The 576716-nt window shown below is 36.7% G+C and overlaps 4 protein-coding genes, 3 long non-coding RNA genes and 2 pseudogenes across 42 annotated transcripts; 5 read left to right on the top strand and 4 right to left on the bottom strand.

Moving 5' to 3' along the window:
• Window positions 1-130319: 130319 nt before the first annotated feature.
• On the top strand, window positions 130320-139705 carry BET1 (Bet1 golgi vesicular membrane trafficking protein). Its single transcript, XM_025471333.3, has 4 exons — window positions 130320-130512; window positions 134281-134405; window positions 137184-137240; window positions 138543-139705. Exons 1-4 carry the CDS (start codon window positions 130494-130496, stop codon window positions 138696-138698), a joined length of 357 nt encoding a protein of 118 aa, XP_025327118.1. The 5' UTR covers window positions 130320-130493; the 3' UTR covers window positions 138699-139705.
• Window positions 139706-143655: 3950 nt separating this feature from the next.
• On the top strand, window positions 143656-148557 carry LOC125752445 (uncharacterized). Its single transcript, XR_007401956.1, has 3 exons — window positions 143656-144245; window positions 145619-145764; window positions 146262-148557. It is a non-coding gene; the product is annotated as an uncharacterized LOC125752445 (long non-coding RNA).
• A 50403-nt stretch (window positions 148558-198960) lies between these two features.
• On the bottom strand, window positions 198961-203285 carry GNG11 (G protein subunit gamma 11). Its single transcript, XM_025471334.3, has 2 exons — window positions 203070-203285; window positions 198961-199384 (listed from the first exon to the last, which is right to left on the bottom strand). Exons 1-2 carry the CDS (start codon window positions 203163-203165, stop codon window positions 199259-199261), a joined length of 222 nt encoding a protein of 73 aa, XP_025327119.1. The 5' UTR covers window positions 203166-203285; the 3' UTR covers window positions 198961-199258.
• A 239-nt stretch (window positions 203286-203524) lies between these two features.
• LOC118350573 (uncharacterized) lies at window positions 203525-204527 on the bottom strand. The gene is made up of 2 exons (XR_004804614.2): window positions 204422-204527; window positions 203525-204328 (listed from the first exon to the last, which is right to left on the bottom strand). It is a non-coding gene; the product is annotated as an uncharacterized LOC118350573 (long non-coding RNA).
• A 5259-nt stretch (window positions 204528-209786) lies between these two features.
• On the bottom strand, window positions 209787-556618 carry GNGT1 (G protein subunit gamma transducin 1). 36 transcript variants are annotated; one of them, XM_049093550.1, is made up of 12 exons: window positions 556528-556618; window positions 553863-553927; window positions 512391-512488; window positions 390269-390367; window positions 333619-333722; window positions 314315-314427; window positions 267154-267247; window positions 265478-265535; window positions 241979-242058; window positions 230498-230542; window positions 214056-214161; window positions 209787-210046 (listed from the first exon to the last, which is right to left on the bottom strand). In XM_049093550.1, the coding sequence occupies exons 9-12, from the start codon at window positions 242023-242025 to the stop codon at window positions 209918-209920; spliced, it is 327 nt and encodes a 108-aa protein (XP_048949507.1). In that variant the 5' UTR covers window positions 242026-242058; window positions 265478-265535; window positions 267154-267247; window positions 314315-314427; window positions 333619-333722; window positions 390269-390367; window positions 512391-512488; window positions 553863-553927; window positions 556528-556618; the 3' UTR covers window positions 209787-209917. The 36 variants fall into 36 exon arrangements, with proteins under 36 accessions (XP_048949507.1, XP_048949516.1, XP_048949517.1 ...); XM_049093559.1 differs by having other exon boundaries at window positions 214056-214158; XM_049093560.1 differs by lacking the exon at window positions 230498-230542.
• On the top strand, window positions 226057-230778 carry TFPI2 (tissue factor pathway inhibitor 2). The gene is made up of 5 exons (XM_025471355.3): window positions 226057-226438; window positions 226725-226910; window positions 228004-228183; window positions 229625-229795; window positions 230156-230778. The coding sequence occupies exons 1-5, from the start codon at window positions 226351-226353 to the stop codon at window positions 230236-230238; spliced, it is 708 nt and encodes a 235-aa protein (XP_025327140.1). The 5' UTR covers window positions 226057-226350; the 3' UTR covers window positions 230239-230778.
• On the top strand, window positions 239084-240622 carry LOC112674913 (tubulin polyglutamylase complex subunit 2-like; annotated as a pseudogene).
• LOC125752463 (putative elongation factor 1-alpha-like 3) lies at window positions 304943-306391 on the bottom strand (annotated as a pseudogene).
• Window positions 423129-492146, top strand: LOC118350574 (uncharacterized). Its single transcript, XR_007401999.1, has 3 exons — window positions 423129-423177; window positions 447988-448076; window positions 491267-492146. It is a non-coding gene; the product is annotated as an uncharacterized LOC118350574 (long non-coding RNA).
• Window positions 556619-576716: the final 20098 nt, after the last annotated feature.

Below are 576716 nucleotides of genomic sequence, written 5' to 3'. Positions count from 1 at the left end.
TGAAAGCAGAGAGTAGAATGGTAATTTCCAGGAGCTGAGGGTGGGAGAAATGAGGAAATGTTGGTCAAAAGGTATGAAGGTTGTTATGTGGGATGAATAAGGTCTGAAGGTCTAATGTATAGTATGGTGACTATAGCTAATTATACTGTATTACAATGGAATACTACATAGCCATTAAAAAGGATGAGATTGTCCTATTTGCCATAACATGGAAGAAGCTAGAATGTAGTATGTTAAGTGATATCAGTCGAAATGAGAAAGACAAATAGAAAATGATTTCACTCATATGTGGAATCTTAATAACATGAATAAATAAAAAAGAGTCAGGTCTAAAAATACAGAGAATAAACTGATGGTTGCTGAAGGGACAGAGGTGCAGGAATGGGCAACATGAGTGAAGGGGAGTTGGAGATATAGGCTTCCAGTCATGGAATGAATGGGAATAAAAGGCACAGCACAGGGAATATAGTCAATGATATTGCAATACCATTGTATGATGACAGATGGTAGCTACACTTGTAGTGAGCACAGCATAACATAGAGAAGCTGAATCACTATGTTGTACATCTGTAACTAAAGTGACATAGTGTGTCAGCTATACTCAAAACTTTTTAATAATGATGATAATACTGTATTGTATGCTTGAAATTTGCTAAGAGAGTTGAACTTAAGTGTTTTCACTACATACACAAAAATCATAACTATGTGAGGTGATAGATATGTTAATTAGCTTGATGATAATTTCATAATGTGCATATATATATGTATCAAAACATCATGTTGTATCCTTTAAATAAATGATAATTTTTATTTGTCAAATATACCTCAATAAAGCTAGGGGAAAAAAAGAACAGCTGTTTTCTGTTTCATTCTTTTAAGCATTTAGCAGAATATGTGCCAAAAACTTGCTGGAATTACCAAAGACTCCACAGAAAATGAGAAAATCTTAGGGATTATGTTAGTAAATCAGTATTTCTAACATGTGAAACCATTATGACCACCTCCTAAAATGTAATACAAGAATGACGTCCAGAAAGATTAACCTGATCTAGGATAGACAAGTGAAAGTGGACAAAATACATTAATAGAAATATGTTTCATGAAAAGGCATCTATCAAGCCAGAGGGCCTGCCTGGAAAGTTTGCTTTCAGCTGAGTTTCTAACATCTTTATATTATAAACATGGATGTAAAGTATCAGTGTTTATTTTAAGGTGGATTGTAGATTCTTGTGGTTAGAGGTCCTCTTTTATTTGCTTGCAGAAATGCCAGACGTGCAAGCAAACAAGGTTTTATCTTGTGGCAGTCAAATAAAAACACTAGAGACTGAAATTCTGGTTAATTACCTGTTAGTTCTTTTCTTCAACACACACAATGCTAAGAGCTGTACATGATACATGAATTGGGTGCTCAATAAAAATGTGCGGGGTGGATCAGAAAATGAGTATGTTCAGAAATTATCCAGAAGAGTGAAGTACTTAAAATAAATAGATTGAAATGGAGGCAGTATAGGCACTATAAGCACTTTTAGACACTATAAATTAGAAATCACAGATATGAAGAGAAAAGCAGCACTGAGGCAGGGGAAGGGCAGATACTCCCTGTAAACCAAAACCATGTACTTTGCAACTAATGCTGGGAGGTATATGCTACATTTCCTATGGAGGGAAAAGTTTTAAAATAAGGCATGGCCAAATATTCCTAGTGTCAGTTTCAATGCCTGACATATACTCCATGTTTAACTGACCCCAAATCTCTTACAGTTAAAGCACAAGAATCATAAAAAAAATTTGTTCAATAAATGAATTGCTTTTTAGGAGGCTACATCACAGCCTATTCCTCCTAACTGAATTTTTAAAATTATACCATTTCCAGTAAGAAAGTGGCCTGAACTGACCCTTTAGCCACATAATGATGGAATCTTTTTTTTTTTTTTTTTAATGATGGAATCTTTTAGAAGTTCTGGCATGGTGGGCTGGCCTACACAATGTAGGATCTCTTTAATCATCATTCCCTCAGAAATTCATTCAAAGGTAGTACTTTCTCCAAGGGACCTTCCCTCATCTGATCATTAAATGATCACAGCTGATATTTACTGAAAACTCATTGCATGTCAGCCATGGTTCACTGTTCTACACATTCTGCACACAGAATTTCAGGTTTTACCCTAGATTTTGGAACCAGGATCCACAGGTTTACCAGGCTCCAAGTGATTTGCATGCATATTGAAGTTTGAGAAATATTGCATTAATTCACTTTATTCATGTGACAGCCTTGTGAGGCAGAGCACTTATTACCTTCAATTTAAAGAGGAGGAGATAGTTATATACATAAGGACACAGAGCTAGGAAGGGTCAGAGCCGAGATTCAGACCCAGCTAGGCTGACAATAGACCTAAAATCTCAACCACTATACTACTTTTCTTTTTGAGACCATCGCCAACAGAAGTGACCTTCTACATCTCTGCTAGAGCATAATAAATGGAACAATTACACCTTTGAATGTAGGAAGGTTAAATGGAACCCAAGGACTTCCACCAAGTGGAGGTCCGCTATAGCAGAAAGGACACAGGCTTTGGAACCAGGTAAATCTGAATTTTATCCCATATTACCTGCCTGACCTTGTACATATCCTTTATTCTATTACTTTCCTCATGTGTCAAATTGGGGCTACAATTTGTCATATTGCTGTAAAATTGAAGATAATGTATTCAATTTACCTTAAAGGTATCGAGAATACAGAATGTTCTCAGTAAGTGGTAATTCTAATGAAAGGGATCTACAATTTTGTCTGTTGTAAGTAGCTTAAAACATGTATTTGAACATCTTTTAGAATACCTATAACTACCTGAGCAAATATCCAAATACAACCTATACCTATTTTTCTGATCATTTTAACAAGAAGAACAACTATCTTTAAAATTTTCGACAGCTATGGTAATTATGAAGGTTTAACACAGTCATTCTGAAGGACAGGATGAGTACAATAAAGAACTAGTCATTTTGCAGGGGTAGGTCAAGAAAGAGCAGGTTGAAAATTTCTATTAAATTCCCAGGGAAAACACTGGAACTCTGGATCAGTCACAAGACAGCCTGATCCTTAGTTCTACCTTCTCTTCTAGTAACCCTTTTATAAGGATGACTAAAGGGAAAAATATTGTAGCCATATCTGGAATCATTCTGGAACATCACCAATATTACTTCCTTATCTGAATGATAACTAAGAGGAAATATATGTCACTTTATTGGAACTTTAGAGAGGCAGAAAGTGGAGCAAACCTGTCTCCCTTCCCTTTTGATCTCTTATTTCCTAAGAAAAGATGTTAAACATAGCCATTGAACTTGGAATTTTCAAACTTTGGTTACAAACTACTCCTTTATTAGCTCATCATGATTATAATTGAAATAGTGATGCAGGGCTGTACATCAGATCATAGACCAGCTTCTTCTCTGTCCCCTGTGGAGATTCATTGTCATCCGAGGTATAGGGGAAGAACAGAAAAATAAGCTCCTGGCTGCCTACGGGCAGGAAGCCTTAGCCTTAATTCAGTTATCAAAGCCCTGGCAGCATGTTAAGATAATTGGCCCAATCTAAAGCATATAATCTATTTTTCTTTATCTCCCAACTGTTTCCCACTACTATCAGGTTCTCATGCTAAGGTTTTCTGAGAAATAAAACAATTATATTAATGTTGTCAATCACTGCTGTCAGGCTGATCAATAAGAACAATGTTAACCTTACTAATTAATTGCTAGCAATCACCTAACTAACTTGGAGAAACTATTAGTTGCACAAAAATGAGTAAGGAAATGTTCCAAGTGATGTTTACGATGTGCTACTTGAAAAACAAAAGATTTCAATTCCTCTCTAAAATAGAATGCTAAGTGAAAAACAGTAGCCTCTTCTATTTGGTTTCAGATAGGAGTGTATGTTTTTATTGCAATCATCCTTCAAGGCTACTGACAGTAAATGAAGCTGGAATGTTCACTACAGATGTGCTGTTTGTCTAGAAGTTATCTGAATAATTTTAACCTGACAGAGTGGAACAAAGTCACCCCCTTCTCAGACCTCATCATGAATGCAGAGTCATTTGGGTCATCCTGATTTACAAGTTTTTTGTTCAACAACAGCTGAATAGGCTTCTTGCCTTGGGATTTTGTGAGACAAACGCATCATTTAAATATTCCTCAAAAATGTTGGTGAACTGTATTGAGATTATTAGAAATTTAATTTTGTTTTACAAGCAGGTTTATAATGCCATGGGTTTCTACTCAGGTGAGGCACTTACTTAGGAAGGCAATCTTGATTTCTTGACTGAAATTGTCAGTAAAGCTATCGATGTTGGGAGCTCATTTTTCTGGGGCTATGGGCAATCTGAAATATACACAGTATCTCTAACTGTGACTTTTTTAAAAAAGATTTTATTTATTTATTTGAGAGAGAGAGGGAGCATGAGAGAGATAGAGGGAGAGAGAGAAAACCAGCAGAAGGAGAGGCAGAGGGAGAGGAAGAAGCAGAGAGGGAGAGGCTAAGCAGGGAGCCCGATATGGGGCTTGATCCCAGGACTCTGAGATCATGACCTGAGCCTAAGACAGACATTTAACCTAATGAGCCACCCAGGTACCCCTAGCATTGTGACTCTTTTCAATCTAAAAAAAAATCATATGAGGAGGGAGTTTAAGATGCAGAATCCCAGGCTAACCCACTAGAGATCTAGCTTGGTAGGTCAGGTATTAGGAATAAGAATCTGCATTTGACTCTGGCCTATGTTCTGAGAATCATGACTATGAACTTGAATCCACAGCTCAGTCCCTTCCAGACATTGAGCTGTCTGGATCTTATCAAATCCTAAACTACTAGTTCTGAGCTCCTTTGAACACTAGGCTCCAAAAGACCAAGAGTGACACAGGAGTTGGCAGCTCCTTCAGGAGTTTTGGGGGTCATTGGGGAAATGGGAGTAGTGGTAGTAGCTATAACATTTGAACATGAAGAACTAACTTGGAGCTAAGTTGGTGACAGCCTTAACAGCAGGACTCTGACATTTGTGTATTTAACATTCTTTGTTTCGACAATTCATCAGTGATTTCATGAGTGCCTCACATATTCATCTGTAACTCTGTGAAGACAGGAAATGGAATCTATATCCTGGTAAAGCTGGTATGAGCACCAATCTCTTAGCTAGGAAGTGAGTAAACCTTCTCTCTAACCCACATCTACATCTCAACACCTTTTTGTTGCTTTCCATTCCCACAAACCAAGTGTTCTAAGGTATTAAAACAAAACAAAACAAAACAGCCTTTAGATACCTACAATAGGGCAGGAGGGGCTCATTTTTATTTTATTTTATTTTCAGTTAATAGGTCTAAAAATAAAGTCAAGTCTTTGTAAAATGATGCTGTGTAATAACCTAGATTTTTATGAAGGTCTCAGGATCTGGTCCTTGTAAATTGAAAGTATTCTTAAATGGTATTTACTATTTCTGTTTTTACAGCAAAGTAATGGAGGAGCACAAAAGTGACAAAGTGCTGCTGAGTTTTAATCCTCCTGAGAGGGAATTGAAATTAAAATGTAATGTTAAATCAGGGAAAAGATGAATTTCTCAAATGCCTTTTAAAAATGCTCAATGTGATGACAGTGATATTATTAACTGTCAGTGGTAGAAGAGCAAAGTTTGAATAATTTTATTTTCTTTTTTTCTCCACAAATTAAAACCAAAGTACCCCACTGGTTCTTTTCTCAAATTAAAAATTATGAGACTTTGAGTAGGCATCAGGGAGTAGAGAGAAGAGAGTAATTCTGGCAAGTAAATCGTATTTCTATGCCAATGATGAACGATGCCTCCTGTCTTTTTCATCTTTACACCAAAGAAAATGTTGTGGCCTGGTCGAGTTTTACCTGAGGATTCATTTAACAAATATTTTTGATTGCCTACTATGTGCAAGGCATTGAATGACTACAGAACCGAACCATTTCTTTCCTCAAGGAGTTTACAGTGGGATAGAAAAGCATGGATGTAATTTATTATAATCTAGGGTAAAAGATAGAGGTGGAATTAAAAATGCAAAAATGAAACAAAACAAAAAACCAGTAGGACATAGCCAAGAGTCAATCAGAATAAACATCCTCCCAATTGCACAGATGCCAGCAGTCAACAACAGGTCCACCTGTACAAGTGTTTGCCAGCTGAATGTTTGTGCCAAGGAAAGGTGATAAAGGCCAGAGGAGAGGAACAGACTGTGAATTCAAAAAAGAAAAATCCCTTCTGGTGAGGGGATCAGGGAGAAATATTTGGGGCTTTGAAGAATGGATGGGATTTGAATAAAAATTAAATGTAGGGAAGTGCCCGAAATAAAAGAGGCATAAATCAAGAACAGTTCAGGAAATGTTCCAGGACCGGCGGAGTGTTTCAGCTCAGTTTTCTGAATCGGGGACACTGCAGATGGGCTGTGAGGTACAGAGCTTAGCCAAGGACAGGCAGGGAGAAACCCTGGGAAGCCAGAGACCAAGCCAGCCCCTGGGTAAAAAGGGAGGAGCTGTTTGGACCAAAGGAAGGGTGCAGAGCATGCCAGTCTTCACTTGGTATTGTCCCTGTGAGCTTTTGTGTGAGAGGAGGGACACAAAACCTGGAGAGAGGATTGAACAACAGGGTTTCTGACCCTCTAGGTAGGAACAGACCAAAAAAAAAAAAAAATCACCATATTGAAAAGAGAAAAAAAGATCAGAAATGACTCTATTAAGTTTTCTACATGAGGCAGGCTGGGAACTCCGGTCAGAAATCTGACAATTATGGCAATAAAGAAATCACATTTTCTGCACACTTGAATTTGTGATGTTGAAATTCATACCTATGAATCATCTAAAGAATTTAGCTCTTATTAAAAGGTAGTGACTATTAATAGGTAGAAAACCTGTAAAATCTTCAAGATGTCTAAATTAAACTTTCTGATTGCCAGTTAAATTCTTTTCTCTTTTTCTGTTTCCACTAGAGATAGAAAACAGATCCTGCTTCATCCCCTCTGTCTTTGATTATTTTTCTTGTTCAGGGAAATTCTTCTCTTCCTCCTCCAGCTGCTTATTTGTCAAAACTTAATCCATTTCAGCTTTTCTACACTGGATGATCTTCAAACTTAACTCTAGAAGTAAAAGCTAAAAGTATGCTAAGGCAATACTGGAAAAAAAAATGAGTATGGCATTTCAAAGGACATTTGCTGTACTCACCCAAGTATAGTGATTCAATTCCCATTTACTAAAAAAGAAAAATAAATTGCAGATGCTGCAGCTAATTCTCATCTGGTTTTTAGATCTCAGAGTCAGTCCTGACCTATCTTATATTTTATTAGGTTTTCCATATGATTTTTTATATGCCTCTATGATGTATGATTTTATGCCTTCTAGTCTGAACTGGTACTTACTTGAAACACCAACCTAAATGTCTGCTTCAGTTTGAACAGGTCATTGTGCATTCCAGGTCTCTGAGTCCTTGGTAAATAGGAAAGTGTTTCTTCTGTGGCAGGAAGTCTTGCAGTTTGAGAAGCTTGTGTGAAAATGCAACTCAAATATTCCCATCATAAGGAATGATTTTATTTTTTGTTTCTTCTGACAGACCGTGAAGCAACCCAATCACCCTCCCATGATCTCTGGCTGGCAACTTCCAACTAAGAATGAGGAGAGACATTCTTCCCTTTTTTGGGACTAGAGAGTGCCTGTCGGATGGGATCTGTTGGTACCTTGACGTGAGATCACTTCTGGAGGCAAACTTCCTAAGAAGGGGAATGGGGTATGTTCTCAGTCATGGAAGCAGTAGGCACGTGGTGTTGATGGAGCAAACCACGGGACTAAGTTCTTCCACTTTTATATACCCTGAGGAACCCAGCAGTGTGCACATTTGGCCTTGGAAATGCTGAATGCCAGGAAAAGCACGTGCAGGACTAAAATTCCTTCCTTCCTTCCTGAGAACCTTAATTATCCAATTGCAGTTTTGAGCCTTCCAGAACTATCTGATGAAATCACAGGAGATGACCATGGCAATTTATCATTTAAGCAAGAAAAATCAACATTCTGTAGTGTTTGCGGTCTGTCCTACTTTGTGGCTCAGTTTACTATTTGGAGGATTAAAGGATTGGCTCCTGCAAATGAAAATATACTCTGATCCCTGCTAATCAGAAATTCTGCAGGTGATTACATGGCTGAATGTAATATTAACTGTTGTTGGAGATATTCTGTTAAAAAAAAAACAACAACAAAAAACCCTGGGGGAAAGAGAAGAGAAAGCAGGAGGTGACCAGCATTTAATAGGTTATGGTCATCGCCTTCATAGCCTTTATTTATTTCTTTAAATTCTCCTCTTAATTTCCAGCCAAAGCTTCTTCTTCATTTTGCTATCTATTATTAAAAACACCACAATGCATGCCTGGTGCTTGAGAAGTGCCCTGGATGCTCTGAGCAATGAATGAGAATGTGAATCCATCCTGAGGCCTGGTGTATGAACTAGAATAAATACCCTTTTGAAAAAGGTACTTGACTATGCTTTGCAAAAACATGGCTTTTGCTGCCTTTTCAATTTTCTTTAATTCTTTAAGGATGTAAAATATACTTCTAATTTGGCCATTTTCTTTTAATCGAATCCTCTATGTCCAGGTAGTATACATACCTCCCATATTCCTGGAGAATTTCCAAAATATGGCTGGATATGTATCTAAAATTTCCATTCTTAAAGATTGCCTAGGGGCACCTGGGTGGCTCAGGTCATGATCCCAGCGTCCTGGGATGGAGGCTTTCTGCTTAGTGGGGTCCTGCTTCTCCCTCTCCCTCTCTCTGCCGCTCTGCCTACTTGTGTGCTCTCTTTCTCGCTCTGTCAAATAAATAAATAAAATCTTGAGAAACAAAAAGATTGCCCGGAGGAACTCAAACATATATTTTAACAAACAAAGAGAATGATTTTGAGTTATTTAAGTGACCAGTTTCAACGATATTTATTTATGCAGTGCAGTTTTATAAATAACATGTATTATTTATTTTATCTTATAAAAGCAGCAAATAATTGCTTAAGAGAATTTGGAAAAGAAACAAGAAATTATTTTGTACATAGTCTCGCACTCAGAGATAAACACTGTTAACATTTAAGAATATTTTTCTCAATTTTGGTACATACTTAAAACTTGCTTTTTCACATGCCAATATATATGGACTGTTTCTCCCATGTTACTAAATATTTTTAGAGATTTTTTTTCATGACTTAATACCATTCCATCATACAAAAGTGCCTAACTCCTTTAATACTTTGTTCTTGCTCATTTAGTTTTCACTTTTTTGCTATTTTAACCATATTAGATTAATTTTATGCACATATGTATTTGTGCATATTTAATTATTTTAGAAATTCGAATTAGAAAATTCTTGAGGGCTACATTATTGATTTAAAATACTGACATTTTAAAACAAGAGAAATTGTCAAATTACCCTTCATTGTTTTCCCTGCCAATTTACAGTTTCTTCAACTGTGACTAAAAGTACATTTTCCTTTTAAACCAGACTTTGTTTCCATTGGAGGAAGGTTTTATATTAAAGAAAAGGTGTTAATAATTCTAAGGGCTATGCTAGATGACCCTGAGATAATAAAATAGAGAGCCACCCAGAGTCTATTTCCAGTTCCTGCCCCACAATATTTTTCCTGATGTGGGCTGAATAGCTGATATTGTTCCCTGCAACACCAACAAAAGGTTTGTTTTATTGTTGTTGTTTGTTGTTTTGTTTGTTTTTCAGATGCCAGGGGGAAGAATAATTCCTAATACTCCTGGAAGACTTCTCTCATTATCAGTATCTCAGAGCAAAAAAGTGTCACAGAACCCCTGAGAGCTGTGATTTCTGAAGGATAGTGGTATAGCATACGAGTGTTCAAGAACTTCTCTTCCAGAGGGTTCATTTTTATCAGGCTCCGCTTAATTGTTTCCAGGTGCTTTCAAAGGCCTCCAAAACTATGGGAAGATCAAAACAAAAGCCCCAGTGACAGATTACAAGAAGCTCTGCTTTATGCTTTCATCTATTGTTACACCCTGTCAAGCTTTCATTAAATTTCTGCCAGAAGAAGCCCCATACAATTTTCACACATCCTTCTCCTGTCCCTGCCTTGACCATGACATGTTCCTCCCTGGAACATCCTTTCTCAAACCAGAATGTCTGTTAACTTCAAAACTCTGCTTAAAACTTTTGTTTCTTAACAAATCTTCCAAATGTGCTATGCTCATTTTACTCTCTTCTTTACAGTCTTCTGTTAGAATATTTTTTATGTTTAAAAATTACAGGGGCACAAAACTGATTTGATTAAATTTTCAGTTTATTGCAAAGTTCCCATTTTTGTTATTTTTTTCTTCTTCCTTAATTCCTCATACTTGATTCTATTCCTTGCTTCCTCCTGTTACACACCCTTATTTATTTAAAAAATGTCCTTTAACAGGTATATGTGTACATTTAAAATATACAGAATCAATACAGAATCATTATATGGATGGAGGTTACATAACTGATATTATACAATGAATTTCATATTGCCTACTGCTTTTTAAAATCAACATTAAAAAATAGATAAAATCAGCATTAAGTTACTGAGATTTGTTCATGATGCTATATTTAAATCTAATTAATTTCTTCCAACTGTTGCATTGTATTCCATTAATGGCATATACCATATTTTAGCTATTCACTTCTTCTGTAAGGGTTTCCTAAATTGCTCACCTTTACTGTCTTAAACAATGTTGCAATGATTTTTGTTACACTAATTTCCTTGTAGACATGTGGGAGGAGTTGCTCTGAAATAGATATCAAGAAATAGGGCAGCTAAGTCATAAGGCATTGTGGTAAATGGAATTATTGGCTCACTTGTCCCAATTCTTTGCTCCTCCTTGTGTCCACACCCTTTTTCTTGTAACTTAACAGATCCTCCCACTTAAAGTAGAATGTACCTACTATCACCTGACTTATTTTGGCCAACAGACTATGGGCAGAAGTGAGTGTACCAGTTCTAGGTCAAGCACAGGCATAAGACTCCTTCCAAGCTTCCACTTGCTCTTTTGTGCCTCTGTCATCGCCATGATGAGAACATGTCCCATCTGGCCTAACGGTCCAAGAAGGATGAAAGAAATTTGGGGAAGATCTCAGATCAACCCACAGTGAGAGCCCAGACTAGAGAACCTTCAGCTTCAAACGCACCCCCAGCCCTGCCCTGCCTTGATAAGTTGACTCACAATGGTAGATTCATAAGAGCCCACTGGAGATCAGCAGAGCTGTTCCAGCGACACTCCATCACATAAAGAATAAATGTCTCCTGTAGGTCCCTCAGGCTTTGTAGTGGATTACAATGTAGCAATGGCTGATTGATGGAGATTAGCACATCTGGATTGCTTTTCAGAATGTCTGTGCCAGTTTATTCTTCTAACCCTGGATAAGGGGCCTTGCTTCCACATATCCTTGTCTAAAGCATTGCCCATGTTTTCAAACTGTCCAGGTTTTTCTCAATGTGATGGTCATGGAAAAGTTGGTCATGACATTTTGAATTTCTGTTAAGAGTTAGGACATTTCTTCACACACACACACACACACACACACACACACACACACACATTAACCACCTGGATTTCCCCTTCTTTCAAGTGCCTCTTTATGTCCTTTATCTCTTTATTTCTTTCAGGTTGATTGTCTTTTACTAGCAGATTTTCAGAAATCCCTCACATATTCTAAGAATGAAATCCTTGTAAGTTTTAGACATTGAAAATTCCTTCTGTTAGCCTGTCACCTCACCTGTCTACTAACTTTAACAAGGATGTCGGTGGAACATTTAATTAATATTAATGTAATCCAATTTATCAGTTCTCAACTTCCATATGCTTGTGGTTTTTTTCAAATATTTTCTGAAAGTACTGCCTCTCTAAACCAAGACCTCAAAGACTATTCTATTAAGTGTTATCTATATTTTCTTCTTTTAGTTTTTACTTTTCATACTTAAGTTTTTGGTGCTTTTAGTTTACTTTTAAATATATATATATATATATAGCTTTTCCACTCTCTCTCTCTCTCTCTATATATATATATATATATATATATATATACACACACACACACACACAATTTTTTATATACACATATATATATACACACAATTTTGCTAAAAGTCATGTTGATAAGACAATATGACTGATTTTTTAAAACCAATATATTAGATGTAAACAGATAACCCAGAACATTCGTCCTCAAAACTGTCACCTTGGGGGTACCTCTCATGTCTACAAATACTTTAAATACCTGGAGCTGCTCCTTTGGAATTTCCTTTACTGCATATAGGACTTCTTTCAGATTATACTTAACGGTGGTAAATTGGATCTGGATTTTGAAAACATCTGAAAATTACTCAAGATGAAGTGGTTGATCAAGCTCAAGAATATCATTTTCAATTAGAAAAAGAAGGCAACTGATTTGCTCACATAATTAAGGGAGTTTTCTTTGTTTTTATTTACTCTCAATAGTCTTGCAATAGAAACAGTATATCCCAGTATTGAAAAATATGTGCTTGCAAGTCAGAATGACTATTTCAAATACTAGCTTCAGTATTTGAAGGCTAGTGGCCTGGATTAATTCTATAGATCTCAATTTCTGCATTGGTTAAATAGAGATGATAAAAGAAAAAACAATAGTGAATACTAAGTTACCAAGAGAGTTATTTTCAAGATGACATGCGTTAGTAGGGCCTGGCATGGAATAAGTGTCTAACAAGCAGCTGCTGGCATCATCATAATCATCATTAGTTAAACCATCCCATGTAACTGAATAGTCTCAAGCCTATGTGAACACATTGCCCTAGTCCCACTTATTTTGTTTTTTAAGACTACTCCTGGCAGTCAGACACACCTTTTCCTTTCAACACAATGTAGCGAGCCTGGGGAAATGGCATTTTCTACATACTTTTCTTCTGTTCCACCTTGGATTTTAATTCTTTCATCATATACCCATCAATCAGAAAACAAAATTACTTTGAGACAGTATAATAACTCCACACATATTTATTCCATATACTTTTGAGGCAAATAGGTAATTACTTCTCTGTCTCTCAGACTTAAGGGTTTATCCTCAGCTCGCTGCCCCCAGCAATCCCACAAGCAGGTAAACACAATAAATATTTCTGTGACACTTAGTAACCACTGGGTTCAATTAGTATGTGTTTAAAATGTGCAACAGATGCAGAAGAATCCTCTAATTTTTTCAGCCCCTAAAGGAATAAATTATAGCTTATATCTAATATACAGCTCACCAACCCTGACATGCCACTAGGCAGCATTTTTTAACCTCCAAAAAAAAAAATGTTCCCTCAATTTGAGGATATTGTAGTCAGAAATAGACATTTTGTATTACCAAATTATAGGCAATAGTAACTACTCTACCAGTTTCTAGCTGTCAGAAATAGAACCCTTTTGTATATTTTCTCCAACTTAAATTTTGAAACTTCTCAATCACCTGCTCTTTTACTATTGGCAGAGACAATTTAGAGCTAAAAGAATTATGAATACTAAATCTGGGGAAACAACTTGATGCTCTTTTTTTTCCATGAAAAATTTCTAAGCTTTGAAATTGAAAAATTGAAGAGAGGAGAAGACATGAGAGCAGAGAGAAAACAGTTTAACAAAACTAAGATTTCCTAACATGTTTGGTTAGAATCAGCATCATAATCAGAAGCAACATTATCTAAATCGCATGTTTCAATGTTAAACCATTAAAATATGACTACTCGCCCTCTGATTCCCTTCAGTTCTGTGCTGTAGTAGTCATCTTATAGATAAAGGTGGTCAAGACAGACCTAGACTCCCATTAGATTTCTGGAGGGGTGGTGAAGGCAGTCAGAGACGTGAGAGAGGTTGGAAGGAAGCTAACAACTAAGAAAGTAAAGGCACTCTGAGCATTTTGAGGTCCCCGGGTAGGGAAGCAGGACTGAAGGGTGGGAAAGGTGCATGGATGATAAGAAGGTTGGAGCAGAAGATGAGTGCCTCTGGCTTATTACAATCATCATTCTACATAGTAAACATTTAGGATAACCATTACCAACAGAGAAGAAAACTAATATTAAAGTTACAGATACTGAGTTCATTTTTATTGCGTGCTAGAAATAAGGTAGCAGGTTCAGAACGTAATAACTTATCAACAGGATCTGGTCCCAGCAGTTTTGTGGAGTATTGGCAGTGATAAATGATTCAGGAGTAATGCCATCAAAGTAAATAGCTTCCATTTCCATCACTGACTTTATACATACTCAGGTGGCTCTGTTAAAGAGAATTAAATGCACAGCACCATATGGGAAGAATTATTGTGAGTTTTCCTAGTAACAAACAGTAAGATAATGCATTTTAACGTGCCATTTATGTTCAAACCAGTAAAGGTTGGGGTCATGAGAATTTTCTTTTAGATATTTGTCCTAATTTTAGAGTATGATGTCATATCAAAAAGTAAATTAAAAAGAGCCACTACCCAGCAATACTTCAAACTACCTCCTTCCTAATACACAAATTGGCTTTATCTCTTCCTGATGATTACATCTGTCCCAGAAATAAGCACCAACATTTATGATGCTGTTTATTTGCTGCAAATCATTCAGCTTCTTAATAAAACTCATCCATATTCAATTCAGCCTATGAGTCACACTACATTGTCAGCCAGAATATTAATATTTCAAGATATAATCCAATATAGATCAGAAGGCACTATGAGGACAATTCACCAATTTACACTGTTTCCTATTTATTCCATGCAGGTCTGTTTTACTAAGCATAAATGATGCCTTGGGATGTTTCCTTCGTGGATCAGAAGCTGCTAAAATCAATTGATCATAAGTATTCAAGTCTCATTAGCTGTATATAAAATCATGGCAATTCCTTAATATGAACCAAATTACTAGTTTCTCAAGCATATAGTCAGTATATTCAACATATAAGGTAGAACTATCTATCCTGAGACCTTTTCAGGAGTTTTTCAAGCAAGAAGGAAAAGGGGGGGGGGTGATGAAGAAGGTAGCAAGGCAAAAAGGAATAAAGGACAAGGAGAGTTGAGCTCTCCCCTCTCTTCTTTTCCCACCAGCCAGGAAAAGTGGACTTAAAGTTAACATCAAGGGTCAAAAGGAGCCTCAGGTAAGGGTACTACAATTGCTGTTACACAGTTAAATATGACAACTTATTCCTCCCTCCTTTCTGCCTGCCTGAGTAAGTATGCTAAGCCTACAAAACTTGTAGCACAAGACTCAGAGTGGCACCTGCAGCATGCTATACCAAAGACTGGTCCCCTCTGCTCACGTATACAAGCTTCTGATCTTAAGTCTAGCTGCAATGTTGGCAATTCGATTATTCTTTCCTTGTTTTCTTATAGTCACGCTTATATATGTGCACACATGTGCTGAATTCTTCTCTCCCTTTCTCCCCCCGCCCCGCCCATGCCGCTTCCTTTCTTCCTTCCCTGTTGCCTTAAATATTAACTGAATTATCTATTGCATTTCAGGCAAATCCCTGTCCTCTGAGAGCATCAAGTCTATGAGGGACAGAAACACAGGAACAATTAGTTACAGGATGACACAATAGGAAAGTGAGCTATAATGATCTGGTAGGAGGCATGTGGTTGCTGGTCTCCACATACTTTACTTAGCCTATTTACAAGGCTGCTATAAAGGCAGTCTGGGTGGCTCAGCGGTTTAGCACCGTCTTCAGCCCAGGGCCTGATCTGGGGACCCAGGATTGAGTCCCATGTCAGGCTCCCTGCCTGGAGCCTGCTTCTCCCTCTGCCTGTGTCTCTGTCTCTGTCTCTGTCTCTCTCTCTCTCTCTCCTCTGTCTCTCATGAATAAATAAAAAAAGTCTTTAAAAAAATCAAGGCTGCTATAAGGTCACAATTCAAATATCTTAGAAATAATCTTAGAAATAGCTACTAGTGAGGAGAGATTGATACCACAAATAATTAAAATAAGGGAAACGAGGGGAACTGAGTGGGAAAAATTAGAGAGGGAGAAAAACCATGAGAGACTCCTAACTCTGGGAAACAAACAAAGGGTTGCAGAAGGGGAGGTGGGTGGGGAGTGGGAGAATGGGGTAACTGGGTGACAAGCACTAAGGAGGGCACTTGATGGGATGAACACTGGGTGTTATACTATATGTTGGCAAATTGAATTTAAATTAAAAAATTTAAAAAGTTAAAAAATAAGAATAATGAAACTGTGTGCCATCACAACTCTTTCCTCTATTCACAATCTTCAATTATTACTCTAACTTTAGTTTATGGTAAAATAAATCAGGGTAAAATTACCTTGAAAAACAGGTATCTTTATCAGTAATGCACCTTTGAAAAACTAAAGATTAAATTGTGTTGGAAGTGAAATTAGGATCTATGAGGTATAGAACTCTGTATCCACATTTAAGTATTTAGTATAATAATCATGCTATTAATGAATCAGATATATGACAAATATCTCTGATTTATCAGAAAAAAAGAAATCACTACGAACTACAACTATGGAAGCTTCCAAGGCCTATGTCCAAATCTAAGCAGGAAAAAAAAATAAGAGAACAGTGTTTCAGAACAGTTTGTAATGGGAAATCTGTACAAAAGTATTTACATAACCAAGAGAAGCCTCTAGAGAAAGGAAGAATTTGCAGGTAAATTAATGCAATGGATTCACAGAAAAAAAGGCAGAATTCTGGAAGGCCCAAAGGTGCACTTTACAATGAATAATTCCATCAGAATTATGTGTGCAAATTAGATCAATTAAAGTGGAAGATGCTCAGTCACATACTGGTCTAAGAGTTAAATGTGGTGGGAATACAACTAAAACCAATTCCAACTAAAATTGTTGAGAACATCCCGGGTGGAACACAAAAACAATTCCTAAAGGAAAGACAATAAATCAAAGGATTATTTATTTTTTCTTTTTGTTTTTTTAAGGTTGACACTTAAAAAAATCATGCTTATTTTGCCTGGTTATTTGTACATTTATACTCTCTCCTTGAACAACAATAACAACAAAAGTACACAAGAAAAAGGCATAAGCCTTTTCTCGTGTTCTCAAAAAAGCCAACCAAAAGTTGGTCCAAAGTGATGATGCCAGTTTTAGGAAAATTTAGAGAATACCATTTAATCCCTTACTTTGTTCGAATCTTTATGCACTCACTGAAATCAAATATTTGTTGTTAATGAAGGAATTACAAGAGAGAAATGGGGAAACAGAACATTTTTTTCAAGAAAAAGCAAATGTGTGGAAGTGCAGTACACATTATAGACAAGGTGAAGTAATTTGTTATCACTGCATAGCTAACTGTTTATTACTGCTTGAACATCTATGGCAGCTAGGCAATTCTTCTAGTCTCAGATAGACTCACTCATGAACCTTTGGTCAGTCAGCAGAAGATTGGGTAAGCAGCTCTGCTGACCTAGGCATGGCTCTCTTTGAAAATCAAGCATTAAGTGGCTGGAAACTGGAGAGTCTCAGCTCTTCTCCAATGGTCCCTCATTAGGCTAGCCCAGGCCTGTTCTCAATGGTGGAGATCTCTTGAAAATGTAGGTTTAGAACTAGTACACTGTTGCTTCCCCTACATTCTATTGGCCAAACAAGTCAAACGTTTATCTCATATTCAAGGGATGGGGAAATTCACTCCACCTCTTAATGGGAGGACTTTCAAACTCACATCATAAAGGGTATGGATCTAGGAAGACCATTATTTGAGCCATCAATACAATCAATCTCTCTTGAAAGAGATAAGCAGCCTTCAGGGAAACAAGGCTCTATTGTAGACAAATTATGAGAGCTAGCAACATCATCACCCTTGCCCCACAAAATGGTAGAAGCTTGGAAAAAAAAGACAAGTGGCACTGAATCATGGAACAACCTGCTATTCATTACTCTCTCCTAATAAGTAAAGTGATAATCATCAGTGTCTTTGGGTGTTGTTGGCTTTATGGCATATTCCTAGCACAGTGATAAGTAATACTACATGACAATTATCAAACACTGGTTTATATACCAAGTACTAGACCGACTATCTACCTATCTAATCTTATTTAACCTTTACAATACCCTGCGATGTTCAACTTATTTGGAGGGAAGAAAAGCAGAATTGGTCCAAGAAAATATCATTAGTAAGTGATAAGGTTTAAATCTAAAGACCAAATATATGCTTTTCCTTTTTAAAAAATAAGAATGTTTAATTACATGGGTAGAATTTGCGGTGGACTTCTTTATTATTTGCTTCTCTGGAGGACAATATTAGTTTTTATACCTGCTTTAACCATTTATATCTTCTCTTCTATAAATTGTTCCTTTCTTTTGCTAATTTGTATTGCACTTATGCTTTTTTCTTATTGATTTGTAAGAATTCCTTGTATACACTTGATGAAAACCCCTACTCATTACACTGCAAATATTTTCTGCCTGAATGTCCTCATCTTTTTATTCTATTAGTGATGCATTTCATCAATGAGAAGTCCTAACATTTGATACAGCCAAACTTATCCATTTTTGGTGTCTTGTCACAAAATCTTCCCCGTTTCAAGGTTGTAAACATAATCATTTACATATTCTTCTATTATTCTCATTGTGTTGTCTTTTATATTTAGTTATTCAGTTCATCCAGAATTTAATATTACTATTGCCATGAGGAAGAATATAATTATTTTTTTAAATGATGACACAATTGCCTGGAAAGTATATATTGAATAATCTGTCTTTTCTCCATTGACATGAAATGTTGCATCTATCATGGTCTAATTTCCTAAGTATGCACGGGCCAGTCTCTGAATTATCTATTTCATTTCACCATGTATTTCTGTCGTTAGCCAATTCCACACAGTTTTAATTACTATACTTTATGTTTTAATATCATATAGGAAAAATTCATTTTTTATTTTTAAGTATTGTCTTGGCTACCATTTTGCATTTACTATAGTACATGAATTTTAAAATAAATTTTTAACTCCTGTGAAAATCTGTATTGGGATTTTATTTGGGATTAATGAATTGATAAATTAGTATGGTGAGAATTTATGGTCAGAAATATAGTTTGTGCATCTATAGATATTATTATACATCTTTCCATATACTAAAGCGTTTTTTAGGTCTTTCGGTATCATTTTATATTTTTCCATGGATTTAAAAAAAACTAACTGGTTATATTCCTAGCTATTTTATTGTTTTTTGTGCCTATGAAAAATGGCATCGTTTTTCTTGTTATACTTTATAATGGGTTATGCAAGTCTCTAGACAAGCTATCAATCTTGTACATAAATGACAGTGTCCTATAATTTGCTATAATTTGCTAACATTAGTCAGATATGATTCTAGTGTTTTAGGTGAATCATAAAATATATTTAGTAACTTTCCATCTTTTCTTATTATTTGGAACAATTTGGGTAAGTTGGAGATTCCACGTTCCTTGAAAGTTTGGTAGATATCACCTATAGGGGAAGGAATTAGGACTTAGCAGCTTTTGAGGGTCAGAGCATACATTTTTAATTTTGATTTTTTTTAATTTTAAGTAATCTCTATGGGGCTCAAACTCATGATCCAGAGATCAAGAATCACATACTCTACCAAGTGAGCCACCTGGGCACCCCTCATTTTGATTTTAACATATTCGATGGATGATGGTCTAATCAGGTATCCTACTTAGGTTGTGCCAGTTATAATTTAAACGTTCTTAGTAAATTATGCATTTCATTTCATACTTATTGGTATAATATTACACTTGGACTTTTACCTTTTAAACTTCTTTTACGTAGTTATATCCTAGACTATTACTATTCCTCTAGTAGTTATTCTTTTTTTTTCTAGCAGTTATCCTTAACTTTTAAAAACACATAATTTAATTTGTATTTTGTAATCAACATCAACATCAACACCAGTCCTCATACTGTCTTTCTGAAAAAGAAACTTAATATGCTTTTATTTCCTCCTCATCTGTCCCTCCTACATCAGATGCTGACAGTCTAGATTTTTTCCCCACTGGTAACTGAAATTTATATTTATATTGTGTGTATAATATACATCTCAGTTATTTAAATTCATACATAGAACATGGAAAAATGGTTACAGATATTAAAGACAGTCATCTCAAGAATTGGCAAGAGTACTAGTTAACTTTATTTTTATATTTTTATGTCATAAAAAAACAAAGATCAATATTCAGTTGTTCTTTACAAACTACATTGGCTCATATCTTTATCCACATGAAAGAACCAAAATTCACTGGAGGGGGCAGGGAATCCACTTATTAAATATACTGTTAAATATACTGATTAAAAACTTATACTTATTTAAAATTAAAAATAAGTTCTACTTGTTTTTACATATCATTGCTTATTGCATATACTTCTCCTAGATTCATTTTCTTTTACTGAAATATATTTTCTAGTAAGTCTTTCAGAAAGGGACTTTCAGTTTTAACTCTGAGTGTCTGTGTATGTATAATAAATTCTGTGACTTTCATCACTCTCAATTGAATAATACTTTAGCTGCATGGAGTTCTAGGTTCTAAATAATTTTCTATCAGCACTTTGAAAACAACTCACAATTGCTCAAAAGGGAAAGTACAGTAATTGATGTGTACATCTGATCTGAGATGACACAATAATTATGCCTTTTATTATGATAACTTGAATTTATAAAATGGTTACTTGGAGACATTATAATAAATACATTATTTGGATTTTATTCCTTATGATTACATGAGGTAGGTTCTATTAGTCACCCTCTTTTACAGATGAAAAAAACTAAAACTTAGAGAAGTAAGGTGGTATCAAAACTCATGGAGGAATTAAATAGTAGAGTTGGGAAATACAGAAAGGTAGTTGAACTAGTCTGACTTCAAACCTCTACTTATTTATTTTTCTTCTTCTTTCGAAAGAGAAGTTGAGCAAAGGGCCACGGGAGAGGGAGAGAGAGAGGATCTTAAGCAGGCTGCACACCCAGCACAAAGCCCGATGCAGGGCTCTATCTCATGACCCTGAGATCATGACCTGAGCTTCATGAAATCAAGAGTCTGATGCTTAACTGACTGAGCCATCCAGCTGCTCCCAAAACCACTACTCATAGCGACTAAAAGAATGACCTTAGAATTTCTATAATCACCAACATATCAAAATATCCCTGTTAAACAATCAAACAATTTGGCTATCAACTTCCTGAGAAATCATTGTAATATTTACCAATTTATGCCATTTTTAGAACCAACTATTTTCTTATGTTCTAGCCACTTAGGAGCACTACTACAGTAACTTTCATATTTGCTGTATCTGCCACTGAGCCTGGACCTGATGGTTATGGTATAGCCCTTATGTTACTCATCTGTGAATAATAAATTTTATATCATGTTAAATGATACGAAATTACCATGATAGTTCTTTGGTTTCATCCAAGAATATTTGAAATACATTCTCTTTCATGGTAACCTTTCTTCTTTCAAAGGTTAAACTTATATCCTTGAATTTGTAAGCAGAACATCAATATTATTTGTATTGGTTACGTATTGCTGTGTAACAAATTTTTCCAGTACTTAGTGGCTTCAAACAACAAGCACTTATATAAGACACTGATGAAAGAAATTCATGACACAAATAAATGGAAAGATGTACCAAGTCCATAGACTGGAAGAAATAATATTGTTAAAATATCCATACTACTCAGAACAATCTATAGATTCATGCAATCCCTATCAAAATGCCAATAGTATTTTTCACAGAGCTAGAACAAACAATTTAAAAATTTGTATGGAACCATAAAAGACCTTGAATAGCCAAAGCATCTTGAGAAAGAAGAACAAAACTGGAGGTATCACAATCTCAATTTCAAACTATGCTACCAAGCTGTAATAATCAAAACAGAATAGCACTTTCACAAAAATAGCCCAGAAATAAGCTCACACTTGCATGGTAATTTTAATTAATCTACAACAAAGGAGGCAAGAATATTTAATGGGGAGAAGAAAGTCTCTTCAATAAATAGTGCTGGGAAAACAGCACGTATGCAAAAGAATGAAACTCAACCAATTTCTTGTACCATACACAAATATAAACTCAAAATGTATTAAAGACCTAAATGGAAGACCCAAATCCATAGACAGCAATCTCTTGGTCATTGGCTTTAGAATATTTTTCTGAATCTGTCTCCTTAGGCAAGGAAAACAAAAGCAAAAATGAATAATTGGGACTATATCAACCAAATGAAAAGCAATCTACTGAATAGGAGAAAATATTTGCACATAAAATAGCCAATAAAGGGTTATTATCCAAAATATAAAAAGAACTCACAAAACTTAGAACCAAAAACCCCAAATAATCTGATTGAAAATGGGCAGATGACCTGAATAAACATTTTTCCAATGATGACATACGGATGGCCAAGACACATGAAAAAATGCTCAACATCACCAATCATTAGGGAAATCAAAACCACAATAAGATATCACTTTACACCAGTCAGAAAGTATCAAAAAAAAAATCAAAAGACAAAAAATAACTGGTGAAGATGTGGAAAAAAGGGACACCTCACACACTGTGTGTGTGAGGGAATGCAAATTAGTGCAGCCACTATATAAAATCTCTAGTATGGAGATTCCTCAAAAGCTTAAAGATAAAAATACCATATAACCTAATAATTTCACTTCTGGATATCTTCCCAAAGAAAACAAAAACACTAATTAAAAATGATATTTGTGGGGGAGGAGCAAGATGGCGGAAGAGTAGGGTCTCCAAATCACCTGTCTCCACCAAACTACCTAGAAAACCTTCAAATTATCCTGAAAATCTATGAATTCGGCCTGAGATTTAAAGAGAGACCAGCTGGAATGCAACAGTGAGGAGAGTTCGCGCTTCTATCAAGGTAGGAAGACGGGGAAAAAGAAATAAAGAAACAAAGGCCTCCAAGGGGGAGGGGCCCCGCGAGGAGCCGGGCTGAGGCCGGGGCGAGTGTCCCCAGGACAGGAGAGCCCCGTCCCGGAGGAGCAGGAGCTGCACCGACCTTCCCGGGGGAAAGGGGCTCCAGGGAGGTGGAGCAGGACCCAGGAGGGCGGGGATGCCCTCGGGCTCCCGGGGACAGTAACAGCAACTGCGCGCCCAGGAGAGTGCGCCGAGCTCCCTAAGGGCTGCAGCGCGCACGGCGGGACCCGGCGGGACCCGGAGCAGCTGGAGGGGCTCGGGCGGCGGCTCCGCGGAGGGGGCTGCGCGGCCCCGGGAGCAGCTCGGAGGGGCTCGGGCAGAGGAAGAGGCTCCGTGCGGAGGGGCCTGCGCGGTTCCAGGAGCAGCTCGGAGGGGCTCGGGCGGCAGCTCCGCGGAGGGGGCTGCGCGGCCCGGGAGCGCGAATCCAACAGCGCAGGCTCCGGAGCACAGGGCGCCGGGACACAGCCCAGGATCCGGCCTCCCCCGGGACAGGCAGAGGCCGGGAGGGCCCAGGACAGCAAGGACGCTCCTGCCCCAGCTGAGCAGATCAGCGGCCCCGCCCGGGAGCCTCCAGGCCCTGCAGACGGAGAGCTCCGGAGTTCCTGCCGGAGCTGAATCCAGGTTTCCAGAGCTGCCCCGCCACTGGGGCTGTTCCTCCTGCGGCCTCACGGGGTAAACAACCCCCACTGAGCCCTGCACCAGGCAGGGGCACAGCAGCTCCCCCAACTGCTAACACCTGAAAATCAGCACAACAGGCCCCTCCCCCAGAACACCAGCTAGACTGACAACTTCCAGGAGAAGCCAAGGGACTTAAAGTACACAGAATCAGAAGATACTCCCCGGTGGTTCTTTTTTTGTTTGTTTGTTTTTGTTTTTGTTTTTGTTTTGTTTTGCTTTTTGATTTGTTTCCTTCCCCCACCCCCTTTTTTTCTCCTTTCTTTTTCTTTCTCTTTTTCTTCTTTTTTTTTTCGTTTTTTTTTCGCTTGTCTTTTCTTTCCTTCTTTCTCTCCTCTCTTTTTCTCTTTTTCCCAATACAACTTGCTTTTGGCCACTCTGCACTGAGCAAAATGACTAGAAGGAAAACATCACCTCAAAAGAAAGAATCAGAAACAGTCCTCTCTCCCACAGAGTTACAAAATCTGGATTACAATTCAATGTCAGAAAGCCAATTCAGAAGCACTATTATACAGCTACTGGTGGCTCTAGAAAAAAGTATAAAGGACTCAAGAGACTTCATGACTGCAGAATTTAGAGCTAATCAGGCAGAAATTAAAAATCAATTGAATGAGATGCAATCCAAACTAGAAGTCCTAACGACGAGGGTTAACGAGGTGGAAGAACGAGTGAGTGACCTAGAAGACAAGTTGATAGCAAAGAGGGAAACTGAGGAAAAAAGAGACAAACAATTAAAAGACCATGAAGATAGATTAAGGGAAATAAACGACAGCCTGAGGAAGAAAAACCTACGTTTAATTGGGGTTCCCGAGGGCGCCGAAAGGGACAGAGGGCCAGAATATGTATTTGAACAAATTCTAGCTGAAAACTTTCCTAATCTGGGAAGGGAAACAGGCATTCAGATCCAGGAAATAGAGAGATCCCCCCCTAAAATCAATAAAAACCGTTCAACACCTCGACATTTAATTGTGAAGCTTGCAAATTCCAAAGATAAAGAGAAGATCCTTAAAGCAGCAAGAGACAAGAAATCCCTGACTTTTATGGGGAGGAGTATTAGGGTAACAGCAGACCTCTCCACAGAGACCTGGCAGGCCAGAAAGGGCTGGCAGGATATATTCAGGGTCCTAAATGAGAAGAACATGCAACCAAGAATCCTTTATCCAGCAAGGCTCTCATTCAAAATGGAAGGAGAGATAAAGAGCTTCCAAGACAGGCAGCAACTAAAAGAATATGTGACCTCCAAACCAGCTCTGCAAGAAATTTTAAGGGGGCCTCTTAAAATTCCCCTTTAAGAGGAAGTTCAGTGGAACAGTCCACAAAAACAAAGACTGAATAGATATCATGATGACACTAAACTCATATCTCTCAATAGTAACTCTGAATGTGAACGGGCTTAATGACCCCATCAAAAGGCGCAGGGTTTCAGACTGGATAAAAAAGCAGGACCCATCTATTTGCTGTCTACAAGAGACTCATTTTAGACAGAAGGACACCTGCAGCCTGAAAATAAAAGGTTGGAGAACCATTTACCATTCGAATGGTCCTCAAAAGAAAGCAGGGGTAGCCATCCTTATATCAGATAAACTAAAATTTACCCCAAAGACTGTAGTGAGAGATGAAGAGGGACACTATATCATACTTAAAGGATCTATTCAACAAGAGGACTTAACAATCCTCAATATATATGCTCCGAATGTGGGAGCTGCCAAATATATAAATCAATTATTAACCAAAGTGAAGAAATACTTAGATAATAATACACTTATACTTGGTGACTTCAATCTAGCTCTTTCTATACTCGATAGGTCTTCTAAGCAAAACATCTCCAAAGAAACGAGAGCTTTAAATGATACACTGGACCAGATGGATTTCACAGATATCTACAGAACTTTACATCCAAACTCAACTGAATACACATTCTTCTCAAGCGCACATGGAACTTTCTCCAGAATAGACCACATATTGGGTCACAAATCGGGTCTGAACCGATACCAAAAGATTGGGATTGTCCCCTGCATATTCTCGGACCATAATGCCTTGAAATTAGAACTAAATCACAACAAGAAGTTTGGAAGGACCTCAAACACATGGAGGTTAAGGACCATCCTGCTAAAAGATAAAAGGGTCAACCAGGAAATTAAGGAAGAATTAAAAAGATTCATGGAAACTAATGAGAATGAAGATACAACCGTTCAAAATCTTTGGGATGCAGCAAAAGCAGTCCTAAGGGGGAAATACATCGCAATACAAGCATCCATTCAAAAACTGGAAAGAACTCAAATACAAAAGCTAACCTTACACATAAAGGAGCTAGAGAAAAAACAGCAAATAGATCCTACACCCAAGAGAAGAAGGGAGTTAATAAAGATTCGAGCAGAACTCAACGAAATCGAGACCAGAAGAACTGTGGAACAGATCAACAGAACCAGGAGTTGGTTCTTTGAAAGAATTAATAAGATAGATAAACCATTAGCCAGCCTTATTAAAAAGAAGAGAGAGAAGACTCAAATTAATAAAATCATGAATGAGAAAGGAGAGATCACTACCAACACCAAGGAAATACAAACGATTTTAAAAACATATTATGAACAGCTATACGCCAATAAATTAGGCAATCTAGAAGAAATGGACGCATTCCTGGAAAGCCACAAACTACCAAAACTGGAACAGGAAGAAATAGAAAACCTGAACAGGCCAATAACCAGGGAAGAAATTGAAGCAGTCATCAAAAACCTCCCAAGACACGAGTCCAGGGCCAGATGGCTTCCCAGGAGAATTTTATCAAACGTTTAAAGAAGAAATCATACCTATTCTCCTAAAGCTGTTTGGAAAGATAGAAAGAGATGGAGTACTTCCAAATTCGTTCTATGAAGCCAGCATCACCTTAATTCCAAAGCCAGACAAAGACCCCGCCAAAAAGGAGAATTACAGACCAATATCCCTGATGAACATGGATGCAAAAATTCTCAACAAGATACTGGCCAATAGGATCCAACAGTACATTAAGAAAATTATTCACCATGACCAAGTAGGATTTATCCCTGGGACACAAGGCTGGTTCAACACCCGTAAAACAATCAATGTGATTCATCATATCAGCAAGAGAAAAACCAAGAACCATATGATCCTCTCATTGGATGCAGAGAAAGCATTTGACAAAATACAGCATCCATTCCTGATCAAAACTCTTCAGAGTGTAGGGATAGAGGGAACATTCCTCGACATCTTAAAAGCCATCTATGAAAAGCCCACAGCAAATATCATTCTCAATGGGGAAGCACTGGGAGCCTTTCCCCTAAGATCAGGAACAAGACAGGGATGTCCACTCTCACCACTGCTATTCAACATAGTACTGGAAGTCCTAGCCTCAGCAATCAGACAACAAAAAGACATTAAAGGCATCCAAATTGTCAAAGAAGAAGTCAAACCCTCCCTCTTCGCCGATGACATGATACTCTACATAGAAAACCCAAAAGTCTCCACCCCAAGATTGCTAGAACTCATACAGCAATTCGGTAGCGTGGCAGGATACAAAATCAATGCCCAGAAGTCAGTGGCATTTCTATACACTAACAATGAGACTGAAGAAAGAGAAATTAAGGAGTCAATCCCATTTACAATTGCACCCAAAAGCATAAGATACCTAGGAATAAACCTCACCAAAGATGTAAAGGATCTATACCCTCAAAACTATAGAACACTTCTGAAAGAAATTGAGGAAGACACAAAGAGATGGAAAAATATTCCATGCTCATGGATTGGCAGAATTAATATTGTGAAAATGTCAATGTTACCCAGGGCAATATACACGTTTAATGCAATCCCTATCAAAATACCATGGACTTTCTTCAGAGAGTTAGAACAAATTATTTTAAGATTTGTGTGGAATCAGAAAAGACCCCGAATAGCCAGGGGAATTTTAAAAAAGAAAACCATATCTGGGGGCATCACAATGCCAGATTTCAGGTTGTACTACAAAGCTGTGGTCATCAAGACAGTGTGGTACTGGCACAAAAACAGACACATAGATCAGTGGAACAGAATAGAGAATCCAGAAGTGGACCCTGAACTTTATGGGCAACTAATATTCGATAAAGGAGGAAAGACTATCCATTGGAAGAAAGACAGTCTCTTCAATAAATGGTGCTGGGAAAATTGGACATCCACATGCAGAAGAATGAAACTAGACCACTCTCTTGCACCATACACAAAGATAAACTCAAAATGGATGAAAGATCTAAATGTGAGACAAGATTCCATCAAAATCCTAGAGAAGAACACAGGCAACACCCTTTTTGAACTCGGCCATAGTAACTTCTTGCAAGATACATCCACGAAGGCAAAAGAAACAAAAGCAAAAATGAACTATTGGGACTTCATCAAGATAAGAAGCTTTTGCACAGCAAAGGATACAGTCAACAAAACTCAAAGACAACCTACAGAATGGGAGAAGATATTTGCAAATGACATATCAGATAAAGGGCTAGTTTCCAAGATCTATAAAGAACTTCTTAAACTCAACACCAAAGAAACAAACAATCCAATCATGAAATGGGCAAAAGACATGAACAGAAATCTCACAGAGGAAGACATAGACATGGCCAACATGCACATGAGAAAATGCTCTGCATCACTGGCCATCAGGGAAATACAAATCAAAACCACGATGAGATACCACCTCACACCAGTGAGAATGGGGAAAATTAACAAGGCAGGAAACAACAAATGTTGGAGAGGATGTGGAGAAAAGGGAACCCTCATACACTGTTGGTGGGAATGTGAACTGGTGCAGCCACTCTGGAAAACTGTGTGGAGGTTCCTCAAACAGTTAAAAATAGACCTGCCCTACGACCCAGCAATTGCACTGCTGGGGATTTACCCCAAAGATACAGATGCAATGAAACGCCGGGACACCTGCACCCCGATGTTTATAGCAGCAATGGCCACGATAGCCAAATTGTGGAAGGAGCCTCGGTGTCCAGCGAAAGATGAATGGATAAAGAAGATGTGGTTTATGTATACAATGGACTATTACTCAGCTATTAGAAATGACAAATACCCACCATTTGCTTCAACGTGGATGGAACTGGAGGGTATTATGCTGAGTGAAGTAAGTCAGACGGAGAAGGACAAACATTATATGTTCTCATTCATTTGGGGAATATAAATAATAGTGAAAGGGAATATAAGGGAAGGGGGAAGAAATGTGTGGGAAATATCAGAAAGGGAGACAGAACGTAAAGACTGCTAACTCTGGGAAACGAACTAGGGGTGGTGGAAGGGGAGGAGGGCGGGGGGTGGGAGTGAATGGGTGACGGGCACTGGGTGTTATTCTGTATGTTAGTAAATTGAACACCAATTAAAAAAAAAAATTAAAAAGAAAAAAAAAAAAAAGAAAAAAAAATGATATTTGTATCCCAAGTTTATTGAAGCATTATTTATAATAGCCAAGATATGGAGACAACCAAAGTGTCCATCAATAGATGAATAGATAACAAAGATGGAGTATATATATGCAATGCCATTACTCAGTCATAATAATGAATGAAATCTTGCAATTTGTGACATGGATGGACCTAGAGAATATTATGCTAACTGCAATAAGTCAGAAAAAACAAATACCATGTGATTTCACTTATATTTGGAATCTAAAAAGCAAATCTAACAAACAGACAAAAACATAAATAGACTCGTAAATACAGAGTCTGGTGGTTGCCAGAGGGGAGGGGAAGGGGGTGACAGGTGAAAAAAATTAAGAGATACAAACTTCCAGTTATAAAATAAGAAAATCACAGGGATGAAAAGTACAGCATAGGGAATATAGTCAATAACATTGTATTAACTTTGGTGACAGTAACTATACTTATTGTGACGAGATTTAATTACTATGTTATATACCTGAAATTAATATAATATTGTATGTCTATTATACTTCAATAAAAAGCATGTAATGAATAAAATTACTATATACAAAAAAACCAACAGCAACAAGCATTTATTATCTTACAGTTTCTGTGGGTAAAGGATTCAAGCACAGCTCAGCTGGATGCCTCTGGCTCAGGGTCTCTCATAAGGCTGCCCTCAAGGGGTCAAGCTGTACTGCTGTCATATCAAAGCTTGGCTGAGAGATGATCCACTTTCAAGCTCACCCATGTGGCTATTGGCAGTCCTCAAGCCCTCACTGCCTTTGTCAGATACATCAGTTCCTTGCCACATGGGCCTCTCCATAAGGCAGCTCACAACATGGGAGCTGTCTTCTGTTGGAGTAGTGAAGGAGGAGAGAGCACTTCAAACAGAAGCCAGATCTTTTTGTAACCTAAACTCAGAAACGACATCTCATCATTTCTGCTATACTCTATTCATTAGAAGTGAGCCCAGCTCACACTCAAGGGAAGGGATAATAGACTATGAACACTAGGAGGCAGGAATCATTAAGGACTATTTTAGAGACTAATTACTACTTTATTTCTCCACAGCGTATACTGAAGTTGAAGTATGCAAACTGACTTGTAAATATGTTGGAGTGTTTTCTATGAAGTCATTTTTGACAGCCATTCTATTTGAGAGAGGGACATAACTCTCTAGGCAAGGATATAGTTTTAAGCTCTTTAATTTTTGTGAGGAGTATTAATACTAGAAAAACTGATACCTAACATATAGATATCTATATATTAGCTTTATATATATACATCTAGACAACTAGTTTGCTTTAAAGCTTGCAGTTGTTTATTGAGTACTTACTCTATGCCAGGCACTTTACTAACCAATCCACAGAAGTCATTACAAAGCAGGCATCATTATTACCATTTTACCAGAGAGGAAACTTAGAGAGCTTAAATGAAGTACTCAGGGTCACATAGCTAGAAAACTGGGCAACTGGGGTTTAAATATAAATCAAAATCCCATCCTATATGTAGCCCTGGCACTATCCAGAAATAGTTTTGAACAGACTTTCATCTAGCTTCTGTCAAAAATGAATTTAACGCCAAATTCTATTATAATAATAGACTATGGTGGCAAGTGTATTTCTTGGTTGATAAACAGAATCAACTTGGTGGGGGGAGCTCTAAAATATACACGGGTGTATTAGTCCTAATCCAAGACTTTTTGAATCAGAATTTCTGGGAATAACATCAATACATGTATGTTTTATATTTTATATTTTGAAACATTCCACAGATAATACTGATGGTACAGGTTTGAGAAGTGCTGCTTTAAGGTTTACATTGATGATTCATTCCACTAAATTAATATTTATAAAAGTATGGTCTATAGAGCTGATGCCTGCTAAATAATAATCTTTCAACAAGAACTCCTAGAGGAGGAGGAGTCCAAGATGGCAGAGGAGTAGGAGACCTAAGTTTTGCCTGGTCCTAGGAATTTAGCTAGCTAGCTATCAAATCATTCTGAGTACCTGCGAACTCAAATGGAGATCTAAGAAAAGAATTGCCACAACTCTACAAATAGAAAAGCAACCACTTTAGGCAAGAAGGACAAGATGGAAAGACTCACCTCAAAAAAAAGAATAAGAGACAGTACTAACTGCCAGGAATCTAATCAGTATGAATATAAGTAAGATGTTGGAACTAGTGTTCAGAATAATGATTATAAAGATAACAGCTGGCCTTGTAAAAAGCATAGAAGACACCAGAGAATCCCTTTCTGCAGAAATAAAAGAACTAAAATCTAATCAAGTTAAAATAAAAAAGACTATTAGTGAGATGCAATAAAAAATAGAGGCTCTAACTGCTAGGATAAATGAGGCAGAAGATAGAATTAGTGATACAGAAGACAAAATGATGGAGAATAAAGAATCTGAGAGAGAGATAAACAACTAATGCATCACAAGGGGAGAATTTGAGAGATATGTGATATCATTAAGCAAAACAATATTAGAATATTGGGATCCCAGAATAAAAGGAAAGAGAGAGAGGGAAGAAGGTATATTGGAACAAATTATAGCAGAGAACTTCCCTAATCTGGAGAAGGAAAACAGGTATTTAAGTCCGGGAGGCACAGAGAACCCCCCTCAAAATCAATAAAAATAGGTTAATACCTCAAAATATAATAGTGAAGCTTGCAAATCTCAGGGACAAAGAAAAAAATCCTGAAAGCAGCTTAGGACAAGAGGTCCATAATCTACAAGGGTAGAAACATTAGACTGGCAGCAGACCTATCCACAGAGATCTGGCAGGCCAGAAAGAACTGGCATGATATATTCAGGGTGCTAAATGAAAAAAAAAAAATACAGCCAAGAATACTTTATCCAGCAAGCCTGTCATTCAAAATAAGAAAGAGTAAAAGCTTCCAGAACAGGGACACCTGTGTGGACACCATTGGACATTTGCCTTCAGCTCAGGGCGTGATCCTGGAGTCCTGGGATCAAGTCCCTCCTCAGGCTCCCTGTATGGAGCCTGCTTCTCCCTCTGCCTATGTCTCTGCCTCTCTTTCTCTCTCTGTGTCTTTCATGAAAAAATAAATAAAATCTTTAAAAAAATAGCTTCCAGGACAAATAGAAACTGAAAGAATCTGTGATCACGAAACTAGCCCCATAAGAAATACTAAAGGGAATCCTTTAAGCAAAAAGAGAGACCAAAGTAACCTATATCAGAAAGGAACGGAGACAATATACAGAAACGGTGACTTTATAGGTGATACAGTGACATTAAATGCCTATCTTTCAATAGTTACTCTGAATGTAAATGGGCTAAACGCCCCAATCAAAAGACACAAGATATCAGATTGGATAAAAAAAGCAAGACCCACTGAAACACTGTCTACAAGAGATTCATTTTAGACCCCAAAATGCTTCCAGATTGAAAGTGAGGGGGTAAAAAATCATTTATCATGCTAATGGACATCAAAAGAAAGCTGGTGTAGCAATCTTTATATCAGACAAATTAGATTTTAAACTGAAGACTATAATAAGAAATGAGAAAGAGATAAGGAATGATTAATCATAATTAAGGGGTCTATCTAACAAGAAGGTTTAATAATTGTAAATATTTATGCTCCTAACATGAAAGCAGTCAATTATATAAACCAAGTAATAATAAAATTAAAGAAATACATTGATGATAATACAATAATAGCAGGAGACTTTAACATCCCATTCGTGGCAATGGACAAATCATCTAAGCAGAAGATCAACAAGGGAACAAGGGCTTTGAATGACACACTGGACCATGTGGACTTCATGTATATATTCAGAGCATTCCATCCTAAAGCAATAGAATTGACATTCTTCTTGAGTGCACATGGAACATCTCCAGAACAGATTACATACTGGGTCACAAATCAGGTCTCAACCAGTACCAAAGATTGGGATTCCCTGCATATTTTCAGACCACAATGTCTTGAAACTTGAACTTAATCACAAGAGGAAATTTTGAAGGAACTCAAATACATGGAGGTTAAAGAGCATCCTACTAAAGAATGAACAGGTCAACCAGGAAATTAAAGGAAATTTAAAAAAATGGAAACAAATGAAAATGAAAATACAACTGTTCAAAACCTTTGGGATGCAGCAAAGGCAGTCCTAAGAAGGAAGTATATAGCAATACAAGTCTTTCTCAAGAAAAAAGATCATCTCAAATACACAACTTAACCTTAGAGCTGGAGAAAGAACAGCAAATAAAGCCTAAACTCAGCAGCAGAAGAGAATTAATAAAGATTAGAGCAGAAACCAATGAAATAGAAACCATAAAAGAACAGTAGAACAGATCAACAAAACTAGGAGCTGGCTCTTTGAAAGAATTAATAAGATTGATAAACCCCAGGCCAGACTAATCAAAAAAAAAAAGAGAAAGGACTCAAATAAATAAAATCATGAATGAAAGAGGAGAGATTGCAATCAACAATGAAGAAATACAATTATAAGAACCTATTATGAGCAACTATATGCCAACAAATTAAGCAATCTAAAAGAAATGGATGCATTCCTAGAGATGTATAAACTACCAAAACTGAAATAGGAAGAAATGGAAAACCTGAACCGACCCATAACCAGCAAGGAAATTAAAGAAGTAATCAAAAATCTCCCAAGAAACAAGAGTCCAGGGATGATGGCTTCCCAGGGGACTTCTACCAAACATTTAAAGAAGAATTAATACCTATTCTTCTGAAGCTATTTCAAAAAATAGAAATGGAAAGAAAACTTCCAAGCTTTTTCTATGAGGCTAGCATTACCTTGATCCCCCAAAAAAAGACTCCACCAAAAAAAGGAGAATTACGGACTAATATCCCTGATGAACATGGATGCAAAAATTCTCACCGAAGTACTAGCCAATGGGATCCAACAGTAAATTAAGAGTATTATTCATTATGACCAATTGGGATTTATTCCTGGGCTGCAAGGGTGATGCAACATCCACAAATCAATCAATGTGATACACTACATTAATAAAAGAAAGGACAAGAACCATATGATCCTCTCAACAGATGCAGAAAGATTTGACAAAGTACAGCATTCTTTCTTGATTAAAACTCTTCAGCGTCAGGATAGAGAGAACATATCTCAATATCATAAAAGCTACATATGAAAAGTCCACACCAAGTATCACCCTCAATGGGTAAGAACTGAAAGCCTTTCCTCTAAGGTCAGGAACATGACAGGGATGTCCACTCTCACCACTGTTGTTCAACATAATACTAGAAGTCCTAGCCTCAGCAATCAGACGACAAAAAGGAATAAACAGCATCCAAATTGGCAAAGAGGAAGTCAAACTCTCACTTTCCACAGATGGCATGATACTCTATGTGGAAAACCCAAAAGACTCCACCTCAAAATTGCTATAACTCATATAGGATTTCAGCAAAGTGGCAGGATATAAAATCAATGCATAGAAATCAGTTGCATCTTTATACACTAACAATGAAACACAAGAAAGAGAAATTAAGAGAGTTGACCCCATTTACAAGGCCACCAAAAGACATAAGATACCTAGGAATAAACCTAACCAAAGAGGCCAAGGACCTGTATTCAAAAAACTATAGAACACTTATGAAAGAAACTGAAGAAGACACAAAGAAATGGAAAAATATTCCATTCTCATGGATTGGAAGAAGAAATAGTGTTAAAATGTCTATGCCGCCTGGAACAATCTGCTCATTCAATGAAATCTCTATCAAAATACCGTCAACTTTGTTTTTTACAGAGCTGGAACAAATAGCCCTAACATCTGGATGGACCCAGAAAAGACCCTGAATAGACAAGTGAATGTTGAAAAAAAGAAAACCAAAGCTGGTGACATCACAATTCTGGGGTTCAAGCTCTATTACAAAGCTATAACCATCAAGATAGTGTGGTACTGGCACATAAACAGACAGAGAGATCAATGGAACAGTATAGAGAACTCAGAAATGGACTCTCAACTCTATGGTCAATTAATCTTCAACAGAGCAGGAAAGAATATCCAATGGAAAAAAGACAGTCTCTTCAACAGATGATGTTGGGAACATTGGGCAGCCACATGCAGAAGAATGAAATGGGCCATTTTCTTACACCATACACAAAACAGACCCAAATGGATGAAAGACCTAAATGAGAGACAGGAATCCATCAAAATCCTAGAGGAGAACACAGGCAGCAACCTCTTTGACCTCAGCCGCAGCAGCTTAGTAGACACGTCTGCAAAGGCAAGAGAAAAATGAACTATGGAGACTTCATTAACATAAAAGCTCTTGCACAGCAAAGGAAACAGTCGACAAAACGAAAGACAACTCACAGAATGGGAGAAGATATTTGCAAAAGTCTTATCAGATAAAGGGTTAGTATCCAAGATCTATAGAGAACTTACCAAACTCAACACCCCGAGAACAAATAATCCAGTCAAGAAATGGGCAGAAGACATGAACAGACATTTCTCCAAAGAAGACATACAAATGGCCAAGAGACATGAAAAATGCTCAATATCACTCGACATCAGGGAAACACAAATCAAAACCACAATGAGATATCACCTCACACTCATCAGAATGGCTAAAATTAACAAGTCAGGAAACAACAAATGTTGGTGAGGATTTGAAGAAAGGGGAACCCTCTTACACTACTGGTGGGAATGCAAACTGGTACAGACTTTCTGGAAAAACAGTATGGAGGTTCTTCAAAAGTTGAAAATAGAGCTACCCTTCGACCCAGCAATTGCACTACCAGGTATTTATCCAAAAGATACAAATGTACCACTTGCATCCCAATGTTTGTAGCAGCAATGTAGCCAAAGTATGGAAAGAGCCCAAATGCCCCAACAGATGAGTGGATAAAGAAGATATTCCACACAAAATGGAATATTGCTCAGTTATCAAAAAATGAAATCTTACCACTTGCAGCAATGCAGAAGAAACTAGAGGGTATTATGCTAAGCAAAATAAATCAATCAGAGAAAGACAATTATCATATGATCTCACTCATACATGGAATTTAAGAAATAAAGAAGGATCACGGGGAAGGGAGGGAAAAATAAAACAAGGCAAGATCAGAGAGGGAGACAAACCATCAGAGACTCTTAATTACAGGAAACGAACTGAGGGTTGCTGCAGGGTAGTGGGGTGAGGGAGTGGGTAACTGCGTGATGGACATTAAGGAGGGCACATCATATAATGGACACTAGGTATTAATATAAGACTGATGAATCATTAAACTCCACCTTATCTAAAGTTAATAGTACATTATATGTTAACTGAATTTAAATTTTAAAAATAATCTAAAAAAAACCGCAAGAAATCCTAGAATTATATCTTAAACAAGCTCTTTGGGTGAATCGTATGTACACTAAAGTTTGAGAACTGTCACTATATGCTTACTAATTTTTACCCTTAAAATTTCTTACTTTGGCTCTCCAGTATTTTTATAATTGACAAACTAATCTTGAGTTTTGTCTTTTTAAAAAATTTTATTTATTTATTCATGAGAGACACAGGGAGAGTGGCAGAGACATAGACAGAGGGAGAACCAGGCTTCTCACAGGGAGCCTGATGTGGGACTTGATCCCCAGACCCCAGGATCATGACCTGAGCCAAAGGCAGACAGACACTCAACTGCTGAGTCATCCAGGCAACCCAGAGTTTTTGTCTTTGTGGAAGATCCAAAGACAGTAACAAAATAAAAAACATATATAGAGAGAACACTTCAATATTCTTTGAAAAATTATCATTTTCTATCAATATTCTATTGATTGTGACTTAGGAGCCAAGCAGCTGAAAGATAACTTTAATACTTAGTTATATTAATTATACCTGGTTTCTGGTATAATTACTCTTCCCTTTTCTATGTCACAGTTTATCTTGCCACTACTGATGTTTTGGGCAGATAATTCTTTGTTGGGGAAGGAGTAGTTGTCCTGGACATTGCAGGACATTTAGCAGCATCCCTGACCTCTACCTACTATATATCAGTAATAATTTACCTGCTCAGCTCCCCTCACTCCAACTGTGACAACCAAAAAATGTCTTCAAACTTTGCCAAATGTCCTATGGAGGACAAACTGCCCACAGCAATACATGATTGTTTATCTTCTGACTTCATAGTTAAAGGTCTCACATAGGTATTTTAGTTATGAACCACTTTGACTCCTCGTGAAAGTACAGTTGTGAATTACAAACACATTTGAAACAAAGAACACTACAACTTTATGATAAATCCATTAATTTATTAATATTCAGAAATTGAGTATGTAATTATCAACAGATTTCAAAATAGTTTAACAGATTCTTCACTTCAATACAAACTTTCTGAGATCTGTAAAATGACTTGTCACCCTGAGCTTGTATTTCCTTGTCTAACAATCTAGCTAGCATTATCAATATTCTTCAAAACGGTATCATAGTTCTTTAGTGCATGATACTATCTATGGAAACTATTCCAGTAACAAATTACATGGAATTGGGCAAGTGAAGAGAAGGGAACAGAACCATAGCAGTAACATTCATCCTTCACTATATCTGTCTTTTTAGCCACTATTCAGGAAAATGTCCCAAGAAAGTTTGTCATAGCCCTGTGTTTAATGTTGGATCCAGATATGTACTGGTCCAGAAGAATAAGTATTTATTTGTAGTATTTGAAACCTAGTTAATCTTAGATTTCAAAGCTAGTTCTCATTAAAATTACTAGCATTTCTATTTACACTTTTTCCTGTCTGTTGACATTTTGTAAATAAATATTTAGACACCAAGTGGTTGTATCTACAGGCTCTCAAATAGGGGGATAAAAAATGTAAAATACATCATCTAGCTGTTTCCTAAGTTTGAATGTTTTGCTCAATGTTAACAATGCTAATTAAAACCAACGAGAAAAAAAAATAAAAAATAAAAAAAATAAAACCAACGAGAACAAATAAAAACTAACAGGAAGCTCCATTTTCCTATATATTCACATTAAAAAAAACGCATAAGAATCCTAGAAAAATTTAAGGACATCTCATGCTTATATAAATTAGAAAATATGTATTTGATTAAAATTCATCTTTTAAAAATTTCTAACAGAGATATGCTGTTACATTATATGTAGGATTCTAGCATTCATTATAGCTATACTGCTTTACATAATTAGAAGGCCACTGAAAATAAAAGTAGTTTACTTTCATTCAATTAACACTAATTGACCGTATATATTATGCAGATGTTGTGCCAGGTGCCAGGAAAGACTAAGATGAATAATCATGGTGCCTGCCCCTGGGGAGCTCACAGTTCATGGGAGAAACAGATAGTTACGTGACTAATGGTAGTACAAAGTGATAAGAGATCCATACCGTGCTGTGTGAACACAGGCCACAGACTGAGGGACCAGCAAGTAGTTCTGCAGTGTGGCTGGAGGTCACAGTGCACAGCAGCAGGATGTCATAGAGGATGGGCCGTAATGGTGGTCTGATGACTTCACTCCATAGACAAAAGTGAAGTGAAAATATTTTCTTTCTAGTTACATTCTGGAGTTTTACAAAACCCAGGTTAGTACATTTTTTGCTGCTTTCTTTTAAAACAAAACAAAACAGGTTATTGGTTGGTTTGATTTTTTTTTTAAGATTTTATTTATTTATTCATGAGAGACACAGAGAGAGAGAGAGAGAGAGATTGGCAGAGACACAGGCAAAGGGAGAAGCAGGCTCCATGCCGGGAGCCCGACGTGGGACTCGATCCCGGGACTCCAGGATCACGCCCAGGGCTGAAGGCGGCGCTAAACCGCTGAGCCACCCAGGGATCCCATGAGCCACCCAGGGATCCCGGTTTGATTGTTTTAACTCAAGTTGAGCCAGTGGTATACTTACCAATAAAAATAGCAAGTCAAAAATAATTTCTCTAGTTATTTAGGGCTTTTGGTTTCAACTGCAAACTCCTTTCTCCTGCTGCAATTTTAAAACTGTCCCTAATGTTAGACAAAAACTAAAACAAAAGCTCGAAGTGATAAATATGTAGAAGAACACTGTATCATAAACTTCATCAATTTGGATATATTCTCTTTTATTGAAAGTTGTGTCAGTCATAGACTCAGTACTCCATGTTTTAACCAGTTGAAGCCAACTCTTGTCATTCCCCCCTGCCCCATTGGAATGGTGGCTGAGGGTGTGAGTCTATCTTCAGATAAGTATATTAAATATAATGAACCCAAGACAAAAATGTTGTCACACTACCCTAATGGGGTGCTCAGGATATACGTGAACATATCAAGTCAGGGTATCAGCAGCAGCAACAACATTCCCTCCCCCGTTAGTCGCTCCTTTACTCACACGTCCTGCTTCCAGCTCAGAATGTTCTAAGTAAGTCTACTGATCTTTCTCTTTGGAAAACCCTCCTTTTAGGAAAGGATCTGATACTCACATCTTGGTACGAATTTAAACCACTACATTACTTTTCCTTGTGTTACTTACATATACCACAAATTTTAGATATTTGTTAGTAGGAAAAGGAGATCAAGCAAATGACTTATGTTAATCCTGCCCTGTTTCAGTGTCCAGTACAATGTGGAAAGTAAGAGATCCTCGGTAAATACTCAACAGCTGATTGTTGAATTGCTCATAAAATATTCAAATATTTAAAGCACAGGAAAGCAAAGCATATAATTTTATATCTTCAAATAATGTAGGAGATGGAAAAGTATATTAGATTCCTTCTACTTTAGTTTCTGAACTTTACAGATTATAGGACATGGCCAGCAAGTAAAGAACCTAGAGTGGCCTAGGGCAGCATCCCTGGAAACAGAGCTTGGATCTCCTGACCAAAATCCATTGACCCCTATGCAACATGCTATTTGCTGCTGAGTAGGCAATGTAGTCTCCACACTGTAAAAGACTGAAAGTAGATAGAGTTCATACTAGATGCACTTTGCTGTGCATTTTGATTTATATTATTGTCTCTGTTATTCTTTACCATAACACCAGTCCAGCCTGAGCCACTGAGACATTCCATAGCATTGTTATCAGGTAGTAATTTAAACTCTGACCTTTGTTTTGCAAGACAGTCATCATCCTAATTATTACGTTCCACCTGTACTTCATTACACATGCCTCTTTGGATGTAGAGTTAAGTGTATACGATGTTTCATCTTTGCCAAAAACTTTAAGCCCCATCTTTCTCATCAATTCTTGTCAAAATATGTTTTATTTACATTTGTAAACCAAATATTCCCTGGCTTTACCAGCCTATAGCTACAAAGTGAAATCATGCTTCTTTAATAACCATATATTGATGGCTTAGCACTGGCATTCTATTCCATTCTGTGCAGGGAATCCAGTCTCTTACTTGGGGATGTTTATGTGCTCTACATATCCAGGCTGTCTTCTTGGGTTTCATCAGCTTTCTAATCTTTACTTTGCCCAGTGAGTTGCTACTTGCTCCAAGCAAGTAGCTTGATAGTCTGAGAATGCAACGTCTCTCAAGCTATTATCCCTTCTCCGTGCATTCTCTATGGGGGTGATATTGCGCCCACAGGGGTGAAAATTGGTTCTTGGGGGGTGAAAACATCTTACTCATCTTGCTCTTTTAATGTATAAAGCACAGAAATGCATATAGTACATAAACAGATATATGGTCTATCTGCAGCATTAAAATTCCATGGGAAGGGAGGCAATTGGGGGGAAAAATGCCTAATGAGGCTCCTTAGGGAGTTGATAATGAAAACAAAAACAAGGTTGAGAAACTGTTCTAACCTATCATCCCAAGTATAGGAATAGCCCTTTCTGGGATTATAAGAGAACGAGGAGAACTGAGTGGAGACAAACCATGAGAGACTCCTAACTCTGGGAAACAAAGGGTTGTGGAAAGGGAGGTAGGTGGGGGGATGGGGTAACTGGGTGACAGGCACTAAGGAGGCCACATGGGTGACGGGATGAGCACTGGGTGTTACACTATATGTTGGCAAATTGAATTTAAATTAAAAATATTTTTTTAAAAAAGGACTAGCCCTTTACCTTAACTTTTCATAGCCTGAGACCAACTCATAGATGTTTATGAGAGTTACTAAAAATTTGAAAGGTTATACAAGATGAAAGTCCTGGAAAAGTGCTAAATATGGTCCCACTCAGAATACACCCTCTTTTAGGGCACCTTACAATGTGCCTCTCTGCCTACTTCCTAATCAGCTTTCTTATCCACGTTATTACTTTCTCTCCAGCAGTTCTAGACACGTCTGTGATTTAGATTTCACATTTCCCCTCTCCAATTTCATTCATTGTCCTGGAGCTGCCACTTTCCAAGGTGACCGATCATGGGAATTCCCACTCCCTCTCGGGTGCTCCATACTCATAGTGTGTGACTTTGCCTTGTGGCCTCTAGAAGGAAAATCCTGTTGGAATATCCTTGTCTGATGCAGTTTTCAAGTCTGTGACATCTAGTCTTATATTACTCTAAGATTGTCACATTAACAATTTAAGTTGAGATTAGTCAAACCCAACCTAATACCCTTTTAGATTCCCTTTTGTCTGCTATAAAATCATACTGCTAAGTCTTCCCACTCACCTCAGAGACCACGGCACTCAAACTCTAGTACACACACTCAGAAAACAGTGACAAAATTATTTAGCTTTTTTGCCAAAATACAGCAGTTAGGAAATCTTGGAGACTCTACTATTAATTTGCCTTCCTTTAAATATCTCCACAAGAGTGGTGTAGCAGAATTGTCAGTTGTTGGGTAGTATTATGGTTTTACAGTATTATACATTAAAGTGTGCACTGATGTCAAGTACAAAGTTTCTAGTAGGTTAACCAACTTGTCCCTGTTCATTTGGGACTTTATCTTAGCTCTGGAAGTCCTGAGTCCCAGGAAACCACTCAATCTTGGGCAAACTAATTTCCAGCTCAGTTCAGTGAATACCTGGAGACCATTCTAGCAAAGGTGACATAAGAGTAGTAGGTATTATCAAAATTTTTTTGTAGTGCAGTGTTGATTTTGTTTTCTTGATGCTACATTCTCCCTTACCCTATTTCTCACTATAAAAGGAAAATCTATATAGCAACATTTCCCCCCATATTTAACAAGTTAAACATTTTACCTTACAATCATTATGTGAACACATATATCTTTTAGAAACTGGACATTTAGATGGTCATTCTGTAACAAGCCTCTAATAGGAGATGCTATTATTTTTGGCAGCTGGAAGTGGTGAATCATCCTATTTGGTAATCACAGTTGCTGGTTGTCAAGAAAAAACATTTTAAATATTGCATGATACTGCTTAGCCCTCTGCCCCTCCTTGTCAATGCCACTGCTGTGTCTCCTGAGAGACCCAATATGTTAGGGCATGTCCATTGAAAATTGAAGCTGTATAATCTATTACAATGCAAAATAGAAATCAGCTTCACGCTGTGGGTAGCATTGAAACAGGCTTGTTACATTTACAAAGATTGTTCTGATAAGAGCATCCCCAGTTGACCAACATATGGGCACTGATGAGGCTATGTGTCTCTCATTTAATTTATAGTTGGAGCTTCCACCTTTGAGGTTTAACTAGCTTTTCAATGGTACATTTTGCACCTGTTCAGTGTTACTAATCCCAGAGACTATTTTCCTCTTTATCCTGTAGAATTATCCAGAGAGGCCAATTAAGAAAAAAGAAAAAAGAAAGAAAGAAAAGAGCAATTCAGGGAAATAGAAATGTGCTGTATCCCAGAGGTTACAAGATAGAGCACACGAGGGAAAATGAATTCATCTTTGAATTTGCTACTGTAATTTTAAAAATAAAGTCTTATATATACAAAGATTGTTGCAATACTAGAGAAATATTTTAATGAACTTTAAAAAGTCTCTATTAATTTGTAATATACGTAATTCCGATATTTGTGAAGTTCCTACTGTATGGATTAATGACTATACAGAACTCTCCCTTCTCTCCTCTTTCTTCCCCAAAAAGAAGAGAGTTTAATATTGTGTAACTTCCATGTCAGCTAGAGGGAAGTAGAAGATGCTCTCATTCCCATTTCACAAACGGAGAGACCATAGCACAAAGAAACTGTGACATCTCCAGCAATCTCCCAATTCGCCAGCATGCCTGAAATATGATCAAGTTGGAGCTCTTACATCCCTGTGAGCTATCTGGCAGGAAAATGGTCCCCCCCCCCTTTTTTTTCTTTATTTTGTTTTGTTCTGAAAAGCATAGTTTATTACGTTTTCAAAAGATTTATTTTCTGGTAGTTTTTTAGGATAATGCTTAAGCACAGTCAGGAAGAAAGCCAAAAAAAAAATCAGGTATTTGCAGTTCTGTGCAACTTAAATAGGGAAGAAATTGAATTTAAATGTATAAACTTTAATAAGGGTAGTATTACTGGACTTCAGAGTTTCACCTAGAGCAATTTTTCCTTCTGCTATGTCAAGACTGTGATCTTTTATATTTAGATTGTTTTGAAGTGCTCAAAAGGCAGTCACCCCATCTATGTCCTGATTCAATTATAGTAGTAAATTTCGGTGCTGTGGAATTAGATCTGATTAATTACAAAAGATTTTATGTAATTTTTCTACTTATATTAGAAAGATTTCATGGTGCCCTAATTGCTTAATATGACTGCTCACATTTCATTAAGATAAAGTTAAAGAAGCTTATTTTAATATTTAAATTATTAACAAGAGACTTGGCTACATTACAGTGAGTTCTGACCAAATACATAGGTCGAACTATGTAATTCAACTCAATTCAGTTCCATCTCACAATTTCAGAAGAACTATAGCTGTGCTCCTGCAATAATTGAATCCTGACGTAGGTTTCCCCTCTTTACAAAGAGCTTAGTCAATAAATTCATAAACTCTGCACTCAAAAGTTTGGATTAACAGAGATTTAGAGAAATTAAGCAAGTTTTAAAAACATCCAAACTTTGGGATGCCTGGGTGGCTCGGCAGTTGAGCGTCTGCCTTTGCCTCCTGAATTCCAGGATCAAGTCCCACATTGGCCCCCTTACAGGGAGCCTGCTTCTCCCTCTGCCTATGTCTCTGCCTTTCTCCTCAATCTCTCTCTCTTTCTCTCATGAATAAATAAATTAAATCTTTAAAAAAAAATCCAAACTTCCTGAAGTTTTGATATATACCTATTATTCTTAAGGAATAAAAATCATTGCATCTCCTCCCCACCCTCCAGCCCCACATCTCCACCGCTCCTTCCGGCAAATGGACAACAAGAGAGACAAAGACATAAGTTTTATAGTTAAATAAAATTTGTTTTGAGAATTTTGTATTTTCCGTAAGACTCTATGAGAATATCTTTATATATTGGGTAGCCTGGATTGGTGATTACTGGTGCATGTTTCTAGTAACTTCATTATTTGAACTCTGCCTATTCTCAGACACATTTGAGTTGGCTCTCAAAAATGCACAAAATACAAAATGATGATAAATTAGGAAACTGAGGAGATACAAAAGTGAGAAACATTGAAAAAATAACCCTGAATAAATAGCCATAAAATGGGATTCAGGGATCTCACCATTAGCTCTTCTATTTCTACACCAGTGCTTCTCAATTCTATCTATACATTCAGATACTGGGAAGCTTCTAAAAAATAAGAATGCCTGCAATTCACCTCAGACGAGTTATATCAGAATTTTGAGGGTGGGGCCCGGGCACTGCTATTTTCAGAAAATCATATAGATTATTCTAACATGCAACCAGGATTAAGAATCATTGTCTTATACCACAAACATAAAAACAAAATTAAAAAAAAAGTATCACCACTGCTTCTCACTCCCTTGGCCCTGTTCTCTCCTTTTAGATATAAGGAAAATTTCTAGACTTCCACAGCAATCCATTCTGTCTTTTACCTTATTATTTTGTTTAATGTAAATTGATTCAAGTTCTTCTTAATAAAAATGTTTCAAGATTTTGCTTTCAAGATTCTATGACCTTATGTTGGCAAACTGAACACCAATAAAAAATAAATTTATTATTTAAAAAAAAAGATTCTATGACCTTGTGGAAACAGAAACAAAAACTAAGTAGCCCAAGATGCAGAGGCATAAATGCTCAAAAGTGGTATAAATACAGAACCATGGGGGGGAGAGAAGTGATTCCTTATAGCTGAAGAGGACAGTGTGAAAATCATAAAGGACTGCGTGGAGGAGGCAGCAGGCATTTGTTCCAGTGCTTGAGAACTAAGAAATAGCAGTTACAAACAAGATGAAGGTAAATGCACATGCAGCTGAAGGATGAGTGAGCAGGGAGGCACAGAAGTGTTCCTGGGTGTTGGGAATCCACGGGTAGGAGAGCAGACCGACAAGGCATACGGATAAGAGGTGGCTAAATAATTATATTCACAAGGAGTTCTCATGCTACATTTCTTAGAAGATACTTTTTTCAAGGTTGGATGCAGCAGGAAGAAATTTCCTATCGTACTACCCTGGAGTTAAAAATCCTGATGGTATCTTGTGTATGTGGTGGGATAATTAACTGAAATAATACTTTGTCCTTCCTTCACTCCCTAAGCTTTTCCTGTCTCCCTTTTTTGAAGCAAGTTACTGAGCTTTGTGGTTCCTTGTAGTCCTTGCAGTCAGAATCGGAGTAGGATAAAAGATGGAGAAATCTCAAAGTAGTCTATATTTGAAAAGCCTTCATCAGTTGATATTTTGCTAGAACTCTAGAAGACGAAAGGAGAGGGAGCTTGTAGCAGGGCAAAGGGCTCTGAGATGGAGCTATGTGTTACTCTAAGTGAGTGGGCATCCCAGGAAGGGAAACTTGACACAGGGTTTCCAGCATTTGCTGAGATTCTCTTACCTACCTGAGTAGGGGTACAGTAAGTCAGGGAACATCAAGGGATTACAGCAGGCAAAAACTATGAGAAGCCAGTAGCAACCAGGATATACTGGACATCAGCACCCACCCTCGCCCCGTTGCTAGTTACTATATAAACCTTTGAGAGTCTGGTACAACCAAGGTGGGGGCGGGGGGGGGGGCGGGGAAGGCGGAGAGGCTATAATAACTGGAATAGAATTCTCTTCTGCCCTGAAGGATAAGGAAAATAGTTCCTGTACCTTCAAGTTTGTGGACATAATTTGCAAATGCTACAGATATGTGGATACTTGAGCTCAAGAGGGTGGGGGAGAGTTTGAATGAGCTAGGTTCCTACCTTTAATTATTGGAAGAGCTTCTAGAATAGAATTAACATTTATTATACACTAATCAAGAACAAGGTATTCGCTTACATTACCTCGTTTTATCTTCATAGCAATCATATAAAATAAGAACTGGTTTTATTTCCATTATACAGGTGAGATCAAAACCAGTCAACTTGGTAAAGTAACTCAACAGGAATATGGGGAACCTGGATTCAGCCTTAAGCAGACATCACAAAAATCTTCTTCCTTGACTGAATTCCTATATCCCCTCCCCAGAATCTTTATTCTGTGCTGCTATTAGTAAAAATATATATGCGAAAAACAATAAACCAAAGGCTAGGAATGCAGTCTGTGGAAGACTTATTCTCTTTTCCTCCCTGATGATTTGAAAAACTCCGATAAAAAAAGCCTGAACATGTAAAATGCCCTCGCTTTAAGAGATAACTAGAAGAGAAGAATCTCCAGTATTACTCCGTCTGCTCTTATAGTGTATCTCTGCATTTTTTCTCTTCCTCTGACTGCAAATTTTTCTTTGCCATGACTGCTTGTCATTTACATTCATTGTGCTCTGATAAAGGGTTGTCATAGCTTTAAAGTAGGCAATTCCACCAAAGTAACCTTCAAAAAAAAAAATCCAAAATCAAATGCTTATAGATCTCTGTCTCACTACTCCTTATCTAAAAATGAATATTTGATAAGGAACTTCTTTCACCATATATTCATTGGGAAGGAAAAATGGATTGCATTTCCACATGCGAGGCAGTATTTTTTGATGAACTTGAGATCTTCTGGTACTTTATGCACCTGTCACTTTGTTCAGTCATAGCAGTTTTGTTTCCTGACAACTTGCTCATTGGTATCCAGAGGCCAGTGAGAAGTTGAACTAAATAGGGTATGAAATTCCTAAATGGTAGTTGGGTTGGCATCCTCATAAACCTGCTTCATAGTGGAGATCTCAGGAGTAAAGTGCCTTATAACTTTTCTTGGTGGGGCACTGGGTGGTTTAGTGACTGAGCATCTGCCTTCAGGTCATGATCCCGGGGTCCTGGGATAGAGTCCCTCATCAGGCTCCCCACAGGGAGCCTGCTTCTCTGCCTATATCTCTGGCTTTTTCTGTCTCTCATGAATAAATAAATAAAATCTTAAAAAAAAAAAAAACTTCTCTTGGTGCCCAAAACTGTGTTCTTGTATCTTGATAAGGTGCATTTTAGAAAATCCTGTAGGAGCAGAGACTAGATAGGTACATACACCCAGCAAATGCAGATGTGTGTGTGTGTATATATATATATATATGAAAATAGGTGCTGTGAAATATGATTATAGATGTAGATATATATGTATACATGTATATATATATGGAAGAAAATAGATGCTGTGAAATATGATTGCAGAAATATTAGTAGCTTCAACTCTCTATTCTAGGCAATGAGATTTGGGGCAAGTTTTATATCCCACTATATGTAATTATTTTTCAAGATTCATATTTTTTAATTTATATTTCTAATTTATAATAACAATTTATGAACAAAATAATGACTAAGAGGCATAGAAATACCACTATAGGACACCTGAAAAGAAAGGGGAAAGTATATATTGATAGTTTGAAAATATCATTAGATACCAATTAAATAGCACAAAATGTGCCATCAACTACAGGCAATGCCTCTGAGAATCTTGCGTGAGGGAACAAATACATTGGTACTTAGGGAAGACAGTGCTGGACAATGCAGTGCCAGGGCAGAGCCAACTGAGTTCTTCAAGAAGATAGAACTAACTGAACACACAGCTTCTGGACCCCTTTAATCTGAGATCACCCTCCTCAGAGGAGTAACAGACCCTAAAGGGACTAACTGAGGTTAGCCTTCACAGCTACCTAGGCACAATAGCAGGCATGGAAGGAGGCTGGGTTTCTTGCTATTCCCTTTCTCTCTACTCACTCCTAATTCCAGATATTCTTTTAAAGTATAATGAATTAACTTTATCTGTTTCTGTTTTTCTGATTTGAGACAAGAGACTTTTGAAGGCCAGATTGGTAATCAGGGTCAGAGAAACACCGATGGGTAAATGCTGCACTCTGAGGTAACCTCAGGGATTTACTGACAAGCTGGTCTGGCTGTGCTCTTTATCCCCACGGGCCATTTCCACCTATCCTGATTAAGGTGCAGTGCAATGGCAGCTTCTGACAGATAGCTTGGTTGTTTTGTTATAAGGAGCTTCATTTTCTAGGGATGAATTATGAAGAGTTTTTTTTTTTTTCCCTTTTTCTGTTGTTTTAAGATAGGCCTGTCTCATCTGAAAATGTGTTAATTAAGCTATCATGTATTGCCTTGTTTCTAGTCCTACACATTTGATATGGGCAAATTACTCTTTAGAAGACAGCTTCCAATACTTGGAATAGCAGCTGGAGTGATTCTACCAAGAGTACAGGCTGGAGGGGCTGGGCATGAGGGGTGGGTTGGCAAGAGGAAAGGAATGGTCTGATCGAGCTCAAAGGCAGGCAGTCTTCCTGCTGTGGCCCTTGGCTGGGTCTACTTCCCTTTCTGTTTGCCTCCTAATCAGACTTGATGTTACCTACCCACTGACCTGTTTCCCTTTGACACTCCCAGGTGACTCTTCTACTAAATCTCCGCTGGTGGGATGTTGGCTTTCCCCAGCCAAAGGCTGGCCAGAAAAATACTGTTTCTATCTCAATAGGCTGGAATGAAGGCAAAAGCTACATGTTCTATGCTCAAATATTCAACTCAATTAAATGAACATTTAGTAGATATCTACTGTGTTCAACAGCTCTGGAATAGTAGAGAGAGAGAGAGAGAGAGGTAAGAATTGAAACAGTCTCTGCCCGTGGGTAGTTTGGTAGTTTTGCTTGTCCTGGGGACAAAGCAACCATTGTGAAGGGTAACAGTAAGGGCAGCAAGAGAAATGCAGCAATGTGTTATGGAAAAAAGGACAATCAGAGAATTTCCTCTTCTGAGGCCCCCACCCCTACCACACACACACACACCCAGGGTGCTTCTAACAAGGTGAGGGGTGACTTCATGTTTTCTGTTTTCTGCATCCCAGTTCTTCATGCAGGACTGGCACACAGTGTTTGTTAAGCCATTGTTTAAGAGAAGGGATATGCAAATCTGAGAGGGCTTACTAATCAGGTGAAGTGCCACTTGAGAGACAGATGAGCGCTGGAAGAAGAACATTCTAGTCCAAATTTTAAAAAAAATAGTATTTCAACAGTTCGGAGACCTATAATCCCTGCCCAGCTTCCTGTACTCATTGACTTCCACTTTATCCAGGAATTTTGAGGAGAGGTTTCTGCACAGGTAGTTGAAAACAAGACTTACCTGGTGAAAATAGTTTAGTTGATCTCTTAATTCTAATGTTGCTCACGAACTTGTGTCTGCTTATTTCCCTCCCTTACTCCCATTCTCTCCTATCTGACCTTCCCACTTCTCCTTTGGGTCCTGTATCCATTTTCTCTTGTTCTGAGCTCTCTACATCATCCTTATGCCTGCAGACTAAAGGGATAAGGTGCAGGTGTGTTACCAGGCCACCAAGCTAATCTAAGCTTTCCCACACAACAAAGTACTTTTGAGCTAGTCTTTAGAATAACTCTCCTAACTCTCCAGTATTCAGCTGTTTTCTGTGGCTGGTGTAACAGAAGCTCTGAGAGTTGATATGGACGGAGTATGGCATAAGTATGAGTCAGAAATGTTCATTTTCCACTTCTTTATTTTGCCTTCTGAGTCACGGTACCTCTGAAAAATTAAACACCTCCTCTCCCTACCACCTGAACCCTTGAAAATTTGCAATGAGTTCACATGCATCTCCAACTCTCTACTCTTCAACCCTCTCAAATGGAACTTTTCACAATGTTTTAGCTCCCCATTGGATCTGAGGATCCAGCAGGTGGCCTTGATTTTATAATAAAAGGCTTGTAGAAAATCTCTTTTTGTTTTCTTTCCATTTTCACTGTATTGTTCAGTTTTGACTGTCCTTTCTTCCTTCATATCCCTGTAAGATTTCTTTCCAGACATTTCTTCAAATGACTTGACAACATCCCTGTTATCTTCTAAGAATCTAATATTGCTCTCTGGCTGCTTTAGAAAAATGTGTCTGTTTTTCCATCTCATTAAGAAGCATCTGAAATCTCTCTGAAAACACATGAAAGGAATATATAGAGGGCCTCCCAGAATCTGAAAGTCCCATTAAAATTAAGTCCTATTAGCGTTTTTCATAACATCAAAGAGTCATCAATGCATTTAAAAATGTACTACTTTGTTTTGGTTATGGGTGGGGTAGGACTTAAACACAAATTTACCTGCTTCTGAGTTTATCATAGGAATCAAAGGAATGAAGTGGACAGAAGAAAAAAAGCTCTGATTCTTTTCATCTCGGGTTATTTCTGAAATGACAAAATGATGATCCCACAAAATTCTCGAGAGCTCTCTTCCTGTTGCTACAGTTCCACTGCTTTCAAGGGGTGACCTGACTAGGAAAGGATCCCTTTTTCCTCTTTCTGGCTACTAAGCTGAGGCAGATGTAGCCACAAGGTGTCACTATTGCTAAAATAGATCTTCACCTACAGGCTCAATTGTGATTATGTATATATTAACTTGGCTTTCATTTTGTTTTTAAGTAGGGGCTTTGGGAAAGGCATTTTTTGATTGGCAGTATTAGTTGCCTCTTTCACTTCAAGCAAACTGATCCTGAGTGAGGCTCAGATTTCTAATCTGGAAATTGGATAGAAAAGAAAACAATGCCTGTTTTTTTAGGATAGTTGCTAGTTTTAGAGAACCTTGGTAGAGCTGAGTTTCACATTCAGCATTGTATAAGCACTCAAAAAGATTATTTCCCTTAACTTAAAAAGCGAGGTATGAAGTTAAAAGGTAGGAGTGAGAGAGAAAGTGGTAACTTTAAGGCCTCTTTCTCCTTTTCTTCCATTCTTTTGATTTTAGAGCTACAAGAGTATCATCTAGTACAGAGTTCTGGTTATTGTAAATAGCTATGCCATTTAAAAATCTTTGGGAAAAAGTCAATAGTATTGCTCCTTCTGACAGAGTCACAAAAATTATTGTGTATAAATATTAAAGTCATATTAAAGTCTCTAAGGAGTCCTGTTACAAAGAAACCTAACTGGCCTACTTTGTTGAATCCAGTTTTCCAAGTTTCTGTGAGCCAAGAATATACTTCTTGTTTATTATCCAGATTGGAAAAGTTTAGCCTGGCTTAACTTTGTTGTACAGATAGAAGAAAAATCCAGAGACTAACTTTTGCTTCACCAAACACATCTTGGAAGTGACAGAGCTGGTCTAGAACTACTACTGTCTTAGAGTTGGTTTGTATCAATTCACAAGAGCCAGTGGAGCTCATCTCTTTTTAATTCTGTGTTTAGCAATGTCAGGTTGAAAGCTTGAAACACGCCACAGTGGAAATATTTACACCACAGAAATTGGCAATTACTACTAACCACTTCTTTTTTCTCCAACATCAGGTTTACCAGTGTACCACCATTAGAACCCAGGCATTCAGATTCCCACCCCAACATAAATGAAGAGTGTTTGCTCCCTGGCCAATATCTCTTCCAACCCAACCCTGATTCCTGGGACAGCTTCAGGGGCCAGAACAAGTTCAGAGACTCCATCTACCCCACAGCTGACCCAAGATGGTTTATTTTATAGCTCTATGGGATGCAGGCTATGGGGATTTGGTGACCACCAGGTGCCGTCAACTTCTCTAAAAAAGTCCCTCTTTTTAATAGGTAAAGATAACAATAATGAGGATACCAACAGTCATTGTTAGAGTACTTGCTCTGTGCTGTGGATTGCATTAGATACTCTCAGACCCAATCCTAGTCTCACAGAAAACTGAAATGCAGCCTCGTTTAACATTATGCACACAGCAACACAACCAACACCTGCCCATCAGATCGTGAATAGCATGATTTTCCCTCGAGCCACTTTAGGCTTCAACTAGTATAGGGAAAGAGGAGCAGAAATGTCCGCCTGGCATGGGCATTCCTGAACAAGAACATAAGCCAGAACCAAGGAAAATACATTCTTTTGAGGAGGCTTCTGCCTCTTGTGTCTAAAACTCACACTTCCTTGAGCCATGAGGAAATGGAGAAATGGAGCGGTTCCACACCTGGTGCAGGAGATATTACAGAAACACATTGGGAGACACAGAGAGATTACTCCCGTTGATTGTGGCTTCTGGGCAGAGAGAAAATATGGAGAGAACCAGGAGGTTAAAGTAGTTTTTACAAATAACAGCTTGAGCCTTAAACCAGAATGACAAGCTGCTTCATGCTTTTTCGAAAATGGCTTCAAATCATTCATCAATTGTTTCAGTCGCAACAACATTAGCATCAGCAAAGGCTCTGAAATTTGAAGTGAAGCTGTGGTAGGAAAGCAGGAAAAGTACAAAGCCATGTGAGCTCTGGTGTGGGCTCTATGCTGTCCCATTATTGGGCTGTGCACTGACGCCATGGAGGCCCAGTACGCAGGCTCCACTCCTGCTGGCAGTGGGTCCTGAGAACCCAGCATTGCAGTAAGAGTGCCTAAGAATCCCTGGAAGTTGACAAAAGGACCTGGTCACTCCAGCTACATAATGACTTGCTTAATCCTACCTTTTTTTTTTTTTTTTTTTTTGAGGGGGGGAATGAAGCACTAGAGCTGTGGAGTCACTTTTGCATTCAGGCTTGGATATTCAATTTGTGCTCTCTATGGTCTACTGATTGAGCTTCACACAGATTTATCATCCTGGAGGTTTTATATATTTTGTTGATAAATTTGAATTTGATACCACAAAATTTAAACCTGAAATCGTTTCCTATACCACTATTTATGCTTCAAATCAGATAAGTGCCACTTCTCTGCAAAGGATTAGAGTTCAGTCACTCATGGTCAAACTTCCAAAATCAAGCCCTCATTATTTCAGCATGGATGAATTGTCTCTCTTTTTAAGCATGTAGTGTGCTGTTTTTATATACTAGGTTGCCTGAGTCTAAGGATTCCTGTGCTGAATATCTAATATCCTGTAGTGGAAAGGCCAGTAGTATAACCTATCATGACCACAACTCCCGTACAAAAGAATCTGAGAAGAGCTGAAGGTTGATTACTTCTATAGGTAGCCATGTTCTGTACCAACACGACTCTGTGTTATTCTTCCACGCTCACCCCAGGACCTGTGTTCATGCTGGCATCTGAACAAAAACAACTAGTCCCAGACTGGTTTAAGCTTGTATGCCATGAACAGTGGAGGCAGTGGAGAGCATTGCCGTGGGAACACAGCTTGATGCAAGAAGTACCTGAGAAGGAAAAACCATCAAGTGTGGCTGCAGAGTCTTTCCAGCATGGCAGCCACAGGGGCTTTTGGCTCTGCACTAGATTGTTCTCACAGCAGATAGGCCTCCCACCTAGGATAGTTGATTCAAAGTTTAACCCACGCATGCAATAACAGTATTCTGCAAACATTCCTGAATCTGCAGCTAAAGCAGTTTAAGAATGGAAAAGCATGAAAATGTAGAGTTTGATAGGATCGGAAGTTTAAGTTTTAAAAATAAAATATTAAATAGACTAGTAAGACTATTCATTGCAACTATTAAATGGGATTGATGATCAAACTTTCACTGCCTACCATTTTATTTTAGACCCTAAAAAGCACAACACATTCAAAAGTTAATTATAAAAAGGGAGGGCAACTACATCACGGGCTTTGTGTGCTTATCTTCATCCACCACAGCAGCCGATTAGCAGTGCTTTATCAGAGGGTGTTAGAAAGCAGACACATCAACAAAGCTCACTTATTAATTCTGTGAGCAAAATTAGATCATCAGAGCTTGTTCTTAAATTTCTGGATCAAAGCTGAATATTAATAAGTAAATAGACAATTCAAAACAAAGCAATGCATACTCTACAGAAAACTCTCTTCTCCTCACTTCTCCCTCAAACAGAATCTGTCTTTGAACCTATAAAGTTTGCTCATTTGCCTACGTCACCTATACCCAAAGGATCTTCTGTATTTTCTTGGTTATGAAAAAGGGATGCTTTCCAGTGAGACAACCAATCATAGTCTGACTATTGTGTGCTTTCTCAATTTTCTCTTCACTGCACCCCTACATTATACCTTGTCTCCAACAAAACTGGTCGTCTTCTCAGCATTCAATAAATATAATTTGTTTTTCTGCCTTTGTGTGTCCACCCATGCCATTGTTTCAAACTAGAATATCCTTTCCTTTCAGTTTTCACTCTTAGTCATATACCCATCCTTTAAAACTTACCTACAAATCATTTTCTAATCTGGCCCTGAGAATAGGATATGGTCTTGTCCATCTGTGGTCATCTGAAAAAGTTGTTTTCAAATTTTATGTGACACAAATCATATGTAAAGCATATTAAAACTATAGATTCCTAGGCCTTACTCCCAGTGATTCTGATTAAGCAGATCTGGAATAGGGCTCCATAGTCTCCATTAAAACAAAATACCACCAATTAATTCTGATGCACCAAGTTTGTGGACCATTCCTGCTACAGATTGAGTATCTGTGTCTACCCCTCACCCTGCCAACAAATTCATATGTTGAAATCTAATCTCCAATGTGATGGTATTGGGAGTTGGGGTCTTTAGTGAATGATTAGGCCATGCATGCGGAAACAAAAGAGACTCCAGCCAAATACCGTTTTTGAGACAGTTCTTCTTTATTCTCACTATAAAAATATAAGCCTTGGTCCCCATATTTAGGATAGGAAAAAAATTGTTAGTCTTTTTGGCACTGTTTGCATTCATTGCTCATGGTGGAGACGTGATGCCAGCTAACTTAGCAATATATTCAGAAGTGGCTGGAAAGTCTAAATATATAATCTGAATTGTTTCATAAACAACTACTGTCTCAGTTTCTCAACCTATGAAAAAAATTAAGAGTTTCCATTAAGCAGACATCTAGCTAAACTTAGTGAACTATTGCTTTGCAAAGAAGACTAGACTTTATTTTTATTTAATGTGCTTGTATTAAAATTATTCAATTAAACCTGAGAAGAAAAATAAGGTGTTCTTCTAATGTTTATATGAAAGCCATTTTTCTAAATGAGTTCCTGTATGAATACACATAGCATTTTATCAAAAATTAATAGTCTCAACCTGAAAAGTATCATAGCACTATATATTAATTATCCAAAGCAGTGGCTTTATTTATGACCTCTTTGACATAGTCTTCACCTCAGTAGTCTCAACTCCAAAAGCCATGAAGAAAATAGAAAAGGAACTGAATGTAGGTTTTCAACTGGAACTGTGTTTAATTACTTCTGTTCTACACTATTTGTGCTGTATGGTCAGTAACATGTTAATGAGTTTCAATTAAGTTACCTTCACAGATCTAAGTTACCTTCACAAAATTCTGCCAAGAAACAGAAATTGGGTCATAGAAGGTGGGATGCTGAATAAATATTGTCTTGTTATCAGTGAATATATATGCTTAACCCCTTTAATTTTCCATTATCTGTGATTCAGAATCACGGATGTGTGTTACAGGGTTAAGGTCCATGATTACAAGTGGCTGAGAAGGACGTAAAAGAATTAATAGGCTAAACAACTGTAACTCTAATATGTTCTATGAAACCTGAAAGGTGTGCTTTGGACTGTTGCACCCTGAGCTTTGCTGCCAGCAGAATGCTGAGGTGGGAAGGTGACTGGTCTGAGAGAAAGGGCTGAAATTAGAAGAGCATTTGTCAGCATGTTCTTCACAGAACACTAATCCCTTAAAAATAAGAGAAGAAAGAAAATATTCCATAATCAAAGAATTCAGGACACACTATATACTCTATCTTCCCACCCCACCTTGGAGATTTATACAACTTAAAGGTTCTGAAATTCTTGCAATTAAAGAAAGACCAAAAGAGCATTTAAATATTTTTAACCAACATCTCCTGGTATTTTCCTGGACTAAACCCTTATTTTGAGGAATTGGTTTCCTTGTATCTGGGAACCTGAATTTTTGGATGGTTCCTTCCATCCCAAAACTGATAAGTGTAGTTCACTGTACCTTGACTATTTCTACAAGCCATGTGGTTTATACTGAACACCTGCTTTCTTTCTGGGAGTCTGGGATTTAGATATGTGCTAGGCAGAGGCGCCTTATTACCATCCCCAATAAAAGCCATGGACACTGTTATTTAATGAGTTTCTCTGGCTGGTAACATTTCAAAGGTACTGTGACAGTGGCTGCTGGGGAAATCCGGTGCACTCGTGTGATTCACTGGGCAAGAAAGCTTGTGCCTGGTTTTCCCTCTGCTGATTATGCTAGGTAGCATTTTACTTTAACAAGTCGTAACTGTAAGTGCTAATATCTGCTGCTGAGTCCTTTGAGTCCTCCTACCAAATTATTGAAACTGAGGGTGGTGTTGGGGACCCCAAATACATGTGGTGTGCAAGAAAGAGATTGGCTCTGCCTTCAGAGGACTTACCATTCTAATTATGTAGAAGATAAACCAATATTTAAAAAAATTATCACTTAGAAACTTAAAATTAAGATAAATACTTTAAAAAGGGGAGGGGGGAGTGCAGGTTTCTAGGAGAAACAAAGTAACAGCAAAGTGAATCTGGTTTGGGAAAATCTGCAAAGATTGTGCTGAAGAAGTGAGACTTAGGCTGAGTCCTAAAGGACGGGTAGGAGTTACTCATGACAAAAGAAAGGGGATGAACACTTTGGACAAAAGGGACAACTGGAGAGGCTCTGAGACTCATTGAAGATGGCACACCTAATAAGCAACAGACCAGCATCAGAAAATAGTTTCCAGGACCTATGTTAAGTGTTCTTTCTATGACACCGGTGGTGCAAGAGCACTCAATGTCAAGAGCATTTGAAAGACTTTCCATCAATCTTAGCTTCCTCGTACCCAGATCTAGTTATTCCATTGCTGCGTGTATCAGAAGAAAGTCAAGTTATGCTGAGGGTATTTATAAGTTGAGTTTGATTCCAAAGTCAAAAACTCTGGTTTCTTTTATATATACCCTATTAGCCAGCAATTGTACCCCTCATTATATACTTACCAGAAATTATTTATGTATATACACCAAAGTGAATATACAATATGTTCACATCAACCAAAAACCATAAACTACACTTATACTTTCTATAGAAGTATGGATAAATTACAGTATATTAATATAATGGAATATTGTACAAGAGAGAATTTGAAAAAAAAATTGGTATATGCAACAGGATGGGTAAATCTCAAAAACGAAATAATGAGCTAAAGAAATCAGACATAAAAGAGAACATTTATTTCAATTTATGTAAATTCTTAAACATGTAAAACTAAGTAGTGTTGTTACAAGTGAGGATTTGATTACCCTGAGGTACAGTGACTAGGAGTAGCATACAAGCTCCCCTGGGTGCTAGTTATAACTAACTCCATTTTCTGACCTTGGTAGTGGGTACCCAGTTTATGAAAGGCTTTTGCACTGTACACTTAAGGTCCGTACACTTTTCTATAGATAAGTTTTAACTCAAAAAAAAGTTTACAAAGAAATATGAGTTCTTGCCCTGCTATTATCTTGCATTAGCAGGACCTTTTAACGTGGACAAAGCAGAGTCTCATCAAGCCTCAAATTTCTCATTTCTAAGGTGAATGAGAATATCTGTCTGACTTTTCCTCAAATTTTAATTGAAATCAAATGCATTACTGAGTGATATTTTGGTCTGATTGGTAGATGTGATCTCAACCTGTGATGTCACTTAAAAAAATCATACTCATTTCAGTTGACTCTCGATTATTCACTGCCTAATTATCTAGCCTGGGAGTTTCCTAGACTTTAGCCCTTCTCTTCCAAACTGTTTACCCATAACAGAATATGTGGAAATGAAAGAAAAAACAACTAATTATTTTTAATGGGCACTGACAGTGTTGGAAATAAAGAAAGAAAGGAATATATCTTAAAAGTTTATGTGTACAGTTTTTAGATTGTCAAAATATTGCCTTTGTATATGTTAACTTGAATCGCTAAAAATTTATTTTGATTACTAAATAATTGTTACCATTTATTGGTTATATATCATGTAATAGAGTAGAAATCATATGCATATAAATGTTAATATATGTAAAATATGTTTTTATAAAATATATGTAAAATTAATTTTTTTACATATAGAATTATTACATATAGATTCTTATTGAATCCTTACATCAAGCTCATTAGGGAGTTTTATTAAAATATTTTGCAGGGCAGCCCGGGTGGCTCGGCGGTTTAGCACCGCCTTCACCCCGGGGCGTGATCCTGGAGACCCGGGCTCAAGTCCCATGTCGGGCTCTGGAGCCTGCTTCTCCCTCTGCCTGTGTCTCTACATCTGTGTGTGTGTGTGTGTGTGTGTGTGTGTGTGTGTGTGTCACTCTCATAAATAAATTTTTTTAAATCTAAAAAAATAAAAAAATAAAATATTTTGGAGATAAGAAAACAGGTACAGCAAGGTTACACTATTTGTGTAAGGTTATACAAGATGTAGCTTAATTAGGTTTGGTACCTGGGATTTTTTTGCCTCCAAGACCCTTGCTTTTTATCCACAATATTCCCTCCTGTTGGTGATGCCTTTAGAGCACAGGTTTTTTGTCCACACCTCCTAAATGGATGTGCTATGGCACTGACCACTGCAGCAGGTCTTACACCAATGCCAGTCTTTCTTTTGCACATGACAAAGTCTGCATTATAAAAGGAACATATGTAATCTGTTCATTTAGTTATTCACTACATTGCATTATTTGCCCTATACAAGATGCCTCATAGAAAACTATTTTTTGTGATGAAATCACAACTCCAAAGCATTTAACATTTCCAACATTAGAAAAATACGTATAAAAGACCTCTCATGATTTTATGTTTTTCACAGAAGTCTCAGTGTTCCAAAGACCCATTTTAGAACAGATCTCCCACCCCTGGACCCCAGATCTTTGTCCAGGAATACAAGAGATTTTTGTCTAAGACTTCCCTGAACTAAGAAATGAAACATGACTTTTGTCACTGAGAAAAGAATATAGTTGAGGTAGAGGAACAGAGGTGATGGGGTTATTAGGGCAGAGGTTGAAAGCATAGGAAGCCTTAGAAAGGACAGAAAGTGTTACAGGACAGGTTAGAGTAGGTAAACCAAGGCATCACCGTGCTTTGATTTAGATAAGAAAACAATGATGAGACCTTTTCAGTTCTGCCAAAGAGGAGGGCTTTGGTTGTTCTGAATCACGTACAAGAGACATCACCAACTTTCTGCTTCTGTATTACAGGCCCGGCCAGCATCAGTGGGGCTTTGCCCTCAACCACTGTATATAACCGAGGTTGATGCAAAAGACCTTTAACCCAAGAACTGTCTTAACACCTTAAGCCTTCACAGAGATGTTATCTTGCTGAGAGAGGCAGAAAAAGGTTGAGAGTTGGCAGAGTGGGGTGGAAATAAGGGCGGAGAAGTAGAGCCCAAGGGAAGGAAATGGGAAAAAATCACTGCATATGAGAATGCTCTCAATAAGTGGGCTGCTCACAACTTGTCTACAAACAAACTGAAGAACTCTGTGGATCTAACTTTATGTCTCTTTTCCTCTCCATTCTGCTATCACTTCCCTAGAGCCTTTTGTCTCATCTGTAAAGGAAAGGCATAGAAATGGCTAATCTCCAAGGTCCTTGGCAGCTCTGACAGCCTATGACTAATCCTTACGTGTGAATGCAGTGCTTCACAGTGTATGTAATACCACATTGCCTATGGGGAGAAAACTAGGCTGCAGTGTAGAATTAGGAATTTGACCTTTGAAATTTAAACTGTTTTGATTATATTTTTACTGTTTTCCTAAGGGAGCCGTTCATGTTGCTTTAGTACTTGGAAACTAAACATAGTTCTTGAAGCGAATTGGTGAAAATGACGATTATCCATCATTCGGCACTGAGGTCTGTCTCAAGGGCTGGTTAGAGGGCATGTGGCTATCTGAGGCAGAGGAAATGAAGCAGGAGAGGAAGTTTATTATGCCAAATGCAGTGCCCACTAGAAATCCAAGAAAGCCCAGCCTCTTGAGCTCAGTGGGATTTTGAACCACTTGGTGTTTGAAATAATTCACTCTTGCCTAAAGGTATAAAAAAAAAATCTTTCCAATTTTCCTCTTGAAATATCTCCAGCTGTCCCAGACATTTTAAAAAATAACAGTATTTAGATGTATTATATTTTAAAAAGAGTCAGTGAGATTCAGCTTACATTTGCCTCAAGGCTTTGTGACTTTACGTCTGCAGTCAATTTGAAAAACAGTTTGAGATATCTGTTAAACTTCGAACACAGTGAGATTTACCCATCTCCCTTTTTGAGACTACAAAATAATCCTGTATATTTTCATAAAGAGCCAATAAATTGGCCCATAGGAAAGAGGCAAACCATATCCATATTTCTAAATGCTTCTGGCAAGAGAGCTTGCTCTATTTTGGACACATAAATTGAGCCCAGCAATAGCTCCAAAATCCATCTTTTGTACAAACCTAAGAAAATCCTTAGTTCAGAATGGCCTAGAGAAAAACCCTGAGTACTATATGAATCATGTGAGATCTACCTAGAGCATGGCTACTTCCATATTTTGCTTAATATGCGACATTTGCATCAAGAACTCTGTGGATTACAGGTATCAACAGAGCTGTTTCACTTATTACATCAGTATGTTTATTGAGGCAACCCAGACTCTCATTCATGAAGTGTCTGAGGCTGTGGTCACTGTTCCCTTTCATCTTGTGACTGTTGCACTTAACCACATACCATAAAAATCATGCAGGCTAGTACTGAGATATGCTCCAGCGGACCACCTGGTTGTCACTGCATTCTTCCTGCCTCCATGTAGGGCTTCTTGTCCCGAGAGGAGACCCACCTATACCTTATTAGTAGGATCAATTACCTTACAGGTGACTTCTTTCCTAGCCTGCTGATCTTTTGGTATAAGGAGTCTGAAATGACCAAAAGGCACCATCTTTAAAGTTTAATAGGATTCTTTCAGCATCTCTGGAGGATACATTACTCCTACAGGAACCAGGAATTCTAAACCAAAATTCCCAAAGTTTAAGAGATAGAAAGCACAGATTTTTGAAGTGGGTCCCTGAAAACATCACTCAACTCTGCACCCAGATAGCCTATCTATTTGGAGCATGGCACCATAAAGATCATTGATTTAAGGTTGTACTGTCTTTGCAGAGTATCATCTTCAAGCTGGTGCCTCATCCTTTCTGTCAAAAGGTCTTCTATCACTCTGTATAGCTGGTAGCTTCTGTGTGTATGCAGATCCTATGGTTATATATCCACTGCTACACTCTGTGACAGTTAATTTTGCATCAATTTGGGCACAGGAGTTAGTCAAACCTTATTCTAAGTGTTTCTGTGTTTGGAAGGTGTTTGGGATGAGATTAACATTTGAATCAGTAGACGGGAGTAAAGCAAATTGCCTTTCCTAATGTGAATGGGTCTTACCCAATCAATTGAACACCTGAATAGAACAAAGGGGTGACCCTTCCCTGAGTAAGAGATAATTCTCCTGGCTGATGATCTTCAAACTGGAACATTGTTTCATCTTGCCTGAACTTGTTCAACTGGGGCATCAAGCTCTTCCTGGTATTCTACAGCAGCCTGCTGGCTTTCATATTTGAACTAGCACATTAGCTCTCCACATTTTGGACTTGCCAGGCTTCATAATTGTGTGAGCCAATCCGTTAAATAAATAAATAAAACACACACCCCTCTATTGGTTCTGAAGAACTTTCTACAAAGTGCATTCCTTGGTTCAAGGTAATATTATTCAATAACAGAGAAGAAAAATGAAGAAGTAAGAAAACCAATAGCGCTACAACCAAGGATATTCAATGTGTGACAACTTCCCTTTAAAAGTACTGGGCAATTTGATGCAGTGAATATGCTACTCAGTGGGGAGAAACTGAGAGCCTTTCCACTAAGATCAGGAACACGACAGGGATGTCCACTCACCACTGCTATTCAACATAGTACTAGAAGTCCTAGCCTCAGCAATCAGACAACAAAAAGGAATAAACGGCATCCAAATTGGCAAAGAAGAAGTCAAACTCTCACTTTCCACAGATGGCATGATACTCTATGTGGAAAACCCAAAAGACTCCACCTCAAAATTGCTAGAACTCATAGGATTTCAGCAAAGTGGCAGGATATAAAATCAATGCACAGAAATCAGTTGCATCTTTATACACTAACAATGAAACACAAGAAAGAGAAATTAAGAGAGTTGACCCCATTTACAAGGCCACCAAAAGACATAAGATACCTAGGAATAAACCTAACCAAAGAGGCCAAGGACCTGTATTCAAAAAACTATAGAACACTTATGAAAGAAACTGAAGAAGACACAAAGAAATGGAAAAAATATTCCATTCTCATGGATTGGAAGAAAAAATAGTGTTAAAATGTCTATGCCACCTGGAACAATCTGCTCATTCAATGAAATCTCTATCAAAATACCATCAACTTTGTTTTTTACACAGCTGGAACAAATAGCCCTAACATCTGGATGGACCCAGAAAAGACCCTGAATAGACAAGTGAATGTTGAAAAAAAGAAAACCAAAGCTGGTGACATCACAATTCTGGGGTTCAATCTCTACTACAAAGCTATAACCATCAAGATAGTGTGGTACTGGCACATAAACAGACAGAGAGATCAATGGATGGAACAGAATAGAGAACTCAGAAATGGACTCTCAACTCTATGGTCAATTAATCTTTAACAGAGCAGGAAAGAATATCCAATGGAAAAAAGACAGTCTCTTCAACAGATGATGTTGGGAACATTGGGCAGCCACATGCAGAAGAATGAAATGGGCCATTTTCTTACACCATACACAAAACAGACTCAAAATGGATGAAAGACCTAAATGAGAGACAGGAATCCATCAAAATCCTAGAGGAGAACATAGGCATCAACCTCTTTGACCTCAGCCGCTGCAGCTTAGTAGACACGTCTGCAAAGGCAAGAGAAACAAAGGCAAAAATGAACTATGGAGACTTCATTAACATAAAAGCTCTTGCACAGCAAAGGAAACAGTCGACAAAACGAAAGACAACTCACAGAATGGGAGAAGATATTTGCAAATGTCTTATCAGATAAAGGGTTAGTATCCAAGATCTATAGAGAACTTACCAAACTCAACACCCCGAGAACAAATAATCCAGTCAAGAAATGGGCAGAAGACATGAACAGACATTTCTCCAAAGAAGACATACAAATGGCCAAGAGACACGAAAAATGCTCAATATCACTCGACATCAGGGAAACACAAATCAAAACCACAATGAGATATCACCTCACACTCATCAGAATGGCTAAAATTAACAAGTTAGGAAACAACAAATGTTGGTGAGGATTTGAAGAAAGGGGAACCCTCTTACACTACTGGTGGGAATGCAAACTGGTACAGACTTTCTGGAAAAACAGTATGGAGGTTCTTCAAAAAGTTGAAAATAGAGCTACCCTTCGACCCAGCAATTGCACTACCAGGTATTTACCCAAAAGATTCAAATGTAGTGATCTGAAGATGCCCCTGCGCCTTGTGTTTATAACAGCAATGTCTACAATAGCCAAACTATAGAAAGAAACCAGATGTCCATCAACAGATGAGTGGTATAGAAGATGTGGTGTGTGTATATATATATATATATACCATATTACATATATATATACCATATTACATATATATATATATATATATATACCATATTACTCAACCATCAAAAAATGAACTCTTACCATTTGCAACACTGTGGATGGAACTAGAGGGTTAGGCTAAGTGAAAAAATCAGAGAAAGACAATTATATGATCTCACTCATACATGGAATTTATGAAACAAAACAGGATCATGGGGAAGGCAGGGAAAAATAAAGACAAAATCAGAGAGAGAGAGACAAACCATAAGAGAGTCTTAACTATAGGAAACAAAATGAGGGTTGCTGGAGGGAAAAGAGGTAGGGGGATAGAGTAACTGGGTGATGGGCATTAAGGAGGAAATGTGATTAAGGACTACTAGGTGTCATATACAACAGATGAATCACTGAACTCTACCTCTGAAACTAGTAATGCACTGTATATTAACTAACTGAATTTAAATAAAATTACATTTTTTAAAAAGTAGTGGGCAATTTGGGGTGCCAAATTGCTCAGTTGGTTAAGCATCTGATTCTTGATTTCTGCTCAGGTCATGATCTCAGGATTGTGAGATCGAGACTGCATTGGGTTCCACGTTGGGAGTGGAGTTTGCTTAAGATTCTCTCTCTCTTTCCCTCTCCTCCCCCCCCCCCATACAAGGGCTCTCTCTCTCTCTCTCTCTCTTAAAAAAAGAAAGTGGGCAATTCAAATGAACCTTCACAAAACAAAACTAATAAGCAGCTTCTGGCTGCAAGGGAAATTTTGTCACTGGTAGTGGATGTGAAGTATCTGTTGTCTGTGTATTTATCTATTTATTTATCTCTTATATTTCTAACATCTGTCACATTAGGAACATTTTGAGGCCAAGATTCAAAGAAAAGAGGGAAATATGTGACTGCAGGTGTTGCAGGAGGCTATGATTTGCTAGTTCATGACTTGCTGATAATAACTCTGGGTGAAATGCACTCTGTGACATATTTTAGTACTGACATGCCTTTCAGGCAGTAGGAAACTTTTGAATCCAGGGAAAATAAGTGAAATGTAGATCCAAATGAGTTTTCTCTTTCTCTGTTCACTGAATGAAAGACATCAGCAGCATAGAGAATTGTTTGAGGACATTTGAAATGATTCAAATAATGCTTGGATGGCTTGATTTGAACTTTGGCTTCTCATTTAGGCATGTTGAGAACTTTAAAGGCATTGTGCCATTCCATGGCTTAGACTGCCAAGCAACTAACCATGAGATATGAAGAGAATTTTAAAGCAAATTTTTGGGAAATTAAATGTGTAAAATAAATTTATTAATTCCATTTAGTCATTTTCTATTGATGAAGAAGCTCGCATTTGACTACTTTAAGTAGACTTCCCTTCCTTCTTCTCTCCCCCACAAAGGTTTTTCTCCCCTAAAACATCGACAAATGCCACAAAATTTAGAGTGCCATGAAATTTAAGCACACTTTGCCCTCTCTATTTAAAATAAGACAATGCATTGAAACCGATCTGAAAATGTAAAGTACTGTGTAGCTATAAAATTACCATGGTACCATTAGGATGACTAAATGATTTTTCCCTCTGCTATGGTATAGGTTACTAGAAAACAAGCATTTTTCTTCTACTCTCTTTGTAGCTCTCAAGGTTGCCAGCACAGGCTGGAGCAAATAACAGCCACTTGTTGACTTAACAATATTTTATCACTGTTTTAAGTCCACACTTATTCCTATTCCTCTCATTAAAATTTTATAAAATCAATTCCTACAATTATCACATATAGTTTAAACACACCTGAAAATGCCTATAAGAAAACTGGGTACTCTTATATCAGAAAAATGTGGCATCTGGCCTCTCTTCCTTTTTTTTTTTCTCCATGACAAAGTTGTATTTAACCTTGGGAGCTTTTTTATGGTAACTCTGAATGTGGCTCCAAAATCCTGCTTAACACAAACTCCAGGATTCCCTGCCAGTCAGGGAACTCCAGGGTTCCCTACCAATCAGTCAAGACTCAGGGTGACATCTTTACCATCTTTCTCCTAGATACTAATTCCAGGTTATAGGTCCATCTGGACTTCCGGGAAAGAAACTAGTTATAGCATCATAAAACTTGGGCTTCTAGTGTTGACACTGACATAAACAAGCTGTATGACCCTAGGAAAGTAATTTAATATATCGGAACCTCTGTTTTCTCATCTGCAATGTAAGTTATTTGAACCAGATGCTCTCAAGGTACCCACTGCCAGTTGTGAGATTTTGTGATTCAGTGAATGGAAGCCAGGCAATCACAATCTGGTCAGGCTCTCAACAGTCGTAAGACTCCAATAAAATATGCTTCTTTCTCATTCTCCTACCAGAAAAAGAACATTTATGTTTGACATATCTGTTAGACATTTCCATGAGCCTATGTTTGCTTATTTTTGATGATTCTTTAATTTTTATAGTCCTCTGAGGAGAGCAGTTGCACTGGTTATAACTGATGTAACTAAGCCTTGGCTGCATAGAGTATTTGGAAGGGCCTATGGCATAACTCCATTTTACCACAACCATTTTCTGGGTCCCACAAGAATGGCTCTTCGAGACAATAGATGTATCTATTCCTTAATGCTACTATAAGAGCCATGCTCTAGCTCTAAAGCAGAAACTTTATACCACATTTGTTTTGTGAGGCTTTGGACAATGATGTTATACATCTGAATCAGAAGATTCTCAAATAACAATCCAATCGACCAAGGATACTATGATTGGCAAAACCCCAGAAAATTAGTTGCCTTGCTTTGTCCTGCTCTAGCCTTGAGCTCTAGGATGAATTCAACTATTACCTTCTATCTGGAGCCAAAAAGCCCCTGTGCATACTGGACATAACTATGAGGTAAGGATTGGATGCAATAGGGGATAGGAATACTGTGTAAACTGTAGAGCAAAAGAATAATATTCTCTGTGCGAAAAAGGAAAACACTGGTAAACATGGGTAAAAATTGTATCATAAAGACGCATCCCGAATAGTCAAACAGAAAGAAATAAGAATATTCAGAGCTGTTTCATAACTTCTTGACTAAAATGCAATGGATATCATCGTGTTTGGCATCCATGATCAGTGCTCCCACTGCCATTCAGGAAGTCAGGCCTATGTGAAGAAGACTTAAGTTGTGCAAGCCTACCTTCTGTTTCTCTTTCTCTCCATCTTTCTCTCTCCCCTGCCCCTGTGTTATCTCTGAGGACTTGAGATAGTTTAGATGTTTTTTTATAGCTTTCCAAACTGTTTCTTTTACTGAGATATTTCCAATCTTAAAATAAAATCTATGACTCACGGTAAGGTTGACAAACACGCTCACTGTGACCACGTTCTTTTTCCCTATGTGCAGGTTTTATAAGTCATCCTTGTAACCCTGTTGTTTGTGGATAGAAAGCCAACTTAATTTGTATTTTATTGGATATTCATTTAATCATATATTAACTAGGTGTGAACTGTGTACAAATCTTATCAAGTGACTCAGATACCACACTACCACACAACATCCCTGGAATTTGTGTGGCATCTGAATTCACAAAGTGTCCGCACTAGTGTGACAGTGTTGAGTATTACTTTTGCACAAATATAACACTCTAAGAAAAATGGAGGGCAATATGAGGACAGGCAGGAAACTTATTAAATGTGTTTATTGCCATACTTCTAGTTTTCTGAGGTTGAACAAAGGATATGACTTGTTTTCTGAAGGAAGCAATTAATGTTGTATTGACCCACGGATGCATAGTGGCTTTTTGTTCCCCACAATTGCTTTGGAACACATCCGATATATGCTACCTTTTCCAGGAAAATAGGGTTTTAAGTTCCTGTCTCCTCACTTCTATATGGCATGTAAATTTTAAATTACCTGGACTTTTCAAACCACAAATTCACATAAAGTATGATTTCATGGAGGAAGAAGTTAAAGGTCCAAGAGAAGCTGTCCTCTGACTTCATTTGTTAATGAATATGGTTTGTCTTGGTGATAGAAGGTTATCATAATCAGTAGAAAACAGCAGATTTATAAATATCCGAGAAAGTTCCCCCCCCCCTTTGGTTCAAGGCAGACTGAGCCACAATCTTCTCTTGTGATAACAACAAGATGTAGATCTGAAAAATCACTAGGGTCCTGGAATAACGCCTAGGTCATGGTAAGCCCTTGATCAAAATTTATTATTGAATGGGAATGAAACATTTTCAAGTGGAAAGCAATGTATTCTTTACATTATCCTGAAATTTTCTGCATTATCCTGAAAGCCAAAGGGGACACAGCTAGGAGAGGTATTCAAATCACCATTCACAATCAGATACGACCAACAGAAAGGTCTGGAGGCTTCCTGCTGCACCAGGCTGACCTTTTCATTGCTGGAGATGAAGAAGGATTTGAGAGGTCTGGTATCAACACCTGGGCAGCATAAGTTACTCAGAGCCCTAGGCAACAGTCATCTAACAAACCATTATAGAAGAATATCAGTGTTTCAACAACCAATAAGGGCATATATACTGCATCCAATCTGCCCTGAGACCAAGCTAAGAGAGAAGCGGCCATAGCAGCAATAGCATCATTCTTTATCGCTTCGAGGGCTAAAGCAGAGGGCAGAGGTTTTTCAGGGCTGAAACCCCTCATTCCCAGCCCTGAGCATTTTGTTTTCTCTCTCCAGCCTCTTAGAGAAGAGAGCCTAGAAGGTGTCCCTGACTTGGTAGGTTTATGATTCGGTGCCGACCTTGGAGCTGCTCTGTGAGGGACGTGATGATGCCCTGTGTGTGCTCAATAACATCAGCCAACACTGATGAGAATGAGTGATCATGGCACTTGGCCTTGGAAAAGAGACGAGGATGACCTAACAGAAGTGCAGGTGTCTGAGCAGTTAGACTAATTCAGTCACAACTGCTGCCATATTTAATTTGGAAAAGGAGCCAGGAAAATTATGGGCAAACTAGAACCTGAATGTAAATGTTGATCTAGTCTACTCATTTATAAGAGGATCATCACACAGCTGAAGACCATTTCTCCACTATAACTAAGCCACGTGGATAACAACATCTAACATAGATTTTTCAGTTTACAAACAGATGGCATCCTTACAACACAGCAAGTTCAATATTATTTTACATTTAACCTATTAGGACACAGATGTTCTGATAAAGCCTTGTGATCATGTGGTCATGTGGTTACCCAAGGCTTCTAGTCATTCTAAGATGCTTTTTGCTATACACTACAGATCTCTTTTCAAAGATCACAATTAACCTTTCTTCTCCCTTGATTTTATGACTTGTCATGTTCCAAAGTAAAAAAAAAAGCAGCAGTACCTTACCACTTCTCATTCTTGAAATTCTCTTGAAAGAGTATCAAATTTAAATTACTTATAATCTGAGGGAATCTAGTTATCTTTGGGCTAGAGAAAAAAGAATATGATCATATCTTTATCCTTCAAGAAAAAATTAAGTACCATTTATATAGGAAAGGAATTTAAATAGGAAAAATAGCCACCATCACATTTGGAGGTCATGGTAGATACATCAAAAAGAACTTCTTTGTTTGTTCTCCATAATCTGAAGAGATGTTAAATAAAGTCCTTGGCTATTCTTTTCCTACATGCAATGAACTTGTAGCCACACTTGACAAGGAATTAAAAAGTTCAAATAGCACTATCTATGAGCTGAGTTGCCATGAATGAACATGAATTTACTCTATGTTCTCTCTCAGGGAGAACTGGAACTTCTCAAAAGTTCCACAAAAGTTGTGAAAGTTGTTTCACAAAAGTTGCCAGTAGGAATTTGGGGAATACAACTGTAGGGATTAATACAGTCAATACAGGCATGGTTATCTGTCCTTCCCACTAACTCCTCTCTGCAGTTGCCACTTGCAGCAAGTTCTGTTCCAAACTGGGTCAGAGGTCATCTGGGAGGATGGAACCCAGTCGCTCTGCTTTGGAAACCAGTCTCAGAAGTGGCAGCGTCTCTTGTCTCACAGTGGTTCTCACTCCAATGTTCTTGACCAACACTAAGTTTATTCCTGAATGGTCTCTTTGCTGAACCCCACGCTTCATGCATAATAATTTGTGGTGCCCTCTGGACCTACCACAAAGCTGCCTTGTATGCATAGATACCAACTGGAATCAGAACACCAGACAAGACCCACTAAAGAGTCCACCTCTAGCACAAGAGATTTTACACAGTATGAAAAGGCACATTTATATTTATTTTCCTGCCACGGGGCTTCTGGCTGTCATCACCATTCATCAATGTTTTTTTCTGTAGACAGGATGAGGGGATGCCTTTTTAGTTGGTAAAGTCTTTATATTGAAAAGTTGTCATAGAGCATGGATCCATCTGACAGTGAATCAATGGTGATTATGAAAGCACCCAGCCATCTTATCTGCCTATGTGGTTGGGAATAAGAACACTGATTCCTTGAATACAGCAGTCATGGTCAGCAGATTACCTCCAACTCTAAAAACAGAATAAATAATAAGAAAGTTTTAACATGTAAAGCACATAGTTCTCTTGATTCTTCCTCTTGATTTTTTATTCAGTTTCAAAGTGATTTTGATTTCTTCTGAGCACTGACCAAGACAGATGGCCAAACACTTAGAAAAAAAAATCATGAATAACAGGCTATGAGAAAAATCATAAGATATTTTTGAGAGATGTAGCAAAAAAAAAAATCTAGTGAAAGTCCCTGAAAGATTCAAGCAAATAATTATGTGCAAAATGAATGGAGAATACAACCAAGAAGAAATTCCATGTCATGGTCTCTGACTGGAGAATAGATAGCCAGTTATCACCTTTGGTGGGCTGAATAATGACCCCCTGCTTCCGCCAATACCCACATTCTAAAACCTGGAATCTGTGAGTGTTACCTTCTTGACAAAAAAAAAAAAAAAAAAAAAGACTTGGAAGATGTGGTTAAGCTAGGGATCTTGAAATGGGGAGATAATCCTGCATTATGAGTGGATCCTAAGGGCATTCACATGTGTCCTTGTAAGAGGGAGGCAGATATCAGAGAAGAGGAGAAGGCAATATCACCACAGAGAAAAAGACTGGAGTGACTTGATTACAAGTTAAGGAACAGCAGCAGCTATCAAAAGTTGGGAGTGGCAAGGACCATATTCTCCACAATAGCCTGTAGTGGGCCCTACCAGTATCTTGAGTTTAGACCAGCAATACTAATTTCAAATTTCTGGCCTCCAGAACTATGAGGGAATAAATTTCTACTGTTTTAAGCAACCATGTCTGTGATAATTTGTTATAGGGACCATAGGAAAGTAATACACTATCCATGAATCAGATAATAAAATATGTATTACCAATACAAGCCCAGTAGACCTTTATTTCACCCTTCAAAAAAAGCTCTAAGACACTACTCACAAGAATTTTCAGAATTGCTTTCTATCTTGAGTTTCTGCTGTTCCTATTTCTTTTTTAATGCAAAGTATTAACTTCAATTAGTAGATGTGGCTGCTGACATGGAAGGTCTCATCAGTATCAGAGCAGAGAGAGTAAGAGTTATGGAACCTGAGTCTGTAGGGAGGTTAAGTTAGATAATGACAAGAAAATGCCTGCATTGTGAGTTAAGACAAAGTACCTTCAACATGTGTACTAAGGGTTAGGAGAGTTGATCTCTAATGTTGACTTCCAATGATTACCTATGTCTTCCTGAGCAAATGCTTAGTTTTTCTAGGTCTCAGTTTCCTCACCTAAAATGAATCAATGAGATATACTTAGCAATCCCTTGAATTCTAATGCTTTATCCAGCCAAGAGCAGGAATTAAAATCTGTAATAAGCTCAGTATAATGTAGTTAGAGTTTGTGGTTCCCTATTTGAGTATCAACATATCATCAACTTCACCACATACACCTGGAATTTCATCCATAGCAGTGCAGCCCGGGGCAGGGGGAGGGGGATATTCCTCTGTCCATTTAAAAAACTTTGGATGAAATAATATAACACATTAGAGTAAATGAATTTATCAGTCTTCATTATAGCTCCTCTCATTCAGTTATGGTCTTAGACACATTACACTATAACTATTAGTTTATACATCTGTCTCTATCATTAAATAAGAGAAGTTCCTGAGAGAGGGAACTAGATCTTATTCATCACTGAATCCTTACAATCAGGCACTTAAGTGCCTGGCACAAAGTAGGTACTCAGTAAATATTTGTTAGATAGATGCAAGGCTGCCTCAGTTGGCCTTTCCCCCATATAGGACAGCAGAAGAGATGTGTGCAGTAGAACAGGAGAGAAGGTCCCAGCAAATAAAACAAACAAACATGGGGGCACCTGGGTGGCTCAGGGGTTGAGTATCTGCCTTTGGCTCAGGTCATGATCCTGGGGTCCTAGGATTAAGTCATGCATCAGGCTCCCCATAGGGAGCCTGCTTCTCCCTCTGCCTGTGTCTCTGCCCCTCTCTGTGTGTCTCTTATGAATAAATAAAATCTTTTTAAAAAAAACTCTTTAAAACAAACAAACCCTCCCCCCAAAAAAACATTATCTGTATCTCCTACTTGTGGTAGACAGTATAGTCCACAAATCATCTATCCCAGGCTTCTTCTCATAGCTTGATGCCTTTACCATGTTTTCTTTTGGGAGAAAATTAGGTGTGCTTTATCAGAGGTTTGGCTTCTTTTTTAAAACATTCTTTATCTCTCCAAAGCACCATTAAATTGTTAATTGAAATAAAAGAGACTTAATTTGTAACTAGGACTTGATGAAGTGGTAATTAGAAATAAATGCTGTATTGCATTTGAATGTTTATCTTATTATTAGTATGCTATTGATTCTTTTTAAATTACTCTGTTCAGTTGAATTTCAGTAGATGAATTTCAGGTACTTTTCCACTGAAAAATGACAGTGAAGAAAATTGCCAAGCAATGAGACATTAAGTGAAGAAATGAGTATTTGGTTGGGCTACTTTTCATGATTTTTCTTGCTATCATTTTAAAGAATTAATCCAACTTGTGAGGAAGAAAATATGGTGAGTTATACTCCACTCCATCTGCAAAAATTAGTCTAAAAATACAACATTATCAAGAGCAGGATCAAGTTTGATTTGTAACAGTTTACTCTTCAGCACCCATGGGTTAAAAAAATCCATTAGAGGGTCCTCAATTTATAGCATTCTTAGAGAAGCATTGATACTAAATTAATAATACTCCATTCAGCTAGGAGACTCTGTGTTTACTCTGAATCATTTCCATTACTGCAAACCAAGATTTAAGAAATTTTATTTCTTTTTAGGCTGACCTGGGGTCGTCAACAAGAGATATGTGATCTTCCACATCCTGCTCAGGCAAGTCATTCAAATCATAACTACAGTTTATAGCACAAGAGCTTCTTTTATCACACACTAGATGTTATCTATAAAACAAATACTCAAATAAGTGAATTACAAATAGTCAGCTTAGTTGCATAATTTAGCTGGTGTATGTGGTAAAGTTTAACTATCGGATTTCTTTTCTTCCAAACCAATTTTATTTCTCCTAGGTCTAGCCCTTGGGAAAGTCAGGTCCTTGCTAATTGGTCTGTAGGTTAAACAGACCAAGTCTAAACTACTCCTACCTTCTCAGCCACTGGACCCCCTTATTAGATGTCTATAATCACTATCCAGATCTTTCTCTATGCCTCTAGTCACAATGTCTCTCTTCCTGAATTATCATCATCACTTCTCTGCTCTTCATTCTGCAACTGCTTTCTAAATCTCATATCTGTTTTTCAGGAAATGACATCTCTCTCTGGCTCTACCAATCAGGTTCTATTTTTTTTAAGATTTTATTTATTTATTTATTTATTTATTTATTTATTTATTTATTTATTTATGAGAGACACAGAGAGAGAGAGAGGCAGAGACACAGGCAGAGGGAGAAGCAGGCTCCATGCAGGGAGCCCAATGCGTGACTCGATTAGGAGACTTCAGGATCGTGCCCTGTGCGGAAGGCAGGCTACTAAACCACTGAGCCACCCAGGGATCCCCCCAATCAGGTTCTGGAGTGTGTTTCTATCAGTCAAGATCTGTTTCATTATTAAATGATTATTTCCCAATTTCCATACCCTATCATAAGATACAATTAGTCAAAACAGATTCAAAACCCTTATCATGGAGCTGGAAGTTTTTAAATATCAACCACCTATAGCAAAATAGGAATAGGGCTGCATCCAGAAGAGCCTGCAGACGTGTGTACAGCTCCAAGTCACCATTTTTGGATGGCGTCTTAAAAAATGGAGAATTCCTGGACAAAGTTCCCCAGAGAATTCAGATCTCCTGAGGTTTAGCATAATGAGTTAGAATCACAAGATAATTTATGACATTATCATTCATTCATTCATTCATTCATTCACTCCCTCACCACCCACCCCAGACTTCAAAACAAAACAAAAAAACGATAAACAACCACTTCTAGACAAAGTCTCCCCAGATAATGCAGCAATGTTCTGTCTCCCAAGTCTCGGTTTCACCAAATAGAAAGTGTTACTGTAATGCCAACAAGGAAGAACGGAAGAATATAGTGACACAGCTTTGGGAATTCAGAATTCTCCCCAAGATTCATTTACTTTCCTACTTACCTACTATTCTGAGGTGTCATTAGCCTCCCACCTGGACTGTAAAGGAGATTAGCAGCCCCATCAATATTATCCTGACTTTAGTCTCAGGGAATAATTCCCCAGACCTCTGGACCCAAGGTCACACCAGTTTATATCACCATTTGTTGATCCTGGGATATCAGAACAAGACTAAGGGAAAAGTGCCTTATTTAGTAGAACAAGACAAAAAGGGAATAATAAAGAAGAAAAGAGTAAATTATGGTAAGGAGAGTATGCTGTTGGAAAGAAGCAGGCTGAGAGAGGCAGGCAAGATGGACCTCTGAACTTTACAGTTGAGATCCAAATTGGGTCTATAAAGGGTGGGATTCTTCTTCCTTTAAGGAAAAACCAACATCTGGGTCAACATAAACTCACTCTACAAAAGGAACAACAATTTATTTTGTAATACACACTTACCTCTAAGTAGATTTTGATTATGTTAATTGCCAAGAGTGAATGGCAAAGGAAAACAGTCCAGAACTTCCAATCCCACATCCTAGGTGCTTATTCTGAGTTGGCTACTAACAAGCTTTGTGACCACAGACAAATAATTTAACCTCTCTGTGCTTTTTCTCTGTTTTCTCTTTTGTAAAATATGGATGATAATGTTTGTCCTATCGTGATTTGTACCACCAATATATATCACTGAATACATAAGTAATAAAAATGAGATGTTCAATAATAAGTCATCCTATTTCAGCCCTCTTCCCTGTTCCTTTATATCCAGGGTGAAATTGCAGTATGTTTAGATGACTAACCTGATACCATGAAAATCTTTATAAAAAGCTGTCTCAAGGTAGCCCCTGTGGCTCAGCGGTTTAGTGCTGCCTTCAGCCCAAGGCGTGATCCTGGAGACCCGGGATGGAATCTGCTTCTCCCCCTGCCTGTGTCTCTGCCTCTCTCTCTCTCTCTCTCTCTCTCTCTCTGTCTCTATGAATGAATAAATAAAATCTTTTAAAAATAAAAATAAAAAAAATAAAAGCTGTCTCATTTAGGAAGAAGCAGCCAAAATTTAAAAAGACAAAAAACTCTCTCAGGCATCAGTCTCCTTGGGAACTTTTTTTAAAAGATTTTATTTATTTATTCATGAGAGACAGAGAGGCAGAGACATAGGCAGAAGGAGGCCCATGGGGAGCCCTATATGGGACTCAATCCCAGGAACCCGGGATCATGACCTGAGCCAAAGGAAGACACTCAATCACTGAGCCACCCAGATGCCCTCCTTGGGAACTTTTAAATAAACCCAGGACCCTGACATGGACTGATGTGGCTATGGGATTATTCAGCTGGGGATGAGGGGTGGTGTTCACACAGGAAATGAAGAGAATGACTATGATTTTAGCTGTTTGCAGAGTCAGTTCCTCCTCTAGGGTCAGTGGTGGGTAAGCAGGGAATAAAATCTTCTGAAACTGGTGCCTGATACCTTATTACTGGACTGTGGTGTCTGACTAGCAACCATTCTTATATGTTACACATCCACTTTCACTAGAAAGACTGAAAAATATTTATGTCCTTTCTCTTCAGTATGTGCCAGATTTGCCAAAGGAAATGCCTGAATGTTATCAACTTCTAAAAGGCTAAAGAAAAATAAAGACAGAAAGCTTTGGCCAATAAAAGCTTCCAAAAACCAATCCTGAGATAGCACTGCTTTCCTTTCCCCCTGAAAAATACAAACGCATGTATCTGATCCCTAGATACTCCAATTTCCGAACAACTAAACTCACTCACTCACTCACAGCCTGTTGCTACCTCGCCAAGGGGAGTGATCATTTTGCTAAATTACTGGGTTGCATATAGATGTGTACTTTAGGACTCAGCTAAAGTGGCACTTTTAGAGTAAGGACATTTCATGAAGTTGCCTGCTTTGTAGTTAGTAAGGACTGGGTCAGGATTTGAACGCAGTTTTGTCAGACTAGCAAAGCCAGTAAGTTTTTCACCTCTCCAGCCTGCGGCAAAAGCTATGATTCATATCTCTAGCACTTTATTCTAGTCTGAAAGGGTCTGAAGTGATTTAGAACTGGGAGAAAAAGTGCCTCATTTCCGATTGCATTTGTGAGCTTTCTTCTCACTCATAGATTGTGAAACCCTGACTGTTGCCATTACTGACACTTATTTGCAACATATAGGTTCACTGGTTTTCACAGGCTGGAGCTCTGTAGGCATTTGTTGAATGGTAAGTAGAAATTCATCATGGGGACTCTTAGAAAGTGAGCATGGAAAATACCAAGCAGGAAAGTGCTAACCTCTGGAAAAGTTAATCAATTTAGAGAGTGCAAATGAATGTGCTTTCTTACAAACTCCATCACGAAGTTTTTAATACCTTAAAGAAAGTTGAAAAGTTTTTTTTTTTAAGATTTATTTATTTATTCATGAAAGACACACAGAGAGAGGCAGAGACACAGGCAGAGAGAGAAGCAGGTTCCATGCTGGGAGCCCCATGCGGAACTCAACTCTGGATCTGGGATCAGGACTTGAGCCAAAGGCAAGTGCCCAACTGCTGAGCCAGCCAGGCTTCCCAGTTGTAAAGTTTTTGATACCTTCACTCAACAAATATGTAGCCCTTACTGTATGCTGATACTCTTAGTGCTTTACAACTATTAACCCGTTCGCTCCTTTTGAGAATATGTGATAGATACTATTATTTGCTGTTTTGCAGATGAGGGAGTTGAGTGTTATTTGTCCAAAGTCATCAATCTAATGGCAAATCTAGGACTCAAACTCAGGCATTCCTACTCCAGAGTCCATGCTATTGGGCCTTCTGTTTTGCTGATTCTAGGAGACAGCTGATGCAATGTAAACAAAGATGCTATAAGGTAGGTAAGTACTATGAACCAAAAGCATCTTCTCCTTTAATCTTTATTCCTATTAGCTACCAGGTAAAAATACTTTTAAAGCATTTTAGTCATTTAATATGTTGCCATTTAAGAAGAAGTGAAACAATTTTCAATTAGTGAGGATACTCAAGAAGACTCTGACTTCCCAGTGTATTTGTTGCGGCCAACACTGCCTCATTCTGTGCACTGGAGACTAGAGAGAGCCCATGATTGGGATATGGTGATTCATTAGGATTGAATGAATACATGTCACATTGTATCCTTCCATCCTGAATTCGGGGCTTGGCTCAAGTGCTAGGGTAGGACAACATCCTGCCTCCAAATCGACCCTGAGATACACACTTCAATCTCCATGGAGAGATTCCATTCTCAGTTCCCTTGAGCCTTTTCACTTTCAACCCTGCTTCATTGTGCCTTTTTCTTCTGTGGCTTTTACCAGTTTCACCTTCTGTTTCCCCCATACTACACCATGTCCCCTACTTTCTTTTTTTTTTCTAATCATTTATTTAACGTATACTCTTTAACATATTTTTGAAGCAACTGCTATGAGCAAGCACTCCATTTACAGTTTCATTTTAACCCTCATAGACTCATGGTAAACACCTAAGTCACTATAACTTAGGTCATATGAAAGCAAGTGTGTCAGCCAAATGTTTCATGAACTTCCATAGAAGGCTGCATTAGTTTGCTATGACTGCTGTAATATATTACCACCAACTCAATGGCTCAAAACAATACAAATTTATTTTCATACAATTCCAAAGGCCAGAAGGCTGAAGTCAGTTTCACTTGGTTAAAGTCAGGGGGTAAGCAGGTCAGTTTCCTTCCAGAGGCTTTAAGGGAATATGCCTTTCCTTGGTTTTTCTATCTCTTAGGGGTTACTTGAAACCCTTGGCTTGTGGCTTCTTCCTTGCATTGCTCCAATTTCTTATTCCTGTCATCACATCTCCTACACCTTCTTCTAGTCAAATCTCCCTCTGCCTCCCTCATGTAAGGACACTTGTGATTATGCTTAAGGCCCATCTGGATGATCCAGGATAACTCCTCTATCTCAATATCCTAAATGGCATCTGCAAAGTATCTTTGGCCATAGAAAGTATCATTCTCAGGTTCCAGGATGCAGACATCTTTGGAGCCATTATTAGGCCTACAAGTGCCCTAATAAACTTATGTATAATTTCTAAGAGTCAGGGATCCCTGGGTGGCGCAGCGGTTTAGCGCCTGTCTTTGGCCCAGGGCGCGATCCTGGAGACCCGGGATCGAATCCCACGTCAGGCTCCCGGTGCATGGAGCCTGCTTCTCCCTCTGCCTGTGTCTCTGCCTCTCTCTCTCTCTCTGTGACTATCATAAATAAAAAATAAAAAAAAAAATTAAAAAAAAAATTTCTAAGAGTCAGATATCCATTTTCATGCTCAGTGGTCCAACCAAAACCATAACATATCAAGTGATTTTAAATCTACATATTCAAAAGATAAGGAGGTCAATTACATGTGTCTTTTATTTTAGTAAAACAAGCAGTCTGAATGCATTTAAGCACCATCATAGTACATTTATACAAGGAGCCATTTTTTTGTACAGTACTATTCCAAAGAAAAATTTTTAAATGACAGTGTAACCACAATGCTCCACTTTCAACCAATATTTTGAAATCATCTGAGTCATCATGAAATTTCAAAATTCCCTTCTAGAAAAAAAAAAAAGTTTCTTGACCTTTTGCTTATTTCTTAGAAAGTACTGAAGTTTAAACATGCCCATAAATTCTTTCTCCTCCCAGGAAGAGGCAGGCATTTCCTTCCTTTCCTCTCTCCTTGTACCTGGATGGACTTTTGTGACTACATTAACAAACAAAATACGGAAAAGTGACCCTGCATGAGTTCCAAGCCTAGGGTCAAAGAAGCCAAGTAAATTATGCCAGTTTTTCCCGGGACTGTCACTTTCAAGCTCTGAGTCTCTATTTTTAAAGTGTAACTATCCTGTACCTGCCACATTTGAGTGCTCAGGTGGAAAGATCGCACTGAAGTACAGACATCTGAGGAGCTGCATTAGAGGCCAGATGTCAAGATGGTGCCTCAGACATTCGGGGCCAGGAGTCTGCAAACTAGGACCTACAGGCCAAATCTAGCCTACCACCTATTTTTGTAAGTCAACTTTTGTTGGAACACAGCCACCTTCTTTATTTCACGTATTGTCTATGGCTGTTTTCCTGTTATAATGGCTGAGTTGAATAGTTGTGACAGTGACCATTGGGCTTGCAAAGCCTAAAATATTTGCTCTTTGGCCTTTTACAGAAAATGTTTACTAATCCCTGTTGTAGAGTATAGACCAATATATTTGAGCATAATAAATGCTTGTTTTGTATCAGTGAGTTTTGGAATAATTTGTGATGTGGCATGAGATAACTGGTGCAGATTGAGGGTGATATCACTAAAACATCTCTTGAAGTCCTTTTGTTTTTAAATTTTACATAAGCTTATTTTTTTTTAAGATTTTATTTATTTGAGAGAGTGAGTGAGCATGAGTGGGGGGCGGGGCAGAGGGAGAGGGAGAAGCAAACCTCCTGCTGACCAGGGAGCCCAAAGTGGGGCTCAATCCCAAGACCCTGAGGTCATGACCTGAGCCAAAGGCAGATACTTAACTGACTGAGCCATCCAGGCACCCCAACACAAGCTCATTTAATACTAGATTTTTTGTTAAAATTCCCTTTAACTCACATCTCCTTCAGCTATCACCTTGTTTCTTTGCTCCCTTCACTGAAAACTCCTTTAAAGGGTGCATCTGCCATTCTGCTCAGCTCAATACAACAGGGTTTTGGTTTTTATCCTTACCACACTTCCATAATGGCTATTATCAAAATCAAAGTGAATGGGTTCAGCTTGCTCAACCTCTAGGAGTTTGGGGTTTTTTTTTTAAATCTTGGTGAACCACTGTTCCTTTTTTCCCTAAATTTCCAAGATCCCCTCCATACCTACTTAGTGTTTTACCTACATGACTTGCACGTTTTGCCAATCTGCCTCTGACTCTTCATCTTCTAGTAAGCTTCCAGTTGTTTTACTCCAGAGCTTGCTTCTGGATCCTCACTCCTTCTTTATCTACTTTCATTATCTACTTTTCCCCTGAGTGACTTCATCCAGTTCTGTGGCTGCAGACTTGATATATAATTCTACTTTTTGGTGGGATCTTTGTCTGGTTTTGGAATTAAGGTGATGCTGGCCTCATAGAACGAGTTTGGAAGTATTCCATCTCTTTCTATCTTTCAGAACAGCTTTAGTAGAATAGGTATTGTTTCTTCTTTAAACGTTTGATAAAATTCCCCTGGGAAGCCATCTGGCCCTGGACTTTTGTGTCTTGGGAGGTTTTTGATGACTGCTTCAATTTCCTCCCTGGTTATTGGCCTGTTCAGGTTTTCTATTTCTTCTTGTTCCAGTTTTAGTAGTTTGTGGTTTTCCAGAAATATGTCCATTTCTTCTAGATTGCCTAATTTATTGGCATATAGCTGCTCATAATATGTTTTTAAAACATATTTGGTGGTGATCTCTCCTTTTCATTCATGATTTTATTAATTAGAGTCTTTTCTCTTTTGTTTTTAATAAGGCTGGCTAATGGTTTATCTATCTTATTAATTCTTTCAAAGAACCAACTCCTGGTTTTGTTGATCTGTTCCACAGTTCTTCTGGGCTCTATTTCATTGAGTTCTGCTTGAATCTTTATTAACTCTCTTCTTCTGCTGGGTGTAGGTTTTATTTGCTGTTCTTTCTCCAGTTCCTTTAGGTTCAAGGTTAGCTTTTGTATTTGAGGTTTTTCCAGTTTTTTTGAGGGATGCTTGTATTGTGATGTATTTCCCTCTTAGGACCACCTTTGCTGTATCCCAAAGATTTTGAACTGTTGTATCTTCATTCTCATTAGTTTCCATGAATCTTTTTAATTCTTCTCTAATTTCCTAATTTCCTAGTTTCTTTTAGCAGGATGGTCCTTAACCTCCACACGTTTGAAATCCTTCCAAACTTCTTCTTGTGGTTTAGTTGTAGTTTCAAGGTATTATGGTCTGAAAATATTCAGGGGACAATCCCAATATTTGGTATCAGTTAAGACCTGATTTATGACCCAGTATGTGGTCTATTCTGGAGAAAGTTCCATGTGCGCTTGAGAAGAATGTGTATTCAGTTGCATTTGGATGTAAAGTTATATAAATATCTCTAAAATCCATCTGGTCCAGTGTATCATTTAAAGCTCTTGTTTCTTTGGAGATGTTGTGCTTAGAGTATCTGTCATTTACAGAAAGCTGTGTTGAAGTCTCCCAGTATTAGTGTATTATTATCTAAGTGTGTCTTAACTTTGGTTATTAATTGATTGATATACTTGGCAGCTCCCACATTAGGGGCACAAATATTCATGATTGTTAGGTCCTCCTGTTGGATAGATCCTTTAAGTATGATATAGTGTCCCTCTGCATCTCTTACTACAGTCTTTGGGATAAATTTTATTTGACATGTGGATTGCTACCCTTGCTTTCTTTTGAGGACCATTTGAATGGTAAATGGTTCTCCAACCTTTTATTTTTAGGCTGTATATGTCCTTAGGTTTAAAATGAGTCTCTTGTAAACAGCAAATAGATGGGTCTTGCTTTTTTTATCCAGTCTGAAACCTTGTGCCTTTTGATGTGATCATTAAGCCCATTCACGTTCAGAGTTACTATTGAAAGATATGAATTTAGTGTTATCATAATACCTATTCAGTCCCTGTTTTTCTGGATTGTTTCTTTGGACTTCCTTTTTCTTTTACAGAGTCCCCCTTAATATTTCTTGCAGAGCTGGTTTGGTGGTCACATATTCTTTCAGTTTCTGCCTATCTTGGAAGCTCTTTATCTCTCCTTCTATTCTGAATGACAGCCTTGCTGGATAGAGTAGTCTTGGCTGCATGTTCTTCTCATTTAGGACCCTGAATATATCCTGCCAGCCCTTTCTGGCCTGCCAGGTCTCTGTGGAGAGGTCTGCTGTTAACCTAATACTTCTCCCCATATAGGTTAGGGATCTCTTGTCTCTTACTGTTTTAAGAATCTTCTCTTTATCTTTGGAATTTGCAAGTTTCACTATTAAATGTTGGGGTGTCAGGATGATTTTTATTGATTTTAAGGGGGGGTCTCTCTATCTCCTGGATCTGAATGCCTGTTTCCCTTCCCAGGTTAGGGAAGTTCTCAGTTATGATTTGTTCAAATACACTTTCTGGTCCTCTGTCCCTTTCGGCGCCCTCTGGAACCCCAATTAAATGTAGATTTTTCCTTCTGAAAAAGGAAAATTCATTTATTTCCCTTAACCTATCCTCATGATCTTTTCATTGTTTTTCTCTTTTTTTCCTCAGCTTCCTTCCTTGCCATCAACTTGTCTTCTATGTCACTCATTCGTTCTTCTACCTCGTTAACCCTCGTCGTTAGGACTTCTAGTTTGGATTGCATCTCATTTAATTGATTTTTAATTTTGGCCTGATTAGATCTAAATTCTACAGTCATGAAGTCTCTTGAATCCTTTCTGCTTTTTTCCAGAGCCACCAGTAGCTTTATAATTGTGCTTCTGAATTGGCTTTCTGACATTGAATTGTAATCCAAATTCTGTAACTCTGTGGGAGAGGGTACTATTTCTGATTCTTTCTTTTGGGGTGAGTTCTTCTTCTAGTCATTTTGCTCAGTGCAGAGTGGCTAAAAAACAAGTTGTACTTGATAGAAGCGCGAACTCTTCTCTCTGTAGCGTTCCAGCTGTTCTCTCTTTAAATCTTAGGTCAAATTCGTAGGTTTTCAGGATGATTTGAAAGTTATCTAGGTATGTTGGTGGGGTCAGGTGACTCAGGGACCCTACTCTTCCACCATCTTGCCCTCTCCTGCAGACTTGAATATCCATGGGTTTACCTTCATTTTCACTGTGCTATCTAATAAGCATAAAACTTAACATGTCCCCAAATAGAACTATTGAATTCTGCTATAAAATCTGCCTCTCTCAAATTCTTCTCTCAACATACTAAATAGTATCACTATCTACTCAACTGCTCAGGTCAAAATTGTAGTCATCCCTGATTTCTCTCTTTCTTATATATTTCACATTTAATCCATCAATAAATCCCAAGGCACTATTTAATAATTATATTTCTGGGGCACCTGGGTGGCTCAATGGTTGAGCGTCTGTCTTTGGTTCAGGTCATGGTCCCAGGGTCCTGGGATCGAGTCCTGCATCAGGCTCTCCACAGGGAGCCTTCTTCTCCCTCTGCCTGTGTCTCTGCCTCTATCCCTGTGTCTCTCATGAGTAAATAAGTAAAATCTTTTTTAAAAATAAAAAAATATATCCTTATTCTTTTTTTTTAAGATTTTATTTATTTATTCATGAGAGACACAGAGAGAGAGAGAGAGAGAGAGAGAGAGGCAGAGACACAGGCAGAGGGAGAAGCAGGCTCCATGCAGGAAACTTGATGTGGGACTCAATCCTGGGACCCCGCATCACGTCCTGGGCTGAAGGCAGGTGCTAAACTGCTGAGCCACCCAGGGATCCCCAATATATCCCTTTTCTTATATCGTCTTCAAGTCACCATCATTTTCCACCTTCAGCTAGTATTGAATTTGTGTTATTTCCCTACATGGGCATTATTTTTATCTTTTTCACTAGGATATAAGCTCCTTGGGAGCCTAGAAGAGTGTTTGGAACACAAGATATCCTTAGTAAGTATCTTTTGATAAGCTGACTAAATTACAAAGGAATTCAGCTAAAAGAAATTTTTTTCTAAAAAAAGATAAAAATACATTAATTTAGGACAATGTCTAAAGATATTAACCCTGGAAATGTCACATGAGAAGATTCTGAGGCACTGGTTATTTTTGTTCCACTTCTTGAATTAAATGGTGGTTATTATAGTAGTTTATTCAAAATTATTAAACCTACAAACGTATCTTATAAGCCTTTTAGACATACCATCTTTGGTAAAACACTGCACTACAGGAGTAGGCAAACTAAGGCTATGGATCAAATGCAGCTGGCAGCCGGTTTTTGTACAGCCATTCAACTAAGAATAGCTTTTACATTTTTAAAAGGTTGCTAATAAGAATTAAAGGTGACAGAGACAGTATGTTGTCTACAAAGCCTATAATATTTACACTGTAGGAAATGTTTGCCATCTACTCTAGGATATAGGAGTATGAGTGGATGTTTTATTTTATTAAAAACTATTTCAAATATCCCCATATTTTAAGATGGGTATTTGATGAACCAGGTGATGAATAAGCAAGTGGCCTAAAGCTCTACAGACCTGATAAAGACAATTCATAAAAAATCCATAAATAATACAAGTGCTTCTAATTGACACAACCAGGGTCAATTAAATTTAATGCCAAAGGATATTAAGGAGAGACATAATTGTTGAATATTAAAGATGTGAAAGAAGAAACATTTATGATTCAGTGTTCATTTAATATAAAATTTATGGCATACATTTTAGAATAGAGTAATTTTCCATTTCCTAAGGGGTTTACATATTTTTAACTTTTTCTTTAGCTTGTAGACACAATTTCATATCTTAAGCTTAAATTCCTATTCCATCTTTCCAAATTGAAGACCAATTAAAATATTAAGCATTAAAAATATTAAATTGATTATATGAGATAGAAACTGTTAGGTAAAATATTAATGGAAAGGAGATTAAAATGTTTGGGGCTGTATTAAATATTTACTAGCTATAGCCTTCAATAAATTAACAGCATTGCCAAAGTTTTTATTGCTGCTGCTATTAGAAGTGAACACCAAAATAGCCATTGCATTGGGTATGAATAAATTAACCTTTCAAATGAACATTATTCCATTTAATGAGTTTTATCTTGCCATCTTGGATATTTACATTAAATATTAACTTTTAGATAATTCAATGTACATAGCAGCTTATGAGTTTGGGTAAGTTGAGGATTCAAGGTATATTTTTAAGATGCTTTTGGCTGTTTTTCTAAGCCTTTGGCATCTTTTCTTTCAGGTTAAATGAACATGTTGTATAAACTAATATAAGCAAATATATTTGTGGGCTTTTTATAAAGCTACACTTCTTTTTGCATCCATTCCTTTTATGTGTGGTAAAAGCAGTATTTGGAAGGGTGGACTAGACCCCCTCACCACCAAAATTGTATGCCACCACATATGTGGGACTGTCAGTCCAGACTCCCTGCCCTCTCCTAACAATAGGTGAGTGCTTGACCTGAGCTAGACAAACTGGATGGACCCTTATCTCTCCAGCAGAATGATTCACAGATGGAGAAGCAGTTGGTGCTCAGGAGAGATCAGCCTGCTCATCAGGATGTGTGAGCTCTTCCTTCATGTTTCCTCCTGGCCTGGTCAACTACCATCTTTAATTTTATGAGTTACTCTATAGCCTACCAATCAATTTCACCTTTGCCCCTCCCAGTACACACATCTGGTTTTGTCATAGTTGACCAGCATCATTTTCTTTTGTTGGCTATCTCCCATCTGAACGTATTAATTTAGGGTCACATGACAAGAAACTAAAGCCTGAGAAATACAATATTATGAACTGCGTGTAAAAGATAAAAGCTGATAAAAAATGGCACCAATGATTTCACCCTATTCTAATATATATATTGTATTGTATTTTTCACTGTATTCATACATATGAAAGAATATGTGTGTGCGTGTATATATATATATATATATAAATATATATTCTCTTCAGGTCTGTCTCATCTAAGCTGCAAATACTTTTAGACCATGAATATCCTGTGTTGGTAGCAAAAAATATTATCCAAATGTTTTCATGTGTATAGATGCTAACTCAGCATTCCAACACGATCTACTTGGCTGGAGAAAAGTCCTGTCCAGCCTTCTAATATTTATTTGAACTGTGTGAGTTCTCTTAGCTAATGTTTATTCAGGCAAACACCACTGAAAAAAGAAAACACTAAGCAAACAGACTTATTCTATCATAACAAGTGCAAACCATGTGATTTGATAATAGTACCTTCTCCTAACATCTAGTATATAAAATAAATTTTTTCTTTAATTTTCCACAGAGCTTTTTCTTTTTAAACTATAAAATTAGAGGGTTGTGTGGGGAGGTGTAAACGGTTTGAGAAAAGGATCATCTTTAAGAAATAATAATAGCTTCTACTTAGAATGCTTATAACTCACATCATCTAAATCAGCCTGTGCAACAAGCCAAAGAGAAGACATTATCTCTGTTACTTGATGAAAAAAACTGAGGTTCAAAGGGGAAAAAATTGACTTGCCTGAGGTCACCCTTACTTACGATGGGACAGAACTGAAATTCAAACCAAAGTATATCTGTCAGCAAAGCCCATGCTTTTACCCACTACACTATTTAATTTCTATAACAGATTTTATACTCTGTTCATCAGTCCATGAAAGAATATCTACAGGGTGCAAGAAAAAAATTGGATACAATTTTTCACACAAAATAGCTTTTTAAAACCAACTCAGATAAGAGACTTGGGTAGGTTGTATTTGAAAAAAATAAAATGATGGCTTTGTAAAAGATATATATATATATGTATATATATATACACATATATATATATCTTTAATAAAATATTTAATAAAAAATATATATATACTTTAATAAAAAAAATATATATATATTTAAAAATTCCAATCTCTGTTTTCTTACCCTGTTCAGGACCTAGAACTCTCAAATTTAATGTATAATATTTATGGCTACTAAAGAACAAGTTCAGAGTACCTTTTAACAGTAAAAAAAAAGCATTAAAACATGAAAGAAGAGCACCATAATTTTATCTAGTGCTGTCACAAACCCTGAAGTGAATAATGGACATTAAAAACAGAGAACTCTAGAAACCAACTTGCACAATTATGTATAGGAGAACACGGAGAGTGGGTGTAGGGGACAGTATTATAAAGCAAAAATGTAAGTTCATGCTAAATTCATGCTACATAAGAAAGAAATTTCCTCTAAAAACTAGGTTGAATGAAAATTCAAGCCCATTCTCTGTTGTCTTCCATAGGTCTGGTTTTCAGAGTGCGGTCCCCGAACCATCAAGATCAGCATCATGTAGGAAACTCGTTAGAATCAAAATTTTCTGGCAACATTAAACTTACTAGATTAGAAACTCTGAGAGTGAAGCCCAGCAATGTTTGTTTTAACAAGCTCTCCATGTAATTCTGATGCATGCTCACCTTTGAGAACCACTGCACTAGAGGTACAAACTGGGTTCTACATCCTGGATTTCAGGCAGAAGCACATAGGTCTCTGATGTCAGATGAGACTCAATGGAGCTTTTCATGAAGGTAGAAGATAGGGGGAATAAATAGTGCAACTTGTACTCTATCTTCAATATTTCCCTCTGATTTCAACAAGGGATCTCAAGAATTGTCTGATTAAATATGTAGAAAATGCAAATCTTACTCTATACCTGGGTGTGTGACAATATTATTATCTTGTTCATTCCACAACTCCTCAGGTAGGAAATACAATCAGAGACCATGTTAGACCATCAGAGACCATCCTCTCCCCAATGTTATGAGTGGTTAATTTCATCATGGGTGAGAGTCAAGTCTACAAAGCCTGAAGGTATCAGGAAGGTTTCAGTACACATGGATTGTGCTGAGAAATCCACCATATAAGCCAGGAAGCCCATTTAGTCTGGCATCTCTTCCACTGACAGAAATTTGGCTTCTTCCCTACACCACACTGCCTCTTGCCCTACCCTTCTGAGGGCAACCAACCAATGGAACTCACATTTGAATCAATTACCCAAAGTTCATCAATCCAGACAAAGTACCTACTATGTGTCCCTTGGAAGTAATCAAAATGATTGATTAGTCATATTTTGGATAAAACCTCTCCTTGGTAGTGGGTGCTTTTTGGTCCTACCCAGGGTAATGAGAATGGCATACTGGAGAAATTAAAAGTATTATCTCCTGGAACCAAATTTAGAAACCCAATGGATTCTTCTTTGAAGTGTGAAGAGTGAGCACTATGTATACATTCAAAAATACATCCTAATTAACTTGCCAGGGATCCCTGGGTGGCTCAGCGGTTTAGCGCCTGCCTTTGGCCCAGGGCATGATCCTGGAGTCCCGGGATTGAGTCCCACATCAGGCTCCCGGCATGGAGCCTGCTTCTCCCTCCTCCTGCCTCTCTCTCTCTCTCTCTCTGTCTATCATAAATAAATAAAAATAAATGTTTTAAAAAAAATAACTTGCCAGCCTAACGGTCCAGACCGAAGAGGTGATGAATTTTGAAATAACTACTGGAGAAGGCTTAAAAAGAAAAAAAAAAAAAAAGCAAAAGCAAATATAATAAATTCATATTAATACTAGTCTCTATTTAGTATTTGTATCAGGCTCTATGCTAAGCATTCCAAGTATTATCAGTTGATGCTCTCCAAAACTCAGTGAAGTTATTTTATATTCCCCAGTTACAGTTCTAACTTATGGTTCTCCATAAGAAAGAGGTCGCATTATCTCCTTTACAGTGTTACTATGAGGACCCCATGAGTTAGGACATGTCAAATGCTCATGATTAGACCCAGTACATAATAGACATGCAATAAATGTTATTATTTCCTTCCTTATACAAATGAGAAAACTATGGCTTAGCTATACTGAGAAGTTGCCCAACACGGCATAGTAAGGGTGAGAGCAGGATTTGAGCCTGATTCTGGGAGCCACGTCTCAAGCCCCAGTACACTCCAGCTTCACTTTACTTTCTTTCAAAAGCTAGAGAACAAGCCCTCTAGATTCTCCTTTCTCTCCTCCAAATGTGCACGTGGTCCTCTTAGACTTGATTACCTTTGCCTTCTTAAAAATTTAGAAAGACCATTTATCAGAGAAAGTGTGAAGTTTATTATCAAGAGTGTTAACAGGAATCAAGATAAACTTTTCTGTGAAAGCCACTGACACTTTCATTAAGCATTGACCTGCCCACTGAAATGTTCTTTGATGGATGTCTCCAGTGTGGCTCCTACAGAAGCCACCCAACTGCCTACTACAGTAATGTAATCAGGTAACCTTTGTCTGTGACAAGCCCCAGGCTGGTGAATGTTAAAACACAAACAAAAGGAAATGACTTTTTGATTGACATGGCTGTTTTGTGGATTGGCCCCACTGATAAATCAGTCAAAACAAATCAGTTTATGCACCAACACATACTTAGAAAGATTGTATTTGGAAATTTCATGGCAGATGTGATCTCTTCTGCTTTTGCTTTTAAAGTCCTTGGTGTCATCTATCTTACGATAAGGGAAAATGTTAAGAAAGAGAGTTGACTATATAGTTCTCAATTTTTAATTACAGAAGATCACACTGGGAGTCTGCTAAAAAAAAGCAGCTTCCTGGACCTCAAGAACAGAAATTCTGATTCAAAAGATTTAGAATCAAGCCAAAGATTTTATATATATATATATATATATATATATATATATATATATATATACAATTAAAAAATTTTTGAAATAGTGCCAGAAGTGTTCCTGGGCCTTTGAAAAATCAAGAGATGAAAAAAACATGGTTGACATAGTTTCATGTCAATAAAAATGAGTATTTAGAATATGCATTTCACACAGACTTTTTTGAAATGAATGACTATGATACACAATCTTAGGTAGAACGTATCTCCTGGGGGGTAAGCACTAGATTTTTCATTCTATATTCCCAACGCCTGGCATCCAGTGCCAGGTGTTGCTAAATGAATGAAGCAATCTTAGGGTTTTGCCTCATTTTCATGCCCTTGGTAAGTTTTGCATTCAGTAATAATCGTTAATAAAGAGATTCCATATTTGTATGCATAGTATAAATGGAGGTATCATAGAACATACTAATATTTAAATAGTCCCCAAATTACAAACTCCCAGCTTGCAAATACCCTTATATGAACTGCCAGGTTGGAAGACAGCCCATCAGCACTGCTTAAGGATGGCTTCCCTGTCACCACCACTTAGTTCCACCTCACTCCCACTCTGTAGCTACCCTCAGATACCAGACAGCCCTAAAACAGCAACTAATTCTCTGAGCCCAAATTCTCCTCATACATTTCCAGAGATTCTCCTGCAGTCCTTCCATTTATCCTCCAACCTTCTCCCCTGTATCCCATTAGAACTCCTGGGAGTCTCTGACTGGCTCCCTCATCATCCTCTTGTCCTACTCCTCACTGAGTTACTTAACTTAGCACTTCCGGATAGCATTCCAATTTAATATTGTTTTTATTCAGCTTCACCTTAGTGAAAAAACAGAAGCAACTGAAGATTCTTTCTAAGCCTGATTCCCTAGGCAGAAGCCACATCTGGACAAACTTTGTATTCTCAGGGCAGACTCCTTCCCAGCCTTTATGACAGCATCATGATGAAAGAAGTAGCAAAGGGATTAACTCTTGAGATGCAAACTTCAATCAAAGTCTATGATAAAACACTGTGATAGTCAAAGTCAATTGAAGTTTGATGCAAACTTCAATCAAAGTCTATGATAAAACAATTCTTCCTCCTTTTTAAACATATACCTAAATTATTTCACATAATTTTAGGGGTCAGGAGTAGAGAGGAGAGGATGCCATCTAGCTTAGTATAGGCAAGGTTCTCACTACCTATAATTTGTGGCAATACTTGAGGTAAGTACTAGTGTCTTCTTTCTAAATATGAGAAAATTAAATCTCAGAGCATTTAGACAAATTCCCAAAAATGACACTTTAGTGAAAGGCTGAGGTAAATTTGAATTCCAGCCTAACAGGACAGTATGTACTCCCCATTCTCAAACATTTCCTTCCTAGTGGCAGTGAAGAATAAACGCAGGTACCCATGGGATGCTGAAGATATGCACCAAAGAGGTTCCCTTTCTTAAGGCTTATGTTTTAAATTCATTATCACAGTATGTCTGGATGAGATTGAAGTGTAAAGGAATTTCCTCAAATTTCAACTAAAATGACACTCCAGAAAAATGAACCTTGCTTATTCCTTGGGCTTAATGCCACTAGCAGATCAGGGATGTGTGACACTCAAGGATGAACCCTCTAGGACTTCTGATGTAACCTTGATACCCTAAATTATTCCATCTCAGCAAGTCAACATAAAATCCTCTCTTTGGTACACTTGCTCAGCCAATTCAAAAGGCCAATGCATCCAGTTATCTTTGGATATACTTTGTCTACTATTACACTCAGACATTGGCTATTAAGTTACTCCTTGACTTAAAGTTCAAAGGAAGAAATTCTTCATGGAGACTGAAATTAAGAAAACAGTTGATTTTGTTAGATAATAAGAGGTATACACTACATTCATCAGTGCTAGACTTCTTAAAGTCAAAAGTGGAAAGTGGAAGCAGAAAAGAAGTAGTTTATGAAATACGTGATAAGATATTATACCACAATAGGGAAAGGAAATGTTGCTTGCAAGTTGTCAGGTCTCAATTTCTAAATGGGACGTTATTTTTAAATGAAGAGCCCTTTTTTTCGGTATTTTTTTCTCTGCAATGAACATGAAGATACAGCCATCTTTTTGAGTGTTTTCATTTCCTTTAGAAAAATATCCAGAAGTGGAATTGCTGGATCATTTGATAGCTGTATTTTTAACTTGTTGAGGAACCTCCATACTGTTTTCCCTAGGGGCTAAATAATTTACAATCCCAGCAACTGTGTGCTAGGGTTCCCTTTTCTCTACATCCTCTCCAACTCTTGTTATTTCCTGTCTTTTTGATAATAGCCATTCCAGCAGATATGAAAGGAATATTTCATTGTGGTTTTGATTTACATTTCCCTGATGATTAATGATGCTGAGCACATTTTCATGGACCTGTTGGCCATCTGTATGCCTTCTTTGAAAAAATATTCACTGAATTGTGCTCCAGAAACCAAAATTGCACTGTATGTTAAAACTAAAACTTAAATTAAAAAATAAAATAAATTTTAAAAAATTTTAATGAAAAATTCAGATTCTCCATTTAAAAATCATGTATAGATATATTTTTAATTTTTTAAATTTTATTTATTTATTCATGAGAGACATAGAGAGAGAGAGAGAGAGAGGCAGAGACACAGGCAGAGGGAGAAGCAGGCTCCATGCAGGGAGCCCAACATGGGACTCAATCCCAGGTCTCCAGGATCCCACTCTAGGCCCAAGGCAGCACTAAACCGCTGAGCCACCAGGGCTGCCCTAGATATATTTTTAATACTGAGTTATAGCAGTTGAAAGATATATATTTTTATAAAATATGTTTAAAAAGTGCTTGGCCTTTTATGTAACACTCATTGCTTGGGCTCTATCTCATGGCCTTTGTGTACCCCCCACCCCTAACCCCTAACTTAAGCATTATGACTCAGCTTTGGCTCTGGTCCTATCACTGCAGAGAGTTTATTTTCTAAGTTTTCTCCAGGCTTTATAGCTATTTAAAATGGGAGTATAAGTCCAATACCAGCTACTCACCATGGCTGAAACCATAAATTTCTTTATATGATCTTGTACCAACAGAAGTAAAAACCTGTTATTTCTAAATTACCATTTATTGCTAGACTTTTGACAGAAAAAAACTTCAGGTAACTTTATAAGCATTTCATAAGTTTTTCTAAGGACTTGTAATCTAATTAAAATCTTATTAGAGAACAATCAAAGGACTTCAGTCACCACAGTGAATGATTATTATAAAATAAAGACTATACCTTAGACCACATTAAGCCTAAGTGATCATTATTCCTAAAGTCTTCCATGTAATTGAGTTTTTAAAAATTCAGATTCCATTGTCCTATGTAAACAATGTTGAGCTTGGCAAGTTTATTTTACCAAAAGTTAACTTAGATTCATTAGACCACTTTTAGGATATGTTATAGTAATTTCTTTGAGACACTAATGTCCAATGTGCCAACTGGAAGTTAAAAACTTCTGTAAAACATTTCTAATCACTACTCTCCAACTGGATTCAATTTGTGGGAGAGAATCCTCTCACTGCCTAATTCATATACCTTCCTATTCACCCAATAATAGAGAGATTATGCCCTTCACTCTGGTGATTTACAGAGAAATCCTCCCTTCAATATCTCGCTTCCTTCCCAAAACAATCTTAGGCAATTTGAAATAAAGCACAAATACAAGATAACCATTTAGATATGAATCAAAGAATAACTACTTTTAAGAAACATCACCAATAGAATATATTTGTAAAGAAATGCAAACATCCTTTTAGCAAATGACACTGGCTTGTACTGTTGAAGCATTTAGATGAGGAAATTGCTCAGAAATATGGTAACAATTACCATTTTCATTATACTGATATTGACTTGAACTTAGATGTTTCAAGAGCCATAAGCTTCAGCTCTTATATATTCCTTAATTTTAAATCCAACCCCCCCTCCCCCAACGTTGTGTGTGTGCTTGTGATCTAAAAGAATCTATTACTTTCCAGTCTCGTTTGGGAAGCTTTTAGTGTGTGTCTATACCTATGTAAATATCACATCTGTATAGGTAGATGGAAGGTCATACTGAGCTGGGGCAGAAGATGAGAGATAGTACAATATGTTTCCCTTGTGGTGCCCCAGCCTTGGAGTAGCTGAACTGGGCTTGGAAGTACTATGCACCACATGTTACATTAGCGTGTCCAGTGCACAGCCAAAACCTATAATCCGAATTCTATGATCTCATCGATAACCAAGATAGAAAACCAATTTTCTGTTTCAACCTGAATCCTAAATTGTCATTTTAGTGTCACACTAAAACAGCTTTTGGAGTATATACAAAATATATTCGAAACAACAGTCTTTTATCTGGTTTTTATAGTATTTTTTTTTTTTTTGGCATTTCCCCACAGCATATATCTAACTAAGAAGCAACCCCAGCTAAGACCATGTGAGTAGAGTGAGTGTTGAGATGCTAGAAGAGAGGAAATTTCTGAGACATTCTCCACTAATGGAAGTGAGTTCTCTTTCTGCATTGGCCAGCAAGAGTTTCCGTTCTCAAAGGTTGTTACAGAGAGAACAATCATAATAGGACGCATGGGCTGAATGCTCTGGATAGTAAACACTAACCAAGTATGTGAACTACTAATCGGTATGTGACCTTGTTCCACTCACTCAATGAAAAAGTCCTGGTTTCTTCACATGCAAATGAGGTCTCTGAGGTCCCTTCCAGCTGTAACTTTTCACATTCAAAACTCGTATGAATATATTCAATATACATATTCTGAGGTGAATTCATTTTTCAGATAATATGTGAAGGACTAAGAATAATGGCTTGTTTTTTTAGCATAAATATCTGAAGTTATTTCATTTCATACTTGGCTAAATCAGCCCCATCTCCATATCCAATGCACATGTGTGCATGCATGTACACACACACAAATATGCACATGTACACAATAAGACATAATATCTGTATCAGTAATAATTGTGTCTAGATTATAACATACTAATATTAAGGGGTCTGAATGTATATGCAGTTTAATTAAAAATCTAACTAAGAAGAAAATCAATGTACAATAGCACAATTAGCATTCTTCAAATTAGGTACCTACCCTTTAAAGGAAAGCTAAAACTATATAGTTTTTTTTTTTTGATGATTCACAAAGAAATAACCAATTAAAAGTTGGATGTGGGTGTGTTATTTTATTAGAATTTGATGAGATACATACTTAGGATTTATGTAGTTTCCTATTTATCTGTTTAAATATAAAGTTTAAACACTTTTTAAATGCTGGAACTCAAGCTGCATCTCAATTACATAGATCAATAATAAGATTTCTGTTCATAGGCCATCAAAATATCAACTGCATCACAAAATTGTATTATATAAGGAATCTGTGACACTCATATTTGGATAGATGTGAGAAGGCTATAGATAATGCAATAGAGCAATGAAATCACTCACTTGTTACTGGTAATTATGTTTCACATGCAAAAGTATGCTGAGAAGCTTAAGGTGTCACTTTGGAAGCATGAACATAAAGAAGTTGCAAAGATTTCCACAAAAAAATCCTATCGTACATCCTATTGCAGTCACTGCCATGCTGTAGCTTACCTGAAATGATTCCATTTTGCTGCTAACTCAAACAAGAAAAAATTTAAAGTTTAAAACACTTTGGGCTGAGCAGTTAGCAAATTACAGAGCACCTCTGTTGGGAGTTTCTCTTTTAAATGAGGCTTTCAAGAGGGGGAAGAGACCCATGAGTAATGTTTTAAGCATTACTGCTGGGCCCTAGAGGGTATCCACCAGAAGTAGTAACTCCTGTTATTATCTGTAGGGAATATGGATGGACAGTAGAAAATCACACCGATATACTTTTTAGCCAAGTTGGGAGGGAGGGCATACAAATCAGAAGTTACTGTAAGTACACATTACTTAAAGTTGCAGATGAATTGTAGGATGAATTCAGTGTGGGTCCAACATACCCATTTCTTGGGTTCCTTTGGCCAGCGAGGTCCAGACCACTTTGGGGACTTGAGATCATCTCTGCATCCATCGGCAGAGACCCTACTGCCCCAGCCGGTGAAGGAAATCTTCCTCTTCATCCTCTCTGTGTCCAAATGCAGCTACTTTGGATTGTCCTGTGAATGGCAAGAGACTGCCTGAGGTTAATTAGGCAATAAAACATGACTGAGCATGCAGCAGGAATTAATTACATCTCAAACTTGTGGTAGGAAACAGAAGTAAGACCAATGGGCTCGATGTCCTGAAAGCCAGTTAATGCCATCCAGCCTTGAGGTCTGAAGTGTCTCCTCATGGCTGGTGAAAGGGCCAGAGAGATGCCCTTTGGTGGCTCTTTCTTTTTCTGTATATGCAAGCAGGAAGTATAACATGCATGCTAGGGCTTCTTGTAAGCGAATGAGTTTGCAGATGATGTCACAATGTAACAACTTTTATTAGGCTTTCCCTGAACAGTGAAGAAGGGCAGGCATCCCTAATTATGCATAACATCCAGATAAGAAAACTGAGAGTAAGTGAAATTAAGTGACTCAACCAAAACACAAGCCACAAAAAAAAGATACTAATTGAAGAGACGATGAATTTGCATGGAGCAGAGTTTCACATAGGTTGCAAGATGGTCCTTCAAGTCAGAGATTAGAGGACAATCAATGCAAAGCCAAAGAATTGAAAGTTTATTTTGAAAGTAATCGGAATTTCTGAATGCAACTTGATAAGGAAAGTGACAAGGCAGTGTTTAATGAGGATTCCTCTCTTATAGCAAAGAATAAGATTGGCAGAGAAAAACTACTAGCTAGATAATAAGCAACAACAAACTGGCAGATAATACTGTCTGAGCACTTACTACGTTTCAAAACCTCCACTATGAATCTTACTATGGACCTCCATGAAAGCTAAAAGGGAAGTAATATTATTAGTCCCATAGTATGAATAAAAATATCATTGGCATAGAAAGGCTTTGCCATATCACCTGTAACTAAGTAACAAAATCTGGATTCAAAGCCACATCTACAGTTTTCTAGTGGTGATGCTTTAATATCCACGGTGTATTCCTGGGAAGAAGAAGGGAAGCAGGCATTGAATAGTAACTACTTTAAGTCAAGGCACCATCATCATCATCATCTGCCTTGACTACTACAGGAACGTCCTGTTACTATTTGTTTTTATCTCCTATATTAGCTATGTATGACTGCATAACAAACCATCCCACCTTTCAGCTCCTTAAAGTGACAAATATTATCTCAGTTTCTGAGAGCGAGGAGTCTGGGAGTCATTAAACTGGTTTGCTCTGGCTTTGAGTTGTCAGGATGTTGGCAGGGACTATAATCATCTGAAGGCTTGAGTGGGGGTGGAGGGTGTGTTCCCAGTTTGGCTCCCTGACACAACTCTTGGCAAGAGGACCCAGTTTCTTGCCAGGTCTTAGTTCCTTACAACATGGCAGCTGGCTTCCTCCAGAGCAAATGATTAAAGAGGGGGTGGTGGAGGTCACATCGTCTTTTTCAACCTAGTCTTAGAAGTTTCATATCATCATATCTATCATGCCCTGTTTAAAAGAGGTGAGTTACTAAGCCCTTCCCACACTCAAGAAAAGTAAAATCAAACTCCATTTCCTGAAGCAAGAAATATTAAAGAAATGATAGACATACTATAAAAACCACCACACCCCATCTTTAATAGAATCTATATAACCACTCACAATATTCAATAAACAAATCTTTGTATATCTCTATTCTTACTAACTTTTCAATGTTATCTCTTTGATTTGAAGATAAAAGCCAACATCTTTGGTCCTATTGATGAAGTCCTACTTGATTGTGGGGTCACCACCCCCCATTGTCATCTTCCATTTTTCCCTGGCTTTCTGGTCTCTGGCCCCACTCTCTTGCTTTCAGTTCTTCCAACATGCCAAATTCCTTTTGGTTCAGGACCTTTGCTTATGCTGATCCTGTAGACCAGAATAATGATCTTCCTCTTGCTTTCATTTATTCATGATTTAGTTCTGGGTTTAAAGCATATTTTCTCAGGAGAGCTTTTTTAATGCATTACTGTATGTCAACTCCCCAGCTACAAGTGCTTAGTAGAGCCTGACCTTTTTATCTGGGTGGGGCTGATCGCAGTTTATAATTACTTATTTATCTAATTATTTGTTAGAGCTATAAAAGTCTATGCCTGTTTTGTTTACCATTGAATTTTACTACATGATAAAGGGTTTGGCTGGTGTGAGTGCACAGTAAATATACCTATACCCAGGAAAGTAAGATGAATTCACAGAACAGGTAGAGTTGACCTTTTAACAATAGGTGTTTAAACTGCACTGGTCCACCTACCTGCAGATTTCTTTCAATAAGCACAGTATAGTGCTGTAAACGTATTTTTTCTTATGATTTTCTTAGTAACGTTTTCTTTTCTCTACCTTTAAGAATACGGTATATAATACATATAATTTACAAAATATGTGTTAATTGAGTATTATCGGTAAGGTTTGCAGCTGAACAATAGGCTATGAGTAGTTAAGTTATACACAAATTTTCTATTGTGCAGGGATCAGTGCCCCTAACCCCTGCATTGTTCAAGGGTCAACTGTATTTCTCCTGCTTTGAGACTCAAGTTAAAAGAGGTAAGCAAATATATCTTTATCTTTAATGTTAACTAAAGACAGAAAGAAAAACACACCATAAATGTGCATAAAGTGGAATATACCAACGATCAGGACATTAGGAGGGAAAGTGCAATTAGAGGAAGGCAAGGAAGGGATATAAGTAATCAGAATTTCTGCTGAGTCTCAGATCTGGCTAAAATATCAAAGAGATAAAGTCCTAACCTTAATTGCAGTAAACTGGAATAGCCTTAGTTCTGAAATTTTAGATTATGTCTGCTCACCAAGGTAGCTTTGAGCTCTAAGAACTGTTATTCTGTTTTGCCCCATCATCCACTTGCAACTCCACCATCCACAAACTAATCTTCAAAGAGGCACATACGGCAGTCTCTGAGCTGTAACTCATGGGCAAGAGCAGCATCTAAAAAGTATCACTTTCAGTCTCATTGTCTTTGTTAATATGCCAAGGATGAGGCTCCTGAATTAGAACTGGTCTAGGTATGGGGCTATCTTCTGCAGGAGGGAAAGAGCGTTGTCAAACCCTTTGCTCTCACAGAGACTAAGGTGTCTGCATTTCAGCGAGTCCATTCACAGAGCTCTGCAAGTGAGAAACAAACACAGTTTGTTGGAAAAAAGAGTTCAGGCCCAGCAGCACAGCTCTGAGCCTAGAGAGGACAAACAAAGCTGCTGCTAAGAGGAAAAGCAAGTTCAGTGTTTCTCTCATTATGGTTTCTTTTGCTTGAGCCTCTTAAAATCTCTTCTGTTGTGTCCAGGCCTGAAAGCTTCTAGTGATCTGACTGAGCCTCTCTAATTGGGTGCTTGCAGTTCATCTTACTTCTCATTAAAAAAATAAGCTCATCAGCACTATAGCCTCAGGGGTCCAGAAGGAACATGTTTATAGAAAAGAAGTTTTCCTGTTTATTAGCATTACACACAGCCCATTACACAAAGCCTCAGAAATTTACACTGGCCTCAGCAAGCTGTGATTCCAAATGCGAACACTTGTTGTCATGAGGCATAAATCATTGCTAGTGACGCACCCACAAGGCCCCAAGAAGGCTGCCCTTTCACTCAGCTCGGGTTATTTGAATCAGGGGACCTTTAAGGGGACAGCCTTCCCCCAAAGTCAGCAGCATTCATTTCTGTTGAGGCTGCAGGAAAGACATTCCCTTCCAACTAAAAAAACCGTGAAGCACCTACTGTGTGTCCCGCAGTACCAAGGACACAGAGACACCGGTGTGCATGGGGGGCTATTCTCATAATAGCCACCATAGCTTGTGAGGTCAGTTTCTTGTCTTAGAGAGTAATTTCTGTGTATCTCAATGACTTCATGACTTGCCCCAGATCATACAAGTAAGGGGTGGAGTCAAAACTTTTAAAAATGCCAAACCAGGTCTTTCTAACCCCAGAGCCTCCCTTTCTCCCACCAAAGTGGGAGCCCCTTAACATAAATAACAGTTTTAAAAAAAGCTCCTTTGAGAGTCTCATCCCAAACTAGGCAGGTGGAGTAGTGCAGAGGGCAGAGGGCCAGTTGACCTGGGTTAGGGTTCAGTGTCTGCTGCTGTGTCATGCTGAGTTACCAGCTGGGTTAGTCTCTTCATTGGGGATTAGGTTGGCTACCCTGCTGGAGGACAACTTTGAACACAAGTTATGCATCAAGCAACCAATATGTCAAGAACTAAGAAGAAATAATGTTCCACAAGGGTAAGCACAGCAGGAAGAAAACCAAATTAATTTCAATGGCTGCCAGAGGGGGGGAAAAAAAAAAGACATTTCAGCCGTTGATACCAAATGCTGACTGTTATGAGGCTGAGCAAAGGACCAAGTGACTTCAGGTCAAACCTGACCAGGTTGATTAATAGAAACCACCAAGTAATTGCCTGCTAATAACAGCTGCTTGAAAAGTACCGGAATGTTTGTAAGAAGTCTCAATTCCACCTAGCACAGGCATTTCACAGTACCTGAAAACAAACAGAATTTGTGACTATATTAAATACATAAGTACCGTTTTTAATTACTTGACTTAAAGGTAGTTAATTTACATATGCTTTTTAGTCTTTCCTCCTTCCTCCTCACACAATAAGTACACAATAAATATTGAAGCAAAGAAAGAATCAAATGCAAGTAGGCAGAGATAGTGCAACAGGTTCCCTCTATTTTGCTTCCCTAAGGCAAACTGAAACACATTTCACTAAGACAGGAGAAAAATATTTTTACCAGCCAAGTGTAAAATGAGGCCTAATTTGGTCTGATTAACCTGACATTCACCAAAACTTTGGTAAGATAAAAAACTATTTTGTAAATATTTTCTCACTAAATTGAGTTTCAATTTTCATACTGTTTCCGTGTAAATCAAATGAAATAATTTTTGAGTTAGTCATTACCATAAATCATCTTTCTATAATTAAAATGATTGGTACAGAGTTACTTATGTCATAAGTCAAAATCAACTCTTCTTTCACATTCAATATGCTGGTTCTATGTTAGGAGATCACCTACAAATTTCTGACCTGAATCTCATTCTAAAGCAAGAAGATCCTGGAGGCAGTTAGTGCAGAACAAACTGGCAAGTTCTGATTAGCATAGGTGTTATTTTAAGGAATCTAAATCCATTTAAATTTGTTCCAAATGCGGGTTTGCCTTAGGGAAGACTCAAAACATTTTGTGATTTTAAAGCGAGTTGGCAAACCATGGCCTAAGGGCCAGATGCAGCCCCTTCACCTGTTTTTATAAATAAAGTTTTATTGGAAGACAACAATATCAATTTGTTTACAAAGTATTTATGTGTGCTTTCAAACTATAAGAACAGAATTGAATAGTTTAAGAGAGACTTATACTGCTGAACATGTTTACTATCTAGTACTTCACAAAAAAAAGTTGGTCCACTCCTGCTCTAATCTGTGCCCAGTTCTTCAGATCCTATCACATAAACCCAATCAAATCAACAATGTGTATTAAGATCCTATTATGTGTAAACTGTCATACTCAACTCTTACTGAGTAACCCCAGTCAAAAATCTTTCCCAAGAGCATCCATTAACAGGGTAAAAATTATGTGGCTGGCTACTTACATAGTCCAGAGTTCCAGGGTCACGGCCAATGCCACAATCTTTTTCAAGCAGCAATATGGACTCATGACCCCTTTCCCAAGGCTCTCTTCTCAGTGTTTTGGGTGATAAAGGACATATGAGGCCAGAGCATGCTATGACACAGCTGACATTCTGCCTGGATAAAATACAGACTAGACTTATAAGAAGCTAACACCCGCAAGATTTAAATTCTGCAATTAGCCTTGACAACCTATTCATACTTTCAAGTCCCTTAGGCTTAAAATGGAAAAAAAAAAAAAAAAAAAAAAGAAAGAAAGAAAGAAAGAAAAGAAAAAGAAAAAAAAAGCTATTACTTTTTCTGACTTGGCAGGAATTCTTTGCTTACAGTTATAGGAAGGCATTCCTACTTAACTTCTTTTAATACTGCAAATTATTTTTTTTAAGATTTTATTTATTTATTCATGAGAGACACAGAGAGAGAGAGGCAGAGACATAGGCAGAGGGAGAAGCAGGCTCCATGCAGGGAGCCCGATGTGGGACTCGATCCCAGGACCCCAGGATCACGCCCTGAGCCAAAGGCAAACATTCAACCCTAATCCACCCAGATGCCCCTAATACTGTCAATTATTAATGAAAATATTAAAAATACATAAACAACTAATTGTATGTAACATCAAGAGAATATACAAACATGTTTGCATTAATCTATCAATAAAAGTTCCTGAACTGAGAGAGGAAGATGACAGAAAACCCAGGCACACTGAGTTCAATAGAGTGATCACCTGGGCACATTTCTGTCCTAGTGCCCTGTACACATCAGTATAGTAAGCCCTAGAATGATTGCTTTTTGAATGATACCTTTATTACTCAGAAATTGCTTACACCTAAACAGGATATGACCAGCACTTCATTTGATATTTGTCACTGTGCTATGGCCATATTTCTCAATAATATTTTGATTGCACATTTATGAGAAGATAAGGCCTCTTGTTAGTTCTCTCAGAAAAAAGAAACAGACATTTAAAACTTGGCAAGTTTTCTGGCAGTAAGTATTCTACAAGGGTTCATGACATTTCCATGAAGCTGTCTATAACACATCACCTATCAACCTCTTTGACACTATCTACACCAAAACATCCCAAAGGCAGTCAGAGGTGAAGGCTCTGGAGTCTAATTAACCTGAAAGTGTCAAGTTTTCAAATTCACTCCAGCCTGAAGATTCTAGGAAATTTCATATGTTCATTAATTCAACAAATATTTATCAAGTTTAAGGCAATGTTAAGGATACAAAAATGAGCAAGAATAGGTTCTTGCCTCTAAGCACCTCAAAATATATCTGTGTCATAAAAGAGTGCTAGTTTGAGCCATAAGTGGGCTGGAAAACCTCTAGCAAAAATATTTAGAGCTTTTCTGTAGTAAATCAAATCTAGCCTATCAGAAAATTGTTTCCTAGGTAAAAAGGATTTTGCTAGAAGGAAAGAGATTATATGCTGTCTTGAAACAGTTGTAGTTTTTTTTTTTTTAACCTAACTTTCCATTATAGTCATTTTAAAATTTCACACAATGAATATCTTACTGATTTAAAGCAGTTCAGCCTATATAATGCAAAAATTTAATACTTTTTTAAAAGTAACATGAAACTATTAATAGCCTTTCATAATTCTGAAAGATCAAAGCTTCCAAAAAAAAAAAAAAAGTAATGTTGTGTCAACTGTGTTATTTAAAGGTAGAACGGGAAAAGCAAAATATGGTCCCTAAATGCAATTAGATACTGGAACAGAAAAAGTATATTAGTGAAATAACTAGGGGAATCTGAATAAAGTCTATAGTCCAATTAATTGTATTGTATCAATGTTAATTTCTTAGTTTTGATAAATGTACTAAAATTAAATAAAAATGTTAATATTAGGGGAAACTGGATGATAGAGTATATGAGAATGCTCTTTTTTTTTTTGCATCTCCTCTGTAAATCTAAAATTACTTTAAAGCAAAACTTCTAAAGAGTAATGCATATCCAAAGTTATTGTTCAAAGCTATTTAGCTCTTCTCCTATCTTAGTATAGATGTGAGAGAACTCAGACAGGAGCATTTGAAATTGGCCAGATAGGAAAATGTAAGTCCTGATAACACATTATCTAAATAAGAGCTAAATAAGTGCATGGAATATAGGCTTCCAGTGGCTCTTTGAAATGTGAAATGTACCACTTTGCTATGAGATTTAGAGGCAAAAGCATGTAACTATCCACAAAAGTAGAGCCAGGGGGACCCTTAGGTTTATTCTAGTTCTTCTCAATGCATCCCTATGGACAGAGAGTTAAGGTGCACTCCAGAGGGGATGGAGGTTTGCCATAAAACGACAACAGAAACCATCTTCACAGTCTCAGGTTTAATTTCAGAACTTCACACAATACGTTATATGTCATATTATTTACTTATATAACTGTTTTTCCAAAGTTCTTACGAAAGCAATGCTCAGAACAAAAACACTAAGTTATGCTATTTTTTTACTTAAAATAGTATTAACTGATGGGGCACCTGGGTGGCTCATCAGGTTAAGCATCTGACTCTTCCTTTCCACTCAGGTCATGATCTCAGGGTCATGAGATCGAGCTCCACGATGAGATGATCATGAGATGAGAGCTCTGCACTCAGTAGGCAGTCTGCCTGAGATTCTCTGTCTCCCTTTCCTCTTCTTTAAAAAACAAACAAACAAACAAACAAACAAACAGTATTGACTGATTATGCCATGTTGATCCAAGGATATGATTTAGTCTTTGACACAGCACTTTGAAATCTGATGAGGGGTGGCAGAGGGGAGAAAGGGTGAGCTGTCATTTGGGAATGATAGAGTTCTTGGCCTAATAGTCATCTTGAGCAAATTGCATCAACTCTGTCAACTGAATAAAGACCAACCACTACTGTTGGAGGGTGTCAGGAGAGGAGTGAACCTTGAGTATGTGGAATGCCACTCTCACTTTCCAGCCTCAGTGAGGAGAGTTTCAGCCCAGAAAGTTCCTGAGGAATTTCTTATGTTCCCTGCCTTTGTTTTGTCATCCTGTCTTTTTCCCATACAGAGATGGGAAGAAGCTTTTTCAATATACCAGTCAGGTTAGCAATTCAGGAGGCTAGCATACATTTCAAAGTGCCCTTTCTTTCAGCCTGTTACATTGGTAAGACCACTGTAATGGAGTCTGAAACACCGCATGAGTGTGTCATATGTGCCCTCCAGAGGCCCACTTCTGTTGGTTCTACAAAGCACAAGGTGAAGTGACTCAGCCCACTTCAGGCTATAAAGGTCAGAGAGCAGCTCTGATTTGAGAAATTCCACTCCAAATTTTATTTATATAATTCATTTATATAATTACAGCCAGTTTGAATTATTTCGATAATCCTACAACTTATGGTTTGGATTGGCTTATTGGTCAGACCTTACATCTATTACTCAGATACCATTTCTGTAATCATTTCAAGTTCAAGATTTGCCTGTTTGTTTTTCTCTTTATTTCCAATTGATGGCCAAGGTTGGTATGGTAAAAACTGTTCAATCTTGTGTTCTACCAGTTAATTAGAACTGCAATACAGTGTACACTGATGCAAATTATGATTAGTCTGATGAACTAAAAATTATAAGTATTAAATTGCATATTTGTTCTAAAAATTAGAACAGGGAATTAAAAACCCTGTGTTTCTGGTATGGTTAATTTTGTGACCACAGCTCCAAAAGGCCTGTTTTTGTTTTCTTTTCTTATTAGGAAAGTAAAAAGTACCACACACCAACCTACCCCTCCTCACACATACACACACATACACACAGACACAAGTTAGCCTGTCTGGGGGGAAACAGTCCTAAGAACTTTAACCAACTCTACTAGTGTCTGGATAATTCTAGGAATAACATCAAATCTGATCCTCAGATCTCAAGCTTCCAAGAAACTTTATATAGGTACATTCAGTAGGATCATGTTAATAAAAGTCATGAGAGAGGTGTTGGTTACGTGGTACAATGACATTTAAAAATTGCCATTTTTCTCCTGTTTTGTGACAAAGTAAGGGTGTTTCCTCTATTTTTCCACTGATGCTCTTTTGAATTTATTTCTAAATATCTGTTTAAAATTGGAAAATGTATTTGCCAGGTTTATAATTTACTCATTTTCATGGGTTATAAGTTTAAACCAGAATTATCTTTTCTACATGATAATATTCTAATCCCAGCACATAGTTGAAAGAAAATTGCTAGATTTACCCATCCCCAGTATTCATGGAATATTAATGCATTGGATTTTCTCCTCTGTGTTTCTCTTGAGTTCTTAGAAAAAGCAATGTGAATTTTAATCAGACCACATCATTATAGGTATACATAGGTCTAAAATTTTTTTGACATTTTATGCTATTTGGTAGAGTTTATTATTTTGCATGGTATAATATCTAAAATTATACATTTAGAAGGCATAAATTCAGGACAAAAATCTCTTACTTTGATTTTTAATAGCCAGTCCATAAAATGCAACAATATACTTTCTGGAATCAGGTGGGAAAAAATATTCTAGTGACAGAAAATTGAAGCTAAGCCATTAGACAGCGACCAGATATAGTAGTCTAGATATCTCTTCTCCTGTCTGCCACTCAAATATCCCTAATTGTATTAGTCAGGATCCTCTGGAAAATGCAGGCCATTATACACATATATGCATAGATAGAGAAAGAAAGAGATTGATTCATAATAAGGAAATGGCTCACATGACTATGGAGTCTGAGAAGTCCTAAGATCTGTAATTGGCAAGCTGGCGACCCAAGAAATCCAATGAATCAGAGCTGAAGACAGAAGTGGATGTCCTAGGTCAAGGAGTCAAACAGAATGAATGAATTCTCCTTTACTTTGCTTTTTTTCTAGGGCCTTCAACAGGTTGGATGGGGTCCACTAACATTAAAGAGGGTAGTCTTCTTCACTCAGTCTAGGGATTCAAATATTAATCTCATCCAGAAACACCCTCCCAGTCAGACCCAGAGTAACATTTAACCAAATATCTGGGTACCTCATGGCCCAGTAAAGTTAATGCCACACCAATCAATTCATGGTTGGATGTTGATCATGAGAAAACTTATAAGCTATCTTGGTATTCAGCTTCTGAAGAGTTCTAATAGGAGATAACTTATGTGTCAAACTGTAGTATCTGTTATCTCTGTTGTGTAACATACTTCTTGCCTCTCATCCTCTGATTCCTTGGAAAATACTTAATCCTATATGTTTCTGATGGAATATTAGCTATGCTTCGGTAACGGTCAATCCCAGTATTATTACCTTCCCCAGGGAGAGTGTACTCCAGCATTAAGAATACACTCTTTATATTGATGGTACTATACTGATGAGCATCTGTTACATGGATAGACTGTCCTTGTTGATCAAATATACAGCTTTGGTGAGGAGTTACTTAGAGCCCTGAACAGAATTAGGATTCTTGACCTTCCAGCTGAACTAGTCCTAGAGAACAGTGGAATGGCAATGTTACAGCCAGATGACCCTCCTGAGAGTAAGTCAGTGAAATCATAGGGAGATTAATACTGTCTGAATTACAGACATCAAAAAGCCATAAATCAATGAATACTACATTAAAACTATAAGAGAAATAATTCAGGATCATTCCATACCAAGTAGCAGCTCTAGAACACAAAATACTAATCAGATTTCTAGTAAAGCCCATCCCTATACAGGTAAAGGAACAACACAGATCTTCTACCAAGTGTGATAAAAGCCAAAATGCAAAACATCATCAGGAGCAAACAAACCCTAGGGCTCTGCTAATATCCTCTATGAACTTATCCCTCTGCCAACCTCTTAGAAATCAGCCAACCCCTGATTTCACAGATATATACTACATGAAGACTGAAGCTGTATGTTTAGTAGGCAAAACTTTGTGATAGGGTGTGGGTTTTCTTTTGGTTTTGGTTTTGCTAATTAAGAAAGAAAATAGAGGTTCTAAAAGGCATAGAATGGTATCCAGAGCCCAGGGATAGGTCATTGCCTCCTACCCTTATGTGGTTTAGGGTATGTGGGTTTTACCCACATACCTTGCATCAGAGCACGGCCTTCCATTATACCACACCTTTCTCAATGTCCTAATATAATATCACGTAATACAGTGTCCAGCAGATCAGGGATGTATTGGTCACTACTTCTCAGAGTTTATTAGAACAATACACCAGAAAAAACTTAGAAATATATATATATATATATATATATATATATATATATAGGGAAGGAAATAATCATATTCTATTCTGTCATAGTGTAAAAACTTAAAGATATTATCAAGATAGAAATTTAAACCAAAGAAAAGTAAGGAGGTTCACCTCGTGGAGTGACCAACCCCATATTATATAGACTGTGCCCTCTCTCGACCTTTTCAATTTATTCCATCCCCTAGCCTAAAAGTCCTTCTGTAACCATATTAGGTAAATCAAAGCTTTTCCATCCTTAAGCCAATCCTAGTCAGTATAATATACTGATGTAAAAAAGAGACATCATTAAAAGTCAGATTATGGCCCACAATTTTTTTTCCTGTGACTCGTATTTTCTTAGATCCTCTGGATCCACAGAATAATTAACCAAAACACTTAAGTTTCTCAGCCATATCTTTCAAACAGGACTAGCAAAATGAGCAAGAATAATCCCACCCTCTACAAGTTTGGTACAGCCCAATGCCCTGCAGGCAGATAGATACCACATCTTATCCCAGCCACTCTTCATATACAGTGAAGAGCTATGGCATTCACTCATTCCAGTGAAGTCCCTCAGCAAAACTACAGGCCCCTACTAACTCATATAATCTACCGGAGTAGGACTTCAAAGAAATGCTTCTTTAGAGATCCACCACTAGTGATTTTAGGAGAAGTTTCTTCTGAAAACAGGAAGGTTTAGACTTTGTCTTCCTTTTTGTAAATCTTCTCAGGATTTTCATGTGGAAATAATCCATACAGATTTAATGTTTTCAGCATTTATTCATGCTTGTGGATTTCCTTCCAACTCCCACACACATCTCCCACATCCTGGTTCTCTTGAAAAGTAGAATATTCTAGGTTAGCTCATCATGAAGCATAATGGAATAATTGTTTTATGGTTCCCACAAACTCTGCTTTCAAGTGGGTCCTCCAGACTTTGCCCCTCAACCACATAGTGCTTTGTGGTCTCCTGACATCCAGCCAGACTCTGAGATTCTTCTTGTCCACCTCTCACATGGTGGGATATCTGGGCCCCTCTGACCTCTACCATGTATGGCTCCTCTCTCTCTTTCTCTCTCTCTCTCTCTCTCTCTCTCTCTCTCTCTCTCTCTCCTTCTCTCTCTCTCTGTATATTCCAGTTGTTCCTCATGCTGTATGTTCTGATCATTTGCCAACTACTCACGCTCAGTTGAATTCTAATTCTCTCCAGAGTGAAAATAATGAACATGATCTCTCTTTTATCACAGAAGATAAATTATTTTTGCCTTTACATCAAAAGTCTTAAATCAATAGCTACTTCAGAAATCCAACAGGATAGAGGTAAAAAGCAAAGCAGAGCAAAGCAAAACAAAACAAAGAAACACTGTTACAAATAGCAATGCAAGGGTGAAAGAACTGACCCTCTCCTATTCAAGCAGCTCATCTTTCTCCTATTTTCCCATATATTTGAATCTAATTTGTTTACCCTCAAAAGGTGGTAGAGCTTTTCACATTCAATGAGATTTATTTCTAAGGTATTAAAGTCAATATTAGCAACATTATAAACCCTGGTTTTACAGTTTACATACATTATTTAATTTGATGTTCATTACTACTTAAGTAGACCCCAGAGAAATACTCATTTATTCAACAAAATTGGCTTAGAAAACTCTTGATATGCCAGAGGATGGACAGCAATAGGCAACAATTTGAGACGCGCCTTGGAAAATGAATTATAGGGTACAAGCAGAATAGTTAGAAAGCTGGCACAGTGTAGGTGTGAAGTGTGAAGTGATTGTGGTGTGGACTAGAGTGGTATTGGCAGTGGTGGTACAAGAGGAAAGGAGAGGCAGATTTTGAAAATATTTAGGATGTTAAATCAACATGTTGATGGGGGTGGGGGGCAGGATGGATATAATTTCCGAAGTGTAAGGTGTCGAGGAACTCCTTTAGTTTCTGGATGTATTAGTTGTATGGGTGAAAGTGCCGTTCATGAGATTCAGAAACAGTGGAGGAGCACATTTGGGAGAAGTAGAGTGTCAGTTCGGTTTTAGACAGGTTGAGCTTGAGGTATGCCCAAATTATTCAAAGAGAGATATTGGATTGGCAGTCAGATCTACAGGTCTGGAAGTCAGAGGAGTGGTCTGTGCTGGAAATGCAAACACGGAAGTTGTCAATGAATGGCTGCTAACAACATGAAAATAATTGTGGTTCTCAGGCATGAAGATGGAGAATGAAATGAGTCCCTCAGAAAATGCTTCCAGGAGGAGAGACAGTCAAAAGAGACTGAGAAGACGTGACCATAGAGCTAGAAGCATCCAGAGAGATGGCAGTAAAACATAATAAAACAGATGCTATCAACATAAAAGAAAGAATGAAAATGTGGCTGGTGATACTCAGAAGTCACATGAGAGCTTTTTATATTTATGGACATGGACTTAAAAGATGGATTTTTTTGTGACGTGAGTTTCAGAAAACTAGGAAGGACAGATGAAGAGTGGAATGACTGAAGTGACAATGTGCTGGGCAGCTTCCAAGTGCTTTCCAGGCACAGCCGTATCTAATCCTTTGTTACAGTAATTCTTACCGATGATGAAACTCAAGTTCAGAGAAGTAAGACAATAGGACCTGCCCAAGCTCATGCGGTTCTGGGAGGCAGCAGAGCAAAAGCTCAACACCTAATATCAGATATATCTGATTGACTTTGTTGTTGAGGATTTTTTTTAATCAAAGATGAAATGCTTCTTTTTTTAATATAAATTCAATTTGCCAACATATAGTCTAACACCCAGCACTCATTTCATCATGTGCCCTCCTTTGTGCCCATCTCTTAAAAAGTGAGAGCAGAATTGGCAAATCATTTTTGAAATATTCAAAACAGAGGGGAAAAGCCCCTAGTCTTTATTTTCAGGTGTTCTGTTTCATTTTATCAATATGTGAATATAGATCTTTTAATGTGAACATATTTTCAAAGGGTTATTGTAGGAGACACCTGTACTCTGTGCTGTCCTTAACTTATGTCTACTCTTCAGAGCAATCACTTTAAACACTTTCAGCTGTGTAGTTGCTCTTGGCTATGTTGTACTTATTTTTCTACTTCTAAATAATATGCTTACGCTACTGTTTCTGAGTTAATAATTTTTTTATACTAACTGTGCATTTTCTGTTAGGGTAGAAACTGCCCAATTATTCAGGCCCACTCCCCTTTCTCTTCCTAGCCAATATAATTATATCATGATCTTAGTTATAGAAAATTGTTATACATTAACATAACAGTAAATATTGCTTATTAGAGATAGATGTATCATGTTTAGATTATCTCTTAATAATCAGCCTCATTTTAACTTGCATGCTTTTTAAAAAACTGTTCTTTTTTTAAATTTCCATAAACCACACCCAATTGATTTAATTATGTCATAATTATACCTCATACCTAGGACATATAGTGCACTAATCAGTTGTGGCATTTTTCTGGTCTTAAGTATCCTATAACCATTAAAAAATATTCTATATTGTCCTAGCAATTAAAAGGCAAGATCCTTGAGTGCCTGGGTGGCTAAGTCAGTTAAGTGTCTGACTCTTGATTTCAGCTCAGATCATGATCTTAGGATCCTGGAGTTGAGCCCTGTTTCTGGCTCTGCACTCAGTGGGGAGTCTGCTCCCCAATCTATCCCCTAACCCCTGCTCCAGGCTCTCTCTTTCTCTCTAAAATAAATAAATACATCTTTAAAAAATAAAATAAAACAAGCAAGTAAAAGGCAAGCTTCTTGAGGATGGGAATGCCATTGACCTTATCTGTTCTTTCATTATGATTTGCATCCTAGTTAAAAGCAGGGTCTCAAAATCTCAGGCACATAACCATGTAAACGTATTCTTAATTTTCCACCCAAATTATCTCCCCAAAGTCACTATAAGCCAATCACTAGTTGTTTCAAAACACTCACATTTGTTTCCCAGCATTTTCATACCTAGCTATGTTTTTATTCTTCTTTTACCTACTTTCTTTCTTCTGGATTCCCCTAGAGGTGTCCTTTTCTCTTGGACTCTCATCCTACCCTCCTTCCAATAGAATCTATTAGAGGATGGAAAGCAACCTGATATTTGTCCCAGGACACCTTGAGTGTTAGAGGCCACCAACTGTGAAATTGAAGGACTTGTTCCCTGCAGAAGGTAAATGAATAGAGGACAGAAAGATCCTATCTGCCCTCTGAAATCAGCCTAACAGACCATCATGTGTCACTGTAGGTGTTGGAGTTTTGAAGCCTCAGTCTCACAAGCAGGGTTGCTTTAAGACAGTAGCTTACTTTCCACTAGGACCCTCCCTCCACAAGACTGGTGCCACAATGGTTCTTAGTTACAGAAACATCTAAGTGAAGGCTGACTTCAAAACAATCTATAAACTATACATTATTAATTTTGCATTAAAGCAAATCATTCCTTAAAATGTAATTTGTGTTCAGTAAGTTGTTTTTCGTAGTTGTTAAAGCACATTTCTAAATATTTTATAAGCAATTGGTGTCACTATGTCAGAAATATAATAACATCAGGGAATTTTACATTTATTCCTAGGAAAGTGATTATGCAGTAGGTTGTAGAGCAAAACAAACTGGTTTACAGTCACTATTCATTTATTTTTGCAAGGACTACTGCTGCTTTAGAAAAACTCAAGCACCACCAAATATGTACAGTTGTGAACTAGATACCCTTAAATATATTAATTGGGTTGTTCAACTTAATTGTTACTTGTTGTAGTATAGTACTAAGCTGGATTTTATGAAGGGCCATATTATCTTGGTCTGAAGGCAATGACAGATTCTGGTTAAGGATGGCACATGGATCACAAAGCATTAAGTGATAAGGACCCTTTAAATTTCGAGATTTCTGCTGGTCAAATTCCACCAACAGAGATTGCCTAGCCTATCCGTTGGCTAGGGCAGTTACACCCAAAGTGAGGTCTCAGCACCAACACATCAGAATAACTTAAGAATACATAAGAAATACAAATTCTTAGGCTCTACTCCAAACATGCTAAGTCAGAAATTCAGTAAAACAATCTGGCCTACAGCAGATAGTGTGCCTCAGAATCGCCTGGACACCCATTGTTGGGATCAGCTATCATCTAGCAGTTCCCAGGTGAGGCTGATGTTGCTGGTCAGCGGATTATATTTGGACAACTAATGACCTAGGAAAATAAAATACTGTGTCAACTAAAGGGGTTACTAAATGGAAGGTGACTGTCTTTGCACTTTGTCCTGTGATTTTGCTTTGGAGAATTTATGTGAGTTTCCTTTCCCTGGATGTACATGTATATAGGGAAGAGCCAATCCCCGAACACACAAGTATTTATGCCTACCCTGTGACAGGCACAAGAAAGACAAGAACCATACAGCTGGAGTTTCCGTACCAGCAGGGAAAAACAACAATAAACAATAAAGCAAATTATAGTTGTGGTTGTTTTACATGCTTTAAAATGCTAAAAGGAATAAGTACTATGTCAATAAAGTATCTAAGAGGGGAACCTGACTAGTTGGGGACATCAAGAAGTGATATTCAGCTTGCAGTCTGAAAGAAGACGTAGTAGTTATCTATTGCCGCTATAACAAATTATGTAAACGTCCTGGCTTAAATAATGCAAATGTTTTATCTTACCATGTAAGGTGGAATTTCAACATGGATCTCACTGGATAAAATCAAAGCCTCAACAGGGTTCTATGTTTTCCAAGAGGCTATAGGAGAAAATTTGTTTTCTTGTCCTTTCCAGCTTCTAGAAGCTGCTCTCATCTTTGCCTCACAATCTCCTTTTCCTTGTCAACACCAGCTACACTTTATCTCTCTGCGCCTCTCTTCAAAGTCTCATTGTCCTCTAAACTGACTGTGATTCTACCTACAACTTAATTTTGCAGTAGCATATGTATGTTCATAGGTTCTAGAGATGGGGACACTGACATTTTTGACGATATGAGTTTATCGGAGTTAAAAGAAGGGAAAGAACATTCTAAACACATGTTTCTCCATCAACAACACATGTAGAAACCCAGAGAGTGACAGGAGTATGACATTTATTAAGGTGAACAAATCCAGTGTGACCTGTAAGAAAGTGAGGGGGAATATGGTAAAAAACGAGGATAGTGATTGGGAGATAGGGTCTCCAGAGAAATAAATTTGCAAACAAATCAATTAAGGTTATAATTTTGGCAAAGGACATGAACAAAATCAAAAATAAGTCACTGGAAATATGTTAGACTCATATTAAAGCAAAATATCCCAAAACTTTTATCCAAGTAATGTGCAGAGATATTCAAACATCAGTTTTAAAATGCATATTTTGTTCTGTAATAATGATTCATGTATTTCTGGGAATGCTTAAAGTTATGTTCAAGCTTCCTAGATTTCTGCCAGAAATATCAGTAAAAGAAAGGTCTCTGTTCTTGAAAGCTACATAATAGATGGAGAGCTTCTAGAAGGAGAAGGAAAGTTTTCCATGTTATCTTTCTTACCCAGGCAAACCAATTTTTATCTATTTGATATGCTAATTCATAAAGGATAACTTATCATTATTAGCCAATGTTACTTGCAATGCAGAAATTGCAATGCAAAAAAATTATTTTCTTTCTCGTATCCAAAACGTCCTCAGAGACACTCAGGAAGATCATCAATACATAAGATAATTAGTCTATTTTGCCCATGGGAAGAACCTTAAAGGAACTCCTGCTCTGAGTTTAAATGCAATTCTCTGTGCTAGAGTAGACGCTCTTAGAGCCTGAAACTCCTGACATTACCCGCAAAGTTATCCATGTAGATCCACGATCCATGTCCATTTTTGGAGGGAAAAGGAGATCATGGCTTTAACCAAAGAGTTATCTGACTTCCGGGCATCTGGGTGGCTCAGTCAGTTCAACATCTGCCTTCAGCTCAGGTCATTGTCTCAAAGTCCTGGGATGGAACCCTGCATCAGGCTCCCTGCTCAGCGGGGAGTCTGCTTTCCCTCTTCCTCTCTCAGTGCTCTCTCTCACTCTCTCTCTCTCTCTCTCTCTGTGTGTGTCTCTCTGTCTCTCGTGAGTTAGTGCATGTGTGCACATGTGATATCTCTCTCAAATAAATAAATAAAATATAAAGAAAAGAGTTATCTGACTTCAAAAAGCATAAGATTTTTAGGGCAATAAAACTGTTCTGTGCAATACTATATGGGTGCATATACACCGTCACACATTCGCTCAACACATAGAATGTATACCACCAAGAATGAACTCTGTTGTAAAGCATGCACTTCAGGTGATAATAGCGTGTTAATATGTAGGTTCAAAAGGGTATAAACAAGAAAGCAGGAATATATGACTGATAACCATCATTCACATTTTGGTAAGTATCTTCTTTTCTGTCTCTAAACACATTTGTGAGCACATGCACACACACACAATACGAGTACATAGAAGTTATATGTATGTGTTTACTTTGAATAAATAATTATCATAAAAAGAACAATACTCAAAGTATGTCATATATGTAATTTTATGATATTAGCACAATTTATATGATGGCTATCTCACTGAAGTTCTTTTTCTTTAGGTAGTTTTTAATAATGATGAGCATTATGATGCAACTTACATACTTTTACCCTCATTTTCTTCTTGAGAAAAGTGTTGGTGTCATTTCTGCCTTTCATGAAGTATACAATCATTTAAAATTTTGCTACACATTAACAAACTGTTATACAGGTTTTATTGATTTACATTTTTATAGACAGTACATCTCTCTCATCAATCAGGACTAGACACTTTGATTTAATTTTTTTTGCTAACTTCATAAGCTGTATGCCCTACCCTGTTGTTAATACATGGTATTAACATCAGTAGTTACTTGGAACACCAGTAATTAATTTGAATATTATTGTAAACTTAATAATACATTCTTTAGAGAATTGCCTTTACCCTAGTATTTATTGAAATACTTCTCTTTTATTTATTGAATTTTAAAACTTATGACAGATTATAATAATGTATTTATATATTTTAGCAATATATAGTTTCAGTTCATAATTTTTAAACCCAGAAGTTAGCATACATTACTTCACTCACATTTCATTGACTACACCTCATGGCCAGTGGAATAGGTAAATTTAGTCTGAGCTGGGCTGTTACTTCCCATATACAACTGTGTACTATAGAAAGGATGAACAATATTTAAGACACGGGTACAGTCTATGATATAATCCTTTTGAGATATTTTGGCAAGCAGAGGTTGAGTTTTTTTAGTTTTATAAAGGGTAACTCAATCATTGTTTTTTCTTGGAAATTATTTTCTGTTTCACTGCATGTGGGCATGGAATCTGAGCAGAAATTGATAGCCTAGAACTTACAACGATCTTCTCATTGGAGAGAAATTGGAGTTCAGAGTTTCCAAGACAACCAGGACTTGAAGGACCAAGATCCCAGAAAAAAAGGGACCTGCAGAAAAGTGACTTCAATCCTCTGTATACAATCTGCCCTCAATGCATTTGCTGGCCCTAACCAGAGCAAGTGCCATGAGAGGCTCTGAGAAACCATGCAGAAAGCAGCTCCTAATAAACCTTAAAGCAGAGAACATAGTGATTAGGTGGTGCCAGGATGACAGAATTTTGAATTCACCAAAGAAGAATGGAGGAGGCCCAGGAGGAATAAGAGCCTGAAGAGGCTATGCCATAGGGCTAAGAGCAGATGAAAAATAGAATAGTTCAATTGGCTATAACTACCTACCAGAATAGAACTGAATCTCTGGAAAAAATTATATCTGGTAATTCCACTTAAAAGCTCTTAGTATCTGTTATGACTAGAGTGATAAACTAGTTATAGGAAGCCCAGAATGTTTCAATATTTCCCCCTTTTTGTCCCTTCATCTTTGGGTTTTATTTAGAACACTTGAAAGAATACTGGCTAACTGCCTTAGGGTCATGAGGTTGTTTCTAATTATTTATTTATTTATTTTCCCCAGAGAATATGATTTGCTTATATTATGATAGGTTAAGCAACCTTTGGTGAATGTTAGAAAAATATTTTTCGGGATCCCTGGGTGGCGCAGGTGGCAGGGTGCCTTTGGCCCAAGGCGCGATCCTGGAGACCCGGGATCGAATCCCACGTCAGGCTCCCGGTACATGGAGCCTGCTTCTCCCTCTGCCTGAGTCTCTGCCTCTCTCTCTCTCTCTGTGACTATCATAAATAAATAAAAACGTTAAAAAAAAAATAAAAATATTTTTCTCTCTTCTTATCTTTTGTGGGCCATGGAAATCCTATAATTCTGGAATAGGTGGTTCATGTCTGACTTGGCTTTGGTTACTAATTGGCCTTTTTACAACTGAAGAATTTATTATTGCCATTTAAAAACAAAATGTAGAAAAAGAAATTGTTTTATGTGTTTAATATGAAAATATAGTCCCATTTCTTTATTTTAATGTGACTATATAACTGGGGGCAAAAATTTGTTCCACCATCAACTATGCATGCTCCATACTTGTTCTCTTCATTAACACTGAATGTGCACATTTCTTTGTTTTTAAATCACATTTTATTTTTAAAAACTTAACTTATTTGTTACTTTGTGCAAATACCCCCCCATTTAAATTTTAAGGAAAAATCTAAAGGAGGGAAAAGCAATAGAGGCTAAATGTTTTACACTTCTAACAAATAAGAAAGGAATCAGCCTGTGTGTTGAAGGTGCTTTGGTGGAGGGGAATAATTTCTAATTGCATATTAGTAAACACACTTTATTTCTCACACAAAATGAGTTTTTAAGAAATATAATATGAGATTCCAGAAATGGAGGGTGAAGTAAAATGGGCAGAAAACCTTTCCTACCCTTATATTGCCATCCTATTATAGTTCAGCTTGTGTACGGCATATTATTAACTGCATGTGTGTGGATGAGTGTGTGTGCAGAAAATAAGGATCCAGATTAAAATTTAGGTTCATTACTGCCAGTCTCTTATATAACTTTTTTTAAAGTTTTATTTATTGAGACACCTGGGTGGCTCAGTCGGTGAAGCATCTTTCTTCAGTTTAGGTCATGATCTCAGGATCCTGGGATGGAGCCCTGTGACCAGCTCTCTGTTCCATGGGGAGTCTGCTGCTTTTCCATCTCCCTCTGTCCCACCCCCACCTCATGTGCATGCTCTCTCTCTCTCTCAAATAAACAAATATAATATTTAAAAATAGTAATAAAGATTTATTTATTTGAAAGAGAGAGAGTGGAGGGAGGGGCAGAGGAGTTTGAATCCTGAAGCAGACACCCCACTGAGTGTGGAGCCTGAGGTGGGGCTTGATCCCAGGACCCTGAGATCATGGCCTGAGCCAAATTGAGTCTGCTGCTCAACTGACTAAGCCACCCAGGTGCCCCTATAACTTTTATTTAAAAGTAATCAATATGCTAAAGTGGCACATTTTGGGATAGCCTGCCCTTGGCACCTACAGTATTCTTGAAAGAGGCTTTTATTTTATAGCTCTTTGAAACATTTCATCATTAGTTCCTGAAAGTAATGTTAGAATCACCATAAAGTAGAGAAAATAAATACATTTTTAAGCTCTGAATTTCTGTTATATTTAGGTTTTAAAAGTTTAAATACAGTTTGCTAGTTCCCCTTATTTTTTTTCATAACAGAACCAGTTCAGAATCTTGTGATGGATCAGTTCCAGAATAGTTTCATTTTACCTGTAGAAATTTCAATTTTATGGGTATCATACTTTTCAAATGTATAATAGATATGCTTGGCCTTTATACTAACTAGCTCTATTTTAATTTTTACTGAGACTCTTGTCTGTTTGCTTAAATCTTTGATGCTTCAGGCCCATGTGTATTTCATGTATATTTCAAAACAGAAATGTGTTTTTAAAAGAATTGTGTTTTAAAAGAATTGAACAAACCAGAAAATGCAACATTATATACTGAGATAGAAAATGCTGAATTTGTTTTTTGTTTTTTTTTAAGAAAAACATTTCAAATTTTATGAAGTAACATTACATATACTCTACAATTCAATTAAGAGTTAATATAGATGATAAGAACAAGACCAATAACTTAAAACAAAGAGACAAAAAAGACAATATAAATAGACCCACAGGTGATTCAGATGGTAAAGTTATACATTAAGAACCTGTGATGGGGATCCCTGGGTGGCGCAGCGGTTTGGCGCCTGCCTTTGGCCCAGGGCGCGATCCTGGAGACCCGGGATCGAATCCCACGTCGGGCTCCCGGTGCATGGAGCCTGCTTCTCCCTCTGCCTATGTCTCTGCGCCTCTCTCTCTCTCTGTGACTATCATAAATTAAAAAAAAAAAAAAAATAAGAACCTGTGATGAATATTTTCAAAAAAATAAATGAAATGTTATCAGAACCCAATGGCTTCACCAATTAATTCCTCCAAATATGTAAGGAATTAGGTTGGCATAATCTTGATTTTAAAACCTGAGAACTCGGGCAGTCCCGGTGACTCAATTTAGCACTGCCTTCAGCCCAGGGTGTGATCCTGGAGACCCAGGATCCAGTCCCACATCAGGCTCCCTGCATGGAGCCTGCTTCTTCCTCTGCCTGTGTCTCTGCCTCTCTTTCTTTCTCTCTCTCTGTGCTTCTCATGAGTAAATAAATAAAATCTTTATAAATAAATTAAATAAATAAATAAATAAAACCTGAGAAGTCATTACAAGAAAGGAAAAACTACAGGCAAATTTCTACTATAAATAAAGATACATAAGTCTTTAGCAGATTTATCAAATCAAGGGAAATAGTATATTATAAAAAAGAGTACTGTATCTTGGCCAAATTGAGTTTAGTCTGAGAATGTAGAATTGGTTTAACATTTGAAAACCAATTTAATTCACCACATTTAAAGAAGATTTTAAAACCTGATCATCTCAGTAAGTTCAGAAAAAGAATATGACCAAATTCTGCAACCATTAATGATTTTTTAGAAACCCTCTTAGCAAAGGGGATTATAAACTTTTTTAATCTGACAAACTATTTATGAGAAGCTTCTACTTACTTAATGTTATAGTGTTGAAAGCTTTCACCTTGAATTTGGAAATGAGTTCACTACTGTTCATCATTGTATTAGAAATCCTAGCCGGTATAATAAAGAAAAACATAGGAGAAAAGTTAATAGGGACAGGGATTATAATGAAGAAATAAAACAGTCTACTTTTTGTAGATAATTTGCTTGAATCCATAAGAATTTAGTTTTATTTCACTTTTATATACCAGCAACAGAAGTTAAATTCTTAAGAAAAGTACCATTTATAATAACATCAAAAATACCAATACATAGGGATAGTGTTAGCAAAAATTATGCAAGATTTCTACACAGAAGATTACAGAACATTACTGTGAGAAACTGAGGAAATATAACATAAACATAAAGATACCATTAATCTCCTAATGCAATGCAATCCTAGTCAACATACAAGAGGATTTTTTTAAGGAAAACTTGACAAATTTTTTCTAAAAATTCTGTAAAACTGCAAAGGGGGCACAGTTAAGTCATTCTTCAGGAAGAACGTGGTAGAAGACTTATTCTACTGATTATTGAGTCTTGTTGTAAAGCTGTATAAGATAGTATATTGATGATGCAAGGATACAAAATAGAAACTTTAAAAATTATTTTAAAAGAATATAAGAAAAAAACCAGTGGAATTAGAGAGTTTATAAAAAGGCTATAGATATAGAGGTACTTAATTTATGAGGGAGGATCAGGGAACAGAAAGAAAAAATAATAATATTTTCAACAATAATGAAAATGAGAAAATTGGATATTCATACAGAAAAAAATATAACTTGATTCTTATCTCATAAAATACACAAAACGAATTACAAAGTATAGATATAAATGTGAATGACAAAATACTAGTAACTTAGAGTGCTAAAGAGATTTAGGTGTCTACTGCATTATTCCTCAAAAATGTGAATAGCAAAAAGCATATGCATCCACCAGCTTCAGGGTATCTCCAGATGACTTCAGGGAAGCTAAAACATAAATATTCACCTATTCTCCAAAAAAATCATGGAAAATTCATTAAATGCCATTAAATAGTGATAAGATAATGTTAGAGTTCTGGTGTGTTTGAGGACAGTGGACCTAAAAGCAAGGCAGATAAAAAGCAAGATTTAAGGTAAATGAAACTTACAATAACATTGTTAGTTTGAGAATGGAAAACAAGGGGCAAATGGGAAAAAGGGGGGTAAATCAGAAAAATATTTCAATAAGGCCTAGCACCTGGATTGATATGGGGGGAAAAGTGGGAAAGAATCTAAATGACTGGAGGTTTGAGCCTTATCCTTTTCTTAAGGATATAAAATCAGGAAGGCAAGCTGGTTTGAGAAAGAAAAGTATTGAGTTTGAGATTACATAAGCATATGAAAACGGAAGTGCCCAAAGAAATAACTATTGGCAGTAAAGAAAGGAGCAAGGCCTAGAGTGATGGAATTAGGATATCAGTAGTGTCTGCAGATAAGTAACACATGGCTAGTCACTGTCTATCCCAATTCTCTCATATCTGTTCCTTGAGTTACAATTGTGGCATCATCTGCATATGCAGATGACTAGTCTGGTTTTGGAATGGAGGGGAGAGGACAAGTGCTGATAGTAACAGAAACTGACAACTTCTGCTAAGAGCTGCCTTTGAGTAACTCTTAAGTCACATAGAACATTGATTGAAATTTTAAACTAGCCTTGTCTTAAGGCCTTCTAGATAAAGAAATGTTTCAGTAGACTCTGGCAAGCCACTCCATTATTTCACTAGCATTAGAATCTGTCAGGTAGGCTTCTTCTTTCATCAATTAAACCTCACTGGGTAGAATATTAGTGGGGGATGATGCTACACCTAAGGACCAATCTACCTAACTTCTTCAGGTGGGCTAAGGAAGCACACTAGTCATCTGATACAGAAGAAAATTCTCTTCATGACTCTTTCCTATTCTTTCTAGAATAGGAATAAGGCAATATATAAATATTCATGGCCATGCATGATGGCCATTGGCCACCATTTCTCTAATGGGTGGCACCTGGAAGCAAAAAAAAAAAAAAAAAAAAGTTATTCTTTAATGGAATAAAGTTCTAAATGATCCAAATTTCAGAAGAGTACATAAGCATGAATATTTATGTTACACATTACCATTTAAAAACATTTTTTTCTCCTTTCAAAGCTTCCTAATTGAGCTATAAAAATTCATGCTAGCCTAGAATTAGGCACCCATGCTAAGTGCCCAGAAGTGTCATATTAACACTTTAATCAAGTCTGGGGGCTGGGACTGAGGTGGCAAATTCTCTCTCCCCTACTCCTAAGAAATCAATTTTGTAATTCCTTCTATAAGAATTCTTATTTCCACATAATTCCTTGCTAATAGTCACTGATCAAACTACCTTTTACTGGAGCCCTATTTAAAAAAATTTTGAGGGGGTGAGGGAGTACTTTATCAAAGAAATCAAATTCACGATATCTCTCATCTAGCCATAAACAGCTTTTATGGGCAGGTAAATAGTAAAGCAAAGATGACATTTATTTTATTATAGCAAAGAATGTTGTAAAGGACATGGGAAGACCACCATTCATTACTTTTAAATTACATTAGCAAAATTATTTTGAGTTATAAACCATCAGAACCCAGCAGATTTAGGAAAAGTTCTATACCTCCCCATCCCCACTGCCTAAATTTACATTGGAAAGGAGAGCCTATACCATGAGGAGAGCTATTATCAGAGTTACCCTTCTACCTAAGAAAGGTATATCTGCATTATAGGGTAACCTGTGTCTTCCAAACATTTCCTCTTACCTTCCTGCTAATGACCTTCCTCCTATTTGTATCCCTAGACCCCTAATCTTCTCCTTAGCTCAGAATGTCATATAAGCCTCTTGTTGCTTTTTTTGAAATTTCACATCTCTGTGGACTCCCCCCACGTACAAATTTAAATTTGATTTTCTCTTGTTAATCTCTCTCATGTAAATACAGCTCTTCGTTGAGCTAGAAGAATCTTGGATAGAAGAAAATTTCCTCCTCCCCAGCAGTTTAAATTTTGACTCCATCTTAATGCCAGAAATGGTCTTCTTGTAGAAAAAACAAAACAAAACAAAACAAAACAACAACAAAAAAAAACTTGTTACAGAAGAATTTAAAATTAATGAATTTGGGGCACCTGGGTGGTTCAGTCGGTTAAACCTCTGCCTTCAGCTCAGGTCATGATCACAGGGTCCTGGGATTAAGCCCCATGTCAGGCTCCCTGATCAGTGGGGAGCTTGCTTCTCCCTTTTCCTCTGCTATTCCTCCAGCTTGTGCTCCCTGGCTCGCTCTCTCTCTCTCTCTCTCTCTGACAAATAAATAAATAAATAAAATCATTTTAAAAAATTAATAAAATTAATGAATTCCTCTAATTCATTAAAATATGGGGATTGGATTTAATTTCAGAATCCCTATCAATGTGAATGAGTTCTAAACAGGAAATTCAGACTGTCTTTCTGTAGACAGTCTGTGTGGAAGCCACAACTTAAGACTTCACCTGCAGGGAGTGTCAGAGAACTCAATGTGTTTCAAACAAGATTAGGCCTTTATCTTGCCTCTGCAGAGAAGATGGTCTTCTGACCCCAATAAAGAAAATTCAATAAAATAAAGAGCAGTGAAGGTAGATGGCCAAACTCACCTGGGTTAGGAATACAAATCAATGCCCTTACTAACAAACCATAACTTTTATGGCCAGTTTATGATAGTGATAAAGGCCCCAGTGATATGAGTGAGCACATAGCCTTTACTTTTCTAAGCTATTCCATGAAATCTGTTTATTGTTCAGAACAGAGACCAAGAACTTTTATGCAAATGTTCAGGCTGCACACATGCTTTAATGTACTAATAAATAATACTTTTTCCTACCCCTACAACAACTTCTTAGAGAATCTTCTCTGCCCAAAATTTTCTTCCCAAACTTCTATCAATCATCATTAGCTAATTGAACTGATCAGGAATGGGCACCCTGCTTTTGACTGATCAGATTTTCACTTCTACAAAACTAGGGCTGGGAAACTGCCTGAGACATTATTACAGAGATTAAACAAGGGTCAAAGAGACATAGGGCTAAAACTTTCGTGTTGGGCTAGTTATGGAAATCTAATTTTCAAAATAAAGTAGATGAGAAATGTGGAGAAGAGACACCTCATAGACCCAGAGGAACAAAATTGGCTTTGTCTACCACCTCCTAGTTACTTAAAAGTAACCAGTTTTCTAACTTTTAGCACAAAAAAAAAAAAAAAAAAAAACATGCTCTTGTTTCCAGAGCATCTAGCTGGCTCAGTCAGTGTTTCCATCTAGTTTCTTTCATTCAATATTACAGTTGTGAAATTCATTTATGCTGTTGTATGTTGTGTAAGGCTTTCCATTATCATTCCGTAAAGTGCAAACGTATGTATTTGCTAGTTTATTTATCCATTTATTCTGTGGGTGAGCAACTACACTGTTTCTGGTTTGTAGGTTTTGTTCATAGTGCAACTCTGACCATCTTTTTGTTATGCATATGTTTACCTATTGTTAACATATGCCTGGGAGCAGAATTTGTGGTTCATGGGCATATATGTACATTTCAGCTTTAGTAGATACTGTCAAGCCATTATCCAAGGTGATTATACAAATTTACACAACCATCAATAGCATTTAAGAGTTCCAGTTGCTCTACATGCAAATCTCTATTAACACTTGACATTTTATGTGTGTGTATATATATATAGCTATTTTGAAGGAGGTATAGAGTGTTATCTCACTATGGTTTTTATTTGCATATTTCCAATATCAAATGATGTTGAGCAACATTTCAGATATGTATTGACCATTTGGATATCCTTTTTTGTGAAGAGCTCTTCAACATTTTTGGCCAATTTTTTTTTTTAAGATTTTATTCACTTATTCATGAGAGACACAGAGAGAGAGTCAGAGAGGCAGAGACATAGGCAGAGGGAGAAGCAGGCTCCATGCAGGGAGCCCGATGTGGGACTTGATCCCAGGTCTTCAGGATCAGGCCCTGGGCTGAAGGCAGCGCTAAACCGCTGAGCCACCTGGGCTTCCCCTTTTTGGCCATTTTTAAATTGAGTTGTCTTTTCCTTTTTAATTTGCAGGAATTCTTTATGTATTCTCCATATTAGTCCTTTGTCAGATACAGGTATTGCAAATATCATATTCCATTAGTGACTTGTCTTTACGCTTTACTAATGATGTTGTTTAATGAACAGGAGTTCTTATTTTTAATGTAGTATAATTAATCAAATTTTTCTTTTTTGGTTAATGCTTTTTTGTGTCCTGTTTTGTTGTACCTTTCTAACCCAAAGGTACGTATAGTTTTATTTAACTTTTCATTTTAGGCCTGTTATCCATATCAAACTGATTTTGGATAAGAAAGAGGTAGGGGTAATAATTCTTTTTATCATGTGAATATAAATTGAATGAGTGCCATTTATTGAAAAAAGTGTCCTTTACCCCATTGTGCTACAGTGTCACCTTTGCATCAACCAAGTGACAGTATATAAAGTACAAAGTTGAGATCTGTGATGTAGAAGTACCATAAAGCAAATTAAGAAGTCTCAAATCAGGTGCAGGAAAAAATTACTGAAAGCACAATTACATTTTAAGGGAAACGCCAGGCTTGATCTTCCTGGAATGTGAGTGTCAAACAATGTAATTCGCAGTTCATGTAAATCATTTTAATGTTATGTGCTCTGAAACCATTATATTCAGTCTATAAGAATGAAAGGAACCAAATACTGAAGATATAAACATTTGACCATCTCAGCTGACTGTGGGATTAGGGCTTATAACAGACAAGATGATAAACTTGTTTTTTTGGACTCTGGCTACAGAGTACTCCTGCGTCAATAAACTAAGGCAAACTGAAATAAGACAACTTGGGTATATCTGTGACAGTCTTGGCCCAGTTTTAGAAATCAAGAGTAGTGAGGCCATTGTGTGCAATAAAACAAATATATTGGGTGAATGTCTCCTATATAACAACTGAAAGCATTTTCTACCCCTGAACAACTTATTGGAAATGTTTTCTCTCTCACATATACATAACTAATCTGTACTATTGGGAAAAAAACAAGTCAGCAAGCAGAGTAATTAAATAACATGTCTGTCAAAGTGTCTAACAGTGCTACACAAATAAAACTGCATTGTGTACTTCATTTTTTCTTTTGTACTTTGAATGTATCAGTATGATAATTCAATATAGTTCTTGAGGAATAAATGCTATTAAAATAAAATGACTGTCAACCTGACTAAATTAGTCTTGAATATAGGTAATGCAGAGCCTTTTAAAATGTACAACACCAATATTTTCTAGGCAATGGAAATTAAACCTATCGTCTTTAATTTAAAATGATGTTTTAGAAATGGCAAAGATGTCTCTAAAATTGGAATATTAAAAGGGCAGCCTATGCAAAATGCCCATTTTGAAATTTAGCTCTACTGTAGGTTCAGATATTCCAAAAAAAAAAAAAAGTTACTGATTAACTAACATTCAAGAAGGAATCATTTCCCAGAACGAGGTCTTAGTAACACAACAGAGTTGCTGGAAGAGTGAAACATCTTGGAGTGAAACATGAGATAGAGCCTCATCTCTGGGATCACACCTCATCACTCAGGTTGTTGGGATTGTGCCCGCCTTGAGGAAATTTTTTCTACTGCCTGTACATGCCAAGTCATAAGAATTTCACTCATCTACGGCTCATTAACCACTTACTGCAGACAGAAACCAACTTGGTGGGTGGTTGGAAAGAACCATGTACCTTACAACTTCTTCTCCTCCTTTTTCTTTCCTTTTGCCCTTTTTTTTTTCCTTTTTCTTCAAGCACTACACGTATACTCCATTTTTTTGCTTTGTAGTGAATTTCACTGCATAGTTATTTCACCTTGATCAATCTTTCCCTGTGGATATATATTCTATATTTGCTCACTCTTTCCGTTTTTCTCTACCAATTATGGCCCCATTGCCTCAGAAGATTTCTCTCTGAACCAGGGTCCCACATGCAACTTTTGCAGTTGCCCAGGACCCCTTCCTAGAAGAGCATCACACTTGATTTAATGGTCTTTGGTCACTGTCTTGATATTTAACTTTATTTCTGAACTTGTGTTTTGTAACTGAAGTCTAATGGAACAGTGGAGCATGCATATGGGCAAAAGAGATATGTGTGATATACATATTTATTGTTTCTTACCACCCCATTCACATGTAACATTTGCCATGCCCCATGAACATCAAATTCCAGAGGACCCATAATGCATGGAAGTTCAGGGAGTTCACACTATGTAAGATAGTGTGTCAAGTCTGTGACTGGGTGTTGACACCCTAAAAGGCCACATGTTCTACTTGTATCAGAACTGCTGCAGAAAGAAGAAATATCCAAGGAACTCTATCATATTCTTCCTTACTCATCTTACTTCCTTGTATTAGCCAGTTGTATTGAAAACGATCACATTAAAGGAAAGGAAAAGCACACATAGAGTAGAGCAACACATAATTCATTTTCTTTTCATTCCCTCCTAACTCATCAGTAAGCTGAAGGTAAATTGTTGGTAGAGTATCAAGACACAGTGCATATCAAGACATAGAATAAAGACAGTTGGGTTAGTTTTGTGTAGTACTTCTATAAAATACATTTTCATATATGAGCTATGAAGTATGAATTTTGTGACTTGGGTGATTTCACATATGAGTTAAATGCTTTTATATTTGAATTTAAAACTGTCATTGCACAATGTAAAGATTAAGTGTAAAAATCATACTAATGATTTAAAATTTCATTTTTTTAATTAGAAGGGCATTACATAACAGAGAACACGATGACAGGTTGGTAAGTGGTAAGGATTGTGACAAAAGGAAAAAAGCTTTATTTTTTTAAGTACCTTTAACTGCACTTTTTCCCCTGCTCTTTCAATGAAGGGTATTGCACTTTAATTTGGCCCTGGGCCCCACAAATCATGCAGCTGGCTCTGCTGAAGACTTTTCAGTTGGAATTGTGTGCCTCACTTTTACTAATTATGGCTGAGAGGGTGACATCAATACTAGCAAAGTTTTGGAAAGGGATATTCAAATTTGTGACTCTTTGGAAAATCTCTGAAAACTTTCTTCACACTTTCAAGAAGTTTTGAGTAAAACTAATACCTTCTCAAACACAATAACCAAAATAGTTTTTAAAATTCTATTTCTTTTAATGATATTGCCTTATTTTATGATGAGGATTAAAATTTTTTTTCCTACTGGTTTTCACTGAAATAATGTAGTATTTCAGCTGTACTACAGGCTACATAGACTTTGAGTGGCCAGCACAGGAGTCACAATAACCATGGGCTGGGTGTTTCCCTAGGGCTGGGTTGGAAACCTTACCATTATCTGCCTCCAGGAGAAATATGTTTTAAATGCCAAATAATTAACTTACAAACTAACATTTTTCTATAGCCTGTTTGCAAATCAAGAGCCATCTCCTTTTGCTTTACAGTTTCTTATGGTTTCAATATGATGCTCGATATATCCTAAATTTGCTTAATGATTGGAAAATTTGTTTTTGTTTTTGTATTTTTTTTTTTTTTTTGGAGAGTGTGGTGTGTTATTGTACCTTGGATTAGCCCTGGTCAGGAAGAGGCAGGACATATGCACAGGAAGCAGAATACAGGGAGCAAAAGTTTCAAATTGTGTACCAAGATTCAGACATTTCCTGTTCATTTTCTTGATTCTGTAATGACTACTAGGAATATTTCTTTTTTTTTTTTAATTTATTTATGATAGTCAGAGAGAGAGAGAGAGAGGCAGAGACACAGGCAGAGGGAGAAGCAGGCTCCATGCACCGGGAGCCTGATGTGGGATTCGATCCCGGGTCTCCAGGATCGCGCCCTGGGCCAAAGGCAGGCGCCAAACCGCTGCGCCACCCAGGGATCCCTAGGAATATTTCTTTTAAGTCATTTTTTAAATCACTCCTTTCTTTAGTCATTCAGTCATTCGAACTCTCAGAGATGAGGCATTTTCTATGAAATTTTCCTACGAGAATAGAGAAAAATTTTGAAATGCTTTGTATCTCCAAGAATTTTATTCATCTTCAATCAGTAAGAAGTTAGGTGTTTTAACTTGAAAAGAGAAAGAAGACAACAAGAAATGATAAATGATAAAACAAAAAGAATTCCCTGTAGTCTTTATGTCAGTTGTGGCCACGTTGAATAATTATTCATCTGTATATTAAAATCCATATTTTCTAATTCATCTTTGGAATGCCTGATCCTTTCAACTGCTACCATCTTAATTTGAGACTAGCAACAGGAGCGAAAAACCACCTGCCTGTATTTGGATTTTTAGGTCACAAGCTCAATATAAACCCATTTTGCCTGTCTTGATTTACATTCTTGCTACATTTGATTACTTCTCCCCCCTCCTTTAGCTATATTCTCAGATCTCCCTCCCATGGAAGAGAAGTAGTTTATAAGAAGACAAGTACACATATAATTTAAATGGTCTGTTTAGGTAAACCTAACATTACATTTTTAAAATTACATTTATATTTCTACGAGAAAGCCTTCTTTCAGTAAAGAAGATTTCTCTGACATGTTCTTATAGAACACATGTACTTTTTACAAAAGAAGGGACTGTCGCAGATTGTAGATTAAAGGGGGGAAGCCTTGCCATCATTTCCCTCACTGAACCTTCCGTGTTTATTTGCAAAACTTGTCCCTGATGCAATCTTCATTCCATTCCATAGCTTTTAAGGAATGGCGGTTTATTTTCATGAAGACCATTCTTCCTCCCCCAAGCCACTCTTGGATAAAAGGTTACTTTTCATGTTAATCTTTCATCAGAAATTGTTTTCGTGTGTATTTGACAGAAGCAACCTTCAGACAGACTCACCTGCCACTATTACAGTCAACGTTCAAATCGGGGAAACTATAAGGAAACACTAAAGTATTAGAGATCACATCCTCAGAAATCTCTAGTAGCAACAAAACCGCAAACACCCAGTGGTTTTTTTTGTTTTTGTTTTTGTTTTGTTTTGTTTTGTTTTTCGAAAATCCTGTGAGATAAAATGAAATTGTAAGACTAACCCGGATTCCAGTACCACCCCACCCTTGCCAACAGGTTTTTAAACCCTTACGCTGATTGGCACATTCCCCTGTAAATAGTATTTCCAGACTCTGTGTCCGTTTTATTTGTGGGTTTTTTTTTTAATAAATTTATTTTTTATTGGTGTTCAATTTGCCAACACATAGAGTAAGACCCAGTGCTCATCCCGTCAGGTGCCCACCTCCGTTTTCAAGGTCTAAGCGGGAGAGAGTCTAAGGGCCCTCGGGTCCCTACCAGCTAAGAGCCAAGCCTGGTTATTTCTGCAAATGCACCCAACCCAGCAACGGCGAACTAATTGCGGAGCGTCCCCGGGGGCCCCATTCCTTTCAGCGACCGCCTCTCTCCGCGCGGGAGTCTTCGCCCGCCGCACCTGGCCTTCGCTCCCGGGTGACCCGGCGCAAACCTGTTACTCTCCTCCTGCCCTTCCGTGGGTCTCAGGGGACTCTGTGTGAGATCAGAAACTCCGATCGAGTTTTCCGGGACTTTCCCTGAGCTGACTCTAGAGGTCAGAGGAAGTAAGAGAAGGAATCAGGCCGGAAAGATGAGTCAACCATCCTCTCAAGGTCTGAGAAGGGCAGACCTATGGTGTTAAACTCGGGGAGGGGGGGGGGGAGGGATGGGGAGCGGCGACAAGCTGAGAGCGAGGTCCAGGGAGCTGCAGGCTCAGCAGCCAAGTCGCAGCATCCGCCGCTCCAGCAGCTGGGTTCGCGCCACGCCCCTGCCTCGCTACCTGTCGACGGGGAACTACATTTCCCAGAATGCCATTCACGCCGCCTCGCGAGGCAGTAAGAAGTTCCTGGGTGACGCCATCAGCCGGCGCGATGTTTAGACTCCAGTGATGTCGTGGCGCTTCGGGGAAAGAAGTTGGAGGTTCTCTGGGCCCTGGTACTGAAGACGCCGTCCGGGGTCCCCTGGCCCCTTCCTCCCCACCCCTCCATCAGCTTTTTTCTTCCCTACTCTGGCAGGATGAGGCGTGCAGGCCTGGGTAAGGAGAGGGCCGAGGTTCGAAGTTCGGGGGCCCCCGAACTGGCTGTACTGGGCGCGGGGACGCGGAAGGAAATCGGACCAGTCTTATGTCACTGGCATCTGGGCCCGAAAGGGGATGTGTGGAGGAGTCTTTGGAGGCGGTACCCGGTAGAAACACACCATTTGCCCCAGATCCTCGGGGTTTCCTGTAGTTTGGTTCAGTTCCAAGTTTGAATGGTAGGTTTGTAGAGCGTAGTGGAGGCGTGGGGGCGGGGTATGTACAGGTGCTGATCCAATTGCCAAGGGTTTTGGGGGTTGCCGACTGTCCGAGACCGATTACGAAACCCGCTGAGCTTCCCCCGAGCTTGGCTTCTGTGTCTCGTGCTCTACTCGTCCTGGAGCTTAGTTTTTTTGTACAGAAGCGAAATTCGAAGAATAACGTTGCATGCGAAGCGCTAATAACAGTCGTATTAATCTGGTAACAGCGGGTTACAAAGGTAAAAGTACCCGTCATTACTGTTACAGGCCGTGGTATGTAACATCGGGGTCAAAGGCCATTTTACACAGAACATTCTCTGAGTCTTGTTCCGCTGTAAAGACTTAGGTTCACCACGCACAAGGATTTTTAAGGGGTCGTTATAACTCACAGCTAATAAAACAGCATTTTGTGGGGTTTGAAGCTATTAAGAGATGATTTAAAAAAAAAAAAAAGCCTGCTCAATCAGCCACAGTGTACCTGAGAAAATATGTGGAATACTTGAAAAAAGATAATGTTGCCTTTTTCAGTGGTTACAGTAAAATGGAGAAAGGAAAAAAAAAAGGTTTTTTTTTTTAAAGTTGGTGAAAGTTGCCAGTAACTTTAGACTTTGTTCATTGATTTTAAAAAAAAAAAGTATGAAAAAGAGCTTTTGAAAAATAATAGCTTTTATGAATACTTGGATCATAGAAAGAAAGTTGGCCAGGTAAATTGTAGAGAACACAAAATAATTTTGAGCAGTTTAGTTTTATATGCCTACATGGTTTTATTTTAATCATTATTAACGATAACAAGCCTTTGTTGTGGTACTTGAGTAAGCTCTAGGTATACAGTTGTGTATGGTTCTGTTTGTGTTCCCAAAGCTTCCAGTCTAGTTGCTGAGTAGGAACATGTAAAAAGATGAATTATAGTACAAGGTGAGAGTTGTACATCCCAATACCGAGTAAGTTCTACAGCTGGTGTCTCGGATTTCAGATATAGAGCACTGCACATTTTGTAGAGACATAAGAACTTGAACTAGAGCTTGATTAACAGAGGATGAGAGAGGCGAGTTCCAGTTGGAAGCAAGACTCCCCTACCCCTTCTCATAGGCCCCAAAAGTTGTAGGACTAGAATTATGAATGGTGTATAAGGGATTATCATTACACCAGTTTGATTGAAGTAGGAGTCATGGAACCAGAACCAAATTGAGGAGATCTTGGAGTGCCCGGCCAAGGAGTTTACATCTCATCAATAGATCCTTTGGCCTCCTTTAATGTTTTTGTGCAGCAATGTGCCGTGATAAGTTGCAGAAAAGAGACTTGAGAAATTGTGGTTCTCAGCCCTAATTATATAGAATCACCTAACTGTACATTAGCTTTTAAGGCATTGATACCTGGACTGCAGCCCAGACTAATTATATTAGAATCTCTAGGATAGAGTTTGTTTTGTTTTGTCCCAAGCTTCCTTGTAGTTGAGTGGAAAGATGCTTACTTACGTGTCTATTGCTATCATTTACATTGGTGTGATTTTTTTTTTTTTTGAGTATCAGTGTGTATTGACCTGAATTTTAAACTTGAGATAAATAATGAAGCTGATAGATGCTCATGTAGCACACTTCCCATGAATCTCTAAGTGATTTGGTTCAATTATTAATAGAAACTACCCTAAAGAAGTAGCATTTGTCTAAATGGACAAAGGCCGAGGATGATCTTTGACATTCACTAGCTTTCCTATGTTTCCTACTGTATTGGAGAGTTTTATGGATAGTGTATCAGCAATTGAAGGAAAATTTGAGGAATGCAATTCTTTATTCCCTGGAACATACTTGTTTAACATTTTTTGTGTTTTTTGTAGTGGTGGAAATTGTGTAAGTGTCTGCTGCATATAAAGTACTCATTAGTTACAGGGAATATAGAAAAAGTATGAGACACTGTCTCTGCCCTCAAATTTGATTCCATTTTTGGAATGGAAGGCAGGTACATTCAAAGATGAATAACTATGAAGTCAGAGTCTATTTATTAATTCATTTATAGGTATTTATTGAGTGCCTTATTTTGTGTGTGTGTGTGTGTACACATTTGTGGGGGATATACACCCACGAGTGAAACAAATTTAGTTTCTGCCCTTATAGTATCATCTAGAGTGTGATGTTAGTGTTCTGTACAGTAAGAACTATAATAATTAAGAGGGAGTTTTGCCTTTAGGAGAAAGTGAGGTTTGCACCATGTCTTGAAAGAACTTCCTATTTATACCTCAACTATCTTACAGCTACCAGCACAGACTATTACTTCCTGTCCTTCCATCTTTTACTGTCCCTATTGCTGCATCTGCTCTTTGAGTTTATGGAGACTTAGTCTGTGCATCATCCCTTTCCCTCATTTCTCTCTTGAAAACTGCTTCTATCCCTGTCCAGTGTAAGTCCCCACATTCCCTATATCCAGCTTCTCCTTTGGCAAGCAGTCTCAGCCTCTTGGGGCTCTTTTTTTTTTTTTTTTTTTTAGCCCCAACACTGTAAACCTCTTGATCAAACTCTTGATCAATCCAACCATCCAGATTCTTACAGGCTAACTCAGGCTGATGAGCTCTTCTTCAGAAAAATCACACATCCAGGAGGATTGATACCATCACAGTATGTTGTCTCAGCCAGGATCATTTTATCCCCCTAGGACCTGCGTAGTCCTAGTCATTTTCCCCCATTATGCTCTTTACTGCTTTGTCCAAATGATACCTTTCCTTAAAGACAGCCTTATCTCTTCCTTTACTGAGAAAATTGATGGTATCAATTGTCTTTAAAAAAAAAAAAAAAAAAAGTGGTTAAACAACACCCTCAGTTATGCTTCCCTGTCTCAGTTTTCTAGCACATTTATATAGATTCACTCTTCAAGGCTCATTCCACCTGTTTGATCGCTTGATGAATACCAAGCACTTTATTAGGCAGAAGCTGTGACTGTATTCTCAGTGCAGTTTCATAGAAGATCAGCTCCAAACAGTAGGAGTTCCTGACACATAGGAGTTCCTGAAATATTTGTTGAGTGAATGCATGTCCCTCTTAACTTTCAGCTAATGTTCTCCATAAGTTATCCCAGCTCTCTTCTATTTAAAAGAAAGAGATGACAGTAAAGGACAGGCAGGAGTTCCCTCCTGCTGTATTTATCCTCTTTCTTCCTTTTCCTTCATAGCCAAGCTTCTTCAATGGATAGTTTATGCTACTACTTTTAGATTCTTTTTAAAATTTGTAGTTCTACGGAGCAGAGAATATATCCTGAATATCCTTGTATATCGGTGCCTATTTTAGCGTCCTGTGGGCAATCAATAAGCAATCAATAAAAAAGTATAAAAATGAATTGAACATTCTTTGCTTAGAAGGGGTCATTAGAAAGAATTGTTCTGATCTCTGTTTATTAATTTTTAAAATTCCTTTGAAGTGTGAATACTATAGACATACGTGGTCTGCAACGCCCTCCAGGGGTCCTTTTTGGTTCTTTCTTATTAAAGTTTCAAAAGTGGCTTGTTTTCGCTACAACTATACTGTGACTCTGATCCTTGCAGGTGAAGGAGTACCTCCTGGCAACTATGGGAACTATGGCTATGCTAACAGTGGATATAGTGCCTGTGAAGAAGAAAATGAGAGACTCACTGAAAGTCTCAGAAGCAAAGTAACTGCTATAAAATCTGTGAGTATTTAACAGATGTTCTGTACTTTGAAATTTGTGTATTTATGTACTTACATGTTATGTATTTATAAACTATTTTTATTGGCATAATACTAAGGAATTCAGTTACCTAAGTTGTGTATAATTCAGCAAGGTCAAAACGCACTCAAAATTTGAACATGATTTGAGTAGATTAGAACATGTGGCCAGTCAAAACGTGATACAACTATTTATTTTTTTAAAACTTCTGGTTTTTGTGGGTAAATCTACAGCATTGTGTGTTGTCTGTAGTAATGTCTCAGAGCAGTCCATCTCCTGCACCCAAGCAGCTCTTCTCCTGACTTTTCTTCTCTTGTATCCTAAGCTACACACCTCAGTGTTTCACATATCTACCTTTGTACCTGATGTCAGTCACTGAGTTTTGTGCTTCTTTCTTTCTGTTTCTATTTCTACTTTTCTATTTCTGATACTATCCCTTGGTTTTCTTAGGTCAGTTACTGAGAGAGCCTCTTAACCTGTCTGTTCCTCATTTTTTACACATTCTGTTCTGAGTTACATACTGTCACCACAGCCATCTTTTTGGAATGTTTTTTAAATATGCTCCCAGATGTCTCCAGTGTCTTCTCATGATGTAAGAATGAAATTCACACTCTGTAGCTTGATCAAATAGGTTTTTCAAAGATTGTCCAAAGCTTTTCAGACCTTATACCCCACACTTCTGGAATGTATGTTTTCTGCCAGACAAATTAGAGTACTTTGTGTGTTGTGTGTATGCTGTTACTTGCACCCCCTTATCTTTGATGACCGTTGCCTTAGAGGTGTCCTCTCCTTCCTTATATTGGCTGATGGCTTGCCCATAGTAAACCTTCCACTTCACTGCACTCCTTTCTTCTTGCAAGCTTTACCTGATTACTACATCAAAAGTAACTTTTTTTTCCATGTGAACATAAGACCATTTGTACCATTTCTCTAGTATGTATTGAATAGGAACCTGCTATGTAAATGATTTGTATTGTAAAAGAAATTTACCAGAATGTAGGGTTTTCTTTTATACTTATTTTTATCTTTTACACAGCACCTAAGCATAATTCTTTATTGGTGGCATTGAACTTAATATGTATCAAATAAAGGAATTACAAAAAGGTGATTTTAACAGCATATGTGATTGATTCTATATTACATTAAACATGCTGTACACTAATAGAGCATTCAGTAGAAGCTCGTGTTGCCAAAACTTAATTGGTATTTCATTAGTCTTTGGAAAATAGAATTGTATTCAGCCTGGAGACTATTACATTCTGCAACAAGTATTGTTTTCAAAGTCATATTAAATCAAAAGGAGTTGATCAATGAACTAAGTAATATTATATAATGTTAACAATTTAGAAAATCAACATTTAAAGGGAATTAATTAAATGTTGGTTGTTTACCCCCCCCTTTTTTTTAAAGGATTTTAATTGTTTATCTGAGAGAGCATGGGCAGGGGGAGGGGGAGAAGAAGGGGGAGAAGCAGACTCCTCACTGAGCAGGGAGCCCAGTGAGGGGCTGGATCCCAAGACCCTGAGATCATGGCCGGAGCTAAAGGCAGGTGCTTAACCCACTGAGCCACCAGGGCAGTGGTTTTTGTTTTTTAACTCCAACGTTGATAATTTAGGCTCCTTGTTAGAGAAAGCTTTTCCCCCCTGGAAATATCTTTTCTTGGCATGATTGACAGTTGTAGAAAGTAGGTGGTTTGTGCTATTTAGCTTTATAGTCTCTGAATTGTTATATTTGGGGAAAAAGCTCATGTTGTGATCTGTAGCATTCTAGTGTGGTTTTCTGTCCATATCACCCCATATACTTTCCATACAAGATAAGTTCAGAGGAATATTTGCAGTGGTTTGCCAAGATTTTCATTTGTTTCATGTAATTTATCCAAATATTTTGGAAGTGAAGCCTTTGATGAATTTGTCATGTAAGGTATTACATAGGTTTTGGTCTGAATAGCAGCCCTAACCATGTAAATAGTATTTCTGTTAGGTTCAGCCTCTTTCTGCATAGCTCGGGATGGAGGTAACCATAACTTGCCAATTTTTTTCCAATTTATTGTCCTATTTTAAAGAAAAATACTTTTGGAATCTAAATAAATACCCAGTTAAGGTTATATATTCAAAGTAATGTACCATTTCATTAAAAAAGTATTAAGTACTTAATATAGATTTGAATTGATATGCATACTTGAAATATATCTTTTAAAATGTAAAGAATAAAATATACAGATAAATTCTGTTGTAGAATAATATAAAGAGAGGAAGAAAAAAGCATGCAAAAGAATGGATAAGAGAACCCAGAGAGAGATATGGACCAAAATTAAAAGGTGGAATTGAATATTAAGGTTGAAATAAAAATTAAGAGCAGAGAAATAATATCCATAGTCGGATGGGGTAGAAATTATTTTTTTTAAGATTTTTTATTTATTTATTCAGGAGAGAGAGAGAGGCAGAGGACACAGGCAGAGGGAGAAGCAAGCTCCACACAGGGAGCCTCACGTGGGACTCGATCCTGGGACTCCAGGATCATGCCCTGGGCTGAAGGCCGCACTAAACCGCTGAGCCACCCGGGCTGCCCAGTAGAAATTCTTAATCCATTTTCCTTTTATGTCAGTGGAAAAAAATATCAGAAGAAGGTATATGTATTTTGTATTTTTAGAAGACTGTTTTATTTGAGAAAATGAATATGCTTAGAATGGTATTATTCTTACTTTATAACAATTAAGTACCTTCATATGAATAATCATGTATGTGCTTTTTTTTTTAACAGCTTTCCATTGAAATAGGCCATGAGGTTAAACATCAAAATAAATTATTAGCTGAAATGGTAAGTGGTTATGACTTTAAATTGAAGAAATTTGATCTAATATTCTCAATTTAGTCTGTTAATCAGGAATAATATCATTTTAACTTTTATCCATTTTGAAATTAATCTAGAGATTATAAATCCTGGATTCCTCCCTGTTTATATTTCATTGCTTTGAAATAACTATAATCGGTTTATTTACTTCCCCATTTTTCATCTTGCCTAATATATACAATTGAAAGGATGAGGTGGAAGCCATTGTATCTTTAACCTTATAATTTAGAAACACTGTTAAAGACTCAGGACAAAAGACTATTTTGAGTGTTCTCCTAGATCTCCATGGGTATAGACTACCATGTAATCAAAAAGCACTTCATATCCAACCAACTGAATGTCTTTCACTTGTGAGTCTGTTTCTTTTGCTTGATCTCCTAAGGATCACTTCTGAACAAGTCAATAAGATTTGAACATAGTAACATCCCAGAACCTTTTATCTCAAGTCTAAGGGAGCTCAGCAACATACACCTTTTCTTGTGGAGCCTCTTTCCATTCTTCAGTGTTTATTTTGGATGTCACTTCTCTGGACCTTCCCTAGTTTCTCCACTTTTAAAATTGTATTCAAAAGTAAATGTGACATTGAAAGCAAAGTTCTTATGGATGTTGTACATTAGAGTCACCGGGGAAACCTGAAAATATTTATGCCTGGTTCCCAATCTAAATACTGATATGACAACTCCATAGAACCTGAGCTGTGCAAAGGCTATCATTATACTGGGACCTTTACATCTTAGGATATTCTCTTAAGTTTCGATAGACTGTACTAATACTTCAAGGTCAGCAATCTAAATAAAAGGATCTTAAAAGTAAAGTACATTTAACTGCTAACTATATTAAATTTTAGATGAATTATTGTACTGAATTACTGAACGCAACCAACCATTTGACCTTGGAGAGCAGTGCCGCCCCAACAAAAGCTGAGAAAACAGCTGCATGATAGTAGATGAACTACATACCTTTATTGTTAATGCTTTTTAATTCACATGATTGGGAAAAGACCTAAACAGTTTGGGATTTTGAATTACTCTGGTGCTGAAAGAAATGTTTATTGGATAATGAAAGAGCTTTTTATTCATTGAGAGAATTACTCTGTTTTGCACGGAGTAATCAGACTTGATTACCCAAGTTATAAACAGACTACTGAATTGATTAAACACTAAAAATATCATTAAAAATGTATTCTAATAACTGTATATTCAATTACTTAAATGTGCATATGTGGAATATTAGAATCTTAACTATTTTGTTTTCTTTTTCTCCTCACAGGATTCACAGTTTGATTCTACAACTGGATTTCTAGGTAAAACTATGGGAAAACTGAAGATTTTATCTAGAGGGAGCCAAACAAAGCTGCTCTGCTATATGTTGCTGTTTTCATTGTTTGTCTTTTTCGTCATTTATTGGATTATTAAACTGAGGTGATGCAAGTAAGTGTGAGTTTGGAATTTGTTCCAATTTAACTGTTTGCAGTACCACTTTGGTAAAAAAAAAAAAATCAGCATCAAAACATTCCTGATTTTCAAATATTACGACTTTTTCCATTGAGGATTACTGAATTTTACTTGTTTTGTAAATCACCTTAGATAAGACAGCGCTCCTTGAATACTGTTGCTTAATGACTCGTTTTTTGCCCCTATTTTCAGGGGTATTAAGATGGCCTGAAGTCATTGTGGCCCTAATAATTCTTTTTCCTGTTGTTCGCTGTCAAATTAAATAGCCATACAAAACGCTTCTGTTAGCATAAATGTAGGTTTATGTTCCATGTGAAGAAGCTTAGTGGGAGAATAACAGAATCCCTGGAGAGCCTGGTGCTGAACTCTTCAGGTAGTGAACAAGTTTGTGATGGAATGGTATATGTATTTTCTTAATTGTCATCGACCCTGATATTGTACTCCCCTTTCCTCCTATATTTGGTTGAAACTGTAGGCTGATTTCCTTTTACCTACAGCATTCCTCTAAAATTTGATGACATGACTCCTCTTTCCCTCTGCCCAATGACCTCATCCTTCACTAAAGCTTGTTACTTTGGCACATTTCCTTAGGGCCCAAAACAAATGTATACCAGTCTAGTTGTTGTTTTATATTGACTTTATACATACCATTGACTTGGCGTATAATAGTTTTATGATTTTTAGCTACTTAGGTAGGCCATTTGGTTATCCTTTGTGACAGAATAATGTGAAGCTAAAGTTATTACTCAGCTCTGAATGGAAATAAAATTAACTGCCTCTGTTTTATTATGTGTTCAAAATAGATATTGAAAGTACTCGGGCATTGAATTTGGGGTTAAGTTGCTTTAATCTATATGTTTATAGAAAGGAAAGCAAAGATGGATAGAAAGAAATATTAAGATGTTCTTAAATACTCTGTATTGCTACCATTTGGAATTTGCCCAATAACGGGCTCTAAAAATAAAATTTTTAACGAAATATATTGTCTTTGTTGCCTCTTTTTTTTTTTTTTAACATAGAATCTAAGAAATGGTCCTGAAAACAGACCCCAAACAAAATCTGGAAAAGATAATATATTTGTATTATTTTCAAATAAATGAGATAAACCATGACTGCAGTTTCAAAAATCTCTTTAATTCCCTATTTTTTTTGTGTGTGTCTTATCTTTGATTTTGCTGAGTGTGCAATCCCTTTTGCTCATCTCTAATTAACTATAGATTCAGGTCCCATCTTTGGCTATGTTTGTCTTCATTTGGGCCTCTACTTGACAGATAAAACACCAGAACTGAGAAGGGTTGAGTGACTTCACATATAAAAAGCAGGCCAGAGGTCTTGTGATGTGATATGAGGGACTCTGGTTTGAGTTAGATGACCTGAGTTCAAATCTTGATTGCTTCCTGTGCTCAATGTTTCTGGGCCTGTTTCTTCATTAAATCACCTATTTCATAAAATTGTCAGAGGTAGATAATTTATTGAAAATATGTGGTATATAATCACTCAATAAATGTTAGTTCTCCCTGTCATTACTATACACATAAGGGACTTATTTTAAGAGCAAGACAATATGGTGGTGTCAGGCTTTGAGGTGATCCTGTGACTTCCAAGTAGAAATGCCTCTCAGAGATCAATTCAGTTTTCAAGAATTACTTAACTGTGTATTCTGTGCCAATTATGTGATGTCAGAGCTTGGGAAGTCCCAGAAATCATTGTCAAAAATGTCAAAAATTAAAATTGCAAAAGGAAGAGCAGAAGACCAAAGAAAAATGACTGAAAGATGGGAACAGAAGATAACAATGGAAGTAATGAGATCAAAGCCTTGGGAAAACCAGTGATGACAAGTGAAGAATGGATTTCAAGGTTAAGTTTTGGCTGTTAGGTGACAATCTTTGTAAAAGTATTAAAACGCTATTTATATCTTGGGTGTTATCAAGGAGATAGGGATTTCAGGAAAAGGGGTTTGGGGTGATGTAAAAGTGATTCTCATCACTGCATTGTCCAACATTTCTAATTTTGCAGTTCTTTTTTGAGAACTGCCTCAAACAGGTCCCTAACCAGCATTTCATATAATTCCCTCATCACTGCCTTGGCTGAGATTCCTGGCAGGCAGGGGACTCCTCTGGAAACCTGTCCCTACCCCATTGGAGATTCCTCCTGCAGCACCTTTTCTCATCCTATTTGGGAGAACCCTAGCAAAAAGTACTCCTAGAAACAAAATTTGGGGGAATCGTCAAGTATGGGAAAATTCTAATCTTTTATAAATCTTTATAAGCCCATTGCTAACTCTGAAAAGTACTTTATTGCTATTGGTGTCTGGGAAGTTGATTATAATAACGGAACAGGCAATGTATTCACATTATAGTTTTTATTCAAACATTAGACGTGGATATATTTGGGTAATGGGTGGTAAACTATAAATTCCATATTTTAAACAGTAAAGCAAATTCAGGAAATGATAAAAATTCCAAATATCTGAATTTTTCTGCAAAGTATCTACTCCATTTCACTAGGAGTTGGTCCTTGGAAGTCCTGACACATTTGCAAATAATAGAAAGTGTAACTTACCTACACCATCCCCTGTGGATACAGGGTGTAGGTCTACAGTGAGCAAAGGGAGAATTACACATACCACTGATAGAATTTAAATTAGCATGGAAATTAATTCATGGGTACTCCCTGAACAGAGAAAAGCTGTTAAACCTAAAACAAATAGGCATCATAAACATCAGATTCTGGAGCAGAAAACCCCCGCACCTGCACCAATAGATAGCTTCTAGTTCTATAAAATAAACTAGTTGTCCTAATTTTTCAATGCTCTTAAATTTCAAATTATATGTATTGAATTTGCTTCCTTGTAGAGAAAGTGGGAAAAGTGCTTGATAATTTGAGTTCATTCAGTCAGTAAATAACTTCATCAGGCTATACTGATGAATAACCTCTGACTAAATATTTACTGGGAAGCAGAATAGCATCGTCAGTAAGACGGAAAGCTATCACCCTGCCGGAGCATAAATGCTGGTTCCCACTCACACTGTGAGTTTGGGCTGATGACCTCTCCACCTCTATTATTATTACTCTATTTATAAAACAGCAATAAAAGTTGTGCATACAGATACTGGTAATACACAGCACTACCTTGCTACTGAAGTGCTAGTCCTTGTAAGGAAGTTAGAATGGGCTCCTGGGACTCAGTGGTAGCTGTTGCCTTTGTGGGTTCTGGGGTCAGGACACCTAGGAATCTTATCAGTCATGCTTACCCACATGTTGCCAAAAAAATTCTGGCCACTTTCTCCCCGCTGCCGAGCCGTCTCCCCGGCAGTACTGCCCTGCTAGCGCTGGAAGCAGCTATTTGTCTTCCCTCTTCTAGTGAGGGGTCACCAGTTTCTGGAATTTAGTTCATTAGATTTCTTTGCAGCCTCAGCAATCTGATGGGATTTTTTTTTAAAGAAAAAACCTATGATTTTCCAGTATATCTAGCTTATTTGAGTTCTTAGAATGGGAGCAAAAGATGTCAACTTTGGAAGCAGAAACCTAAAGACAGTTCTCTACCTGTAGAGAACCAGTTGATAAACGTTCTATTTCCTTTTACTTTTTCTACAATTATATTTTTAAATTCTATTTTGAAACTTCCGCATTACTGTTTGAGGTATGTGGCACAAATAATTTTCTTTTTAATTTACAAAGTGCCAACCAATTATTCTCACAGTAAATATTGGATAACACTTTCTTCTTTTCTTCTTCTTCTTCTTCTTTTCTTCTTCTTCTTCTTCTTCTTCTTCTTCTTTTCTTCTTCTTCTTCTTTCTTCTTTTTCTTTCTTCTTCTTTCTTCTTCTTTCTTCTTCTTCTTTTCTTCTTCTTCTTCTATATTTTTATAGTATATGATATGTTCTTTTTCTGGAGTATGTATTTTGTTCTGTCCAATTTTTTTATCCATGTACCAGTACCACACTATTTTAATTATTGGACTTTTGTAGGGTTTTAATAGCTAATAGATACCTATTCATTTTTTTCTGATGAACTTCATTATATTTCAATAATATTTTAATAAACCATAGTGGATTTTGATAAGAAACACATTAATCTTTTATAACATCCTCTGAAAAAAATCTCTAAGATGTTTCCCTAATTGGAAGGTTGGATTTTGACCCCAAGCAAATTTCTCATTTCCTTTCATTATATGTTAATGTTTAAAGGTATAGTGGTAAACCAGGTTTCTGGGGCTAGGAGTGTGATTCATAGTAATTTCTTTTTCTTTGGTGTAAATATTCTCACCACATTTGATTACATACTATGATATGAAATCACTGAACACAGTTGTGAAAATACATGCACAATTGGCTCTCATTAACTGATGCAAACTAGCGCTGGTGTACTATATTAATGATAAATACTCCTTTAAAATATGTAGAAGTTTGGGGTGCCTGGGTGGCTCAGTCAGTTGAGCATCCAACTCTTGATTTCAGTTCAGATCATGATTTCAGGATCATGAGATCCAGCCCAGCAAGGGGTTCCATCCCTGCAAGCCTGGTTAAGATTTTCTCTCTCCTGCCCACTTTGCCCCTCCATCCTTCTCTTACTCTCTCAATCTCGCTCTCAAAAACAAACAAACAAACAAACAAACAAACAAAAAAGGTAGAAGTTATTTGTTTTTTTAAATTCACTTATATTTTAATGAAGAAAAACTAGGCAATGAAGTTAAATTGACATTAACTTGAGATAATATTTTTCAATGACAATGGACACTTCGAAGATCATTTGTTTTTTGTTTTTTGTTTTTTAAGATACTATTTATCTATTTATTTGACAGAACACAAGTAGGCAGAGTGGCAGGCAGAGGGAGAGGGAGAAGCAGGCTCTCCACTGAGTAGAGAGCCCGATATGGGGCTCAATCCCACAACCGTAGGATCATGACCTGAGCTGAAGGCAGATGCTTAATTGAGCCACCCAGGTGCCCCTTAGAAGACCACTTGTGCATTTTGCATATGTTAAATTTTTTCTTAATCTGTATGAGTAAATCCATCTTCTGGTAGTTCAAATACTGTGTATGAATCATATACAAAAAGGGAAGGTGATTATTTTTATTCTCCATACTTTTCCCTGCAGTTAAATGGTCAAACAGTCTGCAAGGATCATTCTATATATTTTATAAAGCTCTTCTCTCTTAGAAATGTATTGGCTTTTGGGGGCACCTGTGTGGCGCGGTTGGTTAAATGTTCAGCTCTTAGTTTTGGCTCAGATCCTGATCTCAGAGTCCTGAGATGGAGCCCCATGTCACTCACTGCTCATTTCAGAGTCTGCCTCAGATTCTCTCTCCTTCTCCCTCTGCCCGTTCTGCTCAAGCTCTCTCTCTCACAAATAAATAAATCTTTAAAAAAAAAAAAAAGAAATGTATTGCTTCTAAAGTTTATCTTAGTTGAGTAGTTCAACTAACTTACCTCTTTGCTCTTTTTAGAAGAATTTTTCACAAGCCTCTAAAGGACTACCAAATAAACTGAAGAGATTTGCAAAGTGCCGAGACCAGGTCTTAAAAATCTTTCCTTACCCTTCAAAATGAACAGAAAGATAGAAATATGTGATACATTTTTCACAAAAACATTATCTACATACTACATGTAAGATTCTAAAACTCACAAATATAACCACATTATCCATTATACATCTAAGTATTCTACAAAGCTTTGGATGATGTTTATAAAGAAAAACAAATGTTTGATGAATGTTTTCTTTTTTTACTGATTTATTCAACTTAGCTAACTTCATCAAAGGTCCAATATTATAAATTGTATGAAAAATTCTTCCTACTTTGCTTTTTCAAGGATCCATAATCATTATGTGATTCACATGCAAGCAGGCAGCTGAATAAGACTTTACCAGTACTTATAACTTCCCATGACTACAGTGAATTTGGAAATGAGCAAAAAAAAAAAAAAAAACACCACAGCATAACTGAAAAAAAAAAAAAAAGTCCAGATAAAATAGATTTTAATAAACAGCAAAAATACTTTGTTAGGTCATCAGCTTATGTTTTAAAAGAATATGTATAATTATTCATTTCCCCTCAATTTTATTTTATTAATTAATAGTCCTAAAAACTGATAAGCTCTCTGCATTATTAATCCATTGGCTTTGAACATACATTTTTTGCTTTCAAGGAAACTGGAGCATAACTTGTAATATATCTCATGTTCTGTGAGATAACTTGCATACAGAAAAGTTATTAGAATTAAATGCTTTAGTCTGCCTATAGACAGACTTAATGTTCAGCATTTTTGAAGTCTCCTTTTAACATATCTTAGTTTTGGGGGTGCCTGGGTAGTTCAGTTGGTTAAGTATCTGACTCTTGAGCTCAACTCAGGACTTGATCTCAGGAACGTGAGCTCAAGCTCTGCATTGGGCTCCACACTGGAAGTGAAGCCTCCTAAAATTAAAATTAAAAAAAAACATAATTTAATTTCACATTTATGTACATTTATATTTACATTATTTTTAAAAATTTCAAAGACAACTTGAATTTGTTTTGTTTTTGCACACACACATACACACACCAGCTTTCCATGGAGATCAAGTATCTTATGGTGATTTTTGGTAAAATATCCATACTATCAGATGGAAATTCCTTCACTAATTAATGGACTATCTTCGAGGTTATTGCTTGAAAGACAAGAAAATTTCTGATTGCTGGATGCTAGTCTGCTCCCTTAGATTCTCTTTACTTTGTCTGCATTTACTTCTCATGACTCAATAATTTAAATTTAATTTTAATCTATCTCTAAAATAGTTTCTAGAATTCACACAGAGAGCTAAGTGGAAGCAAGGGGGATAAAGAACATTCTTTTTATTGATTACACACTGTTTCATCTTCAAAACTGCCACAAAATTATCTCCTTTTTGAAGGCTCAGCAGAAATAACACCAAGGACGTGGCATATTTACGACTCCAGCAGAAAACTAGAAAAGCATGAAAATTTTCTTTGCACTCCCAGCCAAAGTCACATAGAACAAGTGGCAATGCCAGGTTTCTTACTATGAACTTCCTCACAGGTGAGAGAAGACAAATTGCTTAATGTAAAATTGTTTAATGCAAAGTTTAATTCATCTGCTTATGTACATGTAATGTATCTGAACCTCCCGTTGGGCACGGTTAGCCAACTGTCTTCAGGGTAGTCTCTCAGAATTCTCTTTCCAAACTTCTCAAATTTTGATAATTAAAAAAAAAAAGTAAACTACAAAACCATTTCATAAAACAACAGCATTCTAATATTCAAATTAAAGGCTACTATGAGTTTAATATACTTAAGTTCTTTGTATCTTTATTCTCCCTAGAATTAATCACTAGGAAGTCCTCATGTAATAAGATTTAGTATAAGTTAAATATTTGTGAGCAAGTGGCAAGGAAATAAGAATATATATATTTGAATAAGAATATATATATAAAGAAAACTTTATCAAAAATAAGATATTTTTGTTTCATTTAGAAAAGAAATATTTTATATCTACTATATAAGAGATCTTAAATTAAACACCTGTGTTTTCCCTAGAGCTCTCGGCACAAGACTACATCCCAAGAAGCATTTGATGAATCAATTAATGTGGCCTACTAGAGAATGTATCTTTTTTTATTATCTCTCACTAAAATTCCAGTGTGGAGAACATAGAAAATTCTCAATAAAAAAATGTGGCTTGATTAATAACATACCAAGTTCACTTACTAGCTGAGCTTCCTTGAATATTGGAGGCACAATACTACAACCATTAGTGGCCAAAAACTTGTTCCTAATTTCAAATTATTCTATGGCTTTCCTTTTTATAAAGTTGAGGGAAGGGGTACCTTGGGTAGCTCAGTGGCTGAGCATTTGCCTTCAGCTCAGGTCATGATCCCGGGGTCCTGGGATTGAACCCCACATTGGGCTCCCCAAAGGGAGCCTGGTTTTCCCTCTGCCTATGTCTCTGCCTCTCTCTCTGTGTCTCTCATGAACAAATAAATAAAATCTTACCTTAAAAAAAAAGGGGGATGCCTGGCCTGAGTGGCTCACTGGTTGAGCATCTGCTTTTGGCCCAGGGCATGATCCTGGAGTCCCAAGATCAAGTCCTACATCAGGCTCCCTGAATGAGCCTGCTTCTCCCTCTGCCTATGTCTCTGCCTATCTCTCTGTGTGTCTCTTGTGAATAAAAAAATAAAATCTTTTAAAAAATAAAATAAAATCTTAAAGAAAAAATAAAGTTGAGGGAAGGTGGCTTAAAATCAGAAGCTCTGGGGATCCCTGGGTGGCTCAGCAGTTTGGCGCCTGCCTTCAGCCCAGGGCGGGATCCTGGAGACCCGGGATCGAGTCCCGCGTCAGGCTCCCTGCATGGAGCCTGCTTCTCCCTCCTCCTGTGTCTCTGCCTCTCTCTCTCTCTCTCTATGTCTATCATAAACAAATAAATAAATCTTTAAAAAAATAAAAAATAATAAAATCAGAAGCTCTGTCTACAGGGGTCAAGGACAAATGCCACCGAGTCAGGCACAAGTGGCAGCAGAGTCAGAAAAGCTGTTTCATATTCCTTCTCCTCTATCAGCATTCACCTTTCAAACTATAAGAGCTTTATCAGCATCTCTGACCCTAGCTGATCAGGGAAGCAGGCATTACATTCCCCAAAACCTAGATTTTTTTAAAGTTTTGTTTTTTTCTATTTCTAATCCTAAGTAATTAGACATGACTCCTGTCCTTCACAGACTCTGTCTGTCCTTCACAGAAGGACATGACTCCTGTCCTTCTGCATTTCACAGAAAGTCCTACAATAAGATGCATGACCCATTTAGGCAACAGTGTCAGTGGTGGCTTCTCACTTACCAGGGAGTTTCTCTGGCACACAGACCAAGGACTTGTGTAGGGCAAGGAGCGAGGAGTGGGTCACTACATCACCAGGGGAGGCAGTGAGGCTCATGCAGTAACTGGTTGTGCACATTTTGCTGCCATCATGATATAGTCATCACTTTTCTTCACCTCTGTTATCTTCATACCTACAGAAAAGAGGAATCAGAGGAAATAGAAGTTTTACTTTCTATCTTTCAGGGCGAATAGTCCATTCTCACTCATGAAAGGCAAGTAATGAATATTAGCAATTTAGAAACTCAGTTCTTTAGATCTACCATGGATATTCAGAGTTACACATTCCTAGTATGTTCACAGGATTATATAATTTTGAATTGAAAAGAAGACACTAATTCCAACACACTGTTTTATAAATGCATGGTTCTGGTCTCCATATTTTCATAGGTCAAACTGAGAGAAAACAGAGGATCAACTGAGTCAAGAGTGTATTATGAGTGGAGTAACAAAGTCAAGCAGATTTGTCTTGCTGATCTAGCTACCTTATTTCTCATTATCAAATTTCTAATCATTAACTTTAACTTAGATAATGAAATAGCCAAAGAATTGGTAAGAAAAGAAGACTGATGCTAGGGAAGAGAAAAAAGATAAAATCATTTAAATCTCCACATCAGAGGAGGACCACTGCGGGTCATTGCAAACAGCACAATAATCAACTCTAAGATATTCTAGGTCCTGAGTATGTGAAAAAAAAAAGACTGGGAACTCTCCAGATGGCTGAATAGGATTGAACAAACTATTTAGAATGCAGCACAGAGAGACAAATTAAAAACTGAAAATGAAATAAAGATATGTAAAATGAGAACTCTAACATGTCTTTAATATTCCCGAAGGGAAAAATGGAGGAAAAGGAAATGAGGCAAGTTTTGAAGAGACAATGGATGAAAAATCTCCAGAATTGAAGAAGTACATGAGTTTTCAGATTGATGTGCCACATTACCTACCTGTACAATGGAGCAGTGTTATAAAGGGAAAGGAAGGGGGGGAGAGGGGTGGGGAAGGAGGGGAGGAGAGGTGAGGGGAAGGGAGGGAAGGGGAGAGGACAGGACAAGAAACCCCACAGCTAGGCACACCATATTAAAAATGCAAAACACTAAAGATGAGGAAAAGCCATCTTTAAATATATTTCCTCCATAAGAGGAAAAATGAACATGAGAAGCAAGAAGATGCATGTAAGAGCAACACTAAAAGGAAATCAGTACTTGATTTATCTGGTCATATTTTTGCAAACGTAAACTGTTCCTTGCCTTCTTCTTCAGGTTTAGAGACCAAGAAAAAAATGGAGAAACAATGGCTTATGAAATAAAACCACTCCAGTCTTTAGAACTCCACAATGGAGCCTAAAGCGGCACCACTGTAGATGTATAGGTTAGGACTAATGGGGACGAGGGTCAGAGAGGAATTGAACTTAAATGTATGCCCCAAATTCATGTAATGATATCATGCTTGGCCTTGCATGAGGAATTGGTATGGCCTCAAATATACTAGAAATGGTCCTTATAGAGAGTAATAAAAGTTGGAGAGTCAAATCTAGGAAAACACATAGGACTATGTGTAGTTTATATGTAGTAGGTGTGTGTGTATGTGTGTGTGTGTGTGTGTGTGTGTATATATATAGTTTATATGTATTGTATGCATTGCCAGTCAAATCTGGGAAAACACATAAGATTATGGTAGTTTAAGAAGACTTATTTCACTGACTTAGAACATCAGACCCTGCACCAGTTTCACTAATGCCCAAGGAAGTGGTGAACCCTCTGACAGTAGAGTGAACAAGGCACTACTCCATCCCATGCCTGAGAGGGCTCAAAGGAGCACAGGATTAAAAGTGGCTGTAGCTATTGGCAAAATAAACAATCAGTTCTGTTAGACTCAGAGCTGTTTGTGGCCGGCCCTGGTCTATTTCCAGTGTCCAGGTGCTCAGTAAAAATTTACTGAGTGAATGAGCTAAAGTAATCTGAAACGGAAGGGAAGGGATAATGTTAATAGGCAACTCAAATCCCTCTGAAATACATCATACTCTCTCAAGTTAAATTTAGAAAATAATCTAGCCACAGATTTTCTGTGCCATCATATGTAAAAGAGGACAGTGTTATAAAAATTTTAGATAATGTTAAATTGAGTTTACTAATTTATGACATGACACTAAAGGGAACATTCTACCATTTTCAGGCAATGCAAACATATTTTTGAATGAAAATATTTAGTTTGGTTGTATATCCTTGCCATTACATAGAAAAATGACAGAGCAAGGCTTATGTGGTGGTTTTCTATTTTTTTTATGTACCCAGCCCCCAGCAACCCTACCTATTGTCCATCTGAGTGTTGCTTCCGACCTCAGAAGCCAAAGAGGCTGCAGACACTCTCCTCCTGCCCTCCTGGCAGCCTGACTGTAGACTCACAATCCAGACTTGGCCAAGTGAGTATTTCCAACCAGGGCTTCAAAAGATACAGGGTGCTGAGAAACTACTAGCTACAAAAGTCAGCAGCTAGTAGTTTAAGCTCAACAGAGATAGATGTGGAGTCCAGTGGCAGCAGCCTTGAGTGTCTTGTGTTGAACAGTCTGGCAGAGACAATAAAATCATAGCCTTGGTGTCCACTAATGGAAGTTCCAGTGGCAACCATCAAGAGTGCTCATCAGCCTCAACTGGCTGTGCTTCCTTCTCTCTGGCCAACCTTTATTTGCCTATATCAATTTTCTTGTTTTGGATCCCTAGTTTCCAGAATGATTATGTGGACAACTTTCAAACAGATTCATTTTCTCTTCAAGTTAGCCAAAACCATTTTCTTTACATAAAACTTTCACTGATACACCTTGCCATTTATGATACAAGTTCATGTGCTATAGTAATTTTATTTTATTATTATTAATTAATTAATTAATTTACTTATTTGAGAGAGAAAGAGAGCACACTCCTGAGAGAGAGAGAGAGAGAGAGAATGAGCACGGTGAAGGTCAGAGGCAGAGGGAGAAGCAGACTCTCTGCTGAGCAGGGAGCCAGACATGGGGCTTGATCCCAGGACCCTGAGATCATGACCTGAGCCGAAGGCAGACACAGTCCACTGAGCCACCCAGGTGCCACATAGTCATTTCAATATTACTCAGAGACAACACACAAACTGGGCACATGGTTGCTTACCTTACATATTTGCTACTTGAACTTGGAGTAGAAAAAGTTCTATGAATTGTGGGGTGAATTAATTAATTTGTTAAGAAGAAGTATTTCTAATTTGTCTTGGCATCACATAAACTGTTACCTGTGCAGACAGCAATGCAGACCATAACAGACACAGATGACTCTTTATATTTGGCTCAAAATCTGACTATGCCGCATCATACGCTTTGTCTTTCAGACAATGCAACCTTACTACAAAGGCATGTTTCATTTTTAACTAGGTAACTTACCTCTCAAGAGTGTGATATTGATGATGTTTTTAGTCTATACACTGATGTTACTTTCCTGTGACTCATAAGCAGCAGGTGATCGGGGACATGTTGATGCTAATTCCTCATCTGAACATCCTTCTGGGTCATACATAAACATAAAACAGACTAATTTGTATATGCTAAAATAATTTAAAGGGCCACATCACATCATCATAGTTTTAGAGGAAGAAAACTAGATGCTATTCCAAATGGTTTCTCTTTGATGGAGGAGAGGAAAAAGAAAAAGGAGTTATATACATAGATGTACATATTCTACTGCAGAAAAACTTCTAATTTTATATATACCCACACCTGCACTTAAATTGCCTTTCCCTCATTAATTCAGGTACTTTGTCATGTCAAGAGAAATTTAAACTTTAATAATGAAAAAAAGAATAAAAACATTTCCCAATCTTAAATGGCAGGAAGATGCCATAAAGGAAATGTTTATTCTCCAAAGGGCCCAAATGTATTGACCATAATTCCTCTTGAAAACACAATGGGATTCTTGTCATTTATAAGATTTTTTGTACCACACACTATTAAGTCTAATAGCTTATTTCTGAGGAGGGGGAACACGGGAAGGTGCCATTGCTCAGTTGTCTTCTACAAGGCTGGATAATGTTAAATGATGACTTCTGCTATTTCTCAAAAAAAGAAAATAGTACCTATTACTTGTGGATTCTCAGTCCATCTTTATGAATTTGTGATTCTGGGTACTAAAGAAGAAGGGGATATGTCATCTCCTTAATTAAGAAAGAGTTAACTATTCACTGGCCCTAATACTCTATCCAATGAACAGATGGGCCCTTCTCCTTTGACTCTTCCCTGATTACCATTCAATGGTTATTAAACTGCAAATTCCCAGTCATGCAGCTGCCCTTATCTACTTATTTGGAACTACTTTAAGTTATGTATAACTTAACCATCACAATTTAAATAAATAATTTACACACAGAAATAACTAGTAAAGATCTATCTAGGAGAGAAGAGGAATATAGCTTTTATCAAAATGTTCTGAATGCATAGATGAATGTTTTCAAGTTCAACAGTATCCTGTGAAGCTTATTATCTGGATAAATGGTTTCCTAAAAGCTGAGAACTATAAAATATATGGAAGATTGATACAACTTCTTAACACATATGATAAATATTAATAATTAGTAATATTTAATGAGTAGAATATCCACACTAACAATTTGCAAGTTTATTACCACAAAAACTGCATAACAGATATGACATAGAGAAAAATTAAAGCCACAAGAAATTTCTATTCCACAAGAATTAAAGTAGTTAATTTTAAATTATTATTTCTCACATATACTTGCTTCTATTATCACAAGAAATAGCAAAATAATATTTTTTTAAAAAAATTAGTGGTTGTGAAAGATTTTAGGGGCAGTATGATCCACTTAAAAGTGAAAATTTATAAGTGACAATTTTTTTTTAATTATAAAACTAAGAGATCATTCTATGAATTGAACTGCCTAAGATCATAGGATTAGGTGGGGCAAAGTTGAAACTGGGTCTGGTTACCTTTAAATCAAGCCTGTTTGTTCACATCACTACCTAGACTTCACTTCAGCCATGTTTGTGTCTCACTCACTTTTATCATGAGAATGTTACTGAAAGGAAACAAGAGTTAATTGCAAGTTGTTTGTTTTAAAGTATCTAAAGGGACATATGGCATTTTGTTCATATTTTATTGCTAAAGCCCATCTCATGGCCACCCAAACTTCAGAAGGCAGGAAAGGAAATCTTCCTGTGTGCCTAGAAGGAAAGAGAGATATTTGGTGATATATATATATATATATATATATATATATATATATATATAATATATATATATAAAATATTGGCTATATATATATATATATATATAAATAAAATAGCTATTCCCTTGAGCTTTGCAGGGAAAATATTCACTTCATTATACATTCCTTGAATAATGAATATTCATATATCTGTGAAAATGCTACCAGAAGACAGAAGGCTAATGAAATTTGATATCTGATTATACTTAACTGCTTCATGAGATATATTACTAAGCAGATTCTTAAATGGATAACATGTAAAACAGAACAAAACAAATACCCTAGAATTTAAAACCAGATTTTGAAACCCCATATTGATTGGAGGATGTAATTTCTTCAAAAATACACTTATTTATTCATTAGGTAATGCTGCTTCTCCCCTCAATTCAGCTTTGCCCAACTTAGTAACGAAGTCAGTGCAGAAAAACTATACTATAGGTATTTTTTTTCTGTACTACAGGTTTAATTGAAAAACCATCATGGTTTAAAGGAAGTAACTGAAGAAAAAATGAAATGTCCTACCTGTAAAAAAGCTCTAAACATCTGAATGGGGAATATTAAGATTGTCACTTAAAATATTAAATGTTTTCAGGGGAAAAAATACTAGGATAATAAATTGCATCTTCATTGCCTATAATGTATGTGCTATGTTAGCTCATTTAAACATTTATTATTTTTCAGAGGCACCTGGGTGGCTCAACTGGGTAAGCATCTGTCTTTGGCTCAGGTCATGATCCCAGGGTCCAGAGATTGAGGCCTGCATCGGTCTCCTTGCTCAATGGGGAATCTGCTTCTCCCTCTCCCTTTGCCCCTGCTTGTGCTTTCTCTCTCTCTCTCATGCTCTCTCATGCTCTCTCTTTCTCTCTCTTTCTCTCTCTCATAAATAAATAAATAAATAAATTAATAAATAAATAAATAAATAAATAAAATCTTTTTAAAACTTTATTTTTTTTATGTATTGTGTGGCTTATACAAAATTAATATATGAGAACAATCACCTACACAAAGACTAATGACATTATGACACTTTTAAGAATGCAATTTACCCAAGGTCTTAAAAAGCCAACCAACTTAAGTTTTGATGGGGCAGGAAAAGCTTGAGTCAAAACTACTTAGGTTTACATTTTAACTTTTCTATTTTAGCTGGGTAGCAAGCCATGTAATGTCTTTGGCCCTGTTTCCTTTTCTCAGAACTTGGGACACTTATATCCATAGCAAAGAACTGTTGAGGGGATAATTCATTCACTCACTAAACTAAATATTTAAAAAGCCCTCCAAGTGCCATGCATTTTGCTAGGCATTAGGGATACAATGAAGCACAAAGTAGGGAAGAGAGAAACTAAATCCGCAGATTCACCAAACTGGCATATTTTGATAAAGAAGTAGGGTAATTACCGTAAGAGTTATTGAGGAGGCCACTTTAGGTGGGATGATCAGAGAAGGCCTCTCTGAGAAGCTGAGATTGGGAGGATCCCAATGAACCAGGCAAAGCAAAGAGCTTGGAGGAAAGATGAGCTGAGTAGAAGAGATAGTGAGTGCAAGGGGCTAGAGGCTGACCCAGGGACATGGCACAGCTCCTACAGAACATGTAGCACTTACACCTCACCGCTCACCTCCAGCCCCAGCCTACTCACACTCTTGTAGTCATTCTGCTTTGCAGACAAACACTTCACTGGACACGCACTAACAGCTGTAATGAGTTTCAAAGGCCGCAAGCCTTTGGGGAAACTCAGTGTTAGTGTTAATATAATCATTTAAGCCTACGTGCCTGAAACATTTCCAAAGAGGAGCAAAAACGTAATCTTGAATACAGTTACTTAGGTATAGGTAATCTTGGAACAGGTCATAAATTCTAAAACATTCAAATAAAAATGAGTCTGGCACTTGCCTCTCTACAATTTAATTAATAGGTTAATTGTCTATTGTATTAACTTTCCACCAAAAGAAATATTCTAACAATATATTACTTTTAGTCAAAATAATATTCAAGTTTAGTTACTGAATCGCAGAGAGTAGCAGCCAATGTTGCTAAATTACCCAGTATGAGCTAAACAAATATCTTGCTGATAAGTTTGCAGCTTGATGCCCCTTGAGGTCTTTGTATATTTTACATGTCTTGTTAACTTCACTGAAAAATTGCTTTGAGGAAAACAGACAATCACGGACCATCCAAATAAAATCATCTTTAAAGGGTGCAATAACAAAGCTCCATCACTGAGCTCTGCGCAACATTTTGATCAAGCACTCCTGTCAAGAACCAGGTAATAGTCTCCTGATTCAACATACATAAAATTCAAATGTACAAAGACAAACATGTATTCAAGACCAGAAATATTCCAAGTACTATCCTGGTTTACAGGTTTGAGCAGATTCTAAGACATTGTCCAGGAGAAATGCTTCATCACCGTCAGGGCTGAACACTCTGTGAACAGTGGACAAATCCACATCCCATGTTATGACCCTTTGACAAAGATCAATAGGACACTAGACTGAAGTATCCAAGTGTTCCTCATTAAATCATGACGCTTTTATTAACCACAAATGATTGAGATGAGACAAAATATGAAACAAAAAGCATTGCTGTGCTAATTCCTGTTGCTTTAAATTCAATAAAAGTTAAAAATTTTCTTTTATAGTTATCCAGAAAACCATTTTCAGAGATCTTGCCTATATTTGGCTTGACTAGTAAATGAATAAAGCTACGAGCATCAAAATATTATTTTTTTAAGATTTTATTTATTTATTCATGAGAGACACAGAGAGACAGGCAGAGACACAGGCAGAGGGAGAAGCAGGCTCCATGCAGGGAGCCCGATGCGGGACTTGATCCTGGAACCCTGGGATCATGCCCTGAGCCAAAGGCAGACGGTCAACCACTGAGCCACCCAGGGGTCCCACAATCAAAATATTCTTACGTTTGAATTGTTACTCCACCACTTAACGTGAATGTTATATATATATATATATATATATATATATATATATATATATGCATATATATGTATATATACCATGAGTAGACACCTTTCGATGTATGTATCCTGCTTAGTAAAGGTCTTGAAATAATCTTATCATAACTTCTTTGCTCCACTTTTGAAAGTGAAAGCTTAACATCCTTTCTTTGCAATGTGAAAAATAATTCTGGGTGTCAGAGGGTTGGGGAAGAGTAAAGATAAAAGAATGATTTAGGTTTTCCATCATATAAGCCTCCCATTAATTCACTAATTATCTGCTCAGTTTTTTTTTTTCTGTAGCTCTCTTAAAACTATGTTTTACTTCAAATTTAAACATATTTCTTGAATAGCTTAGAAACTACAATGTAGGTTTTCTCACAGTGGATCCCTCAGTGAAAGCCTGTTTCTGCTCATTTCAGCTATTCCTTGGCATTTGTCCAGAAGCCTAAAAAGAAACAGGCTTCCTTTCAGTTCCATCTATCACAGCCACAGAATTATATAATAACATGTCAACATAATGACTTGGAGGCACTGTGAAATCCTACAGTGCCTTCCAAATCTTCCAAGAAAGATGTAGGCTTTTTTAAACAAGTATATTTTGTAGATTCATAATACTTTAAAAATTGAAAATCAATATATGGTGTTATGGTTGAGCATAATATTAAAAGATAGTATCAGGACATTCTTCAACTTATTCAAAAGAAAGTGGCATTTTCCACACTTGCTCATTCTATCTGGGACCATTTCAGCTTTCAAAAATGGGAAGAGTCTGCTTGCAGTCAGAACAAAAGGATGACTGAATGACAATTTAAGTACCTATACAAAAACAGCATTAACTGGCGTGGATTTTTTTTATCAAAAGCTGAATCCCCTTTGCTATGAAAGCTTTCAGATATTTTCTAACACATGATATAAAAAATTTTGCATTCTCTTTTTAAAATAAAAATGTGTTGATTTTTTCACAACCAAAGCCACACATAATTTCCTGACCAAAAATTATAATAACATGTCTTTTCTGAATATGCATGCTTATTGTTATAGAGATTTTAGAAAACAGAAAAGTACGAAGGAGAAAATAAAAAGCATCTATATGTTCACCTTCCAAAGATAACTGCTCTTAATATTCTGGCACATTTTGTTTGGATTTTTAAAAGCTTTTGTTTTGGGGACACCTGCGTGGCTTGGTGGTTGAGCATCTGCCTTTGGCTCAGGGCGTATTCCGAGGGTCCTGGAATCGAGTCCCACATCAGGCTCCCCACAAGGATCCTGCTTATCCCTCTGCCTGTGTCTCTGCCTCTCTTTGTGTGTCTTTCATGAATAAATAAATAATCTTAAAAAATAAAAATAATAATAAAATCTTGTGTTTTGAAAGAGTTTTAGACGTTTAGAAAAGTTGCAAAAATAGTACAGAGAGCTATCTTACATGCTTCACCCAGCTTCCCTTGCTATTAATATGGTTAATAACCATCTTCCAATTACCAAAACTAAGAAATCGACTTGTACAATACAATTAGCTAGACTAGAGAATGAATTCAAATTTTTCTAGTTTTTCTATTAATGTCCTCTGTTCCAAGATCCTTTAGGAACTCATGTTGCATTTAGCTGGCACATTTCCATAATCTCCTTTGACCTATGACATGTGAACATAGTCTTATCTCCTCAAACTCTCACCTACTAATTTTTGTAACCATCAGTGGATCTTACCTTTGATGATTTGTTGGTATTCTAATGGTAGTTTTCTGTTTCATTCATAACTTCTACATTTCTTAACTGGACAACTTTTTAAGGAACGGTTCTCTCTCTCTCTCTCTCTCTCTCTCTCTATATATATATATATACACACACACACGTATATGGAGAGATATATAGATCTATATATATAGATATATATAATATATAGATATATAATATATATAGATCTATGGATCTCTCTACATATATACACACACATATATATGGAGAGATATAGATATATAATATATAGATATATGTAATATATTATATTATATATAATAATATATAGATATATATAGATCTCTCTCTCTCTACATATATATCTCCATATATATGAAGATATATATGTAGAGAGATCTATATATACACACATAGACACACAGACACACACACACACCCCCATTGGGGTTCTTCCCACATCATGGTTGATTTAAAAAACATTTTACATACTATATAATTAATTTTTTTGTTGTTTGTTTCCAAGTAACTTTAATGCATTCAGAGCAAAGCTCATGAATATTTACAGAATACAAAATTGTCATTCTTTGAAGTGTAGAATTCTTCGAGTTTTGACAAATGCACAGTCTTGTATCCATCGCCTCTGTACTGTGAACATACATGTACCCTCAACTCTCAGCCTCCAGAAACAGTTGAGGAGCCTGTGGTGCTCCGCAAAGCAGTTTTGCTTCAAACAAATCAGCAAACGAACAAACAGCATCTCCCTGTTCACTTCTCCCACTTTTCAGTCTCCTCATCACAGGGCTCAGATGCTAGGTTTTGAGGTGTGCCCAGCAAGCCTGAAAACCCCCTTCATCTCTGTGTTCTCCCTGATGAATCCCCTGCAATAAAGTCATTAGCTCTTTACCATGTGTGGTTTTATAGGCATATGCAATCGCTCTCTCCCCACCCCAACTTCCCTCACAGGCCAGATCCCATATTCAAGACTGAAAATATATTTTTGCTCAAATACCTTACTCAGCATGGGTTTCCCTTTGAGCTAGTTCTCATCGGATGGGAATGACCTGCTCCTTTGTAGTTCACAGAGCTGCAGAGAACTGAAGCTTCCCAAAATGCCCTAGAGGCGACTGAAACTTTGAGCGTTAGTCACCAGGCAGCACTGCAGGGACCCTCAGTGGATGTTATCCGAGAAGGACCCTGGTTCAAGTCTGCTGATCAGTGTGGGAGGACTTACGACATGGCTGGCTTTCAGACAGTGGTTAAGATTGTGGAGTCTTTAAGGACTCTGGATTCTCCTGTCCCAGAGTGGGGGCAGTCTTTCATCCCACATGTGAAGGAGTTTGGACATCTGTAGCAACCATGACTGCAAGGAGCCGGGAACTTTTTTGATGTCTGTGAACTATACTTCAAATATCTCTACCACCAAATGGTTCATTGATCCTTTTTTTTTTTTTTTTTTTTATTGGTGTTCAATTTACTAACATACAGAATAACACCCAGTGCCCGTCACCCATTCACTCCCACCCCCCGCCCTCCTCCCCTTCTACCACCCCTAGTTCGTTTCCCAGAGTTAGGAGTCTTTACGTTCTGTCTCCCTTTCGGATATTTCCCACACATTTCTTCTCCCTTCCCTTATTTTCCCTTTCACTATTATTTATATTCCCCAAATGAATCCTTGAGAGTTAAATGAAAAGAGTATCAAATGCCCCTGCTCTTCTTTAGATTCCTGATACTCTTTAATTTTGGAGCCAACTTCCCAGTTTTGAAGTTGAAAAGACTGAAGAACTTGGCCAGTTTACAGCTTCAAAAAAATAAATGAAATGGAGAAGATAAGGCTGTCTTGAGGCAGTACAATAATAGAGAGTCTTCCCACTGAAATGTACAATTGCCTTTAAAAAATTGTTAAGGGCAGATGGGAGAAGAAAAAAGATAAGGACGATGCTGTCTGCCCACTTTTTTTTTTTTTCTAAGGCGAGTGTTGAAGATTTTTCAAGTAAAATAGGAATATTCAATTTTACCTCCTTGTAGGGATTCTTATTTTAGTCTAGTAGGAAATGGTTTTCTACCCACGTGAAAACGCTCTTCTCAGCCAGAGACCAAAGATTGGAGCTAGAAATGCAAGCAGGGGTGGGGCAGAAAGAGCACACATGCTGAATCAATCAGCCAGGATTTGAATCAACCTTCCCTCAATTACCAACGACTTTAAGGGAGTCATTTAATTTCACTGGCTATTTTCCTATCTGTAAAGTAACACAGACCTCACAGTTTGTTATTAAGATCAGATAAAATAATTTGTGCTTAAATGCTTGGCACATAATAGGTTTTCTAGAAATGTTCATTGAACCGGAAAATAACTGGTCGTATATGGTTCAGCATACTTTGCCTTTAAGGCAACTCCAGTGATAGAATTTATGCATATTGGTTTTGCTCCCTGGCTGCTTGGCACCATGGTAAACATTATAACTCAGGAGAAACAAAATTTGTCTCTGATGGGTGGCAGCTCATGTTCTAGAGCTGACCCATTACAGTCAATTGCATATGAATAGGAAGATACACCAATGTCTACTCCAGAATTACTGCCAAAGAATTGATATAGAGAGTGTCACTCTCTGGGTAGGAAAAAATAAAACCATAGCCTGATGCTTCAGAGAAAGCTCTATTTAAAAAAAACAAAGCCTGAGTACTGGGTGTTATACACCAATGATGAATCACTGACCTTTACCTCTGAAACTAATAATACACTATGTTAATTAATTGAATTTAAATTTTTTAAATGTGACAAAAATTAAAAATAAAATTTTAAAAAAACAAAGCCTCTTTTGGGAATTTTCTCGAAGCTATCTTTTTTTTTTTGTTTTTGAAATCACAATTGGACATTTAAAAAAAATTACAGCTGCTGAAAATAGCTCAAAATATAAAAAGGAATTTCCTTTAGTATAGCATTTTTCTGCCCCTTTAAAAGTTAGCTGACTTCATGGAAACTTACCATTTAATTAAAACTTTCTTAGTTAAATCTCATTAGCAACAAACCCATATCATTAATAAAATTTCCTATTTGTTGCCTTAACTAAAATAGGGTGACTATATCGTTTATTATCCAGGCTGAAATGCTTTGGGGAGTAAAAGTAGGCTTTATTAATAATTATGCTGGGACCATAAGGCATATTTAGAGACGGTTTTGGGAAAACCTGGACAGAGGGCTATTCTAACTTTCCAGAAAGGTCAACTAGCCTGATCACAACTGTGATACAAGAAGTGGGGCTGCTTAGAAACACACTGTGAGTCTTCTCCTTGAATTGGAAGATTTGCCTGGAATTTCCATTCTAGCATTAACTGTTATTCTAAGAAAAACTATGTAGACTCAAATTGTCCCCAGATTTCAAAGCTGGAGTAGATTTCTTATATGGATGGCCTAAACTTTGATTTACTTTTGGCTGATGCATTAGAGACAGTATGCCAATTTTGTGATTATTAGATCTGAACCTCATCATATGGCACCCTCCACCCATGTGATGGGACACATTATTTTCAATAGGTCTGAGATTACATGGCTAAAAGACAAATGTGGACTTTCAGATAACATGTGAAGAGAAACAGGGGTGCCCATGTATATATTATATTTTATGGATATTTCTGTTGAAATATTACAGTGTATATAGTTTACATTTGAGTCTATTGGGTTTATCCAGTAGGTGCAGTGGGACTTGTCTTGATACTGTGCAGTATTCTGTCAAATAATTAGCTTAATAACACAATAGCATAAATATCCTCAGTAGTTATTATATGTAACTCACAGTTATTTAAAATGTTCTGCTAAGGGCATTTCCCCTTTTCCAGATTTCAGACAAGGCCTATTTATTCCATCTCTGCCTTACCTTTTTCAAGCTATCTATGTTCACTTTGAAAATTTACTACTTCACTATATCTTCTAATTAAGAGACTACTGGAGACACTAAAAGATTTAAAGAAAAAAAGGGAATGATTGCATTTTTAAAACCCCCAATTAATAAGTTTTTTTCAAAAGCCAGATACTATATAATATTTAACATGTGTCCCCAGTACACTTGTAAATTCCTTCTTCCCTTCTTTTTTATATCACTCATTTTATAATCCAACCAATGTTTTTGAACTATTTTCTATGTGCTAAGCACTATTATCAGAGGACGTGGCAAAAGAAATAAGACATGTGCAGTATCTCAATGGGCTCACTACTTTATTTCTGCTATTTAGAATAAGGTAACAGGGTAAGGATTATGACTATATATTATATATGCTCAGGGTTCAGAATAAAATGTGCAAAATATGCAAATTCTAAGCTTCTTTTGAAGTCTAGCTATTTAAAAGGTCAAAAAAAGTGTTTTCCTCTCCAGAGCTAATAGAGATGTAGGGATATCTGCCAAGCAAAGAGGTTCAATTTGGCCATGTGTTCATTAGCTTCTCCATACACTGCCACTCTACTTAGACAAGAGGAGCTACTTAACGAATGTTCTGAGGGCGGTCAGGCTGAATGAGTGCTTTTCCCAAAGGAAAAATCTCATTTTTCACTGATATTTAATTATTTCTTTTATTTTTTTCTCTATTAAACAAAGGTCTTGATAAATGGTCTTTGCAAAACCCACCTATTTTACCTCCTTTATGAATGTTAGATTATACAATATTTCATTTCAGAGTAAAGTATCTTTAATGCAAATGCTCTTATATAACACCAATTCTGTAGAAGAGATTATGAATTTAGATATTTCATTAACAAAGAACCACTGACTGAGCATGATTACTAATTTATATTCTCCCTGTGAAGACAAAAAAGACTTGCCAAAATTCACCAAATTATTAAATATTTGGGTAAGTATGACTTACCTAAGGTTGATTTAAAATACTATATATTAAATTTCCTGCAGTTCAATGTAAAAATTCAAAGCTCAACTCAAGAGAAGCTGACTAGAACATTTAAAAACAAACTGACATTTCCAAAACTATAAAGAGGCAAGGTCAGAAAGAAACAATATGAAAAATAAATTAAATAATTTATTAATTAAATTAATTTTATTTTATTAATTAAATTAATTAAATTAATTATAAATAATTAAAATAACTCCAAAAATAAAATATAGAAAGATATATTGTATGAGATTCCAGTAACTGATATAAACCAAAGGAAATAGGAAAACATCTCCATAAAGATAGCATAGCCTTAGGAGATTGTCTCAAGTGTTATGATTTGGGTTTTTTCTGCTTTCCAGACCAAAGCAGGTCATAAATGCATCTTTATCCAAAGGGCAAAGTGGCCCGGCATCTATGCCTCCTTCCTGATCACTCATATCCATCAACATTACAACAGACAAATTTATGAGCTGACTTGTTATATTGACAGTTGGAAAGGGACTACCAAGTTACAGTAATTTACAAGGGAGGGGGCATTCTTCGGTGGCACAGGACTTTCTCCAGGGAAGACAGAGCCTTCCTAAAGCTGTTTGATGTTGGAGTCCCTTGTCACCAAATAATCACATATGTCTCCTGAGTTCTGAACAAATTGATAAGTGGGCTCAAGAGTCAGATAGTGATCAAACCATCTACTGAAATTTCATTAAACCTGGATTAGAGCATTCCCTTGGACCCAAGAACAAAAATATGCCTCTAATTCTTTCTCCTAGGCACTCCCAACTCTTCACCCAGTCAGGGACAAATAAATTGGGCAGCAGCGCAGGTTTTCTTCTCTTCAGGAAAGAGGGAGATGGGAGGCTCCAAAAGTGAGCTGAAGAGAAGAATAGAGGGACAGAAAGAGAAGTGACACACGGGCTGGGCATTTGGCACCTTAATTTTGTCTAACATGAACCACTGGTTAGATAAATCACCTTAAAAGGAGCTATTTCTATCTCATCCTTCACAGAGGCTGAAGTCACTGGTGAATGGGGGTGGGGGGAGATGTGAGAAGGAAAGATGGTCAACTTTATGGAGGTTGGGGGGAAAAATGCAGATCCTCTAAACCAAATCTGGTGAGACAAAAACCTCTTCAATTCTTCAATTACATTCATCTAGGTTGTACTTTCTCTATATATACATATATATACACTCTAACTATACACACACTGGAGCCACTTATTCTGGTACAGAATCCTATTTGGCTTCATTATTACTTAAATGTTTCATATGTGGGTTTTCCTTCCCTGATTATGAATTATAAATTCCAAAAGGAAGACAGTACAGTGCAGCAAAAGCATCTGGGCTTTAGGTTCCCAGAGAACTGGGTGCAATTTCCAGTTGTGCACTTTGCCAGGTGTGTGACCTTGGATGAGTCATTTAACTCTGCAGAGGCAAAATCTCCTCATCTATTAAATGGGCCTAACTCCTAGGATGGTTATGTGGCATACAAAAATATGCTTATAAAACATCTACTGAATGTGCATCAGACATACTGACACTCAAATTACACCAGCCGGAGCCGCCCCCCTAACCCCCCCCACCCCCTGCACAGAAGGCATTTGTTATTTCTTTTCAATTCTGTTCATTGTCAAAATTGTCGAATGATTTAATGAATCACAAGCTCCAGATTGCCCTGCCTGGGAGCCACTACTAAGCAGATACTACTTTGGTATGTATGACATAGTATATTTTTAGTGTGTGTATATTCTAGTCTGGTCCATTAGAAATAATCTGCTTTTCAAATCAGATACATTTGTAAAATTATGTCAGCACATTTGCAGTAATTTCTAAGAACAATGGAAGTCTTATTACAAGGGTACAAAGTTTCAGTTATACAAGATGAATACATTCAAGAGATCTAATGTACAGCCTGGTGTCTAGAGTTAATGGTATTGTACTGTTTGCTAATAGGGTAGATCTTGAGTGCTCTCCTGGTAGCTATGGATACAGTGGCTTCTTTGTGGTGACCATTTCACAATGTGTATGTGTATCAAAACCTAAAGCTGTACACATTCAATATAGGAATTTTTTGTTATAACTCAAAAAAACTAAAAAAACAATTAAGTTTACCAATATTTACAGATTTGATGAACCACCAAGAGAGGGATTATGAGGAACTTGAAGTGGAGGTGGTGGGAGTAGTTTGGAGAAAATAGATTATACCTAAACTGAAATGTATCGAAATTGAACGTGTTCATTTTTGGGCAGCCCTGGTGGCGCAGCGGTTTGGCGCAGCTTGAGGCTTGGGGTGTGATCCTGGAGACCCGGGATCGAGTCCCACATCGGGCTCCCTGCATGGAGCCTGCTTCTCCCTCTGTCTGTGTCTCTGCCTTTCTCTCTGTGTCTATGAATAAATAAATAAAATCTTAAAAAAAAAAAAAGAAAGTGTTCATTTTTACGTCAAGAAAATAGATAAAATAAGATGCCATTTTTATGGTCTTCTGTAAAGCAGACAACGTTCTATTAATATGTTCTGGGCAGCGTGTGTCAAATGAGTTTCTCTCAGGAGTAAATTTAGTTGTCCTTTATGGGCAAAGAAATTCTCAATGCAAATACTTATCAATAGCTTGGTTTTTCAAATACTCATGGAATACTGTGATAATTTTGTAAAGGTTTCACAAGTAGAACTCAGTATGTGATAAATTCTATGGAATGAAATATATTAAACTAAAAAAAACACAGCTCTTATCTATGAATAACAGTATTTGTGGTCCTCTAATGAGAGAAAATTCATTAGAGATTGTTAAGGGTTTGTAAACAAACAGAAATCTTGAGTTACTAATAGATCTTTTTTAAAAAAAGGTTTATTTATTTGAGAGAGAGTGCACAAACCTTGGGGGATGGGGGGGGGGTGGAAAGGAAGACTCCATACGCAGCTGAATCCTACCCAGGGCTTGATGCCACCACCCTAACATCATAACCTGAGTGGAAACCAAGAGTCAGAGCCCAACCAACTGAGCCACTCCACATCCAGACTTATGAATAGACTTCCTAATGCAAAATTCAATTCAGCTTTTATTTTAATTTTTTAAAGATTTATTTATTCATGAGAGGCACACAGAGAAAAGCAGAGACACAGGCAGGGAGAAACAGGCTCCCTGCACTGAGCCTGATGTGGGACTCCGTCCGGGGACCCCGGTGGTATAGGAATGAGTTAGGGGCAGACTCTGCTAGGTAGGGAAAGATAAGGGAAAGGCCCAGAGTCAGGCTTTCAGGAATCTATGGGCTCCCATAAACCCCAAGGACACCAAAAGGCCCCAAAGTCAGGTTCCTACCCATCCCAAGAGAACAGAGATAAGACAGTAAAAACAGAAAAAAATAAACCTGGCTCCCTAGTTCCAAAATGTTAGGGAGTATTCCCCCCTTTAATGGCCACTAGGCTCACAGAAACCCCAGAGGTAGAGAAATATTATGGAGGAGATATTAACCAGAGAGAAGGAACACCCTGTTTGTACTCAGGGTATTTACAAAGAAACCTCTTGTTTGTTACAAGTCCACCATGTTTGTTCTAAATATAGACAAGAAATTTATAAATCTGTCTATATTGACAGGAAATTTACCAAGTTCCCTGGTCAGTTCCCTATAAAACACAGGCCATAAAAGCCTTCAGTGGCAACCCTGTCAGGACCCCTCTCAGTTTTGAGAGCTTTCGGGGTATCTCTGCTTAATAAGCCTCTAGCGCATTGCTCACTCTCTGTTGTCCATGAGATTTACTCTCCCTCTCCATGAGACAAGAACCAACCTCTCCCGTATCACTGGGATCATGATCTGAGCCAAAGGCAGATGCTCAACCACTGAGCCACCCAGGCAGCCCTCAATTCAGCTTTTTAAAATAGATAATAAGATCTAACTTCAGTTTCTCCTAAATATATGTATTTCAAACATAAAAAACTTCTCTTGCCATCACCACTGCTACTACTATCATTACTAATACTTTTGCACAATAGAAGTTTTAAATATAAACGAAGCCACATGAAGTTGAAAGTCAGCAGGAAATGGAATGGAAAAAGGGACCTAAAGGGTAAACTTGCATACCTGCGACTGCCTCCTAACTAGCTCTTCTGTTCACTTTCTGCATCAGGTGCAAACGGGCAGCACACTTCTGGAGGACCTACTCTGCTTTCTGTTTCACATTCAGAGAGCATAAATGAAATTAGGTACCTGTCTACATTTACTACTTGTCTAATTTTTCAGGTAAGGTTCTCTTTACACTTAAGCAAACTAAGCATTTTTCTAGGGTGAGTCCTGACTTGATTTCTGAGATACGTTATTTGTCTTGTTTCAAAACAAATTGTACGTACCAAACTAAGCGAAATTAAAATACATTTATTGTTAATTACCTTAGAAAAATTTTGAGGGAATTAACATTAACGAACAAGATACGGAGCCAGTTTCCAGAGGGACCACCTTGGCTGGCTAAGATTCATGTTCCTCCCCCTCTATTTGGTGGGGTGCAAACCTGGTGGCCAAGTTGGTATTGAAGTTGTCGATGACCAGGACTAAAGCCAACAAGTAACCCCAAGTAAACCAATTAGATTATTTCTCCAGTGTGCTAAAATGAGGGTAGGCTCTCCTCCTCCCTCCCTTCCTGCTTCTTTCTCCCTCCCTCCTCAACTCCCCTTGCACACATACACACTTTTTCTCCAGATGGAACATGATCCATGGAACAGTTTCCACCACTTAGATGGAAAAGCAGCAAGGAACACTGGTATGCAAGAGGGAGGGGGAACAGGCAACAAAACAGCAGAATAGGAGGAAAATGTGGGAGAGACAGTCTGGAGTGCATTTTAATTCTCCGCTTCAGTCCTTATGTGTCTTTGGCATTCTTAGGACATTCCCCTTTAATGATTTTCTTTTTAGCTCAAGCTTTTTCAAGTTTCTTTCTCTCACTTGTAATTGAAACAGTCCCAACTAGTATAATCTCCCAGTCAGACCCATTGGCAGGAGATAACAGGGACTGGTTGCCAGTGTTTTGCTCTTACTCAGAGACCAGTATACATAACTGTAGCTTCCCCAGAGAGCCCCAAATTATATCTCTGTGAGTAAATGAACAACAGGGAAGGCTCTGGGATTTGCTTTCTGCTTCAGCTTCTTTAGGAGTCATTGTGGCAGTACTAGATCCTCTGGACCTGCTTTCTTCTGCAGTCAACTCAAGCTTGGCTCATTTATCAAAACTGTCTGGGTTTCAGTTCCCTGCCTGGCTAAAGGTATTTTTGCTACATTGGCTAGAAGAAGGTGGAAAGGAACTAATGGGCAGAAAATTAGGAAAAGTTGAAAAGTGTGGAGAATGAGAGATGTAAGGAAAAAAAATGATAAAAAGAAGGAATGCCAAAACCAGAGACAGTGGGCTTGGTCAGAAATAATGGAAAACAAGTGGACCTAATAAGAAAGGAGAGTGAAATAAATAAATGGAGAGAGTAATACAAAAGACTGCATCTACTGGATAGATAGTAAATTGCATTTTCATTGTTCTTTCCTTTTCTAGTCCCATTGTTTCCTGATTTTCAGTGAAAAGATGTTATTCCTTAATGGCTCTTTAATCTCAGCAGGTGTTCAAATCTTCTCTACCTTTTCTACTTCCTGTAAATATAGCCACCCTAGACTTTCTCTCTAGTCCATGGTTCTCAACTCTGGTTGAACATTATAATCACCTGGGAAATAGTTAAAATTACAGATACCTGGACTCCACATCAGACCACATAAATGAGAATCTTTGGAAGTGTAACCCAGCATTGATACTTTACAGAGCTGCCCAGCTGAACTGAAGACCATTCACATCCTACTTCTGGGATCAGAACTATGTGATAAAAACTCTGATGATGATGGTGATGATAATGATTTTGCCTCAAATTTATTCATCTATTGTCACTCATACATCCCTTATTCTCTGAGATCTTAGAGGAAAATTATCCCATGTCTTTACCAATGCCTCTATGTATACTCCTGATTCCACCACCACTCCATTTCCATTCCATTTCCACTTTGTTACACTATTTGCTTTATTATTATTTCTCTTTCTCATTTCAACTTCTATCTTTTCTGAACCTAAAAACTGCCTCAAACAGCTTCTCATTAAGGAACCCTACTACCTCAGTTCATTGTCTTCACCACCTTTCCAGATTCTTAAATAACGTTTTCATGTTTCAGTTAAGTTTCCCATTCAACTCCAGTGGCACTGGTCCAAGGCCACTGTGACTCTCTGGTGCCCAGATCCCATGCCTTCCCTCAAGTTCTCATTTGGCCCCATCTTCCTGTCCCATTTGAAGTGCTGTTTTCTCTAGTCCCTCTTGATGCTCTGTTCTATCTCTCTTGCCTTTGGTTAACATGTTCTGTCTGCCTCCCTATATCAGTCCCCCAAAGTGTCACCCATCTTTAAACCTCATTTCAAACCTCCCCCTATCCATAAAGCTTTTATGTCATTGAATTTTTACTTCATGGAATTATCCTCTACCACTGTTAACAGTAATCCCTCCCTTTATAATTAATCATTTTAGGTGTTTTTAAGTGCTACCGTAGCAAAACATATCTCCTTTTTTTTTGCAATAAAACATTTTAAAATTTTCATAAAGAAATATCAACACGTCTGGGGGGAACTACTTAGTTGTGAGGAATAAAGAGAGCATAAGGGTCAAAGTTAGTTTCTAGGTGTCTGTGTTGAGCAAATGACCTTTGACAAGGAACATGTTAAAGGAGTGAGAGACAAAAATTATTACATTTTAGAGCAAGCTGTTTGCAAAATGCCTATTGGCCTTTGGTACAAACTCGTAAGCAAGACAAAGACATACATTTTTGCTGGAGTTGGGGCCATGGAAGTAAATCTGTTTTTCTACTAGAAGCATTTAAATTGAGAAGAGGGGAAGGACAGAAGCCAATATTTTAGAATCAAACAAAGGAAAAGATTCCAGGTTTCTATTTAGATAAAAGTCATAGAACGGATAAAATCAAATACTTTGAAATCCTTGATACCTTGTTGTTATATTGCAACTTTCCTTATACTCATCTTGAACACAAAACAAAGGTAATGTACCACAAAAGGAAATTAAATCAATCTAGCAAAAACTGTGTTTTCATGAACTCACTCTTAATTTTTAATCACCCCACCACCACCCTTCGGCTGCCATCAACTCTTTGCTTGTGGCTCTGCCTGCAACACATGGAGTTCTCTATGTCTTCCAACACAACCTAGTATTTCCAAAGTATATGATCCTGTCTTTTAGAACAGTTATTGTCCCTAGAAATACCTAGGGATGACAAGTGGCTGGACCCTGAAGCACCTGCTGAAATATGGTTCCATGTTTGCTAGAGAATTTTTACAAGCTAACAACCACAGCAACTGCTACAGAAAAGCATATAAGAAAACATCATGTGGGGAATAAAATAACCCTCCTGATCAAGTATGATTGCATCTTCTTAGTTTTAAAGTCTTCTCTGATATTTCGTTATCATTCGTCATCATCATCTTGCCCAATACTTTGGAACAGCATGTGTGCCAAGTGCCTTTCCTCCTTACAGCATCTCAATTATGATCATCCTGAAAAGCAGAAACTGAGGTTTGGAACAAATTGCCTGAGGTCATGTAATTAATTATGATATGAGATGATTATCATCACATGTAAACATAACCCAAGAGCTCCACCATCATGACCACTGGAACATCCTCTTGTTTGTGCTACCACCAGAACTTGAGACTTACTAAAAACTCTCTTAACCAACCTCCACTTAACAAATGGATGGATATTCTCCATTTCCCCACTAGCACAGGCTGATACCTACTGCGTGTTGCACAACACAATAAGAATGTCCCTGCACTTCTGCTCCCACAAGTTGTGTGCTCACCAAGAGCCAGTTTGTTTGTTCTCAAAGTTGTTTATGCCATTTGTACATTTCATTTTAATTATGTGACATAAGTAAATATTACCTAAATCAGTGGTATAGAAGGGCTAAAGAAAGGAGGTTGTTGTTTAAGGAAAACAAAATTAAAAACATTTTGAGGATTTTGAAGAAGAAGATGAATTGTTTCATACCGCTATTGAATTAGGTATGGGTAAGACATTAATAAGATTTCTAAAATTTCATTCAGCATTCAAATTGCTTTTCAAGTCTCTAAACTCTTGTTTCATTTTTCTTAAACACTAGAATTGGGCACTAGGCAATGCATATGATTGTGGTTTATGAGGGGGAAAAAGTAGGCTTTCCATTCAGCAGAAACTCATTCAAAGGAAGTATCTTGGCACTACATCAACTGAACATACCTTCATAAGTTTTAAATTTAAATAAAATATTTACACAATACACATATCATTTTTTTATGACTTCCAGCTTTAATTAACTTTTTTTATTACTTGACCAACTGCTGGTCCCATCTACATCAGATAGCAGGATTTCTACCACTCTCTATCATACTTTTCACAACGTATTCTTTGCTAACATGTTTGTCTTCTTACTAGCCTGTGAACTCCTTGATTGTAGCATTAGTGATCTCCCAATTGTTATATATGATTTTGAAATATATGTTTGTACTTAATATTTTAATAAAAAATAAGTCTGATAATCTGATAACTTGTAATAGCATAAAGGTAAAACTAAGCCATTTGTAATCTTGATCCCAAGTAAACTTAGGCATCCAGTCAACACATTCTGTATCTACATGTCAAGAACTGTTACAAATATTACCTAAAACACAGTTGTCCTTCCCTTTTTAAATAATATTTTTCATATATCCTGAAATGGTAATTAACTGGTTTAATCTAACACCCCCCCCACTTCAAATTTTTCTTAGGTGTTACAGGAAGGGGATCTAGTATTTATTATATATCTACAACGTGGTAGAAAAATGGGTGAAATATTTTACATGACATTTCATTGTTATAGCAACACTACATGGTAGAAATTATTATACTCATTTTATGGATGAGAACACTAAAACTCCAAGGAGACAAGTATTGCTCAATGTTACACAGGAAATGAGGATTCAAATCTGAGTTTACAAAAAAAACCAAAAAACAAATATGAGTTTACCTAATTCCAGATTCTACAATCATTCTGAGGCACCAAGGTATTTATGTCACCAAAGAAAAATTATATAATGTGGGAAAATAGCCATAATAATTTGAAGGGAACAGAGTTTTGTACAGCCTACTTGTTACCTGTTTGTTTGTCATTTAAAGATCTCATGCTGCTTTTAAAATAGGTTTCTAAAGGCTAAAGCTTTAAAGAGGAATGCTTTACTTATTCTGAGACTAGAAGTATCTTCATCCACAAATGCTGTGATTGAATAATCCCTGTCTAAAAAAAGAGAGAGTTTAGGTAGATAGGCAGACAGGAAGAGGGAGAGAAGGAAGGAAGGATGTAACTTTCAGGCCATTAATAATGGATATACAATATACAAATGTACATACATATACACATACATATGTCAATATATACATATCAACTTATGTTGCCATTTTCCTAGACCAAATAGTTTGAGCAAGGAAATGTATATTATAGTTAGATATTAGCAGCTGTATGTCTCTGTAAATTATCCACCTGCAGCTCTTTTTAAGTATTTGCTACAAATGTTACATAAAATACATAGAAATTACTGCAAATATGTACCTGATTTCCCAGTATTATAGCCTGCCAGGAACTCCATCTACTCTTCTGTGTCCCGTTGGGTGCACTTGGTTTTGTTTTCAACAGCAGTGCTATGTCCTAATCATGCAATGCTCACAGAACATAAAATAATTTGTGTTGATGAGCAGCCCATCTTTTAACGTCTTGGCAGTTCTCTTTCCTAATGTAACCCTGTGGAACCATTGTGAAAACAACCAATAGCGGGTTCCTGGTTACCCATTTGTATGTGCGTAAGAAGGAGAGACGATTCAGGCTTGGAATAAACTGCCCTTCTCCATGTTTTTCAACAGGTATGGTGCACCAAACCTCCAGGATCATTGCTTCTTTAACAAGGAGAGGGAGAACGTCTTCCTTTCCATTGTAGAAGTTCTAATCATAGAAGTTCTCCTTTGAGAGTGGGTCTAAATATTAGGGATATCTGTTTTTGCCCTGCTCCAATATGCATATTCTATTAGCAACTGGATAACAAAAACATAGTTTAGAAGGGTAAAGTTACAAACCCTTCGGGAGGAAACTGACTTGTATAATGAAAATGCTACCAGGCACTTAACTAAAGCAGCTCTGGCAGGGACAATTATAATATAATTTATCACCAGAAAGCACACTTAGATGCAGAATACATAATCATCTTATCAGTAAGCTGAGAGCAATGGCAAAACTCATTTGAATTAAGAACCAAAAATGTAAGTCTCAAGGAAATTATAAGGTGTCAGGCAATCAGTAAAATTGAGATGAACGCTAACAGTCTTTCAAGAGGTATATTTTAATTTAAGGGGGAAGTGAAGTCTTTATGCAAAGGGTTAAAAAAGTACTATAAGTTTACGAGTTAGAATGGCTTATTAGGGGTGTATATGCACCTGAAACCAAAAATGTTTTATTTTTTTTTCTTTTAGAGAACTATATACTTAAGTATTATAACTATAAAATAATTTTTTCTTGTGTGTCAACTATGCTCAAATAAAAGAATTTTTAAAAATAAAATTATTTCCATTACTGAGAGCCTGAAAGGACATCATCCAGAACCTGAACTGCATTAAAAAACAAAAACAAAAACAAAAAAAAAACTTTGTTCTTTTGCAAGAAAATTGCCCTAGGTAGCGGAGAAAAGAACAGTCTTTTTTGTCCCATCCATTCTCTAGGGAGAACTTAATAATACATGTCCTAGCCCTTGGGGTCTTCCCACCTCTGCTTGGATGCAGCCTTGTGAACTAGGGGTCCCCATGGGCACAGCATGGACAAGTATGCTCTTTCCCTTTTTGTCTTCAACGCAGTTGAGCCAGGATATAATTTCCAAAAGGAACTACTCTAAGAAACGATGCAAAAGTAAACAAAGGAAATGCAAAAACATAAAAATAAAATAAATTCTAAAGTGACAGTGTCCAATCTAGGATATCTAAAAGTGACAAAGAAGCAGTGGTGGCAAAGGAGAAAAAAAACATGAGATGTAAGCTTAACTTGTCTTGATTTAAAGTCTTTGTTTACCTTGCCTTGTACTGGATATGTGTGTTTGGTGATGGCATGTAATCTGCGCACCCTCAATTTCTATTTCAATTTATTTGTCTTAATGTGTAAACTGTGATTAGTAATTCCCACTTTACAGGGCAGCTAAAGAATTAAAGTTCTGGATGCCAACTTTTCTGTAAACTCCTAAGCATAATCAAATAAATGTAAGGCTTTTTTTTTTTTTTTTTTTTCCCTCTTGAAGCAGTTTTGATCTGGAAAACTATGTTATACACTCTGTGGTTGGCATGGCCCTTCAGGGATGTAGAGCTTCCTTACTGTTAGTTTAAAACTCCTAAATAGACTTAATCTCTGCGACCTCTCATGATCCCGGCCATGACTCACAGTAATAAATTAAAAAAATAAAAAGTCTTACTTAGTCCAGTAGCCTCGTACCTTCTAAAGGCATTCTCCACCTTAAGATCTTCCTTCCCCCTCTCTATCCAATTTTCAATTTCTCCCCTAGGTGAGCCTTTAATGTTCACTTCATTTGAATAGTCCTGACGTCAGGCTCATATGTAACCCACTGAAGCCACTCCCTCCCTGGATTAATTTTTCTAGTTCTACACACAGCTAAAAATCTCTTCCTCTCTCCTCTCCCATTCTTCCTGTAAGGGGTGTTCTTGTTAAATAGGTGTGTTTCCCAATATTGCAATAACTTAAACATTTAAAAAGAATCCTATGCATGCATATATTCACTCCTTTGTATTGCCTTAGATCCTTCCTGTGAAAAAAGCTGTGCACCTTAGTCCTCACACAAATCACTGCCATGGACAACCCAAGGCATCATTCAGGGCACAAAGACCTGCTGAGAGAGACACCCTCACCCTCACCACTGGGATTCAGGGGGTTTGCCTATGACTGAGCCAGAGCAGGAGAACCAAGAAAAAAATTCTTTTAGTCCTGGTCTTGCTCCAGGTATAAGGCAACGATGATGGCTTACCGCAGAGTGAGAAGCAGCCATGCAGAGAGGGACCCTCAATGAAGTCCAATAAATTCAGGCCCTTTTGTATCTGAAGGTGGAGGAGAACCTGCAAGACTCTCCAGCACCCCCTCTTATATTAAGTATGCCTTTTACACACAATGACCAGCATTCAATTTAAAAAGTTAAATATACATGAAAAAAAAAAAGAAGAAGAAAATACATCATCCAGAGTGAACAGTCAATAAACGAAAACCCAAGCATGGCACAGATGTAAATGTGATCAGACCGAGACTTTAAAATAACTATTACTATAGACCTCCAGCAGCAGAACATCAATAGCTCTCTAGCTATGCCAGCAGTGCTTCTCAAAGTCTACCTGGAAGATGGTCACCAGCTGCATCTCGTGGGAGCTTATTGGAAATGTAGCTTTGGGGCCCCATACTGGACCTACAGAATCCTGGAAGGGGGCCAGCAATTTGTGTTTTAACAAGTCTGTCAGGTGATTGTTATACCTTCTAAAACTTATGAACCACTCCACTAAAGAAATTGAATTCACTACCATCTATAAACACGAGACTCAACATAGCAATACAACATAAACATTTTTAGAAAATAAAGGAAAGTAGGACAGTTTCGAACTCATTTAGGAGGCCAGCATAACACTGATACCAACCTGATGAAGACATTACAAGGAAAGAAAACTATAGACCAATATCCCTAATGAACTCATATATTAAAAATTTCAAAAAAATATTAGATAAATTAATCTAATAATATATAAAATGGAAATACATCATGACCAATGAGATTTATTCCAGGAATGCCAACTTGGATTGACAATAGAAAATCAACCATGCAATTCACACTAACAAAACAAAAGAGAAATATCATATGGTCCATTTAATAGATGCAGACAAAGCATTTGACAAACTCAACATCATTAATGTTAAGAATTTCCCATCAGAGTAGGAGCAGAAGAAAAAAAATCCTAAATCTGATCAAAGGAGTCCACAAAAACAACCGCTAACTTCCTACTAAACGTGAAACACTATGCATAAAGCTTTCAGAACAGTGCCTGGTACAAAGTATGCACTAAAAAGGTTTTTCAAAAAAAATTACACAAATTTTTAATTTCTCTCTTCAGAAATGCTACAAGTAACTAAATCTTGTGAAAATTTATGATACAATATTAACTTTAATCCTAGCAGAAAAGAGATGTTCAACAGATGTTCTTTTACATTTTCCCTTGGATCTCTACATTTTTTAAAGAGATTTATTTATATTTAGTTTTGAAATTTAATGATCTTATATATACTTCAGTACAGAAAAAGAAAGATTTTGAGTCATAAAATTAATTTTAAATACTATTTTTTTCCTGTCCAAAGAATGGATAATGCCTTTGTATTTTCGTAGACTGAAAAACTGAAGCAAAAGTACAAGTTTCTAATGGTATGTGTGTATGCATGTGTGTGTGTTTCTGAGAGAATGTGAGTATATATATCTGACCTGTCTGTACATCGGGGTCCTTTTCTGTCTTACATTATGTGTCCATCTGCATGAGATCCAGACTTTGCTTGCAAGCACCACGTATTACCAAGCATATACATCTAGGTGTGGCTCTGTGGTTCCAGTTGGACCTCTGTGTCTCAGTAATGTTTCCCAATTCAGACCTTAAAAATAAAAAAAAAAACATTTATAGAAGTACAGTATTTCTCTACCTCTCTTTAGGTTTCTGAAGGATAAGAGGTTTTCTTCCTTAAAAGCTGCTTTAAGAGATATGAACTACTCCTAACTCCTTAAGTTCTCCAAACTCCCATTCTCCTGTCAGAAAGAAAAAGCCCCACCTTTAGCCATAATAATTCATATCCTCACTACAGTCTTGTGATATGATGCCAAAATTATCATCATTCTATAAATTAGGACACTGAGTCAAAGTGAGATTCAGCGATTTAAAGTGCTGTATTCAGTAAGTGGCAGAGCTAAGTTTTGAACCCAGGTAGATTGGTTCTGGACTTCAGTTCTTACTGCATATATTGCCACTCATATTATTCATTTGCTTAATGCCGTCATTAAGCTGTAGGATTCATAAAGCCACAACTAGTTACCTTGCTCACAGGGCTTTGCACATATAAATATCTAAGAAATAGATAGATGTTGAATGAATGAACCCTATCAGGTAGCTATTCTTTTCCCTGATCTATGGATAAGGAAATACAGATTAAAGAAGCCAAAGTAGTTTACTCAGAATCAAACAAATAGACAGTACATCTAAGATTGAACCTAGACCGTAGACTGAATCTCTTTTTCATTGCTCTTAAAGCACACCATACTAACTCTTTAGATATCTGGACATCTCCAGAAAATTTATAGACAGTAAAAAAGCACTGGAGAGAATTTGACTCCTTGAGGGATTGCATATGAAATCACTTTGGGCATAAAGCCTTTATAAAAGGAGGGACTCAACATCACTTACTGGAGGTGACAATAGCCTTGAGGTACTTGATAATGATGGTGACTATGATGCTGATGATGACTCCTATGATGAAGAATTAGAAACAAAAAAAAAGGAGGCCAATGTTTTATTCCTAGGACATAATGTTGTTTACCTCACTTATGCAAACTTTGATGTGTCCTGTAAAATAGATCTGCTATTTAATGGTCAGACACTACCTGGGCAAGTAAAAAAAAAAAAATCATGTAGTTCAGTAATAAAACATCAGATATTGATTCAGTACTGTTATTAAGACAACACTGAACCATCTAGTTCACAATCTTGTTTATTTAAAAAGTTGTTTTAAGCTTTTTACTTCTAACTGCATCTTTGACACTATATAAAATGTGTTTAAACAGGAAAATGCTAAAATGAATGTAAGTTAAGTTAGACAGACTGGATGGAAAGATATCTATCCAATCAAAATAAAAAATATAAAGGAAGTAAAGCAGATTTGCTTTTATTCTCTACAGATTCAGAGGTAAAAGTGGAAAAATTCACATTTTAGCAGATAACTAATTATTAGTCTTAGTAGGAGCAGACTTCTTGTCAACAGCAACAAAGTCAGAAAGCCATTATGTTAACAGCGATGTTCAGTATAGTCCTATCCTGTTATATCCAATTGTTTTCTCAAAGAAAAAAACTAAAAAGGAATTGGAAAAGCAGCAGTTTACTACCATTCAGGGTCAGCTGCAGGCATAGCCACAGGGTCTGTCCATGTAAATAATGGTCTGTTGCTGTCCAGACAAGCTGATGAGTCATTCCCAGACTTGCCCTCTGGACAGAATCGTAATTACTGGAAAATTTCACAATTTTCTGCCGCATGATGTGAATAATAAGAAAGCACAAATGTATGTTTAATGAACAAATAAAACATTTGTTTTGTTGTTTTGAGTGACCTAATCTAATGCTTCAATCTTTTGATCAATAAAAGACTAAAATACCTTCCACTAACTCTAAAAGTAGCCAGAAAAGGAAAGGGCATCAGTAAGACATGTGACAACAACTTGTGAGTAAAAAACAAACCAAAGTGTATTGTCCTTCCTTGTATGCCTTCTTTCCTTCCTCACTTCCCTTACTCATTCATCCATTCAACAAATATGTTTGGAGCACCTATTATGAGCAATGCTGAGAGTATGGCTATGCATGCTGTGAGTCCAGCACCCTTGAGAAAGGAAGATGCTACATTGAAATTTGGTAGCATATGGTGGATCACATTAGAAGGAATGATAAGCAGTTGAAACAACTGTGGTAAATGAGATTTGATCTTGATCTAGAAGTTCTAGAAGAAGATCAAGATCTTCTAGCTGGGGTAATGAGATAAAGTGTCTGAGATCCTTCCTGATTCTTAGGATCCTTGATCTAGTTACAACTCCTTTTTAAAAAAATATAATAGCCTTCTGTTTTTATTTAACTTTCCTTTGAACCAGAATGTTTGTATTCCATTAGCCAACATTTCAATAACACTCCCATCTCACTCTAAATGTACATATGTTCCTACATGTTGATATCACTGGTTTTATAAAATACCAGTCCTGGATAAACTCTCTGATTGATTGTCTCATGTATTCCTTGTTGGCGTTCCAATAACTATTTTTCATCTTACTCTGTAGTCACATTATTCAGCTATGACTATTTTAAACCTTTTTTAAATTCTGAAACTCTCATCTCTGCTACTTTCCACTTCTTTCTTGATGTCAGCATGTGATGGTACCTACTATCTCAGAGAGAAAATAGATGCCAGCAGTTGGGCCTTTCCTCAACCTCAAAATCACCATGTTCCTTTTCTCTTCATCCATCTGCACCCTCTCTCTTTATGCAAGAGAGGAGGTGGTCCTCCTTCCTGTAAAATTCAAAATCTCCCAGCTATGATTTGTAGCCTCTCCTCTCCCACCTTCTCAGAAACTTTAGAAAATCAAATATTTTTTATCTTGCAATATTTTCTGATTTTCTCTTTAAACTTGAATATTTGCAATTGCTTTTAAGCTCTTTCAAGCCTGTCCTAAAGAAAAAATTAAAATGTTTACCTGACCCTTCATTCCCCTTCAGCAACAACAAACTTCTCAAAAACATTGTGAGTATTTTACTGGTTCTAGTTCCTTATTTCCTGATCATAGAAGCCACCTTCTATGTGGCTTACCCTTCATCTTTCCACCAAACCAGCTTTTGTCAAGGTCCCTGGCAGCCTCCATGTCACTAAGTGCAATTATCTTTTTTAAGTTTTAAATTTTCATCTTATTTGATTTCTTAGCATTTGACAATGCGGAACGCTGTCTCCTTCTTGAGACATTTTCTTCTATTGATGTGTCACATCATACTCCCCTAGCTTTTCTCCTATATTTGTCCATAGCTTCTTGGTGTCTTTGGTATGCTCTTTCTCTTCTACCTAGGAGGTAACTGATAGCCATCCTCCCTCCAGGCCAGGCCCAGGTTGCCTTCTGCTTTTATGTCTCTCCCTAAGCAACTCCATAGTTTTAATTAGCATCTTTGTCACTATTATACATAAATATTGTGTATCTCCTAAGATGTCCCTCAACTGCCTCCTTCTTATTCTTTCTTGTTCAGCACCCCACCTAGACCTCGGCATACTTCTCTTGCATGGTGAATACTGAGATTGTTTAATTTAGGCGTTAAAGTTTGAGTAGACTTTCAGGAGGTGATGTATAGAAGCAGAAAAAATTATCCCAGATACTGAAAATGGCAAAAAAAAAAAAAAAAAAAAAAGGAAAAATCATAAGAATAAAAGATCAAAGTGAATTTCAGAACTACTTGAAGTAAGCTACTTGAATGAGCATAAGCTTTACAAATAGGTTGAGCCTGGGTCATGGAGGCAGCCAGGCCCCACCCAACCAATAATAGTAATCCCATGACAGTTTTCAACAAGGGATAAATGGTATCAAAACGAGTGCTTTAAGATGACAAACCTCACTCAGGTCCTTACGCAAGGTGGCTCTATGGAAAGAAACAACAGAAGCCAGAACATGAAGTTGGAGTACAACTATTTTAGGCTTTCTGTGTTAAGGTAATAAAGACCTTAATCAAGTTGCCAATGAGAGCTAGAAGAAAGAATGAGCTAGAAAACATAGTGAAAGACAGAAACTAAATTTGATGTGCAGGATATGCAGCAGATGAAATTCAGGCTAAAAAGTCTCATGAAGGTTGAAAGTAATTGAAAAAAAAAGAGTCACTCTTCAGTGTTCAGAAGAGGATTTGAAAATGTGAAAACAGCATCTAGGAAAGAAGCCTGGGGTGTTCATATTTATTTAAAAGTCACACTCAAAGAGATGATAACTGAATTTTCGAGGTTGAGTTTTCCAAAGAGGAGGGTATAGAAAAAGGGATGAGAAGAAGGTTGAGGATGAGACTTTAGAAGGTATATAAAATGTTAAGGAAGGAAAAAAAATGTCAAGGAAGGAAATAAAAAAGGACAAGTGAAGAAGAAATTTAATTTGTGCAGGGCCAGAGAAGCCAAGGAAAGGAAGCATGTCAAGAATGTTCTGAGACGCCAAGGGGGAGAGAAAAGCACTTGGCAAGTTCTGAGTGTTTTCAATCTTTGCAAAAGGATTAAGAAGAGTTTGATAAAAACAGCCCAGTCTTTGAGGAAATGTTGCGGTTAAAGGGGGAAAAAAAGTTGTGTTAGTTTAAGGAGGGAGTAGAATTGCTGAAAAGTTGATATTTTTGCTTATTTTAGGCAAAGGAAAAGCTGTATTTATACAGTGTGGAAGGACAATTATTGGAAAGAGGAGACATAACATGGTAAGGAAATGATGAGGTAAAAAACCATTTTCAGGATAGAAGAAACTGAGGGAATTTAAGGAACAGTGGAAGATAATTTCCAGAAAAAAGGAAGGACACCTTGTCCTTCTAACCATTGCTGAAAATAGATCAGTTGTGAGGACCTGAGAATGATGTGCTTGGAAGTCTATTCAAAATGGATGAGATCAAGTTTTAAGGCACTGTTGGAGAAGAAAGATAAGGAAGAAATCGGATCACCCGCAGTCATTCATCTCCTAAAGTGGCCATGTACAAAATAGAAAAGAGGGACTGCCAAGATAGTCTTCTAACATTTTTTTTTGAAAAGTGATTAATGATAAGTTTTGCCCAAATAATTGTTGTATCTGTTATATTTAGAAAAGTCTAAACCTGAGAAAGCAAATGGGTTTAATCTGTCATGTCAACTCCAATTGATTAGTAAGCCTGCAGTGCTATTGAAAAGGACTATGAGACCTGTTCTAGCTCAGCAGGAGAGTACCCCATGATTGATCAGCCATGTCTACTTTGGGCCAAGCATAGAGGGTTGATGTATTTGCTAACCTGGAACCATACCTATAAGTTATTTAGTCCAATTTTCTGATATACAGATCAGAAGCAAGACAGCATTTAGATATTCATCACAGATTTATATAAAAGTAGAAATGTCAGGCAAAGCCATCCTACTTTAAGATTCCTTAGCCGAGAGATTTGGATTTTGGAACTCAAATTTTTTTGAAACGTACAGAATTCAAACAGAAATGGCAGACCCCTCTTATTTCTCTAAACTGTCTTCAGATTTCATATTCACTCCTTCCTTTTAAGTTAATCTGGGACTGGTGTGGAAACACATTTGAACTTTACATTAAAGAAAGTATGACCAAAATTTGCACCACTATCCAAGATTGATTATCTGTCCAAGATTAGTTATCTGATTTCTTTTTCCTAGTGGAAAGAAACACTATTCTGCATCAAAAAGCTTTCAAAATGTACTCTTTTTAGTGGGAGGGAGAGAGAGGATGGTAGGAAGGGGGGAGAGGAATAGTAACTCTGTAGCTACAGAAGTGGCAGGGTAGTGTGACAGCCATGGCAAAACATGTTCTATAGTATCAGCCCCTGTCAAAGATGCAAATGTTGGCCAGGGACATGGGAAGTAGGGTGTGGCTGGGGGGCACTCCTCTTCGTTAGCTTCAATGCCTCAATTTAAACTGGATATAGAAATTAGCTATAGCAAAGCAAATCACGGGATCCCTGGGTGGCGCAGCGGGGATCCCTGGGTGGCGCAGTGGTTTAGCGCCTGCCTTTGGCCCAGGGCGCGATCCTGGAGATCCAGGATCAAATCCCACGTCAGGCTCCCGGTGCATGGAGCCTGCTTCTCCCTCTGCCTGTGTCTCTGCCTCTCTCTCTCTCATTCTGTGCCTATCATAAATAAATAAAAATTAAAAAAAAAACCCTTTGAAAAGCAAATCAGAAGGTCCATCATTTCATTAAAATCATTTTTACTAAGAATATTGATATGTTTCTTGAGTATAATTAACTTTTTGATTAACATTGCTGAAACTACTTTCTATATTTAATAGTTGCATTCTTATTCCTATACTTGTGTTATAAAATTCCTCTGCTATTATGTAGTGCATTGTTCATGTGAAGCTGTTTTGAAAGGAAACACAGCTCTGTCTTGATAAATATCAGGAAACTACCAGATGTTTCCTACTGTCTAAGCCAAATCAGTCAACAGTAGGATCATGCTTTCACGGACATAGTGGTGAACTATACACCACCCATAGCCACCCTATAATACAGAGTCCAGTACTTTAGCACTCAGCAGAATGTACAACTTAAAAAGTTAGAAAACCAAACCAAACCAAACCAAACCAAAACAAAAAACAAAATAACAAAAAAACCCTCCGAAACCCAAAACAAAACATGAGGAACATCATTCTAATATTATTTTACCTTTCTTAGCAAAAGAGAACGCAGTAGTCGTATTCAAATTTTTAATCCAAAAAAGGAATAGACTTGCTTTCTGATATCATGTAACAGTTCCATAAATAGAATTTATATTTTTCCTCTTCTGAAAGTAGAAAGTTCGTTAAGAGATAAGACAGAGAAAAAGTTAACTTGTTGTTAAAGAATAATATATTAAGAAAGGCTAGTGGCTAAGCAAGTTTCTTATTTGAATAACCCAGAGCTAGTTGTAGTTCTTTTGCTGAGCTTGCATACTGATGTGGATGCCACCTAGACAGGGGTAAGGTGGGGAGGGAAGACAAGTTTTCAGACTGAGCAAAAAGCATCTGCAAAAATTGGGATGCAAAGAACTTAAGGCATACCTAGCTATCAGCCAGCAGTCCCCTGGATAGGTATATGCAGAACAAAGGGGGAGGGGGCGTGGTAGATTCAAAATATTTGGTGTGGAACCTTGAGGACAAGCTAAGTCATCTGTGCCTACATCCTCAAACAGGCAAAATAAGGCCATGAGAGGTTTGTGAAAGAAGTATATTATAGGATTGTTGATGAGATTGTTCATGAAGAGGGGTAAAGAGAAAAGTTTGAAGGGTAGAGGTCATGGCATGTCTTTGTATGAGAGCCTGGAAAGAATGGCTATCACAGAGTGGAAAAGCTCCAAGAGGCAGAAGCAGGCAGAGAAGCAATACGGATGAAGTTTCAAAGTCAAAGGATGATAGGGCTTTGAGGAGAAAGCAGCTTCCAATGATAGAGAAGGTCACCAGTGAATGAGAATTTAAATACACTGGATTTGCCAGTCATGTGGAGAAAGTCAGTAGTGAGAATGGAAGTGGGATTGCAAGATTTCAAAGAATGAGTAATTAGTAAGAGAAAGTCAGGCAAATGACACAGGCAATGCTCTCAGCAGTGGAAACTGAATAAAAGCATGGAGGGTATTGCTTGCACAGGAAGCAGAACAAGGGGAAGTTTCTCCTTTTGTTTTATAATTGTTAGGGTGATCATTGATTTGGGTGGAAGGAGCAGTTACATTTTTAGACAGAAAAGAGGAAGCCCACTGAGGGTGAGAATTAGAAAACTAAGGAAACCAGCATAACTTAGAGACTTAAATCCCAGGAGACCAGGGATACAAGAGCTCAAAAAGATAGGCTTAACAAAAACAACAACAACAAAAAAGGAAAATGCTTGCTTGTCCATCAGAAAAGAGAGGGGCCAAGAAGAAAAATGAACGTTTTGAGACATTCTCCTATAGGAAGTAGGAAAAGTAGGAGAGTGCACATGTGATGCTCTCAAGCTTTTCTACTGAGTAATAGGGTAGGACACCTGCTGGACTCTTGTAAGAGAAGGGAGAGACTTGGTGCCGACATGGTGGAGAACTCAAACAGCAAGTAACAGAATCCCAGTGCAGCAAAGGGCCATCCAAGATTTGTCAGGTTTTCTCCATACTAGCCAACATCCTGAAAGTAGAAGAAACTTCAGACTATGTGGTGGAGAGATGGATTTTCACTAGAAATTAACTGGCATTTGGGGGTGAAATAGAGCAGGAAAATAGGGGATACGGAGGAGACACGCAAGAGGAGGACTGGATAGCAAGGACTGCGGAGAAGGATGGCAGGAAGGTGAGACCAGAGACAGCGGACACTCAACTTCAGGTAGGCTCTTCTTTTATCTTGGAACTTCCTCTTTGCTGAAGTCGTGAATTATATTTGCTACCCCCCAAGCACAGCTGTGGGGACATGAAAAGACTAAGAGAAGAACATAGTGGCAGGAGGTGTAATTCAAGTGGGCTGGGTGGATGAGTGGGGTGGGATTCAGAACGGGAGAAAGCCAGCCTCAGGGATTCACATCCCTGGGCCTGGGCTTCCTGCAGGACTCCACACAGGAGAGCTGAGAGAGATCTGCCAGTCTTAAAGGATGGTGTGAAATTATCTGACATTGGAGTGTTACAAGAATGGTGTTAAGTGGCTGACTGCCCGAGCCAGTGTGCACAGGGGAAGGACATTCAGACTGGGGGGCAAATGGGGGAAAGTAAAGGGACTACGAAAGGAGGGTGTGGACAAGCCTCCAGATTTCTAGAAAGAAGAGGATGAGATGAAGCCCCAGAAAATTCACCAGTTTGGGATGGAAGATGAATGCATTTTAAGGTAAACTCATGCTGACAGAGGGAAAGTGGAAGAGAAGGGAGTAGAAGCCGAGTGGCCACCGCACTCGGGGATACGCGGGGACCATGCGGGTATTATGATATTTAAGTTGGTAATTTATCAGAAAGCAGGATGTGGTTGTCGTCAGATTCTATATTCCATCCCAGGTGCTGTTCTCCCTGAAAGAGGGTCAGGGTCCAGGCCTGAGATGCCTTTGACCTCTGGCTCAGATGATTGATGAAAAAAATCCTGGTTTAAATAAATCATCTAAGAGCACCAGGGGTCAGGCCCCTGACAATTTACCAGGCTTAGAATAAGAAGAGGAGGAGGGTGAAGTGCATCAGTATTCAGCCTGCGGGGCCAGCCTGGGAATTAGAGGAGGTGATGACCTCCCACCCTCCATGCTCTTTTCTACTCCCACAGCCCCCTGCCACACACCCTCCTCATCTCCCTGTTGTCCCTCCCCTGACCCCCGATTTTTAAGATCCTGTTACAGATCCCAGGAAGTGCAGGACACACTGGCTTTGGGAGAACTACAAATGATTAAAACATAAGATTCATTCGCAGTTCCTTGGTAACCTGGGAAATCTGAATTAAAACAAGAACATTATCTTTTAGATGGCTTCAAAGGGTCTGAGAAAGGAGCTCAGAATATTTTCTGTGATCGCCAAAAGGGCATCATAATAGAATATGGCACAAAGAAATATTTCACAAAGTGAACATAAGCGTGTAATGAAGGACCTCACTCACCCAGCACCGAAAACATTACCAGCATCCCAGAAGCTCCCTCCTGCTTGCCCACAGTCCTACTGTATACCTAGGAGCAACCATAATCTTGACTTCTTACACCATAGGTTACTTTTACATTAAAAAATTCACTGCCAAAAAGCAGAAAAGAGAAGAAAAGATTTGCAACTTTCTCATCATTAAGGAGCCCCAAATCAAAACAACAACACAAAAATAAAAAAGTAGAAAGTTCACTGTCATTTTGTTCACATTTTTAATACTCTCTGGGCAGAGCTCCAGATAGAAATTACTAATATCTCAAATGGGTGATATGCCAACAAAAATACTAGTACTTTATAATACATTAAAATAGCCCTGTATAATGGAATGTGAAAATCAGCATTGTAACACTTGGGTAAAGGAGATGAGAAATTCTAAATTTGAAGTGTTAAAAGGGTCATTGCCTTAGAAATTGACAGGTGAGGGAGACGGGTGGAGTCGAGGTCTCTGATGTCATCAAGGAAAAAGCAAGAACGGCAGGTAACTAATTGCATTTGAGAGGATGGCAAAATTGATCAGCCTGAACTATAAACATTAAGTGGAGGCAATAAAATGGTGGTCAGGATATGGCAGTGGAGGCCCCTGAACCCATGAAAGAAAATCAGTGGAGGAAGCAGCAGCCTCTTGGACTGATTGGGATAATAGGAAAAGCTAATGGAAGGAGATAATTAGGAGCATGGGTCAATTTGATTACTGTGGACTGGGGAGTGGGGGGACAGGGCACAGAAGAAGGTACACAGGGCTTGTGCTCCGAGTCATTGGGATGTCCTCAATATAGTGAGACAGTACCTGGTCTAAACTAAAGAGGCCCAATGCCCTTCTTCATATGGGTTATGTAGCAGTCTCCTTCTTAAGGTGACACACTTGAGATTAAAATAGACTGCCTTGCCATGGAGGGAGGGTGTTGAACACATATACACAACACATATTAAATTGAATTTCAGAAGGTTAACTGACTCCAAAAACTTATTCACATATATCCATGCATACTATAGGTTAAGACTTTTGATTTAAGAAAAATGTGTGCTTGAAGAAAGAGCTCACCAACTGAGGATATTTATTTAAACAAAGGAAAGTCAGAAGTCCTGACTTAGAGATATGACCTTGGGAAACTCCTTGACCTCAGGGTCTTAATTTTGTCATCTCTAGGATGAAAATAAGTACGAGGTCTTTAGGTATTCTGAGGCCAGTTTTAATGTTGAAGTGGGGGGAGGGGGGAGGAAGGTTTCCCACACGAAACCAGGCAATTCTTGGAAGTCAGCTCGGTGTGTCGGAATTCAACTCAATTCTGACACTATCCATCTGAGATAGCCTCAGATCTCACAGGTTAAGGGTTCACTAGATTTGTGTCCCCCACCTCCCCCAACCTCAGATGCCAGCTGCAAGACCAGATTGTTACCTATACTTTTGACGGACTGGCTATAAATCAGAAGTTCCCATGTCCCCCTCCTTGGGTTTGATTAATTTGCTATAGAGGCTCACAGAACTCCTTATTATAAAAGGATATAACTTAGGTATAGCAAGGTGGAAGAGATGCATACAGCAAGGCACGAGGAAAGGCTGCAGAGCTTCCATGTTCTTTCCTAGCATACCGCAGTCCCTAAATTTCCACTGGTGCACCAACCCAGAAGCTCTCCACTCTGTCCTTTTGATTTTTTATGAAGCCTTCGTTATTTAGGCACCACTGAATCATTGGCTTTTGGCAACTGATTCAACCTCTAGTCGCTCTCTTCTCCCCTCCCCCAGGTCGGGGAGTAGGGCTGAAAGTTCCAATCCTCTAATCACAGGGTTGGTTCTCCTGGCAACCAGCCCCCATCCTTTGGTGTTTTCCAAAAGTTACCTCATTAACATAGCAACGGACACCTTTGTTGCTCTCATCACACAGGAAATGCCGAGAGTTTTAGGAGCTCTGCCAGTAGGAGAGGAAGCTCAAATACATATTTACTTATAAAATCACAATATCCCCTGGGGTTTAATACTTATACGGTCTCCTGATGAAGTTTTGGAGTTAGGTGACCTATCATGGGGTGAGGTCCGGAGCCAATGACCAAGAAAGAATTCTTGAGACATCTTTGGTGCAAAAAGATGGTTTTATTAAAGCACAGGGACAGGAGCTTTGGGCAGGAAGAGCTGCTGCCCGGGGCCTGTGAGGGGTGGCTGATTATATACCTGGAGTTGGGAGGGGTTTAAGGATAGCATACTCTCTAAGGAATCTTGGAAGTGAGGTTTCCAGGACCTTGAGGAGCCTAGCTATTATTGGGAAAAGGTCACTTACCACCGTCTAATAAAATCTGAGTCATGAGACCCTTCAGATGTATATCAGTGGGCCGTATGCTTGGGGATGATTGCCAACATGTATTTTGGGGGGTAGAGATAAAGGAAATTTCTAAAGGAATTTTTATATATTACAGTAGACTTACTCCTGGGGGGTCAGGCTAAGATTGCCTTCTGTCCTTAGCAAAGTATGAACATCAAGACAGTTGAGTCTGTAGAGGAATATCACTCTCTTTGCTTTAAGGACTTGTCAATGTGCTTTGTCCTCACCCGGTCCTCTGTTCTCACTTCATCTCCCTCTCAGGATCAAATGAAATAATGTCTTAGTGCAAGGAAAGTATCAAAAGACCATACAAGTAGATGACACTATTAATATTATTACTTGTTGGCTTATTCATCCCAAGAATCTAGCTTTTCCTAGAATATTGAATACATGAGGAGCAGGAAAACAACTTTTTTCCTCCCACTGGTGAGTAAATGGTGTATCTCCCCATCTCTGCTCTGGTATCAGGATTGGAAAAGAAATAAAATACATTTCAAAAGGAAGGAAATAAATTTTGAAAGGGAGATTTCCTTTAGATTCTCTAAGTGGCCTAAATTATGAATTAGATGGTTAGAAGAGTCTTTTTGACTTCAGATTTCAAAGCATTATAAATTATACTAATAGTAATTTTACAATGCCCATTTTTCAATTGCTTCTCTTCAGATTTCATTTTCTGGGTATCCTTACCCTAAATGCCTGAGGGGGAAAAAGGAAAATTCGGGTTCCATTGTGTAGTAAATAGCAGAGAAACACTGTTAGAGAAAGTATTATAGCAAAAATCTATTTGAGCAAAGTCCAACCAAATACCCCAGTCAGCTGCAATTTTGGCTTAACTCAGTTTTTTTTCTTTTTTAATAAAGATAGATAGATAGATTGATTGATTGATTTATTATAGACAGAGAGAGAGAGAGGCAGAGACACGGGAGGAGGGAGAAGCAGGCTCCATGCTGGGAGCCTGAGTGGGACTCGATTCCGGGACTCCAGGATTGCACCCTGGGCCAAAGGCAGGCGCTAAACCGCTGAGCCACCCAGGGATGCCCTTAACTCAGTTTTTTAAAGAAATTCAGAGATTTAGATTAGTCAAGTAAGATTTTACTACTAATAATGAAAATAATGGAGATGGAGGATGAGAATTAGAGGAAGTAAGAGAAAGAGGAAAGTAGGGTAGAGAGGAGGTAAAGAAGGTAAAGATGCATAGAAAGAAAACCAGTGTGTCACAAAAATGTGGAAAACCAAGAAGATACACGAGATTCTAATCCAATGTCCTTTATCTTTTATCCTCATTCATTTTCACTCTCTTTTTGCTAAGGGTTAACTATGCCAGGTACTAAGGGGAAACACAGAAGATGTATAAGGTGCAGGTCTTTGTATATACATATGCAACAGATAACCTGATGGTTTCGTGTGAAATAAATTAACATCAGCTTCTCCAGAGAATGGAATGTACAACATCCAAGGAAACAATATTAAGCAATGAAAATATAAGATTCAGGTAGAAACAGAGTCTCAGACTTTGAAACTTCGTTTCACCATAGAAAGCCTGTATGACTCTGGGAATTTACCTAAGCTCTCCAAACCTCAGTTTTGTTGCTGCAAAATGGGTGTAATCCTAGTGAGATAGAGAAACTAAGGGACCTTATGAAAAAATAACTCTGCTTTTTTGCTCCTTTTCCTGCTTCTATTCTTGCCAGGACCTGCACCCCGACCTTATACATGGTTTAGAGTACCAATAATGTTCCTTGTAAAGGTCAAGGAGTTAATGATTTCTTTGGAGTCTTCCAGCACAGTTGATAATGCTTAAGGAGTGACCAGATGGAGTCATCATGTGTCTTTTCCAAGACTACATACTCTAGACGCCTTGATGAGAAAACCCCTGGCTCCAGGGCTGTAAGTGACTTATGGAGGCCACCTGAGCATTCATCCTTGTTTTGACCAGTTTCTGGATGCTCGAGAGGACAGGTACACAGACCACCATCCTATAAAACTCTAGACCCCCAAGCAAAGACAATACTCTCTCCTTTCCTCCCTGAAACTCTCAGGTACTCTTGTCTATTCTCTGTCTTCACTAAACTTCAGTAACCTCCGCTCCTACTTCCTCTAAGCTCACATTTGATTTCTATCCTACATGAAGCCAAGGACCCTCTTGGCTGATCCTAAGAAACCTTGGACCTGGCCAGCCTGCATCACTAGTACAAATCTTATACGGTCCTTGTGAGGATAAAATAGGTTAGTGTGTACAAGGCCCTTGGCACAAAGTCAGATAAACTCAACAAATGTCAACAAGCATCAGGAATATGCACAGAAATAGGAAGAAGTTTCTAAATAAGGAGACTACAAACCGAATACTCTCATTGTGGTTTTTCTGCACTAATTTGCTGCACGATCTTTATAAATGTCACTGACCCATGGATTCCACATTTTAGAAACTAGAAGAACATAGTACACAGTATTCCCTTTACTTTTGATACCAATTACAAGTTCAGGAGTACCCAAGACCACTCTTAGAGTCAATAATTTGCTAGAAGAGCTCACAGAACTCACCGAAAGCCTTATGTTCACAGTTGCAGTTCATTATAGCTAAAAGAGACAGATTAAAATCAGCCAAGGGAAGCGATGCATGGAGTAGAATCCAGGAATGTTCCAAGGATGGAGTTTCCAGTTGCCCTCTCTCAATGGAATTATGGACAACGCCTCTTTCTCTTAGAAATTATGTGTGACAATAAGCAAAGGGCATTGCCAAGCAGGGGAATTCATCAAAACCTTGGTAGCCAGTCTTTACTGGGGCTCCATAGTCAACTACCACATGCTTGGTCTCAATCTCTAGCCTCTGCAGAGATCCAGCTGATACCACAAGATTCAAAGACTCACCATAAGTCACATTGTTATACTTCTTGGCATGGTCCAAAATCCCCAGGTAAATAAAGACACTCTTACCAGGCAGGACATTCAAAGGGGTTAGAGATTAGCTCCCAGGCGCAGGTGGGGAAAAGTCAGGGCTCTCTTTGGGTAAGGTTAAATTCTTCACTATATATTATCAAAAGTTAGACTTTCACCTCTAACACTCTGGACTAACGTTTTCAAATTTTTATCAACTGAAACCTACAAAAAGAAATGAATTTTTACATGTTGACTTGAACATCTATGTTTCAAAAGATAAATACTTACCCTTTTACAATATGGTATGTATGCTGATATTTTATTTTAAGTTATTAGTAACATTCCACTAAATTGATCACTAAGTGAAATATTGATCTAGAACAGGGCCCTGTGGGCCAGATGCAGCCAGTTGCCTGTTGTATAAAAATGGTTTTATTGGAACACAGCCACACCCATTTGGTTCTCTACTTTATGGTGTGTGGCTGTCTCCATTTTGGAGTAGTTGCCACAGAGATAGTATGGCTTGCAAAGGCTAACATAGTTACTCTCTGGCTCTTTAGAGAAAAAGTTTGACAACCTCTGCTGTAATGTACCAATATGACTTATGACCTCAGGAACATATATTTATAATATTGCCTTCTAGCTCTTCTAGTATATGACAAACGCATACCCAGTTTTTGGTTGATATAAATGCATGGTAATGACACAAAGTTTAGATTACAGGTTCCCAAGTAAATTTTGTGGAGGAGAGTCTCTAGCATTGCACTGGGAAATGTCCTTCTAAGTAGGATAAAAGAAACACTTATTTCCAGGCAGTGGATGTGGCAAGACTGTATAATACTTTAAGCTCATGATTTGCATGCCCTCAAACTTGTGATCGTGTTACTCATTAATCAAAAAGTGTTTGCAAACTCCTTCCCTTCCAGATACACTGCATTTTTTTCAACTACAACAAAGTATGAGGAATTATGTGAGAAACTTCTGGCATTAAAAAAAAAAAAATCAGAAGCTTCAGAAAACACTGATCAGGATTAAAAAGGAGTTCAATTTTAGTAAGAGAAGTATTATGCCAAGAGAAAAAAAATCCAACACAGACAGATACCCAAAGAAATATCAATAGAAGTTTCTCTAAAGTCCAGATTCAAGTGGAGTGTTCAGAAGAAATACAAGAGTAAATTCGGGAGGTGAACTATAAATTGAACAGCAAACAGAATTCTCTGGACATCACTCTCATTGCAGCCATCTAAGATTGAATATTAGGAAAAAACTAGAACAAAATGTAAGCTGCTAGAAGGGTGAGGTAGATAATGGCACATTATTATCAGTTTCTGAAATATTGGAAGGATGGCTTATTATAGCCCTTACCCTTACCAGATTGGCTGGCCAGTGCTGGGAACAAATCTTGTGACTTCTGGGAAGTTGACTGTATTGAAAATGAGTCTCTGCACAAAGAGGTCATTGAGTCGTAGGGATTTTTTCTATTCTGTAACGTAAGATGAAGAGGGCATAATCAGAACCTGTAGTCTCCTGCCTTCTAGAAATTGATGCTTTTATAAATTGAGTCAGTAAAATTAATTTTTGAGTGGCTGCTCACTTTCTCCTAGATGCAATTTGGATTTGCCACAGTGGCTGTGAGGATTTGTCAAGTCTCAAGTTCATTGTGATGCTTTGCCTCTCACAACAGATATCTAATCTATCCCTTCCCAACTTTTTGACCATCCCGACATTTTGCCTTTATCATCAGAACCCTTTGACTTTTATCCTAACTAATCTTTTCCCAGGTATCCCTAGGTTATTCCTATTGGCTTTCTGCTGCTCCAGGTTAAAGCCAAGATCCTCCCTCAATGTGGTGGATGGATTGTAAACTGTCCTTAACTTTCTACCCTTCCTTGTATCTATCTATGCCTTTGCCATATGCCTTCCTTTGCACAGTTGAATGCAGTGGAAGTGATTGTGTGCTAGTTCTTTTCTAGGCCTTAGGGTACCTTTTACCTTTCCACTCTTCTTAGAACTCTGCCATGCTATGAGAACAAGCCAAGGCAAGCCTGTTAAAGGACAAAAGACATATAACCCAGTCACCAACTTTGCCCTAACTCCCCGCCAACACCCAGCTAGCCAGTTAGCCCCCAGCAGATCCACCCACTGACAGCACATGAATCAATGAAATCAACTATGATCAACAGAGCAAGGCCCAGATATACTGACTGGTAGATTCATAAGCAATAAAAATGTATTGTTTTAAGTCATTGAATTTGGTGTAATTTGTTTCCCACAATAACTGAAAAAGCATTTCAAAGACTTTTTTTTTTTTTTTTTTAACCAAAGACGGTGTACCCAATTAGTTATAGGCTCTTTCTGCTCTTGTTCTATACATTTGGCAAATACTGTCTGAGTCTGCTAAGCTGCATTCAGTAAGTGAAATTTCTTCCTCTTAGTTTCATACTTTACAAATTATTTTCCTTCACTTAAGCTATTGTATCTACTTCCATGAAATGTTCCCCCCAAAAGTAGGAAATGTCTTAGTCTTACTCTAATCATTCTATTTATTATCCCCTTTTTCTCAAACACTTAATCCACTTACATCTTTTACATAAATTGATTTAATTAATTGGACTTGATAAATGTCACTACCATTTGTCTCGACTGCCAATTCCTAGAATGTAGGAACAATATTGGCTGAACTGCCCAAGAGTGTCATGTTTATAGGCCCTTAATCCATTTGTTGAATCAAATTAAAACGAATTATTTTTAAATGTCTTCATTATTTCCTGCCCCAAATTGAACAATCCAAATGTTAATAAACATTAATTTATCCTACTTTATATCTGCCTTTATATCAATGTATGTAAATAAGAACCAGCTGAAAGTCCAATGCATGTGATCTTTCAAAGATGAATTAAAACCAAAAAAAAAAAAAAAAAACAAGTCTCAGTGTTAGTAATTAGGGAGCACCCACAATAATAATAAAAAAAAAAGTGGTGGGTGCCTGGGTGGGTCAGTTTGTTAAGCATTTGCCTTTGGTTCAGGTCATGATCCCAGGGTCTTGGGATCGAGTCCCACATCGGGTTCCCTGTTCAGTGGGGAGTCTGCTTCTTCCTTTCCTTCCTCTCCCACTCTGCTCATGCTCTCTCTCGTGTACTCTCTCTCAAATAAATAAATAAAATCTAAATAAATAAATACATAATTTTTAAAAAAAATTTTTATTTATTTATGATAGCCACACAGAGAGAGAAAGAGAGGCAGAGACACAGGCAGAGGGAGAAGCAGGCTCCATGCACCGGGAGCCCGACGTGGGGTTCGATCCCGGGTCTCTAGGATCGTGCCCTGAGCCAAAGGCAGGCGCTAAACCGCTGCGCCACCCAGGGATCCCTACATACATACGTAAATAAATAAACGGCACCACATCCATGTTGTGGTGTTCATTGCTAACAATATAAATTCAGTTATAAAGATGAAACATTTAGCAACAATGGCCTTTGAACTGCTGTTAAGTAATCAGTGAACTGTGTTAATATTTATCAGTTTTTATATTATGTTTTCGAATTATTTCATATAAGCTTAAATGCTTCTTTCCTCTTCTCTTCACTTTTCCCTCTTAGAGTGAGACACATCCAAGTTTCAATACTATTTCAAAATGCTCAATAAGGCAAGACCCACCCCCTTTCTCTTTCCCTATGCTGCATCAAACAGAGCTGTGAAAGTTTGAATGAATACACTAATTCTGCAGAATAAATATATTTTTAGATATTTATATTTAATCTGATTACTTCCAAAAGGGATTTGAAGTTATTTACTGATAAATACTGATCAATGTCAAAACATGAGGACATTTTATGGATTTAAAGAGCTCTACTCCTCACCTGGAGATCAGGCTCAATAATTTCCAAACCAACTCTGTGAAGTAGGTCATTCACATTGTGCCTCAGGCAGGCTGGAAGAAGAGGCTGAGATGACATAAGCTAAAGCCTAGGGCTAACTTTATTAAGGAAAATACACAAGTTTCTGCAGGGAATGAGTTTAACAGTTCTTAGAAAAGATTCTTTGGTATCTATACATACTCTCTAGGGCTAATTATGATTTAATACTTTTGATAAAGAAAGTCCTTATAGCGTCTGATTTATTTCTTCTAGACTCTCTACCATAATTCAAGTAGCTTATATCAAATAAATTCTGGTACTAAACTGAGAGATTATATTGTTCAGCAAATGAGCAAGTGCTATTTGCTATATAATTAGAGCTTATCACTGTTATAAAAATTTAGGTTGTGATATGATTTTTACTGAGGAAGCAAAATTCACCCCCTTTGTAAAGGTTAACATTTTTATATTAGGCTGTGATTACAGAAAACCAACCAACCAACCAACCAACCAACCAGTAGAAACAACTGAAATAAGCAACTATAAAATGTTATGCCATAAACCAGGGCTAAAAATTTCTGAGGCTACAGTAAGTAGTTGGCTATGTGTGCCAAAAACCACTTCAGAAAATTATTGAGCTAACAGTTCTTTTCACTGCGTATATATTGGCTTCTACAAGAGAGGTAGTACTACATATTGTTTATCACAGTCCCTATGTTGCCAGTTACAGTTGCTATATGATTTTGTGTAAATTACTTTCCCCATATATACAAGGTAGTTGTGAGAATTAAAAGACATCATCTATGTAAAAGGGCTTATTCCAGTGCCCAACAAATATTAAGCTCTTCATATGTATAAGCTATCACCACCACCATCATCATCATTATCATGCCATCATCAGCATCATCATTAAAAAGTAAAAAAACCCAAAAAACCCTTTACTATTTATCCTAACATATACATCATAATATACTCTGTAATTTCCACCTACATCTGAATAATTATAACTTCTATAAATTTCATGATGTTAAGGACTTTGTGTAATTCACCTCTATATCCCTTGGGCCTAAACCAGGGCCTAGTACACAGAGAGAGCTCCAAATATTTTTGGTTTTGAATAACAAATGCATACATTTTTATATATGCCAATGTGAATTATTTTTCATGACTGTTAATTTTACAAAGATCTTTTCCCTTCATTTTATTTTTTATCCCTTCTTTTATTTATTTATTTTTATTTTAGTTTAGTTTTTTATTGGAGTTCAATTTGCCAACCTATAGCATAACACCTAGTGCTCATCCTGCCAAGTGCCCCCCTCAGTGCCTGTCACCCAGTCACCCCAACACCCTGCCCATCTCCCTTTCCACTACCCCTTGTTCGTTTCCCTTCATTCTAAGTGAGGTCAATTCTGCAATTTATAATCCACCTATTTTAATCCTTCCTGCCCATTTCATGTTCAATGGAATTATGTACTCTTTAATATCAAGTTTAAAAAAAAAAGGAGGTCATCATTTAATGTGTATGTGAGCCAAAAGAAAAAGGAACGAAATGGCGTCAATGTGTTTCTGCATTCTCCTAGTACCAGTGGATGATTTTTAATGGTCTGTGGATTCATGCCCTCAGACTGAATGTAGCCCAAATGGGGAAGGTGCTAATGATGCCCTGGTCTTCCCCATTAGGACAGCCCAACAAATAGAGAAGGATATCAGGGTTTATTCTAACAGGAGAAATCCCATAGCATTTTCCTTCTGTGACCACCTCACTCCTCTCTATTAAATCAAAGATATCTTCTGATTGATCCCTACTTTCCTAGACTGTAATACTAGAAAGAGGAGCTTATTTTTCATTGCTTATCATCCTTCTAAGTCTCAGTTAGAGGGGATAAGGGAGGAATATAACTACTACTGACTTAACATTTCTGTCTTACTTCATGGGATAAGCTGAATAGATCCAAATATATTATTAATCAGATCATGTTGACTGTACAGACTTATTTATGAATTCATAGGACTCTAATACCAAAATATACTTACTCTCCAAAGCCTAAACATAGTAACAGAAAACTTGCTTCTATTTTTTATTTTTAAATTAATTTTACTTCTTAAAGTAGTTAATACATTTACAGGGTACAATAATCAAAACTTCATAAAAAGAATATTCTTTGAGAAGTCTCAATCTCTTCTTTTACCACCTGGCTGTACCCAACAGTGACCCTAAAATACCAAGTATGAGGGAACTTATGATGTAGATTCTGCCTAGAAGTAGGAAAGCCAATTTTGCCAATTCAATGAGTTCATAGAACCTGAGTCTCAATACAAAGCATGGTAACTATTCAATCAGACGCCAAATGATTAACACGACTGTATACTTGGAAGAAATTGAACACATGATTTAAAATCTGCTTGACAAAAAAAAAATAAAATAAAATCTGCTTGACAAATTCCCACTTACTAATGGTTACTTTTATAATACACCCAAATATGTAGTTACCATATTTTTCATTTTCTTCCTAATGCAAGCTAATACATTTTCAGCAGTTGAACACTTGAAACCAAGAGGATTTTATTTCACTTCTACCTATTTGCTGAATTACTATGATGAAACAGTAAGAAAAAAAAGAACAGAATTAGATTTAGTAGAAACAACTACGAGATGGGGAATTTATTAAGGCAAAACCAGAGTGGGCCAAGCTGTCATCCAGCTGAAAGCACTTAAAAAGCAAAGGCTAGGACTTCAAGGTATACGTGAACGGAGAGCTGAATGTAGCTAACAGAAACCCAGGATACAACCTTCTAATCCACAACTCTGAAGAGGTTAAGGATAAATGTGTTGACTTGGCCCTCCATGAAAAAAGCAGGTGATCTGATCTGCCTTACAAGGACCAGAATAGATGCTTGATACCTCATGCAACACAAGAGAACTCCATGGCTTGAGAGACATGAAGCTGTTCATTAGTCAAACTTTATAAGCCCCAAAGTATTAAAATCCCAGGCCACCTTAAGTGTGAAATGACTAACAGTAGCAACACATCCCAATACTAACTGTTCTATGGCGGTTGGAAAAAGTATGCCTTTACTGTTCTTAAATCTCACCTTAGAGTAGAGCATGCTTTGGGCTAAAATTATCCCTGGGCTCTCATTAATCCCAATTGACGTCAACACTCGAAAATGGCAGGAAACTGGAGGAAATAGTCCCTGATCTTGGTTGACTGTAACCTGCTCTTTCAAAAGCCTGGGGCATCCTGTTCCCTTGCAGAGAGGGAAAGGAAAGTACATTCAGAGTGAGGATGCTGATATGCTCTAGGAAGCTGCTAGAAGTCACAGGCACCTCTCTGGCTTGGTAAGGTATACTTCTGGGTCTGAGCAGGAGGAAAAACCTACTCAAGGACAAACCTGGGCTTCTTGTGTCACATTTAAAATCACAGGGCACATATGAACCTGAATTTACCTGTAAGGGTTTTGCTTGTCTTTCTTTTGGCTCAAACCTTGAACAACTGACATTCAAAAGACAAAGAGAGGGGAGAAAATGCTTCATATGAAGAAGAAAGGTCCCTTTCTTTGAGGTCGCTGCTGCAGGTGCTCTCACAAAGAACAAGGGTGGGTAATGAACCTCGGCACATTGCACCCAGGCACTAATCCTGGGGCAGCTACCATCACGCCCTGAAACGTTAAGCCATGGACTGGAGAAAATATTTGTAACACCTATCACCAACAAAGGCTGAATGGCCAAAATATACAAAGAATGCCTGCAAATAGATGAGGGGGAGAAAAAAAAGGAGCTAATTTTAGAAATGGGCAAAAGATGAACTGGTCCCTTTGGAGGACAAGGAAAGGCCGTATGGTTGGCCTGGGCTTGCTGGAAAAGGCTGGTATGAGTAGGTAAGAGCCAAGCATCTGTGTCAATGCCACAAAGCTGGAGGGTCACCATGCCCAGGACCTGCAGATCCTGTGGGAGATACCAAGGCTGACCTCCTGGTGGCTTCTCCTGGGCTCCAACCATGGCTCTTCCCCAAGTACACTACTGCAGGAGCACTTTGAACAGGGCTGTATGGCTAATGTGGTTCCGGACTCAGATACTCCAGCTCCAGTCAATGTTAGAAATTCTACTCACTCAGTTCCCTAAGAGTCAAAATTAGATCAGAAACATTCCAGAAGTCAGAACTCAGCATTGTAAACCAACTGAGATCTGAAGTAGACAGCTGGATGGGAGAACTGATCTATCAAATCCCCTAATCTTTTGATATATGTCCCAAACACATGGAAAGTTATGGGGAAAAATATAAAAGTAAATGCAAAAAAAAAAAAAAAAAAAAAAGCTTTTTAAAATTGCCAACACTCATTTTCCAGAGATAAAACTTTATTTAAGGCATCAAGCAATATACTGAAAGAGGTGAGTCATGCACAAGTAATGTCCTTATTTCCATAATTGTACATTTGATACTTTCTGCTCTCTTAAAAAGGGTGCGTAGTGAGCAAAGATGAGAAGCATACAGCTTTTAAACATAACCATACAATATAAGTGTTTAAGAAAGTCTTTAAATTTTGTTTTCCTTCTCTGAAAGGAATTTCGATTTTATTTCAGAAAACCAAAACAAACTAGTTCTTCTACTGAGGATGAAATTTCTCTCCAGAGTTATTTATGAAATAATGCAGCTGCCTTTCTCTTTAAAAGGATTCTTGTCTTCTGGAATTCCTTTCACCAGAGGATCCTCTCCAGAACGTTCTTCAATGTAGTTCTTTATTTCTTCGGAACATTTAGACACCTTGAGAAAAAAAAAAAAAAAGAATGAATTAGGTCAGGATTGTGTACACTTCGTTACCACCCTTTAGTGAAATTAATATAATGGAGTACAGCTAGCATTTAAAAAAATGAAATAGTATAAAGATATTAGCACAAAGCATGTATAATATATATATGCTATATATGAATGACAGAGTCATGTAAAATATATTTCTATGTTGAGGGTCAAAAAGCTTGAAAGTCACTGTACTGAATAGATCTTCCCCGGCAATTTCTATCCATTGTGCCTCATATGATTTCCTTCCTCTACTATAACACAATTATGATGTGTCCATAATATTTTAGGATCTAAATCAAAGTGGGGTATCTCACTTTCAATTTCCCATGCTAATGAACAGGTGCAGTAATAGATAATCCCTAAATGTTTTGGGCTGTGTCCTGCCAAAATTCTCACTTATTATAGGTGTGTACCATGTTCTGCAATTTTACAAAATGATAGAAACATTGGAGAAAGTCTGATCTGGGAGGTTGAAGTAGCCCAATCCTACCATTTATGTCTCTATTCTGAATTCCTTCCTATTGCTTTAGGGCAATGATCATAACAAAAGATTTATTTGAGGTTTATTAGGCTTATCTGAGATTCTGGTGTTTATGTAATTAGTTGAAACTCTGCAATGGAGAAAGGATTGAGAAGTTTTTTCAAAAACTCTGTCCTTCAGAGATAGGTTGCAAGAGTGAGTTTTAAAAAGAAAGGGAAAAAAAGGATTAGTGTCTTAATGAAGGCCTGCATTGCTAAGAAGAAATTAGAAGTAAAATTAACAGAAGCTCCAGCAAATTCTAATAGAGACCTCTTAACTCTAGGAAACTGTTCCCATAGAATTTATACTCTAGATTAGCAATCCTCAAATTGTTTTAATAGTGATCACTAAAATATGTTTGCATATGTATCCCAAAATGTTTATAATTATAAATAACGTGTAATTATTTACTTATAAATAAGTACAGATGCTACTGTGTTAATAACTAATGTGTAATTATAAAACATAAACTGGAAATTGTCAAAAGATGAGATTTAAATCTAATCAAAGTAGAAATTTTAATATTTTACTCCCATGCCCCAAATACTCTTCACACACAATGTGAAGACCACTGTTCTAAAATTTAAAACTAGGTGATGGTAGTTATATGACTTAAAATGTAGTGAAATAAAAATCTTTTCAAGGTTTTTCAGGTGCCATTCTCTCAGGTAACAATCTCTCTGATTTGTTGCTGACATTTATAGTGCACACATTTTATGTGAGTTGTCAGAAGTACAGATGCAAGGTAATCATAACCTGGGTCTGTCTCCCCAGGTATTTGTGGATAAGATTAGAGTTCCCCCAAATTGTATCTGTTCTTTTTTTTTTTTTTTTAAAGATTTTATTTATTTATTCAAGAGAGACACACAGAGAGAAGCAGAGACACAGGCAGGAGAAGCAGGCTCCCTGCGGGGAGCCCGATGTGGGACTTGATCCCTGGACTCGGGGATCACGACCTGAGCCTAAGGCAGACACTCAACCTTGGAGCCACCCAGGCGTCCCAGTATCTGTTCTTACAGAGCCTTCTTCATTAGTTTCCCAAAGAGATCTGTAACCTCCTAGAGAATAATTACTCCTCTGAGCATTTCCTTCCATGATCAAGAAGATATGTTTGAAAAACAATTAGCTGGAGCCAGAATTCAGCCTATGAATTCTGTGTCCTTGGCCTGAGCAAAGCACACATCTTAGCCATGAACAATTTATTGACAGAATAATGAACTAGGCGTCAGAACGCATGTGTTTTAGTACATGCCCTATCATTATCTCTGAGGTCTTGAATAAGGAGGTACTTAGTCTCCTTGGAATTCAAGTTATTCATCCTTAAAAGTGAGAGCAATGAATGATCCCTAAGAGCCATAATGATTGTATAGCACTAATACTCTATAATTCAAAGTGTGTAATAATATATGTTTGCATATTATTATTAGGATTTAGAAGTCTCTCCTTGTAATCTCCTAAGGCTATCTTTGAGGGCTTTTTTTTTCTCCCTTTGGCATACACTTGGGAGCTGGAAAACTGATCCAGCAGGGTGTGGCAGGGAGGAACAGCTAATGAATGATACCTTTAATTTCTACACTGTCCGCTGCATCCAGGCCCCTGCCCAATTTCTGATTTGAAGCTTAAAATACCTAGAAGACACTTGTCTCTTTTTTTCTCCTGTAAGTTCTGCACATTCCGGTACAGGGTATTCCAACTTTGTTCAATGCTGCACTTCAGTATATGCGACTCTGTTTAATATGTAACCTCTAAGGTACATTGCGTGAAAAAACTCCAAGCGGCCAACACTTTGCCATCCACAAAATGGGTCTCTTAAAGTTTCAAGAAACTACCCTATTCTTTGGGTCCTGTAACTTTGTTTACTCCTTTAAACATAGTATTTTTAAAGCTTTAAAAAATGGATAGAAATAACTTTGCATTCCAAAATCTAGGGAGAATAGGGATTTGGAAGTGAAAGGTTAAATTTCAGAAAAGAAATATGTAAAGAGTAAAACTCAGAAACAACCGCATCTTCCAAATATCACTCAAAATGTTCATCCTGAGTGACAAGACTCTGTCATAAATAGAATTACCATAACTGGATCAGGAAAGTAAGGGAGCGTATCTACTAAACCTGCTTAATTTCAATTGTTTTTCTTAATTTTTTCTTGTGTTAACCCATAGAGAAATGAAATTAGTTTAACTTTTTCTTGCTGTGGAGAAAGGAGTAGATCATTTCTTTTAAAAAATCTCTATACAAAAACCTCTTCCAGGACTGCCTGATTTGAGGGGAAAAAAGGAAGAAATGCATGCTCATATTACCAGTAAGACGTAAACAGTACAAAATCTCCAAGAAATTTTAGTGGAGACTTCTGAACACCAACGTATGTGTTCTCATTGAATTTGTAATCCACTTCAGTGGCCTCTAAAATTTTTAATCATGATCCCTAAAGCGAATTTTCATATGCGCCTCAGTCTCATTATTTATAAACAAATGCAGATACTACTGGATTAGTTCACTGTGCATACTTACTAAACAAAATGGAAAGTAAAAAAGGGATGAGAGTTAACAAATAAGTAAAGATAGAAATTGTAATGTTTTGTTCCCAAGCCCCAAAGAGCAGTTCATTGCACACCTCTGGAGAGGCCTGGTGAAATTCGAAATTGTGTCATTCAAATGACCTCAATTGTGATGAATTAAATAGTGATTTAAAAAACCCCACAAACAGACCATTCTCTCCCATAATGAAAAAGACCAAGGAACTAAATAGCCATCCGCCTTCTTCCTACAATTTGAGTTTTTATTTATTATTATTATTATTATTATTATTATTATTTCCAATTTGAGTTTTTAAAACCAACTAACAGCAGGCAGCATTTTTCGTGCATTTCCCCAACGGGAGGCTCGGATGTTCTGACCTTTCTCCTCGGACCCTTGCCTCTCCTTTACCGCCTGAGGTTCCCCCACATCGGCGGGCAGTTCCCAGCTCCCACCGAAGCCCTACTTCAAGGGAAGCTGGGGGGAGGGACCCCAAAACAGCAAAAAAAAAAAAAAAAAAAAAAAAAGCTGTACTGTTTTACTATAATAAACCAGGGGAAAAACTGCCCTTGGTTCATTTCAGGGAAGGAACTATTCCGGGGCAGCCCTTTTACCTGCTGCCTCTGCAACTTCACTTCTTTGCGAAGTTGCTCAACTTCCATCTTCAGCTTTTCCTTTTCTGGCAGATCTTCGATGTGAAGGGCCGGCATCCTCGCCCACCCCGGCCCGGGACCGCTCCGCAAGGGCAGAGGCTGCGAGTGCAGCAAGCCCGGGCCGCGTCCCGAAGGAACCGCGGGGCCCGCGCACCCCGCCCGCCGCCCGCCCCGCCCCGCCCCGCCCCGCGCCGCGCCCCCCGCGCCCCGCCGCCTCGGGTCCGCCCGGGCTTTCCTCCGCGCGCCCGCGGCCCCGGCCGGCCCGGGGGGGGGGGGGGGACCCCGAGCGGCCCCGGACCCCGGCCCGACCCCGCCCCTGCGCCGCCCGCGCCCGCCACGCCCCCGGGGACCCCCCGCGCTGCGGCCGGCGCTTGGGGCTGCGCTAGCCCACTTTCCCGCAGAAACAAGTTTTACTTTTTGTTCCTTTTTTTTTTTTTTTTCCCCCTCCCCGTTCCCAAGTCACATCCGGGTTTTGTTTGCGAAGCAAGAAAAGGAGGACCCTGCCCGGCAGGAAACGACCGTCCTTCACCTCTAAGAGTCGCCCCGACACGTACGGCCTGTTGTTCCCCGGTTACAGCCTTCTGGGCTGGGGGAAACGTGAACGCTGCGGGGAGGCCCGGGAGGAAAAAGAAACTGAGCCGTAAGGTCAGAAGCCACCCACCAGGTCTGCTGAGGTGCATCCACCCGGGCTGCTAAATGCCTGGGACGTACTGACGCATTTGGGGTCCCGGGGGCATCGGGACGCGAACACCGCCCAGCACTTGCTCGGCCTCTGCGTCCCCCGCAAGCGGGGCTCTTACCGTTTCTTCAGGGGAATGTTTTGAAAGGATTTGGAGGATACGCGGATGATACTGGAGGAGACAGAAGCAGGAATCTTAAGAGTTCCTACCACGAAGTGCGTCTCCACTTCCCATCAACCGGGGTTTGGGTGACAGTTGACACCAAGGGTTGTGAACTCCAGACCCCAGTACCTCCCTGGGTGTAGGCAGCGGATTCACTCAGCGTTGGTGTCTCCACCTTCACTCAGCGTTGGTGTCTCTACCTTCACTCAGTCAGTGTTGGTGTCTCCACTTTAAGTCAGTGCTGGTGTCTCTACCTTAACTCACTGTTGGTGTCTCCACTTTTACTCAGCGTTGGTGTCTCCACTATCTGCAAAGCAGGATTCATCTTGCTGCCATTTCGGAAAGGCAGGAAAAATGTCTGATGTGACACGCGTTTACCTGCAACATAAAGTTTCCCTTTGACCATTAACTAAAACCTTGTTAATGATACTTAGTAGACTAGAAGAAAAATAAAGCATGAATGTAAAAAACCTTTCCCAGCAGTCAGATATTTCTCTTTTTGGAGATCACCTCCTGCCTACGGAGTCAAATTCAAGTTACCCAGTATTTCAGGGTACCTGGCCTTAGAACCCAAAGCCACTCCCTATTTCGTAAGCACAGATTTTTATTTGTTCATCCTTTCTCTCTACATTCTACTTGATTATCCTCAATGAATATATTGGAAGGAGAAGAACAATGAGCTGCTTGATGAGTACTCTGGGTCTAGTCCCAGCTTTGCCACTGACAATCACTGGAAAAATCACTTAGTTTTTACTGGATTTTGGTTTTCTTATTTATAAAATATCGATGGGGAAGGAGAATAGCAAATTAGCTAAGGTATGTTTTGTTTCTAATTGTATTTATGTGTCCACATCTGATAAATCACTTTCACAAAGAAAATTGTTAAGGAGCATTTTTTTCTGTATTTGAAATACCACACATTCCAGGATCTCCCAAGCTCAAAGAAGTTAAGTCAGCTGCCAGAGTTTTCCCCTGTTCTTAAGTGGTGAGCCAAGACAAAAAACTCACATCTGTCTCCAAAAGCAATTCATATTTTTTGATTCCCCATTGCTTAGTTTTTAAAAGTTGGTTAAAAATAACTTAAATAAGTTAGTGAAAGTAGTTAACATGGCCCAAATTAAATAAGTGCAGCGCCCAAATTAAATAAGTTGGTTAAGTAACTTAATGTTGTCTGTTCCAGATCATAAAAATAGAATTATTTTGGCCTGGAAATTTCTTCTGTATGAAATCATCTAGTTCCATGCAGTGATAAATAGTTATAAATCCGTAGTGGTTATTTAACTTCTTCCACAGTATTATGAGACTTAAATTAGAGATGAAATATATATTAGCATACTATTTTTAGTTTTTGTTCTTATAAAATAATGCACGTCTCTAATATATTAAGTTAACTGATTAAAATGAATTAGGAAATGCTGAAATCCCATGATCACACAGCAGTCTGAAAAATGTCTTGTTTGGTTTTAAACAGTAAAATAATGAGAACACTTTTCTTTTTAGAAGAGCATGTAGCCCCTATCCCTAAGCATGGAATTTACCTCTTAGAGAGCAACCATGGTAAACAATTTCTTGTGTATTCTCACAGAAATGTGCTATCATCAAAATTTTTTGGATAAAGTTTGAAATCCATACTAGTTATATCCAAATGTCATGTTAGCTTTTTACTTCTATTTTGCATATGACCTGTAATAAAAATTGTTTTACAAAATAGTATGTGTTCAAACCATTCTGCAATGAAAATAACAGATATAATCAGAAAATAGCCTTTTTTAGCCCACTGTCTTTTGACAAATGTTTTAAAGAAATTTGCTTAAGAAAATTAACCATGTGGTTATTTCTACCTTTAAAGTATGAAAGAGCAAAGACTATGAAATATTTACCTTGATATACAAAAAAAAAAAAAAAAAGAAAAGAAAAGAAAAGAAAAAAGAAAATCAATGCAATTCTTGACCACTTTTCTGATGTATTTAGTATGTTGTTAAAAAATCCATATAAAGGAAACTGTGTAAGAAAATATTGAGGGCAGTTATATTGTAGTTGATTTAATTCTAGGTTGAAATAAAAAAGACTGGGGTTCTGGTCTTACTCTATCTTGTGATCTTTTTTGTAAGACATAGGAACTCTCTGCCTTTGTTTTGTTGTTGTAAATAAACTGGGTTATTTCTCAAATTCTGCTCTTCTAGAATTTACAAAGTTAATGGTGACTGTTCAGGCCATTAAAATGATGTTTTTTAAGGAACATATTTAACACATTTGATACACTCAATTCAATTTGTTTTAGTTCAATTTTTTATAACAATCACATGGAACATTTCACAATCTAACCCATTCCATGAAACTATGTATATAGCTTCCTTTTCTAGGTGAAGATAATGTGAAGTTACAGAATGATTTATGTCATCCAGTGCTCCAATCACCTTAACAGCTACTTATAATTTATATCAAAATGATTTATCAATTCTGCTCTACAAGACTTTAAGTTCCATTATAATTGGTCATTCCTATTACTCTGTTTTACTCTTTTCCTCATGTTAATACATTCTTTCAGAATTGAGCAAGTTTGATATTAGCCTTGTTTTGAAATCTGAGTAAAATCAAATCAATTCAAATTAAAATAATAGTGAGAGGTTTTTTTTTTTCTTGCTAAAGGTTAAACTGACCCATGTGTACAAAATACCTCAAGGTGCAAGTATCTCAACTGATAAATTATAGTAACCTATTCTCCTTACTGGTACCAGGAAATTTTGTGGACAAGCCAAATGCTAAGGCTATGTATAGTGTTCCTTGTTTCTCTGTAGTCTTACCTCATTCCTTTTAACCTAGTAATCCATGGCCCTGAAATAACTTCTGGGGGGAAAAAATCACTCACTGTTGTAGCTATATAGCCTGTGGGATAGTCATGATCTCACATCCTTCTTCCTAGACTATCTTTCTTTATATATGTCCTTTCTTATTCCAACTCCTACAAACAGTCTGTATTTTTCAGTAACAGGAATGTTATCCTACTTTTGATTTATTCCCTAGTTAAGCTAATAAGAATTCTGAATTATCTAATATAAGAAGTACTGTCCTTTCCTGCTTTTAATTGAACACTTACTAAGTCAATTCAATTGTAGAGATAATTTATTAGTTGATATGGCAGTTTCAAAGATTTTTTTTTTAATTTTTATTTATTTATGATAGTCACACAGAGAGAGAGAGAGGCAGAGACAAAGGCAGGGGGAGAAGCAGTCTCCATGCACCGGGAGCCCGACGTGGGATTCGATCCCGGGTCTCCAGGATCGTGCCCTGGGCCAAAGGCAGGCGCTAAACCGCTGCGCCACTCAGGGATCCCGGCAGTTTCAAAGATTAACAGAGCTTCTGGCTTGGGAAATTTACAATACCGAATTGAGAGTAAGACAACCACACAGATGATAATGAAAGAAGGCAAAGCAATGTTAAATGGGTTACAAGATACACAGAATACTCTTGGGATGGAGTGAGGGACAGAGGAGATAGTTTATAGCAAGCCTCAGAAAAGGAGTAGGATTTCAAAAGGCTGAAATGAGTTAGAGCAGAGGGACATTTCAGGTGGAGAGGTCAGTCTGACTAAATGGAAGAAGGTGGGGAAATAAGGTGTCAAGTCAGGGATATTTGACACTTAAGTTTGTTGACTATAGAAAGTCTCCAGGGTTTATTATAATAGAAGACATTTATTAGGTTTTTATCTATATCTGTCCTAAGTGATTTTAAATTTTTATGTAAGAATCCATTCTATTCTCTCTTTTTATATGTGAAAAACACCCTGATGTTCCCAGAGTTGAAGTAGAAAAATGGCCAAGTCAGGGTTTTGACTTAGAATCATCTGCCTCCCAAATCTATCCAGTGTTAGAGAAAAGCTAGAGATTTTGGGTAGGACAATACATGTTACTAAATGCTGGCAAAGACTATATTTTTTTTAATCAGGGGAAAAAGAAAATAAAGGGAACACTTAATAAACACTAAACTGCACATAGAAATATCTTTAAGATAGACCACAATTAAACAAATTAACAAGTAAAATGTATAGTACGCTAGATGGTGATGGGTGCTATGGAAGAAAAGAGAGTGGAACGGGGAGAGAGGAAGTGCTAAGGAATGGTTGGAGAGGAGTTTTGTCATTTGAAAGAGGGGAAAAGAGCATCTCCTGAGGAAAAAAATAAGAAGCTCCAAGTTGATCCTGGAATTTGTTAAAAGCACGTTTGATATGTGGTAGAGTGTGTCGTTAACCACTCAGCCAGAGACTCAGAGTCTACACCTGAAAAACCTGCCAACTCCTTTCTTTGAGCCGAGATTTTCTGTTTCAAATAAAGGGGTTGGACAAGGGTCAGTAGATCTTTGTTGAGCATTTACTACGGCCAGGGTGCAAAAGTACTATGCTGGGAGCCAAACTTGGGACCACCTGGAGATTCCCTTCTAGACCAAATATTAGATAATTCTTCTTTTTAAAAAGGATGACAAGCAATTAGCATTTCATTGTATTCTGATCACTGACGTATCCACATCCAGCACTGTAAATGTGAAATAGCAACAAGGAAACACTAACAACAAAAACAGTTTCTGAGTTGGGGTAATTGGTACTCATCATTTGTTACAGAAGCAGAGGCAAAATATCTTAGTCATTAGTGCAATGGTAGTGAATTTTGGCTTATGTCAACTCAATAAGACACCAGGAGGAAACTGATTAGCCGGATGATGCAGAAGATGGCTATTTTTTCTATCATCTTGCTTTTGCACTGCTGTAGGGAAAAGGATAGTACTGATGAGGATCTTCTTAGGGATGGGATGGAACAGCATGTATCTCAAAGGATTCTGGCTATTCATCCAGGTTCTTTCCTGGTAACAATACTAATTACACCTACTGGGTCTTCCTGTGTGTCATGCAATATGTATGCTAAGTGCCATAATCACCCTAGGTAATATTTAACCCCTATGAAAAAGGGGATAGAACCATTATTATTCCTATCCTACTGTGGAAGAAACTGAGATTTAGAAAGATTAAGTAATTTATTCAAAGTCAGGTAGGCAATAAAATGCCAGAGCCAGAACTCTCTGGCTTCTTATAACCTTGACTCTGGGTAAACCGACTGTGCCCTCAGACCGCAACCCTACTCTTAATCCAGTTGGTATTTCGGTAAAAAGTTACATCATCGGTAACAAATAAAAATGGTAAGAATGTAGGAAGAGGTCAAGTTAAAACCCTCACTTCTGACTGAGGTTTGGGAGAGCAAGGGAAACAGAGAGCAAAACATCCACAATGAAAATCCTCAGAGCACACATTCTGCCAAGATAGGTCTTCCATGAGTCAAAAGAATAGACTTCCTAATTCTGTGAGCAAGAGAAAGGTTGGAAAAAATATAAGGCTAACCATGACATATCCTGCTGGAATATTAGTAGTGCTGAAAGAGAAGTTAAGAAACCTAAACCATTAACTATATGCGGCAACTGGAATAATACAGACTCATTCATAAAACATAGTAGTTATTGGTTTTTGTTTGTTTGGGTTTTGGTGGGTTTTTTGCTTGTTTTTGAGAGAGTGAGAAAGAGCACTGAATGGGAAGGGGAAGAGAGAAGGGGACAGAGAAAATCTCAACAGGCTCCATACCCAGCACAGAGCCCAATGTGGGGTTCAATTTACAACTCTGAGATCTCGACTTGAGCCAAAAGCAGGGGTCGGACACTTAACTGACTGAGCCACCCAGCTGCCCCCATAGTAGTTACTCTTAAAGAAAGGGGTCAATCAATATTTATTGTCAATTATGTGTTAAACCCTGTGCTAAATACTTTAAGAAAAAAACATAGATTTGTGCATTATCACATCCCAATTTTTATTAAAAGTTTATATTCATAAATTAAAAGGTTATGTACATGCTTAATAGTATTATTATAGATGACCAAAAATTAATACTGTCATTAAAACTCAAGCTATTCCAAGGAACTTTTTCTTTCTTATGAAATCACACAGCCTCCTTTGAGCTCCTTGAAGGGATTTTTGTCCTCTGGGATGCCCTTTACTAGTGGATCTTCCCCAGATCTTTCTTCAACATAATCCCTTACTTCTTCACAACATTTGGAGACCTTAAAAGAAAGGAGAAAGAAATGACACATTTGGTTTAATACAGAATACTATAGCATCCAAGAACGTATTATAATTTCTGTGATCTTTTTAATCGTGGTTCTGGTTTCCACCAATGCATATGTACTTTCTAGGAGAGAAGAAGAAACAGCTGCTCTTCTTTCTGTCCTCCTAGACATCTTCAGGCAAAGGATAACCATCTGGTCACACTCCAGCTAAAGGCTCTCAGTAGACACAGCCTCCAGCTTCTCTAAAGGAGATCAGAACAGGGATCAGAACATAGCTGGCAACAGAAGTCAACAGTGTCACCAGAGTGAACATTGATTAAATCTTTTTCCTCATTCCAAAAATGTGACCTGCAAGGGTGGAAGGAATGAATAATTTTTGAATTCCAGACTTAGCACCACTCCTGAATTCTCAGAAGTATATACATGTAATTTTATTTTAAAGTCTTTTACAATGATTGATCATGACAGTACATTAGAAGTTGAGTTCCAATGGGTCAAGGACCTTTGGCTGATTTGTTCACATGTACCCAGGCATCTAGAAGAGAGACTGTAGTCAGCTGGTGCTCAGTAAACAAGTATTTGTGTTTACATTACATCATTATTTGTGTTTTTGAACTTGCTCCTCAATCATCTGTACCATTGTAGTAATGACTTCATGAAAAACCAGGCTTTAGTATTTTAATGGACTCAGCCAGAGCTTAAATGGCCCATGTGCCACTTAATACACGTTTTAGAAAGAATCAAGGTTCTATAACATACATAAATATAAATGTGTATATACACATAAGAGCAAATAATTCATTTCCTTTAACTTTCAACTTTTCACTTAACTTACAATTCATGACATTGACGTGAAACTAATTCACTTCTGGCAGTCCACTAGGTGATCATTCCATAAGCTATCTAACTGATTTATTGTTTTTTTTTTAAATAAAATATTTATGCGATTTTTGTATGCAAATTTCCAGGAACATTAAACATAAGATTATAACTCTGCAAATTCATTATCGACATATTAGGAAACGTCATTGCTAACTGGAGCAAGGCATTGGTTGGGTGGCTTCTTCATATGATGATACTTGTAGTTTATACACAATTCTGAAATATGCAGTAATTTAGATTCACATTTTTTCCTTCTCAAAATTCAAAATTAAGATTTAGGTTTGCTTTTATCCCACTTCTCCAAACACCAACTGCTTTGGCCCCAACCAGGTGTCAGGAATAGAGGCTTAATTGCTGTCCTAATTCTACAGTCAGTGAGGGGTGGTTTTGACAATGTCTACCTAGGATCCGAGGCTATACGGAGCAATAAATTACCTAAAATCCTATGTGAGTGTGTGTTCAAAAATTACTTCAGTGAGGCTTACTATAAGTATTTATAGTTTAATATAGGATTACATGGCATGGTGGAAAGCATGGACACTGGATTCAGGGCATCCCCGGTTTGAATGTTGGATCGGCTGTTTATCATCATTTATTAAGAGAGTTCCTCTACAGTTTAGTCACTTTGTCTATGAAAAAGGAAGAACAACACTGGTTGCATTAAGTGCCTATCATACAACAAATGCTAGATCAAATGGTAGCTATTTTTGGCTATTACTACAAAGATTATCTTTAGTCTTTGCCTATTGCATTGACATGCAGTCATTGTAAGTCTGTCAGCTTTAAAAACTGTATGCAATGAGATGTGTTATTCTGACAGTACTAGTTCCTTGATAGCAAAATAGGTTGAGGCATAGTATGAACTATGATATGTATATATATAAATATATATATATTTAAATATATATATTATAATTAAAATATATATAATAATTAAAAAGTAATAATAATAGTGGAAAGTACTTGCTACGTCCTAAGTATTGTTCTCTGAGCTTTGTATATATTATTCCATTTATTCCTCCCAATTGCTCTCTGACTTAGATGTTGTTACTATTCCCATTTTGCAGAATATATCTCAGGTGAGTGTTCCACAGGGAGAAAGCTATGAAGTAGAATCTGAACCAGGGATACGGTTCCAGTGTCTACCTGGACCATACTATAAGGACGCTATGCCATCCTGCATCAGAACTATAAGTTCAGGACCTAAAATGTGTGTGTGTGTGTGTGTGTGTGTGTGTGTAGTTTTGGCAGTCTGATATTAAGTTAGTTTGACTTCCAAATGCAAGAAGATTTTTGAGTAGCAGGGAAAAGGACCCCCAAACTGATAGGTGGTGATGTATGTGATGTTTACACAAAATAAAAATTCCCAGATAAGCTTGCCACAAATGAATAATAAACATGAATATAATCAAATTGCCTTCAAAACAACAATCCTGAGTAAATAAATAATGAAACAGCATTTGGATTTTTCAAGTCAGGAAGAAAAAATAACTTTCCTTTATTTATCCCAAAAGTTTATTTTTCCCAAATTATAAAGATAAAGATTTTAACGGTTTTGTTATGCATTCCAAGCTTCCGGTGCTGTGTATATATTTAATTTTATTTTTACATCAAAATGTTTTGCCTGTATGGAAAGAGCAACAGGGAAGTTTGAGACAATCATAAATAGAAAAGAAGCCAAAATTCCAATTATTATTGGGAGTAAGAGTCTTGAGCAAAGTATGAAGATAATACAAATTCCTTTTTTTCCGCTTTGGCTTAATAAAATGATTTTTTGAAAAAATATGAGATACTCTTATCACTCGTGGAGGAGTTTTTGTTCTACTTACTTTCCTAAAATGAAGAGATCTAAAATACGTATCTATATTTTCCAAGCTTCAGTCACTGTTTGTTTGGAGGAAGCCTATTCCTTTGCCATTTCTCTCCTTTTAATGGCAGAGAACTCTTGGTAACCATTTCCAAGATCTGTTAGATGTTTTTAGGAGGAATGAAGGAGTTCTTGTGCTTGAACTCATTTTTATTTGCAAAGAAGGAATAGAATGTACTCATTCAGACTAGCCATGACAGTGCTGGAGGAGATGAGGTCTTGGCTAAAAGTATTTAAACATCAAAGTATTGCATTAAATAAAGAGAAGCTTATCAGTTTAGAAAAGTAAAAACAAAATGCCTATATGCATTGCTTCATTTTACTGCTTAAAATACAGTCTTGGTGTCATTCTTCATTTCCTTTTTCTTTCTCTCTCTCTCTCTTTTAAGACAACTCCACAAAACCAGAAAAACATTTTTAGTTTAGTGGTCATTAAAAAAACAAAAAACCAAAAAAACAAAACAAAAAAAACAGGCTAAGGGCTGGATTTGGCCCATGGAAAATAATTTGCCAAACTTCTAGAGTCTAAGTCAAGAGATAATTATGATCATTAATTTTCTTAATACCTGATGAATTTTTTACCTGAACCACTCATTTTTAACTACATTGAGCCTCTCCAGTGAATGGCATGGGGGAGGACAAACCATTTTCCCTCTACCCTTTTAGGCTCTTGGTTGAGACACTGCTGTTAGTAAAAAAGGCAGATTAATAGGAGAAAAAACACATAGAAATTTAATAGCATGTATACCTCTTGTGTACATAGGAGAGACCCAAGAAAACAAAGTAACTCTCTGAAATGGCCTAAGACACCCCCTTAAACATCATCTCCAGCTGAAGACAAAAGATATTGGGAACTTGGGTGGGGGAAAGCCAATTATGGGAGGTTTTCAGGAAAAGTAGTCAGTAAAATTCCACTTATATCAACCATATTTAAGTCTTAGCTTTCTCTAATTATAAGAGGTTCTAAAGATTTAGAGTCATTCTTCTCTTCCTGGTATAGAGAGGGAGATACCCTTATAAATAGAGACTTGTCTTATAATTGTAAATATCTCTTACAGAAGGGCAACTTTTACTTAATTTCCAGATATTCTCTAATATTTGCTGTTTCTTAAAAATAATCAGCCTAAAATAATACTTATGTCAAGGAGGTATATGTTGGGGTGGCAAATTCTGCTCCCCTGCAACAGTTTCTGACCTGGTAGTTCTACCATATCTATAGTTTAAAATAAAATTCAAAAGAGAGCAGCAGTTTACCAGCATTCTTTCCAGGGTCACTTCTTTCTTGAGCTGGTCAACTTCCATCTTCAATTTGTCCTTTTCTGTCAAGTCTTCAATATTAATCACTGGCATCTTTTGCCTGCTGAAAAAATAGACAATTCATATACCCAAATTGCTGGGCATGCTTCAGTCAATATTAGCCAACCCTTCCCTCAGCACTTAACTTACTAAGTGAACTGTTTCTTTGCTTTAGCTTTCTATGATAACTGATTTCTTATGAATGGTCTCTGAACAATTCTAGCACTGCACACTAGCCTTGCAACTTTAAAGCTCTTTATAATCTTCACTAATATGATTAAACCAAGCATTTGACTCTAAACACCTGCTAGTAGGTTTGTGGGGAGAGGTCAGTTTAGTCAGTATATAATCTTAAACATCCAAAGCCTCTCTTCCTTGCTTTTTCTTTTTTTTTTTTTTGCATAGTGTAAAAGTTTGGGTTTCTGACCCTCATCTCCAGCACCAAACCCCTCCATCATATGATTTATGCCATTTAAGTTAGTTTGAGGTCATTTTGAGGACTGGCCATTAATCCCCTAAATCGCTAAAGTATTTAATCTGGTATTAACAGAGAACTATACAAAAACTGTCATTGTAAGTTCTCTATAAATAATAGATTTTATGAAATATGAACCAATAGAGTGGAGATATAGCAAACAACCTCACTAATCAGAAATAAACTAGCATATTTACTTAGGATGTGTCTCTAAACAATACCTGGAAGTTGTGTATAACTGTCACAATGCATTGGAAAGCAATGATGAGCAAATGTAGCAGGTTAAATGTGACACAGTGGGTCTGGTCTACTGATGTACATTGTAAAAGAAAGATTTGCACTCTCAGCAATCTCTTCTTCTTAATTAGATCAATGGGGGAAGATGGTTCAGTAGCTGGTGGTACCCACATGCAATTGTCTGGAAAATATTTCATTGTAGCCAAGTGGCATCACACATATAATCTCTCCTTTTTTGGTCTTCTGTTTTTCTCCTTTGTCTCCCCAGTCCAATTTTTATAATGACATATTTTTATGAAAGTAGACATATTTAAGTCACATGCTATTTCAGCAAACAACATTACACATTTACCTAAAAATACTCTGCTAATAACTTATCAGAAATTAATGTATTTCCTTGTATTTACATCATGTTATCATTTCCAAAACCTTTGAGGAAATATTATTTCCCTTCTCAATCTTATAATGGACTGATATTCTTGGGGAAATATACATTTTAGTATATATTGTAGTATTGGAGAGCCCATGTGCAGGTGTATCCTTCCTTTCCTTCTCACTGCCTTCAGACCATCTGTAACCATTCACAAGCATATCTACCTTTGCTGATCATTTTTAGTTGTTGACATTATCCTTTGCACAATTTTTTCTCCATCTCAGAAAACTAATTCCACTTGGCAAAGGCTCTGACACTTCAGTGTGTATAAGAATCATGTTAGGAACTTATTAAAATATAAGCACAATCTAAACGTTTTGATCTGGAATAAGGCTTAGAATTTCACTTCTCTGTTTTAGAGACTCCCTACCATGTTATTGCTAATAAAATGATCACTCATTTGCTCTTGCTAGGTGTGTGGCCCTGATGAAGTTACTTCACTTCTCAGTTTACTAGGAAATAGGAGCAATATGATTACCTACATTGTAGATTTCTTGAGAGGAATAAAGATTATGCAATGGCATGTAGCACAGAACAAGTGTTCAGTACATGTTAGCTGGGTTACTCACTTATTCTGTACCTTTAGACTTTCAAACTGTGCTGCCTTACATGTCACTTGCTGAAAAGCTTTATAAGCTTTATAAGTGCTCTTAAGGGATACCGTTTGGGCATGATTTGGCTCCCTTAATATCATGCATAACAGATACTGCAGATCCCTGTCTAGATCCCCCTTTCCAGGGTGGGGTGTTCATTTTCCCAGCAGCTACATGTATTGGCTTCCAGGGACAAACTTTCTGCATAGATTTGTTCTTAGCTGATGGGAACCACTTCAACTGGTAATGTCTGGGAGGCTATGCTTTTAGGTGGTCCCTGTGGGTGACCTGTATAGCACATGGCTGGCTGATAATGCCTAATAGTTAATAGCTCAGATCTACCTGCCTCTGGACTGAAAAACCCTGTAATTGAGAACCCTCCAGAGCTCCCCATGGGGTCAGGATAAGCTAGACATCTGAAACCACACCTTTGCTTAACTTCCACTTCATCTTGCTTTCCACCTTCCTTCAGAGATTTTGCATGAGAGCTCACCCTTGATAAATCACTTGGACAAGGATCCCCGTCTTAGGCTCTGATTCTAAGAAATCTAAGACACAGTGGGTTATAAGGACCTTTATAAGACCACGTATATCTTTCATAACTTTTAAGTCCTTACTCCTGCCTATTGTTCAATGCATAAAACAGAATCATGAAGTGTGGATGAAGTCACTTGCAAGTAATAAATATTCACCTAGGCATAGAAAAAAGTGCAAAGTATCTAACTTTATTAACAAATGATTTCTGAACTCTAAAATTTAATAATATCTTAAGTAAAGCACATTTCATTTGGTGGAAGTGAATCTTAGAAGATGTGAGAATGCTTGCCAAATTTGATGTCATAGGACTTGTATGAGAAAATTCAGAGAGTGAGGATCAAAACTCTCACTGCCCTCAAGGATTGCCAGACACACAGAGAAGGGCAGTGAATATTGTCTGCATGGAGTCTAGAGGCTCAGAGTTGCACTGAAAAGTTTAAAAGAATCCAGATATGGCATAATCTAATTATCTCTTATCCCATTTTACAGATGAGGTAATGGTGGTCCAGAGAATTGAAGTGACCAAATGATAAAACAGATGGAAACAGAACTGGGGTTACAACACAGGTGTTTGGGTTTTGGCCTGGAGTATTTCCAGCTCCAGCACACTTCTCTCTGTTACCCTTTTCAAATTAGTGTCAAAGAACAAATTGTTTTCTTTCTATGTAATTCTAAAGTATGAAAAAAACAAAGGGCATGAAGCCACTCTGCCATATTTCTCCTCGTACCTGGGCAGCTCAAAGCTTCCAAGTTGAGCCACCTTTCCATGGGAAGTTCTAAGAGGAGCTAGATCATATTACTGGCCCTATTACCAAGGATCCTGACCCCGGCTCCAGCAGAATGTTAAGAGGGGAGGATTGAAGACTCAGACCAACAAGCTAAGGTAGCAATTACAGCTAACTCAAAGGGAAACATACCGCTTTACGTAGAAAATATTTGCCCTTTTACTACTTCCATCTTACACTACTATCAGAGGAGGTAAGGTCCAAAATTGCAAAGAAAAGAGGATGGGGAGAAAGCATCTCAGAGTTGTACCCCATTCATAGAGCAGTGGTTCTCTGTGGGGGGCAATACTGCCCCCTCCAGGGCCTTTTGAATATATGTCAGGTTATTTATGGTTTTCAGGGTTTTTTAGTGTGGATAAGGGATGTAGGGAAGATAGAACTTTGTAGACTAGCTTAAATGTTTCACTAACTTTTTCCATTGGCTTTCTTGCTAATCTATTCTAGAATTAAAGTGGGCTAGTATGAAGTTCAAAAGGTACCTGCTTTCTGTTTTTACATATTATAGATAAGCATATTTTGAAGTAAGGCAACTTGACAAAATATTTAACTTATAAGGGCTATATTAGGGAAAATTATTGAAATTATTTTTAGAAGTCCTCTGTTTTATACAGAGGATCAATCGCACATTCTTTGAAATAGAAATATTGCTAGTACACTTTAAATATTTTGATTTATAAACATTTAATTTGACATTTTTCAGAAACAAATCCACTGTTTTATGCACAATAAATTTGTAATCATACAGCTATAAATTTTCTTATCTTGTACTGTTCTTTTTTATCCTGACATTATACTTGGGACTATAAAAATAGCTAACATTTTATTCATTCATTCAACAAATATTTACTGAGCGCTATTATATGCCAGACACTATGCTAGATGCTTGAGGGTAGAGCATGTTGCCCATGAGGAACATACATTCTAATGAGGGAGAAAGACAATAAACAAGATAAAATGTACCACATATTATATTGTGATAAGTGCTAGAGGAGGCATAATAAGTAATTTGTTTATTCCACAGACACTTATAAGATCCTACTTTCCAAGTCTTGCTCTTAGCCCTGGGAAATAGCAGATAAGTTCCCTGCTGTCACAGAGTTTATATAATAGTGAGAGGGTCAGACAAGTAAAACAAAATGAATAAACATAGTGATTTCAAATGACAAATGCTATAGTTTATGATAAGTAGTGACTAGGATGTGAAGCAACATCATCTACTGATTGGAGGTAGTGCCAGTGGTACTAAGACTGTCAAGAAGGAGACAGTGAAGGTCAGGAGATGAGCATTTCGTGTGCGGAGAAGGTCTAAGCAGAGGGAACAGCTCATGCAAAGGACCTGAGGTTGGAACAAATTTGTTGTACTAGAAGAATAGTAAACACAGTATAACGGGTATAGTGAGATCAAGGGAGAGTAAGGGATCATGGGATAAGGTCAGTAAGGGAGACAACAGTCAAATCACATAGAGTCATTCAGAGGAATGGTGAGGAATAAAATGAAGTGCTAATGAAGGGTTTTGATTTATTTTGAAGAAGTGAGGTGTTGTGACAGGGCCTGATGGGTTAAAAATACTCTGCTGTGTGGACTGCAAGGGAACAAAAGTAGAAACTGAGAGTTTATGTAAGAACCTAACATAATGGTCCCTTAAGAGCAGATAGATTTGAACAATATTGGTGGCCATGGGTATAAAGATATTTAGGAAGATTAGAGATGTGATTTGGAGGTAGAATTGACAGGACTACTGATGGATTGAGTGATGAAGGGATGGGAGATATCAAGAGTGATTACATAGTTCGGGGCTTGAAAGTCTAAGTAGAAGGGTCATTGACAGAAAGAAGGAGGATTGGAGTATTTGACCAAGACTTTGGTTTAAGACACATATCTGAGGGATCCCTGGGTGGCGCAGCGGTTTGGCGCCTGCCTTTGGCCCAGGGCGCGATCCTGGAGACCCGGGATCGAATCCCACGTCGGGCTCCCGGTGCATGGAGCCTGCTTCTCCCTCTGCCTGTGTCTCTGCCTCTCTCTCTCTCTCTGTGACTATCATAAAATAAATAAATTTAAAAAAAAAAAAAAAGACACATATCTGAGAGGTCTGTTAGATATCCAAGTAGAGATATTAAGTAGATGTTAAGTGTTTGGAATTCAGAGGTGAGGTCAAGATTATAAACGAATATATGTATATGTATATGTGTGTGTGTGCATACTTAAAATCACTTAAGAATAAAATATAGTTAGACAAGAGTACTCAAGGTTGAGCTTTGAGTCACCCCACCTTTAATGGACATGCAGAGAAGGAGATTGAGAAAGAATAGTCAACTAAGTAGGGGAAAACCAGAAGAATATGGTAAAGTAAAAACTAAAAGAAAAGCATTTCAAGAATAGGGAAGAATTTGAAATTGTTAAATACTGCTGAGATGGAAAAATGTGGTCCTTGAAGACCACAGAGGCAGCTGCTTTGGGTGTCATATGAATTGAGAGGTCCAGTAAGATGTGGCAACAGGATGAGGTGTCCTTGATGGGAGCACTTTCTGTTCTTCCTCTTCCCAATGTGCAAGTCGAATGGAGTGCAATGTGGAAAAAGGGGGGGGGGGAGGGGGAGATGAAGAAGTGGAAGGCAGATAGTGAAGACAACACTTCTGATAAGTTTTGCTGGAAAAGTGAGCAGTGAAATAAGGCTCTAACAGGAAAGGGATGAAGAGTCAAATATGAATTTAAAGTTTGAGACAGAAAAAATCAGAGATGGAGCACTCCAAATGGAAACTACTGAAAGAACTGATGTTGCAGAGGAGTGAGAGGAGTGAAGTTCTTGAGAAGGCATGAGGTGAAAGGACACAGAACAGTAGCTATGGAGTTAGTGTCTGATTGGACCAGAGCATGACTTCTATTGCACAGAAGGGAAGAGAATGTCAGAGATCCCACTGATCAGTAGGAACAACTCACACTTCTCTGGCTCATTCAGTATATCTAGTCCATATAGTGTACTCAACTCTCTTCTAATGCAGACCTTTTAGTGTGACTCCATTTTTTCCTTGGGTAATAGTCGAGAGAGAGAGAGAGAGAGAGAGAGAGAGAGAGAGAAAACAGTGAAATAGTGAGAGTCTTAGGAGATGTACTGCCCTTTCAAACTGCAACTACGGCCTCCCCCTCCCCCCAAATGGCAGGTTGTCTCTCCTGTGCGATTTAAGATATGAAAGTTTTTCCACGTAAAACTAGAACAAATGAACATATGGAGGGTTTATGGCAGACACTTTAGTAAATAATGTATAACTAACATGAGATTTGGGCTCGGTTATAAAAATGACAATATTTGTGTATGAAAGAGTGTCTTTACACTCGAAAGGTCAAGGTCCATTACCTTCTGCTAAATATAACCCTGAAAATAAGGACTTTAGTGATTAACTCTCTCAATCCTCTAATCTGATTATTAACATTGGCAGACGTTTCTCTTAGAGCATTATAGCAATGCATTCAATGTGTTTGTTCTCAATTACATACTTTATATTTGAATAAAAAAGAAATCTGTAATATAGCTGTCCAGGTACTGAACTAAGGTCATGAGCACATGTTATAAATAATTAGCCTGACTTAGGTCCCCACTAATGTGTAAGAAGAAGAAATCTGTACAGTGAGTAAGACCAGTGGATCAGAATTCAGACTGCCTGAGCTAGCTGTGTAGCTTTGGCCAAGTCACATATTCACCTAAAGTTTCAGTGCTCATTTGCAGAGTGGGGAGACTAAGGTATTATATCAGTGGTTACTGTGGGAGATTTAATGAGTTAATGTATGCAAAGTACAATGTAAATTCTCAATAAGCATCAAATTCATTATTACAGTTATTACTATTCCCACATGCTATGCAGGAGTTAGAGGCAATTTTCTCGGTCTTCCCCTCTTCCTGACATGCCATTCTCTGGTGGTTGGTAGCCCAGGCTAGAATTTTGGGCAGGTGGTGAGGCTGTACTGTGCCAAAAACATCTTGGATAAAATGGTCCAAAATTTGTCCCAACCTTCTGGGTGCCCTGCATAGTTAAGTATACAGCAATCTGAGTAAGAGAAAAGATGGTCTGACTCTGAAGTAGGCATGGTAATTGAGTGAACACATATGGAGGTAGAAGAGAACAGACATCACTGCAGACAGTCACTGCATTCCTGCAGAAGGCAATGCTTTACTAGAACCAAAGCAACTTTAAAAACCTACCACGGCAACTAGCTATTGAAGGAATGAGTCTCTGTGTCCCATAGGCATAGAAGATATGTTAGATATGTTTGTGCAGGTTGGTTTTTGTTTTGAATCGAGTTCTTGTTAAAATTTTATTTCCTCCTCCATGATCCCATAAAACCTAGCACATATCTTTAATATCGTACTAAAAACACCACACTGCAACTGGCTTATTTGATGTTCATTTGTCTACCCTACTACGCTGTGAGATCCCTAAATGTATTTATCTTTGTATCTCAAATCCTAGCACAAGGTTTGGCACATATTAAATATTAATTCTGCTTATTTTTAAAATATATGGATGAAAAAATGACCACGGTAAGAGACACATTAATTACCCCATTATCTCATTCCTCCTAAGGAGAACAAGAATAATAATATTAGGCATAAGGAATATCTCATCCTCTTACGTGACTCCACCTTATTATCCAATGCTCACAGATGCACTGAATATCAGACAGAGGGCGCACTAGAGCAAACATTTCCTACATGACCCAACTCGCTAGAAAAATGCCTCGGTGGTGGTGAAGGAGTTGCCTAAACTTGAACAAAATCCTTGTGATCCCTAATCTCTCAGAAGAGATTAACTGCCTTTCTTATCAAATGTTAAAGTTCTTGTTAGTGCCAGTTGGATTCACTTCAGATTTTGACAGGGCCTAAGCTAACAGGCAGCTAGAATTTTATTAAGAAGTTATCAATGTAACTCCTTGTGTGACTGTGTTATATAATATATATCCCCAAGTCACTGGGCTCAATTAATTCTCCTCATTCATTCATGAGCTAAATATGCCACTTCTCTCTAAGGTGTCTGACTTAAATTCATGATCGCTGTCCAAGCATGTGTGGCTCTTAGAAGCTAAAACATCATACTCAAGACTGGGGAATTCAAGAAGTAATGTGTTCCAAGTCAACTTTGTATCCATTTTTAAATTTTTTTTTTAATGAGGCCCAGAGGGGAGTGATGAGAAAGAATAGAAATAAGGATCTGACACCTGCACAAGTGCTTCTGAAGTCACTGGGTTTTAATTCTGGTATTTCATGTTCTACTCTCAGGTCTTTGAACAGTAGAAAGAGTCCAAGTATGGGAATGTCAGAAAGAACACAGAGCTGAATATCAGGAAGCTGGGTCCTACTCTCAGCTCTGCTGACAACTAAGGTAAGTAAACATGACTAGGTCTCCATTTATAATTCTGTAAGTTGAAAATAGTGGAATAGATAATATTTACAGTTCCTGCAACATTCAAATTATAAGAATTCCATGCCTTACTTAACAGAACTCCAAACTATTTTGAACTTCTATTTTTAGTCGCAGTCACTAAAACTATTACTTGGTATAACAATGACAAATCAATCTGGATGACTATTCTTTGCCTCCAGTCTTGTACTTCCTGTTGACTTTGGATAAAGGAATTCTTTTCCTTTGCTATGTGGTAACTTTTTGGCTTAGATACTGGTTTCAGGATATAGAACTACAGTGACATCCCTATGGAGGCTGGTTGTAGTGGTCACATGGCTTCGTCCACATGGTCCTCAGGATAAATTCTGTAATTTAAAGTAGTCCCAGAAAATTCAGATTCCCCGTATATTGGAAGATTTCCTTTTCATGGATAGAAAGATACTCAATGTTTTGCAATTAAGAGGAGTAATTTCCTTCCTGATAACCTGGCTTGACAATCTCAAAACTTCTCACTGTCCCCACTTGTTCATTTCTTTTTCCCTGTCTCTGCTCAGTGGTCACAGGGGTGTTAAAGATGTACCCTAGTTGGCATAGAATAAGGGAAGGAAATTAACATTTATGGAGTACCTCCGAACATGAATTTCACCCACCACAGAGGGGTGAAAAGCCTGATTTGGGCCCTGTCCCCATTCCCCTTCCCCTCCATGTGTGATCCCGCATCCTGAGAACTTAGGATGGAGGATTCTGCTCTGGCTGAAAGAACCCTAAGCTCATTTCCCCAGAAGAAACCATCATGAAGTTATATCTGATTGGGTGACACCTTCCTAGGCAGAGAGGTGATCTCTGAGCTCAGCCAAAGAGGAGAGCTGGTGAGAGCAATGCCCAAGGCCAGTTTATGTTGCTGTTTCCTGATTTTCATTGATACTTCATCTCAAAGTTTTGTGCCAAGGCTCTCAACGGCAATCGGAAGGTGGATAATCTGGCTGCATTCTGTTCCTGTGTGTAAGGAGCTAGAGCCCATCCCTTTGAGCACTTAAGTACTTAGTCCTATAGTCCTCATCAAACACTTATAAAGTACAGTCATTACATCCATTTTACAGATAAGGAAACTGAGGCTCAGAGAAAGAGTTTACGTGACTGTCCAAAGGAGCAAGAAATAAAATTCATTTTCTCATTGTGTCATGCAATTTCCCAAAATAACCTGCTCTAATTCGAGATTCCTACTTTTCTATGAAGCAAAAGATGATCAGAAAGTACCAACCCCCGAGAACAAAGGACAGAAGTGACAATAGTCAATGCTGAATGACAAGTCTGAATCAGTCCTTGAATTTATTTAAATCCATATGGGAGATATACTTAATAATCTTTAGAAGAATGAAAATCATATTCGGAAGAATGAAAATTTGAAGTTGAATTAACTTTTATCCTGAAAGTGATACTGGCTGTTTGATAAAACTTTCCCTACCCTATCAATGTTTGGGAAGGTCTAATCTGATTCTTCTATAGGTGTGTCTTTCCAAAACTAGCTGGCTATTTCAGTGGTTGGCGTGCTAGAGCCAGTTCACACTGGCTCTGGTGAACTGCTTGTACCTATCTATTTCCAATTCTGGTAGCTTGAAATAGGCCGTAGTGGGAGTACTGACACCATGGAAGTCAGTAAACTAAACAAATCAGCATGCTCCCTCCTTTTTCCCCCTTCCTGAGAGCTGGTTATTAAACATTTATCCTTACATCTTAGATTGTTGGTCTTAATCATAGATATCTGGTAATCTGACAGCATCAGTAACACTGAATATGTCCAAGCCAGGCTAGTTTTCTTAGAAGTATGATTCTATGTCATGACATCAGTATAACTGAAAACTGGCACAGAGGATATAGTGTGCAAAATGTTCCAGACTATTTTTTGTTGTTGTTGTTTTTTGTTCCAGACTATTAACTCACTGTAAGCATAGGGTTTCTCAGAAACTTTCAAGAGAACTCCTGTAAACTCCTTCCGGATCCTCAGGGGAAGCCAGGAATAATTATTCTCCTGAGAATATTACAGAAGAAAAAGAGGAGGAAAGGAAGACACATTCATCAAGAGAACCCATTAAACTGTTCTCCAAAAATATCTTTAATATTTCATGTGAAATCTGAGCATAGGCAATTTTTTTTTTTGTATAAATAAAAAGGTAGAACCAGGCTAAAATGTCAGAGGAGAAATGAACTTTAACAGACACACTGAAGATTAGGAAATGTGAAGGAAAGGGTTGATGTGGGATCTTGCATGGCCACTTCTCTTTGGATTTTCATGTTCCAGCTCAAAAAAACATAGCTACAATACTTACATACGGCTGATGGGAGGAAGGGTAAATAAAATGGTATAATCATTTCGGAAAGATGGCAGTTTTTAACATTTATAAATATTTTACCCAAGGGTAATAAAAGCTGTATGTATGCACAAAACAGCTTTATTCCTAACCGTCCCAAACTAGAACTATCCAGTAATAGGACATTTGTAATATATTCACATATTGGAAGAATGGATTCAGTATTTAAAAGAAATGAATTCTGCAATAATACGGTGTGTCTTAAAAAGTGGAGCAGGGACACCTGGGTGGCTCAGCAGTTGAGCCTTTGCCTTTGGCTCTGGGTGTGACCCTGGAGTCCCAGGATTGAGACCCACACCCGGCTTTCTGCATGGAGCCTGCTTCTCCCCCTCTGCCTGTGTCTCTACCTCTCTCTCTGTGTCTCTCTGAGTAAATAAGTAAAATCTTAAAAAAAAAAAAAAAAAAGTAGTGGAGCAAAAGAAGTAGAAACAATGTGTACTTTATTTTTTTTTTAAAGATTTTATTTATTTATTCATGAGACACACACACACACACACACAGAGAGAGAGAGAGAGAGAGAGAGGCAGACACTGGCAGAGGGAGAAGCAGGCTCCATGCAGGGAGCCCAATGTGGGACTGATCCCAGGTCTCCAGGATCACACCCTGGGCTGAAGGCGGCACTAAACCGCTGAGCCACCGGCTGCCCCAATATTATTCCATTTGGATGAGATTCAAGAACAGCCAAAGCTAACCTCTGGCAATCGGAAGCGGTTGCCCCCGCCTGGTATTGGAAGGATGGGCTGGGAAGGGGTATGAGAGAATGTGCTGGGGTGCTGCAAGTGTTCTAATACTTGATTGCAATGGTGCTGTACACTTAAGACACATGATGAGTCTTTTATTAAATGTAAATTAAATCTCCACCGAAATAGGCACATATGTATAACTGTAAATAAATACACGTACTTAAATTTCTAGTCTAATTAAGGGATCAATTGCAAGGACACAGGCTCCCCGCAGCGCACTGAATTCCACATTTTCTCTCTGCCCTTGGAATACTTGGACGTCGTGCTTTCCAAATGAGGACTCAGGCTTCAGGGTGATGCTGCAAGCTGGAGCCTTGTGCAATCACCCCCAGGTCACTTCCCTCCAGCTCGCTGACTTCCCATTCCTGACACAACGCCCCATCCAGTCATCCCCGCCCAGGATAGGAGAAAGTTGGGGAGGCAGGTTCAACCTGGCGGGGAATTCCTCTCCCGCGTACGCTTTCCAACCCCGGGCTGCGGCGGGTCACAGCGTGTGGGGCATGAATCAGCCTGGCGGGCTCGGCACCGGCACGCCCCGCCCCGTCCGGGGTCGGAGGACGCTCACCCTACATAAAGCAGGCACCCACCGCGTCGGCACCCAGGCTGCCCGGAGGCCGGACTCGGTGCACCCTCCTCCCGCCGGCACTTTCCAGGAACGCCCCCCGGAGGGCCGCGCAACCCGACCGCATGGACCCCGCTGGCCCCTTCGGGGTGTTGCTGCTGCCGCTGCTCCTGATGGGGACCGCGCTGGGCGACGGTGGTGCGGCCGCGCCAGGTACCGGCCGGGCCGGGGCCCCCGTCTCAGCTGCGCGGCGAGGGCGCTGCGGCCGCGGGGGGTCCCCTGCGCCCGCTGCCTGCGCCCCGCTCTCCCGGGGCCCCCGTCTCAGCTGCACAGGGCGTCCAGGAGCCGCGGGAAGGGCCCCCCGGGCCGGAGCTTGTACTCTCTCCCCGCGACCCCCTGGGCTGGGACACGCGGGGACCGAGGCCCCCGGGGAGCAGCTGCCTTCCCAGAGACAGGCGGCCGCCCTGCCGTCCCTCAGGCTCTCCCTCTGGTCCTGCAGGAGCAAGCAGCGCGGAGACCTGCCTCCTGCCGCCCGACGTGGGGCCCTGCCGGGCGCTGATCCCCAGTTACTACTACGACAGGTACACGCAGAGCTGCCTCCCCTTCACCTATGGGGGCTGCCGGGGCAACGCCAACAACTTCGAAACTTGGGAGGCCTGCGACGAGGCTTGCTGGAGGATTGAGAGTAAGTGGCGGTGGGCAAGCCCCAGGCTCTTGCGCGGCCCCTTCCGCAGAAGCAGGAGGGCTGCTCGTAAACTCCTTTCCCAGATCCCGTTTCCTACAGTGAGCTTTAGCCTGCATTCTTCCCAGACGTTAAGTAAGGCTCACTCATTATTTCCAGAAAGTAATCACCAGTTGACGGGGGCTAACGAATCTCTCGCCTAAGTGGCCTTTATCGTAATGCAGAGGGTCTGTACAGGTTCGGGGCAAGGGTTCACTGTAGGGCACAGTACTGCAGGGGGTACATAACGTGTTAGGTGCTGCCCAAGTACTTTTCTTTTTTTTTTTTTAATTTTTATTTATTTATGATAGTCAGAGAGAGAGAGAGAGAGAGAGGCAGAGACACAGGCAGAGGGAGAAGCAGGCTCCATGCACCGGGAGCCCGACGTGGGATTCGATCCCGAGTCTCCAGGATCGCGCCCTGGGCCAAAGGCAGGCGCCAAACCGCTGTGCCACCCAGGGATCCCTACTTTTCTTTATCATTAGTTCTGAGCTGATGGTTTTTGTGCCCCCTTGAGAGCACCATTTCCTCAGTGCCGATTATCCGTCGATCTGAAATACTGTCAGCGGATTTTATTGTTAAAGTGTGATTTAGCTTGACCTTCACTTTTCCTTTTGTCCCGATGCCCAAACATGTTTTGGGTTAGTAGAGGGATATAGTGGAGATTCATGATCATGGTTTTTATTTCATTTAAATCATATTTACTGTATCTGTTGAGGCCAGTAACAAGACATGAGACTCTGCCATTCAAGGAGCTAAGCCAAGGGAAAATGTGTATTCCCGTGAGTAAGCTTGATTAACTACACGTGTAGAGAAATGAGAAGACCCTGAGAGAACAGAGAGTTTCCACTGTATCTGGCTGACTCTGGTCTGGAGCCACTATTTAAAAAAAATCTAAATAACTGGATTAATGAAAAGTCTTTTGGGGATTTACTATCCCAGGACAAAATGTGATACTCTTATCTCCCCAGTTGTTTCTGGAAAATACAGTAGTTTTGAAGTAATACTAAGAAAGCTAATTTTTGACTGACATTGTTTTATGCCCTCCTTTTTCTAGAAGTTCCCAAAATTTGCAGGTTGGAAGTCAATGAGGAGAAGTGTGGAGAGAACAAAGAGGAGTATTTCTTCAATCTAACATCCATGACATGTGAAAAATTCCTATCTGGCGGCTGTCACAGCAATGAGAACAGGTTCCCGGATGAGGCTGCTTGTATGAACTTCTGTGCACCAAAGAAAAGTAAGTACTATTTTTTATGGGGCTTCTATCTCATTTCTTTAAGATTTTAGGATGAAAAAAAGTCAATAATTTTATGTGTAATTGACATGGCTTGTGTTCTGGGGATATCACATATAGGAGGATTCAATCTTAACAGTATTGCCCTGTGAGGGAGTGTTATTATTCCCATGTTACATATGAGAATACAGGCTACCAGAAGTTAATGACTTGCCAAATTCTCAGGGCTGGAAAGTCATAAAGCCACGTATGATTTAAGTTTCTGCTTCCTGTTCTAAATGGTTTCTTCAGAACTATTTCTCATCTACTCAATTTACACACAAAAATCACAGTATTCTGGGGGTGCATGGGTGCCTCAGTCGGTTAAGTATCTGACTCTTGATTTAGGCTCAGCTCATGATCTCCGGGGTCCTGGGATTGAGCTTCAAGGTGGCCTCCATGCCCAGCATGGAGATTGAGATTCTCTTTCTCCTTCTCCCTCTGCCCTCCCCCCTCTGCTTGCTCTCTCTCTTTCTCTCTCAAATGAAAAACAAAATCTAAAAAAAAAAAAAAAAAAAAAAAAAATCACAGTATTCTGAATGCCATGACCTCAGGTTTGTATGGAATCACTTGTGTACAGATGTAAGATGTGAATCTTGAAAATTTCTCTCTAAAGTTTTTGGTTAGATTTCTACATCTTTTAGTAATTATAAACTGCAGGACAAAGAGATCTCTATTCTTCTCTTTTCTGATCTGATTCCTTTCCCCACATCCCCACACCCTCAGTCCCTGAAATGATGGGTTACTTGGGCAATATTTTTGCAGAGAGACATAATACAGGCATTTTCCCTAGGCATATTAGAGACACATACATCAAGAAATAAGGAAAATCTTAACAAACAAGGAATCTTGCTTTGGCAGCAACTTGAGGAAGCTCTGTATGTACCTCTGTGGTCAACATGCAAAATCTTGAGTTAAGGAGGAGGTGGTTGTTGCTGGTGTTTCCTTAAATTTTTTTTGTATAAAAGTGAATGTCCTAGTGGCGACTTGGAATTTAGATACATGTATCCTTAACTAATGATGGAAGGAGAGCTGATAAAAACATTTAAAATAAACCTACCAACAAGTTTACTGAAGCATGTCATATACCAACCCTTGATACATTGCCGATTTCTGCCTGACCATATCTGATTTTGGGTTTAATTTCTTTACACATTCGAATGATACAAGGACATAGCTTCAGAAGAAATTGTCTCCAGTTTATAAAAATTTTAGAATCAGCAAACTATGGCATGTAAGCTTTCTTGAGAATCGAGACACACTTTTTAAACCGTTTAGTATGATATTTAGAATTCAGAATGAAGCTTCACTGGGATTAGATTTTCTTCAGTCAGTTCAGTAATCATCACAGTTTATTAATTTTGGTATTTATTGCATTTCTAATTTTATTTTCTTTTTCATAAAGGTCCATCATTTTGCTACAGTCCAAAAGATGAGGGACTGTGCTCTGCTAATGTGACTCGCTACTATTTTAATCCCAGACATAGAACCTGTGAGGCCTTCGCCTATACTGGCTGTGGAGGGAATGACAATAACTTTGTTAGCATGAAGGACTGCAAAACTGTTTGTGTAAAAGGTAGTGGATTTTCTCATATTCCATTTTTAAACTAATTTTATAAATAATTCATAAGCACAATTATATTTTATGTATCCATTTTCCTAATAGCAGATTACCATTTCTAGACTACTTGTACATAAATAGCACTTTAGTACTGAACTGTTTTATTTAATGCTTCTACTGACTAGCTACAACACACTGTAGCTGTATACTTGCATTTTAAAGGTAGAAAGTCATTGACTTGAGGGGAGAGTGAGTAAAACTGACTTTATGATCATTAAAAATTGTTGAGGTGAGTTTGTAAGCATATTGGAAATGTTGATTTAAAGGGAGTCTATAGACTCGAGATATACTTATTTTTATTTTGTTGACTTTAAGCTTTGAAGAAGGAAAGGAATAAGAAGATGACAAAGCTTTCCTTGGTGAATAGAAGGCTGAAAAATTGGAAGAAGCAATCTTAACTTTTTCCCTTATATGTCATCTTGTGAATGCTATCGCCTCTATGATTAGATCTGAAGAATAATATGGCAACATGGGTAAATAAATCATTAATGATTTATTCACCAGTTTTTATTGCTACAGGTTACTTTTTTGTGTATTTTTATACATAACTAGCTGCTATTCAAATGTGAATCTACTATTTTTAATTTACTGTTCACCTATGTTTTATGAAGTTGAATTCTTGCTGTGCATAAAGGTATACAAGCAAATATGACTCACCCAGTTCTTGGGGTTGCTTTTCCTGACTTCAGAAGGTGATAATAACTGAAAAGCATAAGACAATATAATCATGTTCTCTTAACACATGATCATAAAAAGGACCAGCAAACACATTTCATTTTGCATGTAAACGTTGGATTATATTTTAGGTCCAAGGACCTAAAACTTGCAGATTTACCAACACTTTAGAAAATATTACAAGTGCTATTATGCAGACATGACTAACTTCTGTTTGTACTGTGTCATTTGGAAGATAATAAACTATCTTTTTTGAATAAAAAGTTAGTAAATTTATTAAAACCAGAAATGCTTTCTCCTGGGGATAAGATTCTTTTTCTTTATCTACTTTTCCACCCATCTATCCCCACTAACATGTATATATTTGTTTATATATATAGATCTTACATTACTTCGTAAGATATAATAGATTGGAGACCACTAAAATTGTTAAAATTTTTGAAGTGTTCAAGGCATTTATTTATATTACACCAGAGAGCATGCATGAATTTAATAATATAAATTCCACTACTGAATTATTCTTGATAAAATGATCATTCCAGTTAAATGGTTTTCTTCTCTTTAATAAAAATATTTTTTAAAATTCCTACATTTTCATGGCAAGATTAATATGTTTAAAAGTATGCCTCCAATCTAGCAAAATTTTAAGTGCATTGACCTTTGCTTGAGCAATCCCTCTTTTCAAAATCTATCCTAAAGGTATGGTGACAAAAATACAAAATGGTATAACCCTGAGGACATTCACTGATATATCATTTGGAACAACTAGAAACAAATCCTCAATAGGAAATTGGTTGAAGATAATCATCAATAGGAGAACTGGTTGAAGGAATGGGTGAAAAACGAGCAAAATATCTATATATGGATATCATCTGATCTTCAGAATAGGTTTTTAAAAACAGGGTCTAGGGCAGCTGGGGTGGCTCAGCGGTTTAGCGCCACCTTCAGTCCAGGGCATGATCCTGGAGATCCAGGATCAAGTCCCATGTCAGGCTCCTTGCATGGAGCCTGCTTCTCCCTCTGCCTGTGTTTCTGCCTCTCTCTCTCTCTCTCTCTCTCTCAATCTGTCTTTATGAATAAGTAAATAAAATTAAAAAAAAACAGGGTCTAGAACATGAATAAACACACATCACAAAGGACATAAAGATATTAAAAATAGTTACCTATCGCAGGACAGAGGCCTAACAATACAAAGAATATGACTACTTCTGGTGACTTTCAAAGCCAATATTTTGACTATCTTTTAACGGATGTAATCTGAGGCTCAAATAAATTTTGAAGAAATCTGAAAATGCATTTAGTAGGTTTTTTTTTTAAGATTTTATTTATTTATTTGAGAGAGAGAGAAGACAGAGGGAAAGTGAGAAGGAGTAGCAGACTCCCCACTGAGTTGGGAGCCCTACGTGGGCTTGATCCCAGGAAATTGAATCATGACCTTAGCCAAAGGCAGACACTTAACCAACTGAGCCACCCTGTTGCCCCTGCATTTGGTACACTTATTAGTAATATTGATACTGTTATTTTTGAACCTATCATATATAGAGTGCTACATTATACTATATATTCTGTAAGAAAATATAAGAATTTATATCTCTTTAGAAGTCAAGATTTTCAGTGTTAAGAGAAAAAATATAAATACAAAATTAAGAAATTTAGAAAAAAAACCTTTAACTCTTAAATTGGGATATAAATATTAGCATGAACTCAAAATTTTCTCTTTCAAAAAAAAAAAAAAAAAAAAAGAATTTCCACCTGCCCATTGAAAAGTCCTTGAAGCAATGACAAACTAGTAGCAGTAAGTATGCCTTGCATTCAGATTGTGGTCTGTAAATATGATTTCTCACTAAAAGGAACCAGGGCTCTTCAGAGAAATCATTGAATCCAGGTCTGAGACAATAGATAAGATGAACCTGGGCCATCTTATACCAGATAGCAAGGAAGCTATTAAAGACTAATGAATTATGTCACAAAAATAGGAGAGTAACAGTAAGGGCTTTTCAGCGATCTAAAATGAGGCAATATGAACATCAAAACAAATAATAACAATATATATAAGAATGAATACGAAACAAGTAAATAATTACACACACATGTTGATCACTTTTGGAGGTTCCTAGGGCACTCTCTCATTCCTTTGAAAAATGATAAATTAACAGAAAGAATAAAGCATTTATCCCATTTTGCTTATCCTTAAAATTATACCAAGAAATGAAATAACGTGTGAAAGTTATTCACAGAAGAATCTCACCTAATACACACATGAAAATGTTAGAAGATACCTCTAATGAAAGTATACATCTGGGTAATGATCATCTATGGAGGCTGAAGCCATGGAATGAATGGCTGATGGAGGAATTAGGCTTATGCCTTTGAATCCATGGATAATTTTAACATTACTAAAAATGTACCAGAAGACATTATTTGCTTCTTGATATGACGCAATAAGTAGTGCATACCTCCTCCCCATGAAGGAATCTTGCAGGAAGAAAAAAAAAATTCAACCGCAAGTTAATCAAACCTCTAAATCTCACTATCATATTGCCAGATCAGGAGACGACATTGGGGATAAAGGTACAAGTTACAAGAATGCAGGGAAGGTCAGTCAGCCAAATCCATAATGTTAGCTGCTGTATAGGCAAACAGCTTAGGTTCTCCAAGAAACCAATGAAATTTTTTAAAGGAATGGGGGGAGGAGGCAGTGATTTTATAGCTTTTACAGGGGATGTAACAAAAAGCAGCATGTCATTAAGAGGTTTTGGCTGAATAAGGCCTGTATTTGTGACTACTTTTGGTAGTTTTTGAGAATGATTATTGCAGAAGGATTTTCTGTATTCTGGGATTGTCTGGTATGTGATCCAGAGCCTTTGGGAATTCTGGGGGTTCCTAGTGCTACAGGAAAGCTTGATTTGGTGGCTGCTGCCTTTAACTCCCCTGCAGCCAAAAGCCCTCAGGAGACTGCTCAGCCTACATTCAGCCTCCAGCTGCAGCTCTCTGTTCAGGTTGGGCAAGAATTAGATCCTTTAGAAAACAATTTTCTAATCCCCCAAACCTCTGCCATTTTATTTTAATGAAGATATGTATAAAGCTGTCATAGGTCATCCTACAGTCTAAGGGAAATTCCTTCTTGCCACAATCAGCCTGAAGACAAGTCACTGCTGTGGTTTCACCAGACAGACTGATTAAAAGGAATGTCTCATTCGGGGACACAAAAAGACACAAAAAAGAATGGGTTGGCTTTTAATAACATAGTCTTTTATTGAAAAAAATTATTCTGGATCACCACTCACTCATTCCTCCTCTATGCATACACACTGTCACATGTTTAACCATAGAAACTGCAATGGAAACGTTAAGATTGCCTGGATCACAGGATCTCCAAGTATACATGCTGTCCCTGCCAACAGTCTTGTAGACATTTAACTAATGATATTATTCAGTAAGGGAATGTCCTCTGGAGTGTCTGTCCTTGTATTACTATAGTGGCTGCACAAGCTTATCTTCATAGGCTTCATGTTTCCAGTAAAATATAGGTCTTTTTTTTAAAAAGATTTTATTTATTCATGGGAGACACACACAGAGAGAGAGAGAGAGAGAGAGAGAGAGAGAGGCAGAGACACAGGGAGAAGCAGGCTCAATGCAGAGAGCTTGACGTGGGACTCAATCCCGGGTCTCCAGGATCAGGCCCTGGGCTGAAGGCGGCACTAAACTGCTGAGCCACCCAGGCTGTCCCAAAATACAGGTCTTGTGATAAAAATAAGGAAAGGTAGAAAAGTACAGTTTGTAGTTTTAAGATATTCTTTGTCTAGATATTCTGTTATAAGCCTGGAATGGAGGCAAGCAAATGTGGGAATCTGAGTCATTACAAATTATTTCTCCCTTCACTCAGTATTCAATTGGTCACCAAGTATATGTATTCAAGTCTATGCTACTACTGCTTTATTCCACGAAAATTAACACATTCTCCCATGTTTCCTTCCTGCCTGTCTGCTCCCTATCCAGTCATGCACACTGATGCCAGGGTAATCTTTCTGAAAAAAAAATCTTATCAGGTTACTTCTCTTAAAACTCTTCAATGGTTTCCTATTGAATCTTCATGTTAACTGTCCAAGTTCCTAGTGTGCCATTTAAGATTTCTTCTTACAAGAGGACCATGCCATTCCTCTCCAGATATATCTTCCCCATTCCACCATCATCTGTAAGCTACAACTCAGTTGCACTAAATTATAGTCAATTTCCAAAGAATGTCATACTGCTTTGTTTTTTTGTAATGTAGTTAACAAATTTTGTGCCTGAGAACCATTCAGGGAGCCAGGGATAGGGTAGGCTCCTATGCCCCATGCCCAGGAGTTTTGACTTAGTAGATTTGAGTTGGCAAAGATATATATTACAAACAGTGGTTCCAGATGATTAGGAGGTACACTGAGTGTGTCATACTTTGAGGAATGCTGGTTTATGCTGGTGGTTTTTTTCTTTTAGTTTTTTATTTTTATATTTTTACAATTATAGATATTTTTAATATTTATAAATATTTTATATTTTTATTTTTTATTAGTTTGACTTAAAAAAAGTTATTATGCATATTGTATACTGAATAAAAAATTAAAATTATATAAAAGGGTAAAAACAAAAATAATCCAGAATTTCACCACTAAGTGATAATCAACTACCTTTCTGTTTCCTTGAAGTAGAAATAACTTAGTCAAGAGGTATGAACATGTTAATGGTCTCAATATATACTGAAAAATTACTTTATAAAGTTATATCAGCTTACCACCATCTAAGAATCTAAGAATGTATGCAAATGCCCAAGTCATTGGGTTTTAAATGAACAGAAAACAACTCATTTCTTTCTTATAATAAATTTATATCTCATCATTATTTTAATTGGCATTTCCAGGATTATAATTAAGGTTGAATCTTTAAAAATTTTATATATTTTCTTTCATTAAAGGTTAATACTTCCCTTTAAATTTAGCTTAAAATTTTTAACATAAAAATATAGTTTAAATTTTACAATTTAATTTTAATCATGAAAGGTTTCAAATGAATTAGAAAATTACAGAAACTAGCATAATCAACCTAGTTTAAAAAACATGATAGAAGTTTGCTAATTTATTTCAGGTGCTTTTTCTATTTTAATAGAGCTCAAGACTCAGAATGCACCTCTTTCTTATTTCCCGTCACTTTCATGAGAAGCAGCTGCTCCCCTGTTGGAGCATGGATGTTGGAGTGGATTCTTTCTGTGCATATTTTAGTGCTTGTATCATACATATAATAACCCACAGCAATATGAAGTATTGTTCTATGTGTTTTAAAGTTACTTAAATGGTGTCACACCATGTGTATCTATTGCCATCATGTATTTTTACTATTATGTTTTGGATATACCCTATAAATCCATATTGTTTCATGAAGATCAGCTTCATATATTTTATATTATTCTATTACATAAATATAGCACAGTGTATTCATTTCTCTGTTGTGGATATTTAGTTTTGGTTATTACAAACAATATTTATATACATAGCTCATTCTATATACATATATATACATGAAAATGAAACTGCTAAAGACATGTTCATTCAACATACTCTATTTTGTCAAATTGCTTTCCAGATATCTGTAGCCAGCAATGTATAAGAATTAAACTTCTTCAAGTTTTTGACATTATGCATTACTGAAGTCTTTACTGCCTGTTGGATTATGATGTTGCATCATTGTATGAAATGTCAGAAAGCTGGGTTAATTTAACACTTTCTCAACTCTTAAATTGATTATGTGACCTCATTGCAAGAAAGCAGAAATTATGATATTTGTGCCAAAGCCCAGTAGATCAGGAGATATGTCCTCAGTAAAACACAGTGACATTTTAACGAAGAGATAAGGAAGATTTTATGCTCTATAGAAATATTATATTGAATATAAAAAGAAATATTGGAAGAAATATTGGCTAAGAATTTCTCCAAACTAATTAAAGACCTGTGACTATGCATTCAAGAAGCCCTATATACCCCAAACAGAATACAAAACAAACAAAACACAAATAGGCACATGATAGTCAAACTTCTGAAAGCTAAAAACAATATTCACATGCCTAGAAAAACAGTGATAATATCTCCAAATGAGCATCAAAAAGACTAATGACTGACATTTCAAAATGAACTATGGAAGTCAGAAAATGAAAGATTAACATTTTATTTTTATTTCTTTTATAATAAATTTATTTTTATTGGTGTTCAATTTACCAACATACAGAATAACACCCAGTGCTCATCCCATCAAGTGCCACCCTCAGTGCCCGTCACCCATTCACCCCCACCCCCCGCCCTCCTCCCCTTCCACCACCCCTAGTTCGTTTCCCAGAGTTAGGAGTCTTTATGTTCTGTCTCCCTTTCTGATATTTCCCACACATTTCTTCTCCCTTCCTCTTTATTCCCTTTCACTATTATTTATATTCCCCAAATGAATGAGAACATACACTGTTTGTCCTTCTCCGATTGACTTACTTCACTCAGCATAATACCCTCCATTTCCATCCACGTTGAAGCAAATGGTGGGTATTTGTCGTTTCTAATGGCTGAGTAATATTCCATTGTATACATAGACCACATCTTCTTTATCCATTCATCTTTCGATGGACACCGAGGCTCCTTCCACAGTTTGGCTATTGTGGACATTGCTGCTAGAAACATCGGGGTGCAGGTGTCTCGGTGTTTCATTGCATCTGCATCTTTGGGGTAAATCCCCAGCAGTGCTATTGCTGGGTCGTAGGGCAGGTCTACTTTTAACTCTTTGAGGAACCTCCACACAGTTTTCCAGAGTGGCTGCACCAGTTCACATTCCCACCAACAGTGTAAGAGGGTTCCCTTTTCTCCGCATCCTCTCCAACATTTGTGGTTTCCTGTCTTGTTAATTTGCCCCATTCTCACTGGTGTGAGGTGGTATCTCATTGTGGTTTGGATTTGTATTTCCCTGATGGCAAGTGATGCAGAGCATTTTCTCATGTGTGTGTTGCCCATGTCTATGTCTTCCTCTGTGAGATTTCTGTTCATGTCTTTGGCCCATTTCATGATTGGATTGTTTGTTTCTTTGCTCTTGAGTTTAATAAGTTCTTGATAGATCTTGGAAACTAGCCCGTTATCTGATACGTCATTTGCAAATATCATCTCCCATTCTGTAGGTTGTCTTTTAGTTTTGTTGACTGTATCCTTTGCTGTGCAAAAGCTTCTTATCTTTTTTTTCCTTTTTTTTTTATTGGTGTTGAATTTACCAACATACAGAATAACCCCCAGTGCCCGTCACCCAATCACTCCCACCCCCCGCCCTCCTCCCCTTCTACCACCCCTAGTTCGTTTCCCAGAGTTAGCAGTCTTTACGTTATGTCTTCTTATCTTGATGAAGTCCCAATAGTTCATTTTTGCTTTTGTTTCTTTTGCCTTCGTGGATGTATCTTGCAAGAAGTTACTGTGGCTGACTTCGCCGATGACATGATACTCTACATAGAAAACCCAAAAGCCTTCACCCCAAGATTGCTAGAACTCATACAGCAATTTGATAGCGTGGCAGGATACAAAATCAATGCCCAGAAATCAGTGGCATTTCTATACACTAACAATGAGACTGAAGAAAGAGAAATTAAGGAGTCAATCCCATTTACAATTGCACCCAAAAGCATAAGATACCTAGGAATAAACCTAACCACAGAGGTAAAGGATCTATACCCTAAAAACTATAGAATACTTCTGAAAGAAATTGAGGACGACACAAAGAGATGGAAAAACATTCCATGCTCATGGATTGGCAGAATTAATATTGTGAAAATGTCAATGTTACCCAGGGCAATTTACATGTTTAATGCAATCCCTATCAAAATACCATGGACTTTCTTCAGAGAGTTAGAACAAATTATTTTAAGATTTTTGTGGAATCAGAAAAAACCCCGAATAGCCAGGGGAATTTTAAAAAAGAAAACCGTATCTGGGGGCATCACAATGCCAGATTTCAGGTTGTACTACAAAGCTGTGGTCATCAAGACAGTGTGGTACTGGCACAAAAACAGACACATAGATCAATGGAACAGAATAGAGAACCCAGAAGTGGACCCTGAACTTTATGGTAACTAATATTCGATAAAAGAGGAAAGACTATCCATTGGAAGAAAGGCAGTCTCTTCAATAAATGGTGCTGGGAAAATTGGACATCCACATGCAGAAGAATGAAACTAGACACTCTCTTTCACCATACACAAAGATAAACCCAAAATGGATGAAAGATCTAAATGTGAGACAAGATTCCATCAAAATCCTAGAGGAGAGCACAGGCACACCCTTTGAAAGATTAACATTTTAAAGCACTGAAGAAAAACAAACAGGGACACTTGGGTGGCTCAGTGATTAAGCACCTGATCCTGGTATCCTGGATTGAGTCCTCATTGGGCTCCCTATGGGGAGCCTGCTTCTCCCTCTGCTTGTGTCTCTGCCTCTCTTTCTGTGTCTTTCATGAATAAATAAACAAAATCTTAAAAAAAAAAAAGAAAAACAAACAAATCCTACAAACCAATATTCTATATCCAGCAAAAAATCCTTCAAAATTGAAGGATAAGTAAAGATGTTTACAGTTAAACATAGCTGAGAGAATTCGTTGCCAGCAGATCTGTGCTACAAGAAACATTATTGGGAGTTCTGAAGGAAATTGATCCCAGATGGAAGCACGTAACTGCAAAATGCAATGAGAGCAGTTGAAGATGTAAACATCAAAAACTGTAAATAAAGCTGGAGTGAGGAAACGAGTCATGAAGGAGATGCTGCCCCCAGGCTGCAGCAAGCTGCACCAGGAGAAGCTGACCTTGAGGATCACATGCATCCTAGAGTCTTCATCAGGTGTGACAGAAGTCACTATCACAGAAAAGTCACCTGTTGAATGTCATATAATGTCTTCATGGGAATGAAAAAATAACTGTGCTACAGAATTTTTACCCGATGACCAATGGCTTCCACACGACATGGAGTATGAAGCTGAATGAGCACAGTACTCCAACTGGGCAGCATGGCAATTAGCAGCATCTCAAAGCTGACTCAACTCAACCAGTCTTCTGTGTATTTGCTCCCTAATACACCAACTCTGGCAGACCTGGAAGTTGATACACTTGAAGCCCAGTGAAAACAACCAGAGAAGCCTCACTTTGATTCTCACAGTGTGATATTTGAACTGGATCCTTGCAATGGGAATAGGAAGGTTGGCTTTATCCATAATAGGGGAAACCCAGCATTCACAAGACACTGAGATCTGGTTCCTAAACAGAATGTTACACCAGCATTTTCTCACAGATACCTTTACCACTTACTATCACTTGCTTATCATGTACTTGGGCCTGCTATAGTATGCCTTCACCAGCTATGGGTTTAGCTCATAGGTCAAGCAATGGTTCAACATGTATAAACTTATCACCTACAACCCAAACCTGCTTTCAGAATAGACCAAATCCTTTGTGAACAAGCTGGACCCCAGCAAAGAGTTTAAGAGCAAGAACAAGATTTTACTCCCCAAAAAGAGAGGGCCTATCCAACCTGCAGGTGGCCAGAAAGGGCCCTCAGGCCCTCCCTCCACCTCTAAGTCCTCTTCTAGTCCTGGAAAGTGTCTGGAAATGAGCATCCCTATCTCCCCACAGCAATGATTTCCATACAGAGATGGCCCAAGCCTCAGGTTCTGTGTGTGGCACCACAGGCCTCCTCCTATGTGAGTGAGCCAAATCATAGGCTTTTTACTCCCATTGGCAGTAGCTAGGAGTTCAAGGGCATACTCAGGTCTCTCTTAAAGCCCTTTCTTCCCCCCCTGCTTCTGAAAGCTGTGGAGTTTTAGAACTTATTTAAGTAGCTAAATCTGTTAACTTTTCTCTCTTTCAATCTCCAACCCTCTACATCCTTTAGCAGTGATTAGAAAAGTCCCCCAAAGAAACCACTGGTTTTGGGATGCCTGGGTGGCTCAGCAGTTAAGCATGTCTGTTTTTGGCTCAGAGCATGATCCTGGAGTCCCGGGATTAAGTCCCACATCAGGCTCCCTGCATGGAGCCTGCTTCTCCTTCTGCCTATGTCTCTGTCTCTCTCTATGTCTCTCATGAATAAATAAATAAAATATTTAAAAAAAGAAAGAAAGAAAGTAAGAAACCACTGGTTTTGAGCCATGAGGCATTAGAACTGTGCTGTTCAGTTGGTAACCACTAGCTGCACGTGGCTATTTAAACTCTATTAAAAATTCAGTTCCTCAATTACATTAGCTACGTTGTGAGTATTCATGGCCTGTAGATTCTATATTAGACAGCACAAAGATAATGGAACATTTCCATCATCACAGAAAGTTATGTTGGGCAGCCCTGCATTAGAATATTCTCATACTGCTCTTTCTCAGTTTATTTCTGTTAGAGAATGGGGATACCTTAGTTTGATGGGTCATAAAATTCCATTAAAATTCTTGAAGATATAATTGTATATGCTCTTTTCATTTTTCATGAGGAATTCTCACTCTGCTTCTTTTTCAGTTTCCTATAAAGTTTGTTGTTTCCAGTAAGACCCCCCCAACAAAACTATAAATGAACATTCTGTTTAAAAGCATTAACTATTATATCTTATGCATATAAAACTTTATATTTAAAATACAATGAAATTGATGGCACCAAAGGTGTTTTGGCTAATAGAATTAAATTATTTTAGTTTCTTTTGTGCTTTGGGAAGCATTACAACTTACCATGTAGAATTCATATAGTGATTTTAAGAGTAATCAATGAAATAGTAACAAAATAGCTAAAAAGCCGATAGAGGAAATAATGGATAAAAAAATGGAAGAATGATTAATCCAAAGGAAGGCCAGAAAAGATAAATTAAGAAACAAAGATGAAACGATTAGAGAACCATGGCAAGATGATTGACTTAAACTCAATCATCTCAATAATATTAAATGTAAATTGACTAAACATTCCAGTTAAAGGGAGAATGGTCAGGTTAGATTAATAAACAGAAAAACAAAAATTCAAAATCTAACTCAATACTGTTTACAAGAGACATACTTTATATACAGTTACAAGTATCTGAAAGCAAATAAAGGTAAAAATGCATACCATGCAATCAAAAATCAAAATAAAGCTGTTGTTTATCAATAGAAGAAAAGGAAGACTTTGAGACAAGAAGTAACAAAGTATATGAAGAACATTTAACAGTGATAAAAGGTCCAATTTAATCAACAGGAGGAAATAATAATTATAAACGTTTATACATCTTAAAAAGCTTAATAAACTGAAGGAAAACAGAGAACTAAAAAGATAAACACGAATCTATGATTGTAATTTGATATTTTAAAACTTTTTAGTAAATGAACAAAAAGAAATTAGAGATAGGAAATTTAAACATCACAATGAACACTACACTCAACATAATCAGGATAAACATTTTCAAGGGCATTTGGAATATTTACCAAACGGATCGTCTGTTGATCTCTGCAGGTAATGTACACGGGTACATTCCAAAGAATTGGAATCCTATAGACTATATTCTCTGAATACAAATGTAACGAGAAATAAAAAAATAAGATTATTGGAAAATCTCTAGGTGTTTGGAAATTAAACACACACTACTGTATAACATGTGTCAAAAAAGAAATTACAATGAATTATATTTTAAATTGAATGAAACAAATATGACATATCAGAAATTCTGAGACGCAGTTAAAATGGTGACCAAATGGAAATTTTTAGCTCTAAATTAGTAAACTGAAAAAGAAGAAAGGTTGAAAAATAAATGTTCCAATCTACCATCTCAAGAAACTAGAAAATTAACTATAAATTAAACATATTTAAATACTCCTTAAAAAGTAGAAGGAAGTTAAAAAAAATAGAAGGAAGTTAATATAGATAACAGTAATTAAAATATTCAGAAAGCAGACATAATTTTAAAGAAAATAAACACAGGCAAAAAATGTTTCTCAAAAAAATTAATGAAATAATTTGTTAATACCAAGATAATAAAGGAAAGAAAGATAAAGAACATAAATTATCAATATCATAAGTAGAAAAACAGACTTAACAAATCTGAAAGATATTGAAAACAGAGTTAACAGTTATTAACAAATTAATACCAATAAATTTCATAACTTAGAAGAAATAAGCAAATACTTATAAAACCACATATGACAAGACATGAATAACTATATGATTTGAGGGGCCCAGTGCAAAATGAGAGTTTCTTTGTTCAAACATTGATAAAAAATTTAAATATGGTGACAATAAAGCATTAAATTAAATGTAAGACATTCCTAAGGGCATGTGACTTCTCAGGCTCTATACCCATGAGGTCTTGCTTCTAAAACTGACATAAAAATGGGTAGAAATTCTTATTATTCCTATATTCATTAAATAAGCTGAAGCCACGATTTTCAGCCTTCCAGAGATTTAACATGAAATAATCCTAACTTGCAAAATCACTTTTAGCAAATAATAAAAAAGGAACACTATTTTTTGTGTTTCTCATAAAGTAATAATTGGAAAGGACATTGCAAGGAATCAAAATTACAGGCCAATTTCTTCCTTATGAACAGATGCATAAAACTTGAGCAAATATTACCAAATCAAATCCGATAATATATATAATACCTCATAACTAAGTGAAGTGTATGCCAGTGGCATAAGATGGTTTTCAACATAAGAATAATCAATAATTGTAACTGTCACCTTAACAAAATAAATGACAAATATCATACAATCATCTTAGTAGATACAGAAAAGACATTTGATAAAATTGAACATCAATTCATGATAAAAAAAAAAACTAATCTCAACAAATAGGAATAGAAGAGATAATCCTTCATCTGAAAAAGATGACCACAAAAACCTATGGTTAACATCCTAATTAATAATGAAATATTGGGGATGCCTGGGTGGCTCAGTGGTTGAGCATCTGCCTCTGGCTCAGTGCTTAGTCCCGGAATCTCCGGATTGAGTCCCAAATTGGGCTGCCTCGAGGAACGTGCTTCTCCCTCTGCCTATGTCTCTGCCTCTTTCTGTGTCTCTCATGAATAAATAAATAAAATCTAAAAATAAATAAATAAATAAATATTGAACAATTTCCCTATGAGTTTGGAATAAGACAAATTGTTCCAAAGCTATCAATTCTTTTCAAATTTTACTGGAACTCCTAAACATTATAAAAATTCAAGAGAATAACAAAATCTATAAAATTCAGACAGAAAAAAGTAAAACCATTATAATTTTCTGTAACATATTTGAATATCTAGAAAATATAAATGAATCTACAAATGATTAGAATTCATAAGTGAATTTAGCAAGGTCATTGGATATAAGATCAATATAAAAAAACAAATTGTATTCTACATACCAAGAACAAGCAATTAGGAAATGAGATGCAAAGGTGCAATATATAAGTTTCCAAGAAATTGAATGCCTAGAAATAAATGTAACACAAAATGTGTAAGAACTTGACGCTGAAGACCACAGTCATTGCTGAGAGAAATTAAAGACCTAAATAAACAGTGATGAATCAACTGAATATTCATGTGAAAAAAAAAATGAATCTTAACGCCTACCTTACACAATAAACAAAAATCAACTGGAAATAGGGCATGAAGGACACCTGGGTGGCTCAGTGGTTGAGCGTCTGCCTTTGGCTCAGGACGTGGCCACGGAGTTCCAGAATCGAATCCCACATCCCGCTCCTGTATGGAGCCTGCTTCTCCTCCCTCTGCCTACGTTTCTGCCTCTCTCTCTGTCTCTCATGAATAAATAAATAAAATCTAAAAAGAAAAAAAAAAAGAAAAAAAAAAGAACTGAAATGTGAAAGGTAAACTATAAAGCTCTCAGGAAAAAGTGTATGATAATATCATCAGAACCTGGGGTAGTCAAAGGACCAGGAATAAAAAACATACTAAAAGAGATAATTGGTGAATTGTATTTCATAAAAAGATATTCTATTCATCAAGAGATTTTAAAAGTAAGAAATAAACTGAACAATGGAAAAAGTTATTTTCAGTGCATATAGCACACAAAGAACTCCTATCGAGACTATAAAAAATTCTAACAAATCAATAGGGAAAAAAGCAATAAAAAAGATAATGGGACAGAAATATGAACAGGCTTTATGTAAAAAGAACGTACAAATTGCAGATAGGCATATGAAAAGGTGATCAACAGAATTAGCCATCAGGAATACATTTGAAAGCCATAATAAAACATTACATACCCGCAAGCATGACTAAAATTAAAAGAATTTATAGGGGCAGCCTGGGTGGCTCAGCGGTTTAGCGCCACCTTCAGCCCAGGGCCTGATCCCAGAGACCCGGCATCAAGTCGCGTCAGGCTCCCTGCATGGGGCCTGCTTCTTCCCCTGCCTGTGTCTCTGCCTCTCTCTCTCTCTCTCTCTCTCTCTCTCTCTGTATGTCTCTCATGAATAAAAAAATAAAAATCTTAAAAGAAAAAGAACTTATAATATCTAGTGTTGGCAAGGATGTACAGCAACTCTGGATATCATACATTGCTGAAAGGAATGCAATTTGATAGAACCGTTTTGGATAATTCTTTGGCAGAATCTACTAATGCTGACCATACACGTACCCATATTACCCAGCAATTATACTTCTAAGTATATGTGCAACAGAAATATGATTGCACATGTCTATCAAATGATGTGTAAAAATGGTCATTTTATCTTTATTCATAATAGTAAAATTCTGGAAACATTCCAACTATCTATCAACTTGATAGTGAATGAATGAAATAACACCCAGTAATGGGAGAAAAAAATCCAACTACTGAACACAACATAGATAAATCTAGCAGACATAACACTGAGGCAAAAAACATACATATGGTCTAGTTTCATTTATATAATGGTCAAGGATAGGCAAAACTAATCTATTATGATAAAGGTCAGAAGTGTAGTTACTCTTTATTTCAATAAAGGTCAGACGAAAGTGTATTAACCTTAAGAGGAAATGAGGTAGGCTTCTGGGATGGTGATAATAATCTGTATCTCAATCTGGGTGGTTATGTAGGGACATAAATCAGTAAAAAAAACACTTTTTGTACTTTACTGTGTGTAAGTTATAACTCAGTTTCAAAAAGCATTTTGAAAAAATATTTTTAAAAACAGGTTCAAATGTGAGATTTGCAAGATGATAAGTTAGAACTTATTCCAAGATTTTTTGTTGTTGGTTTTTGTTTTGTTTCTTATTTTTGGCCTAGAATCTGGAAGGATAGCATTATCATTGACTGAGAAAGGGAAGGGTATAGGTGGAACATATATTATGGGTTAGATTGAAAGTTCAGTGTTGGATATGCTGGGTTTGAGAAACCTATTAGATCTCCAATTCAGTGTGTAATTGGTATTAGTGACCTGGAGTTTAGGAGAACCTGTTGACTGGCAACGTTTTTGGCCTTAAGAGTGGATGCCATCACCAAGGGAATAACTAGGTAGAGAATATAAGCAGGATGGATCTCTGGTGCACTATCACATCAAGGTGTTCTGAGTCCTTCTCCTCAGAGAAGGAAGAAAGGAAATACAATGCAATGCAATGGAAACTGAGAAGGAGCAACTAATGAGGAGTGTTATTCCCTAGAAACCAAATAATAAAAGTATATCAAGGAGATGAGCATGATTAACTGCAGCAGATGCCATTGATAAGTAAGGTGAGGAAAGAGAATTGAGTATTAGTTTAGCAATGAGGATACCATTGATAACCTTGGAAAAAGCAATTTAGGTGACATAGAAGGAATGCAAATTTGAATGGAGTGAATTTGAAAGAGAAGGAAAGAGGCACACTTCGAGACTTTCCTATAGACATCTCTTTCAAGGAGTTGTGATGCAAAGGAGAGTGAAGGAATGTTATGCCACCTAGAAGTGGGATCAAGCATTTTTCTTTTTTTACATGTTAGGAGAAATAACAGATATTTATACCCTGAGGGGGAATGATCTAATAAAGGGCTGATATAGGAAAGAAAGAAAATTTGAAGCTATATTATTGGGTAGGCAACAGATAAGGATTATAGGATCATTTCAATTAGATGTGGAAAAAGCTTTTGACAAAGTGTAATATCCATTCATGATAAAAACTCACAATAAAGTAGGTTAAAAGGAATGAACATACCTCAACATAATAAAGGTCATCTGTGAAAAACCCACAGCTAACATCATCCTTAATGACCTGAGAGTTTTTCCCATAAGGTCAGGAACCAGGCAGGGATGTCTATCACCACTTTCATTCCACATGGTACCAGTAGTCCTAGCCACAATAAAACAACAAAAAGAAGTAAAAGGCATCTAAATCAATAAGAAAAAAGTAAAATTTTTGCTATTTGCAAATGATATGATAGTGTACATAGAAAAGCCAAGACTCCATCAAAAACCTGCTAGAACTGATAAACGAATTCAGAAGTCACAGGATACAAAATAAATGTACAGAAATCTGTTGCATTTCTATACACTAATATTGAAGCAGCAGAAAGAGAAATTAAGAAAACAGTTCTACTTACAATTGTGCCCCAAATAATAAGATACCTAGGAATAAACCTAGCCAAAGAGGTGAAAAACCTGTATAAAGAACACCGATGAAAGAAACTGAAGATAACCCAGAGAAATGAAAAAAATCCAGAAGTAGACCCAGAATTATATAGTCAATTAAACTTTGACAAAGTAGGAAAGAATATGCAATGAGAAAAAGACAGTCTCTTCAATAAATGGTGTTGGGAAAGCTGGACAGCAAAGTGCAGAAGAATGAAACTGAACTACATTCTTATACCATACACAAAAAACAATTTGAAAAAAAATCAGTATGGGGGTGCGTGGGTAGCTCAGTGGTAAGTGTCTGCCTTTGCTTCAGGTCGTGATCCTGGGGTCCTGGGATTGAGTGAGCCCTGGATCAGGCTGCCTATAGGGAACCTGGTTCTCCCTCTGCCTATGTCTCTGCCTCTCTCTGTGTGTCTCTCATGAATAAATAAATTTTTTTTTAAATCCAATATGGATTAAAGACTTAAATGTGAGACCCAAAACCATAAATATTCTAGAATAGTACATAGGCAGGCAGTAACTTCTTTGATAGCAGCAGCAGCAACTTCTTTCAAGGTAGGTCTCCTGAGGTAAGGGGAACAAAAACAAAAATGAACTATTGGGATTTCATCAAAATAAAAAGCTTCTGCAAAGCAAAGGAAACAATCAGGAAAACTAAAAGGCAACCTAAGGAATGGAAAGAGATATGTGCAAATGACATATACAATAAAGGGTCAGTACCCCAAATATATAAGGAACTTATAAAGTTCAACACCCCAAAAACCCAAATAATCCAATTAAAAATGGGCAGAAGAACAGTTATTTTTCCAAAGGAAATCCACAGATGGCCAACAGTCGTAAGAAAAGATGTTCATCATCTCTTATCATCAGGGAAATGCAAATCAAAACTACAATGAGATATCCAACCCCCTACCCATCAGAAGGACTAAATACAACAACACAAGAAACAACAGGTGTTGGTGAGGATGTGGAGAAAAAGGAACCTTCTTGCACTGCTGGTGGGTATGCAAACTGGTGAAGTCATTCTGGAAAACAGTATGGAGGTTCCTCAAAAAAGTAAAAATAGACCCACCTTATGATCCAGCATTGCACCACTGGGTATTTACCTAAAGAATACAGGAACACTAATTCAAAGGGATATATGCACTCATATGTTTATAGCAGCATAATTTACAATTGCCAAATTACAGAAGCAGTCTAAGTGTTCATCACTAGATGAATGGATAAAGAAGATGTGATATATAAAAATATAATTTATATATTTCTTCTATATAAAGAAGAAAGGATAAAGAAGAAATGGATAAAGAAGATATAAAGAAGATATGTATTTCATACAATGAAATAATGTTAAGTCAATAAAAAAGAACATGATCTTGGGCAGCCCCAGTGGCGCAGCGGTTTAGCGCCGCCTGCAGCCCAGGGTGTGATCCTGGAGACCCCGGGATCGAGTCCCACATCGGGCTCCCTGCATGGAGCCTGCTTCTCCCTCTGCCTGTGTCTCTGTCTCTCTCTCTAGCTGTGTCTCTATGAATAAATAAATAAAATCTTTTTTAAAAAATTGCGATCTTGCCATTTGCAAGGACATGGATGGAGATAGAGGATATAATGCTAAGCGAAATAAGTCTGAGAAACATAAATACCATATGATTTCACTTATATATGGAATTTAAGAAACAAAACAGGGGAAAAGAGAGAGGGAAGAAAAATCAAGAAGCCTATTCTTAATTACAGAGAGCAAACTGATGGTTACCAGAGGGGAAGTAGGTGGGGGGATGTTTAAATTGGTGATGGGGATTAAGGAGTGCACTAGTGAAGAGCACTGGGTGATGTATGGAAATACTGAATTGCTATATTGTACATCCGAAACTAATGTACCAACTAGTTAACTGGAATTAAAATAAAAACTTAAAAGAAGTATATTGCTGATATTTTTCCCTCTCTGACAGTCTTTTGGCCTGAAACCCTAGAAGGTTTTTCTTTAATTTTAGATAATATATCATAATTGACCAAAATTCAAATTTCATAGCTGTTTTTCTTCTTGCAACATATATTTATATACACATACTACTGGCTTTGCTTATTTTCTGTATCTAGAATTGTTCTTTTTTTAAAAGATTTTATTTATTAATGAGACACACACACACAGAGAGAGAGAGAGAGAGAGAGAGAGAGAGAGAAAGGCAGAGACACAAGCAGAGGGAGAAGCAGGCTCCATGCAGGGAGCCCAACCTGGGACTCGATCCCAGGACTCCAGGATCAGGTCCTGGGCCAAAGGCGGTGATAAACTGCTCAGCCACTCAGGCTGCCCTAGAATTGTTCTTTGAATACCTCTCTCTTTCAGTCTTCCCCCGCCCCCTATTTTGTACATGTTCTCTTGGCTTTTTTCATTCTTTGTTCAAATGTTGCTTATTTTACTGCTGAAGCTATTTTCTGCTGAACAATTTCTAATTGTCTTTGTTTCTAAAATGATTTTTTCCCATTTCTTTCCTGAGTTTGGCCAATTCTGTTTTTCATCTTTCTACATTTTGTCATTTCAATTCTTAATATCTTCTTCAGGTCATTTCTTATTCTTTATTTCTCAGTCTTTGTTTAATGGTGTATTCTCCTATCTGCCATTCCTAGTTTAATATGATGGATTTTATATTTAAACACTGGGTTACAATGAGGCCTGTTTTGCATGATGATGTATCTTCTACTTTCTGTGATTATTTTACTTTCTCTGAGATTCTTGCTTTCCATAGTTTTCTTCCTTCTTCCATTCACTATCAGATCTTCAAAGGATATCTACTTTGGGCTGTCACACTGCCATCCTAAGCTTCACATTTCCAAGACTGCCACTTCTGGTTCTGCAACTTCCTGTCTCTTCTCTCTCCCAACTCCATCAATGGCTGTGGCTTTGATCCATGGGGCCTCAGATTCCTGTTGACATAAAGCCCTCTTTTTTGGGGGGTAACATTATCATGTTTCACCAACTACAGGACCCTACTATACTCTGTTCTCCTGTATTATCTTTATACTATTTCCCGGTTACCTGTAAATGAACATTTGCATATCCTTTCTCTTAGTTTTGTTCTGTATGTAAGTTTTGGGTGGTTCTATTAGATCTTCTATGGATCTGTACAGTCTTTGGAGGGTGTGTGGAAAGGTTAATATTTAAGTATCAAGAATTATCCTAGGGAAATATGAAATCCAAAATATTATGCTAAAACTGAAATAATATTTTAACTTTTCAAAACCACATAGTTTCCTTTTCTGTTTTAACCCTATTTTTTATATTCATATCTTTTAATGCAAACAGAATATAAATTATATATTGACACTACCTTCAGAACCTAAGCTCCTTAACCCATGAATGCATTTGTAACTTTAGCTTATTTATTATTATTATTATTATTTTTATTCATTAGCACTTGATGCTAATAGATTCTTCAGCAAAGATATAAATTGATATAGTCCTAGACTAGAGTTTTGCATTAGAGGCCCAGCAGTTCTCCTCTGAGATTAAAATGGAGGTTAATTTTCATTAATCTTACATGTTTTGCTTAGATGATTCTTTTGATACTTGATACTGAAGAGGTCTGCCCTTTGTTCTTAGCCTGGAAATTTTTCATCTGTATCACAGCACTATAATTTCTCATGACAAATTGATATTTTGCATTGTGTTTTAAAGTTAATCTTTTCAGATAACTAGTAAAACACATTGTTTTTTACAGGAATGAAAAATAGAGTTGTTCAGCTATAATTTTAATACATCTTCAGTCCTTTTATATTCCTTGAGTTTATTGGAGCTAGATGAATGATGGTATTTCATCAATTTAATTATTACCTGCTAAAAACAAACTTTTGTTTCAAATATAGTCTACAATTTTAAGTGAACCACCAAAGCTATTTACTACTTTTGAACAAACATTGCTATCTATAATAAAATGTGGTAAAATGTTATTTTTAAAAATCAACCTTTGTATGTAAATGTCACTTCTCATAACTACTAGTCAAGGCTAGCTTAATATTAAGTGTTATGCTTCAAGGAGACAATTATCTTAAAAAATAAGGATATTTCTAAGTTATGTCAATAATCCTAAGAGGTATTAAAGCATTTACCTACTAAAGGCCAGGTATTTGTCCTTCTTAAAAAACAGATAAATGGTTATTTCTTGACTTTCTTTCCTAAGGATTTGTATAAAGTTTTACAATAATATCACAGTGTTTTATTTCTTTTTTTAAAAAAAAAGATTTTATTCATTTGAGAGACAGAGGGAGGGAGGGAGGAAGAGAAAGAGCATGAGCAGTGGGGGAGACGCAGAGGGAGAAGAAGATTCTCCACTCAGCCAGGAATCTGACATGGAACTCAATGTGGAACTGGATCCCATGAGCCGGAGATCACTATCCGAGGTGAAAGGCAGGCGCTTAACCATCTGAGCTATCCAGGGGCCCCTGTTTTATTTCTTTTTAAAAACAATTTCTTCACTATTTGCACACGTTAGTTCTTAAATTTTAGAATGTGTTCTTCAAGTTAAAAATAATCCCATACCGTTAAGTGGATTTGCATAAAATATAAGTATATATAACATAAAGGATATAGTTAGGGTCATATTCCCATCTTCTTTATTTTATCAAATTGTATTATGATGTTTTTCTAGAACCTTCCATCAAGACAGGTGGAAGGTGCAATACTAACCTATGAAAATTCTTTCCCTTAACTTGGGATAATTTAAGATTATTGGGAGCTGAGAGGCTCTTCAGTTGCAAATGATAACTCTAGCACTTAACTTTAGAGTCAGGGATAAGTTGCTTCTCTGTACATGGGCCCTATTTATGCTTTTATGGAACAGGATACACTATCAACAAACATCTGCACTCTGCTTTGCTCCTTTGTGCTACAATGGGGTTGTTTTGCTTTGCCACTTGTCCAAATCAACTGGTCCTACAAAGGAATGTAGGCCCACACTGAATCCATATCCTGCTTAGTAGTATTGGAGTCAGGAATATATTACTCAGGCACACCCAGGCCTTACTGACTCACTCACAGTCACCTTCTTTGGAAGGTGTTCCCTGGAGGTGCCATCTGAAAGGAATCAGACATGTTTCAACTGGTATGTATATAACCCTGGCCGTTTTGCCTGTGCCAGTAATTCCTTAGAATTCTACAATTTATTACACTCTATGGAAATAAAAGGAGGAAAAAACTCTTTTGTGTAATGGTGGTAGATACAACATTCCAAGGAGCCACTATAAATCCATGCATCTCACTTCCTATTAGGGAAGATAATCCTAAATATCAGCCTGTTTCTTTCAAAAATGAGCACCCTTGACTATCTTAAAGATGAAGAAAGGGGTGAAATGTACACGGATCTCTCTGGTTGGGTGTTATATTAGAATAACAACAAAAAATTCCTTAGTACATCATGATTCATCTAAATCTTTTTTAAAATTTGTTTTTCATTTTTTAAAGTTTTGTTGTTTGTATTAATTGAACTGTTTTAAAATCATATATTCTGAAAAGCTAGGCAAGATGGCGGAAGAGTAGGGTCCCCAAGTCACCTGTCTCCACCAAATTACCTAGAAAACCTTCAAATTATCCTGAAAATCTACGAATTCGGCCTGAGAATTAAAGAGAGAATACCTGGAATGCTACAGTGAGAAGAGTTCGCGCTTCCATCAAGGTAGGAAGACGGGGAAAAAGAAATAAAGGAACAAAGGCCTCCAAGGGGGAGGGGCCCCGCGAGGAGCCGGGCTGAGGCCGGGGCGAGTGTCCCCAGGACAGGAGAGCCCCGTCCCGGAGGAGCAGGAGCTGCACCGACCTTCCCGGGGGAAAGGGGCTCGCGGGGAGGTGGAGCAGGACCCAGGAGGGCGGGGATGCCCTCGGGCTCCCGGGGACAGTAACAGCAACTGCGCACCCAGGAGAGTGCGCCGAGCTCCCTAAGGGCTGCAGCGCGCACGGCGGGACCTGGCGGGACCCGGAGCAGCTCGGGGGGGCTCGGGGGCGGCTCCGCGGAGGGGGCTGCGGGGCGGGAGCGCGAATCCAACAGCGCAGGCCCCGGAGCACAGGGCGCCGGGACGCAGCCCAGGATCCGGCCTCCCCCGGGACAGGCAGAGGCCGGGAGGGCCCAGGACAGCGAGGACGCTCCTGCCCCAGCTGAGCAGATCAGCGGCCCCGCCCCGGAGCCTCCAGGCCCTGCAGACGGAGTTCCTGCCGGAGCTGAATCCAGGTTTCCAGAGCTGCCCCGCCACTGGGGCTGTTCCTCCTGCGGCCTCACGGGGTAAACAACCCCCACTGAGCCCTGCACCAGGAGGGGGCACAGCAGCTCCCCCAACTGCTAACACCTGAGAATCAGCACAACAGGCCCCTCCCCCAGAAGACCAGCTAGACTGACTGACAAGTTCCAGGGGAAGCCAAGGGACTTAAACTACACAGAATCAGAAGATACTCCCCCGTGGTTCTTTTTTTGTTTGTTTGTTTTGTTTTGTTTCGTTTTGTTTTGCTTTTTGATTTGTTTCCTTCCCCCACCCCCCTTTTTTCTCCTTTCTTTCTTTTTCTTTCTCTTTTTCTTTTTCGTTTTTTTCCTTCCTTTTTTTTCTCTTTCTCTTTTCTTTCCTTCTTTCTCTCCTCTCTTTTTCTCCTTTTCCCAATACAACTTGCTTTTGGCCACTCTGCACTGAGCAAAATGACTAGAAGGAAAACCTCACCTCAAAAGAAAGAATCAGAAACAGTCCTCTCTCCCACAGAGTTACAAAATCTGGATTACAATTCAATGTCAGAAAGCCAATTCAGAAGCACTATTATACAGCTACTGGTGGCTCTAGAAAAAAGCATAAAGGACTCAAGAGACTTCATGACTGCAGAATTTAGAGCTAATCAGGCAGAAATTAAAAATCAATTGAATGAGATGCAATCCAAACTAGAAGTCCCAAGGACAAGGGTTAACGAGGTGGAAGAATGAGTGAGTGACATAGAAGACAAGTTGATAGCAAAGAGGGAAACAGGAAAAAAGAGACAAACAATTAAAAGACCATGAAGATAGATTAAGGGAAATAAACGACAGCCTGAGGAAGAAAAACCTACGTTTAATTGGTGTTCCCGAGGGCGCCGAAAGGGCCAGAGGGCCAGAATATATATTTGAACAAATTCTAGCTGAAAACTTTCCTAATCTGGGAAGGGAAACAGGCATTCAGATCCAGGAACTAGAGAGATCCCCCCCTAAAATCAATAAAAACCGTTCAACATCTCGACATTTAATAGTGAAGCTTGCAAATTCCAAAGATAAAGAGAAGATCCTTAAAGCAGCAAGAGACAAGAAATCCCTGACTTTTATGGGGAGGAGTATTAGGGTAACAGCAGACCTCTCCACAGAGACCTGGCAGGCCAGAAAGGGCTGGCAGGATATATTCAGGGTCCTAAATGAGAAGAACATGCAACCAAGAATACTTTATCCAGCAAGGCTCTCATTCAAAATGGAAGGAGAGATAAAGAGCTTCCAAGACAGGCAGGAACTGAAAGAATATGTGACCTCCAAACCAGCTCTGCAAGAAATTTTAAGGGGGACTCTTAAAATTCCCCTTTAAGAAGAAGTTCAGTGGAACAGTCCACAAAAACAAGGTCTGAATAGATATCATGATGACACTAAACTCATATTTCTCAATAGTAACTCTGAATGTGAACGGGCTTAATGACCTCATCAAAAGGCGCAGGGTGTCAGACTGGATAAAAAAGAAGGACCCATCTATTTGCTGTCTACAAGAGACTGATTTTAGACAGAAGGACACCTACAGCCTGAAAATAAAAGGTTGGAGAACCATTTACCATTCGAATGGTCCTCAAAAGAAAGCAGGGGTAGCCATCCTTATATCAGATAAACTAAAATTTACCCCGAAGACTGTAGTGAGAGATGAAGAGGGACACTATATCATACTTAAAGGATCTATTCAACAAGAGGACTTAACAATCCTCAATATATATGCCCCGAATGTGGGAGCTGCCAAATATATAAATCAATTAACCAAAGTGAAGAAATACTTAGATAATAATACACTTATACTTGGTGACTTCAATCTAGCTCTTTCTATACTCGATAGGTCTAAGCACAACATCTCCAAAGAAACGAGAGCTTTAAATGATACACTGGACCAGATGGATTTCACAGATATCTACAGAACTTTCCATCCAAACTCAACTGAATACACATTCTTCTCAAGTGCACATGGAACTTTCTCCAGAATAGACCACATATTGGGTCACAAATCAGGTCTGAACCGATAACAAAAGATTGGGATCGTCCCCTGCATATTCTCAGACCATAATGCCTTGAAATTAGAACTAAATCACAACAAGAAGTTTGGAAGGACCTCAAACACGTGGAGGTTAAGGACCATCCTGCTAAAAGATGAAAGGGTCAACCAGGAAATTAAGGAAGAATTAAAAAGATTCATGGAAACTAATGAGAATGAAGATACAACCGTTCAAAATCTTTGGGATGCAGCAAAAGCAGTCCTAAGGGGGAAATACATTGCAATACAAGCATCCATTCAAAAACTGGAAAGAACTCAGATACAAAAGCTAACCTTACACCTAAAGGAGCTAGAGAAAAAACAGCAAATAGATCCTACACCCAAGAGAAGAAGGAAGTTAATAAAGATTCGAGCAGAACTCAACGAAATCGAGACCAGAAGAACTGGAACAGATCAACAGAACCAGGAGTTGGTTCTTTGAAAGAATTAATAAGATAGATAAACCATTAGCCAGCCTTATTAAAAAGAAGAGAGAGAAGACTCAAATTAATAAAATCATGAATGAGAAAGGAGAGATCACTACCAACACCAAGGAAATACAAACAATTTTAAAAACATATTATGAACAGCTATACGCCAATAAATTAGGCAATCTAGAAGAAATGGACGCATTCCTGGAAAGCCACAAACTACCAAAACTGGAACAGGAAGAAATAGAAAACCTGAACAGGCCAATAACCAGGGAGGAAATTGAAGCAGTCATCAAAAACCTCCCAAGACACAAAAGTCCAGGGCCAGATGGCTTCCCAGGGGAATTTTATCAAACGTTTAAAGAAGAAACCATACCTATTCTCCTAAAGCTGTTTGGAAAGATAGAAAGAGATGGAGTACTTCCAAATTCGTTCTGTGAGGCCAGCATCACCTTAATTCCAAAACCAGACAAAGACCCCACCAAAAAGGAGAATTACAGACCAATATCCCTGATGAACATGGATGCAAAAATTCTCAACAAGATACTGGCCAATAGGATCCAACAGTACATTAAGAAAATTATTCACCATGACCAAGTAGGATTTATCCCCGGGACACAAGGCTGGTTCAACACCCGTAAAACAATCAATGTGATTCATCATATCAGCAAGGGAAAAACCAAGAACCATATGATCCTCTCATTAGATGCAGAGAAAGCATTTGACAAAATACAGCATCCATTTCTGATCAAAACTCTTCAGAGTGTAGGGATAGAGGGAACATTCCTCGACATCTTAAAAGCCATCTATGAAAAGCCCACAGCAAATATCATTCTCAATGGGGAAGCACTGGGAGCCTTTCCCCTAAGATCAGGAACAAGACAGGGATGTCCACTCTCACCACTGCTATTCAACATAGTACTGGAAGTCCTCGCCTCAGCAATCAGACAACAAAAAGACATTAAAGGCATTCAAATTGTCAAAGAAGAAGTCAAACCCTCCCTCTTCGCCGATGACATGATACTCTACATAGAAAACCCAAAAGTCTCCACCCCAAGATTGCTAGAACTCATACAGCAATTCGGTAGCGTGGCAGGATACAAAATCAATGCCCAGAAGTCAGTGGCATTTCTATACAGTAACAATGAGACTGAAGAAAGAGAAATTAAGGAGTCAATCCCATTTACAATTGCACCCAAAGGCATAAGATACCTAGGAATAAACCTAACCAAAGATGTAAAGGATCTATATCCTCAAAACTATAGAACACTTCTGAAAGAAATTGAGGAAGACCCAAAGAGATGGAAAAATATTCCATGCTCATGGATTGGCAGAATTAATATTGTGAAAATGTCAATGTTACCCAGGGCAATATACACGTTTAATGCAATCCCTATCAAAATACCATGGACTTTCTTCAGAGAGTTAGAACAAATTATTTTAAGATTTGTGTGGAATCAGAAAAGACCCCGAATAGCCAGGGGAATTTTAAAAAAGAAAACCATATCTGGGGGCATCACAATGCCAGATTTCAGGTTGTACTACAAAGCTGTGGTCATCAAGACAGTGTGGTACTGGCAGAAGAACAGACACATAGATCAGTGGAACAGAATAGAGAACCCAGAAAGTGGACCCTGAACTTTATGGTCAACTAATATTCGATAAAGGAGGAAAGACTATCCATTGGAAGAAAGGCAGTCTCTTCAATAAATGGTGCTGGGAAAATTGGACATCCACATGCAGAAGAATGAAACTAGACCACTCTCTTTCACCATATACAAAGATAAACCCAAAATGGATGAAAGATCTAAATGTGAGACAAGATTCCATCAAAATCCTAGAGAAAAACACAGGCAACACCCTTTTTGAACTCGGCCACAGTAACTTCTTGCAAGATACATCCACGAAGGCAAAAGAAACAAAAGCAAAAATGAACTATTGGGACTTCATCAAGATAAGAAGCTTTTGCTTCTTAGGATACAGTCAACAAAACTAAAAGACAACCTACAGAATGGGAGAAGATATTTGCAAATGACATATCAGATAAAGGGCTAGTTTCCAAGATCTATAAAGAACTTATCAAACTCAACACCAAAGAAGCAAACAATCCAATCATGAAATGGGCAAAAGACATGAACAGAAATCTCACAGAGGAAGACATAGACATGGCCAACATGCATATGAGAAAATGCTCCACATCACTTGCCATCAGGGAAATACAAATCCAAACCACAATGAGATACCACCTCACACCAGTGAGAATGGGGCAAATTAACAAGGCAGGAAATCACAAATGTTGGAGAGGATGCAGAGAAAAGGGAACCCTCTTACACTGTTGGTGGGAATGTGAACTGGTGCAGCCACTCTGGAAAACTGTGTGGAGGTTCCTCAAAGAGTTAAAAATAGACCTGCCCTACGACCCAGCAATTGCACTGTTGGGGATTTACCCCAAAGATACAAATGCAATGAAACGCCGGGACACCTGCACCCCGATGTTTCTAGCAGCAATGGCCACGATAGCCAAACTGTGGAAGGAGCCTCGGTGTCCAACGAAAGATGAGTGGATAAAGAAGATGTGGTTTATGTATACAATGGAATATTACTCAGCTATTTGAAATGACAAATACCCACCATTTGCTTCAACGTGGATGGAACTGGAGGGTATTATGCTGAGTGAAGTAAGTCAGCCGGAGAAGGACAAACATTATATGTTCTCATCCATTTGGGGAATATAAATAATAGTGAAAGGGAATATAAGGGAAGGGAGAAGAAATGTGTGGGAAATATCAGAAAGGGAGACAGAACGTAAAGACTGCTAACTCTGGGAAACGAACTAGGGGTGGTAGAAGGGGAGGAGGGCGGGGGGTGGGAGTGAATGGGTGACGGGCACTGGGGGTTATTCTGTATGTTAGTAAATTGAACACCAATAAAAAATAAATTAAAAAATAAAATAAAATCATATATTCTAACTGTTAATTACTGTTGAATAGAAAAGCTATGATTTTAGGATCAGTTATTTTCTGATTAATCAAATACTAAATCTTTCTTAACTGAAATAATATCATAACAGATGAGTGTTAAAGTTTTTCCACAGAGTGAATCACAATATTTGCAATAATTAATATATCTCCTATTGCCAATATCTAAACAATTTATTCTTTTTCTTGTTTTGTTGCATTGGCTGAAATTTTCAGAAACAGTTACACCTAATAGCAAGGAAAGTACTTATGCTCATTTCTGACTTTTATCAATATATTTTTTGTATTTTATAGTTAATAATGGCATTGACTGCAGGTTTGAAATTAATATTATTTATCGGATTAATGAAGTATAGTCATCTTCCTAATTTACTAGGTTTCCTTATATCAAGAATACATCATGGATCTAGTTATACAGATTTTCAGCATGTAAATATGATATTCTTCCTTTGATACTTTGATATGATAATATATATCAATTTAGACTTATCTATAAATTCTAAAATATAAGCCTTTTATGAATAATAAAACTTAAGTATAGTGTTGAATTCATTTGGTACTTTAAAAAAAAATTTGGTCTATATCTAATTTTCTAAATCTAATTTTCTCTAATGCTCTGTCAAATTTTGACATTAACGTTATGCCAGACAAAAAAGTGTATTTTAAAATGTTCTATCATTTTTCAATGCTAGGATTTTTAAAATCATAATATAAGGTTTATTTATTTGATTTTTGGAGGAATTTAATAACTCGTACCTTAAATTGTCTAAGCATAGCACTCTGTTAAAGAAAATTCTTTAACCTTTTCTATTTTATTTATGACTTTTAATTTATTCAGGCTTTCTATATCTTCTTGGGTTGATTTTAGTAATCAAAATTTTCCTTTAAAGTAACTTTATGGAGGCTTTAAAATTTTTTAATATTAAATTTTATGTCATATATTTTTAGGAGTGAATTTCATTATTTTATCTTTAATTATGACTTTGCCTACTTTGTTAGATTTTTAAATGAACAAATTTTCAACTAAAATTTATACTGCTTTTGTATCCAAATAAATTAATTTGGGGTTCATATTTATTAATTTCATCATCTTGCTTTTGTAAGTAAATATCTTTCTTAGCTGAAATGGCTTCATATGGAAGATTTGAAATGTTATAAAAAATGAACTGAAAAAGTATAAATCTGTGGTTAAATTCAAATAAACTCATGCAAAAAACCCAATACTAATCTTAGGAGGGGTCAAAATAAAATAGAATTAAATTGAAAAATTTTATATACATGGAAAAGAAGTTGATTGCAATGAAAATAGTCTAGGAAACTAAAGTTATTTACTGATACTTGATTTTGTTAGGTTAAATGAAATTACTAAAAATTAAAGATATAGTGTTTGGTTTCCAAATAATCAAAGAGGAAAAAAATGAAATTAGAAACATAATTCAAATGAGGGCAAGAAAAGAAGAAAAAAGAGTCAAAAGATACAAAAGCAGACAAATAGAAAGCATAATAAGAGCTGATAGAAACAAATTTAATGGTTATTACATTAAGTGGACTTGGAAAAAACTTTAAAGATAAACATTATCTTTCTGAAATAAATAATAAATTCTAGCTCTTTGTTGTTCAGCAGACAAATCTAAAACATAAATAAATAGAAAGATTGACTATAAAAGAACTGAAATACATGCCAGGCAGATATCAACCAAAGAAAGTATATCTTTAGGTAGTATATCTTTTTAGTATATAAGGCCAAAATTCCATCCACTATTGAAATTTTAAAAATAAATTTAGCAGGAAAATGTAACTATTCTAAACTGGTACCTAAGAACAGGTTATCTATCCTTATTTATTTATAGCAAAACTGAAAAATTTAACAGAATTATAAGGATAAATGAACAAATATACTATAGGGGAAATCTTGATATACTTCTCTCAATAATTGCTAGATCAAAACAGAAAAAATCACTAAGGATATGTAGACTGTTTAAACAACTCAAAGTTAATACAAATTGTATCCAATGGACACCAGGGACCCTCCCCGCAAACTGCAGAATACACAAGCATTTAAAGTAGGGGTCACCAAACTTTCTCTACAAAAGGCCAGATGATAAATATTTTAGACTTTGCAGGACATACAGTTTCTACCACAACTGGTCAACTCTACCATTGTAGTGTAAAAACAGCCACAGAAAACATATAAACAGAGGAATTTGGTTGTATTCCAATAATTGATTTAGAGAAACAAATGGCTGGCTGGATTTAGCCTGTGTGCCATAGTTTCCTGATCTCTGTTCTAAAGCATACATGGAACATTAATGAATATTACCACCTAACCAAAGCAAGATTCAACCAACTTTAAGGTATTGATATCATATAAGTAACATTATTTGAAAAGAATACAGTTAAGTTAGTTGTCAGCAATAAAAAGTTAAATGAAAAATCACTTTTATTTGAAAATTTAAAGAAACACTGAGTCAGAAAGAAATTGTTGTAAATTTAAAAATATTTTGAAATGAATAATGATGAAAATACCTATCAAATCTTGTAGAAAGCAACTAAGATGTATATAGGAAAAAAAGGTTAGTATTTAATGTATATATTAGAAAATATAAAAGGCTTAACTTATTTGAGCATCCAAGTTAAAGGCTTAACTTAGGGATCCCTGGATGACTCAGTGGTTTAGCACCTGCCTTTAGCCCAGGGTGTGATCTTGCAGTCCTGGGATTGAGTCCCACATGGGGCTCCCTGCATGGAGCCTGCTTCTCCCTCTGCCTCTCTCTCTACCTGTCTCTCTCTCTCTCTCTCTCTCTCATGAATAAATAAATAAAATATTTTTTTAAAAAAAGGCTTAACTTAGTTGACATCCAAGTTAAGAATTGAAGATTGATGCCAAAGTAATCAATAAAAATAAAAACAGGGACACCTGAGTGGCTCAGTGGTTGGGCGGCTGCCTTGGGCTTAGGTCCTGATCCCCGGATCTAGGATCGAGTCTTGCATCAGGCTCCTGCAAAGAGCCTGCTTCTTCCTTTCTCCCTCTGCCTATATCTCTGCCTCTCTCTCTCTCTCTCTCTCTCTCTCTCTCTCTGTCTCTCATGAGTAAATAAATAAATCTTTAAAAGAGAAAAGAAAAATAAAAACAAAGATGAAGGCATCACAATCCCAGATTTCAAGTTATACTACCAAGACATAGAAATCAAAATAGTATGGTACTAGCACGATGGGTCAGGATCAATGGAACAGGACAGAGAACACAGAAAAAAAAAAAACTTATATGATTAATTAATCTATGATAAAAGAAGCAAGAATATACAATAGAGGAAAAGACAGTCTTCAGTAAGTGGTGCTGGGAAAACTGGACAGCTACATGCAAAAGAATAAAACTGGACCTCTTTCTTATACTATACACAAAAATAAACTCAAAATGGATTAAGGACCTAAATGTAAGACTTGAAAATAAAACTCCTTAAAGAAAGCATAGGCAGTAATTTCTTGGACATTGGCCTTAAAAACATTTTTTCTGTATAGGACTCCTCAGGCAAAGAAAATAAAAGCAAAAACAAACTATTGGGAGTATACCAAAATAAAAAGCTTTTGAACAATGATGTTCATCAACAAAACAACAAGGCATCAACAAAACAAAAAGGCAATCTATTGAGTGAAAGAAGATATTTGCAAATGATATATCTGATAAGGGGCTATATGCAAAATATATAAAGAATTTATACAACTCAACATAAAAAATCAATCCAATTAAAAATAGGCAAAGGACTTGATAGACATTTTTCCAAAGAAAAAATACAGATGGCCAACAAACATGAAAAGATCTTCAACATCACTCATCATCAGAGAAATACAAATCAAAACCACAATGAGATATCACCCTATACCTGTCAGAGTGACTAAAATAAAAAAAAAAGTGTTGGGGGATCCCTGGGTGGCGCAGCGGTTTAGCGCCTGCCTTTGGCCCAGGGCGCGATCCTGGAGACCCGGGATCGAATCCCACATCGGGCTCCCGGTGCGTGGAGCCTGCTTCTCCCTCTGCCTGTGTCTCTGCCTCTCTCTCTCTCTCTGTGTGACTATCATAAATAAATAAAAATTAAAAAAAAAAAGTGTTGGTAAGAATATGAGAAAAAAAGGAACTCTCATGGACTGTTGTAGGAATATAAGCTGGTGCAACCACTGTGGAAAAAATATACAGGATCTTCAAAAAATTAAAATAAAATATTATATGATCCAGCAATTCCACTACTGCAAATTTACCCAAAGAAAACAAAAACACTAACTCACCCCTATGTTTATTGCAGCATTATTTACATTGTCCAAGATATGAAAGCGACTTAAGGGTCCATAAATAGATGAATGGATAAAGAAGATGTAGTATACATATACAATGTAATTTTAACCATAAAAAGAATGAGATCCTGCCATTTGCCACAATACATATGGACTTAAGGAGGTATTGTGCTAAGTGAAATAAGTCAGGTGAGAAAGACAAGTGCCATCAGATTTCAATTTTATGTGGAATCTAAGAAACAAGATAAATGAACAAACAAAACCAGAAACAGACCCATAAATACAGAGAACTAGTGTTTACCAGAGAGGAGATAGCTAAGGAGATGGGTAAAATAGGTGAAAGGGATTAAGAGATGCAAACTTCCAGTTAAAGAATGGATAAGTCATGGAGATGAAGATGTATTATGGGAAATATAGTCCAAAATATTGTAATGGCTTTGTATGGTGACAGATGGTGACCCCACTTATTATGGTGAACATAACTTAATACAGTTGTCAAATTACTGTGTTATGCTCCTGACACTAATATAGCATTGTAAACTATACTTCTACAAAAAATAATTTTAAAAAAGGATCAGATTGTCAAATAAGACTGACACAAGAGATCAAACTTTATTAAAAATATCAAGGATGCAAATAATCAAAAAGCATAGTTAATCTGTGGAAAAGTCTAGCACTTCTTCTTCAGTGGGCATTCTCAGATCTTTTTAAAAAACTATATCGGAAATTCTTTGGCCCAAAGCACCCATACTGAAGGAGCTTCTTAGGTCATAAATCATCTGTGCTTTATACTCAGATAGTTATAGCTTATACGGTATTTTTCAGGCCATCATATCCTATAAATCTATAGACTCCAGGTTCCTTATGCAATTCTAAATAGCCAGGCACACCCTGCTAAAAAGCCTTTCATAACAAGGCCTCTCCTTCTAAAAAACCATTTAGTCTGTTTGCTATGAAGTCTGTCACTGGTATGTTTACAAGGAGATTAAACTAGGGTGTTTGCCTTCTTTCATTTCCAGGGCATCTCCTCCTCTGGCCAGGAGAGCAAATGCATTGCAGACCTGTTGTTTTTAATAATTTATTTCTCAAACAAAACAAAACAAAACAAAAAACAAAACCAATATCAATAAAACTGATAAACTTCTGGCAAGATTAACAAAATAAAAACAAATAAAGAAGACAAAAATAATCACTACCAAAAAGACACAAGTACAGATATGAATACAGGATAAAAGGATAATAAGAGCACATTTGCTACCATTTTATGCCAATATATCAGAAATCATTTTTAAAATATCAGAAATCTTAAATTGAACGGACATGATCCTAGAGGAGAATCTTCAAACATGCAAATAATAAAAGAGAAACATGAAAAGGATTGATTGGAGCTATGAATGTTATTAACTGAGAATTTAAGACTGAAAAGAAGTGAGAATAAAGGCAACAGAATGGAATGATTTTTGTTATATGCTCAGTCAATGTAGAAACGAAACAACTAACAAAAATCAGGAGGCAAAGGAAAATGAAGGTGCAAAATGCAATCAGCAAGATTCAATGGATACAACTTACGGCTGAGAAATCAAGTAGTTGGAATAGTGACGTATCACAAATATAAACACCACTAAGATCATACTATTGAGTAAAATTTTGCAATGAAATTACCAGTGGAGGGTAGAAGTCGTAAATTAATTTTATCGTAGCACATAGTTTGGAGCAGATAGTTAAGGGCTAATGAAGACGGGAACTGAGGACATTTTTTTTTTTTTATTTTAATGATAGTCACAGAGAGAGAGAGAGAGGCAGAGACATAGGCAGAGGGAGAAGCAGGCTCCATGCACCGGGAGCCCGATGGGATTCGATCCCGGGTCTCCCGGATCACGCCCTGGGCCAAAGGCAGGCGCCAAACCGCTGCGCCACCCAGGGATCCCAACTGAGGGCATTTTGAGTGAAATTGCAAAGTACTCAGTATAAATGAAATACAGGGGGATCCCTGGGTGGCTCAGCGGTTGAGTGCCTGCCTTCCGCCCAGGGCATGATCCTGGAGACCCGGGATCAAGTCCCACATCAGGCGCCCTGCATGGAGCCTGCTTCTCCCTCTGCCTATGTCTCTGCCTCTATCTCTCTCTCTCTGTGTGTCTCTCATGAATAAATAAATAAAATCTTTAAAAAAAAAAGAAATGAAAATACAAAGAAACATCAGACAGCTGGAATAAAAAGCAAAGAAAACACCTAGTGAAGGATACATTTTAAAAATAGGAGACTTCTGGTTTCCAGTCTGATTTTCATAAAGATCTTGAAAGTAGTCATTCTGCCCTCCCAACAACAAAAACAAACAAACCAAACTCAACAACTTTTCTTAGATCCACTAGATAACTGATGTTACAGGGTAAACTGATAGGCGGAAAAATAAACAGGTGAATACAGAGCATCACAACTTACCAGGAGCAGAGGACCAGGAACAGAAGCTCAGAAGAATGCCAGGAACTGGTAGGAACACCTAAATGTGAATCGACTCATTGATGAAGACTGAGCATGAGCTAGTTTGAGAGGTTAAAAACTCCTGGGGCCCAACCTTACAAAGTTAAATGTAGTTTTACATTATGATCCAGCATTCATGCTCCTATAAGTTTACCCAATGAGATAAAAATTTATGTCAAAACAAAAACCTACACACAAATCTTTATAGCAGCTTTATTTATATTTGCTAACAATTGGAAGCTACCAAAATGTCCTTTGGTAAGTGAATGAATAAACAAACTGGTTCCATTCCATAGAATGGAATATTATTAGCAATAAGAACAAATGAGCTATCAAACCACTAAAAGATATGGAGGATCATTAAATGCATATTGCTAAGTGAAAGAAGCCATTCTGAAAAGGATACATCTTGTGATTCTAACTACATGACATTCTGGAAAAGACAAAACTATAGAGACAGTAAAAGAATCAGGATTAGGAGTTTGAGGGGTGAGAGAGAGGAATAGATAGGTAGAACACAGTGGATTTTTAGGTCAGTGAAACTATTTTGTATGATATTCTATTGGTGGACACATAACATGATATATTTGTCAAAATCTACTGAATGTACAACACAAAGAATGAACCTCACTGTAAACTTCAGACTTTAGTTAATAATAATGGACCAACCTTTGACAGATGAATGGATAAAGATGTAGTATATAGAGACAATGGAATATTACTCAGCCATCAGAAAAGGATGAATATTAGGACCCTTGAGTGGCTCAGTGGTTGAGCAGCTCCCTTCAGCTCTGGGAGTGATCCTGGAGTTCTGGGATCAAGTCCCACATTGGGCTCCCCCTAGGGAGCCTGCTTCTCCCTCTCCCTCTGCCTATGTCTCTGCCTCTTTATGTCTCTCATGAATAAATAAATAAATCTTTTTAAAAAGGAAGAAAAGGATGAATATTTACCATTTACTTTGATGTGGATGGAACTGGTGAGTATTATGCTGAGTGAAACTAGTCGATTGGAGAAAATTCTCATACAGTCTCACTCATATATAGAGTATAAGAAATAGTGAAGAGGACCATAAGGGAAACTGAGTGGGGAAAAATTAAAGAGGAAGGCAAACCATGAGAAACTGCTAACTCTGGGAAACAAACAGAAAGTTGCAGAAGGGGAGGTGGGTGAGGGGATGGGGTAACTGGGTGACAGGCACTAAGGAGGGTATGTGATGGGATGCCATTGGGTATTATTGCATTGGCAAATGAATTTAAATAAAATTTAAAAAGGAAGTAAATTTAAAAATGGACCAACATTAATTAATTGCATCAAGTATACCACACTAATGGAAAATGTAATAATAGGGGAAATTATGTGCAGGAGAAAAGGGGATACATAGGAACTCTCCATATTGTCTGCTCTATATTTCTATAAAACCAAAAATTTTTGAAAAAAATCAATTAATTAAAAAAGCAGACTAAACAATGTAACACACTATAAATGGATTCAAACATATCTGTCACATCAGTGAATATAACTTGATTTAAATCACATGGGTTAAAAATGAGGTTTAAATAAGACAAAAAAATTATAAGAGATGGAGGAGTGAGTAGTAATTAAGCTGGACATACATATGAAGCCAGCAAAATACATACACTAGCTCTTTGCTTCAGTATCCAGTCTTCTCCAGGGCTTCCTAACTGGTGTTTTCCATGGAACATCTGGAGCTTCTAGAGTTTTTGAGACTATCTTTAGATAAAAAGGCAATTTACAAATTCAAAATTAGGTATTAAAGTGCTTATTTAGGATGAGAAAAGAAATGACAATAAAATACTGGAGCCTAGGAAATTCAAATCCCTTTTTTCTAAGGTCTTCAGGAAAGTTACCATAAATGCCTATCCTGATATGCTTCCTGGTTGTACCCAGGCTTCCTTCTCCCTTCCAAACACCTCTTAACTCTCAACAACACTCCATATTCACAGTGCTCAGCAAGTGAAAACCTCTGACTCTTACTCTCCATTAGCAGCACAGTGAGTCTGCCTCTGTCCTGTGACCATTATTTTTCAATAACTACAAGTCCACAGGACACAGGGATACAGGAAAATCTCTGTCAGCCTGGAGCTTCTCCACAACCATGAAGGACTTCATTCTTGACTCTGAGACACCAATTGTGGCTTCCCTTCTGGGTGACTAACGAAACCCTTCCTTTCTGGAAACACCTTCCCTCATGGTCTAATTGATTTAAAAACTTTTGTTCCCACTCCAGTGTTTTGTCTTTTTATTCTTGGCCCTCAGTTCTGGTTTACAATCCTTAAGTTCCATAGGGTTGTATTTCTTAAAGGATGATACAGTGGAGGTGGAAGATGGTCTTTAGGTCTGTTAGTTTAAGGAGATGATAAGGAAAATGAGTCCTGAGAGGGAAGTAGCTGCAAGATATTGATCTCAGGGCTTTCCTTCTATTAAGTTTGACCTCTAAATCCGTCTCCTGATTAGGAGTATACCGAACTTGTCTTTTTGTTTACCTAGAGTTGTATGAAAACAAAACCTTACCTAGCTTTATTATATGTTAGGTTCTATAAAGAGAAAAAAAATCAATTCTGATGCTTAATTCATGTGATATCTTTAGGAGGTACAATATACTTGAACTTTTTTTCTTTTTCAAGAAGGTTACATCAATGGTGTATTTTTCTGAAAAGCTTTGAATGTCTTTGTCTTTATATGTGAGGAAGAACATAGTTGGGATATCATTCCCCTCCAGTTCATATAGACATTATTCAATTGCCTTTGTCATTTTATTTTATTACTCATTTATTTTTTTATTTCCTTTTCCCCCCAAATTTTTATTTCAATTCCAGTTAGTTAACATATAGTGCAATATTGGTTTCAGGGGTAGAATTAAGCGGTTCATTACTTATATACAAAATCCAGTGCTCATCATAAAAAGTGCCCTCCTTAATACCCATCACCCATCTAGCCCATCCTCCACTTACCTCCTTCCATCAACCTTGGTTTGTTCCTTCAGTTTGTTCTCTACATTAAGAGTCTTTTATGGTTTATTTCACTCTCCCACCCCCATCCCGCATATGTTCATATGTTTTGTTTCTTAAATTCCACATATGAGGGAAATCATATGGTATTTGTGTTTCTCTGACTGACTTATTTTGCTTAGCGTAATATACTCTAGCTCTAATCACATTATTGAAAATGGCAAGATTTCATTACTTTTGATGACTGAGTAATGTTCAATTGTATATATATGCCACATCTTCTTTATCCATTTATCAGTTCATGGACATTTAGGCTCTTGCCATAGTTTGGCTGTTGTTGATAATGCTGCTATAAACATCAGGTACATGTATCCCTTAGAATCTGTATTTTTGTATCATTTGGGTAAATAGTAGTTCAATTGCTGGATGGTAGGGAAGTTTTATTTTTAACTTTTTTGAGGAACCCCCATACTGTTTTCCAGAGTGGGTGCACTAGTCTGCATGAGGGATTCCCTTTCTCCAGCACCTGTTGTTTCTTGTGTTGTTAATTTTAGCCATTCTGACAGGTATGAGGTGATAACCACAGTTTTGATTTGGATTTCCCTGATGATCAGTGATGTTGAGCATCTTTTCATGTGTCTGTTGACCATCTGGATGTCTTCTTTGGAAAAATCTCTATTCATGTCTTCTGCCCAGTTTTTAACTGGATTATTTGTTTTTGGGGTATTGAGTTTGATAAGTTCTTTACAGATTTTGGAGACTAACCTTTCATCAGATATGTAATTTGTAAATATCGTCTCCCATTCTTTGGGTTTCCATTTAGTTTTATTGACTGTTTCCTTCACTGTGCAGAAGGTTTTATCTTGATGAAGCCCCAGTTGTTCACTTTTGCTTTTGCTTGCCTTGCCTCCAGTGATGTGTCTAGTAAGAAATTGCTCTGGCTGAGGTCAAAGAGGTTGCTGTCTGTGTTCTTCTCTGGGATTTGGATGGTTTCCTGTCTCATATTTAGATCTTTCATCATTTTGAATTCATTTTTATGTATAGTATAAGGAAGCATTCCTTATTCCTATATTCCTATACCATTCCTATTCCTATATTCCTATATCAATAAGGAATATTCCTTATTCCTATACCATTCTTCTGCACGTGGTTGTCCAGTTATCCCAACATTATTTGTTAAATAGACTTTTTTCCTATTGAATATGTTTTCCTGTTTTGTTGGAGATAGTTGTGGGTCCATTTTAGGGTTTTCTATTCTGTTCCATTAATCTATGTGTCTATTTTTTGCACCAGTACCATACTGTCTTGGTGACTACAGCTTTGTAATATAGCTTGAAGTCCAGAATTGTGAAACCTCCACTTTGCTTTTTTTTCAGTGTTGATTTGGCTATTGGGGGTCTTCTGTGATTCCATACAAATTTTAGGATTGTTTGTTCTGTCTTTGTGAAAAATGCTAGTAGTATTTTGATAAGGATTATATTAAATGTGTAGATTGCTTTGGGTAGTGTAGACATTTTAACAATGTTTGTTCTTCTAATCCATGAGCTTGGAATGTTTTTCCATTTTTGTGTGTGTCCTATTCAATATCTTTCATAAGTGTTCTGTAGTTTTTAGAATATAGATCTTTTACCTCTCTGGTTAGGTTTATTCCTAGGTTTCTTATGATTTTTGGTGCAGTTGCAAATGAAATTGAATCCTCAATTTCTTTTTCTGCCACTTCATTATTGATGTACAGAAATGCAACAGATTTCTGTACATTGGTTTAATATCTTGTGAGTTTACTGAGTTCATGTATTAGTTCTAGCAGTTTTTTGGTGGAGTCTTTCAGGTTTTCTGCATAGAGTCTTATGTTGTCTGCAAATGGTGGAAGTTTGACTTCTTCCTTGCTGTTTTGGATTACGTTTATTTCTTTCTATTGTCTGATTGCTGAGGCTAAGACTTCCAGTACTTAAATAGTAATTTAAATAGTAATGGTGAGAGTGGACATCTTTGTCTTGTTCCTGCCAATAGAGGAACAAGAGTTTTTTTCCCATTGAAGATATTAGCTGTGAGTCTTTCATTTATGGCCTTTATGATGTTGAAGTATGTTCCATCTGTACCTATTTTGTTGAGGGTTTTTATCAATAACGGATGCTGTATTTTGTCAAATGCTTTCTCTGCACCTATTAAGAGGATTATATGACTCTTTTCTCTTTTTATTAATGTGGTGTATCATGTTGGTTGATTTGCAAATACTGAACCACCCTTGCAGTCCAGGAATAAATGCCACTTGATCGTGGTGAATAATTCTTTTAATGTACTGTTGGATTTGATTTGCCAGTATCTTGTTGAGAAATCTCGCATCCACATTCATAAGGGATATTGCCCTATAATTCTTTCTAGTGGGGTCTTCCTCAGGTTTTGGAATAGAGTAATTCTGGCCTTGTAGAAAGTGTGGAAGTTTTCTTTCCATTTCTATTTTTTGGAACAATTTGAGAAGAACGGGCTTTAATTGTTCCTTAAATGTATGGTAAAATTCCCCTAGTAAGCCATTTGGTCCTGAACTTTTGCTTGTTAGGAGATTTTTGATTAATGATTCAATTTCTTTGCTAGTTATGGGTCTGTTCAATTTTTCTATTCCTGTTTCAGTTTTGGCAGTTTGCATGTTTCTAGGAATTGGTCCATTTCTTCCAGATTTCCCAGTTTGCTAGCATATAATTTTTCATAATACTCTCTTATAATTGTTTGTATTTCTGTGGTGTTGGTTGTGATCTTCCCTTTCATTTGTGATTTTATTTGTATCCTTTCTCTTTTCTTTTTGATAAGTCTGGCTACGGTTTATCAATTTTATTAATTCTTTCAAAGAACCAGCTCTTAGTTCCATTAATCTTTTCTACTGGGTCTTTTGTTGTTGTTGTTTCTGTATCATTTATTTCTGCTCTAATCTTCATTATTTCCCTTCTTCTGCTGGCTTTAGACTTTATTTGCTGTTTCTTTTCTAGCTCTATTAGGTGTAAGGTAAGATTGTGTATTTGAGACTTTTCTTATTTCTTGTTGTAGGCCTATATTGCATTTTACTACCCTCTTTTGACTGCCTTTGCTGCACCCCAAAGGTTTTAGACTGTTGTGTTTTCATTCATTTGCTTCCATGTATTTTTTAAAAATATATTTATTCATTATAGAGAGGGTGCGCATGAGCTCTCATATGTGGGAGGGGCAGAGGGAGAGAATTTTCAAGCAGACTCCCTGCTGAGCATGGATCCCCAACACAGGGCTTGATCTCATGACCCATGAGATCATGATGTGAACCAAAATCAAGAGAGTTTGATGGTTAACTGACTGAGTCATCCAGGTGTCCCTTCCATGTACTTTTTTGTTTTAATTCCTGGTTAGCCTATTCATTCTTAGTAGTATATTCTTTAACCTCCATGTATTTGTGGTCTTTCCAATTTATTATTATTATTATTATTATTATTTTTGATGGCTGACTTCAAGTTTCTGAAGATATGCTTCATATGTTCTCAGTCTTTTTATACTTCTTGAGGGCTGATTTGTGATCCAGCATGTGATCTATTCTGGAGAATGTTACATGTGTACTCAAAAAGAATGTGTATTCTGCTGCTTTAGGAAGAAATGTTCTAAATATATGTGCTAAGTCCATCTGGTCCAGTGTGTCACTGAAAGCCATTGTTTCTTTGTTAATTTTTTGCTTAGATGATTTGTCCATTGCTGTGAGTGGGGTCTTAAGGTCTCCTACTATTATTATATTATTATCAATGAGTTTCTTTATGTTTGTTATGAGTTGATTTATATATTTAATGCTCCCAAGTTGGGGGCATAAATATTTATAAATGTTATATCGTCTTGATGCATAGACCCCCTAATCATGATATTATGCACTTCTTCATCTCTTGTAACAATCTTTGGTTTAAAATCTAGTTTGTCTGATATAAGTATGGGCACTCTGGCTTTCTTTTGACATCCATTAGCATCATAGACAGTACTCCATCCCTTTACTTTTAATTTGCAGGTGTCTGTAGGTCTAAAATGAGTCTCTTATGGGTGGCATATAGATGAGTCTTGGTTTTTTTCCTCCATTGTGTTATCCTATGTCTTTTGATTGAAATATTTAGTCCATTTACATTCAGAGTGATTACTGAAATATATGAACTTAGTGCGATTGTGCTACCTGTAAAGTTGGTGTTTCTGATGATGTTCTCTGTTCCTTTCTAGTATTTGTTGATTTTGTTCATTTTTCCCCACTCAAAGAGTTCCCTTTAATATTTCTGGCAGGGCTGGTTCAGTAGTGACAAACTCCTTTAGTTTCTGTGTGTCTGGGAAACTCATTATCTCTCTTTCTATTCTGAATGACAGCCTTGGAGGATAAAGTATTCTTGGCCATATATGCCTTTGTCATTTAGTGTCCCAGAGGAGAATTTTGCCTATTTCCAGCTAGATTCTCTTATATTGTAGTAATCTCTGAGTCTTTTCCATCAATGTACTTAGGAAGGCTTTCTGTCCTAGGCATGCCTATAATTCGAAGATGGCAATTTTCTTCTTGCTTTGTCTACCACTCTCTTTCTCTTCTTTTCACCCAGGAGAAGCTTACATAGGTCTTCCTTTTCTTTATTCATTTTATTTTGTCAGTTTCAATTCCACCATCTCTTTTCTTCATCCCATTTTCACTGAAATTCTAATACTTCATTTTGTAGTTTTATTACAATCTTAACTTATCTTGTCACTTATCCTTCTTTTCTGATTAGGTTCTACTTATCACAGTTCAATCTATTTGGATTTCTTTTTCATAAAGGCTTTATTTTCTAAAATATTTTTTCTGTCATAAATTATTTTTAGCAGTTTGCTTTAGTTTGAGTATTTAAAACTATGTTCCTTTTACATGAGTTTCTAGTGTGGTTTCATAGATCCTATGCTGATTGTAAGTTTTATGCCTTTTGGTATGAGAAAAGATCACTAAAGCCCATTAAAATAGTGTGTGCAGACTTCCCTTGGTTTTATTCACTGACACTATGCTTCACGTCCAGATTCCACCTCAGAGCCACAGCTGGGGATGGTTCTAAATGCAGAAAGCAGTGATCAGAGTTTAGCAGATAATAAACGACAAAGATTTGCTAGATTGACTTAAGGTGTTCTTATGTTCCCACTTCGAGATGTTTCCTGACATTCTGAACTGGAATAAAGAAATAAAGACAAAACAGAAAACCTCATGCTGTGGCTCTTTTCCTCCTAGGCTTGCCAATGGCATATATTTGGAAAACCGTAATTCCTATGATCCAATGTTCTGTGGTCATCCCCTTTCTCATCCCTCTCCATTTCCTTCTGCATTGTTTACTGGGAGTCACAATCTCTAATCGACTACATATAAAAGGAGTGCTGTTGATGAGAGATTGTGATATCCTGATTCTAAGATGGCCCTAAGATTCCCGTGCCTTCTGATATTCTCTGTCTTGTGTAGTTCCTTCCCACATTGGGTCAGGATCAGTCTGTGATACCAATAGCATATAGCAGAGGTGATGGGATGTAACATCTAGGATTCCAAAAGCTTCCATCTTGAGCATTCTCTCATTCTTTCTCTTTTCTGGGTTACTTCTGGATAATGCCAGTTTCCACATCTTACAGACACTGAGATAGCTCATGGAAAGAATGCTTTGGTGAGGAAGAGAATTCTCCAGAACGAGTCAAGCATTGAGATCACTGATGCCCTGGCTGACACCTTGACTGTAATCTGAGACTTGCAATGAAACTTGTCCAAACCACCCAGATGAGCTGCTTTCAGATTCCTGATACTCAGAAACTATGCACATATGGGCAGCAGTTTGCTTTTAATTTAATTCCTTCAGTTTTGTAGCTAGTGCAAATGTCTTTCAGACCCTGGTAACAGGTTTTCTAGCAATTTTAGTTTCAACATCATTATGAGTTTATTTTTCTGTATCTTCATAAATATTTTTGTGACCATTTCGTAAAATATATACTAGAACTCATTAAGCCAACTCAATTTTGTTTTTTTGTTTTTTTTAAAAGATTTTATTTATTTATTCATGAGAGACACACAAAGAGAGAGACAGAGACAGAGACACAGGCAGAGGAAGAATCAGGCTCCATGCAGGGAGCCTGACGTGGGACTCAATCCTGGGTCTCCAGGAACAGGTTTTGGGCTGAAGGCGGTGCTAAACCGCTGAGCCACCCGGGCTGCCCAGCCAACTCAATTTTGAACCAGAATTTCTATAATAAAATTAATTACATATGATTTCAATTATTTTAAGTTGACTAATGTTGATTTCATGGGTCAGTTTATGATATTTTGGTAAATGTTCCCCAACTACGATTGTCAATTTTTCTATTTCTTTTTTCAACTCCATCGGTTTTTGCTTCATTTATTTTGAGACTTTTTTGTTTGGTTCCATATTTAGCATCATTACATGTTTCTGGTAGGTTGATCCTTTTATCATTATGTAATGTCCCTCTTTCTTTCTACTCATTTTTTTTCCTCTGAAATCTGTGATCAGACATTAGTCTAATTATTACTTTAAAAAATAATATTTATTTTTATTTTTTTGCGAAGTTTCTCAAAATTTTTTATTTTATTTTATTTTTTTAATAATAAATTTATTTTTTATTGGTGTTCAATTTGCCAACATACAGAATAATATTTATAGTGACAAATGAGAGCTACACTTGTGATGAGCATAGAATAACATTTAGACTTGTTGAACCACTGTGTTGTATACCTGAAACTAATGTAATATTGTGTGTCAACTATCCTTCAAAAAAATTAAAAATAAAATTAATGTTTAAGTGGTATCTTTTCCATCTTTTTACTTTCAACCTACCAATATCATTGATGTTTCCTGTAAACAGTATATAGTTGGGTCATTTTTTTAAGCCACTCTATCTTTCACTCAGTATATTTAAACCATTTACATTTAACATAATTTTAACATGCTGCAACCAATCTGCCATTTATCATTTGTTTTTTGTTTGTTCTTGTTTTTCTTTCTCTATTTCTCTTTTCTTATCTTCTTTTGGGATATGTCAATATTTTTTTAGGGTTCCATACTGATTTATTTAAGGGATTTTTAGTATATATTTTTGCATAGTTTTCATAGTGATTGCTTTGAGTATTACAATATATACAGTCTACTGGTATCATTTTACCACTTCAAGCAAAGTATGGAAAGTTCATTTCCAGTTAAGTCCTTGACTTTCTCCATTTTAAAATATAGTCTTGAGTTTAGGTAGTATTATAGTTTTTATTTCAATCATCAAATATAATTTACAAAACTGATGAGAGAAAGAATTGGCTATTATATGTACCCTGATTTCTTCTCTTTCTGCTATTCCTTCTTTCTTCCTGGTACCTAAGATTCTTTCTTTTATAATTTCCTTTCTATCTGAAGTACTTACTTTAGCCAACCTTTAAAGGTAGGTCTGCTAACAAAAACAAACTAACAGAAACAAACAAAACAAAATAAAATAAAAAAAATAAGCAAAGTCTTAGTGTTCCTTTATCTGAAACGTCTTTATATCTCTTTAATTCCTACATGATAATATCACTGGATATAGAATTTACAGCTGAAAGTGATTTTATTTCACCACTTGAAAATTTTCCCAATTTCTTCTAGTCTCCATGATTTCAGACAAGAAATCCTCTGTCATACAAATTGATATTCCTTGTGAGCAATATGTCCTTTCTCTCTGGATGCATTCAAGACATTTTCCTTATCTTTAATTTCCAGAATTTTAATTATGATAGTATGTATTTCTTTGATTTATCTTGTTTGAAATTTGCTTTTTGAATTTGTAGCTTTATGCTTTTTCCAAATTTGGGAAGTTTCCATCTATTATTTCTTCAGATACTCTTTCAGGCTCATTGTTCCTCCTCTCTTTCTTGGATTCTTATGATATGAATGTTATCTTTTGTTATAGACCTACAGTCTCTTCATCTTTCTTTTCTTTCTTTCTTTCTTTTTTTTTCTTTCTTTCTTTCTTTCTCTTTCTTTCTTTCTTTCTTTCTCTTTCTTTCTTTCTTTCTTTCTTTCTTTCTTTCTTTCTTCTTCTCTTTCTTTCTTTCTTTCTTTTTCTTTCTTCTTTCTTTCTTATCAATTTTCATTTTTCAGATAAGGTGAATTCTATTCCTCTCTCTCAAATTCACTGATTCTGTGCTCTGTCATCTCCACTGTACTACTGAGTCCATATAGTGAATTTTTTTGTGTTTGTTATTACATTTTCCAGTTCTATAATGTCTCTAAAGCCATTTAAAATTGACTGATCAATTTTCTTTGTTGGTGGTGTCAGGCTTACAAGATGTCAAAGGGATTTCCATTAAATTCCACAGAAGAATGAGCCTATGTGGGCTGCTTTCTGTTGCTAGGTTAGAGATCAGGGAATAATGAGTCTGCTTTGACTTGTTTGGTGGAAGGGACATAAGACTCCCTGTTGCTGTATCATTCCTCTAGTGCTGGTTTCCCAAATCAGTTTACCAACTCACCACTTTTCAGAGTTTTCATTTGGTTGTCTCTTATGTTAATTCCAAGGATTGTATTTGTGCTTCACCAGAGAGGGGCAGAGAGAAATGAGTCTACACCATTTTATGAGTTTCATTAATCTATTCTTGATTTCTTGACAGACTTCCCTTGATGTGGTACCTGACATTATCAGTCCCTAGTAGAGTTAAACTATACTACCTATTTAGAAAATGTGTAGTGCTGGGCTATTCTTTGTGTAGAGGTGGGCCCTGGTTAGACCAAGGCATATTATATAAGAAATAGTAAACTAGTTATATGCTATTGATTGACTATTTATTGCTCAAAAAGGAAAAACATTGCTCAGTGAAAGAAATTTCCTAAATCGGATTAGATTAGATTAGATTTATCCATAAATTTTGAATGATTTATCTGTATAAAACTGTACAAACAGCAGTAAGAAAAGTTAGTGAAGAAGATCATGAGGAAAGAGAGGAAGAGAGGGAGGGAAGAAGGGAGCAGCGGCGAGATAGAGGGAGAGAGAGAGAGGTAAAGAGAGAGAGAGAGAGAGACAGATTGGGAAAAGCTCATTTGCAGAGTTCCCTAGAAACCTGAATATCTTTTCTTTATAGTTACCATTGATGTCTTCATAAAACAAGCACCCATCATCTGTACCTAATATCTCCAGAATGTGGCTTGGATAAGGGTTTGTCCCTCACAAAGAGAAAAGTCGCATTAATATATCACAGTACCAAAATAATTCACTATACCCAGAAACTCTAATAGGACACTATTTGGATACATTAAGCTATTCTTTTATCTTGACCTTTCTCTCCATTCAGGAACAAGATGGTGTGGCATCCATAGGAATGGGAGTTTACAACAGAAAATCAGGAAAAGATTTTGTCATTTCAAAAGCCTGGGCCTTGAGATAACTCAGAACACAGAAAAAGAATGTGGTAAATTAGAGTTAGATTTCCTACTCCTAGAAGAAATGCAAGGCTTTAGACAGTCATATGTCATGGGAGCAACCTGACATCCAAGAATGGGACTGAGATTTCAGGAACAGAGCAAAATCTGGCAACACCTTATAAATAGGATGAAAGGATGATTCAAAGGGATTTGTGTGGGCTGGCAGCTGGGGACCAGATCTAAACAAGGAAGTCTCAGAAGGGTATACACAGTTGTTAATAAACATGGGAGTCAAGAGAGCTCCTTCTAATGCTCTGGAACTCCCGCATCTTACATATAACCCCAGGGAAAGTTTAGGTGAATTCTTATTTGCTGAGATTACATTTTTATGACCTGTTGGAGAAAAACTTAGAAGAAAATGTTATCGTTACCTTTGAAGTCTTCTGTGTGCTTCATTCTTCAGATGTAACTACTTTCATAATGCTGTGTTCATTTTTCTACTGTTTTTCTTTTTAATTTTACCACATATGCAGGTGTCCCTAAATAAATTTTTATTTTTCATGTTTTTGAATTTTACATAAATTTTACAGTAACTATATTGTATTTATTCTTCAGTAATGTTTTTCACTTAACATTTATATTCCTGACTTTCATCCACGGTGATGCAATTTGAATTAATTCATTTTCACTGCTGGATAGTATTCTATTATATGAATACATGGCAATTATTCATCCATTTTCTTTCCCGAAAGCACTTGGATCATTTTTAGATTTTGGCCATTACAAATGATATTACTATGAACTTTCTTAACATATCTCTTCATGGACATATTAAGAGGTTCCCATAAGCAAATCTAAGAATAGAAGTGCTTGATATCCATTAGGGTAGATCAGGTGCTGATATAAACTACTCCAAAATCTCAGTGACTGATCACTATAAACATTACTTCTCATTCACTCCAAGTTACATGTGAATATTGTTGGTTGATTCTCTTAGGCAGATTGCAAGTGGTACTGATGCCATGCTCTACATTTGGCCCTACAGTGTAGGCTGTCCTTTCCTACAGAAAGGATCATGGGGAAAACAACAGATTACCACTTTGGTTTGGAGATGCTCACATTGGTTTGGGAATGGACTCACAGATTCTGTTCATATTCTGTTGGCCAGAACCAAGCATACAGACTACACTAGATACCAGGAATCTAGTAGGAACTTCTAGTTCCTGTTCCAGGCTGGCACAACTTCATAACAATGTTATATTATAGAAAGGGAGCATAAATTTGTAGTGGTTCTGTTATTCAGTTCTGCTACAGCCGGGTTGTAAAGTGTATTTATGTTCAATTTTGCAAGAGAATTGCAATTTGTTCTCTAAGAGCTAGTAACAAATTGCATGCACATTAGCAGAATAGGAGGACCAGGTGCTCAGTATTTTTGTCCATACTTGATATTCTGCAAGTCACTTCACTAAACAGATTACCAACTTGTAAACAATTTTTAAAATGCATTCCTAGAAGGTCTTTCTTAAATAAATCATTTAACTATTTCATGATGAAAGAAATGAAGGAAATGACCTTAAGTAATCTATTAAGGGCAGGCCAGGAGTGCCCAGATTTTATTTTCCAAGCCCAGCCATCTTTTCTGAGGGTTTTAGTAATTTCAGATGTATTCAGTGAAAGCTTTTTTATTGTTTCCCTTTTTCCCCTGTAGATTTAAATGCTTATCATAGTGCCTTGTAAATTATTGGCAATCAATAACTATTCTTTGAATGAATGAATAAATGAATTTCCAGGGAACAATCACTTTTCAAAGCTTCATCATATGCTTGTATTATAGTCCTCTCTACTTCAGCTTGGAATCATTGGTTTGTTAAAAGGACTTTAACCACATTGGGAGTGTGGGGGGGGCAATTATCTGATGATATAAATGGTCAATTTTTCCTTCCTTTGTGATAAAAACTTAATAGAAGAAGTTAATAGATAGAAGTTAATTTGTGTCAGACTGTGTTGCTTCTTGCTTAATAGCCATAGTTAACTATTTTGAGCAAGAAATAACTAGTGTGGCTTCCTCTACCTGCCATGTTTCCATTCTTACATGGAGATTAATCACTACCTGGATCACAGAGGCTTGTACAGACAGCCGTTGTTCCCCATGAAACTTATAAATCAAACACTGTAAACATTTTGTCTTCCTTAGAGAAGTCAAGAGCAGGAAATGTTAACTTCATGGAATAGCAATATGCCTTTCAACCACATAGAATCAAAGAACAGAAGATCAGTCTAAGTTCTATGGGGCTTTAAGTCTATTACTTTTAGAATGAAGGTGTAAAGGAGGAAGTTAAGAAGTACAAATTAGCATGCAATAGTGGTTACTTTTTGCTTTTTCTTATTAAAGCTTTACCTAGTCTATGAATGGTAGGTGATTACAAATAGATTTTTGATTTTCTATAGAAATTGAAAACCTACATTTGTTATGGGGGTTAAAAATCAACTTTGTTCCTTCAGAATAATTTCACATTTCTTCTTATGTTAAGAAGAGAAGGAAAAAGGTAACTTTTTCTTTTTTTTTGACCTGTGAAGCATAATTAAAGAGAAAGATTTGGATTGCTCAATGCTGAGACTAATACTCCCTAGTGCAGAAATCATGTCTTGTAGAGAATGAGTTATGCACTATTTAATCGAGGTGTGGTGCCATAATCTCCTTGCATCAGTTTGCTCTGCTTACAAGGCCTAGGGTCCCTGGAGCAGTGAGCTTTACTCAGTTGCAAAATAGTGACCTGGGATGGGTACGGCTGAAGGTGAGTGGCTGATGTACCATCGCCTGGGGAAGAGGACAAAAGAGGGTACAGCAAGGAGCATTTTAAGGCAGAGTGAGCAGTTCTGTTTAAAGAAGCCCTGGGGATAAGACTCACCAGTGTCCTAGGATGGTCAATTGAGCACTTGTATGGGTAGATGTCCTCTTGCTAAGGATATTACTTAGAAACAACCAAAGCTGATAACATGTGGGTGTAAATAAACATGAATTAATTTCTCTCAGCCAGTTCCTGGTGAAGGGAATCAATTTGTGTCTTCATGTAAGGGGAAGGAAATGCTTTTAATCTTTGTTCCACTACTTGGGTGGGAGTCCACCATAGACAGTATAGGCATCATCAAATACTTCTTATGCAAGGGAAAATGAAAAGTATCCTCCCTCACTCTCTGAGGCTTCCTCCTGCTTCTTCAGAGGCAAAGAACAGATGCAGGTCCCACTTTTGGTTAGATACATCAGCAGTGTGGTGGGAGGGTGGTGAAAAAAGTTATCCAGTGGTGACAGAGAGTTTTAGGTATTTATGTAGAATAATATGTTATAACCCAAAAAAGACTAATGCAAAATAGAAAACTGGGAGCAGTGAAAAGAAGAATAGAAAACTCTTTCTGCGAGTGTGAGAAGTATATCTATCAAGAGGGACCCCTTGTGAACCTCAAGTTAGAGAAAGAGGACATGCTTTTCTCAGTTCAGACTGATCATTGGGGTGATGCTTACCTCTTGATCCAGAGCTTTCTCTGACAGGTGCACAATCCACAGGGACTTACGTGTAAAGCATGCTAAGCCTCACTGATGGGTAGCAGGAAGAGAGAATGGACCAGAAATGAGGAAGGCATGAGCCTTTACAGAATAACCTGGACACAGGTGATCTATGGATCCCTTTCCATTGCAGATCTATCACAAGTAGAAGGGCTATAGTGCCAGCATGACTGGAGACCACATGCATTGAAGGAAGACTGGGGAGACAAATTTCCCAGTCTTTCACAGTGGGACAGGTCCCTCAAGATTTACCGTTATGGGTTTGCCTATTTCTCTCTTTAATTTTGTCTATTTTTGCTTCATGCATTTTAAGACTCTCTTGTTAGATGCATCTAAATTTCCAATTGCTCTGCTTTTTTGATCAATTAATCCTTTCTCATTGTAAAAAGTATCTCCTACCTTGAATTTTTTTCTGATATCAATATAACCACTCCAGCTTTCTTATGTATACTGATTGCTTTAGTTATCTTTTCCCATTCTTTTCTTTCCATCTATCTATGTCTTTTTGTTTTAAAGGCATCTTTTATAGAATCTATATAATAAAGTTTTGCTATTTTATCTGATCTACAAATCTCCACCTTAATTCAATTATTGATATGATTGGCTTGAAGCTACCTTTTGCTTTCTTCTGTCTCCTATCTTTATTTTCTTTCTTTTCCTTCTTTCTTGCCTTATTTTGGAGTTAACTAAATACATTAGCATTTCACTTTATTCTTCTAAGCTGTTATGCTTAGATTATTTTTCTAGTGGTTGCTTTAAGGGGTACATTTGTGTATCCTTAGTTATTGAAGCTTACCCAGGATTAATTTTGTTCTACTTCATATAAAATATAAGGATCTTGTACAAATATTTTTCATGTATGCAACCCATATTCTCTATGCTACTGTTGTAGCATCCATTTATATTTTGAACTGCACAATAATTTGTTTTTTTTAAAGATTTTATTTATTTATGATACTCACACACACACACACACAGAGGCAGAGACACAGGCAGAGGGAGAAGCAGGCTCCACGCAGGGAGCCCAACGTGGAACTCGATCCCGGGTCTCCAGGATCGCGCCCCAGGCCAAAGGCAGGTGCCAAACCGCTGCGCCACCCAGGGATCCCTATGTTTTTTAAATTGGAGAAGAAAAAAATCAATTTTATATTAACCCACATATTTATAATTTCTGAATTTCTCTTCAATCATTTCTGTTAAGCTGGTTTCTCCATCTGATGACAGATCCCTGCCTCCTAGAGAACTGCTTTTTACTTAAATAATATGAATGTTTTGGTGATGAATTCCCTCAGCTTTTGGCTCTCTGAAAATATCTTTTTTCATTTCCATTTTAGAAGAGAAAAATTTGTGCTTACAGATTTCTTTTTCTTTTGGCAATTTAAAGATATGATTACCTGCCTTCTGAGCTACATTGTTCAATGAGAAGTCAGCCATCTTTTGTATTATTGTTTTCTAGTATATAATGTGCATTTTTCTCTGACTGCTTTTAAGATTTTCTCTTAATCTTTGCTCTTCAGAAGTTTGACTAAAATGTGCCTAGCTGTAGTTTTCTTTGCAGTTATCATTAAGACTTATGGAGACTTCTTACTTTAAATCTGTGGGTTTTTTTTCACCCAATTTGGCAAAATTGAGGCCATTATTTCTTCAAAAATATTTTATGCCTTCATTTTCCTTTCCTCTCTGTGACTCCAATTACATACATGCTAGACTTCCTGATATGTTCCCAAAGGTTTCTGAAGCTGTATTGATATTTTAGGCTTTTGAGATTGAGCAGCGTTTGCTAAACCAGTTACCAAATGACCAAAGTTCACTGAGAATGATGCCTGTGAGTTCCTGAAACTGGATAAGGAAGAGTCACAGCCAGTCTGATATTTGCTTCTTATTAATGAAACCCATCCTAATTCTGGGTTGGTACTCACAGGATTGTAATTCATCTAGTCAACAATCTTCTTTGTGCTGGCAATTTCACATCTGAGTCCTCAAAGATGGAGGTGCCCATTGTCCACAAGCAAGGGGCCAGTGCAGTGTCTCCAAGAAATGTATCATAAGAGGAGGCAAGATAAACAGTTTTAAATTATGTCATCTTTTTATATGAAGTGGATGGAAGATTTGAAGCCAGGATTGAAAGAGATGAAAGATCCAATAATAAGGGGGAAAGCTGGAAACAATGGCTAATATTACTACAAAGTGGAAATAGAGCAGTTTACATATATTTATGAAATACTGAATTTGTTTTCATTTGCATTTCAACTTGATTTTGCAGCTTCTTGTGCCATTCCAGTGATGACTGACCTACCTTGCAGAATATGTTAAAGGAAGAACAAAAGAACAAGCCAATTCAGCTTATACAAAGTTGTTTCCTTCTAACAATTTCCAACTCTTGGTTATGGGGTGGAATACAAATGATAGAGTGACTCACTCTTGGATCAACAAATCTTATCTTTGATATATAACTAGACTCATTTTTGCTCAAGGACAGATAGTTATTAGTTACCTACACTGATGATGGTTGCAACATATTAATGTATCGTTATATTTGTATCCCCCTGTCCCACTTGCTAGTAGAAGGAGAACAAGGAAGTATGATGAACAATTTGAGAAATGTATACTTCAGACAATTAAATCTCTGGCTTTTTCAAAGTATTTCAGCCTACTTTTTCTTAATGTATATACTCTCACATTATTTCATTTCCATGTATGGCTCATTCAGGAAAAGAGACTGATTGAGTCTTGAGCCAGTGCAGTTCCCCCCATCATATATATTTCATTTGATTTTAATAAATTTTAATCATCATATTTCCTATTCTTCAGAAACATGAGCCTGAGACCACAGTTTAGTTAAGATTTTCTTTCTTTATCTTGCTTTTCAGTTTGGAAAAGGAATTTTATTGACCTTTATTGGGAACACAGATGCTAAATTGCCAAATGTCCTAAATCTAGATAGATATGGCTTAAATCATCTCTCCTGTTGGTTTGAACTTTTGAATCTGTCTAGCTATTGATTTGTTTTTGTCAGCATGAATTTTAAACAGGACCTAATGCTGTTTTCCTAAACTTCCCATCAAGGAAGCACCTCCACCCCCCATTATTTTTCTTCCCATGAACTTGTGTTTTAAAAAATATTTTTAAATTTTTTTTTATTTATGATAGTCACACAAAAATATTTTTAATTCAAAGATCACATTTGATATACAGTAGCTTGCATTGCCTTGTAATAGCTAAATATATAATTTTTCTTCATACTTTCAAATCATGGAAAATTACCTGTAAATACACACTTATTTCTGTTGGGTAAGTCAAAAAATGCAGGGGCCTCCATAGGGATGCGGTAAGCAAAAGAGTTAAAATACAAGAGTATCAAGTTTCCTTGATAACATCTATCTTCTCAGAATTGTTTTTAGAAGTTTAAGTAAAAACATATCACTAACAAGGTCATTAATTCCTGTTGATACTTAGAAAAGAAAATTGACTCTATGACATAGTTACAAATAATATTATATTGGTGACAACTTATTGAATGTAAATTTAAAAATTTTAAGGTGTTAAGGTAGAAGTAAATCTCATGGAATAAATGCATCTAAATATTCTCAACATTGTTGTTTCCCCATATTTTCTCCTTCCTGTCATGTTAGCTGTTTCAGCTTTCATGGATCTGCCTTGGTAGGAAATGATTCTGTTTAGAGGTGATAGGATATCACTCTCTAAATAGGTAATTCTCAAGTACCTTCATTTATAAAGCTTGCACTTGTACTCTATTCCTGTTAAGTGGAATTATAAAGTTTCTATCTTTATTCCTTCACACAATGCTCATGGAGTCCCTGTGGAGTTTCAGATACCACCCACGTCCCCTGGCCTCATGGTCCCTTATCTGCAGAAAACCCCATGCTTGATATATAAGCATGGGGTTTTCTTTCCTTATTCCTCTTCTAGCCTCCATCAAAACATACCCTTCCTGGGACGCCAAATGGCTCAGGGGTTGAGTATCTGCCTTTGGACCAGGTTGTGATCCTGGAGTCCTGGGATTTAGTCCCACATGGGGTTCCCTGCATGGAGCCTGCTACTCCCTCTGCCTGTGTCTCTGCTTCTCTCTCTCTCTCTGTCATGAATAAATAAAACATAAATAAATAAATAAATAAATAAATAAAATCTTAAAAAACAAAAAACTTACCCTTTCCATAATTACCACCACATCATGCTCACTCCACAGCAGCATAGGGCTAACTCATATGACAAATACATTTGTAATTTATGTCTCTAAGTAGAATGTGAGCCTTTTAATGGTGAAAGTTTCACCTTTATCTTCAGTTTTCCTCCAGAACAAGAAATAGAGTAATTTTACCTTCTTCACTCTCGTGAAACTGCTCTTGGTAAGGCACCATTTATCTAACTGCCATACGCAATTTTTATGCTTTTATCTTGCTTGCCATTTTCTGAGCATTGATAGGCTGTCTACTTCTTCATGAAATGTTCTACTCCCTTGAATTTGGAAACACAGCTCTATTCCAGTTTCCTGCTATCTCTCTGACTTCTCTTTCTCCATCTGTTTAACTGTCCTCTTTCCTGAAAGAGTGGTGCTTCCCAGGTTCTATTCTTACCAGTTTCCTCATTTTTTCCCTCTCTCCCTGAATAGATCAATTCATTTCCCTGACTCTATGGAATTTTTCATAATAGGTCATCTTGCTTTTTTGTCTGTCAGACTCTTATATGTCTTTCAAGACCCAGTTGGGCCTCAATGCCTGTTAATGATGCTTCAAAAATCCAACTCAGGGGGGACCTGGGTGGCACAGTGGTTGAGCATCTGCCTTTGGCTCAGGTCATGATCCCAGAGTCCTGGGACTGAGTCCTGTATCAGCCTCCCTGCATGGAGCCTGCTTCTCTCTCTATGTTTCTGCCTCTCTCTGTGTCTCTCATGAGACAATAAATAAGTTCTTTTTTTTTTTTTTACAGATTTTATTTATTTATTCATGAGACACACACACACACAGAGAGAGAGAGAGAGAGAAAGAGAGGCAGAGACACAGGCAGAGGGAGAAGCAGACTCCATGCAGGGAGCCCGACGTGGGACCCAATTCCGGGTCTCCAGGATTATGCCCTGGGCCAAAGGCAGGTGCTAAACCACTGAGCCACCTAGGGATCCCGCAATAAATAAGATCTTAAAAAAAAAATCCAACTCAGGTTGTTGCTTCCTCCAGAAGTATTCACTGGTTTTTCTGTATAGAGCAAATCAATCCCTATCCTGTAAAATCACTGATTTACAGACATGCTTCCATTATTTATTTTATTATACTATCAACATATCACTTTTTTCTGTGACTCTATGAACTACTTAAAGGCAAGGTCTGTGTCTTATTTATTTTTTTATCTCCAGTGCCTAATACAGTGCACGATATATGGTGCATTTTCAGTAAGTGTATGTCAAATGAATGAGGGAGCATATGGGTACATAAGCAAATGAAAAAGTGAATAGTGCTTAACTCTATTGAGTCAAATGGTTTTAATCACTGAAGCCAGTTTACACAGCCACAGTAGCAGTAAGATATTAGTAAGTTCTAGTACCAGATACATGTAAGTAAATGTTAAGTTTGACCTTAAAATCATGTCATCATATCTGCTTCTACAGTGTATAAATACACATAAACTTAGAAAAGAAAGCCTTTCCTTTATTCCTAACAATTTTAAAATTCATATTTTCTAATAGTCTTTAAAAAGGTTCCACTGAAAAACTCATCATTTGTCTTTTGTAATATATGATCTTTACTTCTGCTTTGTTTGTATGCTGTTTAAGCATTTTCAACTATTTGAATTCATTTGGCTGCAAATCTAATCTAATCTAACTGAACCTGACTGGTTCAGTTGGTTAAGTGTCTAACCCTTGATTTTGGCTCAGGTCATGATCTCAGGGTTGTGAGATCAAGCCCTGTGTCAGGCTCTGCACTGGGTGTGGAGTCTGCTTAAGATTCTGTCTCCCTCTCCTTCTTGTCATCTCTCTCTTAAAAAAAATACCAAAGAGACTACTTTTCAGAAATAAAATATGGTGTATATTTTTCACTTGTTAATACAATCAAGCTTTCAACATTTTAGGAAGGAAAAGTACATTTACAGCTAATGGTTAGAGATTTCATGATGAATAATCATGTTTAATAGTACATTTGAGATCATTTCTTAATGAGTCCATTGGAAGTCTCTGGTGAAATTAAGAATTATTATAATAAGATTTAATAAAATTAACTGGTCTTTTAATATTGTGCCAGTCATTTCTAACAAACATATTGATATCTTCATTTAAAAATAGTAAAGCTGACAAAAATGATTAATCTTTGGAATACACTATCTTCTATATTCTTAGATCAACCCTCACCACTTATTTAACTTTGGGGAAATAACTAATTTGAAGTAATGGAGTCTTCTCTCTTGACACCTTGGATTTTGAGCATCATTGGGACAAAAAAAAAAAAAAAAGAAATCTTATCCTCAGACTCCAAAGTTACATAAAATCTTTTTGTTGAATATGTTCTCTTGGCTAAGCTAGAGAAAATAAAATAGTTTGCTTGTTATATCATTATCTCCAGAGTAAATTATGTGGATGCCAATAAACTCTCAAGTTTATTGAAAGCAAGAAGGATTAGATTGCAACATGCAAACAAAAAACTTGTCATGATTACTGCTTATTTTCAAGCACATCCTTATTCATATAATTGGTTCCTTTTCCTTAAAAGAGGTCCAGTTTTTTGCTTCATAACTTCAGTGTAAGATGAAAATATAATTTCCTAGAGTTGATTAATACACCATATGTAGGAGATAGTAGCAGCAGTTTTAAGGGGGGGAGGGAATGAAAGACTTATTGGGCAGGAAGAAATTTTTCCTGTATTTCCTTCCCTGCATCTGCCTTAAAATCAAGCCATAAAGGCAAGAAATAAAAGTCCAATTGCTATTTCTGGTGGTATTGGAAAAGCAAAGTATGGCAGCCACAGAAAAGAAGCAACAAAATTGTAGTAACTATTGTGGTTATCTTATGGTAAAGTGCAAGGAAGTCTACAGAAATATCCCAAAGGAGTGAATAATTTTTCTTCGAATATACTCAGAGCACAGGCAACTCATTACAAAATCTTACTTCGGGATTTCTATAATGTCCATAAGGATAAATCTGGTAAGTTACACATGACCCTAAGATATATCCAAAGAATTATGTATTTATATCATATCCCCAAAAGACTCTGTGCTTAATCCAGTAACTAGAATTGGCTTTGGCATGTTAATTAAAATCCTAAACTGAGTTCATTATAGATGGCTATGGTGAGTTAATTCAGAGGTTAAAGACATATATGGAGATCTAGAAATCTTCCTGCTATGTACCTTTCATGTACCAATGTCCAGGTCATCTGGAATTCTGTGACAGGATATAAGTGGGTCCTCATCTAGCCCTCACAGTCTTCCTAACCCCAAAATGCAAAATATTTTAAAGACCAAGTCAAATGCAAAATTTGAGATGAACTCAAGGAGAAGGGTAATACAAAGAAATAGAGAAAACCTAAAAGCGCTGTGTTTGTTTATTCTTAAGGGCCACTGACTCCAAATTAAATAAAAGGAATGCAAAATGCAGTAAGGAGCACATCATGTTATCCTAAGGAATTTTGATGAGGATAGGAGTCAACTTAGATCAACACCTACAAACCCTAAAAAAAATTACCAAAAAATCCCCTCCAAAACAAAACCATAGTAAAAGTTCATTGTACACAAACCAAAATAGTCCAACTAAATAACCTGCAAATCATAATTACAGTGTAAATTACACAGTAGAACCAAAGATAAGAGACATAAATTGTTACATAATATCAGAAGGGAATCCATTAGAAAAACCTCCAAATATATCACTATCCTCTACAGGAGGCTGGCAGAGCTGCTTCTCATCTAACCTCCTACAAAGCAACATAATGATCTGTAGTAATTTTGGATGAAGCAATAAGTCACAGGTGTACACATAGACGTGCAGACACACAGACACACACGTACACAAACACACACAAGGGAAATGATAGCCATATTAGGCCTCCCAAGAATGATTAAAACTTTACTGAGTCCACCAAAGCAGTCTAATATTTTTCCAGAGAAAATCCAAGATACTAAAAATTAGTTTGCTTAAAAGTTTCATTGCTGCATGTAGAAACATGGTAAATCTTCTCATATATTTACTCAGAGAAAGGAAATGAGGTGAATCTTGGGAACATGACCTTATGTTTCTGGTGGGATTTTTAATTTCAGTCTAATTAACATGAAATGAAGTCATCTTTTCAGAAGTCCCAGAACATGTATTGTGAATGGGGATGCCTGAAATGTACATAATTGCTCATGTTAAGTAAATTACTTTGTGAGAGTATTAGGTCCCTTAATCAACAGGCTGAGAGGAAATATGCAAATTAATTATGTTTCAGTCAGAGACTAGAGAAGAAATTGCCCAAAGATGAATAGTTGAAGTAGTTAGGTATCTGGTTTTATTTATTCTCAATTTACCTTTGAAGTGATAGCATACACAACACATTTAAGATGAATTAACTTGTAAATACTATAAATTAGTTTTCTGGCAAACACAACATACTTATATTTCAAAATAAATTTCTTAAGGAGATTTGACTTCTAGCAAGTTTTAAACTGTTTAATCACTTTGAAATACTTGGATGAAGTAAACTAATGGGTGAGTAAACAATAAGAAATAAGTTTTGATTTTGTTATATATGTAAATCCCTGATGAAGTCACATTTACAGAATGAATTTTTTGCTTTCGATGATTTTTATGCCAACAGTTGTCACTAGTGAGTCTTTGATCAGAATTGAGAAAGACTAAGTAATGCAATAACACCTCTTTCTAGAGTGGATTTGGGGAGATTAGGCCAAGCCCATCTGCCTGTATATAAACATAGGTAATATATCTTGTCTTTGGCAACCTGAAATCCTTCAATTGGCTTCTCACTTTTTCTGATATTACTTATATTATGATATCTTACCAAATATATAGTCACCTAAGTTCCAGAGAAAATATAACAAAACTACATAAACTAGATTTTTTAAAATATTAAAGTAAAGAAAACTCTTATACTTTGTATGAAAAATTAAGTTACAAGAACAACCAAATTGGATAATTTTGGACAAAAGTCCATCTGGGGAAGGAAGTCACCCAAATTAATATTTTAGAGTCATTACATAAGTCAGGTATTTGCCATATAACTCCTTTAATTTGAGACACTCTACAAATGATTAGAGATAAGTTAGAAGAAAGATGAATTCACCATGATAGATTCCAATAGGTGAGGTAAAACTAAAATATAATCTTAGTAAGATCCATCACAGCATTTGATGAATAAGTGACTTTTTGAGAATTGTATATTTTATTTATTTATTTGTCGAAGATTTTATTTATTTGTTTGAGAGAGAGAGTTTGCGTACAGCAGTGGGGAGGGGCAGAGGGAGAGGGTGAAGCAGACTCCCTGTTCAGCAGGGAGCCTGGCTCCTGACTCAAGGCTCAGTCCCAGCACCTTGAGATCATGACCTGAGCCGAAGGCAGACAATTAACCAACTGAGCCACCCAGGCTGAGAGATGTATATTTCAAAAATATTTTCCTGTCTGAATGTTCTGAGCCTGTTACTCGCATAATTAGATTCAATATTCTAGGACAAAAGTTGCTCACAGCCTGGGAAGATGAAGACATTAAAACTTTATAAAGACTTAACTACTATTAGAAGAATGACACTTAGGACATCATATTCAGGGCTGTAAAAGAAAAGGACAACAGGAGATTTTGAACACAGAGATAGAAAGCTCAGAAACTTTAACATGTCTAGGAAAAGGTGGATCAATAGAATCGAAATCTAGGGTCAGAATACCCATTTGATAACGGAATCTGAATATCTGTAGGGGAGGGATACAGGAGGATGGAAAAAATAGAGCATAAACTTTAAATCTTCAAACTTGAGTTTAGAGGTATCTGTTGAACGGTCATAAGGGGAATGAAAAGTTTGACAGGGGAAAATAACACGTGTTAGATTTTGTCATTAACAGCGTGAAGAGTGGGTTTCTGCAGAAGATTCTACGTGAACATAAAACCACAAGCGAGATTGGCAGATCCTGTTTCCACATAAATTCTGACAGGTGGAATTTCATAACATATCAGTCTGTGGATGACCAACTCTCCTCCTACAAAAGACAAGAAACTTGCATGGGTGAAAAAGGAAATGGAAGGTGTCCATTAAAATAGATAACACTGTCACTGGGTTTCTCCCTTCATATTGACAACTATTAACTACTTGTTTCTATACCTGAGTTAAGTTAAGAATGTCAGGACATTAGATTCTCTTTAGTCTTGAGGAAAAACATTACAGTATTTTCTTAGTCTTTTTACTTTTCTGTGGGCTTTAAAAATTGTAATATTATTACTCTATTTGTTGTCTAATTTTTCATCTTCCTGCCAATTCTTTGCCACTGAAACAATGTTCCTACAAGATTTATACAGTGATATAGCCTTGATGATATGAATAAAGGATCAGCTCATCCCAGAGGGTAAGAGGGTAATTTCCCATTGGCAAACAGCTGGGCCATTGACAAAGCCAGACACTTCCCAGGCAGAGAAACTTGATAAGAGCTGATAAGAGCTGCTGAAGAGGAAATGTATATCTAACTCTTTGAAATGCCTAGGAGATCAGCATGGATATGTTCCCATTATTCTGATAATCACAAAGTTTTGCCCAGGACACAATATTTTTCACTACAACAAATAATAATATGATAAACATTCTGTTCTTACATATTTTATAGTTGAAAGACACCATGAATGCTATCTAATCTGATGGTTTACAAATCATAATTGCTAAAACTCCTTTTCCTCAAATGAAATCCTGCATATAACTCCTTTGACATAATCCTACATGTGTGTAGAGAAAGGAAGAGATTTCTTTTATGTTCTATCTTTTGTTGAACTTTCCATGACATGTGGTACTTTTTCCTAAAAGAGGTCCCTATTTTCTATTTTATCTAGATGACCTCTTTTCACATTCCTCACACTATCCCTCTGTTTAAAATTCTGAGCATGTGGGGCACCTGGGTGATTCAGTGGGTTAAGTGTCTGACTCTTGGTTTTGGCTCAGATCATGATCTCATGAGTCATGATCTCATGTGTTGTGAGATTAAGTCACATGGGATTCCTCACTCAGCAGGAAGTCTCCTTGAAGATTCTTTCCCTCTGCTCCCCCCCCCCCCATTCATGCGCACACTCTCACTCTATCTCAAATAAATAAATCCTTAAAAAAATTTTTTTTAAATTCTGAGCTTGTGGGTGGAGATGTCTTTTCAATAGATTTCTTTTAGAAACTTTCAAACTAGGACCTAGTCTTGATGAGCAGCAACTCCCAGGAGCCTCCTTTCCCCTTGCCCACATAAGCCATTCCCAGATCTCAGCGGTTTCTATTTTATTTAATGGAATACTTTCAAAAGAATGTCTCCAAAGCTGGCATACAGATTTTTAAAAATCCCAACGCAATCTATTTTTCTTCCTATCAAATTGTGTAGAATGATGTAAATACAAAATTATATTCTTCTTGAAATAATATAATTTAGAAAAATATGAATTCTCCCAACCAGGTGATAATAGCATCCATATACTTAGAGCCACAGATTGGAATATTTATCTAACAGTTTTGAGCATTGCATATATGAGACTGTTTCTTTGCTGTTGCTGTTGTGTGTGTGTATGTTTTCCTAACATATAGTTTTACTTTCTACCATCACAATACAAAGTAGGAATTTATTATAGAAGGACACAATATATGTTAACCATACTTGAACTAAATAAAATTCTTAAAAATTTTAAAAATTTGCAAAAAGAAGAGCATAATGAGGAAAAATATGTTTTGCAAAGGTGGCCACCTAATAAGATTTTAAAATTTTGAATATTTGTTTCTATGTATTTTCAATTTGTTCTTTCATTTCCTGGTTGACATGTTCACTGTTCAGTAGCATGTTATTTAACCTTTATGTACTTGTAGTCTTTCTAGATATTTTCTTGCAGTTGACTTCTACTTTCATAGTGTTCTGGTCAGAGAAGATGCATGGTATCACTTCTATCTTGAATTTGTAGAGACCTGTTTTGTGGCCTAACGTGTGATCTATTCTGAAGAATGTTCCATGTGCACTTGAAAGGAATGTGTATTCTGTTTTAGGATGGAATGCTTTGAAAATATCTGTTAAATCCATCTGTTCCAGTGTGTTATTCAAAGCTATTGTTTCCTTCTTGATTTTCTGGTTAGATGATGTGTCCATTGATGTAAGTGAGGTGTTAAAGTCCCTATTGGGGTGCCTGGGTGGATCAGCAAGTTAGGCATCTGACTTTGGCTCAGGTCATGATCTCTGGGTCCTGGGATTGAGCCCCACATCAGGCTCTTCACTCAGTGGAGAGTCTGCTTATCCCTCTGCCTCTCCTGCCACCCTCCCCCTGTTCATACCCTCTCTCATGTACATAAATAAAATATTTAAAAAATTAAGTCCCCTATTATTACTGTATTATTATTGATTAGTTCCTTTATGTTTGTTATTAACAGTTTTATGTATTTGGGTGGTCCTATTTTGGGTGCAGAAATATTTACAATTGTTATATCTTCTTGTTGGACTGTCCCTTTTACTATTATATAGTGTCCTTCTTTGTCTGTTAGTCTTTGTAATAAGTCTACTTTGATATAAGTATTGCTGTTCCAGCTTTCTTTTGACATCCATTTGCATGATTTTTCTCCATCCCCTCACTTGCAATCTGCAGGTATCTTTAGGTCTACAATGAGTCACTTTGTAGGAAACATATAGATAGGCCTTGTGGTTTTTTTATCCATTCTGATACCCTATATATTTTGATTGGAACATTTAGTCCATTTACATTCAAAATAATTATTGATAGCTATCTATTTATTGTCATTTTATTATGTTTTGTGGTTGTTTCTGAAGATTTTCTCTGATCCTTTCTTCTCTTTCTCTCTTTCATGATTTGCTGATAATCTTTAATGACATATTTGGATTCATTTCTCTTGAGAGAAGTGGAAAGCAACATGTAAAAAAATGAAACTGGACCATTTTCTTACATCATACACAAAAATTAATTCAAATGGATTAAAGACCTAAATGTGAGACTCAAAATCATAAAAATTCTAGAAGAGAACAAAGGCAATAACTTCTCTGCTATTGGCTGAGCAACTTCTATCTAGATAGGTCGTGAGGCAAGTGAAACAAAAGCAAAAATAAACTATTGATACTATGACAAAATAAAAAAACTTCTGCATAGTGAAGGAAACAATCAACAAAATTAAAAGGCAACCTAAGTAATGGAAGAAGATATTTGCAAATGAGATATCCAATAAAGAATCGGTATCCAAAATATATAAGGAACTCATAAAACTCAACACCCAAAAAACAAACAATCCAATTTAAAAACAGGTAGAAGACATAACAGACATTTATCCAAAGAAGACACACAAGTTGGCTAACAGACACATGAAAAGATGTTCATCATCACTTATCAGGGAAATATAAATCAAACCTATAACAATATATCCCTTACACTTGTCAGAATGACTAAAATAAAAAACACAAGAAACAACAGATGTCAGCAAGAGTATGGAGAAAAAGGAACCCTCATGCACTGTTGGTGGGAATGCAAAGTGGTGCAGCCATTCTGGAATATAATATGGAGGTTCCTCAAAAAGGTAAAGTAGATCTACCTTATGACTATTTGCACCACTAGATATTTACTCGAAGAATACAAAAATACTATTTCAAAGAGATACACTCATCCCTATGTTTATAGCAGCATTATGAAATCAGCCCAGTGTCCATCACTAGATGAATACATAAAGATGTATAATGTGTGTGTGTATACATATACATATACATATACATATACATATACATATACATATATATGTGTGTGTGTGTGTGATGTGTATACACACACAAAGGAATAGTATTAATAGTATTTAGGCATAAAAAAAGAATGCAATCTTGCCATTTGCAATGACATGGATGGAGCTAGAAAGTATAATGCTAAGCAAAATGAGTCAATCAGAGAAAGACAAATATCATGTGATCTCACTCACAGGTAGAATTTAAGAAACAAAACACATGAACATAAGGGGGAAAAGAGAGGCAAACCAGGAAACTCTTAGCTATAGAGAACAAATTAAGGGTTGCTAGAGGGAATGGGGAGGATGGGTTAAACGGGTGATGGGTATTAAGGAGGGCACTTGTGATGAGCACTGGGTGTTATATATAAATGATGAATCACTAAACTCTATTCGTGAAACTAATACTAACACTGTACATTAACCAACTAGAATTTAAAAACTTGAAAAAAAATAAACAAAATAAATGAGCAGAAGTTAAAAAAGAGAGAGAGAGAAATCAAGAAACAGACTCTTAATTATAGAGAACTGGTGATTACCAGAGTGGAGGGAGCTGGGGAGATGAGTGAAATAGGTGATGGGGATTAAGGGTTGCATTTGTGGGGAGTACAGAGTGATTGCATGGAATTTTGAATCAATATACTGTATACCTACAACTAATATAACACTGTATGTTAACTAACTAGAATATAATAAAAACTTTAGAAAGAATAAATAAATAAATAAATAAATAAATAAATAAATAAATAAATAAAACTGTCTAATACTGTCTTCAAGTTAAATAATAATGAACTTCATGAAACAGATTTATTTTTTTCTTTCTCATTTTCTTTCTCTCCTTCTTTCTTTTCTTTAGCTCATAAACGAATCGTGCTTTTTGCTTTTGTTTTTTCATATAGTTCAGTGCTGCCGTTTGGTCAGCTATATATGGCTTCTGTGGAGCAAACAAAGAGAATGTTTTCTTGGCTTTTGTGTCTGGCAGGGGCAGAACAGGAAAAAATTCCAGCACAAATATTTGATTGTCTACGAGGCATTTCCACGAAACAAAAATAGGAAACAGTAAAATAAAAACTTAGCTTTCAGGAACAGCTGTCCGGCAAACTCTTTTGCATTTGCAAAGTGGTTCCTGAAATGACAATCTGGGGAGGAGTCATTCCCCTGGCTTGCATGTTTTATTAGCAGGTCAAAATAGAGTTTCTTTTTTTTTTTTTTTTTTTTAAATTTTTATTTATTTATGATAGTTACACACAGAGAGAGAGAGAGAGAGGCGCAGAGACACAGGCAGAAGGAGAAGCAGGCTCCATGCACCGGGAGCCTGACGTGGGATTCGATCCCGGGTCTCCAGGATCGCGCCCTGGGCCAAAGGCAGGCGCTAAACCGCTGCGCCACCCAGGGATCCCCAAAATAGAGTTTCTTTGCATATTTCTTTGGACTTCTCCAAATATCTAGTAGCCACACTCCAATCAATCTTCATTCTAATTGGCAAAAGTTTTAGTATCCAGGCCATAAAGATAACCATACATCTCAGTTCTTAGATCTTCTTTTCACATTTGATAAACTGGGCTGTACAATATTCAGAGCAAAATCCCTAGAACTGGAATTGTTATGAGGACTTTGTAGACTTACACTATTTTCTCAAGTAAAGCAAATTAATTTTATGTTGAATCAATGCCATACTCATACATAAAAATAAAAAAGGTAAAACCTCAATTCTAAAAATCAGCATTTCTAAAACTTATCTGAAAATTATAAAGAATTGATGAACTTCACCAGACTGAAGTATAATGCAACCTTGAAATCAGGTAAATATAGAAAGTACTGAAAAATATATTTGCTAAGCATGTGATGCAGAAGAGATATGTTTTTCTACATCCTTTCATCTCAGTGGATGAACAGCAACCTGCTTGGGTGAGGTTTTGTGCAGCTGGAATCTCAGAATGACTTGGGTGGTTGCTGAAGACAAACTAAACTTTTATTCTTATCCAAGACCTTGGTTTTTAGGGTCCATTAACTCAGTAGGAATTATGAAAAAATGCAAATCTCTGATCTTAACAGAAATTGCTTTTGTTTTGAAAACAAATGTATTTCTCCTCCAATCTCTTATTACCAGTGACCATAGTATTTTCTGGAGGTTTATTTCTTACACTTGCCTTTGAGATATTTGCTATCCTTTTATTAGTTGGAATGTCTTCCCCTTAATATAGAAAACAAGTCAAGGATGCATATTCTCATCAATTTGGTGCAACATTGAATTGAAAGTCCTAGCCATTATAAGGCCAGAAGAGGAATTAAAAGACATGTAGAATGAAAGGAAGAAGTAAAAATGTTTCTGTATTCTTTTTAAAAATGTTTCTATATAATGAAGCAAGATTATTTATAAAAGATAGCCAGAAAAACTTGGGAAAGAAATAATAAAGCCAGTGAACTTGCTTCTATAATTTAATATGTGTGTGTTGATATATGAAGAGTCAGATCAAATAGGATGGAATAGGAATTCCAATAATAGAGCCAAGTACATGCAGAAATGAAGTGTATGATATAAGTGGGCTTCCCAAATCCCTGGGGAAAAGATGGAACCTTTTTATTACAGGTAGTTATCACTTTTTGTGGTGTTACAGGAACTAAAAAAAATGATTATGCAAGCTGACATCATGTAAAGCAATCTTATTAGTTAATAGTAAATTTATAATTGTTCTATGGTCTTTCAAAATTTTTGTCAAAGCACCAGAACTTCCTTCAATGTGGATTATAAATGTATAAGAAAATTTAAAAACAATAAAAGTCATATTTATTAGTATACTCTAAAACATTAGAAACATTGAGAATGAAAGTATCTTATTTTCTTGTAAAAATTTATCAAGAGTAGATTTAACAGTGTTTAGCTTCTTCTTATTGTCCTATAACTTATGAAACAGAATTCTGTCTTTTGTAGGCCTTGGAAAATTGCCTGTTCCTTTCTAAGCTTAGATCAGCTTGCACTTTCTATGTTATGAGATATCCCTGAAATTCTAATGTGATTTTTTTTTCATTTGCTAGCATGACTTCTGCGGAGACATCTTCATTTTTTCATCACAACCATGTTCCTCATTTGTGTCATCAGGAATGTTGGGCTTCCTATATAGTCTCTCAGTCGAAGTGTCACCATTCCCAGTCAGTTTTTTCTATAATTCCATTTATGTTTGATTCAAATTTACTTGCAGCATTATCATTTTTATTCTTTACCACATCTTTACCTTTGTTGAGCAGTCCTCTTTCCCTTGTCTATTTTTGTGAAGTGCCATATCGATTTATTACTTAGAGATAAGAAGGCAACACAACTACACACTTCACTGTCTGTGGATAATCAGAATAATAGATGTACAGTGACCTGATTACCAACGCCTTTGAAAGAAGGAACATGATTTGTCACCGATCACGATGTGTATCTATTGTTTATGTAATCATTTGCAAACTGAAGAATTAGCAGCGAAGTTTGCACTGTATGTAATTACTCACAGCTAATATAATGTGATAACTGAAATTTCAACTATATTATTGAGGAACAATGTTATTTGAAATAACATTGAAATTGAAATCTAAGCATATTTGAACTATGAAAACTGAGATTGCCTATAATTGTTGGTCTAACTGGTTAGCCATTTAAGAAAAGATAAAATCACATTTGTACCTCAATATATTTGTACCTTTATATATATATATATATATATATATATATATATATATATATATATATATAAAATTATGCCATATATATGTTTTGGAACTGGCTTTTTAAAAAATTCAGCGTATTTTTCTCAAGATTCATCCAGGTTTTTGAATGCATCATTAGCTTTTCCCCTTTTTATTGCTGAGTAGTATTCCATTGTTATGGATATACCACAGTTTGTTTAACAATTCACCCATTGAAGGACATCTAGATAGTTTCTGGTATGGTCTCCAAATCTGGGCCATTATAAATAAAGCTGCTATAAGCATTTATGTACAGATTTGTGTGTGTATGAGCATGGGTCTTTATCCTCCTGGGATAAATGTACAGGAGTAAATTTTCTGGGTTTCTGAAAAATTACATACTAGCTTTTAAAAAAACTGTCAAACTATTTTGGCAGAATGACATTTGCATTCCAACTAGCAATGTATACAATCCCCTCTGATAATCTATCTTTTAACTGGTATATACAGACTTTAAAATGTCATGTAGTTATTTACAAACTAGGGTTTAAGTCTGCCATTTAAATTTTTGTCTTCTGTTTGTTCTATTTATTTCTGTCTTTTAATGATTTTCTAAAAGTTACTTCAACATTTTTCTTAGAATTCCCTTTTGATTATAGTGTTTTCTAATTTATCTCTTGTATGGTATTCTAGTGGTTGTTCTGGATATTACATTATGTATATATCATTTATCACTTTATACTGGTGTCATCATTTTATAAATTTAATTGAAGTATAGAAATCTTACCTTTTGTACCTTTACCTTAACTCATTTATAATATAATGATCTTAAATTTTTCTTTTACATACATTTAGAACCATATCATACAATGTTATAATTGTGGATCATGTCCAACATACTTTAAGAAATTCAAGAGGAGAGGAAATGCCTACTTCATTTACTTACATTGCTGATCATTTGTTTCTTCCTTTCAGATTCTATAAGCTTCTTTCATTTATTATTCTATTTCTGTTTAGATCACTTCCTTCAGCCATTAATTTAGGGCAGATTTACTTCTAACAAATTCTCTTACTTTAACTTCATCTAAGATGTCCTGATTTCCCCCTTCCCTTGTGAAGGATATTTTCACTGAATATAGGATTCTAAATTGATAGTTCTTTTCTTTTAGCATTTGAGAAATGCTGTGCCACTTTTTTCTAGCTTCCATTTTTTTTTTTTTAATTTTTTTTTTTTAATTTATTTATGATAGTCTCACAGAGAGAGAGAGAGAGAGAGGCAGAGACACAGGCAGAGGGAGAAGCAGGCCCCATGCACCGGGAGCCCGACGTGGGATTCGATCCCGGGTCTCCAGGATCGCGCCCTGGGCCAAAGGCAGGCGCCAAACCGCTGTGCCACCCAGGGATCCCTAGCTTCCATTTTCTGATGAGAAATTTACCCCCAATCAAATTGTTTTTCTCCTATAGGAAATGTTTGTTTTCTTGCTGGTTTCAACATTTTTCCTTTGTCCTTAGTTTTCAGACGTATAATTGTAATTAATGTATTCTGGCATAGACCTCTTTGAGTTTATCCCATTGCCAATATTCTCAAATCTGTAGATTTATATCTCTTGCTGAATTTGGGAAGTTTTCAGCCATTATTTCACCTTGTACCTTTAAATCTTGACCTCTTTCTTCTTTCTTTCCTACATTCTGATGATATGTTACAGTTTTTCTTATAATCCCAAAAGTCCCCAAGGCTCTGTTCACTTTTATTTTTCAATTTATTGTTTATCTGTTTTTTTTTTAAAGATTTTATTTATTTATTCATGAGAGACACAGATAGGCAGAGACATAGGCAGAAGGAGAAACCAGCTCCCTGCAGGGAACCTGATGCAAGACTTGATCCCAGGACCCTGGGATCACCACCTGAGCCAAAGGCAGACATTCAACCACTGAGCCACTTAGGAATGTCATGTCTCTCTGTTGTTAAGATTGATTTGTTTGTATTGTTTTGTCTTCCAGTTAGCTGATTCTTTCCCTTTTCCCCATTCATTCTGTTATTAAGCCCATCCATTAAATTTTTTACTTCAATAATTTTTTTTAGTTCTAAAATTTTTATTTGGGTCTCTTTTACATCACAGGGTTTTTTTGCTGATTTTTTTATTTCTTTCATTTGCTTCAAGTGTGTTTGTGGTTGCTTGTTGAAGCATCTTTGTCAGGGATGCTTTAAAATCTTTGTACATATGTCAGACAAGTCTAACATATCTGCCATGTTTGTGGATGAAGAATCAGGTTTAAAAAGATATTGATAGCTATTTTTCAGTAGTTGTAATATGGTAGGAACTAGACTAATATTTTATATGTATTGGTTTATTCCTAGAGCAGCTTTATGAAGTAGGTATTATTTACTATTACCATTGTCCAAGTGAGAAAACCCTCTCCCCTCTAACTCTCAATCTTTGACTTGGTGTTCTGGTCTATGTTGGAAATAAAGAAGTTGACTACATAAACTTCCAAGAATGGAAAACAAGCACACCACTTGTATTAAAATCCTACATTTAAAAAAGTGTTTCATTGGAAGCAATTCTAAAAATAAATATCACATTAGTGAATACTGTGGTTCCTTGCCTACTCTTCCCTCAACCTCCTCACTCTCACCCCCTACCAAAATCCCATTGTGGATTTGGATTGTAAAACATAAATGCTTTTGGTTAGGTTGACACCATTTTGGAAATCTATGGGTGAACATTGATTGGCTTAAGTTAATCAGTAGAATGTCATGTTTCTGCTAATTGGCTCAAGAAGGGATGTAGGACTTCTATTAGCCCACTTATCTTAAAGTCCAGGTCTTGTCCCTGCAAGCCGAGGAAGGCAAATTTTTTTGTCTTCTGGATTGTATTACCTGAAGCTTCAGACTGTTAGCTAATTTAAGGAATAAGAGACTGAGAATAAAAATAATACACAAGGCAACAGAAGAAGACCCAAGAAAATAATAGAAAAAGAAAACCAAAACTCTGATCAAACTCAGGTGAATCTAGCTCTACCTCTAGAATTTTCAGTAAATGAGCCTATAAATTATGTTTGTAGTTTTAAAAAATTGTTATGTGATCCCAAATGGCCCCAAGAATACAATCTTTTATCTTACCGCTTTACTGAACAGACAATACCTCTATAGACTGCTCATCAGTACCAGGAGGCATAAGTAACTGCCAAGTCTTATACTATACTAGCTTGGCTGACAGGACTTCACTAAGAAAACCTACAATGAGAAATTTATAATTTGCTATAGCTTTTCTTTTCTGCACTAATTTTATGGTTACCTGTGTCTTGTATTTTAAATGTTCTGTATTTTTACCGAGATAATAAATGCACATGGAAAAATTCAAATATGATAAGATACAATTAATAAGTTCTGTCCCAACCCTGATATACAGGCCTGTAGTGCTTTAGAGAGAAGGCAATCATTGTTATTAAAAAATATTTTATTCATATATAAGCATATATAAAACTATCTGTCTTTTGTACGTTGTATGAATGTTGACTAAGTACACATACCTTTGTTTCTTGCTTGTTTTATTTAACAATATATTTTGCAGGCATCCCATGTTAGGACTTATTGTACTTTATTTTATGGATGTTAGGTTTGTTTTCAGAATTGGTATTACAAATAGTACTTCAGTAAATAACCTTGTACATACTTTCCTGCAAATACACTTATATGTATCCAGTATAAATTCCTAGAATTGATAACCATGGTATAAGTGCACTTTGAATTCTAATAGGTATTGCCAAATTGCCCTCCAGAGATGCTGTTCTTTTCCTATAAACTCTCCTCAATTCAATTATGTTGATATTTTAAAATCTGAGAGGTAAAGAGTACTATATTTTCAATTTGCATTTATTTATTATGAGTGATATTAACTGTAGTTTTACATGCTTATAAAATATCTGTAACTGTTTTCTTGGTAACTTTCTATTTATACTCACCTTCCACTTATTGATTTATAAGATCTCTTTATACACTAAAGAATAAGCCATTGGTTGTTATATGTGTTTTTGGTTAATAATGTGGACTTTTACTTACTTTTATTCCCCTTCTTTTCAGCTCGCCTTCTTTCCTACAGCTATTAGAAAACTAATAACTATGTTTCCAAGCTACCTTATAGCTATGCTTCTGTGGTAAATTGGTACTGCTGTTAGGTGTGTTTGATGAGATTTGCATGAAAGCAGCAACAGTGAATCTGTGTTCATCTTCCTGACTGTTTTATTTTGCTGTTAAGTAAAATTTTGGAAATGTGAGTTTTGTCCACAGTATTGGCTATTACCTCATCTTCTCAATGAAAAGAGGCTATTTTGGAGGCAGAGGCACTAGGATCCCATGTTCCCAGGGCTATTTACCAATTTTGTGATGGTGAGAGGTGCTCGTGTTAGGATTAACAGGTAAACTTCATATTCCAGCATCAATATGCCAGCTGTTTCTTTAACAGATAGTTGTTGCAGCTTCCTGACTTTATCTCCCTGATTCCTGAGTTCCAGCTACAGTTGTATGCTCTTGGTAGTTCAAAGTGGCAGTTTCAGAGGTAAAACTACCTCTGGTGGAACAATGTAACAGTGTTTTGGGTGATTGCTAGAGATGCCAGCCTCTAGCTCATTCTTCCACCTTCTAATGGCATTGTAAATACATACTTCACTTTACCAAATTTCTTTCTTCTTAATACTCCTCAGTTTCAGTTTCTTGCCCTGAATCCTAATTGACACAATGCTGTAAAATCTCATTTCCAGTTTGTCACTTATCTTTTGACACTTCATAATTTTTGTGAAAGAAAAAAATTTAGATTATTGTGTAGTTAAATGTATAACTATTAAAAATAACTTCTGGTGCTTGTGTCATACTTAGGAAGGCATATTTCAAGTTTTTTCTTGAGCTGCTTTATTGTAATTTACATGCTGCTTTATTGCATGTAAAAGCTGCTTTATTGTAATTTACATGCCAAAAATCTATTTGTCTTATGTGTATAATTCAATGACTTTTAATAACTGTACAGAACTATATAACTGTCCCTACAAACTGATTTTGGAACATTTCTATTGCCCCATAAAGGAAACTCTGTAGTGCCTCTTTGCAGACATTACTCCTATAGTTTTGTCAACCACTACTCAACATTCTGTCTCCCAAAATTTTCCTTGTCTGGATTTTTCATATAAATGGAGTTATGTAGTATTTGGTATTTTGTAGTCAGTTTCTTTCACTGAGCACACTGTTTCTGGGGTTCCTCCATGTTTTAACAGGTACCTGTTTTCTAGTATTTTTGTTTCATTTTTTTAACATGTGAATCTTTGGATATCTTTGAACTATATGTTGAGGGGGGGTGCTGCTGTGGGCGGCACAAGGAGGAAGGGCAGGTGGGGAGAGAAAGAGAGAAATAACCAGCCAGATGTCCTTATATCATTTATTGAATGATCTATATTTTGGCCACTTATATAAATTGCTGCCTTTATTAATGGTAATAGGATGTTATATAAAATTCCACCTAGTCTCAGGTGAGATTTTATATCCATAACTAGTGCAGAACACATATCTCCATATTCAAATAAAGGCCATCTATGTTAGGCCATCTATGCAGTTCTTTGGAAGAGTTGTTCTCAGATCAGCTCTGTAACCCTTAGCTCATCACCCATCTAGAGATCACAAGAGTAAGGCAATGAGTGATCAAAGGCTTTGTTGAACTAGGGTTTCTTGGAACAGAATTGTCAAAGCTGTTTGTGTTTCTAGTGCCCCTCATTTTTTTTTTCCATTAAACTTTTGTTTTAATGGGTCTCAAAATTCTGTGACAGATTTTTGGTCAAGTTGTTTCCATTAAAAAGTACTGATTCTAAAAACTAATAACTTAAAACTGCCACACACACACACACACACACACACACACACACAAAACAAAACCCCAAATGGTCCACAAAACATTCTCCTTTCCTTCTGAAGGTTTTACGATGCACTGTTATCATTAACCAGTCTTTTATTATTAAATTTAAATGGCCAATTGACAAACAGTTCTGAGACCATTTTTCCACCACTGATTAAGACTGGGGTGGCAGGTATTGGAATAATATTCATTTAGACTCCTGAGCTTTCTGGGCAGACTTGGTACATTGTTCCCAGGAAGAGCCTCACTCAAAGCCTCATGATGCATTTCAACAGACTTTACTTCAGTTGTAACATTGACCGGAGCAAAGGTGGCCCCCATGCCAGGCTTAAGAACACCAGTATCCACTCGACCCACTGGGACAGTACCAATACCACCAATTTCATAGAAGTCCTGGAGAGGCTGACACAAGGTCTTATCTGTTGGACAAGTTGGTGGCAGACTGCAATCCAGAGCTCCAAGCAGTGTGGTTCCACTGGCATTCCCATCTTTACGGGTGACTTCCCATCCCTTGAGCCAAGGTATGTTAGCACTTGGCTCCAGCATGTTGTCACCATTCCAACCAGAAATTGGCACCAATGCTACTATGTGGGGGTTGTAGCAAATTTTCTTAATGTAGAAACGATTTACTCGTATCACTTAACGATTTACTCGTATCTCTTCTGGCTGTAGGGTGGCTCAGTGGAATCCATTTTGTTAACACCAACAATTAGTTGTTTTACACCCAGTGTGTAAACCAAAAGGGCATGCTCACGGGTCTGCCCATTCTTGGAGATACCTGCTTCAAATTCACCAACACCAGCAGCAACAATCAGGACAGCAGAGTCAGCCTGAGATGTGCCTGTAATCATGTTTTTTATAAAGTCTCTATGTCCTGGGGCATCAGTGATGGTCAACATAATACTTGCTGGTCTCGAATTTCCACAGGGAGATATCAATGGTGATTCCATGTTCATGTTCAGCTTTCAGTTTATCCAAGACCCAGGTGTACTTAAAGGAGCCTTTTCCCATCTCAGCAGCCTCCTTCTCAAATTTTTCGATAGTTCTTTTGTTGATCCCACCACATTTGTAGATCAGACGGCCAGTAGTGGTAGATTTGCCCGAATCTACGTGTCCAATGATGACGATGTGGATGTGAGTCTTTTCCTTTCCCATTTTGGTTTAGGTTTAGCGGTGGTTTTCACGACACCTGTGTTCTGGTGGCAAACCCATTACGAAAAGCTCTAGTGCCCTCTTTGTGCAAGAGAGACACTCATAAAGACCAGTCTTACAACTGTTTGGCTACTTGCTGAGTTAACGGAGTTTCATGGGCCTTTGTGTTGTCAGGAGAGCAGAATGAAGTGTGGTGAGATGGTTCTTGGGAGATTTTGACCTAAGTCTATGGAGACTATGAGGAATGGTAATGGTGCCTGACTTTTGCCTTAAACACCGTACATGTGAGAAGCTGGCTGCAGCTGGTGGTGACAAAAGAAAAGGTGCAAAAGCCATGATGGGTGCAGCCTGTATTACCTGAGTTCAACAGGGCAAATATGCTGAGTTTTCTCATGAACTAAGTGAATGCCATAGAAGGTAGCTGGACCAGAGTTCTTTTGAAAAACATCTATTTGTCAAGGTCAGTGGACCCAAATAGACAGAGGCTATGTGGTATATATGGTAGGATATAGGAGATGAGGGGAGGATTTTTGAGCTGGAGCCCTTATCATGCCTCTGTAAATTATTGTTGCTTCTCTGACCTCATCTCCTACTACTTCCTTTCCCCCAGTTTGTTCTAGTTTCAAATGCATCAAGCAAACATCCATCTCAGGCTCTTTGCATTTGCTGGTTGCTGTGCCTGGAAAAAGCTTCCCCAGCTATCCAAAGGGCTTATCTTTATTCTTTCTTCAGAGTATTTTTTGGGGGATGCTCTGTCGATTAAGCATTTACCATCACTTCAGGTCATGATCCCAAGGTCCTGGAATCAAGCCTTGCATCAAGCTCCTTGCTCAGTGGGGAGTCTGCTTATTACTCTGCCCCTCCAACCTGACTGCTGTCTCTATCACACTCTCTTTCTCTCTCTCAAATAAATAAATAAAATATAGATAGATAAATAAATAAATATCTTTTTTTTTGGACCATGTATTTAAAACCTTTCTATTTCAGCTCTCACTATCCTCCTCATTTCATTTATCTTGCTCCATTATACTTATCAAATTTAACTTTCTTTATATTATCTTATTTGTTTTGTTTAGTGTCTATCTCCCCAAAGTAGAGTATACATCCTAGGAAGGGAGCAATGCCTGTTTTGTTCAGTGCTATGATCCAGAACCTAAGAATGTGCTGGGCTCATGGTAGAGCCCCTAAAAATATTTATAAAATGCTGAATGAGTTAATTAATTCAGGAGTGGATAAAAAATCTGATGATTCGAATGAGTTAAAGACAGTAATTGGATACAAATAAAATTTCCTTTTACTTTCTCATTCTGATTTCAGCTTGTTTAGTAAACCAATACAGAAACCAAAGTTCCACATGTTTTTGAGGCTTTTGAGGCTATCCAAATAGCCTCTAATATGTCTCATATAAACAATTTTAACCATTATAGTTCTATAATATCAGTTGATTACTGATAGGCTGATTCTGTTTCATTATTTTTCCCGATATTTTGGCCATATATTTTATTTTAAAATATATTTGAGAGTCAATTTAACTTCTTGCCTACATAAGATGTTAGCATTTTCTATAGGTAGCCTCAAAAATGATTAATTGAGGGCAGCGTCGGTGCCTCTGTGGTCTAGAGCCACCTTTAGCCCAGGGCGTGATCCAGGAGACCCGGAATCAAGTCCCGCGTTGGGCTCCCTGCATGGAGCCTGCTTCTCCCTCTGCCTGTGTCTCTGCCTCTCTCCCTCTCTCCCTCTCTCTCTCTCTCTCTCTGTGTTTTTCATGAATAAATAAATAAAATCTTTAAAAAAATGATTAATTGGGGCAAAATAAAAAATTCATAATACTGGATTTTATTATACAGAAAGATTATTTCTTTTACACTTCTCAGTAGCCATTTAAATATTTCTTCATATAAATTTCATCAATTTTTGCTAGCTTATTTTTACATCTTTTATATATGGATATCTTTGTATTACATTGAATTTACTTAATGATGGCTATTTAGACATAGGGAAGGTATGAATTTTTTAATAGCTTTACTGAAATATTATCTACATACTGCAAAATTCACTCATTTAAGTACATAATTCAATAGTTTTTAGTATTTCTCAAAGTTGTGAAACCATACCACAACCTAATTTTAGAACATTTTTATCACCCAAAAAGAAATCCAATGCTCATAAACAGTCCTGCTCTTATCCCTTTTATTCCTAGTGTGTTAAGTGATGATACCATCAGACCGTTTTACCAAATGCTTTTTCTGCATGTATTCAGATTATTACCACGTGGTTTCTGTCCTTTATTATATTAATGTAGTATATTACATTAATTGGTTTTCATATGTAAATCGTATTTGGCATGGTGTATACTCCTTTTTATGTGTTGAATTTGTTGTTGATCATTTGTGCATCAAGATTCAAAAAATATATTGGTTCATAGTTTTATTTTCATACTGACTTTGTCTGGTTTTGGTATCAGGATAATACTGGCCTCATAGAATGAGTTTAAGTTTTCTTTTCTCTTCCATTTTTTGGAATAGTTATGAAAGTGGTATCAAATTCTTCTTTAACTGTTCAATAGAATTCACCAGTAAAGTCTTACACCCAAGCTTTTCTTTGAGTGAAGTTTTAAAATTACTTATTAAACTCCTGTTCTTTTCCTAGGTCTTTTCAGATTTTCTACTTCTTCTTCAATCAGTTTCCACAGTTTCTCTCTCTCCTCTCTCTCTCTCTCTCTCCCTTGCTCTATCTCTCATAAAGATTTTATTTTTAAGTAATCTCTACACCCACCATAGAGCTTGAACTTCCAACTCTAAGATCAAGAGCCACATCCTCTACAGACTGAGCCAGCCAGGCACTCCTCCATTGTTTGTCTTATTTGATTTTTCCATTTCATCTTTCTTTCTAGGAATTTCTATGAATTTTTCCATTTCATTTGAGTTATATAATTTGTTAGCATACAATTGTTTATTGTTGTCCCTTATAATCCTCTTAATTTTTGTAAAGTAGGTAGCAACATTCCCTATTTCATTCCTGAGTTGAACAATATGAGTCTTCTCTTTTTTTTTTTATTGGTCAGTTTAGCTAGGATTTTGTCACTTTTGTTGATCTTTTCAAAGATCTAACTTTTGGCTTAGTTGATATTTATCTATTGTTTTTGTATTTTTTATGTCTTTAATTCCACTCTGATTTTTACTATTTTCTTCCTTTTGTTTGCTTTGGATTTAGTTTGCTTTCTTTTTCCTTTAGCTTCTTAAAATGGAAGTTTAGACCACTAATTTGACAACTTTCTTATTTTTTAATATACTAAATTTTTATACCTATTGTCACAGCTAAAATTTCCCCTAAACATTGTTTAGTGATAGCAGTCACAGTGTATAAGCTTTTCTTATTCTTGTCTATAATGAAAATTATTTCACCATGATTTTTAAATTTGACTCAAAGTAATAGAGCCATGTAGACACATGTTAAATATTATTTATATTTTATATACTATGGTGTTAAGAAAATGTCTGGATCGTATCAATTGTTTTGCATGATCTTACAAGATAAATATATATTTTCTGCCTCACTATCAACCTCAATGGCCTGGGCTGAGGCTACCAGCTGCTGAGACTCTGAGAAAGTTGATAAGTAGAATTTTCATTTGGGGAGTTTGCAAACTTAGGATGGGGGATCAGATGTTGGCTAGCAAAAAGTGAAAAAGAAACAAAAAGAAAAAACTAATGTCCAAACATAGATGTAGCCAATGCCAAAATGAAAATTGAACTGGAATTGGAATCATAGGATTTCTAAAAATTATTTGCAAGACTTATTATTTCTCCACTGGGATTGTTTTTTTAGGTATTTAGGTCTTATTTCAAGTCTTAAAAAATGAATTAGCACAATTTGTGAAAGGTAAAGGTATATTAAAGCATTTATGAAGTATTGATGATAGCAGCAAAAAAAGATACAACTATTTTCTAGAAGAAATTTTATCCTTCAGATATAATAAGATAAAAATACAGAAAAGAATTATGTCCCTTCTTTATGAGTTCGGGTTGATTAGATGGATTGTGAGTCTCAAAAAGTTACATATTGCCATTTTGGCTTAATTTGTCCTTTATTTTGGATAGAAGGAATCTGTTTTGCCAATCAATAAACTGTAATATGTCATTTTAACTTAAATGAGAATTACCTCCTATTGCTAGTTCAATGTCCTGCTGTTACCCTTGTTCTCCAGCTAGGACACAGCATGGACATTTGCTCTCAGATTGACATTCATATGGAAACATTAATTGCTCATTTGGTGATAAAGATACTCTTTCTCTTCTTCTGGAGACTGCTGCATTACCTCCTATCCTGTCATTTTATAGTTTGTACAGATGTCTAGATCCTTCTACAATAGGTACCGTTACTCTGCTGATACTTGATGATTTGTATAAAACAAACTCAGATAGGAATCTTCTCAACTACAGATAATATTGAGTGTGCTTTGGTTAGTTAACACTTGCAATTAATCTAAAGCCTTCTCTTATAATTTAAGATTTGAGAATTTTGTTTATTGTTAAAATAGTGGTATCTATTATTTATTCTTGATAGGTGAAGAGCATTTCTTTTCCTAATCATTTAATCCTGTGAGTTGTGGGCCATTATTATCTACTTTTTACAGATGATGAAATTCAGGCTTACAGAAATGAATTCATTTTCCCAGGATCTTACAGCTCTTATAAGGTAAAGAGAACATTCAAAACCAGAGTTCCTGAGCCTGTTTTCTTAATCTGTAAACTCAGATTCTTCCTAACCACGCCTTCTATTATTTCTTCATTAGTTGTTTCATGCTATGGATTAGAGGTTTCACTAGGAAGACAGCAATAGGAAAAGGGAGAGGAAATTCAAATGAATTCCTCTTTGAATCATAGAAAAGAAATATCATTATAGTGATAAGAAAATGTTCCAGGTTTTGACATCTTGTGTATTTTCAAATAAATAATTTTCACTTTTGCAAACCTGTAAAACTGAATCAAAATGTCCATTCATCCTATCATTGTTGCTTCATTTTATTGGGATGTAAATAATTTCAGTTTTGCAATTGTTCCTTACTTATGTCAAAGTTGTGGTGAGAGAGACTAAGCTTTATTAACATCTTCAATGACAGGCATTTAAAAGCAAAATATTGGAGGAAAGACATGGATATATGGTCATTTGTTCTATTTCTCTTCCATGTTGCCCTATAATATACTTATTTTCCTTATTAATTTCCCTTCACATCCTATACTCATCCAATTTCTGTTTCTTTGAAATCAGTGATAGAAGTGAAAGATTTATTTTTCCTGGAAGCCAACAGAAGAAAGATAATTTATTTCATTCGACAAATATTTATTAAGCATCTGTTATATTTTAGGCACTAGGGATACAGTAGTTAAAAAAAAAGAAAGGTCTCTATTCTTCTGGAATTCACATTGTAAAGACCAGAAGGCAATAAAGTCTGAATATTCTGAAGTGGATTTCTCTAGCTTTTATTTGTGAAATTGAACGTTAGGAAAAGTGTGACCAGATTTCATCTCTTTGGTAAACAAATATTTCCAAGGGTTGAATTTACCACCGCAGATCTCTGTGAGACAAACTTTGGTTTCATGGTTTGGCTTAATAAGTTATTCATAATTTTTTTAAAAATCTGATAGAACAAATTATGAAATGAGCCATTTTTCTCCTTTAGCATAATGACTGAATGTAGCAGAATTTAACAAAAGAGTTCTTTGACTTTATAACAAGGTGATATTCCTTATATTATGGATATTACTGTCCTGTTTATGGACAGATAGTATAGTTTAGGAAGGTGATCTATCACATAATTCACGGTGACATTTACTTAAACAGGGACAATATCTGCTCTCCTCTAAAAATAAATAGTCCTGATGAATCTCTAGTAAACTAAAATTATGATTCTGATTCATATACAGGATGAGATATATACAAAAATACTTCAAGGCTTTTAAGTATCATCCAAATGTTACTTATTATTATGAAAGACCTCGTCAAAGTCACACAAAGTGGGGAGCCAGAAGAAAATCCAGGTTTGTTTTTTAGACTAGGGCTTATTCTATTGCATGACCCTTACTTATAAGTACCTGAGCCTTAAAGATGCATAAGGCACAGTGGATAAGCTTTCTTAGTTTGGTCACTTAATTTTAAAAACTTTATTTCCATTCTATAAGAGTGACTCAATTTGCCAATATATAGACCCATTTAAGATTTTAAAGTTAAAGAAAGTAAGTAGTGGCTTTTAAAATATGTCTGTCATGTGGGCCAGACTTGAAATAGTTTGGGAAATGAAATGCCAAAAATATCACATTTTCCAATAATGAATCACTATTTGTCTCTGTGCTAAAACTTGGCTTTTAAGGAAGAAATTTTTAAAACTCTAATTACAGCTTACAGAAGCAAAAAGGTCAAAAAAGTGATGTTTAGTAGCTTAATGGGATTTTTTATTGAACCAATACAGCTTTATGAGGAGGTTTTCTTCCTTTCAAAAGGCTATACAAACCAATATCACCAGTTAAAAATTGTGAATGTGTCATGCTAACACGCTATTCAAATCAATTGTCAAGCCCTTGAGTACCTAAGTTATACACAAAAAAAAGGTTAAGACAGATTTTCTAGGTAAGTAAATATATGAAATGTTGGGAATGCATGAAAATCTCTCTTGAAATTGAGAAGTGAAAATGTTACAAACCATTTCTGTTTCAATGAACCTACATTTAGTGATGCAAAATCACTACTTGGTTATAATGAAATTGAAAGCAGAACTGATTTCTTCATTTCATTGGTTGAATAAGTCAACTCTGCAAAATATTTCTTTAGTACAAGTAGGTAAGAGTCACAATTCCTTTTACAGACTTTCACTTGTTATAACTTATTCTTTTACTTGTGGGATTTGTATTCTACTCTTGTATACTTGTAACGAATGTGTTACAACTTTGTCACTGTTCTTAAGCTAAGATGGGAAGTGATATGATCATAGTACTCTAGAAAGTAATCTTAAATATTGGTTTAACCCACAAGGAAGTTATAGTTTATGTAAGATATGGTGTCAGTATTAATATTTTTAAGCGTCATTTTGGAGTCTAGAAGCCCTACTTAAAGGGCTTTCTACTGTTTCTCCCATATTATTATAAACTTTGAACATATTAGATTACCTTTTCTAATTTCCAAAAGTATCCTGTGTTAGAACAAGAAATACTAACTACTGTAAAAAGCAACTACCAAATCTCAGTGCCTTGATAAAAATTTCTTTCTCACATTGCTTTTGGCTGCAAGTTAGCTAGTTCTCCTTCAAGAATGTCTCAGGAATCTAGGATCCTTCCATTATATAACATTGCCATCTTAAAAACATGGCCTCCATGGTAACCACAGAAGGAAGAGAATAGGCAAGCACACAGGAATTTTTAGGGCAGACTTCAAAATGAATACATTAGTTCTATCTACCAGTATTAGCCAGAATCTAGTCATGTGGCATAATCGAACTTTAAGGGAGACTCAGAAATAGTCTTCCTCCGTGTTCAGTGAGAAAAAAGAAAAACGAAGGAAAAAAGGATTTTGTCACAATCCCTAAACAAAAAGTCTGCAACTCATAAACTTTTCAGATTGTCATCAGAATCCTTGAAACCCGGTTATTGGTGGTAGGAGGGGGAGATATTGGGGATAGATAAATGCACCAAGCAAGGCATATAAAGATGTTTGATAAGAGCTGTCAATCCCTGCCTGGCATCCCTCTCAAAAGTCCCCATGGATTGACTTTAGAACAATTTGATCTGGTCCACAGAGAACAAAGACCTTCCAAATTTTCTAAATATCTTGATTTCTACTTCATAAAGAGGCCAGATGTCTTTAGTGGAGACAACAGGAGGGAACAAACAAACTGCCCAAAATTTAAACTGTTAATAGAAATAAATGCTTTTTTGTTGAGATACAAATGTACACAATTCTGAATCACTCTTATTTAGCTGCATTTTAAAATAAACTACGGTATGGTCATATTGAGTCCTGCTGGGAATCTAGTGAACTGATAAACCAATACCTCAAAGAAAGGAAAAATGAAAATTAAATTAGAAGTAAAAATTAACAAGAACTGAGGGCATTTCAAAAATAAATTTTCACCTTATCAGTTCCTTTCAAAGACTCCAATGATGGGTATTGTTATGAATGGAAGAAGTGATTTTCTTTTCAAAGTTTTCCATTCAGCAAGATGACAAAAGTATCTGAAATTACAGATCTGAACTCACCGAGAATCAATGCTTTTCCTGCTGGCAACTTAGCAGCTTTTGTAATTGATGTGACAGTTTCATTTCCCCACTGCCACAGATAATCGGCATGTTACTCCATCTCTCAAGCAAATCTAAAAAAAAAAATTCAGTTTTACTTTTTAGGAGATATTAACATTCTCCAAACAAAATATGGTGGCAATGACAGACAACAGATTCAAGGCTTTGACAACCTCCTGCTTTATATAATACAAAACAAAAAGTTGTCATTCAATGTGGCTTCATCAACATACCTAATAACTGCCTTGACAAAACAACTGTTTATTTAAAATCCTTCTCTAAGGGCTTTTTACAAAGGGTTCTCCTTAGCACAGGGTCAGGTAGACATGAATGAAGGTACACATGTGCTCATACCTTGACCATCAACATTCCAGACTTATTTTTTCTTGCTTCAAAAATAGTCCTTTAACAGCAACAGAAAACCACTCACACCTTGACCTATCTTACATCATCTTATTTCACCCTTTTTTCACCACATACCTTGAACTTAAGCCTCCACTGAATTCACTGTTTCAGAAATACACAATAATCTTTCACATTTCCAGGTCTTTCTGCACTAGCTATTTTCTTAGCTTGGAATATATTTTATCAGTCAGAATTAGTCATGTTTCAGTAACAGATGACTCTTCACTTATCAGTGTCTTAAAACAATAAAAATTTATTTTTACTCATGCCATGTGAATTGCTGAGGCTTATCCCATCATTGTCATTCTGACACAAGGTCGATTGAAACTTCATCTCAAATTGCACTCCTGTGATCAGAAATGAGAAAGGACCCTGGCAAATAATACATTGGCTCTTAATTTTTTTTGCCTGACTGTGTCAATCACTCATTCTATTCACATTTTATAGGCCAAAAAAAGCACATGGCTATTTCTAAATTGAAAGGGGATTAGAAGTGCAATCCTACCCTTGAAGAAAGAAAATGAGGTAATTTTATTGAGCAGAGCTAATGACTACTCCATGAACTTTTCCAGTAGGTGAATTCTCACTTTTCAAGATCTAAACAAATGTCACCTCCTCTGAGAAGTCTTCCATCATATCTCAAGATAATTACTTGCCTTTTTATCTTTACTGTCCAAATATTTGGTACAGACTTTCTTGAAATACTTACCATATTATGATAATCTATTATCATGCCTATATTACACTGAATTATACTGCCTTACACTGAAAATTCTTAATTCACACTTTTCTGCCAAGTGCCTGTATAGTTGAAGCACATGCTGGTTGTTTGCCAATGCTCCTTGTTGAAAGTTTATTTTTCCATTCTCCTCATTAGACTATAAGCTCACTGAGGACATAGACTGTGTCTTTTTGCACAGACCTAAACCTAGTATCTTGTAACAGTACCTGGCACTAATGGTTACCAACTAGATGTTGAATGAATTTATTAAATGATTAATTATTTTTGTGATTGCACCATATTGTATGTATTATTATGATGGGTTAGGTTAATGCTGCAGTAACAAAACAGTTCCAAAATTTTTGATAAGTTCAGCAAAAGTTTATGAATTGTTCATGGTATATATTCTACATAAGTGGGCAAGGAGCTCTGTTTCATCTACTCAGTTAGGGACCTAGGCTGATCTAAGGCTCTCTTATAGGTGAATCATCTGTGACTCAAAGCGTTTTCAGTTACCCTGGCAGATGAATGAGAAACTGGAGAATCACAGATGCTTTTTTCCCCCAAAAGATTTATTTGTTTAAGAGAGAGAGAAAGTGAGAATAGGGGGATGGGGGGAGGGAAAGAGAGAGAATCTTCAGCAGACTCACAATCAAGCACGGAGCCAGATACAGGGCTTGATCCCATGACCTGAGATCGTGAGCTGAACCGAAATCAAGAGTCAGATGCTGAACCAACTGAAACACCCAGGCGCCCCCACAGATGGCTCTTTAATTATTCAGGCTAGAAATGACCTATCACACTTCCACTTACATTTTTTCATTAGCCAGAACTGATCATATGGCTCTATAAACTGCAGAGGGCTGGGAAACATAGAGGAACAAACGGGATACTTGGTGTGCATTACTGTTTCTGTCACACGGTTGAAGACAATATGGAAAATAAAATGTAAGTAAATAATATAATCACATTCCTTTACCACTTTCCAAGTGAGAAGATGCCTGAATTCAATGGTTGGTATAAAATGCCTATAGAGTTGAGAAAGAAAAGAATTACCTTGTGTGTTTGGGAAATAATTCTTTTAAATTAAAATGAATCTGCCCTTTCAACTTTCTGTTTAATGTGTGTGTGTGTATATATATATATATATATATATATATATATATATATATACATATATATATATATATAAAACAATAAGAACTACACAATAGCACTTAGAAGCTAAGAATAATATTTAGATTTATTCTAGAGACTGGAGAAAATTTACAACACTATAGAAATCAACAGGTTTTGGCAGAAAAATACTAGTCTTTGTATGCTCTGGTTCTGTTTCAGCAGAGGGGTCTAGGAGGGAATACTTGCTCAACTTCCACACATATCCCCAGCTTAAGGGTAATGAAATTTCACTAACCAGAAGTTTTTTTCATTATTTTATAAGTATTATTTCATTAGGTAGTCATAATTATGCCTTATTTTCTCTATGGTTGCAAGTCTTTTTATTATCATTATAAGTCTTTTATTTATTTTTTAATACATTTATTTTTTATTGGTGTTCAATTTACCAACATACAGAATAACACCCAGTGCTCATCCCGTCAAGTGCTTCCCTCAGTGCCCATCACCCATTTACCCCCACTCCCCGCCCTCCTCCCCTTCCACCACCACTAGTTCATTTCCCAGAGTTAGGAGTCTTTATGTTCTGTCTCCCTTTCTGATATTTCCCACACATTTCTTCTCCCTTCCCTTATATTCCCTTTCACTATTATTTATATTCCCCAAATGAATGAGAACATATAATGTTTATCTTTCTCCGATTGACTTACTTCACTCAGCATAATACCCTCCAGAAGTGGACCCTGAACTTTATGGTCAACTAATATTCGATAAAGGAGGAAAGACTATCCATTGGAAGAAAGACAGTCTCTTCAATAAATGGTGCTGGGAAAATTGGACATCCACATGCAGAAGAATGAAACTAGACCACTCTCTTTCACCATACACAAAGATAAACTCAAAATGGATGAAAGATCTAAATGTGAGACAAGATTCCATCAAAATCCTAGAGGAGAACACAGGCAATACCCTTTTTGAACTCAGCCACAGTAACTCCTTGCAAGATACATCCATGAAGGCATTATAAGTCTTAAACTCAGCTAACCCATAAGCAGACAGGTGGGAGCCTTGTTTTCTAGGATATCCTCTTTAGAGTGTATCATTTAGATGTTTTCATCTGGACAAAGTATTGGATATTGCCTTGGATGTTCTTTTCTGTATAAAATACAAGTTGGCAGCAAAGATGTAAATTTTATAACACTGTATTGGAGTTATATTAGTTGTGATGCTAACAAGTGTGCAAAAGTGGTTAGTATGTTGTATTCTTAAACCAGCTCCTTTAGCTATCAGGATCAGAGAAAGATATTCTACTGCAATGAAAAGGATGGTGGGGGCTGATTCGATGAACATATATCCTCTGTGGTTGTAGATAATTCTGGCTAGATCATTTCACACTCAAGGATAAGTAAGAACAAAGCAAAACAAATAAGAACTATAAAAAAATGTACTTCAAGATATTTTAAAGCAATCTGAATGTAGAATATTCCTACGTTTTGTTTTCTCCCCACCCTATTTTGATAGCAACCTTTCTATACTTTAAGCTGTTTTTTTAAAACTTCTTTGAGACTTTTCAAAGCTTTCATTTCGTTTTTTATAGATATAATTCTCATTCATCCCACATTCAAGACTCATGGGCTTATTTATTTAATTAAATTATATGATTACTATAGCAAGTGCTTAAGCTATCTACTGCTGTATAACAAAAGACTTAGAAGCTTACAACCACAATTTGATTTTTTTTTACAATTCTGAATCTGAACAAGGCTCAAGTGGGTGATTCTTCTTCCCTAGGTGGTATATTCTGGGACTGGCATGTCTCATGCCTCAGTTAGGATTGCTGAAATAGCTAGGGAGTGACAAGGCATCTCTCTCCCTGTGGCTTCTCCAGTGGGTTATCTTGGGTTATAGCATGGTGGTCTCAGAGTATTAGGCTTCTTGTGTGGCAGCTGGTTTTTAAGAGAAGCAGGTGCTGCCAGTTTCCCTTAAAAAGCTCAAACCTGGAACTAGCACAGCAATACATCTGCAACAGTTTATTGGTCAAAGCAAGTCACAGAGTCAGCACAGATTCAAGGGGAGAAGAAATAGACTCCACTTCTGGGAGTGAGGAGTGGCATGTTCATGTAGGGAGGGGAAAAATGATGACAGCTAACTTTGGAAACTACCATAACAAGGAAAACCGGCATAAACAGATTTAGACGCAAAAACACCTGACTCTTGGTAAACATCCAGTTTATCTAGTGTGAGCAGTTGTGTTTATACTTAGAGGAGAATAACCTACTAGCCATAAATGCAGTGTGCAATAAGATCAATCTAATCATTTTACAGAGACATTAGTTAATCCAGTGATATGGCTCGGTGAAATGTGGTTAAGAGTGATTCTATATATTAATTTGATAACTGAAGAGAAAAACTAGTAGAAAAGATGATGATAAACTGCAAATATTCCTGGGAGAAGTAATTACCTTTCACAGAGAGGAAGCTATCTTGAGAGAGAGGAAGGAGAATTGCATGAAAAGGTTTGAACCCCTTAAATTGAGTTGACAGATAACTTGGATAGGAGAAAGGGATTCATGGGCAAAAGGAAGTATGGGCACTCCCTATTTGACCATATTCGCAAATTTATACAGGTCAATTAAAAAAAAGCTTTCCAGGTCAATTAAAAAAAATGTGATGCTCCCACATAAAACAGACCCTGAGAGCCCAGAACAATTTCTCAGGTTTCTAAATGCATGATTTTATATTAATAATCAGTGTTTCATCTAATAGAATCATGTATTAAAGATAAAGAAACAAAAACACCTTCACTGTCAACATGCAACCTTGTCAGAAAAACTCTGTTTTTTAGTGTCTACAGAGTGTCGGATCATTTCTGTATGAATGAGTAGTCCATGGAGCTTTTTGATGGTGTGTGTAGCTCACCATGACTCTGAATAAAATTTGTTCTAATGTTTCTCCCTCAAAATTGACCTTTCATTTTGTCTTCCTGGCTTACCTGTAGTATGCTAACTTAATCAATTTTATCCTACGTCTGGTTTATTCTGGTCCACATTATTCAAAAGAATCCAGCATGAAAATTATAATCTGTGAAACTAGGACATGTAGTACTGTAAACATTACTAAATATATATCACTTGACTTTGATAAATATTGCAACAAGAGGACATTGAAGACAGATCTATTTTTTAATGTTCTGCTAATGAAAATCACCTGTGATAAGAAACTACTGCTTCCAAATTTTGTTCTAATTAAGGTATACTATAAAGTTACTCAAGTCCGAATAAAAATCACTTTCAATAATGTTGCATACAAATTTATATTAGAGTTGATCTCTAATGATTGTGTCAAGGACTGGTTTCAGGTTTTTAAAGGAATGAAGGCAAATCCACTAGTCATTGCAGTGACTGGGTGATTTGCTCTCCCCCTCTCCCTTAAGAGAGCCATATGTGAATCATGACTATTAGCTTTGTCTTTCTAAAATAATGTATTCAGGAAAATAATTTTAGATTTCCCTATTAATTTCTGGTTCACTTCAGTTTCACCCCCAATAATTACTTAGCCTCTATATGAACCACTTGTGCTATGTGCAGGGGAGGCCAAAGGCACATCAGATAGGATTCCTGTCTTCCAAGAATTTCCAGGTAACAGCTGCAGAGAATATATTGTTTAAAGCTATAGTATATCACAGTACCTGATTAGATTAAAACAAGCACACAATAAATACATTTTGATTGGTAGATTAGAGGTCTGATCAGGTTTTCAGGGAACACAATAGAAAGGTTCCTACACGTACCTTGGGCTTCCTGAAGGAAATACTGTTAAAAATAAAGGACCGAAAGCCAGGTGAAGCAAGGTAGGAAGTGCACACAAGACAGTGCTCTTTGAATTGTGAAATTCCTTACAGTCACTGGCAGCATTTTGGCATTATTAGTGTTTAAAGCGTTAGGTGGTAGGTGGTGAGATGGGGTGAAACCATAGAATGCTTCTATGTACTAAAAATATTTTATTTACTCTGAACAAAATAGCTGAAAGCTTGGGAATGGCATTCTTCTATTTATTGTTCATGCTCAGTGATTAAAATATTTAGGAGGGTAGAGTTGGGAATGATATCAAGGATCCTCTTAGGAGGCTAATGAATAAATTCCAGTGACAGAAGATAAAACTGTGAGCATGTCCTATACATCAGGGAATTAAAGAACTGGGAAAATCATGTTCCATTTCTACCAATACAGAAATGCATGTCTTGTTAACTAAGCACAGGGATGCACTGGGTCATGTGAGAATCCAAGTTGTTTTTGTTAACACAGGGGCTGAAACTGTTCCAGCAATAGGGACTAGCACTGAGGATCTACGATGATTTAGGAATTCATCATAGTCCTAGAGTGATTTCAACACAACTACTCTTTCTTGAGGGATTACAGGACCAAAACTTGCCCAAACTCATAACGGATTTTACAGATGTGACTTAAGTATCATTTAAGCACAAAAATTGCTTATTGATGTTTATGGGAAAGTTCTAGAATTCCGAGAAGAGAGAGGCTTATGATGCAGATGTAGGAACTAGTGTCATGTGTGGAATGTATTTATTACTCCCACCAAAGAGTTTTAATTTTATTTCCCAAAGTACTTTAACATCAAACAGGAAGAATAAAAATGGTTAAACCATTATTGGAGTACTCAGTTGGTACTAAATAGAAGCATTCAGAATCTGAAACAGGATGTAATGACATTATTATTAAAGTGAGTCTAAAAGTGTATTTTTCCCTTTGAAACCTTAATATTCACTCTGTACAGAAACAATACATATGGATCAAACATTCACAGTATAATTTACCATTACACAAATCCATCCTCCTTCAGGTAGGAAGGTACTGATACAAGAAAAATATCTGAAAAAAATACGTATACATATAATATATTTTGAATTGCTCAAGGTTCCACAGAGAAGATACAACAGGGAGAATAAAAAGCTACTCTTATTTTAGAATTTAGTTCAACAAACATTTACCGAACTAAAAGAACTAAAGCATATCCATGAATCCTATTTTGTTGAGGAAGAAGACAGGGAATTAAATTGTCATAATAAAGTATAATAAGTACCTTGAAAATCACTCCCTCCACTCCGTACCCCCCCAAACACAAAGAAACAAGTAATGTAATGTAAATGTAATGCCCCGTGTTTGTTACCATATATATACTAATGGGGGGGAGGTTCACAGATAGTGATGTCACTACGCCGCTTTAGATCTCAGAAATGTTGGGAAACCTGGATGGTTCAGCAGTTGAGCGCCTGCCTTTGGTCCAGGGCATAATCCTGGAGTCCCACACCAGGCTCCCTGCATGGAGCCTGCTTCTCCCTCTGCCTGTGTCTCTGCCTCTCTCTCTCTATGCCTCTCATGAATAAATAATAAAAACTTTAAAAAAAGATCTCAGAAATGTACCTTCTAGGAATTAGCAGGGATGCATGCAATCAACTACAAAAAAGCAAAAAAGTAATGCCTTTGTAATAGGTAAATCATATTTCTTTGAAGTTAAATGTATATTTAGAAGCTTGTCACCAAGACTTTCTGCAAGGTTTCAGGGTGAGAATCTAGGCAATTTTTACTTTAGGATTCAGATACTTCTGCCCTAATATGAACTGTGATCTGATGGACAAGTATATCAGCAGTCTAAGGAAAGAGAGGTACCAGAAGGAACAAATTTGGTCAACAACAGTGCTTTCCATCCAAGAGAGCAATGCTTTCAAGACATCTGGGAATGTTATCTGAGATAGGTATCTAGGACAACAATAGATGGAATGACAATGCCAGGCATTCGATTGTTAGATGCTTTAGGAATCAAAGTCTAGATGGAATTTTACATTGCCTTACTTTGAAAATGGTCTCCTTGAGAGGAGTAAATTGACAACAAAATATCATTCAGCTTTTTACCACTTGTGATAAGCTTTATACCTCAAAAAAATACTTGTTATTCTGTCAGAGTTTTCATGTGACCCACCCATATTTCATACAGCTCCTGAACTTGAAAGCTGATTACAGATTGAACAATCAGAGTGATAAGGACTTTAAACAAATTCCACTTAGGGTTATAGTCAATTAGAACTCATCTCCTGCACATAATTTTACATTGATTTAGTAGGAAATAAAGTACTGCTTTGGAGAGAGATCTGATTATTTCTTTTTCTTCAGATCTTCAGAAAAATTCAAAATATTTCAGGATATCAAGTATAATAAATGAATCATTTAGAATGCCTGAATCTGGACTTTTAATAAGTGTTAGTGATAGAAATGAAAATTATTCCAGACAAAGTGTTTGAACCAACAGTTTGCAAATCACTGGAATTAAGTGCTATTAGAATTAAATGTGTCTAACAGATTTTTTTCAATATTCATTGAAACAGCTTTCGACTACGAAGTCGAGTTTTGAATATCAGAAAGGTGAAAGAACCAGAAAGAACTCTGAGAGAGAAACTCATTTATCTCCAAAAGGAGATCTCCTATCTCTATCCCTAGCAGGAACAGTGCTTTGGTAAGAAATACATGAGTGTTTAGAAATAACTGGGATTGCACCTTGGCTCTTTTGCTGCCTGAATTTGAGCAAAGGTATTATCTTTTCTGAACCTAAGTTCCCTGGCCTATAAAATGCAGATAATTGTCTCTTTTTCAGAGGAGGCATTTAAATATCAAATGAGACAAATAATGAGAAAGTAGTTTTTAAAGCCTGAAACTCCATAACGTTCGTATATTCACTTAGCCAATGTTTGCATAGTCCCCTCCCTATGACATAAGCATTAAGTAGTAGGTGCTAACCATGCTTCTCCATGTGGAATAAAGTGGTGAATGTTGATTATGTAATCTATTACCTTTTAAAGTTGACTTGTTAAAAATGCCACACTATCAGAAGAAATAAAAGGCTTGCTTTTCAAGGTATGTTGTCATTTTAAAGCTTTGCTCTCATCCTTCTGTATCCCTATGGAAAGAATTATCATGCCCAGGTGTCCTCTGGGGTGATCCAGTGATACACCATCTTCCACAGCATGTCATGTAAACTCCTCTCAGTTTATACAGTCTATAATTTTCATTGGCAATTCACTCCACTATAAACAGTTGTATCCAGAAATCCCTTGATGAGAGTCTGACTCTATTTTTGATGTTTGACTGCTGAGAGCTTTTACAACCTCACTTCTCTTTCCTTTCTGCCCCACATCTTGGCATGCTGCTAGGAAAGCCTTGGTGCTACTTTCTTTGAACGGGGGGATCAAATCACAAAAGCCTCTTCCCACCATCCCTTAATAATCACAAAAAACCCCAAGCCAGTATCTTTTCTCTGCTCGCTCAAGCCATGTTTGGACCTGTTTATGAAGTCTGCTCTCCTCTCCCTAGAAAGCTTCATTACATAAATAATAAAACCTTTTCATACCTTCTTGGTGTGTGCCTAGATTGCAGACTTGACATCCAAACCAAATTTTGGTGGAGGTCTATTCTGTTTCTATGTACTATCCCTATATCTGCAGAATGTCACAGCTGACTCTGAGAGTGGAATCCCTAGACAATGATCACCATCACCGGGGGGGGGGGGGGGGGTGTCTTTCTGTTTCTTTGGCTTACTAACAGATTCTACTGTCTGATGGCAAGCATGTATTTTGAGCTGCTGCCTGCTAGCTAGCCTGCTTTTTGAGGTGTACTGCTTTGTGCTCTATTTTCTGAGTTCTACTGAACCTCTGTTATAGATTTAAGTAACCTAAGTTAGAAGTTTTAATAATTAATTGGCTTTTAGGGAAAGAAGTATGTGATTCAGGCCCTTATTAAAGCAGCCCTGGGTCATGTGTCTCAGTCTGAACCCATCTGTATGTATTAGATTAAATTATGGGTCCTGATTCTAGCAAAAACTTGACTGACGCTAACTTTAGAGAATGACTACTGCTTTGTGACCAATTGTGACCTGGTGTGTCTCAGTCGGGCGTATGCCCTCATTCATAGAGAGTTCAAGGGAAAGATTACACCCTGTGTGATAAACATGGGCACATTGGGTAGTAACTCAGTGGAGGAAGAACAGTCACCATTTGAATAGTAGTCATTATTTGAAAATGTGAATTGCTGAATTCTACAATCCTAAAGACAGGAGGCTCACTGGGACACTATAAAATGCCTTTGCTGGTGCTGTTGCACTTATGTCTCTGTCACCAAAAAAAGAGATACTTATCATTAGGGGTATAAGGAAAAACATCCATGGCATTCCTGTAGCACAGTCAAGAATTAATTCAACCATTGCCAGAGGTGAGGTCCCTAATCCTGATGATACTGATGTAAGGATCTCTGGAGTAAGAAGCCTATAATATGAGCAGGGTAGGGAAAAGCCCACTGAAGTATATCCAGTAACCACACACACACACACACACACACACACACACACACACACAGCAAGCAAGAAAGCAGGAAGAAAGGAGATAGGGAGGAAAGGAAAGAGGGAGGGAGAGAGGCAGGAAACATACTAAATCAATCAATCAATCAATCAATCAATCCACAATTTGACCCAATTGAAAATCCAAAAGTTAGTAATGTACAGAGAAAACTAGAAAAAAAAAAAAAAAGATGCTGATTAGATTTTGTGCCACTACAGTATAGGTTCTTAATTAACTCTCATATCAATGGCAAACCTTTATGGCCTTAATAAATATGAGAGCTCAAATTACAGTTACACTGGGGAATCCCACTAAATTGAAACAAAGTACACCCCCGCCCCATGATCTTAGGGGAATTACTGAACATAAAGTAGAGGACACATGCCTCATGTCAGCTATTGAAACTATTGTCTTGCCTAAATCCCCTGTATTCATAGCACCTATTGCCCAAAAATGTCCTATAATGATCATAATTGTCCTGACCTAATGAATAGTAAATTAAAAATTAAATTAAGTCTTTGCACTTACAAATTAGCTTGACAAAATAGGACTACATGGACCCTCTCTCCAGTTAAAATACTTAATAAAGCTCACATTAGAATTGGGGCCTTCAATGCCTGAACTACACTGTAAAAGTCTTATTTAGAGAAGAGGTAATTATTCCCACTTCCAATCCATTTAATTGTTTAATCTGCCCTCTTCCTACATTTGTAAAGAATGAATGGGCCCACATACTAAATAACTGCAACCTTGAGGCCTTGGTCTCACATATTTAAGTTTCTGTACCAATATTCTTGGAATTTCTGACTCCATACAAACAGCAATTGGTAAATATTTTGCTATTGTAGATTACAACAAAATTCCCTAGAATTTGTTTCAATTTTGTACGATACACATTCCCATTAGTAACTCCAAAGACTCCTCTGTCATAGAGGCTTTTGCAACCTCTTTTCATGTCTTTTGGAGTCTCTTGACCACCTATAATGATCATTCATTGCCTGGAGGCTTCTGATGCAAAAACCGTCTCCCGTGACCCAGTGCTGTATGCCATTATACTGGCAATTTTTGGCCCCACACTGGACATGTGACACTTCATAACCAGCTGTCTTCCTTGTCTTGGATCATGGAAGCAGCAACCCTCAAACCCAGCTTGACTGCTGAGGTGACCTGCTACAGGATAGAGACAAGCCCAGGCTCTCTGACATATCCTTCCCGCAGGAGGGGTTGCCTCCTCTGTCCTTAATCTCCTGCGATATGCCACAGTATAAAAGAAGATAACTTGTCTCCAAGTATCTGGCTATCTGAGCCCCTTGGGATCAATTAAATGAACAGCAAAAAGAGTTTGTGAACTTTATGGTGAAATTATTTATCACCATCACAAATGATGGAGCTCCCCAGAGAGCAGCCGCTTTCCATTCCTTAACCAGGATGTCTCATAAAGGACAGGACACAAGAATCAGCACAATTGGTCAGACTTCAGGTGATAAAAACCTGGTTGTCAGGTATCTTAGCACTGGATGCCTTGGCCAACAATCAGCCCTGTCTGCACATTTTTAGTGTCTTGAACCATCACAAACGGTCTGGATATCTGCTCTACTCAGTGGCAGCAATAACGATTCCCTATCCACTATTGTTCCCTCAGTTCTTTACCCTGAGAACTCTGGTAATTTTTTGCCTCATAGACACCTCAAACATACATCAAGGTCACACATGTTTCTATACACATTTAGTGTATAGGCTAAAATCCATAGCCTCATCAAGACTCTTCTTATCCTCTTCAGAGTTCTAGATGATACTGATAGTGACCAAGGCTCTCATTTACTTTTCAGAGTACATATATCATTGGGCTCTTGAAGAAGACATTCAAGGATCTGTTTTTCCTCTTGCCAGTCTCATGCAATAGGCTTCATGGAATGCATAATGGCCTTCTTAAATAAGTTCAAATTCATTGAAATGAACATGACACATTTTGGTCATCAAACATTAAGGGCTGGATTGTAACAAAGAGTTTGACTCTGTTTTCAGATGTTTGAATGCTGAAAGCTTTTTTTAAAAAGATTTTATTTATTAATGAGAGACACAGAGAGAGAGAGCGCATGCAGCAGAGACACAGGCCAAGGGAGAAGCGGGCTCCATGCATGGAGTCTGACGTGGCACTGGATGCCGGGTCCAGGATCAGGACTTAGGCTGAAGGTGCCACTAAACCGCTGAGCCACCGGGGCTGCCCTACTGAAAGCTTTTGAGCCTCACCATTGCTTCTTCTCCTTTGTCTCACGTCTGGACAGGCTAATAAGAAAGCCCAGATGCTCCCTTCTTTGGCCCTGATAAGAAATTCAAACCAGGCATACCCTTTTCTGTAAGGGAACCCTTCCTCTACTCCACTCTCCCTCTCCACCATGAAAACCTCAAGCAAGCCTCCTTCCTATACTCTTTCAAGACATTTTTGAACCAGCCTGAGAAATCTGCCCTGCTCTCCCCAGAAAACCTGTTGTCTTTAGTCTCAATATCCAAACCAAATTTTGAGTGAGTGTCCATTTTGTTTCTATAGGATGGTCATAATATCTTGCCTATATCAAAACTTTTGTTTACCAATGCAAATATAGAAATTCAAAACTTGACAAATTCTGCTCTCTTAATCTTGAGTCTTCCATTAAAAGTAACATGCAGAAGGAATGCTTTTGTTCTCTGCCCCCCAGATAGGACTTATGTCCCAAAAGCTATGTCCTATATATTATATGTAATATATAATATATTATATATATTATATATATATATCCCTTGTTTGATGAGACCATATTATTTCCTCTCATTTTTAAAAGACTCCTTGCTGTAATGGTACACGATTTGTCTGAGGGCACCTATGGCAGAGTGTATTTGGTTATATACAATGACATTCCCAGAATTTCCCTCAAGAACATCATTAGGTTACTATGGTCTTTACCTTTTCTGGCTTTGCCTGTGATTGCCTCTCTTGTTCAACTTCAGTTATGTATTATTTCTGCATAACCATCCCTAAACTCAGTAGCTTCAAACAACCACCTTTTATTTGCTTACAATTCTGTGGGACAGGAATTTGGACAGAGGATAGTGGGGTTGACTCAGCTCATCTTTCTAGCACATAGTACATCTGGTGTGGCTCAAGTGACAGGGGCTGGCTACCTCATTTCCACTGGGGTCATATACTTAGGGCCTCTGTTTTTGCTATTGCCTGGACACCTCATTTCTCAACCATGTGTACTCTTCATATGGTCAACTTGACCATGTGCACAGTGTGCTCAAGGTAGTTGGATTTCTTACACGGCAGCTGGCTTTTCCCAAAATGCAAAAATGTAAAGTGCAAAAGCAAAAGCCTCTGGGTTTTCCTAAGGCTTCAGCCAAGAACTGATACAAAGTCAATCCTGCTGCATTTTATTGGTTAAAGCATATTTCAGAGCAAGTCCAGATTTACAGGGGAGACTACACAAGAATGAGGGTACTGGGAGTCTGGTTAGTTGGCTGGTAACTGAAGCAATAGTCTACCAACTTCCAGGGCAATATCTATTTCCAAAGCTACTATCAACTTTACACAAATTGGTCTAATTCCTGGCAAATTGGCTATGTTTTGGCTGCAGTATTTGTGTGTAACACAGTTCCACAGTGGCAGACACTACACAGTCCTGCAGATAAAGTTGTGCTAGAAAACATGAAAAAAATGGCTACAAATCATACAGAACAGGAAAGTAGAGCTCAGATTGCCTTTCTCTCGATAAAACTATCAGATTGAAAAACTATGAGTAATTTCCTAAAATCTAACTGGCTCAAGAGCTCATTTCTATCACAGTATAATATCTTGGACTCACTATATTTTGTTTGAGTATATTGTGAGAAATAATAGCTACCTTTGAGCTCAGTGGGGTTTTCTATTTTATATCGTTTTTGTTCATCTTTTAAAAGTATTTAAGCAGTGCTTGCTTACAATGTATATTGGGGAGAAAGCAAGCAAGCAAAAGGGGGCACTCACATGTGCACAGATCATAGAGAGGAAGCCGAGTGATCAAGTGAAGATGAAATGAATTGCCAAGTGTCCATTTAGATAACAAGCAGGATAGTGTTATTTACTTCCATTCCATTACTGACATTTTCTTTCACACCACAGGTTGCCATGACCCCTCATTTTGTAGCATTTCATGATTGAAATCCTGCCACATGACATTTCACTAACCACATTTCATTGAACATCTCTTAACCCTTGACATTTGGGCACTGATGATATATTTGAACCTGCAATATCAGAAATCCTTTCCTTAGATGTAAGCAATATTTTAAAGTCAATGAGAGGGATGGAGAGGTCTTCTCCATATTTTAATAAGACATTTCTCATATGTTAAGATTTCCTACTAATATTCTTTAGATGCAAGTTAAAAAATAATGATTTTCCTTCCATTATGATTTTCTCAGCATATGTTATAATCTTCGTAATTACTATAAAGTTGTTCAGAAGAAGTATCTTTTCTTTTAAGGACCATAAGTAGTTTATTATTTTCAATTGTTCTTTGCTCAGCAGAGTCTACTTGCCAAGTAGACTTTTCTTCCCCCAGCTTTATTGAGGTATAATCAGTAATTAAAAATTACATATATTGGGACACCTGGGTGGCTTAGTGGTTGAGTGCCTGCCTTTGGCCCAGGGTGTGATCCTGGAGTCTCAGGATCGAGTCTCACATCAGTCTCCCTGCAGGGAGCCTGCTTCTCTCTCTGCCTATGTCTCTGCCTCTCTCTGTGTCTCTCATGAATAAATAAATAAAATATTTTTTAAAAATTACATATATTAAGGTATACAACTTGATGATTTTATACACATATACATTATAAAATTAAACTATTTAGGCGTACCTGGGTGATTCGGTTGGTTAAGTGTCCGACTTGATTTTGGCTCAGATCATGATCTCAAAGTTATGGGGCTGAGCTCCATGCTGGGCTCTGGGCTTAGTGTGGAGTCTGCTTCAGATTGTTTCCCCCATCCTACCCCCCATGCCCCATGTGCTCTCTCTTTCTCTTACTCTCTAAAATCAATCAATCGATAAAATCTTTAAAAGAAAATAAAACTATTTAGCATATCCATCACTTCATATAGTTGCCATTTTCTTTTTTTTCTTCTTTCTTTATGGTGAGAATTCTTAAGATCTACCCTTTTAGCAAATTTCAAGTATACAATTTAGTATTGTTAACTGTAATCACATTATTGTACATTAGATATCCAAAACCTACCAAATAGACCCCAGCACTTTTATTTATAAATTTCTTTTATAATTTATAATTTTTATTTATTTATTTATTTTTATTTTTTTATAATTTATAATTTTTAAAAAGATGTATTACCATTTAACCTAGATTTTAATGTTCTTGTTGAATTTCTATGTAAGTTTTAGAAATGCAATTAACTCTCCTGTGTTCCTCAAATAGCTGACAATACTTACTAATCAACTAACTATCAGAGACTGGCAAACTATGGCTCATAGGCAAATACCATCCATTGCCAGTTTTGTAAATAAAGTTTTGCTGAACCATAATCATGCAATTCATTTACATATCATTAATGGTTACTTTTGTGCCACAATGGCAGGATCGAGTGAAAAGACACTGTATAGCCCACAAAGCCTAAAATATTTACTTTCTGGCCCTTTATGGAAAAAGTTTGCTGATCATTAAAATACTGTGCAATTTAATAAGAAAGCATTTTGAAATATTTGACTAACTCCTGAAAGATGTAATAGTTATATATCTCAAGATGAGATCAAATGTACACAAACTTCTTGACACCTACAGAAATTTACCTGTCACCCCCATTGTGTATTTCATTTTCCGTTCTTTTCCTCTGTGCAATTTCCTTGCTTCTTCTCTTTAGTTGCTCTTCTTTTTTGGCTGTTTATTAAAGTGTGCTTCATGGACCACCTCAAAATCACCCAGTACTTATAAAAAAGCAGATCTTTGAGTCCCATGCCAGACTAACTGATGATTCTTCAACTCTCAAGAGGCCTTTAGGGTAGGCATTTCCATTCTACTATGCTTCCTATTGGTCAGTGCAAATGATAGGTTTTTGGCAACTTCCAATTCCTTCACATTTCATGTACAGTCACTATCAATTAATAGCTTTAGATATCACTGGAAAGCTTGGGGGATCAGCTGTCTTAAAAAGAAATGATGTTCCTCCCCATGCAAAGTAGCTTTCCCAGAAACAAAATGGGTATTTTGATCACTCTGACTTTTGTCCCAATTTCTCAGTTGAGTTGAATTCCAAATGGGAGTAGAGGTGAATGATAATCACACTGAATCCGAGAGATGACACCTCTAGGGAATTCGTATTGGTCTTTTCTTAGCACTTGGATTTGGGATTTAAAGCAAACCAAATGGGACAATTTCAGTTGAAAAGGATTAGCTTTTAAGTATAAGTTAATAAATGTATCAGCACAGAACTACAAGTACACCATAACTTAGGACTTGTATTACATAATACATAACTTGTATTCAGGAAGGTTTACTAAAATAGATACATATTAATAAGATAGAGGCAGAAAAGTATTTGTAATCATGCAGAGGGAGAAACAGAAAAACTATAACATAAAAATGAAAGGGTGATCTTGATTAATAAAAGAGTCTAGTGGATGGAACTGGAGGGTATTATGCTGAGTGAAATAAGTCAATCGGAGAAGGACAAACATTATATGGTCTCATTCATTTGGGGAATATAAATAATAGTGAAAGGGAATAAAGGGGAAAGGAGGAAAAATAAGTGGGAAATATCAGAAAGGGAGACAGAACATGGAAGACTCCTAACTCTGGGAAACGAACTAGGGGTGGTGGAAGGGGAGGTGGGCAGGGGTGGGGGTGACTGGGTGGCAGGCACTGAGGTGGGCACTTGATGGGATGAGCACTGGGTGTTATTCTGTATGATGGCAAATTGAACACCAATAAAAAATAAATTTATTATTTAAAAAATAAAAAATAAAAAAATAAAAGAGTCTAGTTTTTGCTCCAGTCACTTATTAAGCCCAGACATAGCCCTTGAGATTTGTATGATAACCACTGGGCCATATAATAAATTTCTGTATTGATTTTAATCAGTTAAAAAAAGCAAGGGTGGGGGAATTTGGTAAAGGTGGTCAAAAGGTACAAGCTTACAGTCATAAATAAATACTGAGGATAAAATGATGACTATAGTTAACAATGTTCTATAGTATATTTGAAAAGAGAACAAATCCTGAAAATTCTCACTGCAAAGAAAAACAATTTTAACTTTTTGAGGTGACAGATGTTAACTAAAGTTACCGTGGTAATCATTTCAAAATATATACACATGTCAAGTCATTATGCTGTATACCTTAAAATTATGCAATATTGTGTGTCAGCTATATATTAATAAAATTGGGGGGTGGGGGAAGCAAATGTTATTGATTTAAACAAGATTATTCCTATAAGAAAATAACTTACATAGTTTCTATAAGCCAGAAAACTTAACACTTGGTAGTTTAGTATTAGTTATCCATTTCTGCATAGACATATTACCCCTAAAATTCAGCAGCTTAAAATAGCAACCATTATTATGTCAGGAATACTGGCATGGCTTGAGTGGGTGCCTCTGGCTCAGGTTCTCAGAAAGCTGCAATTAAGGTGCTGGCCAGGGAAACAGTCATCAGAAGGCTTATTTCCAAACTCACTCAAGTGGCAGTTAGAAGGCTTCAGTTCTCTGGGAAAGCTCACAGCATAGCAGGTGACTTTCCTCAGGACAATCAAGCAAGAGCATGAGAGAACAGCTCAGATGCCATATTTCAAGCCGCTCTAATGGAAAAACCCATATGGCAGAGAACCAATTCTCTGGTCAATAGTCTGTGAAGCCACATGAGACCTCTTAGAAGCTACTCCCCTAGTAGAACCTTGTGATGTCCACAGTCTCAGCCAGCACACTGCTTGCAGCCTTACAGAAGACCTGGAGCTAAGAAATGCTCCAGAGAAACTACGTAATACAAATATAACTAAAAAAAAGTTTAAGTTGACATATCAAACACCAAACATTAAGCAAAAAAAAAAAAAAGACTTTAAGGCAAAAAGGATAATCAGAGATAAAGAGAGGCCTGTCATACTAAAGGTTTAATTCACAAAGAACATAAAATAACTCCAACTTTTCATGCACCTAACTTATATATCCTTGTTAATTGTAAAGCAAAATTTACCAAAAGTAAAAAGAAAGATGGAGAAATGAACAGTATAATGATCCAAATTTGCACACCTTTGTCAGTAATGAGTTGTGCAGACAAAAAATGAGTAAGAGCAAAAGTTGTTAAATAATTTTTATTAAACATTGTCATTAGCAAAACTCATCTAACCCAAATGTAAAGAATACTTCACCGAATATTCATTCTTTCCCAGCATAAAAGAGCATTTAAAAAATTCACCATATGCTGGGTCATAAGGTTAATCTAAACAGATTTCTAGAACTAAAATAATAAAAATACATGTCTCTTTCAACCTTAGCTCAATTGTAGTATAAAGAAGAAAAACAACACTGTGTACTCACCATCATGTAATTCACATTCTAGAATATTTATAGTTATTTATTTACTTATATCTATTGTTTGTTGATGGTACATTTACCTTTCTTGGAGAACAGAGATTTTTTTTAACTTTTTGGTGTTTGTTTGCTAGCTTCCCTTTTGCTTTCACAGATGCATCCCATCTCCCAGCACCTACAATAGTGTCTGAAATATATAACATATATATTTGTTTTTGTTGATGATGTTGAGTGTTAGGATCAAAAAGAGAAGTTATATATCACCCAGCATTACCACCAGACCTAAATTTAGTTTTGTTGAGTTACAAATGAACAACTAGTAACTGAGTGACTAAATCAGGATAGAAATATATTGACACTGTGTCTGCTATAGTGAGGAAGAATGTTCCAGGCAGAGTAGTTGAAAGAGGAGAGGTTGAAGAAATGGCTGCAGAATACTGATGGAAGCTAATGCAAAATTACTGAGGCAGGTGAGGGTAACCCTGAGAACAATACTGCCCAACTGAGGAGGGGACCATTGCTGGCCTATGGCTTAAATAGGTAAAGGAGTATTAGTAAAACTAATTATAACTAGTTATATAATTATAACTATATAGTAAACTAACTATATTGATTATAATAGATTATAATCTATTACACATGATGATCTCTTCGCACGTATATTGTAATTTCTTTATTGTCTCTTTAGCTATGTCTAATATACTGTTTAATTTCCATCAAGTTCTTAATTTTATATTTAAAATTTTTCAACTTTTCAGTTTTAGAATTACCATTTGGTTCTTTTCTAGAGTTTCCGATTTTATACATAAATTTTTGATTTTGTGCTTTATTTCCTTAATATATTAAGCATAGTTACTTTATTTTTTTAAAAGATTATTTATTTTTTCATGAGAGACACACACAGAGAGAGAGAGAAAGAGAGAGAGAGAGAGAGGCAGGCTCCATGCAGGGAGCCTGACGTGGGACTCAATTCACAGACTCCATCCCGGGACTCCAGGATCACACTCTGAGCTGAAGGTGGCGCTAAACTGCTGAGCCATCTGGGCTGCCCAAGTGTAGTTACTTTAGATGGTGTCTGGTAACTATAACTTATCTGGATATCTTCTGATTTTGTTTCTATTGTCTTTTATTTATCTTATGTTTAAAATTACATTCTTATATATAGGTTGGCTAGTTTTTATTGGGTGCCAGAAAATAAAAATAAACAAATCTGAAGATAATTTGAAAATTGATATAATGTTACATTCCTCCTGGATATTAGTTTTGGGCAGATATTTACCAACACTAGTTATCCTGGGATTCCCTAATTCAATTACACATGAGATGATCTGTAGTTAGGTTTTAGATCTGAAGAGAAAGGTTTTATTTTGCTTTCACTCTTATTTCCAGATGAGAGGATTCAAGGTCCCCATCCAAAACAGGAGGTTTAGTATTTCTTTTAGTGATCCCTGGATTCCATGTATTTTTTCCTAACTTAGTAAGTCCTATTGAAAATACTTTTCAGGAGTTGCTGGCAAGATGGTGGAAGAGTAGGGTCCCCAAGTCACCTTTCCCCACCAACCTACCTAGATAACTTTCAAATCATCCTGAAAACCTACAAATTCGGTCTGAGATTTAAAGAGAGAACAGCTGGAATGCTACAGTGAGAAGAGTTTGGGCTTCTATCAAGGTAGGAAAATGGAAAAAAAATAAACAAAAAAGCATCCAGTGGGGGGGTCCCCATGAGGAGCCGGGCTAAGGCCGAGGTGAGTGCCCCCAGGACAGGAAAGCCCAGGCCCGGAGAAGCAGGAGCTGCACCAATCTTCCCGGACAGAAAGGCGCCCGCAGGGAGCTCGGGCAGGACCCCAGGAGGGGTGGGGATGCCCTCAGGCTCCCGGGGACACTAACAGAGCACTTGCACCCCGGGGAGAGTGCGCCATACCCGGCGCCCAAGCTCCCTAAAGGGCTGCAGCGCGCCAGCTGGACCCGGGAGTAGCTCGGAGGCAGCTCCGGACGGAGGGAGCTGCGCTGCCGGGGATTGCAATGCCAGCGGCGCAGGCCCAGGAGCCCAGGGCGCTGGGGTACACAGCCCAGGATCCGGCGCTCCCCCCAGAACAGGAGAAGGCTGGGAGAGCACAGGGCAGCAAGGACGCACCTGCGGCTGGTCGGCCCCGAGCTGTTCAGATCAGCGCCCCGCCCCCGAGCATCCAGGCCCCTGCAGACTGGGAGCTGCGGTAGTTAACACGAGACCTGACTCCAGGGCTGGAAAGCTGGCTGCTGCCACTGTTGTTCTTCCTCCTGGGGCCTCACGGGATAAACAACCACCACTGAGCCTCACAGTGGCCTCACAGGATAAACAGGGTAAACAACTCCCACTGAGCCCTGCACCAGGCAGGGGGCTGAGCAGCTCCTCCAAGTGCACACACCTGAGAGTCAGCACAGCAGGCCCCTCTCCCAGAAGACCAGCTAGAAGGATAGGGGAAAAGCAAGTTATTGACCAAGCAGCACTGGGAAGTTCCAGGGGAAGACGAGGGATTTAGAATCAGAGGATACTCCCCCTTGTTTTTTGTTTTCTGTTTGTTCCCCCCGCCCTTTTTCTTTCTTCTTTTTTCTTTTTTTCTCTCTTTTTCTCCTTTTTCCAGTACAACTTGTTTTTGGCCACTCTGCGCTGAGTAAAATGACTAGAAGGAAAAAATCACCTCAAAAGAAAGAATCAGAAACAGTCCTCTATCCCATAGAGTTACAAAATTTGGATTACCATTCAATGTCAGATAGCCAATTCAGAAAGACAATTATAAAGCTACTGGTGGCTCTAGAAAAAAAGCATAAAGGATTCAAGAGACTTCATGACAGCAGAATTTAGATCTAATCAGGCTGAAATTAAAAATCAATTAAATGAGATGCAATCCAAACTGGAGGTCCTAACCTCAAGGGTTAATGAGGTGGAAGAACGAGTGAGTGACATAGAAGACAAGTTGATGGCAAGGAGGGAAACTGAGGAAAAAAGAGAAAAACAATTAAAAGATCATGAGGATAGGTTAAGGGAAATAAACGACAGCCTCGGAGGTAAAAATCTACGTTTAATTGGGGTTTCCGAGGACAATGAAAGGGACAGAGGCCCAGAATATGTATTTGAACAAATCATAGCTGAGAACTTCCCTAACCTGGGAAGGGAAACAGGCATTCAGATCCAGGAGATAGAGAGATCCCCCAAAAATCAATAAAAACCGTTCAACACCTCTACATTTAATAGTGAAACTTGCAAATTCCAAAGATAAAGATCCTTAAAGCAGCAAGAGACAAGAAATCTCTAACTTTTATGGGGAGAAACATTAGGAAAACAGTAGACCTCTCCACAGAGACCTGGCAAGCCAGAAAGGGCTGGCAGGATATATTCAGGGTCCTAAATGAGAAGAACATGCAGCCAAGAATACTTTATCCAGCAAAGCTCTCATTCAGAATAGAAGGAGAGTTAAAGAGCTTCCAAGATAGGCAGAAACTGAAAGAATATGTGACCTCCAAACCAGCTCTCAAGAAATACTAAGGGGGACTCTGTAATAGAAAGAGGAAGTCCAAGGAAACAATCCACAAAAACAGGGACTGAATAGGTATAATGATGACACTAAATTCATATCTTTCAATAGTAACTCTGAATGTGAATGGGCTTAATAACCCCAAAAAAGGAACAGGGATTCAGACTGGATAAAAAAGCAAGACCCATCTATTTGCTGTCTACAAGAGATTCATTTTAGACATAAGGACACATACAGCCTGAAAATAAAAGGTTGGAGAACCATTTACTATTCAAATGGTCCTCAAAAGAAAACAGGGGTAGCCATCCTTATATAAGATAAATTAAAGTTTATGCCAAAGACTGTAGTAAGAGATGAAGAGGGACAATATATCATACTTAAAGGATCTATCCAACAAGAGGACCTAACAATCATGAATATTTATGCCCTGAATATGGGAGCTGCCAAGTATATCAATCAATTAATAAACAAAGTTAAGACATATTTAGATAATAATATACTTATACTTGGTGACTTGAATGTAGTGCTTTCTACAATCGACAGGTCTTCTAAGCACAACATTTCCAAAGAAACAAGAGCTTTATATGACACACTGGACCAGATGGATTTCACAGATATTTACAGAACTTGACATCCAAATGCAACTGAATACACATTTTTCTCAAGTGCACATGGAACTTTCTCCAGAATAGACCACATACTGGGTCACAAATCAGGTCTTAACCAATACCAAAAGATTGGGATTGTCCCCTGCATATTTTCAGACCATAATACTTTGCTATTAGAACTAAATCACAAGAAGAAGTTTAGAAGGACTTCAAACACGTGGAGGTTAAGGACCATCCTGCTAAAAGATGAAAGGGTCAACCAGGAAATTAAGGAAGAATTAAAAAGATTCATGGAAACTAATGAGAATGAAGATACATCAAAAACTTTGGGATACAGCAAAGGCGGTCCTAAGAGGGAAATACATCACAATACAAGCATCCCTCAAATAAACTGGAAAAACCTCAAATACAAAAGCTAACCTTGCACTAAAGGAGCTGGAGAAAAAACCGAGAATAGATCCTACACCCAGCAGAAGAAGAGAGTTAATAAGGATTCGGCAGAACTCAATGAAATAGAGACCAGAAAAACTGTGGAACAAATTAATAAAACCAGGATTTGGTTCTTTCAAAGAATTAATAAGATAGATAAATAATTAGCCAGCCTTATTAAAAAGAAGAGAGAAAAGACTCAAATTAATAAAATCATGAATGAAAAAGGAGAGATCACCACCACCACCACCAAGGAAATACAAGCGATCTTAAAAACTTATTATGATCAGCTATACGCCAATAAATTAGGCAATGTAGAAGAAATGGACGCATTTCTGGAAAACCACAAACTACCTAAACTGGAACAGGAAGAAATAGAAAACCTGAATAGGCCAATAACCAGGGAGGAAATTGAAGCAGTCATCAAAAACCTCCCAAGACACAAGAGTCCAGGGCCAGATGGCTTCCAGGGAAATTCTATCAAACATTTCAAGAAGAAACAATACCTATTCTACTAAAGCTGTTCTGAAAGATAGAAAGGGATGGAATACTTCAAAACTCATTTTATGAGGTCAGCATCACCTTAATTCCAAAACCAGACAAAGACCCCACCAAAAAGGAGAATTATAGACCAATATCCCTGATGAACATGGATGCAAAAATTCTCAACAAGATACTAGCCAATAGGATCCAACAATACATTAAGAAGATTACTCAGCATGACCAAGTGGGATTTATCTCCGGGATGCAAGGCTGGTTCAACATTCGTAAAGCAATCAACGTGATAGATCATATCAACAAGAGAAAAAACAACAACCATAGGATCCTCTCAATAGAGGCAGAGAAAGCATTTGACAAAATACAGCATCCATTCCTGATCAAAACTCTTCAGAGTATAGGGATAGAGGGAACGTTCCTCAGCATCTTAAAAGCCATTTGTGAAAAGCCCACACAAATATCATTCTCAGTGGGGAAAAACTGAGAGCCTTTCCCCTGAAATCAGGAACACGACAGGGATGTCCTCTCTCACCATTGTTATTCAACATAGTACTAGATGACCTAACCTCAGCAATCAGGCAACAAAAAGAAATAAAAGGCATTCAAATTGGCAAAGAAGTCAAACTCTCCCTCTTCACCGATGACATGATACTCTACATAGAAAACCCAAAGACTCCACCCCAAGATTGCTAGAACTCATACAGCAATTCGGCAGTGTGGCAGGATACAAAATCGATGCCCAGAAGTCAGTGGCATTTCTATACAGTAACAATGAGAGTGAAGAAAGAGAAATTAAGGAGTCAATCCCATTTACAATTGCACCCAAAAGCATAAGATACCTAGGAATAAACCTAACCAAAGAGGTAAAGGACCTATACCCTAAAAACTACAGAACATTTCTGAAAGCAATTGAGGAAGACACAAAGAGATGAAAAAATATTCAATGCTCATGGATTGGCAGAATTAATATTGTGAAAATGTCGATGCTATCCAGGGCAATTTACACATTTAATGAAATCCCTACCAAAATACAATGGACTTTCTTCAGAGAGTTGTAATAAATCCTTTTAAGATTTGTGTGGAATCAGAAAGACCCCGAATAGCCAGGGGAATATTGAAAAAGAAAACCATAGCTGAGGGCATCACAATGCCAGATTTCAGGTTGTACTACAAAGCCGTGGTCATCAAGACAGTGTGGTACTGGCACAAAAACAGACACATAGATCAATGGAACAGAATAGAGAATCCAGAAGTGGACCCTCAACTTTATGGTCAACTAATATTCGACAAAGGAGGAAAGACTATCCACTGGAAAAAAGACAGTCACTTCAATAAATGGTGCTGGGAAAATTGGACATCCACATGCAGAAGAATGAAACTAGACCACTCTCTTACACCAGACAAAAAGATGAACTCAAAATGGATGAAAGATCTAAATGTGAGACAAGATTCCATCAAAATCCTGGAGGAGAACACAGGCAACACCCTTTTTGAACTCGGCCACAGCAACTTCTTGCAAGATACATCTATGAAGGCAAGAGAAACAAAAGCAAAAATTAATTATTGGGACTTCATCAAGATAAGAAGCTTCTGCACAGCAAAAGAAACAGTCAACAAAACTAAAAGACAACCTACAGAATGGGAGAGGATATTTGCAAATGACCTATCAGATAAAGGGCTAGTATCCAAGATCTATAAAGAACTTATTAAACTCAACAGCAAAGAACCAAACAATCTAATCATGAAATGGGCAAAAGACATGAAGAGAAATCTCACAGAGGAAGACATAGACATGGCCAACAAGCACATGAGAAAATGCTCCACATCACTTGCCATCAGGGAAATACAAATCCAAACCACAATGAGATACCACCTCACACCAGTGAGAATGGGGAAAATTAACAAGACAGGAAACAACAAATGTAACAAATGTTGGAGAGGATGTGTAGAAAGGAGAACCCTCTTACACTCTTGGTGGGAATGTGAACTGGTGCAGCCACTCTGGAAAACTTGTGGAGGTTCCTCAAAGAGTTAAAAATAGATCTGCCCTAAGACCCAGCAATTGCACTGCTGGGGATTTACCCCAAAGATACAGATGCAGTGAAACGCCGGGACACCCTGCACCCCAATGTTTCTAGCAGCAATGTCCACAATAGCCAAACTGTGGAAGGACCCTCAGTGTCCATTGACAGATGAATGGTTAACGAAGATGCAGTTTGTGTAAACAATGGAATATTACTCAGCCATCAGATACAACAAATACCCACCATTTGCTTCAATGTGGATGGACCTGGAGGGTATTATGTTAGTGAAATAAGTCAATCGGAGAAGGACAAACATTATATGGTCTCATTCATTTGGGGAATATAAAAAATAGTGAAAAGGATTTAGGGGAAAGGAGAGAAAATGAGTGGGAAATATCAGAGAGGGTGACAGAACATGAGAGACTCCTAACTCTGGGAGACGAACAAGGGGTGGTGGAAAGGGAAGTGGGTGGGGGGCTGGGTAACTGGGTGACAGGCACTGAGGGCGGCACTTGATGGGATGAGCACTGGGTGTTATGCTATATGTTGGCAAATTGAACTCCAATAAATAGAAATTTAAAAAAATAAAAATAAATGTTTTCAACAATGAAATATGTAATATAATCATGAGCAATCACAGTGTAATAAAATGTTAAGATCTAAAAACAGAAAAGAAAATACTTTTCAGCTTCTCTGCCTCCTTTGTATTTCTACTGCAAGCAGTTGATGCTTTTTTTGGGAGAAGTGTGCCTCCCGTGCTAAGTTCACCTCTCTGGATTTCCCTCTTTGCCTTGATATTTACTTCATAATTCTTTCTTGCTTTAGTAGCCTTCTAATATCTTCAAATAGTATGCTTTTTAATAATTTGACCAGTTTTTTAAATTGTTCTTAGCCCTTAGGAAGGATTGGTACAAATGACAAAATCTGCCGTTACCACAAGTAGAATCATATTTATTTGATCATCTGACATATATAATTTCAAGATTCTAGTACAAACTCATAGAAATTATTGTGAATATAATCACAACTATTACTTGATAGTAGACTCTTATCTATGCCAATAAATTGTTACTCAGAAAAGAATTTTAGTTATACAAATAAAGTAGAAGACATCTTCACACATGGAAGAAATTCTCAAACCTGTCACAACTAACGGAATTATCGTAAGGTATCTAGTGGAGATTTGGTACCGGAAGAGTAACAAGAAATCTAGACTTGACAACATGGGGTCTTCCACATATTCTTCTTTATTTACATCTGAGAAGTGTTGAGTGATACATTTGTATCATGTTCTCTCTCCACCACCCACCTTAATTTCTCATCTTATTACCTGTGCCTGACTCTTCACATGAAAGTCGCATTTGAGATTACTGTTAGACTATCAAGCCAGCACTCTTCAGCAACTAAGCATAAGACATACAACCCTTGCTGATGATGATAGTAAGGTTGAGAAACTTGTCTGGTCATCAGTTTAAATGTGGGTGTGTGTCTGTGTATCAAAGAATATGATAGCGATTAAAAGTTTTAATGTCGGGGAGGAGGGGCAAGACGACGGAAGAGTAGGGTCCCCAAATCACCTGTCCCCACCAAATTACCTAGATAACCTTCAAATCATCCTGAAAATCTGCGAATTCGGCCTGAGATTTAAAGAGAGACCAGCTGGAATGCTACGGTGAGAAGAGTTCGCGCTTCTATCAAGGTAGGAAGACGGGGAAAAAGAAATAAAGAAACAAAAGGCCTCCAAGGGGGAGGGCGAGTGTCCCCAGGACAGGAGAGCTCGTCCTGGAGAAGCAGGAGCTGCACCAACCTTCCCAGGCGGAAAGGCGCTCGCAGGGAGTTAGAGCAGGACCCCAGGAGGGCGGGGATGCCCTCGGGCTCCCTGGGACACTAACAGACACCTGCGCCCCGGGAAGAGTGCGCCGAGCTCCCTAAGGGCTGCAGCACGCATGGCGGGACCCGGAGCAGCTCGGAGGGGCTCGGGCAACGGCTCGGCAGAGGGGGCTGCGGGCCGGGAGCGCGAATCAAACAGCGCAGGCCCCGGAGCCCAGGGCGCTGGGACACAGCCCAGGATCCGGCCTCCACCGGGACAGGCAGAGGCCGGGAGGGCCCAGGACAGCAAGGACGCTCCTGCCCCGAGCTGAGCAGATCAGCGGCCCCGCCCCGGAGCCTCCAGGCCCTGCAGATGGAGAGCTCCGGAGTTAACTGCGGGAGCTGACTCCAGGGCTCCAGAGCTGGCCCCGCCACTGGGGTTGTTCCTCCTACGGCCTCACGGGGTGACCAACCCCCACTGAGCCCTGCACCAGGCAGGGGGCAGGGTAGCTTCCCCAAGTGCTAACACCTCAAAATCAGCACAACAGGCCCCTCCCGCAGAAGACCAGCGAGACGGACAAGTTCCAGGGGAAGTCAAGGGACTTAAAGTATACAGAATTAGAAGATACTCCCCCATGTTTTTTTTTTTTTTTTTTTGCTTTTTGATTTCTGTTTGCTTCCCCCACCCTTTTTTTCCCTTTCTTTCTTTTTCTTTCTCTTTTTCTCTTTCTTCTCTTATTTTCTTTTTTTCTACCTTTTTTCTTCTTTCTTTTTCTCTTTTCTTTCCTTCTTTCTCTCTCTTTTTCTCCTTTTCCCAGTACAGCTTGGTTTTGGCCACTCTGCACTGAGCAAAAAGACTAGAAGGAAAACCTCACCTCAAAAGAAAGAATCAGAAACAGTCCTCTCTCCCACAGAGTTACAAAATCTGGATTACAATTCAATGTCAGAAAGCCAATTCAGAAGCACTATTATACAGCTACTGGTGGCTCTAGAAAAAAGCATAAAGGATTCAAGAGACTTCATGACTGCAGAATTTAGAGCTAATCAGGCAGAAATTAAAAATCAATTGAATGAGATGCAATCCAAACTAGAAGTCCCAAGGACAAGGGTTAACGAGGTGGAAGAACGAGTGAGTGACATAGAAGACAAGTTGATGGCAAAGAGGGAAACTGAGGAAAAAAGAGACATACAATTAAAAGACCATGAAGATAGATTAAGGGAAATAAACGACAGCCTGAGGAAGAAAAACCTACGTTTAATTGGTGTTCCCGAGGGCGCCGAAAGGGACAGAGGGCCAGAATATGTATTTGAACAAATCATAGATGAAAACTTTCCTAATCTGGGAAGGGAAACAGGCATTCAGATCCAGGAACTAGAGAGATGCCCCAAAAATCAATAAAAACCGTTCAACACCTCGACATTTAATTGTGAAGCTTGCAAATTCCAAAGATAAAGAGAAGATCCTTAAAGCAGCAAGAGACAAGAAATCCCTGACTTTTATGGGGAGGAGTATTAGGGTAACAGCAGACCTCTCCACAGTGACCTGGCAGTCCAGAAAGGGCTGGCAGGATATATTCAGGGTCCTAAATGAGAAGAACATGCAACCAAGAATACTTTATCCAGCAAGGCTCTCATTCAAAATGGAAGGAGAGATAAAGAGCTTCCAAGACAGGCAGGAACTGAAAGAATATGTGACCTCCAAACCAGCTCTGCAAGAAATTTTAAGGGGGACTCTTAAAATTCCCCTTTAATAAGAAGTTCAGTGGAACAATCCACAAAAACAAGGACTGAATAGATATCATGATGACACTAAACTCATATCTGTCAATAGTAACTCTGAATGTGAACGGGCTTAATGACCCCATCAAAAGGCGCAGGATTTCAGACTGGATAAAAAAGCAGGACCCATCTATTTGCTGTCTACAAGAGACTGATTTTAGACAGAAGGACACCTACAGCCTGAAAATAAAAGGTTGGAGAACCATTTACCATTCAAATGGTCCTCAAAAGAAAGCAGGAGTACCCATCCTTATATCAGATAAACTAAAATTGACCCCAAAGACTGTAATAAGAGATGAAGAGGGACACGATACCATATTTAAGGGATCTATCCAACAAGAGGACCTAACAATCATGAATGTTTATGCCCATAACATTGGAGCTGCCAAGTATATCAATTAATAACCAAAGACAAACTTAGATAATAATACACTTATACTTGGTGACTTCAATCTAGTTCTTTCTACACTCAATAGGTCTTTTAGCACAACTCTCCAAAGAAATGAGAGCTTTAAATGATACACTGGACCAGTTGGATTTCACAGATATTTACAGAACTTTACATCCAAACTCAACTGAATACACATTCTTCTCAAGTGCACATGGAACTTTCTCCAGAATAGACCACATACTGGGTCACAAATCGGGTCTGAACCGATACCAAAAGATTGGGATCGTCCCCTGCATATTCTCAGACCATAATGCCTTGAAATTAGAACTAAATCACAACAAGAAGTTTGGAAGGACCTCAAACACGTGGAGGTTAAGGACCATCCTGCTAAAAGATGAAAGGGTCAACCAGGAAATTAAGGAAGAATTAAAAAGATTCATGGAAACTAATGAGAATGAAGATACAACCGTTCAAAATCTTTGGGATGCAGCAAAAGCAGTCCTAAGGGGGAAATACATCACAATACAAGCATCCATTCAAAAACTGGAAAGAACTCAAATACAAAAGCTAACCATACACATAAAGGAGCGAGAGAAAAAAAAAAAAGCAAATAGATCCTACACCCAGGAGAAGAAGAGAGTTAATTAAGATTCGAGCAGAACTCAACGAAATCGAGACCAGAAGAACTGTGGAACAGATCAACAGAACCAGGAGTTGGTTCTTTGAAAGAATTAATAAGATAGATAAACCATTAGCCAGCCTTATTAAAAAGAAGAGAGAAAAGACTCAAATTAATAAAATCATGAATGAGAAAGGAGAGATCACTACCAACACCAAGGAAATACAAACGATTTTAAAAACATATTATGAACAGCTATACGCCAATAAATTAGGCAATGCAGAAGAAATGGACGCATACCTGGAAAGCCACAAACTACCAAAACTGGAACAGGAAGAAATAGAAAACCTGAACAGGCCAATAACCAGGGAGGAAATTGAAGCAGTCATCAAAAACCTCCCAAGACACAAAAGTCCAGGGCCAGATGGCTTCCAGGGGAATTTTATCAAACGTTTAAAGAAGAAACCATACCTATTCTACTAGAGCTGTTTGGAAAGATAGAAAGAGATGGAGTACTTCCAAATTCATTCTAGGAGGCCAGCATCACCTTAATTCCAAAACCAGACAAAGACCCCACCAAAAAGGAGAATTACAGACCAATATCCCTGATGAACATGGATGCAAAAATTCTCAACAAGATACTAGCCAATAGGATCCAACAGTACATTAAGAAAATTATTCACCATGACCAAGTAGGATTTATCCCTGGGACACAAGGCTGGTTCAACACTCGTAAAACAATCAATGTGATTCATCATATCAGCAAGAGAAAAACCAAGAACCATATGATCCTCTCATTAGATGCAGAGAAAGCATTTGACAAAATACAGCATCCATTCCTGATCAAAACTCTTCAGAGTGTAGGGATAGAGGGAACATTCCTCAACATCTTAAAAGCCATCTACGAAAAGCCCACAGCAAATATCATTCTCAATGGGGAAGCACTGGGAGCCTTTCCCCTAAGATCAGGAACAAGACAGGGATGTCCACTCTCACCACTGCTGTTCAACATAGTACTGGAAGTCCTAGCCTCAGCAATCAGACAACAAAAAGACATTAAAGGCATTCCAATTGGCAAAGAAGAAGTCAAACCCTCCCTCTTCGCCAATGACATGATACTCTACATAGAAAACCCAAAAGCCTCCACCCCAAGATTGCTAGAACTCATACAGCAATTTGGTAGCGTTGCAGGATACAAAATCAATGCCCAGAAGTCAGTGGCATTTCTATACAGTAACAATGAGACTGAAGAAAGAGAAATTAAGGAGTCAATCCCATTTACAATTGCACCGAAAAGCATAAGATACCTAGGAATAAACCTAACCACAAAGGTAAAGGATGTATACCCTAAAAACTATAGAATACTTCTGAAAGAAATTGAGGAAGACACAAAGAGATGGAAAAATATTCCATGCTCATGGATTGGCAGAATTAATATTGTGAAAATGTCAATGTTACCCAGGGCAATTTACACGTTTAATGCAATCCCTATCAAAATACCATGGACTTTCTTCAGAGAGTTAGAACAAATTATTTTAAGATTTGTGTGGAATCAGAAAAGACCCCGAATAGCCAGGAGAATTTTAAAAAAGAAAACCATAGCTAGGGGCATCACAATGCCAGATTTCAGGTTGTACTACAAAGCTGTGGTCATCAAGACAGTGTGGTACTGGCACAAAAAGGACACATAGATCAATGGAACAGAATAGAGAACCCAGAGGTGGACCCTCAACTTTATGGCCAACTAATATTCGATAAAGGAGGAAAGACTATCCATTGGAAGAAAGACAGTCTCTTCAATAAATGGTGCTGGGAAAATTGGACATCCACATGCAGAAGAATGAAACTAGACCACTCTCTTTCACCATACACAAAGATAAACTCAAAATGGATGAAAGATCTAAATGTGAGACAAGATTCCATCAAAATCCTAGATGAGAACACAGGCAACACCCTTTTTGAACTTGGCAACAGCAACTTCTTGCAAGATACATCCACGAAGGCAAAAGAAACAAAAGCAAAAATGAACTATTGGGACTTCATCAAGATAAGAAGCTTTTGCACAGCAAAGGATACAGTCTACAAAACTAAAAGACAACCTACAGAATGGGAGAAGATATTTGCAAATGACGTATCAGATAAAGGGCTAGTTTCCAAGATCTATAAAGAACTTATTAAACTCAACACCAAAGAAACAAACAATCCAATCATGAAATGGGCAAAAGACATGAACAGAAATCTCACAGAGGAAGACATAGACATGGGCAACAAGCACATGAGAAAATGCTCCACATCACTTGCCATCAGGGAAATACAAATCCAAACCACAATGAGATACCACCTCACACCAGTGGGAATGGGGAAAATTAACAAGGCAGGAAACCACAAATGTTGGAGAGGATGCGGAGAAAAGGGAACCCTCTTACACTGTTGGTGGGAATGTGAACTGGTGCGGCCACTCTGGAAAACTGTGTGGAGGTTCCTCAAAGAGTTAAATAGACCTGCACTATGACCCAGCAATTGCACTGCTGGGGATTTATCCCAAAGTTTCAGATGCAATGAAACGCCGGGACACCTGCACCCCAATGTTTCTAGCAGCAATGTCCTCAATAGCCAAACTGTGGAAGGAGCCTCGGTGTCCAACGAAAGATGAATGGATAAAGAAGATGTGGTTTATGTATACAATGGAATATTACTCAGCCATTAGAAATGACAAATACCCACCATTTGCTTCAACGTGGATGGAACTGGAGGTTATTATGCTGAGTGAAATAAGTCAATCGGAGAAGGACAAACATTATATGGTCTCATTCATTTGGGGAATATAAATAATAGTGAAAGGGAATATAAGGGAAGGGAGAAGAAATGTGTGGGAATTATCAGAAAGGGAGACAGAACAGAAAGACTCCTAACTCTGGGAAACAAACTAGGGGTGGTGGAAGGGGAGGAGGGCGGGGGGTGGGGGTGAATGGGTGTCAGGCACTGAAGGGGGCACTTGACGGGATGAGCACTGGGTGTTATTCTGTATGTTGGTGAATTGAACACCAATAAAAAATAAACTTATTATAAAAAATAAAAAATAAAAGTTTTGATGTCAATACTGATTATGCATATAGGAAAAGTGGCAAAATGAACTAAAAATTTTTCTAAAAATTGATTTTTCTGCATAAAATTAATGCTAATTACTGTCATTTCTGAAAACTACTTACCATTTATTAATTATGATGTAGCAAAATAATGATTATACATGATTAAATATGCTTCAGTTTTACCTTTTTTATAAAATCAGAAAACTTTGAATATCAGCACTAAAAATTTCCTACATTCTAATGGGTGGTGACTAAGAACAGATTCAAATTATAAGTGATGGCTCAAATTTTATTTTCTTGCTTTTCTTGTATGTATGACATATCCTATGCACCCTAGAGTGGAAAGCTGTATCATAAAAGAGTTTAGGAAGTCTGGGTTTGGCTACTCTCACCTGCATAAAATGACTTTGGCCTCTTGAAAAGCCTTCCTCCCAGTTCCCCAGTGTTTATTTGATTGGCTGAGAATGTCTCATTTGTGCTTATGAATAAGTGTAATCAGTGCTTTGCTGGACTCCTTAGTTCTAGTAAGGGTCAATGCTACTCTTCTAGACACTTGCCTCTGTTCCTGGTCATTGCTGCACTGGGGTTATTTCTGGACTATGTCAGTACTCTGTTTGGCATATTATCCTTTCCAGGTATCATGGCTTCTTACATTGCCACCCGTTGGCAACATTGGCACCATGCTCTGCTGTAGTTTTATCAAACTTATCAAGGTTGGAGACTTCTGCTTGTACCCTAAATGTTTTACAGAACTGGGTTGGGGGATCCCTGGGTGGCGCAGCGGTTTGGCGCCTGCCTTTGGCCCAGGGCGCGATCCTGGAGACCCGGGATCGAATCCCACGTCGGGCTCCTGGTGCATGGAGCCTGCTTCTCCCTCTGCCTGTGTCTCTGCCTCTCTCTCTCTCTGTGACTATCATAAATAAATAAAAATTAAAAAAAATCTATAAAAAAGAACTGGGTTGGCAGTAGGATTTGTTCATGTCCTATTTATAGCTTCCATAAGACATATATATGGAATTACTAGGGAGCTTGGCTGAAAGATAAGTCTGAGTAGTAGACACTGCAACATTCATAATCATCTTCTCCCCCAGAGTAGATAACTTCTTCACTGCAGGACAACCTTTCCAAAGCAAACAGCAACACTGAGTATTGGGTTGTTGTACCATTTATTCAGATAGGCTCAAAAATGCCTGAGCCCCAGAAATGCCTGAGCCCTAAATTCAAGATGAGATTGTAGCTATATATTTTAATAATCCAACTTTATCATACGTGGCAGCATGAAGTTGTTAGTAGTGACAATCTAAAATGTTTAGGAAAGCATTGCTTCTAAGTTTATATAAAATACTCTAAGGAATAGTTGCCAGAGGCAAAGTATATATTTGTCATACTGTGCTATAATATGTGAAGTATACATAACCGCAACGTGCACTTAGGTTGCATTTTGAAAATTCATATACTAATAACAATTTGTGATAGCACACATATGATATCAGAGACCACATTTTTTTTTTGTTTACTTAATTGTTTTTAACATCCATCACAGTAAATCCAGCATATGGTGGGTTCTCAATAGACAATGGTCAAAAAGATGAAATTAGAAAGAAGTTAGCTTCTCATTTTAGAACGAACTTTCTAGCTGCAGACATACTTTCAGATGAGAATTTAAAAACCCTTATTAGAAAGCCTGGTGACTGTCTTTTAGAGTCAGACCTGTCACCAGGAGAGGACTAAGGATCTTTTCAAGGTACATCTGGTTCAATAATTGAGGCAAGTCTTTATCAGTTGACAAAACAAAATTATTTTTGGAAAGATTCTCTCTGTTCAAAGTTCTAGAATAAGTACCTTTAGGTAACATACATTTAAATCTAAGTGAAATCCACCTTGCACTTCAAAACTAACTTTATAAATGTTCTTTTTAAGGATTGATCTACTAAATAAATTGTACTTTTAAAAAACTCCAATGGCAGACTAAAATCATACCAAAATTTACTTGAGAAAATACAGGAAGCCAATGATACAAGAATTGAATGTTTCCCAGTTAAATGAAGTAAGGTGACAAAAAAATTGTATATATTTGTGGTGTATAATATGTTTTGATATATGTATACATTGTGAAATGATCATCACAATCAATCTAGTTAACATATTCATCTCCTTCACATGCTTATCTTTGTGTGTGCATGGTAAGAACACAAGATTTACTCTCAGCAAATTTCAAGTATACAATGAAGTATTATTAGCTATAGTCACCATGCTATACATTAGATCTTGAGAACCCATTCATCCTGCACAACTCAAATTTTATGTTTTGACCAGCATCTTCCCATTTCCCCACCCTCCAGTTTCTGGCAACCACCACTGTTCTCTCTGTTTTTGAGTCCAACTTTTTTTTGTTCTACATATAAATGAGATCATACAGTATTTTCCTTTCTATGTCTGACTTATTTCACTTAGCATAATGTCCTCTGGGTTCATCCATTTTGTCACAAATGGCAAAGAATTCCTTCTTTTTTAAGACTAACATTCCATTACGTATTTTTTTTCACATTTTTAATCCATTCATCTGTTGATGGATACTTAGGTTTATAACAATAGAATTTTGCAGGTTCTTACCAATACATTTTATATGCACTAGTGATTAAGTTGGTGATAAGAGGTGAGAACTCCAAAATACATGCAAATCTGTCTATTTAGATCACTGTTAGCTCCACTGAAGGGATTGATATAATGGTGGTCTGGAAAATTTCTAAGATCACAGTTTGAGCTTGCTTTTTTATTTTTTGATTTCTCCCCTCACAGGAAATTATAGAAGAATGTCAGGAATTGGCTATTAATTGGAAATTAATAGACAATAAAGCAATTCATTTGCTCTAAACATTATTTGTAGTTACCAAGGATGTACCATAGTTCCATGAATTAGATTACTGAACTTTCTCTTAGACTAGATTAATATAACATTATAGTGTATTAGAGAGGTTTGCAGTCCCTGATAATCTGCCAATTCTGTTAGTGAGATTTTCATAGTTCTTGGCATTTCTTCTCCAAAGTAATGTAAACTGATCTCATGCCTATAGAGATGTTAGGTAGATATCTTTGCTTTTCTCTGTTTAGGAATAAGTTAAAAAGTGAAATTAGAAAAAAAGTTAACTTCTCATTTTAGATGAACTTTCCAGCAGTAGATATACTTTCAGATGAGAAATTTAAAGTCCTTAAACTAGAAAGCCTGGATAATGTCTTTTAGAGTCAGACCTGTCACCAAGAGAGGACTAAGGATCTGTTCCAAGGTATATCTGGTTCAATAATGGAGGCAAGTCTTTGTTTTATCAGTTGACAGAACAACAATTATTTTTGGAAAGATTCTCTCTGTTCAAAGTTCTAGAATTGTATATATTTGTGGTGTATAATATAATATTAATTATAATATAATATAAACCTTTAGGTAACATACGTTTAACATACATCATAACTTCCCATTAAAAGGAGGTGATTTGATTCCATTTCTAATAATACATATGTTGACTCTTTGATATAAATATCTCAAAATATATATACCTGAAAAATGAAGAAATATAATGATTTTTTTCCTAAAAACTATCCATTCATGGACATTTTTCTTCTGTTCCTAAAATATCATGAGGTTGACTTTCTCTAGTCAACTGTTACAGGTCACAAAAACTGAAAATTTGAAGATGCTTTGGATTCCTTTTAAATGAAAAAAATTGACCAGACATGGATACCCTAAAGTTTAAATAGGATGAGCATTAATTAAATAGGAAGAGCATATATCCTACTTGTTCCAGTTCTGAAGGAAGTGTAGACATCTGCAGTTACCCATGGCTCTTCAGATAGATGCCCAAAACTTTCCTGCCCCATTTTGTGCCTTTGTTCTGTTTGTACTTGTCAGGCAGAAATTCTACAAAAGAAGAGCTTAGGCTGAGTATACTTGCTAACTCAGTGGTTCTCAATCCCTGGCTACATATTAGGATCAGTCACTAGGGAAAAATTTATAAAATACTAATTTTTGGATCCCATATCAAGCTAATTAAATGAGAATTCATTTAGAATGAGAGCCTGGAGAATGATAGTTTTTAATAACAACTTTAGTAACTCTCTTGTGGATCCAGGAATGAGAACCATTGCTTTAGGCGACACTAGTGGACATTCACTCATGTCAGCTCTATTTTCGTTTCTTGGCACTCCCCATTCCCTTGAATTAAATGGGTCATGTCACAAGCTTAGGCCTAAGGACTGTGAGTGATAGTAAATGGAACCTTCTGTGTTCAGTTAACAAAAAGCTCCTGCTTGACTCTCTAGATGTCTCATTTTTTGATAGTAACATTGAAAACTCCATTGAGATAGAGGAGCTGAAAAATGAAGTGACCTGGATCCCTGAGTTAATGAATAAAGGAGGACTGTCCTAGAGAATGTCCAAAGCTTTACATGAGAAGAAAGAAAACTTTGTTGTGTTAAACCATTAAGATTTCATTGTGGTGTTGTATTATTGCCAATCCTGCAGCCTAGAACTTTGTTATTCAAAATGAGTCCACAGACTCAAAGCATTTATATTACCTCGGGTTTGTTAGAAATACAGACTCTCAGGTCTCATCCTGGAGCTACTGAATCCCAAAGAGATTTGTGTTCACATAAAGGTTTGAAAAGTACTGATCTAGCATATTCTGACTAATCATTGTCCTTTTGTGAAATATTCTCGAAGAAAATGCATAGAGACAAAGACCAATTAGGAGAGAATTAGGAGAGTCTTCTGGTATACTCAGAGTTATTCAATCATCCTACCTAGGAACTAAGTGAAAAAGTTGAGATTGCACATATAACGGGTATAAACTAGTTACAAAATACAAATAAATAAGCAAAAATGATATTCAATGATGGTCAATGTAGATGGATCACACCCTTGGCTGAAGGCGGTGCTAAACCACTGAGCCACCCAGGCTGCCCTTCTTCTGCAATCTTGAGGAGTTTTTCCCACAGCAGGTATCAAAATAGCATGTTGGTATAGTACATATTAAAATGGGGTGGGAGTAATATCATTAACCAAGTTGGTCATGACTAGTTTATTTGTAAGAATTTGAGGCAGTAAGATTTGGAGTGATACTTTAAAAATCCAGAAGTGTTTCAGTGGGGAAGGTGAATATTGCCATAACCATGGAAACAGAAGGATAAAATCTCAGAATATGATATGGTTTGCGCAGGGATCACAAGAACCAGGAATGCAGGGAGGCTGTTAGTGTTTGAACAAAGTGACGTCTCTATTTCAATCAAGCCCTTTTCCTTAATTTGCCTGTTTAAAGACTTCAGAAAGCACAGTAGGCATGTCCACCGATCATAGATCTTTTGTAGTTATGGATCTCATTCCTAACAACTATTTTCCAAGCATCCGGCTCCCTGCATGGAGCCTGCTTCTCGCTCTGCCTGTGTCTCTACCTCTCTGCCTGCCTCTCTCTCTCTCTCTCTCTCTCTCTCTTTCTCTGCCTCTTTTACCTAATTGAGCATGGATGTAATAGCAACTTTAAAGTTCTTGACTGAAAATTCCTATACCTAGGTAATCTCAGATTTGCATTCTACTGATTATCTTTTCCTTTTAGCATAATTCAAAGATTATAAACTCAGATTGTATCTAAAACATTCTGAATGTTAATTGTGGAGTCCCTAAATTCTGTTATGTTGCTCCAAAGAGTGTTGGTATTTCTGTTTTAGTGGGCAAATAACTTACTTAGGCCCAAACTCCATCTCTGATTTAGGTAGGGAACATTTTCATGTCTAAATTCACTTCTGCAAGCCCTAACTGCACTGCTTTAACTTTTGACTTACAAACGTATGACTCAAGGGCAAGGCAAAATTTTAGGAAGAGTTTATTCCCAGAATGTGTATTTTCTGGCTCAGTTTCTCTCCTCTCCAGAATTTTCTTTCTCACTCTCTGATCTCTGTTGTTGCCTGAGTTCTGACTCCTGGTTCCTCATCTTATAAAGATGGAAGACATTTTATGAGTTATAGCTCCCTACTTTGCTCTTCAATTGTGCCTTATTCTCAGGTCAAAGTCATAAAATGAGAATCTCACATTTTAGATCTCATATTCTCTTAAAATAAGAAAATGGCAATTTCTCTCCAAAATTTAACTATACTCCAAAATCTATTTGCTTTTGTTCACTCTCTAGAACCCTCAAGTAGCTATTTTATATTTGTTCACAGTTTAGTATTTATTTACTAGATATTCTGTTATCAGTTTTCTGTATCAGAAATAGGATATTCAGGGGCACCTGGGATAGCACAGTCCTTTGTGCGTCCAGCTCTTGGTTTCAGCTCAGGTCATGATCTCAGGGTCGTGGGATTGAGCTTCACAATGTACTCCATGCTTAGCATGGAGTCGGCATCTGATTCTCTCTCCCTGTCCCTCTGTCCCTTCCTCTGCACTTGCTCACACGTTCTCTCTCTCTCATAAATAAATAATTTATATATATATTTTTAAAAAGGAAATATTATGTTCATACTATTTTAACTGTAGAGTGTATTTTATTATTTGGAGGGACTTTCCTCATTTTAATTCTGACTCTGGATTCATTTGTTGCTCTAGGTATTGGAAAGGTTATGTGTCTTGTAACCTCAGTTCTCTAATGAGACCAAGAAGAATCATCAACTTCCAGTTTGTTCAGCTTTACTTGTAAGGACGGGAGTGATGACTTCCAAGTTCTTACATGGGGGCCAAAACTAGAAGTCCCTATTTTTAAGATTTCTATTCAGTTTACCATCTGTAATTAATGGTGTTATTTCATATCTCCAACTGGATTGCTTAATTAATAGTGGAATGTTGTGCTGCATTATATTTTCTGCCTCAAGTGTTTGTTTATGTGTGTGTCATTTGATGAAAAGTGTTGACACTTATTTCCTGTTCTCTTCTCATGATGTCTTTGAATGGATTCTGGATTCTTTATTCTGTTCATGAGCATGTCTTATGAACTTGAACAAATAATAGCAGGTGATATTAAAGGGATGGAAGGAGTATTTGCAAGGTTTACAAAATTTCCTCCTGAAATTTACCAAATCCTAACTTCACTAGTTTCATCTTCTATTTCCATAGTAAAATGCAGTTTCTATAATAAAGGATGTATGGGGTCTTCTTTCTGTTTTTGAAAATATTTATTTTCCTTAGAACTCACTTTCTGCCATTTCCTTCTTTTCTTCTTACCATCATGCCTCCAAAGGATACCTCTCTTTTTCAGGTGCTCTTTCTTCACTGGAATCATGCCTTCTCAAGACTGCTGCAACTGGAGTGTACACTTTCCAATCTCTTAGTGATCACTGTCTTGTAGCCAAGTGTTCTAATCAAATATGGATCTGTGTTTAGCATTTTTCAAGTCAGGTTGGAAATCACTTTCTCTGGGGTTGAAGCTTAGTCTGTTTTCTGTATCCCATCACTACTGTTGCTCTGTCTTCTGCACATTTAGTACCTGACTCTCTGCTTTTATGTGATACTGAGATAACTCTGCTGGTTTCAGATGTTTATTTCCCTACCTAAAGTTAACCTCAAGATTATATGATTACCTATCTCCCAATTGTGCTGTAAGAATAGCTCTGGGTAGTTTTATTTGCTCCCTGTTTTGATTTCTATGGTTTTATTTTAAAAGATGTGTGGAAAAAATAAATAAAAGATGTGTGGAGATGTGTGAAATTTAAGTAGCTTCTCCCTCACCTTTCTACAGATGGAAAAGAAAGTTTTTTACTGGCTGCCTTTATGTTATTTTTATTTAACCTTTACAATAAGCCTATGAAATAGATATTATTATCTCATTTTGCAGATGAGAAAACTCTGAAAGGTTAGTTTCCCTGCAATCACTGCCTTGGAAACGGATAGAATCAGGGTTAAACCCATATTTAATTCTACAGTTCTTTCTTTCTTCTTTCTTTCTTTCTTTCTTTCTTTCTTTCTTTCTTTCTTTTTCTTTCTTCTTTCTCTTTTTTTCTTCTTTTTTTAACTCTACCATTCTTAATCATAGTGCCATGGCACTAAGGTAAAAGTTTTTGCCCAAGAATGTAAGGTGATAGTCAAACTGCTCAGACAAAATCCTGACTCCACCACATTGTAGCTGTGACATCAGCAAGCTTTAGAATCTAAAGAGTTTAATGAACCTCTAGTATTCTTCCATAAAATGGGGATGGTGCAGTTCTTTTCTTATAGGAATATCTTAAGATTGGATAAATTAATCCATGTAAAGTCCATAGTACATATTAAGTACTTAATATATTATTATTTATATTAATTCCTAAGGAATATTAAATTAGTCCAGGCTTTTGATGTTTTCAAGCATCCACATGGTGTGATGGTTTATAAAATCAAGCATGTAAGAAAACAGTATTAAGTACTTGACTTGAAGACTTATTGGGGTCTAATTCAAAACAAAGTCCAATTTGCCAATATTTACTTTCCACTTGAACCTGGAACCTGTAATAGCTAATCTCATGTTAGACTTCCTTCAAGAGACAATTCTTACTAATAGCTTCCAACTTTGAAGGTTGAACTACATGCCAATCTTTATCTCTGTGCACATGGGACAATTTTCTTAAAACATACTTACACAATTAGATTAGATCCCATTGCTTTTAGTAACTCCTAATGGTAATTGAATTACAAATATTGCTACTGAAAACGTAGAAGATAACAAATCTATCTCAAGTTGGTCACACTAGAGGTATAGATTTGAAACAAATATTCCTGAATGAAGCTAAATGAAACATTTTAATAAAGCTGACAATTGAAATCTTCCATGATACTGAAATAATTGTTGCTGAGAGAAGAGGACATGATTATTTTTTGAATAGTTTATATTCTAATGTCTTCTAAAATGAATTTAAGCAAGTAAAAGAAAAAATGTATCTGTATATATTACTAATGCTAAAAATAATATGAAGAATTATTGCAGACTTTCCTCCAAAAGAGATTGTCTTATTTATGAGTTGTCAGTGAAGAACCCTCTTTGAAATGATGTCTAACATTCCTTCTAATATAAAATATGACATTTCAATCCATAAGCCAGCAAATTGTGCTATTGCAATTTAGAAAAGAACAGTTGGAATTTATTTTTTAAATACTAAAGTGGAACCTACTGCTCACTCTCTCTAGGATTCTAGGCTTTAATATATAATCTTATGTTCACTACAGAACTGCTGAAAACTTGGCAAGGCAGAAAAGATTTTGATATTCTATTATATTGTAAATCTGTAGTATTTGTGAGGTTGCCTAATCTAAAAAATAATGGGTACTTCAAATAAAAGAACTATTGAAAGTACCAAGCAGTGAGGTGTTTTTCAGACTTATTCAGGAAAAATACGCCTCTTAAACTGAAGTTGGAAGCTCCACAGTGAATCAGGGAAAATGTTCTTACTTAGTTCCACAGCCAAAGTAGACAAATTAAATTATATTCTGTATCTTTTCATCCTTAACATGCATTGTTGGATTATGGTTTATATAACTGTTCAGATTTCTGGACTATAATTAGTACTATAGATTACTGCAATGCTACTTTTACTTATCTTCTGACTCCTCCTCCCATCTCTCCATGTATAGGAATATATGTATGTTGAAATAATAGTTACTTGCCAAGATATGTCACCCAAGAGTGAAGAGTAGGGAGGAGGAGAGGATCGTGGGGTCATTTTGGTTAACCTAACATTTTCTGCCAATGGTAAGAAGTAGCGAAGAGAGGAGAGATTATATAACACAGGAAGGCTGCAAAGCATACCCACCCTGTTGGCATACAGCAACACAGCTGTTATCCTCTTGGTTTAGCTCCTCTTAATTTATACATTTTCTAGTGTGTTCAAGCTATAAATGACCTTATTGACAATAGCTCAGAGTAGAGCCTGGGCATGTAATATAATCAAAAGCTCCATAGTTGTTTCTCTCATGTCACCACACTGAGAGCCACCAATGTGTAGAGAATAACTTGATGAATGCATTGATCTCTTATTATTCTAAGATTGGTGGATATTATTAAAATTGAGTTGAACAAAGCCTCAAGAGTACATGTTTAATTTCTTAATAATATGTGAAATTGGTTTAAAGTGGAGGATAGTTCTATAGAGTGAATGCTTCAAGATGCATGGTGAGCAAATCAAGCCACTGACGAAAGAGATGGGCTCTTTCAACACTTTCCAAATTTCAGTTTCATGCTGGGTGTTGTCAGCTTAAGCATAAAAACCAGAGAACAGGCCTGACTGGAATTGCTTTGTATTATCTGTAGCATAGTGTGATCTATAAGGATATTTTAATAGCATTCTTCTCTATAACAATAATTTGGCACTAAATTGTGTTTCTTACAATTAAATGGGTACTCAAATTTTTTTTTTTTTTTTTTTTTTATTTTAAAAATTTTTTTTTTAAATTTTTATTTTTTTATGATAGTCACAGAGAGAGAGAGAGGAGAGAGAGGCAGAGACACAGGCAGAGGGAGAAGCAGGCTCCATGCGCCGGGAGCCTGATGTGGGATTCGATCCCGGGTCTCCAGGATCGTGCCCTGGGCCAAAGGCAGGCGCTAAACCGCTGCGCCACCCAGGGATCCCGGGTACTCAAATTTTAAATGGAGATGTAATTTAGCATTTAATTGTTTATATATATATAAATGAAATTATATATATATGATTATACTTTTATTCTAAGATAAAAGATCTACATTTGAAACCACAATTATCAGTCCAGCAATATATTGTTAGTGGGATAAACAATATTAGAAGAACAAAGATGGGTAATGAAATATGTTCATTGTCATCAAGAAGTATGCCCTATTATTGGGAAGATTAAAGAAAAGGTAACTTACATGTTTCCAGCCTTGCAAAACTGAACCTACAAAGAGTTTAAATTTTTGTATAGATTACTGTGACCTTTTCGTGTGAAATTAGTCCCTCAATGTACCCCAATTTTTGGAGAGTTTCCAAGCCAAACATTTGTTTTGGAGCAAAGCCCTCAGAGTATGTTGTTCTCACTTGTTTGTTTTGTCATGCTACCAGTTCCCTCCCTGAGCCTGGCATCCAGTTAGTCATGGTTTCTCTAAGAAGGGTGACAATACTCCAAGTCAAGCAAATATTTGCTTGATCACTTTTTTCCTTCTTAAAATTTAAATCTCATCCAACTTGAATTCAAAGACAACGATTAAATTGGAATGTTTTATATTGTGAAGGAGATACATGACAGAACAATGATATTCATTCTCTTCCTCTCTCTGAATATATACACATATGTCTATATGCACACACACATATATATATGGATTCTACATATATAACCTCTATATACAGTTTAAATGTATGCAATATAAATAAATATATAGTTTATATATATAATTTACATTTATTACATATGTAATATTATCGTGTATATAATTTAAATTTACTACATACACATATATTTGATATATATATATGTATATATATATATATATATATATATATATATAAAAGAGAGAGAAAGAGAAAGAATTACTTTCTCTATGTATGTGTTTCCAGTGTCCTAGGGACTAAGACGGGCAGGGCAGTGAGACACATGGTTGTTGCTCTCAAGGAGTCTATAGGTCACGAAAGGACTGGAGATAAACATAAACAATCACAATAACAATAAAAAGAATGCTCTGTATAAGGAATGCAAATAAAATTATATAGAGATCAGAATCAGAAGAAATTACTTCTGGTTGAAGGATTCATAGATAAGGTGACTATATAATTTATCATCTGAACTTGTACACTTTTAAGAATGGAAGTGGGAGCAATTGACAATTACAACAGAAAAACAGCTATTAACCAGGACTGTGCATTTGAGTCACCTTGGAGGAAGGATCTTAGGAAGAGAAAGCATTTCATCTAAGAATTGAAAAAATGGCTAGGAGCTGAAGAAATAGAAATATGGTGAGGGTCAGATAGAAGAAACGGCGTAAGCAAAGGCATGGACATTAATTTTTAAATATGGATTTTTAAAGACATCATAGATGATAAATTTATATCCTGGAAGAACCAACAAACATAGACTCTGTTTCAGGGTCCTGGACTCTGTTTCAGGATCATGCCAACTGATGTAATAAAGTTTTATTTATAGAATTGCATGAAGGCTTAGGAAACTATACTGGATAATTAAATTTCCCACACCAGCACCAAGTGTGAGCAGTTCCCACCCTCAAGCTTGACATGGTAAAGGGAATTGGGAGTTTCTAAAACCTGATGAGGGCTTACTGACTGGAACTATGACTTTTAATGAGGGTACAGCCAACTTGCAGTGACACAGAATAGACAGGATGCCAGTAAATACCCTAAAGCACTCCCCTCCCACTCACTGATCTCTTGTGGTCATTTCCTCTGGCCAAATCTAAATGGAAGCCAGCAGTTAAGAGAACTGTTGAAACCACACCAGTCAGATTCTTGGGGCACAATGCAGGGTAGAAAAGAGTAGGGAGTGGATTTGGAGGTACAAAGAGAATATATGCAAAACAGAGATCATAGCTAGGAGCAAGTTCAATAAAAGAGAAGATGAGAAGATGATTATTGACACTAATAGTAGATGAAAAGAAATGTAGAACTAAAGTTTTAGAATGGTCAGAACTTAAGGGGGACCAACTGAATAATACTGACAATTAATATATTTGTTTCTGGTGTTCTCTACTTCTTATGGGTTGGGACTTATGGGTATGTATAATGTTTTTGCATCTTTGTTCTAGTGACCTTAGTGAACTTTCAACTAGTTCAAATATTTTTGTGTGGCCCCTTCATATGAATGAATGAATGCAAAACAAAAGCACCTGCTGACAAGTGAAATTTTTAAAAACTTACACTGAAATAGAAGTAAAGATCATTCTTGCTCAAAATCCATAATCACACCTGAAAGAACTGTTAGCTAATGTAACCTGAAAAGCTTCTTATAAGCCTATAAGTCATAAGGATAGAATGTCTCTTGACCAAGACATTTCTCTAATGGTATTATTTTGGGACTTCAATCCTGGTATGACTAAAACAATTTTAGTAAGTAGGCTTTGTCTTTGTATCTTGTGCCTGGGTTGTTGACTTATTTATCTTTGTTACCATTCTGCTTAGCTCTTATTCATCCTTGCTCCTATTAATTTTTCACTTACAAACTCAAATGTATTAGGTCTACCCCAGTGTTCCAGTTTGGCAGTTGGAAACATGCTAACACATTTGACCTTCTTGAGCCAAAATTTTTGTTGGCAATGTTATATATCACTTAGGTTTTGACCTATTTTTGAGCTTCCTTTCATATTAGTACAGCCTGGTTTTCATGTAACTTCTCATTAATATCCCCATTATGGCTACTCAATCATATTATCAATTATTTTCTTCTAATACTCCTATTTAATTTCTTGCACTAATCAAAGTCTGGACTTCATCAACATCTGTAAATGACACAGCTTTAGTTCTAGAATCCTGCTCCTCTCAGGTGCCAAACATTGGCATAAGTACCTGGACCAAATATATCTGCTTTCTTCACACTTCCTTAAAATTATTATGCTGGCAAAATGCACCATTGAGCACCTAAATGTTTAATCTAATACACACTTCTTAGTTCTTGTCTTATTTGTACATTTGATGCTTATATGTTTTTTTTCTTTTAAAATACCTCCTTTTATTTCTGAAAAAAACAATTTCTTAGTTTTTCCCTAAATTTCTGACTTTTCCTCCTTCTCACTCTTTTGATAACTCCTCTTTCTGCTATGCCACACTATCTCTAAGATGGTCATCAGTGGTCATTAAGTTCTAGTATTTGTATGTACCTTCCATACATAGTAGGGTTGACCTATTTAATCAACTCCACAGGTTACTGCACAAATGGCTATGTGTGACTTCTGAGACCAAGTCCTTTTTATGACATTGTAGCTTCCACTTTACTCTCTAGGATTGCTTGCTTTGGGGAAACTAGCTGCCATGTAGTGAGGCCCCTAAAAATGCCCTTTGTGGACTACCAGTTGGGACGGCAGTGAGGTATCCTGTCCGTAGTCAGTACCAACTTGTCATTCATGTGAGTCACTTAGAAAGATATCCTTCAGCTATAGTCAAGCTTGCAGATTACTGAAGCTCCATCTGACTTCTTAACTATAAATTCACATGATATCCTTACCAGAAACATCCAGCTAACCCCCTTCCATATCCCTAACACAGAGAAACAGCTTGAGGCTATTAATATTTATTTTTAAATTTAAGTTGGTAATTTTTTATACAAATAACTAATACATCCATCTATCTAGTAAGTATTGTTGTCAATCTTCTGGCTATGAAGGTGAAGGATGTATCAAATTAAATATCCCACTAAAAAGAATTACAAAAGGTAGATAAATTCAAAAGAATGGCTGTTTGGAAAAATATGTGCATGATAAAAGCAACCAGGACATGAGGGGCTAATAGTCCAAAGAGAAGGAAAGCTGAGTGAATTGCGCTCTATATTTGCAGCTATTTTCTCCTCAAGATATTTGCTATTTCACATTGCTGGCCATGGAACCTGAACAAAAAGCAGTAGCCTTGAATTTGGAGAAAACTCACTGGGCTAAAATTGGATTTCAAGTTTACAAAGATAGTCATAACTTGGAAAGCCAATGTTCTAGAGTAAAGGAAACTACAGGTAATTAAACCCAGATCTCATATACAATCACCTGTTAAAGTATTTGCTGACTTCCAGGCTGAGTGTATGAAATGTAACACTCTTATAAACAAAAATCACTATGTAGTTATTAAAAGGAGCTAAAAACTTAAGTAGTGTTTTCATTTATCTCAAAGTCTTGAGAAAACAAAAACTGAAATCAATATACATTACAAAGCAGGGACTAAAAAATTAAATTAAATTAAATTAAATTAAATAATTAAAAAAATAAAAAGCAGGGACTATTTAGATTTATTTGAGATAACAAAGAAGGTGAGTCCTTAGAATTAAGGCATACTTAAAATAGGCTAACTTTGAACAAGTCAAGTTCATCTACCTGTACTCTGCCTACCAGAAGAAAATTATCCTCCCTGGAGGAAAATAGCAGTAATGAGAAAGTCAATAATTTTTTTCAGACATGATGTCTGGGATTCAATAAAGAATTAGTAGACATACCAAGAAATAGGGTCAATAAATATCTGGGGGGAAAAGAGACCACACAAAATGTTATATCAACAGACTTGATTAAAATGTTTTTAAAAAGGAAAGAAGAGAAAGCATAGAATATTTCACTGGAAAAAATAAAAATTTAAGAATTGAAAAAAAAAAAAACTTAGTGCAGGAGTTTTAAACATATTAGACTGCAAAAAAAGAGCACTTAGTAAACTGGAAGTTAAGCCAGTTAAAGTTAAAATGAAAAAATATATACAGGAAATAATGAAAAGAGCATTCAGATACATGGGGGATGGTGAATAAGTTGAACATATATGTAATTGGCATTCCAAAGGAGAGGGATGAGAAAATTTAAACAGAAGCAACATTAATAAACTTAACAGAGAATTTTCCTAAACTAATAAAAAAAATCAAACCACAGATGCAAATGTTGGTATAAACCTAAGGAAGGACAAATTAAAAAACAATCACATTTGGGTATACATAGTAAAACTGTTGAAAAATTGAAAAAAAAAAAAAAAAAGGAGAAAGAGCACATCATAGGAGCAGCCAGAGGAAATGATACACTATTTTATTTTATTTATTTTTTTATTAGGTATGATACATCATTTTAAAAATGAGACTGATCAGCCCAATATTCAATGTGATAAAAGACAAAAGATTAAAGAAAATAACTGCCCAGCGAAACATCTTAAAAATGAAGGAAAAATAAATGATTTTATAGAAAGGAAAAACAAAAAGATTCATTGTCAGCAAATGGACACTAGAATGTCTAGGAGCAGTTCTTTATTTAGAAAACAAATGGTCTCTTAGAAGTATGGTAACGCAGTAAAGAATGAGACACATCACAAAGGTTTATGTCTTTGATAACCCAAATACTTCTGAAGAGTATTAGTCAGGTATTTTGTACAGTGTCCCTCAGCAGGGATTTGTCTGATGTTTTCTTATGCCTAGACTGAAGTTGTGGGTTTTTGGGAAGCAAGATCATAAAAGTACATCTTTTCATCATATTATATTAATGGTACATTGATAGAAGTATCCACTACTTATTAATGTTGGTGTGAAACTTGATCACCTGGCTGAGGTAGCTTTTGTTAGGTTTCTCTATTGTAAAACTACAATTTTTCTCCCCTTGTCAAACTGTAATCTTTGGAAGGAAGTAACTGAGGAATGTACTCTGAAGGGAGTTAGATTTCCAATCCCAGCAAGGCAGAGTATATACATAAATTACTTGGAATTCTTAGGATGGGAGATATGTCCTTCTCCTCCATCTTATTCAATCATTTATTTATATTAGGTTGGACTTGGTGGGTATTTATTTTATACTTTGGTTATAATTCCATGTCACCTTTTTGTTGTTCAAATCATTCCAGATTTTGCCATTAGGAGCTTTTTAATATAGCTCTATAGTTTTACCTTTTGTGGATGTCATATAATTGGAATCATATAGTATGTTGACATTTTAGGCTGCCTTTTTTCACTTAGAAATATGCATGTTGGTTTTCTCTCTTTTTATGGCTGATAATGGCTCATTTCTTTTTATTGCTGTATTATACTTCATCGGATAGGTATACCAGTTTGTTCATTCATTTATCTATTGAAGGACATCTTGGTTGCATTGAAGTCTCTGGAATAGAAGGCTCTCATTATTTAGACTTTGTCTACATACCCAGTCATTTTTCATTCTACTTCCTAAACACCATATGCTAGTTTATACTGAACTGTCTATGGTTCTTCAAATATCATGTTGTCTCATTGGCCTGTAATTTTCCAAATACATAGAACTTCCTCTGCTAGGAATGTCTATATTTGCTTTTATGCTGAATTTTTTTGTTGTTCCTTTAAAAATCAACTCAGACATGAAGTCATGCAGAAAACTTAATTGTTCCTTCCTTATTATTCCCACTACACTCTATATATGCTTGTTTGCTTGCTGTTGTTGCTTGCCTATTTTACCATCTTTGCTATGCCTTTTTTGCTTCTTTATCTCTAACATTGGAATGTGAGTTCCCTATGAGCCAAAGTTTGTCCATTCATCTCTGTATACTTACAGTACCTGACATGACACAAGGCCAAATAATGGTTCAGTTAGTGGATTAAGTTAATGAGTTAAAGTCTATAAATAAATAAATAAATAAATAAATAGGGACTGTTTGTACTGTGGCCACATGTGCACATAGAGATGACACAAAATCTACTACTGTATTTCAAGTATAGCACCAGATGCCAGGGACACAGTAGGAGACACATAGATAAATCCATGCCCTTATCAATCACTAGACACTTGGTGAATCTGTTTAACCCATTCGCTCTGCAGAATTGGTTTCTCTGCTTCTTACTCTATAATCTTAGGATGTATCTCCTCTCTTTTAAGGTCAACCTATACTGTACTGTTTTGAAGCACAATTCCAAATCTCTAGGACAATCAATCAGGAGTCTAGCTTCAATCATTTGCCAACTCTGGACCAATCACTTGTGGCAGAAGGAAAGACTATTGTACTAAAAGCAAAACTGCTGAGGGTATAACCCATGTATAAATGGTCCAATTGAAATGCCTGATTTTGGCAGACACATTAAAAAATACCTTCTATTGACATATATATCTGAAGAAGATTTCTTTATTTTTTATTTTTTTTATTTTTTTATTTTTTAAAAGATTTATTTATTTATTTATTTATCTATCAGAGAGAGAGAGAGAGAGAGGTAGAGACACAGGAGGAGGGAGAAACAGGCTCCATGCCGGGAGCCCAGTGCGGGACTCGATCCTGGGACTCCAGGATTGCGCCCTGGGCCAAAGGCAGGTGCTAAACCACTGAGCCACCCAGGGATCCCCAGAAGATTTTTTTTTATGAGTTGATACATCCCAAAGAATGTGCTTGAAGAATAATTTACAACATGTCAGACCCAAGGTTTACTTCCAGCAATCACTTGCTGCTCTGTGAGTCTGGGAAGATAATTTGAAGAATGCAAATAATTCACTCTATTGATGAGCCCTCATCTTTCACATGTTTGTCACCCCTCTGTTTTTATTACAATTACATAAAGATTTAAAACTGCTGACGTCTTCTGCTAGTGAATAAAATACTCCTTTGACCCCATATTCACTAGTTCTTAACTCTTTTCTTCTGTTCACAGCTGATCTTAGTATTTACTTCTTCACCATCATTTCTTAGCTCACTCCCATCGGTCTTCTCTTTCTAAAACTTCCCTACAACTGCTCTAACTTTGTGATATATATTAAGAAAAAATTTTTGAAAATAAAAAAAGAAAAAGTACATTTTTTGCCCTTATCTTACTTGCCTTCTAAGAAATATTTGGCTTCCTCATTAGTCCCTCCATTAAACAATTACTTCTTTCATTCTTATGATATCACATTTTTCTGAGGAGCGAAGATGAGATTTTTATTGTGAAGAAGCACAATGGGGAGAAGGGAAAGCCTCCCTGACCCTTGGCAGGGATTGGTGGAAGAAGAAGGGAGACAAATGACTTTCTTACGGACTTTATGTGATATGATAAGAGTAGAATGGTGGAAAGATACCCCCACATCAAGACCTGTGCTCCCCCAGGATCACAATGTAAACTGGATAGACATACCTTCCCCCGCTGCTCTTGAATCTTAGAGCAATCCTATATTGTTCAAGGCATTTTGCTCCACATGCCTTGCCTCTTCTGTTGGAAGGAGGGGTAAGAGTCCTACAGCCCAACTAGAGGAACAAATGATTCAGTCTATTTTCACCCTCCTTACCTTCAATATGATGTGTGATGATTAGGAGGTGCCAGTGTACTGGCTGAGAGCTCTGCTTCCAGCATGAGCATTCAGAGGAATATGGGATACCCAATAACTATAGACCCTGATACACCATATCATTGGTTTACTGTTAGATAAGAAAGCTGCATGAGTTTTCAGAATATATAAGACAAATAAAAGATACCACAAAAAAGTGGATTGACCTTGAACTTTCCTATGAGTCAAGAGAAATATATTAATAGCTACAAACTACATGCAAGAGTCTATGTAGATCATCTTAGTAAATATAGCAAGGTATTTGTAATAGAGACTACTATCTGGTTCCTATAGTCTACTGTCATCTATCATGATCCATATTCCCCCCTGTGGCCAGTCTGATGAATTGAATAGAATACAACAGGGAGTCCTTAAAAGAAAGGAAATACATCTTACATCCTTCAGCTCTCTAATGGTGCCATTAACTATGGTTTTGCTTCTGATTTGCTATCTTGACTGGCAGAGAGTCAATTTCAGAATCTTGTACTTGGTATTTCTTATCAGTCACTCTTACACTCCATTTCAGACAATTAATGTGAGAATTTAAACAGTGGCTAAGTATATCTTTCCCTAGTATGTATTTGAAGACAAGGGAACTTTACAAGTGGGCATGCACAACAATGCCTCACCTTATACCAATGCTACATGCCTCCTGTTTCCCAGTGGGGTCTTTCTAGAGGACTCTTACATGTGAGATGCCACAAAATCCAGCTGGTGCCCAAGTATACAAAACTTAGATGTGTGGGGGAGTTAAAACTCCTCTTCAACCAATGGAAAATAAGATCAAGTGGATAATTTCTTCTCACATTCTTCTCTTTTGCACTGTTTAGAGATAGAGCAGCTCCATAGAGCCTCTTTACAGATGAACTACAGGACTTTTTGTCATGAAATTATAGTCAGTTCACTCATATTCTTCCTCATATTTATTCTCCCTCTTATCCTTCCTTATTTTTTTAACTGACTCCCACTTTCTTGCTTGAATTCCCCAGTAGAATGTTGGTTAATATAAGCATTTGTTTCCATCTTGTTTTCTAAATAACTAGGTTAAAACATTTATAAAATGAAGATAATAAAAGTCCCTATCTTCTAGGATTGTTATTACGATTAAATTAGAATATTCAGGAAAAGTGCTTAGTCAAGAACTTGTTACAGAGCACATGCCTAATGAACGATAAGTACTATTGTCATTGTTGTGTTGTTATTGTTGTTAGTAGTAGTACTATAATCTACTCCTTCAAGGGAACAGTTTCAACATTTTTATGTGTGCTATAAAGCATCTAGGCACAAATTTATCCTTGGTAACTCGATGTCTTGGATCATCAAAAGTCACATCATAAAATAATGTGGCTCCCTCTATGTTTCCTGTAACTGCTATATTTTAAAGTTCAGGTTTTGAGTGGAACATGGAAAATAACATCACATTATTATTCTGGGGCATAATTGGCAGTATTCTGCAGCAGTTTGCAAAGTACTCTCTTCAGGAGAATCTTTCCAGTAATAAAAAAATGATGAAAGCTAAAATTCCTTAAAAGTTCTTGGTAGAAACAAAACTAGAGTGAATGGCTAAAAGATTTCCAAGGGACATAATATGTATACATACACATACATATTATGGATAAGTTTCTTGGCACATTACTCTAGAGAAAACCAGTCCTTCCTTATGTTTCCTAGAAAAATACTTTTTATTCAGAAGGTAGCAGGTACTGGTGAAACATGAAATACTTAATTCCCTTCTTAATCAATTGCTATATAGAAAATACTAAAGGCTGAAGAGGGTTTTTACACCTGCAATATCAGGATTAACATTTACTCGATATTGAAAATAGTTTCTATACAATGATCCTTTCTAAATATAACCCAAACGTTTTATTTATTTATTTATTTATTTACTTACTTACTTACTTTTAAAGATTTTATTTATTTATTCTTGAGAGACACAGAGAGGCACAGACACAGGCAGAGGGAGAAGCGGGCTCCATGCAGGGAGTCCGACGGGACTGGATCCCGGGTCTCCAGGATCACACCCTGAGCTAAAGACAGCGCTAAACCACTGAGCCACCCAGGCTGCCCAACCCAAACGTTTTAGATCATACTAGTGCATGACTACTAAACAAGGCAATTCTTTCTCAAGTGCATTAAAGCAGCATGAGGTCATATCGAATTGATTTCCAGAAATGAAATGATAATATATGATGTTTGATGGTTCCCGGACAAGTGTGCTTTACAAACTGTGTCGGCAACCACCCCTCTGCCTCCTGCCCAAGCTCCCAATTGTGCTAGTTGTCTGCAGCTTGTGAAGCCATTTGGGAAGGGTAGCCACAGCATAGTTTCTTGCTATGATGCCAATATTCATGCCAAGGCTGGTGGTCTCAGAATGCCAGAGCATGATTGGCTTCTGTATAGAAACTGGTGAGGAAATGATCTTCCTACCAAATACTTCTCATTCCAAAAGTCTCTCAAATTAATTCATCAACCTCTTTTCATGCCTCTTGCCCAGAATCTCACCAAGTCTCTGAAATTCTGTTCACTTTTCTTTTCATTCTACCTCTCAGGATGGGTCATCTCAATTGAACTCTTCTTTCTTCTGCCTCAATTCTGCTAAGTATCCTAGTGAATTTTTCATTTTGGTGATTAAATTTTTCTTTTTTTTTTTTATTTTTTTTATTTTTTTTGGTGATTAAATTTTTCAATTGCACAATTCATTTTGGTTCTTTTTTTAAGATTTTATTTATTTAAAAAAAAGATTTTATTTATTTATTCATGAGAGACACAGAGACATAGGCAGAGGGAGAAGCAGGCTCCCCACAGAGAACCTGATGGGGGACTCTATTCCAGAACCCCGGGGATCACACCCTGAGCCAAAGGGTGTTAGATACTGTTAGATAGAGAGCTGCATGATCACACCCTGAGCCAAAGGCAGAAGCTCAACCACTGACTGACCCATGCAGGCATCCCTTCATTTTTTTTTTTAAATCTTTTTTTTTTTAATTTTTATTTATTTATGATAGTCACAGAGAGAGAGAGGGGCAGAGACATAGGCAGAGGGAGAAGCAGGCTCCATGCACCGGGAGCCTGACGTGGGATTTGATCCCGGGTCTCCAGGATCGCGCCCTGGGCCAAAGGCAGGCGCCAAACCGCTGCGCCACCCAGGGATCCCGGCATCCCTTCATTTTGGTTCTATTTTATGTATTTTTTCCTCTTTACTAATAGGATCTATTTGGTGAGATAATGTTCTTATTCTATCATTTAGTTCTTTTTACATGCTTTCCTTTAGTTCTCTGATATTTTAAACAGCTGATTTTAAATCTTTGTCTAGTAAGTCCATTGCCTGGGCTTCATCAGAGACAGTTTCCATTGATTGCCTTTTTTTTTTTTTCTTGTGCTTGGATTTTCCTTTCTTGTTACTTTCCATGTTTCATAATTTTTTTTGTTGAAACCTGGATATTTTAAATAGTTAATATGATGGCACTGGAACTTAGATCTTCTTCCTCCAGAGGGTTTATTGTTGTTGATGTTAGTTGTTATCTAATGGCATTATTGAAATAAACCTGTGAAATCTGAATTCTTTGCCATGTATGACCACTAAACTCTCTACTTGCTTAGCTTAGTACTCACCTAATGATTGGACAGAAATTTCCTTAAGTGCCTACGATGAATGAATAGATCTCCCAGAGTTTGCTAAAGGACTCTGTGTATTTGGGCACACCTTGAACACTCAGCCAGGCTGCTGACAATTCTGCTTTAGCCTTTATTTCCTGTTTTTACAGAACCCAAGGTAAGAGTCTGAGGTGAGAATTTAGGGTCTTCTCAGTACTTTACCAAGCTTACACACAGCTCTTGGCAGGAGCACAGTGTTATGCATATGTATCACCTTCTAGAGTCCTAGGAACTGGTAGGATCTTTTCAAAGCTCTATATACATCATATTATCCTGATTTTCATTTAAAGTTCCTTGATTAGTCTGTTGTTTCCCCAACTGTTTTCCATTGCCTCAGGCATTCATGATGTCAATTAATTGCCTCTGATATGTTTTGACAAACAGCCCCAAGTAAAAGGCTTTTAGCACTAGGTCAGTTCTGAATTATTTAAAAAAAAAAATAAAATAAAATGAAAGACAGCTTTGAAAATGGGGTCTTCCTTTCAACAACCCAGACATGTCAAAAAATGACAATTATCTGTTATTGAGATTTTGGAGGAACTTCAACCCCATCCTACCCTCTCTAGTGACTCAAGTTGATCCCTTTTCAGAGTGACTGGGGGCTGTTGGTTTTTAAGGCTATTGTGGAATTAAGGAATAAAAGATGGAAACAGAGCCACCTAAAATATCACATCACTGTTCTTATGGAGATTCAGCTGTTTGTCTTGAATAAATACTCCCTGGATTGCTAGGAGCTTTTGTTCAATTCTCAGAGTTCTTAAAAAAGTTGATTCTAACAAGTTTTGCCATTGTTCTTGTTGTTTTTGTGGATGAGGGCATTTTTGAGGGTTCTTACTCCACTGGTGTTTTACTTGTAATTTTAGGCTTTTGTTTTATTTTGCTGTAGATTTTGTCAACTTCAGTATCAGAACCCTGTCCAAGTTTGATGTTAGAACTTTTCCTGAGAAAGCAGAAGTGCAATACCTGCATTCAAGTGCACAGCTGACTTCCCAAATAAGCTGTTTAAAGTACATTAGCCTCCTCTATATGGTCTGTCAGTCCATTGTGCTATAAACTTGATGGATCAACATGCTATTCTCAGATTGTGGAAGCTTACCTAAATTATTCATGACACATGAAACCATCTTTCAATAATAGCTCTTTAATTATGCTATTGATGCAGTTATAGGGCATATTCCGGTTCAGTAGTACAAAATTGGCTTCTAATGACAACAATGTGTCTACAACCATGAGAAAGTTAACAAACACTGCTATTTTCCAGAGCAAGTCACTATTTTTTTTTCTTGCCCTGAATTTACTTATTCAGGTTCCAAGAGAAAATTCGGCTAAGCTTTGAATTTTGAATTCCAATTGATAGCATTAGATCCTATATACCAGAGTCCAATATACGCAGGATACAGTAGCAGTAAGGGCATAACTCTGAAGCTGGAGTGCCTAGGGCTGAATACTGCCTCGGGTTGAATCCACCACTTTCTTGTGGTTTGTCTTTGGTCAAGTTTCTGAAAGTCAGATCATCTCTGTCTTCTCAAATCATCAGGTCTTCCAGGCTCTTTTTGGGTTCCTTCTTTTTCTATTATGCAATCATAATATCAGGGCAATCATAGGGATCACTTCATTTGTTACCTTTTCTTGGGGATAATAGTCCTGTATTGCTTGTTGTCCAATATCTGAAAACAGTCGTTTCATATATTCTGTCCAATATTCTCAGTATTTACATTAGAAGGGTAGGTTTAGAACTAGTTACTCTGTCATAGCTGGAAGTGGAAATCCTCCATTATTATTATTTTCATTTTTTTATTTAAAGATGTTTATTTATTTATTTATTTTAGAGAGAGAGCACCAGCACCAGCACCAGGACTAGCACAAGTGCAGGGAGAGGCTGTGAGGAAGGGAGAGGGACAAGCCACTTCCATCCACTGGCAATGAGCACTGATCCCAAGTGGTCTCTGACTTTTAACCCAGTGTGCCATGTCCCTCATTATTATTACTTTTAAAAATCGTCAAATTCTACCAATCTCTTCAAACATTCACCTTCGTCCTTTTGAATTTGTATTCACTATTTTTGAAGTTTTTAAAAAACATTTTTTGAAGAAAATATCCTCCATAGTACATTGCATTAATACAAGTATATGGTTTGGGGTGGCTGGGTGGCTCAGTCGGTTAAGTGTCTGCCTTTGGCTCAGGTCATGATATCAGGGTCCTGGGATTGAGCCCAGTGTCAGCTCCCAGATCATTGGGGAGTTGGCTTCTCCTTCTCCCTCTGCTCCTCCCCCCAAATAAATACATTAAATCTTTAAAATAAAATACAAGTATATATGGCTTGATTAATTTGGGTTTGTCAGTAATCATTGCTTTCGTTGAGTTGTGATCAGAGCACAATACATTATTTCTATATTTAAAATTTTATATCTTGTTATTTTCATATATATGATCAACTTAGTATATGTTCAATGTGCATTTAAAAAAGAATTATCATTCCCTATGTAGTTTATAGCCATAAGATAAGCATTTTTGAAATTGTGTCTTCGAATATAGAAGACTTATTTCTGTATCTACTTTGTCTTTAGACTGCAAAGTCTATGTTAAAAACATCTATGACTAGTGTATTGATGTCCATTGGGCTTTACAAACATAGTTTCTGCTTTATTAAGGTTATGGTGTGCTATTTGGAATATAGGTATGCCTAATTGTATATAAATCCTGTGAATAGTAAACTTTAGCATTACTATTACTTCTCATTTAGTACATTCACTCTATGTCTATATTCTGTGTGGTCAGTCCTTAATGTAACAATTCCTTCATTATTTTTGTTTTCACATGGTATACCTTTGTAGCATCGACTATTAATACTGTGAGGTAAGTGTCTTAAATAAATAGTACTTTTCTCTGTCTCCTGATTTTCTGATAATATATTTTGTTTCAGTATGGCCCTTTTTTTATTTTCATCCATCTTTTTTATCATCATCCAGTCTCCAATGGACATCTCCTTTTTTAGGGTGTCTCCTTCTCCAGAGATGGTGACTTCCCAAGACAATTGCATTTGGTCCCATTCATTTCTAAGCTCCTTCCATTTGACTCTCAGTAGCCACAAATTTTAATGTTCATACTCAGTATTTCCCAATCAGAGTGGCAACAGTTGATATAACCTATTTCCCACCAGTTCAGGTCCCAGGCACAGTCTCCCCTTCTCTCTAGAATGCCCACCTGACCCTGACTGTGGAGTGGGTTCTAGGGAGCATTCTGGTCTTGGCTATTTATTTATTTATTGGTCTTGGCTATTTATTGTTCATCTCCATGAACATTGTAGTTTTTGGTCATATAGTTATCCTAGCTACCCATTATGTATGGTAGGTAAATGAAATATATTTTATTTTCTCATTTCTTGTGTGCTTTTTTAGAGGACATGTGGATACATAAAAATTTTAGCAGCTTCCATCATCTTGCAGAAGATTAGAAAGTACCAGCTATTTTTCATCTCTCAGTCTACTTTCCACATCTTTGTATTTTTCAATATCTTCAAATCAGTAAAGATATATCTCTTTTACACAACACAGACTTGGATCTTGCTTTGAACAACAATTTAAAATGTTTTTCTTATAATTGAATTAAGCCAAAGAATGTTTACTAGTATGACAATAAGTTTGGTTCCTGTTCTGGCATTTTTCTAATGCTTTACTTACTTTTTGTTTACGTGGACTATTTTCTGTCCCTTTTTTTGTTGACGCTATTTTAGTAATTAGTTTGTATTTATAATGCAAGGGTTTAACTGTATACTTTTATCTTCATATGAAGTGGAAAACCATGCGGTATGCAACTTGTTTCTCCATTTCTTCTACCTTACAACCTTATTCAGTAACACAGTAACTTTCTCTGTACTTTTGTACCTTTTTTACCGTTGTACTTTTACGTGTATGGTTAACTTTTTATTGCTTGTCAGCTTTAAAGAAAATACTTTGACTTTCCACCTTTTCTCCCCTTATTATGCCAGTTTTGTTAGCTGTCATTTCTATTTTATCAGAATATTTAATATTTACAAACCATCCTACTATTTTTATTTCAAGTTGTTGTTGTTTTAGTCAAAGTTTTACTGTTAAGGATATTCATTATTCATTACCATCCTCTTTACTGATTTTATTTCTGTAAGTTTTTGTATTGATGAAAATTGTGCTCCAATAGATTCTTCAGGAAGGCTTATGAACACAATATTCTCTAATATTCTATATACTCAAACTTATCAATAGTTTTTATACTACACAGCTGAAGTGAGGGTGTAAAATATCTTTGGTTCACACATTTTCCCCTATGTATCTTGAATACTTTTTCCTGACATAGAATTTTCTCATAAAAAGCTATCTAATATGAAACTGTTTTCTTTTGCTTACATGAGATTCAGTGCATTTGTCTGAATGTTTAAGGAACGCTTTTTTAAATAATTACTTTTCAATAAATTTAGTAGAATATAGTTTAGTGTTGACAATATTTCTGGGTTTTGTCATTTGCCAGAATGTTATATTGATTTTCCCTATTTCTTATACTGTCTTTAGATATGGATCACCAAATTTCCCTTCTATTATTTATAATCAAAATAAATGGATTCTCCTGAATTAGAAGCAAAGGACCAGGTGAGAGTATTTAAGAGATAGGCGAGTCAATTTCCATAATAAGCCTGAGACTAAATGGTAATCAGGGTGTAATAAGCCTACATACATTTCTGGTGAAGTCTAATTAACCATGTAATTCATAGGAATAAAATAAATGGTCATTGTAGAATAACATATATAAGGCAAACAATTCCAGATTTATGGACAGAAACCCAACTTCATAGCTTCTTAATTCACAGACAAGCCAGTTGCTAGCCTTGGAATTCACTGATTGAAAGGGACCCCACAACATGAGTCTTTTTCTAAGTCTTACCCATTGGTACCTTTCCACTATGACTACACACTGGGAAAAGAGAAATCTGAAGATAATTAGATACTAGACCTGACCTAACATTATCACCAGAATTTCAAAACACTAATGTCATCTCCCAGTTAACACTGGGGCTTATGATGATCAGGTGATAGATTCATTTGATAGAAAAATACCAAATGCAGAAATTAAAACTAATTTCACATACCTTGGAGTGTTCAAATTTTTAGTATAACTACCTTTCCAGGAGCAAATTAATATATCCTTGGTTCCTAATATGTAACTATTGACTTGAAATATGCTTTTTCCTTACCCTAGTAATTAAAAGTAATCAAAATACTGCAAGGATGTCAGGAAGAGCAGCATACTTTTACTGACTTACCTCAGGGCTATATCAATTATCTTGCTCTAGTTTATAGTCCAAAAAGATATTATTTAGTTATCCTACAGAACATCACACCATTCATTATATTGATACTATGTTAGGTAGATCAGATGAACATAAAATGGGAGAAATCACAAATGCCTAAAACACAGCATGAGAAAGGATAAACAATAAATCCCATGAATATTCTGGAGCTTGCACATCAGTGAAATATCTGGGACTCCATTGGTCTGAGGTGCATCAAATATTCCCCCTAAAGTGAGAGAAAAGTTGCTGCACGTTATACTGTACAATAAAGAAGCACATTGTGCTTTAGATTTTAGAAGCAACCTAGATCATACTTGAGTTCACCATCCTACCCACTTACTAGGAAACACAAAAGATTGCCAGATTTAAGTCATCTCAAAGAAAAAGAAAGATCTTCAGCCATTCCAATTTATGACATAAGCTTTCCTACCACTTGAGCCTTATAACAAGGCAGTCCCAATTGTAATGAGTGTGTGATGCCTTAAAATATCATGTGATGCCTCTTGCCAATCCCAAAGGAGAACCATGGTGCAGAACTGTCCTTAGGATTTGGAGGAAGACTGTTTTCTTCTGATGAAGACTAGTTTTGATTTGAAAAGTCAGCTTCTAGCTTACTACTGATTCTCAGTAAAGACTAAATACTGGACCACAGAATACAAGGGATTATAGCATTTAAACTGCTTGTGATGAATGGAGTATTGTTTGATCCACTAACTCATGTGCATGGAGCATGTCATTGTTCAATGAAGGTTGAACATAGGATGGGCCCCAACGACCAGAAAGAATAAATAACACATAAATAGGGTCCTCAGCATCCCTGTTTTTACTATTTAGCTTTAACCACATATTTGGTCTTACAGGAAGTTCCCTATGGCCAGTTATCCAAAGGGGGAAAAAATGTGCTCTGTTTTATACTTAGCAGGGGAAGAAAAGTGTTTTTTCTGCATGATATTCTGGCACCAGCAAAAAAAGTTGATAATTACTACATAAGAGAGTTCCTCAGGGCTGGCTCTGAATGACAGAAATGAAAGAAATCTTTCCAGTTGGTCTGCTTGTCCACAGTCCCTGGTAGGAAAGTTGGCCTGAAATATTGATTTTGCGCTAAGACTATTTCTTCAGCAACTCCAAGTTCTGTAAGCCTTCAAATACCCAGTTATAAATCTATCTCTGTTCAAAGGGGCTCCAGAGCATGATAGTCTCTGTAAATGAACTCTGACCAAAGAATTTTAACTAATATTTTATGCCTTGACTATATAATATATTGTTTCATCTTAAAAGCATCACAGTCAAATGACATATATATATATATAAGAACAACTGTTGCTGCTTTTCACATTTAGCTGAAATTATTCAGAAAGATGTACATATACTAATGCAATCCTCATCCTGACAGAATGGTGGAGCAGTGACAATACATCCCAGGAAAATTACTATTTTTTAGTAATTTCTCAGTCCCTAAGAATGCAAAAAGAGGGCCAGAATGCATTTGCCTGGTGAGAACCACAAGAGGTTAAACACTATCTTTTGGTTAATAAGTCAACTGCCCTGAATGCTCAGGGTCATAAAATGTCTAAGCCATGGTGTGTTGGGAATTTTAAACTGCAGCTTTACATGACCTGGGTGAATGACTGAAATATTGATGTAGGTATTACTCTGAAAAAGAACATTAACTTTCCTTCTTCATTTTAAAAGTCAGTATTGAGCTCCGTCTAGCTGGCCTGATAAATAAACCACCCTTGAGGAAGTAGCAGCAACTGATACGCACCTGATTTGACCGAAGGAATAGAAAACTATAAAATAAATAATGTAAAGGTCTTGTTTTCCGGGAACCTTCAGGCCAAATATGCCTCCTTTGGAAATGTCAGTACAAAACATGTAAATAGTGACATTTAATCTATTTCTTTACAAAAAAGTAAAATTTATCTTATAAAGGTTGAAGGATTTTTTTCTCTCTAGAGTACACAGTGGCAATTTTGGAATTAATTGTTTATTAAATTTCTTTAGGGCTAGGATAAATAACAGCACTGGTGATAATATTCATTAGTATTTCGTTATGTGACTGGTTCTGTTCTAGGTATATGAGATAATTTTTAAAATCATGTCAAATTACCAAGATAAAATTTTAACCTGGTTTGTCTCCAAAACTTGCATTTCCCCCCAGTGCCACAGAAATAAATACACGTGGAAATATACTTGAAAGGGCATTTCATAAGAAAGGACTAAGTGATTTGGGTGTTGATTTAATGCAGGGAAGTGTTGTACCATTCACGCTACCTAAATGGCCTCATGATATTAGAATGATGACTAGGCGAGAAGAGTATTGTAGCTTTCTCATGTTGATCCCCAGCTTGGAGCTAAGTTGTCAGAGAGGTGAAGGCATTACGTCTTTTTTTTTTGTAATTTCAACCACCTCTTGGCCCAAGATTCCTCAAACTCAGGGTCTTCCGCCCTTCTCTGGCTGATCAGTGAAACAGAATGCATACTATTAGATGTACAAATTGCCTCCATTCTTTCCATCATGGCCGTTCCATTCATGAGCCTTTTGTGAAGACACTGGAGAGGACCTGTGTATTCAATTTCTTCAGGGCTTTCTTTAGGGTTGATTAAATTGCTTTGGTTTTCCTACCTGCCCTAGCTTTTCTTCCTTTGTTCATACTCTGTGCTCTGAAAGTCACATATCACTTTGTTTCTCAAGTTTTCAAGCACCAGAACAGCCACTTCATAGAGTTCACAACTAACTACTGGAGGCAACTGTAGGAAAAGTATATGTTTGGCTACCTCATATCAATGCCACCCAGGAACATCCACTGCAGCAGAGGCCACGAGCAATCAGATGGATAACATGACTCATCTGGTAGAGACTAGCCAGCTTCCTTTTTTCAGTCATCCCAGTGCTTACACAATGTGCAAATGAATAGAATAACTATGGTGGCAAAGCACACAACGTAACAGTACATACAGTCTGTCTCACTAAGACTACCATCTATCCTTGCTGCTGAGTGTCTAACTGAATAGCTGCAAAAACTAACCCAAAATCCTCAATACGGTGTCACGCCCTGGGAGCCCACTCATCTCCTTGATGGCAAGTTGAATACATCTGAACTCTTCTTCCCTATAGGAGGCAGTAATTTGTCCTTATTAGGATTGATGCATATTCCAATTATGAGTTTACTTTTCCTACCCACAGAGTCTTGGCCAGCTGAGCCCCAGACCCCACAGAATATCCAGTTAATTATAAAGTAATACTGCATAGCATTGCTTCATACCAAGGGATCCACTGATTTTTCCATATAATGTATCATTTCTTATGGCCTTTTACAGGGGCAGCTCAAGCACTAGCCTGGGGATGACATGCAGGGTCAAGGCATATTTATGGTGCCGCTGTAGGCAGAATGCCAAGTTCTCCCACCCAAAGGATGGAAGTAAAAGGGATTGCTCTCACTATCATTCCAAGTGATTAACTTGAGACATTCGGGGTGTGTGTGGGGATGTTTGTTTATTTTATATCCACATCAGTTTAGGCTCTGCTTTATTAGAAGTCCTTGTTCTTTGGTCAGCATGGCATCTGGGGTGAGAAAGGATTCTTTCACTAAAAGATCCAGTAACTTTTAATTATCACTTTGAAAGCACCAAAGAAAGAAGTTGCTGTACTAGCCGCTCGGCCCTGATTATCATGAGGAAATAGAGTTGCTGCTGCATAATGGAAGTACATATATCTACAACTGGAGGGATTCACTGGGGTGATTGGTTTGCTCCCATGTTCATTAATAGCTAGGAATGGGCATTTAGAGCAACCATAGCCTGAAAAAGGGCATAATAACCACAGATGTTCAGACTTTGAGTGATGAAGGTCTGGGTGTCCACCAGGCCAGCAAAAGTACTGGCTTAGGTTGAAAGGAATCTAGGAGTAGTTGAAGAGGGAGATGATGAATAGAAGTTGTGGTTTCTGTAACAATTAGCCACACTACAAATTGTCACTGACTACTACTTTATTTAGAAATAATGAAAAGACAGCATCACTTTAACATAGGGCATATATAAATCAGAATATTAGTGTGGAGTTTAACCACCTTGTTCATCTGGCTCATCTTCCTCTGCCTTAATCACTTCAGTGGACTCTAGCTGACTTCCAATTCTTTTCATTGCTAGTATCTGTACCTCTTTGTCCAAAGACATTCTCCAAAGCTACATTTGCCCTTGCATATGGTAGTCCTTTACTGCCAAGAAATTAACTCCCCCCCCCACAAAAAAAATTAACTCCCCTAGCTTCCTACACCTAGCAAGGACATTTGTCAATCAATGACAAAACACGAGATTGTAGATGAATATCCCAGTTGCCTCACTCAGAATTGGTAATGTCCCCTTGAAAACACTACTTGTGAAAATCACCTCTATTCCCCTCTTTCTAGAATCTTTGACTCACAAGTCTTAATTGTTTCTTTCAGTAGCTCTCTAATGCCTTTACTTTGGTGATTTTTCTTTTTAAATGTAACAATTTTGTAGTTGTTTGGTAGGGACATGTTTGCTGCAAGCTACTCTATTCTAATCAGCAGTGGGAAGCTTCCACAACCCACTACTGAGTTTCGAACACATAATTCCTAGCTATTTCTTAAAAGCATGTTAGTAATAGCATTTATTGAGCAATTACTATTTAACATGCGGTATATTGGTCAGTATACATGCACTACATCTAATTATTCCATCTGTAGGTGTTATCTCTATTTTACATACAAGAAAAGGAGCTAGAGAAAGGCTTAGAAAACTTTCTGAAGATCATACATTTAATTAAGATGTGATATTCCTGAATTTGATGTGGTCTGGTTCCAAGTTTTTATTGCCTTACCAGTGGTCCTCAAGTTTTCTATGTACAGCAAAATAAATAATAAATTGTACAAAGTGCATATGCCCAGGCCTAACTCAGATATTCTGATTTTTTTTTTTTTTTCTGTAGAGGGCCTCAGATTCAACAACTTTGGCAAGCAGTCCAGATAATCTAATTTTTAAAATGTATATATTCTAAGAACTAGATTTTGAGAAACACTATATCAGATTGCCTACCTGTTTTGCACTTTATATAAGTATACAAGCTTTAACAAGACTGTAATTTTCTTGAAATCAGAAGCCAAACATTACACTTTGGATATGATTCTCACAGGATGTAACACGGCAAACAGAAGGGCTTCAATATTTTATGACTAACAGAAAATATTCTAGAAGGGGGACTGTGTGCATGATTTGATATTATTGTGATCTAACAAGAATACAAAAAAATCCTCATTTTCAATAGTGCAAGAATCACAAGACATTTGTGCCTGCCACAGATGAGAATACAGTTTAAAGATTACAGATTACCATTGTAGTTATCCTACTATATATATGCAGTATATGGGCCTATATAATTTATTCTTTTAAAATTTAATCTGAAAAATATCATTTTGAGATATGGCTAATTTCAAGTCTGATCAGTATCAAGCACACTATTCATTTTTTTTTAACAATTAAAGTTATGAAAAAGAACTCTCAGAGAAAATATTGAGCTCTAATATTTAACATTTTCAGTAACTTGCAAAAATAAACTAAACCCTGAGGAATATTCTAAAGTTTTAGGTATCGGTTAAGAATCATTTTAATTCAGCATGCATTTATTTAGCATAAAATTTTCACTTATTTTATCATAAGTATATTTGATGGACAAATCATTCCTTCTAATTTGTTCAACCTTGACTCCAGTAAGTACAGAGGTCTTTGCAGTAGATGCTTCTAAAAGCCAGTTCTATTTGGGAGTATAATGACAGTTCATCTGACATAAACATATTTTGGTATTTTCATTTCTGTGACAAGAAACACTTTGACTTCAGCTCATTTGGTATAGTAAGTGCTTCGGGTGGAATTTTGTGCTAAGACGTGGCAAGGGAGCTCACTTTTCTATCAAAATATTACTTATACTCACAGAAATGATACTTCAGAAAAATCCTAGAAATAAGAATAATAGTTTAATCATACACAGATACTTTCTACTAAAGGAAGTGTCAACAGGAGAGAAATAAGAAATACAACATTAGAGACAGACTAATACTTGTGGCATGAGAATTATATTATGTTCCACGTATGCTAATAGGATGTGATATACAAATAAATGTCATCCTTCATGTGTGTAACAGCAGAAGAAAAAAGTTGAAAGCCAGTATTCTATATTGTCCTTCAGTATTAGGCAAGAAAACATAACTCACTTAATAAAAAACTTTTTAAAAAGAAAAAGAAGCATCAAAAGAAGAAAGCAAAAAAAAAAAAAATTACAAAAAAAAAAGTCATGAAAGTATTTGTCTTAAAATTCCCCCAGTAAAAGAATAAATCTTATTCTGAATGGTTAAGAAATAAAAATTTGCCCATCTGGAACTTAAAATAGAAAATGATTGAACAAAGTGACAAAAGTTTTGAAATATTAAGATGAAGTCCACTTCTGGGCAGGATGATTAGATTATAGCTTCCCAATGATCCTCCTCCACTTAGATACAGTGAGGTAAAGTTAAAATGTTTTGTTTACATAGACATTGGAGAACTATAGAAGCAGTGAGAATTGAAGAAAATATGCATATGAAGAGAGGAACATTTTTTCCAATGTTAGAGTGCTGCAAAGGTAAAGATCTGCTGGAGAGTTGGAAAAGGGGGGAGAATACAGTTAACACAATGAAATTCTTAGAAAATTAGGAATTGGAAAGAACTTCTTCAATCTGAAAAAAAGATCATCTGCAAAAGAACATCCGGCAAACATCATGCTGAATGGTGACAACTTTCCCCTGAGATAAGAACACAAAGATGTTCTTTGTCACCACTTCTATTCAAAATTAGACAAGAAGTTCTATCCAGTGCTGTAAGACATTAAGATTGTAATAAAAGAAATAAACTACCATTATTTTCAGAGGACATAAATGTGTCTGAAGAAAATCCAAAGGAATCTATAATTATTAGAAATAGTAACTGAATATAGCAAGTCTAATATAGAAAACACTAGTAAAATAATTTATTTTAAAAATTACCTTTATAATTTTAAAATAAAACATCAAACACCTACTAATAAATCCAAATGAAAAAATGTATAAAAATCATACTGAAAGTACAAAATTTAAAGAGGCCTTTAAATGGAGAGATGCATGTCAAGTTTCCTTAAATTAGGTTATAAATATAATGTAATCCCAATCAAAATTTCAATGGATATATTTTTTAAAAATCAACATCAAATTCTAAAGTTTTTATGGACTTTGGAAAATTTTATTTTATTTTTTGTATATTTTTTATTGGAGTTCGATTTGCCAACATATAGCATAACACCCAGTGCTCATCCCATCAAGTGCCCCCCTCAGAGTCCATCACTCAGTTACCCCATTCCCCACCCACCTCCCTTTCCACCACCCCTTTTTCATTTCCCAGAGTTAGGTATCTCTCATGTTCTGTCACCCTCTCTGATATTTCTCACACATTTTCTCTCCTTTCCCCTAAATCCCTTTCACTATTTTTTATATTCCCCAAATGAATGAGACCATATAATGTTTGTCCTTCTCAGATTGACTTACTTCACTCAGCATAATACCTTTCAGTTCCATCCACATTGGAGCAAATGGTGGGTATTCGTCTTTTCTAATGTCTGAGTAATATTCCATTGTATACACAGACCACAGCTTCTTTATCCATTCATCTTTCGATGGACACCGAGGCTCCTTCCACAGTTTGGCTATTGTGTACATTGCTGCTATAAACATTGGGGTGCAGGTGTCCCGGCGTTTCACTGCATCTGTATCTTTGGGGTAAATCCCCAGCAGTGAAATTGCTGGGTCACAGGGTAGCTCTATTTTTAACTCTTTGAGGAACTTCCACACAGTTTTCCAGAGTCACATTTACCAGGTCACATTCCCACCAACAGTGCAAGAGGGTTCCCCAATCTCACATCCTCTCCAACATTTGTTGTTTCCTGTCATGTTAATTTTCACCAATGTCACTGGTGTGAGGAGGTATCTCATTGTGGTTTTGATTTGTATTTCCCTGATGGCCAGTGATGCGGAGCATTTTCTCATGTGCTTGTTGGCCATGGGTAGGGCTTCTTTGGTGAAATTTCTGTTTTGTTTTTGTTTTGTTTTCCCCATTTCATGATTGGATTGTTTGTGTCTTGGGTTGAATTTAATACGTTCTTTATAAATCTTGGATACTAGCCCTTTATCTGATACGTCATTTGCAAATATCTTCTCCCATGCTGTAGGTTGTCTTTGAGTTTTGTTGACTGTTTCTTTTGCTGTGCAGAAGCTTTTTTTTTTTTTTTTTTTTTTTTTTTTTTTTTGTGCAGAAGCTTTTTATCTTAAGTCCCAGTAGTTCATTTTTGCTTTTGTTTCCCTTGCTTTCATAGATGTATCTTGCAAGAAGTTGCTGTGGCCAAGTTCAAAAAGGGTGTTGCCTGTGTTCCCCTCTAGGATTTTTATAAATCTTGTCTCACATTTAGATCTTTCATCCATTTTGAGTTCATCTTTTTGTCTGGTGTAAGAGAATGGTCTAGCTTCATTCTACTGCACGTGGCTGTCCAATGTTCCCAGCACCATTTATTGAAGAGACTATCTTTTTTCCAGTGGATAGTCTTTCCTGCTTTGTCGTATTAGTTGACCATAGAGTTGAAGGCCCATTTCTGGATTCTCTATTCTGTTCCATTGATCTACGTGTCTGTTTTGTGCCAGTACATACTGTCTTGATGATCACAGCTTTGTAATGTAACCTGAAATCCGGCATTGTAATGCCCCCCAGCTCTGGTTTTCTTTTTCAATATTCCCCTGGCTATTTGGGGTCTTTTCTGATGAGATCAGGCACGTTCAGGGTGGTATGGCTGTAGACTCAGGGTCTTTTCTGATTCCACACAAATCTTAAAAGGATTTGCTCCAACTCTCTGAAGAAAGTCCATGGTATTTTGGTAGGGATTTCATTAAATGTGTAAATTGCCCTGGGTAGCATTGACATTTTCACAATATTAATTCTTCCAATCCATGAGCATTGAATATTTTTTTCATCTCTTTGGGTCTTCCTCAATTGCTTTCAGAAATGTTCTGTAGTTTTTAGGGTAGGTCCTTTACCTCTTTGGTTAGGTTTATTCCTAGGTATCTTATGCTTTTGGTTGCAATTGTAAATGGGATTGACTCCTTAATTTCTCTTTCTTCAGTCTCATTGTTACTGTATAGAAATGCCACTGACTTCTGGGCATTGATTTGGTATCCTGCCACACTGCCGAATTACTGTATGAGTTCTAGCAATCTTGGAGTGGAGTCTTTGGGTTTTCTAGGTACAGTATCATGTCATTGGTGAAGAGGGAGAGTTTGACTTCTTCTTTGCCAATTTGAATGCCTTTTATTTCTTTTTGTTGCCTGATTGCTGAGGCTAGAACTTCTAGTACTATGTTGAATAACAACGGTGAGAGAGGACATCCCTGTCGTGTTCCTGATCTCAGGGGAAAGACTCTCAGTGTTTGCCCACTGAGAATGATATTTGTGTGGGCTTTTCACAAATGGCTTTTAAGATGCTGAGGAACGTTCCCTCTATCCCTATACTCTGAAGAGTTTTGATCAGGAATGGATGCTGTATTTTGTCAAATGCTTTCTCTGCCTCTATTGAGAGGATCCTATGGTTGTTGTTTTTTCTCTTGTTGATATGATCTATCACGTTGATTGCTTTACGAATGTTGAACCAGCCTTGCATCCCGGAGATAAATCCCACTTGGTCATGCTGAGTAATCTTCTTAATGTATTGTTGGATCCTATTGGCTAGTATCTTGTTGAGAATTTTTGCATCCATGTTCATCAGGGATATTGGTCTATAATTCTCCTTTTTGGTGGGGTTTTTGTCTGGTTTTGGAATTAAGGTGATGCTGACCTCATAAATGAGTTTTGAAGTATTCCATCCCTTTCTATCTTTCAGAACAGCTTTAGTAGAATAGGTATTGTTTCTTCTTGAAATGTTTGATAGAATTTCCCTGGAAGCCATCTGGCCCTGGACTTTTGTGTCTTGGGAGGTTTTTGATGACTGCTTCAATTTCCTCCCTGGTTATTGGCCTATTCAGGTTTTCTATTTCTTCCTGTTCCAGTTTAGGTAGTTTGTGGTTTTCCAGAAATGCGTCCATTTCTTCTACATTGCCTAATTTATTGGTGTATAGCTGCTCATGTTTTTAAATCGTTTGTATTTCCTTGGTATTGGTTGTGATCTCTCCTTTTTCATTTGTGATTTTATTAATTTGAGTCTTTTTTTTTAATAAGACTGGCTAATTATTTATCTATTTTATTAATTCTTTCAAAGAACCAACTCCTGCTTTTGTTTATCTGTTCTACAGTTCTTCTGGGCTCTATTTCATTGAGTTCTGCTCGAATCTTTATTAACTCTCTTCTTCTGCTGTGTGTAGGTTTTATTTGCTGTTCTTTCTCCAGTTCCTTTAGGTGCGAGGTTAGTTTGTTTGAGTTTTTTCCAATTTTTTGAGGGATGCTTGTATTGAGAGGTATTTCCCTCTTAGGACTGCTTTTGCTGTCTCCCAAAGATTTTGAATGGTTGTATCTTCATTTTCATTAGTTTCCATGAATCTTTTTAATTCTTCTCTAATTTCCTGGTTGACCCTTTCATCTTTTAGCAGGATGCTATTTAACCTCCACATGTTTGAGTTTCTTGCAAATTTTTCTTGTGATTGAGTTCAAGTTTCTTTTTTTTTTTTTTAATATCTGTTTTTTTTTTAATTTATTTATTCGTGATATTCAATTTTCAAAGCATTATGGTCTAAAAATATGCAGGGGACAATCCCAATCTTTTGGTATCGGTTGAGACCTAATTTGTGACCCAGTATGTGGTCTATTTGGGGAGAAAGTTCTATATGCACTTGAGAAGTATGTGTATTCAGTTGCATTTGGTTGTAAAGTTCTGTAAATATCCGTGAAATCCACCTGGTCCAGTGTGTCATATAAAGCTCTTGTTTCTTTGGAAATGTTGTGCTTAGAAAATCTGTCATTTGCAGTAAATGCCCTGTTGAAGTCTCCCAGTATAAGTGTATTATTATCTAAGTATGTCTTTGGTTATTAATTGATTGATATACTTGGCAGCTCCCATGTTATGGGCATAAATATTCATGATTGTTAGGTCCTCTTGTTGGATAGATCCCTTAAATATGATATAGTGTCCCTCTTCATCCATTACTACAGTCTTTGGGATAAACTTTAGTTTATCTGATATGAGGATGGCTACCCCTGCTTTCTTTTCAGGACCATCTGAATGGTAAATGGTTCTCCAACCTTTCATTTTCAGGCTGTAGGTGTCCTTAGATCTAAAATGAGTCTCTTGTAGACAGCAAATAGATGGGTCTTGCTTTTTTATCCAGTCTGAAACCCTGCACCTTTTGATGGGATCATTAAGCCCATTCACGTTCAGAGTTACTATCGAAAGATATGAATTCAGTGTCATCGTATTACCTATTCAGTCCCTGTTTTGTGGATTATTTCTTTGGCCTTCCTCTCTCTTTTACTGGGTCCCCCTTAATATTTCTTGCAGAGCTGGTTTGCTGATCACATGTTCTTTCAGTTTCTGCCTATCTTGGAAGCTCTTTATCTCTCCTTCTATTCTGAATGAGAGCCTTTCTGGATAAAGTATTCTTGGCTGCATGTTCTTCTCATTTAGGACCCTGAATATATCCTGCCAGCCCTTTCTGGCCTGCCAGGTCTCTGTAGAGAGGCTTGCTGTTAATCTAATATTTTCCCCTTATAAGTCAGTGATCCTTTGTCTCTTGTTGCTTTAAGGATTTCTTCTATATCTTTGGAATTTGCAAGTTTCACTATTAAATGTCGAGGTGTTGAGTAGTTTTTATTGATTTTAGGGGGGGATCTCTCTATCTCCTGGATCTGAATGCTGTTTCCCTTCCCAGGTTAGGGAAGTCCTCAGCTATGATTTGTTCAAATATGCTTTCTGGCCCTCTGTCCCTCTCGGTGCCCTCTGGAATCCCAATTATACGTAGATTTTTCCTTCTGAGGCTGTCATGTATTTCTCTTAACCTTTCCTCATGGTCTTTTAATTGTTTTTCTCTTTTTTCCTCAGCTTCCTTCCTTGCCATCAACTTATCTTCTACGTCACTCACTCTTCCTTCTACCTAATTAACCCTCATTGTTAGGACCTCCAGTTTGGATTGCATCTAATTTAATTGATTTTTAATTTTGGCTTGATTAGATCTAAATTCTGCAGCCATGAAGTCTCTTGATTCCTTTATGATTTTATTCAGAGCTACCAGTAGCTTTATAATTTTGCTTCTGAATTGGCTTTCTGACTTTCAAGTATAATCCAAATTCTGTAACTCTGGGGTACAGAGTACTGTTTCTGATTCTTTCTTTTGTGGTGAGTTCTTTTTTCTAGTCATTTTGCTCAGTGCAGAGTGGCATTATGAGCGGGCTGTGTCAAAAATATCAACCACGACCTAAGTAAATTTTACCCTAGATGATTGTGCCGAGTTCAGAGACCAGAAATTGAAAACAAAGATCAGAATGAAATAAAACAAAAGGATCACTAAAGTGAAAAACAAATTTTAAAACAAAGTAGTAAAAAATAAAAGTCCAGGAATCCTAAAGAAGAGGAAAAAGAAAAAAGAAAAGAAACAGAAAAAAGAAAAAAAGAAAAAAAAAGGAAAAGAAAAAAAGGGAGGGGGGACTGGGAGATGGTGGTGGTGACAAAGTTGCAGTGGAGGGAGAATGTAGTCTACCTGAGGGGTTCTAGAGGGTGATCCTCTTGTTTCTGAGTATATTAAGTTTTGTATGTTAGAAGATCTGAGGCCCAAATTAATGTAAACCAGAAATGCTGGTAGGGGACCCCACCATTGACCACCAAAACATAAATGAGATAAAAGAGGGGGGCAGAATGGGATTGGGGAATCTCACAGAATGAACCAGCACAGTATACCACTTGGTTCTGGGTGCATACTGGTCATGTTTTCAGAGGTATTAACTTCTGCCATTGTAGAACAAAATGAGGCAGAGAAAAGAAACACAAAACAACAACAACAACAAAAAACATATCTTGTATATCTCCCCAAATTAAGTGTAGTATGTTGAAGGGACTCTAGAAGTGGAAAATATATCTAGGACCTGTAATTGTAGAAATATGAAAGTCAAAAAGGAAGAATCTCAAAAATGAAGAGGTGGTAAAATATTGTAGTTAAGGTGGGAAAAGAGAAAAAAAAAATTGGATATTTACAGTCTGATCTCAAAACGAGTTGTACTGGAAAAAGGAAGAAAAAAGAAAGGAGGGGTACCCTCCGGTTCTATATACTGTAAATCCCTCGACTTCCCCTGGAGCTTTCCAGGGCTCCTTGGTCAAGAACTCGCTCTCCCCCTTTCCTTCCAGCTGGTCTTCTGGGGGAGGGGCTGCTGTGCTGATTCTCAGGTGTGTGCACCTGGGGGAGCTGCCCTGCCTCCTGCCGGGTGCCGGGCTCAGTGGGAGCTGTTGACTCTGTGAGGCCTCTGTCCCCTGTCCCCCGCCCAGGCGCACAATGACACAGGGAGGAACGACAACAGTGGCGGCGGCCAGGTCCCCAGCCCTGGAGTCAGCTCCCCCAGTCACCACCGCAGTCTCCCAGTCCACGCTGGCCTGGAGGCTCCGGGGGCGGGGGCGGGGGCGCTGACCTGCACAATTTGGGGGGAAGGTGGTAGGAGCGTCCTCGCTGCCCTGGGCCCTCCCCACCTCCGCCTGGCTCCGGGGCCTGCGCTGCTGGAATGGCGCTCCCGGGCCGCGGCTCCCAAGGCTCCCAACGCGGCAGGGCGCAGCCCCCGCCCCGAGCCGCCGCCTGAGCTGCTCCCGACCCGCTGGGTGGCGCTCCGGCCCTTGACCAGCTCCGCCCCCCCCCCCCGCGCCCCGGGGAGCCCGCCCTCCGTTCGTGACTCCGGGAGACCGGAGGCTCCACGGCCCTCCCGCCAGCCTGCCCGAGTTCCCTGCTGAGCGCCTTTCCCCCCGGGAAGAATCCGGTGTGGATTGTTGAAGTTCCCGCTTTTCCCGGGCTGGGCCTTCCTGACCCCGAGGCTCCCGCCCCGCCTCAGCCCGGCCCCTGGATTATTTTGTATTTTTTCCCGCCTTCCTACCTCGTAGAAGCGAAAACCCTTCTCTCCGTAGCGTTCCAGCTGTTCCCTCTTTAAATCTCAGGTCAAGTTCGTAGGTTTTCAGGATGATTTGAACGTTATCTAGGTAAGTCGGTGGGACAGGTGAGTTGAGGTACCTACTCCTCCGCCATCTTGCCCCGCCCCAATTCTAAAAATTTATACAGGAATTCAAAGGCCAAGAACAACTGAGGCAAATTTATAGAAAAGCAGGAAAAGCAGACAAGGACTATTATAATGCTCCAATATATAAGGTGGTGTTGAACTGGTGCATAGATAAATGAAAATACCAGTATGGAAAAGGACTCATAATTCTCTAATATATGATAAAATTGACCTGTCAGTGCAATGGAAAGAGAATGGTCTTTTCAAAAATCATGCTAAATCAACTGGATATCTATTTTTTTAAATTATCGATTCTTTATATTTCTCAATGAATTAACATGGATTATAGACATAAATGTAAAAAGTAAAACTATAAGACTTTTAAAAGAAAACATATGATTAAGTATTTATAACCTTGGAATAGTCCAAGATTTCTTCAATACAAAGAACACCATAAAGAGAAAATGTGGAAAATTGCACTACATTAAAATTAAAAACTGCTCTTCATCCAAAGATACCACTGAGAGAGTGTAATGGCAGGCCATAGGTTGGAGAAGAGTTTTAAAGACTAACATTGGTAAAAGGATTTATGTCCAGAATATATGAAGAACTCTTACAGGACAATTTTTAAAAAGTAGGCAAATCAGTAAAAAATTGGACAAAAGACTGAATAGGTACATTACAAAAAGTTATATGCAAATCGCTAGTACACATGACAAGGCACTTGTCATTAATTATCGAGGAAGTACAAAGTAAAACCACAATTTTATATTTATACCCTTTTATCAAAATGGTTAACCTGAAGCTGACAGTATCAACTGTTGACAAACAGGAGGAACAATTGAAGCACTCATTTCTGCTTATGGTGGTGAAATTAATACAAATTGCTTTGGAAATCAGGTTGGTAGTATCTACTACAGCTATATTTATGTAAAACCTGGAACCCAGCAAATTCACTCCAGGTACAAACACAGAGAAATGAGTCCATTTGTAAACCAAAGGATATGTACAATGATTTTCATTGTATTATTTTTAAGCAGCTAAAAACTGAAAAGAATGTAATACCCACCAACTAAAAATTAACAAAATGATATATTTGTCCAATGGAATATTAATGAAGACGAAAAAGTTACTGCTACAAACAGCAGCAAGGAGGAAATTCACAAGCATAATGTTGAATGAGAAAAGCTGGTAGAGTACTTAATGTATAACTTCACTTATAAATATCAAAAACAAAAAAAAAAAATATCAAAAACAGTATAACATAATCTAAATCTAATGAGCAAGTATTGAGTGTAGGGAATTTGAAATTAAGTCTAGGTAGACATTTTTTTCTTTTTTTCTTTGGAATACTTATATATTAGAGTAAGAGGATTTTGAAGTTAAACAGTAAGCTCAAAGGCTATCCACATAGTTACCCCTTATTCTTTAAAAAAAGAAAATAAATTACAGTTCAATTTAATTAACAAATTAATCTAAAATGTTAAAAATCAGCATAAAGGTTATCATAGAGATTGGTAATGGCTTGAATGAATTTCTGGGATACAGGGGATGTTCTGTTTCTTGATACGGACACTGGATATATGGTATGCATTCACCTGACGAGAATTCATAGAGCTATACATTTATTATAATTTGTACACTTTTTTGGTAAGTTGTACATTTCAATAAAAGTTTGCAGAGTACATGTTTCAGAAAAAAACAAATGTCATTTTGAATGTATGAGTCAGAAAATTAGGTAATATTAAGTCATTGTGAATGTAGAACATATGGCAAGGTATATTTCATAAAAATGTAATCATATGTGTATCACTGGGAAATCAATGTCACTTAAAAATAGTAACAGTGACTACTAAATGAAGTTACTGAAATTGAAGTATCGTATTAAGTTAAACTTTTTAAAAAAGCTTTATTATGTATGGAACGAGAAAGAGACATTATTATCTGATTTGGAAAATTTCCTACCTTAGAATATTGCCTAAATTTGATACAAAATGTAGACAACTATTCTTTTTGCTGATATTCTATGGAAATATTACATACAATACTTCAAAATGTCTCTCACATACAATGTTATTGCAGAGAATATGTTTGGAGGTTTTAGTTTATTCATTTATCATCTAATTCTGAAATGGCACCAGATATGTGAGAGTAGCTTTCATTTGTTTTCCTAAGGTTAATATAAAATTAATAAGTAGATTATATGTTCACCCTCCAAAAAATCACTGTGAAAGGAAACACTTTGTGTAACATATACCAAATAATCTGTGATAGAGGATGGAAAATGTTCTAATGATAAGTTTAGAAAGGCATATTGCTCCAAGAATAAAATGGGCTATTAGCAATACACTCCTTAAAAGTACTAATTTATAAATAAAATAAAATGTGTTTCTTTTAATTCTGTAAATATGAAGGCATCTTTCAATAAATGAATCATGCAATTATTATGTAATTGTAGATTATTTTTAAAATAATAAAATTAAAGAATTGGTTCTACAGATTTTAAAGTTAAAGGCGGTACAATGGTCTTTAAAACAAAAAATCCTGCTATGATTTGACCATACGTGAACTCTGGAAAGAAAACCCAATATTTTTGTTTTGTTATGTTTCTCCTTTCTAGTGCTTTTAATTTTTAAATAATACAATTAGTATTTAAGAGCTTCTGAGAGCTGTAAAACTGACCTAGGTTTAGACTTTGTTTCCTTTCTTAGATGTTGCATGATCTTCGGTAAATTACTTAGCTTGGCTGATCCTCAACCTTCCCATCTGTAAACAGCTACAAAATATTATGTTGAGCTTACACATACATAATGCTTAGCATAGTACCCGCCAATAAATGTGCATATCAGATTGTTTTACTTTGATTCTAAGAAATATTAAACATGACCTGATCCTACCAAGCTTAGTCTCAAGGAATATGCTGATTTATCTTTAAAATCATGGGCCTAAATCCTTTTTCTTGTGTACCTCTGCAGAGCTGAGAGGTTGACACTCAAAAAACAAAAACCAAACCAAAATCAAGATTGCTCAAAACTTGGCAGAACCAAAAAAGAAATACAACTATATGTATAAAACATTTCATGTAAAGATTGGTCTTTTGGCTTTCTGAATTTCAATAAAAGCAGAAAGAAAAAATTTAAAAGCCCACAATCCCAATTTTCCCCACCCCCCCCAGGGGGGCTCTAAGTATGATCCTGTCTTCCACTTTTCAGAGAGTTTGCAATAAACCCAAGGAATCTGCATTTAAAAAGCTTTTCAGGGATCCCTGGGTGGTGCAGCGGTTTAGCGACTGCCTTTGGCCCAGGGCACGATCCTGGAGACCCGGGATCGAACCCCACGTCAGGCTCCCGGTGCATGGAGCCTGCTTCTCCCTCTGCCTATGTCTCTGCCTCTCTCTCTCTCTGTGTGTGACTATCATAAATAAATAAAAATTTAAAAAAATAAAAATAAAAAGCTTTTCAAATAGTCCAGATGTGTAGCCAGGTTTAAGAATCACTGAATAAAAGCAATTAGCTTAAGTCACTATGACATGATCCATGGTGACTTACTGAAATAGATATTCCCTTCCCATTTCCCTCCCTAAAACTTTACAAGCAGATCCTGGGAAGAAATCTTGTTCTAGTCTTTGCGTCTCAAGATCAAAATAATGGTTTCACTTTAACCTTATTGCAATAATATTTTCCCAAAGAATAAGTCCACTACATGAGGAAGAGTAGTTTTATCCAACACATACCTACCACTCCTTTCATCCACCATATCCTACTTCTCTTATCTATTTCATTCCACAAGAACTTCTTTTTGTGGTGACATTATCTGCAAATAGCTGTATTTCAAATATTCAATTACAATATATATCTAAGAGAATCCCTTTGAAGTTATTCAGTATTGTAACTGAATTCCAGAAATCAAAAACAGCAGAACTTCACTAACTATAGAAGATGGTATTAAATTTGTTGAACTCTAATTTCTTTTCTTTTTTTAAAGAATAAGGGGTAACTATGTGGATAGCCTTTGAGCTCTAACACAGTTAAACAGTAATGTTTAACTTCAAAATCCTCTTACCCTAATATTTAAGTTTCTAAATAAAAAAAGAAAAATGTCTACCTAGACTTAATTTCAAATTCCTTACACTCAATACTTGCTCATCAGATAATGATTAACCAAATTTCCTGAAAGTACTTTTTATTTTATATTTAAATTGTTAAACCAATTTAAAATGATACAATATAACACAATGACTAAGTGCTGAACTTTGAAATCAAAAAGCCCAAGTTTGAGTACTATCATTTGCTCATTCTCTGAACTTGGCAAATTTACTTAATCTTTCTTTTTCAGCTCAGAATCCTTAGAAAAAACAAAGACAAAATGTATCACTGCGTTGGCCACAGGTATGTTGATAGACTGATTTCCTAGGACATCTGCAGAAAAGTCATATCTTATACTAACACTCTCTCTAAACAATCCATCCATAGGATAAAGGGAGAGATCTTATCTTAACACTTCTATTTACCGTTGGTCAAGGTTTTTCTTCATGGATTGTTGCATACATGGGGGACTCACCAGTTTCCAAGGCATTTTATGACTCAGAAGCAAAAGGCAGTCTTAGGACAGGGTGCATTAAACAAACAAACAAACAAACAAACAACTTTGAGTTTAAGGCAAGGCACTCTCATGTTGTATCCTTAAGCTGTACAATGGATGTGAAGCAACCATTCTAGTCAACTCTTGGCCTGTAGTGGTAGCAGTGACAGTAGGTGGCAACAGCAGTATATCAGTTAGCTATTGTCACAATAGTGCTACCAAACAAATCACCCCAAAGTTAATCACTTGAAACAATAAGCTATGCATAGCTACCACTACAGGTTGGGCTCAGCTGGGAATCTTTGTTTGAGAATGCCAGTTAGTTGGACACGGCTCCAGGCTACAGAGTCATGAATTGGCCCCACGCTGAAATATAAAGGCTGTCTAGCACCTGTTCTCATGGTAGATCCCCAGAACACAAAAGTACAAGACTTACCTCTGTAAACAATTCACTACTCTGTTTCTTCACATTCTGTTAACATTCCACTGGCTAAATCAAATCATATGTCTAAAACCAAATTGAAATGATGGGAAAATATGTGCCATCTATCGTGAAGTCATGGGCCAAGGTGTGGAAGAAGCATTCTTTTATAGTTGAATGATGAATTAGGATCAATAATACAATCTACTACAAAGAGACCAGTGTTTATAGTGTAGGAGCAGTGTAAGCTGTTCTTAAGGCCACTCTGATCAAGGAAATGCTCAGATCTTAGTGACATACGAAATGAATCCAGTACTCTGGATAATCCTCAATTTTTTTAATATTTTCATCTGTAAAACAGGGATAATAGTAAACCTTAGCTTATAGGGTATATATTTGGGATTTTAAATGAAATAAGTTGCATAAAACAACTCTCAGCACAAGAAATGTTACATACCTACCAAAGAAAAGGGTCATTTAACTACATTTCAGACATGCCAGAAGCCATGAGTGAGTAAACAAGAAAACCACATAAATTTAGTTTATTTTGACTTATTGTAGGAAGATAAGCAATAATTTTGTTCTTAATTGCACTGGGTTAATTTAATAGCATGATCTTTGTAAATGTAAGGTAGAATATTTGATGAATATTGAAGAATGAAATGAGGAAAGATAGAGGGAATCCCTCAGCTATTCCTCATCTCATTTAGGAAGTTGTTCTGCATTACCATTTGACTGAATTAATTTTAGTTGTAAAGCAAAGCTACTTTTGATATAAGCATCTGGTCTTTGCAATTGTAGAAAAAGGAGGAATTAAAATTGCTCAAGGAATTCTCCATAGTACCAGAGAGATATAATTTCAAATTCAGCAGTAATTAAAGAAAACAAACAATTAAAAAATGTCACATAGCCAAGTCAGTATGGCTGATTATAAAGGGAGGCATGGGAATTTGTTTTTTATGGTAAATTTCAAACAGTGACTATAAAATTCTTTATGTAAGAGATGAGATGGATACCAGGAAGTAGAAATCTGTAGGTAGAAATTCTCCTAGTGATTATACTAGTCATTATTATTAAATATTTGTATTTGGAATTAATAACATTAATCTAAATAGATATGTGTATGTATATATTTAAAAAGACTTTCTAGCACACTTGTCTGATGTTCATTTTATTTCTCTATTCTACTTTCTAATTCTTCACTCTGAATGATTGATTCCCCAATATTAACTAGGAAGTATTCCTTATATACCCCTAACTATGCCTATCCAAAGCTTTAATGCTCTGTTAACAACATTCTATTTCTATTGGAATACAACTATATATCAAGTCATGGGAATATATTAAAAAATTATGTTTATGTTTTAGTATCCACTACATGCCAGTCATTTCAAAAGAGAGAGGTTGAAACAACCTACACATATATGTTTGGGAATTTTTCTTTCTTGAAATGATGAGAACATGCCTTTAAAAATCCACCATGTTACAAATATACCTCTTTCAACATAATGGTAACTACAAAAACAGGAAAAGAAGTTGATGGAAAGTTTTTTTGAGACCCAAACACAGGCAGTTTTTAGTATGGTCTATTTAAAGAGCATTTTCTTGTAGAGACCCAGGGGAGCCTTACAAAAGTGGTTTGTTTGTATTTTTAGCTTTTATCACATGATCTTGGGCAAGCCTTGATTTTCCCATACACACCATGTGAGACTAGCAGTTATAGTTTGTATACAGATTTGCTGCTTTTTTAAAAAAAATATTTTATTTGTTTATTTGTTGATGAGAGAGAGAGAGAGAGAGAGCCAGAGACATAGGCAGAGGGAGAAGCAGGCTCCAAGCAAGGAGCCTGATGTGGGACTCAATCTGGGACTCCAGGATCATGCCTTGCCAAAGGCAGATGCTTAACCACTGAGCCACTCAGGCATCCCTACAGATTTGCTTCTTACAGAATTTCAAAGGGATCAAAAATTTGGAGAATCCTGCAAAACTGAGAGTTTGACTTAGCCTGGAAGTGTGAATCTTTGCACGTGACAATGAGTTATCAGGCTTGGAGAAGAAGGCAGTTGCAGCTTTCTGAGGACAGAAAACTTAGGGGAGCTGTGGGCTTTACCCTGCTGGGCTGGGGTGCCCTGTCGAACTCACAAGGCTGCCAGTATCAACACACTAAGGAGACTCACCCTTCAATAAAAAACTTCACTGTTATTCCTTCAATGAGCCTTAGGTCTTCAGGATATTTCTCGAGGACTTCTAGTTAATTTTCAGAGAAATGTGGTCCTTTTAGAGATAAATTAGATTTGAGGGAAAGAGGTTACAGTTTCTGGCTTTATTTCCTTTACTTTTCTCTTCATGAGTAATATTGCAGTTTTATTGTCTATTTTTCACCAAATTGTCTTAAATTGCCATTGTATATTGATATTTTGATCTCTTTTTTCTAATACAAATGGCTAGTAGAGTCCTGATTTCATAATCTGATGAGTGTGTAGCGTTGTGTTATTCTTAGTTATTGGGTCTTCCTTAGATAAAAATGTGATTTAAACTAATTGTTTGCAACATCATTCTTGTTTTGCTTTTGTCCCTTTGAAATTTTATTAAGGGAAGGATTTCTCATCAGTCACTTACATCTCAATGAGTAGGTGAGTCACCACATGCTTTCTCCTAAGTCATTTGGCATTTAAAGCCTTAACTCTATAGAAATAAAGCTATTAAGGCAAAGTTTGTCCGAGTTTGTGAGCATTTTGTTTGGAGCAGGATTTTTCTTTATTCCTTCCTTCTTTTTTAAAATTGAAGTATAGTTGATACACAATGTTACATTAGTGTCAGGTATACAACATAGCAATTTGACAACTATACAGTCATTACCTTATGCTTACCACAAGTATGGCTACAATACTATGTTCCCTATGCTGTACCTTTCATCTCCATGACTTATTCATTCCAGAACCAGAAATTTTCTTAAGTGCAACTAAAATTATATCATGTAGACAATTTCACACTTTGCCTACTATACATGGTTATTGTATATAAACATCTCTCCAAATCTAAATTCTAAACTTCGTTAGCTCAGAGGATATTTGAAGATACTTCTTTGGAGCCTTTAACAAAGCCTAAAAATAAGAATACCCTCACATACTTATAAAATAAATTCAAAATATTGCAACATAATAGTATTTGAAATTATTATCCACATGATTGAATAAGTACAACTTCAAATCCAGATCTCATTCTCTGCTACATTGTGGGGACCAGGAAACTCTGGTCACATCCCTTTTTGGTAATGTCATTTGAAATATCCAGGCATGTTTTCAGTTCTGCAATAAATCATTATGAGAACATTTTTAAATTATCTGTCTAAATTTGCATTTTGGAATCCTATGCTATATAAGATATTGTGTTAAATGTTTTCAAGCGGTTTCACGTTGCATCATGTCACTAAATTATTCACTTTTATTCTGATGGGAAGATACTGCCTATCACTGAAAAGAAAAAGTAAAGGTCTACAATTTGTCATATTTTGCAAAATAATACAAATGAAGAATAATACACAATGAGAAAATTTGCCTTGAACTAATTGTTTCTAATTTAATCAGCCATCTTTATATTGCAAAGACAGAAATCCAAGTCAAATTACATGAATTCAAATAATGGAAATGATTGAGTGATGTAAGTAAAAAGTTCAAGGTTACTTTGAACATAGTTGTATCCAGAGATTTTTATGATAGCAGTAAGGTTCTGTCCCTTCTATCTCTCTACTCTGTTTACTATGTGGTTAGCTTCTATTTCAGGCAAAAATAATCACAGGAATCCCCAGGCTTATAATGTCCTTACAAGCTGTGATCCCATAGAAGGGAGGCAATTGTGTCTACACCAACATCCTTATCAATTCCTAAGAAGAACTTTGATGGGGCCTTGCATACATATTCACTGTTGTAAGCAGTGAGTTGGGGTTTTATGATTAAATGCCTTGAGAGAATCACAAGTTGCAGAGGAGAAGTACTTCCCAAAAGAAAAGTGTTTTACACAGCCAAATAGAAAGAGAAGTCTACTGAATTACTGAATTACTGGAATTTTCAGGTTCAGATTTATTTTTGCTTATAATCAATAATTTAGGTTAATTATAAATATTATGCATATGCAAAGAAAACAGCCTTTATACTGAAACTTTCCTAAATATATTATCAGCTTCTAAGTCATAAAACATTGTAGAAAAAGTAATATAATAACAGACTTATAAGTTAGATACTCTTGGGATCCCTGGGTGGCGCAGCGGTTTGGCGCCTGCCTTTGGCCCAGGGCGCGATCCTGGAGACCCAGGATCGAATCCCACGTCGGGCTCCCGGTGCATGGAGCCTGCTTCTCCCTCTGCCTGTGTCTCTGCCTCTCTCTCTCTCTCTCTCTCTCTCTGTGACTATCATAAATAAATAAATAAATACAAATTAAAAAAAATAAATAAATTAGATACTCTTGAACTTATGAATGGCAAATTGTTCCATGTTAAAATCTGTATATGCTAATCAACATGTGTCTGGAAAATACTGAATCTATATGTTTTGATAATGATTTTATAATTTACTCTATTTCAGGATAACTTCAAAGTATGACAAAGTATTTAATATATAGCAACATCTCCATTCTCTAAGTCAGGTCTAGGCAAACATTTTCTATAAAGCATTAGATAGTAAACATTTTAGGCTTGTGTGTCATAAGGATTCTATTGTGACTTCCAACCAACTCTGCTTTTGGAGTACTAAAGAAGCTATACATAATTCCTAATGAATTTGAGTATGGTTGTGTTCCAATAAAACTTTATTTATAAAAATGTTGGTGGACTTAATATGGCCCATGTGTTGTAGTTTGCCAACTCAGTGAACTTGGCTTACAGAGAAAATCATGACCTGTACTGACAATGATTTAATCACAAACAATTCTAAGTTAAGTCAGTCTGTTTCTGCTTCATTTCAAATGTCCTGCTATTAATTGGAGGATTGTCATAATTAAGTAGAAGAAATAATATTTTATAATTTATAATTACATAATACTCTCATGAGAAATTATTCATTGGTTCCTCAGAATAACCAATGCCATGTTACTCTGAGTCTTTCCCGTCATTCAGCAAGGCATAGATTCCTTTCATTTTAGGAAGTTTACTTATAATCTCTCTGGGAACATAAACAAGAAATAACAAAAATCATAAATGTGAAAACTTTTTTTCTGACCTCTCAAGCTAAATAGGTCCTCAAACATTTGCTTATGCCAGTAGGATTCCTGGATTTTTGTTTAAATAATTACAATGCACCCATAGCTCATTGATAAAGCACATCTAATTCCCGCAGTTACTTCTACAATGCATAAATATATTTGTATAACATTACAAGTATCCTACATAAGAAAAAGTATCTAAAACAATCATTTACTTACTTAATGCTAAAAATTGACTGACAGGTACGTTTGTGTTCAATATGCAACAATAAAAGCAGAGTATTGTATACAAATCACCTTTCCTCCTTTCTCTCACAAATGCCACAATGCAGATAAATAATGAAAAATATGATCAAATACATAATACATACAAATAACATTTTGAAAAATAAACAAATGAGGAAACATTTTTTAAAGATTTTATTTATTTATTCATGAAAAACACAGAGAGAGAGAGAGAAAGAGAGAGAGAGGGAGAGAGGCAGAGACACAGGCAAAGGGAGAAGCAGGCTCCATGCAAGGAGCCTGATGTGGAACTCAATCCTGGGACTCCAGGATCCCGCCCTGGGCCGAAGGCAGGCACTAAACCACTGAGCCACCCAGGGATCCCTAGAAATATCTCATACATGTTTATTCACATCAAAAAAGTTACCTGGGTGAGATTTAGTGGCAAAAGGAAGAAAATATAAGTCTCTGTTGTTTAGTGATAGAGGAAGGGTGTGAGGGTGAGATGGTAAAGGAGTGAGTGAAGAGTTAATCCCTGAGATTTATCCATAGGCAAATTCAACAAATGTGTGGAAAGTCTTCTCTTGGTAATTAGATTCTCTAGACATGGGAAGATATAAAACATTGCCCAAAGGCATAAATGAAGCAAATGGGATTAAAAAACAAGTGAAAACTCAAAATAGAAGATTTGTTTGTGGACTCCTTGCTTATGATTATATGGCTCCTAATAATGAGACTGCATTGTTTAATGTGAAGCTTCTGTTCATATTGTGATTGTTCTCTTATGTAACAGCAATTATTTTGGATTCATCATCCAAGTTTTCCTTTAAAAACTTGGCATCAAATATTTTTGGCTCCTCTTCTTCCTCTAACCAAGAATAAGCATCAAATTGAGCAATATACTAGTTGAGAAGTTTCTGCAAAGCAATCCTAAACTGTAATACCCTCATTGTCTACCACAAAAATCTAGTTTCCTGAGAAAGATAGTAAATTTTTTTTTTGTTAATAAATCCTTTCCAGGGCAGCCTGGTTGGCTCAGTGGTTTAGCGCCACCTTCAGCCCAGGGGGTGATACTGGGGACCCCGGATGGAGTCCCACGTCGGGTTCCCTGCATGGAGCCTGCTTCTCCCTCTGCCTGTGTCTCTGCCTCTGTGTGTGTGTCTCTCTCATGAATAAATAAATAAAATCTTAAAAAAAATAAATCCTTTCCGTAACACACTGAAAGTCTTCATGACCTTGAATAATCAAAATCCGTATTTTGTTCATAGCCTGTCACCATATATTTTCGAAGCTGGACTGGTGAATTTGAGAGTCTTTTTATTTCATTGTGATAGAGCATGTGACAATAGATCTATCCTCTCAAATTTTTAATTTTACAATACATTATTATTAACTATAGGCTTTATGTTGCAAAACTCTCTAGAATTTACTCATTTTTCATAACTGAAACTTTATACCGATTGAGTAGCAACTCTCTATTTCCCTCTCCTGCCACCTGTCTCTTGCCAACCACCATTCCACTCTGCTTCTGAGTTTGACTGTTTCAAATAACCCATATATGTGGAATCATATAGTATTTCTTCTTCTCTGATTATTTCATTTAACATGATGTCCTCAAGTCTCATCCAAATTGTCATATATGGCAGGATTTCCTTCTTTTTAAAAGGCTGAATAATAATTCCATTGTTATTTTAGTTTTTAGTTTGATATAGTCTCACTTTTTTATTTTTGCTTTTGTTTCCTGTCCTTTTGGTGTCATGTTGCAAGAGACTATTGCCAAGATAAATGATGTGAAGCTTTTCCCCTATGTTTCCTCTTAGGAATTTTATAGTTTCAGGTCTTACATTCAAGTATTTAATCCATTTTGAGTAGATTTTTGTGTATAGTGTAAAATAAGGGTCTAATTCATTCTTTTGCAAAGTGATATTCCAATTTCCCCAACACCATTTGTTGAAGAGACTTTCCATTCTCCATTGTGTATTCATTGCATCTTTGTTGAAGATCAGTTGACCGTGCACGTATAGGCTTATTTCTGTATTCTCTATTTTGTTCTATTGGTCTAAAGTCTGTTTTGATGACAATACCACACATTTTAATTATTATAACTTTCTAATAAAACTTGAAATCAGGAAGTGTTATACCTGCAACTTTGTTCTAAAGATTATTTTAGCTATTTGGGAACTTTTATATTTCCATATGAATTTTAGGATTTTTTTTTATATTTCTGTAAAACATAATACTAGGATTTTGATAGAGATTGCTTCTAATCTGTAGACCACTTTGGAAAGTATCAACATTTTAACAATATTAAATCTTCCAACCCATGAACATGGAATGGGATGTCTTTACATTTATTTGTTTCTTCCTTAACTTCTTTTAAAACTATAAAAACTAAAAAATAAAAATAAAAACAAAAAATTAAAAAATAAAACTATAAAAACTATAAAATGTTTTATAGCTTTCGGTTTACAAGTCTTTCACCTTCTTGGTTAAGTTTATTCTGAAGTATTTTATTCTTTGCAATGCTATAGTAAATGATATTTTCTTAATTTCTTTTTAAGATAGTTTTTTTCCTAGTGTATAGAAATATAATTGATTTTTGTATGTTGATTTTGTATGCTGCAATTTTATTGAGTTTGTTTACTAGTTCTAAAAGTTTTAGCATTTTTAGGGATTTCTACATATAAGATCATGTTATCTGCAGGTAGAGATAACTTTACTTCTTACTTTCTTATTTGAATACCTTTTATTTATTTGCTCAGGTTAGCACTTACAGTACTATGCTAAATATTAGAGGTGAAAATGGGTATCCTTGCCTTATTCCTTAGCTTAAAGGAAAGTTTTCACTTTTTCACCATTGAGTATGATGTTGGCTGTGTGTTTGTCTCATAGAGTCTTCATAGTGCTAAGGTAATTCCCTCCCTGGCTTGTTAAAACCTTATGAAAGGATACTGAATTTTGTCTACATCTATTGAAAAGATCATGTAATTTTTTTCCTTTATTCTCTTAATGATGTGTATCACATTTACGGACTTTGTATGTTGAATTACCTGTGAACCCCAGGAATAAATTCCACTTTATCATGGCATTTAACCCTTTTAATGTACAGCTGAATTCAGTTTGCTAGGATTTTGTCTAGGATTTTTACATCTCTGTTCATAAGAACATAGGTCTATAGTTTTCTTGTAGCTTCTTTGGCTGTGGCATCAGGGCAATGCTATTCTCATAAAATGAGTTTGGAAGTATTCCATCCTCTTCACCTTTTTGGAAGAATTTGAGAAAGATTGGTGGTAGTTCTTTAAATATTTGGTAGAACTCACAGGTGAAGCCATCCAGTCCTGGGATTTTCTTTGTTGGAAAGTTTTGATTACTTATTCAATCTCCTTACTAGTTATGAGTCTGTTCAGATTTTATGTTTCTTCATGATTCAGTCTTAGTAGGTTGTATGTTCCTAGAAATACATCCCTTTTTTTAGGTTATCAATTTATTGCTGTACAATTGTTCATAGGAGATCCTTATGATGCTTTCTAGGTCTGTGGCATAATTGGTAATATCTCCTCTTTATGGTTTTTGTTATTTGACCCTCCTCTCTTTTTCCTATTTAATTTAACTAGTGGTTTGTCAATATTGTTGTTCTTTTCAAATAACCAATTCTTTGTTTCATTATTTTTTTTTTCTTTTTGTAATTCTTTGAGGTATAGAGTTGTTGATATGATGTCTTTCTTCTTTTTATCCATTTTTATGTATTATTATTAGTCCTTTTTACACTCTATCTTTTTATTCTGCTATTCCTATCACACGGTTTCCATTCTTAAAGTTACATAGTGGTTGCCAGGAAGAATAGACAAAATGAAGCATATAAGCCTCTCTGCTAAGCTGAGTCTGCCGACTACTAAGGTTTATTCATTGAGTTAGGATTTACACATGGTGAAATGTACAAATCTCACACACACAATTCAATGGGTGCTCTGTACAACATATATTCTAAGAGATAAAATATTTCCATAATGGCAGCAAATTACTTTGTGTCCTCTTTCACTCAATTCTTATCCTCTAGGCAGCCACTGTTCTGAACACTTTTGCTACAAACTTTCCTGTCAGTAATGTTTTTGCTGTTTCCCATATTTTTTTAATAGAGAGTGAGAATGAGGGGGGTGGAGGGGGTGGAAGGACAGAGAGAGGGAATCTCAAGTAGACTCCATGCTGAGCACAGACCCCAAAGAGGAGCTCAGTATCACAACCCTGATATCATAACCTGAACTGAAATCAAGAGTCTGTTGCTTAACTGACTGAGTCACCCAAACATCCCCCCATAAACTTTTCTATGCTGTGTTTTCATTTACCATTTTTGTCAAGATGATTTCTAATTTCTCTCCTGGCCCATTGGTTTTCAGATGTTGTAAATTTCCATATATTTGATGAATTTTCCAGTTTTTCTTCTGCTGTTGCCTACTAATTTCATTACACTGTGGTAAGAAAAGATACTTGGTCTGATTTCAAACTTCTTAAGTTTAAGACTGGTTTTGACATAACATGCAATGAATTTTGGAGAAAGTTCTGTTTGTGCTTGAGAGGAATGTGTGTTCTGTGCTGTTAGGGTGAATATTCTGTATGTATCTGTTAGGTCCATTGGTTTAGATTGCCATTCAAGTTCATTCTTTTCTCATTGATTTTCTGTCTGGATTGTCTATTCGTTATTGTAAGTGTGGTAGTAAAATCTCCTATTATTGTTGTATCACTTGCTCCCTTCAATTCTGCTAATGTTACTTTATATATAAAGATGCTTTAATGTTTGGTGCATACATATTTAAAATTGTTATAGCTTCTTGGTAAGTTGACTTTTTACCATTTTATAATATTATTTTTGTCCCTTGTGACTCTTTTGAATTAAGTCCAATTTTTTTCCTGATATAAATATTACCGCCCCTGCTCTCATTTGGCTATGATTTGCATGGAATATCCTTCCCATCTCTTCACTTTCAGCCTACAGTCCTTAAATCTACACTGAGCCTCTTGTAGACAACACATAGCTGGAAATTATTTTGCATATCAATTCAGACGCTATTATTTTGATCAGATAATTTATATTTAAAGTAATTACTGGCACAGAAGGACTTAGTACTGCCATTCTATTCATTGTTTTCTTTCTATCTTTAGTTCTCTTGTCTATCATTCCATTGCCTGCTGTCGTTCTCTGTGTCATTTTTTTTTTATTTTCCTATTGGTATACTTTGATTCTTCTCTCGTTTACTTTTGCGTGTTTTCTATAGGTATTTTCTTTATAGTTAGCATGGGGCTTAAATAAGATAACCTATAGTTACAATAGTTTATTTTAAGCAGATAACAACTTAACTTCAATCTCATACAAAAACTTTATACTTCCACTTCTCCCTCTCCACATATTATGTGTTGATGTCACAATTTACAAGGAAAATAGAAGGCATAGGGAAAGAAAGCTATACCACGAGAGAAGTGCTTATGAATATTACATCCCAAAGTGCAACCCCACTGAAAGAATGAAACTTAATCAGATTCTGGAGGACTTTCCCTATGTTATACCATAACACCACCCCATTAAATCTTCATTACAATAACAGTGAATTACAGTTAAATTTGCCAGAAGATATAAACTATATCTGAGGGGGGAGTACTTCAGGAACCCCACAGCCAAGAAGAGACAAAAACTAAGAGGAATTGGAAGCATTCAAAAGAAGTATCTGCTACGTGGACACACAACAAACATTGAGCAGAGCCCAAATCTTAGCCAAATTAAATAAATCTTCATAGTAAGGCTCTCTTTACCTCAATTTCTATTGCACAAAATCACAAAGCATGCTAAAAAAGCAAGGAAAAGCAGTATGAAAAGACAAACTAATCACCAGAACCAGACTCGGAGATGAAACAGATGTTGATGTTATCAGACAAGGAATCTAAAATGACTATAATTAATATATTAAGGGTTATAAAGGAAAAAGTAGGCAATATGTAAAAAACAAATAGACAATGTAAGAAATGTAAGAGGAGAGATGGAAGCTGTAAGAACGAATCATAAAGAAATGTCAGGAATCAAAAACACTGTAACAGAAATGAAGAATGTCTTTAAGGGCCTGGCAGTAGAATCAAAATGGCCCAGGAAAAAATTAGTCAGCTTGAAGATATATCCATAGAAATTATCCAAATTAAAATGTGAAGATATAGCAATAGAAATTATCCAAATTAAAATGTGAAGAGAGAAAAAAAGGAATGAAAAAAGGAGAAAAGAACATTCAAGATAATTGAGATAGTATAAAAAATTGCAGCATGTGTGTAATTGGAATATGAGGAGAAGAAAGAGAGATCAGAATAGAAGAAATATTTGAAATAATGATGGCTGAAAACTTTTCAAATTGATCACAGGAACCAAACTGCAAATCTTGGAAACTCAAAACATAACATCATAAAAAACATAAAACATAAAACATCATAAGAAAACAATAACAAAAAGCCACCTTGGTATACCATAGTCAATCTTCAAAAACACGAGAAAATCTTGAAGACAAAAAATACCTTACCTACATAAGAACAAAACTAAATTATAGTGGACAGCTCATCAGACACCATGAAAGAAGAAGAGAAGACAGTAAAATTTTTTAACTGTTAAAAGAAAAAAAAAAACACCACCAGCCTAGAATTCTATATTTGGCTAAGTATCCTTTAAAGTAAAGAAGTAATATTTCCTCATACAAACAAAACCAGAGAATTAATTGCTAGCAGACTTGACCCTCAAGAAATGTCAAGAAGCAGTTTTTTCAGGCAAAAAATAAGAAAAAATATATATGTCAAAAGTTGGATATACATAGGAAAAGAGAGAGAAAAATAAATACAGGTAAAATATAATCCTTTATTTTTTTCATTCTTAATCTAAAAGATAACTTGGTTTAAAGTAATAATAGTAACAGTATATTGGGTGATTACAGTATGTGAGTGAAAGGAAAGGAAAGGAAAAGAAAAAGAAAAGAAACAGGAAAAGAACAGAAAAGAATAGAAAATAAAAGAAAGAAAAAGAAATGTCACAAGCAATGGAAGGAAGAAACTGAGAACACACTTTTTACATGCATGTACATTTCACACAAAGCACTATTGTGTCATTTGAAGGTGGGCATATATTATTTAAAAATGTATATTACAAACTCTGGGGCAACCACTAAAAAGGAATTATAATTGATACGTTAAGGGAGCAGATCTAATGGGATTACATAAACACTCAAACCCAGAGAAAAAATATAATAACAAAGAAGAAACATGACAAATGTAACAAATAGAAAAGAGATAAATGCATGGTAAATATTAATCCACCTACATCAATAGTCATGTTTAATGTGAATAGTATAAATACACACATTAAAAGATTTCATAGTAGTTAAAAAGCAAGACCCATCCATACATTTTCCACAAAAATCGACTTTACATAAAAAGACTAATATACTACAAAAGTAAATGGATGGAGAAGGATATACCATGTTAAGACAGAAAGCTGGGAGGGGGGGGAGGAGCAAGATGGCGGAGGAGTAGGGTCTCCAAATCACCTGTCTCCACCAAACTACCTAGAAAACCTTCAAATTATCCTGAAAATCTATGAATTCGGCCTGAGATTCAAAGAGAGACCAGCTGGAATGCTACAGTGAGAAGAGTTCGCGCATCTATCAAGGTAGGAAGACGGGGAAAAAGAAATAAAGGAACAAAGGCCTCCAAGGGGGAGGGGCCCCGCGAGGAGCCGGGCTGAGGCCGGGGCGAGTGTCCCCAGGACAGGAGAGCCCCGTCCCGGAGGAGCAGGAGCTGCACCGACCTTCCCGGGCGGAAAGGGGCTCGCGGGGAGGTGGAGCAGGACCCAGGAGGGCGGGGATGCCCTCGGGCTCCCTGGGACAGTAACAGCAACTGCGCGCCCGAGGAGAGTGCGCCGAGCTCCCTAAGGGCTGCAGCGCGCACGGCGGGACCCGGCGGGACCCGGAGCAGCTGAAGGGGCTCGGGCGGCGGCTCCGCGGAGGGGGCTGCGGGGCCCTGGGAGCAGCTCGGAGGGGCTCGGGCAGAAGAAGAGGCTCCGTGCGGTGGGGGCTGCGCGGTTCCAGGAGCAGCTCGGAGGGGCTCGGGCGGCAGCTCCGCGGAGGGGGTTGCGCGGCCCGGGAGCGCGAATCCACCAGCGCAGGCTCCGGAGCACAGGGCGCCGGGACACAGCCCAGGATCCAGCCTCCCCCGGGACAGGCAGAGGCCGGGAGGGCCCAGGACAGCAAGGACGCTCCTGCCCCAGCTGAGCAGATCAGCGGCCCCGCCCCGGAGCCTCCAGGCCCTGCAGACGGAGTTCCTGCCGGAGCTGAATCCAGGTTTCCAGAGCTGCCCCGCCACTGGGGCTGTTCCTCCTGCGGCCTCACGGGGTAAACAACCCCCACCGAGCCCTGCACCAGGCAGGGGCACAGCGGCTCCCCCAACTGCTAACACCTGAAAATCAGCACAACAGGCCCCTCCCCCAGAACACCAGCTAGACGGACAACTTCCAGGAGAAGCCAAGGGACTCAAAGTACACAGAATCAGAAGATACTCCCCGGTGGTTCTTTTTTTGTTTGTTTTTTTTTTTTGTTGTTGTTGTTGTTGTTTGGTTTTGTTTTGTTTTGTTTTGCTTTTTGATTTGTTTCCTTCCCCCACCCCCTTTTTTTTCTCCTTTCTTTTTCTTTCTCTTTTTCTTCTCTCTTTTTTTTTCTTTTCGTTTTTTTCTTCCCTTTTTTTTCCTTTCTCTTTTCTTTCCTTCTTTCTCTCCTCTCTTTTTCTCTTTTTCCCAATACAACTTGCTTTTGGCCACTCTGCACTGAGCAAAATGACTAGAAGGAAAACCTCACCTCAAAAGAAAGAATCAGAAACAGTCCTCTCTCCCACAGAGTTACAAAATCTGGATTACAATTCAATGTCAGAAAGCCAATTCAGAAGCACTATTATACAGCTACTGGTGGCTCTAGAAAAAAGTATAAAGGACTCAAGAGACTTCATGACTGCAGAATTTAGAGCTAATCAGGCAGAAATTAAAAACCAATTGAATGAGATGCAATCCAAACTAGAAGTCCTAACGACGAGGGTTAACGAGGTGGAAGAACGAGTGAGTGACCTAGAAGACAAGTTGACAGCAAAGAGGGAAACTGAGGAAAAAAGAGACAAACAATTAAAAGACCATGAAGATAGATTAAGGGAAATAAACGACAGCCTGAGGAAGAAAAACCTACGTTTAATTGGGGTTCCCGAGGGCGCCGAAAGGGACAGAGGGCCAGAATATGTATTTGAACAAATTCTAGCTGAAAACTTTCCTAATCTGGGAAGGGAAACAGGCATTCAGATCCAGGAAATAGAGAGATCCCCCCCTAAAATCAATAAAAACCGTTCAACACCTCGACATTTAATTGTGAAGCTTGCAAATTCCAAAGATAAGGAGAAGATCCTTAAAGCAGCAAGAGACAAGAAATCCCTGACTTTTATGGGGAGGAGTATTAGGGTAACAGCAGACCTCTCCACAGAGACCTGGCAGGCCAGAAAGGGCTGGCAGGATATATTCAGGGTCCTAAATGAAAAGAACATGCAACCAAGAATACTTTATCCAGCAAGGCTCTCATTCAAAATGGAAGGAGAGATAAAGAGCTTCCAAGACAGGCAGCAACTAAAAGAATATGTGACCTCCAAACCAGCTCTGCAAGAAATTTTAAGGGGGCCTCTTAAAATTCCCCTTTAAGAAGAAGTTCAGTGGAACAGTCCACAAAAACAAAGACTGAATAGATATCATGATGACACTAAACTCATATCTCTCAATAGTAACTCTGAATGTGAACGGGCTTAATGACCCCATCAAAAGGCGCAGGGTTTCAGACTGGATAAAAAAGCAGGACCCATCTATTTGCTGTCTACAAGAGACTCATTTTAGACAGAAGGACACCTACAGCCTGAAAATAAAAGGTTGGAGAACCATTTACCATTCGAATGGTCCTCAAAAGAAAGCAGGGGTAGCCATCCTTATATCAGATAAACTAAAATTTACCCCAAAGACTGTAGTGAGAGATGAAGAGGGACACTATATCATACTTAAAGGATCTATTCAACAAGAGGACTTAACAATCCTCAATATATATGCTCCGAATGTGGGAGCTGCCAAATATATAAATCAATTATTAACCAAAGTGAAGAAATACTTAGATAATAATACACTTATACTTGGTGACTTCAATCTAGCTCTTTCTATACTTGATAGGTCTTCTAAGCAAAACATCTCCAAAGAAACGAGAGCTTTAAATGATACACTGGACCAGATGGATTTCACAGATATCTACAGAACTTTACATCCAAACTCAACTGAATACACATTCTTCTCAAGCGCACATGGAACTTTCTCCAGAATAGACCACATATTGGGTCACAAATCGGGTCTGAACCGATACCAAAAGATTGGGATTGTCCCCTGCATATTCTCGGACCATAATGCCTTGAAATTAGAACTAAATCACAACAAGAAGTTTGGAAGGACCTCAAACACATGGAGGTTAAGGACCATCCTGCTAAAAGATAAAAGGGTCAACCAGGAAATTAAGGAAGAATTAAAAAGATTCATGGAAACTAATGAGAATGAAGATACAACCGTTCAAAATCTTTGGGATGCAGCAAAAGCAGTCCTAAGGGGGAAATACATCGCAATACAAGCATCCATTCAAAAACTGGAAAGAACTCAAATACAAAAGCTAACCTTACACATAAAGGAGCTAGAGAAAAAACAGCAAATAGATCCTACACCCAAGAGAAGAAGGGAGCTAATAAAGATTCGAGCAGAACTCAACGAAATCGAGACCAGAAGAACTGTGGAACAGATCAACAGAACCAGGAGTTGGTTCTTTGAAAGAATTAATAAGATAGATAAACCATTAGCCAGCCTTATTAAAAAGAAGAGAGAGAAGACTCAAATTAATAAAATCATGAATGAGAAAGGAGAGATCACTACCAACACCAAGGAAATACAAACGATTTTAAAAACATATTATGAACAGCTATACGCCAATAAATTAGGCAATCTAGAAGAAATGGACGCATTCCTGGAAAGCCACAAACTACCAAAACTGGAACAGGAAGAAATAGAAAACCTGAACAGGCCAATAACCAGGGAGGAAATTGAAGCAGTCATCAAAAACCTCCCAAGACACAAGAGTCCAGGGCCAGATGGCTTCCCAGGAGAATTTTATCAAACGTTTAAAGAAGAAATCATACCTATTCTCCTAAAGCTGTTTGGAAAGATAGAAAGAGATGGAGTACTTCCAAATTCGTTCTATGAAGCCAGCATCACCTTAATTCCAAAGCCAGACAAAGACCCCGCCAAAAAGGAGAATTACAGACCAATATCCCTGATGAACATGGATGCAAAAATTCTCAACAAGATACTGGCCAATAGGATCCAACAGTACATTAAGAAAATTATTCACCATGACCAAGTAGGATTTATCCCTGGGACACAAGGCTGGTTCAACACCCGTAAAACAATCAATGTGATTCATCATATCAGCAAGAGAAAAACCAAGAACCATATGATCCTCTCATTGGATGCAGAGAAAGCATTTGACAAAATACAGCATCCATTCCTGATCAAAACTCTTCAGAGTGTAGGGATAGAGGGAACATTCCTCGACATCTTAAAAGCCATCTATGAAAAGCCCACAGCAAATATCATTCTCAATGGGGAAGCACTGGGAGCCTTTCCCCTAAGATCAGGAACAAGACAGGGATGTCCACTCTCACCACTGCTATTCAACATAGTACTGGAAGTCCTAGCCTCAGCAATCAGACAACAAAAAGACATTAAAGGCATTCAAATTGGCAAAGAAGAAGTCAAACTCTCCCTCTTCGCCGATGACATGATACTCTACATAGAAAACCCAAAAGTCTCCACCCCAAGATTGCTAGAACTCATACAGCAATTCGGAAGCGTGGCAGGATACAAAATCAATGCCCAGAAGTCAGTGGCATTTCTATACACTAACAATGAGACTGAAGAAAGAGAAATTAAGGAGTCAATCCCATTTACAATTGCACCCAAAAGCATAAGATACCTAGGAATAAACCTCACCAAAGATGTAAAGGATCTATACCCTCAAAACTATAGAACACTTCTGAAAGAAATTGAGGAAGACACAAAGAGATGGAAAAATATTCCATGCTCATGGATTGGCAGAATTAATATTGTGAAAATGTCAATGTTACCCAGGGCAATATACACGTTTAATGCAATCCCTATCAAAATACCATGGACTTTCTTCAGAGAGTTAGAACAAATTATTTTAAGATTTGTGTGGAATCAGAAAAGACCCCGAATAGCCAGGGGAATTTTAAAAAAGAAAACCATATCTGGGGGCATCACAATGCCAGATTTCAGGTTGTACTACAAAGCTGTGGTCATCAAGACAGTGTGGTACTGGCACAAAAACAGACGCATAGATCAGTGGAACAGAATAGAGAATCCAGAAGTGGACCCTGAACTTTATGGGCAACTAATATTCGATAAAGGAGGAAAGACTATCCATTGGAAGAAAGACAGTCTCTTCAATAAATGGTGCTGGGAAAATTGGACATCCACATGCAGAAGAATGAAACTAGACCACTCTCTTTCACCATACACAAAGATAAACTCAAAATGGATGAAAGATCTAAATGTGAGACAAGATTCCATCAAAATCCTAGAGAAGAACACAGGCAACACCCTTTTTGAACTCGGCCATAGTAACTTCTTGCAAGATACATCCACGAAGGCAAAAGAAACAAAAGCAAAAATGAACTATTGGGACTTCATCAAGATAAGAAGCTTTTGCACAGCAAAGGATACAGTCAACAAAACTCAAAGACAACCTACAGAATGGGAGAAGATATTTGCAAATGACATATCAGATAAAGGGCTAGTTTCCAAGATCTATAAAGAACTTATTAAACTCAACACCAAAGAAACAAACAATCCAATCATGAAATGGGCAAAAGACATGAACAGAAATCTCACAGAAGAAGACATAGACATGGCCAACATGCACATGAGAAAATGCTCTGCATCACTTGCCATCAGGGAAATACAAATCAAAACCACAATGAGATACCACCTCACACCAGTGAGAATGGGAAAAATTAACAAGGCAGGAAACAACAAATGTTGGAGAGGATGTGGAGAAAAGGGAACCCTCTTACACTGTTGGTGGGAAGGTGAACTGGTGCAGCCACTGTGGAAAACTGTGTGGAGGTTCCTCAAACAGTTAAAAATATACCTGCCCTACGACCCAGCAATTGCACTGTTGGGGATTTACCCCAAAGATACAAATGCAATGAAACGCTGGGACACCTGCACCCCGATGTTTCTAGCAGCAATGGCCACGATAGCCAAACTGTGGAAGGAGCCTCGGTGTCCAACGAAAGATGAATGGATAAAGAAGATGTGGTTTATGTATACAATGGAATATTACTCAGCTATTAGAAATGACAAATACCCACCATTTGCTTCAACGTGGATGGAACTGGAGGGTATTATGCTGAGTGAAGTAAGTCAGTCGGAGAAGGACAAACATTATATGTTCTCATTCATTTGGGGAATATAAATAATAGTGAAAGGGAAAATAAGGGAAGGGAGAAGAAGTGTGTGGGAAATATCAGAAAGGGAGACAGAACATAGAGACTGCTAACTCTGGGAAACGAACTAGGGGTGGTGGAAGGGGAGGAGGGCGGGGGGTGGGAGTGAATGGGTGACGGGCACTGGGTGTTATTCTGTATGTTAGTAAATTGAACACCAATAAAAAAAAAAAAAAAAAGAAAAAAAAAAAAAAAAAAAAAAGACAGAAAGCTGGAAGAGCCATTTTATTTATTTATTTTTTTTTAATTTTTATTTATTTATGATAGTCACAGAGAGAGAGAGAGGCAGAGACACAGGCAGAGGGAGAAGCAGGCTCCATGCACCGGGAGCCCGACGTGGGATTCGATCCCGGGTCTCCAGGATCGCGCCCTGGGCCAAAGGCAGGCGCCAAACCGCTGCGCCACCCAGGGATCCCCTGGAAGAGCCATTTTAATTTTTGACAAATCACATAATTGTCTCAATAGATGCAGAAAATGGTTCTGACAAGATTCAATACCTTTCGTGATGAAAACAAAATAAAACAAAAACTTCTCATTTAACTAGAAATAAAGGAAAGTTACCTTAACATAATGAAAGCAATCTGTGAAAAGCCCACAGCTAATATATTGGTGACAAATAAAGTTCTTCCTCTAAGATCACAGTCCAGAGGAGTCTAAGAAGACATGATGACTAAATGTAATGTGGTGCCCTGAATGTGATCCTGAAACAGTAAAGAGCACTAGGTAAAAACTAAGGGAATTTGAATAAAGTATGAACTTTGATTAATAACAATGTATCATATTGGTTCATTAATTGTGACAAATGTACCATACTAATAGTAAGATGTTAATAATAGGAAAAAATATGGTGAGTATATGCAAACTCTCTGTACCAATTTTGTAACTATTCCATAAATCTAAAACATGCTAAAATAAGAAAAGTCATTAAAATTAATTTTATTTATTTTTACTTTATAGTTTCAAGCGAATCAAGTTCATTGCCCAATAAAACGAATCCATCAACATTTTTAAGGTAGACATAACAGAAATCAGAGCCTTCCTTCATATGTAATATTTTCCATGTCTTGGATACTAACCAAAATTACTTGATATATGGATATGGATGGATATATGGATATCATATGGATATATGATATGGATATCAGGAAACATGATCTATTTCCAGAAGAAAATAAAATCAAACAGATTAACCCACGTTAGAGTTATTAGTCAAGGACTTTAAAACAGCTAGTATAATTGTTGTTTTCAAAAGCTGGTCTGGAAACCCCTTTAGAGAACCTGCAATGGCAAAATAATTTCCATAAAAACATTATCTCACAAGCGTACAGTGACGTTTTCCAGAGGTTCTATAAGATGTGATTTCATTATTCTAATATCATTGCACACAATTTTTCATTTAAAAAATATTAGTTTATTTCCAATATGGTCAATATTGGAATATAATCCATACAAGCAGTATCTCTTTGGGAGTTCTCAAAAGAAAATAAAAAAGCAATGAAAGCTCTTTCTGCCGAAAAAGCATATATGAATTAAGTAATTAAAATTAATTAATAATTAAAATTTTAAAATGAATAGCCTTTTTGAATATTGGGTCAGTCAGACCAAAAAGGAAATCAAAATGAAAATTACAAATTGTCTACAAAGTTATCTAGGAGAACAGAACCCAATTGATTTGATGTAGGAATATAATTCCCCAGAGATGCTACTGTGTAATGGTAGAGCAGACTTCCAGGAAATGTGTGATTCTAGGAGAGTTCCTTAACCTATTTTTCTTAGTGTTCTCACCTGCAAAATGATGATGATTCCAGGACCTCCCCAGAGGGTTGTAGTGATAATTAAAGAAGATGCACATGGAACATCTAGGACTCTGGCATACAATAGGTGTTCCAGAATGATTTCTATCTAATTGTTGTATTCATTCCTCCTTCCCTTCCCTTTTCTCTTATTTAATATGCATTAAAAAAAGAAGGAACAACTGATACAATATTGTTGATTCTCAAAACTATTTTCTTGATTTAAAAGATTCACCTACAAGAAAGTACACACTGTATGATTCAATTTACATTAAGTTCCAAAATGAGAAAATCAATCCATGGTCATAAAATCATGAGTTGATGCCTTAGGAATCAAGGAATGGCCACAAATAGGTACAAGGGGTGACAGAGCCTCTTGATAGGACTGTGGGTTATATGAGTGAATATATCATGAAAACTCACCAAAGTAAATACTTAGAATCTGAACATTTCACTGTATATAAAGTTATCTCAATTAAAACCTGCATATTATAATATGCCCTAATAACAAAGTGACACTTTCCAGAATTAGTAACACTTTTATAGTTCACAGATATTTTCTCATTTGTATATAAAAACATGACTGTATGTAGGTAAGGAATGTATTCATGGCCTCTGTTTTATTCTATATTTACGTCCGTTAGTATACTTTTTGACTTTCAACTTTTCTTTTAAACGTGGCTTCCTCTTTTAAGTAAAGTTTTGGTTTTATTTTTAACCATAGCAAAAACAATTTAAAAAACTAAGAGTTTGAGTTCTCATATGTAACAGAAATAATAATAAAATCTCTCATTATAAGAAAACTGACCATATAATTCTTCATCAAGCTGGGATACTTTTGAAAGTTAGAGTAAGAACTATTCTTAGCCTAGGACACAATGCTGTGGTCACTCTAACTAGGATATGATAATAACAAATGAAAATATGTACATGCAAAGCACTTTACCACCTGCCTAAGAGATGAGTTTTTATGCTAAATGGACATAAAAAAGTCAAATTTTGCTTCTAACATTTGATCTTGTATTTTTTTCTAGAACTCAACTTCTGTTAGCTTCAAAGTATTTAGAACTAGGAGTATTATGTCTGAATACGCCTTCAAGTTTGTGTACATAGATGACTTTAGCGTGGGATTCTATGCCAAACTCATGGGTACAGTGGAAAAACTGAGAAAATCAAAGCTATTTTTAGTAATAAGTGATGATATACAGGCGTAGGTATCTCATCTTTGAAATAGGTTTATATCTCAATTATAAACTTTAAAATGTTCAAGCAGATGAAGTTAAAAATGTAATCTTCGGTAATACCTTTATTAGATGCTTTTCAGTTTCAAGCTCAATTTTTTCATTTGTAACATCAATGAATCAGTAAAAAGCATACCACTTCAAAAACCATTTATTTAAAAATGGAATTTTAAAAAAGTATCATCAAATTCTATTAAAATGCAGCCTGGACCACGGTCTATAAAGACCTATTGCCCTGTGCAGCTTTCTGTGAGAATGTGAAGCGCCACCACCTCACCCTTGAGTCAATAGCCAGCCACTGGCCTCCAAGCTAAGCTAAATGGCTATTTCAAGCACAGTATCATGGATGTGGAAGTTTTAACTTGATAGAGCTAAGGAGGGATTCAGACTCAACAGATTTCAATAAAAGTTATGCAGAAAGATAACTGGCCGGAAGCACTGCTACTCATGAAATTATAGCTGGGAAGAGACAGCATTCTCTCGAGCTATTGCAGTTGTTATAGGACATTTTCAGAGAAATTGTATTACTAGTGGTTTTAAAAGAAATGGCAGTAAACGGTAGCTTCCTGTTTCTATTTAGCAACTGGTACATAGCTAAAAGGGAAGAATCGATGAAGCCTGAATCAGCTGCACTCCCCGCGATTTCTGTGTCTGCAGGTAGATTTTCCAGTAATCAGCCATTCGTCAACAATCCTTTTGCCTACTTTATAAGTATCTGGCACTGTGCTAGGCACCAGGGATATGTGGGGGGAGGGAACAGACAAATTTCCCTCTTCACATGGCATCAACACTCTATTGGAGGAAAACAGAAAAGAAATAAAATAAATGAGTAAGTGATATAATATACATGTATGTGAAAAATGAACTAGAGAAAAATAAAGCAGAGAAGGTGGTGGAGGGTGGTGGACCATTGCAAATTTTAAACTAGGAAGTATGGGAAGGCCTCACTAGGAGCTGTGAATGATGCCTGTATGGAACTGGGTACTGTGTAAATATTAATGGCAAATTGCCTCCCTATACACAGTAGGAATAAATTCATGTGATGGTCTTAAATGTATCCAGTGTAGGAAGTAAAAAGAAACTGACTCTCTAGGCTAGCATTTCTGAAAGTCTGAATCTGACCTGTATCAGAGTCACCCAAAATACACATTAAAATGAGACTCTTCACTCGTTACCCACAGCTAGTGAATCAGAATCCCCAGGCATGTTCCCTGGTAGTCTGGCATTTATCAAACTTTTTGGATGATTCTGAGGGACTCGAACATTTGAGTCTAGACTATCTAATGCCAATATATCAAGACTCTAGTAAAAATCCACCCATTCACTTATTTTATACATATTTTACAAGTGTTCTCAACTGTGTAACTAACTATAGGGTCTAAGGAGACAGAGTCTTGTTTCAGATGGTTCTGACCAAATTAGGGCAACTAGTTATAAAAATAAATTAACAAAACAATGTAAAAAAGGCTTGTGATGGTCTTATGGATTTAATTTTACTTTGGGGAAACGGAGCTTAGGAAATGGCTGATTTTTTTCCTTATACCTTATGCTTGTAAAAATAACTCATGCATGGAAAGGCCTTTAATTAAATACTCTGTACCCATATCAGCTGCTACTTTATCATCTTCATGGATCACTGTGGCCACTGATGTGTTCTGTGTAAAACTATTTTTTTAATGATTGCAGGAATTCCATGACATTACCACAAACATTCCCATTTGGTTGTTCATTCATTTGATAAACAGTTACTGAGGCCTGCCATATGAAAGTGTTCAAAGTCAAGAGGAAGAGACAGGCCCATAGATGAGCACCATACAATATAATGGAGGTGTATGAACTATGCACTTTAGAAGCACAAGGACAAAGTCACTAACTCCCTGGACTTCTGGGGATTTTTCACAAAAACCTAATAGATGACATTTGGATGAGGGCTTAAAGTATGAGTTAGACTTTGCCGGTAAAGGAAAAATGTTTTAACAGCAAACATGATAGCAGGTACAGATACACAAATGCAAAAGAGTAGAATTTCACTCATATGAATTACAGCTATGCAAAAACCATCTAGCTTCTTTATTTTCTATAAAAGCTGATAACCATCATCACTGGACAGTGAAGAAGTTCCAAAAATACTGCCAATTAATAGAATCAGTGTTCTCTAATCTAAGCAATTTTTTAAAATTTAAAACATTTAAAATTTAAATGGATAAATAATCAACAGTTCCAAGTTCAACTCTATGTCAGAACCATTTCTCTCCTCCCTAACAAGATGGTGGCTGAGCACAGGGAAAGCTGTCCAAATGAATGGCACTAGGCAAAAAGCACTTGGGTGGCCTTTATGCTGGTTTCTGCAGCAGGAGAGATTCTCATCACTGTTGCTATCAACTGAGGTAGAAGCTATCAGTTTGCTTCCTCTGTGGTAAATTCTCTTGGCTTTGTCAGGACCTAGTGGTCCTCTTTGCTAATTTTTTTTTCATGGAAGTATGGATACCCTTTAAATTTTGGCATTCCTTATTTTCTATTGCTGAACCGAGCAACCTACCCTAGAGCCCTCAGTTAACATGGTGCCAGTTAACCCCTGCTGTAGTGACCCCTTCTGCAAAGAAGCTCTAATGTCCAATAACTGTATCTCTTTGGTAACATTACTTAAATGCCAAGTGCCTCAGTCTTCTCATTAGTTAAATGGGGATAATGTTAGTACCTTCCTAAGTGTGTGGTTGCATAAATTAAAGAAGGGGCACCTGGGTGGCTCAGTGGTTGAGCGTCTGCCTTTGGCTCAGGTCGTGATCCTAGGATCCTGGGATAGAGTCCCACATCAGGCTCCTGCATGGAGCCTGCTTTTCCCTCGGCCTGTGTCTCCGCCTCTCTGTGTGTGTCTCTCATGAATAAATAAATAAAATCCAAAAAAAAAAAAAGATAGAAAATAAATATACTGTGATGAGAAGGGTGCCTGGCATATTTACAAAGTCAATGCATGTTTATTATTAGTAGTAGTCTTCATACCCCTTTGAGGCATTGTAGGAACTCTCGGGTCTTTTCTCTCTTGTACGCATGGCACTAGAAGCCAGGAGTGCTGCTTCAGGTCACCTACTGAGCTTCATCTTTCTCTACAGCTACTGCCCCTATCATGTTAGCATGCAGTCACCCTGCATGGCAGTCTCTGAATGATCTGACATTCAACTTAAAAAAAAAGAAATTCAGGCACCGCAGTGGCTCAGATGGTTAAGCATCTGCCTCCGGCTCAGGTCATGATCCCAGGACCCTGGGATGGAGCCAGCATTGGGCTCCCTGCTCAGCAGAGAGTCTGCTTTTCCCTCTGTCTCTCCCCCTACTTGTGTTCTCTCTTGTGCTCTCTCTCTCAAATAAATAAACCAAATCTTTTTTTTTTAAAAATCCTTCTTTCTTCTTGGGATTTTGCCTAAGAGAAGTGAAGGAAGAACACACTGAGATCTCACTATCTTTGTCTTTTCTTTCTGTAAAACTCTGAGCCAGAAGGCATAAACTATTTTTCCCTTTTCTATCTTCCTTTTCCCTATGTTATAACCTGAGACCTCTGTATGGTGTGGAGTAAAATTCTACATTCAAGATTTCCAGAGCTGGTTCTTGATATTGTTACCTTGGACTTTCAAAATCCCATTTTGAATATCAAAGGCTCAATGTTAATTCCTTCTCTTTATCTTCTTGACATAACAGTCCTAGCCCCATTTATGACACAATGCCTCTTGAAAAATATAAAGAAAATAACACACAATGAAATGTAAATAAGGAAAAGCATATGCACATATTTCAAAAATATTATTCTCATTTTCTCCAGCAAGTATTAAGGGGTTTAGTACATCAGAATGCAGGAAATAGTGATTAATTTGGTGTTATATGTGTACAATTGATTGATGTGTCTGTGTGTGTGAGTGCAGGGGGCAGTTAGGGGAGAAAGGAGGTGGGTAAAAAGGCTGACAGATGACGTAGAAGTCATCTGAAGCCTGTTTCAACAGAGTTGAAAAGAACATTGTGTGCTATGCCAAGTAATTTTTGTTTTTGATTTAGTTGAAATAATAGCACTGTGTAGTAAGTGAGATTTACATTCATATGTCCATTTCATGTGTTAGAAAACAAAAGCTCAGATATTAGGCTATTCTATATCATCACTGCAATTGTCAGAGCTGGGATAAAAATTCAATATACCTGATTTATAATCTATCATATTACATAGTTTTGTTTTTTAACTTCAAGCAACTTCTTTGGAGAAGTTATAAACTGGCATTTCACTTTTGAGATAAATGAGATAAATCCAATAGAGCAATTACTTAAATCAAAAACATTTCACTGCTTCTGAAATTCCTATGCCTCCAGCAAAACAGAATCCCAAGGCTGTGTTCAATAAGATCCTCTGATATATTTATTGCTTGCCTATTACTCACTGTCTTACTTGCTTTCACAGTTGGTAAAGACTCAGTAATTCTAACTATGAGGATATCAAATTGCACTCGCATACAATCTAGATGATGTTATTTTTCTAAGCCATACAATTTTCTGAAAATACAGATGTAATTTCAAAAGTGTCCACTGGATTAATTGCAAATCTTTTATGGAGATCTCCTTAAGTATATTCTTTTATACCATGGTGTCACTTAACAAAGACCTAAGAGATAAAACAAGTTACTCTAGCTGCATTTTCTGAAACTAAGTCTGTCTGAAATATCACTTAGAATCATCTTTAGATAGGTTTATTTGCTTAATAGGCATGGGATAAAATACAGTTTTGCAATTAAATGATTACTTCTGACTATATAAGCAGCCAGTACAATCAATTCATGACAGAAAGTAAATGCTTTATACAAATAATTTAGTTGCTGTTTTCATCGAAAGTTCAAATATTTCATTCACTTAAACAAATATTTATTATCTCTTGTTTTGCCACTGGAGATATATAGATAAATGAGGCAGACATTTTCTGCCCTATGAAGCTTACAATTGCAACAAACGTTAGAAGCAAAAATAGTGTCTATGAAAGTTTCTATTGAGTAAACCTTAACTAATATGAGGTGTCAGGAAATTCTCCCACAGAGAAATGATCCTTAAGCAAAGACATGAAAACTAAGTAGAATGTATCCAGATGACTAGTCAGAGAAAGATATTCCCAGGAAGAAGGAATGGTATATGCAAAGGCTTCCCCTAAAGGGGAGTTTAGAGCATTCAAGGAAGAAAAAACTTTGTATGGCAGAAGCATAGTAAGGAGGGAGGCAGGGTCAGATCATGAAGGGTTCTACAGGTAAGTTGAGTTTTTAAAATGTAAGTGGAATAGAATCATATTTGTTTTTTATTTGTAGAAAATTACTTCAGATCTGAGCCATGCAACTCAGGGAGGCACCATTCATGTTCACCATTCACCATTCATCGGACATCCTGCACCAGATACTATGCTCTGCTCCAGAGGATGGACCAGAGGTGATAAGAGTGAAAACAAGACTGTCACGGGAAGAGAATGCATTGGTTGAGACAAGAGATGACAGTGGCTCAGATTTAGGTAGAATAAAAGCAATAAAGGGAAGTGAAGCTTTTTAGAAATACTAAATAGGTAGACTTTATAATATATAGTGTGTGATTATATATGGAAGCTGATATAGAGAAAACATCAAGAATGATTCATTGATTCCTGTGGTCGGTTGTGGGTGCCATTTTGAGGTAAGAGCATAGGAAGTAGAAAAATCAAAACTTCAGTTCGGGGCATGGTAGCTTTGAAGGACTCATGTGGAGGATATGGTAGAGATTTAGAATAAAATGTTTGGTATTTTGTTCTGGAGCTCAGAAGATAAACTTGAGCTGGAGAGATACAGTTGGCAATAATAACTATATAGACGGAACTGAAGTCACCAAAGTGGTAAAAATCAATAAGTAAGATCAAGTAGAGAGAGAAGATAAGAAGGACTAGGGTGAAGCCATCAGGACTCCTACAGATTAAAGTCTAGTAAAAGAAAGTAGACAGAGTAGTACTAACAAAGCCATGACAATGGCATGGAGTCAAGGGATTCGAGTATTTTAAAGTAGAGTAAGTGTTTAGCTATTAATAAGGCTGCTGAGAGGCCAGAAGGAGTGTCCATTACATCCTGTCACTTGGAGGACATTTCCACAGGTGTGACTGGGGCAGCAGTCATATTGGACTGACATGAGGAATGAATGAGAGATGAAGATGTAGGAATGCCCCCCCCCAAAAAAAAATTGACTATGAAGTGAGCAAGAGAGAAACAAACTAGAGGAGAATATGAGGTCCAACAATTTAAAAGAAGATGAAGAGCAGCCTGCGTGGCTTAGCAGTTTGGCGCCGCCTTCAGTCCAGGGCCTGGTCCTGGAGACCCAGGATGAGTCCCACGTTGGGCTCCCTACATGGGGCCTGCTTCTCCCTCTACCTGTGTCTCTGCCTCTCTTTCTCTCTCTCTCTCTCTCTCTCTCTGTCTCTCATTTATCTCATGGATAAATAAAATAAAATCTTTAAAAAAAATAAAAGAGGATGAAAAATATCTAGTACAGAGGGAGGTTCTGAATATATATCAGCAGTATAAGATCACCAGGAGAGTGAAAAGCAGGGAAGGAAGGAGATTCTGAGCATACCAGGAAATTTGACTTAGGAAGAAAGAAAAATAATTCCTCCACTGGGTGTAATGGAAATGCATAAGGAAGGTACAACTAAGTTGGCAGATCTGGCTGTGACAAGTTGTATTAGGGTGGTTCTGGGATCACGACCAATGGCTTCTGCTTTCTCTGCAACATGCAGGCTGAGTTAAAGCACACACACACACACACACACAAACATGGTGTCACAACTTTAATGAGAGCAAAAAGTTGCTTGAATGTCTTGTGTAGAGAGTGGGAGACTGCGAGAAAAACACTTCATTTCCAGGTAATGTTACAGGCCCAGTTTAAATCGGGGATCAAAAATCAAAATAGCTAGTACCTTAAAGAAAACAGAAGTGCAGAACCCCAAAATCCTGAAGAGCCAAAAAACTGTTTACTTAGTCTCAAGTACAAGGGCTTGTTGCTTATCTGTGGTTGGAGATGTTCATGTATGTTTATGTGCATGTGTATATGGGTCTGCACATGGATATGCATGTGTGTATCTCTCTCTCTCTGTCTCTCTCTATCTCTCTCTCACACACACACACACACAAGTACACACACACAATGCATAACCCTAACTCAATTTTGACTCATGTATCCTTCAATTTCCACATTGGAAGTGATATTAACTAGCCGATTTTTTAAAATATTTTATTTATTTATTTATTTATTCATGAGAGACACAGAGAGAGAGGAAGAGACACAGGTAGAGGGACAAGCAGGTTCCCTGCAGGAAGCCTGATGCAGGACTCAATCCCAGGACCCAGGATCACACCTGAACCAAAGGCAGACGCTCAACCACTGAGTCACCCAGGTGTCCCTTAACTTGCCAATTATAAATCTTATCATATTTGAAATCATCTGTGATTGCATCCTATCAGTGTCTAGGAATTGGGATCCAGGATGAAGAGAGTTTTGGGCTTTCCACAACATCATAATTAGTTTCGGAAATATACTAAAATGATCATCGCAAGATAGAATTTTTATTCTAAGCCCATGAAATTCAAATTTCCCATTTGCAGCTGTGGGGAAAATTAATACTACAAAGTCTCTAAGAAATAAGCATTTGGTAATATGGTTGAGATAAGCCATGTGTCACCTCACAGATCAGAAAAGTAACCTTACTTTGTGAGTCAGTCAGCAATTATCCAAAAAATGATGGTAACGGAAATAATATCTTCCCTAAACCCAAATTCATGGTAATTATTCCTTCCTTCCTCTGAATTTATCCAGCACATTATTTTAAACTCCATTTAGGATGTTATTTTAGTCTTCTCTGCACTGTAATTGGTTATTTGTATGACATAGTCCTCTGCTACATTTTTCCTGGACTTGAATGACCACATGTTAAATGACTATTTACACCTGATTTCTAAAATAGTGCCCTATTTAGTAATAAAACTCACTTAATAATTCATTGAACAATTACTACTGATTGCTTCTGTAGCCAGATATTGTGCCACACACTGACTACACGACAGGAAAACAAAATGGATAGGTTTCCTGTTCTCATAGAATTCACAGTCTAGTGGGAAAAACAGGCATTAAGCAAACAGATGAACTAAATACATAACTCAAAATTTAGATGAGTTGCTGAGCATGGTATGAGAGAAAAAAAGTGAATTAATTTTATGTTAAGTGAAAACTCTGAGGAAGTCTCAAATGAACCAGAGTTTCTCGATTCCAGCATTACTGACATTTTCAGTTGGACAATTATTTGTGGAAGAGAGCTGTCCTCTACATTGTAGAATGTTTAGCAGTTTCCTGACCTCAACCTAAGTAGATGCCAGAAGCACCATCCCAGCAGTAACCACCAAAATTGTTTCAAGGTACTATCAAACCACTGCTGGTAGAGAGCCACTAATTTAAATTGACACTTCGTAAGAAGTACGAAGGAGAAAAAAGGTCAGAGGAGTATTGTTCCAGGAAGAAGAAACATCATGGGAAGTCCATGGTGCAGAAAAGAGCTCAGCATATTTAAATAAAGGAGGCCAGCATATCAGGAAAATACTAAAGGAGGGAGAGATCAGTGCAAAGTATGGCAAAAAAAAAAAAAAGGCAGAGACAGGTTAAAAGAAGGGTCTTGTATATATTGTCAAGGAACATAGAATTTATCCTAGGAGAAACGGGAAGCTACAAGAAAGTTTTCAGTGGGAAAGTGGTAAGATCAAAAGATGTAATTCATATTTTTAAAACTTTTATTTATTTAATTTTTAAATTTTATTTATTTATTTTAAGTCATTTCTACATTCAACATCAGGCTCAAACTCATAATCCTGAGGTCAAGAGTTGCTTGCTTTTCTGACTAAGACAGCCAGGTACCCTGCAATTCATATTTTAAATTACCTTTCTAGGGGCTCTGAAAAGAATAAGTAAGAAACTGGGAATGGATATGAGGAGTCTAGCCAGGGGCTATTGCCATTTTCTGGGATGGTGGCTTGGGCTAGAGTGGAGGATGCAGAGGTGGTGAGAAGTAGACACAGCAAAGCTATACTTGGAAGAAGAAACACAGAACTTAGTGAATACATGATTGTTCAATGAAAGGAGGAATGAAAGGGAAGAAAACTATTTGAGACCTCCACTGATTTGTAAATGCACATATTAGATTTGTGTTACTTGCCTCGAGAATGATAAAGTTTTTGGTTGGTGTTAGTCCTATGCCTTTATTATATTAATATTAAAAATTCAAACCTCTTCCATATGATAGTCCTGCAAATACAAATACGTATTTGTATTTGTAGGACTTCAAAGGACTTTGAATAGCTCAGTTCATGGCCTAGCTTGTACTCTTAACCTACATCTGTGTGTCTATTCAGTCATAGCCTCTAAAAGAGATTGGTTTACTTTAGGTATTGCTCTAAAAAATATAAAGGGGAGTAAAAATATTTCTAACAGACATACTGCACTATTCACACAACTTGAAGTTCTAATAATTAAAGAGTCACGATATTCAAACATGCTGTTAAGTTCTATCGTTCTTATTCTATAAATTTGCAATTGGAGCTAAGCCTCTAAATGTAATATTTCATACTTCTTATCTTTATGATATGTTGTTGTATCTGTCAGAGTTTAGTCACCAGGACAGAAACCCCTCTCTGCATCCCATGTATACATCATTATAATAAAGGGAATTGTAGATTTACATTAAATTGGAAGGATGGGAGAGTAAAGGTCAGCAAAGTCACCATTAACAAGCTAGCCTGCAACTAGCCCTCTGGAAGGGCAGAGAAAAGATATCATTATGTCCACCTAATTATTTAGAACCTCCTCTGAATTGGATGACTGGTATACATGTGCATGAAATATAAATATCTTCACATTCTGTTCATCCTGAAAAGTCCACTCATTTAGTAGATATAATTATCTATCATCTATTGATCAATTGATCTATATTTTCAAATATTGCTCTTTCCAAGTCTTATCTCAAGAAATCAATATAAGATCATAGATATGGCAATTTCCCTTTCCTATACTCCCTTTGGCCAACCATGGAGTGCTATACTGCTGCACACTTAACTTCCAGGTGGTACTACTCTACCATATAGACTCTATATATCAGGCCTGATTTATTTTCTTCTATAGGTTATAGACCCCTTCACTATGTTTTTAATCATTCTTCTTTAAAAGAATCAATAGTCTTTTCTATAAATTTAAATAATAAGAAAAGCATTATGTATATTCACAGTTACGATTTACTAAGTTCTTTGATCCTTTTTGTAGATCCATGTGTTCATCTGGTATTATTTTCCATCTGACTAAAAGAATTCCTTTGTCATAGTGTGATCTGCTGCTAAGGAATTCTTTTGCTTTGGAAATCTATTTTACTTTTGTTTTTTAAAAAGATGTGTTTGATGGATATAGAATTTTTGGTTGACTTTCTTCTTCTTCAATACTTTACAGATGCTGCTCCACCATATTCTATCTTGTATTCTTTCTGATAAAAAATCACGATATGCCTTGGGATTTCTTAAGCCTTTTCAATCTGTTGATATATGTAATTTTCATCAATTTTTTAAAAATTACCATTATTTCTTCAAAATGTTTTTCCATCCTGTTTCCACTTGATGCTCCTTCCAATACTCTAATTAAATATCTATCAGGCTGTTTAAAGTTATCCTATAGCTTACAAATATTCTGTCAACTTATTTTGATTCTTCTGAAGTTTTTCCCCCTCCACATGTTTTATTTAAGATTATTTCTGCTGTTGTATCTTCAAGTTCAGTAATCTTTCCTTTATAATATCTAATCATCCTTTAAACTCATCTAGAATATTTATCCTCTCAGACTTTGTACTTTTCATCTCTAGAAGTCTGACTTGGGTCTTTGCATGTAAACCCATGTCCATATTTAACATGTTCAATCTTTTCCTTAACTTTCTGAACACATGGAACACAGTTATAATAACTGCTTTAATATCTTTGTCTGCTATATCTGACATTTATGTCAGGTCTGGGTTGGTTTCAATTGACTGAGGTTTCTCTTCCTTACAGAATGAGTTTTCCTTTCTTTGGGCATGCCTCGTAGTTTTTGATTGGGTGTCAAATACTATGCATCTTACCTTACTGGATGCTGAATATATTATTATTTCTATTCTTGAGCTTTGTTCTGGGATGTAGTTATTTGGAAATAGTTTGGTTACTTTAGATTTTGCTTTGAAGATGAGATCAAGACTAGTCCAGATCTAATTACTCTACATGATTAAGGCAAGCTCTTTCTGAGTTCTATCCAATGAACTATGACTTACGAATTTCCGCAGTCTAACTGATGGAAAAATGCACCATTCTTGTCTGCAGTGATCCCTGGGTACTATTCTTCTAGTTATTTTTGGTAATTCTTTCCAAACCTTGGGAAGAGCCCTTGTACATATCTACCTACCAGTAATCTTCCAAATATTATCCAGATATCTGTCTCTATTCAAATTTCTACTCTTTAGTACTTTTCCAATGAACTCTAGTTCCCTTGGTCTCTGAAAATTCTGAGATTCTCTTCCTTAACCAGTGGGACTGCTGAGCCCTACTTAAATTTCCTCTTCTTGAGCCACAACTTGGTAAATATCTCAAGGTGGTATACTGGGTTAAACATAGGATTCATCCTATTCACTTCTCGTGTCTTAGGTGTGATCAGCCTTTGTAGTCTTATCTCTAAAGTTTGGAAAATTATTATTTATTTTATTATGTACAGGTTTTTACTTGTTTTAGGTGGGAAGGGAAATCTGTTCTCTGATGCTTTTCCTCTAAGATCAGGAATAAGACAAAGATGTCCACTCTTGCCACTTTTATTCAACATAGCATTGGAAGTCCTAGCCACAGGAATCACACAAGAAAAAAGAATAAGAGGCATCCATATGGTAAAGGAGCAGTTTTGACTGTCACTATTTGCATATGACATGATACTATACACAGAAAACCCTACTCCACCAAAAAACTACTGCAGGTAATAAATGAATTCAGTAAAGTTATAAAATACAAAATTAATACCCAGAAGTTGATAGCATTTCTATACAATAATAGAAGCTAGCAGAAAGAGAAATTAAGAAAACAATTCCATTTATGATTGCACCAAAATCAATAAAATACCTATTAATAAATTTAACCAAGGAGGTGAAAAACCTATACTATGAAAACTGTAAAACACTGATGAAGGAAATTGAAGCTAGCAGAAAGAGAAATTAAGAAAACAATTCCATTTATGATTGCACCAAAATCAATAAAATACCTATTAATAAATTTAACCAAGGAGGTGAAAAACCTATACTATGAAAACTGTAAAACACTGATGAAGGAATTGAAGACAGAAATGAAAAAATATTCTAGGTTCATGGATTGGATGAATGAATATTGTTATAATGTTCATACTATCCGAAGCAATATACAGATTCAGTTCAACTCCTATCAAAATACCAATAGCATTTTTCACAGAACTAGAACAAATAACACTAAAAATTGTATAAAACCACAGAAGACCTCAAATAGCCAAAGCAATCTTGAGAAGGAAAAATAAAGCTGGAAGTATCACAATCCCAAATTTTAAGATATTCTACAAAGCTGCAATAATCAAAATAGTATGGTAGTAGCACAAAAATAGACACATAGAAGAACAGAACAGGACAGAAAGTTCAGAAACAAACCATGATTATATGGTCAATTAATCTTTGACAAAACAGTAAAAAATATGCAATGGGAAAAAGAGCCTCTTCATAAACTATGTTAGGAAAACTGAACAGGTACATACAAAATAATGAAATTGGACCATTTTCTTACACCTCGATCGTGCCATTTGTGACAACATGGATGGACCAAGAGGGTATTATGGTAAATGAAATACATCAGACTGAGAAAGACAAATAGATTTCATTTTTGTGTGGAATTTAAAAAAATAAAACTAATAAACTAAAAAGCAGAATCAGACCTATAAATACAGAGAACAAACTGATGGTTGCCAAAGAGGAAGATTGTGGGAGCTTGGGAAAATTGGAGAGAGGGGAGTGGGAGATATAGGCTTCCAGTTATGGAATGAGTAAGTCACAGGAGTATAAGGCACAGAATAGGGGATTTAATCAGTAATACTGCCACAGCACAGTATGGTGATGGAAAGTAACTATATTTGTGGTAACACAGCATAACATGTAGAGACATTGAATCACTATGTTGTACACTTGAAACAAATGTAACACTGTATGTAAGCTATACTCAAAGAAAATTTTTTTAAAAATCTATTCTCTGATATTCTATCTTGGTTAAAAGCAGAAGGGCCTGGGCTCCTTTCTCACTAGTAGTGACTGTAAGATATTGTAAATATTGTTCACCATTAAGGGAATGCCATCTGCATAATTCCTCTTCATCCATTTCACTCATAAAAATGCTGAAACATTCAGGACCTGGGACAAATCTTTGTACCTCATTAGTGAGAATACTCTTTCAAAGGTTACATTAACCCATTACTCAAAGTTTTTCATGCTATAAATTAATACAATTGTCATATTAGCCTATACATTTGCACTTGCCATCTGTTTTTCATTAACAAAATTATCACTTCACTCAATTTTTAAATAATCAAGTATACGAAAAATAGATAAATACACCCTGCTGTGTGGTAGGCATTAATGTTTCACTCTGAATATTTCTCATTCATCATGTCCTTGGCTTATGGCATTCCCTCATCCAATTATGTGTGAGTGGCACTCTATGATTATTTCAGGCATATTAGTGGTGAGTAGAACTGTTACATACTATTTCTAGGTTAAACATTTAATTGCCAGTGCAAAATCCAGGAAAGTTTCCTTTATCCTCTAGATTTTGAGAAAGTGGTTGTTCCATCAGCTGAAGTCCCTAAATAAATTAAATGAATAGTCACAGCTACCAACCCATGGAAAACAAGCAACATGGGTATGAAATAAACCTTTGTTATTTTAAACCACAGATATTTGGTGTGTGTGTGTGTGTTAGTATATTTTAGACTCTTCTTACTGCTTATAACAAAAAACATTGCAATAAAAGTTAAAGTTTTATTTGAATATCAAACACAATTCCAGTTTTGTCCCACTCTGTCTCTGGAACCATTTAACAATGGTTATAACTTTATGAGTCGTCTTCTTAGCATTTGTCTACCTTTATCTCAATGCGTAAGAGGTATTTGATTAGTCTCATAAAAAATACTTAGATATATTTCCACTGATACATAGAGAGCTAGTTCATCCCTTTTAACTGCCATATAAAATCACGTCATAAAAATATGCTACATTTATTCTATCTTGATTATCACATATACCCATACCCTAAATGCCTATTGATAGACATGTAGTCTGTTTTTTATTTCATCCCACTATAATAACAAAACATCATTCAAAATATCTCCTTGTATACACATGGAAACAGTACAACTGGATTGTAGGGTGTACGTACATATATTCAGTTTTAAGGAATGCTGTTAAACTCTCCTACAATGTGACTGAACCACTTTATATTGCAACCACTTTTGTTAGGTTTACCCTATGTTTATTGTTCTGGTCTCTATTCTAGATAAGAACCTCATTTATTCCTCATACCAGAAAAAAAAAAAGCAAATAAACCCTATTTCAATGGTGACTGCCACTGTATGTACACTGGCAATACAAAGCTAAGTAGGGCAAGGTTAAGGATCCAATCACCTCACAAACAGGATCATCTTGATTATTTGCACTATGATTTATTAGATAAAACTGGGCTATATTTTCCTTAATTGAGTTCACTCATGAAAATGAGCTTTCAAATATGGTATAATTATCTATAATCTATTTTCTCCATCTTCAAACTGAGTAACAACTTATATAAAATGAGCCACTTAGTTGAAGGAGCAGTTCTGTATGCTACTTTACATGAGCTTACACTTCATTGTTGTTGTATCGGATGATGGTCTTGCCAAATGCTAGGAAGAGTTCATTTTTACTGATAGAGTTTAATTTTACTGAAAATGGAGACCGCTTAGAAATATTCTAAGTTACTACACATGAAAAGGTATAGCATTACTGGAAATATTCTCTTATATTACCACATATGAAAAAGTACAACACTATTTGAAGACAGAGTTGGATTAATTGAAAATATACAGTGTAAATGCTATGGTTTATATTTATTAATTTAATTTATTTATTTGATAGAGAGACAGCACAAGCAGGGGGAGCAGCAGAGAGAGAGAGAGAGAGAGAGAAGCAGGCTCCCCACTGAGCAGGGAGCCTGATGTAGGGCTCAGTTCCAGGCTGGGATCATGACCTGAGCTGAAGGCAGACACTTAACTGACTGAGCCATCCAGCTGTCCCTATAGTTTATATTTACAAAGTATTTTGAAAGTTTTAAAATGAAATATGAATGATAAGTCAATAGGTGAGATAAAATGGGATGGCAAGAAATACTTAAATGAAATGAGAGAAGTCAGAAAAAGAAGAAACAGGGACACCTGGGTGGCTCAGCGGTTGAGCGTCTGTCTTTGGCTCAGGGCATGATTCAGGGGTCCTGAGATTGGGTCCCACATCCGGCTCCCTGTAAAGAGTCTGCTTCTTCCTCTGCCTGTGTCTCTGCCTCTCTGTTTCTCATGAATAAATAAAATCTTAAAAAAAAAAAAGACAAATGCAACAAATAGAAAACAGCAAGATAGTAGATTCTAATCCAACAGTCAATAATCACTACAAATGTGAATGGTCTGAATGCACTTTGTTAAAAGATATTTTTAGATTAGATAAGAAAGCAAGACCTGAATCAATGTCATCTACAAGAAACTCACTTTAAATATAAAGTATATGGATTAAAGCAAAGGGACAGAGCTGCTATAGAAAACAGCTTAGCAGTTTCCTTAAAAAGTTAAACACAGAGTTACTATATGAACCAGAAATTCCTCTTATAAGTAAAAAGCATATGTTCACCCAGAAAACTTGTAGACAAATGTTCATAACGGCATAATTCATACTAGCCTAAAGATTGAAACAATTCTAATGCCCAGCAACTGATGAATGGATAAACAATATGTGATATGTCCAAACAATAAAATATTTTTCAGTCATGAAAAGCAACAGAGTACTGAAATATGTTGGAAGTAGAAAACCCTACAATCAATTATGCTAAATGAAAGAAGCCATACATAAAATGTCACATAGTACGTAAGTCTATTCATTTGTAATATCCAGAATGGGCAAAACCATAGAGGCTGAAAGTAAGTTAGGGATTGCCAGGCATTAGAGGAAATGGAAAGTTGGGATTGACTATCAATAGCTTGGAAGTTATTTTGGGGTAATGAAAATATTCTGGAATTAGATAATACTGATGGTCACACAGTACTGAATATATTGAAAACCACTCTTCAGAACACTTTGAAATGCTAGATTTTATGTTATATGAAATTTATTTCAATTAAAAAATGTTAAAGTATACAGACAGAAAAAGCTATACCATGTAAACACAAATCAAAGAAAGCTGAAGTCCCTATATTAATTTTAGACCAAGCCAATTTCAGAACAAGGAAAAATTTCAGAGATAAAAAGGAACATTACATAGTAACAGAGGCGTCAATTCTCCAAGAACACATAACAATCCTAAACATGTATGCACCTAACAATATAGCATCAAAATGCATGAGACAAACTCTGATAGAACTAACAGGAGAAAGTGGTAAATCCATTTTTATAGCTGGTGTCTTCACCACCACAAACAAGCAGGCAAAAAATCAATAAGGATAAAACACTCTTGAACACCACAATTAACCAACTTGGTATAATTGATATTCACAGAACACTCTAAACACCCACATCAAAATGCACACTTTTGTGAAGTGCATATGAAACATTCGCCAAGCTAGATCACATTCTGGTTCATAAAAATAAACCTTAAGCAATATAAAAGAATATAAATTATGCAAAAATGTTCTGATACCATAACAGAATTAAGTGAAAAATCACTAACAAAGCTAAATAAGTACCCAAATACTTGGAAAACAAACAATACATTCCTAAATAACCAATGGGTTAAAAAGGAAATTAAGAAAAGCTTTAAAATATTTTGAACTCAATTATAATGCAAATACAAATAAAAAATTGTAGGATGCAGCTAAAGCAAGTCCTGAAAAAGCTAGTAATAGCATAAAATGAATATATTTTAAAAGAAGGAAGATCTACCAATAAATCATTATCCTACGTTTCCATCTAGGAAAGCAAATGCAAGTTAATAAAAAGAAGTGCAAATTAAACAACACGAGCAAAAGAGAGGAAATAGTAAAATGAGAATAAAAATAAATTAAGTTAAAAACAGGAAAATAGAGAAAATCAATGAAACTGAAATATTATTATCTGCAAAGAACAGTAAAAGTGACTTCTAGTTAGGCTAACAAAGAAAAAAGAAAGAAAGACAAAAATTACCAATGTAAAATATAAAAGAGGGGCTATCACTGCTTATCCACAGACATTAAAATGATAATAAATATTAAGAACAATTCTATAACTATAAATTCAAAAATTTAGATAAAATGTAATTATTCTTTGAAAGATACAAACTACCAAACTTCGCTCAAGGAACAAAAAGTAACTTGGATAAGTTATCTAATTACATCTATTAAAGAAATTAAATTACTAATTAACAATTTTCTATTAAATAAATTAAATTTCTAATTAAAATTTTTCCAAAACAAATGGGAAAGAAGAAACATCAAGCCCAAATGGTTTCACTGCTGAATTTGTTCAAATACTTAAGGAAAACATAATACTAATTCTACATAATATCTTTTAGAAAATAGAAAAAAGGGGAATATTTTCCAATTTATTTTATGAGGTCATAATTACCCTAATATCAAAATGGACTAAACCATTACAACAAAATAAAACTAAAACTAATATCACTCATGAGCATAGAAGCAAAGATCTCTAACAAAATATATGAAATAAAATTCAGTCATATATAAACAGAATAATACATCATGGGGCTCATTCTAGTAATGCAATGCTAGTTTAACATTCAGGTCAACTGATGTAATTCATTATATTAATAGACTGAAAAAGAAAAACTATTATTATATCAATAACTAAAAACAAATTATATTACAAACTTTAAAACTCTTTCATTCCAAAATTTGGAATATAGCTCCTTCAGTCTAACAAAGGATATATATAGAAAACCTATCATCATACTTGATGCCAACAGACTGACTGCTTTACCCTCGCCATCAGATCCAAGGCATAAATATCCTTTCTCACCACTCATATTCAGCATTGTACTAGAAGTCTTAGCTAGTTAGGTAAGGTAAGAAAAAGGAAAAAAAGGTATACCTATCACAGAAGAAGACATAAGACTCTTTCAGCAGACATGATTGCCTATGTGGAAAACACCAAAGAATCTACAAAAAACTTCTTGGAACTAATAAATGAGTTAGGCAAGGACTCAGGAAACAAAATCAGTATACAAAAGTCAGTTGATTTCCTATGTAAGAATATTAGTAATTTTAAGCAAAAAATTTATATTGTCAAAAGTGAATTATGTATAAATCTATCCAAGAACATGCAAGTTCTTTTTTTTTAATTTTTATTTATTTATGATAGTCACACAGAGAGAGAGGCAGAGACATAGGCAGAGGGAGAAGCAGGCTCCATGCACCAGGAGCCCGATGTGGGATTCGATCCCAGATCTCCAGGATCACGCCCTGGGCCAAAGGCAGGCGCCAAACCGCTGCGCCACCCAGGGATCCCCATACAAGTTCTATATGCAGAAGAACTATGATACTGATTAAATAAATCAAAGAACATTAAAATAAATGTAGAATAAATGTACATAGATTGGAAAAGTCAATATGGTTCAGATGTCAGTTCTTCCCGATTTGATCTATATATTCAACAAAATCCCAGTAAAATCCTTAAAAGCATTTTTGCTGGCATCAACCATTTTTTAAAATTATGTGGGGAAACAAAGACACTAGAATAAAGAATTTTGAAAAGAACGATATTGAAGGACTTATTTTAACTAATCTCAAAATTTCTATAAGCAACAGTAATATGGTGTGATATTACTAAAAGTATAATATGTATATCAATGAAACAGAATAGGAAGCCCATAAGTAGACTCCAAAAATACTGCCAACTAATTTTAAACAAAAGTGCAAAGGCAATTCAATGAAGAAAGGATTGCCTTTTCAACAAATAAGGCTAAAAAAAAAATTGAAAGCACATATCCATTTGGCTAGATTATGAAAGGCAGTTATTTAGCCAAATACCAACCTAGATGTTGCTATGAAGGTAATTTTTAGATGTGATAGACTTTGAGCAAAGTAGATTACCCTTTATAATATGGATGGACTTCATCACTTCAGCTGAAGTCCCCTAAGAAAGAATTCTGCCTCTAGACTGTCTTCTGACTTAAAACTAAACATTAACTCTTCCCTGGATTTCCAGCCTGCCTGCCTTCTTTCCCTCTAGATTTTGGATTTGCTCATGTGGGCCAATTCCTTTAAATAAATCTCTTGATTGATAGATAGACACATACATATAGAAATATATGCATCCTTTTGGTACTATTTCTCCAGAGAACTTTAAGTAATATAGTTCACAATATAGCAACTGAGCCAGAAACTGAAAACATAATTCCTCACAATGGAACCCCAAGATTGCTATTTATCTGTACTGTTAGAAAAACACAAAAGTTTCTCAAATATGGGCAAGCTCTGAATTTCCTCAGTTACTCTACTTATTTTCACTGATTTCATATTCTTTCTCAGTCAGCTACCAAAACAAGTGCATTTTTTTCTGTTGTATTTTGGTGAGAGATAAGTCAATATATTCCATCCAACTCAAAAGCAGTAAGACTGGGTTGCTGGCTTAAATTTGATAAACATTATTATGCCATATCCCTAGTGTTTCTGAATAAACCAGGAGTCAGACATATGCTACTAATAAAAGAGAAATGTTTGCCAAAGGTGAAAAGAATGTATTCTCAAAGAATATCTGGAGGAAGAAACACAAATCTCTACTTCTCAAAATGTATATCAAAATCTGCATTCCTTAAATAGGTGCTAAGTTTCTAAATTCGTACTCTAGGTCTCTCTTCGAAAATATTTTATAGTGTTTTTGATTTATGCATTGTTAAGGGCTATAATATCTAACCTGCCCACTTCACACCTGGTGAAGCAGCTGCTGCAACAGTAAATGACATTAACTTCAGCTGCTGAATGGGCATTCATTTTCAGGATGTAAATAAGAACAACCTAAGGAATAGCTACCTACATACACAATGGGTCATAAAACTGAAGGAAAGTGATGGTCATCTGTTTTAACAAGATAATCTTAATCGAATTTCCAGAAAAGCCACAGCATAAGCAAACACTTAAAACCCTAGCAGAGACTGGGCGTTGTATGTGAGAGATGAATCACTAAATTCTACACCTGAAACTAGTATTACAATGTATGTTAAATAACTGGAGTTTAAAAGTTTGGAGAAAGAAAGAAAAAGAAAAAGAAAAGGGAAAAAAACCCTAACAGAGAAAGGCACCTTGCAACACTTCACATGATTGCTTTCTGAAGTCTTTAATCAAAGTCAAGTGCTAAAACTATGCAAGTACAGAGAAACATCATGACTGAACTACACCTACAGTTTCTAGATCCTCTCAGTTCTTGCCCCTCTATCTCAGCTTCTGACTTCTCCAAAGAAACTATACAAGACTTGGAGCCTGTTTGCTTTAGGAAAGATAAAATGAACCCAAATCCTAATCTATTTATAGTTTCCATAAAACCAAAGAGATAACAATTTCCCAAATTTAAATGCTACACTATAGAGATATAAAATATACCACATTGTCACTGAGGTGGTTGGACTTACTGGATAATAAGGCATGTGAGGCCAACACAGCTTTTTGGTCTTCCTATCATCTTTACTGAAGGAGTCCCAGAAGCCAGTCTGTGATCAGAGATGGGCCAGTGAAAGGAGGTACCCAAAGACTTTTCCCTCCCACACCTGGAACCCTGAGGAAGAATTAATAAAATTCACAGTAAGAAATCCAAATAACCAGGGAGCAAAAGGTGAAAGTTTGCACGCTTTTAATCGTGGTACCTGCATTCAATAACCCATCCAGGCTCATCATCCATTAGCGGGAAGTCTCAGGGCCTCCATTTCTTTATACTCTCATGTGGTAATTCCTTTGATGATTAGAATATGCACCCCAATGCCAGGCACTATTCCTCTCTCCCCAGATCCCCAGATCTCTGTGCCTCACTGCTAATTTCTTCTATTCACTAAAAATGCCCCACCTCTTCATTACTAAGCTGGGCTTGCTTCCAAGCCCCGTTTTCAGCACTCTGTTCTTTCTCTATCATTTCTATTACTGAGAGGGGAGAGGATAATCTTTAGTTCTGGAGGAAGGAGACATAAAAAAAAAAAGTCACTGAGCTGTCTGTTGGCAGCTTATTTTTTTTCTTTCTCTACTGATAAACTCCAGGTAGTTACTTTAAAAAAGAAAACATATACTTTATTTCAAGGATAAATCTTCTGCACTGTTTGCATATTTTTAAATCCCTATTATGCTCAGAGTTTTTTTTAAATTTTGTATTGTTCTTGTTTTGCCCCAGTGGGGAAGTGTATTATAAAGTTCATTTTTATTGCATCTTACTGATTAGGGGAATAATTTGTTTATTTGCTTGCTTGCTTGTTTATTGCAATTTGTGGGAAATGTGCCATTCTATCACGTGTAGATTAATTAAATATCCCTGGACGCCTGTATGTGGCAAGAAACATTACTAAACAATGTGAATACTGAAATGTCAGATCCTTTGAATATATAGCAGTAATGTATCATACTGATAATTCCATTTTCCATACCTTTACTGGACAATTCAATTCATGACAGTGGAATTTTTTAAGACAATAATTCAAATCAGAAAATAAAATAACCAAGGTGATGACTGTAAATGTTTGCTGGGTAATGATTAGTGATTCCTGGCCAGCAAACAAATGTTCTCATCAGTATAATTCTCCTTTAGTATGGAACCTCTTTCAAGTTATTAGGATCCCTGGGTAAAACACAAATTGAGAAAAAAAAAAAAAAAGAAAGAAATTGGCCCAATTTAGCAACTGCTGTATATCGTTATGGGCCTAGACAAAGTCATTAATCCAGAAATACCAATTATTTACAATTTTTCCTGAAATAATACTTAGAAGCAGGGCAACTCAGTTCTGAGACTCAGATTATGCATTTTACACATAATGATCATAATGACTGCTTACCTCAAAATTTATTTTGCAGATTAAGTAAATAAGCATACATATAGAAGAAACCAGAAATCATGGGGAAGTTATAGTATTTAAAATTATTAATATTATTTCCTTACTTTCCATTGAAATACTTATGTACTTTATATTTATACTATTTTTTGCCATTAAGTGGGGTTTATTTTTATGCCATGCAATGCATCAATCCTTTCCTTTAGAGTTTATCTTAAGCTTATAACTTATAATTATACTTGAGAAATACTTCCCTCCCAAAGCATTATATCATATTCCTATATATGTCATCCTAAATTTTTTCACTATCTCCATTTTAATATTTAAACCAGCTATAGTTTAATTTTGTTATGAGCTGTGTAGCTTTGTTATCTAAAATAATTTTCCCTGAAAATGATTAGCTAGTTGTCTTTTGTCAGGGCTAAAATGTGATTCCCACTTTACAGATGAGTAACAAAAGCTCAAGGAGGTAAAATGATAGACAGTGGTCTAAGAGCCAGCTCACACCTATTCTCAAGAACCAACTATAAGTAGCATTTCTAAAATCCATGTTCAATAAGTTGGACATGATAGAAATATTTACACCAGGAAAATCAGTAAACACTACAAACCAGAGTTTTATTCCCTCCTTCCCTCCTTCCTGTCTTTTGACAGCCAGTTTATCAACATACCATTGGAAGGATCCTCATTCACAGTGGACCATGTGCTGTGCTAGGGCATTAACAAGATGATAATATAAATGTGGTTCATCTTCCTGGAGTATCATTTGATTTAATGGTAACTTAACTATCAGAAATACAGTATATTGTAAAATAGAATATAAAGTTCATATAACTTTTCAAGATTTAGCTTGATATTACAAAATGAGAAAAATGTGTCCTTGTAGTAGACAGATTTCATTCAATAGCCCCAATTCACAATACAGAGATGAAAAAGAAGTGCTAACCCTCCTGTCCTTTAGGATATCTTGAGCAGAAAATTTGAAAACAGTAGACTAGAATATTCATAAAGACTAGTGATTGTTCCTATAACCCCTAGCTTGCACTTCTATTATTTTAAGTGATTAAGCTGGAACAAAATTGCAGATCCTCTGGCAGCCCATTGGTCTTTGAAGCACAGTAGGCTATTTCCCATTGCCTCATTATCAGCATATACTTGATTTAAATAAAGCAGAAAACATGCTGCTTGCCAACATACTCTAAATGTTTAGAGTATTAGCAATCATCTCTGCAGTAGGTCACCTTTAAGATGATTCCCCATGATCCCCAACTCTGGATGTGTAATTGACCTTATGTAATTCCCAACTCTTGAGTTTGAGCTGGACTTATTGATTCACTTCTGATGGATAAAGTATGGCAGAAGTAATGGGATATCAGTTCTGCAACTAGATTTTTTAATAGTCTGAGGCTTGTTTGGGGGCCCTCTCTCATTCTCTCCTGACTAGCTTTCTCTGAGATAAGCCATTTGCTATGTTATGAACTACAGAGAAATCCTTGTGGCAAAGAAATGACACCCTCAGATAACAACCAGAGAGAATCTAAGGTTTGCCAACAATCACATGAGTGAGTTTAGAAGTGGATCCTCCATGAATTGGGCCATGAGATGACTGCAGTCCAGCTGATACCTTGTTTGTAGCTGTGTGACAGACTTAAAACCAGAGACCCAGTTAAGCCATGTGAGAAGACTGCTGACCTGCAGAAACTAGGAGATAATGAGTGTTTGTTGTGTTAAGCCACTAAACTTTGGAGTGATTCGTTATACAGCAACAGAGAACTAAAACAGTCCCCAAAGGACTCAATTCATTGATGATAGTGTTGTAAAGCTTTACATATTAAAAGTCTGATGGACTAATGATCCATCTCCCAAATGGATTCTAACATCATCCCGTATACCACTTCTCTTTTGAGAGCTGTTTTTCATTTACTATTCTTGGTGCATAGAGATATCAATACTAACTTCTGGTTAGTGGATTCAGAATTTCATGTATTGTTTTTTTTCTTCTTCTGAATAATCCTATACCTTTTATCTTTGTGTTCCTCCTCGCATTCAAATACTTTCATTGGCAGCATGAAACTGAACTTTTGTTCAGCCTGAAGCTATGGAACAGAATTATTCTTGGCACAATAGGAAATGGCCACAGGAAGACTGTATATCTGATGGAAATCTCATTAGCACCGAACTTTAACCAAACTGCCTCAGAGTCAGGAAACCAGCTATGATGGGTCTGCAAAGAGCAGGAAATTGTTCTACCTTGGCTGAAAATGCATTGGGCTGGGTGGGGGGAAAGGGGTTAGCAGAAAGAGAAATAGCTGCTCACAGAAGGGATCGACATATACAATTGTACCAGTATGCATGATCCTACTCTTCAGAATTTCCATATTTTTAATTACTTTTTTCCTCTCCTATGTTTAAAGGACTTTGCAAGTTCTCTCAGGTATACCTGGCTCTTCCTGATTTTGATGCTGTACACTTTGTGGTTTGGAATGTGGTTTTAAAAATTAACACTAACCCAATTAAGAGTATACTTAGCCTGAGAAGCACTAAGAATTGTGTAGAATTGTTGAATCATTACATTATACATCTGAAACTAATATAACACTATAATAATACTTGAGTAAACACACACACACATACACACACACACACACAAACTAGCACCAGCAGAACTTATCCAGTGGTGATTATCTCTCTTCTTGTACTATGCCACTCTGATTTATCACTGAGACTTACTGGGGGCACTGGAGGTTTGGGGAGTGCTTCAGGATTGGATGAGTGGATGCTAAGAAGGAAGTGCTGTCAGCTATTTCTTAAAGAGAAAACTGCTGTCTAGAACTTATTAAGTCATAGCTCACAGATTAGGAATATGGTTTTGGATTTAATATTTTCTGTCCTTGCCTTGCAATGAAAAGAGCATGCCAAGCATTTCCTTCCATTTTTTAATCCCTCACCAAATAGGTTTTCTTCAGAAAGTCATCTCAACCCCCACTGACATTGATTGCAAAGACTTTGAAAATTCTGATCACTTTTGTCCCTCTGGCCTGACACTGTAGGACTGTTTGCTAAGCCCTGCCCAGCCTAGGTGGCTGCCACATTTATTGATATTCTTATTACATAAAATAGTGCTATTAACTAGTCCCCTTGCCTAATAGATTCAAATGATCCTGACTCACTGTTGGTCATTATTAATGACCCTGGTCATTACTCCAGTGTGACCAACTTTTGCAAAGTGATCTATAATTGTTACAGTTTGCCCTCTGATGTGTAAATTTGAGGCGGTGTTGAGAAGGAACATCTCTGACAATGTGCCTCCTCTTCCAGCTGAACTGTCCAGGACTAATACATCGTCTTCTTGTGAGTTGACAAAACTTTCTTGCATAGGAGGATAAATTTGCAGCTACTGCATCTTCAGAGGTGTGTTTAAGCTGGATAAATGTTTATTAATATCCATTTTTACGTAGGAAAGTTGGATTGTGGTGGAGAGAAGATCTAGGTTCTCTAACCCACTGTATCCTTCCCCACCTTCAAAGCTCTAAGTAAATATCAGCTCCCTGCAAAACTGTACCAAATTTTCCTAGTTGGAAGCAATATCAATTTCTAAGAATTCCTTAACATTTTGGTTGTACCACTCTCATCTGAAACCATAGGCAGCTTGCATTTTAGCTATTTGTGGCATCATTACTTCCCTACTAAACCACTGATTCCTTGAAATCAATGACCAATATTTTCTTTTGTATTGCCCCACAGCTTCTCGTACAAAAACTTGTTCCAGAAGGAATTCAATAAATAATTCTGAATTGGATGAATGAAAAAAATGAATGAAAAGAAGGAGGCTATACTTGACAAGGGAGGAAGGCACTGGGCAATGAGGACCAGGGGAATAAAGTAGTAGATATTCTGAATTGAATCTTTGAAGGAGGAGTCGAAAATATCATATTAAGTGCCAGATGCTGGCAGAAAACAGAACTCAGAATTACACCTAATTTCATCAATTTAAAATATCTGATCTAAAGTGGCGTATTTTGATATTTTTGCTTGTTTCATTTTTGTTACCAATAAAGCTGAGTGTGGCAGTTAATTCCTGGACTTGGCTAAGCCAGAAAGGGAAAAAGAAGCAATTAGTAACTATAAAAACTATGGGTAATGGGTATTTATTTGACAGTTTCTGAGCATTAGAATTGAGCTAAGCTCTACATCAAAACCACAAAGTAGGCATATGATATATTCCAAAGATTCCATATGCTATTATTATTAGCCTGTGAAAATAATACTGGAGATCAGTATATTCAACACTTGGATCTCTTTGGGGTTGCAATGTGGTGATGTCACTTCTGTACTGACCATCCCTCAGTTTCTAACAATGTAAGTTAGTGAATAAAGCACTGATTAGATTGGGGTATTACCTAATTGTGTCTCAGCTGTGTAACTTCTATTAAGTCCTTCTCACTTGTCTGCGTTTCATTTTCCTAGTTTCAAAATGAGGACTTAGGCTGGAAAATCCATTAATTTTTTTCCATCTAACATTCAGTGGCTCTAGGGTTTAGGAACATACGCACAAATGTGGACAAGACTTCTCATTCTATCTGGACGAGCCCCTTGGCTCTCCAGGACGCATGGGTTTATTCTGGGCTACCAGGCTTCCTGGACCACAGGAACCCCCTAGTGGCCATCTGGAGAACTCTCACTAGCCACCTCCCAGTTCCAAAACCTAGAGGGGCATTATGTTCCTTTTTTTTTTTTTTTTCTTTTTTTGATGTTTTTACTTGGAATTCAGTTGATATTGCTTTGTATAAACTTTTCTCACATATTTCCATTTTTTCCAACTCTTTTCCGATTTTCTTAGGAAAGAGCTTTCTTTCTCTTTCCCTACTCCCTATCCTTTATTTCATTTCCCTCTTTTTATTTATGAGATAAAAGAGGGTGACTGTTTCACTTTTTAAATAATGTCTTCTAAAACGTTTAATAACTTCCTTCTGATTAGACAAAGACATGCCTGTTTATTGTAGAAAATTGGGATATAATAAAATAAATTACCCACAATAATATTATCTACACCTATCACTAGAAGTATTTCAGGGTATTTCCTTTTACATTGTGTTTGTGTATATATATGTAAATAACTTTCAAAATATAATTTAGATTATACACTCTTTTTCTTTGTGACCACGTTAATACTTTGTACTTTATACATAACACTTTATACATTTTTTCTGTTTTCTAAATCAACATGTAGATTGTATCTCATATCCCAAATATCTATATCTGTATCTCATATCCCAAATATCTATATCTCATATCCCAAATCTAATCTAAATTTATCTAGGGGCACCTGGGTGGCTCAGTCAGTTAAGCATCTGCCTTGGCTCTGATTGTGATCACAGGGTTTTAGGATGAGCCCTGCATCAAGCTCACGGGGAGCCTGCTTCTCCCTTACCCTTTCCCTCTGCTTGCTACTTATCCTGTTTGTGTTCACTTCCTCTCTGTCAAATAAATAAAATTTTAAAAGAAAAAAAAGAAAGAAAGCCATCATCTTTTACCTGGATTATTTCAAAAGTTTCACATCTGATCTTCCTGCTTCAGATTTGACTATCCATAGTCTGTTTTCAACGTAATAGCCAGAGATATTCTTTGTAAGCACTATTGAGTCAATTATTTTGTTAAAACTTCCAGTTGCTTCCATTTGATCCAGAATAAAAGCCAAAGTCTTCTCTGTAATCTGGCTGTGTTCACTTTTAATTCCTCCAGTCTTCTCCTTGCATACTGGCTCACCCATCCCCCACTCCTGCACTGGCCTCTTTATTGTTCCTAAGTGCACCACAGGATTTGCTCTTGCTCTTCTGTTTGCCTGGAATATTCTTCTCCAGGAGAGCCATGCAAATTGCTTTCTTACTTCCTTAAAGTTCTGCAAATGTCACCATCTCAGTAAGATTTTCACTGGGCATCATTTTTAATTTTTTCACCCTTATTGAGATATAATTTGCAAATAAAATTGTAAGAGATTTAAGTGTAAATGTGATGATTTGATATGCATATATCTTGTTAAAGAATTCCCACCATTGAGTTAATTAACAAACCCATTGCCTTGCATATTTACCCTTTTTCAAGAGCCTCTTGTGTTACCATCTTAGTCCTTCATTCACCAGCCACTTTTTTAATTACAAGTATTCTCTCAATTCATCTTTGCTGTCCCTGGCAATACTATCTCTTCTCACTTAATTTTTTGTTAGTTAATAAAGTAACGTTATCAATATAAATATAAATCTTTAGCATAATTATTATTCTTTGTTTTCTGTCTCTTCTGATTGGGAACAGGTAGAGAGAGAGAGAGAGTGTGTGTGTGTGTGTGTGTGTGTTTTCCATTGCTCATATGTAAAAAATTTCTCACAGAGATGCCTAGATGGCTCAGGGGTTGAGCTCCTGCCTTCGGCTCAGGTGGTGATCCCGGGGTCCTGGGATCAAGTTCAGCATCGGGCTTCCCGCAGGGAGGGAGCCTGCTTCTCCCTCTGCCTGTGTCTCTGCCGCTTTCTCTTTGTCTCTCATGAATAAATAAATAAATAAAATCTTAAAAATTCTCACAAAGATTAGCTGATTTAGATCTGTATGTTATTCTTAAAAAATATTAATACTTTAGTGCATCAGGAACTTATGTTGCGGTATAATATGAAATAAAATCTTCCCTCAAACCATTTGATAATTTATCCCATCCACATTGAGTTATGATACTTATTTTGCCACATAGTAACATGTGTCTTTTTGTTAATCTCTCTGGCCAGAATTGTATAAAGCCCATGCTCTTAATGATTATAATTCTAAAAAATGTTTCAATATATCATTGGGCAAGTTAACTCATCATTAGTGATAGTGGTGAGTTAACTTTCTCCTAAATATTTCCTCAGGTATTTTCATCACTGTATTCTTACAAAGTTAATTTGGAATTATGTTGCCTACTTCCAAAATGGCACTTTGATTAGAATTCCTTTAAAACTATAAATTATTTGCGAAGAATTGACCCCTTTAGGTTTCAGTGGTTTTAACAAAGAATATGCTATGTTTTATTTCATTACATCCATTATCTGTTCCAGAAAGACTTTAAGTAGATTATATCAACTCAGAAACTATAAAAACATTAATAGGAGCATGAGGAAAATAGGACAAGAGGAAGAAAATAAAATATAAGATCTATTAGAAGTAAGTTCATGGCTCAAGATGCATTCCAAATGCTTCTGTCCTCTCACTGAAGAGGATTCACAAATCTATGTGTAAGCTCTAGAGAAAATATTGCAAAGGGGGAGCTCAATGGTTTCCCTAGTATTAAAAAAGTTTTGAAACCAGATATTAATTTCTCCCATAGAAGACATCTTTACTCTAGCTCTGACAGCAAAGGCTGTAGAGTTATAAATTAAATACCCTATATTGTAAGTAATCATATAGCATCAAAATTCACTTCACTTAAAGTTAACACTATTCAGACAGAATCAAAAGGATATGATCCACATCCAAAGCTCTTGGTGAGCTTTCTCAATACAGGGGAAGTTTTAAGATACCTAGATTATGAGGTGGCAATTAGTTTGAACTTATGTACAATATCTGATGAGTTATTGGCTGTAGCATAAACGATTCTGAGGATTCACAGAGACTTAATACAAAGGAGTTCTCAGATTAACCACTGATCACTTGTGGGAGTTCAGGACTGAGTAAGCATCAGTCTATAAGCCACTAGTTCACCTTATAGGAGGAATGAGTATAGGTATAGTTTCTAGAAAATCCTCTATAGGAGTAAGTTGATTAAAGATATAAATTTGCATATTAAAAAAACAAGGCAAACCCAAACTAGATAATTCAAAGAAATGCACACCTCGACATTTTATACTCAGAGCACTAAAAAATAAAGACAAAGAAAAAATCTTGAAAGCAGCTGAAAGGGTGGGGATGCATTATATTATATATACTGGAATGATTATCTGAATGACTATGGATTTCACAACAGATACCACAAAAGACAGAAGACAAACATTTTTTAAAGTGCTTAGTAAAAAGAACTATCAACTCAAAATTGTAGACATAGCAAAAAGAAAAAGAAAAAAATTCACCAAAAATGACAGCAAATAAAGACATCTTTCAGATAAAGAAAATTAAGGGAATTTGTCTCCATTGATCTTCTCTACAGGAAATGCTAGAGAAAGTTTTTTAGGTTGAAGGACATAATACCAGAGGGAAACTTGGAACTTCTGAAATGAAAGAGGAATGACGGAAATGGTAAATATTTTGGAAAATGTTATATATTTTCTTTAGTTATTTAAAATATGTTTCATAATTGTAACAAAAAATTATAATATCATCTGAGGAGAGAGTTTCAATGTATGTAGATACAAGACATTTGGAAACTATAATATAAGGGAGAGAAGTTAAGGGGCCTACAACATTATAAGCCCTCTATTTATTGTTTGTTGTATTGCGATAATTTTATTATGACAAGTCACTCTTCCAGCATCAAGCATCTTACAAGTTTATGACTATTCAGGTAACAGAAACCTTTGAAATATCAGTTCTTATAAATTATTGAACTACATTTGGAGGGAAACCTTTGAAATATCAGTTCTTATAAATTATTGAACTACATTTGGAGGGAAAATAAGGATAACATTTGATTAGAATTCTGCTTGTTAATTATAAAAGGAAAGTGACTATCATCAATTTAGTGTTTTTTTAAAGGTTTTTAAAATATGGTAAAAACCACATGACATTAAATTTATTATCTTAGCCATTTTTAAGTATACAGCTCAGTATGTGTTAAGTATATTCACATTATTGTGTAACAGATCTATAAAACTTTTTCATCTTTCAACACTAAAACTCTATATGCACTTAACATTTATTCTTATTCCCACCTACCTTTGGTAACTACCATTCTATTTCCTGTTTCTATGATTTTGACTGCCTTCATATGACATTTCATATGAGTAGAATCATACAGTATGGTGTTTTGTGACTGATTTCTTTTTGGAGAATATACTAGTTTTGTCCATGTAGTAGCATGTGACAGGATTTCCTTCTTTTTTAAGTCTGCATCATATTTCACTCTGTGTGTATTACATTTTTAATCCATTCATCTAGATATTTGGGTTGCTTCTACATCGTGGCTATTGTGACTAATGTTATGATGAACACAGGTGCACATATATCTCTTCAAAATCCTGCTTTTAACTCTATTGGATATATGCCCAGAAGTGAGATTGCTAGGTCATATGGCAATTCTACTTCTAATTTCTTGAGGAAGCTCCATGCTGTTTTCCATAGCAGCTGCACCATTTTAAATTCTCATCAACTTTGTGTAAGGATTCCAACTTTTCTGGATCATCCCCAACTTTTGTTATTTTCTGTTCTTTAAAAGTGGCCATCCTATTGGATGTGAGGTGGGTTTTTTTTTTTAAGACTTTATTTTTTAGAGTAGTTTTTTTTAAAAAATATTTTATTTATTCATGAGAGACACAGAGAGGCAGAGACATAGGTGGAGTAGCAGGCTCCCTGTGAAAAGCCCGATGCAAGACTCAATCCCAGGACCTTGGGATCACGACCTGAGCCAAAGGTAGATGCTCAACCACTGAGTCACCTAGATGCCCCTTTTTAGAGCAGTTTTAGGTCTATAACCAAGTTGAGGGGAATGTGCAGAGATTTCCCATATACAGAGATTTCCCATATACCCCTGGCCCAACATATACCTAAGTTCCTCCATTATCAACATCACTCACTAGAATGGTACTTTTTTTTCTTTTTTTTTTTTTCTTTTTTAACCAAAGATGAATCTACATGGACATACCATAATTACCCAAAAGTCTACAGTTTACCTTAGAGTTTACTCTTGGTGTTGTATACTCTGTGGGCTTGGACAAATATATAATGACATATATTAGTCCTTAGACTAATTTTATATATAATATATGTAATATATATATAATTTTAAATAATTAGAATATTTTCACAGCCCTAAAAATCCTGTATTAAGTGGTAAGATATTAACTCTAAGAAGACTATGAAAAGTTAGGTAAGTATATTTTAAAAATAAAGAAACCATTAAAAAATACAAAGTGATATTATCCAAATTCCAACACATAAATTAAAATGTGGTAGTTTTTAAAAATTCAAGTATACAAAAGAAGATATGAGAGGTAGAACAGAGAAACAAATATCAGTGGAGAAAAATTGAAAAGTAACAAAATGGTCAACTTATTCCAACCACATAAATCATTACATTAATACAAATGGTCTAAACATTAAAAGACAAAGATTATCAGTCTGGATTTTTAAAAAGATTCAATGATAAACTGCCTATAAAAATAAATAAAACATAGATTAAAACATATATGTCATATTTATGGAAAATCAAAGGAACTAGACGGCCAAAAATTTTAAAATAGAGTTGAAGGATTCACAGTACTTGATTTAAAATTCATTATAAAACTGCAGTAATAGAAAAAGTGTGGTTTTGGCAAAAGAATGAACATATAAATCAATAAAATACAATAAAGAGTTCAAATATAGGCCTATATACAAAAGTACAACTAATTTTGAGGAAAGAACAAAGCCAATTTGGTAGGGAAAGAACAGTCTCTTTTACAAATGGTGCTGGGACATTTTCTCCATATTCAGATGAATAAACCTTAATATATACTTATACCTTATACTAAAAAATGACTTAAAATAGGTCATTGATATAAATATAAAATACAAAACTCTAAAAGAAAATCTTTGAGATCTTGTATTAGACAATCATTTCTTAGACATGATATTAAATGTATAATCTATAAGAGAGAAGTATGATTCATTGGTTTATTAAAACTAAATGTTTGGTTTGTGAAAGAGACATTCAAGGAATGAAATAAGAAGTCACAAACTCAGAAAATACTTTCAAATTATGTATCTGACAAAATATTCATCCAGAACATATGAAAAGCTCACAGAACTCAATAATAAGAAAATTCAGTATCAGTGTGCAAAATATTTGAACAAATAACTCACCAAAAAAAATATACAGATTGCAAATAAACACATTAAAAAGGTAATCAACATTATTACTCTTTATGGAAATACAAATTAAGCCTAGAATAAGAATTCACTCCCCATCTATTAGAATGACCAACAAACACAAAGAAACAACAACAAAAACACCTACTGCTGGCAAGGATGTAGAAGAATAACTGGGTTTCTCATAAATCACTGGTAGAAATGCAAAATGGTACAGGAACTAAGGAAAATATCTTAGCAGTTCCTTATAGAGTTAAACATACAGTTACTTTGAACCCAGAAATGCCATTCATAGTATTTATCAGCATTTATGCAAATGAAATAAAAGCATGTTCATACAGAAACCTGCTGAGAAATATATATTTAGCAACTTTGCTGAAAACTACAAGCTACCCTCGTGTCCCTCACCTGGAGACTGGATAATCAAATTGTGTTAAATCTATTTAAAGGAATACTGCTTAAGATTAAAAAGGTATGAAGTACTGATACCTATAACAACATGTATATATTTTAAATATATTATGCTGGGGCTGAAAGAAGTTAGATTCATACTATATGGTTCCTTTTATTTGACATTCTGGAAAATTCAAAACTGTATGGAAGAGAACAGACCAGGGTTAAAGAAGTAGGTCTGACTGTAAAGTGGCAGTCCAAGGACATTTGTAGGGGACAGTGTTGAGACTGTTCTGTTTCTTGATTATGACAGTGCTTACATGACTCCATGTGGTTGTCAAATTTCATAGAACTATGTGACATAAAGACTGAATTTTATTGTTTATAAATGTAAAATAAATTTTAATACCCCTCAAAATGTCTTGAGTCAGAAAATTGAATACATATTAATATATAGTGCTTCTTCTTAAAAGAGAATGAAAAATTCACTACCTTTAACCCTTGTTATTATTCTAACATTTCATCTTACTAAAGAAAAATAATAGGATTCTCATCTTCCTATTATAAAGACATCAATGTACATAGCAGTGTTGCTAAAATACTCTGTCAAAGGGATGGAGGTAGAAAAGATTATGTGCTTTTTGATAAATCTTTGCTGCCATGTGTGTGGTTGTTCTGTAAGGAAGAGAATCTGCTATCTTGGTAGTTTTCTGAATAGAGTTGTCTAACAGAAAGAATCAATGAAGCTGCTGGCTGATTAATGAGCATGAAATACAGAATGCTGTTATCTTTATTAACAGTGAAAAAGTATAGACTTTAAGAATAAATAAAGCAAAACACATATATTATGTGACTTACTTTCTCTAGCCCTAACTCATTGTTTTTAGGAATCTACTTATATCTGCATGGTAATCAAAAAATAAACTTTAATAAATAATATATAGAGATTTTAGGAGGGGCTAGGAAATGAGGTTGTAGTATTATGGGGTCAGACTGAATCAAAATACTATAAACAATATCTGATACAATTAATGTTAGTCTTTGAACTTCTCAGTGTTTCTTCTCCTAAGTCATTATCTACTTTACTCCCATTTGTTTCTATTTCTTTTGTCCAGTAGAAGAAAATAAATACTTTCATTTTAGGTGTGTTACGGATTTTGTTAATTCCTCCCAAAAGCTACCAGTGTTAATGGAACAGGAAGCACCATCTAGGTCTTAACCAACTTGAAAGATATGCCTAAAATTATTTAGTCAAAAGAAAAATCATCAAAATGCACATATAAAAATAATACTCAACTGTTTCCCTACAGTTAATATTCTGTCCTCAATCCCTTTCAGCTCTTCTTCCCCTCAAGTCCAGGTTATATTGTTGAGGTCATATAAATATGAGAGATAAGAGGAATTGATAGACTAAAACTTAAAACATAGACTTTGTATATATGCACAGGTGCATAATTTCTTTACTTTGCATCAGACCACTCTCTGTAAGCCAGTTTATCTAGAAACAAACACAACATTATAATGACAAATTTTCTAATTTGAGTAATTTTCTGAGTACCTAAGTGCTGAACTCTAAATTTAGTTTGATGAAATAATAGGAGGATTTATTAAAAGTTGAACAACATGCCATTTTCTGCTTCTTTCTGATTCACTAGTGAGTGTCTCAAATATATTGACTACTGTTTATGATGAATGTTAGTGTTTAGGATCCAGAACTCAAGGAGATAAAAATACGTGTGCCACAAGGGAGAGAAACATAAAAGGTAATGACCATGGAATGGAGGCACCTGGGTGGCTCAACGGTTGAGTGTCTGCCTTTGGCTCGGAACGTGATCCTGGAGTCCTGGGATCAAGTCCTGCATCTTCTCCCTTTGTCTATGACTCTGCCTCTGTGTGTGTGTTTCTCATGAATAAATGAACAGTCTTTAAAAAAAATAAATAACCATGGAATGGGAGAAAAGATGAATCCTTTAGGTCTAGGGGGATATGGGTTATTGGATAGCCAACCTAAAATCCAGTGTGCCCTGCAATGTCACCCTACCTTGAGTAAAAAAACTCAAGTCTGCAATTGTCCTCTAACTCCTGGAATTTCTGTTCACAACCTTCTTTCCTCAATCCCCTCATCACAGGGTCACTATCTTCTCTCACCCCATAATTTTGTCCCCATCCCCTATCCAGCTCCATGTTTATGATGGTGTATGTTAATGGAAAAGATTAAATATTTGTCTACTAGAGTGGGACATTTCTTTGATGGATAACTCTGAATATGTTTCCTATAGAAACATCGTATTCTTGTTATATTGATACAAAACTATATCTGGGATATTTTTAGAGTTGGCCTCACCAAGAGATATAAATACCCTGTATAATATTTTCTCTCAAAGAAAAATGTCTTCCAACTTCTTTTTTTTTTTTATCTTCCAACTTCTGAACAACAAATTTACAATCAAACTTTTGGAACCCTACCCATTATTATAGTAGCAATTTCAGGTATATATTTGTAACTGTGTTGTTTTCTTAATTACTGTAAATTTCTGGGCACTAGGGATAAGGCTAAACTTTGTATTAGATTAGTAAGGTCGAGTGTCTACTTTGTGCCATAAACCTGGCTCTAGATAAAAGAAAATTAATCACCATCAACTGTTTATTACATACAAATTTGACTGTGGTCTATACTGGTCCCTTTCCTCTGGCAACTTAAAATCAAATATAGGCTATCATAATAATGCCATAAAAGTCCATGAAACGTGTAAACTAAATAAGAAGTATTTATCAGTCAAAATTGAACCTGAGTTAAGTGAGAGTTGATCTTCTCAGAAGAATAATCCCCAAAGCAGTCCAAAAGTTTACAATGTACCCCCTTACAACAGAGTCAAGGGCTGCACTGGGCTTTCCCGAAGGCACTTAGGTTTGCTCACCTCCCAAATAAGAGAGGACTTTGATCTAGAGCATCAGGAACATCAAGAGTCCAGTCCCAGTCATAACTCTGCTCTGACCCTCTCACTATCCTCGACAGTCATTCCCAACTTGGAATTTCATTTTCCATTTTGGAAATAAGTTGTGATAAGTTGATTTGGCTAAAAACATAGAGAAAATCTGGCCTCACACAAATATGTAATTGGAAAAGGGAGAAGTATTTTAGCAGCCTTTTAAAGATAATTTGATGCCCACCAAAACTTGTAAGTGGTAGTTTCTTGAAACTTAGTTACAATATGGAATCTAAAACTGTATCATTATATACTCTATCACATTAAACTGATTTGTCTATCTTGAATCTTACATAAGTCTCTTATCCATTCAAGATTTGGTAACAGCACACATTGGTCATTTGGAAAATACTGGATCGAGTTATGCAGACCTTCTATGCAACATTTCATCATACAATATAAAGAAATACATTTCTTAGTATTTCTAATATTTTTAGCAAAGTGTTTATGAATTGGGAAGCTATCAAGTTCATGTTGGTAGATATAAATTTTCCAAAATTCCAATTCTCACTTAGAATTTCTAATTTTATCATTGGCATTGTTTACAGTAATGTGCTATAGTTTGTGCTGTAGTTTGTAATGGTTTGTGAGACCCAATTATCTATTCTCAACTCTATGTTTAGTGACATCAGGTTAGTAGCTTGAAATTAGACAGGTTCAGAGTATCCATGGCACAGAAACTGGCTATCAGTCTACGAAATTGGGATCTTCTTTCTCCCACAAAAGGCTAGTTATTAAATATTTATCAGGACATTACTGGTTGTTTTCCTTGAGGAGACAGGTTTATATTTTATTGAAGATAAATTTCTGCCAAATATCCAAAATTTGAACAAGGTTATGTTGTCTGAAAGTTGATATCTAAAAAAAAGTTGTCAAAAAAATAAAAATAAAAATAAAAAATAAAAAAAAATAAAAAAAGTTGTCCATGAAAAAGCCGTTCATTCATCTTACAATTCATACTATTGGGCAAATGCTTTTCCTCTGGACAACCACGTACTTTTTAGTATACAATATTATACTTTGAAAAGCATTATTTTAGACTTACAGAACCCTAGAAATTTTACTACCAATATACTATCACTATCAAAGTCTAAAGAAAATAATGGCTAAAGAAGAAAATATTGACATTAGATAATAGAAGGAGAATTTAAGATGCAAGAAAGATAATAAAAAATAAAATGATAAGCATGTGTTAAATAAAAAAATTAAATAATAAGCATGAAATAATAATTATGTATATGTTGAGGGATTAAATCAACAAGAGGGAAGTAAAAATATTTAACTCAGGAGAGAAGGCAAATGAAAATAACATATTTGAAATTATTGATTTGTTTTTTTCTCTGTCTGACTTATTTTATTTTACTTTTGAGTTTCTATTTAAATTCCAATTAGTTAACATACAGTGTAATATTTATTTCAGGTGTGTAATACAATGACTCAACACACCCATTGCTCATCACAGAAGTGCACTCCTTCATCACCATTACATATTTTACTCATTCTTTCTTCCATCTCCCCCACTGGAACCATCAGTTTGTACTCTATAGTTAAGAATATGCTTGTCTTCCTCGCTCTTCTTTTTTCCCTTTGCCCATTTGTTTTATTTCTTAAAATCCATGGGTTAAATCATATGGTATTTGTCTTTCTCTGATTTATTTCACTTAGCCTAATACTCTAGCTCCATCCATGTCATTGCAAATGGCAAAATTTCATTATTTTTATGCCTGAATAATATTCCATTGTGTATATATACCACATCTTTATCCATTCATCAATCCATGGACATTTGTGCTATTCCCATAATTTGGCTGTTGTGGATAATGGTGCTATAAAAATTGGGGTGCTTGTAACTCTTTGAATTAGTATTTTTGTATTCTTTGAATAAATACCTAGTAGTTCAATTGCAGGATCATCAAGTAGTTCTATTTTTAACTTTTTGAGGAGCCTCTATAAATTTTTCTAGACTGGCTGCACCAGTCTCCATTCCCACCAATAGTGCAAGAGGGTTCCTTTTTCTCCACATCTTCACCAACACCTGTTGCTTGTTGTGTTGTTGCTTTTAGTCATTCTGTTAGGTGTGAGGGGATATCTCATTGTGCTTTTGACTTTCATTTCCCTGATGATAAGTGATGATGAACATCTTTTCACATATCTGTTGGTCATCTATGTATCCTTTGGAGAAATGCCTGTTCTTCTGCCTGTTTTTAATTGGATTATTTGTTTTTTGGGTGTTAAGCTTTATAAGTTGCTTATATATTTTGGATACTAACCCTTTATTGGATATGTCATTTGCAAATATCTTCTCTCATTCCATAAGTTGCCTTTTAGTTTTATTGACTGTTTCCATTGCTGTGCAGAAGCTTTTCATTTTGATGAAATCCCAATAGTTTATATTTGCTTTTGTTTTTCTTGCCTCAGGAAAAAAAAATCTAGAAAGAAATTGCTACAACTGATGTTAAAGAGGTTACACCCTGTGTTCTCTTCTAGGATTTTTATGGTTTCAAGTCTCATATTTAAGTCTTTAATTCACTTTGAATTTTTTGTGTTTGGTATAAGAACGTGGTTCAGTTTATGCATATGGCTGTCCAGTTTTCCCAACATTATTTGTTGAAGAGACTGTCTCTTTCCGTTTGGATAATCTTTCCTGCTTTGTCAAAGATTAATTGACCACATAGCTGAGGGTTCATTTCTGGGTTTCCTATTCTATTCTATTGATATATATATATATCTATTTTTGTGTCAGAACCATACAGTTTTGATCATTACAGCTTTGTACTATAACTTGAAGTCTGGAATTGTGAGGCCTCTGGTTTGTTTTCCTTTTTCAAGGTTACTTTGGGAAACTGTTGATTTGTTTCAGAAGACAGCAAGATATTAACTTTAGACTACAGTGTCAAATATGAATGCTAAAATTTTCTATGTAACCACTAAAATATTAGAAATAGTGTATATATTCTACATTCTACTCTAAATAAGCGAAAGACATAAATAAAAAGAGAATAAACCAGGAAAAGGGGACTGAAAAAGAGTATAGCAATGTGCTTAAGAACATTTGTAATAAAAACTAATAAAAAATCAATTAACTTATCCTGTTAAAAGGAAATATTGAGGATTTTCACCTTTGTCTATGATAGATTAGTTTGTAAAAACCAACCTTTCCATGGAGAATAATTGCTGGATATAATAAAAATGAATGAACAACTGTTTTAACACAACAGAGAGCAGTGTAGACACCTAGAGCTTGAGTAGCCCAGATTAGAGACAATGGAGACATGCTAATTCTCCTTGAAATATTTTCCAGAAAGTAGCTGTCAAGCTAGAGATCCCCTAGAAAGAAGCAGCTTGAACCTTCAACATTCTCACAAGACTGGGGAAACAAATAGAGCTTAATGCTGCAAAGACAAGAAGAATTTGAGGGACCAAGATCCTGGAGTTTAAGAAACTGCAAAAAATAAGGCTGATATTCTGCATTGCTTTTTCTCTTGATACATTTTCCAAATTCTATGCTTTACAAGAGATCTAAAAGCTGGGAAACCAATTCTTCTATGAAATTCACCATCTTGAGGGATCCCTGGGTGGCGCAGCGGTTTAGCGCCTGCCTTTGGCCCGGGGCGCGATCCTGGAGACCCGGGATTGAATCCCACGTCGGGCTCCCGGTGCATGGAGCCTGCTTCTCCCTCTGCCTGTGTCTCTGCCTCTCTCTCTCTCTCTCTCTGTGTGACTATCATAAAAAAAAAAAAAAAGCTAAAAAAAAAAAAAGAAATTCACCATCTTGACATCTATTCTCTTAAATATATTAATCACAATTATTTTAAAGTTCATGTAGAATTATGATACTTGTAAACTCTAGTTCACCTGCAAGTCTTTCTATTAACTGATTTTCTTATTTGTTTGTTTTTAATCATTTTTTGTCTCTTGGCTAGCCTCATACATTTTTATTTGAATACTGAACACCGTGTATGTAATACTGTAGATTGTTGCTGTTTCTTTTCAAGGGGATTTAATTTTCTTTTGTCAGTCAGTTAGAATAGGGCCATGTCCTACTTCTGACAGAAACATTTGCATATTGTTGAAAAATTTTAATCAACAGAAAGATATAATTAGAAACTTGTATATATCTAATGGCATATTTTTTTTTAATTTCTTATTTATTTATGACAGTCACACACAGAGAGAGAGAGAGAGAGAGAGAGAGAGGCAGAGACACAGGCAGAGGGAGAAGCAGGCTCCATGCACCGGGAGCCCGATGTGGGATTCGATCCCGGGTCTCCGGATCGCACCCTGGGCCAAAGGCAGGCGCCAAACCGCTGCGCCACCCAGGGATCCCTAATGGCATATTTTTTAAAAATATCAAACAAAAAATAAACAGAACAAGGAAAATAAATCCACCATTTAACACTGTAGTTTATAGCTCAAGAAAACTAGACCCAGTAAGGACAAAAACTAAACAATAGAACTAGTAAGTTTGAGCCATTAAAAATTATAAACATTGTGCCATATGTATAAGGAACCAGTACATGCACCTTAAAATTTTACATTTTTAACTGAACCTAGAAAATTTACTAAAATGACCATGTTTTAGGCCATAAGTCAAGTCCCAATAAATTTCAATTCAACAGATTATTTTTTTATAAAAACACAACTGATACAGAAATCAATAACAAATGTATCTTTAAAAACTATGCATATTTGGATATTTTACAACTTTCAGAGATAATTCACAGACAAAAAAATCCATAACAAAAACTGGAAATATATTCAGAGCTAAATAATGAGGAAAATAGAAAATCTCAATCTTCACACATCTAAAATATGTAATAGTTAATTTTATATATCATCTTGACTAAGCTAAAGGATATTCAGATAGCTAACAAAACATTATATCTGGACATGTCTCTGAAGGTGTTTTCCAGAAGAGATTAAAGTTTGAATTGGTTAACTGAATAAAGCAGATAGCCCTCTCTACTATGGATGGATATCATGCAATCCATTTCTGACCTGAATAGAACAAAAAGGCAGAAGAGAGGGGCACCTCGGTGGCTCAGTTGGTTAAATGTCTAACTCTTGACTTTGGCTCAGGTCATGATCTCAGGATTGTCAGATTGAGCCCCTCATTGAGTTCTGGGCTTAGTGGGGAGTGCTTGAAATTCCTCTCTTCCTCTCCCCCTCCCCACATGCTCTCTCTCTCGTCCTCTCTCTCCAAAAATAAATAAATAAATCTTTAAAAAAAGAGGCAGAGGAGAGGTAAATTTGCTCGCTCTACTTGATCTGAGTCATCCACCTTCTCCCCTTGGACATGTAGTGCTCTTAGTTCTAGAGTTTTCAGACTCAAGATCATCAGAACTTACCCCATCAGCCCTTCCCCAACACACACACACACACACACACACACACACACACCATTCTCAGGTTTCAGACTTGGTCTGAATGACACTTCTGACTGACTTTCAACCTTTATAATTGTGTGAACCAATTCTTTTTAATATCTGTTATTCTGTTTCTCTAATATATTATGAAGTTCATCCAAAGAAATATAAGGAAGAAATTTTATAGACTTATAAAATAAATAAGACCTAATAAAACCTAATGAAATAGGAAAAAACAAAAAATGAATAAGATCAAGAAAGCTAAAATTTGGTTAATGAAAATCCCAGTGAAATTTATAAATCTCAAGCAATACTGATGAAGAAAAATTTAAAAACTACAAATAAAAATATTTAAAATGAAAAAGAGAATAAACTTTTGTAGCAAAGATTTACAAAAGACAATAAAATACACTGAAAAATTCAGATCAAAATACATTCCTAGGGAAGAAAAATAACTTCACTGAAACTAAGCATAGAAAAGGATAGTCTTTAAACATTTTTAAAAACTGAATAAGTAGTTGACATATACCCACAAATAAAACATCAGATTCAGATGATTTTAAGATGAATTATACCAAAATTCAAAGGCAGTTATTTCTATTGTTATACACAGTCTTCTAGAGGTTGTAAATTAAGGTACTTTTCACAATTCATTTTAAGAGGTTAGCATTATTTTGCCATCAAAATCAGATAAGTTTATAAGAACAAAAAAAATACAGACTATTCTTAAATACAAACATAGATTTGAGATCTAAATAAAATATTAATAAATATAATCCATAAATGCATATTTGAAAAGCTGTATTTATTCTGAAAATGCAGATTTGAGCCAACCTTAGAGAATCTATATTATTCCTCATATTACATTATTTGATCATCTCAATAGATTCATGGGAAAATATCAATCCAATTAAACATTTGTTTCTGTTAAAAATTCTTACCAAACTAGGAATAGAATTTATTTCCTTAAACTAACAAAGGCTATCTTCAGAAACCCCAAAACAAATAGGATATTCAATATAAATGTGAAGGCAGTCCTTCAAAATCAGAACAAAGATAATAAGTCAACACCATATCCTACCCACATTGTATTAAAAATGCTATATGGTTCAAAAGTACAGGAGAAGTCAGGTACCTATAAGGAATAGAAGGGAAGTAAAGCTAAATTATTTGTAGTTGATATGAATTGTCTACATGAAAACCCCAAAAGAATAATATAAATGAACTATTAGAGCTAATAGTAAAGTTCGGCAGGAGACTAGACATAAGATCAATATATAAAAGTCAATTACATTCTTATGCCAATAGCAAGGTATTAGGAAATGTAATTAAAACTGAAGATATGATTTTCAATAGCAACGAAAGCTATAAGGTATCTATGGTACCTAGAAATAAACCTAACAAAAGATAAGAACACCTTTGGAAGACATTAAAGACCTTAAAAAAAGAGAGAGACAGAGAGAACCAGAGCATGGAGATGGAGCTCAAAAAGATAAGGCTGGGGATGAAGTCAAAACCAGATCTTTATGGTTTGGGGGTCTTATTTAGTGGTTGCAAATCATTCTCTGAGAGCAATGAGTATCCACTGAAGGAATTTAAGTAAGGATAATGAACTATGTTGGACTGTGATCATTCTGGCAATGGTATGAACATATTGAGAAGGGTGATGTTTGGGATAAGAAAGCAACTAAGAGGATTTATGAGCTAACCTGGTGAGATAAAGGGTGACCTAAACTAGGGAGCCCAGAAGGTCCTTCTTGGACTGGTCCTTACTGCCTTTCCAGCTTCATTCTTTATCAGCCTCATCTTGTACTCTATGCTCTGTTCTTGCACTTTAGTGAGCTCTGCATGGTTTAGTTTTTTTAAAGATTTGTCTTATTTATTCATGAAAGACAGAGAGAGAGAGAGAGAGAGAGAGAGAGAGACAGGCAGAGAGAGAAGCAGGCTCCATGCAGGGAGCCTGATGTGGGACTCGATCCCGAGATCCCAGGATCACACCCTGGGCTGAAGGCAGACGCTCAACCGCTGAGCCACCCAGGTATCCCTGGTTTCTTATTCATCTAGACTTGTTATGAAATCCGGCTTGCAGGGACTCTTTTCAGACTACCTTTCCCTGACTTTGGTCTGACTGATCTTTGGTAAGACTTATCTCTCAAAGCTAAGCTTAGCTGCTACATCCAACTGAAAAATTTTCACTGCCCCTCCAAAGCTGAAGCAGTTTGTTCACATAATATTCTTTTCATATTTCTATTGTAATATCTAAAACAAGGTATTGAGGGGCACCTCGGTGGCTTGGTCGGTTAAGTGTCTACCTTTGGCTCAAGTCATGATCTCAGGGTCCTGGGATCGAATTCCACATTAGGCTCCCTGCTCAGTGGGGAGTCTGCTTCTCCCCTTTCTCTGCCCTTCCTCTGTTTGTGCACATGCGCTCTCTTAAATAAATAAATAAATAAATAAATAAACAAACAAATAAATAAACAAATTAAATCTTTAAAAAGTAATAAAAATAAAATAAAACAATGTATTAAAATGGTCTCTTTATTCTGCTGCCTCCTGTATTGACTGTAAGCATCTCTAAGTCAGAAAGCTAAGTCTTATTCACCATTGTTTCTCTAGCATCTAACATATACCTGGGCTTCAAAAAATATTTGCTGATGTGTGAGATAGAAACTGGAGTGATCAGGGTTGAGCAGAAGGAAGGAAGGGAGGGAAGGGAGGAGGGAAGAAGGGAGACAGGCAAAAGGAAAGGAATTCTATCCATTGTTTGATATTTCAAGTCTTTTAAGATCCCAAATAGAAGATTGGTGATAATTTTTTTAGTGCCACTGCAAAACTTAATCCTGTCTGGAAAACATAGCTCAAGCGGTATATCGACATGCACAATATTAATCTTGGGTAGAAGAAGTGATAGGTATTGACCTGAGTGAAGGTACAAAGCAGAACTTGGCAAACTATAACCTATAGACTATATATGGTCTTCTATCTGCTTTGCATCTTAATAAAGTTATACTGGAACACAGTCACATTTATTCACTTATATATTGCCTATGACCACTTTCATTTTACAACATCAGATGTTGTGATGTAGACCATATGATCCACAATGTCTAAAATATTTACTTCCTGGCCTTTTAGAGAAAAACTTGGACAACTCCTGATGAAAGGAGCCAGAGTTCACATGATCAATTGAGAGTTTCACAATTACAACTATCTCCTGATAGCAGAATAACACAAAAGAACTCCTGCTCTCTTTCAAGTTCAGTCCTTGGTTTAATGGATTGGTTTATGCAACACAACAAAGCTCCTTGACGTAACAGATTATTTTATTTAAAAAAAATTAATGAGAGAAAACCATTGATGAGAGTTAATCGCTATCTTCTTGGTATAGAAAAAGAAATCTTTTCTTTCCACTGATGTAAAATAAGGTGTCAGATATAGTCATCCTACCAAGTCAACGGTTTTCTCTTGTCATTGTAGAATATTTCTCATGTTTATGAAAGATATGACTGGTAGTTCTAGAGGCTGCTTAATTTTTATTTTAGAAAAATAGCTGATCCTAGCTGAGGTTATAGAGTTCTTATTATCAAAGTGCTTCTTTTAACAAAGACTTTAAGAATATTTACCTTTTCGGGCTATGTCATATTTTTATCAACTATAGTCATTTCTCAAGGCACGTCTCATTACACAAATATTTCCTTAAGACATCTTGACTCAATCTAAATAAAAGGGCACTTCAAGAATTTACATATTTTATTGTGACTATAATTTACCATTTTCAAGAATTAATATAGAAGCCTAGGATGATTTTAAGATTGGAAAAGTCACACATAGTACTGTTTAACAAAAACTGGAAAGTGATGACTCTAGAAATATCATACTGATTAGTTTTACTTGGATGCTTCAAAAAATAATTGAGCAAACCATCAATTAATCATTCCGCAGTTACATAAAAAATAACTCCCTGGGATAAAAATTTTCATAGTTTTGTGATAAACTATTCCTTTTAGCTGTCCTTTTACAGCTACAAAATTATATCTTTCAGTATTTCAACAAAAATATTGATATGTTTGTTCTTTATTGGGAAGATTTTACTTCATTTACAAATGTGTCTTTTTACCTGCCTTAAGGTCCTCCTAAAAAGTTGTGTATAAATAGAACTTCTTGGGGAACCTGGCTCAGTTAAATATCTGTCTGCATTTAGCTCAGGTCATGATCCCAGATTCCCAGGATGGAGCCCCACATGGGGCAACCCACTCATTGGAAAGTCTGCTTCTCCCTATGACCTTCCCCCTTCTCATGCTCTCACTATCAATCTCTCTCTCAAATAAGTAATTAAAATCTTTAAAAATTTTTAAAAAATAAAAAAATAAACAGAACTTCTAGTAACATCTGTCCAGAATACATGTGCTGTTTTTTTTAAATCTTAGAAATCCAGATTAAAATCCTGGTTCATTCATTGTGTTTTAAGTGATTCCATGAGCTATTTAATCTCTCTGAATTTTAGTTCCTTGACTATAAAATGGGGATATTGATAGTACTTATCACATAGAGTATTATGAGGATTAAATGAATTAACAAATGTAAAACTGTATCACATTGTCTTGAATATGGTAAATGCTAAAAAATATGTTAATATTATTATGCTACCTGCTTTGGGAAATCTGACTATGTTTTAGCACAAGTAAAAAAATCCCCTTGGTAAAATCAGTTGTTGTATCCATAAGCTTTCTCTTACTTGAGTGAGTTTTGGATTTTGTGTTTGGTATTCAAAATTTTTGTTTATTTTGATTTCTTGTTTTTAGTAAATTTGTGTTTCCTTAGTGGATTTTCTTAAGGTGGGCTAACTTTACTCATTATTATCAGCAGACTGAGACTTGGACCATAATTCCTTGGCATTACCTTTTTTTAAAAAAGATTTATTTATTTATTTATTCATTCATGAGAGACAGAGAGAGAGAGAGAAGCAGAGACACAGGCAGAGGGAGAAGCAGGCTCAAGGCTCCATGCAGGGAGCCAGACGTGGGACCCGATCCCCAGACTCCAGGATCATGCCCTGGGCCGAAGGCAGGCGCCAAACCGCTGAGCCACCCAGGGATCGCCCGGCATTACCTTTTAATAGAAATGTGAACCTACAGCACCCATGCCCACACTTCACTTTCCCATTTGGGGAAAGACATCATTAATCAATGACAATATTTCTTTTTTTTTTACCTAAATTCTAATACAAGCTCAAAATCCCTCTCAATACATCACCCCCAGAAGATAAGAACAGTAGATCAAAGATAATATATGAGCTGAAGTGTAGTTGGCATCCCTCATTTAGGAGACAGTTAAACTCATTATCTGTGTCTTTTATCTTCCAACATCTTCCATTCCTTTCAGTTCTTCTCTTGCATGTCTGTATTTAATCTGCCTAAGTCTTAGGTCTACCAGTGATTGCCACTGCCACTGATATTAAGTTGTTGCTCATTAAATCTCTATATTACTAGGAGCTGCCTAGAAAATCATAACTGTCCTAATGGAATTTATAGTTTAGTACACTAAATAAACATTAACAATTGTCACATTTAAAATTTTAAATTACAGTTGAATTAAATGCTATGAAGGAAAAGTCTATTAATAGGAGTCCTGACTAAAACTATTGAGTCAGAAAGGGCTTCCCTAAGATAGTGATGCTTGTGCTGAGATGCAAAAGATGTATAGGACTTGAACAGAAGTAGGAGTTAGTGAGAAATAAAAATATTCTAGACAGAGAGCCTATGAGAGCAGGTTTAGGGATAGGAGGAACCCAGCATATTTAGACCTGACAGGGCCAGTGGTAGAAACATGGATTGAGGATAATAGGGGGAGATATGGCTAGACAGTCAGGCAAGACCAAACCATTTAAGGGCACTGGGGATACATTAAGTATTTGTGACTTCATCATAACAAGTTGAAAGCACTGAAGGGGCTAAACTGGGGAATGGCATGAGTAGATTTGTGTTTTTAAATATTGTTATTTGAAGGTTACTTAGAGATTATAAATATTTTAAAGATTATTACCACTAAGGCACCATTTGGTAGACTGATTAAAAGTAGGCTACAAATACATGTAGAAATTCCAATGGGAGGCTATTAGAGGAGTCTGAGTAAGAAATTATAGCAACAGATTATAGAAAGAAGTGGAGGGAGATGAAAGATATTTAAAAGAGAAAATCAACAGGACATTATTATATGTGACATGGATTGGTTATAAAAAAGGAAGATTATGGATGAATCCTAGGTTTTGGCTTTTCTGGAATCAGGTACATGTGATGTCATTCACCGAGTTAAGAAACATTGTACCAAGATTATTAGGCTTAGGTGGAAGATGAATTCAGTTTGGAGCATGTTAGTTGACTACAGTTGGTTCAAGTGGTAATAAGCATGCAGCCGGAATACTTTCATCAGAAGCTCAAAGAAAAACTTTGACAAAGAAATATAACTTTTTTAGTCATTGATGTATAGTGGTAACTCAACTCATATGTGTGCAAGTGATATAAAACAAAGAGAAAGTAGAATCTGGAATCAGAAATGGTCCTAGAATTCAAACCTGAGATTCCTGGCAATTACAAGTCAGGGGTATAGGAAGAAGCCTATAGAAGAGATGAAGTATTTAAGGAATAGAAAAATAATTCAGAAGGAAACCAGAAATATTTAGTGTCCTGGTGGTCCAGAAACGACAGTGTTTCAGAAAAGAAAGCAAAGTTAAGAAGTGAGTTAAGGTGAAGGTTTAGATTTAAACATGGAGGTCACTGGGAGATCCTAAATGGGAGCTAACTGGGTTTGGAAACTAGATTAGGGTAGCTGAAATTTGTATGATATGTGAGGAAGTGGCAATGAGGAGCATCAAGAAGAAAGGAATTGTAGGGAGGAAGAAGGCTCAGGGAGGCTTCGTTTGGTTTTTTCAGATGGGAAAGACTTGCACATATTCACATACTCATAAGAAAGAGCCTATAATATCTGAATATATATCTGAAAGTATAGTTGAAAGGAGAGGTATTAGATCGCTTACGGTTCCTGGGAGGGAAAAGGCAGGTGTGGAAGTCGGAGAGAAGTGAAGGTGCTAGTTGTCAGGAGAAGGAGAGGCACCTCCTCTAACATAAGATGAGAGAAAGAACGAAGAGAATAGGACAGATGGAGGCAGATATGACAGCAAGAATCAGGGGTTACTGAAAAGGCGGAGTGTACAAATGCGAGATTTTCCTCACATGACCAGCTTGAAGTCATTATGGCTAAATTTGTGCTCCAGAGATAACAGCATCCAACCCTCTACTCCTTTAAAAAATAAAATAATCAGGAGACTTGTTTCCTAATGTGCTCTTAGGATATCAGTAGAGCCAAAGAGTTTTAACATTTTGTAGATGCCTTAAACCCTCTACAAGGTACTCCAAATTATAGAGAAACTGAATCCTCTCCAAATTGGCAGAGAGGGGGACAGTGTTGGTGTGGCTCTGCTTACTCTGTCAGCAGGTATAGAGAGTTTTCCTCCTTAAAGCAATATAGCTTGGGCTCAAAGGCCATATAAAGGTTTACTTTGCAGACAGCTTTTATGCAACAGTATTTTCCTTTGGAGTTAAAAAGATATGTGCCTTTGAGACTTGAATAGAAATAGAGACATTATAGAGGCAACTTAAAACATTTCTTTGCATAGAGAGAAAGAAAGATGATAACACAAATTAATATTCACCTGAGCATAGCTATGGAAGAGTAACACCCCATTAATTTTAGGAAAGCTGGAAGTCACATCATTACCTCGTAGCTGCCATGCCAACATAGGACTGGCCTTAATAAGCACCACTGCACCGACTCAGATTTCACCAGCCCCTCATGTCCTTTTACCTATCTCATCTCAAAATAACTGACCACAGTATGTTTCAATTAGAAAAACCTTCAGTGATCTCATTACCAACTCATTTCCTGCTATAAAATAGCTAGAAATTTAAGGAAAATAGTAATAGGTTTTCATATAGTAATCTCAGTGCAACCTCTAGAAAGAAAGGTCTCAAATATTTTTAATGCTAAGGAGATTTCTACAATTTTCATGCAAAGGAATAGGGTGAGAGTTTCCACCTCCAAGAACCTGATGACAGAAACTTCCCCCTCTTCCTTCTGGAGTAGATCTTCCTTCAATGTCTGGTTAACACAAAAAATTGCATATTTATAAACCACTTTACTACATTATGGGCTATTCTCAGTACATAAATTAGATATTTAACTGATAAATAGTATCTCATTATTACTACATTCAGTCTGATGAAGTTTAACTCATTTAATTAGGCTCTTAATTTGTCTTTGCTCTGAATTTCAATCTCTGGTCAGCTAAAACTCGTACCAATCCACATATTCATTTGTTCTTGATGGCTCAATCTTGACTTCCTTCCCAACCTGAGATTGCTTGTTCAGTTACCCAGACCCTGACTTGGTTCTATCTACTTGATTTCCAAGTAAGTAAAGATCTTTCTGTTTAAGTTGTTTACAAATTACTTTTGCCTTCATATTGAACTGTGGGTCTGTGCAATCCCTAAGGAGCTGTATACTCTCCATTCTCTCTATTCTCTATATTGTCTCCAATTTGAAAAATGCCTACAGAGACCCAGTAGGTGTCATAAACAAGAGAAGTGGTCCAGATGAAAGGCAACAGAAGTCTAAGACAGCAGAGAGAAAATGTCTCCTGCACGTCACTCTCATTTCTTGCAGGGCAAGCATGAAAGCAACCTGCTCTGGCTATTTGGAATAGAATGCCACCTACTTACAGGAGTTGTCTTGGAATACTATCTGCATCCCACAGAACTTTACAGTCTCCAGTACAAAGCAAAAACCCCATGCTTTACTAGACCCAGCTAGCTCATTTTCAGGAAATCAAGATTAAGCACCTGGGGGCATTTTTTTTTTTTGATAATCCCATTACTTATATTACACCAGAGAAGTTCCACCTTCTTTCACTATAATTGGCCCCTTGAAAAGAAAATGCCCATATTCTATACAGATGTACAGGCATTTGGCACCTTGTATATCTAAATCTGTTAATGAGAGTGAGGAAGTGCCAAGATCATTAAAATACACACGCAATCTCCAAATTTCACTTAGCATTTGCAGATTTTTCTGCTTGCTAAATCTGCTAAAAGTCCTATAGGCAACTTTATAGATCTGAGTTTTAGGTTTTGATGTCCATATGTGTGCCTTCGAAGTGACAATGTGTGGTAGGATGACTCAAAGGCAGAAAGAGCCATAAAGATACCTGACTGACAGGTGGACATATCGCATAAAGGCAGCACCTAGTGTGCTTCCCTAGGCAAATATTCAGGACCTTAAAAAGGCAGTAGGGACATTCCTCTAACAGAAGTGTGTGGTTCTAGCTTTGCTTTTTAGATAGGAGGTGTCATGGTTCTTAAACTCAAAAAATCCAAAGATTATTTCTGGATTGTTTTCTCTGTCCTGAGATGGTAATTGAAATAGGCTCTGGACAAGGCTAATTTGACTGAAGCAAACTCCTGTCCTGAGTTTTCTTTGTGGAACTATTGAGCTCTGGACCAATTTATCAGAAGATATGTTCTTCAGCTTCATAGACATCTGTCCTATCCCTCTGCAGCCTCCCTCTGTCCTCAGGACAGAAACCTCAAGAGGGTGAGGTACTCAGCTATCTGCCAGAACCAATAACTCTTCACATAGGTCAATGTTTTTCATATTATTGTGCCTCAGAGTTGTGGTGAGAGGGTAAATGTGCATTGGTTGCTGATTTTTCCTAGACTCATTTTATCAGTTAGGGATCCAAGAGAAAACAAATGACATAATGGAATTATACTAACTTAGGATAACTTGAGAGTCTAATAAGAGACTTTTTTTTCTTTCTTTCTTTTTTTTTTTTACAAAATATGGTCAGAATATAGGGAAACCAGAAAGGATAGTGCAGGGCCCTGAGCCTAAAGGGGGAGGAGAACTCACCACCCTCAGCCCAAAGGCAGATGAGGAGAAGGAGCATTTGTTCAATTGGAAGGGCAGTTAAGAAATGAGTTACCTGTTAGAAACTGAGACTTTAGGGGGCACCTCAGTGGCTTAGTCAGTTAAGTGGCTGCCTTTGGCTCAGGTCATGATCTTGGAGTGGTGGGGGGGGGGGGCCCTGCTCAGTGGAGAATCTGCTTCTCCCCCTCCCTGCCCTTTTTGTCACTCCTGCTCTCTCTCGCTTGCTCTCTCTCTCAAATAAAAATAAAATCTTAAAAAAAAAGAAAAAGCTGAGATGTTAAATGGAGGTACCTACCAATTCCCATAGGAAAGAGCTAGGGAAATGAATACCCTGACTTCACTTTCTTCCATGCCTCTCCTCCTTCCTTCTGGTCTCTTGCTGGTGCTACCAACTGGCAAAATCCAGTGTTTGATCTGAGTCCAGAAGACAAGAGCACAGCATGTTGGAGAATGGCAAAGAATGAATATGGAGAGGCAAGGAAAGACACCCAACACACTCACTCACTAAGCAGGGGGAACAGAAGTAATCTTACTCATGAAGGGTCAGTGCGGAGTAATAAAACAAGACTGAAATTATAATGCCCAAATTACTTCAGAGCATTGGCAGTAAAATCTAAACCTAAACATGATCTTTCCAGGCTTTCACTATAGGAAAGCCTTCAGAAAACTGAGGTCTCCTTTCCTTTGAAAACTGAGGTCTCCTTTCCTTTTGCCTTTGCCAAATGATTCCTTCAACTGGGACTGAGCACTTTGGTATTTTCTGAATCAGCACACATTAGTGACAGGTGTTGGATGGTACTTGGCTATAAGAATATCCAGAGGCAGCTGATCTCCTCACATTGATGACAGAAGAGAAAATCAGGTGCACAACGTGTGACTATGGACAGTGATATATATTCTAACTTCTCTGTGTCTGACATTCTTTTTCACCTATTATGCCTTCATTCACAGGTCATAATCAGTTTCATAACTTTATTTTTACATGATTGTTGAGTTTTCTATGAGTATTCTGGTTATTTTCAGGACATTTTTCCTTTCTTTTATTCTTTCTCTTCTCTACCTCTAGTGTTAAAAAGAAATGTTTCCTAAATTTTTATCTTCAAATAAAATAATGGGGGATGGGACTGACTGCCATTGGAAATTCTCACAGCTTTCCTTTTCCATCTTATAACGGCTCTCGTGCCTAACCTCTTTGAGTTCTCAGAAAATAAAATGAGGTAATAGATGAGGACTAATTTTTTTCTAATATTTTTTTAAACATTTGTCTTACTCTTATGCTTGTATTTACAGGTTTCTGTATTTTCCCACTATTTCTTTCAGAGAATTGACTGATTCCTATTTTATTTTTATTTGTATGTGAAGAACTTCTTTTTTATCTTATCTATTTTAATTGTAATAAAAAAGACATACAAGAATAAGCACATGTATGTAGTCACACATGTATATATATATATATAGTATATATATATAGTAGTCACACATGTATATATATATATATATATATATATATATATATATATATACCTATTCACAGACAAGCAATGTGTAGCCATTTGTATTCTTTCTGAATGTTCACACATAAATGTTATTGGAAACAAAGCCAATGAATTAACATCTAGAAGCAATGGTGAGAAATATGGTCACTGCTAATTTGGGAGGAAAAAATATTATAATCTGGCAATAAGTTCTCCTTAGGAAAGTAATGTTTTCTTTGCATTATTTTATTAATTGTCTCTTCATAAAGGATCTAAGAGTGCCTTACTAAATATTGCTCTCCTTCTCACTATAGAAAGTCTAACCATTTTAGAGGATTTGAGGTTAATTTTCCACAATGCCAATTTATTTATTTTTTTCACAATGCCAATTTAAAAAGATAAATGACTTTCAAATGTATAAATTTCACTGTATATATTATCTGTACAGTACAGAAGAAAATAATATACATTGAGTTCACATTAATGATTGTAGACTACTGTATCATTATGTAGTTTACCTATACAGGATTTCACTAAAGATTGATATTTATATTTTTATTACTAATATAAACACCTGAATTTTTTTAAAGACTTTATTTATTTATTCTTGAGAGAGAGAGAAGAGAGAGTCAGAGACACAGGCAGAGGGAGAAGCAGGCTCCATCCTGGGAGCCCGACGTGGGACTCAATCCCAGGTCCCCAGGATCACACTCCGGGTTGAAGGCAGGCGCTAAACCGCTGAGCCATCTGGGCTGCTCCAAACACCTGAATTTTGACTGCAGTGGCAAAGGCCATCTTCCAAGGTCAGAAATTTATCTACAAAATAATATTTAGAGCCTCTCTAAATATTAGAGAGGAACTCTTATAGTCTGCATCATCACTGAACACATACTCTGAAGAGAGAACTATATTTAGTTCTCTACATTCAACACAAGCATAATTTTTATATAAAGTGATGTTTTGATGTTAAATTCCAATTTTCCCTCTTCAGGGATGGATAAAACCCCTTGAGCAGGATAGTTAAGAGCATAGTCACTTTTCTGAGCAAATAAGGATTCCTTTTCACATAGGTACTATTGATTCTCCTCCCTGTCTGTACTGAGTCTGTCTTAGGATACTGTCTTTTTATATCAAGTATCATTACCATCTAAAATAAATTTTTAATCTTTGCTTATACACTTCCTCAAAGCTCTTTTCTCAGTATAGAAACTTTTTTTTTATTAAAAAGGTATTGCTTCCTTCCATTACATCCAAAATGTATACTTCTCATAACCCATTACACTGAAAATGACTACCCTCTTTGTGATGCACCGATGCTGTCTTTCTCTTCTTCACTTCGAATATTTTGTGTGCTAACCTATTTGAAAATTCCATGTTCTACTTGAAATTTCAAATATTCTGTCATAACATCTAATTAAAACTTGGTATCCATCTCACCTTCATCTTTACCTAATTGGTCAAAATTGTGAATACTGAAGTGTGTCTTACATCTGACACACAAAATCTATAGTACTGCAGGGAGGTATTAGCATTTGAATTTTATATATTTGACAGTATGTCAGTATATACATTAAATTGATAAATATGTGGACTGAATGTCTCTTTTGCATTCAAGGCACAGATTTCCATTTGATCATTTTTTTTTCTGTTAGATCCAAATATCAACTGATCAGAGTTATGAAATGAGACCCAGCTACAACCCAGATGTACTAGAAACACAATCTGCCTTGAGAATATTACATTTGTGACAAGAAATAATAAAAAGATACTCCATGTTACTATAAATACAACCATAAGGAAAACAATTAACTTGAAAAAAATATGGGGAAGGATAATAGGAGGAAAAAGATTCACTTCTATTACCCCAATGGATCTGCTACAGAAGACAGCTTACTTCAGGCTAAAAGTGCTATGTTAATTTATTATAATGAACCATCAATTTGGTCTAAAATTGCTTTAATGTGACTAAGGAAATATTATGGCTCATCACTCATTATGTCTAGCACTTAACATAGTACCTCACAGTGTATTTGTCAGTCATTATTCATTACTTCTGAGGTAATCATTTACATATTATCAACTGTAAACTCCAGTCCACTTCTGATTAAACTATGACTTCTCCCAGAATTTAGATACTCAAAGATCCAGGAGTCTGAAATTGGACCAGAGATCTGTTGTGTCATAATTTACCCTTCAGAAGCTTTTAAAGTATAAAAGGGAAGCATATTTTTAATTTAAAAATTATTGGCTTCTTCATTGAATTAATAAACTATGAAGTTTTGCCACCATTCAGACCACTTAAATGAATTAGCTTATGACAAAGTGATGATATTACCAAAAACAACTTGAAGAGAAAGATAAAAAAAGATACAAAAATTATCTATGTGAAGTTGTCAGTGACCTTCCAGAACAGCAGAAATCTAAGTTCAGGATAGAAAGGAATTTCAAAAACTTTAACTGGTATCCTGAGATCTACTTTTCTACTTGATCTTAAAAGTCAGACTCCAGGGACACCTGGGTGGCTCAGCAATTGAGTGCCTGCCTTCCACTCAGGTCCTGATCCCGGGATCTGGGATCGAGTCCCACACTGGGCTCTCCATGAGGAGCCTGCTTCTCCCTCTGCCTGTGTCTCTGCCTCTCTCTCTCAGTCTGTGTCTCTCTATGAATAAGAAAATAAATCTTAAAAAAAAAAAGGTCAGACTCCAAATGATCAATTACTTGTATCGCCAAAAATAATTTTAATAATACTGGTAGGAATATAAAAGAATCTAACATCCATCATGGTAAAATTCAAATTGCCTGGCATTCAAACAAATGAAAATTATGACCCTACATGTAGCACAACTACACAAATAATTAAAAAGTAAGATAGTGGAAAAATATTAATGTTAATCAAAAGAAAACAAGGGTGGCTAACTTAATATTAGACAAAGTAAAGTACAGACTAAGGAATATCACCAGGAAAGAGGTCACTTCAGAATGATCAAGGATTTGGTTCAATAAAATATAACTCATTAAAATGCATCAAAATAAAGCAAAGACTAATAGAACTACAAGGAGAAATAGACAAATCCACAATTATAGTTATATATATCAATAACCCTTTCCTAGTAATTAATAGAATGAGGGGACTAAACTCAGTACTGTGTAAAAGACTTGAAAAATTATATCACCTGTGACTCAATTGACATAGAACACCCCTCCCACCAACTTAAAACACATTATTCTCGAGAGCACATGAAATATATTCCAAATAGGCCATGTTCTGGGGCATAAAAACATGTCACAATTTTTTTTTAAGGATTCATCTATGTTCTGTAACTACAATGAAATTAGACAATTAGTACTAGAAAGAACAATGAAAAATCCCCAAATACTTGGGTATGAAAAAATGTCTCATGGGTCAATGAGAAATCAAAATTTAAAAGTATTTCTTAACTGAATATAAACAAAACATGTCAAAATTTACGGATGTCACTAAAATAGTACTTAAGGAATATATAGACAAGTTTAAAAACAATGACCATAACTTGTACTACAGGAAATTAGAAAAAAAGATGAGCAAACAAAACACAAAGTTAGCAAAAGAGGGACGCCTGGGTAGCTCAGCAGTTGAGCATCTGCCTTCAGCTCAGGGCATGATCCTAGAGTCCCAGAATCAAGTCCCACATTGGGCTCCTTGCATGGAGTCTGCTTCTCCCTCTGCCTATATGTCTGCCTCTCTCTGTGTCTCTCATGAATAAATAAATAAAATCTTTAAAAAAAAGTTAGCAAAAGAAATTTAAAAAAGAAAAATTGAAATCAAAATAGAAAATATAAAAATTATATAAGTAATAAATGGAAGTAAAATATGGTTCTTTAAGAATATAAATGAAGTTGACAAACATCTATAAAGTCTAATTAGGAAAAATACAGAGAATACACAATTAATAAGTAGGTGATATTTACATATTCTATAGATTGTTTTAAAAAAGGAAATACTAAAAACAACTTCATGTCAATAAATTCACCAAGTTAGATGAAATGGACAAATGCCTTAAAAATACAAACTGCCAAAGCTCACTTACAAATAAATAAACAACCTAAAAAGCCATATACCTATAAAATAAATTGAATTTATAGTTTAAAAACTTCCTATATAGGAAATTCCAGGACCAGATGACTTTGATGGTGAATTCTAACAAATACTTAAAAAATAAATAATATCCATTCTACACAAACTCTTTGATAAATTCAAGGAGGAAGAATATTTCCCTACTCATTTTAAGAGGCCAGATTTACCCTGATAATCAACATCAGACAGATTACACAAGTAAGAAAACTACAAATAATAACATGGATGAATACAGATGCAAAATCTAAACAGAAAGTTAGCAAATTGATTTGTATAACATACGAAAATAACAATACATCAGACCAAGCGTCATTTATCTGTGGAATGCAGAGTTGATTTCACATTCAAAAATCAGTTAATGTGATTCAGCATATTAAGTAACTTAAAGAGAAAAACCATAGGTCATTCCAATGGAAAATATCTACCTTATAGTCATCATAAAAACCTCCAGCAGCTTGGAATAGAAGGAACTTATTCAATCTGGTAAGAGATAACTAAGAAAACCTTGCAGCTAACATACTTGATATTTTTGTCTCAAGATCAGGAATAAGACAAGGATGCCTACTAGCTATGGCTGTGCTGGGGATTATAGCAAGTGCGACAACTGGGAAATAGAAATAAAGGGAATCCAGACTGGAAAAGAAAAAGTAAGATTCACAGATGACATGATCATCTATGTTGAAAATCTGGCAAGGATGAAGAGAAAGTAAAAACTTCATTGATTGCTAGTAGGAATGTAAAATAAAAGTTTTTTTGATAAACAGTTTGAGGGGCACCTGGGTGGCTCAGTGGTTGAACATCTGTCTTTGGCTCAGGTCATGATCCCAGGGTCCTGGGTTCGAGTCCCACAGCAGGCTCCCTGCATGGAGCCTGCTTCTCCCTCTGCCTGTGTCTCTGCCTCTCTGTGTGTCTCTCATGAATAAATAAAATAAAACCTCTTTTAAAAAAGAAAGAAAAACAGTTTGAAAGTTTCTCTAAAAATTAAAAATAAAATTATTATTCAGTAATTTCATTCCTAAGTATCTACCCAAAGAAAATGTAAGCCTATGTCCAAAGACTTGCATGCAAATATCCATAGCAGCAGTATACATTACAGCCTTAAACAAGAAGCAATCCAGTGTTCGTTAACTGATGAATGGAAAAACAAAATATATATACTTATCAATAAAAAAAACTATTGATATAGACAACATGGATAGACCTCAAAAATATTACACCAAATGAAAGAAGCTCTCCATAAAATACTACACCTTATACGGCTCCATTTATATGAAATGTCCAGAGAAAGCAAATCTATAGAGAGAAAGATTATTAGTTGCCTGGGGCGAGGAGTGGGAGCCATGATTAACTACAAATAGCTATGAGGAAACTTCTTGGACTGATGGCATATTCTAAAATTGCATCATGGTGATAGGTGCACAACTCTGTAAGTTTGCTAAAAATTACTGGATTGTATCATTACAATGAGTGAATACAATGGTGTAATAACTACATTTTTTTAAGCCAAGAACCCACAAAATTGGGAGTAGGAGGTTTAGATAAATTAGGCTCGGCAGACTATTTATAATTGTTGATTTTAGATGATGGGCAATGGGGGGTCCATTCTACTATTCCTTTTACTTTCCTGTACATTTGAAATTTTTTAGACTAAAAAGTGAAAACAAAAAGACTAAATGATTAATATTTTGGTCTCTTGTGCAATTTATTTTATACAGTCTGACTGATCTGTTATTAGCATGTACTATTCCTGCCCCTAAGTGCCCACATTCATTTTTAACCAATAACTATGTTGACTTAAACTTCCTACTATTTCCTATTTTGGTCATTTATCATTCTTAATAAGTCTAGAGAGTCACTTTCAACTTAATTTCTCTCTTCAATTGTAAATGAGCCAAATGCCTGACTTTCATGCATTTCCATGTTTTGACAATCTTATTCAACATACTATGAGATTACTGGGGACTTGGGCATTAGATACTTTGTGCCAATGCCAAGGGAATGGAACCAAAGAAGCTGTTTTTTATATTGCTTCCTTGCTTTCTTCTAACTCTAATTTTAGTCATTAACTACAAATTGTCTATGAAGTTATAACATACCTTAACGTAGGTTTGTAAGTTTTTTCCATAAGGAATTATAAACAGTTGATGCTACACTAGGGGCTCCTATGAAGAAGTGGCTGGTTTTTCTCAGTTTTGCCAGCAACGTGTACTGTATCCTTGAACAAGTAGTAATCTAACTTCTCTTTATCTGAGTTGTCTCCAATATTAGGACCACATTTCTTTCACCCTATTCCTCTTGTCTTGGAGATGAAATCTTAATCGATTTTTCTGGAGATATGACATTTATGTCACCTCGTTTCTGAAGTCCTCTATGTTTTTTATTCTGCGATTAGAATTACTCATTCTTTGAGTTTTTTTTTCTTTCTGAGTTTTAATATGACTTTGATTAATATTCATTCTCAAATCTATCTTTGATTTGTATTACGGGAAGATGATTTCATGCCTGTGTCTCCAGTTAGGATATGAACTCTTTGAAATCTATGACTTTGGACAAACCACAATCTGTTAATCTTTGAATCCCAGAAGTTAGTTTATGATCTCTCAAAATGTTTGTTGAATTGAATTGGAGTTTCTTCTTGCCCAATGTTTATATTTGACAGATAAAGAAACTCAAGAGTAGGCACTATTTTTTCACCTTTTCCACATCATGACACACACAGAAAATATTAACATTTGTGTAGCATGCTAAGGTAATTGAATGAAACTGCTCCAAGGAAGAAGCTACTTTCCTGGAAGCTACAGCAGCCCCAGGCATCTCTGGACACTTAAAAGCTAAACAGACCGTTATCTCAACTTGGTTATAACCCATTTACAGCATATCTGTATGCCAAGGTATATCAGGAGGAATGGAGGTTCTGGTTATCTGTCTCAAGCTCATCCAGCTTCCTAGCTTCAATTTCCATGTTCAACTGCAGTTAAATGTGGAATTGAATTTGGATGGCAATAAACGCATTCCTGAATAGAACACTTCCTTTTTCATTCAGATGGTGGCCAACTCCTCCTGGCTAAGTTCTATATAACACTCTGTGAACAAAATCATCTTAAGCTATGCTCTCCAAAACGCAAGTGGGATATTTTTAAATAAATATTAGGTTTTATCTTCTATATCCCCAGATGCAATGCTTCCTTCTATCCATCCTAGTTTCAGATCATGGATCCTTTCCTTCACTAAAAAGGTATTAATAAATTAAAATGATCTTTATGGCTGTGTTATATAAAGATGAATATAGTACAGGCTGGATTCCTTTATATACCTTCATTAATACAATATATTTTTCTTACTTTAAAAGAAATTATAAATAAAATATTTTCCTGGGCACTAGGCACTGTGCCTAATGGAAAACTTGGCTCTATCCAGGCCCTTAATGATTTCAGGCTTTGAAGTTCACCCACATGGGGACCCTTTAGTTAACCATCCCATGGGCTAAATTTCTGGATGTCTCCAGCAGCAGAACAATTGGTTTTAGCAATGATTAGACAGAAAGGTAGCAGAGTTGAATGTACAAGCAAGTGCTGAAAATAATATATTCTAATAATCCTTACTTTAGGGCATATTAATGTGTCCTTGGGCAAGTCCATTGAATTTAGCCTAATTACCTTTGTTTGTTCACTTAAAAATAACTCATGGGAGGCTAAATTGGAATACTTTGAATCACTATGTAAGGTTTCATATGGTGAATAAAGTTGCCTACCTGATTGCTATTGGGTAACTGATGCCTGTCACATACAAAATACAAAATCTGAATTTACAGGCTGCATAGAATCTGATCTTTCATGCTTCCTACTTTCTAATTATTTTCAACTGGAAAAGGCTCTCATGTTTTCCAGAGAGCAAGTGGCCCTGAATTAGTGTAAGGCATGATAGATCAAGAGTAACACACTAAGTGGATTAGTTCCTTGTTCTTAGTTACATCATGAAGACAGAAAGCTCTTCCTTGCTTTTTCCTTTCCCATGGATTTTATTCAGAACTCTTTTCGTCAGTGTGCCCAAGTAAAAACTGATGTTACATGAGGATTTTCTTACCTTCATTCAAATTCCCTTCTGAACTGTATTTCCAGGTGGGTTCAGATCTGATCAAATTCTAAAAGTCTGGGCTCCTGATAGCTCTTTTTCTTGCATTCTTTGATATGCATAATAAGGCCAAAGCTACTTCTGCTAGTTTCACAAACCACTAACCCCCACAAGGAATCGGATGATTGCTAACTTTTATGCCAGAAAGACTGAAGTATTTTTACACCAGCATTTAGCTCATTTATTTCAACGAATGAGCAGCTTTCCTCAGAGAATAAAGCACCTCTTCACTGCTGGGGTTTCAGATTAGGTGATGACTACCAGTGAGGCTTTCTCCACAGGAACTTTGTGTTTACTTCCTTTACGATGGCTCCCAGAAGTTGTTCAAGCAACACTTTTGCATTCGCATATGAAACTGGGACGCAATCTCCTCTCAGGCTCAGCACGTGGGAGTGAGAGTGTGGGGTGGAACTGGTAATAAGAGAAGCAGCTACTATATTTGTGAATTTTAATTTATTCATTCAAAACATACTTATTGAATGCTTACTAAATACCAATCCTAGATACCAATACACAAAGCGGAAAGACAGTTTCTGTTCTATGAGAGTTCACATAATCTGAGGGAAGAGAGAATAAAAAATAACCTTTATATTGGAAAAAGATAAATGCTATGATTAAAATAATTAGAAAAAGATGTGTATGCTCTCCAGTAGAGAAATGTCAAGTTGGTGACAGTTTATGGTTAATATCAGATAAATTCAGATGATTTCCTAATTTGAGCTTAATATGTTTTCCTACTTCATGATTTCTATAGGTGGTAGACATTATTCTCTGATTCCTGCTTTGACTTCAGTCCTCTTGTTTAATATCATCTAAACTGATGTGTCCTAAATTCTGTTCATTTTAAAATTCATCTTTCCTCACCACCATTTTCTTATATTCCTCCCAGATTTCAAAAGTTAAACAGAAAAAAAATGTGTATTTTAAAAACACAGATTCAAGGTATTATATTAGTTTCCTGTGACTGCTATAACAAATTCCCACCACAAACTTGGTAGCTTAAAACAACAAAAATTTATTCTTTTACAATTCTGGAGGCCAGAAATCTGAAAGCAGTTTCACTGCACTGAAGTAAAGATGTCAACAGGATTATGTTCCTTCTGGAGGCTCTGAGGGAGAATTCATTCCCTTGCTTTTTCAGCTACTGGAGGCCACTTATGTTCCTTGGCTTGTGGCCTCCTTCTTTATCTTCAAAGTTCACCAGTGCAATCCCTTCTGACATTACATGGCCTTCTCTCCAGGTGTTTCTCCTACGCCCAACTAATGAAGACTACATGAGTCCACCTGGAAAATCTATAATAATCTCAAAATTCTTTTTTTTTAAGATTTTATTCACTTATTCATGAGAGACACAGAGAGAAAGAGAGAGAAAAAGAGAGAGAGAGAGAGAATGTGAGGCAGACACAGGCAGAGGGAGAAGCAGGCTCCATGCAGGGAGCCGGAGGTGAGACTCAATCCTGGGACTCAATCCCAGGATCACGCCCTGAGCCGAAGGCAGATGCTTAGCCGCTGAGCCATCCAGGTGTCCCAATTTCAAAATTCTTAACTGCATCTGCAAAATTCCCTTTGCTATATAAGGCAATATCCATAGGTTCCAGGGATGAAGCTATGAACTTATTTGGGGGAACAGTATTCAGCCTACCATAGGTATTGTAAACCCAAGGAATTCATGAAATGCTATCAGAGCTTGTTTCTGGGAGGCACATTTTATACCATCACCATACATGTTCCCAGTCCTCAGTCTATTCCTGGACCTTGGTTATATATAAAAAATATGCAACCTAACTAAAAGTGATCATTCTTATTAATATCTCCTAATGTGAAAATTTCACAATTTTTCCTTATTTTTGTTTAAAATGTACATGAAAGCTTCAAAAATGCAATTTGGGTGATTCTAGTTCATTGATGTTTAATTCATCTAAAATTTCACTTGCAAAAATGCTCATATATTCACAAAACTATAGATGTTTCTTCCTCAATTCATGGTCTTAAAAAGTAAAGATGGTTGTTATTAAGTCATAGTTGAGAACCATGGAGAAACATACATAGTTTCCAGTATTTCATTTCTAGTGAGATTGATGTTTGCTCTAATTTTACATTTAGTCAGTCCTTAGTGAGGAGAATTTTTTTCTAAATTAAAATAATCTCAGAGTCAATAAAAGAGTGTTTGTGTGTGTGTTTTCAAATGGAAACAAAATGCCTCTTGGTTTTTCACTAAGCACTTGTTCATGAGGAAATGGATTTAACACGTTGAAACCAGCAGTGCTAAAGCTATTTATACTCCCTCCCTTCAGCATCTACATAACCTTGCAATGGAGAGATCAAGCTATGCAAAATGGTTCAGGTCTTAAGCATTCACCTTATTATCATTTCAATATCATTCCTTGTCTATTGATAAGAAGCATCAATAAAGGAGCTATGTATTTCTAGAAACTAAAATGTTTATTCCACACCACCCATGACAGAGAAACCTTAGTGACTTTTATATGCAGGACATTTGTCAAAGATTGGGATAATAAAATACAGACAAAGGTCTCCAATACTTAGAATTAAAAATGACAAGCACATTCATGATTCCTTTAAGAAAAGACTGTTGCTCTATTGCAATACTTAGCATTTTCAGTCAGGAGACCCACTAATATTCAAAGTTTACTAAACATTGATAGTTTTAGAAATTTTTGAACTTTAATCAAAATTGACTGTTTCTATGACTATCTTAATTTTTGTCATTTTCTTTCTTGTATTTTAGTTCCAGTTTTTAGGGAGGCAATATTGGGAACTAGAGCAAAAACAGGAGGCTGGATGCCAGCCTCAGCTTACCTGACACCATCAGACAAGTTATTCAGAAACAACATGGCAAAACATTCTTTCTTCCCAAAATCAATAATGTCTGGTGAGATACTATTCCCAATAGGCTTTAAATACCTAGGGACAAAAGCCCTGTAAAAATGCAAAATATATGCATTTATATTTAGACTAAATTATCATATTTTCTTCATTTAATATTTCTTCTATTTTATTTTCATATATACATCAGTAAGTGATTTGTAAGGACCCATTAACATGGGGCCTTATAGTATTTTAAAAATAAGTATGCAAGAAAACACTGTATGGTTCATGTGCTGCTTTGTATTTGACTCATCAAGTCCTCAAATGAGTTGATACGAAGCTTTACCCTCTTTTAGGTAATCTATTTTAGATGAGAAAGGACAATAAAATCGCCTTGGCTTCAGATGTGAAGCCACAATTATTATTTCCTTCCTTATTACAATTTCATTATGGTTATCTATATCTTTAAAATCTGTCATCATAACACCAAGATGCCATGAAAGAGAATATGAGGTCTCTTCATTATTACCTATTATTAGCTCTATTGCCACCCCAACCCTTACAAATCGTATTGGTTGGTTGATTCCTACACCCTTAATTATGTGGTCACGTGGAGAAAAGATCATCATATATATATTTTTCTTTCACTACTCTTCTTACTTTCTTGCTTAATCCTAATTTAACACAGATTATGTAATTGATTAGATGTTTTAAGATGTTTAAACACACAACTAAGATTTCCTTCTCCCTCTTATCTCTTAAATTCTTCCTTAAGCAAGTGTGTTTACATTGTTCATGTAAATACTTATATGTGCTAAGATAGAAGTATGGTGAATGTAATAATAGAAAGAACTCATGAAGAGATAATAAGAGATAATGCAGCAAGGTAGTTACTTTCTGAGATCTGGGTTTTCAGATATAAGGAGGATGATATCTGCCTTATAGAATTGCTATGAAGATGAGATGAGATGTATTTAAATGCCTTGTTAAAGTAACTGGACACGATCAAACCCTCAAGAGTAGTAACCTTGATTATTATATTAAGTGGTAGCACTATCAAAATCATTATTTTGGATTTCTTAAGTAAATGAGTGAAACAAATCTTGAGAGAGAAGGAAATGTGCCACCACCTAGCAAGTCTTTAGAACCTAATTATGATTGGGATACAATAAAATTTATTAAAGTCAAGAGTCTTTATTAACTACATGTACCATCCTTCTTTACTCCTGCAAAACTCAGATGTTTTCCCCCAAGATTCTGGGTACAATGGACAGGACTCTGAATGTGCTGGTTTTTATTTTTATTTATTTATAAAGATTTTGTTTATTTTTTCGTGAGAGACAGAGACAGAGGGACAAGGAGAAGGCAGAGACATAAGCAGAGCAAGAAGCAGACTCCCTGCAGGGATCCTGATGTAGGACTCAATCCCAGGACCCTGGGATCACAACCTGAGCCAAAGGCAGACACTCAACCACTGAGCCACCCAGGCTTCCCTGAATATGCTGGTTTTTAAACAAACAATCACTGTCTTATGATAATCTTTTGGTCTTCTGTTAAGGAAACTGCAAGCAAGCATGTCACCTTGTCTTTTGTGCTTATTTTGTCTCCTTTATTTTTCATGAAGGGCCTAGAGAAGGGCACTTGCAGTTTTAGCCATTCATTATTCTGCAGTAATTTCCAAAACATTCATAGGAATATATTTAAGGAACTGAAGACAAGTGTGACTGAAGAAAGCCAGTAGGGTCACATCAGGACTCTTGGCTAAGAGTGAGAGAAACTCAAATAAGTTCTTATTTTTAAAAAAGATAATTTATTGGCTCTCTTAACTGGAAAATTCAAGAGCTGAATTTTGGAGTTGAGATTGTTATGGAAGAGAGAAAATTCTTATGGTGATTAAAAATGAGTATGAAAATCTGCATTAATATTGGAAAATAATTGTAAGCCAGTGAGAGTTTCTCTGAAGCAAGTAGGGTGGTCAAATTTGGAGATTTTTTTAAAAGATTTTATTTATTTAAGAGAGGAGAAGAGAGAGCATGTTTGTTCATGAGTGGGGGAGGAGTAGAAGGAGTAGGAGAAGCAGACTCCCCACAGATCAGGGAGCCCACCACCAGCGGGGCTTGATCCCAGGACCCCAGGATCACAACCTGAGCCCAAGGCAGACACTTAACTGACTGAACCACTCAGGGGCCTCAGATATTTTTTTTTTCAGTAAAGAAACAATGCATTTACTTAACAAATATTACTTTACAAATAATGTCCATGGCTGGACCATATCTGGTTGCCTCTCTCCATACAAGTCTGTGCCTTGTGCCTCTCTCCCTACTATGTGCATCAGGACTGACTCATATGAACTGTACTTCCTTATCTTCTACTTTCTGATTTGTTCAACCAATGTGAGGCACTGTCTGAAACTATGAGTGTAGGAAGAGAGAATTCAGGGTATTTACTCCTGCAGTTCTTCCATGGTCTGCCTTGAGTTGACTTAAGCTGTGTCCAAGACTTCAGTTTCTTTCAGATGAGTCTCTCCTACAGCTGGAGGTCTCAGAAGGTTCCAATAAACATGTAGCCCCTTTGTCCTTTCAAGCTTACAGATTATGGGAGCTTTCCACTTTTGCTAGCTTTTCAGTCTTTTGCCATTCTTTATAACTTTTCTTTAAGCCTGGCAACATATTTGTAAAGTACGTTAATATGTTATTAACCTATTCTCAATAGCCCTTTAAGACTTTGTTATATTTTCCCTGCTAATTTCCAGTCTGACACAGTAATTTATACTAGGCCTAAGCCCTGAAAAAGAGCTTTTGAATGTAATTCTGTAAGTGGGTTACTCTCATTGGATGGATACACTAACCTTATTGTAGAGATGGGCCTTATTGATCTAATAATGATGGGTGTTATTGATCTGAATTCTTCATATCTCTGCAATAGAATTGGACAGCTGTACCCTTGACATGGACTCCAGGTGAGCAGAGTGATCATCGTCACCTTGATGAAAGTATATGATGCTTCAACAGCAGGGACCACTCACTACTGAAGCCACAGCAGTTTTGTGGGTTACATGTTCATAATCTTAGATCAAAGCTACCAGTATCACAGATCCTGCATATCACTTCAAGGCTCAAGAAGTCTTTAATCTCCAGGAGACTTTAGCCAACAAAATCATCAGTTTTACATACCAATTCAATAAAGCAAGAGTTTTAAAAATTAAATAATTGCCCTTGTTCTGCAGTGGAGTGTATCTGAGTATGCAAAAAAAGATGAAATTTTCCAATGGTCAATTATGTAGAAAAAAGTGAGTCACATTTCTCTGAAAATGAGAGGAGAGGGATGTGAAGTGGGAAGAACCTAAAAATCAGGTATAATGTCAACTTTGTTACAATCTTGATGTTTATATTTATATAACTTCTATTGGGCAAATCACTTAATTTCTGTCATATCAGCTTATTTTTTTTAATTGAGAACTTAAAGAACCTGTAAGTTTGCTTTTGCCTTATACATTTCAAATCTCTAAGACAGTTCTTAATTCTTTTTGAAATTTCTGCTTTCTCAGTAAAGAGGTCTTCCAAAGCCTCAGGAAGTTGGTGAAGTCAATCAGGACTTTAAACACAGTGTTCCAAGTAGGAAATGGAATATAAACACAAGCTGAGTATCTCAGTGACCTTTGAAATAGTGGCACCATGCTGGTTGCAAAGTAATATCATATCACAGCACTGTCAAGACCATGAAACAAGACATTTAAGCTAAATACCAACAAATGAAAAAAAATAATAAATTAAAAAATGAAGAGCACCACTGAATAATCTCCTGCACTGCATTCAACTCAGAATCCAAATAGAAAGTTTTGGTAGTCACAAACTTATCACAGGCAATTTCTACCTCATGCACAGGGGAAGTATGAGTAGTCTACTGCAGGAAAGGAGAAAAACAAAACATTTTTTCTAGCATACAAGTAGCTCCCAACATTGTTGGGAAACTCTCTGGGCCAACAGAGAAAAGGCTGAAAAAAACATAGGCCAATAGCCTTTATTTGCTATAGAATGTGCCAACTTCCCTTATTAGGAAGATGGTTTGATCAGGGCAAGTGTGCTAACCATCTGGGATCCCTTAAGGCCAATCCAGAAGTGGATGCTTTCTTCCCTAAAGTTAAAATACATGGAGTTGGGCTACCAAATGGGTTATAATGGGAAAGGGGGCTTAAAATGCTTACCAGGTGCCAAGATATAGACAAAAATGGGGGCCAGAGAACCAGGATTATAGGAACAAGGAATGCTAGATTAAAATGGAGAAAAGAAGAGGGAATGTGAACAAATTCTGGAGTTAGAAAGTCATTACATGTGATAGACACTGGCATCATGTGTATGTAGAACTCCGGCGTAAAGGGAAGGGATAAAGCAGTAAATATCACATCCCTTCACTATCCAAGTTTTGAAAAAGTTGAGAAATAAACTAATTCTGGAGGACAAATTATCAGCTGTGTTAACCAGGGGCTAAGTTCCTTGGAGGACCTTTAGGTGGGATAATGAAGTAGGATTGCCAATATTGGACTCTCAAATTAGCAGACAGGTACCCAGTTGCAAGCAATGCTAGACCACTGAGGGCCTCCCTGCATTGTGGAGATTTGCCCAAATAGTACGCACAGCATGGAGAAGTAGAAGAACTTGTCTTGTTATAAGTAGGCTTGGTCCCAGAGAGAGACAGATGGAGCAAAGCCGCTAGCCTATCTAGTTATCCTACCCAAGTTTGCCACACAGATAAATTTTTCTACTCCCTCAGGGCAGAGTGAGTAAAGCAGAGGAGAGAGATGTAGGTTATACTGATGGAGTTCTATCTATAGGAAGGAAACATTAGGAATAGTGGTGGTACCTTCCCCAATGGCAGGGAGTGGCTGAGTTTGAATGAACTGGCTGGGGGCAAGGTAGAAAGAGCTCAGAAGATACAAGCATCAGCCAGGGAATGTAGAAGTCACAGTACTGTGCTCTAAAACCCGGAAAGAAACAGGTCTCATCCCAATCCAACATCCATGTAACTGACACTTTTCTTAAGAGCCTTGAAAACTGAACCAAGGATGAAAGAAAGAAAATGTCATTTTCTTGGGAGATATTTTAGAAGAACCAAAACAAGAACATAAGTTTTCTAAAACTCTTATAACTAGAATAGAAAACTTTTGGTTGACTTGATGGCTCAAGTAGAAGTTAACCAAGTAAATGAAGAAACATATTGGCCTCAATCTGAGAATAATGAAATTCAGATACCTGGAGCTTCAGGCAAGGTCAAAGTTAGCATTAACCATCTTGTATGAAAATCTCTGAGCCATTTGACCACGAGGTAAAATTTTACACAGTTTCACAGAGAGGAAAATCAGGTATTTTTTTAAAGAAATATATTAAAGATAGGTATACAAATATTTTGTTTCAGATTTCTTTTCTGCTAAACTCACAGTAATACAGAAAAATCTGTATAACCATTCCTTTTAAAGGAAAAAGGACATTTGTGTGTAAGTCAGTCACTTATTCACTATGCCACATGAGCAGTAAATACCAACCTCAATACTAGGTGCTTGTTTATACAAAGAAGGAAGAGTCTTATCTTTAGTTGAGCATATTCAAGTCAAAGAAATGGAAATATAAATCAGTGTAATAAAAAACTGCAGGTGAAATGATAGAGGGATATGTAGCATGCAATGGAAGCACAAAGAATAGAATAAAGAGAATTTATTTTAAAGTCTAAACTTTTAGAACTTTTCTTGGAGATTTTATATAATATATAAATTCTTTCCTACCAGAATTTTATTTTACAAATCTTATGGGAACTGAGTTTACCCTATTTAGCTTGTAAATAAAAATTTATCTTTACCAACCATAATGTTTTTGAAAAGAAAGTGTAAATGATCGATATTAATTATAATTGCATGAATGATCACTTCAGCATTTCCCTGGGTATTACAGTATCATGAAGTTAGGGATCAGGAGAGAAATACACTTGGATCCAAGAGCAATTAGAATAATATAACGATGGAATGATATGTTTCTGGAAGGCACATGTTCCATTACGCTGGCTGAGAAAGAGTGACAAGTCCCTATAGAATCTCTACACTGACCTGGCAATAAGCTAATAATTCAATGAATCCACAGAAAGAACCTACTTTTATGATTTTCTTTGTGCTTTCTAGGGTATTTTCACTGAAATACAGGATGTCCCTAATCACATAGGCTCCCATGGAAATGACTGATACCATGACTGAAATACTGAGCCCATCTTTCAAAAAACAAAATTTTTCTTGTAGTGTCCACACTTGCAAGACTATTTATCTATGAAAACTTCTTTATAAAGGCTTATTCTGGATAGGAAAATGAATCTGTGTTAGTTTGCCTAATGAAGCATTCTATATGTCCCCTGTCAATTGAATAATTTATTCCATTCAAGCAGAGAAGATCCCATGGGGTCTTGTTTGTCTGGTGATATGAACATAAGCCATAGTTATGACACAATTGTCCAGTTCTGAAGAACTCAGTTCTAAAAATACTCATCTCTGTCAATAGGGGACCCACCTTAGGGCACAATTATCCAGCTTTATAAGGGCACTTTCATCATGATTCACTTTCTTTGTCCAAGTGGGTTTATACCCCACCTTTTAGTTTTGAAATGAATAACCTGCCCAATTGTGTGTTTCTTGGAAACAACTGAGATATAAACAGCAAGTAATCATCTATTTGATTTCCTTAGTTTGGTAAAACTCTGGAGACAATCACTGGCCTTAGTGCTAACAAATGCACTGCAATATAGGGCATGAGATTGGAGCAAGCCCCAATGAGGTCATGGGTGGCCCCACAAAGCCTGGTGGGGGAATAACTGTGGTACAAAGCATTCTTAGAAATGACAGGCCACTTGTCATATAGTTAGGACTAAACAGCATCAGGCTCTAGGTATAAAACTGGTGGTGGAAACAATTAGAAGCTTCAGCAAGAGCAGATAGAGAAAGAGGAAAGAATTCAGTCACAGGTTTGATTTGGGGCATTCATTAACAGTCAGTCTGATAAGGTCAAGCTTCACAGTACTCAAAAGAATTTAAATATAAGTAGACAATTACCAGTGTTGGCTGAAGATGATAATATGCTTCATGGATAGAACAAGACAAAGGTAAAATTACTGTTGGTAGTACTGAGTATATAGGTAGTATTGAGGTTAGTAGTGAGAGTTCCAGAAATGAAATCTCTGGGACAGGAGAGAGGAACTAGGTCAGCAAATGTTATGGACTGAATATATATGTTTCCCACAAAATTCATATGTTGAAGCCATAATCCCTAGTGTGGCTGTATTGGTGTATGAAAGTAATTAAGGTTAAATGAGGTCCAATAGAGTCAGTATCCTTATAAGAGGCATCAGAGCTTGCTCGAACTTGTGCTCTCTCTCTCTCTCTCTCTTAACTTGTGCACACACAAGAAGATGGTTGTTGCCAACTTAAGGGAAAAGCACTTACCAGACACCACCCCTGCTGGCACATTGATCTTGGACTTCTAGTGTCCAGAACTGTGAGAAAATAAATTTCTAAAAGCCATCCAGCCTGTGGTATTTAGTTATGGCAGCCCACGCAGACTAATGCACAAAGCATTGGTAGGCCAAGAACTTTAGAAGGGCAGTTACATGATTTTAGGTTTTAGTGAAACCTGAAAGCTAAAGAATTTGATATTACAGCTTTAGATTTTATATTTCTCAATAGGATGTAAGCTGCAGGAGAGCAGGGACTTAGTCATTTGCTCTATCCTCAATACATAGAACACAGCAGGTGTTTAATAAATATTGGTTGAATAAATTTCACCTCACCAAAATTGGCTAGACCCACAATAAGTGCAATTGGAAACAAAAGCAAAGAATAAAACAGCTCTGAGTACAGTATTTTGCACACAAAAGACATTGGACTGTGGTTGTACCCCAAACAGAGACAGCTGCAGAAGCCATTACACCTTTTCCAAAGTTTAAGAATCAAAGTAATTCTCTAGAATACAAACAAATGCTTCTGAGCCCATTTGTTGGGTTTTGAAAGGCAAGAGGTGGAAAATGCTGTTGAAAGGCAGGATGAACACAATAGACTTCATTTTTCCATGAAAATAGCCACTGAGGGATCATGACCCAACACTGAAAAAAAATGTAAATGGTATGTGGTATGTGTGCATGTGTGTGTGTGTTTTCATAAAGTGTTTATGAAACATCTCATAATTCCCAGGTTGTTCACTGATGAAGCAAACTCAATCAAAATACAAATTATTAATATTGTGAATGCGATATGCTTTATGTACCTGTAAATGAATTTTATAAGGAACTACAAAGGTTTAAGGAGCAAGCTCCACAGTATAAACCCAATTTAAGCCACTATTTATGTCCTGTATACTTACATTCCATTAATCAAAGCAAATCCTAAACAACAAGCCAGAGTCAAGGTGTAAGGACATTTTACACATCAAGCCATGGGAAGAAGGCACATGTGCAATTGTATTATGGAGCAATAAAGTGTTGGAACCAATAATTAAAACTAACATAACTGGTATTTCCTGATTTACATTTTTTGAAAATCTTTATGATTAGTAGTGTTATGTTATTATAGTGTTATTTTATTTATCCTTGATTATTAAAGAGATTAACCACATTTTAATAGTTTCCTTGTCTTGTCGACAATCTCAAAACAAACTGCGTTTGTGCTACTAAGTATCAAGTTGCTATAGATATTTTTATTTACATTAAAACCCATGGGCAACCCCGGTGACTCAGTGGTTTAGCATCACCTTCAGTCCAGGGCATGATCTGGAGACCCGGGATCGAGTCCCACATCGGGCTCCCTGCATGGAGTCTGCTTCTCCCTCTGCCTGTGTCTCTGCCTCTCTCTCTTTCTCTGTGTCTCTCATGAATAAATAAATAAAATCTTTAAAAAACAAAACAAAACAAAACTCTACCCTCTACCAGATTAAGGACTGCTCTTTTTCTGTTTTCTATCTTATATTAATATTGGGGATTTTTGCAGATGTTGAAACAAAACTATAATTATTATCCTTTAAACTTTTAATGTGGTCAATTACACTGATATCCTAATATTAAGCCAAACTTTGATTTCTTAGATAAATTTGACTTGGCTGTAATTTCTTATTTTTTATGTTTCTAGAGTATTTTTACTAATATTTTATGGAAGATTCTGGATCTCTTATTCATGACTGAAATTGGCCTGCAATTTTCCATCATCATTCTACACTTCTCAGGTAGTGGTGGCATCAAAATTATACCAGATGCAACAAACGACTTGAGTTTTTTTACATTATCTGGAAGATTTTGTATAAATTGGAATACTTTCCTCTCTGAGAATTTGGCAATACTCTGAGAAATCACTGAATCTTGGATTCCCTTTCTGAAACAATTTTTTATTGTAAGTCCAATTCTTAATTCAAACTCAAGTTCTTTATTTCTTCTTAGTTGATTATGGTAGCTTATATTTTTCTAGGAATTTATCTACTCTGTCTAAAATTTTAAGTTTATTAGCATAAAGTTTTCCATAGAATATTGTTACAATTTTGAAGTCTGTATCATTTATAATGATGTCACCTTTTTTATTCCTGATATTTGTGCCTCTTTTTTTATCAGTGTCACTGGAATTTTGTCAGTTATCTTAGTTGGTGTTTGGTTTTGTTTTTGTTTTTTTTCCAGGAACCAACTTCTGTCCTTGCTGACCTTTTCAATTGCAGGTTTATTTTCTATTTTATTAATTTGTCTTAAATTCCTTACTTTTATTAATTTTTAGTTATTATCCTAACATCATGGGGTAGATTTTAGTTATTTAATATTCAGCTATTCTTTTTTCATACTGTATGCATTAAAGGTTATTTTTCTTTTAAATACTACCCCTTAATGCATTTGAAAACATATATTTGTATTTTATCCAATGTTTTGAGTTTTCAAGCAGAGATTTAATATGAATCACTTGGCTCACCATTTTGCTTAAAGTAGAAATCAGTACTCCTATTGATGTAAGCACTACCTTGTTTCTGACTTATCCTGTTCTTAAAATTGTTTAAAAATAAAACATTCTTTTTCCAACTTTTCTTTATTTTTCCTAATGCTGCTTTGATTTCAATAACTTAATATGTTCTGTTTCCACTAAGTAAGCCTATTACATTTCTTTCATGCTATAGAGTAGACTTCCTTTCTGATCAATTCTATCCATCAGCATGATCTTTTGGGATCATTACATAAAGGTCAGAAGAGAATTCTAGATTTCCTTGTACATATAAATTCCTTTAACATGTACAAATATTTTTGAATCCTTACATCCTGAGTTTGACTAATTCTCATCATCTTTACTGTGAGATTTGATGTATTTAATTTTAAATATAGAGCTTGCTTGGTTTTTCTTCTTACTCAGACTTTTCAAAGTCGACAAGACGTCATGCTTACCCAAAACAGCAATCTGAACAAGTTTCAAAATCATTCTAAGCTAAAGATACAAGGAAATACAAATGAGTTAAACTACAGAATATGAATGTTCTTATAATTCTAGTGAGAAGAAGAAGAATATCCATAGAAGAGGCAAGGAGAGGGGATCCCTGGATGGCTCAGCAGTTTGTGCCTGCCTCAGCCTAGGGCATGGTCCTGGGTCCTGGAGTCCCAGGATCGAGTCCCACATCAGGCTCCCTGCATGAAGCCTGCTTCTCTCTCTGCTTCTCTCTCTGCTTCTCTCTCTGCCTATGTCTCTGCCTCTCTCTCTGTGTCTCTCATGAATAAATAAATAAAATATTAAAAAAAGAAGAGGCAAGGAGAAACAGCTGAGTTTAATAGTTGCATATTAAAAGGCTAGTGTGATATACTTACATCCTAAGGAACCTCAGCTACAGATTGAATCTATTACCACCTGCCAATTATTTTCCTCAGATCTAAACCAATACAATACCAAATCCAGAGAACAAGGGAAGGGGAGCTCAGGGAAAGCCTCCCTAAGTTGTGAGGAGCTTCCTGCATGTTCAAGGCAGCAACCTTCGCAGGTGGGACATCAGGAAAAAAAGATTAAAAAAATTATCAGTGGCTCTTCACACTGTCAAATATCAAAAACTGGGACACATCAGTAGAACTGAGAGAAATATATCCAGGGCAATCTAAGTCTTCACAGTGTTGAGAGCAGCTGCTCTCTGCATGTCATGGTGAAACCTCAGGGCTCAATAATATCTACCAATGCCCAGAGAGCAAATGGGGTGATACTAGAAAGCTAAAACAAAACAAAAGCTCCACAGCTGCTCTAAACCCTAGCAGCTGGTATGTAAAGCAGAAAAATTTCCCACATTTTCAAAAACTGGTAGTTCAATTGTAAAACAGGCAGATTTCCAGAATATCACCAGTGCTAGTATCCCAGATCTTATGAAAAGGAATGTCCTGATCTTAGCTTCAGATGTTTAAAGTTAACGATCAATAAATCAAAGCCACAACACAGCTCAGATCCAACTCATCTACAGATCTGAATGCTTTAGCCACCTCTCTAGAAGACTGGAACAGAATAGAACACCTCTATTCTAGAGGTAAATATTATTTATTTCTGTCTCTACTTATATTTTACACAAAGTTATTAGTATATAATAAAAAAGTATAGGGCATATGAAAAGAGTAGAAAATGAGACCCATGTTCAAGAGAAGAAATAGTTAACAAATATAGACCCAGAATTTCAAAGACGATGGAATTAATTGATAGGGATTTTAAAAAATGACTTTGATTAAAGTGCTATGGGAGCTAGTAAAAAATGTGGATAGAATGTGTAAAGAGGTAGATAATTAATCAAAGAGATAAAAGGTATATCAAAGCTAAATGGAAATATGATGAAAATTACCACATCCAAAATGAAACATTTAATGGACTTAACAGCAGAAAAGATCAGAAAACTTTAATATGTAAAAAGAATCCTAACGAAAACAAAGATTTTTTTAAAGGAAACAAAACAATTGTGATCCCAAAATAAGTGAAAGGATGAGGGAGAAAATAAACAGTTGAGATAATGGTGAAAACTTCCAAAAACTGGTGACAGACATCAACCCATTCATCCAAAATTCTCAGTGAAGAAAACAGGATAAATACAAAGGAAAGCAGCATGATTACATTCATACAAATTAAAGAACAATTCTTAAAAGTAGCCAGAGAAGAAAAAATGCAATATAAATGAAGAGAAGAATATGAATGATGTCCACTACTATCAGATGACAATGGGATGATGTCTTTAAAGTGCTAAAAAGAAAAAAAAAAAGATAAAATTGCTGAATCTAGAATTCTATCTTCCATTACAATATGCTTTAACTATGGAAACCGTATAAAGGTGTTATCAAGTTATCCAAGAACTAAGAGAATTTGTCTCCAGCAAGTTCATATTCTACAAAAAAAAAAAAAATTGGAAAAAATTAAATAAGTTATTTAGGCAGAAAAGAATACCAGAGGAAATGTAAGATCTTCAGGAAGGAATGAAAAGTATTCAAAAGAATAGCTAAGTAAATATAAAACACTTTTTAAATTATCCTTCTTATACTTATATATATTTTTTAAATAAACTTCACACCCAACATGGACCCCAATGTGAGGCTTGAACTCATAACCCTGAGATTAAGACCCTAGCTTAGATCAAGAGTTGGATGATTAGCCAACTGAGCCACCCAGGTACCCCGATGTATACATTTTTAAAAGAATGGATGTTTTTTTAAAGATTTATTTATTTATTTATGAGAGAGAAAGAGAGAGAGAGAGAGAGAGAGACAGAGAGACAGAGAGGCAGAGACACAGGAGGAGGGAGAAGCAGGCTCCATGCCGGGAGCCCGACGCGCACTTGATCCCGGGACCCCAGGACCATGGCCCGGGCCAAAGGAAGGCGCTAAACTGCTGAGCCACCCAGGGATCCCCAAAGAATTGATGTTTATTAAAAAATAGTGACAAAGATTTTTGGAGGTTAGAGTATATGTAGAAGTAAGCTGTAATAATCCAAAAAAAGAGAAAATGGTGAAAATAAATGGAATCATACTATCATAATTTTTATAAAATATAAAATTCTTATAAAATTCTTATAAAATATATTCTATATTCTGAAGTAATATACTATTATTATTTAAAGGTAGACTCTTTAGACTCTTACACTGAATGGTTCTTTTTGTAATACCTAGAGCAACCACTAAACAAAATAAACAGTTAAAAATGTCAATACAACAGATAAAACTAGTAAAACAAAAAATATTATTTGCCAAAAGAAGTCAAGAAAGGAGAAACAGAAATAAAGCACAAATGAGATAAACAGGTACTTATCTCTATCATACTAACATTAAAAGTAAATAGAATCACATTCCAATTAAACGACAGACATTACTACACTGTAGAAAGACAAGACCCCACTATATGCTGTTTACAAGAAATAAACTTTAAGTATTAAGGGCATAGACAGTTTGAAATTAAAAGTATGAAAAATACTCTCATGCAAACATCAGGCATAAGAAAGCTTGTCATTTCAGATAAAGGTGACTTCAGGACATGAAAATTCCTAGAAACAAAAATGGGTATTTGATAACAAATAATTTATCAAGAAAACATAAAATCCCAAACATATCTGTATCAAATTACAGCAGGGACCCAAAATACATTGATCACATTTGATGGAACTGATGAAGGAAATAGATATATCCATAATCAAAGTTCAGAATTTCAGCAAATCTTTCTTAGCAACTATTAAAATAAGTAGACCAAAAAAATCAGTTAAAATATAGAAGATTGCCAAAAAACTGTAAAACAATTTGACCCAGATTTGACAATTACAGACTACTACTCCCAATTGCAAAATGTACATTCAAGTACATCTGGAACTTTCACTAAGACCATACAGTGAGCCTTACCCAAACTGCATTAAATGTTAAGTAACTGTAATCTCATAGGATGTATTCTAAGACTACAACAGCCTTATATCTAGAAATAAATTTATAATATATAGAAACTACATAAATTTTAATACATAGAAATTATAATGAATGTGTATTTAAGTAACACATATTACTTAAAGTAATAAGAAGAAAGGTCTAAAAGCTAATATTCCACTTAAACTAGAAAAAGAATAAATTATATGCAAAGTAGAAGAAAAAAATTAAAATGAATGGAAACCACTGAAATAGAAAATGAACAAAAAAAATAGGGAAAATCAAGAAAGTGAAAGTGAAAGGTCAGTTTTCTGAAAAGATTAATCTAGGTAGAATGATTAGGGAAGAATAAGAGAAAATTCAAATTACTATCAGGAATAAAAATTAAAATGATAAAGACATATCGTGGACAATAAAATAAAATGCAGACAAGTAAGATATAGCAAGCAGCAAATGGATGAATTTCAAAAACATTGTTAATTTAAAAAGACAGGCAAGTATGAATACTCTCCAAAAATTCCATTTAAATGAATTCCAAAATCACATAAAGTTAATTAATGATGACAGATATTAGAAAGTCATGGGGGTGAGGGGGAGGGAGAAATGATTGAAAGGTACATGAGAGAAATTTCTGGTGTCCTGGAAATGGCCCATATCTTGTTTTCTTTGGTGTTTACACAGGAGTATAGATTATCAAAACTGAGCAATTAAGATACGTGCATTTTATGACATATTAACTATAACCCCAATTTAAAAAAAAACAAACTTAATCTTGGAGGTAGACTTCCTTATGTGCATCCTGGTGTAGAAAAGAGATTGAACTCTGTCATTGCCTTACTTTTCACCTCTTTATGATCCAATATTCCTCCTTTGCTTAGCTTTTCTCAAGCCACTAGCACTACATATCCTCCCCAAATATGATTTTCCCTCTACAGAAGCTTTTCCCAAAGTTATTTGTACATTCTGGAATACTGTCCTCCTTGACCTATCTAAATTCTTCTGATTCCTCAAAGCTCACTTCTAACCCCCCTTGAGTTGTACCCATCTATTCTTTCTGTTATTATTATTATGACTACTACTAATAATTAGCACTTATCAAGCATTTTGCATTGCTGCACCATTTGCCATTTCATGTTTAGTCACTTCTCCCAGCAAATATGAGAGATGTAACATTATCCCCATCCATATAGAATAAACTAATGTACAAAAACAATTTGCAGGGCAGCCCTGGTGGCTGGGCAGTTTAGCGCCGCCTTCAGCCCAGGGCGTGATCCTGGAGACCCGGGATAGAGTCCCACATCTGGCTCCCTGCATGGAGCCTGCTTCACACTGTGCCTGTGTCTCTGCCTCTTTCTGTGTGTGTCTCATGAATAAATAAATAAAATCTTAAAAAAAAAACACATTTTGTAAGATATTACACAAGAGAGAAGCAAAGCCAAGAATGTCTGACTATGAAGACTGTGCTCTTAAGCCTATTGTACAACGTTCAAGCTTGTGCTCTTTTGGCACTTGAATACAGTGGGGCTTTTTTGTTGTTGTAGCTGAACTTAAGAACAGAAACCAGGGCTATTGTTTCTCTTACTTCTCCTAAAATACTTGACATATTTGCAGTTACACAGCCAAGGAGGGAAATTGTTGCTGATTGATTGAAAATGAAGTTATTGTCTTAAAGGCTCTGGGGCTACATCTTTGCCTAATAAAGGAAACAGCCACAATAATTATGGCTAAAATAATGGGAGTTATGTTGACTTATAATTAAACTGCTGCTGATACTATCCACTTGGCTGGCATACCCTACATAAGGTATACCATGGTAATTATTAAAGCCAATCTCTTACACATTAACATGAATATAGGATCATAGTTATTATCTGTACAAATATTTGGTATTCATTAGAGCTATAATGAAAGCAGGGCTAAAGCACCTAGGTAAAAAGTTTTTAACACAAATTAAAGCTGGGGGTCTTTTATTATATATATTTCCTTGTATTTAAAAAAAAAGTGACTAATGTTTCTTGTTGTAATTGGAGTTGGCTCTTGCCAAATTGGTTGAGTGGAAATTCCGGGTCATCCTCTGTTTCTTTACTTAAAAGATAAATATTGTCTTTCTGAATATCTCAAAGTGTTCTTATTTTATGCACCAGTGAATACTATACTCATTGTGTGCAAGTTTTCTTCATCCGCCACTTCTGATGTTCTCAATATCAGATAACTACATTTATTTGTCTTTCCCTTGCATTCTGACTCAAGTAGCCATGGCCACTGAAACATTTACCAAAAGACTGGAGGGCAAAAGCAGAATAAAATCCAGAGCATCTCTATTCTTCTCTCTCTACTTCTAGTGACATCTCTGGCAAGGGTCACATATCCTACTGGCTCCAACTTCCTTCCAGCATCTTTCTACCTGCCCCCATGATTTTAATTCTCATAGAAAGATCTAGCTTCTGGTTTCCGGCAATAACACCTCTTCACCTCGTGTCTACAGCTCTGGGGTGGTGGTGCTATCCTGCTATTGCTCACCTCTACGTAGCTTCACCTTCTGCTTTTTGGTATCTTAGTTCATCTCTATATTTAAAAAATAGTAGATAACTAGGTTCCACTAGTTGTTCCCTACTTTAAATCTCTCCTTTTGAAAGACCTGGAAAGATGTCTGTTTTCTCACTTGAACCTTGACTGATACACACATTAACCATTGTCTTTAAAATTTGTATTATTCAGTGTCCATATGTTACAGCAATACGTTTTCCAAAACTGCAAATATAATAGGAAAAACTTCTCAGAAAACAAGTAATTTATGAAAACCTTTTTATTTCCCGACTTGCTCATTCCAGATGTGATGGCAGCATTAACAGCAACACAAGTCTCATTGTCCCTATTCTTGATAATAATACAAAGCTAAATATCATACTGATGAACATAATCACTAATTTCTCTATTTTGGTGCTTCCTCTTTACATGAATTTGTTAGGTATATTTCAATTTCTGATTGGATTTGTCAGGAACCTTAATTGATATGTTTAACATAATAAAGTATCAATTAATTAGTAGCCAGAAGTCTTTCCTTAAATAAAATGAAATAGACATCTTTTCTTATGAGAGATGTAAACCAAAATAGTGCTTCAAAAAAGAAGTAGCCATACTTTTGAAAGATGAATCAACCTAAAGCAGCATCTTTTTTTCCCTATGGATTTATCAAAAAATTAGAAAGCTCTGTTAAGTTATGTAATTTTTATAGCATGAATCAATATTAAAAACTTGTACTTTTCTAAAATAATGTGTCATTCCTCTGTCTTGAAATAAGTCAGGATATATTTTGTTAAATTAACAAATTGAGGACTCAGTAGGTCTCCTGGAGAGCTATGCCAAGAGGAACCCCTGACACAGATACCTGGGGCTACACTGAATGATGTTGTCATGTCATAGATATGTGGCAATTCCAGGAAAGCCAAAATTGAAGTATCTTAAATCATCAGCAGCAAACTTCAAAGTGCTCTTTGTTTCTGCTCTTCTGGTATGAAGAGATGAGAGTAGCCACGTTTCCCACCAAAGCTAGCACATTCTCTGATAATCTGCCTGATGTATAGAAGTATCATTAGCCCAAGAGCAAGTTAAACATCCACAAAGTGGGTCAGTGAAAAAAAGGATTGAACCCACTGCTACTATCCTTTACCTGAACAATTCTATCAATGTCTTCTATTGACAACCAAAAAAAGGAAAGGTAGCCTAACATGGACATAAGTGATGACTTGGAAAGAAGATTTAATGTCACTTAGGTAATAATGTGTGATCTTGGAAGACATATTTCATCCTTTGGACCTGCAGTTATTCATCTATAAAGCAAAAAATCTATAGCAGCTGATTTCCAGGTCCCCTTTACCTCTAATATCTCCTGCTCTAAAATCTTCAATATTTTCTCCTTATTTACTGGCTAGACATGTGCAAAGGAAAATAAGAACAAGACTGTCAAGGAGTTATGATATGGAAAAAATAAAATTGTGGGTATTTTAAGGAAGCCAGAACTAATAGTGGAAACCCTAAAGGGAAAATAAATGTTAAACCATGCAAAAGAAATGAAGGAAGAAGGGAGGAGGGAAGAAAGGAAGAAAGGAAGGAAACAAGGAAGGAAGGAGGAAAGGAAAGAAGCAAGGGAGGGAGGGAAGGAAGGAAGGAGAGATGAAGAATACTATTGGGATGTAAGATTGAGTGGGGCAAGAGTTAAAGTTGGTTCTCAGTCAGGTTGGGCAAAAAGAAAAGCACCAAAGAGAACTCAGCAAAAAGAAGATAATTTTCTAGTATTCTTTCTTAAGTAGAAGGGTCAGTATGGGACACCTGGGTGGCTCAGCGGTTGAGCGTCTGCCTTAGGACAAGGGGGTGATCCTGGAGTCCTGGGATCGAGTACCACATCGGGCTCCCTTCATGGAACCTGCTTCTCTCTCTGCCTCTCTCCCTGTGTCCCTCATGAATATTAAAAAAAAAAAAAAAAAGTATAAGGGTCAGTAAAGCCACCCACTTCATATTCAGTCTTGATAATGACAAATACATGCACAGAAGGCAATGACCTTTTTGTTTCTTTTATATCTCTCTATATTTTTTAACGTTTTTATTTAAATTCCAGTTAGCTACAGCGTAATATTAGTTTCAGGTGTGCAACATAGTGATTCAACACTCCCATACAATACCCAGTGCTCATCACAACAAGTGCATGCCTTAATCTCCATCAACTATTTATTATGTTAACTAACTGTAATTTAAATAGAAATTTAAATTTTTTTCTTAAAACAACAATGACCTTTTAAACTTGAACCAACAGTGACACAAACACTGTGGAATAGCTCCTTTTCCTATTTAATAAGTATATATTCTCATCCAGGGAGCATATTCTTTTCTTTCCAGTCTAGTAGAAAGGAATTGCTTGAGCATCTCACTGTCACTCTCTAAAATATTTCCAGCCTCTTTTTCCCTCATTTTTCATCTTATCTCTTTCCCAGGTAACTGGAAATTAACCAGCAGGAAAATCCAATCTTTTATGTAGTTTTGTTTAAAAAACAGAAAACAGTTTATCAAGTTGAGTAGGTTCCTTTGTACACTTTTACTCTATGAATAATTTACTCCTGAAGAATAATTGAGAAGTAACTTGTGAGAAAGAATGTCACACAATAAAGAAATCTATATTTGGAGAGAAATTTACTTTGTAGTAGTGAGGGAAAATTGAGTTGCTCAGTATTTTGGTCAATGTATACAATTACAAAAAGTGTTATGGAAAAACTAGATAGCTTCCAAATTTCCCAGTACCAGCTCACTGTTTAATCTGTAAGGTCTTCTATGTAACCTTAAAACTTTAGGGGTCTTAACTTCTCATCATAGAATGGGGCAAGATACCCAATTATTTTTGCATAAATGGAGAACTCAAGGCTTTGGAAATAAAGTGGAGCTCCAAGATTCCAGTGAAAAAATGTGACTCTCCAGCATTTGACCACAAAGACCAAAGGAACATTCTATAGAATAATTTGTTATTTCCTCCCAAACCTTCTCTATCTCTTGACCAATTTACCGACCTTGAATGTAGAAAGTATCTGATAATTTAGAATCTGTCCTGGGAAGTATGGACTAATAACTAGTCCTGTAGGGTCAGGGATTGTCAATGCTAGATATATGATCATCAAAATAACAATTAAATATTTATATATGAAATATATAAATATAAAAATAACCAAAAAGCAACAATAATAGATGTCATGACATCTAATACTTGAGAACTTACATGCATTACCTAATTTAATTTTCTCAATTTTTTTGAAGTAGGTATTATTATGGTACACATTTTATAAACAAGGAAGGCAAGACTTGGAGAAGTATAACAGCTATGAGTATGGTTTACTCCTTTCAGGCCTCACCCTCTGGTATTGCTATTTTATCGATTATGTTATATTGAAAATTATTTCATATGTTTAGTGTATAAATAGAGGCAAGCTTAATATATTCATGACTAGTGACTCTACAACTCAACTGAAAGATACCAGCTATCACAGTGACTGATTTTTAAACAGCTTTGAGATATAACTTATATACCATACAATTCACCTATAAATAAGTATAATTATAAGTGTATAATTTAACATGTTTAATATATTCACAGGGTTATGCAATGGTCATCTCAATCTATTTTAAAATATTTTGACTCCCCTAAAAGGAATCCTATGCCCATTAACAGTAAATACCCATTCCTCTCCAACCTCCTTCCCCCACCTCCACCAGCTCTGAGCAACCACTATTTTATTTTATGTCTCTATAAATTTTCCTACCCTGTATATTTCATATAAATGTAAATATATAATCCACAGCCTTTTGTGACTGGTTTTATCTACTAAAAATATTGTTGTAAAGATTCATCTATGTTGAATTGTTTAATCACTATACTGTACACGTGAAATAATATAACACTGTTAATTATACTGGAATTTTTTAAAGTAATAAATAAATAAAAATCCATCTATGTTGTAACATGCATCAATTCTTTGTTTCTTTTTATTGCAGAATAATATTCCACTGACTAGATATACAACATTGTATTTACTCATTCATTGATTAACGGGTATTTCAGTTATTTCCATTTTTGACTATTATGAATTATGCTATTATAAACATTGTGTGCAAAGTGACATGGGTTTTCATTTCTCTTGGGTATATATCCAGGAGCAGAATTGCTATGCTATATGGTAACTCTATTTTTAAATTTTTGAGGGCCTGCCAAACTGATTTCCACAGCAATTGTACTATTTTACATTCCCATCAGCAATGTATGAGAATTTCAAATTCTTTATACCCTTGCCAAGAGTTATCATTATCTGTCTTTTTTTTATTGTAGCTATTGAGAATTTTTTCACATGCCTAATAGTCATTTATTTGTCTTCTTTGGAGAAATGTCTATTTAAATCTTTTGCCCATTTTAACAATTGCTATTTTATCGAGGTAAAACACAACATAAAACTAACCATTTTGAAATGTATAGTTCAGTGGCATTTAGTATATTCATAATGTAGTACAAGAATGGTTTCTATCTAATTCCCCCTCAAAAAGCAATTGTGCAACATATATTATTTGTATAAACTATGTAGACAAACTGGTATAGTATGGTTCAAGGCCCTAAGTATACAAAATGTCCTTAACCAGTTAGAGCATTTCATGAACTCAATTGAAGAGCTGGCCAAAAGCCAGTAATGAAAATAGGTCCTTCATGGGAACATGTAAGATTTGAACAACTCAGCCCTGCTGGACTAATTCTTTCTCACACAACTTATATCCAAAATATATAAATAACTCTTAAAACTCAATGATAAGGCAAACAAATGGAAATGGTAAAAAGCCCTAAACAAGCATTCAGTAAAAAGATATATAAACAGATATATAATAAGCACTGGAAAAGATTCTCAGTATCTTTACTCATCATGGAAATGCAAATGAAACCACAATGAGATACCACTAGACATTACAAATAGCAAGTGCCAGCTTTAATAAGGAACAACTTGAAGTCTCATATATTGTTGGTGGGAATGTTAAATGGTGCAGGCACTTTGGAAAACAGTTAATATACACTTAACATAAAATCCAGCAATTCCTCTTTTAGTATTTACCTAAGAAAATTGAAAATATATGCCACACAAAGAACCCAATTGTTCATAACAAGTTGTATAATAGCCCCAAACCTGTCAATAATCTGAATGTCCATCAACAAGTGAATGGGTTTACAAATTGTGGTATGTTCTCACAATGTAACCCTATTCAGAAATAAAAAAGTTTGACTTTTACACAATACTGATACATACAACATCATAAATGAATATCAAAAACATTAGGCTGAGCAAAAGAATACAGCCAAGTCTGATAGTTTATGAAATTCTACAATAGGCAAACCAGTCTGTAATGTCAGAGAGATCAGTGGCAGCCTATAAGGCTGGAGATGGTAGACAGAAATTGACTGAAATACCAGAGAAGAATTTTGAGGAATAAATAAAATGTTCTACTTTGATTAGGGTTGTGGTTATATACATTTGTCAAAACTTATCAAACAGAACCTTTAAAATGATTGCATTTTATGGCGTGCAAATATATATACAAGTACCTCACAAAAGCAGATTTGTAAAAAATGAAGCTGGATCACTAGATTAATGCTAAACTGCATTTTACCACTTGACTTCGAATTATATAAGTAAATAAATCTCCTTACTCTTAAACCAATTAGGATTGATTTTCTGTTACTTGTTTCTGATTTTTTTTTTTTAATTTATGATAGTCACACACAGAGTGAGAGAGAGAGAGAGAGAGAGGCAGAGACACAGGCAGAGGGAGAAGCAGGCTCCATGCACCGGGAACCCGACGTGGGACTCGATTCCGGGTCTCCAGGACCGCGCCCTGGGCCAAAGGCAGGCGCCACACCACTGCGCCACCCAGGGATCCCTGTTACTTGTTTCTAACACCATCTTTACTGATAACATCTCATCAATCATTAAGTAATATGAAAACATATACATATAGTCTAGTTAATTATTTTATGTACAAAGTTCATTTATATCAAACTATTAGGTCTTAAAAATAGTTTTCATATATTTTCACAGTTTCAACCAAAATTACACTTTAATCTACATTTTTTAAAAAGAATTTATTTATTTATTCATGAGAGACACAGAGAGAGGCAGAGATACAGGGAGAGGGAGAAGCAGTCTCCCTATGGCCTGATGCAGGACTGGATTCCGGAACTCAGGCATCCCTTTAATCTACATTTTACCACATATTCTGTTCCTAACCAAAAAAGATACCTTCTTTTAAAATGTATTCATTGGTAAAATATTTAATTGTTGAATAGTATATATATGAAATTTGCCTTTAAGTAAATATTATGTAACTAAAAAAGATACACATATATATTATGAATTTCATGACACTCTGATCTGAAATTCCAATAATATTTTTGACTTAAATATAATTAATCAAAATTACTAATTCTTAAAAATATGTAATATATAAAAAAGATTTTACATAGATAATGATGGATAGATGGATAAGTAGAATTTGGGATAAAATTTTTTCCAAATTTGAGAAATGTTGATTTGTGGTATTAAAGAATCTAAGTATTATGGAAAAAAGTACATTGGTTTTTTTTTTTTCCTTCCTTGATTGTTAGTGACAAAATGAAATGACTGGAGCTCTTTCTTTTCACTCTTCCATCTAGTGCTCTTTGCTATCAATGAACTGCTTAAAGAAATAAGTAAAATGATGGGATCCCTGGGTGGTGCAGCTGTTTGGCGCCTGCCTTTGGCCCAGGGCGCCATCCTGGAGACCCGGGATCGAATCCCACGTCGGGCTCCCGGTGCATGGAGCCTGCTTCTCCCTCTGCCTGTGTCTCTGCCTCTCTCTCTCTCTCTCTCTCTCTCTGTGACTATCATAAATAAATAAAAATTTAAACAAAAAAAAAAGAAATAAGTAAAATGAAACATAAAATATAGATTGCATAATCAAACCAGTAATGATTCATATAAAAGGAGTTTTCATTTATTCCTAAATGGTGTTCTTTATCTTTGAGTCTTTTTTTCCTCTTTTTATTTTTTCCCTAAAAACAGTACAATGGAGAATAGCAACAAAGCTGCCATTTTGACACTTCATTTGAATTGGGTACCTACTTCTATTTCAACAATGTGTTAAAACACTTTCCAAACAAGTCTTAGAAACTGCTTCTTAAGTGATCCAATTTTTATCTAACCATGGGATCATCTTATGCACGGGAATAAAAGTTTTCTTTTTCCTTTTTCATTAATTAATAGACTAAGCAGATAGTCATGCCTGGCTAAACTAAGTTGCTTTATACTCTTCTTGTGTGATACAGTAATGGTGACACTGAGTTCTAATTCAGTTGATTCATGCTATGAGCTGAATTATTTGTGTCTTCCCAAAATTCACATGTTGAAAACATAATACCCAAGGTAGACTGTATTAGGAAGTGGGGCCTTAGGAAAGAGATTAAGTCTTCTAAGAATGTAATAAAAGATGCCTGTCAGAGCTCCCTAGTCCTTCCCGCAGGTGGGGACACAGCTAAAAGTCAACACTATGCAATCCAGAAGAGGGCCTTCACCAGAAAGCTGACCATGCCACTCTGATCTCAAAATTTCCAGCCTCCAGAATGGTGAGAAATACATTTCTGTTGTTTATAAGCTGCCCAGTCTATGGTATTTTGTTACCATACTAAGACAGTTGACATATTCCTACATCAATTCTCTCTTGCAGTAATTTTGCAATAGAGCTCTCTGTACAACCACACAAAATAAATAAATGAATTCGTTCTTGCTCCATAATGTCTTTTTTTCCCTTCAATAGGTTAAGGAAGAAAATTTTCTAAATATTCAATAAAAACATGTCCTGAAATACAAGAAACTTTCTAAATGAATATCCAATAAGTACTACAGAAAAATAAGAGAAAAAAGTGGTCAAAGTGTGGGATTCTGAATCAGGTATAGTTTTTTTTCAAGTTAAAGGATCTAAGCTCAAAACGGTTTTCTGCGTAGTAGTAATATTACCATGGAGACACTTAACCTCTTTGAACTTTATCTTCCTAATCTATTAAGTAGACAAATGAGAGAAACTTTAAGGACAAAATTAAATTACAAATAAGAAAATGAAAATCTACTTAAGCAAACTGAATGAAATAACACGTTAAGTGTTCAAAAAGGGGTAATTTTTATTCTAATTTTTATTCTTAAAAATTACTATTACTACTTGTATTTTTTTTCTAGGCCCTAATAATACTATTTTATTTTCATTATTTGCTAAACTACCGAAGTGATGCATCAGAAATGGTCTTATGTGGATCACAGTCCACTGCAGAAATAAGAAGTGTTAATGGGTGGTTAGAATACAATGAGTGTATCTCTGTCACGGTATGAAAAATGTGCTGTGGTGTTTCAAGGGAAAAAGATATTATAAATGAGTTCTACCTCAGAGTGAGAGAAGGTAAAGGGTGACAGATGTTGCAAGGATGACAGAAAAATCTTCATTACTGTGAGAACATTCAAGTTTACTCATAAACTACCTGTATGGGTCTGTTCAATTGAGTCCCTCATTTTCCACAATCACCACTTTAAACTTTGTCCACCCCTCCTCACATTTATAGTGCCTCCTGTCAACTCCACATCCTTGACATGTGACAGTGCTTCATGGTTTTGGAGAAAAGAGAAGTCACCAGATTAGAACCACATTAATTTCACTTTTCCTAATATGTGAAGCTGTATATATTGAACCTATCAATATTTTTTCATTCCTGTTCATGTGTACTCTGGATCTCATCTCCCCAACATTTTCAGGAAATTACAGTCTACTTCTCCTTCTATCAACAGCTCTGTTCATTTGGATCCTTCCAGTTGGCTTTGAAATGTTCAGTGTCTCCCATAGAAAAAATAAAATAAACCAACATCTCCAGACGCTTTCTGATTTTCTCCCCTTTACAAGGAAGCTTCTTTAGAGTTTTCCATGCTTAGTGATTCCTTTTCTTCACTTTTTGTCTTATTCTAGTCTGGCTTATGTTTCCATCACTTCATGAAAACAGATCTTTTAAAGATTATTTATCTATTTATTCATGAGAGACAGAAAGACAAGGAGAGACAGAGGCAGAGGGAGAAGTAGGCTTCCCGCACAGAGCCCAATGTGAGACTTGATCCCAGATCCAGGATCATGCCCTGAGCCAAAGCCAGACACTCAATAGCTGAGCAACCCAGGCATCCCCAGATAACAAAAAAAAAAAAAAAAAAAAAAAAAAAAAAAAAAAAAAAAAAAACTTTATTTGACTAAACCCAAGAAATATTTCTTTTATTTTTATTTTTTAAAGATTTTATTTATTTATTCATGAGATACACAGAGAGAGAGAGAGACAGAGAGAGACAGAGAGAGGCAGAGACATAGGCAGGGAGAAGCAGGCTCCATGCTGGGAACCCAATGTGGGACTCCATCTCAGGACTCCAGGATCAAGCCCTGAGCTGAAGGCAGACATTTAACCTGTGAGCCACCCAGGTGTCCCACTGAGAAATATTCCTTACTTGACATCTGAGGAGCATTTGCCACATGGACAGTGCTCTTTTCCTTGAAACACTTGTTTTCTTGGCCTCCAGGATACAACATTGCTTTTGTTTCATAGCTGATTACCTCTTTGTCTCCTATGTGGGCTTATTGATGTACACTTACTTGGCCATTAAATATTAAGATTCTTGAAGTTCCACCCTCTTCTCATGTCAGAATCCCCATAAGTGATGTCATTCATGTCCATGACTTTATCACCAATATAGCAAGACTCATAGCCAACTGCATAGTCGGCATCTCCTATTAATTGTCTCAAAGATACATCAAATCTACACATCTAAAACTCAATTCATGTTCTTCACCTCTCACAAGTACTTTATAATCTACTTAGCATGGTGGTGTTCCAATGTGTGACAAACCATGAATAGCAATAAACCAAACACTTGCTTTAACTAACTCATCCTGTTACAAAATCAGAACAATTTTAGCTCCTGAATATCTCTTACTTCTGTATTTCTTTATCTCCACTGCCACCCCCAGAGTCCAAGCTGCCCTTACTTCTCACTCCAATAACTATAATATCTTCTGTAGTCATTTTCTATTACCAAGTAACAAGTTAACACAAACGTAGTGTCTTATAACAACCTGAATCTAGTAGTTCATAACTGCATAGGTCAAATGTCCAGCATGGGACAAGAATAGATAAGTTCTCTGCTCATGGCATCAAAAAACTGAAATCAAGGTATCAAGGAGGCTGAGTTCTTATCCGTTGGCTCTGGGGGAAAACCTACTTTGAAGCTCATTCTTTGCAGAATTAAATTCCTTGTAGTTGTAGAACTAAGGTTCCTATTTCCTTGCTGACTGTCAGCCAGGGACTGCTCTCAGCTCCTAGAGACTCACTTCATTCCTTTCCTTCCATCTTTACACCATCAATGGCACATAAAATCCTTCTTGTGCTTTGAATATCTGACCTCCTCTTCTGCAACCTGCTAGAGGAAATTCTCTATTTTTTAAGGTGATTTAAGTTCAACTCAGATCCACACAGATACTCTACCTATTTTAAGGTTAACAGATTTGGGGACTTAATTCATCTGTAAAATGTCATCACAGGAATATCAAGATTAGTATTTGACTGAACAACTGGGAGAAGGTATGTGGACACCAGAGAACAAGAATTTTGAAAGCTGAGCTGCCTGGGTGGCTCAGTTGGTTAAGTATCTGCCTTTGACTTAGGTCATGACCCCAGGGTCCTAGGATCAACCCCTGCATCTGCTCCCCGCTCAGCATAGAGCCTGTTTCTCCCTCTCCCTCTGCCATTCCCCTCCCTTATGCTCTTTGGCTCTATCTCTGTCAAATAAATAAAATCTTAAAAAAAATAATAAAGGCAGTAGGGAATTTATATTTAAAAAAAAAGAACATTGAAGGCCATTAAAAATTCTGCCTACCACAGTCTCTATGCTTATTCTTATCCCCTCTTACAGTTCATTCATGCTTCAGCCAAAGTAGTCACTCAACACCCCATCCTTGACACTGAATATACTCCACGGGGATTTGTTTGTTTGTTTGTTTGTTGGTGGGGGCATCTCTGTAAAATAAAATGGAAAGTAAATATCTGAGTCTTTGTATAATTTTGGTCAAAGAAGCATAATATAATTTGCACACACATTTTGGATGATCATTTAGCCTAAGAGTCATAAGCAAGGATGAACTGCATCAGGCCCCCCAAAAATAGCCTCAAATATTAGACTACTCATTTTAGAATAACATGATAGTTCAATGATCTGAATTATAAATCTAATTTGAGCATTTAAGTAGACAGTTCTGGGAACCACCTCAAGAAACAGTTTGTATAGACAACTCAGTGAAAGCTGAGTGGAGATTGGTAGAATAAAAAATATATATCGAACAAAAAGAGAGTTGAAGTTTTGCAAAAATATAAAAAATTCAAACATGTATTTTTAGAGCTCTGTGATTCAACAGACCTATTACTTCTCCCACTGACACAAGTTGCTTATGTCAATGTAAGTAAGTCATTTTCATTAGCTAAACCATCAACCAATTGGTATGCTTACAAAGACAGTTTTTAAGATGAGGGAAAAAATATTTTACTTCTTCAAAAGGACAATTAATTGAAATGGGATTTTCATGTTATAGACATATAGCCAGTAGCTATATGGAACAGATCTGTTTAATTGTTATGGTGACCAAGAACAGTAGGGCTGCCCGCAAATGAGCTAGAACATTTACTGTCAACAGAAGTAATGAAGTATGGATGTGTAGAGTATGGGAAGAACAGCAAACGCTGGGATAAAATAGAAAAACATGAAACTTGGGAGGCTAGAAAGGCAGATTTGACGTGTATGGTGAAGAATTTCACTTTCCTTGAGTACTGGAAAGGCTTTAGTACAGGCTGAAACTTGGGCAGAAGTACAATGATTTCAAAGATCCACCACCTCTCAGTATGCTATGGCATCCTTTGCAGAGGCTCCTTGGGTGCAGAAGGACACACCATGTGGCTATACTTTAGTAGAGAAACCACACCTTCCTTCTCTGCCCCACTCCCACATTGCTCTTCTTTTTTTATGGGGGCAAACTGAGCTAGTTTTTGTAGAATTTGGGTCAAAATGAACTGCTTTGGCATTAAAAAATCTGAGCTTTAGTTCCAGCTGCTCAGAAGAGTAGTAGAAAAGCCAAGAGCCTACCCCCTAGAGATACTGGTACTCTCTCCCACTGGGAAGAGGAGACCTTAGTCTCTTAGTTGGGCAGCCCAAAAAGATCATCTAAGTTGTTATCAGAGAAATTCTGACTGCATTTCCTCATACCATGCTAACAGAAGTTTACTGTATTCTCCAGGATAGGAGAACCACTGGAAGTTTCCAAACATAATCGAGTCTGTGTTTAAAAGAATAACCAGCAACAACATGAGAGATGGATTTGGTAAAAGAACATACATAAGAGGTAGAGACACTATAAAATAAGCCAGATCATCAAGTAGACAGATACACTAGAAAAACAGGATGGATTCTAGAAACATCCTGGATATCTGACAAAACTTGAACTCAGTCATCCTAATTTTCATTAAACCACTACCCAATCACTCAATCAGTATTCCCATATATACTCTTCTAGAATTTACATTTATGCTTGTTGCTAGGACAGTAATATTATTAACAACCCAAGTAAATTTCTGGAACCCTTCCACACCTAATTCCTTAGACATCAACCTACCCAGGAAGTATGTAAATAGAATATAGGTTTTATACAAAATCAACACCCAAACAAAACATATATTAATTAAAGCATTTTGAAAACTGTAAAGCATTAAACAAATATGACAAGTTCCTGTCACCTTATCTTCCATAGGCTGACTCAACCACTTAAACATGCAATCCCCAGAGAATAAGATCTACCTAGGGTGCTTTGACTTCTCTGAGTATCAGGATAGGCCCTGAGGTAGCCCAGAATACTGATCTTTATTGAAGGATAGTCTATTCTGTAGTCTTGTCCTTTGGTCATTCTACTTTCTTAGTAACAGGGGACTGTTCATTCTATTGGCAGGTTCCCAATCTGCTGATAGAACCACAGAATCATTCAATTCAATCTGGAGAATTTTTATTAAGCATTTACTATCCATGCAGCATGACATACTAGACACACAATGAAAGAAGTCATTGGTAAGTAAGTAACTATTATTATCCTCAAGTAATCCCTAATTCAGTTAGGAAGAGAGATATAATCAATTAAATGTAGAGTCAAAAGTGAAAAAAATTGAAAGTATATATCAAGTGCTTTGGGGTATAGTTTAGGTATCAATTGTTATCCTTTCTTTTTCCTGTAATAATTTTCCGGACAGCCTTATCAAAAACTAACATCTGAATTTATATCAGAGGCAATTCATATTGAAATAAAATGAATTGAAGGAAACAGTGTAAGATCAGTTATTCCTAATATTATCAAAAACCAAAATTTCCAAATATTTCTATACAAGAGTAGTTTACTTTAATTTTACATTGTTTGAAAAAATTTTAAAAATTACATTGTTTGCAAAACTAAGAATGACAAAAAAATTGCCTTTAACTTGGTTAATAATTTACAAATTGAATTTTACCTGCATCTATTAGGAAAAAAATGCACTGCAAAAAGTCTTTTTAATCATTAAGGTATTTTCCTTAAATTTAAACATTTAAGGACATTTAAAACTAATTACCTTAATTTTACTAATCATAGGAACATCTATTTATATTTGAGAAATCAAAGTACATGTATATGAGCCACTTTAAGTCTATAGAAAATATTTGATGCATTTAAGGGCTTACATTTTCTTTATAGCTTCAATGACTTTACAGGTTCCCAGAGATTTGAGGTATATAATTTGAGAATCATGGAGAGTCACTGGTCCAGGTGGCCTCTAGTTCTGAAAAGGAACCAGAACTCTTTGAATCTCTGGGGCACTGAAAAAGAATTAGAGGTGTAGGAAGCTAGAATTGAATTAAGAATAATCAGGTGTTTTATACTCAGGAAGTCTGTGTGGCTTACTGAGATGTTTTTTCCATATCTAAAGTAAGTAAGTCCCTAATGTAAAATGTTAAAATTAGGGGAGACATTAATGATTTTTTTCTTGGTTCTTCTTATTTTACAACGAGGAAACTGAAACTCAGAGAGGTTAAGATACTAAGAGTTACTATCAATATAACCAAAAGTATGAACTAGGTTTTTCTAATCTAAATATATTGTCTTATACAATCAATTAAATTAAAGGAAAATACTTTAATGGTTGAAAAGATTGGTTGTAGTGAATTTTTCCAGTAAATACGTGTAAAATTTAATTTGTGACTTATTGACCAAACTAAAGGTAAATTTTAATGTTAATTGCACAGAGAAAAAAGAGAAATTATAAAGAATATAAAATCTATATTGAGACTGTGGACTGTGGGCCCCCGGGGTCGGTGAAGGATCTCAAGATGGCTGGGCGAAAACTTGCTCTAAAAACCATTGACTGGGTAGCTTTTGGGGAGATCATACCCCGAAACCAGAAGGCCATTGCCAACTCCCTGAAATCCTGGAATGAGATGCTTACCTCCAGGTTGGCTACTCTTCCTGAGAAACCACCTGCTATTGACTGGGCTTACTACAAGGCCAATGTGGCAAAGGCTGGCTTGGTAGATGACTTTGAGAAGAAGTTTAATGCCCTGAAGGTTCCTGTGCCAGAGGATAAATACACTGTCCAGGTGGATGCTGAGGAAAAAGAAGATGTGAAAAGCTGTGCTGAGTTTTTGTCCCTCTTAAAGGCCAGGATTGAAGAATATGAAAAAGAGCTGGAGAAGATGAAGAACATAATTCCATTTGATCAGATGACCATTGAGGACCTGAATGAAGTCTTCCCAGAAACCAAATTAGACAAGAAGAAGTATCCCTATTGGCCTCACAAGCCAATTGAAAATTTATAAACTTGAGTTGAGGAGAAAGCCCCGGCCCTCATATTATAAACATTGGACATTAAAAATAATGATACGGAAAAAAAAATCTATATTGATAGCAATTTGTATACATATAAGTTTGGCTGGAAACTTGAAAATACAAATTAATACATTATCCTTTCCAAGAATGGGAACCCCAAATAAGCCACTAACAAATTAAGGCTTGTTTCTTCCAAGAAAGATTTGTGAGTTCACTAAGCATTTTAGGTCAGAATAATTATTCAGGGAAAGAAATATTGGACATTACAGGGGCTGACACTTCATCCCTATTTCTACAATAATTACTTGGCTTCATTTCCTAAAGTCTTAGATGAGGAGCTAATTTCCTTTCTGTTGTTCTGACCATAAACAAGATTGTCATTTGCTTCTGTTTAACAGTGATTAAAAGTAATAACCACTTGCCTATGACTATTTAGTCAAATTTTGATCAAAATCACCTGTCACTGCCAATAATAGATTCAAAATATGTATTACATATTTTTACCCAGGATTCTATGTTGTGTTTTAAACAAGAAAAGAAGTCCTACTTTGCATGTCTTTAAAGAGCACTCATATTCTTTTACAGAGTTGACCAATGCCAGGTTTTGTCACCAAGGGGCCAGTAAGTTCAAAGTTCAATAGGGAGAAGACTTTTGCATCATGCAAAAGAAAAAGTTGGGACTAAGGGCCCTTTATAAAGCTGTGTCACTCGTTACAACACTGGGATGAGACCCTCCTTCCTAAAGCCCCCAGACATTGTAACTATTGAATAAAGATTACAAAATAAATATTTTAAATAAAGACATAATTTGAAATAGAACAGAAAAAAAACAACAAAAATTACAAACATAATAAATAGTTAAATCATAAATAGATACAGCTGAATAGTTTTAATTTTAGAAGCTAGATATTGAATTAGTCAGGTATAGAAAATATCTTGAAAATTAGGAAATATAGAATATATAAAGACAAAACCTATTATAAATTAGGAGGAGTCCCAAAAGGACTTGGCAGTGGGGAGAAAATGACAATGGGAAACAGAAAAATAAATAAATAAAACAAAACAAAGTATACCTTTATCAAGTAAAAGTTCTAGAAATCTCGAGTTCAGACCTGAGAAAGAAGACTGTATAAAGGGGGAAATCATGGCAGTGTAAAAACCAAAGGAAAGAAAAAAGCAAAATTCAGAGTATAAAGCACTGCCCAAATCCCTGCTAACAATGACACTATGAGCAATGGGATAGATCTCAAGGGACAGAGAGGAAAAGCTAATAGAGACATAGAGACCACAAAGGACCTCTACTCTTGACTTAGTGCTACATCCAAGAGTGTCAACGAACTCCAAGCAAGATTTAAAAATAAAAATAAAAGCTCAAAAAAATAAAAAATAATAAAAAAATAATAATAAATAAATTAAATAAATAAATAAATAAATAAAAGCTCTTTTAGACATATCATACTTAAACTGCTGATAGCCAAAAATAAAGAGAAAATCTTAAAACAGACAGAGAAAAATGGCATATTACATGAAGAATAACAATGATCATATAACATATGACATCAGAAACTCTCAAAGTCAAAAGATGTTGAAATGACATATTTATAGGCCTGAAGGAAAATAATTGTTAACAAAGATTTTTACATCCAGAAAAGATAAACTCTAAAGAATGAAAATGAAATGAATTAATTTTCATATAAATAATAACAGATTTTATTGCTCACAGATCTACACTACAAAATATACTAAAGGAAAATAGTCTAGAAACAACTTGAGTCTGTAGAAAAAAAAAAAAATTTAACCCAAAATGGTGAAGGTGTGAATATATATCAATAAAGATACAGAAAATCAAATGACACTAGTAACCACATTTACCTAAATAGTAGCTATGCAAGGAAATGGATGTGTTAACTGAACTTATTGTGGTAATCATTTTGCAATACATTTGTATTAAATTATCAGGCTGTTTACCTTAAATTTACCCAATGTTATCTGTCAATTATATTTTCATAAAACTGGGGGAAAATAACTACATTCACCTAATTGCCAATTATATAGCGCTATGCTCAACAACTGAAAATACATATTCTTTTCAAGTACTCATAAAATGTATATAAAAAGAGACCATAAAATAAATCTTAAAAATGTTTTAAAAGATTAAAGTTTACACAATGTGTTCACCAACTGAAATGGAATTAAATTACAAATCACAGAAATGATACTTCTAGAAAAGCCCCAGATATCTGGAAATTGAACAACTTACATTTAAACAACTCAGCGATCCGAAAGAAATCACAAAGAAAATTAGAAGATATGCTGAACCACAATAAAAGCAAGACATATCAATATCTTTGAGATTTAGCTAAAGCAGTACTTAGAAGAAAATTTTAGTCATTGAATACTTATATTAAAAAAGTCTCGGGATCCCTGGGTGGCGCAGCGGTTTGGTGCCTGCCTTTGGCCCAGGGCGCGATCCTGGAGACCCGGGATCGAATCCCACATAGGGCTCCCGGTGCATGGAGCCTGCTTCTCCCTCTGCCTATGTCTCTGCCTCTCTCTCTCTCTCTCTGTGACTATCATAAATAAATAAAAATCTAAAAAAAAAAAAAAGTCTCAAATTAATGGTCTAATCTTCTCCACTAGAAAGTAGAAAAAGAATAGACAATTACACCTAAAAAAAGCAGAAAGGGGAAAAAAAAAATACAAAGGTAGAAACCCATGAAATTGAACACAGAAAACTAAAAACTAATCAATAGAATCAATGAAACCAAAGCTGGCTTTTTTTTTTTTTTTCAAAGCTGATTCTTTAAAGAGATAGTAAGAGAGGAGCCTGGTAACTCAGTAGGTTAAGTGTCTGGCTCTTGATTTAGACTTGGGCCATGATCTCAGGTTTGTGAGGTCGAACCCCACAAGCCCAGCATGGAACCTGCTTGGGAGTCTCCCACTCCCTCTCCCTCTGCTGCTCCCCACCAAAATAAATAAATAAATAAAAATATCAATAAAATTGAAGACCTCTGTTAAAGCTCATCAGGAAAAAAAATGCAAATTTTCAATATCAGACATGAAATAAAGGAAATCACTACAGATCTTGAGACATTGTAAACAACTTTATACCAATTAATTAGAAAATTTAGATTAAATGAACAAATCCCTTGAAAGCCACAAATTATTAAAGCTCAGTCAAGAAAAAAATACATAATCTTATAACCTGAATAAGTCTATACACATTAAAGAATGGAATCCATACTTGAGAGCCTCACAAAGGAAATTTTGGCTCCAATAGTTTCACTGGTGAATTCTACAAAATATTTAAGGAAGAAATACCAACTTTAAAAACCATCTTTATCTTTTAGAAAATTTATAAAGAAATACATCCCAACTTATTTTATAAGGTGAGATTTTATTGTGATATCAAAAATCAAAGATATTATAAGAAAAAAAGAATACAGGACAATATCCCTCAAAAATATAAATGCAAAAAATAAATATAAAATACACAAGTGTTTTAAAAAAACTACAAAGGAACAGAAAGAATACAAATGAAAGGAAGCTATTGGATGTCTAATTTCTACTGGAAGGAAGCAGGGTGATAAAATTACTCAGACACATGCACATGCTACCTTTCATAGAAAAGGAAATATGACTAAGAGGGTGAAACCAAGAGTGGATAGAACACAGCCAAGACCCTCTAGCCACAAATGAGCACTCAGAGGGCAGAACAGAAAGCTGTGAAGGATTATCTCCAAGTCCTGAAACCTCATCAAGGAACTCAGGCTAAATAGTTGTCCTGGCCAAATTTCAGAACTGCGCTGGACCAATGATTCCTTTTTACCTTCCATTTTGTCCTTTTTGAATTGAAATGCCTATAACTGTTAATAATACTCATCCTACAGTTATAGGTAGGGAGTGTTGGTTCATATAAGTTTTCTCTTTAGTTTCACAGATCCATGGACAAAGATTAATTATGCCCCAGGAATTAAACTTAACGGATTATACCCAACAGCCTCATCTGCATATGATTTAGATGACTTAAATGTTGAGAATTTAGCCTTTGGAGCTAATGAGATTTAGAGGAGATTCTGGATGTGGGCCAATGCTGTAATGGGGTGAGACTTTTGGAATTCTTAGGAGGCAATGAATGTGTTGTGCATTTGGCAAGGGTTTGAATCTTTGGAGGCCAGATGGCAGACTGTGGTAAGCAGAATTCTAGGATACCCCCCAAGAATTTCAACCCCCCTGGTTTACATGCCCTGCATAATATTCGGGACCTTCAATATGATACATTTTACTCCAGTGACTACTTTCTAGGCAGAGCTGACCTTAAGATAGGAAGAAGATATAGGTGGGTCTTGCCAAATCATATGAGCCCTTAGAAGTAGAGAGTTTTTTCAAGAATGTCACAGAAGAGACATTCAGATTGTCAAAGCATGAAAAGGATGTGAGATGTCATTGCTGGCTTGAAAATCAAGGTTATTAACATGCTTTACCTGGAGTGATAGAAAATGGAAATGGGGGATAGAATAGGAAGGGAGAGGAAGAAGGACAATTATATGATCCAATTACAGTAAAAGTAGGTGTCTGAGAGTGTGGGTGAATGCACAAAAGATACATTAGAAAATTAACTAAAATGTTAGTAGTAATTATTTAGGGATGGTGAGATTTCAGGAGATTTTGACTTTCTTATATTTGTGTGTATCATTTGAATACATTAATGTAAAGATATATTATTTAGGCACTTGGGTGGCTCAGTTAGTTATGCATCTGCCTCCATGTCAGGTCATGATCTGAGTTCCACATCTGCATCAGGCTTCCTGCTCAGTGGGGAGTCTGCTTCTCCCTCTGCCCTCCCCGCCCCACTCCTGATCTTTTTCTCTCTCATTTTCTTTCTCTCTCAAATAAATAAAATATCTTTTAAAAAAATAAGGTATTTATGTAATACTGAAGAAAATGTTACTGTTTTTACCATGAGGGAAATAAAATTCAAATATAATTGTTTTTTTGTTTTTTTTTTGTTTTTTTTTTTTCAAATATAATTGTTTTTAAAATAACCTACAAAACAGTAAATGTGATAGTACAAATAGTAAAACAAGATTGGAAGTTGAGGGGCTTAAGATGGGAGACAAGTTAAGACAGTTAAGACAGTTAAGAAGAGTGAAATAACAGAATTTAAGTATTCAAAGTAGCAGGATTCTCACTAATCAGCAAAGCATGCCATTCTGTATGAAATTCTGTAAAATAATAATAATAAAGTCAAACAAACAAAGAAAAAAATTAGCAAAAGATCTAAACGAAAATTTTTCAGAAAAACAAAAACTAATAGCAAACAAACATAGGGCAACATGCTGGTAATCACATAAATGCAAAATAAAACCACAATACGATACAATTTCATACCTGCAGACTAGCAAAAAATAAGTATAAATAAAGTCTAATAATACAAAATAGTTGATGAGATTGTAGAATAAGAAGAACTCTCTAATACATGGCTAGAAAACGTGTAAGTTTAAGAACAATTTGGGGATACATGATAAATTTGAAGAAGCATTTCCTATGATCTTGCAATTCTCTGTTAGAGACCATCTCACACATGTGTACAAGGAGACATGTTCACAAATGCTCACAGCAGTACTATTTTTAAGAGAGACAAATTGTAAATAACCTAAATGTTCTTCAACTGAAGCCTGGATGAATAAATTGCACTCTACTCATCTATGTAAGAGTTGCATCAATATGGATGAATCTCACAAAATTTAATTTGAATTAAAAAACAAGTTATCAGAGAAACTACTATGAATAAATAAGAAGGAAATCAGGATGGCATCCATAGGAATTTCCAACAATAGAGATAAAATAGTATCTCTATATATTTTATAAAGATGTGACAAAATGTTATGATTGACAAACATGAGTGAAGGATAAATGATGATGAAGACAGCTCAAATTTTTCATGATGTAGAAAATCCTATAATATTATGAAAATGTATTTTCCAAACTTCTAATAATTTTTAAAGTGGAAATATGTTTAAAACTACCTGACACATATTAGTTGATAAAGCCTCACTTTATTTTACTAATTGAGGATAATCTATTATTACTAAGCTGTCAAAGTTCTATTAGGAGTCATTTGTTGGATCATAATTTCACAAGGAACAGAACTAACACTGGGTCTGTACTTAACAATTGATCAAACCAAGGCACAGTTGAGCCAGTCATTTCAACTCTTTTCAAGATCAATACTGATCACTACCATATTGATTGGAATACAAGGCCAGATATAGATTGTGAAGCTGGAGAAAACGACTGGTTTAATTTGATTCCATAGCAAGTATAGAAGGGGCACAAGGGAAGTGAAACCGCAAAAATCCTTCCAATGTGTCAGATGAATGAAATTAATTTAGATTCCTACTCTTCAACTTTTTTTTTAATCCTCTACTTCTAGGGAAAAGTTTTGTTTTAAATTCCACCTTTTTGGGCTCAAAAATGACTACAGTATTTCTGAAGTTTTCCTGTACCCATTTTCCAAAGAGCAGGTCCAATCTATTTAGATAATACAATAATAGGGGTATTGGTCCTTCTATGCTGAATTAAGAATCAGAAAGTAAAATCTAGAGAAGGGAAATTTGGTAGACTCAGATAGATGCATGCAAAGGGACAAGACTGTAATATACTGAAATTTTATAACATAATCATATTACTATCAAATATATATCTTCTTGAAATCTGAAAGCTTTTATAATGAGTAGATACCTTTAAATACCTCATGACATATGAAAATGCTTATTTATTTCCATATGATTATGATTCATTACCAGAATTAGAATGCATCAACATTATGACTGATATATGAAGAGAAGACAACGAGTTTTTATGGACACTTAAAATGCAGAAGATAAAGATATTACTACTTAGACTTCTTTTATTATCTTCTTAAGCCAATCCCCACATTGTCACATGTAATTGTGGAATGCAGTTAATTGGTGGTGAGTTAAGAGTGAAATAACAGAATTTAGGTATTCAAAGTAGCAGGATTCTCACAAATCAGCAAAGCAAATGCCATCCAACTCAAATAGTAGAGTTATACACATAATATCTGCTGTTACATAAAGTGTAGCAAGCAGCCTTCTGAAAGTCTTTTTGAAAACATCCTCCCATCCCTCAAGTTAGGGGAAAGGAATAAAAGATCCCTACAGAGCTCTCACCATTATTAAGTCTCGGCACAACAGTGTGGGAGAGGTAATCTGATCACGCCTGCAAAGGAAAAGATGTAGAGCACATTATTCATGGATACCACCTGCTGGTAGACATGCAGAGTTGCTACACGGAGAAGGGCACAGAGGGGAAATACAGAAACGGAAAGACCAGAGGACAGTGAAGAGAGAAATTATATTTAGGAGAAAAAGTAATGAAGCTGAGTAGGCTATACAGCAAGCTAGTGACAACATCCTATGCCTTCAAGAACTTTTTGAACAAATTTGTGGATTTTAACTTTGAAGTGTCTGTAGTGATATCTAGCAATTGGCTCCACTTTATTACTGTAGCTACTAATGATTACATACAACCCCAAGATTTATAGGCTATGAATTCTTACATGGAGAGCAATGATTCTCAAAGGGGACAATTTTGCTCCCCTCACCCCCATTGGGAAATATGTCAATGTCTGGAGAAAATTGTTGTCACAATGCAGAGGCAGGGGTGAGGGTGGGGACGGCGGCGGGGTGGGGGGGGGAGTGGGGAGGGGGGTGGCGGGGGCGGGGGGGAGTTGTACTAATGACATTTAGTGAGTAGAGGCCAGGGATGCCACTAAACAGGACGGCCCCCACAACAAAGTATAATCCAGCCCAAGACAAAAACAGCATCAAACTTGAGACATGTTGACCTAGAGGAAGCAATTCAAAAATTAAAATATAGAAAAAAAGACTTTCTGGCCTCTTCTTTATTTAATAAACATTCACGTAGTGCTTATATGCATCCAGTGCTCTTCTAAAAGCTTTACAAGCATTAATGTATGTAATTATTAAGGCAATCCTAAGAGGTATATATTAATAGCCCCATTTCTAAAATGGGGAAACCAAAACACAAAGGGGTTACATAGCTTGTGCAAGATGTGACAATCAGCAAGTGCTGCAGTCATAACTAGAATGCAGGGACTCTGGCTCCACAGTCCATCTCCTAACTATGAAACTATGCTGATCACCTTTCCATGGACATATTCTTTCAGCCTAAGGAGATAGCCAAAGATAGGATTGCCATTTCAGTTATTTTTCCTGCCCACCTTAGGGTCTTCTGCTAAAACCTGATGAAATCAATGTATTGTCAGTCACTGTACTCTTTGGTGTCCCTGTTCCAAGGGAGGAGGATGGTATAGTGGCAGGAAAGAAGCCCTCTGGGTTTTGAAATTTAAAAGATTTCAGTTCAAACTCTACCCCTATGCCTTAACTCTATAGCTTTCACCGCCTCTCTAAGCCTTAGTTTCCTTCTTATACAACAGAATTATTAATACTTGCAGACTTTTTTCCAAGGAATAGTTATGTGCTGTGCATGCACATAGAAGGAATTGATAGCCATAACAGTCAACAAAAATGGTTATCATTATTTTTTCTATTTATTTATTTATTTTTAAAGATCTTATTTATTTATTTATTCAGGAGAGACACAGAGACAGAGAGAGAGACAGAGACACAGGCAGAGGGAGAATCAGGCTCCATGTAGGGAGCCCGACGCGGGACTCGATCCCGGGTCTCCAGGATCACGCCCTGGACTGGAGGCGGTGCTAAACCGCTGAGCCACCCGGGCTGCCCTATTTTTTCTATTTAATAAACCAGAATTCCTTTCTAATATCCAACTGATTCCACATTCCTTCATCCTTATACTTCTCTATCTCCCTGCCCATTCAAATCTGAATATCTTGTTTTAGAAAGTTTGACTCTCCTAGTATACCCCATTAAATAAAGTTAATACCTGCATTTTCTTGGCTATGTAATAATTGAAGTCACTAGGAAAATGCATATAGAAGTTCTGGTTTTGTGGCTATAGTTCCAGTCTCTTGAAAGACTATTTGAAAAGAATATTTCTTTATTCACCTTGTTGCTATGTTGATTTCTTTATTTTAGCCAGTTCAGATACAAATGCATGTCTCCTATATTATTCCTTTATCTGAAGCAAGACAACTCCCTGGTCTCAGTTAGTAAATAGCATTATAAGTGGTTCAATTTGTGTTTGCAATGTCAAATAGGACTCATTAGATTGCCAGTAGCAAAAGACCCACTCAAGCTAGCTTAGGAAGAAAAGGAGTTTATGCACGAATTCCTACCACTGGAAAGTTAGAAATATAGCTAGGTCCTAAGGTTTCAAGCATGGTTAGACAGAGGATATTGCCTTTCTGGTCATCTCTCAGAACCTTCTGTGTCTACTGCTTTCTCTTTGGTTTCTTTAGAATAGATAGGATTATCAATAGTTACCCATTATTAATGTTACCTACTTACAGACTAGTAGCTTTTGTTTTGTTTTGTTTTGAGAAGCTTCCTTACTATCTCTGGCTGGAATTTGCCTGAGTCTCTAATTAGCCTGAATAGGTTGTCGCCAAACATCAGTGGCCAGGGGAATAGATTACTTTGATTTGCCTAGCCTATGCCATGTTCCCTGTCCTTCCATAGCCAGAAAGGAGAGAGCTATCCTCATATAATTACAACAACAACAAAAAAAGAGTTTCCAACAAGAAGAAAATGTTTCATCACCAGAGGAGATTGCAAAACATGTGCTATCTGCTACCATCACCAGAGAGTTCAGGCTTGATTTGTAAGGAAATAAGGTTTGATTCTGTATTTTCACACACTAGATTCCTATATCAGGGTTCTCATTCTCTCATCTTGAGAATTTTTCTTGATCCAGAAGATTAAATGTTGTACAACTACTTAAAGAACATTACTGAGAAAAATACATTTAACTGCTAAAACAGGGCTAACACTGATGGCAGAAATGGGAATGGATGGGAACCTTGTTGTCTAGAACAGCAGAGGATTTAAAAAATATGGTGGCAGGTAAAAAATTGTACCCAAATAAGCAGTTGCTATGGGAGAACTTTAGTAAGACTAGAGTTGAGCAAACTGAAATATGCGTGTCGGCAGGCATCAGTAGTAAGACTAAACAAATTCAGTCATCCCACCTTTACTTGACTGTTTTCTTACAATGTTGCACCCACAATGGCTGGAATAATAGAGGAAAACCTATAATCCAGACAGCAAAATTGTAAAAGGAGGATATAGGAGGAAACTTTTGTCACGCAGCCCAGAGTAGATTAGGAGACATTCTTTCAACATAAAAACATGGAAGAGAATAGCTCCTTAAGGGAAGCTGTATTTGTAAAGCTCTATCACCAGCTCTTTTATTGATTAACATAATAAAGAGATGAATGACAATCCCTATCTGGAACAGTAAAGAAATACTAGTCTTTCAAATACCCCACTTGGGCGATGTCATCCTGGAGGTTTCTGTAGGTCCCCACCCCACTTTCAAGATCTGAAAACCCTTTCCCACTCCCTATCCAATGACTGAATTAGAAGTGACTGAAGAGCACTAACAACCCAGGCTAGATGATAGACTTTTCAGGAGGAAACCAAAAAGTTGAAAATCACAGAGCAGTTCTAGGGGCTGACAGAAAGAAAGGGTGATAAGGAGAATAATAAAACTAATAATGAAAGCCAAAAGACAGAAGCATGGGAATAAGCTAAATGTGTGAGAGAAACCACTTCCGAAAATCCATCACCCTGTATATGTTGGAATATAACATTTGAACCTGAAATAGAAGACTATTCTCCTTAGACATTCTTCAGGATGACTTGCATATGCTAAGCTAAGAGTTAAGATGGTTTTGTGATCGATTTAGTCACTTGTCTTCCACAGTAAGGGAGCAGAGACCTAGAGTGACACATTCACTTGAGACAAGTTTATTGAAAACCTGCTATATGTGCATGCAAGCGTCTGTGTCAGCACCAGGAATATACAAATAATAGTACAATACATTGCTGACATTAGATAGCAATACCTCTGTAACAGTAGAATGGAAAAAAAGAAAGAGTGGATGAGACAATAGAGAGAAAGAGCTTGGAGAAGGGGCTTTTGGAAAGTCATACATGGACCCTATGTTTTAGAAGCTAGGAAACTGGGAAGATGTTAGAACTCAAGTAACTAGGAATAAAATAAGGAGTTGCCATAAACAGGTGTTTAAAATCTAAAAACAGCAGAAGCCCAGGTACTAGAACTAAAGAGCCAGGGTCAAATCAGAACTAACGATAAAATTGACTTGATCTTTAGTGCCCCAGGCATAGATCTGTATTTCCTGAAATCTCTTCTCTAATAAGATGGAGCAGATCTGAGAACCTAAAGATGAAGATGGCCCCAGAGGTGATGATGGTATCATATGTAGGAGGAATAAAATTGTAGAGACAATTACTAAGTATCTATTATGACTAGACCATGAATAGCTACCTATTCATTTGGGTTCTTCTTTGATACTTTTTATCTATATACTAATAATTTTTAAATATTAATCCTGGTGATCACAAGTGTGAAACTACTGAAATTCTTCATCAAATTCCCATTTTTCTTAGAGCATTATCTCTAAAGCATTTCAATGGAATTAACATAAATGGCAGAGAGTGTGTATCCATGCCTTTTGTTGGTTCTGATGCATCCGGCTCAAAGTGACCCTCTTAAGCATGAGAATTTTGTATTGCAGTTATTATTTATCCATATTGGTATAATTTGTGTTGCTAGTAAAACGTTTACCCCCAAAATATTTTAGCAACAACTATACACTGTTTATTTTTTTTAAGATTTTATTTATTTATTAATGAGAGACAAAGAGAGAGAAAGGCAGAGACACAGGCAGAGAGAGAAGCAGGCTCCATGCAGGGAGCCTGATGTGGGACTCGATCCTAGGACTCCAGGACCATGCCCTGGGCCGAAGGCAGGCACTAAACCGCTGAGCCATCCAGGGATCCCTATACACTGTTTATTAAGCAACTTTGGGTACTACTGAAACCCTGCCATATGTCACCAGAGGAGACAGCCTTAGTTTGAAAACCTGTTTTAGAGCAACAAAAAAATTATGTTTTGATCTCCAGGGGAATTGGTACAATGGCCACATTTGGATAACATTACTACATGATGCTCCCCCCCTCCCTTTCACCCACGCCATGATATGAACATTTTGAATATTCCTCAGAAGTTCATGTCATAATAGTTGTATGGGACCTTGATTCTACTGGTTTAAACAAACTCCTTCTCAAGAGGCATTTGAATCCATTCTGATAATAAGTAAACTCCTTTCTGTTAGAGTTATGCCACAAATTTAAAGCATATCTTCCAGGAAAACAAACAAAAACTATTTTGTAGTCTTGAAGGACACCTGGTTCTACTGAGATAAATTTTGTGATGAATGCTTTGAGGAAAAAAACGTCAAATGTGTTTTTGTCAATTATTTATTTATAAGACTGACTTCCATCTTGTATGCCAGACTGCTGAAAGAAGACTATGATTGATACCATGTAAGCTCAAGGAACTTTGCCTTCAGCCTCTAAATATACCATAATGCCTGGATTTCCCTGTCATATTTATAATTATGATTTCTTAAAGCCAAGAGATGAGAACCATTATGACAGATGTTGGACTTTGTTGTAACAAATATCGAATAGAATGGTCTCTCAGCGGTCTTCTCGAAAAATTTGCCCTTCACTCTTTAAGTTGGAGGCTAGGAGATAACAATAGATCATAAATAATTCCCACAAATCCAAGTTTTGAAAAATTATGAAAATAGCATGCAGCCATACTTTCAGCAGCTTACTGATTTCACTTAGGAGACATATCTCTGCATAAAGATTTCATGGAGTCAGTGCAATAGACTTCTTTAATAAAGCACTCATTTAATCGTGAGCATTGGTCATGAAGAAAGTTGGGACATGATACCCACAATATAACAAACTTCTTGCAGACTGTCACAACATTTCCCTTATCCTATTTGCTTGAGAAATGAAGATAACCCTTCTGTCACAAAGATTAAAATGATCATTTTTATCAATATACACCCAAGTTTCAGTTAGGGATTGGATTCAATGTACATATTTGAGAGTTTCCAGTTCAAGAAGGGGATCCTGAGCTCACCTTCTCCTAGGGACACAGTGAATCTGCTGCTGCAGAACTACTTTCTCTGAAAAAACTACTAACCGAGCCACTCCTGGCATGAGGCACGCCAGCGAAAGTGCAGAAAGAAGCAGGTAGGAGAGGCTGAGACACAATCTTGCCATAACCCCACCACCACCGCGACCCTCTCCCGCAGCTCCCTAGCAGAGAGGAAGGAGGAGGAGGAGGAAGTCACACCCCAGAACTTCTCACTGGGGAGAAAAGGGTTTGAACCCCACATCAGGTACCCTCAACTTTTAAGACCTGGCCCCAAATGTCTAGCTTTGAAAACCAACAGGGTGGGGGGGCAGGGCTGAGTCGACAAGACCCATGCAGCTGTAGTGACCTGGGCTCTTAAAGGGCCCACCCTGGGATTCACCAGCCTCAGGACCAGGTGTGGGAGCTGCAGATCCAGGGGTGCCCAGCCTTTTGTGCAGGAGAGGCTCCTAGGCTTGTCTGGGAGCATTGGCCTGAGGGACAGACGTCTGATTTGACACACTTTTGGGGGGTCTGCTGGGATGCTCTCCAGGAACAGAGGCTGGAGGGTGCCATCTTCAAGTTCTCCCACCTGCTCGAACAGGCTGGCACTTTTTTTTTTTAACTCAAGATTTTTTTTTTCTTTTCTCCCTCTCTGTCCCATTGCTTGTTTCCGGCATGTGTGCTCCATTTTCAGGCTCGCTGGCTCCCTCTCTCTGCCGCACTCCAGAGTGCCACTCTCCCTCGGAGGGGAGCTTTTACAGGTCTGGTGTCCTGAGCTTTATGGCTGCCACCTGCCATCCAGGAGATGCCCCTTGCTCTCGTAGTTCTGGTGGCCAAGGGGCTTGTAATCCTGGGTCCCCACGGGACTGTAACCATCAGAGACCATCTCGACAGGCCATCACCTTTGGGGCACTGCACAAACTGAAACACCCCCACTCTTTCTGGAGAAAAGGCCTGTTCTCTCTTCCTGGAGCTTTGGCCTGGTGGGCAGGCTCCTGGTGTGGCACACCCCCAGGAACGTGAACATGAGCTGGTGCCCACTGGTCTTCAGGTTCTCTCTGCCTCTGGGCAGCTTGCCTCGGTCTCCTAGCCGAGAGCTTATGCACTGGTATAGAGACTCGATTTTTGCAACTACTGCCTGGGGAACACCTCTAGATCACCAGACACATCTGCTCGCAGTTGCACAGGACTATACACACTTGTATAATTTAAAAGCTGCTGCCTGACTGTCTGGCTTTCAAACACATACCACAATATAGTATATTTTAAAAACTCCAAATAAGAAAAATAATCTTCACCACTCTCAGTAGCAATCCTTGACTTTTTCATTTATGCCGCCCTCCAGTCTTTGTCCATATTCATTTTCAGAATATCTATTGGCTTTAATCTTCTAATATTGTAATTTCAAAATATAATATTTGCCTTAGAAAAGATCTCCCTTGAAGAGCTATGCGTAAGCTTTACCAAACACAGCATTACTTCCTAATATACATGTCATGAATAACTATGAATATCATAGGGTTACCCTCCTTGTTTCTCTTGTGCTCTCCTTCAATATTTCATGGACTGACTTTGCTAATCAGTGCCCGTCAAAATAAATATATTTATTTCTTCAATTGCTGCTTATCAAACTTAACAGATAGAATCACTGGTTTCCCATTAAGACCAAACAATTGTCATTTTATTTAAAAACAAATTAAAAAAATAAAATAAAATAAAATAAAATAAAACCAAACAAATTTCTAACTTCAAAACCTCTGCATGCATTTCTTATAATCAACTGAGGATCTTTTAAAATCTCCTTTTCAATCTTCTGATTAAAACTTCCAAATATGGTATTAATATATCTTCACAATAATTAAATTTAAACAACTTTTCTTTTTAAAATATACCACTACTTTTCCATTCCCATAAGACTTAATGATTATAATCTTAAGGTAACATTAAAGATTTCTTTTAGTAAGCTGTACCTGATATCTATGTGAACATTTAACTTTTTCTACTTGGAGGCAGGGTAGGGATTGGTGAGTTGTGTGATTATTTATATCAGATTAATTCTAGTGTGTATCCTTCCTTTAAGTAAATGAATTAACCTTATTAAATCTTATTTTGTTTTACATGCACTTTGTGGTTTTAACTCTTTCAATTATACATACCATGTTATAACACATTAGAAAACTCTAAATAGGAAAAATAATCTCCCACACCAGCAATCCTTGACTTTTTCATTTACGCCCTTCTTCAGTCCTTGTCCACATTCATTTTAAGAAGTTGTCACAGAACGGTGAACATTCCAGGCTCTATGGCAGGAATGTAAGGAAGTTATTTTTCATCAGACTTCTTTGCATCATTCTGCTGAAAGTTCACGAATACATCTTTTAAAGACCTCTATTGTTTTTATCTAAAGAAATCTATTCCCATTACTGAAACTTACTTAGGAGGGGTCTTCACCATTGGTTAATATCCATCTCCCCATCCAATGATGTCTCATTTCCCTTGTCCTGCATTTAATATCCTATCAGTTGAGTTTTTGTCTTTGTTTTTAAATAACATGGTTTGGGGACAGAACACAAGGATAAACAGGACCAACATGTTTTCAGTGATTGTCATTTTTCCCCCTATATTGTGAAGAAAAAGTTCATGTTTAAAGGAAACTAATTTCATCTCTCCTGCTCTTGCCTGTGTCAGAAAGGGAGAGTTATAAAGGAAGATAGTTATTGCTATACCTATTAGGGTAACCATGATATCTGCTAGTCCTTTCTAATTATAAGAGGAAAATCCACTTAGATTTTAAACAAGTTCTATACTACAACTCTTTATGCCATCCTTAAAAAAAATCATATAGCAGAAGCAAATATCCCCTCAAAATTATTCAGACAAAGTATAAACCCAAGAATTGGTCACTATAATAACCCATTTTTTCTGGCATCTTAATTTCTCAATCAGATAGGACACAAAACAGAAAATATTATTAAGTACAATTCTAATTGCTTTTCACATATTGTAACTTTTTTAATATTCATAACAATCCAATGATGTAGATAATATTATTAATCTCACTTTGCAAATAATAAGGCTAAGGGAGAGGTTAGACAATTTTCCCAGTGCAAGTAATCTGGCTCCACAGTCTGTGGATTTAATCATTGCACATATTTCTTCTTTATATAATTAACATTATCTACCTTGTCTTCACATTCTCATTTACACATCCACAGGACTTGCTTGTATTTGAAAGTAGCTAAATATATATAAGCAATGACACCTTAGAATTTTCTAAAATTTTTGAGCTAAAAAAATTAAAGATTACATTTTCAATATTCTAGAATTTAAAAAGAATTTCAGGCAATTGTGATTCAACTTCAAACTTTTTGAGAAACGATCAAGGAGATTGATGATGTATAGAATAGTGTTTTCCTTTAATTATAGTCCTATACATGGTACAGCCGACAAGGAATTAAACTAGAAGTGAGAAGACTCCGCTCTAGCCTTGGTGTTGCCCCTAGATATCTGTGCTAGTTTAGATAAGTCATTTTCTTTTTAAATTAGTTTCTTAATCTAAAAAAAAAAAAAAAAAAAAAAAAAGTCCGTACAAAAATAAATGTTTTGCAGCTTTAGCTGGATCCAGTTCACCATTGGATTTAAATATTTTAATGAGGAGTTCAGGTATTTTCCGAACACAGAAAGATGCCAAAGATGTCTCTTTACAGCTCAACTGCCAATATTATGTAGTACTGGGGGGTTTTCTTTACTTTCTAACTTTCTACCGTTCTTCCCTGGCCCTAATTATCCATGGTCTTATGCTTGATGAAGGTTACATCCACTTCATGGTCATGTCTCTGAGCTTTCCTACCCTGCTCTCAGGCTCTAGCAGTCTGCTTCCTTGCACTTTATGAGGATCCTATACACCTTGGGGCTATATATCTTAGCCTTTTGCCCTGTACCTAGCATTCATACACTATTGCTGTGTTTCACTGAAGGCCCCATGGGAAAGAATTTATGGCTATGTGTGGACTTGTTTTGTGACTCATGTGGATTTCTTTACATCCTCAGCTCTCTGAAGAGTTTCTGAAAGACTGACTATAATTTTATAGTAGCTTACATGACATGTTTTTGTTGTTAAGGATAGAAATGACGGTCTCTATCAATGCTCTACATCAGGAAATGATTTGGGATGGGAAAATTTTCCCTGCTATATATAGCATGACCTTACTCCACAATGTTAAGGGTCTGTGATGCAATTCTTCTATTGAGGCTCACTAGAGACTCTACACATTACATAGTTTGACAATATATCCCTGGTGCAAGGCTATAAATTGTCGTTCATCCCAAGTGAATGTGTATACTTCCAATCCTCTATCTGATTGGGATTGCAAGAAACATTCTTGTCAGGTCATCAGTCTCATACAATATACCCAAAACTGTATTGATCTAGTTTAATAAATACATCATCTGGCATAACAGCTATAATTAGGGCTACCATTTCGGTAAGTTTTTGGAAGTGTACCATTATTCACCATGGTTCATTCTGGTTTTTGCAGAGGCAATATCTGCATTCTTTAGTTTTCGAAAGTGATACCAATCTCTGCCTTTCTACCTAGGATGCTTCTAGTTTACTATCTTGCATGGTGGGATAAAATTTCAGGGGCTTGCATGTGGCCTTTCCCACTCTAATGGATATTATTTCAAAGGCCAAGGATTCAATAAGGAAATTCTACCAACTACTAAATATATCCATCCTTTTAAGCATATAAATATTAGATAAACAATCACAAGGAGATCCATGGACTCATTGAATCTAATGTCAGATGGACTTAGGCCATGGTTCTATTACACACATGGTCTCAGTACACTTTACTCAAACAAGAGAGTTGATATAGTGTTGCTGTGTCCTAGATGCAATCTCTGAGACTAGGTAAATTAGTTATTTTTGCTGTGCAACAAAATATTAGCAGTTTTAAGCAACAAGCATGTATTATTTTACATAATTTCTGAGAATCGGGAATCCCAAAGTGGCTTAGCTATGTGATTCAGCATTAGGACCTCTCAGAAGGTTGCAATCAAATATTGGCTGGGACTGAAGTAATCTGAAGGCATGATTGGGCCAGGAGATCTGCTTCTATGATGGCTGACTCACATGGCTGTTTGCAGAAGACCCCAGTTCCTTATAATATGGACCTCTCAATAGAACTATTTGAGCATTCACATAACATGGCAGCTAGCTTCCTCCAGAGCAAATGATTCAAGAGAAACAGTAAGGAATATTTTTACCCCAATATGCAAAACAGTATTTTTACCATACTTTATTAGTTAGAAACACGTTACTAAGTATAGGGAGGGAATTTGGTTCCACTTCTTAGAAGGGGTATTTAAATGCTATGAAAATATTTTAAAACTGCTCCAAAAGGATTTCAGTGGAAATAATTTAATTGGAAAACAATCTTAGGAAATACTGAAAAGAGAGAAGAAAGTAAGACAGAGATAGAGAAGGGTAAGTTACCACTGTAGGCAACAAAAGTGTAACAGCACTAAGAAAGTTGGGAAAATATGTTTCAGAGTTTTCCTACCCAATGTGTGAGAGAACAGAATATTTATGCAACAATTCTCATCAGTCATTGGTTGACATACATCATGTATGTTCACGATTCATGCCCAGAACTAGTCACTGGCCCCAACAAACATTAAAGGAACAAGGTTGCCAAGAAGGGTGTTTCTGCCATATTCCAAGAAGAGAAATATCTGTCTGAAACAGAGGGTAACTAGATATTGGTGAACCTAACTGGTGATGACCACAGCTCTTAAAGATCAAAATCTAATCCTAAAAAGAGCAGGGCCTAGAGTTTTTGCCACAGTGAAAGACTGGAGAGATAATAGAATTGTAGGGTTGGTCCTGGGGGAAAGGGGATAAGGTTTAAAACTGGAATTCACAGGGCCTCAGGGGAAGACATCAGATCTGGGAGTTTCCCTATCCCTCTGTCACCTTTACCAGTGAGTCAGAGATCTAACACTTAATAGATTGACTCTTATCATCCTGGCACTCACTACATGTTTCCCATACAATTAGCCATATTATCTATTCATACCATTAAGTTGTAGTGCTCTTAATCCACAGCTGCATTCATTGACAACAGAAGAAGCAAGGCCTGCAACTCTGCTGAGCTTCTTCTGAATTCCCCACGAGTATACCTATTTTCTATTATTAAGTGTGCATCCTTGATAATTATACAGGAAATGATAAGAAGGAGAGGAAGAGTTCTCAGCCATTGCACTTGGAAATGATCAAAGAGTGATGAAAACCATCTCCATTATTTGCTATCTTTCTGCTAACCAATATATCTGGCTAATGTGATTCCCCATTCCCCACACCATGCTAGATATCTAAAAATGTATTATATCAAGGAAGTACATGTGTTAAGCTTCTAATAAATAATCCCATTCATTTCTACCAATACTACTGGAGTATCTTCCAAATGAAATGTGAGGTGAAGATTCAGACCTTCTCTGATCATTAGAGATTTCATTACACTTGTCCATGAGATTGACATTGCTAACCCCAGTGCCTTGCTCAATTCAAAGGAAAGTAATTATATTTTGTCTCAATCCACCTTTTTGAATTTGTAATCTCAGAGGGAAAATGATCTCTTCTTCTCCACACATTGAGCAATGGTTTTGTGCATTTTCAGAGAGTTCCTATGTTTGTCAATCACTTCAAGTTTCACATAGAAGTCTTGACTTTTAACCAAGAGAAAAAAAAAAAAAAAAGATGAAGAGCATTTCTTTAAAGAAGCCATAATTTAGCAGTGTTGCCAAATTACATATTCAGTATTCATTTCTTTTTGTGTGTGCATAGATGGATATTACTAGTGTCTACATTGCCATAGAAATAATGATCAAAATACAGTAAAAGATAGCATGTTTCTCTAATATGGGAAACAGGGAATATTAGCCAAAGATCTAGCAGGTTCAGAGCATCTAGTCTTCTAATCAAAATAGAATTAGATCTTTGAAATAAAGTAATGGGGCTAGACAGAAAATTGATCATTTTTAATTGACTACTTCATTACTTAACCTCAGTTTTTAGGTTTTGTCCAACTAGAAGTTTCCTAGAGAAGCTTCTGAGAAAGCAGAATTCATGTTAGCCCATACTCTTTCTCTCAGTTATTCCTCACACCATTTTTCATTTTAAAATATTATTCATCATATTTTAGGATGATAATCCTAGTTTATGACATATGGCATAGAGAGGGGAGATAAGGAAAGTTTTTTTTTTATTTTTTTTTTAAATTTATTTATGATAGTCACAGAGAGAGAGACAGAGACAGAGACACAGGCAGAGAGAGAAGCAGGCTCCATGCACCGGGAGCCCGATGTGGGATTCGATCCCAGGTCTCCAGGATCGCGCCCTGGGCCAAAGGCAGGCGCCAAACCGCTGCGCCACCCAGGGATCCCAGGAAAGTTTGAAGATTGGCTATTAACCAGATATTTTGCTTTCATATGTCATTAGATTCATCTTTTGTTTACATTATATTAATATAGGTCATCTCTTTTCTCTTGACTGAAAACTTTCTTAAGACCAGAACTGTTTAGAAATATAATTTGGTGATGTGTTTCTAAAATTGGCTCTATCGTAAATATTCTTTGAATGGATCAACTTTGTTTTGTTTTGTTGTTGTTTTTTGTTTGTTTGTTTTCTAGGTTTGTAATGAGAGTGAGAATATAGACAGGGGAGGTGTTGGGGGGCGTTCCTGGTTGGCTTGGTCACTAGAACATGTGAATCTAGATCTCAGGGCTGTGAATTCCAGCCCTGTGTTTGGCATGACCTACTTAAAATTAAAATAAGTATTTTTTTCTAAAAAAAGGAGGGGAGATACTGGAAATATATGATAAGTATTACTGCCTGGGGTCTCACCAATCAGAATGCTGTTACGACCAATATAATCAGTCTATCTATATCTGTACCATCTGCATAACTATGCAGTTTGAAGATGGGGCCACCAGTATAAATTGTTAGAATGTAGGAATATTGAAGAAAACATGTATTATACATATGTTTTTAACATCTCAGCAAAGCTCTATACATGTAGGATTAAAAAGTATAATAATATATTAAGATTCACATTCTTTTACCAAAAAGAAAGAAAAAGTGAAAGAAAAAATGTTTTATAATTATTAACCTGGAATAATGATCATTATTTCTAGTTCTCTTTAAACTCATGTTAAAAGATTTTTACTTTGGGGGCATCTGGGTGGCTCAGTTGGTTGAGTGTCCACTCTTGATTTCTGTTCAGTTCATGATCTCAGGGATGTGAGATCGAGCCCCTTGGCAGGCTCCACACTGGGCTTGGAACATGGTTGAATTCTTCTTCTCTCTCCCTCTTTCTCTACCCCTGCCCCCAGCTCACACACACTCTCTCTCTCTAAAAAGAAAAAAAAAAAAGACCTTTAAAAGATTTTATTTTGTATTCAATACATATACCACTATGTATATGGTCCCATGTCAATAATCATTTTTCTACTGGATAACGGGATTTACGTAGAAATGAGTTTCATATGAAAACTGATTTTGGTTTATTGCTAGCAATAGATAATTTGGTGAAGTCTCCAACTATGCATAGGGGCCACCCATGATGAAAAGGACTCATTAATGCCCCCTGAACAGTGTCTGAGATGCTTAGTACTTCCAAGAAACTATCCCAATTTCAAAACAGAAAAAATAAGGTGACCATGGAGGAATAAGGTACATTTTGAAGCTATTTCAAAAGAGTAAGTGCCCTAAGCTTTCTTTTGTGTACTCAAAATAAAAAGAATTTATAGAATTTTTTAAGCTTTACATTGGATAAAAACAGGTCATAAGATTGCAAAGAAAAAAATGAACAAGAAATGAAAATGGTCACTCAGTAAACTCTAGGCAGTTTAAATTCTTGTTTGAGAAAGTAATCACAATTTCTCATTTGACCTTCCATCACTCTCAGTCACTCACCAGACACCTACAAGAAGAGAATATGCTTTGTCTAAAAGAGAATTTCACTTTGTGAGATCCTGAATAACTTGTGCTATACTCAATAGGCATGTAGAAGACAGAATGTGTATTCTGAAATAATGGCATATTTCATTTTCTTTCCTTCTTGGTAACTTTGATAGAACACTGGTGTATCAAACTCTTTACAAACAGGAAACTGATATTTACAACACTCTGCACTTAGCTGTGTGTCTATCCAGTTAAGATGACAATTGATTTGAGTTGAATCACTGAACCTTTGTAAGGCATAACATTTATAGAATCATATTGCCATAAATACTGTTTTTCAAGACTTTTTTACTACAACTCAGTAAAAACTCCATTTCTCACCATGGCCCAGTAAATATATTCATATGCATATATAAAACCAAAACAAAGACCCTTACTATACAGCTAATATTCTCTATTCTCTTGTAGTTGGGTCACTCTTTTTTGTTTTTTTAAATATTTTATTTATTTATTCATGATACAGAGAGAGAGAGAGAGAGCGACACAGGCAGAGGGAGAAGCAGGCTCTATGCCGGGAGCCCATGCGGGATTTGATCCCGGGACTCCAGGATCGCCCTCTGGGCCAACAGCAGGCACTAAACTGCTGAGCCACCCAGGGATCCCCTAGTTGGGTCACTCTTAAGCTGATATATTTTATGTTTCAATTTTAATTGCTTGTCTAGACCTTACTAAATAGATATTGCAATCCATCTAAAGCTTGTGTTATTCAATTTGGGAAACACTGCTCTGAAGATCTCAAATTATTATCTAGAGCTTTGTTCTGAATGGGAAGAAATCAAGAAAGGGAGTTTTCTCATAGAGATGATGAATTTTCTCTTTAAAAAAAAAAAGCACTCTTTCCTCTAAGATAACCTAGTAATCCAAGTGAATAGGTATGTTTCAGGCACAAGGACATGTCTAACTCCATGCCATTTGCCAATCTCTAAAGCTTGATGGCAAAAGTCCAGAACATCACAATGTTGTGGGCAGTCTACAGTACTACATTTGAATTTATCATGCAGTTCTTCTTTATTGCTTCTGGAAATGAAGTTATGCATTAAATATAGAAGGACCGAAAGAGGCAATTGCCTCTTTGCCTGGAATAAGGGCTTGAGGAAGAACAAGGGGAATCTTAAGGTCTGGGAAATGCCAATATGAACCTGATATTGTGACATTATTATCAAAAGTGTGACATTAACATCAATGTCAAGTATGATAGGTGTTACTATAGATGGCTGATGGAGGCAAGATGATCTCATAGATCCATAAACCTGCTTTCAGGACATACTTAGTACTATCTTTATGCCAAAAAAGCATATTTGGAGCATCTTCCTGGTGCCTAAAGTTGATTAGTATTTATTTCATTTGAATTTGCCTTTACTTTTTTCTAATGTTCTACTTTATTCTTATACAAGTTCCTAGGCATGCTGCCTCTGTTTTAATATATATATGTGTATATATATATATGTATATATATATACACATATATATTCTTTTTTACTTACAAATTAAAGTTTTATGGCCTCTGAAGCCCTTCAGAAGAAAAAGCATGCACAGAAGACAATGTTTTTCTTCTCTTCTTAAAGGAAAAGCAACAAAACAGCATGACTAGAAGATTTTCCCCTCATTTAAAATATTTTTTTCTGGAAAAAATATTATTTGTAGGGTCAGTGTAAGGATTTGGTGGCATTGTTTATTTGATATGGTCTATTGTCTGGCATTACACATTAACTGACTATGGTTTATATTCTAGTAAAAAGGGAGGAAAGGGATCAACTTTTTTTTTAAAGGGATCAACTTTTTAGAACTACATTATCTTATTCAGCCTTTTGAAGTTTTCATGCATATTGAAGAGAGAGCTTTAGATCCCCAAAGGTTTAATGATGCACCCATATTAAATAAAAAGAGTCTTTTTCCTAGTAGGCTTAATGTGGAGAGAAAATGAAGAAACAAGAAAATTCAATAACAGAAGCTATACTGAATTTAATACAAACATATCCAGTCATTCCAAACAAATACATTTGATACACATGAAAATTCTAATCAACTGAAAATAGTTACGTGAACACTAAGATCATCTTGTTCCACAACTTTATGCTGTCTTTGGAATAACCTAAGAAAGTATTAAAAAAGAAGGCACATATAGATAGATGGATAGGCTATGAATGTGTTCTTACCCCTCAATAAGATACAGAAACTGGATAATTTTACTCTTTTAAAATCATTTAGAAGACTGTCTCTGTTAGAAATATGATTTATTTGCGATTAAAATTTTTATATCTAATAGGGTATAATTCGGTCAAATCAACCCTAAGCACATTATTAAATAATCACTTATTCAACAAGTAACTTGATTTTTATCTTACTCTCACATCCAAATTTTTATTATACATTTGAGTGAAAGCTCCTCGTTATTGTAATAATATTGGAATTAATCTGGATAAGAAAAATATGTATTTGATGTGAATTTATACGTGAAATATATATATTCTATGGTGTGTGTGTGTGACTGTTACTTTTTAATGTGAAATGAGCAATCTTAAAAGATATCATTAGCAATTCTAATATTGCTGAAGTTAAATCTTCTCAATAGTAATATTGAGAGCCTTAGAGTTAACTGGATATTGAAAACAAACTTAATTACTTTAGTCTTAAAAGAGTCCCTACATCATTTCTCACAAAGACATTTCAAGTCATGTGTGACTTGGTTCCAAATACTATAGGTCTATATTATTAATCTTTGAATGCCAGACCAAAAATTAAAATTAAAAATCTCCCAACTGCAAACCTTTAGCAAATATTTATGACATAAGCATAGTAGAATATCTAAGTTTGCTACCTGTTAAAATAGTTTGCTTAAATTATCGAAGTTTTGCTCATTTTCTTATTCTATGTAAACCAAACTGTTTATTAGTATCATCAAAAGACACCCATTGAATGAACAAGAAATATTAATATTCACATGCCATTTTGCCATAAAAGATCCATGGTCCAGGAGCTCTGTTCAGGCATTTCCATGTGACTTCTAAGAAGGCCTGTTTGAAGTCTAAGCAAATCCAAGTCAGTAGATATTAGAGTAAAATCTAAAATTCTATCTCTCCTGATTTGTTTTTATTTGAGGCTAAGAATGGCATTTCAGTGCATTAGAGTGGCAGATTCTGGGAAGATGTAGAAATTGTAGAAATTGACCAAATAGGGACTCATAACCTGCTTTGACTTGAAGCTATTTGGGTCCATGGGGTTAGGAAAAAAGACTCCTTCATACAGCCCAGCCTAGCACTCTTGGATTTTGAGATAAAACCCTAAGTTACTATAAAATATCCCATTGCCTACTTTGTCTCCTTTGTGCTTGGATTCTTTTTGGGAGCTCAATGGGGTCTAGGGATGTTTAGACTAAATATTATGTTTAGCATTGAACCCAAACATTATTATTCATCTGGTATTGTTTCAGTAAGCCAGTAAGAACATGCCTAGGAATAGACATTTGGAAAATAAGTTACAGTGTAGAAAGACTCCTCTACCAAAAGTGGCTTCTTTTTAAATCTGAAAATGAAAATGTACTTTCCTTATATTAATAGCCTTGGGGATCCAGAAAATTCTGGGATTTTAAGATGTTAGATCATTTAAAAACTTGTTGATTGAGAGTCACTTGGAGGGAACCGGCATCTGGCCACGGCCAGAACTAAGATTTACTTAGGGGAAATAGAGGAGACTTATTCTTAAGCCTCAGACCAAAGGGAAGCTCTTTTTCTTAGATCCCAAATCCCACAAGGAGTCAGCAGAACTCATACCAAATCCTCAGTGGGTATTGAAGGCTAGAATTTGTTTGTGGAGTGAAGGCAACTTCAGTCGAAATGAGGGGCATGGGCATTGGTTGGTGTTGCAGATTTTGCTAACCTGGTTTATTTTGTTTTGGTTTTCCCTATTTGTTCATTAAAAAAAAAAAATTAGCCCTATGAACTCTCTATTCCAGTCTATTTCCAGACTGTTCTAATTACAAAAGAAGATATAGTAGAAAAAGAATATTGTGTTATAATGTTTTTTTCATTCAACAAATATTAATTGAGCACCTAGTACCTGCTAAAGTCAGAAATTCATTCATATTCCCAGAGAGTTTAAATGACTTCAGGAAATGAGAAGACAGGAATTCAGGAGATGCGAAGGAGTAGGGTTCCAACATGAGGCAGAGGATCTATTGCTTCTCATTTGGCCCTGAGGAACTAAATGAGAAGCAATATATCCTGAGGGAAGTATCTAGGAGCATAGATTTTGGCAGCAGAGACTTGACAAGCTTCTTCAGGCTTCCAAAAGATTTTAGGGAAGGGCAGAAAATAGTACACTTAACCTCTTATTATCAGACTTCTCTCAAATCTCTCTCAACCTCTGGAAGATTGATAGCTGGAAAAGCCGAAACTAAAGGACTCTATATATTTTCTATATATTTCTGCTGTCTTAAATTATTTCTTAAAATAATACTAATGCTCTCTTAGCTATCAATTTCAGTCTGGATCTAAATTTTAATATGTACTAATTTGGGGGAGATTCCTTTGCTCAGGGATTATTATTGTATAAGAGAAATAGTATTTGAAGTATAAGTTACAAAAAAAATAAAGTATAAGTTACTGCTTTTAGACTTTGGTGTCTTCTTGACTTCTGAGAATATTTATAGTTAAATCAATGTTATCATCCTGTGTTGTGTGACATTCTGGAACCTAAAAAAGTTAAACTATATGAGAAACTGGTCCTGTTAGTTAACTATTGCTATACAACAAACAATCCTCAAACAACTTTTATTTGCTCATGACTCTGGTTTGGGTATTTAGGCAAAGCTATCTGGGATAGCTTGTTTCTAGTCTATGAGGTGGCAGCTGGGCTCATTCATGTGTCTGTGGTCAGTTGGCAGCGGGGACATACACTGGCTGGTCCTGGATGGCCTCACTTTCACATATAGCTGTTGGCTTGGGCTTTCAGCAAAGGCATTTCAATTCTTTCCCACATGGCCTCTTCATATGGCTAATTCAGACTTCCTCACCCAGTGGCTGGATTTCAAGATGTGACAGCCCAATGCACAAATGCTCATCAAACCTCTGTTTGCACCACATATGCTGATGTTTAATGGAACAAAGTAAGTCATGAAGACAACTCCAGAGTCAATATGGGAAAGAAGACACAAGGGCATAAATGGTTAGAGGCATGACTCATTGGGGGCCATTAAAATAACAATATAGTTAACATAGTTGTTGTGGGAATAATTCCTCTTCAGTGACAGCAAAGAACTCAGATTATTTCTGTGCAAAATAACATGGGCTAAACACACACACACACACACACACACACACACATTCACTTGAATGAGGCTCTTTTAGGTAGAGCCAAATAGAATAAGAAGAAATGCTAAAGGGAAAAACTTTGAAATATCATTTCATTGTGAAAAAAAAAGAATGATGTGAGCAAATTTCTCCTTAGCAGAAAAAAAGTAAGAAAGTTGATTTGTCCTTCCCTATGGAAATAAGCATTTTCCCAATAATTAAAGAAGTTTGACAGTATTATTTGGCATGTAGTATTTATATGAACATGTATACCATTGTCTGGTGAGCATGACTGGACAGCAAGGAGAATTATTCAAGACAGGAAAGAAAAGAGATGACAGATTCTTGATTTGATGTCACCTTAGAGTTAACCTAATGTTTTATCTTGACTGATTGCAGAAACTTCTGAAAGAATTATAAAAGATTTGAGGGTGTGGTGGTTTAAAATATGTCCACAAACTTTTTGATAGCCCTTCCTTCCAAGTGGCAGTTTTATTTCCCTCTTCTTTAGTCTGGGCTGGATTCAGTGATTCACTTCTGATGAATGATGTATGGCAGAGGTGATGGTTTGTGATGTGCAAGATTAGGACACAAAAGGCATTTTGGCTTTCTCCTCTTGGATCACACACTCTGGAGGAAGCTGCTGCCTTGTCATTAAGAACTCAAGGAGCTCTATAGAAAAGCCCATGTGGTAAGAGACTGGACCTAAACCAACAGCTATGTGAGGACACCATCATGGAACTGGATATCCCAGCTCCAGCCAAGCCTTCAAAAGACAGTCATACCACTTGTTAAGAGTGAGTGCAACCTTATGAGAAACTCTGAACCAAAACCACCCAACTTAGACATTTCCAGATTCCTATCTACCAATGAGATAATAAATGTTTGTTGTTTTAAAGCTCTTAAATTTGGGGGATAATTTGTTATACAATAGAGTAGGGAGGAGTTGAACTTCCTCTATCCATTAATCCCAGATGCATAAAATAAAGTACTTGAAAGTGCTCAAGAAAATAACCCCATGATGCAGGTAGGTCTTACTGATCTTTGTTTTCATCTTTCCCCATGAGAGACAGCCTCACCCTTAGCTAATCATAGACTTGATCTTTAACCCCAGAAATTAAGAGAAGAACTGATACATGCAGCATTTTGGGCTTATAGAGAAAGAAACTCCTCCTCAACCCCTCTCCTCCTTACTGTGCCTCAGTGATGAATCCAACTCTGGTGAAAAGTACTCTAGCACCAATAAAGTGCATGTATTACACTGAATTTTGCAGAGAGGAAACACTGGTTAACAAATCTGGCACAGAAAGGGGTGGCCCCATTTAGATAATTCCCATGAAACCTAGATGGTGACCAGCTTGAAGCTTCTGCCACAAAATTGGGCCACGCAATCTGTTTCTTACTACTCTTTTTCTTTTCTAGCTACAAGTTTGAGATAAGCCCAGAACTTGTTTTCCTTCAAAAAACAAATTCTAGCTCTTTCTCTCTCCTCCCTTTCTTCTTCTTCTTGCAAACTAGACTTGGCTTCTTGTTCCACCAGGAGAACACTTAGAATAGACTCTTTTGCACAACTCCATTCTAGGCAGTGGAGGCAAATACCAATCTCTAATCTCTTGCTCACTTGCTCATGTTCTCACACTCTTTTTCTCTCCCTCTCTCACTGAGCTTCTCTCTGACTGCTTTTTCTCAAACACAAGCACGGGTGTTGTCATCAGTGCGAAGTTCCTAGATTCCAATAGGAATCTTGAGGGGAAGTAGCCTACTCTGCATAAGGAAAAACAGCTTTTCTGTGAACTTTAGCTACCTATTTACAGCTTTACATTGGGTTCTAAAGCAAAAACCCTAGCCAAGAATGAAATATCACTTTGCCTTCTTTCTGCACATATATGTCTTTGGGACTTTTAAGAAGAGGCAGAAACAGGGCTCAGATGTTACTTGGTTATAAGTGACCAGGTTTCTTTAAATTCATATACAACTAAGTGAAGTAGTAATTGTTGGCTTGCATTATTTGGGGTATCAAATTAAGAAACAGAAATAGTGTCATCAGCCGAGATAAACTGCTTCTCATATAGTCAGGTTAATGCTAGTAAAATGTGAGGAATTACAGAATTATTCAAGCAAGAATTGGGCACTGTAATAGCAGGCAGTGTCAAGTTCAAAGTAAGGCACATTGGAAATAGCAATTTAACATCCTTTGTCCTGATTTTGTAGTTTCCATACCCAACTCCCACTATTTGAGGAGGCAGTTTTGCCTGAGTATGAACTGTGGAATTGGATCACAGCTGATAAGCTGTGAAATAATTTAACCACTTGGAGAAAGAAGAATAAAAAAAGACCCAAGAGTTATCACTGTCATGACAGCTTAACAAAATCTTCTGTTTGGTGTGAAAAGAACTTATAAAAAGCAAAACTCTAGTCAGTCTAAAGTGAGTATAATATATAATAAAAGTATGCTTTGAGTGTCTGGTAGATGCCAAATTCATTATATGATTATCTCATTTAATTTTCATTAAAAATGACTGTGAAGGTAGCACTATTATTATTGCTGTTTTACAGATAAGGAAACTAATGCTTAAAGAATTTAAATGTGTTAGTGATGATCACACGAAGAGTCAGGAGGCAAATCTAGGTAAGCTCACTCCAGAATGTCCATTCCTAACCACCTCATTATTGTATCTTGAACAGGAAAGAATTCTGAAAATACGTACTATTAAATATAGCCAGATTTCACTCATGGGAATACTTAAGACCTAATGATTTCAAAGAAGAAAAATGAGAATACTTATTTACTATGTCTTTTCCTGGCTACCAACCTAGTAATATAAGATTCATCTGTCTATCTCTTATTCTAACATCATGGATCACAGGAACTCCCATCTTTCCTTTCTGACTCAAAGCTGGGTTTCCAGGAGATAGTCTTCATGTAGATCAAAACTGCCAACTTCTTCCATGTTCAAAACACAGTCAGGTCACCATGGTCATTGTCCTACCTAGCAGTTCCAAGCGTCTAAGAGAAAATCTATACTCTGTACCCATCATTGTTGCCCAGAGAAGCCATTGTAAAATGCTCTTCCCTTACCTGCATCATGAACAGATGGTTTTCCTATCCACATCAAATGTTCTGGCATTGAATCCACAAGATAACATTGCTCTAAGCCCTCAGCTTTGAACAGGAATATCAGCGACATCTGCTGTTTGACTCTGTATTATTTCCTTCTTGCTTTAGAACTCTGGCATTGAGCCTGAGGGAGATAGCTAGACAAATCTGAGTATCACCTCACTGTGACAAAATGTAAGTGTGCTCTCTTCATGTCATGAAGATATTTTTCCCTGGGCCTTATGAAAATCAGGGAAAGTTGAGCAGGCAGGGCTGGCGGTCAGCTCCCAGAGTGGATACTGGTTTTCTCAGGAACCAGGGTCCTTAGTACCTCATGGAAATAGCCCCTGGCAGGTCCACTAACCAACCCTCAAAAAATGACCAGATAAAACTGAATCTGCAAGAGACAGAGGGTATTATTCTGGCATTCTGGATATGTTGTCATAGACACATCATCACTCAGTCATAGGATGGCCAATATATTACAACCTATTCAAGTTTCCACTTATAAAATATATCCTCTAGAGGAACCTGGGTGGCTCAGTCAGTTAAGCATCCAACTCCTGATTTTGGCTCAGGTCACGATACCAGGATTTTGAAATCAAGCCCTGCATCAGGCTCCATACCAAGTGGAGAGTCTCTCTCTCTCCCTCTGCCCCTCCCTGTTCTGTGTGCTCATTCACTCTTTCTCCCCTTCTCTCTGTCTCCCTCTCTAAACAAACAAATCAAATGCATGTTCTAGCTTTGTATCAGATAGTTTATGATAATATTAAGTATTTTTTTATTATTAAAAGCTCAACAATTCTGTATAAATTACAATCTTTATATTTAGGAAATCTTCTAATTGAGCATAAATTTGCAAGGCAAGTTTGTGGGGAAAGGATGTAAAATAACCTTTTTTGAATCAATTTGGGCTGTCTTTTCTGACATCCCTGGTACACAAAACTCACCAGTAGGAAGAATGGACAAAAAGCATAAGAAATATAACGCCCTTTGGGAAAGAAGAATTTGAGAACTTAACCTCTGTTCTCCAAGATTAAAATTAAGGAAGATTGGCAGGACAGACTGAGTTGGCCTTTCTGAGGTCCACTGGCAGTATGGATTCTAAAGATCCCCAAAAGAAGTGAACTAAGTGGGAAAGGGCAGTTTGGACTGTTGACATAGAACCTCGGGGTTCACAGGAAACACGCCAGGACTGGTTATAGCACAGTGAATCTGGAACTGGAAGCCCTTTGGGACTTAGCCAACTTGCTTTGGGAAAAAAATGGTTGAGCATGTCAGTTATTCTACATCAGAACCTCTTGGTACTGTGGTCACCACAAAGCTGGGAAGGATATCTCTACAGAGTGGAATTAGCATTCTAAGTCTTGTGTGGGACTTGTCCTGAACAGTGTCACTAGGTGCAACAAGAAGCGATAACAAGAGTAGACTCATAAACTTCCAGTTGTCTCTCAGTCTGGCATTTGGAAATAGGATTAAAATTTCACTCTATTAAAACTGAATAAATCCTAGGATTCTTGGGCAAATTTAATATAAAAGGATGCAAGAAACATTTAGTGGCTTTCTAGCAATTAAGAACATTTGGAACATAAATCAATTTATAATAGGATTATTTATACATATATTTCCCCAAAATGATGAAATTTCCTTATATTGGCTTTTCTGCTCACCTATCTTCCTGTCCTGGCTGCCTTACTCTTGTTCCTCAGGATCATCTCCCAAATGAACCACCTATACCCAAGTCCTTGTCTCAAGTTCTGCTTTAGGGGAACACAAACTAAGGCAAGGGCTTTGAGAAGCAACAGTGGAATAACCAAATTCAAAGCAGGGACAAAAGCTTGAGCAACAGCACAATAGTGGAGTAGAGGGTGTTATCAAGATCATCTACGTAAACTAGCATGGCTCTAGCATAGTCTTTGAAGTGAGGCAACAATGAAGAGTACACTAGATAGAAAAATTTTGTGAGAACTCAAGCTAGAAAATTCCAAACTGTAGAATGATTTGTATGTCAAACTGAAGAGTTTGGACTTTATTTTTTAAACATGTAATGATTCATAGAAGGTTTCTGAGCAGTGAAATGGCAGTTCAGATGTGTATTTCAGGGAGACAGGTCCAACAGAGGTATGGAGGACAGAGAAAACTGGGGAAATAGAAAGACACTTTAAAAGACTACCACATGTTCCAGGGGAGAAAAAAAAAATAAGTCCTTGAATTAAGGTAGTGGCAGTAAAAGTGGAAAAGAGGGTAAATATTTGAGAGCTATTTAAGAGATAGAATCAACTGGAAGGCAATATAATGTAATTGCTAATAGTGCAAACGCTGGAGTCAGAGTGCCTGAATTTCAGTCCTGTATCCATCACTGCCCAGGTTTCACTTGGGGCAGAATCTTAAACTTTCTAAACCCTGGTTTCCTCATACGTAGTGTAGGAATGTTAACACTAAATACCTGATAGGGGTATGGGGTATTAGTTGAAATAATGTTGAGTTCTGGGCAGTGTCTGGCAGACCATCATCATCAAGACCATCATTATCATCATCATCATTATCAACATCATTGACTGAGTATAGAAACCTTATAAAAATAGATGAGACAGTAGAGGATGAAAATCCAGAGGATAGGGCAGCCGGGGTGGCTCAGCAGTTTAGCCCCGCCTTTGGCCCAGGGTGTGATCCTGGAGTCCTGGGATCCAGTCCCATGTCGGGCTCCCAGCATGGAGCCTGCTTCTCCCTCTGCCTCTCTCTGCCTCTCTCTCTCTGTGTCTGTGTCTCATGAATAAATAAATAAAATCTTAAAAAAAGAAAAGAAAGAAAGAAGAAAGAAAGAAAGAAAGAAAGAAAGAAAGAAAGAAAGAAAGAAAGAAAGAAAAAATCCAGAGGATAAAGACAGAGTTGTCATGGAAGTCAACTAACCTGGGTCAAGGACTGGTTATTGAAAATGTGGGGGCAGGGTCTGTATGACAAAGGGTGGGGTATTCAATTAGAAGATAGACAAGTTTGGCAGGTTTGTATAAATAGTGTGATTTGAAAAAGGAATTATTTTTCTCGTTGGCAGGTAACAACTTCCTAAACAGTTAGGGATTTCTTGCCATACTGCATTTAATCAAAGTCTTTTTTTCTGAATTAAGTAGTCTTATAGATTATATTGCACTGAGTTTCTGCCATTGGGAAACGAGAACTTATATTATTTTGTAAATTGAATTATTTTCTGAAAGCACTAATTTGGAGGACTGAATACTAAAAATTCCCATCACTGGCTTGGAATTAACTTAGTAATTTTCTTATATTTTATATTAGTGTAACAGTGTGCTGGTATACTGACTGTGACAGCGTTGCTAATTGTCTTCCCCCAAATCCATTCTTTCCATTCATGCTTAGTAAAAAGAACCCAATTTTATTTGGATGACAATGTTACTAGCTAAAAAACAACATGTTGCACATTTTCTTGTGAAAATATGTAGCTCAAGTTAATGAAATGTGAACAGAAGACTTGTGTAAGACTTCTGAGAAACTATAGCTTGCTGCTAAGGATGACAGAGCACCAAGATAAAGGGAGTTTAGATCCTTGATGATCCTGGAGTCATCACATGCCAGGCAGGAGCTGCCTACCTCTACCCATCACTATGAATGAGCTAGGACTTTCTTATGTGTTAAGGTCCTATTATTTTGAGTGTTCCCATTTTATATAACCAAATCTGACTCTAACCATTACAGGACAAATTAAATTGAACCATCATTGACCTAAGTTGTTGTCAAACATTAGGTAATCTCAAGTTAAAACTGGAGTAAATAGTTAAGTAGACGATTCAAGTAATTAAAATTTATAAATGGAGTTTATAGCTGAGTTTAATCCATGAAGATGAATATAATAATTATTTGAAAGCTGAGGAATGAATCAAAGTTAGGAAATAATAGGAAATTCAATTGTCTTGAATTTGTCCACATTTCCAGTATTGTACACAGAGCATAAGGAACAAAGACAACAAAGTGTTTGGACTATTTCCATACATAATTACCATTCTTAGGATAAACGGAAAATGTTCAAATGCAACAGAAGTGCAGAAATTCATTTTAATCTCCAATATGTACTGAAGTATCTATACTTTCCTTTTATCATTTTTTGAAGAAAGTGTGCCATTTCTAAGGTAATATGATTCTTAAAGATAAATCTTATGATAATCCACTATACATACAATTAATAATAAAAGAAATAGCAGATTGTGAAAAAAATCATGAATATGCTTGCTAAAATCTCTTCCCAGAATTTTGCTATAATTTGGCTATAATTTTTCTGTTTTATCATTTATGTGGGGTTTCTCAACTGATTGCATTAATTCAAGACTGAAAAAACATCGAGAGGTATTGATCACACAATATGGTATTTCCAGAAGGCAAGAGAGGGAAAGAATGGAACAATAATAGGTGGGACAGCAAGTACAAATCTTCTTTGTAAATTGGAAAAAAATGAAAAAATAATAATTAATGAGATATAGGATGTAGGTAATCAGACTCAATTTCTGTCAGGAAATGGAGAAGGCAACTCCAAATAGCACGTTTCTTGGCAAAAAAAGAAACTGATCCATTTCAAGTGTCACACTAATCAGAAAGTATCACTTGTACCTTCATCTTATTTTGTTTTATGCTTTATTGCAGAGTAATTTATCTAACCCTACAACTTCAGTCATCACTTGCTTACAGAGGAGTTTCAAATGTCTATCTCCAGGCATCACTTCTGCCCTAAATCCTAGATCTGAATACTTTTATCTTCAATTGAATGTCAGATAAGCATCAACAACACAAAGACATTAAAAATGGAAAGTAACTTTTTTTCCCCTGCCCTCCTCCCAACTCACATACTCTCTACGTTGGTTAATGTCATCACTTTTAGTATCTCTTTCTACCTACTGTCTCTCTCATCCCCAAATGGACTTAACCCTGCAAGGTTCCTTTTATTTATTTCCTCCTTTTCATTGTCATTGCTAATTACCTAAGTTAGCCACCATTACCCCAATCTCTCAGACCACTAGATATCCTTATAACTGGTCTCCATCCTTTTTGTCCCTTTCCCCTTCAAGTACAGTTTATTTTCTAAAATATAGAATAGATCTGACCATACTTAACCTCCTTAAAAAGCCTTCAATGACAATCCATCCCTTACCACCGTTATATTTTTACCTCCTGTCACTTATTTCTCATGACCTTATGCTGCGATGACATGAAGCAATTCACGTTTCCTCAAATAAGTTATGCACTTGGGGCCTTCATGACTTGCCTGGTGCTCTTTCCTCTGCATGAGATGCCTTTACTTCCCTTCTCTGCTGTTCATACTGCTTGTATATGTACATCTGTGGCACCTTCTTTGCACTTCTATATGACAATGAATTGATCTCTCTTCTTTGTGCTCTTAAAGCATTTAATATACACCTCTATTAAAACATTTATATCTTGTGTGGTACTTAATTGTTTACTTCCCTTTCCACCACTAGACTGTGAGCTCTTTCAGAGCAGAGATCTTATTTTATTCATTTTTATATCCTTAATATATAACACCCTATCTTGTACATAGAAGGTGTTTGATTTTCCGAAGTTGCTATAAAACATACAGTCATGTTACCCAAATAAAGGTTGTTTTTTGTTTTATATATTTTCCTTTCTCCCTGAAAAAAAAAAATTATCCATTACTATAGTTGTATTCTCAAAAGGTAATGATTTGAAATAAGCAGAGAATCAAACCTGGGAGATACTCAGATTACTGTTGCATTTACACAGCACATTTTAAGTTCACTATAGTGCTTAATAATCACCCTAATTATTTATTAAAATTTAACTCTCTTTTCCAGTTAATTAAACTTGCATTTGGTAAAGCTATCCAATTTTGGCAGATAAGCAGCTTTTCTATGCGTATGTATATGTGTTAAAGGCTGACTGGATACAATTTTTATAGCAGTAGAAGTTTCCAAATTCCTCATTCTTCTTAAATACATGGCAATATCACTAATTTAATATAGGAGGGCTCTCCCAAGGAAACAGTGAGATCTATTGCCTCTAAAGGGGTAAGTCTTAAATAATTTAGAGAATTGTTATTTTCTTCCTTTATATATCCACATGCTTATAGATTAAAAGTACTTTAAAAAAACAAACACATAAATATTAAAAGACTTTAGCATGGGTTTTGGTCCTTCTAAATAATTTATCCTACTATGAGTAAGTGATCTAGATTTTATCCTAACAACAAAAAAATGCAGAGCCCTTGTTACTTCAGACATTCCCATCTCAGAAACATACTAATTCCAACACAGTGTGTTCCTCTTTTAGGAGAAATTTGCCTTCCTCTCTGTTTTTGGATGCAGGTGCTATTTTTGGAGTACACAAGCAGAGGCAGACACATTTTACAGATGTGCAGAGTCTCTGGAACTGCTGATATGATTCTGGAGCTTCAATCACAAAAATATCACACTCCAGTAGGAGTCAATCTGCTCGTGCACCATTCTGTAAGTGGCTTCCTCTGGACATCCAAATTGGAATGGCATTGAAAGTCGATTACAAGTTCCCTTTTATTTAAGAGGGCTGTAATTTCTTTCTTTTTAAAACAGCTTTTATTATGTAATTATAGAATATTTTAAATATACCAGAGAAATACAGAAAATAACTTAGCCTTTCATATAACCATCATCTAGATTTGACAGGTGTTAATATTTTGTCATAATTTACTTTAAATTTTTTTAAGAAATTAAACTGTTTGATATCCTAACTACCACTCCCCATCCTTTCTCCTTCTCTTTCATCTAAGTGGTAATGCACAAATAGTGGAATATCTAATTTATGAATGTACCTTATTATAATAAAAATATAAAGGGCTTCTTTTAACTAGGGACTTGACAATTACAAAAAAGAATGGATTCATTTAAATTTGTGAATCCATACTCTATAGTCTAGAGCAGGAGTTGGCAAACTTTTAAGGTAAACAGGCAAGATAGTAAATATTTCAGGTCTCTGTTGCAACTGCTCAACTCTGCTTTTGTAGTGCAAAAGCAGCCATGGATGACACACAAATGAATGAGCATAGCTGTCTTCCCATATACATTTATTTACAAAAACAGATGGCAAGCCAGATTTGACCTACAGAGTGTTGTTTGCTGACCCTTGCACTGGACAGTCTAGATTGAGCTATTTAATCTTATTAAAGTTACCTAAAGCACAAGTATATTTAGAATAAGCTATAATTTTCACTGTAGTTCTTGTAATAACTTCTCCAAAAGAGATAAAAATTGTTTCCAATATCCATTCTCCCCTTCTTTTATAGTGATACAATTTTTAGTCCCTGGTGGTCTGGAATAAAGATTGATTTCCCCATTGGATTTTTCCCACACTTCTTTGTAATTTGTGGCCATAGGACTAAGTGGTACCCAATAAGTACAAGAGTCACGTGATAGCATCTGTGAACTTTCCTTAAAAGAAAGTTGGCGCATACTGTTTGATACTTTTTCCTATGCTCTCTGCATCCTGCTGCTTGAAATGTGGTTGCAATCACTGGAACGCTGTCTTAGCTTAAGAGGACATGAGCCTTACCCTAGGAATGAGAGCAACAAAATGAAAGGAACCCAGGTCATTGGGAACTTGATAGGACCAGATCCTATTAGCCATATTATCCTTCAGATGCCCATCTCGTTACATTTTTTGATGAGAGAAATAGACATTAATATTATTAATCATAATTATTTGAGGTTCATGCAGCCATACCTAATTCCTACTGATCACTTTCAGCAATAGACATCCTTAGATCCACCCAACATCAGTACTCTTGTCTAACGGAATCTCCTCCCTGCACATCCAGATTCTGCATTACTCACTTCTTTCACCATGGAACCAGCCTAGCGATTGATCATATTTATTTACTTTAGGAAGTTATACAAAATGTAAAGGCAACATCAGTCTCGTCTCCACAACTGTTCAAAGCAAAGACCTAAAATGCTATACAGAAACCTTAGCCTTTATTTCCCTGATTCTGACTAATACTAATACCTTTGGTAGACTCAAATGGTAAAAATTTCAGCGTGCCTTGTTCTAAATGCTTGAACCTATTACCCTAAATAACAAACTTCTTTTAGCTATGTTGTCAGGTGTTATTTCTACACAGACTCTGCTATAATGGCAGTTGATGTCACTTGGGCTGCCATAGTTGTGACTGAAAAAAAAAAAAAAACAGATTCTAGAGTGAGCAAAACCTGTAAAGAGTTACCCCAATGCACAAAAACCATCTAATCTATACTTTGAACTTCCTATCATATATCACCCTAAATATAACATCCTGGGTTTGGAGTAATTGACTTCATACCTGGTTTTATGTAAAACACTTTCACTCATCAGATCCTAGATGATGACTGGAAGAGGTAAGTTGCAAAGAGAATTACAATCCCAATTTAAATGTAATTTAAAATAAGAGAAAGATAAGCAGATACAATTAATATTTCAAGCATGGAAAAACTACTAGAGAGAAAAGAGACAGAATGTTAATGTTGCTTATCTGTGACTGGTGAAGTTATAGGTGATTTATTTCTTCCTTTTTATTTTCTAAATATTCTACAACAAACATTTATTACTTTTGAAAACAGAAAAAAATGTATAATTCAAGTTCCTGAAAAACTCGATTAAATAAAGAAAACACGTAGAATGAAAAATATGAGGAAAATCAACACGGCACAGCAATTAAAAGCAAATAATAGATCAACAGTTCTCATTTATCCGCAATAATAGAAGACAATAGAGATTTAGCTCCCCTAAAGAGCAAATGACCCAATGTTCAATTTCACTTTCATTGGTTTTGGACTACCTGTGCAATTAACCTTCCAATCTTTTCTTCTCTGAGCCTATGAATCTCAGCTTCCCCCCTCTGTGAAATTGTACCCATTGCTTAGAGCTACCAAGGAACTGAAAATTGATATGAAAGCACCTGGATTTCAATTCCTAGCAGATGAATAATCAATTCCTATCTTTATAATAGCAGATGTTCAGTCAATTCATGAAATGCTATGTAAGTGCACACTGAGCATCGGTGCCCTATGGGAAACAAAGATAAATGGGAAAGACTTCACCCTCTACCCAAGAACATCACAATTGAGTTAGAGGGTAAGAAATAATCCAAATAGTTACAATGCAATGCTCCTCATAAGAGAACACAGCACAGTGAAGTTCAGGGGCAAATTAAGAAAGTTTTTACAGAGCAGAGTATTCCAGTGTAAAGACATAAATAAACACTCTAGTAACAGGAATGAAAATTAGGAATTCTAAAGTTGGCTATTGCACCAACTATGTGATCCAGGACAGGGTTACAAACCCTTTCTGAGTTTCAGATTCATCCTTTTTCCAATTAGGAGGATTTTCCCAGATGACCTCTAAGGTAACTTCTGCTTTTATAACAAACAACACTGATACAGTATTTCATGTAAGAGTTGATCTAATCTCTTCATAGCTACCACTATAGCTACAGATACATACATATATATATGATAGTGTATGTGTGATACATAGTACAAGGACATATATATGTTTAATCTTCATATTAACCTTAAAATACAAATGCAATTATTTTTTTGTCTTATTTTTCTGCTGAGGTACTGCATGAAGCATAGAAAGATACATCACCTAAAGTCACATGACCAGGATTCGAATCCAGGCACTTCCCAGTCAGTACCATCTGAGTGAAGCCTTGAAAAATGTTTATGATTCTATTAGAAGTAATGAAAAAGGAGTGCTTTCCGGAGTGGAAACTCACCATGTTGCCAAGCAATAGAGCTTTAGGGAGGCAGCATGTGATCCAGAAAAAGTACACCCTCGGACCTAAACACAAGAGTCGGAATATTTGTTCGTTTTGTGACAGTAATAAATTTCTTTAATACTCTAAGCTTTAAGTATCTGTAAATTAAGGATAACAGGATCTACCTTGTAGGGCTAAAATGAAGATCAAATACAATCATGTAAAATGCCAAACTCCATATCTGACACATAGTGGGTACGTAATAAATTGAAGCTATTACTACTAGTGGGTGAATAGCCTAGTGCGGCCAAAAGATGTCAGAATAGGGTTAGAAGTGGACAATGATTGGCAACAGAGGCTGGTAAGATCTTAAATGTCCAGAAAGTTTAGATTTTTTTATGGAGTTACTTAAGTTTTCAAGGAGGCTGTTTTGTATGTCTACAGTCAGTATTAAACTTGAATTTCATGAGCACTCATGCGGTGGGCAGTAGGAAGATGTCCTGAGAAAGGATCCTGTGCTAAATAATAAAGATGTATGGGAAATAATCCAAATCTATTCATGAGGACATTGACTCTGACCTCCCAGTTAACAGGATTGTTGAATTTTCTGGATAAAAAGATACATTATTATATTCTGGAACTGTCGATTCCTTAAAGGCTGAAATTATAGAAAGGAATTTTTAAATAGGAAATGATTGAACTGCCTTTATTCATTTATCATCTAAAGGTCAATGTCAAATCTATGACTTTTCATCTCGAGCAAATAAGGATGTGTCCAGGAAAAAAAAAAGATGGGAGAAAAAAACCCATAAACTAAAAAAAAAAAAAAAAAAAGAAAAGAAAATAGTCTGAATTTAACCTACTTGGACAATCACAAGTTGAGAATGAATGTGGAGTCAGGCAATTCCACCAATAAATAATCAACACTTTCACTGAATATGGGCTATATGCCTTACACTTTACTAAAGGCTTCACATGCTTTATTTTGATTAATTGCCACAGCATACTCATAGCTAAGTATTTTATTTATCACCATTTTTTCAAATGAGAAAACTGAGGCTCAGAAACAGTAATTTGTCAAGAATATTGAGATGTTAAATATCTTGAACCAGGTTTGAAAACCAATCTTGTTGCTTTATTATTTACTGCAAAATGATAACATCACTATCTGTACCACTTCTACCCACATCTTAACCATCACCACCACCACTGTCACAACCACTAGCAATACCACCATCACCATTATGACTACCACAACCACCTCTTCCTACATTATTACTACAATAATGACTATCACCAATACACCTACAACCTCCATCACCACCAATACCACCACTAATACTTCACCAGCAATACTCCCTTCTTCTCTAAGGAAGACTACCTTCTTTAGACTGAATAGTCTTCCAGAAAAAAATATATACTCATAATTTATATTACTTTATATATTTATATTACATCTCCTAAGAATAAATTTCTCTCCCAAATTTCCCCTACGTGAGGGGGCATGTCCTCATCAACAACACTCTTTTCTTAGAACAACTGTCTTATAAATGGTTGCTAAGATATTTTGAGATCAGGAAGACAGAATTAATCCTATTTCCAAAGCCATACAGTAAATGTATTCTATAGATAAAGAATATTTCTAAATTTTAAAAGAATAATGTTTATAAGATGAAGGGCATACTAAAGGGAAATGATTCTAAAGCTTTACTACTCAAAGGATGATCCATATACCAGCATCATGGGCATGGGAGCCTGTTAGAAAGGCAGAGTCTCAGGCCCTGGATCTGATATATCGGAATCTGCATTTTAACAAGAGCCCCAGGTGATCCGTAACACATTAAAATTTTAGAAGCCCTGCCCTAAATCCCTTTAATCAAATCTATCATTCTGCATATAACAGTGGGTGATTTTTGTCTGTTTTTTTAAATAGCTCAGTCAGCCTCATAAGAAATAGAATAACGTTTATTTTTAAATAATAGTATACAGCTGTTTTTAAAAAGCTAAGAATCTAGCTGGCTGATCACTGAGTGATGGAAATAAAAACACATATTCTTTCTTAGGGGAAGGCAGGCTGCTATAAGAAGAGAAATTTTGAGTATATGGGAAAGCAGTATTAGAAAAGGGTTAAAAAAGCAAGGTAAAATATGAACAGTTATTTGAAAGAAACAATAACATAGAGAAAACATTCTTTAAATAGAACAGAAATAAAGAGGACATGGGAAAATGCTGCCCCCCTTTGAAGTAGAGAAGGGAAAGCTGGTAAAAGCTGACGCTAAAGTGGCAGAGGCTGTTAATGAGGTTCTAAAGACGTGTTTTTCACTCCCGCCCCGCTGTATCTAGTGATCTGTAATCAAATTAGTACTCTGTAGTCAATTTTTAAGAACAACAACCTCTGTGACTAGGGTAGCTTAAGAATCACCCCCGGGATGAAATACCTGCTCGCATAGCCCCTTCCTCTCTGTTAATCCTTGCTCCTGGCCATGCTCTTTCTCTTAATGCTGAAACTCGCCTTCATCTTTTTAGTTTCCACCTTTGAAACATGCGTGCACCCTCGTTATCATCTTCCTCTCTAAATAACATACGCAATTAAAATCAATTTTTGAAGTATGCTTAGATGCCTACCATGGGCCTATCCTTCTATCATTGAGAATCCAGATTTTAGGAAATTAGAGAGGCCCACCTAATCTGACGTAAAGCAGTCCATCAGATTCTTCATTCCTTAGGAATCGGCATCTCTATTGTCTACTCCTGTCTTCTCTTGCCACCCAGGATTGGTGCTCACCCGGGCAGCAGATTCCAAATTCTATAAAAACATTGTCATATGTTTAAGGCCTCAACGTTAGCAACTGGGTCCATTATTTTCTCTCCCTATTTTTATTTTGCCTTTAAATATCTTTTTCTCAGTGTTTTATCCTGATTTCATTTTATTTTCTACCCTTTACATGCCCTGGCCATGCAAATTATCATCAAAATAACATTTTTTGCTTAAACTGTGAACTGGAAAGAATCTGTTATAAATGGTTACACACAATAACCAAAGAAAAGTTGTGTGAACAATATATTCTTCTATTACATGATTTCATTCATGTATATTTACCATGTAATTTAAAATGTCACCTCTTATTTTATACTAAAAAAGGAAAATTCTATTTCTGGGGCACATAAAGCTCTGTATTTCTAACACTTGCCCACCCACACCAGAGTCTGTTAGTGCCAGAGTATTAGATTTCAGAGAGACGATAACTAGTAAAAACAAATCTCTTCCCAGGCAGAATTAATCCCCTCTCTTCTGAGCTCCCAGGGCACTGGAACATACTTCTGCTGCAGATCTTTGAATTATTATTAATTGTTTAAATGGTTTGACTCCTCTATTAGACTATACTGTGCCTCGAAGGCAAAAATCCACTGCAATTCATATGGCTAGGTGTTCAGTTTGTGGTTGGCTAAAACAGAAATTATTTGTTGAAAGATTTTTTTCGGCTGTCACTTAAAAATATGTGAATCTGTGTATAATTGCCTATTAAAATAATCTTATGCCTCACTATTTTTAATATATATGCATATATATTTTATATATATATATATATATATATATATATATATAATATATCTGTGCTGGTTAATTACCGAATCAAGGATAGTCAAATTGATATTAGTATATATATATATTTTTTTTTTTCCCTGCCTGTGTTAGAATCATTTCATAGAATCAAATCATTTAACTCATTGAACATCAGTCTCTGCGTCTATATGATAGGGATATTAACTGTATCTACTTCACAGAATTACAATGAGATAATGCATTGAAATGATTAATACAGTGCCTAGCATATATAGCAGGTGGTAGGTGTTCAATAAAGCAAAATCAATAAAACTATTGATTTTTAATCAGAAAATGGAAATATAAAAATAGTAGATATTAAAGACAAGTCCATTTTGGCTTTAGTTCTGAGACAAGTTGTATTTTTTCTTGTATTTTAGCACTCTGCCAACATATCCTGAGACAATCCAAGTCAAAAGGCTACTGCCTTTTGAGGGTCCTCTCTGATTTAACTTCAAATGGACCAGCCCCAGAAGATCTGAAATTACTATTACTATCCCACTTGGCACGTCCCAGATTCCTGATCACAGGCTAAATATGACTATTGCAGAGACCGCTTGACAAAGTCATAAACACACACATATGTACACACACAGTTACAAAAAGAGTAGATTCCAGACCCCAGTGATATTTATTTTCATTTAATGGCTGGAAGGGGGAGTGAAACAACACTGTATGAGAATTTTAGAAGGGAGCTCAGAATGACTGGTTCCCTCCCATCTGCTTCGCAGTTCAAGGAAAGCCTTCCCTGAGCATCCTAAGGCACCACCAACCCATGCCTGCCTTTCAATCATCTTCTGTCCATGATTTGTATAGCATTGTCAGTATCTGAAATCAACAACTTATTTTTACTGTGTTTATTATCTATCTCCATCCTTCCATTAGAACATAAACTATTTAAAACTCAGTTATTCATTATTTATTACGTGAGTTAATGAATGGATATATCCATTGATATGCTTCTACAGTTTTTCTCCTGGTTCCTGAATTTACCTCTAGAATTCTCTCTAGAAACCAGAAAATATCTGGGTTATTTCCTGGCTTCCTCAAAGATGGATCAGTTACTTTTCACTGGTACTACTGAATAGTGTATGCTCCTGCCATCCCCTCATCCCTTGAGTTATTTATTCATAAAGTTAGCAGTTAACTCAAGTGACGTTTTTGTAAATACAATCTAGAAAGAAGGAAGTGCTTGCTTAAACACTTCCTAGTTTAAGCAGAATTTGTTTTTTGTTTTTGTTTTCCCACCAAGAGACGTATTTTGTAGAGAGACACAACTGTGTTACACCCTTTGAAAGATGAAAAGGGAAGAGAGACTTACAAGTGCATCCGTTCCTCTTTCTGGAAAAGAGGTGGAAAATCGAAGCAGGAGACCACCCTCTAGAGAGCTTGATCTATCCAGAGGAAGTTCAAATTGTTTCAAAAAGAAAATATTTGTTTTTTTTTCCCCATTTTTATTTATTTATTATTTATTTTATTTTTTAAATTTTTATTTATTTATTTTATAAATTTATTTTTTATTGGTGTTCAATTTGCCAACATATAGAATAACACCCAGTTCTCATCCCATCAAGTGCCAAGGTAAATTATTATTCTCTCTGTGAGGATGAGGTCTGTAAATCTGCAAAGGGTAATATATAAAAGATAATCACCAGCTGTTGTCTGTTTGGAAAGTGGCTACAAGAGGAAGAAACAAATGCCCTACAGATTATGAGTTCCTTGAGAGCTGCAGTTTATAGATACATATATTTGGGTCCCCCATGAGTGACTACCCCAAGGTGTTATGACATAAAAAATGTTAAACATGCATTAAATTGCCTGCATATACATGTGAGGGATTGGGCTGTATTTCAATGCAAGGAATAATCCCTGATTATGGAGTTACCTAAAGCTAGAAATCAAGTTCCTGAGAGAGGCTAGAAATCTTTTCTCCAAATTGCTTTTCAAAAGAGGAGAAACGCTAATTCAGTTATCCTGATAAGTGATTTCCACCCCCAAAATAACAAAATGGATACATTTTTCTATGCATGACTTTTCTCAGTCCCTCCAAAATATGACCTTCCCACACATTACCATATTTAACAAGAACAAGTTGTAGTAGACTTAGTTTTTAACAAAAAGGGCAACCTTCCTTCTACTCACTGCACATTCAAAAACATCACGATTTCATAGAAAAGTCACTGGATTCAAGAACCAAAAGTGGAATTAAAGCGATATGGTCTGAACCCTAGTTTTGCAAATGAGTAACCCTTGTTTTGGAAAGAGAGCTGAGAGCCACACAATCTTTCTATGGTAAGTAGGAGGGCTTCACTTCCTCAGCAATGGGAATGGGGGGTTTGAGGATTGAAGTGGAGTTTGCATCTAAAGTCTGTTCTTTAGTTTCCAAACACGAAATACAAGGTTTACAACAGGATCCTCCCTACATTATTATCTGCCAAAAGAGGAAAATTTTTTAGAAGAAGGACAGAAGGGGCAATGTCTCATTAAGACAGAGAATTTTAAAGTCATAAGTGATCAGTGAAAAATATCAGAAATGTGTGTTACCACATTTTAAGTTGCTTATTCCCTGAATGTCCCTTTGAGGAAGTAATTTCATTTAAAGGCTTATCTCCAAATAAAAGGTATTCTATTTGAAGAGTGGCTTATTATAATCAAGAACCTGAAGATACTTTTGATTGTGAGTCACGAAAATGTACTCTATTTTGCATGTTTGCACATATATACATATTTAGTACAAAACTAAGTTTCAAAAAACTGTGCTCACACTTGTCACAGGAAATAAACTCTAATATTTTCTGTTCTATTCCACTTCATTTAAAAAATATAGTTGTGCCCACTACATTGATTTCAGTACCCACGAATAGGCTCATGGTTTTTCCAAAAATGCTACTAATTACTCTTGCTAGACCATCCCCAGGTTAATACTTACCGTCCAAGGATCTACGATAATGTTTCTGCATAGAAAATATTTTGATAGTGTTAAGACAGCTGTAGAGTTGAATTTCTGTAAATCCCAAATGCTTCTAACAGGTGCAGACCTGCTTGGTGTTCAATAAACATCTGATACTGATAAAGTTAATTTTGTCTTCTTCAAAGACAGGAGGGTCTCATCTTTCTGTCTTTCCTTTTTTTTAGGGTCTCATCTTTGATCTCATTTCTATCATGTCACCTTCCCTAAAATCTCCTGCCTACAGAAAAACTCTCTTTTTTCTCCTTCTAACATTATCTCTAATAAAATTAGCACTTTAATCAGTCTAGGTCTTGGATGCTTATACAACACCCAGTTTAGAGTCTTTACCGTACTTATGCCACTTTTCTCACGGATTTTTAGACCTTGTCTCTTAAGTTATGGTTGAGGGCCATGTCCCGCACATCTTCAGTAGCTTTACCAAACCGAGCCCATCTTGTTCTCAGAATACTGATTGTCAATCAGTGATGTAGGATGCCCTAGGATTAACCTCCAACAGAAAAATCTCTGTGCTTGCTCTGTCACACAATACAGAGGACAGCAGCATCCTCCACTCGGCATAAATCTTTCTGACTCAATGTTATTTCCATGATTTGGGCTACAGTGAAGAAATTCTCATCGGTTGGCCCCCAGCAATTGACTACAGAGATACACAAACAACTTTAATAATTTTCTGCTTGTTTACACCAAAAACAGGGTAATTGATGTTCTGAAAGAGAATTCTTAAGGGAGGGCATACTCAGGTGTTGGCTGGTTAGTGGGAGCTGGAATGCAGGAATCTGTTGAACCCAGGACAGATGTCAAAGCACATAATGAATATTCCTATCTAAATCCTGAATTCAGAGGTTTCTTGCACAGGTTTTACTGTGTGTGTGTGTGTGTGTGTGTGTGTGTGTGTGTGTTTCTTTGCAAGATACTTCTCCCATTGCCTGGGTTCCTTTCCTAGTCACATATTTTACTGCTAACATCATTCGCATTTAGATAACAGGAATGAAGGGACTGTAGAATATTCCCCTGCAGTGGGGCTGTGCTGTAGGGTTTGAATACATGGTGAGTCAGACACAGCCCTCTGGGTCACCAGACTGGAGGTGGCAGGGAAGAAAGGGGAGGGGGGGCTATGGAGGGAAGAGAGAGCCTGGAAAAACAAACCCCCTGGAAGGTCTACTTAGAAAGCTGATCTGCCCCAAACACTTCTATTGGGTCCCCTGAAACCCCCCAAAACAAAAAGTAGGGCTCCCTGAAGTCCGCCTGGGATGAAGAGTGGAAGCTCAAAATAGGACAGAGACACACACACCTTTTGCCTATAGTGACTAACCTCTCCAGGGAAGGGATCAGACGGATGGGTGCAGGGTGCAGTCCCATTCACAGAGCACCTGTCTCCTGAGTGCTTAGGAGAAACTGGGACGGACTACCGGGAAAGTGTGCAGTACTGCCGTCTGGCTTTCTTCCCGTCCTATTATGTTGCTGTTACCATCATTTCTTTCCCCGAGCACCTGGTAACCTGGGTGGTGTGCGGCCGCCTTGCGGTCCCGGGACGCGCGAGATGGCGCTTTCTTAGCCCAACACCCCTTCAACAGAGTTGGGGGGAAAAAGTGTCCGCTGCAGCCTTGCTCTGTCCGGAGGTGGGCTAAAAGATGTTAGGGGCTGTGCGTCCTCGGAGCCCACTTGCCCGCCTCCCAGGGCTCTCCAGCCAGCCTGGTTGCGTCCTGCCTAGAATCGGATAGTCCCGGGCTCCTCCGGGCATCCAGGGCTTGAGGAGGGGAGAAAGGGGCGTCGCAGCCCCCAGCACCAAGTCTGGCGCTCCAGACCCTCGTCTTCCAGCGCCGTCCTCTCTGGCTCCCTCGCCCTGGGTTCCTGTGCCCACCAGCAGTCCCCTGTGCGGAGGGCGCTGTTCTCCCAAATGCAGCCTGCGCCCCAGCTCCGGACGGCTATCCCACTCCCAACGCTCTCCCAGGGGGGCCGGGCCCCCGCGGGTCCTCTTCTTACCCCCTGTCTCCCGGCTCCTTTTCTTGCCTCCTCTCAGCGCCCCAGCTCCTACCAACCGTCTTCCCACCCATCCTCATCCCAGTTTCACTACCTCGCCCACTACCGACCCTCTCGCCACGGGCTCTCAGGTGGTGCTGTGCCCCCCGACTAGCGGCCGAAGGCGCCGGGGTGGCACGGTGGCGGGGTGTGGGTTCTTCTGGAAACTCACCTCCCTCCGGGCTTTGCATCCTCCGGGGGAAGGGACAGGGCGCTCAGAAAGCTGCCTCCGGGGACTGGCTACGAATCTCCCATCCCAGACTGGCGCCCCCCGCCCCCCCATTTCTCCCCCCCCCCCAGGGTCTCCCTGGAGCCCCTCTCCCGCTCCCCGCGCTGCCGCCGCGGTCTGGTCTCCGGGACTCGTGGGGTGAGCCCCAGCGGGGACCCGAGCAGGGCAGCTGCCGCGGGCGTAGCCCCACTTGCGGGCCGGGGCGAGAGGGGCTGGCACCGAGGCGCTCGGAGCTCTCCTGCTCGCCCCTCCCTCTCCGGGGACTGGAGGGGACTGGAGGGGGCTGGCGGGGGCGGGAGGGTTCGGGAGCGGGGGGGGGGGGCTGGCGCTCATCAATTCCGCTGCCACCTCCTCTGCAGCCTCGGGGAGGCGGCCGGGGGTGGGGCGGGAGCGCGGGCGAGGATTGAGACTCTTAAGTCAGGAGAAGTTTGCGCACAGCTCACAGCTGGGCGAGGGGAGCCAGGCGCCCGGAAGGTGAGCCTCCTGGGCTTCGGGGAGGGGCTCGTAGCGCTGGGGGGAAAAGCGGACACCTTTCCGCCCGCGATATAAGCAGGGTCTAGGTTTAAAGCATCACTTAGAGCAGGAGTGAGGTGTCAGGAGGTCGGGAGGGGGGCAGGAGAGAGGGCTCTGGACTAACGCAGTTTGCTCTCACGTCAAACTAGGAAAGCGCCCCCCAGACGCTGGGTGGGCTGCGCCGAGCGCTCGCGGACCTTCCTGGCTCGGAGAGGTGCGCACCGTCCGCACCTCGCCCAGCGCCTGACATCTCCAGCTCAGGAGATGGGCGCCGTAGCTTGAGTTCCTGAGTCCCTGGAGCCACCACCTGCGACTGTCCTTCGCTTCTGCTGAGCGGTGCCCAGCCGCCCTGTGAGACGATTCCAGGTAAGCAGGGTCTGGGGAAGAACGCAACTTAAAGCTTTGGGATGTTCCCGGGGCTGGTTCACGTTGCGGGTGGGGCTGGGGGGCACAAGGTACCCTGTGTTTTGATCGCAAAACTGGTTTGATTGTGGTGCTCGAGGTTCAGATGTAGGGTCAGCTTAGTCACAGTTTCCTCAGTTTACCCTTGATGGGAGAAAAGACAGTTGTCCTGGGAAGGTGCTACAACTTAGGATTTCATATTGAATACTTCAGGGGTTTTTTGTTTTCTTTTGTTTTTGTTTTTGTTTTTGTTTTTGGTGACTTTCACTGTTACCAATATCAGTTTTCTCTCAAAAGTTTTATTTTCCAACTTACTGGGTATGAAAATTATGGGCTGAGAGTTGTGGATTTTTTCCAAAAGGTGTTTATTAACTAATAAACAGATAATATCGGCATCTATGTGATGTGTCGTGGTTGTTCTGGGTATTGGAAATGAGTACAGTGGTGAATGGCGTTGCTTGTTAAGTCATGTTTTACAGAGAATTATTTTCCAACAATCATTTATGCATAGCAGCCATTCTTCACACCTATTAGGAAAAATATGTTGTGTGCGTAGTTTCCAAAAGGGTACTCTTTTTTCATGATGCTCTTTCCAAGCCTGGGTGAAAGACATCAAGAAAAGCTCTAACAAATTAATTCTTCTCCCCCAAACAGTCATTTTTCTTGAGGTGCAAGGAAATCCAATCAAAGTCAAAAATCAACAATCCAGTTAAAATTTTAACCCATTATTCAGGCTTTACTTTGCAGACCTACCTAAGAAAGTTCTATTTGAAAGCTCTACCTAACATTATATGGTGTATACAAGACTAGAAGGCAGGGTTCCATTTGCCGATCTTCAGGAGCCCCCCAACGATTTCGTGGCTCTGGTTAGCCTAAACCAAGAAATCTGTTCAAGGCTATTTGCTGAAATTATTGGGTGATGGAAACTGAAATGTTCAAAAGAAATCAAAGTATGACCATGTAGTTATAGAAACTAATCTTTAAATAGCAGAGTGTCCAGATTTGAGTGTGTCTCAAATCATAAGAGAAAGCAAATATTGTATATATTTCAGCCACTTTGGCTTACCTGTAAAGACAAAGTAGGAATGCTTTTAGTATTGTGGGATTTATAAAATCTAATTTGTAATAGCATGTTGCTAGCCTACTATGTGTTCTGTTAAAGAATTCAGCTTTTAAAAGTGGAGATTGCTGTTTTCTACACTAGCAGTATGAAGGGAACTAAGGTGATTAGATTTGCAAACATCTTTGCAGTTTAAGTCGGTATTCTCAGTGGGCACTCATTTCTACTCAATATTTTAACATAGCCGAAAACATCCGTCAGCCGGGATTTGTTTTGGTTCAATGCCTCTAATCTACAGTTAATTTTAGGAACTATAGCCACAAGAATAATATTCAGTCATATTGTAAAATGCTCTAAGATTATTTAACTGACCACACCAATACCCTGAGTAAACATGAATAACTTATTCACAAGAATACATAAATTATCTTAAGAGTTGTATTGTTTTCATGATGCTTGGAGTTGAAGAAAATTAGCTGATATAAATACAGCTTCTGTTTCCCATTTTGTTATGTTTTTGAATTCCAGATAATGAATGATGATGGATGGATAAAGGTAGCATTTGCTTCGGTCAGTTAAAGAAATGGAGCTAAATCTTAGTCGACATAGTAGTGTTGTGGCAACTCTGTTCTTGGTGAACTTCTTAGACTCTTTAAATGTTGACGTGACTGAAGATATTATCTACTGTTGGCCTTTATTACAGTAAAAATAAATTGGAAATAGGAGATGTGATATTTTCAATGATAACTTAAACCAGTGTTCTCAACTCAGGCTGCAAATTAGAATCAATGGGAGAGATTTCAAAAAAAAAAAAAAAAAAAAAAGTCTGTCCAGACTCTTCCCCAAACCAATTAAATCAGAATATCTGAGGAACGGGGCAGGGGGGGAGGGGGAGTCCATGTTTTTATTTTTATTTTTTTTCACATGATTTAATGTCCAGTCATGATTTGGAACCACTGATTGAGATGGTTCCCATCGGATTTGGTAGAGCCTGTTAATTTGGGGGAGTCTTGGTGAAAATAAATGCCATATGTTCTATTGTCGGTCTAATCTTTTTTTCTTAAAAAATAGATCTAATTTGATTTCCCAATTAGAAGAAAAAGAGGGTTGTTGTTTTTTGTTTTTTGTTTTTTTTTCCCCCTGATCGTAGATGTTTAAACCATAATAGCTTCCGGGAAAAACATTTTTTTTTTTTCTCCAGAAAGCAAGCTATTGAGTTTGAAGCTTACCTGACCATCCAGAAAATGCTTTAGTAAATTAGCTCTAGCTTTAAGAGATGTTGGGAATAATGCTTTATGAAATGTAGAATTTGATTTCATCTTTTCTAAGACCTGAATGATGTGTAACGTGCAAATATGTACCTTTTTGAAAGGAAAAAAGGAGAAAAATACTACCATTCTCTTTGGCACACCAACTAACATATCCTGGGTGCCAACTATGTTCTAGCATTTTCACATAAATTATTTTATTTAAGGCTCACAATAGCTTTGTGAGGTACCGGCTATTATTTTGATTTTACATAGGAGGAAATTAAGGACCCATTAGGTTAATGAACTTGCTCAAAGCCACAAATCAAACAGATTTAGCATGTATTTGAACCCGGGTCTACTTATTCTAAGTTTAATACTGTTATAAAATATATATTTATATACTTTCTTTAAATTTAAAGGCAGCATTTTTTTTAAGCAATATTAGTTAAGAGCACAGATTCTAGAATGGCTCTGCTTATGTTTTACGCCTGGTTCCATCATTTTCTAAGAAGCTCTATGATTTGGGGCAAGTAATCTAATCTCCCCGTGCCTTTATTTCCTTTGTAAAGGGGGGTTTCTCCAATGATAATTAAATGAGTTAATATTTGTAAGTCACTATGGGTAAGTGCCTGGTACATAGTAAGTTCTATGTAAGTGTCATATTTTTTTAAAATATCACTCATTAAAAACTATTTTTGATTACTTATTATATGCTGAGCATTGTAAGCCTGGAGATACATAAACAAATAAGTCATTCCCCTATACTCAAGGATTTTGTGTCTATTAGAGAATGACCAATACATAAGTAATTGTTCCATTCTGGTGTGAGATTTTCTTCTAGTTTAATTATCATCAAAAGCGTTATTTTGTGTGACAGCGGCATGCTTTTCAATGTTAATATGATCTTTCAGGGCTCCATATAATGAGTTTTATAAAACCAATTGATAATATATTGTGTTGTCACAATGGTATTCATTTGTTTTCAATTCTGTCAAAACACAGGAACGAATATTAGCATCTGTTTCTGGCTCTACTTTATCAGTTCAGAAAACTGGTAATATGGAAAGGCTTGGGGTCTCTAAAATTTTATTTTAGAGATGAATAATTTAAAGGCAAAGAATTGATAGAAAATGTCCTCAGAACCTATTCTTCAATACTTCTAAGTGTCAATTTCTTGAATTGGTTTTCCCAAAAGAATGTTATCTGATCGGAATGTAGTTTGGATTTTTTTTTTTTCAGAATAATAATTTTAGGGTAGGAAGAGTTGATCAAGGACTACAGTGAGAGGTCTGTAACACCAGGCTGGCTCGGCAAGAGTATCTCATCTCAATGGAGCTGGCTATGCTTCTTCTCTATCTCTGTGCCTGCGGCTCTACGCCGCTGCCCTGTGTTGCATGATACCTCCAGGGTACCTGTGAATACCCGAGGTCTAAGAGTCTGTCTTTGTTCACATGAAAAGCCTCTCTTTATTAAAAATAGTATATAAATTGGTATTCTTTGTAAAAGAAGAACACGGTATTCTAAACCTAAGAAGCTATTTCTCAAAGAAACAAAGTATCTAGCTCGGTGAAATATTTTTTTGCAATCAATATTTAACCATTCTATTTCATTGAAACTTCTGTTTGCAAATGTATGTCTTTCTTCTCTCTTACCAAGTCTCAAGGCTACTCCTAATTTTTCCTGCGGATGCTGCATTTTTCTTCCTCCTAGTTTCACTGCCACCCCTTTATTTTGAACTTTTATTATTATTTTTAACAAAATGATTAAATATCCTCCTAATATTTGGCCACAGTCAGCCTTTTTATGCATTCAGTGTTACACAACACAGTCAGTCTTATTTTCTAAGCTCCCATTTTGTCACCCTTGATTCATAATTATTCGGTAATTGCTGAGGGACCATAAGACTTAGAGCGCCTCTTTAGCCGGGCATTTAAGATGTTTCATGATATAATTCCATTTTCTCTTTCCCATCCAAGTAAAGTGGGAAACCATCACAACTCCTTATTTCCAGCTCTGAAGCTATAATGATGCTGCAAAAATTGACTCCAGGTTTGGAGTCCATCCTTCACTTTCAACCCTTATGCCCTTGCCTGTCAACCTCAGTTTATATTCTGTTGCCTCAAAATTGAGGTGTGTAGTAGCGGGGGGAGTCCTTTACATCAGTGGTTCAGTGGTAAAGCTACATTGGTTTGGTTTTTACTTCTTCCCACAGCCATAGTCCCCCACCTTGCCTTCTACTTGTCTGCTGGTTCAAAATTCGACATTTCAAATCTTACCTTCCTCCAACCTGCAAAATGTCTCACTCATTCTCCTGTAGCACATCCAGCAAATTTCCATCCTTAGAGCTTTGTTCATATTTTTAAGCTCAATATATTTTTACTAAGTGCCTGTTATGTCCTAGTCAGGGGATATTGTGATAAGTTACAGTTCCTGGCTTCCTGGGGACTGCAGGACACAGACAGACCAAGAGACAGTTACACAACCGTGGGGTAAGTACTCCAATAATGACATGAATGTTCTGGAAGCAGGGAGGAACAGCACCCAGTAGGGCATCAGGAAGCTTTCTGAGAGAGGTGACTCTAAAGGAGACATGATTCGGCATTGATATAACAAGACAGAATGAGCCAAATGAGGAGGGAAAAAGATGAAGTGTGTTACAGGCAGGACATGAGACTCAAAAAAGTCCTGGAGGTTTGAAACAACATGGTGATTTTGGGAAGCCATGGGCACTTGGGTTGCCGCTGGCGAGGTTAGCAGGGTCACCAAGATCACCAACAGGCTTTCGAGCCTGTCTCTCTAAAGGATTTGCATTTTATCATGAAGACAGTGGGGCTTCTTGAAGAAGTTGAGGTAGGGAACTAAAAAATCCGATTTGCCATTCTGGTAGATCACTGTGGCAGGAAGATAGGAGGGATATTAGATTGAAAGAGCAATGGATACAAATTAACTGGAAGCCGGGAGCCTTATTGCAGTAACTGAGGGGAGAAACAGTCGTGGGAGATAGAAAAGGAAAGAAAACAGTCGGGAGATTATTGTAGGGATAGCTTTGGTGGAGGTGGGTAAATGGTAGAAATTGGAGGTTGCTATGAATGAGGGAAATAGCCAATAATATGATCAATTCTAGATTTCTCTCACAAATGATAGGAGAGATGGATGTCAGTCACATGGTCCAGACGAGGAGTATTTTAGGGATGGAAGGTAAAGAATTTAATTTGGAATGTGATGCATTCGACTTATTCATGTGACAATTGATGTCCGGTAAAAGTATAGACAGAAATTTGTGGCTTGAGACAGAATTAGAGATATGGATTTGGGAGACATAAGTCTACTTATCTATTTCAGCTGATGGTACAAGAATGGAGGCTTTCGCCTTTGGAGAAGTAAAAACTGAAACGAAAGAGAAAGGAAGGAAAAAAAAAAGCCAGAAAAAATTTTTTAAAAAAGAAAAACTGAATACCTAAGAATTCCAGGAACACCAGGTTTTTTGTTTTTTTTTTAAAGACAAGAGCGTGCAAAAAAGATGGAGATAAAAGACTAGACAAAGGAAGAAACACAAGAGCAAGTGGTTCTGTGGAAGCCAAGGAGAAAAAAATGGGCACCTAAGCAGGACATCACAAGTAAATCAAGTGGGATAAGAAGTGAGAGATCACAGTTGGATTTAATTAAGAACAATTTCAGTAGTGGGTTGAGGAATAAAGGAGAAGGAAGGAAATGGAGACACTGAGTGTCCACAGTAATTTCAGCCACTGTGACATGGACTGCTTACTTTATCTCCCTTCTTTGAAATTTTACAGTTCACTGGAGCTTAATTTAAATGCAGCTTCCTTCTTTTAGCCTTACCTGGATAGCCAATGACCAACCCGCCCCTCCCCAGGCAAGATATAGTATCACATCCTGATGTCTCTTTCCTTAGAGCTTCTAGAGGTACCATGCATACACACCTCTGGGCGTTTGTTTAAAGTATTCTTCCCTTTTGTCATTCATTCATTGAAAGAAACTCTCTTAAGCTCTTTATTAAAATAGCGTATTGAGGGAAAAGCTGGGTTTCATAAACCTCATCCCTCTGGGATTACAATCTAGAAATCCCAGTATTTCAGCATCCAAATATTTTTCAGAATGTTTGTAGACTCAGAAGTTACATGGGTGAATTTTTTAGGGAAAAATATCACCTTTGAATCACAAATTATACTGTGTTATACTTGTCTTCTGACACTTTATTCTCCCCTTTCTATTGTGGAGGTCTGTTAATTTTTTTATTTCCTTACTAGGTTAAAAAGGACAGAGTCATCCTTTTATTCCATATTCCATAGCACAAAGGAGACTTCCTCTTAGTGAAATGAGTGAAACTTAATGTTGCCATAGATATGGTGCTTTTTTTTTTCCTGAAATTATTTTTGTCACCTTAAGACTTAATTTTTTTTCTTTTTAGGTATCTACTAGCTGTTAATCCAGAGATTTCAGCCCCTTCTCTCCAGTATCCTCCAAATCAGTAATCCAGCCATATTTCTTACACCGATACTCTTATTTCCGGCTTGAGTCCGTGTTGACTTGAAGAGCCGACTCTCTTTTCTTCAGTGAGCATTTAAAACATAATTTACATATTCAGAATGCAGGATTCATTTTGAGCATGTAGAACTGTTTTCCACTGCCCCCTTAACACTTTCTTAGGCACAAAGTATATACTCTATGTCTCCTGTGCCTCTTGTACTAGGCTGAAGCTAGTTAGCTCATATTTATACCTCTGTAGGCAGGGGGGCAAAAATGGGACTTTCCTTTTCATATTCCCAGTATGGACCAAAGCACTGGAAGCAATTAATCCTAAATTGTTTGAATAAAGCAAGTTAATATCTCTGAGACTTTAGGAATACAACTAAAATAATAACAAAAACAGCTACAGTTCATTGAGCCCTGGCTGTGTGCTGGATACAGCAATGCTCAGTCATTATCATGACAATTTCATGGGATGGGATATTATCAAGCCCATTCCATGAGGAGAAAGACTCAGAAGCTTCCATGATGCACCAAGGTTCACATCTCTGAAGCACCAGGGCTAGAATTCAAACCTGTTTACCTAATGCCAAAAGACTGTACTTCACTACTATAGTCAAATGACATTTTGAGGGTGATTGGGAGATCTTTTTATTATCATTTGTATATATTAATTAATAATTAATGATCAGAGCCTTCAATAACAGATAGGAGCCACTCTCTGTGGACTTTTAAGTCAATCTCTCTGGAACCTCTAAGTTCAGCTTCCCAATCCAGTAGGGCTGCAGGAACTGTGGCTATAATACTGACAACGATGGCTCAGCTTTTTGGAATACCCCTGCAGTAGTCCAGGCCTATACCCTGTAATAAGAGGACGTTCTACATGGCTACAGACATGTGCAGGAACATCCTCCATCACAACGAAAATGCGAAATGTGATATAATTCTTGGAGTTTAAGCTTTCTCATCTGACCTAAACCTAGTTCTATGAAGTAGACATTAACTTATTATAAACAGAGATGAATCTGGTGTTAGCCAAATATTTATCCTTTCCTGGAGCCCAAAAGTAATGACACTTATTGCAGGACCATCCTAGGGGGGAAAACCCACCAAACTCTTTGATAATAATAATTTTTAAAGGAAAGCTCTGCTCTTTGAGGAAATTTCCTCTCTAGCGGAATGTTCATAAAGTCAACTGGGGCAGCAAGGGGAAAAGGAAAGGCAAATCGCACTGCTGCCAAATTTAAATTTCAAATGGACCTGACTCATACATTAATTAACCCAAACTTCAGCATAATTATTTGTTTCTAACCTTAAGTCTGACAGACAGAATTCTTGCAAGCATGAAAGGTGTATTGTAGAAAATGTTGATGTTTACAGACATTGAGATGGGATCTCTTTAGCCCAAGATTCAAAGAAATTCATGACACAGAGAACACAATAATGCAAATTGCTTTAGCACCTCATTCCCTGGGCCTACTACAGGGCTAAAAGGTCAGGACAATATTAGAACACTTTTTCATTCCTAACATCATATAGACTGCAAAGATGGCATTAAGGCAAAATCCCAGCAAAGTGGTGAGCGATCATTGTTGCTCGAGGGCCAATTCAGGAAAAACAAGAATTTACTGGGTTGCTTTTCTTCCTATTCAAAATGAAAATAATTTTATTGCATCCAATGAGGAAAATGTATATTCTTGCAAATTAGATATATTATTTTAGTAAATAGAAGGTCAATGAGAAACTTGGCATTTCTTCTTAGCTACTAAAATATTAATAATCTGGGCAAATTTAAGGAGTAGCAACTTGGAGTCAGCAAATATCAAAACTGGAAATTATAGCCTCATGGAGCTGCATTTTAATTTGTTAAGGAGGCATTCCTCATATATGAGGTAATGTCACACATTTGTTTTGGTAACTCATATTTTATCCTTATTATTGATCAGGAGTCCAGTGCTTTCATGAAAGAGGAGACTGAGGTAGAGATGACATATTTCTCCATCAGCAGCTGACAGTGCTGCCTTGAGAGTTCCAGCTTTCGGACTCCAAGTCCAGTGCTCTCCTTGAAAACCATGCAGAATTTCAGGGAGTCATGAAAATTTGCCAAAAAAAAAAAAAAAATATTTGCATGGATGTCCTCATACATAACCACAAGGAAAGTTGAACACCTAAGAGTGACCCCCAAACTACATTGCAAAAGAGAAGTAGAGCCTATCCCTAGTGTCCCTTCTCTTAGCTTCCCAAGCACTGCCTGCTTATTGTATTCCCATTTATTCCAGGAGCCTGCTTTCCTAGGAAAAGTCCCATTACTTGAGTCTTTTTCCACAACCTCCCCCTCGGCTCCTTTTTGCCTGCCAAAATCAACTGCTTTTCTTTTACTGTAGTTCTATAAACACTTCTCCCTGCAGGTAATATAGGAGTGGAATAAACCTTTATTCCCTTCAGGGAAAAAAATATATATATATATGTATACATATACATATACATATACATATATATGCATTATCAATGATTTAGGAGCTAATTCTTGAATCTGGCATTTCCTGCTGGGTGTTCTTTGATCAAATCAGTTTGGATTCTTATTCCCAAATTTGAAACTCTATACTACACAATAGCCTATTGAAAGTTGTGAGAAGTGGGCTTTGCTGCATACCCACCACCTGTAATGTAGCCCCCACAGTGTCATCTCTTGCCCAGGCCACCCCAACAGACTCCTGCATCACCTGCTCACTAGCCCTTATACCTCTCTCCCACACATTTTCTGCTCAGCACCCAAAGTGAATCCTCAGATGTAACCCAGATCAGGTTCCCCCTCTGTCCACAGCATTTAACAGCTTCTGGGGATACCTGAACCCATGCTCACACTAGTCACCATGGCCTCAGGTTCCTCGGTGACCAGGCAGCCACAGCCTCATGGTTCCAGCCTCATCTATCTGCACACTCACTCCACTATGCTGATCTTGATCCATCCACTGGAAGACATCATGACCTTTGCTTTCATCTGTGCCCATCCCTCTTTCTGGAATGTTCTTTCACCTATCTTCACAAGGCTAGCTGCATCTCTTACCTCAGGCCTTAGCTTAACTGTCACTCCCTCAACAAGGCCCACCACAGTCCCTACACTTTTTTAAAGTATGTGTTGCCCTACTAATCTCAACAACTTGTTTATTTCCTTCATAATAGTCAATAGAGTTTGTAAGCATTTACTTTTATGTCTGTTTCTTTTGTTTTTCTGTCACCTGCATTAAAATATAAGTTTCATGAGGTCTATCTTGTTGACTCTTAATTTCCAGTACTCTAAGTAGTTAACAAACTGAGGGACTACATCCTATCCACAGCATTTCTGAATTTATGTGACCATAAAACCCATTTATGGTACACCAACTCTTGATATCCAGCTGAAAATCTTTGGAAAAACTGCCTTTTTGAAAGAAAGTGAAGATAAGAGCAAAAATTTTAAGGACTGATGCAAATGTAACTTGGGGGCAGGTGAGCCTTTTTGGTAAAATTCAAATCTTCCCTTAGGTGTAGCTTTTCATGATAGGATTGACCATTTGGTGTCACATCCATGAGATTAAAGGGGGCTAGTACCTGCTAAGGTAAAACTATACCCAAGCTTCTAAGAGCGAATTTTAATCCATATCACCTTGAAGGATATGGAGTTTTTAAAAATCAAATCATTTTTATAAGTTATTATAACTATATCTACTATTCATGGCCTTTATTAAATCTGAAGTTCTTACCAACTACATATTTACCTGGCTGCCTTCTTGCCTGTATATAAAGGTAGGCATTTCTAAGTAAGAACTTTTCACAAATTATTTGGTTCAAATTAGATTTTTTATAAGTATTTCTTTTTTTTTTAAAGATTTTCTTATAAGTATTTCAAGTTACAATATGCAAAACTAACTGGAATAAGGACACCCTGTCATTATAACCAATTTATACATGGTAGATTCTTAGAAATTAAGTTATGGTGTTGAGATTGACAAGACCATAATCTAAGTAGAGCCCAATGTGAAATTTTGATCAATATCAGATTCCCAGCAGTGTAATTTCCAGTTTTTAAGAAGCGTATCTTTGAAAAACCTTCTAAGAAACTTGGATAAACAATAGATTTATTGAAATATTTTGATAATGGTGATAATGGTAATAGTAACACTTACATAGAACTTACTATGAGCCAGTGATGATCTTATATGTATTTCATAAATATATATAAAATATAAATGTATTATAGGTATTAATATATTTAATCTTCACAGCAACCCTTTCAGGTAAGTACTATTATTATCCACTTTATACAATGAAGAAACTAACCCAGAGGTTACCCAGAGAGGTAAGTAACCTATGGAAGAATACACAGCTAACCCATGACAGCTTTGGAAATGAAATCAAGGACGTATGGCTCCAGAGAGTAAGTAAATGCTAAAAGGCGAATGTGTTTATTATAAATTTATGTTAAAAGCTCAAAAGACAGGAGGTGCCTGGGTGGCTCAGTGGTTGAGCATCTGCCTTCAGCTCGGGCCGTGATCCCAGGGTCCTGGGATCAAGTCCTGCATCGGGCTTCCTGTGGGGAACCTGCTTTTCTCTCTGCCTGTGTCTCTGCTTCTCTCTCTGTCTCTCATGAATAAATAAATAAAATATTTTTTTGAAAAAAGTTCAACAAAGTTTGTTATTATGATATAAAATGTCATTCAGTTTTGCATTTTTACATATCTTTCAACAGCAATCCATGGATTTCTCTCTTTTTCTTAGAAAATTAAAAGAATTAAATAGTGGTTTTCCTAATTTATTTTAAATACGAATCTCTACAGTTGTCATGAGATGTACCTATGCTAATAGTATTCCACTCTGCCCTGTGGTTTACAAGAAGAGGAAATTGTACTTTGCCAAGTTGACACCTCATTCATAAAAAGCAGAGTCAAATTTAAAAACTTAATCTATTTTTATTATTTTAAAGGTGCAATCTCTGCTGCAAAAATGCAAAACAAGCCTTTTCACAAAATGTAGTTTTAAATTGAATTTCAAAACAATATTTTGATTACTTAACATGAAAACTAGTCAGAAACCCATGATATATATGGTCTTAATGATGTGGGGGAAAAAGTGGTCTAAAAATGGCAAGTACAAATACATTGAATTTTAATTAGTCTAAAAATGGTCAAGTTTCCTATTCACTCACTTGGAGATGATAAACTTTCCAAGATCTATTTTGGAGCATGCCAGTTCTTTTCCATGTGTTCTAAGTGGTCTCATTTCCCTATGCGATGACTATGTTGGCACTCTGAGTACTTGTGCAATGGGAGAGATCTGATCAGATACTCAAAAGGAAAATCTGTGTGTACTTCCATGTTCAAGACACTCAGCCATTTGCAAGTGGCTTTTATTTACCATCTCCAATCCATTTTAATTTATTTACCATATCTGATGTTATTTTCTAATATTATAGTTTTCTTATTTACTGCTCTTTTTCATGCATTCTGTTGTGTAATGTGTTTTATTCTAAAGCTTTTCTCCCCTCCACTGTTACAGCTCATTTTAAGAATAATGAAAGAAAGAATGGGAAAACATGTGTGTCAAGGATATTTCACAGAATATTGATCTAGAACCTAACTGCTTCACATTAGGTTATCCAATTTCCCTGTGAATCAAGTCATTTTTCCAGCAGTAGAATATCGTTTTAGAAGCCAGGAAATGAATGCCCCAGAAAGTGAGAAGCTTTTATCCTCCAAAGTTGTAGGAAAGTATAATCAAATTCATGGGGAAAAAAAAGAATAGAAGAAAAAAAATGTGTGTACAGCACAAAGAGATACTTTTATTTGTTTTACTTCAATCCAGCTGGAAAAAAAAAATCTCTTAGCATTTCTTCTGTCAATTTGACATGATGCTATATTCTAAGCACTCAAGAAAAAAACACTTCAGGATCTTTGTCCTTTCTCATTCTCAAAATATTACAGAATAATACTTATATTGACCTCAGTAATGCATAATATCCTCTTTAGACGGGAAAAACAAACAAAAATAAAAACAAAACAAAGCACTTGGTCTTTTTTTTTTTAAGATTTTATTTATTTATTCCTGAGAGACACGGAAAGAGAGTCAGAGACATAGACAGAGGGAGAAGCAGGCTCCTCACAGGGATCCTGATACAGGACTCGATCCCGGGACTCCAGGATCATGCCCTGAGCCAAAGGCAGATGCTCAACGACTGAGCCACCCAGGCGTCCCAGCACCTGGTCTTTAACACAGAAACTCATCTTGAATGCTTTTGAAGATTGATCAGTATCCCTAATAGAAGAGGACGGGTCACCATTCCATTCAGTTTAGGTAACT

Source organism: Canis lupus, chromosome 14 (genome assembly GCF_003254725.2).
Source record: "Canis lupus dingo isolate Sandy chromosome 14, ASM325472v2, whole genome shotgun sequence".
Taxonomy (NCBI): domain Eukaryota; kingdom Metazoa; phylum Chordata; class Mammalia; order Carnivora; family Canidae; genus Canis; species Canis lupus.
Note: the sequence above shows the minus strand (reverse complement) of the source record. Positions and strands in the feature narration are given on the sequence as shown.

Bases quoted from the DNA above. Each gene is read 5' to 3' on its own strand.
- BET1 (XM_025471333.3), top strand. The intron at 134,406-137,183 runs GTGAGTATTTAA...TTTTTTTAACAG, and splicing joins AAGTAACTGCTATAAAATCT to CTTTCCATTGAAATAGGCCA. The intron at 137,241-138,542 runs GTAAGTGGTTAT...TTCTCCTCACAG, and splicing joins ATAAATTATTAGCTGAAATG to GATTCACAGTTTGATTCTAC.
- GNGT1 (XM_049093550.1), bottom strand. From the start codon at position 242,025: ATGTACCCGTGTACATTACCTGCAGAGATCAACAGACGATCCGTTTG. The intron at 230,543-241,978 runs GTAAATATTCCA...TATGCTTTTCAG, and splicing joins ATCAACAGACGATCCGTTTG to TTATTATCACCTTCTGAAGT. The intron at 214,162-230,497 runs GTGAGTCATATT...CTATTTTTTCAG, and splicing joins AAAGCAACCCCAAGAACTGG to CAGGCAAAAGATGCCAGTGA.
- GNG11 (XM_025471334.3), bottom strand. From the start codon at position 203,165: ATGCCGGCCCTTCACATCGAAGATCTGCCAGAAAAGGAAAAGCTGAAG. The intron at 199,385-203,069 runs GTAAAAGGGCTG...TTTTTTCTCAAG, and splicing joins TGAAGTTGCAGAGGCAGCAG to GTGTCTAAATGTTCCGAAGA.
- TFPI2 (XM_025471355.3), top strand. From the start codon at position 226,351: ATGGACCCCGCTGGCCCCTTCGGGGTGTTGCTGCTGCCGCTGCTCCTG. The intron at 226,911-228,003 runs GTAAGTGGCGGT...TCCTTTTTCTAG, and splicing joins GGCTTGCTGGAGGATTGAGA to AAGTTCCCAAAATTTGCAGG. The intron at 229,796-230,155 runs GTAGTGGATTTT...GTTGACTTTAAG, and splicing joins CAAAACTGTTTGTGTAAAAG to CTTTGAAGAAGGAAAGGAAT.